The sequence below is a fragment of the Letharia lupina genome (assembly GCF_014066315.1).
Source record: "Letharia lupina isolate WasteWater1 chromosome Unknown contig_26, whole genome shotgun sequence".
Lineage (NCBI taxonomy): Eukaryota > Fungi > Ascomycota > Lecanoromycetes > Lecanorales > Parmeliaceae > Letharia > Letharia lupina.
This window is the reverse complement of record NW_023502995.1, coordinates 1-452,079: the sequence shown is the minus strand read 5'-3', so window position 1 is coordinate 452,079 and position 452,079 is coordinate 1. Positions and strand designations below refer to the sequence as shown.

General features: G+C 48.1%; 131 protein-coding genes across 131 annotated transcripts; 73 read left to right on the top strand and 58 right to left on the bottom strand.

Moving 5' to 3' along the window:
• Positions 1–24,017: 24,017 nt before the first annotated feature.
• On the top strand, positions 24,018–24,340 carry HO133_006785 (uncharacterized protein; the record flags this gene model as incomplete). Its single annotated transcript, XM_037297682.1, has 2 exons — positions 24,018–24,067; positions 24,094–24,340. 2 exons carry the CDS (start codon positions 24,018–24,020, stop codon positions 24,338–24,340), a joined length of 297 nt encoding a protein of 98 aa, XP_037147118.1.
• A 1,197-nt stretch (positions 24,341–25,537) lies between these two features.
• On the bottom strand, positions 25,538–26,758 carry HO133_006784 (uncharacterized protein; the record flags this gene model as incomplete). Its single annotated transcript, XM_037297681.1, has 1 exon — positions 25,538–26,758. One exon carries the CDS (start codon positions 26,756–26,758, stop codon positions 25,538–25,540), a length of 1,221 nt encoding a protein of 406 aa, XP_037147117.1.
• Positions 26,759–27,726: 968 nt separating this feature from the next.
• On the top strand, positions 27,727–28,325 carry HO133_006783 (uncharacterized protein; the record flags this gene model as incomplete). Its single annotated transcript, XM_037297680.1, has 2 exons — positions 27,727–27,916; positions 27,955–28,325. 2 exons carry the CDS (start codon positions 27,727–27,729, stop codon positions 28,323–28,325), a joined length of 561 nt encoding a protein of 186 aa, XP_037147116.1.
• A 301-nt stretch (positions 28,326–28,626) lies between these two features.
• On the bottom strand, positions 28,627–29,594 carry HO133_006782 (uncharacterized protein; the record flags this gene model as incomplete). Its single annotated transcript, XM_037297679.1, has 3 exons — positions 28,627–28,875; positions 28,913–29,273; positions 29,299–29,594. 3 exons carry the CDS (start codon positions 29,592–29,594, stop codon positions 28,627–28,629), a joined length of 906 nt encoding a protein of 301 aa, XP_037147115.1.
• A 909-nt stretch (positions 29,595–30,503) lies between these two features.
• On the bottom strand, positions 30,504–32,108 carry HO133_006781 (uncharacterized protein; the record flags this gene model as incomplete). The annotated part of the gene is made up of 6 exons (XM_037297678.1): positions 30,504–30,596; positions 30,654–30,707; positions 30,765–30,818; positions 30,876–31,300; positions 31,378–31,751; positions 31,882–32,108. The coding sequence occupies 6 exons, from the start codon at positions 32,106–32,108 to the stop codon at positions 30,504–30,506; spliced, it is 1,227 nt and encodes a 408-aa protein (XP_037147114.1).
• Positions 32,109–32,886: 778 nt separating this feature from the next.
• Positions 32,887–34,900, bottom strand: HO133_006780 (uncharacterized protein; the record flags this gene model as incomplete). The annotated part of the gene is made up of 3 exons (XM_037297677.1): positions 32,887–33,120; positions 33,170–33,362; positions 34,614–34,900. The coding sequence occupies 3 exons, from the start codon at positions 34,898–34,900 to the stop codon at positions 32,887–32,889; spliced, it is 714 nt and encodes a 237-aa protein (XP_037147113.1).
• Positions 34,901–36,846: 1,946 nt separating this feature from the next.
• Positions 36,847–38,646, top strand: HO133_006779 (uncharacterized protein; the record flags this gene model as incomplete). Its single annotated transcript, XM_037297676.1, has 10 exons — positions 36,847–37,008; positions 37,070–37,099; positions 37,161–37,197; positions 37,260–37,401; positions 37,475–37,591; positions 37,639–37,756; positions 37,811–37,890; positions 37,951–38,015; positions 38,087–38,148; positions 38,212–38,646. The coding sequence occupies 10 exons, from the start codon at positions 36,847–36,849 to the stop codon at positions 38,644–38,646; spliced, it is 1,248 nt and encodes a 415-aa protein (XP_037147112.1).
• Positions 38,647–40,163: 1,517 nt separating this feature from the next.
• Positions 40,164–42,089, bottom strand: HO133_006778 (uncharacterized protein; the record flags this gene model as incomplete). The annotated part of the gene is made up of 4 exons (XM_037297675.1): positions 40,164–41,023; positions 41,167–41,409; positions 41,559–41,971; positions 42,025–42,089. 4 exons carry the CDS (start codon positions 42,087–42,089, stop codon positions 40,164–40,166), a joined length of 1,581 nt encoding a protein of 526 aa, XP_037147111.1.
• Positions 42,090–43,771: 1,682 nt separating this feature from the next.
• Positions 43,772–44,182, top strand: HO133_006777 (uncharacterized protein; the record flags this gene model as incomplete). Its single annotated transcript, XM_037297674.1, has 2 exons — positions 43,772–43,955; positions 44,106–44,182. The coding sequence occupies 2 exons, from the start codon at positions 43,772–43,774 to the stop codon at positions 44,180–44,182; spliced, it is 261 nt and encodes an 86-aa protein (XP_037147110.1).
• A 1,644-nt stretch (positions 44,183–45,826) lies between these two features.
• On the top strand, positions 45,827–48,800 carry HO133_006776 (uncharacterized protein; the record flags this gene model as incomplete). The annotated part of the gene is made up of 3 exons (XM_037297673.1): positions 45,827–45,856; positions 45,966–46,272; positions 46,327–48,800. 3 exons carry the CDS (start codon positions 45,827–45,829, stop codon positions 48,798–48,800), a joined length of 2,811 nt encoding a protein of 936 aa, XP_037147109.1.
• Positions 48,801–51,870: 3,070 nt separating this feature from the next.
• Positions 51,871–53,094, bottom strand: HO133_006775 (uncharacterized protein; the record flags this gene model as incomplete). The annotated part of the gene is made up of 1 exon (XM_037297672.1): positions 51,871–53,094. The coding sequence occupies one exon, from the start codon at positions 53,092–53,094 to the stop codon at positions 51,871–51,873; it is 1,224 nt and encodes a 407-aa protein (XP_037147108.1).
• A 5,334-nt stretch (positions 53,095–58,428) lies between these two features.
• On the top strand, positions 58,429–59,822 carry HO133_006774 (uncharacterized protein; the record flags this gene model as incomplete). The annotated part of the gene is made up of 3 exons (XM_037297671.1): positions 58,429–58,761; positions 58,815–59,036; positions 59,091–59,822. The coding sequence occupies 3 exons, from the start codon at positions 58,429–58,431 to the stop codon at positions 59,820–59,822; spliced, it is 1,287 nt and encodes a 428-aa protein (XP_037147107.1).
• A 3,385-nt stretch (positions 59,823–63,207) lies between these two features.
• Positions 63,208–64,251, bottom strand: HO133_006773 (uncharacterized protein; the record flags this gene model as incomplete). Its single annotated transcript, XM_037297670.1, has 2 exons — positions 63,208–63,456; positions 63,517–64,251. The coding sequence occupies 2 exons, from the start codon at positions 64,249–64,251 to the stop codon at positions 63,208–63,210; spliced, it is 984 nt and encodes a 327-aa protein (XP_037147106.1).
• Positions 64,252–67,389: 3,138 nt separating this feature from the next.
• On the top strand, positions 67,390–68,016 carry HO133_006772 (uncharacterized protein; the record flags this gene model as incomplete). Its single annotated transcript, XM_037297669.1, has 1 exon — positions 67,390–68,016. The coding sequence occupies one exon, from the start codon at positions 67,390–67,392 to the stop codon at positions 68,014–68,016; it is 627 nt and encodes a 208-aa protein (XP_037147105.1).
• A 2,288-nt stretch (positions 68,017–70,304) lies between these two features.
• Positions 70,305–71,380, top strand: HO133_006771 (uncharacterized protein; the record flags this gene model as incomplete). Its single annotated transcript, XM_037297668.1, has 2 exons — positions 70,305–70,620; positions 70,923–71,380. The coding sequence occupies 2 exons, from the start codon at positions 70,305–70,307 to the stop codon at positions 71,378–71,380; spliced, it is 774 nt and encodes a 257-aa protein (XP_037147104.1).
• A 328-nt stretch (positions 71,381–71,708) lies between these two features.
• Positions 71,709–73,845, top strand: HO133_006770 (uncharacterized protein; the record flags this gene model as incomplete). Its single annotated transcript, XM_037297667.1, has 6 exons — positions 71,709–71,890; positions 72,145–72,262; positions 72,434–72,616; positions 72,690–73,015; positions 73,153–73,520; positions 73,631–73,845. 6 exons carry the CDS (start codon positions 71,709–71,711, stop codon positions 73,843–73,845), a joined length of 1,392 nt encoding a protein of 463 aa, XP_037147103.1.
• Positions 73,846–74,181: 336 nt separating this feature from the next.
• Positions 74,182–75,705, bottom strand: HO133_006769 (uncharacterized protein; the record flags this gene model as incomplete). The annotated part of the gene is made up of 3 exons (XM_037297666.1): positions 74,182–74,379; positions 74,432–75,094; positions 75,169–75,705. 3 exons carry the CDS (start codon positions 75,703–75,705, stop codon positions 74,182–74,184), a joined length of 1,398 nt encoding a protein of 465 aa, XP_037147102.1.
• A 5,440-nt stretch (positions 75,706–81,145) lies between these two features.
• On the top strand, positions 81,146–81,580 carry HO133_006768 (uncharacterized protein; the record flags this gene model as incomplete). Its single annotated transcript, XM_037297665.1, has 2 exons — positions 81,146–81,262; positions 81,350–81,580. 2 exons carry the CDS (start codon positions 81,146–81,148, stop codon positions 81,578–81,580), a joined length of 348 nt encoding a protein of 115 aa, XP_037147101.1.
• Positions 81,581–83,199: 1,619 nt separating this feature from the next.
• Positions 83,200–83,934, bottom strand: HO133_006767 (uncharacterized protein; the record flags this gene model as incomplete). The annotated part of the gene is made up of 1 exon (XM_037297664.1): positions 83,200–83,934. The coding sequence occupies one exon, from the start codon at positions 83,932–83,934 to the stop codon at positions 83,200–83,202; it is 735 nt and encodes a 244-aa protein (XP_037147100.1).
• A 2,028-nt stretch (positions 83,935–85,962) lies between these two features.
• Positions 85,963–86,928, top strand: HO133_006766 (uncharacterized protein; the record flags this gene model as incomplete). Its single annotated transcript, XM_037297663.1, has 2 exons — positions 85,963–86,689; positions 86,771–86,928. The coding sequence occupies 2 exons, from the start codon at positions 85,963–85,965 to the stop codon at positions 86,926–86,928; spliced, it is 885 nt and encodes a 294-aa protein (XP_037147099.1).
• A 3,500-nt stretch (positions 86,929–90,428) lies between these two features.
• HO133_006765 (uncharacterized protein) lies at positions 90,429–90,968 on the top strand (the record flags this gene model as incomplete). The annotated part of the gene is made up of 2 exons (XM_037297662.1): positions 90,429–90,830; positions 90,882–90,968. The coding sequence occupies 2 exons, from the start codon at positions 90,429–90,431 to the stop codon at positions 90,966–90,968; spliced, it is 489 nt and encodes a 162-aa protein (XP_037147098.1).
• Positions 90,969–91,679: 711 nt separating this feature from the next.
• Positions 91,680–93,787, top strand: HO133_006764 (uncharacterized protein; the record flags this gene model as incomplete). Its single annotated transcript, XM_037297661.1, has 3 exons — positions 91,680–91,700; positions 92,050–92,638; positions 92,697–93,787. 3 exons carry the CDS (start codon positions 91,680–91,682, stop codon positions 93,785–93,787), a joined length of 1,701 nt encoding a protein of 566 aa, XP_037147097.1.
• Positions 93,788–98,282: 4,495 nt separating this feature from the next.
• HO133_006763 (uncharacterized protein) lies at positions 98,283–98,854 on the top strand (the record flags this gene model as incomplete). Its single annotated transcript, XM_037297660.1, is given in 2 exon segments — positions 98,283–98,296; positions 98,311–98,854. 2 exon segments carry the CDS (start codon positions 98,283–98,285, stop codon positions 98,852–98,854), a joined length of 558 nt encoding a protein of 185 aa, XP_037147096.1.
• Positions 98,855–100,850: 1,996 nt separating this feature from the next.
• On the bottom strand, positions 100,851–101,936 carry HO133_006762 (uncharacterized protein; the record flags this gene model as incomplete). Its single annotated transcript, XM_037297659.1, has 3 exons — positions 100,851–100,896; positions 100,975–101,461; positions 101,612–101,936. 3 exons carry the CDS (start codon positions 101,934–101,936, stop codon positions 100,851–100,853), a joined length of 858 nt encoding a protein of 285 aa, XP_037147095.1.
• Positions 101,937–103,854: 1,918 nt separating this feature from the next.
• Positions 103,855–108,079, bottom strand: HO133_006761 (uncharacterized protein; the record flags this gene model as incomplete). Its single annotated transcript, XM_037297658.1, has 11 exons — positions 103,855–104,308; positions 104,408–104,571; positions 104,621–104,700; positions 104,755–104,997; positions 105,052–105,276; positions 105,760–105,843; positions 105,892–106,084; positions 106,135–106,485; positions 106,539–106,915; positions 106,978–107,086; positions 107,144–108,079. 11 exons carry the CDS (start codon positions 108,077–108,079, stop codon positions 103,855–103,857), a joined length of 3,216 nt encoding a protein of 1,071 aa, XP_037147094.1.
• A 4,961-nt stretch (positions 108,080–113,040) lies between these two features.
• On the bottom strand, positions 113,041–115,803 carry HO133_006760 (uncharacterized protein; the record flags this gene model as incomplete). The annotated part of the gene is given in 5 exon segments (XM_037297657.1): positions 113,041–113,154; positions 113,166–113,342; positions 113,408–113,817; positions 114,589–115,372; positions 115,423–115,803. The coding sequence occupies 5 exon segments, from the start codon at positions 115,801–115,803 to the stop codon at positions 113,041–113,043; spliced, it is 1,866 nt and encodes a 621-aa protein (XP_037147093.1).
• A 1,148-nt stretch (positions 115,804–116,951) lies between these two features.
• Positions 116,952–119,662, top strand: HO133_006759 (uncharacterized protein; the record flags this gene model as incomplete). The annotated part of the gene is made up of 4 exons (XM_037297656.1): positions 116,952–117,096; positions 117,154–117,222; positions 117,277–117,582; positions 117,633–119,662. The coding sequence occupies 4 exons, from the start codon at positions 116,952–116,954 to the stop codon at positions 119,660–119,662; spliced, it is 2,550 nt and encodes an 849-aa protein (XP_037147092.1).
• A 1,017-nt stretch (positions 119,663–120,679) lies between these two features.
• On the top strand, positions 120,680–122,104 carry HO133_006758 (uncharacterized protein; the record flags this gene model as incomplete). Its single annotated transcript, XM_037297655.1, has 1 exon — positions 120,680–122,104. One exon carries the CDS (start codon positions 120,680–120,682, stop codon positions 122,102–122,104), a length of 1,425 nt encoding a protein of 474 aa, XP_037147091.1.
• Positions 122,105–123,411: 1,307 nt separating this feature from the next.
• On the bottom strand, positions 123,412–125,153 carry HO133_006757 (uncharacterized protein; the record flags this gene model as incomplete). The annotated part of the gene is made up of 3 exons (XM_037297654.1): positions 123,412–124,109; positions 124,165–124,392; positions 124,448–125,153. The coding sequence occupies 3 exons, from the start codon at positions 125,151–125,153 to the stop codon at positions 123,412–123,414; spliced, it is 1,632 nt and encodes a 543-aa protein (XP_037147090.1).
• A 414-nt stretch (positions 125,154–125,567) lies between these two features.
• Positions 125,568–126,614, top strand: HO133_006756 (uncharacterized protein; the record flags this gene model as incomplete). Its single annotated transcript, XM_037297653.1, has 1 exon — positions 125,568–126,614. The coding sequence occupies one exon, from the start codon at positions 125,568–125,570 to the stop codon at positions 126,612–126,614; it is 1,047 nt and encodes a 348-aa protein (XP_037147089.1).
• Positions 126,615–130,003: 3,389 nt separating this feature from the next.
• On the top strand, positions 130,004–130,955 carry HO133_006755 (uncharacterized protein; the record flags this gene model as incomplete). The annotated part of the gene is made up of 3 exons (XM_037297652.1): positions 130,004–130,552; positions 130,605–130,753; positions 130,805–130,955. 3 exons carry the CDS (start codon positions 130,004–130,006, stop codon positions 130,953–130,955), a joined length of 849 nt encoding a protein of 282 aa, XP_037147088.1.
• Positions 130,956–131,016: 61 nt separating this feature from the next.
• HO133_006754 (uncharacterized protein) lies at positions 131,017–132,912 on the top strand (the record flags this gene model as incomplete). Its single annotated transcript, XM_037297651.1, has 4 exons — positions 131,017–131,842; positions 131,895–131,935; positions 131,984–132,670; positions 132,781–132,912. 4 exons carry the CDS (start codon positions 131,017–131,019, stop codon positions 132,910–132,912), a joined length of 1,686 nt encoding a protein of 561 aa, XP_037147087.1.
• Positions 132,913–133,278: 366 nt separating this feature from the next.
• On the bottom strand, positions 133,279–137,032 carry HO133_006753 (uncharacterized protein; the record flags this gene model as incomplete). Its single annotated transcript, XM_037297650.1, has 2 exons — positions 133,279–134,311; positions 134,391–137,032. The coding sequence occupies 2 exons, from the start codon at positions 137,030–137,032 to the stop codon at positions 133,279–133,281; spliced, it is 3,675 nt and encodes a 1,224-aa protein (XP_037147086.1).
• Positions 137,033–138,933: 1,901 nt separating this feature from the next.
• On the top strand, positions 138,934–139,454 carry HO133_006752 (uncharacterized protein; the record flags this gene model as incomplete). The annotated part of the gene is made up of 2 exons (XM_037297649.1): positions 138,934–138,941; positions 139,256–139,454. 2 exons carry the CDS (start codon positions 138,934–138,936, stop codon positions 139,452–139,454), a joined length of 207 nt encoding a protein of 68 aa, XP_037147085.1.
• Positions 139,455–141,822: 2,368 nt separating this feature from the next.
• On the bottom strand, positions 141,823–145,308 carry HO133_006751 (uncharacterized protein; the record flags this gene model as incomplete). Its single annotated transcript, XM_037297648.1, has 2 exons — positions 141,823–143,934; positions 143,983–145,308. 2 exons carry the CDS (start codon positions 145,306–145,308, stop codon positions 141,823–141,825), a joined length of 3,438 nt encoding a protein of 1,145 aa, XP_037147084.1.
• A 1,556-nt stretch (positions 145,309–146,864) lies between these two features.
• On the top strand, positions 146,865–148,459 carry HO133_006750 (uncharacterized protein; the record flags this gene model as incomplete). The annotated part of the gene is made up of 2 exons (XM_037297647.1): positions 146,865–147,263; positions 147,326–148,459. The coding sequence occupies 2 exons, from the start codon at positions 146,865–146,867 to the stop codon at positions 148,457–148,459; spliced, it is 1,533 nt and encodes a 510-aa protein (XP_037147083.1).
• A 686-nt stretch (positions 148,460–149,145) lies between these two features.
• HO133_006749 (uncharacterized protein) lies at positions 149,146–151,240 on the bottom strand (the record flags this gene model as incomplete). Its single annotated transcript, XM_037297646.1, has 6 exons — positions 149,146–149,254; positions 149,325–149,644; positions 149,743–150,037; positions 150,091–150,311; positions 150,361–150,855; positions 150,905–151,240. The coding sequence occupies 6 exons, from the start codon at positions 151,238–151,240 to the stop codon at positions 149,146–149,148; spliced, it is 1,776 nt and encodes a 591-aa protein (XP_037147082.1).
• A 1,434-nt stretch (positions 151,241–152,674) lies between these two features.
• HO133_006748 (uncharacterized protein) lies at positions 152,675–154,105 on the top strand (the record flags this gene model as incomplete). Its single annotated transcript, XM_037297645.1, has 6 exons — positions 152,675–152,702; positions 152,770–152,894; positions 152,959–153,410; positions 153,463–153,574; positions 153,633–153,719; positions 153,785–154,105. 6 exons carry the CDS (start codon positions 152,675–152,677, stop codon positions 154,103–154,105), a joined length of 1,125 nt encoding a protein of 374 aa, XP_037147081.1.
• A 724-nt stretch (positions 154,106–154,829) lies between these two features.
• Positions 154,830–156,154, top strand: HO133_006747 (uncharacterized protein; the record flags this gene model as incomplete). The annotated part of the gene is made up of 2 exons (XM_037297644.1): positions 154,830–155,559; positions 155,607–156,154. The coding sequence occupies 2 exons, from the start codon at positions 154,830–154,832 to the stop codon at positions 156,152–156,154; spliced, it is 1,278 nt and encodes a 425-aa protein (XP_037147080.1).
• Positions 156,155–157,197: 1,043 nt separating this feature from the next.
• HO133_006746 (uncharacterized protein) lies at positions 157,198–158,132 on the top strand (the record flags this gene model as incomplete). Its single annotated transcript, XM_037297643.1, has 2 exons — positions 157,198–157,291; positions 157,342–158,132. 2 exons carry the CDS (start codon positions 157,198–157,200, stop codon positions 158,130–158,132), a joined length of 885 nt encoding a protein of 294 aa, XP_037147079.1.
• A 1,005-nt stretch (positions 158,133–159,137) lies between these two features.
• On the top strand, positions 159,138–161,185 carry HO133_006745 (uncharacterized protein; the record flags this gene model as incomplete). Its single annotated transcript, XM_037297642.1, has 4 exons — positions 159,138–159,419; positions 159,581–159,932; positions 159,984–160,185; positions 160,375–161,185. 4 exons carry the CDS (start codon positions 159,138–159,140, stop codon positions 161,183–161,185), a joined length of 1,647 nt encoding a protein of 548 aa, XP_037147078.1.
• Positions 161,186–163,292: 2,107 nt separating this feature from the next.
• HO133_006744 (uncharacterized protein) lies at positions 163,293–165,278 on the top strand (the record flags this gene model as incomplete). Its single annotated transcript, XM_037297641.1, has 4 exons — positions 163,293–163,344; positions 163,398–163,582; positions 163,640–165,122; positions 165,220–165,278. The coding sequence occupies 4 exons, from the start codon at positions 163,293–163,295 to the stop codon at positions 165,276–165,278; spliced, it is 1,779 nt and encodes a 592-aa protein (XP_037147077.1).
• Positions 165,279–166,262: 984 nt separating this feature from the next.
• HO133_006743 (uncharacterized protein) lies at positions 166,263–167,405 on the bottom strand (the record flags this gene model as incomplete). Its single annotated transcript, XM_037297640.1, has 1 exon — positions 166,263–167,405. The coding sequence occupies one exon, from the start codon at positions 167,403–167,405 to the stop codon at positions 166,263–166,265; it is 1,143 nt and encodes a 380-aa protein (XP_037147076.1).
• A 2,115-nt stretch (positions 167,406–169,520) lies between these two features.
• HO133_006742 (uncharacterized protein) lies at positions 169,521–170,564 on the top strand (the record flags this gene model as incomplete). Its single annotated transcript, XM_037297639.1, has 2 exons — positions 169,521–170,081; positions 170,133–170,564. The coding sequence occupies 2 exons, from the start codon at positions 169,521–169,523 to the stop codon at positions 170,562–170,564; spliced, it is 993 nt and encodes a 330-aa protein (XP_037147075.1).
• Positions 170,565–171,620: 1,056 nt separating this feature from the next.
• HO133_006741 (uncharacterized protein) lies at positions 171,621–173,184 on the top strand (the record flags this gene model as incomplete). Its single annotated transcript, XM_037297638.1, has 3 exons — positions 171,621–172,034; positions 172,100–172,182; positions 172,242–173,184. 3 exons carry the CDS (start codon positions 171,621–171,623, stop codon positions 173,182–173,184), a joined length of 1,440 nt encoding a protein of 479 aa, XP_037147074.1.
• An 828-nt stretch (positions 173,185–174,012) lies between these two features.
• Positions 174,013–175,254, top strand: HO133_006740 (uncharacterized protein; the record flags this gene model as incomplete). The annotated part of the gene is made up of 2 exons (XM_037297637.1): positions 174,013–174,412; positions 174,467–175,254. The coding sequence occupies 2 exons, from the start codon at positions 174,013–174,015 to the stop codon at positions 175,252–175,254; spliced, it is 1,188 nt and encodes a 395-aa protein (XP_037147073.1).
• Positions 175,255–177,328: 2,074 nt separating this feature from the next.
• Positions 177,329–178,567, bottom strand: HO133_006739 (uncharacterized protein; the record flags this gene model as incomplete). Its single annotated transcript, XM_037297636.1, has 1 exon — positions 177,329–178,567. The coding sequence occupies one exon, from the start codon at positions 178,565–178,567 to the stop codon at positions 177,329–177,331; it is 1,239 nt and encodes a 412-aa protein (XP_037147072.1).
• Positions 178,568–179,007: 440 nt separating this feature from the next.
• HO133_006738 (uncharacterized protein) lies at positions 179,008–180,918 on the bottom strand (the record flags this gene model as incomplete). Its single annotated transcript, XM_037297635.1, has 2 exons — positions 179,008–180,712; positions 180,845–180,918. The coding sequence occupies 2 exons, from the start codon at positions 180,916–180,918 to the stop codon at positions 179,008–179,010; spliced, it is 1,779 nt and encodes a 592-aa protein (XP_037147071.1).
• Positions 180,919–181,973: 1,055 nt separating this feature from the next.
• HO133_006737 (uncharacterized protein) lies at positions 181,974–183,687 on the top strand (the record flags this gene model as incomplete). The annotated part of the gene is made up of 3 exons (XM_037297634.1): positions 181,974–182,156; positions 182,215–183,032; positions 183,084–183,687. 3 exons carry the CDS (start codon positions 181,974–181,976, stop codon positions 183,685–183,687), a joined length of 1,605 nt encoding a protein of 534 aa, XP_037147070.1.
• Positions 183,688–187,294: 3,607 nt separating this feature from the next.
• On the top strand, positions 187,295–188,449 carry HO133_006736 (uncharacterized protein; the record flags this gene model as incomplete). Its single annotated transcript, XM_037297633.1, has 1 exon — positions 187,295–188,449. The coding sequence occupies one exon, from the start codon at positions 187,295–187,297 to the stop codon at positions 188,447–188,449; it is 1,155 nt and encodes a 384-aa protein (XP_037147069.1).
• A 315-nt stretch (positions 188,450–188,764) lies between these two features.
• On the bottom strand, positions 188,765–190,210 carry HO133_006735 (uncharacterized protein; the record flags this gene model as incomplete). The annotated part of the gene is made up of 1 exon (XM_037297632.1): positions 188,765–190,210. One exon carries the CDS (start codon positions 190,208–190,210, stop codon positions 188,765–188,767), a length of 1,446 nt encoding a protein of 481 aa, XP_037147068.1.
• Positions 190,211–191,840: 1,630 nt separating this feature from the next.
• On the top strand, positions 191,841–193,876 carry HO133_006734 (uncharacterized protein; the record flags this gene model as incomplete). The annotated part of the gene is made up of 3 exons (XM_037297631.1): positions 191,841–191,886; positions 191,940–193,151; positions 193,299–193,876. 3 exons carry the CDS (start codon positions 191,841–191,843, stop codon positions 193,874–193,876), a joined length of 1,836 nt encoding a protein of 611 aa, XP_037147067.1.
• A 2,267-nt stretch (positions 193,877–196,143) lies between these two features.
• Positions 196,144–196,533, top strand: HO133_006733 (uncharacterized protein; the record flags this gene model as incomplete). Its single annotated transcript, XM_037297630.1, has 4 exons — positions 196,144–196,157; positions 196,213–196,316; positions 196,376–196,467; positions 196,528–196,533. 4 exons carry the CDS (start codon positions 196,144–196,146, stop codon positions 196,531–196,533), a joined length of 216 nt encoding a protein of 71 aa, XP_037147066.1.
• Positions 196,534–199,211: 2,678 nt separating this feature from the next.
• Positions 199,212–199,460, top strand: HO133_006732 (uncharacterized protein; the record flags this gene model as incomplete). The annotated part of the gene is made up of 1 exon (XM_037297629.1): positions 199,212–199,460. One exon carries the CDS (start codon positions 199,212–199,214, stop codon positions 199,458–199,460), a length of 249 nt encoding a protein of 82 aa, XP_037147065.1.
• A 569-nt stretch (positions 199,461–200,029) lies between these two features.
• On the bottom strand, positions 200,030–202,311 carry HO133_006731 (uncharacterized protein; the record flags this gene model as incomplete). The annotated part of the gene is made up of 3 exons (XM_037297628.1): positions 200,030–200,151; positions 200,345–200,741; positions 200,815–202,311. 3 exons carry the CDS (start codon positions 202,309–202,311, stop codon positions 200,030–200,032), a joined length of 2,016 nt encoding a protein of 671 aa, XP_037147064.1.
• A 1,003-nt stretch (positions 202,312–203,314) lies between these two features.
• On the bottom strand, positions 203,315–204,203 carry HO133_006730 (uncharacterized protein; the record flags this gene model as incomplete). The annotated part of the gene is made up of 3 exons (XM_037297627.1): positions 203,315–203,507; positions 203,603–203,744; positions 203,870–204,203. 3 exons carry the CDS (start codon positions 204,201–204,203, stop codon positions 203,315–203,317), a joined length of 669 nt encoding a protein of 222 aa, XP_037147063.1.
• A 1,788-nt stretch (positions 204,204–205,991) lies between these two features.
• HO133_006729 (uncharacterized protein) lies at positions 205,992–207,636 on the top strand (the record flags this gene model as incomplete). Its single annotated transcript, XM_037297626.1, has 2 exons — positions 205,992–206,274; positions 206,363–207,636. The coding sequence occupies 2 exons, from the start codon at positions 205,992–205,994 to the stop codon at positions 207,634–207,636; spliced, it is 1,557 nt and encodes a 518-aa protein (XP_037147062.1).
• An 829-nt stretch (positions 207,637–208,465) lies between these two features.
• HO133_006728 (uncharacterized protein) lies at positions 208,466–209,819 on the bottom strand (the record flags this gene model as incomplete). Its single annotated transcript, XM_037297625.1, has 5 exons — positions 208,466–208,516; positions 208,583–209,043; positions 209,115–209,575; positions 209,649–209,668; positions 209,721–209,819. 5 exons carry the CDS (start codon positions 209,817–209,819, stop codon positions 208,466–208,468), a joined length of 1,092 nt encoding a protein of 363 aa, XP_037147061.1.
• Positions 209,820–210,108: 289 nt separating this feature from the next.
• HO133_006727 (uncharacterized protein) lies at positions 210,109–210,969 on the top strand (the record flags this gene model as incomplete). Its single annotated transcript, XM_037297624.1, has 3 exons — positions 210,109–210,251; positions 210,381–210,564; positions 210,652–210,969. 3 exons carry the CDS (start codon positions 210,109–210,111, stop codon positions 210,967–210,969), a joined length of 645 nt encoding a protein of 214 aa, XP_037147060.1.
• A 2,082-nt stretch (positions 210,970–213,051) lies between these two features.
• On the top strand, positions 213,052–214,860 carry HO133_006726 (uncharacterized protein; the record flags this gene model as incomplete). Its single annotated transcript, XM_037297623.1, has 3 exons — positions 213,052–213,178; positions 213,237–213,437; positions 213,494–214,860. 3 exons carry the CDS (start codon positions 213,052–213,054, stop codon positions 214,858–214,860), a joined length of 1,695 nt encoding a protein of 564 aa, XP_037147059.1.
• A 2,084-nt stretch (positions 214,861–216,944) lies between these two features.
• HO133_006725 (uncharacterized protein) lies at positions 216,945–218,731 on the top strand (the record flags this gene model as incomplete). Its single annotated transcript, XM_037297622.1, has 4 exons — positions 216,945–217,017; positions 217,089–217,301; positions 217,350–218,481; positions 218,536–218,731. 4 exons carry the CDS (start codon positions 216,945–216,947, stop codon positions 218,729–218,731), a joined length of 1,614 nt encoding a protein of 537 aa, XP_037147058.1.
• A 784-nt stretch (positions 218,732–219,515) lies between these two features.
• On the bottom strand, positions 219,516–220,064 carry HO133_006724 (uncharacterized protein; the record flags this gene model as incomplete). The annotated part of the gene is made up of 2 exons (XM_037297621.1): positions 219,516–219,737; positions 219,813–220,064. 2 exons carry the CDS (start codon positions 220,062–220,064, stop codon positions 219,516–219,518), a joined length of 474 nt encoding a protein of 157 aa, XP_037147057.1.
• A 231-nt stretch (positions 220,065–220,295) lies between these two features.
• HO133_006723 (uncharacterized protein) lies at positions 220,296–221,766 on the top strand (the record flags this gene model as incomplete). The annotated part of the gene is made up of 3 exons (XM_037297620.1): positions 220,296–220,378; positions 220,532–220,565; positions 220,651–221,766. The coding sequence occupies 3 exons, from the start codon at positions 220,296–220,298 to the stop codon at positions 221,764–221,766; spliced, it is 1,233 nt and encodes a 410-aa protein (XP_037147056.1).
• A 6,182-nt stretch (positions 221,767–227,948) lies between these two features.
• HO133_006722 (uncharacterized protein) lies at positions 227,949–230,609 on the top strand (the record flags this gene model as incomplete). The annotated part of the gene is made up of 7 exons (XM_037297619.1): positions 227,949–228,266; positions 228,319–228,423; positions 228,474–229,406; positions 229,465–229,903; positions 229,958–230,053; positions 230,122–230,221; positions 230,276–230,609. The coding sequence occupies 7 exons, from the start codon at positions 227,949–227,951 to the stop codon at positions 230,607–230,609; spliced, it is 2,325 nt and encodes a 774-aa protein (XP_037147055.1).
• A 2,477-nt stretch (positions 230,610–233,086) lies between these two features.
• On the bottom strand, positions 233,087–234,208 carry HO133_006721 (uncharacterized protein; the record flags this gene model as incomplete). Its single annotated transcript, XM_037297618.1, has 4 exons — positions 233,087–233,252; positions 233,308–233,462; positions 233,521–234,085; positions 234,144–234,208. The coding sequence occupies 4 exons, from the start codon at positions 234,206–234,208 to the stop codon at positions 233,087–233,089; spliced, it is 951 nt and encodes a 316-aa protein (XP_037147054.1).
• A 968-nt stretch (positions 234,209–235,176) lies between these two features.
• Positions 235,177–235,556, top strand: HO133_006720 (uncharacterized protein; the record flags this gene model as incomplete). The annotated part of the gene is made up of 2 exons (XM_037297617.1): positions 235,177–235,230; positions 235,299–235,556. 2 exons carry the CDS (start codon positions 235,177–235,179, stop codon positions 235,554–235,556), a joined length of 312 nt encoding a protein of 103 aa, XP_037147053.1.
• Positions 235,557–237,420: 1,864 nt separating this feature from the next.
• HO133_006719 (uncharacterized protein) lies at positions 237,421–238,553 on the top strand (the record flags this gene model as incomplete). The annotated part of the gene is made up of 3 exons (XM_037297616.1): positions 237,421–237,741; positions 237,793–238,318; positions 238,378–238,553. The coding sequence occupies 3 exons, from the start codon at positions 237,421–237,423 to the stop codon at positions 238,551–238,553; spliced, it is 1,023 nt and encodes a 340-aa protein (XP_037147052.1).
• A 1,129-nt stretch (positions 238,554–239,682) lies between these two features.
• On the top strand, positions 239,683–240,994 carry HO133_006718 (uncharacterized protein; the record flags this gene model as incomplete). The annotated part of the gene is made up of 2 exons (XM_037297615.1): positions 239,683–239,810; positions 239,863–240,994. 2 exons carry the CDS (start codon positions 239,683–239,685, stop codon positions 240,992–240,994), a joined length of 1,260 nt encoding a protein of 419 aa, XP_037147051.1.
• Positions 240,995–241,605: 611 nt separating this feature from the next.
• HO133_006717 (uncharacterized protein) lies at positions 241,606–242,136 on the bottom strand (the record flags this gene model as incomplete). The annotated part of the gene is made up of 2 exons (XM_037297614.1): positions 241,606–242,025; positions 242,083–242,136. 2 exons carry the CDS (start codon positions 242,134–242,136, stop codon positions 241,606–241,608), a joined length of 474 nt encoding a protein of 157 aa, XP_037147050.1.
• Positions 242,137–245,744: 3,608 nt separating this feature from the next.
• On the top strand, positions 245,745–247,522 carry HO133_006716 (uncharacterized protein; the record flags this gene model as incomplete). The annotated part of the gene is made up of 4 exons (XM_037297613.1): positions 245,745–246,427; positions 246,482–246,997; positions 247,020–247,235; positions 247,285–247,522. 4 exons carry the CDS (start codon positions 245,745–245,747, stop codon positions 247,520–247,522), a joined length of 1,653 nt encoding a protein of 550 aa, XP_037147049.1.
• Positions 247,523–250,605: 3,083 nt separating this feature from the next.
• Positions 250,606–251,135, bottom strand: HO133_006715 (uncharacterized protein; the record flags this gene model as incomplete). The annotated part of the gene is made up of 2 exons (XM_037297612.1): positions 250,606–250,755; positions 250,800–251,135. The coding sequence occupies 2 exons, from the start codon at positions 251,133–251,135 to the stop codon at positions 250,606–250,608; spliced, it is 486 nt and encodes a 161-aa protein (XP_037147048.1).
• Positions 251,136–254,148: 3,013 nt separating this feature from the next.
• On the bottom strand, positions 254,149–256,582 carry HO133_006714 (uncharacterized protein; the record flags this gene model as incomplete). The annotated part of the gene is made up of 4 exons (XM_037297611.1): positions 254,149–256,045; positions 256,104–256,391; positions 256,443–256,478; positions 256,536–256,582. The coding sequence occupies 4 exons, from the start codon at positions 256,580–256,582 to the stop codon at positions 254,149–254,151; spliced, it is 2,268 nt and encodes a 755-aa protein (XP_037147047.1).
• A 3,493-nt stretch (positions 256,583–260,075) lies between these two features.
• HO133_006713 (uncharacterized protein) lies at positions 260,076–261,035 on the top strand (the record flags this gene model as incomplete). The annotated part of the gene is made up of 2 exons (XM_037297610.1): positions 260,076–260,279; positions 260,322–261,035. The coding sequence occupies 2 exons, from the start codon at positions 260,076–260,078 to the stop codon at positions 261,033–261,035; spliced, it is 918 nt and encodes a 305-aa protein (XP_037147046.1).
• Positions 261,036–261,496: 461 nt separating this feature from the next.
• On the bottom strand, positions 261,497–261,680 carry HO133_006712 (uncharacterized protein; the record flags this gene model as incomplete). The annotated part of the gene is made up of 2 exons (XM_037297609.1): positions 261,497–261,569; positions 261,592–261,680. The coding sequence occupies 2 exons, from the start codon at positions 261,678–261,680 to the stop codon at positions 261,497–261,499; spliced, it is 162 nt and encodes a 53-aa protein (XP_037147045.1).
• Positions 261,681–268,353: 6,673 nt separating this feature from the next.
• HO133_006711 (uncharacterized protein) lies at positions 268,354–269,132 on the bottom strand (the record flags this gene model as incomplete). The annotated part of the gene is made up of 2 exons (XM_037297608.1): positions 268,354–268,395; positions 268,437–269,132. The coding sequence occupies 2 exons, from the start codon at positions 269,130–269,132 to the stop codon at positions 268,354–268,356; spliced, it is 738 nt and encodes a 245-aa protein (XP_037147044.1).
• A 2,364-nt stretch (positions 269,133–271,496) lies between these two features.
• On the bottom strand, positions 271,497–272,840 carry HO133_006710 (uncharacterized protein; the record flags this gene model as incomplete). Its single annotated transcript, XM_037297607.1, has 2 exons — positions 271,497–272,639; positions 272,730–272,840. The coding sequence occupies 2 exons, from the start codon at positions 272,838–272,840 to the stop codon at positions 271,497–271,499; spliced, it is 1,254 nt and encodes a 417-aa protein (XP_037147043.1).
• A 560-nt stretch (positions 272,841–273,400) lies between these two features.
• Positions 273,401–273,973, top strand: HO133_006709 (uncharacterized protein; the record flags this gene model as incomplete). Its single annotated transcript, XM_037297606.1, has 4 exons — positions 273,401–273,531; positions 273,565–273,690; positions 273,725–273,824; positions 273,848–273,973. The coding sequence occupies 4 exons, from the start codon at positions 273,401–273,403 to the stop codon at positions 273,971–273,973; spliced, it is 483 nt and encodes a 160-aa protein (XP_037147042.1).
• Positions 273,974–275,258: 1,285 nt separating this feature from the next.
• HO133_006708 (uncharacterized protein) lies at positions 275,259–279,868 on the top strand (the record flags this gene model as incomplete). The annotated part of the gene is made up of 4 exons (XM_037297605.1): positions 275,259–275,484; positions 275,724–276,247; positions 276,308–276,773; positions 277,749–279,868. The coding sequence occupies 4 exons, from the start codon at positions 275,259–275,261 to the stop codon at positions 279,866–279,868; spliced, it is 3,336 nt and encodes a 1,111-aa protein (XP_037147041.1).
• Positions 279,869–280,723: 855 nt separating this feature from the next.
• On the bottom strand, positions 280,724–282,853 carry HO133_006707 (uncharacterized protein; the record flags this gene model as incomplete). Its single annotated transcript, XM_037297604.1, has 8 exons — positions 280,724–280,989; positions 281,101–281,575; positions 281,631–281,762; positions 281,822–282,213; positions 282,267–282,414; positions 282,466–282,513; positions 282,568–282,713; positions 282,766–282,853. 8 exons carry the CDS (start codon positions 282,851–282,853, stop codon positions 280,724–280,726), a joined length of 1,695 nt encoding a protein of 564 aa, XP_037147040.1.
• Positions 282,854–285,413: 2,560 nt separating this feature from the next.
• Positions 285,414–288,184, top strand: HO133_006706 (uncharacterized protein; the record flags this gene model as incomplete). The annotated part of the gene is made up of 7 exons (XM_037297603.1): positions 285,414–285,566; positions 285,623–285,690; positions 285,744–285,896; positions 286,160–286,410; positions 286,462–286,631; positions 286,685–287,098; positions 287,150–288,184. 7 exons carry the CDS (start codon positions 285,414–285,416, stop codon positions 288,182–288,184), a joined length of 2,244 nt encoding a protein of 747 aa, XP_037147039.1.
• Positions 288,185–288,817: 633 nt separating this feature from the next.
• Positions 288,818–289,420, top strand: HO133_006705 (uncharacterized protein; the record flags this gene model as incomplete). Its single annotated transcript, XM_037297602.1, has 1 exon — positions 288,818–289,420. The coding sequence occupies one exon, from the start codon at positions 288,818–288,820 to the stop codon at positions 289,418–289,420; it is 603 nt and encodes a 200-aa protein (XP_037147038.1).
• A 668-nt stretch (positions 289,421–290,088) lies between these two features.
• HO133_006704 (uncharacterized protein) lies at positions 290,089–292,166 on the bottom strand (the record flags this gene model as incomplete). The annotated part of the gene is made up of 2 exons (XM_037297601.1): positions 290,089–291,668; positions 291,923–292,166. The coding sequence occupies 2 exons, from the start codon at positions 292,164–292,166 to the stop codon at positions 290,089–290,091; spliced, it is 1,824 nt and encodes a 607-aa protein (XP_037147037.1).
• Positions 292,167–293,221: 1,055 nt separating this feature from the next.
• Positions 293,222–295,459, top strand: HO133_006703 (uncharacterized protein; the record flags this gene model as incomplete). Its single annotated transcript, XM_037297600.1, has 2 exons — positions 293,222–294,001; positions 294,059–295,459. 2 exons carry the CDS (start codon positions 293,222–293,224, stop codon positions 295,457–295,459), a joined length of 2,181 nt encoding a protein of 726 aa, XP_037147036.1.
• Positions 295,460–296,307: 848 nt separating this feature from the next.
• HO133_006702 (uncharacterized protein) lies at positions 296,308–297,938 on the bottom strand (the record flags this gene model as incomplete). Its single annotated transcript, XM_037297599.1, has 2 exons — positions 296,308–297,369; positions 297,591–297,938. 2 exons carry the CDS (start codon positions 297,936–297,938, stop codon positions 296,308–296,310), a joined length of 1,410 nt encoding a protein of 469 aa, XP_037147035.1.
• Positions 297,939–299,852: 1,914 nt separating this feature from the next.
• HO133_006701 (uncharacterized protein) lies at positions 299,853–301,200 on the bottom strand (the record flags this gene model as incomplete). Its single annotated transcript, XM_037297598.1, has 2 exons — positions 299,853–301,061; positions 301,120–301,200. 2 exons carry the CDS (start codon positions 301,198–301,200, stop codon positions 299,853–299,855), a joined length of 1,290 nt encoding a protein of 429 aa, XP_037147034.1.
• A 538-nt stretch (positions 301,201–301,738) lies between these two features.
• HO133_006700 (uncharacterized protein) lies at positions 301,739–302,962 on the bottom strand (the record flags this gene model as incomplete). The annotated part of the gene is made up of 1 exon (XM_037297597.1): positions 301,739–302,962. The coding sequence occupies one exon, from the start codon at positions 302,960–302,962 to the stop codon at positions 301,739–301,741; it is 1,224 nt and encodes a 407-aa protein (XP_037147033.1).
• A 5,752-nt stretch (positions 302,963–308,714) lies between these two features.
• HO133_006699 (uncharacterized protein) lies at positions 308,715–310,415 on the bottom strand (the record flags this gene model as incomplete). The annotated part of the gene is made up of 5 exons (XM_037297596.1): positions 308,715–308,744; positions 308,805–309,035; positions 309,525–309,680; positions 309,897–310,147; positions 310,307–310,415. The coding sequence occupies 5 exons, from the start codon at positions 310,413–310,415 to the stop codon at positions 308,715–308,717; spliced, it is 777 nt and encodes a 258-aa protein (XP_037147032.1).
• A 992-nt stretch (positions 310,416–311,407) lies between these two features.
• HO133_006698 (uncharacterized protein) lies at positions 311,408–313,423 on the bottom strand (the record flags this gene model as incomplete). Its single annotated transcript, XM_037297595.1, has 4 exons — positions 311,408–312,508; positions 312,579–312,783; positions 312,835–313,286; positions 313,343–313,423. The coding sequence occupies 4 exons, from the start codon at positions 313,421–313,423 to the stop codon at positions 311,408–311,410; spliced, it is 1,839 nt and encodes a 612-aa protein (XP_037147031.1).
• Positions 313,424–314,372: 949 nt separating this feature from the next.
• HO133_006697 (uncharacterized protein) lies at positions 314,373–315,245 on the bottom strand (the record flags this gene model as incomplete). The annotated part of the gene is made up of 2 exons (XM_037297594.1): positions 314,373–314,902; positions 315,059–315,245. The coding sequence occupies 2 exons, from the start codon at positions 315,243–315,245 to the stop codon at positions 314,373–314,375; spliced, it is 717 nt and encodes a 238-aa protein (XP_037147030.1).
• Positions 315,246–316,578: 1,333 nt separating this feature from the next.
• Positions 316,579–317,295, top strand: HO133_006696 (uncharacterized protein; the record flags this gene model as incomplete). The annotated part of the gene is made up of 1 exon (XM_037297593.1): positions 316,579–317,295. One exon carries the CDS (start codon positions 316,579–316,581, stop codon positions 317,293–317,295), a length of 717 nt encoding a protein of 238 aa, XP_037147029.1.
• A 283-nt stretch (positions 317,296–317,578) lies between these two features.
• On the top strand, positions 317,579–318,997 carry HO133_006695 (uncharacterized protein; the record flags this gene model as incomplete). Its single annotated transcript, XM_037297592.1, has 6 exons — positions 317,579–317,629; positions 317,698–317,718; positions 317,784–317,852; positions 317,910–318,005; positions 318,076–318,706; positions 318,762–318,997. The coding sequence occupies 6 exons, from the start codon at positions 317,579–317,581 to the stop codon at positions 318,995–318,997; spliced, it is 1,104 nt and encodes a 367-aa protein (XP_037147028.1).
• A 165-nt stretch (positions 318,998–319,162) lies between these two features.
• HO133_006694 (uncharacterized protein) lies at positions 319,163–320,012 on the bottom strand (the record flags this gene model as incomplete). Its single annotated transcript, XM_037297591.1, has 3 exons — positions 319,163–319,465; positions 319,531–319,805; positions 319,883–320,012. 3 exons carry the CDS (start codon positions 320,010–320,012, stop codon positions 319,163–319,165), a joined length of 708 nt encoding a protein of 235 aa, XP_037147027.1.
• A 2,734-nt stretch (positions 320,013–322,746) lies between these two features.
• Positions 322,747–324,742, bottom strand: HO133_006693 (uncharacterized protein; the record flags this gene model as incomplete). Its single annotated transcript, XM_037297590.1, has 5 exons — positions 322,747–322,992; positions 323,048–323,998; positions 324,055–324,121; positions 324,277–324,468; positions 324,519–324,742. 5 exons carry the CDS (start codon positions 324,740–324,742, stop codon positions 322,747–322,749), a joined length of 1,680 nt encoding a protein of 559 aa, XP_037147026.1.
• Positions 324,743–326,624: 1,882 nt separating this feature from the next.
• Positions 326,625–327,017, top strand: HO133_006692 (uncharacterized protein; the record flags this gene model as incomplete). Its single annotated transcript, XM_037297589.1, has 1 exon — positions 326,625–327,017. One exon carries the CDS (start codon positions 326,625–326,627, stop codon positions 327,015–327,017), a length of 393 nt encoding a protein of 130 aa, XP_037147025.1.
• Positions 327,018–327,039: 22 nt separating this feature from the next.
• HO133_006691 (uncharacterized protein) lies at positions 327,040–328,728 on the bottom strand (the record flags this gene model as incomplete). Its single annotated transcript, XM_037297588.1, has 1 exon — positions 327,040–328,728. The coding sequence occupies one exon, from the start codon at positions 328,726–328,728 to the stop codon at positions 327,040–327,042; it is 1,689 nt and encodes a 562-aa protein (XP_037147024.1).
• A 1,954-nt stretch (positions 328,729–330,682) lies between these two features.
• HO133_006690 (uncharacterized protein) lies at positions 330,683–331,942 on the top strand (the record flags this gene model as incomplete). Its single annotated transcript, XM_037297587.1, has 3 exons — positions 330,683–331,148; positions 331,243–331,297; positions 331,453–331,942. The coding sequence occupies 3 exons, from the start codon at positions 330,683–330,685 to the stop codon at positions 331,940–331,942; spliced, it is 1,011 nt and encodes a 336-aa protein (XP_037147023.1).
• A 271-nt stretch (positions 331,943–332,213) lies between these two features.
• HO133_006689 (uncharacterized protein) lies at positions 332,214–333,306 on the bottom strand (the record flags this gene model as incomplete). The annotated part of the gene is made up of 5 exons (XM_037297586.1): positions 332,214–332,321; positions 332,377–332,434; positions 332,484–332,600; positions 332,651–333,237; positions 333,295–333,306. 5 exons carry the CDS (start codon positions 333,304–333,306, stop codon positions 332,214–332,216), a joined length of 882 nt encoding a protein of 293 aa, XP_037147022.1.
• A 1,857-nt stretch (positions 333,307–335,163) lies between these two features.
• HO133_006688 (uncharacterized protein) lies at positions 335,164–337,862 on the bottom strand (the record flags this gene model as incomplete). The annotated part of the gene is made up of 3 exons (XM_037297585.1): positions 335,164–337,023; positions 337,073–337,540; positions 337,596–337,862. 3 exons carry the CDS (start codon positions 337,860–337,862, stop codon positions 335,164–335,166), a joined length of 2,595 nt encoding a protein of 864 aa, XP_037147021.1.
• Positions 337,863–343,758: 5,896 nt separating this feature from the next.
• HO133_006687 (uncharacterized protein) lies at positions 343,759–344,102 on the bottom strand (the record flags this gene model as incomplete). Its single annotated transcript, XM_037297584.1, has 2 exons — positions 343,759–343,964; positions 344,048–344,102. 2 exons carry the CDS (start codon positions 344,100–344,102, stop codon positions 343,759–343,761), a joined length of 261 nt encoding a protein of 86 aa, XP_037147020.1.
• A 495-nt stretch (positions 344,103–344,597) lies between these two features.
• HO133_006686 (uncharacterized protein) lies at positions 344,598–345,067 on the bottom strand (the record flags this gene model as incomplete). The annotated part of the gene is made up of 3 exons (XM_037297583.1): positions 344,598–344,923; positions 344,975–344,991; positions 345,051–345,067. The coding sequence occupies 3 exons, from the start codon at positions 345,065–345,067 to the stop codon at positions 344,598–344,600; spliced, it is 360 nt and encodes a 119-aa protein (XP_037147019.1).
• Positions 345,068–345,831: 764 nt separating this feature from the next.
• HO133_006685 (uncharacterized protein) lies at positions 345,832–348,376 on the top strand (the record flags this gene model as incomplete). The annotated part of the gene is made up of 10 exons (XM_037297582.1): positions 345,832–345,980; positions 346,035–346,183; positions 346,235–347,428; positions 347,474–347,588; positions 347,656–347,752; positions 347,878–347,901; positions 347,955–347,966; positions 348,029–348,107; positions 348,157–348,271; positions 348,322–348,376. The coding sequence occupies 10 exons, from the start codon at positions 345,832–345,834 to the stop codon at positions 348,374–348,376; spliced, it is 1,989 nt and encodes a 662-aa protein (XP_037147018.1).
• Positions 348,377–348,540: 164 nt separating this feature from the next.
• Positions 348,541–349,526, bottom strand: HO133_006684 (uncharacterized protein; the record flags this gene model as incomplete). Its single annotated transcript, XM_037297581.1, has 2 exons — positions 348,541–349,121; positions 349,178–349,526. 2 exons carry the CDS (start codon positions 349,524–349,526, stop codon positions 348,541–348,543), a joined length of 930 nt encoding a protein of 309 aa, XP_037147017.1.
• Positions 349,527–350,021: 495 nt separating this feature from the next.
• HO133_006683 (uncharacterized protein) lies at positions 350,022–351,691 on the top strand (the record flags this gene model as incomplete). Its single annotated transcript, XM_037297580.1, has 8 exons — positions 350,022–350,145; positions 350,293–350,313; positions 350,364–350,419; positions 350,478–350,673; positions 350,831–351,077; positions 351,128–351,237; positions 351,294–351,441; positions 351,508–351,691. The coding sequence occupies 8 exons, from the start codon at positions 350,022–350,024 to the stop codon at positions 351,689–351,691; spliced, it is 1,086 nt and encodes a 361-aa protein (XP_037147016.1).
• Positions 351,692–352,318: 627 nt separating this feature from the next.
• On the top strand, positions 352,319–355,986 carry HO133_006682 (uncharacterized protein; the record flags this gene model as incomplete). The annotated part of the gene is made up of 5 exons (XM_037297579.1): positions 352,319–352,417; positions 352,470–352,789; positions 352,844–353,258; positions 353,332–353,465; positions 353,520–355,986. The coding sequence occupies 5 exons, from the start codon at positions 352,319–352,321 to the stop codon at positions 355,984–355,986; spliced, it is 3,435 nt and encodes a 1,144-aa protein (XP_037147015.1).
• Positions 355,987–357,072: 1,086 nt separating this feature from the next.
• HO133_006681 (uncharacterized protein) lies at positions 357,073–358,668 on the bottom strand (the record flags this gene model as incomplete). The annotated part of the gene is made up of 1 exon (XM_037297578.1): positions 357,073–358,668. The coding sequence occupies one exon, from the start codon at positions 358,666–358,668 to the stop codon at positions 357,073–357,075; it is 1,596 nt and encodes a 531-aa protein (XP_037147014.1).
• Positions 358,669–359,182: 514 nt separating this feature from the next.
• On the bottom strand, positions 359,183–360,352 carry HO133_006680 (uncharacterized protein; the record flags this gene model as incomplete). The annotated part of the gene is made up of 5 exons (XM_037297577.1): positions 359,183–359,214; positions 359,264–359,321; positions 359,371–359,665; positions 359,717–360,136; positions 360,192–360,352. The coding sequence occupies 5 exons, from the start codon at positions 360,350–360,352 to the stop codon at positions 359,183–359,185; spliced, it is 966 nt and encodes a 321-aa protein (XP_037147013.1).
• A 5,216-nt stretch (positions 360,353–365,568) lies between these two features.
• On the top strand, positions 365,569–367,731 carry HO133_006679 (uncharacterized protein; the record flags this gene model as incomplete). The annotated part of the gene is made up of 5 exons (XM_037297576.1): positions 365,569–365,626; positions 365,728–365,740; positions 365,796–366,765; positions 366,816–366,926; positions 366,973–367,731. 5 exons carry the CDS (start codon positions 365,569–365,571, stop codon positions 367,729–367,731), a joined length of 1,911 nt encoding a protein of 636 aa, XP_037147012.1.
• Positions 367,732–371,319: 3,588 nt separating this feature from the next.
• HO133_006678 (uncharacterized protein) lies at positions 371,320–374,127 on the bottom strand (the record flags this gene model as incomplete). The annotated part of the gene is made up of 1 exon (XM_037297575.1): positions 371,320–374,127. One exon carries the CDS (start codon positions 374,125–374,127, stop codon positions 371,320–371,322), a length of 2,808 nt encoding a protein of 935 aa, XP_037147011.1.
• A 4,394-nt stretch (positions 374,128–378,521) lies between these two features.
• On the top strand, positions 378,522–380,261 carry HO133_006677 (uncharacterized protein; the record flags this gene model as incomplete). Its single annotated transcript, XM_037297574.1, has 3 exons — positions 378,522–378,990; positions 379,050–379,942; positions 380,001–380,261. 3 exons carry the CDS (start codon positions 378,522–378,524, stop codon positions 380,259–380,261), a joined length of 1,623 nt encoding a protein of 540 aa, XP_037147010.1.
• Positions 380,262–380,922: 661 nt separating this feature from the next.
• HO133_006676 (uncharacterized protein) lies at positions 380,923–383,713 on the top strand (the record flags this gene model as incomplete). Its single annotated transcript, XM_037297573.1, has 3 exons — positions 380,923–381,494; positions 381,655–382,418; positions 382,494–383,713. The coding sequence occupies 3 exons, from the start codon at positions 380,923–380,925 to the stop codon at positions 383,711–383,713; spliced, it is 2,556 nt and encodes an 851-aa protein (XP_037147009.1).
• Positions 383,714–384,285: 572 nt separating this feature from the next.
• On the bottom strand, positions 384,286–385,642 carry HO133_006675 (uncharacterized protein; the record flags this gene model as incomplete). The annotated part of the gene is made up of 3 exons (XM_037297572.1): positions 384,286–385,290; positions 385,446–385,526; positions 385,589–385,642. The coding sequence occupies 3 exons, from the start codon at positions 385,640–385,642 to the stop codon at positions 384,286–384,288; spliced, it is 1,140 nt and encodes a 379-aa protein (XP_037147008.1).
• A 318-nt stretch (positions 385,643–385,960) lies between these two features.
• HO133_006674 (uncharacterized protein) lies at positions 385,961–386,961 on the top strand (the record flags this gene model as incomplete). Its single annotated transcript, XM_037297571.1, has 2 exons — positions 385,961–385,975; positions 386,041–386,961. 2 exons carry the CDS (start codon positions 385,961–385,963, stop codon positions 386,959–386,961), a joined length of 936 nt encoding a protein of 311 aa, XP_037147007.1.
• A 257-nt stretch (positions 386,962–387,218) lies between these two features.
• Positions 387,219–387,871, bottom strand: HO133_006673 (uncharacterized protein; the record flags this gene model as incomplete). Its single annotated transcript, XM_037297570.1, has 3 exons — positions 387,219–387,516; positions 387,613–387,778; positions 387,868–387,871. 3 exons carry the CDS (start codon positions 387,869–387,871, stop codon positions 387,219–387,221), a joined length of 468 nt encoding a protein of 155 aa, XP_037147006.1.
• A 317-nt stretch (positions 387,872–388,188) lies between these two features.
• On the top strand, positions 388,189–389,349 carry HO133_006672 (uncharacterized protein; the record flags this gene model as incomplete). The annotated part of the gene is made up of 4 exons (XM_037297569.1): positions 388,189–388,459; positions 388,534–389,013; positions 389,071–389,095; positions 389,154–389,349. 4 exons carry the CDS (start codon positions 388,189–388,191, stop codon positions 389,347–389,349), a joined length of 972 nt encoding a protein of 323 aa, XP_037147005.1.
• Positions 389,350–391,545: 2,196 nt separating this feature from the next.
• Positions 391,546–392,224, bottom strand: HO133_006671 (uncharacterized protein; the record flags this gene model as incomplete). The annotated part of the gene is made up of 3 exons (XM_037297568.1): positions 391,546–391,773; positions 391,841–392,010; positions 392,140–392,224. The coding sequence occupies 3 exons, from the start codon at positions 392,222–392,224 to the stop codon at positions 391,546–391,548; spliced, it is 483 nt and encodes a 160-aa protein (XP_037147004.1).
• Positions 392,225–393,037: 813 nt separating this feature from the next.
• On the bottom strand, positions 393,038–394,090 carry HO133_006670 (uncharacterized protein; the record flags this gene model as incomplete). The annotated part of the gene is made up of 1 exon (XM_037297567.1): positions 393,038–394,090. One exon carries the CDS (start codon positions 394,088–394,090, stop codon positions 393,038–393,040), a length of 1,053 nt encoding a protein of 350 aa, XP_037147003.1.
• Positions 394,091–403,138: 9,048 nt separating this feature from the next.
• Positions 403,139–405,813, top strand: HO133_006669 (uncharacterized protein; the record flags this gene model as incomplete). Its single annotated transcript, XM_037297566.1, has 4 exons — positions 403,139–403,576; positions 403,624–403,721; positions 403,776–404,645; positions 404,694–405,813. The coding sequence occupies 4 exons, from the start codon at positions 403,139–403,141 to the stop codon at positions 405,811–405,813; spliced, it is 2,526 nt and encodes an 841-aa protein (XP_037147002.1).
• Positions 405,814–406,921: 1,108 nt separating this feature from the next.
• On the top strand, positions 406,922–407,595 carry HO133_006668 (uncharacterized protein; the record flags this gene model as incomplete). The annotated part of the gene is made up of 2 exons (XM_037297565.1): positions 406,922–407,306; positions 407,372–407,595. 2 exons carry the CDS (start codon positions 406,922–406,924, stop codon positions 407,593–407,595), a joined length of 609 nt encoding a protein of 202 aa, XP_037147001.1.
• A 1,099-nt stretch (positions 407,596–408,694) lies between these two features.
• On the top strand, positions 408,695–412,177 carry HO133_006667 (uncharacterized protein; the record flags this gene model as incomplete). The annotated part of the gene is made up of 5 exons (XM_037297564.1): positions 408,695–408,717; positions 408,784–408,896; positions 408,949–409,233; positions 409,334–410,194; positions 410,322–412,177. The coding sequence occupies 5 exons, from the start codon at positions 408,695–408,697 to the stop codon at positions 412,175–412,177; spliced, it is 3,138 nt and encodes a 1,045-aa protein (XP_037147000.1).
• A 700-nt stretch (positions 412,178–412,877) lies between these two features.
• Positions 412,878–414,596, top strand: HO133_006666 (uncharacterized protein; the record flags this gene model as incomplete). The annotated part of the gene is made up of 4 exons (XM_037297563.1): positions 412,878–413,147; positions 413,211–413,399; positions 413,451–413,888; positions 413,943–414,596. 4 exons carry the CDS (start codon positions 412,878–412,880, stop codon positions 414,594–414,596), a joined length of 1,551 nt encoding a protein of 516 aa, XP_037146999.1.
• Positions 414,597–416,318: 1,722 nt separating this feature from the next.
• On the top strand, positions 416,319–417,731 carry HO133_006665 (uncharacterized protein; the record flags this gene model as incomplete). Its single annotated transcript, XM_037297562.1, has 4 exons — positions 416,319–416,609; positions 416,664–416,807; positions 416,860–416,936; positions 416,993–417,731. The coding sequence occupies 4 exons, from the start codon at positions 416,319–416,321 to the stop codon at positions 417,729–417,731; spliced, it is 1,251 nt and encodes a 416-aa protein (XP_037146998.1).
• Positions 417,732–418,466: 735 nt separating this feature from the next.
• Positions 418,467–420,323, bottom strand: HO133_006664 (uncharacterized protein; the record flags this gene model as incomplete). The annotated part of the gene is made up of 6 exons (XM_037297561.1): positions 418,467–418,610; positions 418,735–419,403; positions 419,584–419,946; positions 420,003–420,054; positions 420,194–420,243; positions 420,321–420,323. The coding sequence occupies 6 exons, from the start codon at positions 420,321–420,323 to the stop codon at positions 418,467–418,469; spliced, it is 1,281 nt and encodes a 426-aa protein (XP_037146997.1).
• Positions 420,324–420,848: 525 nt separating this feature from the next.
• On the top strand, positions 420,849–421,838 carry HO133_006663 (uncharacterized protein; the record flags this gene model as incomplete). Its single annotated transcript, XM_037297560.1, has 5 exons — positions 420,849–421,080; positions 421,152–421,178; positions 421,229–421,365; positions 421,439–421,673; positions 421,735–421,838. 5 exons carry the CDS (start codon positions 420,849–420,851, stop codon positions 421,836–421,838), a joined length of 735 nt encoding a protein of 244 aa, XP_037146996.1.
• Positions 421,839–422,605: 767 nt separating this feature from the next.
• Positions 422,606–428,112, top strand: HO133_006662 (uncharacterized protein; the record flags this gene model as incomplete). Its single annotated transcript, XM_037297559.1, has 2 exons — positions 422,606–427,990; positions 428,053–428,112. 2 exons carry the CDS (start codon positions 422,606–422,608, stop codon positions 428,110–428,112), a joined length of 5,445 nt encoding a protein of 1,814 aa, XP_037146995.1.
• A 1,758-nt stretch (positions 428,113–429,870) lies between these two features.
• HO133_006661 (uncharacterized protein) lies at positions 429,871–431,197 on the top strand (the record flags this gene model as incomplete). The annotated part of the gene is made up of 6 exons (XM_037297558.1): positions 429,871–430,060; positions 430,192–430,336; positions 430,415–430,484; positions 430,595–430,769; positions 430,871–430,909; positions 430,968–431,197. The coding sequence occupies 6 exons, from the start codon at positions 429,871–429,873 to the stop codon at positions 431,195–431,197; spliced, it is 849 nt and encodes a 282-aa protein (XP_037146994.1).
• Positions 431,198–432,050: 853 nt separating this feature from the next.
• HO133_006660 (uncharacterized protein) lies at positions 432,051–434,882 on the top strand (the record flags this gene model as incomplete). Its single annotated transcript, XM_037297557.1, has 2 exons — positions 432,051–432,331; positions 432,386–434,882. 2 exons carry the CDS (start codon positions 432,051–432,053, stop codon positions 434,880–434,882), a joined length of 2,778 nt encoding a protein of 925 aa, XP_037146993.1.
• Positions 434,883–435,129: 247 nt separating this feature from the next.
• HO133_006659 (uncharacterized protein) lies at positions 435,130–438,619 on the bottom strand (the record flags this gene model as incomplete). The annotated part of the gene is made up of 2 exons (XM_037297556.1): positions 435,130–435,957; positions 436,004–438,619. 2 exons carry the CDS (start codon positions 438,617–438,619, stop codon positions 435,130–435,132), a joined length of 3,444 nt encoding a protein of 1,147 aa, XP_037146992.1.
• A 342-nt stretch (positions 438,620–438,961) lies between these two features.
• HO133_006658 (uncharacterized protein) lies at positions 438,962–444,829 on the top strand (the record flags this gene model as incomplete). The annotated part of the gene is made up of 10 exons (XM_037297555.1): positions 438,962–439,338; positions 439,401–441,966; positions 442,028–442,258; positions 442,311–442,595; positions 442,644–442,914; positions 442,968–443,071; positions 443,121–443,768; positions 443,823–444,185; positions 444,239–444,383; positions 444,432–444,829. The coding sequence occupies 10 exons, from the start codon at positions 438,962–438,964 to the stop codon at positions 444,827–444,829; spliced, it is 5,388 nt and encodes a 1,795-aa protein (XP_037146991.1).
• Positions 444,830–445,260: 431 nt separating this feature from the next.
• HO133_006657 (uncharacterized protein) lies at positions 445,261–446,002 on the bottom strand (the record flags this gene model as incomplete). The annotated part of the gene is made up of 2 exons (XM_037297554.1): positions 445,261–445,403; positions 445,468–446,002. The coding sequence occupies 2 exons, from the start codon at positions 446,000–446,002 to the stop codon at positions 445,261–445,263; spliced, it is 678 nt and encodes a 225-aa protein (XP_037146990.1).
• A 507-nt stretch (positions 446,003–446,509) lies between these two features.
• Positions 446,510–448,439, bottom strand: HO133_006656 (uncharacterized protein; the record flags this gene model as incomplete). The annotated part of the gene is made up of 3 exons (XM_037297553.1): positions 446,510–447,586; positions 447,639–447,791; positions 448,131–448,439. The coding sequence occupies 3 exons, from the start codon at positions 448,437–448,439 to the stop codon at positions 446,510–446,512; spliced, it is 1,539 nt and encodes a 512-aa protein (XP_037146989.1).
• A 975-nt stretch (positions 448,440–449,414) lies between these two features.
• On the top strand, positions 449,415–451,292 carry HO133_006655 (uncharacterized protein; the record flags this gene model as incomplete). The annotated part of the gene is made up of 2 exons (XM_037297552.1): positions 449,415–451,061; positions 451,113–451,292. The coding sequence occupies 2 exons, from the start codon at positions 449,415–449,417 to the stop codon at positions 451,290–451,292; spliced, it is 1,827 nt and encodes a 608-aa protein (XP_037146988.1).
• Between the last annotated feature and the right edge of the window lie 787 nt (positions 451,293–452,079).

The window sequence follows — 452,079 nt, the reverse complement described above, 5'->3', positions numbered from 1 at the left end:
TGATACTAATCTTTCTTTAATTCTACTATTTAACGATATTAGCCTTTTTTTAATAATTCGAGTTTCTTTCTTAATACGTAAAATATTCTTATACTTTCGATAAGCTAGCTTTAATAATCTATTTATTAGTAATAATATTCTTTTCGATAGAAAAAGGACAAAGCTATTAAATTCGATATATATTATTACTTTTTTAATAACTTATAAAGAGATTTACTCGAAGATTTAATCTATAAATAAGTAATTTAAAGATACTTAATATCGATTATAAAGCGAATATTATCTATAAATAATAATACTTATTAATATTATATCTACGCTATCGAATTTATTTTTATAGTTTACTAGTTCGAAATTATCTCTTTTTCGATTAAATAATTAATTTAAAGATATTTAATATCGATTAAAAAGCGAATATTATTTATAAATAATAATACTTATCGATATTATATCTACGCTATCGAATTTATTTTCGTAGCTCGCTAACTCTTAATTATCTCTTTTTCGATTAAATAAATAATCTAAAGATATTTAATATTAATTAGAAAATAAATATTATCTATAAATAATAATACTTATCTATTAAGAATCTTATTTATATTAATATATATTTAGAGAAAATTAGATATTTAAACTTTTCGAATTAGTTATAATTTTCGACTTTTTAATTAATAAGTTTAATTTTAATTTTTAAAATCTTCGATAGCTTAATACTCTTCGAGAATTCTATTATTTAGAAATTAATTTAATTAAAGTTAATACTATTTTCGAAAGAGATATTAAGCTTTTAAGAAACTCTTAGTCGTTAGCGGCAATTAATCTAACTTTATCTTTAAATTCTTTATTAATAACTTATTTTATTTATCTCTAATAATTTATTATAAAAAACTTCTTACTTATTAATTATAGATAAGCGTCTTAAATCTCTTATATTTAATTATTAGCGTTAGCGATAGATCTCTTATACTTAGCCGTTAGCGACGATTAACTTAACTCTATTATTAAGCCCTTTATTAATAACTTACTTTATCTATCTCTAAAAGAGTATTTTAAACTTCTTATATTTAGTTATTAGCGTTAGCGATAGATTTCTTATATTTAATTATTAGCGATAGATCTCTTATATTTAATTATTAGCGGCGATTAACTTAACTCTATTATTAGACTCTTTATTAATAACTTACTTTATCTATCTTTAGAAAAGCGTCTTAAATCTCTTATACTTAGTCGTTAGCGTTAGTAATAAACTTCTTATATTTAATCGTTAGCGTTAGCGATAAATCTCTTATACTTAATTATTAGCGACGATTAACTTAACTCTATTATTAAACTCTTTATTAATAATCTACTTTATCTATCTCTAGAAGAGCGTTTTAAACTTCTTATACTTAATTATTAGCGTTAACTAACTCGATCTTATTATTAAATTCTTAATAAACTTCTTTTAAAAGTTTATAGCGTAGATAAGAAAGATAATAATTATATATATATAACGCTTTATTATTAAATAAGAGATATAAAATATTAAAGTTAAATAAAATAATTATAATCTATATAATATAAGAATAAGTTATAAATAGAATTAGCGAATACGTTATAAATTAAATTAATAATTATCGCGATAATTATATATTAATAAGAAGATAAGCTATTATAAAAAGAAAAGAATAATAATTAATTAAGAATAATATAATATTAAAATAGTTAATAAATCTATCGAAAGATCTATCTAAAAATTAACTAAAGATTATTCTTATATTATAAAGACGCTTATTATATTAATCTTAATCTAGATTATAAAAATTATATCGATAAAGTTAAAGACGTAATATAATTTTTATTAAGAAGAATCGCTTATAAGATATTCGCTAACTATTATATATTTTAAAAATACTTTATTATAGATATTTTAATATTTAGACTATTTAAATAAAGATAATAAATAGTTAATAAATAGATATTATTTATAAATAATATAATTTTCTTATCTATATTAAATATATATACTTCGAAAAAAAAAAAAAAAAAAAAAAAAAAGCTTTATAATCTTAAGTCTTTAAGAATAACTATCTCTCTTATTATTCTTATCGCGACTCTTAATTATCTCGCCGCTCTAGTTAATCTTTCTTATACTTTAACGAGTTTTCTTAAAAGACTAAAATTCGAAATCGAGATTCGAAGTGAAGTCGACGCTTTTTCGCTTTTCGAACTTCTTATTTAATAGTTTATTCTTATTCTATTTAAAAATTACGAGCTTAAACTTAATTATCTTTAATACTATTAACTTTCTAATCTTAATATTTATTAATATTTATATAAAGATCTCGTTAAAAGATAGTAGATATAGAAAAGATATAGACGAGAATTCTTCTAATAGTAAAGGGTCGAAAAAATTTTAATCTAAAGAGAAGATTTCTAGAATTAAATATTTTTTAAAAATAAAGCTTATAAAAGACGTAAGCGTAAGTATTAACTAAGAATCTTTTAATATTAATAATACGATAATCGTTTATAGCGTTATCTCCGTCGAACTCGAAGACTTCTTTTTTTATACTCGCGTTTTTTTCTTAGCTAATTTAATTAGTATATCTATATATTAATTAGTAAAATAAATAGCGAATATTATCTATAAATAATATTAATAAAAACTTATTAGAACGAGATAAAAGTTATAGTTAAGCGTTCTTCGATAGTTATTATTTCTCTCTAAACGTCTACTTATCTAATAAATTATTCTTTATAATTAAATCATATATACTAGTCTATTAATCTCGTCGTAAACGCTATTTAAATATAATTCGATAGTCTTCTACGTAGACTTTATTTATAAGCTTATTTCGAATTTTATCGTTATTAAACTTCGAATATCGCGTTAAGCGCGTCTTAACTTCTATATTAATAAAATTCTTATTAATATAAGCGACGATAATATTAATTATCTTACGTATTACTATAACTTATAATACTTAATTATAGAAATAATCGTTAATAAGAATAAAGATATTATAGACGTTTTTCTATCTAATTCGAATAATACGTATACTAGTCTATAGAGTTAATTATATATTTAATAATATATTTATAAAGATTATATTCGAGTAATTCTTTTATAGATTAATTAAGATAGCGCTAATCTTAACGCTAATAATTAAAACTTATATAAGATAACCCTTATTATTAAATTAATAAATTATTATCTCTCGATTCTTAAGTCTATACTTTATATAAATATTAATAATATTAAACTCTAGAATTATTAAAAGAATCTCTACTAGCTATATTATAAAGGGTTAATTATAGAAAATAATAATCTTTTAACTATTCTTATTATAGATTTAATAAATAAGATTAATAATATAGAATAGTTTAATTAAATTATATATAAGATAGTAAGTTATATTAATATAATCGCGATAAATAAATATATCTAGATTAATCTTAATCGAGTTAAAAAAGTAGATAACGCTATAATCTTTATACTTATAATAAAATTTCTTAATAATAATAAGTCTATTATCGTTAAAAGAGATAGAAATAACATTATTATTTATAATTTTTAGATATAATTTATAATATAACGTTATATTTCTTAAATCTATTTCTTTCGCCTTATCGAATTCTAGATTAAGAAATTAAGTATATATTAAATAAAGCTTAATATATTTCTTTAATTCATATCTACTTTATTAAAGTTTAATTATAAATTAATATATTAAGAAGATCTTCGTATTAATTCGATAAGAGTCTTTATTAAAGATATTATTAATTTAATTCGCGATAATACGCTTTAGCTAGATAAGATAAAATATTAATAAAATAGTGAGATTAATAAAGAAAGTTAAGAGGAAATTAAGCTCTTTATCTAAAATAGCTTAGAATTTAAAAATTCTAGAGTTAATAAATTAGACGAACTTATTAATATTATCTATAAATAATATTTAACTATAGATATTAGATTTAATAAAGACGTAGTTATTAATATTAGCGAACTTCGAATTAAGAGTAATTTAATCTTTATTTTAAAAGAGTGATAAAAGATTAATTAAGTCTAGCGGGTAATTAATTATAAGAGTTATTATTAATAAAATACGATATATAATACGTAAGTTTATAATCGATTTATACGTAATCGTAAATAGACTCTTTAGCTTTTAGGCTTCATCTTCTACGATCATCGCGAATATACTCGAATAGAATAAATAAACGAGGTTAAGCTCGTCTTCGTTTATGTTAATCTTATTATTATTAGTTATATTATTATCTTTATAACTAATCTTTAATAATATTATAGATTATAACTCTTATTTTAAGAGTCTAAGATATATAGTTTTAATATCTCTATTTTAATATATTAATTAGCGAATTTAAGTAATATAGCTATTTAAGATAGTAATAAGTAAAGTACTAAGATTATTAGATAAAGAATTAAAATATATTAGAAGATCGATAATAGATATTACTTTTCTCGATAGAGCTATAGAATTACTTTATTATTAACTAAGAAAAGTAGAGATACTTCTTATTTTTTTAGATATCTAATTTCTATAAGAATTCGAGAATAAGTATAGTCTTATATTTTCGATTAGCGATATATATAAATAGTTTCTAAGCCTTACTTAGCTTAGATACTAAACGATCTATCTTTTATATATATAATTTTTTATTAAATTAAATCGAGATATCTAAATAAGAAGTATCTTATTTAATTAAATCGTTACGCATTTTTTTATTCTAGTTATTCTTACTATAATCTTTCTTATTATAATCTTTATTATCGTTATTAATATCTTTCTTATTATAAATAACTTTCGATAGCGAATTCGACTAAGATAATAATAAATCGATATTATCTATAGATAATATTAAAGACTAATATCTTATATAAATAACGATAAATACTAATACGATAATAGTCTTATCTAGACTTATTTTATCGCTTAGAATATCTTTCTAAAGAAGCGAGTTATAGATAATAAGAAGTTAGATAATAGTCTATATCTAATATAATAAAAGAAGTAATATAAATTAAAATTTATTAATAATAGCCGAAGTAGACTTAAGAAACGACTTAAGAAGATTTATACTTAGAAGTATATACGCGTTAATATAGCTAGACGAGATAATATTAAAAGAATTAATACGATTTTAAAACTTCTAGAATTCTTTATAATTAATATTTAAAATATTATTTATTAACTTAAATAACTCTCTCTCGCTAACTATCTAATTTAAAAATTACTATTAAAGATTCTAATCTATTAATACTTAGTTATTAAACTTAATTATTTATATTACTAGATTCTTAATTAATTTAATAAAAGAGATAATAATAATATTATCTTCTAGTATTAAATAGAGAATATAAATCTTACTATTAATCTAAGTATATATAGTCTTCTATTATTTTATATCGATAATTTCGCGATTTTATAAATATTATTTCTACATCTAGATTATATCTTCGATATTCTTAAATAATAATTTTTTAATATAATTATTAAAAATATTATTCTTTTTCGATTAGGCCTTTTATTCTATAATTTAATAATTTAATAGATAAATTAAGTCGTCTATATATCGTCTTCTATTCTTCTTAATAAAATAAATAATATCTTTATTTATATCGACGTCTTCGAGAGTCTAGATCTTCTTCTTAATATTATTTATAAATAATATTATTATATTATCTATTCGTTAATTTAAGTCTTTCGAGTTATAGAAATCGACGATCTATATAAAATTTATTTATACTTTAAATATATCTTTATATTAATTAGTCCCCCTTCGCGTCTCTATTATTTTTCGCTAAAACTATCGTAGAAGTATATATACTCTATATTAATCTTCGATATAAAATTAATAGATTAACTTAATATCGAGCTATTCGTATTTAAGAATAATATTCGAATTTTATTCGAGAATAAGTTTTATCGTTATTAACTAGAAGTAGATATTATAAAGATTATTATTATAAAAGATAAATAAAGAAAGAGAGATTAGACTTATTTAAGAGGAATTCTCGCTATATAAGATAATAAAGATATTCGCTTACGCGTATAAAGTATTCTTCCCCTTTTCTTTTATATTAAATCCTTTCTCTCTAGCCTTTTATTATATTATTAAAATTTTTTTATTAACTTTATCGTCTATAAAGGTAATAAGATTTAAATTTAATTTTAATTTAAGATATTCTAATAGTAATCGCTCGCTTATAAAAAGCTTATTAATATTTAAAATAAAGATATCTCGCGAATTCTTATTAATTGCGAATTATTATTTCTAATATATTTATTTTAATATTTTCTTTATTATCTTCTTTAAGCGATTTATAAATTTAAATTTAAAAGATTTAAAGAGCTTTATTAATATAATAAAGATCGAGGTTTTTTTTACTTTATCTTTAATATTTAGAATATCTTTTCTCGCTATATTTTTAGCGGATTAGGTAAATTAGATACGCTTTTAAATAATAGAGAGTTTTTAAAGATATAAGAGAAGACGTTAAGTAGTCGAAGGACTAAGAAAGATAGATTATATAATATATAATCTAAAGATAAATAAAAGAAGCGAGAGTTTTAAAGAGAATTAATATTAAGTCGATAATTAGATAGAGAAAGTAGAAGTAATATATAATAAAGTAAGATAGAAGATAAAAGATAATAATAAATATTATCTATAAATAAAATTATATTAACTTAAATTTTTACTCGAATTTAGTAACTAAGTATAAATTTATCTAAACTTTAACTTCTATTCTATAGATTTTAATTAAATATATAAAATATAGAAGTAGAATATAAAATCGAATATATAGTAAATATATAGAAGTAATAGAAGTAAGAGAAGATTATTCTAATAATTATAATTAAAAGAAAGAAGAATAATAATTATTATAATAAAGTAAAAGAAAGATAAGTAATAATATAAGAAATTATATTAATATAGATAGTCTAGATCTTAGCGCGATTCTTATCTATAAATAATATTTATATAAAATTAAGCTATAAAGAGAGTTAGATAAATATAAAAAATAGAAGAGTAATTAGATTAAATACGATAATAACTTATACTAGTTAGTTTTTATTAGCTATTTATATTATATATATTATTTAGAGTTAATATATATAAAAGCTTTATTATAGAAAATTCTAAATAAATATATAAGAAGTAATTATTAAGTAGAGAGATAAGAATAATAATAAATAAAAAGATCTCTAAGACTATTACTAATTAGCGTATTATTATATATACTATTTATAGATAATATCTATAAATTCTATATATAATAATATATTAAATAAATAAATATTAATAAGTATAAGATTTTAGATAATAGCGATATTAACGCGTAATAGAAATTATTATAACGAACTTAGATATGCGATAAAATCGACTAAAAAGCTTAATATTAATTATTATTATTACTTTATTACTTTAATCTATAAATATAAATAATATTATTAATTAAATAAATTAAAATAAAATTAAATATTTAAATTATTTATTAAGAAAATTATAGACTCTAAATTATCGATAATAGAACTCTTATCTCTTATTTAATAATTTAATATTATTATTATTTAGCTACTATCTACTTTAAATTCTATCTTTTAACTCTACTTTAAAGTCGATTAATAGATATAATTTTACGTTAAGAGTAATATCGACGAGATTCTTAAGATAAAAAATTAATAAGATATTAATTATTAAGATATAAAGCTACTTATAAGATACTATATCTTAAAGTATTTTTTAAATATTCTTAATAGAAACGTTACTTTTAATAAAGAAATACTTAATTATTTTTATTAAATATTCTTAGTTAAATGCGAAAATAACGAGATATTAATTAATCTTCTTTAGAGAATTAAGCTTATAAATATTCTATTAAGTCTTCTAACTATATCTCTTATTAACTTTATATTAAATTAATAACTTATTTAGATTATATTAAGAAATAATTAATAATTACTATAAGACGTAATAGCTTATTCGATATAGAAATCAGCTTATAACGTTTAAGTATATCTTCTATAATACTATTTTATATAGTTAACGTATTAGTATTCGAAAGATCGCGATATTTTATTATCGAGTTAATAAGTCGAGATTATTATACGCGAATAAACCTTTAATATAATTAATTTAAAGTTCGAAATTCTAATATTTATAAAAGATATTATCTTTTTAATTAAAGAATTAAGCGATTTAGACGTTAACGATATAAAATTAAATATTAATTATATATTAAATTATAATATAATTAAGATTATAAAGATTCTTAACTTTATTTATAATTAATAATTTTAATAATTATTTCTTCGTCTTAATAGCGCTATTAGAAAAATTACGATATTTATATAATCTCGTAATTAAGATTTTAAAAATATATTTAATATAGAATTATAAGATAAATTTAGCGTTTAGATTAAATAACGAGTATATAATATCGATAATTACTTATCTTTTCTTATTATTCTCTTAATTAAATATATTATAACTATAATAAAAATTAACATTTATATATCTTTCTCGAAATATAATTTAAATATTCTTTTATTCGATTAAAACGATTAAAATATTTTAAATATAATAAAAGAATTTATAAAATATATTATTAGTTAATTAAAGCTAATTTAGAAGATATAATTAAAAGATAAATAATATCTCTTATAAAAACTAATCTACTTAAAATTATATAGTTTTATATTACTTAATTACTTACTTAAAATTAAGATTAATAAGATTATACTAATTAGACTCTAAATTATCTAAAAGACTATTTTTAAAAATCTTATCGTTATTATAATAAAGCGCTTAACGTTAAAATTACTCTTATCGATATTTACGACTTTTTATTTTTTCTAATATTAATTTAGATTATTATAATAATATAATTTCTTTTATAACTAGTATAAGAATATAATAATAAGCGCTAATTATAATTTCGTAAAAATGCTATTAAGTTTTCGAAGTAATAGAGTAATTATTTAACTCGAGGCGAGCTCTAATTACTAATACTTTTAGATATACTATTTATCTATTTAAATAGATTAATATAAATTTATTAATCTCTTTAATTAAAAGTATTTAATAAGAGTAATAAAGGCCTTCGATAATTAAAACTCTTATCTAATTATCTATAGATAAATAATTATTAATATTATCTATAGATAATATTAGACTACTAAGTCTCTAAATACTCGATAGAGAAGTAATAGTATATATAATAATAATTAAGTAATTATTAATATTAAATTCGTAATATATAAAGAATAGCTATCTTATATAATATTTTAACTATATATTAAATAAGAATTTTATTTTTATTAAATCTTCTAATATAATAACGACTTTTTACTTACTCTTTTTATATTCTTTAACTATATTAAGCTATTTTAGATAAGATTCTTAAGTATTAACTATAGTTTAATTATATCGATTTACTTCGAAATATTTATTAATATAAGATTAAGAGAATCTTAAGCTCTTAAAGTTGTCGTTATTAAATATAAAATAATTTTTAAATAATATAGCGAATAGATCTTTATTACTATTATAGGCCTTATTATAAATAAGATTTCCTTCGCTCTATAATAGATTACTTAAGTTTAATTTAATAGAGATTAAATCTATATCACGCGTTAATATAAAAGGATATCGTAAAGCTATAAGATAACGTACGATCTATCGAGAATTATAGAACTCTTATATCTATTACTTAAGATAGTACGTCTTTTATAGTAGTATAATATCGTTAATAATAGAAATATCTTTAACTTTAATATTAAGCTACGCGTCGCTTTAACTTAAATAATTCTTACTATAAATATTATAGTAGAATTCTATAAGCTTAAGAAAGTTATACTTTATTAGAACGAGGCTATTACGTTAAGTTAAGTTCTTAAAATTATAAATTATAATAATTAATATTAAACTCGCGAATTTAGAGTATTTATTACTCTTACGAAGTATATATTTCTAGAATTATTTTAATAAGCTAATAGATAGCGAATAATTAATATTAATCGAATAATTAATATTATTAATACTTTACTCTTTCTTAATATATATCTTATAATTTATATTAATAAAGCTTCTCGACTAGTACTATCGTATATAATAATTATAAATATCTCTAAGCGTAAATTAAATAATATTATTAATTTATCTATTTTACTCGTTATTATTTAGATATATAATATCGAAGTTAACTATTAAAAGATAAGAGAAGAAAATATAAATAGTAATTTTTAAGTTATTATCGATAATATTATAATTTAAGCGAAGTTATTTTATCTTATATAGTTTTAAGTCGTAAATAGTTACTCGTTAGTTTTAGATAATCTATTATAGAAATAATAATTAAAATATAAAGTAAAATTTATATCGATAAATAGCTAGGCTTAAAATATTGAATATTATATTATCGATATCTTAAAAGCGCTAAAGTATAAGATCTTTCTCTTAAGTCTAGCGTAAAAAGCGCTTCTTCGATTTATTAAAATTAATAGTAACTAGATTTTTATTATTTATAAGAAAAGCTTTTTAATTAATAGCCTTAAAATTATTTATTACTTTATTTCGCTTTATAATCTTATTCTAATATAAAAAATATAAAGCGTTATTAAAGAAGAACTTTATAAAAAGATACTAATTTTAGTAATTAATTATTTCGCGAAGAAAAAGAGTATTTTCGAGAATAATATCGAGATTACCCGCTATTTAACGTTAGTTAAATTTTAAAAGAGAATTTAATAATAATATATTATAGATATAATAAGTCTCTTAGCTAGCTCTAAGAATCTCTATTATAATATTATATAAATTAATAAAGAGAATAGTACTTTTAAGTATAGTTTCTAATCTTCTAGATTTATTTATAAAAGTTAAAAGACGATCGCGTCGCTCTAGCTTAAGATTAAGATTATATATATTTTTTAATTTATAACTATACTTATTTAAATATTTCGAGAAGAGATCGACTATTAAAAGATTAGAAGTATCGAAATTAATTAGATTAGATTTAACTTCGCTTAATATCAAAAGTCTTTTAAATTATAAAGAAAGAGAGAATTATATCGAAAGAAGTATATATAAGAAACTCTTAGATTAAGAAGAAAGAGAGAGTTATATTAAAGGGAGTATAGATAAAGAACTCTTAGATTAAGAAGAAAGAGAGGGTTATATCGAAGAAAGTGTAAATAAAGAACTCTTAGATTAAGAAAAAAGAGAGAATTATAAAGAAGAGAGCGAAGATAAAAAACTCTTAGATTAAGAAGAAAGGGAGGATTATAAAAAAGGAAGCGAATTTAGAAATCTCTCTATAAATATATAAGTATTTAATTATAACGATAAATATAGAAAACTCTATCGCTTAATTTTAATTATAGATATATATTTATAGCTAAAATATTTATAGTTTTAATAAAATTCTAGATAAATAGAATAATATAGATCTATCTACTTAGTCTACGCGGTTTATTAAAATTTAAAAAAGCTTCTTTAAATAGTAATCTAGTTAAAGATTAAGTAATTATACTACTCTTATTTTAAAATCTAATTAAAAGATTAAATATAGTTAGAAGAGGAAATTATCGTTATTACGATCTTACTTTAATTAAGATAATATCGCTATTCTTTTTTAACTCTCTTAATAAACTAAAATTCTTTATAATATTAATAAGTTAATTATTTTTTATCTAAGTTATCTCTTATTACTTAATTATAATTATAACTCTAAAAAGTAAAAAACTCGCGAGATTTAAAAATTACGATAAAATAGTTATATCTACTTATAGAAATTAAATTTTATATTTAATTTAATATCTAACTCGAAGTCTAGCTATAGTCTCGCGAGCGAAGATATATTTTTCTTCTAAGATTTTTTTAGAATAAGTTATTATAATAAAGAAAAGAGAGTAGAGAAAGAAAGATTATACTTTTATAAGAGATAAGATTAGATTAAATATATAGTAAGCGCGTAGTAAATATAAGTTAAAGATAAAATTCTATATTAAAGTAGTTAGAGATAAAGTAATAGAGAATTTATTTTTTATTTAGATAAATATTATCTATAGATAATAATAACTTATTAACGATATTTAATTAAATAAATTATATATAATAATAGTAGCGTAAGATTAAATCTAATTAAATATATTACTTACGATAATAAATGATATTAATTTTTAAATAGAGTAAAGTTAAATTTAATTAAGTATATTACTTATAATAACGCGTGATATTAAAATATTTAGCTTCGCGCGTTATAATAAATAAAAGTTATTATTAAATAAAATATATTAAAATAAATACGACTTATAGATTTTAGTATCGCGATTATAGATTATTAAAAGATTTTAAATAAAGTAATATATAAAGAAGAAAGTAGATTAGATAATTAAAAATCGAGAATACTATTAGATTTAGCGTATTCGCTTTTATAATCTTAGATCTTAATATTATTATAAAAAAACGCAAAATAATAAAATGAAAATCTAAAAGAAATTTTTTTTTTTTTTTTTTCTAAGTTTCACGTATCCGCCGCTGTAACCCTAACTCCTTCGCCCATCTAATAATACTATTACTAAAAAAGTAATTAATATATTATTTAAAAAAAAATTATTTATATAGTCTATCGATCTTAATAATATTAAATTAAGACTCTTAATTTATAATTATTATATAAAGATCTTTTTATAAATAATTAGATATTATAGCTAAATTATTAATAACTTTTTATTTTAAAATCGATAAATAGATAAAGCGAGTAAATTAGAGTATAAAGCGTTATCTTTAAATATATTATAATTATATATAAAACGACTAGATAAGATAATTATTTACTATCGAGTTTATTAATAAGAATACTATCTTAGCGATTATTAATATCTTATATTTTCTTATAAATAAAAGATTTTATTTTTAAATAAGTTTTAATTTAAATATTATCGACTATAAGATTACTTATAAATATCTTAATATTATTTAAATAAAGAATATTATAAATTATATAAAATAGATTTTTAAATATATTAAGAGTAATATAGATCGCGTTTAGAAGACTATAATTATATAAATTAATAAATATTAATAAAAGATTATCTTTTAAATAGATAATAAGATCTTTCTAAGTAGTAAGAATATTATCTTTAATCGTCTTTTTTATAAATTAAATTATAAAAGACTTAATTTATTTAAGATTATAAGTCTTATAGAAACTTTATATCATCTAGAACTTTTATTAAATATAAGAATTTATAACGTCTTTTATCTTAATTTTTTAAATCTTATAATAAATAACCTCTTATTAGAATAAATTAATTCTTCGCTAAAATATATTATTATTAATAATTAGATTAAATAAGTTATTAAAGAAAAACTTATTTTAAAGTTAAGTAAAAAGATCTTAATAATAATCTTATTTAATATAATATAAATAGCGATAAATTTAAAAATTACTAAGATTTAGTAGACGACTTTCATAAGCGATATTTCGAAAAGTCGTATCTATAAAGAAATAAAAGAATTAATTTATAAGATATTAAAACTATCTCGAATACCTCGTTTATAATTAAATTAAGATTATTTAATATTTTTATAATAGTCTTATTTTTTTAGAGCTAAGAATTAATTTCTTAAACTTATATTAATTAGAAATTATATTATATAGAGTCTTTCGCGTAGAGTTTTCTTATTAATAGATATTTAAGTATCTTCTAAAGTTATAATATATTATCTATAAATCTTATTATTATTATCGATAGTCTCGATTAATATTAATTATATAATATTCTATAAAGAAACTTATTTAATATTAAATTAGAGTTTTTAATATTTATAACTTAATTTAATTTAAGAATCCTCGATTAATTACGTCGTATTATTCTATATATATTTTATTTACTTAGATATAAATTCGAAAATTACTACTATTTTTCTCTATATTAATAGATATTATTTTTATTATATTATAGCGATTTTCTTCTAATTAGACTCTTTATATATATTTATATCTTAATTAGCGATATCGCTATAGCGTAAATATAAAGAGCTACTATTATTTTTAATATCTCTTATAAAGAAAAATATAATACTAGAGTTTTCGAATACGATTATTTCTCTATTACTTTTACTATTTTTTAGACGTTAAGCATATATATATATTTATTTTTCTATCTTTTTACTTATTAACTATAGAATATAATTTTATAAAGAGAGAAAGTAGTATTATAAGCGTATTCTATATTCTTAATATATTATTTAGCTCTTCTATCTATTAAGTCTAGCGTATCTTAATAGAGATATTATCTACTACTTAATATCTTTCTTCTATCTATATAATTCGATACTTTAATTATCTTATTTAATATATCTATATTAATATTACATCTATATTAATTCTAATATAAAAAGACGAGAAGAGAGATAAGAAGTAAAGCGTTATTAAGACGAATAGTAGACTCTTCGTAATAATATATAATAGTCTAGTATAAAATAGTAGAGAGTATATCGACTTAAATAGAATTACTAGCGATACTTTTATTCTTTATACTCTTCTCTATAGATTTCTTCGTAATTATCTTCGTAGTTTTCTTCGTATTTAACTATTATTATAGCTTATATTAAGAAATAATAACTTAATACTTAATAGAGCGAAATTTAGCTTTAATAGCTATTAGTCTAGTCTCGAAGACTATTATAGTCTAATTAATTACGTTATCGATTATAATAATAATTATAACTTATAGAAAAACTATTTACTCTATTATAAAATTAGATATAAAGTTAAAAATATAGCTATTATACGTTATAATAAGAGAATAAATAGTCTAGTAAAAGAATCGTTATAAGATAAATAAATATTTATAGAATTCTAATTAGATACTAGACGAAAGCGAGATAGACGTTTAAAAGACTCTAGAGATACTATACTCGATAAGAGTAATATTCTATATAGATTTCTCTAATAGTAAGTATTATAGAGTTCGTATAAGTGCTAAACTAAGACGAGATAAGCGAAAGTAATAAGAAGACTATTCTAATTAGAATTAGAGTATTACTATTATTATTAAGAAATAATAAGTAAAATAATATATATAAATAATATATATATAGTATAATAATTATATAAATTATATAGATCTATAGTAGAAGAAGTTTCTATAGTATTATAATATTAAGATATTAAGCTTAATTAAGACGTCTAGTAGAGAAATTTATAATATCGATTTTTAATATCTTATATATATTTCTTAAACTTCTTTTAATCTCGTCGATATATATTATATTACTATTACGTAGATTATATTAAGTTAATAGATATTAAGATTAAAAAGTAATCGAGTAATTTAAATAATATTATATATAATTTAAGAATACTATAAGAAGTTAAAAAAGCTATAATTTTTAAGATATTTAATAACTTAAATTAAAGTTTAATAATAACGATAGTAAATCTTAGAGTTTTTATAATATTATATAAAAATCGATAAAATATTTAAAGTATTAGAGATATCGAAAAATATAATAAATTAAGTCTAATTTTTTAGTAAGTAAGTAATATTCTAAAATCGTTATTTAGAGACTAAACGTTCTATTAAAATATTAGATATATAATAAATTTAAATATATAAATTAAATTTATAAAAAGTAGTTATTTTTTAAATCTAATTTCGAGATTAAATTCGACTCTCGAAGAGTATAAATACTTTAATTTTAGATTTACTTAGAACTATAAGATTAAATTTTATAAATTATTAATTATTAGAAAGTATAAAAGAAGTTCTATAATTAGTTTAAATAATAGTAAGATTTTAATAGAAAAAAGAGAAGTTATATTAATATAAGTTTCTAAAAAATAAATTAAGTTTAAACTAATTTAAATTTAATTAATAAGAAATTAATTTTAATATTTAATATAAGTTTAAATTTATAAAAAATAATTAATTTTTCTTCTAATATCGAGATTAAATTCGACTCTCGAAGAGTAAAAATACTTTAATTTAAGATTTACTTAGAATTATAAAATTAAATTTTATAAACTTCAAATTATTAAAAGTATAAAATAAGTTCTATAATTTAAAAAAATAATAGAAAAAAGAGAAGTTATATTAATAATAGATTTTAAAAGAGTTAATTAAATTTAAATTAATTTAAATTTAATTAATTAGAAGTTTACTTTAATATCTATTATAGATATTTCATTATAATTATTATTAATATTATTTTTATAATTTAAAGAATTCTTATTAATTTTACGATTTTTATAGTTTTATATTTTTTTAGCGAGAGAGATTAATAGATTCGAATCTAGATCGAAGCGAAATAGTTTCGAAATTTATTATAGTTATTATTACTTAACTATCTAAGTTTATATTAAAAGATATTTTTAATAGAGTAAATAACTTTTTAATAAGCGATATTTAAATTCTTTATCTTAAAACATCTATAAGACTTAATATTAAAATTCTTTTTTTATTTAAAAGCTCGAATTATATTCTATAATTTAAAAAAAAAATTAAAATTTTAATAGAAAACGAAAAAGTTATTTTAAAATTAAATAATATATATCTATTTTTTAATTAGGGCTATCGACTATAAAGTAAATTTAATAAGCGATATTTGAATTCTTTATCTTTCAAAGATTATAAGATTAAATTTTATAATTTTTTTATTATTAAAAAGCGTAAATTGCGGGCTATAATTTAAAAAAAAATCTAAAAAATTTAATAGAAGTTAGTAAAGTTATTAAAGGGTTAAAAGTAGAATAAGAGATTTTAATAATTATAAACGCTAATTTATTTATCTATTATATCTAACTAAAAAGCTTAGATCTAATAAATTTATAATTAGCTATATATATAAGTTTAAGATTTTCTAGCTTAATTCTATCTTATTCTATTATATATACTAATATATATTATATAAAATAAATAAATTATTTCTTTAAATCTCTTTTAGACTAGATTTTAAATATAGTATAAAATTAGATAATTAGTTAATATAATAACTAAAAAGCGTAAGAGCTAAAATCGATATACCTCTATATTAAATTTTAATATATTCTATATTTATAAGCGAAGCTAAAAGCTATATAAAGTTTATAATAAATTCTCTTACTAAAATAATATAATATTAAGAGTATTAGAGTTTTTTTTATAGTATAAATAAAGCTATTAAACTTCTATTAAGGTGAAATACTTATTATTTAACTCGATGGAATATGATTATTTATCTCATCTATGACGTTCGTAGTTTTCTGCTTTGACTACTGAGGACTTCAAGAAAGGACGAGAACTGCAGAGTAGCTACTTGCTGCTTGGAAAGATAGAACGTCAATGCTAAGATGAAGCAGAAAGATAGTGTAATCCGTGCTTGACGGCATACGCCGACAAGCGCGAAATTGGAGGAGGTGAATAAGGGAGGAGGGACGCTGAATAGTCAGCGTAGGTTAGACTTTTCACGTGATAAGGTCGCAAGTCTGCAGCGCTGGGTCTGTAACTTCATCGACTGGAACAATCCTAGTAAATCGTTGACGACCCTATGCTAATCCCACAACCTCCATTGCCCACAGGACTTGGACACAACACCCCTTTTAGCGAACGATCCTATTCAAAGCCAGCCTGGCATCCATCCGTATGGTGTTTCTAGTTTTTCATGCAGTGGGGGTTGAACAAGCGGTGCAAACCGCGAGGACGGTCTGGTTGGTTGGCAAGCACACCTGGAAGGGGACCTGAGCTTCGGCGCAGATGAACGCACAGCAAGGGTCATAAGCTGTAGGGCAGGCAGCAGCGCTCTGTGGGGAGCATGTCGAGGTGCTCAGGGTGGTGGTGGGCGTGGTTGGATTCTGCAGAAGACATTTACATTTGCAAAAGTGCAGACTCAAGGCAGGCTTGTACTCACCTGAGCGACTGCCGATGTCGATAGGGCCGCGCCTGTAGCAATGATCCGTAAGAGATGCATTTCTTAGTGTTTCTCGATGTTAATTGGCGAATCGAAGTCTCGTGGTGCTTGTTGCGTGCTTTATCAATGTGGCTTTGGATTTAGAAGACCTTGCCCCAAACACGGGGTCACTCTTTCAGATATCGTCGGAAAGGCGGTGAGAGCTGAGGGTGACACAAAGTGTAAGCATGACCGGGATGGTAAGCTGCAGATCCGAAGCTTCCGCTGTGCCCAATAACCTCATAGCACTGGATGCGCGAATCGGAGAAGTCGCCGAATGCAGTATGTTCCCAGATGGCTGCAGAGTGCCGCGATCTCCAAGCCTTACAAGGTGGAGCGCAGGTCTTACTCGCCCTTAGCTCTTGCCGGGTATCGAGCGGTGTCAATCGACGATCATTTAAAGTTGCGTGTTTGAGCGCGCCTTCCGCTGTTCAATCATCGGAGGCTCTGCGTCAGCGCCGAAAAGGGCAAGGTCATCCTTTCACATTCATTCAAAATGCCAAGTAACTTCTCCTCTGTTTTAGAAGTACAACGTAAGCATTTTTCTATCTTGGGATCAGCGGTACATCGAAAATCCATGAATATACAAAAGGCTCGTTTTCCCGACAGTTCTCCACTGTGTACAGAATCGAGGTACTTAGTGGTGTCACCACAGGTCTGCTGGACTGAGAGTGACCGTGCTTCCGAACTGGGGAATGAATCATCCGCTCAAAGTGCTCCGAGTCTATGCAACACTACTCGTTGAGTCTACATACCTAAGACTCATTCACTCAATAACACATTTGAGCATCAAGCTGGAAACCGAGGGTAACAATACCGCATCTACAAGCCAAGCATGTTCACTTTTTGTAGGACATTGGCGGCAAGACAGGAGAGTAGATTGCAATGTGTAGAGGGCAGTAAAGATATTCGAACGACTTGCGCCAAGATTTATCACGTGATCTCGTTACGTCAGAGTGACGCGACGTATCAATGTTTTCTTGTCACATCGCGTCTTCGCTTTTCTCTTCCCGCGCTGACATCTCATCTCATTCGCTGCACTTTTGCCTATCATGCCTCCCTCCACTCGATTTTAGCGGTCTTTGCCGACGTATCACCCAATTCTCGGTCCGACCCTCTCCAAAAAGGAAAGCAACCAGCAGAGCGAGCGCTGGGAAAACCAGCAGTCCGACTTTAGCCACAGTAGCCCCGATCCATAATGTAGCTAACCGGGTTCCATGATTATCACCGCTTGTTTACCTAGGTATAGAAGCCTCGGAACCAACGGCAAGATCTCGGAAGGCAACCGCATCAACAGGCAAGACGGTCAGGGTCGCGGCGAACGCTGGTCGGAAAACTTAGACATGTATCTGCGAAGATGCAGTACGACACCGATGCAACGCGTCGTCGGAGCGTATGTGCATAAGAATCGCGAACGAGAACCAAGGACACAAGTGTATCATGACGAAGAAGGGCGCTGACCTCTGTCGAGCATGGCGCGTGGAACAGGTGAAGCGCGATGCAAAATACCTTCGATGTCCTTACCTACAATGACTACAGCGGGTATGGCACAGGGGAGGTTGTGGAGAACATGGTGCCTATACCTCCTTACTGCTACTACTCAAACTATTTAACTGACGGTTGCAGTTGTGCGCGTTTGATAAAGTAATCAAGAGCAAGAGCAAGAACATTTGGGTGACATAGGCGCACATTAAAGGCATGGCAAGGTTCCTAAACCAAGAAAACTTCAAGTGATATCGTAAGTATAAATTATTCTAGTCTACTCGCTTATACTGAGGGGCTTTACCCAGACATCGACGACTCAAAGACCAACGCAAAGCGCGTGATGCTTATCGGCACAGCAATCTTAACGATCGTCGACCACCTCATCGACACAGAAATGTTCAGTGACAATAGCGAGATAGGAAATATTGATTTCATCCTTAGACTGCTTCTCCAGTTTGTTGTCGATTTTAAGGAAACGTGTGAAACCGACGAGGATGGATGGCGAATTTTCGGTCGTGAAGAAAGTCGACAAATACGGTGTTACCATTCACGGTCTCTATAGTGCGACTATGGCCTTACTTATAAACAGTATACGCAGTCATATGGATGACGACAAAGCAGAGGAAGAGGCGGGAGATTCGGAGGACAGAAACATTGAAAAGGTCAATGAGCGCCCTAATTTTATCAGAGCATATGACCCAGCTCCGTACAATCCTGCACCCACCAATGAAGTCCCAGAACTAGGCCTGAGTCGGTCATGGGATACATCGGATTGGAAGTAAGAAGTATGTCTTGCCTTTATGCAGAGAGCTATATATATGACCAGTTTTGACTTTCCCGACAGCTCGCCAGGTTCTCCAAGCGGAACTGCGTAGATGGCAAGATGGGCGGCAATCACGATGATCTGACGGCTGAGCATAAACAAGAAAGCTCTTCACGCGAGGGTTCTTCGGATTCTGGAGATCAAGAAAAGGACACAGTTTGAAGCCCCTATGAACGCGAAGGGACTTCCCGGGAGGCGTGCGGACTGGGTTGCACATGGTTACTGGCTGTCAAGATATTGGCAAATAAGACACAGAACACTTCTCCAGTACTTTCAATCCTGATACGCTCGAGTAAAAAGCTCAAATGCCTCCCAAAGCACACAGTTCTACCACACCAGATGAAAGTCCCAGCGCGTTATAGTCTATGTGTTCTCTAAGCGTACAAGTGCTCACGTAAGCTTGACTAAATAACCCTTGCTAATAACCCTTACTAGTAAATTCATTCATACAGAAACTGCATTCTTGGTCTGATAAAAGATCTTTCAACCTGATAGCAGGAAGGCAGTTTGAGGATATCGTGGCCGGACATGTAGTTAGCGTAGCCTCGGACTCTGGAAAAGTGCGCTCGAGACTTGGGGTTGCTTGGGACTGGACTAAACCGTAGGCCTTGTTGACGATCACGCCCACGCCCACGCCAACTTTTCGTCATCTCGTTTCTTGGTATGCAATCATTGTTTTTAGCTTGGATAGAAGGCTACATTATACATCTCGATTGCAAATGTGAGCAAAGGGCACGACCACAATCGCGACAAGCTGCAACGCCCTATATGAAACATATTTTCTAGTCACACGAAGCCTATTCTGCGTGGTTATCGGCGCATATAGCGCTTAGGTCAAAAAGAGACCGATAAAAGCTCTAAGATTATTTGCTAAGCTACCGAATGAAACGTGAGAAATATTACGAATGAATATCACACAAGACAACTATTGCAACACCCGCATGAATGGTATCGCTCCAAATTCGTGACGTGATAGCTGGTTCCACCTCGCACAGGAGCTGAGCTTCTCCGACGGAGTTTCGAGAACAAGAATAACAATTTTTACTTCGGTAATCGGGACGCAGCATGGAGGACACGCTTCTGGCTCTTTCTGTGCTTTTCGAATTCTTCATTCGGGTCCACGCACTTTGCTTCTTGCCAAGAAGGTATAATTTGGAGACAATGCTGAAGGTGTACTCAGTTAGAAGCGTTGGCGTTAAGGCCAATGCTGCTAACGATCGCGCTGACATGCTGAGAGCCCAATTCTGGTTCAGATCCTGTGGGCTTCGGCATACGGTGAAAGCAGTGGGGCGTCGTGGGCCACGTCAAAATCGAAGGACTAAGGCGTGAGTCGGAGAGAGTAGACGGGTAGGTCTGCGAGAAGTTATCTTCCAGCAAGTCAAGATATCATGATACAACACGTTGCAATCAGTGATTGCTTGACAAAATGGAGAAATACTCCTAGCGAGGAGAATGGCCGAGAACTACTGAATTTCAGACGCCGCTAGCAAAGCAACTGTTATTTACAAGACGTGGTACTTAACGTCTTGTTTCTGAAGTTGGCAAGTTTGTTCCCTCTACCCATGACATCTAAGAGGGAATGTAACGGCGATCACAACACCAGAGAAGATAACTTCACTGATGGCCGTAATTTTGTATGAGAACATGTTGTCAAGGTTGAACTACCATGCTTCGTGCAAGCCGCAGACAGCAGACTCCATCTAAGAACAACTAGTACCTCGTTGCGATCGACACTGTATTGCTAGCAGGCACATTTCATTAGCATGTCAATTTTTTATATGTTGGGAGTCTCCCGAATAGACGGATCCCAAGGAGGCAAGTTGGCATCCATTGTACACGTAACATAATTCAGCAGGAGCCATCGCCACATCATTAGTTCATTAGGTATTATACAAGGTTGACAAAGAACTCTTTCCCACGACTCTAACAGGCCACAGTAGGTTTTCGGTCCATGAAAGATTTTCAGAGCTCAATCGCCATGCCGAGTCCAACAACCAAGACCGAAAGTAAGCCAGGCGCCTGCAAAGACAGCATCGCGTCCGACTTGGAGGTCGCTGTTGGAGATGTCGTCGCAGATTGACTGGATGATATCAGATGACGAAGATCTTAGAAAAGCCCTAGAAGACCTACCTGCTCGTTGAAAAAATCGTATCGCCACCTGCACTTGCACTTTCACCTGCACTACTTTTCGAGACACATGGCCCGACATTATCCGGCTGGCTATTCCAGCAAGCCTCAGCCTGCTGGTCACCGAACTGGCCTTCGGCCGTACAAGTCAATGTCCATGCGGCCAGCACCGTGACATCCATGGTCGTACTTGGGTTTGAATCCTCACAGCCTCGGCACGCGTTCATTTCGGTAACGCCGGAGTTGGAGGTGCACATGCAGTGAAGGGTAGTGGAATCCATCGTGGTGCCGACTGCGGTGACGTTGGCGCTGGTGGTCTGGCACGACTGGAGCGCGGCGGTGTAGGAATCACAGGCGGCACATTGGGCGGTGATGAGTGTGGGGAACAGGGGCAAGAGGAGAGCGACGGCGGAAAGAAGGCGGAACATTGTGAGTTGGTACAAAGACTAGTAACGACTGGAGACAGCAATTGCGTTTAGAATAATGCCAGGATTGCAGTGCGAGGGCCCCAGTTGATGAAAAGTTGCAGGTGTCTGGGAAAGACCTCGAATTTTGAACGCGAGATGGAGATGAAAAATGTCACATCAGAGCCTTCACCCGCAATTCGTGCATGGAATGTGGATAACCGCCTCCATTGTCTGGAAATTTGAATATAGATGCAGTTACACGAGAGTGCACCGTGCTGCAGCAATGTTGCACCCGCGTAAAATTTCCTATTAACGGCGCTGAATGGGGCGGAAATCACAGCTGAACGGGATGTGACCGTTTTGCCGGGCTCAGAGGCAGACACCGTCAGAAGTCCGCGATCTTACTAGCGCTTTTTGAAATATGGCATGTAAATGGCGTCCTATCGGAGCGTCAACCAGATGGTAGGCCTAATGGTCTAGACTACATTCCTCAGTGGGGGCTGGCGTCCGATCTTCCTCTGCTTATGTTCAGCACAGGGCGAAAGAGCGAAGAGCAGTGACCAGGTCCACAGAAGGCACAGCAAGCCTCCTTATGGTTTCAATGGAAGGGTACCGTGGAATACGAGAGTACGTATGATGATGCTTTGAAGTGGGAGATAGAGATCATCATCACGAGGAGATGCGATTGGGGAGAAAATTGCCTAAGCGAAATTCTCAGCCTTGTTACGCGTTCCCTGTCGTCTTGGCGCTCATGCAAAGCCTTGCCGCAGTACGACATAATAAAACTAGGACACCATCTTTTTATTCACCCAGCTATATTTTGCTAGGATTCAAGTAGAAGTTGCCGTCCCCCACACAGGCCTCACTTGCATTTCGAAAAGGTCCTCTTCCAGTGTGATCGTGGTAGAAATGACTGAGCATTATTGGGGGCGTAAGCCCGGCTATCTAAGTAGGCTCGCGATAATTATACAGCACCGAAAGGCAGCCCTGCAGTACCAGTAGACGGTCCTGGAACTATCTCCTAGAAGCGATCCAATTGGATTTCAGCGTTCAGTTTAGCGCGTGAACCGGGCATTTTGTTCGGCCCAAGTCTGGGCTGGGATCTTTGCGAAGCTCATGTCGGCGCATTATTATTTTCCACGCAATCCTTCAGGCGGGGCATTATCCGAGAACTTAGCGTAGGGGTCTTAGCGTGCGGGACTTTCGTTTCCGAGTCGCAACCTTCCAACATGTCTTTACACACCTCCCTCACCGTCAACTCTGTCGGTACTTGGACCTGGTAGACAGAAGCCCTCCCCCACCCAGTTATGAGTCGATTGAGGAGTTCACGCATAACGCCATTGACTCTCGAGCATGGGAGTTTGGTACGCCTTATTCCGACCGGCACTCCGAGGACTGTGCCCTATACAGAGCGGACAACACCACCGTCGAAGACGGCCAATCAATGTCAGACGAAGGCGTGCCCGCCGTATACGGCCCCTTCAAGATGCACGATGATGAGCCCAGCTTCCTCATTGGCTTCGAGACCAAGGACGGATCGGAGATGATGTGAGTGTATCCATGACAGCATACATACCTGTTTTTGCATATGGAACAGACGGCTTCGCACGGGTCCCACAAGAGTGGACAGTTAGGACTGTTTGCACATTCACCCAGAATCTTCTTTTACCACTTCTGTACGCTCTCTCCACTGCTATAATCTGGTACGAATCTGGTACCTGAGATATCGCCCAAGCAGCAACCATTTCGTTTCGCTTTCAGTTCTCACTCCAGGAAGCAGCTGCCGTAGCAAAGTAATGTTGACTCTTCCATTTCTCCCGCCCGGGTTCCCACCCTCGCCCCCACTCCCACTCCCGCCCCCACCTCCACCTCAACCTTGCCTCCGGTAGACTGGTTTCTTTTACACAGTCCTTTTCATAATATTGAGGGACTCAAGACTACTAGGACAGATACTGCTCACAGATCAAAGCTGGACATACATTTAGCATCTCGACGCAGTCTTCGCCTCGTGACATTGAAGACGCGACTACGAACCGTTATCTCTCAACCCGTGCGACCGTTTCCGAAGTGGCGTTCGGATTCGGGCACATCAGTATGTTATGAATCTCCTTCATCGCGATGATGATCACGTCCGAAGACCCGAGGGGTGAAGCAAACAAACTGCGGCATAGCCAGGATCTCCTCTTATGTTGCATGTGCCAGGATCTGTAGAAGAATGGGCAATGGACTCACTTGACCGCTTCATGAGACGCAGCGAGGCTTTTGCTCGGCATACTTCCTGCACTGCTTGGCGTTGGCGCAACCATCACAAGTACTACCGCTCGCACCCCTCTCTTCATATCCTCTCCACGTTCCTCCATGATTAGCATTGGTAAAGTAGTTCGAAATGATCCACGAAATCTGGCTAATTTGTTTCACCCGAAACATCAATCCTTTTGATACTAATTCATCATACTCATCAAAATATCAGAAGTCTGGACGAAACAGGATAGAGCCAAACGATTGACCTCCAGCTCTAGAAACCAGAAGGAATTCCCCTATGTAGCAGGAAAAATTCCAATTCTTACTACAGATCCATCCAAAGGTAGCGCCTTGGTCTCCGCTTCCATAATGTCACAGAGTTAGAATCTCTCCTCTCCTGCCTACCATGTCTCTAATCCTTCCATCCGCTTCATACAACTCCGGAAACCGCTAGGTAACACAAGTCCAACCCTCGTCGCCTCATCCGGACGCAGGTCACCAATTTCCCTCACTCCTTGCGATATCGGAGGCTCCAGGGGGGGATTTCCTTTTTCTTGGGAGTAACATCCTTGCGACTGAATGCTCTCCTCAGGGAGTAAGGGGACACGTATGATGCTTCCATTTGCGCCACTTCCTCGGGCGACGGACGAGATGTACTGTCTTGGCCGCTGCTCTCAGCAGCTGAGTCGGCCTTGACTATTTGATCAGATTCGCCATCTCGGCCATTGGTCTGAACACTCTGGTCTGTCCCACGTGGGTCAATGCCCCTAGGTTCCCGCCGGCTGTCTACAACAGCGTTCTTTGGTCCGCGCGGCTCCTGACCATTAGCATCTTCCTGGCCAGCACTTTGTTCTAGTCTGCCCGTGACTTTTCTCTCTCTGACCCCAGGCAGAGAATCGCCTTCTTTCGCACTCTCCGTCTCAGAAACAGCGGCATTGAGCTCCTTCGTTGTGGAGCCGAAAGCCTTCGTCTCAGCATTACCCTCCAAAGTGCTCGTCTTGGCTCCAGGAAATCGCCCGAATACTGGATCCTTTTTCAAGTCCTTTGGCGTATAGTTTCCGATGCCACTCACGTTCCAATCCCTTGACAACTGCACTTTGGTATTCTTTTCCGGTGCAGAAATCGACTTCATTGAGGGCCCAAGAGACAGACGTGCCAAACCGTTCCTCAAACTGAAGGGACCTTCTACAGTGAGAGCCCCGTCCATGTCTGTGGCTTTTGTACCTCGACCTGGCTGTGTTCCAGTTGAAGAATGAGCGCTCAGCGTTCGTGCTGCGTCCTTGTCTTTACCACGAGGAGCGATAGAACTGATCCAGCTTTTCACCTTCGCAATATGGACTTCTTCTTGGGCTGTGCGAAGATATTGGGTTTTGCTCGACTCGCCTTTTTTGCCCAAAATTTCAAAGGGGCGGTTGGTCGGGCTAACAGGCATCCAGACAGGCGGGACTTGTTTCTCTCCCTTGGCGAGAAGGGAGCCCAGGTAGGTCGTTGGAGGGGAGCTCTGGCTGGTAGCCAGCCACCGTGTCCCGGCAAGCCCGAGCCTCTCGAAGCCCAGCTTCGGTAGTTTCGATTGGCTCAGCTTGTTGTGATGTGCGACGAGTGAAGGTGCGATGACAGCACCCGTACCAATGTCATCCGCCGCATCTCCTGGAGATAAGGATGGTGATTCAGCCCGCAGCACAAGTCTGGGTGGCTTGAGGGACGGTTTGGTCGCGTCGGCTACCTGCATGGTCACACCGTAGGACCTCAAAAGGCGTGGACTCCTCTGCCTGTGGCTGCCGAGCCGCATCAAACATGAAAAGAGTAGTTTGCGGCTTCGCCATGCCTGTGAGCCCAGATTTGCCCCCTGACAAAGAGAGTTTTATACGACTGTGGCCGCGATTGTTCTTCGTTCTGAGTGTTTTGGCCGATAAGTTTTTCTGCATATCCTCCGTGGCCATCGGAAATGTATCTATATTGGGTTGAGGTGGTGGTGTCGCTTGTGGAGGACGTCCAGCAAGGTTTGGAGAGAAATATACCCTTTCGCAGCCTGCGTGAAAGGCATCCACGCCAAGGCTTGTGAAATCGACCCTGCTGGCTTGAATGGATTGGGCGACTAAAAGAAACAGCTACGATAGCTTGCGGAGATAGTTGGTAATTATTTGGCCCAGGGCAGGAAACGGATAGAAAGAAATTACTCAGCATTTTGTTCTCCAAAAGTTTGGTGGAATTGGCCTCATCCATGATTAATATCCTCATATCGACGGATTATGGCAAAAGTTGAACAGCAGACCGTTTACGAGCTCTGATCATACTGCATGTATCCGGCTTCACTAAGAAGACCATTTATCCAGATTTTTGTCACCTGATACTGTGACATTACGTTGACTGAATTACAGTGAACGGTATGGACCCTAATACTTACAAGGCTGATATAGTCACTACCTAGCCAGCATGTTACAACCTTCATGATGCTGTCTTAACCCTTTTTGACATCCTAGCTATCACTCATCGATATTGTGAGATGCTTTGAAAGGTTGGCGGCTACCACCAGAATGTTCGCCCTCCGCGATCCAGCTCAAACGAGAATGTTCTTGCCTTTGTTCACTCATGTCCAGCAAACGCGAAACAAGCGCTTCATCACTTTAAAAGCCATCCCCACGGCGCCTTCTTTTATCGTTTGCTTTGTAACAAATTTCGCAAAAGAGAAGATTCAATATGGCCTCTGAACGATATCTCAAGTTCCTACTCTCAGACGAATACGATCCAGCCGGCGATAGCCCATATAAGTTTCGCCAGGATTACGACCGACTAGCAGAGCATCGCGATCTTCTGCGAAATCAGTCCAACGCCAAAGAACAAACGCGTGCGACAAAAAGGCAGGCAGAAGGCCAGTGTCCTGGCGGAGGTCTATCATTAAGACACTCTGAGCTGACAGTTCTGTAGCATCCGCCGCAGCCTCTGACATGCAGGGAACACGATTCAGCGTACTTCCTGACAACGATAACGGTTCCACGATCTCGCCTTCAACCAAGCAAAACTTCTCAGCCAATTTTACCATCGCCCAGCTCAAAAGTCTCACTAAAGATCAGCGTAAGGCAGAAGTAAACAAGGTCAAGAGAGATATCCAGGCATTGAAGAAAGAGAAGAAAGCGAAGAAGGACGCGGCAGCCGCGGAAGCAAAGGAGAAAAAGGTTCGAGAAGAAGCCAAAAATGAGGAGAAGCAAGAGGAAGCCAAAAAGGAGGACCAAGACGAGGCAAGCGAGTTGGATCTTGGGCAGGATTGGGAGAAAGTCAACCGCGCTGGCAAGCGATGAATATGCGACAGGATCTTAGAGCACGTGTGGGATAGACGCATGCAACCCGACTAGATGCACTACTTTTTTTCGTCTCAAGACTAGATTTCGTTCTCACGCACCAAAACGGAGAGCAGAGGAAAGATCTTTAATCACATAAACATTGAAAGCGATTCAATTGTATCATACGCCAGCCTGCCCGACTTTCCAATTTCTTTGAAGATTGTCAGGGCAAATCCCTGCCAAAGTTTCTGCGGCACACCTCTTTCAATTGACCGCCAAAAATAAAAAACTAATGTCCCAACCTTCCCATATTGATCACCTACGTGAGTACCACAATCTTCCCCCCAGCAGTATTCTCCTCCATGACCCGATGTGCCTCCACAATCTCTTCCAACCGAAAATTCCTCCCAATCTGCACCGGCAGGCTCCCATCCCGCACCTGCCCCAGCAGCTTCTCCAGCGGCAACGCATGAAAATCCTCCTGCTCCCCGCCATAGAACGCATACGTCGCCCCATCCGGCAACGCATCATCCGCACTATCCGCATTGTTCCCTCCAACCACCCCCACCTTGACAAACCTTCCCACCTTTCCTCACGCAGCGAACCGAATCCGTGAGCGTTGACCCGACCAGCTCTAGGACTCTATCAACGCCAGCGGGAAAGATCCCCTTCACCTTTCCAACAACGGACCCCTCGTCAACAACAATATGATCAACGCCACTAGCGCGAAGCAACCCCTCCCTATCAATTCTCCGCGTCGTCGCCAGCACAACCAGCCCCTGACTCTTCGCGATCGCCGCCGCCACGAGGCCCACAGACGTCGTACCGCCCCGGATCAGCAGCGTTTCGCCTTCTCGGATGCCCAGATTCCGATTCAGCGCACCCCACGACGTCTGCAGCATCTCCGGCAGGGCACCGAGGACGTTCCCACGGCAACTCCGTCCGGACGGCCCGCGCGTACTCCGCCTTCACCAGCGTAAACTCCGCGTACCCGCCATCGACTTCTCTCCCCAGGCCGCCCATGCACGTCGCGACGACGTCGCCCTTTTCGAACTCGCCGCCGGGCGCTTCGTGGACGAGGCCCACGGCTTCGATGCCGAGGATGCGGGGGAGTTTGACGTTCGGAGAGTATCCGAGACGGGTGAAGAGTTCGGAGCGGTTGAGGCCGAAGGCTTTGATTTGGATGAGGACTTGGCCTTTGTTCGGTGTGGGGATTGGGCGGGTTTCGAGTTTGAGGGATCCAGGGGGTCCGGGGTGGTGGAGGACGACGGCCTTCATGTTGGCCATCTTGGGCATTCGGAGCGGAATGTGAGCAGATTGGGCTACTCCTTTTTCACGGAGGAGAAACGAATGAAGACAGCGACCAACGGGCTATGAATACAAAAGATGAATCGCAGGAATGGGAGTTTCAAACCAGGTCTACACCTAATCGCATTCAAGACATTATATGTACCAAACATGTCTCCTTACTGGGAGTGGGGTTGCTTGCCTAAGTCCTTGACTAAGCGTTGTTGGTGGCTTGCCAATGCTTTTAAAGCCGACAGACATGATTGGTCGAGTGCTGGGAGTGCGCTAGACATGATCAATGGATCTATACAGAGCAGCAAATAATAATACAAAATGCAGCGGATCGAGAACATACTGGGCGGGGAAGTCGATTCATGACTTGTGGCGTGGCTGGCTTGATCAGGTCCACGAAGTAGCGACCCGAAGAAAATGCATCAGGAACTACCGCAACATTCTGGTCTTGCTAGATCATTTACCTCCGTTTGCGTCTTCGACACAATTATTGCAATACAGTCTTGACTATGCGATACGCTTACGATGGGAGGAGCTCGCGTGCTCTCGTCGAGGGGTATATCTCACACGCAAATTCATATTCTAGACAGGTGGACCCACCTGCCGATTTGTGGATTTACCTCAAAGTGGGCTGAAGGGACGAACTCAGCGAAATGCTGGCATGGCGGCCTCGGAGAAAAGGGGGCGATTCGTTCAAGTCATTCATCACCTTGCGGTAGTAAAAGAAACCGCGTGAAGGGCCAATCAAACTGAGCTTCATATCTTCTGGCAGGAAGAGCATACTAGGGATTCTGGGATATCAATGGCAGCAACCACATTGTAAATCGCTTTTATCCCGCTTGAAAAAAATAGCATGGTAGGTGAATGGTCGTGATCAGCGCGAACTGTAGCTGTCGCTCAGTAGCGGTCGTCGTCGTAGCTCTCACGGTCATCACGGCCTTCATCAAAAGCGCCCTCGATGTCTTGAGGAATGTCTTCAACTTCTTGTACCTAAACAGAAATCATCAGCAAATATTTGGCAAGTCAAATGCCTAAGCGCAAGCGCACCTTGTCCCCAGTCCATCGAGCGGCGTCATCCGGAATATCTTCAACTTCTTGTACCTAAATGGAAATCATCAGCAGATACTTGATAAGCGACGTGCCTAAGTGCAAGCGCACCTTATCCCCAGTCCATCGAGCGGCGTCATCCGGAATATCTTCAACTTCTTGTACCTAAATGGAAATCATCAGCAAATACTTGATAGGCGACGTGCACAAGTGGCAGCATACCTTATCCCCGGTCCATCGAGCGGCATCGTCCACAAAGCCATCGTCTCTGTATTCGTCCCTGCGGTAGCCGTCATCGCCGTATCCATCATCTCGCACCACGGTTGTTCCATTGTAATCTTGGCCGCCTCCGTAGCGGTCATCATCGACGATAGTCTCGTTCTGAATGATGGTGTCATTGCCGCGACGATCATCGTAGTTGTCTTCGTTGACGATAGTCTCGTTCTCGATTACGGTGTCGTCTCCACGGCGGTATCCACCACCATAGCGATCGTTATCGTCAATGAAAGTCTGATTCTCAATGATTGTATCCCCACCACGGCCGCCATACCCACCTCCACCATATCCACGACGTTCCTCGTCTCCATAATTGCGGCGGCCTTCGAAGTCGTCTTCGAACTTATGCTTGTCTCCCTCCCAGTGCTCCTCTATCATGAGACAAAAGTGTTAGTCATGGTGTCTCGGAGGCGAACACAGGGATAGGCAAGAGCCGTATTGAACATACCAACTTTGTGGCCTTCGTGCATCAACAATGCTCCTGCAGCCAAACCAGCTACTGCTCCCCCAGCCCCGTATGCCAAGTTATGGTTTTTCTGCTGTGGAGCCTGCGTGATCACTTCCGACTGCTGATATGTAGAGCCCATGGGTCCCGGCCCAGCTGAATGCACCGCGGTGTACTGTACGGGGGCTGGAGGTCCACGAGGGGGGTCCCAGCTGCGTTCACCGGTCCTTTGGTTGATGAAAAACCAGCGGCGATCGGGGGCGTCCCATTCTGCTATCCAGCCAGGAGGAAGGTTATGATTGGGGCCGGAAGGAGGGGGGCCTTGAAGAGGGGCAGGGGGACGGTTGAAGGTACGTTCGCCTGTACGCTGATTGATGCTGATTCGAAGTCAGCATCTCATGATGAAGAGAATGTTGAGTCTTGGCTCATGTCTGAAGAGCAAGTGCCTCCAACCCAATGTTTCAAGAATCCATTTGAGGATCGAGAGAGGGGATTATGAGTACGTACTAGAAGTAACGGTTATCTGGCGCGTCCCACTCTTCGATCCAGCCCGGCGGGAGGCCATTGTTAGCATTCTGCGGTGGAGCAGGGGAGCGATGAGGTTGTGGAGAAGGTTGGTGGGGTGGGTAATAACCCTGGCCTTGGGGCTGGCCTTGGTGAGGGGGACCCGAGGCCTGAGAGCCAGGTCTTTGCTGATGGGCATATGCCTGGGCAGCTTGATTGAGGTAGTCCATATTTTGATGAAGGAGGAAGTAATGAAAGAGAGGTGGAAAGATGGGGAGGAAAAGAAAGAAAGAAGGAAAGAAGGAAAGTGACTGACACTTATGGAAAAGGAAGGATGTGAAGGCTGTAGTGGAATGAAGCAGTTGAAGCCAGCTGAGGTACTCTAGTGAAACGTGGACTGACTAAGCACTAGGAACCAGCACTAGAGTAGTTAGACTTCCACCACTTCCTATTCGGCAGCAGCCTTAACACTGCCCCGTCGCTAAATTTAGAACTCTACCTTATATCCTCTTTCGCTATGAACTTCGACTTAGGCATAAGCATTGCTGTTTGGTGGACAAGGTAGGTCACCCCCTCTCACTGGATCCAATGCCATCTCCTTGTAGTCTCGGGTATCATGCCCCCATAAGACAATCGAATACTGTTTTGACTGAGTCATGATCAAACGCTCCAGGAGAGATACGGGGAAAGAAGAGGTTCCTATCATGCGTATGACCATATGCCCCAACCATTGGTACTGCATACTTGGTAAAAAGGACGATTTCTGCCAGGTTCTCGCCAGAGGTACCGATTCCTGGTCTTTGATCTTTAACAATACTGTGAAATCATGCGGAATACCTGGTCTAGTCCTCTTACACTTTTCAGCTCAAATATATCTTGTTCCGCGCACGTTATGATTGTTTGAGCTCAGTGTCCGTGGTTTCAATGTATCTACTATAAAACCTAGCCACCCGTGGAGAGGTTGCTGCAAGAATCGCGTCGCCTGCTATTCGGCCATTTACTAGCGCGCTATTCTCTTCTGACTGTAAAGACAAGCATCTTATCGTCAGGCGTACTCCAAGGCAGGCTCAATGTCGCTTCCGTTGCCTTCTCAGCTCTCGCATCTACCCTCAATTTGCTCCCAGAGGCAGCTCCAAGGTCTTGCCAGAACTTGTCGAAACTTTCAAGGCCGTGTAGAAAGAAGGCCGTATCATTGGATAGGCCACGTCGCTCTCCTCCCTTCAGAGCGCCGGTAAGATGGGTCTGAGCAAGATTGATAGGTCTGGGTATGACTGTGCTTAGTGCCACTTACCAGGTCAGTAACATGCGGGATTACTTGCTCAGGTACAAGACCGGAGTACTGCTCTAATAGTGCTTGCGCCTGAGGTGGGATCTCGGCCGTTTCCCTGAACCACTTCGATGTGTCTACAACATTGTTGAGTTCTTCAGAGGCGACCTGGACGCGACCGTCATTATCGGCTCTGCTCTCGTCGTCAGTGTTACTCCTGAGACACTTTTTCTCAGCCGTGGTTCGTTATTTCTGTTTGATGTGACTGTTCGATTTATAGGTGGAGTCTCATGTCGACTATTCTGGTATGTTGTACATATATTCAGAGGAAGCGCGTTGATGTCTCGTATTTTTTTGAAGGGCGGTCTGCAATCTCCGCTTTTCCCTATCCTGTCACTGGCTGCAGCGCGTTGGTAAGCAGTTCACCGCTGCTGAGGGCGTGCCGAGCATCGCCAGCCTTGTGCTTACGAAGGTGCACGATTTGTCGCCGGGACCTACCAGCATCCCGAAAATGGGTCCCTGTGGCGTGCTGCAACTGATGACAAGGTAGTCAGACAACCTTGAAGATGCATATGAAGGCCGAGTTCATGCATTTCGGCGTTTAGGAATGTACGGATAACACGTGAGGCATTTGACAAGTAGAGATGCCGACGTCCGTAAGCACAGAGTTAGTACTAATCGATCCTTCCGTTCCAAAGCCACCAATCTGATTGCCGCGTCTCTTTCACTTGCGCCGTCCAGCTCACGGAGGGTCCGAGTCCAGTCGACAGGCTAGTTTCTAGAACAATCCTACACAGAACCACAACTGGTCCGCCCCACTCACCTACTCAACCCGATTGCTGCTGTCGCATTCCATCGAGGCCGCAGAGTTCATGGCCATGTCAGAGGCCGATTCAAGAACAAGTATCCTCAGCACAACTCTCGTCGTATGACCCAGCACGCCGACCACCGGTGAACACTCGCACGCATCTCGTCGCGACGACACGAACCTACGAGACACAAGGCTGCTTGCAGGTAGCCGACTAATTGAACGCAGTGAGGATCGACTACACAGTGCTCCTCGTCAAAGTAGCCTCAATCACAGTCATCTCCTACCTAGCTCTTTGCTGGTGATGGAGATCAAGCTATGCGCGCTGTATACCCGGTCTTGCTGGCGCGGGCGGGTCAGGACCCCAGGGGACTTATTGATTCCATTTGGTTAAGGAGGTAAACAATTTTCATCCGCAAATCCTAACACTCACTCAAGTAAACCTTCTGAGTGCTATACAAAAGCGAGAGGAGAAAACTCAAAGAAAACTTGGACCACAACTTGTCCGCCAACAACAGTATGAACGGCTGATACCATGGCATACTCTGCTGCGATGTATTGAAGCAAGAGCATTTCCATACCAATCATAACCAAAAATACCCGCCCTATCACCAATAAATCCAGGCTCATAATCCCGTAGCCTCAAAACCAAGATCCTACCTCAACTGGTACCGATGATAGCGGAAAAACTCTTCGATGAGCTTCCTGTCAGAAATCGGCGTAAAGCCACGGGCCATATGGTTCAGCGCCTTGGTGAGCTCGGGTGTAACGCAGCCGAGTTTCGGCCGGGACTCGAGGCCTACCGTGGTCTTAGATTTGCGAGCGGCCTTACCTTTGGGTTTGGGGGTGGGGGTGGAGGTGGGTTCGTACTTGACGGCGGGTTTTGGGGTGATTTTGTTGTCGTACCTGGTGACGGCCTTTTCACATTTTGGGGGCGCGGGTGCCATGGTGCTCACCTGGTGGAGAAGTGACTGGATTGAGGATCTAAGAATCTGATGGTACGGTATATGTGGACTTTGAGTTTGTTGGGAAATTACGTGGTGGTGTGAAAGGGACATTTGTCTGCGGAAGCGGTATTCGTGGGAGGTTGAAAGATTGGAGTACTCATGGACTTCATTCCCACTCCTCTATGTGTATAAGTTTTGCTCGTATCACAGCTTCTTTCTTGATCAGTTCCCCTTTCAGGCCTACCTTGATCGTTTCGCTAGCGGCAAAGTCTTCGGGAGAGTCTTTGTTTGCGACGAAGAAATCGCATGGGATAGAAGGCTACTGCACTTAACGCACAATAATGAATGATAAAGAGATTGACAACCGAGATGGAAGTGTACATGCGACGGGAAAATCCCAGGAACAAGATTGCTCATCGTCCTCGGGCTGCTGGGGAGCCAGCTTTTTGGCTCCGAACGGTCTTATCCTTTTGCTCAAAGCCACGAATTAAGCTCTCTCTGTTGAACAGCGCCTGCTTTCCCTACGTCAGCATTTTGTCCGGTTTGCTGATCTTGTACACAAGCCATCATCAAGGCCAACGGCTGGCAATGCAGATACCTTCCGACCTCAAACTTCGCTCGTGTCACATGTAGGTTTGGCAGCAACCTCCCCGATTGCATGCTTTCGCTGTTAAGCTTCCTTGGCTGAGTCGATGACTGGAACACCCAGACCCTGCGTGACTAGGAAGATCTGACCTCCGGACCATCTGGCAAGACCTTTTTTTTCATTTCTTCGTCAGGTTCTTAGAATGAAGAAGGAGAAGAGATGCAATTTGAGGAGACAAGGGTATAAGTGGGGGACGATGATTAGATTAGAGCATTAGTTGCAGCGAAAAGCTGATCTTCGGTGCTCTGCCTTGAATACATATTTCTTTGCTAACCCTAACCCTAAGATATTAAGATTCACACTTGGTTTTCGACATCCGGTAGCCTGATCGCTAAGATGCACCTTACATATGGCGCACGTGCCTCTGTCGCAGATCAGCGGGGCACAGTCACGCCACTGAAAGCAAAAAAGAGGCGGAATCTTCTCCTGAATTCCCCTCTCCTCCAATCAAATGGCGTTCCATCGTCAAGTCTTGCCCATGGCTGGGTCACGGCTATGTGTGATAAATAAGGTTAGACTAGCTAGGGCGCAGAAAAGGAGAAGAAGACAAAAGGGGAGAAAGCGGCGTGGCTTGAGTTTCGAGGAGTTTCGAGTCCGGACGTGATGTTTGAAGCGCCATTTGAAACCTAACTCCTGCAGAATGGCGGCATCCTTTGGAATTTAAATGAATGAAATGTCTAATGGCCGTATAATTTGAACAAATCATCATCATCATCATCATCACCACCACCACCATCATCATCATCAATTGTCCATGTTGAAACATGATTACGGTCTCCTGCGTCTGGATGTTGAAAGACCGTGCCATGGCTTGTCTTTTGAAACCCTGCAAGATCCTCTCTTTTAATCCTTCAGCTTTCCTCCCTGCACCTCAATTAATTACATCATTACAGTATTATATATATACCTTAGGAATTGTATAACAATGACGGGCAGATAGTTCGCGGGGCAATGCATTTTAACTTCCACCAGTACCTTGGCTTGAGAGTCTATTTGATTCCCTATCTCTAATTTCTGATACTAATTTCTGATACATCAATACATAAGTGACTTCCCATGTCAGATACAGTTTGATTCTACTCCGTATCTACCTTTTCCGCCCAAGATCGAGCTTGGTCTTGGAACCTCTGACTTACGCCATTATCATTTTGATTAAACCCACCATTTCCTGCCCTCACTCTCTTCTGCATCCTGACCATTCTTATTGTCTGACGCACTTCATCTCCGACAACATCGACAATAACAACATGTCCGACCTTGCAATTACCATCTAACCCCAGCATCTTCATCAACCCAAACCATGTCGGGGCCACCCAGCATGCCTGGCCCGCCGCCGGGACTCAATCTGCATGACGACCAAGGCGGCAAGGTATTGGGTACCATGATCGCGCTCATCGCTCTTGCCTCCACCTTCGTTATCTTACGTCTGACCTCGAGGCATCTGGCTCGTGCTGGCTTCTGGGTGAGCTCCATCATGTTCCGAAGCGAAAGGAAGTTCCACTGACAGATCCGTTGCATGATAGTGGGATGATGTGCTGATAATAGTAGCATTGGTACGCTGCCGACTCTACTCTCCATACTTACCCACATTGCCATCTAAACTTCGGCGGACAGCTTCTTGCCATCGCCCCGTGCATCTGTAGTATTGTCGGTAAGTTGGATTCTCCAATTCCGAGCGAGCATACAGGGGAATGTGATTGACGATGAATCTAGCTGTCAAACACGTTGGTTTTGGCAAGCACATCTACGTCTTTGGCAAAGCGGGTGCCATGGAGGCTGCCACAGGCTATTTTCACACTCTCTATTTCTTCCAGCTCTTCTTTACCTTGGCCACCGGTGCAACCAAGCTTACCATGTAGGCCACTCTTTAATCATCAAGTCTCACTACTAAATTTCTCGTTTGCTGACCGACCTCCTACTTCTCTTAGACTGGCATTTTATCGACGCATATTTCCAATTGCAGAGCTGAGACTCATCCTGATCGTCATGACCACCGTCGTTGTTATGTATACCACGGCGGTCTCCACACTCATCATCTTCCAATGGTACGTAGCCCTAATTCAGTTTCCCCCGGGACTGACTGACATATCAGCCGTCCGATTCGGAAATTCTGGGAATTTGAGTTACCTGGCTATTGCATAAACCCCAAGAACAACTTGGCCGTATCAGGGTCCGTCAATACCCTACTGGACTTCATGATCGTTTGCTTGGTAAAATCGGTCCAGTCTTTATGATAGTCAGTCAATTTCTGACCTCTCGTCAAGCCCGTACCTCTGCTGTGGCGTCTGCGGACTTCAACACGGCAAAAAAGTATCTTAACCGGTATCTTCCTCACTGCAGGGTTGTAAGTCCAGATAACCACTTTGCGCCCTCCATCAAAATCTTCCGCTCATCGAAATGACAGTGTCTGCATCGTCAGTATTGTTCGAATCATCAGCTTCTCAAGAGCTGACCCATCTGACGTCACATGTAAGTCTCTCGTGCCCAGGATCTTTCTTCTTACAAAATCCCTTGCTTTTCGGCTGACGCCCCATATCTAGGGAACTTTGTCTGGGTCTCAATCTGGTCTGCTGTGGAGCCCATAGCGGGGATTCTCGGGGCCGTAAGTATTACTGTTATCCCCCATCTCCAATTTCAAGCGCCGCTGACTCGGAACCCTTCATAGTGCCTCCCATCGCTCCGCCCCCTACTCACCCTCCTCCTCGACAACAACGCCTACCGCTCCTTCGCCGCCACCGCCTCTCAAACCTTCCAAAGCACCACCACCACCACCTCCTCCTCCGTCCTCAAGAGCAACCAATCCAGCCGCAAGAACCGCGACCCGACCACCTTCGCCCGACTCAAAGAAGAACACGACGGCAACGCCCCCAAGACGCAAAGGCTGCCGTGGCGGGACCCAAAGGGGCCCCGGGTATACGACCACGGAATGGACGGGCACAACGTCACCGTGTACGGGGGACGAGGACAACAGGCCGACGGCGACGGCGTTGAAATGGAGCGGATGAGCGACGTGGAACCGCCGCGGGGAGTCATACGGGTCAAGACCGAGATTTTCCTCTCGAGCAGTAAGAGGTTGGACTATAATGACCGGTTGTACTGACAACAAGCTGCTGCGTGGGTGATCATGGAACGGCGTTTAGGCCCAAACGGGGTTGTATGAGGTAAAGGCGTTTGGGTTCCGAGACGCAACATGCCCAAGGGCTGGCTGTGCAGGCACACGGTGAGGGTTAGGGTGGGTAGACATGCGACATGATGACGAAAAGTACCAATATAGTCTAGGGAAGTGAGGGGGCCAGATTTCATGTCCATAGCTGGGCACGCTGAAATTTTAAAGAGTTGGACAGCTAGCTGATGCAACCAAAATCCCATAATCTCAGATCTCCACGACTAATCCGCCAGCAACAGCGATTCGCCGTGACCCAGAGCTCGGATGTCGATTCGAAGCACTGTGACCGCCGTGCCTCAAAAGCCACCAAACGGCCTGGGAAGTCGAATCCCAGACGCAAAGACACATCCTTTCCTTCCAAATCCCCGCGGAAACATCTAAAGACAGTGACACACCGGCACGACACAACGACTGGCTGTCCTTCCCACTATTTCTCCCGCACAGGCACAATGCATGAAGCAATGCCGATCGAGACGGAAGGCCCAACAGGAAACCCCGAACAGCCGGTTGGAAAACGAAGCCCTCAGACGCACATTGCTCGATCGGCCCGCCTCGCCTGCCACGAACCGAGATGCTTCAACCCTTCAAGCCACAAGAAATTCAACACATGGAAATGCCGTTGAGGAGGTAATACGCCATCCTGCGGCATATCATGCAGGGATAACAACAAATAAGTGAACTCAACCCAAAGTCACAACGCGACGCCCGAATCCCAATCCCCGCGATTCTCTCTCCGCGATGTCCGAATATTTCCCACGCACGACCCTCCACCGCTCTCCCACCCATCCATCCTGCCAGAATCCCGCATGATCCAAACGCTAATCGCGATACAGAGAAGCTTCCCATCCATCGCGAATAGTCAAGATGGCGAGGATTTCCAACCAAACAGAACAATCTCGAGCGGTCTTATCAACGATAATAAGCGCGCTCACGTGGACGTTCGGGGTCGCGAGCCTGTTATTGACACGACAGCTCGTGGAACAGAAGCAGAAGACCGCGCTGACGATTATCGACCGGGCGATCCCAACTGCAATGGTTAAATCTCCAAATGGTGACCTCTCTAATTGAATTCCGGGGTACGGGATCGGTGGCTATAGTGATGACGGATGGGTCGGGCGTGAACCCTCCGCATGCTCAGTAATTCACACACTTACCCACCGATGGCACCGCCCAGGTGTGCAATAGGAGCGTTCGGTCATCCCGCCGAGACCGCGACGCCGGCTGAGCTGAAAGCTCTCAGCGAGGGAAACCATCTTGACGAATGTTGGAATTGGACGGACGTTAGGCACCGCTCGATTGTGATAGATGTGATGGTATAAGTATGGTTATGCGCTCACTACGTAACAGACCACATTGCTGGCTGTTGATCATCCAGCGTCGTTCAGTTTAATCACATTGCATTGTCTTTCTCGCCGTTACTCACGGGGATTCCGCCGCAGCACGATCCTCCTTCAAGCAATCTTAGCCTGCACCTCCTGCGTATACTCCTGTTGCGTCACCCCAGTCTTCTCACCCGCCACATCCCCGATACCCTTGTGCTGCGCCTTGACCTCCTCAATCTTCGCGTCCAACAGACTGTTCCCTGGCTTTGTCTTCCACGGCTTGATCGCCCCTTTGCTGAACAACATCTCGATCTCCTCAATCGTCTTGCCCGCCGTCTCCGGATAGGTGAAGAACGCCTGCACCGCGGCGCCAAAGCACAGTACGCCGAATATGATGAAGAGTTTCCAAGAGATGTTCTCAAAGGCGGGCGGGATGAAGAAGCCGATGGCGAAGTTGAAGAGCCAATTGGCAATGGAGGCGAGGGCCATGCCTGTGGCACGGGTCTCGAGGGACCATACTTCGGCGGCGTAGACCCAGGCGATAGGCGCCAAGGTAATGGAATATGTAAGCACCAGTAGATAGCAGAAAGCGATGACGGTGTTTGCAGGCGGGCCAGTCACCTGGACCTTGACGCTGAGATTCCCACTGAGACCGTTCGGAAGCGGAGTGCCATAAGAGCCCAGTACACCCCCAACGACAAACATACAGATACCCATACCGACGGCCCCGTAAATAAGGAGGGGCCTACGGCCGGTCACATCGATGAAGAAGAATGTGGCCGCTGTCCCGAGGATGAAGACGGCGTATTGGATCCCGGAGGAGATGAGTCCGATGTTTCCCGTTAGGCCGGCCATGTCGAAGATATAAACTACATAGTAGGTCATGACGTTTGCGCCGGAAAGTTGTTGCCAGGCTTGCACAGACATTCCTGCAAAGGTACGCTTCCACATGCCGTTTTTGAAGAATCGGCGCCAGCCTTGTTGACCAGCTGTGAGAAAGCTTGAGTTAGTATATAAACTATTAAGACAATATTGGTATAAACCCAGCGTTAAGGAATCGGGTTTCCACAGGGTTGTCATAACAGAGGGCGGGACATGGAAGTCGTAGACAATGAATCTGATGGATCCTTACCTCGCTCAGCCGCTAGGATGGTGGTGATTTCTTCCCACTCAGCCACTACAAGCGGATCATTCACATCCCCGCCAGCTTGAATGCGGGCAAGGATCTTGATGGCCTCATCGAGGCGTCCAACCTTTGCAAGCCAGCGTGGAGATCTCGGTAGAAACGGAAGACCAGCTAGAAGAAAGACACATGGGATGAATTGAATAGCCCAAGCAGTCCTGAACGAGTTCGTCCCAGCGATGAATGAGCAGCCTAGCGAAGATTCTTGGGTCAGCACAGTATCCTTCAAGGAACTCCAGGCTTCTAGCAGATGCCGGAAGTCAAACCCAGCTGTCCCGAGAGCATAACCAGAACATAGATCGCAGCATCAAGGCAGGTACAATGAGTAGGAAGCAGCATACCGTATCCAGCAAAATACATTATAAAGATACCCCACTCAATGGCCCACTGTTGAATGACAACAATAGAGCCTCTCCTCTCTTTCTTCGTGATCTCGACCAGATACACTGGGACCTGCGAAGACGTGATACCAACGCAGATACCGTTTATGAAGCGACCGGCAACCAGCATGCCAATACCGTTACAGCCCGCTTGTATAGCGGTCCCAAGCAGCCACCAAAAACAGGCAAAAGCGATGGCGTCACGCCGTCCGATGCGATTGGATACGGGACCTGCCATTATGGCACCAATCACTGAGCCGCCAGCAAGGGCGGCACCAATGCCACCTTGAGTAGTACCGGAAGGATTGTTAAAGTAAGCCACATATTGCTTCGTTCCAATGATGGCGGAGATGGAGGAGATGTCGAAACCGAAGCTAGGAAGTATGAGCCAGACCTTATTGGAATGGGAAGAGCATGAGGAACTTACAGCATGCCGCCAACCGTGGCGATGATGGCCAGGAAGTAGACATTGTATATTTTTGGCATATGCATGTTGGAGAAGAGTGAGAGATAAGTAGTAGTGCTGAGCAGAAAGCCACAAGCTGTGCGAGGCTTTTCGAATGATAGAGACAATCCAAAAGAAAGGGAAGTGGTGAAAAAAAGAAAAGTAAAGATAGGAAGAGAAGAGACGAAACGAGCTTGGCAAATAAGTATGTCCGATAAACAATAACCCCACATAACAATGTCCAGGGCATATGTTTTTCATGTTCATCTTCGTGCCCCACGTCGATCCGCATCATTCGGCACGCTCAACGATAATCCTAAGCCTTTTGCAGCGAAAGCGGTAGACCCCGTAGAATGATTATGCATGATAACGACTACTCCACACCAATGATGATTGGCAACTGGTCTGGAGAAAGTGCGGGGTAGCCAGTGATGAACGTCCTGCGCTATCTAGGAAAGTTGGGCTTTGCGGAGAAAATCAGGCTAAAAAGAGATTTTACATTTTAGCCTGAACGTAAAGAATATCCCGAACTACTTCCCCATGCCGAAACATGCAGTTCTCCACTTTGCCGAGTATTGGACATTCACCGGCGAAGAGATGCAGCACAAAAAATAAAGGGAGAGATTTGGCGAGAACGCGCGGAAAATGACAGTCAACAATCAAGCAGGGCAGAAGTTAGTTGAGCTTGCGTCCCGGTCGATGGCTCCCCAGCAGGCACCTACGTAATTTCAATTCAGTGCTAAATGTGACAATGACAGAGACACATGAGTGGGAGTGGGAATCATTGGCGGCACAAACGACCCGGGTACCAAGGCAGTGGGTGCTTGGACGACGATGACTAGTTGTGCATCTCGCGCCGTCGAGTCGAAACTCAGCGCCTTGATCTCTCTCGGTCTTCTGTCCTGAGGTCCTCGCGTTCGGCTTCTGCAGGATAGTGTCACCAGAGATCGCAAACCCACAGGCAAACACGCTTATGCGATGCGTAAAAATGGACAGAGCATCCAAAGGATTACATCAGACTTGGACTGGGATGAATCGCGGTTCGGGAAATGGCCTAGCAGTGCAGATGTAGACTGACTCCAACTGCCACGTAAGAACGACGGGTATAAGGGTGATGCGCGTGTATAAGGTACAAGTAATTTGCTTGGGCGTCCTGAGGATCGTATGGAATAAAGGAAGCCGATCAGTCGCGGATAGTCTTCCAACAGCAGGTTTGAACGGTGTGTCGTAGGAGAATGAAACGTCCACTGGATCCGCAATCGCCATGAATGGGCAAACGATGCACTGCTTTGGCTGAGGACATGGGACTAATGGCAAGCGGGCGACGAGATCGGTACATGTCTAAGGTCTCCACCAATGTTTCGTAGTAGGTTTTCTGTCCTCACCTCGACACTGAAGTGCCGGGCGTTGCCCAACGCACTCAGACGCCATTGTGACAGGCGACACTCCTGATAGTAATACCTCGGGATCACAACATTCTTGCCTTTATCCGTCGTTGTGTAGCCCATCTTTCTCGTCTTCCCTACTTTGCCATTTATCGATATGTGGAAAAGCGGTGTGTGTCTGGGAGAAGTATGACCAATCTGTGCCCAAAACCAGGGGGGCGATGACGGTTGGCGACGATCAAGCCGATTTTAATCATAGAATGGCTTGCGTACAGTGACTCTCTATGTGTCGCGCATCGAGGATAGGCAGGGTGACGGTAGGGGTAAGAACTTGTAGTCTCGCAATGGCCGAGGGCATGGCCGGAGGGGAAGGCGTTCGAGCCGCATACAAGACTGTCGTCCACATCAGACAAGCCAAAGCGCCGGGAAGGGAGGATCGTGAGGATCGACTATACAATGTCAGCAATGGGATGAGGGGTGGCTCGCCGAGCCGAGAATCTTGGGCGTACTCAAATGTCTTCCCTCTGGGTCAATCTAGCCTCTAGATGTATCTGCAGGCGGTCCGAGCAACCCTCATACGGCTTATCATATCCACACGTCCACATGGTCTCGTCGGAGTGTATAGTAATGGTAACGCGACGGTTTGATCATAACAGGGTAAGAGTTAAGAGTTGCTAGGCATGACACAGCATCGTCTGCGGGGCACGACTGACCGTGGAGACGATACGGATAAGGCTGCAAAGGCGATGGTATAGGAGAGAAAACGACGGGCAAGCGTATTATAAGGGCCCCTGGCAGTAGACTGGAGTTTGAAGTGGTGGACTGTGCTGTGTAAAATCCCGAGCGGTACGGAGGTCCACACGCGAAAGTCCTGACAGCGTGTAAATCATATGAAACACTTAGTAATCCTTATGTAAGCCTTCTGATTGGTCAAATCCATGGTCTTGGTAATTCTCTACAAAGAAATTTTGCTTATCTATTTGCACCGGAGCCTATAGATATGCTGGCTGGCGACGATGAGTCCGATATTAAGGCGAGCGAGGCATTGAAAGACGTCCTATTACATCACACACATACCTTAGATGTATATAGCCTCATTTCTTGAATACGCTATGGCAGAAATCTCACAAGAGTACCCTCAAGGCGAGTACATTATTCGAAAATAGTACCTCCCAATAGAAGGCTTTCAGGCCAAATAATATATGCTGGGGCGCAGGCTTCCCAATAGTAAAAAGCTTGCCGAGTACTAGTTTTTAACTATTTAATTTTTAGAAAAACTCTCTAAAACCCCTCGAACCCTTCGAGGGCTCTTTAAGAGCTCTTCGAGGGCTTTTATCGAAGGGATTATTAAAGTAAGCTTAAAATTTAATGATTTTAATAATATTTAATTAATTTCGAGCTTACTTTAATAGGTCCTTCGATAAAAACCCTTAAAAAGCCTTTAAAGAACTTCGAAAGATTTAAAAAAATTTAAGGGGTTTAACTTTAAGAATCGAGAGAGATAGTTAATATACTTAGAGGGAGACTCTCTAAAACCCCTTTAACCCTTTAAAAGCTCTTTAAGAGCTCTTCGAGAGCTTCTATTCAAGAAACTCTTCTCGTAAACTTAATAATTTAAATAAAAATCTTAATTTTTAGTATATCTTTATAAATACGATATTAAATTTTATCTACGCTATATTATTTAAAAGTATATAATTTAATCTATAACTTTATAAATTTATTTTATTATTATAACTTTAATAAAAGAAAAAAAATTAAAAAAGATATATTTAAGAATTTTAAAGTTTTTTTCTAACTTTCTCTTTTAAATATACTTATATATATCTATATTTAGATTAAAAATAAAGAAATAAGATATATTTTAAATTAGAAATAATAGAATTTAATTATCTAATTAATTACTAGCCCTTTAATATAATATCTATTCTTATTTTTAAGTCTTAAGTATTAAGAAAGTAAGCTTTTTAATTAAGTATCTACTAGCACCCTACTAGCGTAATCGTTAGGCTTATGTATCTTACAGTAATTATACGTGTAATTACTATAAAGTGTAATTACTGCAAAGCCAAAATCACATCACTATTCCTACTTAAAGCCTTCATATTAAAGTATGCGCTAATAGGAGTATTCCCGGTCCCCTAGAGATTCCTTAGGGCCGCCTTCCGAGAGTAGGACTAGATCCCGTGCTACTACCTTCCGCCTCGGTCCGCCCTGTTCTAGACCCGAGCAACTAGTCGGCTTCAGCCTTCCGCTATTAACAAGATCAATGTCTTCTACACTTGTCAACCTTTTCACCTTCCTGGCCATGAATTCATCTTTCCTTATACAAAGTTTAACGAGTGTGAAGTTTATAACTACATTTGTGTGAACTAGACTTGGTGTAAGGCTGTATAGAAATGTCTTGGCTTGCAGTTGGCTCAGCCGATGTGAGTCAAAAGCCTATCTCTGGCAATGGGTTTCCCTCAACTCGCTGAGACTCTGTAGGCTATTAATCTCCACGATGCGCCTTCCCGAAGACCAATCTAGCCTCGGCAGACAATTGATTGGCACAAGGCGCAACTTGAGGTCGACTCTACCATCGACAGCCTTGGCTTTTGGCTGCTTTCCGATGCCCGTTCTCGGAGCAGATTGCAAGAAGCTGCTCATCAATACGATCACGCAACATTCTCCTCCATCCTAGGCCGATTACTAGAGCAATGTGGACAGGAATGGAAGAAGGCAGCGTCGCACGAGGGCCGAAGAAAACATGATATTAGTCACCATCTTGAAAACAACCACGAAGTTCTCAGTGAGTGGCTGTACTCAAAGCTAAATGGTGTTGAGAGAGCATACAATGGTCAAGGTAGGCACGGATTCGAACTAGACTTGTAAGCTTGACACAAATGACCTGTATAAGTCTTGCGTTTGCACGATGTGAGGGATCAAGTCCTTTCCAAGACCGTCTTCGAGCGCATTCGACAGCATCTTTCCAATTGTCTCAGTGCCGACAACCCAATGCAGCACATCGAGTCTGTTATGGATTCCTTAGAGTTTGTGGATCTGGGCGAGACATTCTTCGATGTTGCGTGGGACCACACGTACTTCCAGGACGAAATGGACAAATCGCAGAGGCTAGGCTCTATGATTACTTTCACTGGCTCGGTTGATGCTGCATGGGCCGCAACCAGTAAAGAGTACGTGGAGAAGATATGGCCAGAAACGGGGATGGTCACTCTAAGTGCCATAGAGAAGGCAATGAAACAAGACAAAATAGGTTGTTACTACGAAACGTTCAGTTCCTTTGACGGAGATTTCGGAGTTGAAGTGAGACGCTCAAGAGGTCCCCAGATCAAAGTCCAAGGATCTAAAAGACAAACTGTTCAAGTAGCACAGCAATTGGCCTGGATGATGGGCGTCTTCCAAACGAGAAAAGATCGAGACTCAGATAAGACAATGTACTCGCATTTTCAAATCGACAATCAAGACACAGACCGGTTTTCGTTGTCACCATTGCCACTCAAGGAAGCCTCCGAAAGTAATGCGTCATGCTGGCCATCGTTGTTACATGGTGGCGTCATCTCTCATGGGTTCCCGATTCCTCAAAGGGGCAGTGAAGTGGGAGTTGAAATGTCTTTAGATGCGATCATTCCTCTTGCGGGCATCCAATATCCTGTCCATATCCAAGACGTCACCATTATGAAGGGATGGTCAACCCTGCTGTATCCAGTGAAAGCTTCCGTGGACTTCGGCTCGATCCAATGGCATTTAGTAGCATGTGACGTTCCAGACGATCCGCGGATACTTCAAGCACTGTCTTCTGTCGCCTATGTAGCGAATTGGAAGGATGTCGGCCTCGACTCAATTAGAATGTCACGGTCCTTTATAGGCTTCTGCGACTCTGCAAATATTCACTTGGGGACGAAGATGTTTGAGCCGCAACGTTCAGAAGATGTGTCGGGCGCATTGATTGAGACAAGCCGGGCGTTCTGGCAAAAAAAGGTCACTGTCAATATGGGAACCGCCGGTATGGGCGCTTTTGGATTCGGAGCTGCTGGCGAGATAGGCTTCACCAAGACCACAGTCGCCAGGATGGCAGAACGGGAGAACTTCGACAAGGTACTGGACTTGTCTCGGGGGACAGCGGTGATTATGTATGACGTTGCCACCAGTCTTGCATGGCTAGTGCCAGAGATCAGTGTGGTGCTGCACATGACACGGTCTTGGTTCCTCGAAAGGAAAGACCTTGCAAGAAATGAAATCGAAAAGTTACCGTCTGCAGCCATAGCTGAAGATGGGGGTAGCGCTGCAATGAACGCAATCAGAAAACACCAGTCGCTTGATTTGGAGCGCACCGGTGGCACATCGACTTGGAAATTCATGGATATCGTGAAGGATTCTGTCCGTTTACTCAGAGCCTGCAGAGATACAAAAGATCGATCACAGTCATCCAGTTCAGTCTCATACCTGCTGTCTAGGGTTCAGTCGCCGAGGCTTTACGGATGGGACATGGCCGATATGATTGACGGAAGAGACAACACATCGAGGAAGGAAATATCAGTCCACAAGAACTCCAATGACAGATGGGTCACTTCCATAGCCAACCATCCTGATGTGTTGCTTCTGTTCTGCAGGAACATAGCTGCTCCAATTCGCCCAGCTCAGCCGGAACAGACTTGTCGCAAGTGGAACCCAATGCCTTCGGGAGAGAATTACCTAGTGGCTTCTGTGCAATCTTTGAAAGACTTGGCACGTCATTGCAATGGAGGAGACAAAGGCCGCAAGTTGACGGACAAATGCTATTGGTCGCGACCATCTGGAAGCAATCCATGGGGTCCATGCGATTATGAGTCTAGAAAGGGATGCAATCGGTTGCAGCAAATAGTGGATCAGAATCCTAATCGTCCGGTGAAGCTCCATGATGGTGGTGCAATTGTCTTTGGCCGTAACGCATCTCCACGCAAGAGATGCCGACTGCCTAAGTCATCGAGTCCTGAGAAGGGTCTGGTCGCTACCGATGGCATTTCAGATGAGACTGCGGGCAGCATCTCGACCATGTCTCTGCCATTTGACTCGCTCAGCGTGAGTCAGCGTGATCAGCGAATTCCAGTAACAGTTGATGATAACGATCGAGCGCCAGTCCCAGTTTCATCCTCTGGCGGAGAGATGCACCAAGGCCTGTCTTTCGAGGAAGACTGTCGAGCTATCGCTGCAGCACTCGCTCAACGGCATGACAAGCAACCATCACCAGTTGAAATCGATGAGCTAATTCAGGAGGGCCGAGCAATCTACGATCAATTCCGTCACCAAGCACAGAAATTGCAGAAGCAAAAAGTCCTGGTGGACGAAATGTTACCGATACTCAGGTCCACGAAGGAGACCGTCACAGATTGATCGGGCAAGTTACATTTTCAGAATCCCAAAGGGGTATGAGTTTGTATGTTGCCATCTACAGAGGTATGATTTTGTAAGTTACTATAGGGGCCTGAAATTGCTACCTAAGGATCTACTTTCGAGATCTAACTAAATGCGGCCCCTTATCAACGTGAACGCAATCGCGACTCTGGAATTTCCTTATGGGACGCGTTGTCGTCGGAAAGGGGCGGGGTTTCCGGGCGAGGTTTTGGGGTGGAGGTTCGGAGCGGATTGAGGTAGTTAGCCTGTAGCCTGCCCTAAGCCCATAGCCTGGTAATCTCTATGTATTTTTGGCCTCTCAGCCTACCTGTGCTCTACCCAACTAGATAATAGGGCCCTCGCATACACTCCTAATTACTTTCCTATTGGTCTACAGACTTAGGCACAGCAACACCTACAAGTTAACGGCAACTTACGAGTATATTTCCCTACCCTAGAGGAATAGCATTTCACAAATTCGGACCCTCAATTTTGGTGAGGGGTATAAGAACGTAAGAAATCCATGGTTTTAGGTATGAAGATATAATTTGCCCAAGAATGATCGTGAAGGTGAAGCGAAGCTCAGACTCTATGACACCGACAGGGAAATGGAGACCATTCTGTTCAACTCGAAGCCGAGGCTTACTTCACTGAGACGTAGTGCTAACTCTACCCAAATTTTAATGAAATTTGAGAAACAGTTCAATAGAAATATCGAGAGATTTTAGCGATCTTCTATCTTCTTGATACTCTATGAAAAGTTGGCATTTGTTAAATCAGATCGAAAAGTGCACTCAGGGACCCGATCCCCGGGCATATTTGTGTAAGTAGGTTGGAGCACGGCCGCCTTCAAGCTCTTCTGTTCTTCTTGGTAGTCAAGACAGTCATTACCTATTCAATGGTCATAGCCAATCGGCCATACGTTCTTCCGCTACCGACTGCCTGTACTTCAACATAAAGTGAGGTTTTACCGGATTGAGGACTAGCGGGGCCGCAATGCCGTGTTTAAGGTACCTTAACGAACCCTCACCTTAGCAATGCACACCAGCGGCGCTCACCTTCAAAGCAAGACTGTCTCCACACTCGAGTCTCTCTGACCATCACACCGGCCACTCATAAGGCACACCTATTGTTTCCTGTGCTTATGATAATTCTTCCGATCCAAAGGATGAGAAGTGCCCCCTTCAGCAGCTTCAGAAACGCGCATGCGCCAGAGCGAGACCAGGACGACAGAGTTGATGCTTAATGACAATGAGGACCGGATGGTTCTGGAGGCGCTGGAGCACTTTGTTGAATCTTGACGACTAGCGGAAGAATCCCGTAAGGGAAGTATAATACAGCCCGTGAGCGCATTCCTTGACGTGAAGGCGGCCCTGAAGAGAACAATGATCGTGCTGACACATTTGTCTGCAGAACTTCATCCCTTCTACACCAGAGCAGTACAGCCAAGGAACAACACCCTCCCCACGTTGAAGCCTGCCACTACCGCCTGTTTACTTGAAGGTGACATATTACAATATTCGAAAGAGAGGTGAACGGTGGGTGCGCAACAGCTTTGAGCTACTGGTGTCACGCGGAAGCTCTGTCTGCAAAATGGGATCGAGGAAGGAAGGAACAGGGCCTGAGAGAGGAAACACACGATCCTTCTTGAGAGAAAGGCTATTCTTGAAGATTTAAAGACTACATGCACTCGTTTGTGCAAGCCAGGGCCAGAGTAAGTGAGCCTGCTCAATAACAGAGGTCTTTGTACGCCGAGACATAGCAGGTCTTCCACGAGCTGTTATCTCGAACTGGTCCGGGGCTCATGGATTGCTGAAGGATGATGATCATACCTCGAGCCATCATAGCATTCAGAGCAACAGGAACATTCAGGAACATTCAGGGTCTCAAAGACTTTGACGAAGTCGTGGACGACGAGGGGATTGTACATGTCCCTAGACGCGAACAGCAACACGTTTCCTCAGACAATGCAAAGGTATCTACAGCTCAGAGAATTGGATGCAGCAACCCGGCCTATCACAGTCCCGCAATAAGCTTCTTGCCTCAAAGCTTCCAACAGAAAAGCATATCCCAAACAGCGCCAGTTCCTGAATTTCCAACCGAGAAATTGCAGGAACCTGCAAAAGACTAGGTCAGAGTTGACTTCCCAGGAGCCTCCAAGCGTGTGCCGTAAGGCAATTGGTGGTGTTGGAGTAATGGCTACAGGCGCGGTATGCCAGGTCTGGAAATGTTTTCGGTACCTACACTACGCTAAGAAATCCGGAAGCTGTCCAGCAGCTTTGGGACCAGCTTTTTAAGAATCTATGACATTGACCGAAGGCTCAGACACTTCCGGAACCTGATCGCTAAGACATTCGCCTACGCGTCGGAATACATCCACCAGTATGCCGAAGTCCTTCAACTCCTATAGAACTGTCCTCTACCGTCAAAAACAATGGATCATGCTGCAGCGCTAGAATAGCAGAATCAGGTTGGGACAGACTGTGGCCAGCAAAAAGTTGAGTTCTGCATCCGGCGGGCGGAAACCTGCAGAAGAAGGATGTCTACAACATTCATGTGCGGGATCCTTGAAACGTGGAAGCGGGTGAGTTCCTCGGGAGGACTGGGACCCGCACAAGGATATGCGTGCAGGGCCGGAAAAGTTGCGCACTAGAGAGGATGGGGGCACCGATGGTCCTTGTAGGTGCACATTGTAGGACCTTGAGAGTAACTCAGGGATTCTGGCGAGGATTGGCATTTCGCTAGCTGGCTTCCATGAATCGCGCGGGATTTCTCAGCACTACTGGGATACTTGTCAAAGGAAGAGCAGCCGTACGAATGGCAAAAACAATAGTAGCAGACTGCGGCATCCGTGCGCATTAATATATCGCAGTCCTATGAGCGCAGAAAAAAGACAGCCATATCATCGAAGACCATCCCAAACATGGAACTGAACAGACTACGAATTATTTTCACCATTCACCAAACACGTTGGCCAGATCATGCTGTGCTCTCCTGCTCCCAGTGCAACCACGGCAAAGCATAAGACCCCTACCCCTATTTGACCTCGACTAGCATCATCTCAATCGCTTCACTCCGTCTCTTCTCCTTCGCCCTCATTCATGTCAAGGTCACTTTGCATCTGCAGCGACTGGGCGTACCCCTTTTCAGCCGCGCCCCCTTGTCTCTGCTTCATCATTTCAGCCACTTTCGATTGACGTCGCTTGTACGGCTCGAACCTCGCAGATGCTGACGGCCTTCTATGGCTGGAATGCGAGACATGGTGAACTCTGTCTGGTCTTTGAGACGTCGTGCGATCCTTGGACGGTCGAGGGTCAGGTTTGAATCGAGTTGGAAATGCATTATCCTGGCCTTTTGCTACCTTGGGTACGCGAGCCGAGTCGCCATCTCCTTCGCTTGCGTCCCCATCACTGCTGCTGCGCTGGTTTGCGTCTGGCGGACTCTTGACATCTGATACCTTCCGAACTGCATCGAACTCTTGTGGTGTAGGCCGCGGGGTCAGTTTCGCGCGCTTCTCGACAGCCTGCTGGGATGGCAAAGCAGACAGTGAGTACATAGTTTCGGATGGCCCAAAGGATCCTGTAACATCAGTCGTGGTGATGTTGGCAAGCGATGCGATATCCCTGCTTGACTGCTTCCTGAACGTATACAGTGGCTTCTGATCCATCATTGATCTCGTGGCTAGGGTGTGGACTGGAGGTTGAGTAGCGTGGCAAACAACATTGTGGCCTAAGGATACTGTGCTTGGTGACTGAGAGGTCCACTTCTGATGATCGAGTCCGATCCCGGTACGTGGACTGAAGACAAAGCTCCGAGGCACTGAATGGCCTCCGCTCTCTAGAGGATATTCAGGCAAAGGTGCCATAGCTCCTTCCAATGGTGGTCCAGGGTAGCCGAGAATGCCCACTGGTGTCCATCTGGGCTCGACTGGATGCGCTGGTATTCCGGGGCAACTCCAATTGCAATTCAAGCCCCCCTGAGAATCTCCGAAGCATTGCTCTGAGTCAAAGACCTGCGTAGCAGAACGTTGCAGAGGCACAAGCGGGAATGGTATGGCATTGCCTTGACGGGCTAAGTATGGACCATCCGATACCACCGCTTGCCTCCAAAGCTCGTCAATAGAAGGTATTGTGCAATCAGGTTTTGGTGTACTACTCAAATATGGCGGCGGCGGCGGAGGAGGCGGCGGTTGCGAGGCTTCATTCTCAAGTTTGACCTTTGTAGTGCGCCGTTTGCTCAGAGAGTATGGAGGCGGGGGAGGGGTATGTCGTCCTAGTTCTTCGTAAAAGAGCATTTAGGCCTGGGTTTGGATGAGCGCAGATCTGCAGATTACTAGGCTCGAGGCCTGAGGACCTCTTGTGGTGGTACCTTGCTAAGGAAAAAGGATCAGGATACGGGAGGTTTTCAGGTCAAAATGGGCTTATTTGGTGTGCCTTTCGACGGCTATGATCTCTCCTAGATTACGGCTCCGCGGAGGAAGGTCTTGCATAGAGTTGCTTCTGATACGTAAAGGCTCTAGTATCATCAGGTAGTATAGTACGAGTTATGCTTGAAAATCAGAGGCTTCGCCACAATTTGTTTGCGAAATACGGCTCTTTCATTGAAGTGCATGCAACGACTTGCTTCAAAGCAACAACGATACGAAAGAGAACACCTTTGAGTGACAGATCAATCCAATATAATGACAAGGAAGCAGCAAAGTGACATGAGATTGGAGAAGATCGAGGCTGCGAAAACGGCTAATTGCATACATCTGGCGTATAAGCAAACAATCCATTGGACCATCGAACGAATCAAGTTTGTCATTCCGTTCTTTTCGTCATGCAAGCCAATGCACCTCGCCAACAACCAAACGGCAACGAGAAGGAAACAGTGTCCCCGCTTTTCAACTGGTCATTCTTCTACCCTCGAGCCATGTGCGCCGGGCAGCATCTGACTGTCGGCAGTAGACATCGAAAGCCGATCCTGCTCCGTATTCTGGCTTGCAACTCCTGCTCTATTTTCTCGAGTAGTTATCCTTACCTGTCTACGATCCTTTCAAGCCGTAATTCTCATCCATCAATACCTCAGTAATATCCCTGTGCGACGCTACACCAGCTCGTTCGGCGGAATTGAGGAGATGCTGAGATGAAATGTGGGCACCCGTGATGCAGCCTGGCCTGTGACGAATGTTCAAGACCGGGTCTCGTGCCGATGAGCTTGCGGCTGCCTGCATTGTCAGCACTCTATTATCGAGAATGCTTTCATAATAGTACCGAAGTAATTGGCATATAAGATACTACCATATAGCCGAAGCGTCCATCTAATCGTCGTTTGGAACCGTATTTTATATGTAAAGGGGCCTTATAACACTGTGGTATCGTATGGCCTAAGGCGCTAGTCAATGGTCTTACTAAGCTCACTGTCGCCAATCAGAGAGCTCGGAGAGACGCTCTTATTAGACGGGAAAATACCTCTGTACGGGGGATGGTACCTGATTTGGGGGCGTAGGGTACCGCAAATGGCCTGTACCTACTCCGACTACTCATTATTCTACTTGCCTTGCTACTATGAGGGTTTACTTGATAGATTCCCAATGGACTTGAATGGATACTTCTGATTTTGCATTGGGGGCCTACTATTAAGCACCATTACTCAGCAGGCTACTAGGACCCCTATCTTACAGTCTAATTATGGCCTACGTCTGAAAAACGTTATTTTGAACGGTATTTTATATGCAAAGGGGCCTTATAATGATGTGGTTTTTTATATGCCAATTAATTCGGTATTCGGTGTTTAGATTCCAGCGACAGGACTTGTGACGCGGGTAGAGTGGACAGCTTGAAGGGAGATACTGAATGCGGGTCGATGTAGGTAAGAACAGTGGAGCTCGTCCAGCGAGATGATTTGATATGAATATTTACATATAGAGTGCTAGGGTGGATATTTTCGAGCTTTTCGTTTGTTGCTGCGTCCGGCATGGCCGCGTCGGGGGTCGTGGTAGCCTTCATGATGCAGCGGTGGAAAATCGAACGTATTACTATCGCGGTTCAATGTAGGAGATTCCCGATAGCTTTGTGATGATAGAAGACAATCGAGAGATGAAAGTGAGAAGAAAGCAGTGGAGGTGAGGTCATCGGCAAGTATCAAGCGCGTTTGCCGCAGCAAATTGTTCGAATTACTTCATCCCATACCACATCTATCAACTCAATTACCGTCTACATTGCTATTCTTTGAACCGGCTACTCCATATAATGGTGACCGGCTCAGCAGAGGAGCGAGCGAGCAAAAAAGCGAAGAGGGTCACCGCTAGCTCCGGTGATTTCAGCCAATACCGTTATCCATGCTCAATCCTCATACAGGCTCACCGTACCGAAACTCGACCTCTTTCCAATACATACATACGCCAAGGGTCCCGCCCAAGCCGACCCTTTCGACGAATCCTACACCAACGATGATAGAGGCGGAGAAGCGCCACCGGCGCGGATGCCTGCTATCCAGCCCGCACCTGCACACATCATACCAAGATTTACACACCGCAAATTGGGCCCTCTCCCTTTAAAATTAGAGTCCGCGGTCAAGATGGCCGTGGTCTAGGTCGGTGTCTGGAAATACACGCATCCGTCAGATACTATACATTTGATGGTTTTGCATAGTACAATACGAATCGCCCTCGAAAGTGGAGACATAACCTTAGTCATTAACGCACTCACCTCCTTCGTGTTACTGTCATCGCCTCGCACTCCCTGGGTTACGTGACGTCAGCTTTGGTGGCCGCCTGCACCAGATTAGTCCTATATCAAAGACTGAGCAATTTCACACTCGGTGAATGTAAGTATACGGTGCTTCTGGACGGAGCTGCGACGGACGCGCGCTATCATGCTTCGTCAAGACGAGGGGCTAGGACGTACCAGGACGTTTTACAGCGCTCAACGAACCTAGATACTACTGCTACTGAGAATATTAGACTTATAGGGGCCGGTGAAGATGACCCTCCTCGTGCAGAGGAATTTTATGAGCGCAAGACACTATCCAGCCCACAAGTCATTATCTCGAGACCGCCTTTTTTGGATGATGAGACTAGCTCAGATTATCTCGGAAGACCATCTACATGGTTTCAAAAGCACCAGCGTTCCTCCAGAGGAACTACTGTACTCACCAGTAGACAGTCCGAGCATCTTATATCTGTAAATGCTGCTAAGCCACTTGAGGCGAAGGCAGAAGGACATCAAGCCCAGAGGAGAAAAGTCACGGCTCATGTGCAAGAGCCTGCGATCGATTGGGGAGCCGGAAGATCCAATAGCGCAGTGAAGTACGGGGTTGAGCCTTGGAGTTGACATGTCAGATGAAATCTGATAAGCTTTGTCATTCTCGATGAAGATGGTCGGGTATGGCTTCATTGACCAACCGACTAGTGGTGGCGGCGTGACTCGTCAACCCTCGAGAATCCGGGTAAGTCCTGATGTCGACCTATCAAATTCGGTACGAAGGAGCATCTCGGCTCAGCCCGGTCGCAATTCCCATTGGAACAAAAACAAAGATCTCACATAAGCTGGGCTAAAGGAAATCCTGACGTCCTATTTCTCCACCTTTTACGATGATCCCACAGAGCGGCAAAGAACGCATGTACCCATCGACGAAAGGTCTCTTGAATGCCAACCGTCACACAGGTTCACAGTAAACCATCCTATAGCTTCCCCTTGTTCAATCACGTTCGCAAAGCGGGCCGACTCTTTCTCCATTGGGTCCAAATTGAGGGAGCATACCGAATGCAACCTTTCGTCCCGGTATTCCTCGTGGATCCTACGATTCAAGCTATCTTCGTTTTTTTATGTAGCCGTAAGGCGTGTTCCGGAGTCAAGGGGTAGTAGGGTAGTTGGGTATACCAGTCACTCTCAGAAATTATAGACGAAACAAAATCAATCAACGAGGATTGCAGCAGCGTTTGGAAGCCACTTAGAGCGCTCATTGGAGGCTAGCCGGGCACCTTTTGCCAGTATATCGTGCTCAGGTGTGAGCCGAGGAATGTTGGCCACCGCGTCTGTTCTTTTCATCTCCGCTTGACCTTTGCTTGAAGCTTGGCCTCCACCCTCAATTCAACGCCTCTGGTGATCGTTTCTGGAATAGTGAGTAAGCGTCCAGACATCTGTCGGACCATCCGATCGCTGATTCTTTAGGGAGTCTCACCACAATGGAACACGTCACGGCACGAAGCGTAGGGTGCGGATCAGGGCTAGATAGACCTTTGCACTAATCAGCTGCACAATGATTGGACGTTGTAAATGGTGAGCCCCGCAGTGCATCGTAGGAGATCATCGTCAACAGCTTGCATGAGCTCCCCTTACAACATGGCGCTTTCTGCACGGCACCTACTTTCAGGTGCAGATTCAGTACCCACTCTCGTCAGTCTTTCGGTGCGAGAGGGACCTCAGTGAAGAAATGGACTTCCAATAGTCATCCTCTGAAAGTGTATGTGCGTAAGCGTTACAAAAGGCACCTGAAGGAACATCCGAGAAATTTCAGCGTGGCAGGGTGAAACAAACACTGACCTCGGCTAGGGCACGAGGCTTCTGCCTGAGGTGGGACGCCGAAAAATGGTTAACGAGAAGCTTATGCAATTACAGGGCTAACGGCAGCCTGCAGCAGAAAGTTCTCTCATTATCTCCGTGTTTTCGCGAAGGATTTGTCATCGGTTCAAGCCTTGGGCGGTCTCATCTACATCCCTCGTTACTGATCTCTGCAAACGGGAAGCGCAGGGCCACATTGGCTTCGTTCTATAGCGTTCTCGAACACCTCCACAGCGCCCGAGTCATAAGCGCTAAACAAACGACCTTCAGGGCGTCGCGCTCTTGACCGAACGGTAAAGAATGCAGATTAATCCTTTTCATTTCCTCTTGAAATGTTTTTCTCAGATCAATATCCCGCAATTGGCTGGTCATCTTTACTTCGAGAGGGTTGTATTTCCGCCACAATAATCCCACTAGCGTTCGATTCGAGAATGTAACGCCCAGCACCTGTGATCTCTGAAAGAAACCTAGCTAGTCATCCTCGACGCCAAAGCCGGATTTTTATCATAACGGTCGATCTCGGGTTCTCGATATAGGAAGGCGTTTCCAGTGGCGGAAATGGCGGTCAAGTAGCTTTTTAATGCTGGCATTCAGGGATTGCAGGAGCCAAAATGGAGGGTTCAATAGTCATTGATATCATCTGCACGGTATTACATGCCACTGTGCCATGGCAATCCAGACCTCCGGCTTGCTGACTTGCATTCTACAGGCTGTAACCTCAGGGTAGCATTGCAGGATCTTTTCTCCTCCCTTTTCAACTTGTACCTTTTCGCTTAGAGGTCAGCAGCCCATTACCGGAAAATCTCGTTCGACACTCACTTTATGGAAACATGACACCCTTGTGTCTGAATATGGCCGTTGCAGACTTGATGGGGAATTTTGGTGCAACTTGGGAAGTTCAGTGGGGTTGGTCCTCTTGGGACGTCTTAGGGTTTAGTGGAACGCGCACATCACCCCCTTTGCTCATAAAAGTAGCTTTCACCCTCCTCCTTTCCCCTGTTTACTAGTAAAAATACTGCTCCTTGTCCTCTAATACCACTTGAATCAGATCTGACCTACCTCCTATCGCACAGTCGCCCAGCATGTCTGGCCTCCTCCTACTAGCCATTATGGTAGTGCCCAATGTCATAGCATTTCCATGGGTGGCCGGCATGTCCGGCGTCAGATCTATCTCTGAGATTGAAGCTCAACTTGCCAAGCGTCAAAGCACCTGCCCATTTAATGCGAACCACGTACCGGCTGCCCCAGCCACGTCGAAGTTCCCTTATGCAGGTGCCATCAACGGACTCCCCAGTACCCGTCCTGGGAACTTCCAAGTGCCCGCTAACGGAGATACTGCCCATGCATTTGTAGCTCCGGGTCCCAACGATATTCGAGGACCCTGTCCTGGTTTGAACACTGCAGCAAACCACAATGTCCGTCTCTAGGCCCCGTCAGCTTGATGGTATTTTCACTGACCTATGAATAGTTCATCAGTCACGACGGTGTCACAACTTTCACAGAGCTACTCAATGCGCAGCAAAACATATACAATGTCGGTTATGATCTTGCGGTCTTGCTAGCAGTCCTTGGCGTTGGCCTAGACGGAGACCCGATTACAGAGAAGATGTCCATCGGATGTGATGCCACAAGTCGAACGTCATTGACCGGTTCGCTTCTTGGCGCTGAAGGCGGGTTGGATAGTCACAACGCGCGTATACCTTACTCCTCAGTCCCTGTATCTTCACACTAATGTTAAAGACAGAAATTCGAAGGAGACGCATCTCTAACACGTGCCGATTTCTTCTTCGGTGACGACCACACATTCAACGAAACCTACTTCGCCGAGTTGACCGCGCTCGCCTACAAGGGAGGCGACAAAACCGATGTCATCAATAGCTACTCATTCAATCAAACTGTTGTAGCCCAACACCAATTCAACCGCTATCAGAACTCAAAGGCCACGAACCCCAACTTCTTCTTCGGACCCAAGGCCATCCTGCTCTATGGCGCTGCATCGTTCCTCTACGAGCTTTTCCCTTCCCATGGTCCTGATGGGGCACCCGCCTTCCTCGACCTCGGCTCCTTCTACGGCACCACGAATCCCAACGCAAACGGTAATGTCGTTTTCAACAACACGGAGCACGTCCCCATCAACCCCACCGGTGGACCAGGATGGTTCAGTCGCACCAACCCATACAATATCAGCGCTCTTGTTCTTCAAGTCGTCGATCTGTACACTGCACACCCCGTCCTCTTCGGCGGCAATGTTGGGGTGGGGAATTTTGACGCGCTCAACTTCGGTGCCATCTCCAACGGCCAGTTAAGTCTCAATCCACAAGATGTACTTTGCCTGCTCTACCAACTTGCGACGGACGATGTACCGGATAGCTTAAGTTCTCTTCTGACCTTGCCGAGTGAGATATTGAATTTTACCACTTCCAAGCTCAATCCAATCTTCGCGAACAGCGGGTGCACGCTGGCCTCGCCTTTGTAGGGGCTCGGAGTTTGCAACGGCTGAGGCAGAGGAGGGAATGCAAAGGTTGCGTGCGTTGCAGGTTTTTGTATTACAGATTGTTACATAACGAATGTTTGTGTCAGGGGAAGACGCATTAGTAGTCAGCTAAATAAATAGGGTGCCATTACATATACACCCCTTTTCGATACATGTGTACACCCCGTCTTACATCCGGGTGCTTTATTCGGTCTGGGTGGGCTGATTGAGCTCGGCGCAGTCTCGGAGTGCTTTAAAGGCCGTATGTCTTGCTATCTGCATAGTGCGTCACTAGTGAACAGACCAGCCCTTCGGGCGTAGTGTAGAGCGTGGACCTTAAATCTAGCCTCACGAGGCTCCTTCGGCCTGGAGTGGTGTCAATACCTTGGCCTTGCAAGGCCGGATCTAGCCAGGATCAACGCGGATATTTAGGCCAGCCTCGCAGTGCATCAAGTATCTGGGGCTTGACTCTTTTGGGACATTTTCACAGTCGGCTCAGAAGATGAAGAGCTTGCCATTTGTTCCCACCCGTAAGGCGGTCGAAGATATCAGGAGAGGGAGATTCACCATTGGCGAGGAGACCTGATGGGACAAATGTAAACGTATAGATCATAGTGCCCCAATAGATGACATTCATGGTTCCCAGGAGGCCACTGTTATTGTCTTGAAGGAGACGATATTCGTTTGAAATTGGGCACAGGAGAGGTGGAATTTTGCGAAAGTCCTTGTGGGTGAGAATTGAAAGGGTTTCATTTGGGAGAGATGGTGAGAGAAAATCAAGGGAGGAAAAGTTTTGGAGGTGGAACGGAGAGAAATTGTAGAGAAAAAGCGGATGAGTGAGCTAGACACGGGACTCTCACTTGATCTGAAAGGAGATTGTAGGAAAAGCCGTGCAGAGAGACAGTCAACCTCGACTCCTCAAGCCCATAATGCTTCGTATTCCTTTCAGCGGCGTCTTGAGCAATTGAGCTGGTATAGGCGAAGCTCCGCCGCCTATCCTGCTTGTGCAATTTTTTCCCCATGGCGCTTGGAAGATCACCGATTCGTCTTTTGGAGGAACTGTGCTGCTGACGATGGAGCAGCCTTGGGTATGCTCTCCTTTGCACCGACTATCTGTGTACCAAAAGATACTCAGTCAGTCTCTGGGTAAGAATCTGCCTAGTCTGGAGGGAAGTCGTTGAATCTATGGCCGGGACAGGGCAGATGTGAGACCGTTCCTTCAGAGGGGCAAAAACCGCACGGAGAGAATACTGTGCGCGAAACTCGAAGTAACGTCCGATGTTCCGCCGTTGCAGCTACCAGATATCTTGCTCTGCAAGCTTATCAGGTCGCACCAGTCTTGAAGGGTCGGGCGGACAGAAAACGGAGTCGAATCCGGGCAGGAAAATCCCCATCAAACTTGCGGTATTGAGGAGAGACGTAAGGTTTCTACCTAGTGATACTCACTACAGGTCAATCCCGCCTTAGCATCGCTTTAGCAGCGATACTCTAGCCCTATATTGCAAAGGCCTTTTCCAAAAGTTCGCCGGCTTCCAATTTGACGTCCTGGCCCCGATGATGCGCACTTGTCCGTCCGTCCGTCCTCCGAGCTACTGCCGCTTGATATCGTAGTCCCTTTGCACTCGTTTTTGACACAAGGACAGTAGAGTTTGCACAAAGGGTTGTGAGACTTACGCCGCTTTTCGGATTTGTCGCAGCCATTTGACGCCGAAGAAATGGCTTGGTAGACACACTGCCCAAGTTTTACCCTGTCTCTCAATATGGTCTGCGCATCGGAACATGCCATTTGTTCACGTATTCCTTTGCAGAGATCGACAGATGTGATGCTCGTTCAGATTCAGCTAACATGTAACAGTTAATGGAGTATCGCAAACATGCTCGATCCAGGAAGTCTGAGAGGTCACTTTGTCGATATGAATTAGCAGCAACAGCGGAGACCTGATGACACGAATACGCGCTTTTAACGACGCGACGATCCATACTAAGAATACTCGCAGGACGACAGACGACGACTAAAGGCACCAACAATCGCACTAGCAGGTTGACATTCATTGACAGCGATGGCGTCGACATATGTATTACTTTAAGTGGCTAGACCTGACGATTGAAAGTCTGAGCTGAACGTATCATGAGTGAGAGCGACTGTACCCGAAAGCGCGCGAATCCGATACGAAACACTAAACTTGCAGCCTTTCCTCATTAGGAGTCGCTAAAAGATCAGTCCGGCTTACGTTTTCGGAGAAGTCCGGTCGTCCTATACACGGTGCTACTTACATGCCGTTAAGGAAGATGTCCTAACCTACCTTGGATTGCCCTGATCTTTGGTGGATGCCGTTGTGAAAAGTATGAATTATGGAGGTCCTCGGAGCCAATTGTGTGTGTTTTTCATGATAGAGTCGGGCTCGTAGCTGAGGGTGAATATTAAAGAGGATCAAGTGAGCGAATGGTATTCATGAGGGACGCTATGAGTGGCCAGCTAGCGGACATCATATCTCGTACGTTCACCGTCATGGTTGTAGACGCAGCGCCAGCAACTCTGAACGGCCATCGGCTTGAAGCTTGGCGGAGACAGGGAGGTTGGCATACAAGATAGGATCCGGCTGAATAAATTGTTCCTGCTGCACTCCATCGACTTGGTTGAAAGATGGAGGATTGAAGATCAACATAGAGTCTGAAAGATGATGCCGTGGACGCGCTTTCGCATCCGAGAGGAAAAACGATTTTGTTAATCCGTTAAGGAGGAGCATGATGTCTTGAGTCTTGGCAGCAAATAGCAGAGTGGATGGCGATGCGTTGAGTGGTTCTCAGAGGAAGGTCCTGGCGACAAGAATCCAGCGTTCAAGCGAGACTAGCGCTATCTCAAAACCAACGCCTAGGTTGTGTCGTTCCCTGCCACCATTCCCTCTTTCTGCCTTCTTTTCCTCCTCAATATGGACTTTGAATACAGCAAGTGAACATGTCTAGCTACTCTCCTACCTGATCGTATTCCTGCAACAAGACTATCCTTTTGCCATCCCTCACCCAAAACATCTGTGCATGTCGCTAGGTGATTCGAAACTGTGGTCTGTATTCTCTCTCTTCTTTTGGATGCAAGTTCCAGTTACATCTAGCTTGCACAGCAGTCAATAGAACTCAAAATCAATGCCGCCCCAATATTTCCGAGTGAAGGCTTCATTACAAAGACAGGACGCGGCACTACCGAATTCTGGCAAGCAAGTTCATCGAATGTTCTAGAGCGGACACCATGAAAACCGTAAGCTGGGCCTCAGCGATGAGCTTTATCTCAACGACTCTGTCACCAACATACTCCCGAAGAAAGCTTTCGCCTTTCTGTACGCAAGCACTCATGGAATAGTCCCTCTCAATTGCGGGTCTCCCACTCTGCCATTCACTCCGTAAAGACCTGGTACGCCTGTCGTACCTTCCACAGACTTCCGAGATCCCGACCATCCTCCGTCACCACACTGACCGCCTTCCAAGCCTCCGAGGCCTTGGAGTGGCGTTTCATCTGGAACTCCTTATCCATGCCGCCGATGATGTCTTTGGGGCCCTTGCAGTCATACAGGATGCCGTCGAAGTCCGCGCGGGCCGGTGCGATGCGCAGATCCAGACGGCTCTTTTTCATGCTTTGCAACACCTAAGGGCGACGAGAAGTCAGCATTATGAGTGGAGAAGGTGACTCAAGCGAAAGCCTTACCTCTCCAACTTTAACGACCGGGCCACCGTCCGGGTGGTATGTTACGCAGAGCCTGTCACCTACTTTGACCGCGCCATATCTGACCAGCAAATCAAGTTTGTGCTTGCTTGGAGCTCCATTCAGACAATCTTCGCTGATGCTGTTTTTGATCATCCACTCTCGGTCGTAAGCTTTGCCGTTGGTGGCAGATAAGATCTGGACGGGTAAGGTTTCTGGAATGTTCGCAGGTGTCCCAGACGTGCTAAGCTGAGAAGAGGAGGTATTCGCGTATGATTGATGTAGTTCCTCAGAAGCCGGCTGAGGTGCATCCATTTCAACGTCTTGGTCGTTGCTAGTTTTGCTGGCCTGGGTAACGGTGGAGTGAGCTAAGGTGGATTGTGTCTGAGAAGCCTCTCCGGGGTTTTGTGGCAGACTTTCAAAGAGCATTACGCCGTTGTCAGGATTGATCCGACAAGAAAGGATTTTTCGGTTATTATCAATAAACAAAAGGTTGTCCGTTAGAGCAATGGCTTGAGCGGCTTCCCTGATCTTGTCCAGAGTCATAGGCTCGTGCTGTGGAAGGAAAGTGGCGTGAACCTCCGTCAAAGGTAGTGAAGTTACTGGTAGTGTCATTGCCCCAAGGAGTGCTTTGCCGTGCCATTGACCAATTCTGCGTGACAGAATGTGTCCGTCGTCCTCAATCACCAATAGGTTCTCTATGAGAGTGACCTCCTGATAACTTGTTTCTCCGTCCATGTTCAGCGTGAGCGACCAGTTCTGCAACACGCAACTGACTTGTAGTTGGTTGGTAACCTGAGTGAAGACCAGTGAATGTATCCAAACCAAATTTAAGCGCGGTCCGCTGGGAGCAGCCGTAGAGATGTGATAGGAACTCTTGCGCTAGTGGGGATTTGAATAGGGACACGATGGATACTGCAGCTTGCGTGGCGTCAGAGATTGTATCCTTAAGCGTGTCGAATACTACTCACCTCAGTATTGTCGTTCCTTGCGGTCGAGCTGCTAGAAGGAGCCCCGTCTTCGATGGTAGCATCATTAGACTGAAGTTACTTGTTCACATCCATCCTTCGATCTGCAACTTGAAACTTTTAGCAGTGTTAACATGTACAAATGTCGTATTGGGCCCAAAGTTCTACCTTCCTGAGAGACAGAGTTCCCTGCAAACCACTCGAGCCCGCAGAGAACATTGCGCAGGATACCATCGATCTTGCAAAGCGCATCACTATCATTGCAAACACCCTGTCGGATTATAATAATCCAGTGCGAGGTGCACGACCTTGACAGGTCAGTTTGGATAACAAGTCCGCTGAGATCGGGGCCTTGGAGAGGGCAGGACGGGGAGAGGAGAGTAACGACCAAGATAGCATCAGGGCACCCCGCAACTAGTAGTCTATCTAATTCGATGAATTCGCCTCGCAGATCTCATCGACGACGTCAAGCTCCGCCTCTATCCATCCTCTCTGCCATCGTTTCTATATGTATATTACGGAATGGGAAGTCCAGGGAAATCCAGATCTCGGACTGTTGGAAATATATGAAGGATTGATTGATTAGCTAAGAGAGTGCTGAGAGAAGGCTACTTATACCCCCATTTGCCACCTGATTGCCACCATGTGGGGTAGCTTCAACACAGGTGCTGCAGCAAATCTCAACACGGACCACGTGCTGTTGCCGAACAACGAAGGTTTCTGCGCTTCCGTTCGATCAAGCTTGTGACTCCAGTATCATTCGCCGCGCTTTCCCAGGTAACGTCCTCGTTGTGCAGCCTCTTTACGCCACACTCGCAACGTCCGTAAGACATGGTAGGAGCCAGTAGTCAGCAAACCAGATGAGACCAGGTCTTTGCTGACACGCCAAAGTGGCACGGAACTCGTCCACAAATCAAGTATCTTCTAAATTGCTGCCGTGCTTCGGGCTCATTTGCGCCAGTAGATGCAATCTCCCAAGCTCTAGTTTTCAAACACATCAGGTCTTTGATCGAACAACCTAATCGTATTCAGCCCAGCAGCAGGAACAGTATCAGTCATACGTACGTGAAGACAATCCTTGAGCTTTGTATGCGAACACGGATCGAGACGGCTGCAGGAACGCTCACGTCTCAGGACACGAGCACCGTCTTTCTTCCGCCCATCCGATCAGCTGCCGGCCATGGAAGTAGTGGATGAGACCCGCTTCATTACGACAAAGCCGAAGTTCAAATTTGCACGAAATCTCCGCGATGTGAAAGGATGCGGTTCGATAGGGTGGATGGTGGGGGACAGCTCTTCATGAGGATCTCATTTTACGAAAAGCTTCATTCCGGCACGATCCCAGCCCGTTGAACAAGCACCGAGCTCCTCCACTTGGTTTCAGCAGGGTGAGTGACTGACTCGCCTGAGAGAAGATGATCCGCTGACATCGCTGACATCGTAGGGCTGCGCACCAATAGTCCTTGATCTCTACGCAATATTATAGGTATTTGTGGGCTCAGCTGGAGAGCATCGGGAAGGTCGGCACTGGGTCAGTGCTCCTACCCGCGGGCCACTCCGTCGATACGACTCTATGAGTCATTGACCATATCCTGTCTCGTCACTTATGTAATCGAACATGGTGAATCTTTTGTGGTTGTATTAGTGAAGAGGCAATCATCAAAGAAGTGGGTCTCTGAAAGAGGTTGGTCTCTAACATCCACGACGTGCTAAGACCTGAAAGACTGATGCAACGAGAGCTAAGTAGGTACTCGTACTGAAGGTTGGAAATAATCGTGCCATGAAATTAAATTGCTATCTTGGTAAAACGAGGTAAGTGCGTGGCACGATTATATTATTCCACCCTGCTTGAGCGTTGAGCTTACCGCTCCTGAGCAGGCTTGTCGTGGTTCACGGACGAACCCACAGTATCGTCTCGACCCCCAAGCAGAATCAAATCATTCAAGAAGGGCAACTCCATGCCCAGCTGTGTGTGTCTGTTTTCCACTCAGAGTGGGGCTTAAACGCCATTTGAGCTTAACCCTCTAGCTGGGAGGCCTCCCCACTCAGCTACCCAAGTACCTAGTCAGCAAAGAGGAATGGTATGAGTTCGGCATTCGGCATCCACACAGTGTTGTAACATGTGGTGGCTCAGTGGTGTTGACTGATCCCAAGCCTGATTCCGGGAAACCCGGACAAGAAGTCCCTGGAAATCCCACAGGGTTCAAAGGGGGGCCAAAGCTCAGGCTTTAAGCGTTGTCATTTTGGGGGCGCTTAGCCACCAAGCCTAAATTTGGGGATCGCCCGGTCCAGGTTCCCGGGCCCCGGACTCCATTTGGGGGTGCCGATGTCTACAGTCTAAGCAACCCTCTCGGGCGGGCCCGGCGGAGGCTTATCCGTACCATGGGTGCACATCAAGATGTGTCCTTAGCGTGAAGATTGGAGAAGAGGAGCTTATGTTTGTAGCGCTCCCCGGCACCAAGACTCCGCCAATACCGAAATTATGATAACTATCGATAGAAATGAGCGAAAGACCTTTGACCTACGTTAGGATAGCGCATTCAAAATCACTACTGTAAGTGCTCGAGAACGGACCACATGTGCCCACTTTCATTACGCTCACGTGTTACGCCATGGCAATAAGTCAACCGAGTCCGAGGAAAAGGAATTGGTAAGTGAGCATGGGTGTACATGTTTCGTATGCAAGCCCATGCAAGCCATATGCGCTTTGGGCCCCTTGCTTTGTTTTCCCTATTACCTGCAGAATGCGATCATCCAACCCCCCCTTTCCATGTCCAATCATCCCCCATTTCACTCACACTTTCGACATAAGTTCAAAACCCCTTCCTTTTCACCGTAGTTGACGAAACCTGACAATCCTTTGCATTTTCCTTCCTTTGCGTGCAACATTCTTTCCTTATGACTTGGGATGGCCTCCGAACCCGATGATTACCAGACTATCAGCGACAATTGTCCAGGGTACATGGTCTTGATCTCGGAGGGTATAATCTGCACTCGCTGCGCAGGGGAGAAACGTCACAGGCCGAATGATTGCCCGAAACCTACAACTGCTGCGGATCTAGCCACAGAGACCTTTTTGGAGGGAGATGCAACTGGGGACGACAATGCAGACCCGGGGATGGAGTCTCTCTCGGATACGAGTAGTATGTTTTCGGAGTCGACCGCTCGCTCGGAGAGCTCAGAGATGCAAGTGACAGATGCGCATCAGTCGGACCAAGGTGGTAGCCACCAGCAAGACACCCATCCACCAAGCCGCGGTTTCGCACGCGCCGATGGCAGCCACACAGATACTGAGCCGGACCGCACCAGCCCTTCGCCGCCAAATCGTCGAGCCGAATTCAGAGTCCCCAAAGTTCCCTTGAACGAACCCAGCCGAGCCCCCAAGATCTTCGTCAAAGCCAACCGTCAAACATCCAATACAGCTACCACCCACAAGTCCGCACTTGCCAACACCACTGGGAAATTTGATTACGACAATACAACGTGTCCCAGCTCCTTTGGATTCGGACGACTCCCTTCAGAAGCCATGGGCTGAGCAGAAAGACGGAGCATACAGTGGCGCTGAGCATTTCGGTACGTATCCGATGGGAGTTTTGCCGTGCTCCGTGAACCGCTACTTGTTCAAAGCCGGCTCTAACCTGAAGCTCTGCAGGATCGTACGATAAGATGCAGGCTGCTGTTGCGGAGGCTAGAGAGGCTGTCAGGAGATGCATTTGTCCCAGCACTTACGCGAGTGTCGAAATATGATTCATTCATTGCCTTGGGTGGATAGCAAGCGTCGTATTATCATTCCTTGCCCTGGGTGGATTGCAAGCGTTGAGTTATATTCCTTGCCCTTGGTGGATAGCAAGCGTCCAATTATATTCGTTGACCAGGGTGGATAGCGCTCGTTACTCGATTCAGTTACATAGTCGTGTTACTCTGATTTTGCGGCTCTGTGTTAGTAGCTCAATGTTTTGACGCGTTCGCGACATCTTTAGCATTTCAGGATCTTTGCGGTCGTGGTGGTGCTCCAAACAATAGGCTTTCGTTGCTAACGAACCTTACACCTGGGACTCCTCCACCTCTTTGAGCGGGTTTTCGCATCTCCAATCCTTTTCCCGGACCCATCGAGTCATTTGTTTGCAGGTCCAGCATAACAATCAACGCAACGGATGCATTCGACTAGTTCATGTCCCGAAGCTCCCCAGGCCTTCAAGTGAGCTCTTGCCCGTCAAACGATACCTGCAAAGAGAGCCGGAATTGGAAAACGTGGTCTGAGATTTGGAATGAAAACAGCGCCCATCACTTCCAAGGCCAGCAGATTGCACGCCTAACAAACAGCTGACATGACCTCTTCCAAACCCCCTGACGTCTTCGCGATTAAGCTTTTCTCCCTTTCTCCGAGGCGACTACCAAGCAGCGCCTCAACTTCCCTTACCTTTCAGGCTCGCATTTGAATTCGATACGGAGGAGATTGGTTGGCCTCTTCACTAAGGCACAGGATTGTCGACTCTCCGCCATTCCCAACGGGCATCGCCTGCGCTGTCCTCTCGGGTGGACTTGATGCTTGAAATATCCACGTGGCTAGTACACAATAAGTGCTCGGAAGGCATCAAGCGCAATGATCTGCTCATGGCATTCGTCCTTCCCATTGGTGGTTCGGTACGGAAGAGCAAGCGCTGCCGTTTTGGCTGAAGGGCCATGGTGATACGAGGTGAAGAATGCTAAGTGGTGGCCGTATGTGGAACTCGATTGGACGGCAAATATGGGTGAGGGGTAGGGGTAGGATTGAGTTTTAAGCCGGCGTGGCATTCCAAATTGTGCAAGGCCAGGCTCGACATGCGTGCGCAGGGATGTGAGATACTTGCATGCAGCCTTATTATAGGGCTGCATACTTCCCTTCCCGGCCGTGCCGGCTCAGCGGATCAAACATATGGCCTCCCAGGGTTATCATACGCCTCCCAGCAGACCCTGTAAAATTAGCTCGCAACCATGTCCAGCTACAATTGGCAAACCCCAGTCGATATCCTTTTCAAGCCTTAATCTAACTGAAGGGACCTTGCAGTGACATGAAGTCAGCAGCAAGGCTTCCGAGCACGTTTCACACTCAGATTTTTACCATCAATCCCTGCGGCACGGTCATATCCATTTGCATCTCAGTCATAGTCTCCGAGTCAGTCTCTGCTCGACGTCTCATCCAGCGGCGGACTCACAGGAACGGTGCTTGCGTGTCATAAGGCATATTGGCACGAAAAGATGATTCACAGGGGTATGCAAAAGGCAACCTACGGCTGAATATCCCTGTCCAGAACGAACTGTCCATGCGAATCGAACCTAACAAAAGACATGGCGTTTGAGATCATCCAGGCTCTGTGCTCGACTGGACATGCACCTCAAACAGGGCATGAAGAGCACTTCTGTCAAATTTGGCTGGTCGCTGCCTTTGAACTAATGCGTTTCCTGTCGAGTATGCCCCACTATCTCCCAAATTTTGGCCCATCGATTTGTCTTGTGCGAGCTGTCACGTTCTCGCGTACCTGCAGTACCAGATTGCGATGGTTGCTCGTTTGCATGTGCTGTCTCCCATTTGCCCTTTGCTGTTTGTCCCCGTTGCTGGCTTTGCCTAGATGTCAGCTTTTTGTCAGTCTAGCAAACAAAGCTGGTTCATTTAAAACAGCTCTGTCTCGTGTGAGACTCGCTCTTTTCAGTAGAAGAAAAGACCTTCAGATCTGTCCCGGGGCATCTATTCTCAACTTACGTCTACTGCGGTGATCTATTGATCAGATCAAAATAGCAAGCGCTATTCAGCGCTCCCGAGAGCGATGATGCAAAAATCAAGCCATGGGGGATTCCTTGGCTCGTATCCAGACCATTGACGTAGACGAAGGCCTCTTCCCCATTCGACCCGACCTTGGGAACACAAGCATCCAGGAGAGCGTTCAGTTGTGGGCAAACTACTTTGTGATGGAATTGCACAAGCGGGATCTGGTTCTCTACCTCTATGACATGGCTTTCGAGGCTTTTCCTCCGAACGGGTCTGATCAAACAGACAAAGAGATAAGCGTTCCCGAGGGAAATAAGCTGGTGCAGGTCATTCGATGCGCGTTGAACCTTTCAACCTTCAACGAAATCAAATTCGACATTGCCACAGATTCTAGTTAGTTGCTGATATCATGCAAGAAGCTTGAGAGCAGTCAAATGCAAACGGGCTGATTCAAATTCTGGGCGGGAAACGAGAACAAACCACGGAAGAAGGCCACTCGATTCCAGAGGACCCACAAAGACAACTGTCTACTTTGCGTATCCGACCTTTTGAACTCCTTGGCATCCAGGACCCAAAGGAAAAAGGCATATGAGAACACATTCCCTATCATTCAGACTCTCGATATCATCCACGGCCACTACGAAAAGTTATCCTTAGAAATAGCGACGCCGAAACGTGGCAAATGTTTCCCCCAGGAACCAACAACCTCAACAGATTCCCGCTACAGAGTCCCAGGGATACCCCGAGTTATCTGCAAGGCGTCCGAGGCTTCTTCGCCAGTGTTCGAGCTACCACGGGCAGCACATTGGTCAACTGTAACGCTTGTTGTGGCGCTTTCTACAAATCCGGACCTCTCGAGCACCTTTTCGCCGTGTTCATCCCCTCTAATCGGAGTCCCTCTCCAGAGCACTTTAAGTGGCTTGAGAAAGCCATTCAAGGTCTGCGAGTTGAATTCAACCACCTGAAAGACGACAAGGGCAACCAAGTGGGGTCGCTCCTGACCATCTTTGGGCTTGCACGCCCTTATGGTGGGCTCAAGGATGTCGAACTCTATCACAAGGAAGACGAACAGGCTTACACCGTCGCGACCTACTGGGCGAAAAAAGGCACTTCTCTCCCGACATCGGCTTTTGAAGTTTCTGACATTTTATAGGATACGAGTCGCCTACTTGAAACTTCGCCTACCCTGTGGTTAATGTGGGAGATAAAATCCATCCGACCTTCTTGCCTCCGCATGTGTGCACCATAGTTCCGGGTTAGATGGCTAAAAGGAAACTCGACTCTACCCAAATCGCGGACATGATTGAATATGCCAGCCGTGCGCCTGAGGATACCGGAAGGTCCATCAACGCGGACGCCTTCAGAGTTCTTGGCCTAGATGACAATAGTGTTGCACTTGTAAATGGTCCCTGTGTTTGGTTATGATTTTGTTCAGAGGCTGACTTCAACAGAAATCTTTCGGGATTTCCTTAGTCTCTGGCATGGTCACTGTTCAGGATCGTCTTTTGGACCAGCCAGCAGTCAGCTACCAGAAAGATTCCACGGCCCATGTAATTGACGGGAAAGGTCGCTGGAATCTTAGAGGCGTGTCAAAAGTGTTCAGACCAGGGCAGTTGGAGAAGTCGGGTATTCTGAGAATTACCCGAGATGAAAAGGATTTGAGGTACGTACTTTTTGAAGTAAATTCTTCCTTCTTAGTCGCATATTAGGGCCACAATCCAGGTTTGGTAGCAGAAAGCTCTCTCACCCCTTCGGAATTGTCTTGTTACTTAGGTGACTTGCCATGTTTCGGCAGCGAAAGGATGTTTCTGCTCTTCAGACGTGTCTCGTTTCTCGGTCTGTTACCCAAAGAGAGCTACACTAACCCCGAGATCTGTGTAGGGGCGAGCAAAGCACTTTCGACGAAAGCTTTCGCAGTTTTCTTGCCACCCTTAGAAACTACCTTTACGGAAACAAACTCGATAAACCAGTTCATTTGGGGCGGCAGACGATCTATGAAGGGGACGAAGATGCTATCAACCGGGAGTCGACCGCTGTGTGGAGCAGGATATCTGCTTTCTCATAATCGTCTTGCACGACAGTGACGCAAGTACATACAACCACATTAAGAAGAATAGGCGACATCAACTGCGGGATGAACACTGTATGTGTCTTGGGTGAGCAGAGGAAGTTCTACAAGAGGCCCGTCCCCAAGGCGAATCAGTAGTTTGCCAACGTTGCTTTGAAAAACAACCTCAAGCTTGGAGGGATCAATCACATCCTTGAAAATCAAAGACCGCTTTACGAAAATACTATGGTAATCGGGGTAGATGTGACACACCCGTCCCCAGGTCCAGCTAAACGGACAGCACCGAGTGTGGCAGTCATGGTAGCCAATGTTGACAACGAGGTAACCCTTTCCCGTTCTCACTTATCTCCCAGGTGCAAGAAGGGCTAATATAGAGAAAAACCAGCTCACACAGTGGCCGATAGATCTTCGGATCAATACGGCTGGTAAAGAAATGGTCGACCTGCTGGGACCAATGCTTACGACTCGCCTGGAACTATGGCAAAGTGACCGCGCCAATTCGCTTCCCGACAATCTTCTGATCTATCGTGACGGCGTTTCGGAGAATCAGTATAAGACATTACTCGAAGAAGAATTGGGAAAAATAAGAAACACCTGCCAGGTCAAGTACAGAGGCAGAGATCCTCCCAAGATCACGCTCATTATCGTTGGCAAACGTCATCACACCCGATTCTTCAGAAAGACCGAGGCAGGAAACTGTACAAATCCAGAATTTGGCACGTAAGTATACCTGGAAATCGAGGACTTAAGTCCTTCGCTGTGTCCTAGAAGGAAGAGATCGTCCATGCATATTTCCCCTCCCCCTCAACGTTCCTACATTTACTGACAGAACATGGCTAATTGCAACGGATCTTCAGAGTTGTCGACACCGGTGTTACCGAGGCCCGCAACTGGGACTTCTTTCTTCAATCACACCACGCACTCCTAGGCACAGCGTGCCCTGCTCATTACTTCGTCTTGCATAACGAAATCTTGACAAAAGAGTTCGTCGGCGCAACCTTCAAGATTTCGGACTATTTGCACAAGTTGGCCTACGAAATGTGTTATCTATTTGGACGATCCACGGGTCCGGTCAACATACCACCACCGGTCTACTACGCGGATCTCGCGTGCGAGAAAAGTCGCTGCTACGGGGATTGCGACGATGACATCTCGGACACTAGCTCAACGATAGGAGATGACGGCGGCAAGCCTCAAGGGAGTCGAGCCGAGGCCCAATCGGCAAGTTGAGGTCATGGGTCCGGAAACCAGATACCGAATCGACCGGCACCAAGTAAGCAAGGACCAAGCGCGCAGGGTACTCCAGGATTCAGTAAATACACCCGAATAAACCAGGGCCTGGCTCCACGGCACCCGGCGGAAAGGGAGACGCGTTGAAGACAGATCTGCGACCTACAGAGGCAAAAATGCCAGATTTAACGGCTGGGTTCACAAAGAAGGAGAAGGCCAAGTTATTTGAGGAAAGAATGGCCGCTAGCCAGAAAGCAGCAACGGGAGGGTCGTCGAAGGCGGAAGGAAAGGAACCAGAAGTCAAAACGGAAGCCATATAGGAAGGGAAAGCGAAAGAAAAGCTGCCAGCAGGAAAAGCTGGAGGCAAGGTTAAAAAAAAGGGACCCAACGATTCTCATGCATCAACTAATTGTTCTCTGACCAATTGAAGAGAGCGGCCATTCGCAGGACGAATGTTTCCGATCAACAATGGGCGCGCGACCCTAACAGAGCCGCTATGGTGTGTCAGATCTCACTCTCAGGGCTTCGCCAATCGGCAAGTATCACATCATGAGTCTCTCCGATTCATACTGATCTACAGTCGGTCTAGTATTCGATCTGGAAGCTAATCTGATCTTGGATCTATTGAACTAGGTACATTCCCAGCGATTGCTTGTTTACCCTTTGGTCACTTTGTCCCTCAACTCTGATCCAGATGCCGGAACCTTGACGAGTATAGCGGCTGATGAGTAATGCCACTCAAGACTCGGCTCATTACCGTATGCCATGTGAACCATAGCCAGCTCGCGCGGTCCTGGCTCGTTGAACCAGACGATACCCTTGTACCACTCCGAAAGCCATTTCGACTTAACAATCTGAACTCCCAGTCAGCATTTTCAAGACAGGTTGATTGTCCAATCGACATACCATCGTTGCTGAACCTTCGTCCTCACAGCCACCGGCGTCACTTAGAATCACGCCGTGGAGTTTAGCACCAACCAACTCGGCGCCTTGGAGCTGTTTTCGCAATTTGCGGTCCTCTTCGTCCGGCATACCTTTCATCACTGGCCGTACCTCGACATCTAGTCCCAAGTGGTAAAAGGTCGAGTAGAAGACGGCGTCGATACCTTTGAGAGCATACGGGAGACGGTTACGGTGGTTATCGTTTGTGTGAGCGTATGCGTGTTGGCAGTAGAACCCCAGCACGCCACCCTTGGTCATGAAGTCTGGCGCTTTTAACGCATCAATAATCTTATTGGAGAGCGCGTATTGTTTCAGGTTGACTGATGTGTTTTGACGCATGACACCGCCAAGACGCTCACGCACATACAAGTTGTATGTCGGGGTAAGGCGGTGGCCGCTCTTGACCTCCAATACTTCATGCTCGCAGTCACTGTAGAAAGCTGCCCACTGAATCTTGTTTGCTTCCTTCCGGCCCCAGTCGAAAACCGTCTCTAGGCCTTGATGTGCGACACATAGTTGACCGCCTTCGTGAGGATAGGGTAGGCAGATTACCAATGAGCCGAACTGCTTGGCACCGCGAGGAGTGTCGACGTGGGCACGGAATTTTCCAGAAGGGCCGGAGTAGATCTATGTTCTTGGGTGTGAGCAAGTATCCATGTTGATTTCAATACCAATAGATCGGGTGATGCTTCTGAACATACATTGAGCTTATAGAGCTCAGCTGCAACACTCAAATTGTCTTCGAACGTTGACTTCCCATCCACAAACGGCTTCGCGACGCCAGGCAGGAGTATCTGCGAGATTGCGTCGACAATGCCAACGTCGTGTGGGTTGAAGTTGGTGGAGAATTGATGCGCGTCAAGCTTCGCAGCCTTGCGGTAAGACTCATCGAGGACTTCTTCTCCAGCCTTGCCGAATGTCGCAGGTGTACAATGCTTTAAGAGCCCTTCGATGACAGCTGCGCCATCAGCAGCCTCGGAAGGTGGCAGTGCCAATTTGCGGACCGTTTTGCCACTGGGAAGATCCCAGCGAAGCACGATAGAGGCGGAGGTAGCTTTGCCGTCGTCATAGGTCAAGTTCTCGAAGCGGCTCAACAGATTTTCTTCATTGTTAGAGACTTGAACTTCCCCTCCACAACAAAAAGCAGCTTTCTGGGCCGAAACAGCGCCGACAAGCTGATCCAGTAGGCTCGACTCTTCGACTTTTCCCTTTGCTAGTCCTTTTTTGGCGGCTGGCATGACTGGGTGTCGTGAGTTATCCTGCTGCTATTGCCTTAATTTTGTTCACGGAATATCTCTGGGTAGTTGTGGAGTCGATGTTATGTTGTATTGGGATGTGGTGTGAAAGTTGTTTATTATCAAGAAGAAGTAGAATGGCTGCGAAGCCCACTATATAAAGTGTTAGGTGGCTAGCCTTACCACAAGGCTGGGAGCATGTTCCAACATGTTGAGTGATGGAGTTTTTGTTATCATCTAAATGCTATGGTCCCTTCAAGATAGGCCATTCCAAGACACTAACGGAGGTGTTGAGGTCAGATTTCATCGCGTTAACAGAGACAGAGACTGCAACCCCTTTAGGCTTCTCAGATAGATGCGCTAGCGAGTAGAAAAAGATTCTGCGTTCGATCATGGCGCTAAGTGGCCGAGATTCATTTCTAACCGCCATGAATTGATGCATTGACCACAGGAACCAGGCACTCGAGCAACCAAGCCAAAACACTCGCTTCGCCGGGCTCATCATGGATACACTCGCTCTGTTCGGAGGATCACACTCCGTATCCTGCTTGGATTTAGTGGAGAAGCAGATGTTATGGGCAAAGCTGGCCTAGTGCATCGGCTGCAACAGACCGCGGCCTTCGAAATTTCGGAGCAGTTCTTCCTCTTTCAAACCACTTTTCGAGCTGTTAGACATGTTTGGGGAATACAAGGATCGGTTTACTTCCCTAGAGCTCATCCATTACTCGGATATGCCATAAAGAAGAGACACTGATCCCGAAGTCTCTACAGGTACGCACATTTCAGGTTTGTTCTTCCCTCTTTATATCAAACCTTAAGCCACAAGACATAGTATTAGAGCGAAACCCTGCTCCCACCTCTGAGATCTATGTTATTAATCCGGGCTTGGTGCCTTCTTCAAGCAATGGTAATCTCGAATGTACGTAGTAAGGCTCTTCTCGTGGTTATCTTTTCCTGTTTGCGACTGGCTTTTGAGTCGTGAGACACGTTGGAGAAACAACTTCCCCATTTTACCGCCTTCTGGCTCCGAAGACATGTCCTGTTACTCAAATTTCCATTTATGGATGAGAATGCTGACACAAATATATGATAGTGGTAAGCACGGGGAAATATCTCATGCGTCACTGTTGTGTTTCTGTACTGTACGCTGGAAATAACACAATTAGACTTGTTGATGTCGAGTTAGAGCAGACGGTGGTATATACGACTTGCGATTTTTGCAGGCCCTCATCATAATCAGTTTTCTCTGCCCTAAGGTTGAAGGATCATCTGTTTGGACTCACTAGGCCGAACCTTTATCGCGGGCTATACAAGCATGGCGCTACGCTGCCTCGGTACAAAGCGGGCGACAGCTAGTTTTTGACACTGTTCAGTTCAGAGAGGAGGCCACACAGGAACAGAGCGTAGAATTTCTGAGATCATGGCTTGGGGTAGCCTTTTCGTATTACAGGGTGGAAATAGAGACATGATCAAAGCTGATAGAAAGTGTGCCAGAGACAATGACGGCTTCGGATCAAGAGTTGTCGCTTGAAATGAGTCTGAAACGATACTCTTCTCTGTGAAGGTTGGCAGATAACAAATTTTGGGGGAAAAGACGATCCCGGGCAAAGCGCCCAACGCACTTCCGGAGAACTAGTCCAGACTTGTTTGGGTCAATAGTCCTTGGACAAGTTCGAAGCCATATTTCAATGGTCTAGACTGGTCTGAGGTATGAGAGCTAATGGTTGAAGTGTTTAGCCCGACATCATTATTTTTGTTGAACTTCATGAAAACCTAGACTTGGTCTCAGGGTTTCAGATCGTGCCTTCCCGGGCTGTCATTTGCGTTCTAGCTTGATTTGATGAGTAAAATGGGCGCCAATTTTCTTTGAAAACATTTTCGGTTGTTTTGATATCAGCCCTCGATTTCGTATGGACGATTATTCTGCAGATTTATGCATCTAGATAGACGGTGGATTATCTGTAGCTTCGACCTGGATCAACTCAGGCACCCAGATCGATGTCCGGACCAGTGGGTGTCTTGAGTACGGGCGAAAATTATGAGCATCTTAGTCGTGGATGAATGTAGAGGCTGTTGCTGAGCTCAACGTTGCCTATCGAGATTCGATGAGATTAGATAAGAAAGAAGCGGTACACAACGGTACTCCGCAGTCGAAGTAAGAAAAAAAAAAACTCGGCAGGGTTGATCCTTTAACGCCTTGGTCCGGTGAGGTGGAGGGCAAAAGGATGAATCGAAAATGGAGTCTCGACTGCCAGCTTGCGTTGCCACGTTTCATCTACTACCAAATGGCAGACGAATTTGGAAATGTACACGGAGCTCATGGGGCTGGCGTTAGCCTTGAGAAGAAGATATCCATGCATGTTTCTGTAGTGTCGAGGCTGGCTTGAATAGACTAGCCGAAGCCTTACAGAAAGGCTGAAGGGATTGTGTAGTTCCTATAGCCTTTGTGCTTCAGAAGGTACAAGTGAGAAATCGGAAATGAGAAGGCTAGAGCTAATCGTACGCTCTACTTACTGCTTGTACACCTTCCCCCCCTTTTCCCCTCTCCTGCCTCCCAACCCGTTAGCGCAGGATTCGCAATAATTCTTCAGGAGCACTTTGCGATGCGGCCCGACATCGCGACACTTGTCTTCTCCCAACGTACATTTCCCGTAACCCTATGTCTTGTTGAAAACTGGAGGATGCGCCTGTATAAGATTCAACGAATCAGATGAGTGTGCAAGAGGGTGTGTTACAGAAAGGGTCTTGGAAAGGAGGCGAGGATTCTGTTCACGAGGGTCGCACTCTATAGATAGCAAGATGAAACTGGAAAGACGCCTACGGAGGTTGTGTAGAAAAACTACCGGAACTCAGGTACTGACGATGATTCGAGCGGTACAAGGTTCTATTTTGGAGGGTGTACATGTAGAGAAAAGGGGTTGCGCCCGCAGATTGAGGGAATTGAGGACTGCCAAGACCTTTGGTCAAGGACCGTTCTGTACATATTAACCCGGTCTCTTTAATCACGACTTCAACTTTTTCAGCACCAGACATCATAAACAAGTGGCCAACAGCCAGCGATGATTTACAGAGAGAAGATGATTAGTCACTTTCAAGGACTAAACCCTGAATATACGAGAGCGTTCGCCTGCCGGCGCCACACGTCTTCGACTCACGCAGGAAAGACGCACATCTTGTTTCACATATAATGCAATGCATGGCTCAGCCGCAAACGCATAGCCTTGTGATTCAATGCCTCACAGCTCCCTCCTCGGTCTTTTTTTTCACTTTATCTTAGCTACTTCTTTGTAGCTAGAGACCAATCTGTCTTACAAGGGTGGTAAGTATTTCACGATCTCCCAACTATGTTAACGCTTATGCCCCCCGAAATGTCAGCTCTCGCCTTAACGATATGGGCGCTGGCGCTTATTACTGTCTGCCTTCGATTCGTTGCTCGAAGAATTACAAAGGCGGGGTTCTGGTATGATGACTGGCTTATGATACCTGCTACTGTGAGCATTCCCTAAATCATCAAGACGCGTGAACTTCCTCAATGGCCCGGAAGCGTATTTCAAGCTCACGTGTCTACCAGCTTTGCGCCACGGCGGTAAGCTTTATCTCGGCCATCGACAAAACCACCGATCCAGGCTCATGGCTCTTTGCCAGTTCGATCTGCTGGGCCATCGTCATGTGGATTGTCAAATACTCCATTCTAGCTTTTTACTGGCGTCTTTTCAGCGGCAATCGCCGAGTAGTCCGATTCGTCATCTGGGCTCTTGGAGTACTTGTAACGTGTTGGGGAGTTGCAGTGGTACGTTTCTGTCCCTTGATCCGGCTCTGTTGTCATCACAACGGTACTCGCGGATCTTAACGATGATTTAGGTGTTTTCAACAATATTTCAGTGCGATCCCGTCAGCGTTGATCCCGTCAACGTATACTGGTCTCCGGATGAAAGCTTTCAATGTCATGTGAATTTCGAGTCGCTCTTTCTGGGCTCTTCAATAACACATATCATCATCGATGTAGTGCTTCTGGGCTTGCCGGTGCCACTCATCTGGAACCTTCAGATGTCCAGATCACAGAAAGTCATGTTGACTGGTGTGTTTGCTGTGGGCGGCTTGTATGTTGCTCTCTTCTTGGTATCTCTTCCACAAATGCATCGCCCTCCCCGGATCCAAAAACTAGGTCGTCTCCAACTAACAAATGTTCCGAATCCAGTGAAACAATTGTCTCTGCCTTCCGCTTAACATGCGTAGTCTTAAGTTATTCAGGAAGTAACAGCAGGTTCTCGAATTGTTGCTATGAGTTTGATTGGACGAGTTGCGAGGTCAACAGTGCCATCATTTGTGGTCAGTACATGACAGCTTCCTCTACCCGTTCTTATAGCAGAAAAACAACGGCTAACATCAAATCTTCACGTTCATCACTAGCATGCCTCCCTTCCCTCCGCCCAATACTATCATTCATCTCCGCGAAATTCAAACAATTACGCAAGCACGAGAGTACTCATAAAAGAGGCTCAAGGCTTCTGATGGATATGCTTCCGGCAGGCAAATTCCCTTCGTCCCCAGTGTTGCCGTTATCAAGGAAACAGAGCTGGAATGATGGGCAGCATCCCATGCTAGACTCGTCAGCCGTTGTAGAGGTGGAAGCAATGAATCCACGAACTCCAGAGCTAGACGCCGAAGCGCCGGGACCACATATACTAGAGATCGGGGCACAGGAGCCCGTACTGGAGCTGGAGTGTCAAAGATCTATAGCCGAGTTGGAGGGAGGGAGCACTTCCGCGACGAGGATACGATGAATGTGGAAGTATAAGCAAGCATGTTTCGCAGCTACCGACAGTACAATCCCAGCGAAGTGCGGAAAGTTCAGACGATGATTGTAAGACAACACGATCTCGCAGGATTTCCTTTAATCCTTCCCTTGTTTCTTAGGCGCGGGCTTCTTTTGGGTCTTGCGGTCTGCTTGATACCTTACGAACTAACCTCCACACCACTGAAAGCGAGTATAACTATAGAACTTAGCTTGGTTTGCGTATCTGAAAATCGCCTTCTTGAGTCTTAGGGGCTCGTTGTTCACATTCGCCATAGATAAGCGCATAAGTCTTGGCAGCGTATACATGATTCCCAAGAAAGAGGAGAAGGGTGACCCAGGCTTCAACCGATCAGCACTTTACAAGGCCAGTCCGACATTTCCCCAGGTGACTCGCTCACCTTCATCGTCGCCATCCAAGGATTGAGTGTGAGTATGACCTTGATACATGAGAGTCAGGGACTGCCAGAACATGAAAACGCATCCCGTGTCAGACCATGATATCCAAGATTAAACCTCTGCAAATGTGCCATCTATCTTCTGAAAGCAATAATATACGCATAATCGAGAGAGTGCGTGACTCATGCATCTTTATTCCTTCGATAGAGGCTCTCCGGATGACGCTCTAACTGACTCTTACCTGCAAAGATGAATGTTGACAACAACAAACATACGCTTGGAACGGGCAGCACCAACAACCACATGCCTGGAAACGGCGGTGGCAGCAACCACATGCGTGGGAACGGCTGCGGCAAAAAGGTTGAGGTATGCCTGTCGACATCGTTGATCCTGCTTAACCTACACGATCCCAAAACCCTCGTTGATTCATCTACCAACCTTCTTTGTTTGTAGCGCTCCCGCAAATGCACCCAGTGTGGTAGCACCAATCATACTGGTGCTTCGTGCCCTGTCCGCCGTCCGGCGGCACTTGCTGCGGGCGTGCTGGAGCTTGGTGCTCGTATGCTGGGTGTGCCCGTTAGGGCCAAAGATGTGGCCGAGGCTCGCAGGGCCAAGAAAGAGCAGCGGCGGCGGAACAACAAGTTCGCCTCTGGGAGGGGCCAGCGGCAGCTATTATGGTCGTGAGAGGGGTAGCGGCAGCAACAATCACAGTCGTGAGAGGGGCGGGGCCATATGTAGTATCTCTGCGGAAGAGCGCGACGGCGACAACAACACCTTCCCGGGAGGGAGAAACGGCGGCGGCCCCGCCTATTCCGATGATCCCGTAAAAGGCTCTCGTGTAATAAGTGCGCCAAACAATTTGTTATATGAACATTTGAACCGCTTTACAGATTAGAAACCCCAATTTTTGTTTCCAACTTAGATATTGTAAAAAGATCGTGCGCTAGATACTAGGCGTCTTCTCTCCTTTCCATTACACCAGGATTCTCTTCCAACTCGCTTCTACACGCCAGAAGTAACCTATCTTCCACCTACCCAATCAAACCTTCAACCCCACATGTCAGAACTGCCCGTTAAACCGGTACCGATCGATATCAAAACCCCATCATCCACCGACTACCACACCTCAACTGCACCACCCACCACCAGCCACCAACAATCAAACAACCAGTCACGCAACAATCGGAGCACCATCGACAACAAAACCCCTCCACCATCCTCCCCAGCCCAGCCCATCGAACCCACAAAGCCCATTAGCACAACTTTACCGCAGCAACGTTGCACCATCGCCTCCTCACCCCGTCCACCCTTCCTTCGCCTTCTCCGGTGCGCACAAGACGCGGAGGTGAAGAGTAGCATCCCCCCGGTCGGGTTGAGGGTCGGAAAGTCCAGACGATGGGATGCATGGAGAGTATGTAGGTTGAGCGGGTTGGTACGAGGACGTTAGAACGGTCCCGAGAGGGCGTTACCGGTGTAAGGGCACGGGAGCCGGGGAAGGGTCGCATCTGGCGTCGATGGCGGAAGTCGAGCGAGGGTACGGTCGGAAGGGGGTCAACTGTACCGGTTAGGCTACGGGCGATTGGTGGACCGCGGATCACTTTGGGCGCTGGGCGAGTTTGATCACGAGGTGAGGAAAGGGGTGAGGGATTGAGGCGGATTGTGTCCTGGATTCAGGGGATAAGGCATTCTGTCAGTCAGCGCGAGGCTGCTATCGAGGTGACTATATCCATGACGCTATTTGATCAATTTCTAGCCTAGCGTGGGTATTTCAGAGCCATCGATTACTCCATCCGGAAAAAAATTAAAAGGGTGGAAAAATGCCAGGGGTTTCCCAGTCGTGGAGATAACAACGCTCGTTCCCGGAAGCATCCATCCGCTGAACCCTGATTCTTTTAATGGCGCGGGTGAAGCGGTTCTGACCTGGAGTCGTGCACTTTTCCCATGCGGTGGCGGGAGGCGCCAGGCCTTGGTCTCTGTCACGCCGTGCTGTGAGAGCTATCTATGGATCCGCCAGCCTGTGGGTCGCTCAAATTTCCAGACTGTGCTACAAACGGGCCAAGAGCCGAAGACCAGCATCATGCTCCACAACAATGGCTGCGAGTTGTACAAGGGAAGATGAGTTCTCATGGTCAGACCGAAGATCCAACGAGCTTTCATGGTCTTCGGGTTGGCATTCATGCCGTCACAGAGCCAGCACACCGATACGGAAAACCTGTGACTGGCATCTTCGCCAAGTCGACTGCCTAGGGAACCTGTCAGGAACGAGACACAGGTTTTCCCCTGCGAGCGAGGAGGGCATACTTTCAAAAGAGAACATCTTTGCCCGTCAGCAAATCGAACGTAGCCACCGCCTCCGGATTGCCGCCCTTCCATCCGACCTCCCATCTCCCCTCGGCTTGTTTCCTGCGCATATAATTCAGCGACTCCTCAAACACGCCCTCCCACTCCCTCCCATCATCCTTCACCGCATCCGCCTGCCTCAGCGCCTCAACCGCCAAACGGACCCACTCCACGTCATTGAACTTGGCGCCCGGGCCCGACGACCCATCGTCTTGGTGGACGGGGACCCGGGCCAGGATCTCGCCGACGCGGTCCTGGGACGCGGAGAGTTTGCCGACGATGATACTGGCGAGCAGGAGCGGCTCGTCGGCGAGGTCGTGGATGTGGTAGGTTTCGTAGATGCAGGGGTGGGAGACGACGCCGTCGGCGTTGGTGCGGATGGTGGTCTTGACGTGGTGTTTGGTGGCGGAGAGGACGCCCGAGAGGGCGAGGGTGGCGGCGACGTCCTTTGGGCGGAGGAGGAGGGCGTAGTGGTAGGCGTCCGGGTATTTGGGGAGGGCGTAGAGGGCGAGGTGCAGACGGGCTTTGTTCCGCATGGCTGGGGATCGGAAGGGTTTGAATGGGGAGGAGGAGGAGGAGGAAGGGTTGGGGGAAAAGGCGGTTGGTGTGCGGGGTTTGGGTTCAGAGATGAGGGAGTACTTGTCTGTGTCCGGGTTACTGGAGCGTGGAATGTGCATGCGCGACTTATTGTTGGGCATAGTCAGTCGTTGTGATGAATGATAATGATATTGATATTGATAGGGTGGAAAAGAGGAGAGGAGAAAGCATTGTTGCAAAGTGAGTGAAATGTTGGAAAGTGAAGATCTGAAAGAGAGATAAAAGAAATACCCCTCCGTATCTTATGCCTAAGGTACTTAATTATGTGTCCGAGGTCAAAAAAATTAAAAAAAAAGAGGGTCACGCTAGCGGGACCCGGGACATGAAAGGATGATGGTCCGCGGAGATCATCTGCTCTCTGATTGGTCTCGCTCCAAGAAAGTTTGGGTAGCGTGCCCCGGATATATGCCCCCAAGGCCCCCAAATCTTGCAATATTGGCTTGGCCATGTTTCTGCTTCAACTAGCTACCTTAGGCACTTTCTCCTCCTTGACCTAAGGTACTGTTCCATGTCGGCATCTAGCAAGCAAGATTCGCGCATTGATTCGATAACGCTTTGAACTTGTTCTCATTCTTCTGATAGTCGAAACGATACTATGTGATAGTCTTGGACTTGAGGATCGTAGCAAGGCATGGTGTGTCCCTCTTCCCTAGTCACTCTAATTGCGGTGAGCCGGTGGCTTGTTGTGAGTTTATTAGCGTTCAATGTCCACGTGTTTTTCCACGTGTTTTCCACGTGGCCATGGTCTGGCCCGTTTTATCTCCAAGCCACCGATGCAAGCGTGAAGTATATTTGTACTGACTTTACCATCATCCCTTAATAAAGTTAACCTCGAGGTTTAATCCTGGCCAACTATCGGCATCGGGGCCTCAAATTGTGAACGTCGGAACCTCCGGACTAATCATAATATTGCCTTGGCTCTTGGCGAGTAAATACCGCAAAATTATGCGAACATCCATCCGCCCTGGCTTTCACTCAGCTCGGTGGTAGCTACTCTTGCAGCTTCCCTCTCAACCCGAGCCTCCATCAGCCTAGGAACCCGATACGCTTCGTGATCTGGCATACCGGGCAATGATCAATATCAAAAGTTGGTCTTCCATCTGAAACCATTGCACATCAGCTTCACCAGCATACAGCATGCTCAACACAAGATGAAATGACTATCAGCAGGGCCCAGCAATCTGTTCCGCAGACTCTGGTGATCTGTGAAATTTCATGACAAGCAAACATCATCTGCCTGAACATTACAGCAGGACTCTTACCTGTGTCATCAAGAAGAAATTACCGTTCTGACTGGTTCAAGTCCCAACATGCTTCTGCTCTCCAGAAAGTCCCGTCGTAACGAAGCCGCAAAAATCATTTCGCATCTTTCAACTTCAGCTCGCTTCGCGGTTGAAAGAATCGTGACCATAAAATCAGAAGGACGTAGAGAAGTTGCTTTTAATGCTCGAACAGACAAAGAAGCCAAGACGACGATGCTCCTCTATCGCACATACGACAGCACGATGGTTACCGTGTATCTGTGTGCCAGACTAAAGCGCAGTGGACGCTCATCATGAGATTGTTTGATAGCTTCAAGGAAATCCTGGCCGGAAACGATGATGGCTAGGTTGGTGGGTGTGCGTCCGAGGATAATGCTCACTCACATGCTTTTTGGACCACCATGAGCGCGATCTGTACGACTTACCTCCCTTCCAAACGTCTGTACAGCCAGAGATCTTGGCAGAATGGGCGAGCTTTTGCCCTTGAGCAACCTCCAATCTGACTCCTCGGTGCCCAACTTCACTTCTATATTCTCAGTAGAGGATGTTGCCAACTGAGTGCTGAAGCCCAGCAGCGATCCATTGCCTAGTTGACCGGCAATTGACGCTCTGTGTTTTCGCGCCTGTCACGAGAGAACCGCAACCTTCAGATTTGCCGGCGCATGGACAGAGCTTTTGGCGCCGCGGCCAAAGCATAGAATCGCCTGTACTGGGCGACCATCCTTCTATCCGCCATGCGCAAACTGGGCTACTTCGACTTGGAGACCGACGGACCTCCTGCTCTTGTTGTAACGCAATCTAAACCTGCCTGTTACAAAGACGCTCCCTCCCACTTTCCGTATCAGCAAACGCACATCTTTACTAATCATGCCTTCCACACTTCTCAAAACATCCATCTTCCTCGCCTTTCTCCATTTCACCAGCGCCCGACCGCAAACCCAAACGCAAGCCGGCTCCTTCGCCATCGGCGCCGTGGACGACTGGGCCTCCAGCGGCAACTATCTCATCTACTCCTGCGGGTCCGAAGTCCCTAACGTCAAAAACATCCTAGACTCCACCTACCTGTCGCTGCAAACTGCGATGCTATCCACCGACAGCGCCGCTTACAAGGCCTTCTTCCGCACCGCACTTCCCAGTTCCGTGTCCGCCGTGCTCAGTGCCATTGCCGCCGGCACGAACATCACGACCCCAAGCCACGGGTCGCGCCGCCCGACCGTGGTGTGCGTGAACGCAATGGACCCGCAGATCCGCACGTTCTGGACAATCTGCCGGCACTCGGAACATACGGTGGTGATCCAACCCCCGGGGACGGCCCTCGTGTTCCTCTGTCCCATCTTCTTCGACAGAAACCCACTCCCCCAGCCCGCAGACTGCGGCGTTGTGAACCACGCCCGCACGGGACTGATCGCCCACAACTACATTGCCGGGACGCAGTACGGCTTCTTGGTGCAAGCGCTCGCGGAAGTTTATATCCGGGAGACGAGGTATGGAGGGAAGGCGGTAGGCGGGGACGTTCGGGACGAAAATGCATGCCTGGCGCTACCGCCTAGTCAAGCCTTGATGAACCCGAGCAGTTATGCCTTCTATGTCTCGAGTAAGTACCAGCCCTCCAATCCGCTCGAATCCCTTCGGCGGGAGATGATGATGATGACGCTGATGCGAGTGCGTGATCAAGACCTTCGAGCCGGATGTACGCAGTTTCCGTCCCGGGTGCCGATCAACATGGACAGGGAGTTATTGGCGATTGACGGAGCTGGTGGCGGAAATGTGACGGACGTCTTGACGAATGGTTGCTTCGATGTTGGAGCGAACTCGACGACTTGCCCTCTGTGACCGAAGACGCTGCTCGCGAGCCTCTATCCGGTCGGGTCCGAGGTACCGGGAATCCGAGAGCCCCCGTGCTGGAAGCTTCCTCATGCCCACACGGTTTATTATACCAGAGCCACGGTGGAAAGCAGTACATAGCTTGTGCAGCGCACAGCGACCAGCGGCGTTCGGAAACTCTTGCCCAAAAGTCATCCTCTTGGTCTGTTCTTTACAGAGTTTTATCCTACGCATTTGTGCCCCAGTCAATCTTCATCTAGCAAAAATCTCCATCCAGCAAAACATCTAACCTCAAGAAGAATCATAACCACAGGTAAAAGACGGTAGTAGGAATCCATCCTACATTAAATACCCGCACATTCCACCCCGCTCTCACAACAAAACGAACCGATCACTCTTAGAACCCGGCATCAATGCTCCACGAACGTCTACGTGGCTCTGCGCTGTGAGTCTATTCAAAGCACGAAGATTTCCTCGACACTCGCCTTTCAATCTCCCACCCATACCTTCTCGGCTCGTGAAGTAACCAACGTGCCCACTGCTTTTGGATCCAACCGCGTCCGTAGATCAAGGACAGAACGTTACATAATCCCACAAAAGGATTGCAATTCGAAAAATCCTTTGGGAACAAAACCCTCTAGCCTGCGAATGTTTGAAAAAATCCCGAAACTTCGGGGAGTAAACTACTATTCGGACCACGATTCAGGCACCGCCCCAGGAGTTCTCGGCAGACTGAAAGCTCACGCGCCGACCGTTTGGCAAATCATTCGAGGATCGTCCCATTGGCTCGTAGGGTTTTGATGATCTCAAAGCGTTAGAGGCTGTGCGTTAAGAGGGTGGGTGACCCACAAGCCTTTGACCAGACCTACAGCGTGGGAGCCCATCGTCGATTTGCGATTCCAAAGCTCCAGAGGGTATCGACGTGGCGCCTGATTTGGGGAGTGGGCCGTGATGAGTTATGAATGCTGTGCGTGCGCATGTCTAGCTCTGCGCTGTGAAAGTAGGGATGGCATGCCAAGTTTCCGGTCGAATTTTGCCACTTGAGTTAGGCTTACTCGTAGGATAGCTCATTTTGTATTTTCCATCTTGATGTCATCACCATTACCCGAGTTACTGCCTTTTGCAGCCATTCATCCGGGGCTCGTCCATAACCTACGCGAAGCCACTCTTCCTTTTTACGGGCGTCTCCGGTCCCAGATCTCCCACCACTTCAATCGTACATGACCCTCTACGTGAGGCGCACAGCGTGCGCCAAACCTACCAACCTCGATATCGCGAGGCAAAGATACCTCTTACCAGCCAGAGGAAGGCATCGCATTCTCCACGTCCCGCCCCAGAAGGATCGCAAGTACCATATGAAATTACCTCTTCGAGATCTCCGTTCGCCTGCTCGAATTGCTACTCGCACCGTCTCGAAACAAAACCCACGATCTTTGAACTGGCCTGGCTTTGTGTCCGCTCTCCTCACTAAGGGGTGCCTCTTCAGAACAGAACACAGCCGGGAGAATGGACGAGGATGAGATGAGCTTCGTGTTCCGAAAACGGTGTTTGACTTGGGAGTGTTGGTTCGACATCGTTTTCAAAAGCCGTTTGCCCTACCCCAACAATCACATGTTTTCTGGCATTGATGCTGCTCGCCGAAAAGATCTCCAATCGTATTTCACACACGGCTTCAACTTGAATAGGTCTCGTGATCCCCCACCAACGAGCCCTTCCGATCAAGTGTCAGCGTCCCATCATCATACACGAAGTGATCAACATGAGACGGCTCAAGTGGAGGCAGCGATAATCAATCGATACTGACATCCCTCCAACTTGCTTCCTTCGAGCCATTGCCATAATGACATACAAGCAGACCGTGCCGAAAGGAGGCAGCGATAATCAATCGATACTGACATCCCTCCAACTTGCTTCCTTCGAGCCACTGCCATAATGACATACAAGCAGGCCGTGCCGAAATAATGAAATGAAACAGCAGAGTGGTTCCAGAAAGGCCTCGAAAAAGACAACAGCGCCTGGTGTCCGCTCAAAGACGAAAAAAGGACCACGCGCAGGATGGCCGACAAGTCGGAAAAGGAGCCGCAGGGAGTCCCAGCATGGCCGGGTCAAACCAATAACAAGTCTGGATCTCAGGGGTTACTCGATAATTCCGGAGGCTTCTACTCATTCCAACCAGGGATACGTGAGAAGCCATAAGCTTTATGAAGGGCGGCCGAGAAAGGGGTGGTGCGGAGGTAGGGCCCCAAGATGCTTCCATCCTGGGGGCGCAGGCGGGAGGAGACGGCAAGCTTGCATTGAGGAGACACATGTTCACTGGCCTGCCAGTCCCTCCCGCTACCGACACCCTCCACTCGACCCGGGATCTACAATTGTGGAAACGTTGTGAAGGTAATGTTTTGTGGCTGCGGCGGGACTATAATGGAAAATATCCTGATGAGAGCATGTAACATGCGGGGACTGCGCATGAGAGACAAGAGCCGAGAAAGAGGAATGAGGAGACGAAGAAGCATGGAGGAGAAAGTGAGAGGAAACGCGGTGGATTACCAAGATTGTTCGGTAAGGGAAATATGGGGTAAATGTAGAGTCGGCTGATATGCTCGCGAGAATGGAACGACCAAAGTGTTTGTGAGTTGGTTGGTCACCGCTAGCATATCCCCATTTGCGGTCATACCCTATCAATTAATTAGTACTCATCTGACCCAGGACCAAGTAGGGAAAGAACTCGGTCTAAGTCCACGAATAGGCATCTCCAAGAAGCTTCCAGCCTTTCTTGAGCCTTCCTGATAGCTCAATAGCAAAAGCGGAAAATGGAAGTAAACTTTACTAAGGGGCACTAGTACTTTCCATCTGCCCAAAAGACACACTTGCAGGTACGGTTGAGTATCTGTGTGGGCATTCAGTTCCCCGCCCGATAGCTGAGTTGGTGATTGCTAGGCCTCTGCTACTTTCCATAGTTCTAAAGAAACACCACCGTAAAGCGCGCAGAACTCCGGCGAGTGGGGACTTGTGATCGACTAGGTTAATGACTTCTCGGTCTTCTCGTTGTTGAAGGCCGGTGCACGTTAGTTCCACCTGTAGGCCTTGTTCTAGGTATAGATTGATGAGAATGACGTCCTGCGATTAGCCCTGACAAATGGTACACTGCGGACTCTAAACCAACTTACTTGGGTGCGAGTTTTCAGCCGTTGCCATTCAAAACTGCTCTGGACTAGGTTGAATAGGTAAACGCTCATTGTGGAAAACTCCCAGAGCACGTGACTGAGCCCTATGAGTACAGGTCTTGGCATAGAATAGCGCTAGGTGATTTTATAAGCGCAGCTGACCACCACCACGAGTGATGGAAACAGGGCTTGGATAAGACTTAGGCGCAGGAACCGAGGCTTACTTGTCCCTCTCAAGAGGGTCCTGCCATGCCGTCATTGATCTAGCTAGCTCTACCTAATCCAAGACAGCACGCAGTCAAGTCAGCACTTCCACAAGACCCAACCTCCACTAAAAGCTTTACCATCATGGGGCACTACACCGTAATCCATGCCACACCTAGCGTTGAGAACTACATCTCTCTTCGTGCCTTCACTGGCCTCACCCCAAAGACCCTACAAGCTGCGACTGTCGGACTCGCGAACACCCTCTTTGCAGTCCAGATCGCCCAATCCTCCTCCCCCAATACCATCCTCGGAATGGGCCGTATGATAGGCGATGGCGGCTGTTTCTTCCAAATTGTCGATGTTGCTGTTCTTCCGAGACACCAAGGCAAGGGTCTCGGGAAAATGATTATGAAGGAGCTGAAAGACTGGATGAATAAGAATGTACCCGAAAGTGGCACTGTGCTGTTGTTCGCAGATGGACGGGCAAATGAGCTGTATAAGCAGTTCGGGTTTGTGGAGACGGCAGGCTTGACGCCCTCGAGTGTGGGAATGGCTTGCCGTTTTTGAAGAAATGAGAAAATTACTATGTTACAGGTAGGGAAACAGTGGCGAAAGCTCTGGTCATGTTTGCGGCACAGCAACTCTTTTGCTCATGGTGGGCTTTTCAAGCTCTACGGGTAGAACACTTGTACTGGTGCTTGTACGTGACTACCATGGAGTCTCACTCAAGATAGCGAAAAAGTTCTCAACCAGCGGAGCAAGTCGGCTTGTGACCATTGTGTATCTCAAGAAGCACTCGAATCCCTTATCGCCCATACTACTACTTTTCGTCCTCGGTCTCTGTTAGGGCCTCGGGTTGGTGGTAGGAGTTTGTATAATTCGATCGCTTGTACTCACAGTACAGCTCTAAGCTAACACGCAGCCGGCATCGCCGCATCCTACGGTCATCTCTTCATTCTGCTCGTCGAGATCTTTGCATCTCTCCGAGGAAAAAGCAGTGGACATGGATTTCTCCACTTTCTACTGACGCTCGAAAGGAACGGAATAGCGTGGGGGCTATCGCGCTTGTCGGAGCATAAAGATGGGGGGGTTCACCTCTAAAGATAGGTCGTCGCCGCTGTCTTGCCGGATCTTTTCGGCATTGAGTTGCGCAATATTGTTTCAAGTCCACTTAAAGGTATTGCGCCACAATGAACGATCTGGAAGGCAGATAAGAGGGTTGCACGTGGGTCTCAACGAAAATCGATTGATCATCAAGACCCCCACGCATATATCGCGCTTCAACGTACCCTGCATGATTGATCGGCCGCATCTTGCATACATTTATCATTGACGCGCCTATTCGTGAAACGGGAAAATCCACAAAACCCTACATGCTCTTCTTCAAACACGATGGATGCCGGACTTACTAAGGTGAGCCCTCATTATTACCACACAGGTAGCTTATCTGCATGCTTGTCTCAAGACCAATGGGCTTTGAAACCGCTACACCTCTCTCGGCCGTCCCAACTGATCACCGATACCCGGAAAATTCGATAGCGAATGACTACGGACATATGCAGACGAATGAGAGCATCGTAGGAAGCTTCCATGTGAAATTACCTGCTACACCGCAAGTCCAAACTCTAGCAAACAACTAATTCTGGAATATCGTGATCCACTTTGAGTGTATCATGTTTGCATCCCCCGTTTCTACCCCTATGATGCGTCATTTGTAAGTTCGCCATTGTTATACTGCTTTGAGTGTTCGTGTTTTTCCTAGAAGAACCCTGTGCTGCTTGACCCAACTCTCCAAGTCACTCTTGCCATGCGCCAACACCAACTGTCAATTATTATTATTTGCTGCTTCGCTCTACACGTCTTCGCTGTAGCTGGGTTTGTTGCGCTACCTGGGCGGCCTACTGATCTTTCTCTCAAAGACTACACACCTCGAAGCAAAAGGCAGCCTTTGTCCACCCCAGAGCAGGGCAGCATCGATAGCGTATCAACCCCAGGACAGCAAACGCAGAATGCCACCAGCACTGCAGGCGAAGGGAATGGTACAGACCCGGATCCTGGGGTCATAACAAATCCTGCGGCGACACCAATATCTGGTGAAGTGAATTGTACGGACGTAACCACAGGGCGAGACAACAAGTGCTGGGGGCAACTAAAACTTACCAAATGGGTGGAAGACTGGGTGGACACTAACGCATGCTATACGAGCGAAGGATTTGCGTCTTGTTTCTTGAGAAAGGAAGGCTTTCCTGGACTGGACTGCACGGGAATCAAGATCGATACATGTACATCCCCACAAGGCGACAATGTTCTGAAGGAGCCAGAGGTGTTTTATGTTGCGTACAATATCTATGGTGAGTACCTATGTCCTTTGAAATTGAAAGTAGAAAGGCATATTGACATCTATGTTAGCGATTAATCAATTCTTCCTCTCATGGTGGACTGCAGTCGGTGATGCGGCGAGCATGGCAACCGATAATGTCGGAGAGATAGTCCAGTTGCTAGATCCTCTCAGCAGTTCAAATGCTGTTCTAGACGATGTGCTCATCACTCTGACAGGTATCTTTGCGCTCGTGCCTGGTCTCGGATACCTCGTGGATGAGATTGAGGGTTTCACTGAAGGATGGACCGCCTTTGCGCAAATATTAGAAAACGCTCTCTTCGTCATACCCCAAATCGGGCGGTGGATCTTCCCTATCGACTCAGCAACGTCGCAAGTGATACAGATGGCCGATCTATCCACGCAAATGGGCACCATCATCCAGACGGTGCAAGACAACCTGAACAAGACCCTCGTCGACGTCATGAGTAATACAACTATGTTCCTCGCCTTCGCCAGTCAAGGCAATTTCTCCGCCTCCGCACCATCTCTACCAGACCAAACAAACTACCTCCTCTACGCCTTCAACACCTACATAATATCGCAAGCCCTCACCGGCAACAACGTCTACGGCGTCATCGGTCTGAACAGCAACCCGCAATCCCTCTCCTTCAACGGCACCAAAACCAACTCCGCGTACGACTTCTCCTCCTGCCAAGGCTACAACGAGCAAAACGTCTGCGACGCGTGGTGGTTCAGCGGACGCTACGGCTCCGCCTTCGGCCTCGATGACTTCAGCCACATGAACCGCAACTACGGAGACGTGCTCACGACGCTCTTCACCAACTACACGACCGGCCAACTCCTCTTCGACGGCGCCTACGCTTGCAATGCCAACGGCAACTACGGACAACCCGTCAACGTGACCGTCAACTCCGCCGGTGTCAACACGGGATGTCTTTCGCAACTGAGGATCCTGACGTGGGACATGAGCTGCGACGACCCTCTGCATCGCACGAGTCCTGGGTGCGAGTTCCTGGAGGCGCCGAGGCAGAACACGTTTTTTGGAGATTGCAATTCGCATTCTGCGTACAGCGTGATGGATCAGCCGGTCTATTGCGTGCCGTACAGCTATCTGGGACCGTTGGTTACGCAGAATGACATCCAACTGAAGCGGAGTTAGCGCCGTGTTTTGTTCAGTGTCCCATTTTTGTATAGAAATTTTGCTCACGCGAGCACATGGTGGAGAATCTACTCGTATCTTAGGCATCCGTTGTGGTTTTAACCTTATTCATGATGCTTGTAACTTACAATGAACATCGCTGGCAGTCAATTCAGCATGCGCCTGATAGAAGCTTCAAATCAAGCTCTTTTGCCTGCTGGCTCCCGGCCATTTCAGAAATGCCGCAATCATACTCCCATTGGCGCGATAGGGCCCGATTACCCCCTTGCAGCACAGGTCGCTAGAACGGAAAACACCTTACAAGCGCTACAACCAGCCCCAACCATCCCGCGAGACCACATCTACAGCTACACCATTTCCTTTGCTGCTCGCTCTTTCCTCCCTTTCGAGACCATATATTCATGTGTTGCTTATATCATTCGCCCCCGTCGACTCGCACGCGTGATTTGGGGCTGGAGTACAGGGTGGTTCTTTCTGAACATCTATAGACGACAACACTTCCACAATGGTCTCATAGCGGGGTCCCAAATGATTCCGCGGGGCCACTGCGATTACTATATGCTAAAGAGGAGAAGTACTATTTAGTCCGAGTCTTTTCAATCACATATATTCCTTTGAAGTGTCTTCAACGCCAATCGAGAAGTGCCATCTTCTTCCCCGCTATGACTGGAGTTGTCTTTATTGTCATTTGAGAAGTTCCCATCCCCATCCTTGTTATGACCGAGGAGTCTGCTTCGCCGTTTTCTTTTCGTATCGTAGTGAGACCTGAGTCCTCGTTCCTATCGTAGTAACGGGACAAATTCTCGTCGCCACGTACTCGCCTTCCACTCGCGCTTCAGAAATGCTTGTTCATGGTCTTGCGATAAATACGGAGTCTGATCTAAGGGTTCAGCAAGCAAAAGAATCTTCGACATTGTGACAATGACTTACGGGAAGACAATGTTTAAACAATACTGTTCCAAGTGGTCAGGGCGCAATGAGTCTCCGAGGTTGGTTGAATCAGGATCAAGGCAGTAGCTTACTGCCTCGGTGATAGTATTCTGTCCAAACCTTTCTTCAGCATGCCCAACGTTTACCGGTAGCAATTTCTTCGCCAACGAGATAAGTAATGTCTTCCTGCCCTTAGATCACGCTGATAGGAAGCGCAAGGCCAATCTCAACCAACGCGAGTCCTGAAAATTCGAGCCGATTATCTGCAAGCTTTGAAGCATGACATTCTCGGTACCGATGGGATCTCTTAGGATAGGGCAAGAGTGAGTGACGCGTGCAGGTGTTTGCCAGGTGAGTAGAGCGGATTCCGCAAGTAGATAGATCCCAAGACTAGGGCGTATATCATAACAAAACCATCCAGTGACGAAGTCTATAAATCAGGTCGGTACGTTCCAACCCAAAGCTTTTGCGATAGTCTCCGGTAAGCTTTCCTTCTGTGAACTTTTTTCTTAATGGTCGTGAAGCCCAAGAACCGGTCGTATACAGAATCGTATCCACACTGCCCATGGCCAAGAACACGTCCATCGACCATCCTGCTATGAAAGGCAGATCCTCGTCTGTGTAAGCCAGGTGTGCCACCGCAAGCCACGAACTCGAGATGCCTAAGTCTGCACGTCAAGAGCTGTGTCTCTCACGATGAAGTCAATATATATCGCGTCCACCTCTGACCACAAACCCAGAGAGTTTGCAGCCTCTGGGGGACCCAACTCTATTGCATTCTAAGATGAGAGATGTCCACCGACTAACATAGGAAAGGTTCCCATCATTGGCGATCAATGAAATGTAGCGCAGAACAAATAGACATCTGAGATGCTCGATGATCTTGGTCAGAAGTGTTTGTACCTGGCATGAAAACTAGGAAACCCTGGATTGATAAAACAACGGCTGAAGTATGGGAACTGTGTAGAAATATGGAGAGGACAAAAACCGTACTACAATTCGCCGTTGTTGGACATCAAAAAATGATCATCCGGCCACTAACACAGCACCCGAGGGTTAATGAAAACTGGCAACATGTTTGGTAAGATGTATCTCATCAAAATATCATGTACCTCGCCGTCGAACACAGGCTTAATCACATCGAGCCGACGTTGGTAGACGCGGGTTTAATACAGATTTGCAACCAATACAGACTTGCAACCCGGGTTCAACTTGACAGCATTGCATCTTACAGTAGAACATGGGTATAAAGCCATTGTTCGACTTCTGCTACATTGCAGAGCCCGTATGCAAATAAACCGCGAGGATACTTTTTTGACCTTTCCGTGCAGACAGAGCCACAAAAAGTGTTTTGGTGCATTATAGCCTTTTTTTACATAATTGGGATCATGTCCATTCCTCGGATCCAGACATCGATTGAAGGATGGAAGAGAATGGCCTGCCGGCAACTTGACTTGGTTCGAGTGGTTTGAAATCTGTGGTGGTACTTGGTGGGCAGGAAAGGAGCGCTATTTATTAAGCATGAAGAATCAGAAAGCGAGGAAAAGGACTTCGAATGTCAAAAGATTAATTAGTCAACTTAAAAAATGCGAGCAAAAAGTATTTCGAGCCGTAGCAATATGGTTAACGGATACCGCTTCAAGCTTCCGTCGTCAAAAGCAACATTTCACGCACCAGAAAATCCGTCAATAAGTCCCGCCATACCAATATTCGTCCCCTGGCTCCAGATTTGGAGTTGCAACATTCGAGGCTCATCTCTCACCTGGTGGTAAGCCATTGGTCTGCGTCGTTGTCCCTTAAGAGCGGGCGGCGCGTTGTGCAGAGGGTGTACTCCGAAGAGCAATGCCAGATGGTGCTCCCGTCGCCCGGTCTTGATGTCTAAAGCCATCTTGGCTCCAATGAGGCTGTCGAGAATGGCCAGCTGAGCCTCTAGAACTCGCCTGGTCAGTATTCGTGCAACGCTCAGCCACTTCCTCTCTTCTTTCTCTGGTACGGTCGTCGTGTTGAAGTTGTGCCGTGTTCTCTTCTTCGGTGCTGCGTCGACGACTTGGCTCGTCTCGCTTCATTCCACTGTTACGGTCTTGTTTCTGGGCTGTATGTTTTCGTGGAGCGATTTTTTCTTCGCTCGCTTGCTGTCTGTCAGCTTCCTCTTCCGGATGCATGTCCTCTCTGTGCGATCTTCGGTTGCTGCCAACTTCTTGGTGGGCTACAAGTGATCGAGTGTTGTCCTTAGAATGCTTGTGAGTTCTCCGATGATCAGTGCTCGGGTGCACTGAAGGTTCCTGCCGCTTTTCGCCTAGAGACATAGAAAGTTAGTACTGCAGAGTCGTAGAGAGGTCGGTGTAGGTGATGTAAAGACTGTATAAAAACACTGATAGCGGGGATTTGGAGTATGAAGTGCAAAGAGTGTCTTACCATCACCCATAAGTGATACGAGCTTGCGCTCTCTCGCATCACGCTCATTCCGCTCTGCGATTCTGGGTAGCGCAAGCTTCAAACCCTTCAGCACGAGTTTAGTACCAGGCCCCTGATCGGGCAGCGCGTGCTTCAGGCCCTTCAACACGTTTTTCGCACCAGGCCCGTGTTCTGGCATCGTGGTGGTAAAATTGAGAATAGGCCGTTTTCGATCTTGGTGAGTTTACTGGAATAAATTTCTTGGGCAGCGATAACAATGGGCACTAGAAATTATCGTAACGACAATGTTGTGCGAGATAGAGATAGGGGGGGATTGCAAGCAATTTAGTAAGTACTTATAGCACGCCTTTGTAGTAAATCTTTGTAGCAAGTCTTTGTACCGAGTCTTTGTGGCAAGTCTTTTGAAGTGCACAAGAGAACCTAGGGCTTGTACCTGTACTGGTTCTTTACGTTGAACAACATTATTCCGGTCATGGTATGAAAGTCACATCTTCATTGTGTTAAGATCAGTGTTATGTTCCCATTAGCGTGTTAGGCCGTCACAGTATATCACACATTGAATTAACCTACTAGTGCTGTGCCTTGGAAGGTGTCATTTAAATGCAGCCTTTGTGGGAATCAGAAAATCAATGGGGCATAGATATGCGAAATACCTGAAGTGGAGACTCTCGTGGTCTGCCAAAGAAAAGAAAAAGGACTTTAAAAGACAGATCAAGTGTTCAGACTACCTTAGGCCGCCAACCTGGCCTTCTGGACCACTGAACGCCTTCTGTAGTTGAGTAATTGGACCCATGTTTTTAGTATTTTCGGGTAAAAAGCCTAGCGCTGGAGCTGACCGGTCCGACCAATTGGGAGGGAGAGGTGACCCATGCTTGCATGTAGAACCTGGTCCAGCTGTAGAAACGGGTCCACCTGTAAGGGAAATCTATAAAGAGGAGATACTCCCCCGCCGCTGTCAGATTTCAATAGACAGCCTTCTCTTTCTACCCTTGCTGCCACACAGCACACACATCAATCGCCGACACTGCTCATCCTTACCATTCGTCACTCCCGCCGAGCACATGGTCGTCTGACGGGACAACACCACCTCGGCTTGATCTTCACCCTTCGCGCTCGCTCAAGGAGCCCCTTTCCCGTTTGCGCAGCAATAATGGACGTTGTGATGTCGGAATTCGCAGACATTTTGCCGCAGGCGATGCATTTGTTAACGGGAGTGAGGGGGACGCGCCGGATGTCGATGGAAAGTACCGCGTCAATGGGAAGCACATCTATGTGATCTGGTCAAGATCGACAATTGACTCGAAAGAAGAGTTCCATCAGAAGCCATTGACAGTACTCCCGGCTGGAGTCCGCATGTTCGGCTGGCGCGAAGTGCACCAGGATGGTACGCAGGATTCATATGGGGTGTTTTCTTTCAAGGAGAAGGCTTATTGGCCCGATGCCGCGAAGAAGTTCTCAATCGAAGGAGATACAAATGCCATTCGCTTTGAGAAGCGGAAGCCTCGAAAGCGTGCGGGCGGCTTTTTGGAGAACACTATGGCATATTGTTCGAAGGACGGCGACGCGTTTGGAGAGATGTTGTCGCCGGAAGGCGCGGTAGCGGAACAGAACATCGACGAAGTGGACGAGGAGAAGGAGTGGCCGATGATCCGTAGCCCGGCCTTGGAAAGGGCACTGTCGAGGACGAAGCGGGCGAAGCTGCTGTCTACGGCGGGAGAGTGACCGGCGGGAAAGTTTCGAGTGCCGAGCATCATGTAGATGTGGATGGACAAGTTTGTTATCAAACAACAATGGAAAGGGCGACCGAAGGGCCTTGTCATCATTGGAGACCCGATGGTGGGGAATTCGGCGTATGCGGAGTCGGAGGGGAACCCGATCGTGATGAATTGAGGTTGGTGTTCAAAGAGTATTTTCCCTGGCGCAACACACATCGTTGTGAGTGACGTGAAACCGGCGGCGTGTGGGCATGCAGGGAAACCACATTGGCGGATGTTCTTGGAGGACAAGAGCGGTTCAATTGTCGCGATTTCCAGCAAGAAACACGTATGGTCGAGTGGGGCTCGCCGTGCATTTGGACGTGTAATTTTGATAAAGATCCTCGGAAAGACAAGGGGGCGGCGGAGTACATCCAGCGTGTTAGCTGCGTGGTGGAGATTAGGGATACGCCGGCCGAGCACGGCTGGGGCAAATTGTATGAGCCCGAGGATGTGGAGGCCTTGGAGGAGGCCAGTCTCATTCTTTAGGATTCCCTTGGAACGCTGAAAAGTGGAAGGCGAGGACACTTTTTGCAAAAGAGAAGGCCAGGATGAATAAGCCAGCCTTTCTTACTCCCCTATAGGCCGATTGGAACTGACAGGATACGTCACGTTCCACATTTCGCTAGAACGCAGAGTTCAGCTGGACCAGGTTGACACAACCGCAGGAAGAGGCCTAGTGCTTGAGCTAACCGGAGGCGAACCACTCGGGGAGTGGAGTGGTTGATAATGCTTGCATGTGGTTCTAGCTGTGAAAATGGCTCCCGCTGTACAGGACGTATACTTGAAGGTCCCCCCCCCGCGGTTTCTGCAAGATATAAATGATTCTACTCACTTCACTGCTTTCTTTATTAGCAACGATTGGGTATCACCGCCGCCGCTGCGAATACTGTATACATAAAAGGCAAGGACCATTCTATAGGAGTTGAAGGAATTCGATCATCTTGTTTGAAGGTACTTATGGTTTTAAGTGCTTCTATTGGCGTCGTTGACCTGCAGTATAGATCCTCGGTATCTTGATCTTCTCGATCTATCTGAAAGATGAGAAAGTCTCTTTTAGCCGCTATGGCACCGTTTCCCCGGGCTCGGTGGATGTAAACGGGACTTGTCAAGCCGAGATGAATGAAAGACATACAGATGACAGAGAGCGCTGAGCGAGAAATGGAAGCCGCGCAAGGTGAGGTTGTGCCTGGAAAAGAGGTGGGAAAGATGCAGAGAGGGAACGCAAAGATGCTAGTCGTGGGTAAAGTCTTTGAGCATCCTGCCTTTCACGACTGACCGCGAGTGGTATCCGGGACTGCCAAGCAGCGAGATGACCTACGAGGTGTTGTACGAGACATTTTGGATGATGGAGTAAAACTACTGGAACTGAGATATCGGCCTGAAGATGAATAAGCACAATGCTAGCGGATCAATAGGTACTCACGGAAGTGGAGGTTCATGCAGCAACCGCCCTAACTCGGAAAAGGTTCTCGCATTCTGCTTACGAACAACATCGGTCACTCGCCGTTACTTCTACCATCACATCACCCTGATCGATGGCAAATATGGCTCCTGTCCGAGGTATGCCATGTACACATACAACACACCTGCAATTTAACAAGGCCGCAAGTCCGTGACGAAACGAGTCATCATACCTGCAGTGCACCTACCTGCCTGCAGCACACTCACCTGGGGCACGTCAATTACGGAGCACATTTGCTGTCACGCTCATGGCTGAGGGTATGCAAGGATCGTTGTTCGGCTGATGGGTTCATTGGCCCCATGATGCTGCGGCATATAATTAGTTGCAATTATCGTACGTGCGAGTGGATTTGATCTATTGCCTCAAACGACTGGCTGATTTTTTGAGCGTGGATCATATCGATGGTAACAGACGAATGGCATAGGATCGTGAAAAGTCGGTCATTCGTTCTGGCTAATGGGTCTAGAATGCTTTTACACCGGCAGGTCATTCAAGACTTTCAGTTTGTGGACATCTGCAGAAACACCATCAGCACCGCGGAATACCTGTGTGAGCGTCAGTCACAGAATCTTGGGCTTTTCACTGCGGTAAATCTGGCAGCGCAGAAATTAAAAAACACTAACGCAGCAGCGGCAGCCAAACTTTCAAACGGTTTTGTCACCGTGGTAACGGACACCAAAGCAACAAATAACACGATGAAAGCCGATATAACGCCGAGTCTTTGGACCAAGCCTCCCAGAAAAGCTAGGATCCACAGCGGCGCGATAAGCATGATCAGGCCCAGGGTCATGATGATGGTAGCGGTAAAGCGGTCTATCTTTTCGTCGGAAATGTAGTGTATATGCTTATCGTTGAGTGTAGTACTGTCGAATGTTTTCTGTTGCCACAATTTGAGCAGACGGAAGTGAGAAGAATGTTCTAGCAACGACCGAAGTGGGCTCTTTGGTGTTGGCACGAGAGAGAAGAGATCCGACGGATATTTGGTATAGGCGGTTTCCTCAGCCAATATCGCATTTCCGTTATTGAAGAACCAGTTGTCGAGACTGCAGATGTCTTTCTTTGGGACTTGTGGACGCGCTCGAATTCGGGAGTGCTGGAGGATGAGTTCATCTAGAATGTTACAGTCAATGTCTGCTTGTAGGGGCAAAACAAACAGGGAGCATAAGCAGCGCCTATGTATTTCTGGGGTGTATTCGAAGCAATTTGAATCTCATAACGGGCCTTCTTATCAGACCGCGGAAGAGAAATGCCAGGACTGACTATACTCCCGAAGTAAAGGCTGGGCTTGGCCCACAAGAGCCTGTCGGTCTTTTCGAGTCTCCTGTCTGAAAGATCCATTGTGTACATCTGGTGCATCCTTCTCCCGTGCCGTCTTTTCCAATGCTTCCAAATCTTGTTCCAAGCGCGAGAGCTGATCCTGCAGTCCCAGTAGGACTCTAGCACTCAAGGCACCAAACTTCCTTAAAACAAAGAAGTCGTTGTCGGAAGCGACGAATGCTGAGAAGGATTGGTAGCCAGTATACTTCCAAGGTTTCCTATCGATGTCTGCTTGACTTGGCTCCCACGCTGAATCATGGCTCTGCATGTTGTTGGACAATCTTGCAGAAGGTACACTGGGTCTGATCACAGTCTGCCCTGCAAACGTAGACGGACCTCGACTTAATTCTGTAGGAGGGATGTTAGGATCACAGAAACAGGGGGTCACAGAAATAGGGGCAATTGGGCAGTGTAATGTATTGCTTGAACTGTGTAGCTATCTAAGAGCTATCTCCCTGTTGAAATTATTCCCATGTCAAATGACTAAGTCATATGTGGACTAGTGTGGTTTCCGGGCTGACAATGCACAGCCTCTTCTTACCCCGCCTCGAAATTATGACAAGGCGCAGGCTGCGGCTGAACTGGCGTCGTATCTATCTTATATCACATCTGTCAAAGAGTTGCGGTCTTTTTGCATAACCAAACATTGACATCATCATTGAGAATCAAGACTATCACCCTATAGTCACCAAGGAGCATCTTGCATTGCAGAGTAATTATGCCTGAAGTTGCGAAAAATCCTGCGATCCACGAAGTAGGAAAGCTGTCATCCCCCGCTGCCGGAGAGGTGACAAGGAGAAAGATGACAATGCCAAAAGCGCAACCTCCTCCACCATTCATAGTAACAAATAGGGTGGATCCCAGCAGTCATGTTGGAGCTTACAACTCAACAATGTCAAATTCTTCAGAGCAGTCCACTATCTGCGGCCTCTGTGGGAGTGATAGCAATGCCAGTAATGGGTCTCAGTACCGTACCCTCAATGGATGGGTGAATATGTGTGCCAAGTGCGAAAACCTCAGATTGAGTTCCAGCGTGAGTATTCTCTTTTCGTATGCTTTGCCGGCGGCTTCGTATGCTAATTTGTGGATTTCCAGTAGCCTACTCGACACGGATTGGGCCAAAGCCTTTACGTCAATGGGCCAGTGGCGCGGGAGTGGATCCAGGATCTTTCGAGATCCAGGAAGTCCTCAGCGATGGAAACTGCCACTTTTCACGTCATGGCAGGCTCGAGGAATACATGTATAGATATGAACATCTGCGTTAAAGTACTTGAAAATCTTGCTAGTGTCTCAGCAGCTCACGAGCTGTCTCACAAGACTGAACAAACCAGACCTCTGTTCCATCATGGCAATCTTATTGCTACATCAATACTACGGGATCGCTTAGCTAGGCTATGCCAGGATAAGCCCAGAAAGTGCCAAAAGCCGACCAGCTGGTGCCTCTGACTTCTTCCTTGTGTGTTGAAATTGGCCGGGGAAGACGTTTCTAATGGGAACAGTCGTCTCCCTCCGTAGATCACCGTGATGCATGAATGGGTCGGCAACCGGTGAGGCTGAAGACGCGCGATGTCGTACGAGGCTGGAAGGTTTGTGCTGCGGACGCGCTCCTTCCAAACAAGCGCGAAGAGAGAACACAGCCGGCAAAGGCTTGAGGATACATTGCCCCCAGCAGACAGCTTATCTCTGTACACATGAATGTTTTAAGCTGCTTTGGTCACGAAATAATCGTAAAGATCGCAACCTTACTTACCCCTTGTGTCTGCACCCCTGTCAAACAAGCAACAATGGCTGGGGAAGTGACCAAAAGACAACAGAGGCAAGCTCCCGCAGAGAATCCACCACCTTTTCTTAATGCAGGGGCCTATGGTCTTGGACGAGAGGAGGCAAAGGTTGGGCCAGACATCAGCAAGATCTGCACCAGCACTCCGACAGATAAGACAATGGGGTTTCCATCCAAAGGGGCTTCATTTTGGACAAAAGCAAGAAGAAAAGCGACGATGGGCTACAGGTAATTGGTATGCGAGCGACAAGGAACTTTAAAAGTATGCGCTTTTTTCAAGATATTCCAGTCTCTGCAGTATCCTAATACAAAGAGCAGAAAGTAAACTCCAGCCAACGCTTCTCAAGCCAGTCGTTCAATAGTTACACGACATAAATCATTACGCTCGTCGTCAACGCCCGCAAAATCAGTGTGAGCAAGCGAAGGTGAACAACTCCTCCTCCACCGGAAACACCTCCTCTCCAACTTTATGCTCGTACAGCGCTCTCCACGTCTCTCTCAATTGCTGCGGCAATTCGTATGCCGCCTCCTCATCCCTTAATAGCAAGCGCAGGAGATGCCGCTTCAGCCCCGCGGCCTCATTGTCCACGAACGCGTCTCTTGCATGCATCATGGTCAGGTTGTTGAAGAAGACCATATCTCCGGGCTGCAACTGGATCTCGACTGCAAGTTTCGCAGCGAGAGCGTGCAAGGCGTCGAGCGCGAGACGCTGAGTCGAGGTGAGAGGAGGGAGGGACGGCGGTCGCGGAGCAGACGGGGTTCCTGTGATGCGGGCGCGGGAGAAGTTGATCAGGACGCCGCCGGGGAAATGATTGGGGAAGGCGATAGGGCGGGTATCGAAGGCCTTGGCGGGCGAAGGGCTTGCGAGACAGATGTCAGCGTTCGGTTAGCAATAACCACCGAGTGGCAGCGCGCTGCAGCGACTTCACACCGTGTTGATGCCGGGGGAGAGTCCGTACCTGACCATGGTCCAATTGCTGCAAAGAGCGTGCGCGAGCTCTGGTCTGAGCGATGCGAGCTCCTGGTACACAGCGTTCGAGTCCGCTAGATAGAGGCTACCGCCAGTCTCGCTCCGCGAAACGGTGAAGAGGGACACGATGTCTCCGTTGTCTGTATGAAAAGGCTGTGCGATGGTTCAGTTCCGCATCAAGGGCTAGAACATTGTAGCTCACAATATCTCGGTTTTGATTGGGCGGTCCATGGTATTGGCCCGCCTTGCCATTTTCTTCAGCTGGCATGGATGTGATATGCTCTTGATTACAGGTTAGAATGTTTTCTCATCCTTTTACCAAAGCGTTCCACTAACGCAGAACTGTGTTATCTCCGCCTTCTCGACCAGCCATGCCTCGCTTGCTACCGACATGGCTCGAAAGACCAGTGTGGATGATCACGTTCTCAATGTCGTTGTGGCGAGAAGACCTCAGTCCGGAGATGACCAGGAACTGCTGTGCGCCATAGACGCTATTGAGAACGTCTTTCAATTTGGATCTCAGACCCTGCGTCAAAGGGAAACTTCTGGAGTTGATTGCGTTGAGTGGCAACCCCGAATCTGCTTCACGTTCAAGTGATATGTTGGGCTGGAGTTTGGAAGGGCAGTGCATACCAGAAAAGGATCTCACACTCTCCTCGACATTTTCTATCTCTTCCGGTGATAGATGCCACACGTATGGAGCCTGTCTGGTGAGTGTCTGAAGCCTCTTGAGCGAGACTTCTTGCTCCAGATTAGCGGCATCGGTGATAGAGGGTTTCAAGCATTGATGTGCGGCAGCGGATTTCAACCATGCACTAGATTTGATTGAAGGATAGTATTCTGAAGAATCGTGAGAGTCTATGAGTGCGTGAGGAGCCATATCGGCCAAAGAAATTTTGTGGAAGCACTTGGACCGCAGCTCTCCAGTTGAATAGTCTCATGAGACGACTGATCAATGGCCATATTAAGGGGAACGAATAACGTGGCGCTCCGCAGAGCCGCATCTTGATAGTCTCGCTACCAAAGTCCCCCTCGGCTTGTCAATAAACGCGAAGTTGCGATAGGCCATCCGTTATGGGCCCCCCGCCTTACGCACCGTGAATATGCAAATGCAACGACAGGGATGTTGACAGTATACTGCAGATCAATGCCTAATCAAGACACTCTCCTGCAGCCGTGAGCGAGCCCGTGGGGGTCTAAAGCGTGATTGTGGTTAGTGGTGTGCGTTTTCTTTCCGCCCCCGAACGCGTTCCGAGAAGAAAGATGGAATGTTGGACATGCGATTGTACGTACCACGACTGCACGAAATGACACTAAGAAGGCGATAGCGCAGACACTAACCCCCCTTGGGGGGCAGAAATAGCGCCGATATCCAGACCAACGGTTCGCCTGGGGCACCTTTGGCTAGTGTGTTGAGCTCCTCGTCTACCATGCGAGTTAGCTAGTGTGTGATGGTTGCAGCATGCAACTTACCCCGTGACACCACCAGATCCTTCAGTTGGGTCAGGAAGGCTAGACTTTTGTCGTCCACCATTGCCGCATTCCGAACCTCTTCATTCCAGTCCACCTTGAGAGGTAAATTCCCATGGCATATAGTGTGGAAGTGCGCCATCAAATTTTTAGCGGAATACTCCCAAGACTCTAGCATGCTTTGTTGACGGTGGGTCTAAGAGAAACTTTTAGCGACCTCCCAGAAAATTGGATCATACTACTCACTCTCTCTTGATAATGCTTGGTCTGCTCGAGTTGGTTGTGATAGATGAACTCAAGGTTGAAAAGAAGAACCAGTATGGTCAAGAAGATGTTGAGCCAGTCCTCCCGACCTCGCCGTGCAATCATCGCTCTCAGCTTCGTCAAGACCTTTCTCCTGATGTCAGCCATTCTAGCCATCCACAAAGAGTCAATTTGAGCGTCTAAAAGTGGTGGGATTGGGATGCGGTCGTAGTAGGGGCAGTCAGGGTCCTGCTCCCGCTGTATTCCCAGCGTTTTGGGGCCATATATGTTGAAGCTTTTCGAAGCAAGGCGAGACATGACGGAAATCTTGAGAGCATTCTTAAGCGTTGGGCACTGGATTTCAAAGGTCAGTAAAAGGGTCAATCAATTGTCGAACTGAATCTTACTTTGTCTGCTTGTCGTATTGCTTCTGACAAAGTGCCAACGACGATCTCGTCTTGATCGATCTTGAGCTCGGCTACAAGAGTTTCATAGTGTCTGTCTATCAGCTCATCCATCTTCTTAGCTGCCCCTCTGAGCTGGAAGTCTGTCATAGCATAGGTTGGTAGATGGATGTCAATCTTGTTGGTCCCTTTGGTCCAGCTCTTGCTGGTGCGAACTCCTAGTATTGGAGTGTGTTCGCGACAGACGATTTGCAATCGGGGCCGCGATTCTGGCCTGGAAGATTTATCCGCACTACCAATGTTGTACAGTGACACGGGCACATTGATTCGAGAAGTCCAGGCATCGATGCCAGGAAGCCCTTTGGGGAAGCTCAAAGCCCCTGTGAAAGACTGTCAGTAATGTTCACGTATCAGGCCTGTCACGAACTTCAAGCAACCTTACCTGTTCTATGGAGTAGCGCCTCACTCAGACGCATTCTGACACATGGCATCATCCAGATCCTGGGCATTGTCAGAGCACTACATCTAGGACAGACATCACCTAGTCCACACTGCGGATGTCAGTACTGCCCAAACGTAGCTTTCGAGTATCTCTGTCCGGAACTCACGGGTTCGTGATTCCACAGGCAGCGTAGGCAAACTCCTATCTCCCTGAGCCGGCGGGCCCTCTCCCGTTCATCTTCAGTAAGAGCTCGCCGCTCCTTCTTCACAACTTGGGTTCTCGGATCATTCCTATGTCTTGTGACAAGAGCTGAGGGATCAGACTTTGAGTTGCGTGACTCCTTCTTCTTCGTCTTCGTCTTTTCGGCCAGCTTCCTCGAATATGGAGAATCGTGTCTGCGATTTTGACCACGGTCGTGCAAAGCACTCACACCGTCATCCGAGTTATGTGGCTGACCATGCCCTTCCTGGGCTATTAGAGGTTGAAGGAAGTCGATGTCATCTTGATTGAGGATAATTGTATTTCGAGGATCGTTGATTCCCACCAAAGGATCGATGAGATCAGAGCTCGTAATTTCAGCAGCGGGAGACAAGGGTGGTGGCGTTCGACCATCTGACGTCCAAGATCGAGAGTGCGCCTGAAGCAGGATTGAAGAAGATTGGACTCCGTGACTACCGACAGATGCAGGTCGAGACGCCGAAGGTGTGTATGGGACATCAAGTCTACTGGCTGAAGAAAGGCTGGATCCGTTGAGCCTTGATTGTGGGTCATCCATCCTCGGAACATCCAGGTTCGACTGCGGCGTCATAACCTGCGGCAAGCTCGTACTATGATCTGAAGTCGATGCCTCGAACGATTCTTCTGGAATTGCGTACTCCACCTCGGATCCCTCGCTGGCTGAAGTCTGAGAAGGCTGTCTGGTCCATGGGTCGTAGAAGAAGTTAAGACCTCTGTCGTGCTCGTCAGGATCTGCTGGGGGAATACCGATGAGAGACCTCTCCGAATCTATATCAAAGGCACGAGAGGATTCCTGAGACATGGGATCTTCGGGACTCGACGTGTATCTTGCATGAAACAGACCGTTGGAGTTGGAGGTAGACATGTTGAAGGAAAGTGAAAGTCTTTCTGGCTACCCCTGCAAAGACGTTGCTTTTCGACGGTGTTGCCTTCAATACAGAGTGTCAAAAATAAGTGATCGAATGCCTGGAGAAATTTTTTGCTCGTATACGGAGACCGGTGTGAATTGTGTGGCGGTTAGCGCCGCTAAGCCACGGCTGGACCCACAATTTGTGAACATGGCCACAACAGTGTTTTTGCATCTCCCCCTACCGCAAGGCTCATTCTGCATCAGCCCTGCGTGATGCAAACCTTCTCATCAAGAACGACATGATGATACCGTCTTTGTAACCGCCGCAGCCGCCTCTCCTATTGCTCCGCCGTGCAATTGGGGCGAGGCAGTCTGACTCATCTCGTTGAGTTGCAGTCTGTTCGCGGAGTCAACCATCATGCTGACTGCATGATTGAATTCTAATTCAGGTTGAATTATGTACAATGCTACCTCTGACACTGGTGCGCATCTCTGGAGTGGCAAAAATGCGCTGGAACCAAGGCCGGGATGCCATCCCCGTAAGACAAACCACCGACTCCATCACACACTCAATTCCAGAGGAAAAAAACGACATTAACGTCGTCCAAATTCTCACACACGAGACAGTCCATGTGAGCTAATCTAATCTTGCGGAAGTAAGCAGCGTCAGCTAATCATCATCAAGCTTAGTGTTCCATCGCGCATCCACTCATATGTTAGAACATTATTTGTCGCTTCACCGAAACGGTGTTTCAAGATATCGTTCCGTATGCCCAATTATCTTTTTGGCCAACCTCTCGTAGAGAGTCTATTTGGCGAATGATGCCATCAGTCCTCCAGCGCCTGCTCTGCCGACGGCAAGCTTTCCGGCCAAGCGTGACTAGGGTGTATTTAGGTACCGATTGGAAAATGGCTCCATTGCATCGTGGGCAGAGAGAACAAGCACAACCGGTGACAACGACAGTGTGTCTTAGTTCGTTCTCATTTAGCATAAGAACAGGTAGATGCCACATGGAGGAGGAACAATTGCAATTCACACTTCTTGTAATCAAAGACGATAGCCACTTATATACCCTAAAGATATACCCTTCTTTGCAAACAAGGAGACGAAAATCCAACAGCCAGGATCATGCCTTCCACAAGCACATCGCAGTTGTACCCTTCCTATGCAAGCTCCACAAAGCATAAGAAGACCAAATCTACCATGGCCTCCAACGACACATCGAAATCAGACTCTTCAACAAGCTCCAAAAAGTTTGCAGGTTCCCTGAACAGCCGTAAGATACAATCTCTAAACACGGAGAGGACGACCTGGATTTAATTGATTTCGTCATCAGTCCCAAAGCACAGTCCGCTGCAGGGTTATCGCGATACCAGACCAACAGATGACACTTGGAGCCAATTTACCGCGCGAACGTCCAGCACATCTGCCCTTGGGGACCCCAGGCGATGAGATTTTACGACCCGGGATTAGGTGAGATTTCCGGACAGCTTGCATGATATGCAAGAGACTAACTCTGAGTCGCCAGCCTCTATCACCCGGTCTGCAGGCAAAGCGGGGAATCTTTGGTGAGAGCGTATAGTCGATGCACGATGATCGGGAAATAGGGTGAGAAAAGTTGTGGCGCAGCAAGTGATTGGTTAGTGCCTGAATGGTTTTTAAAGTGCACATTAGCTTTGGCGTTAGGGGACCAGGGACATATTGCCGTTTCGAAATCCGGTCAATACCATATGAAAGAGAAATACCTCATTGAATTCTATTTTCATACGCTTACGCTGATGCGGACCCACTCCGTATTGTGTGAGTTCGTCGCTGGCAAATTCCTCAGCCCCTATCGGCACACCGCAGCTCGTACGCTAGGCCACAGCTTTCGATCAGCCCTTAAAAAGATCGGAGATGCTCGGGGCCACCGCTCGACAAATACCCAAGATAGAGACGTGGTAGCGAAGATGATTGACGTTGTCCAGGATTTGCGCATAGCCTCAAGCACCGCCGTCCAAAATTCGGGTTACACACAGGGGCTCAGGTCTGCGTTCGCGCAGCATCCACGGCGTTCCTAAGGGTTCAAATGAAGGTTTCCTGGGCTTCTTTTCCCTACCAAATTGCATGGTTGCCTGGTGAAGGGTGCGGGGTTTGCCAGATGGTGTAGTTCAAACGCAAAATCTTAACCCATGGTGTCCATCCAGATGACAGTATGACTGTTGCCGGTTATTGGCGCTGCAACATAGCCTCAATTTTTTTTCCAACCCAAACCGCAGCTTGATTGCAGGCTTCACTGGGATCGCAGACGAATAGCGATGACGTTGGTGACCTCTAGAAGACTGTGCCTGGGTGTAGAAATCAGGTCCTCCTCACTCTCAACCACAGTAGTCATCCAGCGACAAGGACTCGGCCGTGACGGGTATGACCATTCGACGGATTGAAAGTCGACCTACTAGATCCATAGAGATCGTTCGGACAACATTGCAGCCACGGCCCTACGTCGACTGTTGACTTGAATGAAAATCGTCGTCTTCTTGGAGCGATCGTGGTCCAGGAGCGGAAGGGACTGCAAATTCGGCACTTCCTTCTAGGAAGCGCATGGATTTCTGAGATTCGCTACCAACGGATAGCTGGTGACGCTGTTGCCACAATAGTCATCTGCCAATGAAAACTGCAGCTCAGCTCGAAAGAACAGTCAGAGCAGAGCGTCAATGACAGGTCGTTTGGCCACATACCTCCTATGTTTCCAATCCTGATCAAGATGGCTAGTATTGCATTCGTGGAGCAGTCGTCATGAAGCGATCGCATTCCAAGAGTAAACCCGACACATCAGGTTCAATGCTCTTGCCATGGACCGATATAGTCTCCACCAATGATACGCCCGCTCAACCCAGGCTTCCTGCTTCTCATTCACTTGCGGCATGTCACCGGGAGACGAATTTCGGCTGGGTTGGCGTCTGGCGACGGCGGCGATTGGACGAATGGCCCGGGCAAGCTTTTGGTACGCTGGCCTTTGACCAATCAGTACTTGCGGGTTGAAATAAAAGGCAGAAAGACATTACCGAAAGAGAGGCGCTCCGGTGGCTCTGACGACGCTTTTCCAACACCTCTTCCAAACCCTGTGGAGGACCTTCTGGCCTAGGCGACGCGCAATTCTCACCCCAGCATTCTGAGAGTCGTGCAACATGGCAGTGGGCGTGGGAGAAGACTTCAAGGATAGACAATCGGAAGCTAATGGTAGGATGTTGCAATATCGTTCTTGTCTAGAATTGACCGTCTCCCTCGCGCACAATTCTTGAGTCAAGGCCCTAAAAAAGCATTGTGCAACAGGGAGGGAGGAGCCTTGGAAAAGTATGGCGGGAGGAGCTCGGGCAACCATTGTCTCAGACCAAAATCTAGATAAGGGATTCCTTTGCTTCCGTTCATCCAGTCACACCGCGCGAACACGTTGATGGTCCGCATTGCGACAATCACACAGCGTCGTGATGTGCATGGCAGGACGAAAGAAGACTAGTACGCTGCGAAGCTATCGAATGCAGGCGCCGCTCATGATCGCCCCCACATAATGCAAGCCATTCAAGGCCCAGATCAAGACCGATGCTGAATATTTCCGCCCTTTTCGCCGAAACATCCGAAGCAGTCTCTATGAACAACACGGTCTCATTTGGTTCACCAGCTCAAAGGCGAACATTCACCATCCATCAGCCGTCTCACAAGTCTCACAACTGACAAAGCACTGCGGTAATCAAGGCAAGATATGGAAGGGTGGAAACAACGTAGTTAAGAGCAGAAGAGACGTCTTGAATTTCCACCCGCTGGCATGGCCGGTAGGCATGAACCGCCAACTATTTTACGTCCGAGGCGAGCCACCATCGTTCCAATGGCTTGACCCCACCGCTAGGTTCACCAGGCGCATGGCAGTTGGCTTTCCGGCCTTTTGCAGTGTGGGATCAACGGAGGGAAGCTTGGCAGTGAGTCCTGCGAGCCGATTGCGAGCCGAGGATAGCAGCAGAGGTCTGACTGATAGGTTCAACGCCAACTCCCAAGCATGCAATTGAGGTCTCCCACACAAGTATACTGACACTTCTTCAGCTGCCGTTGTTAATTGAAGGGAGACTGTAGTGCTGAAGCTCAATATGATCCCAACTCGAGGCTTGCGTGGGAGCCTGAAGTGCTCGTGACAAAAAGGTAGTACTTTGGAAGTACGGAGGTCTGCACCAAAAGTCCTGGACGCCAAGACTCCCGCGCCAAGATCTCGGAAAATGCCAAGCCTGAAGGGCTACCTGGACAATGCGCTTAGATCTGCTTCGGAGACACGCCTGGAGATGAGCCCAGCTTAGGACCCATAGATCCAACAGCAGTCTCTGAAGCTCAATTCATGCGCTCCCAGGAAATACTTCTAAGACCCCCCGCTACAGGGCCTACCGAGAGTAGGGTTAGGGCTTCACTATACTAGCGCGGTCCTGGACTTTCGGTGCAGACCTCCGTACTGGATATATTGAAAGATAATAAGCTACTTTAGTACCTTATATCCAAGGCTTTTAGAGAGAGGCGTTTTGGCAAATGCATTCCTCTAGGTAGCAAAAGATTTGCTGTCATGAGAAATTCATGCTCGCTTGGCTCATCTAGCCTTATGTAGCTAGCACAGATCGTGGCCAGCTAGGGCTGCTTTCAGGGCTTCAAAAATCTGCACACCATAAAAATACTAGACTCGACATCACACAACAGCCTGTTAGAGATAGAACCTGACTTGATACTGTATTTCCGTCTCACTTAGTCTCATAATTTTCTATATACGAGTCTATATCCTCATTTCCTTTTCTGAGACTTCCTATGACGGTGACGTTGGCAGGCAATCAATCCTGACCAGCCCCCACTCCATCAATGCCGCCCTTGTCCTCAGCTCTTCCTCCACCTCAGGAAACTCTACCTTTCCACCCACGATCCTCGGTACCCTGACATTGATGCGTCTTTGCGTCCCTGCTTGAAAGCGTCACGATCCTTCACGATCCTTCAGGCTCCGCTTCTGCTTCGGACCCCTCTTCAGCTTCAAGCCCATCTCTTCGAGGACCCTCTCCTCGATATCTTTGACATTCTCACGGACTACCTTGAGCTGACGCATTGACCTCCATTTGCTGTTTCTTCGAGCTTGCTCCCGTTGTCTTCGTTCTCAACAGGAATGGCGAGATCCTCCAGGGTCATCCCCTTGGCAGAGAGAGCGCCAGGTTCCTCGTAAAACGGGGATGACTCAGGCTCGGGTTTGGTTCTGGGTTCAGGCTTGGTGAACTTCTCTGACTCTGTGTCCAATCTGCCGTGGTATCCATCCTTTCTCCGGGAAAAACTTCGATGACATCAGGCACTGCCTCGTTATCCGAGGCATCATCAGTGCCGCCGCCGACGTCCACATCGAAGTCCGTCACGTTGTCTTCCTCTTTCTGTGCTTCATCGTCATCCTCCAGCTTGATATCTGGCTTTGGACTCGGTGACAGTGGTGGATTGCTTCTCCTATCAAGCTCAACCAGCGTTTGAACATCCTCGGCCCTGATTTTGGCACTCAAGGCCTTTTGCTCTGCCTCCATCGCTATGTTCTCCGTAGCCACCTCTCCACCTCTGCCGGCGGCACAATCCATCTGCGACGCCTGCCATTCCGGGTGGCCACAGTAGGATAAATTTTCAGCCCAAGCCTGAATCTGATTGTGGACAGGCTCAAATGCCGCTGCAGTGCAGACTGTATGTCCCACAATTCCGTGAAAGGTCCACTCGATCTTATCTGGGAGACTAGTCTAGTAAGCGCTGCAGTCGAAGAACTTTCCGATAGCGCACACAAGGCCGGTCACCCAAATCTGGTACTTCACGAGAGCACCACCCTTTGCAGGCCACATGTTGACAGAACTCATGCCATCTCTTTCTGTACGCGCGATCTTGTCTTCTCCTCCATAAGCTCCGCCTGACTGATGCTATACTGCTTCATGATTTTGTGCGCCATTTTGAACGCCGCTCTTTGCTCGTTCTCGTTGTTGTTGACATGATGTGCACGGGCAAAGCATTTTCGGATGCGCTCAACCACGGCCCTATCCGCGTTTGAGAGCGTTTGAGTTGAGGTTTCATCGTTGGGCAACCAACCAATCGACGCCCTTTGGCATTTGAGTTTGTGTTTTGAGGGCGTTCGAAAGTGACGGGTCAGAGGTCGCGAAAGCAAGATGCGATGAGATAAGGTCAAAGCGAGGCGTTAGCCCTATGCAGGTACCCGCGATCTAGCCCAACTGATGTGTATGCACATGGAGTACAGGATCACGACAGGAGCGATGTATGCTTGTATTGCATCGACTTCAAAGTGACGGAGACCTCCTCGTCAGTTGCAAATGAGCAGGTCTGGAGCTAAGATAGCCAGATGTTGTGATTCATTAGCTATCACTGACGACTTAAGCCATATTGCAGCCAGTAGCCACTTCTCCTGCTACCATGATGAGCTTCGCTATTTACATCAATGCACTGCTGAAAGAAAGAAGCCCCGAACTGTGTCACTCCAGCATCTCTTCACGCAGAAAGCACCAGAAGGGTACCAAATGCTCATTGACACTATCCTCAGTAGCTGACAGCGAACCATCCTTGTCGCTAGCTATGACCGGAACTGGACCGATGCTGTGGTGCTGGATTACCTGTAGCGTCAAGTATCTAAGATTCTTGATCTTCACCAGATCTTTGACCCACTTGAGGTCTCTGAATCCCGCGTCGACTTTGACATTGACGGAGATGGACAATGTCTTGAGGTTCACGTTTTCCCCAATGTAGATGCAAGCTCTGCTCCAGTCTGCCTGGTTGTCTGGCCCCTTGTGCAGGCGAGGCTCCCATTTGTCGTGGAGATCCATGGTAATCCCACTCAAATTTTCCCGGGCGTGCTGTGAAAGACTCCGAAGGAATGGCACGACACCGTTGATGCTGAGTCCGAAGTCAAAGTTACGGAACTGGTACAGAACGGCAATAGCTTCATCGTGTGTCAGCCTGCTTGCGGCAAGAATGCCGAGATTGATCTCCCTCGATTCACCCTTGGGAGGATGCCCAAACCAGAACTGGAGACCCTTTTTCTTGGTACGAAACGGAATGACCATAATCGTGTCGTCAGGGTTGACTCGGCGACGTACAGCACTGCTGACAGTTTTTTGATAGAACTGGCCACATGCAGCACCGCCGACGGCTTCGCGGTACACCTGCAGACGAAGTTCGGGAGGTAGGCGCTCGAAAGGAAATGGAGTAGGATCGGCTTGGAAACGGAGCGTCGACTGCAGGAAAATCTCAGCCAAGCGTGCAATACACATTGGTGTTCCCTAAGTCAAGCATCAGGTTGCGTCTAGTCCAAGTATATTTGATGACTTACCACCCAGCCCCACTCCACCCCATCGACTTCCACAGAAGTCACCTTGGTCTCCTCTCCCTCCTGCTTGATAGCCTTGCCCAGTGACACTAGTGGTTTTGTGGCTCTCTTGAGGTAGGTATTAACATCTCGTGGCTTTCCATTCGCCGGCTCCGGTATTTTCAGCTCAGCCTCGTCCAATATTTGCTCTCTGAATTTCTTGATGGTTTTGAGGATCGCTCGATAGCCCTTGCGTTGCGTGTGTGGGTTAACACAAATCAGTAATTGATCTTTGAAGGCTTGGTCATGCACAGCTTTTTCTGCCATCCTCCGGCTGACCTCCTTGTCGTCTAGCACGTTCATCTGTGACTGAGACATGAAGACGGTGGCTGTGCTGCTTGACATTGGTGGGGTTTGACAGCTGAGGAAGTGAAAGAAATGAAAGAAATCATTGTGAGAGTTGGTGACCGCGTTTGTTATGGAAACGCCGCTAACCGTTTCTAAGACAGTGAATCCGGCAATTCACTCCGTATTTTTGTGTTCATGCAGTTCCGGGCACACAGTCACCTGCAATCGGTATCACAATGCTTGCTGGTTTGGTCTGAGTTGACTTCGATGGATCATATAGAGAGTCTATCCTTTACGTAATAATCAGTTTTGGAGAAGAATGACATTTGAATGTCTATAAGAGACACAAATTGAGCTCCCTTTCATCCTTATCTCTAGTTTGGCCCCGATCAACTACCTTGCCACTTCCACTACAGAATTGTAGAGTCTACATATACTTCTTATTTCTGCCCTTTCCCCTTTGTGTAAAGAACTATATATAAAAAGCGGCACAAATGAGTCGTCATCACATTAACTGTCTTTGATTTTTCAAGGAAGAGACTCTGGATATACAAGTTTTATGGCGTTGGCTCTACCCTTGGGCCAATAGCGCTGTATCAATTACCCTCTACTTATAGCCCTCCGGCTTTCGAGGCTCTCTTATCTCAGCAGATATAGTCATGAAGCAAAGGCTGTAGACCTAGAACGGAAGCTATGTTGTGCTCATGGTATGGGTCTACTTTGGAGCTCTCAGGCGCAGAAAAGTCGAATGGTTTGACTCCTAGTGTCAGTGTAAACACCGAGATTCGAAAGTCTCGTCTGTGTCGTACAACGATCGCGCGGCTTACGAGCGTCCTGATTGCTGTGTCAAGCTCATCGAAACCATCAACACTTCAATCCCGCAGGGTCTTTGTTGACGTTTTTGCTCAACTCCTTTCCTCGAGTCATCACCTCCGCGTTCCCTTCTGCACTAGCGTCTTCCAACCTCCGCTGACCATTTTTTCAAAGAGAACACAACCCTTTCTCACGCCTTCACCGTACCTCCCAATCTTCCCAACTGCAGAAGGAATCCTACCCAACATTTTGCTCGTTCCACTTGATCTGCATCGTACGTGTGTACCTCGCCTAGTACACTCAACTCTCTTAGTGTCTAACAGATTTTTAGCCGTATCATACACCACCTACCCTGCCACCGAAGCTTCCCGTGTGCCTTGTCAGTCTCTATGATGTCGTCTTCTACTTCCGACCAAATCTTGCACCCCACGAATCCAGTCCTGTTGAGGGATGTGAACATACCGAAGGAAAAAGGGCAGACACGCGTTCTTCCAGACGGAAGCCTCCTATATCACGAGCCTTTAACCAACAAAGAAGGTGAGAAATGAACTCATCGCCCTTGAAGCAGGGAACACTTTGCTGACAAGTCTGCAGTGCCGGCTGTTCGTCTTGAAGATATCAGGCTCAAAGTTGTTCAACAAGCATCTAAAAAGCTTTCATATAGTCAGTCTCCCCCTCAAAACTTAAAGCTGAAAGGGGTGTCATTGACATGCACAGGGTTTCCCAAGAAGCGCGGATACGAGGACACAAACTTGACAGCCTTCGTAAAGAAGGATTACAATTATGGACCTGAGCGGGAGAACCGACCGGACCGTCTGTTTCAGATCAGAAATGACGATGCAAAGGGCGAAAAGCCTAATGGCTATGTCATTGATGAAGGTCGGATCGTCCTCGACGCATTTGATCATGGCCTCCGAGACTTCGGAAGTCAGCTCCCCATGTACGTGTCCTCTGAACTTGAAGGACACGACATCGAGGACTATCTTCGTCGGAATCGGGAGGTATCTGTTTACGATCTTGTTGGTATGTGATCTTGCAATCCTAGTTTCTTTCCAAATTAACGAATGCAACAGCCCGGGCTCCCAACGGCTACTACAAAGGAAACCCTCAAACGAAGAACAAAAAGACTGAAAAGGAGGAGAAATCGAGGGAATGGCATCAGGGCCCTCCCAGAGTCGGAACATTCAGTATGCGGGCAACACGGTTCCGACTGCGCGCTGGATGTTTGTCCTGGGAGAAGAAGGACGGCACGGTCGCCAAGAACCAGAGGATCCTTGACGTTATACCTGCCCGGTACAAGGATCCAACAGTCAACTCGACCAAAGGCTGGCGCGACCTCAATACAGCTGAAATCAAGAAAATCAAAGATGGCGCCATGAAAAAGCCCCAGCAAGGGCCCAAAAAAAAGCGAGCTACTGAGGCGAAAAAGGAAGCCGAAGATCTTCAAAAGAACGAGGAGTACGAAGAGGAAGGAGGCAGCCAAGACGGGTGCTTCGAGTATACGCCTGGTGGTGTAGAGGAGGAGGAGAACTACGTCTCCCCGGCCCTTAACCACGGAAGCGCTGCCGGCTTTAGCACACGACGTCCATGGACAAACATCAAGCCTGACAATGAACTTGACTATCATGGAGGTTTGAGTCTTCCGAAACCCCCCAAGCGATCGAGGGAGCAGAAGTCGACAAAAATGGGGAATCTGGAAGAGGACTTCGAGGCTCGACCATTTAAGAAAGGAAGAACGCCAATGCATGCTCACAACTCGCAAGGTGTAAGGGATGGCACCAACCTCCTTCCGCATACACGTTCAAAAAGCCAAAAGCCAAGGCATAGAAGAACCGGTGGGCCGAAGCCCGAGGATGCAGTAGAAGAATCCATGAGATTTTCATCTGCCACGAATCCATATGACCTACAAGACCAAGGTATACACACGTGGCCCTCGAGTGCTGGGTTTAATCATACACTGGCCCCCTTACCTGAGAGCCTTGGTCAACCTTGGGACACCCTTGGAAGAAATGCGGAGGCTCGTCGGTCCCCCAAGGAGCTGAGAAGCGATGAGTGGCGTCAGTCGGACACGAGGAATCCGCAAACGTACTTCCACCAAGACAATCTCGGCAGTGACTACTTCCATGAGCCACCTCCGGGCCCACATGAGGGCTTTACCCTAGGCTCACAATTGATTGGCTTTCATGCGGGCTTTGCGAACGTGAGTTCGCAGGTGCGAGGGTTCGACATGAACGATAGTACCAATTTCCCAGCAGGCACACAGTATGCGAGCTCCCAGTACGACCTTCCACAGGGCGGCTTTCCACAGGACGGCTTCTCACAGGACAGATTTCCGCAGAGCGGCCTTCCACAGGACGACTATTCACAGTACGACCTTCCTCATGAAGGCTTTCCTCGGAACAGTATTTCACGCGACAGCCTTCCACAGACTATTCTCCCACAGGACAGCGGTCCATCTGAGGGTCTGACTCGAAACAGCCTTCGACAAGAACATCCATGGAATGGCTCTCTCTATGTTAATCCTTCTTGCAAGGACGCTTTACCACCGATGCCGCCACAAGCAATTGTTACCGGCAAGCGCAAAAGAACAGACGATCCTTCTCACGGACAACCGAAGCAGGAGCGGACGATAAAGCGCGCTAGAAGCAGCAAGACAGCGTTATTACCTTCGCCAGAGGTTTCACTTGCCGCATGTGGAGACCCTGGATATGGACACTCTCAGAGAGAATTGGTGGAATCACAGGATGCCCGCTTGCCTCAGACAGAGGGTGAATTTCCGAAATCCTTCCCGAGCCCCCTCCCATCCAGCTTTGGATATCGTCGAAATGGAGGGCGTCCCCCAATTGAGATGCACGGAAGTCCGTCAGAGACCAACAGTGACTATGGGATTTCTGATGGTCCAGCAATAGGCCCACTCCACGGCGAGCCTTATCCTCAAGCTCACGACCCCATCCACAACGGCACAGAGTTGCAATCCGGTTTTGATCACTATGCTTACCTGCCTGCGGACTTCCATCGCAGTCAATGGGAGGCGATCCAAGCCTCACTCTCGACGGATTGGCATCGGGACTGGAGAGCCCAGAAATCGCGATACAATGCCTAGCATCTCGCGCGAGGCAGAGAGGACTTGCGCAGAGATGAGCGACTGTGGGATTCTATCCGATCTTTGAAGGCAGGGTGATGCTATGGTGGCGGAAAATTGCTCGTTTTCCTAGTCTCGGAAACTCCACGTCGTTGAAAGGAATCTTTATTATTGGTTTTCGCAGATCCTCAGCGCTTCTTTTCTTCATGGGCTCTAGGGTGCTGCAAGGGTTTTCAACTGGGTATAAGGCATTTTCAGTAAGGTTGGTGCGATAGTTTTTTAAATATTCGAGGTCGCGAACTGCAAAGCCGCGGGTTCATAGGGCAAGGATTTCCTATTTAGCAGGTCTATCGAGAATTGCAGAGGCCATCCTTAGCCACGGATATTCTTCGATTGACACTTACGCACAAAATAAACCCATAGAGAGCAAGAATACAAAAGAAACGGATGACCGAGGTTGTGGTTGAAACAAGTCCTTGGCCACGCATTCCGAGTCCCCCAATTCGGCCACGCCAGTAGCTTATAGTTATTTCTGCCATTGATAGTGCCGACCTATGGCAACTGAGACATTAACCACCTTCACTTTGCAACGTGAATGTAATGCCCGAGTGCAGAAACCCGAATGCAGAGGAAGAATTCACTGCTTCAGCTTTAAAGAGCAAGATCCAGAGCACGGAAACGAAAGCAAAGCGGCCTGAACCACAACATCACATCTAAGTCTTAGCGTGTTGAGCCGCTCAAGGAGCCGACGGACGGTCGCCTGCCGGAAATCCAGGGCTCAAGCAGGCGAAATATTTTCGTCCTCATCTCTAGGCGGTTTGTGTCACATCACTCCCATTGGAACAATCAACACCCGGTCGCCACGCATGTCACATGCGGACAGACGTGGCAACACCTGAATCTGCTAACACACACAGGCGTAGATCTGCCGCGAAAAGAATCCAATGATATAAATATGGGCAGGACGCGTGCACGGCTCGAAAGTAAAGGGCGAATCGAAAACTGCTACGAGGCTCAGAAACCCCGAGCAAGGACAAGATGTCATCATCATCTAGATCGAGAAAGATATTTGATGAAATCCTTCGGGGTGACTCGTCGCTTCCCTCCTACGCAGACTCTTCAAGAGATGCTAGCAGACCGACTGCTCCCACGCCCAGATCCATACAGGATGATCATAGAGCTCCGACATTTCCTCAAAATCCCGCACCTCCACCTCCACTCGCGCCGCCACCAGCAAACACGAGGCCCCGGAGAACACCAGCGGTAGGGTTTTCAGCGTTTCCACGACACCCTGTGATGGCTAAACACTTCGCCAGCGTATCAAACACCAATACAGGCGGAACGTTTTCGGAAGAGAGAAAATCTTCACCGATGCCTTACAAAAAGACTGCCATACCCCCGGAGACCCTGGAGGAGCACTCTATTTACCCAGTGGGTGATAGAATACGGAAGGTTCCGCAATCTGAAGAGTCGCTAGATTCTCAGATGGGTCCGGAACGGGGGTACAGTCGGAATCCTGAGCTCAACCTTCAATACCAGGTTAGAAACGAGATCAGACGCTTGTGGGAGGAAAAGCATAGCAAGACGGCAGAAGACACAGATCGACTAGATCGAGACACCGGACATCAAAGCGGTGTAGTAAAATCCGACGGAGATCCAACAATCCGCGAGGAGATCCCGAACCCCCGGAGGGTCCTCCACGAGTCGCTGGAGTGGCACGATGACTCGGATGCGGAAGACTTGGACAAGGATCTTACAGTGTTTGCGGACACGCCTAGAGATGAAGGCATTGTAGAAGAAAGAGGAGAATGGCTATTGCCTCCTTGGGATGTACCAGACCCAATCCATGCCCCCTCTCTGACAGCCCTGTCATCAATGACGGAATGGGACCCGGAGGCCGACATAGATTTCCAGACGGAAGCTCGGGCAGGATGGAGCGACTGCCGTTTCAAGGTCCCGCAAACGCCTGCTGATATAGAATCTTTGCAGCAAGCTCTTGAGATAACTCGGATGGACTTCTGGATCAGGAATCCGAACGAGAGATATCCGGAAGATCTCTCCCAATACAAGGGGGAATCTTACGGATCTCAACATCGGCGACTCCAGCACGCATTCTGCACAATTTGGCAGGGTTTGGAGACGGAAGCTCCCCCTGCACTTTATCGCTTGCCGGAATGGATGTTTGGATTCGAATACTGCTATTGGAAGCCCTCCAGTTGGGGTTATAATAAGCGATCAAACGCGTATAACGAGGGTCTTGCGGCAATGGCTGCCGAGAAGAACGAGAAAAGCTTGGAGAACTTGCGCTATCAGGACTGGAAGGCTAAGCTGAAGGAGGTGAGCGGCGCTCCGACGCTTGCAGATTTTGCGCCTTCAAGGCGATCGGTTGCCCCCGAGGAAATAGAAAGAGGGGGGAACGAAGGTCTCTACTCCGTTAGTCCGACACCAGATTTCATCATTTAAAGACTTCCTTTCTTGTCAATCCTAACATTGCACTCCATAGATTGTGTTGTATAATTCTTAGCATAGATAGATTAGGACTTTGAATGAAGAAGAGTAACTCCAAACGGGACAGAATCTTGAAAGGCGACTTGGTCTTGGGAATCAAGGCCATCAGATGTCACGGTATTAAGAATCCCGTTCATATCGTAGCTCCAGTCACTGGAATAAGCCCAGTCGGACCAAGATTTGGTTTCGCAACCTTCAAAGCCTGTAGGGTCTCAAGACCTTCTGAATTGAAATAGGAACTCTTAACAGAAGCAGTCCCTGCGCAGTGCGGTCAAAGAGAGAACAAGACAGGGTGTCAGTTGTGAATTTGCCAAGACTTGCACCTTGCCGTCTTTGGACATGCTCGCAACCGATCAATTTCTGACACCGGCTGAAGAAACGTTGTGTGAGCTGCCGATGTCTCTGCCGTTTGGAGGTACTGAGGGAACGATTTTGGCTGGAGCAGGGCGTAGTCATATGGCGTGAAGTCCTAGTCGAAAACAAAGCCTCGTTGTCACAAATCGCATGGCCTGACTCATAACACTAAATTTTGTCTGCTGTTCTTCAATTGTTCTCACCAACAACCGCATTGTTACTACCTTCCATTGTCATTGGCTTGACCAAGGATCTCTCAAGGGAAACTTTAGTTCCTTTGTGGCTTTCAAGGACATTCAAGGACAAAGATCTTGTCCATTATTTCTTATATTACCTCAACGTTTGCTCTTCTCTTCTGCTCGCAAAGCCCACTCATCTATCCCACGTCAGCCAGCCCAGCTCAACCAATAATCTACGACGTACCTACCTACGACGATTCCCAGATATCAATACTCAAGCTAGAGTAGGAATGACTTCTTTCTCTGGGCTCCCAAACGTCGGGTTACTCATTCCCAGTATCGACAACGCGTTCATCATCTTCGAGGAGATCCCCGTGGGGCGGAAAACCTGTGACGTCTGTGGGGACCTCTTTTCCATCACAGGGGATCTGAATGACTGTCCCGTCGGACTCCCATGTCGCCATGTGCATTGCTTTAGATGTACCTGGACATGGCTTCATCGATACCATTCATGTCCGGAATGTAATTTCTCGTACACCGACATAAGACCTATCCGCGTTGTTCTCGAACGTGAAGCATACCTTTGTCGCCACCAGGGTTTCCCTCCGTCCAATCAATTTCAGGTAACGGTTTTGCCTTCCTCAAGTCACGCCGCTGGCTCTAAGGCTGAGGCCGTTGAGCCTAGGTGAGCCATTCAGAGCTTTCGACCACCAGTTTTCCAGTATCAATTTAGATATTTTCCTCCCGATTCTGAAAAGGCCACCCTTTCTCAACACACTCTCGATCCTCGTCATCTTCCCCCTCACTCAGCCATGTCTCTTTCAATTCTCGATTTTTTTCTACAGCATCCTGAAAGACTTCATTCCTGACCCATCCGTCTTGGCTCACATGGTACAAAACGCTGCGCCAGTGCTCTACCAGTATGTTCAAATTAATCCAGGCGTCTTCGATGCGGAAAAACTCTTCCTTTTCTGTGTCAATGAAATGGATCGGGCAGTCACCCGTATTCAGGGCGATCTGATCCCAGTGCTCGATAGCCCGGATAAGCAAGCCTTTGAGCGTTATGTAATTACCATTCCACGATCGTCCAGCTCGATCGACCAACTCTTGGCGAAGATAGAGCATAGGCACGCGAAGCACAGCTAGATGATCGCGATTACGGTTCCCAGTGAACACAATGTACAGCCAGAAGAGCATCCTTCTGCGATGGAGTTCATCGGCGACAGACTTCTCATTGGGGGAGAGAGACGAATAATCCGTGGGAAGGGTGGGTTGTCTGAGGTCTGTTGGAGGTTGCGGATCTGGGTTCTTGAACATTGGGGGTGCGCCGGCTGTTAGACAAAATGGTAGAACTGTAGTGTGCTGCCAGTCGATGAAACAGGAAATCTCGCAGGAGTCGGAGATTAATATGTTTGTGGGATTAAGATCTGCGTTGGTGTAAGTAAAGCGCGTCAAAAAGAACGGAGGCTCTGAGTGAAATACCTGGATGACGCAACGTAGGTCGATTAGAAATATTCTCATGGCCTGCCGGCAAAAGGTGCGGAGATACAGACATATACTTTTCCAACAGGTCTACGTAAATACTTGGCGATATTTGACCTTTCAGTAATGTGTTGTGGGGAAATTTAAGAGTCTGTGCTTGGCCAGAACTGCGAGTCCAAGTGAGCTCCCGTTCACCAATTGATCTTATATAGTCGCTTGACTTTGCCCCTAATAAGCCATGAGCGTTAGCGAGCTGAAACGCAGGGCGGTCGGAATTACTGACATGGTCCTCGATCAATAGCAAGCCGACTATACCGTCCAAGCCAAAACATATAGTCTGTTGTTGGCCCAATGCAAAATCGATCGGTATCATCTTTTCGCTCCGAGCTCACAGGAGGATGAAGGTCTAACTGGAGGTTTGATGGCAATGCGTCTTTGTAATAGATGCTGCCGTAAGCGTTTAGGCGAAGTTCAAAAAGCTTTCCTTCGAGCCTTATATAACTTTCCATGAAACAAACTCTTTCCTTCTGCGTAAGATGGAACCAACGATCTTCTAGCGGTTTCCCCGGCGCCTTCTGCATGATGATATACTCTACGCCGACAGGGTTGTTGCTGTCTGCAGACCAGGCATGAATTCGCGGAACTGGCAGTCCCTTGCTGCTCAAGAAGTCCATTGTTGCAACCTCACTCGCTGTTGCTAGGCGCTCTGGGACGGAGATGTTGTAAGGTATCTTAGCGATAACTTCAAAACCGTCTTCGAATGTCAAAAGGAACACTCTGTTGAAGCCTCCCTCGGCAAGCTTTCGAAGACTGGCGACTGCACCTCTTTTCAATGATCTTGAAGCGATATCTTTCAATGCCTGTACATTGAACTTGATAGACCGCTCCGATAGCCTGCGTGTCTCGTTGTAGAGGTAGCGCCCGGAAGTGTAGGTGAACAAGTCTGGATCATCATTCGGAAGCAGAGATAGTGACTGTTGTTTCGCCATCTGGCCGTGGCTTCTTATCAGAGAATAGGACGTGGGGATGCATGGTACTTTGGCGCGTACCAGCTTCAGAGACGGACTATCGATAACGCGGCAAGCACAAAAGAGACCGCGTTGGCGCGATGCACATGACGCTATGGAGTACAAAGCCCGAAACATTGAGGTTATTCATACCTAGAGGCTCTCAGACAGACAAGGGTTGGGAAGAAAACATGACGCCAAGAAATGCCTTGGACTTGCTAATTCCTAGCTCTAGTCCCTGCAAGGCTTTTAAAGTGCCGAGGCTCTAGGCTCGCTAGCAGTATTCTAGGGGCGGGCTGAGCAATTACTCTACCTAGGCAGACAACTACAACTGTACTGCCACAGCTGCATGCACGAAATGTACAGAAAATAAGTAACTTGCAACATAGATCAAGAATGGAGGAAACTACTCTTACACCTCTGCAAATTCCTGAAATCGCTCTCAGTATCATCAGCCATCTCGATCCACCTGCCATCCTTTCCATCCGCCTCGTCTCTTTCCCAATCAATACCCTTATCCTGGCCTACCAGAGATCTGTCGGCAGATCCATTGCTCAGCGACAGTTCTCCACTGACATTGATTGGCCCGCTCCCAACATAGACTGCCTACAACAGAACTTCCATCTCAAAACACTAACACGCCTCCCGAAGGCCTACAAGTTCGCTCGCAAGACCAATCTAAATTGGGAATGTTACGTGGAGGCAGGTGTCACCAAAATAAAAGGTAAAGTAAATGGAGTGGCAACGGTCCTCAAGCCTAATTCTTCATACCCTACCTTTCTTGGACGCTGTGCTCGCGCCATTCTGATAATCTGGACTCTGAACGACATCAGACGGCATATCGACCCACTTGAGCCTTTGCCTAGCTATGTCTGCCCACCTCCGCCACCTAGCCGCCGGCAAAGACTTGGCCGTCTCTTCTCACGCATGGCAAACGTCTCGTCCAAACCCAACTCTGCATCTCTATCTCCAACAGAGGCCAACTCTCAAAGCTTTCGGCTCCATATGAACTCTCTGGCACCTAGATCCGAATGCAAAGTCAAACGGTACCTCTCCACGTTCAATGCAGCACGGCAAACCTTTCTGAATTCCCTCCCCCGAAACCATCGCATTGACCTGATATGGGTTCAAGACTATCTCTTCATAGCACTGGCGAGGAACAGCCGCCGCCACGGTAGGAGCGATGTGATAGTCGCTTTCGTGCTGCAGCAGAGTCCTGCTTTTGAACTCTCCTTAAGTAGTGATGATCGGTGTGAGAGAGTTTGGGCGTGGAATTTGGCTTCCGGGATCGTCCACGCCAGACAAAGCGAGTTTTCATTTAATGAGTGGGCGAGGACGGTGCCTTTTCTTCCTGGTGAGGAGGAGGAATGGTGTGAAGAGGCGTACAGGGCGAAAGCTGAGCTGACCAGAGGGACTGGCGTGATAGAGGAGAAGCTGTCATAGGGACTTAATTCAGCAAAATTTATTACTACAGATACCATATATACTTTGAAGACCTATGAATTCCTAATAAGAGTACAATGAAGGCTAAAAATGCAACGACCTTGTGATATCATAGCTGCTTGATAAGTTTGTAACATGTAACGGTCTATCAGAGTCCGCTGTTGCTTTGTGACAATTGAGAGGAAATATATTGACGGAGATGTAGAGCTGCTCGTTTTTGAATTGCATGATTTCTGCGAAGATGTCGTATCATCGAGACAGAACACTTCTAGATTTCTATGGCACTGCGGACGTTTCAGGATGAAGACATTTCCCTCATCTCTCGGTCGTGATACTTATACCCATGATCCCTGGGAGCTGGGCCTGGTAGCTTGAAATTTGGAGACTGACCCGTATTTGCTCTGAGGCTTGGCAGCAGGCTAGAGTTCCGAGTCTTGCCACATCAAGCCAAGCGTCGTGCAATTAGCCATTGACACTTCGTTCATCGCACATTCCCTTACTCATACGAGTAACAGCAGTAGCAACCTCACGACCCGAGCACACTGTGTACGACCCACCCTTGAATACTGTCCCGATTGAACTCTTAGAGCTCATCAGCTCGCCAGCATCGCCGCAGAATGAAGCTTTCAAACGGCGATGCCTGACGAGCTTGGGTCCTCGCATATCTAGAGAAACATGACCTCAAGATTGCCAGACTAGTGTGTAAGACAAGGTCCCACTACGCCTCAGAACCCTGTTCGACAAGCTCTACATAAACCCTCGAGGTCTGCGGACACCAGGATCTCCAGCACGTCTTGCGCGGTGGTCGGCATCCACGTCTGCTCCCAGACGAGCCAGACGAGCCAGACTCGGCCCGAGAAAGCTCTTTGTCAGCGCCTTGGCTTTGACGGAGTCTTCAATACTGCGCCATGTCTCACGATGACTCACTACAGATTGGGCAGTCCGAGATGGTCTTCGAACTTAGCTTTAATCTCATACGTACGTCGAGTTGATGTTGGAGGCGAATTGGTCATTCAACATATGTTGCAGGACCGACTATTGCATTCTAAGTGGTGATGGAGGTGCAGAACATGAGAGTGTATGTAAACAAGGAAAATTCGCGGACACATGCTAAGGCTTTGCTATGGAACGAAAAGAGAGCTTGTGAGAGGGTCACCCTTGAGGTTACATCTTAGAATAAGTGCAATAATCATGGACTATATGGCTAGCTTATAATATGCAGACGCAAACAATCAGCCTGCTTTCTACACGCTTGGCACGCCCTAAATAGATCTCGCTCTCCCAATGTCTGATTTTCCGAGTACTCGTAACGCCCATCGCAGCTGTCCCTCCGGCAATCCAAGCCCCAGTTTGAGGTGTTCTACCGCAAAATTACTGGAATTCGGCCTTCGAAGGACTCTTCAGGTGCTGCCGAGCTCACAGAAAATGCAGCATGCCACCTGTTTGTGCTCGCTATAGCGGGTTTTGAGTCTTCAAGAATTACCCAATCCCCCACTCCCTCCTCTAATGCGTTCTGACAGCTTTCCATACCTGCTGAGATTCTTCTTCAAACGCACTGCACACATCTCGTTTCCACTCTACGATGGTTTCCTTCGTCAGTGGTACTGCCGAATTTTTTTGATTACCATCGTACGGAACTTATTGTCTACTCAAGATTTGCCTACCGGAATAGCTGTCGCAATACAAAATGGCAGTCATGGATAGTGTCTTGTCTCACTTGCACACAGTCGTGGATACAGATCCAAAGAGGCTGGCAAAACATGGGATGCATCGATCCCAGCAGAGCGATTCCTGCATGCATAACCTTGACTGTCATGCTGATATTGTCAAGCCCCAAGAGATTCACAGCCATTCGGTTGCCATGCAGATTGTTCAGGCGGCGAGCCCTGCTGTAGGTGACCAAACCAGCTTCCATGGACGTGAACCGCTACAGCCGCCATATTTTCTAGCAGCGACCCTGCTGCCAGAGGGCATACCATCTTCGAAACATTCACTACTCTAGGCTGAGGCCCGAATGTTAGAGGAAATAGAAGAAACAGGTCATCGGACTGAGTTTGCCAGATGGTGATGTCACTTGACCCAGAAGCACTGGTTTTATTGATGAAGGTGCTGTTGGTGAATGACTAGTGCCCTAGATCAAGTGTCATCCCTAGGTATTTAGCCTAGGAGAAAAAACCTAACATAGCATGATCAAAGAGACACGACCTCTTTCTTTTACTGTTATTCTACACTATATAAAAAAATAAAGATATCTATATGTGCAAGGAAAGGCATGGGCCCACGGCATAGCAGGTATGTGATTTGGTCGTGCTCTCCTTCACGGCTGCGTTCGGCTTCATTTTGTGCTTTGCGTCACTGCCCATTTGACGTCATCTTAAGATGTGAGTCACTGCCCATTCGAGGTCACGGTAGTGCTTTACTTCACCGCACGTCTGAAGTTACTGCAGTGCATTACTTCACCCACGGCCTGAAGTCACCGCACTGCTTTCTTCATTCGCCATCTGACTTCATTGCAGTGTCCGGCTTCAATCCCATTTTGAAGTCGCTGCACCCCTTGGCTTCATTCTCCGACAGAATTCGTTGCAGCCTCTGGCTTCACTCACCAACTAACTTCGTTGCAGTATCCGGCATCACTACCCATCTGACGTCACCGCAAGGTCCGGCATCACTTCGGCGCTCAACTGCACTGCAGTTCCAATCAGTCCGGGGTGAAGCACGCCAATGCACCAGATTCATTTTCCCTCCTCCTTCACTCACCACCGGCGTCCTCTGCTATAAATTCCCTCTTCCTCCCAGTACCTCCTTCTTCTCTACATCTTCCCAAGTCGAGCTTCAATTCCGACCATCGACCATCGACTTGAAGAAGCACATCAACATTCGCTCTCCCTCCCGAGGTCTCCAGCTCCATTACATCTTCCCAAGTCAACCTTCGACCCGCCATCGACTTTGAGAAGCGCTTTTACCTCTGACAACTTTGTGCATCTGCATCATCTGTCACCAATTACACAGATCTGAAGATTTTTGAAGTCCAGTCATCAAAGCGTAAGTCTCCTTTGCCTCCATACTAGCACTGTCCTACTGGCTTGCCCATCTTCATCTTCTACTGTTGCTGCTGCTACTACTCACGGCTCCGATTCGATAGAACCTACAGGGTCAGGCATATCTTTTACAGATTGCAATTCCCGTGGTTGCCTAGACAAATCTTTCAGTGAAGAGTCGGTTTGAGCATTTTTCAGCGTTTACCCCGCATAATTATCACTACCCGTTCCTCACGTCGATCTCAACTCACTACATTTGACGTTCCACTTCCAATCTTACACTACCACGTGGCTTTACGCATGATCATCCATAAAAGCTATAGCTAACATTGTTCCTATTTAGAAGACAACATGTTGACAAATGCAGCCGAAGCAGCTGGAGCTCCGGCGGACTCAGCGATCGAGGCAATTGAGGACAGTCAGATTCTTCAAGTAGAATCCGCTTCAACACAACGACAAGGGACTCGCCTTCGAAAACAGACTGTGCGGTACGGACAAGAGACAAACGCCAGCAGCGAGGGTGATCAAGACCTTGGAGATGATCATAATGAGACCTCTATGAATGACAGGCCTGTGACTACTCAGCAGAAGCGTCGAACACTCATCTGCAACTTCGTTGACGGTTCAAACAAGGACAAGCTGCGCGCTCTCTTGACTCGACCCTCGAAGAAGCTTGACAGTCCTCCTGGATCAAGTAACGGCAACTCGAAGAAGCGGAGGTCTTCCTTGAGCAATGATTCAGACGTCGACGGATCTGAACCAGCCAGGCAAAGCGCCGACAACCTACCGAAGAGACAGCGGAGACAAACCGCCAAAGAGAGAGCTGAGTACAGAGCAGCAGCAGCGAACGTCCAAGAGTCGTTTCCTGAACCGCGGGGACAACCTGAGGTGTGGGCGGATGTAAGTCGTTCTCCTCGAAACGTCGTGAGTCTAGAGCTAACCTTGCTTCAAGGACCGCCAGAGCCTGTGTGAGTCGCTTTCTTACTTCCAGGCGTATAAGTCTGGTGCCTACCACTTCAATGGGTTTGGCTACGGCTACCTACTCGACAACGACAACGATGTGCGAGGGTACATGAGTGCCGAGGTTGTCATCTCCAGATTGTAAGAATAAAATTCCATCGCTGATGATCTCGATGCTGACTTCAACGGCAGTGGCGGTGGATACACACCCAATGAAAAAACAGGCAAGATGGAGCGAGAGAAGGATCAGACTCTGTCTGACCCAACGGTTGTGGCTTTCATGAACAACATGAGAGAACACGTGCCAGTCAATCTCGTCGTTGGTCAGTTCACCCCGGTGTAGGGCAAGCGGAAGAAAAGCTGACAACGATGCAGGTTCCAAAAATCCGCACTGCCCTTCCAAGATGCCACATCGCTACAACGTCAAAGGCTCTCACATGGTACACTACATTTGGTCTGAGAAGGTCGAAGGCATGAAAGTCAGCAGGATACGTTTCCAGGACATCAATCTGCAGAAGCCGAGCTGGTTGGCTGCGAAACACTCACCATTGCCCCCAGCAGACCGTGACTATACCACCAAAGCACCCTGCGAAACCTGCACCTCTTGCAACTGTACCTGGTCACACGTCTACGCTGCCGGATGGATGTGCTTGAACGAAGGCTGCAAGGAACACTTCCAACTCGACGGAGACACCTGCACCGACTTGACATGGAATCCGGTCTGGATGAACGAGCGCACCGAATGGCCCCAGCATATCATCCCGCCATTCCCTCTGAAGCCAACACCGCCCCTTACCGACTCCAACGTACCAAGCCTGGAGGAAGAAACATCCCTCTCGTGCTGGAAAGGCATGGTGTGTCCGAAGTGCGGGAGATGCAACTCACGCACAAAGTGGGACGAGTGGAAGTGTTTGAATGCAGCTTGCGACTTCGAGCTCCCAGTCACGCACACGGTCTTCCCTGCCAGAGCTTTGGTCGAAAAGCACGGGTTCGAATTTCAAGGCCAGGCCATATCCTTTGACAAATGTTATGCTCCCGTCACCAAGCGTGAGACGGAGTGGCCAGGCTTGTGGCGTCATTCAACCTACGACATCCCAGGCGGGAACGTTGTGTCTCATTTCCACGCAAATGCTGTCATCAATCAGCAGCCTGGGGGCGCGAATGAGATTCTTGAAGCACTGCAGGGGTCAAAGCTGGGCATGGAAAGATTTTCCATGGGGAATGCGTCCGGTATGCATGATAAATGTCTACGCCTATTGACGAACCACTGACATCAACGCAGCAGAAGGTCTTTCGCTCGTAAGACACTTCGCAATCAACTATGTAAGCACTATGCATAACTCAAGCCACGACTGCACTGACCAAACACAGGGTATGCCATACAAATACGTCGTATCCGTGGACTCCAAACCCTTCAGCGAAGCACCCCCAACGATCATGAACATCGTCAACCGCTTGACCTGGGCCGGAAAAAAGGTCGTGAACGACGGCACATACCAACAGTTCAACGAACTGCTCTGTCTCGGCTACTTTGAGAACCAGTCCATCGGCGTGAGTCCCATCACACTTACCCCCCTGTTCCACCTACTCATTCAGCCAACCATTACTAACAACAAACGCCACAACCAGTACCACGACGACGGCGAAAAAGATCTCGGACCAACCATCGCCTCCATCTCCATCGGCGGCGAAGCCATCATGACGATCCGCATGAAAGCCAAGTTCTATTTCTACCCAAAGGGACAAACGCCGGAAACATACGATCCCCTCGCAGACATCGAGCCCGGGACGCAGCTCTACAAGGAGCGTCTCGAGCTCGCGAGGCTGTACAAGGCAGTTCAGAAGCAGGACGAGGAAATGGATGAAGAGGAGGAGGAGGAGGACAACGATACCCAAGAGCGCACCTCACCCCGTCGAGCATACCTCCGCGCCAAAACCGCCCTCTTCGCCGCCCTCGCCAACGACAAGCGCAAAACCGCCCCCGTGATCCTATCCCTGGATCTGAAACACGGCGACATGGTCGTCATGCACGGACATCCCCTGCAGGCCAGATACGAGGTACGCTCCCCCCCCCTCTCTATCCACCCCCATCTAAAATCATCCCTCCCTCTATCAAGAAACAGAAACGAAGAGGAAACAAAAAAGCTAACCCCCCCTCCCTCCCCCAGCACGCCGTGACCCCCAAGGGCAAACTCCGCTACGGGCTCACGTGCCGGTACGTCAAGCCGGGCAACATACCCTTGGCGGAGCGCTGGAAGGGGGACTTTGGGATCCGGGCCGAGGACGCGTACGACGGCTAGCGAGGTGTGGCTTCTGTGGCGATGGGGTGAGGAAAGGAAGGACGGACGGCTGGATTGGTCTGGGTATGCTGGTTTAGCGGCAGAATTGTGTCGTACACGTGCGTGATCGATATTATCAATTTTGGCTGCCTGCGTCTGTGAAATGGAATGAAATGAAATGAACTAAAATGGAGATGGGTGAATGGGTGGGATGAAGCCGCCAGCAGCTGGTAAGAGCTGAGGATGATTGATTGATTGATTGCTGGGACACTTACTGCCGAATTGAAGAATCAAGGACGGTGAAATATCTTTTGCCTGCAAAAACGTGCAGGGTGATTATCTCACCACTGTACTGATGGATACAATACAATGCATATGGAGAAGGACTTATTGTACAGCTCTCATCTTCTCCACCGCCGGCTCCGTCATCTCCACTCCCTCCATCGCGTCCTCCCCACCCTTGCTCTTTTCTTCCTTCTCCCTCTTCTCCTTCTCCCATCTCGCCTTGTTTTCCTGCTTCTTCGTCGCAGCCTTAATCTGACCCTTTCTCGCCTTCTCCGCCTTCTCCTCCTTTGTCCTCTTCTCCGTGTTACCCCCTTTACCTGATTGCTCTTTCTTAAGCACATCATTCTCGTCGTCTGAAAAAGCTTCTTTCGCAGCTCTACTATCCTTCTCTTCCTCTACGATCCCTTTATACAGTTCCCGCAGTGCAGGTGTAAATTTTTCGAGATGTATTATATCCCCAACTTTGACACGCATGTAGTCGAATGCGACACAGGTTTTCATGTCGTTGAGTTGTTGGCGCGGAGTGGGATTGATGTTCGAGGCAGTTATTTGGGCCAGGGCGTTGGGGGCGGATGCTGACCGCAGACCTAGTGCACTGGGGTGTGGGGGTTCCTGTGTTTGCGGTTGAGGCTCGGTATGAGCTTGTGATGGTTTCTCATCTAAACTGTCTAAGATGTTGTCGATCGTAGCTTGGGGTCTGACTGGGTGGCTTGACTCCTCAACGGGCTGATCCATACCCGCCGACGGATCCTCGACATCTTCTGCATCTTCCAACTTGACAATACGAGTGTCCAGACTACTGATACTGGGAATATTCTGATACCGCTGACTGAAATGGGTCAAAATCACTCTCCGCGCTCCCATCGCAACGCCAACGCCGATGGCCTCGCTGGCGGTACTATGCTTCTTGGCTATCGCATCGCTTTTGAGCTCGTCATCGAAGGTTGCTTCGTGCAAAAGGACAGTAGAGTGCTTTCCAATCTCCGTAAAAGCTCTTGAGGGACGGCAATCGCCGCTGTAGGAGAACTTGAAGCCAGTTGGGAAGGTGAGGGAGACGGCCTGGGAGCCGTAACAGTGGGAGACGCCACAACTGACCAGATTGGAGAGGCCAGTAGCTCTGCGAATAGCGGATTTACTGTACATCACATGTCAACCAAATTTTCCTTGCAGGAGCGAGGAAGCCTGAAGAAGAACAGGTGGCAGGTTAGACATACACCTTGGGGTCTTTCGAGACCTGGAATCCAACATCGGTGCCATTCCACTCAAGGCTGCAAATATCGATAGCTCGGGTGTTGATGGGATACGAGACCAGCGGCACAAGTTGGTCATATCCAAAATCTTCGACAGACGAGTATTCTTCCAACCATCTCTTCATATTTTCGTGTCCAACAACAAAAAGCCGCTTGCCGTCCTCCAGAAGCTTGGCTGGATTTAGCATTTCCATTATCGTTGGCCTTCGGCGCTTCACCTCGTCCTTGCCATGGACTTCTTCGTACCAAGCCTTGATTACAGAAGTCAACCCAAGATGATGGTCAGCATGTAGATGGCTGATCCATATAAGCTTAAGATCCCGTAAGAGCTCCGCGAGTTGAGGCGCTGTGTACATCCGTTTCAGCTGTCCAAGCGTGTTCTCGCCACAATCCATCAAATACGATCCGCAGCCAGGCACTCGTAAGAGAGTGGCAGAGACATTGCGATGCTGAGACGGCAATGCTGAGCCAGTACCCAAGCATGTGATCTCAGCATCGGGGCTAGGGAGGTTCTGACTGAGTGTTTCCGCCTGAACCGCAGGCGAACTGATCTCTTGCCTGGCAACCTTTGATAGCTTAAGGGCATAATGAGAGGTCTCCCGCACAACAAGTGCTGTGTTGAGGACAGGCACCACTGCTTCCTTTGAGATACTAAATTTGGGTTCAAGCTGTAATTTAAGACCCCTCCTAGCGGGTCGACAAAACTTGGATAACGCTTGGACCGACGTCCCTTTAGCATCGGACGGTTTGCTCGACGTTGGTGGGACAGCATTGCTATGCACTGGTATGGCATATCGTGCAGGGTCGATTTGGTTGTGCCGGATGGCCATGGACGCTGCTGAAGTCATGGAAAGGTAGTCTGGGCATTGTTCAGGAGATGAGATAATATGCTGGATTCCTGAATGCCCCTCGATGAATTTGAGCAGTGTCTGGTCTTCTACGACACCTGGGCCGAGAATCCAGATCACTGCCACAACACCGCGCATAACCTTCTCAGCCCTCCACTCTGCTCTGTGGACAAGATCATGGACGTATTCTCTGGATGGCAGGTCGACCACCGCAATGCCAGATCCCTCTTTGCTGGGTTCTAAGACCATGTCGGGTGTGACGGTGACACCATCGCTTGACTGCACCGAAGAGCCTGACGTGAGGGCTGCCCATAAAGGTCCTGGCGGTACATTCCTTTCTTCAGCAGCAGCAGGCCTGAATCTCCCCCTCATTTTATGGTTTCGAATAATGTATGACATTGCGGTCGAAGACCGTTTTGTGGGAGGGAGTTGATCAATCAGAGCCCCAGGCCAGGCTTGGCGGACCAACACGTTGATGTCTGGCACAGGGGCGGTACCATCAGGCTTTGGACCTTCATACCTCGTCAACTCTTTCGTCACTCGGTCTCGAACGAGCAGCGCTGCCGGCATCTTAATTTCTCGTAGTGGCATCTCAATCAGGTTGTCATTACTCCATGCCGAGGAGAACATCTGTGAGACAGCAAATTCCCGAGTCCGTTGATTCTGTTCTTCCTGGCCCTCTGGCGGTATTGGGTGGACAGACCACTGGTCCAAGGCCTCTTTTTCCCTAGGACGTTCCCCTGTCATGAATTCACCCAGGCTCCGTTTCCGAGGCGAATCTGGCTTTGGGCCCTCATTGATCTCGGAGACACTTGACGGGATAATTGGCATGGCCCATACTTGGATTCTGCGGTCGGACCAGGTGGGTTTCCAATCTCGCTCCGCAGCGTTCACTACGTCTTGCTCTCCAATGTGTTCAAAAACTTTGATCGGCGTGCCCTTTCTGAAGATGAATGATCTGGCGGTAGCGAGCGTGTGAGTAAGATTGGGTCCGCCGTGAAGTCTCAATGTTGGGTCTTCCTCCACCAGTTGAGTGCTTGGCGGCGTAGGGGTCGCCCAAGTTGGACTGGTATCTGGCTTCGGATCAAGTTTCTTCTTCCTTCTTCGACGTTCTTCCTCCTCTTCTGTCTTTCTCTTATAAATCTCGAGCTTCAACCTGGCCGATTCCGCCTTCGATAGAGCGCTTGCCTTTGCGGCATCCGCAAGGGTCAAAATCATTCCCAGCAAACCTCCGTTCGACTGCCATTCCGTCCTCCCAGTGAGGATTATGTCTTTAGTACTAGACACCCGCGTTCCCATCTGCAGACTGGCTCGTTGTAGACCTTCATGCACATTTCCGATGATGTATCGTTTATCGTCGAAGTGTAGGAACAGAGCCGTGCCAGGGGTGTCGGACGTAGGCGTTGTGATGAATTGGATGTAGGAGTGCATTTTGTTATCAGAAACAAGATTTCTTCTTCGATAATGTTCAGGGCTGAAAGCCGGGTTTAGGATTGTCCAACCTCTTTCCAGAACCTTTGATGCCTTCCGCTTTTCCTCCTTTTCCTCTTTCTTGACTTTAAAGGATGCGGAGCTCTTGGCAACTGATTTGACGGTAATAGCAGGGTGCTTGTCGGTATGATGGTGTTCAGCGTCGAGGTTTGGCGCTAATTTGGATGGAGCTAGTGGTTCAGAGGACTCTTCAACGGAACCTGGAGCTTCTTGGGGCAAAGCAGGTAAGAGCTCGTGTGTCTCCTGGCCAAGAGCAGCTCTGTCCATGAGTTTGGTCGAGGGCAGCGGCTCGCATTGGTTGCTCTTACTGATGTCAACAGTGCTTGGTTTTGGCAAGACTTGGTGGTAGAGTAGGAGCGTTTTCTTCTTCCTCCTGACGGACAGGCTCGGCGATGTGGACCGACTTCTTGATAGGAAGAGCAGAGGTTGGTAGAGAGAGAAGATGGGCTTAAGTGGAAGGATAGCACTCGTGGAAACGGCGCGTCCAGGGACATGTCGCATCAGGTGGGGACGGAGATGGCTTTATATCCTCCTTCCGTCTTGGATGGTATCGTTATGAGTCATTGATGTAAGACTTCCGCTCTCGATGTTGCTGTTTTAGAGAATTAGCTAGACTTGACCAGGCAGTGGGTAGACAGCAAGCAACAGCGATGCAAGCAAGCAAAAATCATACCATGAGAGGCTCCTCTATTGACGCGAGATGGATACCTACTTTTAGTGGAACTTCTTTATTTTGCCTGACGGGAGATGGAGAAGATCGACTTAGTCATCCGGGCCGAAGCCGAAGGGTCTCAATACGGCGGACGACGGCTGACACTACGACAAAACCAAACCCAATTTTTTTCTTTAAGTTTTTTTACTTCCCGCGATTTTAAAGAGATACTTAAAGAGATTTCTCTAAGAAATATCTTAGAGAGATACTTTAGAGGATTTTTAGGGGTTACTTGAGGGGGATTTAGAAGAGTATTCGAGGGTATACTTTTGGAGGTACTCGAGGAGGGTATTTTAGAGAGTACTTAGAGGGTTACTCGAGGGGTTTCTTAAAGATTTACTCGAGAAATCACTCGAAAAAAAAAAAAAAAAAAAATTCGCGGGAAGTTCCGCGGAAAGTCCCGTAATTTTTTTTTTTTTTTTTTTTTGCGAAGAACTTCATTTATTATCCGTCGTAAGTACCCGGAAGAGTACCCGGAAGAGTACCCGGGAGAGTACCCCAGAAAGTACCTCGAAGAGTACCCGGAAGAATACCCCGGAGAGTACCCGGGAGAGTACCCCGGAGAGTAGCCCCTAAAGAGTGCCTCAAAAAGTACCTCTCGAAGAGTTGAGAATATTCTAAAAAGAATATTTTGAAGAGAGTTACTAGAAATTGCGAAGAGGAAAAATGAAAACAGAATTTTTTTTTTTTTTTTTTTTTTTTTTTTTTGGTTTTGTCGTAGTGTCAGCCGTCGTCCGCCGTACTCAAACCCTTTTGAGTTAGCAGAACTTCTCGTAATTTGTTTCCTTGTCGACGCTTCCTACTTTATTTTCGAGCTGCTTTCTCTTCTTTCTTTTGAGAGCAGGGTTTCTTTTTCGGAAGGGCGCATATGAATAACACAACACCCATGTTCAAATTCGAAATTAGCTAAGAATTGAAAATTGAAAGGGAAAGGGAAAAGGGAAAAGGCCCTGTGCTCAAGCATTCTAAGATTAGTCTTCCTGTCTCTGAGCCAGAAATGTAGTCTAGCAGGCACGCCATGGGCGCAATAACATCACACTCGTGCTCTTACGCATCTTCTCCTAAGCCAATTGGCTTCTTCTTCAATCCTCCCCCTGTTACCCTGAGGGTGAGTACTTCCTGTATCTCGTTGCTTCCCCGCTTTCAGACCTTCCTGTACTCTACCCTCTTTGCTCTTGCCGCATCACATACAAAACACCTTCGAAGATTGGTACTCTACCCTCTTTGCACTTGCCTCATCACATACAAAACACCTACGACGATTGCTGTGCAAGATGCGTTCCATAATCTTGATAACCCTCTGCCTTCTATCCCTGTCATTCGGTCAGAATTGTGGTCCTCAGTATGGAAATCAAACGTGTGCACCAGGAGATTGCTGTATGCTGACAACGCTCTTCCCTCGAGTGCCAACATCTTCGGGAAATTGCTGACGAATATCTGTGCACAGGTAGCGGTCATGGCTGGGTAAGCAATCTAATGCCTTCCAAACCGTCCATAGACAGCCACGGCAGTGCCTAACTTCTCCTCTGCTGTAGTGTGACACCGGTCCTGCCTGGTGCGATCCGACAACCTGTCAAAAGCAGTTCTCCGGCCCTGGATCTAGCTGTGCATCCCTAGCCACTCCAGCATACTTCGCTTCCTCGACATCATCCTCTCTCCCCTCAGCATTGGTGGCTCCTCCCTCCTACGTCTCGACAGTCCCAAACATCGACGTCTGCGGTCACGCCGTAGGCGGCGTCTCTTGTCCGGGCGCTGGCGTGCCTCCTGATCCCAACGAGCCTGGATACTACTACCGCTGCTGCAGTTCCGGTGGTCATTGCGGCCCAAAGAACAACATCGAGAGCCAAGATCTCTACTGCGGCGCCGACACCTGCCAGGTTGGATTCGGCGACTGCGCGACCAACCGTACGGCACCGCCTCTGCCTTCCGGTCCTCCAACAACGGCGGCAATGGGCCAGACGTGCGGACCGATTGTGAATGCTAAGTGCGGGGACGGGCTGTGTTGCAGCGGGAGCAACTACTGTGGTAAGTCAATCATTCTGTCGCTGCGTGACGGGCCACGAGCGCGCCCGCATGCACCCAAGACACATGAGGTTAATCATGGGTTGTCGAACTAGGTAGCACGGTGGATTTCTGTGGAGCGGCGAATTGGTGCCAGCCGCTCTGGGGCAATTGCAGTGACTGACAATGGCCCACGTAAGGTCAGCGGACGGTCTAGTCTCGAACTTGATGCGACAAAAAAAATCATGGTGCTAAAAGTGTTTCTTCCCTCACATACGCTTTATGTACAGAACTTTTGTATCTAACACGTACACTATTCTAATACGGCCAAACAACTCCCATCTGCTCCTTTGATTCTGCGCCAACCTTGACGCATTGCTATGTGATATCGCGAACACGCTTGGTAGGTCACGAGGCTCGAGGGAAGGTTGGGAGGAAGGGAGTTGGGAAGACTTTTTAGCGACGAACTAGCTCAAGTGATGGATACGCAAAAAACCCTCCCCCAGTGGGAGTAAAGAAGAGAAACAAGCCAATGATTCAGCGTCGTAGAGAGCGCTCAAATGACAAAGCAGACAAAGAAGAATCTACATCATAAGAACGACAAACCAAACCAAAAACCCCCAACGAGGCCCATTCACACAAACTACCTCCAACAAGCCTCGCCACCCCATCGCGTCACCGAAAGTCGACGAAAAAGAGCCCGGTGGCTAGCAAAATACAATAAATCACACACCCATCCGACAACCATCCCCTTCCCACCTGCCCATCCTGCCAACAAACCGCACGCGGAAACCCTCGCCGCTGCGAATACTCACACGGGCGCCCTTCCCACTCCCGCTCCACACACCCTCCTCCTCCCGCCCCCTCTCCGTGCACGCCCTCGCACCAACCCACCAATACCGCCTTCACCGCCGCGCCGGTGAAACGAGCGAGCCCCTTGACGGCAGGCATCGCGCAAGAGCTCGACGGAGCGTGGAGGATGCGAGGGCGTAGGGATAGCGTTGGCGTGAGCGAGGTGTGGGTTGTGAAGGCGTATTTGGGGGAAGCGGGCGAGGGATTGATCAGTCCGCTCCCTCATTAGAATCAGCCCAGGTACGTCATCGAACAGACAACCGTTTGCAGTCGCGGAGGCGCTGTGGACTTTGCTTCCCCGTAGTGATATCGTTTACAACGGACACGTTTCCATCACACCCGTCCCGTCATGCTGGACAATTCGAGCCGGGACCGGGGAGCTCGGGTTGAGAGAGAGAGAGAGAGAGAGCGCCTCCATCCCGAGAACTTCCATCCGGGGCCAGACGAGGCGCTTGCCTCACTCTTGCTCTCTTAGTCTGGCGACTCTAGACTCGGATAAGGTAAACTAATCGACCAGTCGCTCACGTACAGCCATCCATCCATCCATCCATCCATCCATCCATTCATTCCAACTGGAGCCTCCTCTCCAACCAATCACCCCGCCCCGTCCCATTCTCCACGGCCGACCTTTTCCACAAACCGTTAAACCTATTCAAACGTTGGCGGCGAAGCTGGTCTCCTGTTCGGAAGTCGAAGGATTGGGGCTGTGAAGAGAGCGGTTGGGATGAGAGGGTGTGGGATTCGATGCCTTGTTGAAAGTCTTGATGGATGGATGGATGGATGGATGGATAGATAGGGGCAGAAAAGACGTTACGGGCTCCGAGTCGCGGTGTGGAGTGGATAGTTCAGACGTTGCGTGCAGGGTTTGGATTCGGTGGGATGAGGACATAGGTTAGGTATTCGATCGTGAGCTGATTGATTGATTGATGGAAGATTCAATGGCGGATGTGGTCACGCGGGAGGTGAGTGATTACTTCGAACAGAGTGCTCAGGGTATGTATGGCAGGCATTTGGTGAGAGGGTTGGTCGGGTATACATGTGGGATGATAGTTTGTCGAGGTGGTAGGAACAATCTGGGGATGGACATCCGTGACGGAGTGGTGAGTTTTGCAATTGTAACGTTGTGCATCCACCTGCAGGCTTCCAGATTTCGCAGCGACCGCATGGATCATCTTCTCATACTCACGACTTTTGAGAGCTTGACAGGAATGGTTTCGGCTATTGTGCTCTACTTTGCTGTGCCATGCTATGAAATGAATCTGACGAGGGGAAGGGTGTCCCAGAACATGACCATCAATCGTGCTTTCCACATCGTACGTGGGTCAGCTCGTAGAGATCATGCCATGAGGCCGCGCTATATGAGCTTAGACCACGCTACGCCAACCGCCAGATGTGCTAATCGTATATGCACCGTTCATACCCAAGCCAATGTTGACATTCCACGAGTCTGGTATACTATCAGAATCGTCAAGCTCACAACGAGATATGCTGCTCATCGGCCGCCACTGTAATCAGCTTTATAAGTCTTGACACCACCCGCTTTCATCAGCTCCCTCAGGGCCATGGTAGCGTACTGGCTGGAGCCAAGTTGCAGCTTCAGAATGACAGCGATCTTGTAGTCGCGGTAAGCACCGCCGAGGAGACTAACGCCGCCCTGCTCCATGTCCTCGCTTTCTTGAGATGCGGTCTTGATCCTGGTCAGGTTTCTGGTGTCATTGCTGTTGGGAGCGTCACTGTTGCCCTGCTTCATCTTGGAGACGTCGTCCTCCTGCGCGGGTCCGCTCTTTTGCTTAGTATCAGTCAAAGATCCAGCAGCGGTGTCCTGATGTGCGTGATTGTCTTGTTCACGTCTGGGAACTCCATTCCTCTGCGGTCTTGGTCCCAGCCCTAGGCGATCTAAATCTGTCAAGACAAACTGCTCGTCCTCGTTCTTGTAGGTCTTGATCTCAAACGAGAAGTCCTTGCCCGGGCGAGCGAGGAGTTTGCGATAGCTCCCGCTCAGGCTGATGTCCTTCCACTGTCTTCGCATGTCATACGGATCCAAGCCACCGCCTCTCTCGCTGGCCATGAATTCCTCGTAGAACTTCCCGATCCCGTTTGAAGGGTAGATTATGTCGAAGCCCGGAGTTGGTAAGACGATATCGAAGATGTTATACTTCCCACTTTCGGCTTCCTCCTGAGTCAAGGCTCGAGCGCGCTCAAAGACGTCGTCCGGGTTAGTTGCACGATCGTCAGTAGCAGGAAGCACGATGGCTTCCCCATCAACGTCAACATCTTCGCCTTTGGTGACACCTTCACTTTTGTCGGCATGGTCGTCGACGAGCACGAGATCGCCCTCGACTACAGACGAGCCGAAACGCTTCCAGCGTTCCGAGGCGACTGTATTCCAGACCAGAGACTGATAAGCGTGGACGTACATGAGGCGCAGATTGCGCGATATTGTCTGGAGAGCTCCTAGGTAGTCTTCGCGATGGTCCGACTTGCCTGTAAGGTGACGAATGATACTTGATTCGGCTGAATACCTGCGTGGCAGTTCGAGAAGGGCTTGACCGTTTCTGTTCGTGGTCCTGTAAGAATGCAGTGCATGCGCACGAGCTCTATCGTCCATTGAGACCTTGTCCGTGTTCCCGGATACGGGGTTTTGGGCGGCGGCCAGGGAAGCTGGACTGTAGTCGAGAATGGCGTCGACGGCACCTTTGAAATCACCTTGGAGCATCTTGAGGCCCACGATTTCGGTGCCGATAGGGAAGGTGCCGAAGCGCTGCAGACCGTAGTAGTTGACAAAGCCCCTTTCGCTCAGATTTTTGATTGCTTCGCTAACAATCGCCTGAGCTCCTTCGAGAATGAGTTTGGATTCCAGCGGGACAGGGTAATGGAAATCGCAATCCCGTAAGGTAATAACAAACTCGTTGCCAGTCAACTCGCCAAGCTGTAACGGATGCGGTCGGTATTCGAAGTTCCCAATATGTGCGTTTCTTAACGTCCGGCCAGCTGCGATCATGGCGTTGACAAGTACACGATCTACACTGACTCGTTGAACGGTGACTGCACGTCGATCCTTGGTTCCTGCGAACTGGAAAGACCTAGGATTCATCCGTACTTGCTTTGACAACCATGAGATCCCCTCCATGGTGTCCTTGTTCTCCTTGTAGAGAGAAAAATGTAGATACTTGCCGCCGAGGTCTTCCCAACTGGGTTTGCCTTTGGCACCACTAGAAGCTTGCGTACTTGAACGATCATCATTGCGTCGACCGTTGGCTCGAGCACTGCCTCGGGTATTTCCTCGGTGGTTGCCACGGTCGTTATTTCGCGGATTGGTATTCATAGGTGTTCTAGCGTAAAAAGTGGGGTTCGCAGCCATCGCTGTGATCATCATGGCGCCATCATTGTCGGTCATTGTTTCAAGTCGAGAATTGAACATTCTTCTGATGTCTTGATGTATATTAGTGCGTATCTGGCGATCGATGACTCCTGACGTGACCATGCCATAGTCCCTTGTTTTGCGATTTGGCGAATCGACAATGCGGTCGTACAGAGCGATTATCTTGTCAACGACATCGGAACTGAAGTAGGATAGCAGAGTATTCTTGTCCTCGGGCTGAAGCTGTATCAAGGTCAGTAAGACATCACGTTGAGTTGCTTGACTACTAACTTGAAAGCTGCTACTGGGCGCACTGCCAGCAAAAGCTTGCCATGATGCTTGGGTGCTCGCTTTTGGCACTTGCTCTGAAGTCGGCTGATTAGGTTCGGGCACATCTGCAGTCTCTTCTGGCTTGATGTCTTCCATCTTGGTAAAGTCCTCCCGCTGCACTCCGGCCGCTGCATCCTCTTCGGCCTTGCGCTTCTTGGTCTCGTCCTCTTTTTCCTTGTCGAACTCTACCCACCCTTGACTTGTTTGCCTAATGTGTACTTTCTCTTTCCGACGAAACGACTTCTCTTGTTTCGGCTCTGGCTTATTGCCATCTAGGTCTTGCATACTTAGAGGAATAGAAGGTGCTGGAGGCGGAATGCGCTTGTGTGGTGAGATTTTCTCGTGATCGTCAACAGGAGGAGCAGGTGCTAGCTCATATTTATTGAAGTCTTGCATACTCTGGGGTATGGCCTGCGGTGCTTCGGTCATTGATAGATCCTCTTTTAGCTTGGTGGTAGGCTGCTCTGGTTTGAAAGTGTCTGGATGTGGAAAGGTTTGCTTCTTGTCGTTGGATTTAGGTGTAGGCGCTGGCCCAGGTCGCTCTTGCTCGGTGTTAGCTTGTGTCGCGATAATTGCTGGAATCTCTGTTTTGCGCTTCATAGTATCCGCTGATGATACCTGGCCGGAATGTTTCGACGGCCCGGTGTTTGTGGATGGCTTCCGAGGAGCTTTGAGATTGTCGAGGTGGACAACTTCACCAGAAGGCAGGATCTCGTTGACGAGGAAGTCGGTGTATCTGTCTAGGTTAGATAGGTAATCAATGGTAGCGATCGAGAAGTCGTACCTCTTCTTCAGAATGCCACTGAAGCCAAGCAGATCAGGACTGACAAACTCGGTAATGCCGCAGGCAGCCTCCTTGCTGTAGTGATCATCTAGCGCATTTACTGCATCCGTCATTGCTGATAGTGATTCCGACACGTTCGTAACCCGTTTGCTGAGCAAACCGCCTGGGGCTTCTGAGTGGTCGTGCGACTCCTCTACCTGGTATTCTGGCATAGCAAATGGGCGTTCGGAGTTGTGGGCAGCTTTTAGAGTATTTAGTGTAGTAGGTGTTTCGGATGAGGTAGGCAATTCCGCAGAGCTTATGATGGTCGGTTTGCTGAGCTGATCGTTTGTCGTAGCTAGGTGATCGTAAGGAATGCCTGCCATGACCAGTGGAAGAGATGGTGCTTCCGTGACGGTATCTGCGACTTCCACGTGGAAGGCAGGCTCTTCAAGCTTTAGCTTCTTGCGAGGCGAGGTAGGAAGCTCTGGCTCATCCATCGTAGGTGAGTGAGTGCGCTTCATATGGTTGATGTGAGCGGCACCTTGACTTCATCCCACCAAATGCAGTCGCAAATTCACTGGAGCTGTGAGCCCAAATTCACTCACCTAGTGGTTCAAGCGAACAGCGGGTGGCAGAGGTGAGGAGTTCTAGCGTGGCATTAAGGATCTTCTTGCATGTAGTATAACCCTCTGTCCGAGACCCTTCGTTTTCCCACTCATACTACTTTTACCTTGTGAGGAGCTGGGCCATCAAGAAGGCCTTCGCTCATGATTTGAGCCCTGCATTGCACATGGCGGAGGCAAAAGTCATTGAGTTGCCTTCGGGTACCTCATTCGCGCAATTTTTGATGCTCTTCCTAATTTTCATTTTAGAGACGCTTTCTTTTCATCAATCTCGTCGCTTTATGCGTTGATTTGGAGAAGAGACCTTAGTTCATAACTTCAAATTGGCCTGTTATCCCTGGAGCCTGGATAAGATAGTCGTACTACACGCGTATTTCGTAGCTTGGTGCTAATATAAAGCATTAACCAGGATGCTGGCTTGAAAACGGCTACGTACCCTTGTCATTTGCATCACCATGCTGCATCACGCCGCCATCATAGCTTGACACTTTCCGGCCTTACACAACACACTTCAAGGCATCTAGTTCCCTGGCCTCCTATCCAAATCTTACCGAGGCCCCAGATCATCAGACCCTGTATCAGGCAATCTCTCTTCCACTGCATCTTCCGGACGGACCTTTGATTGCTACTGAGGCGATGCAAACCTCACGATATCTTGTGGACGCCTGCGCCGGACGATGCCAATGCGTCTCCGATCTCACGAGAATTCCTACGAACATGGCGTCTATAAGAGATGATGGCACAGCCTTGAATCTCGCAGAAATCCTCTTCTCAATAAACAGCTACCTCTTGCCTCCATCAAGAGCTTCACAAAGAACAAGATCGCGAAGCTTGAATTGAAAGAACCATGCCTACATCAACACCCCAGAACCCAAAAGATCTACCAAAACCACCCCCACGATACATGAGTCCATCCGGTCCACCGCCAAACATACCTTTACCACCGCTCCCCCCGCCCAACCCGCCTAACCCGCCTAACCCGCCTAATCAACCCAATCGATAATGGAAGGGTTGAACTCAGACTCGGCTCTGGCTGGGCAATAGAGTGCCATGAGAGTGCGGCTTATGATAAAGCTTCAAGAGTTCTGAGGGATAGGGATCTTTGGCGGAAAACGAAGGCGTAAGATTTGTGGTCTGGGGTCACGGGCTAGGGGCAAGAGACGCAAGAACAACTGATACAATTGAGGCTTGATTTTCTGCTCCATGGTTCCGCGAGGGTCCGAAAGAGCAGGCTTGAGGCAGTTCCACAATGCCCTCGCCTCCAATAAGTTGGCATTGGCAAGCAGCGATATTCCAGATAGCCTACAATGACACCTGAGCAATGTTACACAGATCTTCGAGCATCGCACCTTCCTCGTCCTGGGACACTTCCATGCGTCCATATGCACTGACAATGCTCTCTCACATTCACAGCATAGTGTTCCAACACGAAAGCCCGCGGCATACCTCTCACAATGAGACTTTCATCACGAAAGGGGGCTTCGCTTCGAGAAGAATTACGTCTACACTCCTACTACATCCGTGACACCCTCGTCCCACGCCTCGCCAAGGAACCCAAGCTAAACCAATCTGACTTTCTCTGCCTACAATCCATCTTCAAAACCCTCGATGCAGTCCCAATGACACTGGACCTCCTCCGCTATTCCCGTATCGAAAAAGCGCTAATGCTCATGGCAGCCACAAGGAATGTTTGCTGGCCAATGGATGTACTGGTTCATGCAGGAGACTTGATCACAAAATGGGAAAACGAGCTGGGACCGTTGAAATACCTCAGAGCTGATCTCTACGGTCCAGGAGGGAGAATGGAGGGAGTGAGGAAGATGAGCTGGAAAGATGGACGTGTACCGGACGATGTACGGCAAATCCCAATACACCTGCGTTGTTTGAATAACAATACCACAGGAGTCGAAATCAGCTTGGTCTGTTGAGGGAGCACCGAAGCCATCTCGAGCACACGCCTTCGGTCACCTCGGCTTTGAGGTCGGCGAGTACGTCCTCCCTCACTATGATCCCTATGAAGCCCTTACCTGACATCCTGAACAGCTGGTGGCTCAAGCCTGCAGCTGCGTACCGCGACGGCATCGTCGACGAGACCTCTCACGGCATCACCGCCAACGAAAACGGCGCCTACGCCATCGTCCTGACAGGCAGCTGCGAGATAGATCTCGGGCGAGACGGTGAGATCAGATACAAAGCCGCGGTGAGCGATCCTGGGGTGTTCAGGCTCACGAAGACGATGCTGCGCGCAGATCCAGAAGAGAAAGTCGTGCGAGTGCTCAGAAGCTGGAAATTGAGGAGCAAGATTGCGCCAAAGGCTGGATTGAGATATGATGGCCTGCACGTTTCCCGTCCCTCCAAGGGGAGCCCCACTAACACCAGAGATTGCCACAGCTACCGCGTCCTCTCCTTCTCCGTCCACCTCTCTCAACCCAACACCTGGCAAACAGCATTCACCCTCTCCCGCCTCCCAACCCAACTCTCCCTCCTTCACGCCCTCCACATCCCCACCTCGGACCAACTCGACGACTGGAAAGACTACCAGCGACTCAAGCTCGTCGACCGCGGCGAAGATTTTGAAATGCTACGGGATATGCTCGCGCAACGGGGAGGAGCGGGTGAAGAGGTGGGAGATGGTGGAGGTCTGAACGATGAAAGACACGGCAGTGTGGACAGTGGATATTTTTCGAGGAGGAGTTCAAAGGCTATCAGTATTGGCGGTGGTGGTAGGAGGGACTCGATCCTCATAGAAGAGATGGGGGAGACGGTTAAGGGGGGAGATAACAAGGAAGACGATGAGGGGGCCGAAGAGGCAGATGACGAGGGAGTGGGTCTGGAAGACCTCGAAGAAGTAGAGGAGGAGGAAGAGGAAGAGGAGAACGACAGGAAAGGAAAAGTTCTCAACAGCAACGGCGACGAAGACGGGGCCAAAAATGAGCGCACAGCACACCCCAATGCCACCCGGACACCGACGCCCGAGCACCTCAGCCACGCCTTCCCACAACCCCGCATCGGCACTCGCTTCGTCTCGCCCCGGAAGCCTGCGGCTTGAGGCGATGGCGGCCAGACCGAGACATTCGGGGGCGGGGATATCAGACGCATGGGGGGAGTGATGGGATAAAGGTTGGATGGCATGATAGCCCGGATCATTGTTAGAGGCGGCGTTGTTGGTGTTGGCTTTGATGGAGAGAGGGTCTGTCTTGATATCGCATAGCGCGATTGTGTTCGATGGAGGTGGAAGGGAGAGCACTGTCTATTGGTTAGCGTCGAGAGCACATTCTATTAATTACTTCATCAGGGCACTGGCTGTTAATCAGAATTAAGAGCACATCCTATTAATTACTTCATCAGAGCACTGTCTATTAATCAGAGTTAAGAGCACATTCCACTAACCACTCCATCAGCACTGTTAAGAGCACATTCCACTAACTACTTCATCAGGGCACTGTCTATTAATCAGAGTTAAGAGCACATTCTATTAATTACTTCATCAGAGCACTGTCTATTAAGAGCACATTCCATTAATTACTTCATCAGAGCACCGTCTATTGAGTTAAGAACACAATCCATCCATCAAAGCTTTTCTTTCCCATGTGCACAAGCTATCTACCTACCACACTCTGAAGTATCGACCAGAATTCAACGCCACATCATGACACCCTTCCCCTCTCTCAGAGAAGCAAACCAAACACAAGCCAAACCAAGCCAAGCCAATCGAAGCCCCGACTCCAACAACCTTCACTCCCCAACGACATCGCCACCAATCTCATCTTCGACCTCCGCAGCCGCGGCAGCCTCCTCGGTCCCTTTGCTCGGCACCTGCTTGCCGATCTCACCCGCGCCGTACCTAACACACCGCACCGCCATCAGCACCTCGCCGTCCGGAACGATGTAAGGAGGAGGGATGGAGCACCGACCAAGAAATGACGGCGATGCCCGCAAAAGCGCTCAGACAGCTGCAAACCAAAGCCACGATGCCCTTGGCCGTGAACCCGGCCGGCAGGGGGCGGGGGGGCTCCGGGGCGCCGGTCAGGTCGAGCGGGTCGACGGCGTTGCCGGCCGCGTTGCCGACGGTGGGGATGTTCTGGGCGGTGCAGACGTCGAGGTGGGAGGGGGGGATGGAGAGGGTGGTTTGGAGGAGGGCGGGGGCTTCGATCATGGTGGCGATGAGGCCGGAGGCGAGGTGCCATTCGATGTGGCAGTGGAAGAACCAGATGCGTGCAAGGTGTTGGGTTAGCTGGGGGGTTGGTAGGAGGTGGGAAGGGGGAGGGGGAAGGGAGACTTATCAGGATTGTCCGCTCTGAACCTTAGGACGATGTTTCCCATCGGCCGCACCATAAAAGTATCCCGCCTCATTGGCACCGCTGCGAATGTCTCGTTGCCAACGTATTTCCCAGCATCTTTGTCTGAGCGTGCGGCGGCTTGGAAAGCGTGGCCGTGGAGATGGAAGGGGTGTTTGCCTGTGTCGTTGTTGTTGAGGATGATCTCTATAACGTCGTTATGCTCTAGGATGTAGGGATTGGAGTTGATGCCATAGATGGTGGCGTTGTTCGCGAGGTCGCCAGCGGAGAGAGCAGTGTAGAGGGTTGGGACTTTGGGGCGGACATAGGTTATATCGTTGAAGAATGCACTAGGATAGCAAGTCAGTTGCGGTATACCTCGTTGGAAACGGAGAATGCATACTAATTGGCTCCGTCCCCTAGGTTGTCCATCTTCAGGTCAAGGTTGAAAGAGTAGTCGACTGGGCCGAGGAGCTCTTCACCGTCTGTTGGAATTAGCGTGAAGTCGTCGAACTCGTTGAATGTGTCAAGAAGAGCAGGCGTGGGCAAAGGTGCTGTATCGTCGTAGACGAGCCAGCCAGTGCCGTTTGGATTGAGGGATGCAGGAACCGTGTCGAACAAACTCTTTATGGCAGTCAGTCCTGAGCCCGGTCATAAGCTACTTAATGCTTACCTGATCCATGCTTCCAACGTAGGCGTAGTTGGTAGAGGTATCGTTCTTCATTGTGACGAGAACGCTGTAACGCTGTGCTGCAGTGATATAGATCAAGTCGGCTTCGGCAGCCTCGGTATAGATGCCGTCAACTTCCACGATCGTCATAGTGTGGCCTTCGAACCAGAAGTATTGACCGGCAAAGGCGCCTACGTTGATAATGCGGAACATGTAAGTCTTTCCAGGCTCGATTGGCGTTGTGAGGTTGTAGGTGTCATTCATGAGGGCAGATTTTGGTATTGGCTCAGCTCCCGTTGGGTTGGTCACACTGATAAAACTCTTCATGAGCTTCGGTATTTCGTCGTGATACCAGTCTGACACGGTCAACACCATCTCCTCATCGTACTGCCCCTTGTAAGGAGAATTGGGATCATTGACGATCAACGGTCCACGAAGACCATCAGGATACTGGGCAGTCTCGTGCGAGTGATACCAGTATGTACCTGGCTGATCAATCTTCAGAATCGTTAGCGTTAGCATTCATGGTCGTGTTGGAATGACTTACCGTGAAGTTGTACGTGAACGATCCTCCTGGTTGAATGGGACACTGGCTCACGCCGGTAACACCATCCATTTCCGTAGACCCATTCTGGTAAATACCGTGGAAGTGCAGACTCGTGGACTCGTTGCCGAGTTGGTTGAGTACATTGACCACAACGCGGTCTCCCACAGTTGCAGTGATGTATGGTACAGGCCATTGGCCATTGATTCCGATGAGCGGTCGGTTGAGAAGGCCATCAGGGTTGGCGGTGACCCAAGTGATGTTGAAGTCGTATGTGACTGTGGCCGCGTGGGCTAGCCATCCAAAGCAGAGGAGAAGAATGCTAGACGAAGAGAACATGACGAGATTTGGGATTTGAGGAGCGAGTGGATTTGATGCTCACAGTAGCTGTAGATGCAGAGAGGAAGGCTTGTTAATTACAAGCCGACTCCCAGTGCTCGTGATGCTTTCAAGCCCAAGGTACTATTCGCTCCCTTAACTTCTCCTGCTGATTATCTGCGTTCAAAGATGTTATCAAAAGATCTGATAAGATGGGAATTGTCGATCTGATAATCTTTCGTTAGCGTGGATCCTGAATCCGTATTCGTTACAACGTTCTGACGTGAGAGATGACGATCCTGCTCGAGTTTTGAGGGATCGGCGCTCGTGGAAGAGCTGGATTGCGCCTTCGGAGCCCGGCAAAGATGACAAATGGCCGTGACCAAGGGATACTGAAGCGGTGAAGCTTTCCTGCCAAAGTGCAGAAGCTCGGAGGTGGTGTGATGATGGGACGGCAGAGTCTTGGTCCTGCAGTCTAGCAAGGTGTCAGGCGGATCAGGTAAAGAAATGTCTGCGGGGTGCAGCCAATGGTTGGAGGACAAGACACGGACTGGCATTGATGGCTCCAAGGGTTCGAAATTTTGGCACCCACTTTCTGTTTCGAGACGCCAAGTCGAGCCAGCTGCAATTAAATTACCAGCTGTATGACGAGTTAGAACTGTATGTCTGGGCCCAATGGTCAACCGGGTCGATTTCTTGGCCGAGGGTCAATCGGAAGGGAAAAGGATAGTAGAGTATAGAGGATAGTTTAGCGAAGGCGAAGGCGAAGGCGAAGGCCTCTGTAGAGTGGAGATTGTAGCCCGGGTTTTTCAGGCGAGTAGACAGTGATAGTCAGAAGAATGTCTCGTGCTGATGATTAAGGAAATCATAGACAGCAGAAGTCAGAGAGAGAGAGAGAGCCAATCACAGCGAAGGTTCACGTCGGGTGATCTTGCCCCTACGCTAAGTTGAGTGGGATAAAGAAATAAGTCAAGAGTTCAATTGAAGGGAATTTAGGAGAGTGGGACATTCCGTCACACTTAACTTACCGGCCCGGATTCTATTTCGATTGCGTGAACACACACCGACATCGGAAATCAGCAGTCATCACCCTCCAACCCCACACACAATTACTTCAGCTTAACAACAACAACACAACACAGGGACTTGAGGCCGAAAGGAATTAAAGAAAAAAGAAAGAAAAAGAAAGAGCCAATCAAACCCATCTTCCAAGCTGGGGCTAATTCATCTCCGAGTCATTGTGGGGGTTATCGCGCTAAGAAGCGGATCTGATAAAAATTTGGCTGCTGCTTGCCCTTATCAATCTGATCTGATAAAAACCTGCCCTACCGACTCTCTTCTCCCGTCACACATTCCTCCTGCAAAGGCCAAAGAGTGTGTCAGATTGAAAGAAAATCCTCTCCATACCTTATTCCGAGTACTTCCAAGTCCATTGACCGGTCGCAATCTTTCACCATGACGGTCAACGTATTTGCTGTCCCGAGTAAGCCCCCCACTGCTCTCAGGTCCTGGAAAATCGAGGCAATGCTGATGCTGTTTGACATTACCAGTCTTCTTCATCTGTTTCCGTGAGACTCTGGAGACCAGCATTATTGTCTCGGTTCTGTTGGCCTTCCTGAAGCAAACTCTGGGCCATGACAGTGATCCCGTCACTTACAAGAGACTCAGGCGTCAGGTAAGTCTTTGCCATAGTCGCTGTCCTGCTTCACTTGCCTTGATCCTAGCTGATCCGAACTCAGGTATGGCTTGGCACGATCCTGGGTCTAGTCATTTGCATCGTCGTTGGCGCTGGCCTGATTGGAGCCTTCTACGGCCTGGGCAAAGACAAGTGGTCAGGCACCGAGGACATCTGGGAGGGATCTTTCAGCATCTTCGCATCCCTCGTCATCTCCATCATGGGTGCTGCCCTTCTCCGCGTGTCCAAACTCCAGGACAAGTGGCGTGTCAAGCTCGCCAAAGCGCTCGAAGTCAAGGACAGCACCAAGCGACGTGGCACTCTCCGAGTCCGCTTCAAGCTCTGGTGTGAGAAGTACGCTTTGTTCATCTTGCCCTTCATCACCGTTCTTCGTGAAGGTCTCGAGGCTGTGGTCTTCATTGGAGGCGTGAGCCTGGGTCTTCCTGCTGTCTCCTTTCCCCTGCCAGTGGTCACTGGCATCGGGTCTGGTTGCTTGGTCGGATACTTCATCTATAGGTAAGTCGGCACACAGCGTGACATTCAATAGGAAGTAACTGATCGGATCCAGGGGAGGCAACTTCGCTCCGATTCAGACCTTCCTGATCATCTCAACTTGCTTCTTATACCTGGTCGCTGCCGGCCTGTTCTCCAAAGCTGTCTGGGACTTCCAGATGCACAAGGTAAGCCTCGGTATCCGCTCATTGATACAAAGTAATCCTGGGGCTAACCAATCCCTAGTGGAATTCGCTCACTGGAGGTGACGCAGCGGGGACTGGGTCTGGTCCAGGAAGCTACGATATTCGTCAAAGCGTCTGGCATGTCAACGTCAGTAATCCTAGTCGCGAATCATGACCTTCGATCAAATTCACGTCGCTGACAAAAGAAAATAGTGCTGCAATGCCGAGGTTAACGGTGGCGGAGGATGGGGAATCTTCAACGCCCTCTTCGGTTGGGAAAACAGTGCAACTTACGGCTCTGTCCTCTCGTACAACTTCTATTGGATTGCAGTCATCATCGCCTTCCTCGCAATGCGATATAATGAGAAAGAAGGTCACTGGCCATTGATGAAGCCCAAAACTGCCTCCTCCGAAGAGAAGGTGAGCGATAGCAGTAGCGAAGAAGGAGTTGGCATGGCATATCCCGCGAAGAGCGCCAATGCTGAAGATATCCTGACAAAAATGCGAAGTATGGGTTCATCGTCGCCTGCATGAACAGCGTGAACAGCGCTCCTCCATGACCACTGAGGGCTTTGCACTGTGTGGCCGGTGATTGTGGCGAAAATGGCGCTTTTGACAGCCATTCTCTGATCGAAGATGGCTGCTTCGTTCTGCAGCTCTCTTGGCCAGGTGGTGTTGTTCGGAAAAGCCATTAATGAGTGTATTTAAAAGCTGGCATAGCCGGCAAGAAGCTGGTGCATCATTCGTCATTCTTAGCCTGTCGACCTAGCTAGCTGGAGTAGTTGAATAGCTAGCATGCACGCATTCGCATAGTATTGAAGGAAGGTAGTAACAGTGAAGATCCTATAGTGCTCTAGCTCGGGGTGTAGGTGATGGGGTTTACTTCGAGGATTGATGAGGGACGAGGAATTCAAAACGGTACTCCGAGGTCAGCAAGAAATGCAGTCAATCTGATTGGTCAGCCCTGTAGGCTCACCAGTCGATCTTTCCGCCTCTTCAACTAAAGCTCTACAATCTTACATTATGGCTTGTTATTTCATCAATCTCTTCCCGGTCCGTGCTACTGGTGACAGGATGGCGTGGAGTGCGTTCGGCATCGCTCAGCTATTGCCCTATACTGCCGGAGTGCTCACCACCTATTCTCCTTAGTCCTTACAGCAAGGCCGACCACCGACTATCCTCACTCCCTGGCATCTTCTCCATGTCAGGGAGGCAACCGAGAAGTCCACTGTCGATCCGATAGCTCACAGTCACCATCATGCCTCAAGGCAGAAGGGTCGCAACACAAGCTCCAGCGCCCTTTTCCGGAGCGAACCCCTCTACCGTGGTCATCTCCAATGACGGCGACATCCTCATACAAATCAAAGACACTACCACGTGTACTGACCACTGCTATCGATGTTCGAGAGATGTGCTACACAGTGCCTCCGAATATTTCAACGTGCTGCTAGATCCTGTCAAATTCAGCGAAGGCATCGCTATCGAGGCGAGACTTCAGGACCTCACGAGGCAATACAATGATTCCGCAGCCATACCCGCATCAGAACTCCCGAAAGTCGTCGTTTCGGATGTAGGCGCTCTCCCCGAGGGTTGCATCTCAACCGGCACGGTCGTCAGGCTTTTCTTCAAGATTTTGCACGATCCTTCTACAAGCTGGCCAGTCCTACGCGCACATTCCGTCAATCTCATAGCACTACTTTCCATCGTGGCCGACAGGTTCGCTTGCTCAAATACTATCGCGGAATACTTGATACGGCAGGGATTGGAAATCACACTCCTCAAAGACCGGAAGTCCGCTACGACTCAAGAGATTGAGCTTGAGAATCGCCAAAGGTTGTTGGCCGGTTTGTTTTTCGGGTTTCCGGATTGGGTACGTCAATGTAGCGCGGCTCTGATCGTCGAGGCTTCAAAAAGGCAGAACAGTACCGAAGATGAAGAGCGGGAAGGAGAGGATGCTCTATGGTGGATTCTACCCGGTGGCGTCGAAGGTGCGTTACTGAGTGGAGCTTGACAGATGGCGCTGACCAGCGGACAGAAGAGCTTGCCTGTCGACGCAACTACGTCTTGGACACTCTGAGTTCCATTCAAAAACACTTTATCAACCTCTATATCTCCAAGCAGACTCAGTGCAGGCTCGGCTACAGTTCATCGCCTCAATGTGACGCATATCAACTGGGCGAGATTATTCGCTTCCTCTGTCGCAAAGGAAGAACACTACGGATTGAAAGCGCCTTTGACCCTGCGCCTGAAGAGCTCGAGCCTTACAATGGTAACCTCAACGATATCATAGCTAAGCTCAAGGAGTGCCCTTCGTATCAAATCGACGACAACCACACTCACTGCGGCGCACGCACTAGGTTGATGCCTGTTTTGGAGCGACTTCGCCCTTCTTTCCAGGTCGGCATATGTTCTGGATGTTGGAAGGAGGATAAGAGCAAGGAGAGCTGGCTAGAGAACCCCACAGGAGGTACATGGGCCAATGCAGGCGAAAGGTTCCATGGTAGGGGTTGTCGAGCTCATCGGGATACCAAGGCGATGTATACGGCAGTGAAGAGGGACTGGACGCCTGTATATGCACTTTGAATGCACGGAGCTGTACGGCCACCGCCTGAAGGCACATGAGCACTCATCTGCCTACTATTCAGGCGTTTGGTCGGAGCAAGCCGATGCCGCGCCACCCTCTACTCAGATACTGTGAGCATGTAATACTGTAAGACCAATAGAGGTCATCAACCGGTTACTCTGCACTGCCTTTAACTGCTCATCTCGCCTTGATGGTATGAGCCGCTGCTATCCATGAGGGGAGTTCCCGATGTTGATATTCGGTCGAGGGGCTTTCATCTCTCCGTTCCTGCGGCTCACGGGTTGCTCTACACAAGCGCCAAGGAATGCCCATCCGTCCCGAGGTACCTCGTAAGTCGTAAGGCAGCAGATTAGAGGATTAGACTAATCCCGAAGAGGAAAGGATGCGGCAGTGCTTCTGGGTTATAGCGATTTCATTGGTTGAGTTCACAGCCTCGTCATGGCTTGGTTTTACCCTCCGCCCGAGCCTCAGCCTTGCCCGCCATTTACCCGCAGACAGAACTCCACCAGTCCCACAACAATAATGGCAAAAGAGGCTATGTGAAGGAGAATCTGATACACAAGATCCACCTACAGCTCCGAAGTGGACTTACTTGGCCCCTAGGCTATCTATGGGGCAGATATGAGTAGGCATTGCCGTCATGATGCTGTGTTCTATGGCTGGCATGACCAGACATCATGGACTCTACACGTTCCATATAAGTAGGCATCAACGCGTGCAGATTTGTGTTTGCCATCAAGACAGAGAAACAGCCTCAACCACCAATAAAGTCAACTGTTCCTTCCATTCTCAAACGCTGCCTGCCTTCTTGCTTCTGAGCAAATCAAGTCTACTTCCGAAACCATAACACTTTGACCACGCCTGCCCTTTGTCCCGATCTCGGTACCAGCAGCCAATCATGCCTTTCCTGTATGAAACATCATCATGCCATCCTGCCTCCATACCTTCTACAAATCGCTTCTCCCAACACAGCAATATGCCATTCAACTTATTTAGGAAAGGGTCTCGCAAGACTTCCACTCTTGAAAGAACATTCTCAACCATGTCCAAATCATCAAAGCGTTCGATCCCCACCTCGGTGACACAAAGTCCAATTGCTGCAACCAGCACCCCAGCTCCTGCCACCCGTCGTCCAGGTACGCTCCTCGCATCTTTCCAACTAGGATGATCACTGACAATCAGCCAGCACAACCTGCAACAGTAGCAAATCCCTTCGCATCAAGTAATTCGGAGCCACCACCAAGCTATTCCCCACCAGCAACCACTGTCGCAGCCTCAACGGACAATCCTTACGCATTTCTGTCCACTTTCGACACCGTCTTCCTAATCGATGACTCTGGCTCCATGGCTGGCCGTTCATGGCGCGAGACTTCCCTCGCCATCGCATCCATCGCGCCGATATGTACCGCCCATGACAAAGACGGCATCGACATCTACTTCCTCAACGCCCCCGACTCACAAAGCTACCAGAATATCACTCGCCCAAATGAGGTCCAGCGTATATTCGACACGGTCAAGCCTGGAGGTGGAACACCTATTGGTACCAAGCTGAACGCGATCCTAAAGCCTTACCTCAGGGAGTGCGAAGCCAAGAAATCCAACATGGACGCCGTGAAACCCCTCAACATCATCGTCATCACCGACGGCGTCCCAACCGACGATCCCGAATCCGTCATCATCTCTTACGTCAAGAAGCTTGACAAACTTGACGCGCCACCGTGGCAAGTCGGTATCCAATTCTTCCAGGTCGGCGAAGAGAGCGGCGCAGCGGAGGCGCTGCAAGAACTCGATGATGGGATCGCGCCGCTGTGTGGGGGAAGAGATATCGTTGATACGGTACCTTGGAAGAGTCAAGATGGTGGAAGTACAGGATTGAATGCGGACGGGATTCTGAAGGTTGTGCTGGGGGCTGTGAATAGGAGACTGGACCGCAAGAGGGTGTCTCTGGATGGTAGGCCTGCGCAACAAGGGCGATAAAAGGATCTCTTTCGGTTTTGGGGTTTCGGTTTTTGCTTCTCAGCTTGCGATAGGGATCTGTGGCATGCATGCTTCTAAAGGCTTCCGTCAAGCGGAAGGGCTAGGGTTTGCCTTGGGCTTTCTACTGAAATTGATTGAGAGAGAGGATTAGACATCGTGATGTACCTTTCCTTTGTCGGACCGAGAATCGGGTAATAGATTCAAATAGATATGCAAAAGAATTGCCAACTCAAATCTCTTCATGCAAATATCAAAATCGCGCAATGCCTTTCCGACCTAAACTTTCGATCCTCCGGAAGAAGCATCAAATGTAAGTACAGAACCAATTCCTTCTCTCTCGCCTGCTCTTCTCGGCGCAAAGTGAGCAGTGTATTTCTGTCAACGCTGCAAATCAGACTTTCGCTCAGCCTGTGTTGTAATGTCATGGAAAATTCCCCTTCCCAGTGCCCCTACGCAGGCAGGACGTGTCTGGCCTTGAATACTGACCAGGCTTACCATGTCAAATGACCAGGCTTGGCTTGGTGCTTCGGTCCTATATTTCAGAAAATTTCATAGTCTACGTAGATCAAGGACAGACCATTGCCACTTCTCCGCCGTCAACTCGAGCCGACCTTCTTCATCCATCTACATAGCATAGCTGTCGCAGAAACCCGATCAGCTCTTCTCCTATCATGCAACCTTACACAACGCCTAAGACTCATCTAGGTAGGTCCTCTCGCGCGGTGGAGACGGCCGCTGCAGGAGCGTCCGGCGACTGCGATCTCACCTTCCCTATTGAGTAGGACGGACCGCATCATGCACGGTGACGGTGATCCCCACATCCACCGTTTACTACATAACGTAGGTAGCACAAAGGATGTCTCTCTTTTTGCGCATTCCGTTTACCAATCCTCTCAATCTTTCTGTCTCTTGGATGAAGTCTCTATTCTTTCGCATGACATTACGAAATCTGCAGCTCTAAGGTTTCCATCTTCATTATATTCTACTCCGCTCTATCATCACATCATGCATTTGAACGTCCCCACCCTCCTGCTCTCCCTCCTTCCCCTTGCCACCGCAAAATCTGCCTCCCAGCCCATTTCCTCTCTCAGATCCGGCGTCGCTCCCAATCTCTCCCGCCGCCAGATCCTCTCCAAAAGAGATGTTGACCCTTCAACTCTCTACCCCGCCTATAACCTCTCGGTTCCCATCGATCACTTTCATAATGAATCTATGTATGAGCCTCACTCTTCTGGGAAATTCAATCTGCGCTACTTCTTCGACGCCACATACTACAAACCGGGTGGGGTACGTACATTTCGGAGTTGATCCTTCCTATGTGGTATTGAACTTGAGTCACAAGACATATTTTGGGGAGCAAGAGGACTTCTCTACTCCCGAGACTTGTCTCGTAACTCCATTACCTGCCTCGAACAAGCAGTGCTGACTCCAAATTCCGCGTATTTCAGCCCGTCATAGTGCTCGAATCCGGCGAAGACGACGCCACAGACCGTCTCCCCTATTTACAGAAAGGGATCGCACATCAGCTTGCTGAAGCGACGGGTGGCATTGCCGTGGTGCTTGAGCATCGCTATTACGGGACTAGTTTCCCAACGCCAGATTTGAGCACGGAGAACTTGAGGTTTTTGACGACGCAGCAGGCGCTGGCTGATACAGCGTTTTTTGCAAGGAATGTCGTATTTGAAGGATTGGAAGACCAGAAGCTTACAGCTCCCCATACACCTTACATCGCGTATGGGGGCAGTTATGCGGGGGCTTTTGTCGCTTTTCTGAGGAAGACGTATCCGGATACTTATTACGGTGAGTACTTCGGGGGGGAGTTGTGAAGAACATGGTATTGATCGGTTTCAGGGGCAATCTCATCGTCTGGCGTGACCAAGGCAATCTATGACTTCTGGGAGTACTACGAGCCAGTACGGGAGTATGGACCGCCTGACTGCATTCTGGCTACACAGAAGCTTACTAATATTGTCGACAATATATTGCTTGGGAAGAATAACACCAGAGGACTGATCAAGGAGCTCAAGACGGCCTTCGGCCTGCAAGATATTCAGTACGTTCTCTATTCGTTTGGTTTGGTTCGTATAGTGTCCGCAGCACAGAATGTGGAATCCTTGAGTCTTTTGCGATAGGACTTGTAGAGAAGAGCTTGCGCCTAGAAACCACGCTCGTTGGGCTCATTGGCAACTTCTTATTCTACAAACATTGTCGCAGGCTTGGACTCTTTACTAATGGCAATTAGATACAATGATGATTTTGCCAACGCACTCAGCTCAGGAATCGGAGGCTGGCAAGGCCGCAATTGGGACCCCGCCGTCAATGACCCTTCTTTCTCGCAGTATTGCGGCAACATCACAGCCAACAGCACCCTCCAACCGGTCCCAGCAAACCTAACAAGCACAGTCAAGCAACTAGTGGCAGCAGGCGGCTATGCTCCTCAATCTGCAACCCTCACAACGCAAATGCTTAATTTTATCAGTTACGTTAACACGACCCTCGTCCAGCCTTGCATTGCTGGGGGGCAGACAACGAATGAATGCTATACAACACACAATGCCTCCTTCTACGCCTTGGACGATATCACTCAGACATGGAGAAGCTGGCCGTATCAATATTGCAGCCAGTGGGGATTCCTCCAAACAGGCTCTGGCGTCCCCAAGGATCAACTCCCTCTCATCTCACGTACCATCACCCTACAGTATGAGTCCATCATCTGCCGTGACGCTTTCAACATCACCACTCCATCCGACACGGCTATCATCAATGCGTATGGTGGGTATAACATTAGCTATGACAGATTAGCCTTCATCGACGGGGAGGATGATCCCTGGAGAGGCGCGACGCCCCACGCGCCTGAAGCAAAGCCTAGGACGAGCACGACTGATGAGCCATTTATACTGATCGAGGGAGCCGTGCACCATTGGGATGAGAATGGGTTGTTTCCCAACGAGACAACAGCGACCTTGCCGCCGGCTCCGGTAGCGGACACACAAATGGATGAGGCTACTTTTGTCAAGGCTTGGATGGCGGAGTGGAAGGCGGGGAAGCGATGACTACTCGAGAGGGGTTTGGTTGAGGGTTTCAAAGAGCTCTGAATAGTTGCTAGCCTCTGCAGCACTATACATCCGCACAGTCGCCGTAGTGTTTGGTCAAAAATAGCAAGTCAGAAAGCTGGCTATTGGCAGGCAATGCAATGATTGGGCCAGCAATGTCACAGAGCATGCTGCAGAGCATTTTTTGATGTTCCGAGTTGTCGCCTGTCCACGGTTATCCTTCTACCAAATCATAGTGACAAGACGTTTGTTTACTCGCTTAATAAGCGAGTTTGTCCACAGCTGTTCCGGATGATTCTTTTTTGATCAAAGGTGTGGACATACCGGTTGCTAACCTGCCAAGGTCTTCATCTCACTCTAGAAAATAAGAAGCACCGCAACACCATTGTACCAGCGCCATTAGGAATCGAACCTATTATGAATCAAATACCCTCTAAGCTCGACCGCAACTACAGGTGCGTGCCCCCGCACGACAAGGACAACACTTCTGCTGCTACACTCAAGCCAGACCAGATACAACTGGGATTCGAACCCACGACCTTCGGGGAAGATGCAACGGCAGCACTGCAGTATTGGCGCTGCTAAAAAAGAAAAAATTATTATATTATTGTATCAGCGCCAATAGGAATCGAACCTATTATGAATTGGATACCCTCTAACCTATCAGAGGTGTGGACATACCGATTGCTAACCTACCAAGGTCTTCATCTCACTCTGTGAACTTCTCCATCCCAACCACAACCTCTACTGGCTTCCAGCCTTTGCATCAAAACCCCTCACAAGACCACCAGCTCTGGTCTGTTCTCGTCCTCCAGCTCGTCTCCAGCCAACGCAGTACGTCTCCGCCCCACCCCGGAAGCTCATCAACATGGTCGCCAACACCGCAACAACAACCTCCACAGACTCCACCCCAACGCATCGCTCACTCGCATCCGCTCCATCCCATCAGCACCTCGCGACAGCTTACCCTTCTCTAGCAAAAACCCAACAGTAAGCATGTCATCCCCCCCCCCTTCGCTTTCCAGAGACCACCGCTCATCCTCCTCTACCCCACAGACCCCGAAACTCATCCCTTGGAGACGGAGCAACACCTCCGATTCGGCAACCTGTCCGCGCACCCGGCCTACCGCCCCTGCACCATCGACCGCCGCCGCTACCTCCCCCTCATGTCCCACCTCGGCGCCACCCTCGCCGACCAAACCCTGACCTACGCTCTCATCCTACGCGTGAGCCGATCCCCCCCACACCCATCCCTCCCGAAAAAACCCCCAAAAACTGACCTCATCCCTCCCTCCCCAGCGCGCAGGGCGTGAAGGATGGGCTGGTGGCGGTTGCAGCGGAGGCGGGATTGTGGCGGCCGGGACGTTTGGATCGGGCCCCGGGGGGGGGGGGGGGGTGCCGTATCTGGGCGCGTACGGGGCTGTGGAGAGGTTGATTCAGGCGGTGGTGGATGTGGATGTGGGGGTCGGGGGTGTGGAGAGGATTGGTTGAGGGAGGGGGGTGGCTAAGGGGTGGATGGATGGACGTGTCTTTTTTTGTTTGTTTTTTAAAGTCTTACTTACTTACTTACTTACTGCTTGCGTGCTGGGGATGTGGGTTGTGGCGGTGGTGGTTCTTTTTCTTTTTTCTTCGTTTTTTCTTCTTCGTGAGGGGGTTTGCAGGTCGAAGCATGGGAAACGGACCGTCCACCGGGACAGAGACTCTGTTGCGTGCAGACTGAGCGTTTTTAGCCAGCAGAGATCGCACATGGATTGAAGTGATCGATTCCTAGTCTTTACATGTCGTGTCTCTTCATCAAAACGGTTTCTTTCCATGTCACATGGTCCAAAGTCCAAGGACTGCGCTGGAAAGGCTGGGAACTGAGTTCTGACCCCAATCTTTACTTCACTTGGCCCAGCCTCAACCTCAAGGCGTTGATTGTCAACGAAATCTCCTCGGGTCCTGAAACACCGACCCTTGAAATGAATTTCCTTCAAACAACACACTCACCAACCATCAACATCCACCTTCAGAGCTCCAACCACGCAGTCTCGACCATCCTCTCAGCAAAACTCGCCTCGTGACTCGAGTCAGAACTGAGCATCGGCCTCACGGATCGAATCACAAGATGGCGGCCAACGGCTCGAACGTCTCTAAGAAAGACATGGAAAAGCTTTACGGTGCTCTCATCTCCCGCACATTGGTTCAAAGCTCAATCCTAACAGCACTCCAGGGCCATGCTTGAACGAAATGCTCAACGCCGCGAAGAAGTCGGCGGAGACAAAAACTCTAGACGTTGTCGTCGCCGACGAGCCCAATTGTCAACCTCACCTCAAGAACCTACTGAGCTCCCCAGCCGTGCTCACCGAGCCATGGAAAGCCACTAGCAGATTCGATGGATGGCAGATTCCTGAATCCGTGAGTGAGGCTTCCGTACACCCTCTGACGGCAAACGCTGACTGCTGAGTGGGATAGATGGTGCCGAATGCGTACCTCAAGAAAGCCCTGATCGGCGACCACCACGAGATCCGCCTGCATCCTTATCTCCCCAGTGCCTGGATCGGACGCGCCGCAACGCTGTTGGCTTTAGGGTACGCCGAGCTTGCCGTCGCAGATGCGCACAGAGCCCGTCTTCTGGTCAAGGAGTTGAATCTGGCAGTGTGGAACAACACGGGACATAGAGATAGTGTGGCAGCGAGCGTGATGATGGCGTTTCTGGACTCGCACGGCAGGAGTAAAGGAAGTGATGATGACATCATTGATCGGATGGCCTCCGGTTACCGACAGGCCACTCTTCTCGTGGTCCAAGGTCTTAACTGTCTCGAAGCGTACGAGGATGCGGTTTACACTCTCGAGCATTATCTGGAAGGAATTCCCAACGAACCGTCTTTCACTATCTTGCTCAAAGAGACTCGAGAGAGACTGCAGGAGCGCAAGCGAATCTTGTGGGAGCAGCTCCAAGATACCACCGCTACCGAGACCGCAGCAATGAGAGGGCAAGTGCACCGAACCGCATACCCTTGGATCATCGCCGGCGAGATTGATCGAAGCAGCGCAGCGACGAAGAGGCTCAAGGCAAAGTTCAAGGACGCATCGCACAACGCCGCCGTCGCTCCCAGCTCACTAGGAAGCGGTGAATCGAATGAGAGCCTCGGAGTCTTCGCAACACAAAAGATCCGCAAAGGCGAGCAGATCCTGCGGAACAAGTCCGTTTTCGCGGTCCGAAACGTTGCTCCGGGTGGAAACTGCGGTCACAATAGCTGCAAGAACAACTACTGCGCGGCCGACCACTGCGGAGCTTGCTGTCTCACCCTGTTTGGTAAAGGCATCCCCGCTGGCTGCTGCAGTATCAGCTTTTGCAGCGAAGAGTGCAAAGCCGACGCCCTGAGCTCGTACCACAAGATCCTCTGCGGGAAAGACTTTTCCGAAACCTACCAGTCGGGCGGCGCGACGAATCCGGAGGACGACGGCGTCCCCCTCATTATGCTGAAGGTGCTCGCGACAGCCGTACAGCAAAAGGTCAAACCCCTAAAGGTACCCTGCGTCGCAGCCTTAAAGGCAGACTACGACACCCAGATCCCTTCACCGTTCAGTGTGCAGGAGAACATCATCGGTCCCGCGCATATCCTGCGGACCATGGGCGTCGACATATTCACGGACCCACGCTTCGACCCCTGGGCCCTGCAGACGCTCTTCCTGCGGATCCAAAACAACAAGCAGATCGCCCTCGTCGGCAAAAGTCTAGACGTCGGCGTCAGTCCGCTGCTCAGCATGTTCCACCACGACTGCGATCCGGCCGCCGCATGGGAGGCGCAAGACGGCGGTATCGGAGGCCCGGTCAATGTGGTCGCGTTGAGGGACATTGAAGAAGGCGAGGAGATATGCGTGTCGTACACGTTGGCGTCGTTGTCTGAGGCGGAGAGGAGGGGCAGGGTGGAAGGATACATTGGTAAGAGGTGTGAGTGTGCGCGGTGCGTGCGCGAGAGGAAGCAGGAGGCGGACAAGGAATTTACCCCTGCAACGTCGTTGGCCCTGCTCGGACTTTGACTGTCAAGGTGGTCCTCTCGGTTTGGAATCGAAAGATCCAGTCTCCAGACGAAGCAGAGCGGCATGATCTGCTGGGGTGCACCGAGACGAAGCCTGAATGACTCAGAGGCTCAGCAGACACAAACTCGATAGCAAGAATAAACCGATAGAATCAAAGAGCAAGCAATCCATTGCATCCATGACTGCTCAACGAAAGCGGCATCCGAAGCAGCGTCCCATTCTGCAGCGTCATCCTTCGCTTCTGCCTGTACAGGTACTCAGCGAACCGCGCGCGTCATGCTCATGGCCAATGCTTTACCACGCTTTGCGAGCGTCAGCGACACCCTTCATCAACGACAAGCGAGTCACACAGCTCCGTAATTGTTGATTGGAAAGGTACACGCATCCGCTCTCGTTCATGTCATACTCCTCGCATGATCTAGAGCTGGCGATAGGTCAAATGGTTGGTTTCCAGGCTTAAATTGCATCAACTACTGGATTTGGATATCGAAACTGCACCAACTACTATCAAAAATCGAAACCAACTATCCACGATCAGTGTAAGTAATAGTGGAGCAGTTTTGATAATGTAAGGATTTAAAATTCGCCGGGTAAGACCTTCGAGACTATTTCCAAATACTGTTATTAGATATCTTCTAATATATATAACTGAAAGGTAGATTGTCTACAGCTTATCGTAACCTAATGGTCGCCGGAGCTCTTGTTGAAATCTCCATTGCCGGACGACGATGTTGCTCACCCAAATTCGACTCGGTCGCCTAGCTCAGATGCATTTTAAAATCAACAGCTGCTCATTGCCGGCGCTCAAGCGCACAATACTGCCTCGCCGCACTTGGAGTGGCTGCAGCCTTTCGCATACCATCCCTACACCCGGCCTCCTTCAAGCCTTCGACTTTTTGCCGCGGCTCATTCCGACTCTCCGCCCTCGGACCCGGCGTCCTTCACGCCGTGCAGTCTTGTCTTTGCCTCTAAGGCTCCACGTTCACCTCGTACACGCCGTCCTGATAGCCCTACAAATTCATCATCAGCCCATCCAGATATCTGAACCCTCTCATCCATCCTCCGCCTTAACGCCCCGTGTAGTCGGGGAGGGATCGTCCAGCGCGTGATAATACCCTTCCATCTCCCCCCTGGCCTTATCCCAGAGCGCCGCCAGATCTTTCAGGCCAAACTCCTCGATCCTGTGTTCGCCCTTCCACAGCTTCTCATGCACCGCGTGCACGCCGTGCTCGTAGTCTCGGAAATTGGGGCTGTTGATGACCCAATCGTACCGGATGCTCTTCCACGGCAGGGGCCCGTCGAGCCGGTGCGCCTCGATCAGCAGATTCTGCTCCGGCTGCGCAGGGTCGAAGCGACCTTCCTCGTGCAGCACCGACGTGTAGTAATCGTACATCTCCTGCGAAGGGGCCGCGAGGAGAAAGCCGGCATTCACCTGCTCGAGCTCGCCGTATTTCGCCATGGACTCATAGTACTTTTCCTCCGTTTCGGAGTCGTGTTCCCGACCACCGCCGTTCGTCATGCCTGCAAACATATAGGTAGCTGGAAGCGGTATCTTGTCGCCCTCTCTCTTCTTATCCTGCAGCGGCGCGACCACTTCCGTGGCCGGATCCTGGAACACGCCGTCGAGTCGGCGCACGGGCAAGACGTCCGCGTCGAGGAGGAGGATCTTCTCGTACTGCGCCTGCTGGAACACGCGCAGTTTCGTCATGACGTCGACCCAGAAGGGGTTGCCGATCGAGAACCAATCCGGCAACTGGACATCCTCAACGACGATCACCACCGCGCCGTCTTTTCGAAGTCGGGCACGTTTCCGCTCCGAGACGCCTTTCGTGGTCAGGACGACGAAGGGAATCGAGGTGTTGGAGCGAGTTTCCGCGTTGTGCATCAGCTGGTAGCCCATGACGCGCGTGGAGTAGAAATAGATGTCCTCGTTATCATCGTCGAACTCCTTGTGCTGCCAGTTGTCTGCCAGAAAAGCCACGAATGCAAAGGGAGACTGAGCGGCTTCATCTTCTTGTTTGGCCGGCGGATTCACTTTAGTAGCGTTTGCAAGTGGTGCTGGTTGCCGAGAGTCGGCCAGCAAATCGGATGGTTGATATGACTTGGTGGCATGAAAATGAGCGAGTTTGGCAATGGTGGTGAGGGCTATGGCTGCCAAAAGGATGTACGAAACGAAACGGACGTTTACGGGCATGGTGAAGGGACAGGGAAAATAAATCGAGGTGATCGATTTGCCAGAAAGAAATCAATCCCCTCCCACGACCACAACCAACAGGTGTCTACCCCGGACGGTAAGCCAACGAAGGAACATTTCGCTTCGCAAATTAATGCGTGGCACGGAATTCGAAACAACGGCTGTTTTCGGTTAAGAACTTGAAAACCTGAGACTAATGGCGCTGCCAGATAGTAAAAATAGCCCCATTAGCAATCGAACCTAAAACAAACTAAATCCCTTCCAACAATACGACCACAGCCAACAGGCGTCCACCTCGGACGGTGTGGGCACTGGACATGATTTCAGTTCGGGATGACTTTTTGTCGGTAACTCCCGTGGTTAAGTGGCAATTAGCACCACCCTGGTTCCAGGGCCAGCATTTGGGGGTTGAATTGGGATATCTCGCTTACTTGGCCCGGTTTCGAATCCGAAGCGTGAGTATTTGGGTTTTCAGTCGTATGTGTAAGACTGTGGAGTGAGGAGATAGGGGGGTATAGCGTAGGTACAGAATAATAATTTTAGTTAGGGATGACTTTTGGCCGGTAGCTTCTGTGGTTGAGTGGCAGTTAGCACCACCCTACTTTCAGGGCTAGCAGCGTCCACCCCGGACGTTAAAACCTGGGACTAATGGCGCTGCCAGATAAAACTAAAAACAGAACGAGAAGCAGCAGTGACAGTATCGTTCCCGGAAATGTGATTTCGGTGAGGGTAAGGACTCGACAAGCTTGCGACAGGCTTTGCGCAGCGAATCAACGAAGAGGAAGAAGACTGTGTAAAAGGAAGAATTAGATGTGTGAAAGCTGACAGAGGACTTGTGAGTGAGGTCTTTTGAGAGAATAGCGAGGCGGCAGAGAATGACGTCTTCGCAGGCTGATGAACAAGTATTAATAGACTAGAACACAACAGTGATCTCGTCACAGGGCCAGCTTCACGGTATCGCACCGTGGGCGTCAGAAGCCTTGGAACGTTTCTTAGATTCTAAAGTATGGAAGAAGACGAACGATCCAGCCAAGCAAGCTATACTACATATGGCTAGCAAAGAAGAACCCACAGGATGCCCCTTCCGACTACCTATACCACTGCAACGTAGTGCTACGACTAGTATAATTTACTGTTTAGTGACGGTCACCTTTTGGTCTAGTCGTAACGATGAGCAAAACCCGTCCCGCTTCTACTCCGACAGTCAATTAATATAGTAGTTGATCGCGTGGAAAAAACATAGAAAAGGAATCTGTCATCCAAAGCATGCCGCATCAAGTCCAAGCAATTATAGCGCGGATTGGCCCGGATGAAGATATACAGGGCGCCTCCTAGATCTCGTGTTTCACTTTGGTAGATTCAATTTGCGGATATTCGCCTCAGAAATAAATCAGTATAAGTGATATTAGCGATACCGTATTCTCCTCGTGGAATTCTTTGATTGTCGCCAGAACCGAAGTACGAGCCAACTCGATCTCGGATGGTGATGACGCCTCTCTGGGCGTCTTATCGTTGACAAATGAAGAGCAGAGCGATTTCGACTGTCAAGATACTCGTTGCCTTCAAAAATTCGTTGCGGAAAAGAAATGTCGATTCTACTGGCTAGTTGCAATCTTTCTCTCGCGTCCGGTCCAAGTTACTTTGACTTCATAACCGGAATTCGGGTGCATCAACGAGAATCATTGCTTCCAACAATGAATCAAGGACGACACGATCCCGTAGTATCGAAGACAGACGAGGAGAAATGCGTGTGCGCTCTTTGACCGGACTTGTTGCTGCTCTGCTTCGGAAGACAATCAATCGGCCATGCATCGTGACCCGACAAGACTCGACAAGACTAGACATGAAGGACAATCGGCACAATCGACAGCTCTGTATTCGGTGCTCGGGAAGTTGATTCCGCTCCAAGAGTTTGCCCAACATGGCTGTTGGTACTGGGACCTTGGTCTTGCGCAAGCTGCCATGCTTGGAACTGTATTAACTGCCCGAGATCGGGTCCTAGAATTAGGCAGTCCGGCTCTGGTCGATCTAGGTAAGGAACTTACAAAAGGTAGTCTGCACTCTCAGCTCACAGAGCACCATTTCTTTTCATCTTTTCTTTCTGTATCCCACACGATGTTTTCCAGGTCCGCTTTCTTCACGGGGCGTACTCCTCCAGTGCCTGAAGCCTTCCCAAAAAGTGCTACGGCTCGCGGAAAACAGAAGGACAAGAATGAAATGAAACAGAACCAATCTGCACCCCATTCGCCCTCCCCAGAGACATCAAGAGCTTCGAGGTCCTCAAGTCCTATCCAGCCCCAGTTGAGAGACTCGGTTAACGAGAGCTCTTCCAATTTCATCGGCAAGAACGCCAGCCCTGATCATCTAGATGTTCTAGCTGAGGCGGCCACGTCGAGCCGTGCGAAGGGCGCAGAGACTGAGGCTCGCGCGCGCGAACTGATTGAAAAGGAAGGCCTGAATCAGGCTGAGAGGATAAGCAGCATTGCTGCTGAGAAAAGACACTTCGCTGAGATGGTCCACAAGCAAGCGGTCGAAGAGGCGAGGGACCCCAACCATAAGAGTTTGTGTAAAAAAGTTGGAGAGATGGTAGGGCAGGACCTCGCAGAAGTTACAATTTACCCAATGCTTGATATCGAGCATAGTGATAAGGCGATGATTGCAAGAGTCAAGAATCTGGTATTATCCGTCTCTTTGTCTGACTGATAATTGCTGTGCTGACTGGGGTAGCTTGGTCCTAGTATTTCCGGAGATGACGTTGTGCTCGGGAAGCCATTTGTTGCTGAGCAGGAAGACAGTATGGCAATATTGGATGATGAATCGCTCTGCGGGATTCTCGTGACAACACAAAGTCTCCGCGGGGCAGTCAGAGTTGCTGACCTTGCCAATCTCAAGAAGCAAAGAGAGAAAGGTTTCGTCGGATATGGGGAGGTTAAGACCCACCCTAAAGAGCTGTGGGATTCTCTTGTTATGATCGTCAAACGCGGTCAAAATGCTGTTGTTGAGGGGAGCCCCACATTGCGGTTGTTCATGAGAGTGGCGCAGGGGACTGCCGAGGACGTTGCAATGCTTGCCGCTGAGGATGCCTGGCTTTTCAGAACGCCCGCGCATGTTGGGATGCCCCCTGCTGTATGGCATAATTATGATTTCACCAAAAAATGACATTTGGCTTCTCTTGGCTTTGGAAGACGGAGAACAGCGCCCCCGTACGGTCAGTGAGATGGCGCGGTCAACGACATAGGATATCAGACAACAGAGTCTGCTTGACGCAGAGCTAGAACAGAATTATACAAGTCATGGCGTACGAAACATGTTGCACTCACATCGTGAATCTCCTTAAACCACATAACAAAGAGCTCAGAAGCGGGTAAGGTCTCGCTCGTGGTAAAGCTGAGCTTTATTTCATCCGACGCTAGCTCTCACCAATCTTGCCGCGCTTTGGTGAACAACTCATGGGAGTCCCCCTCCTTGACCTTCTCTGTCAGTCACGGGACTCGTGTTCAAGTGGCGAGTTGAGCATCATTGCAAGAATCCCCTTCTAAGAATCCGCATGCCAAAGTGCCCTGCAGTCCCTGAGTACTAATGCAAAAACGAAAACCCCCATTTGCCGGAGGCAATATCTATGGTAGGGTAGGCCTTTCCAAATTTTATGATTGATTCATAACATCGACCACGATAGCTGCGTCGGGCTCCAGATTTTGGGCCAAGAGGGATCGGAATCGATGAATACTAATGGATGCTCATCGAAGCCACCAAAGCCAGGTCCAGCTTGACATTCTTTAAATAAAGTCTACTTGGAACGATTAAAATCGATGGACTGTTCGATGATGAATTGCTGGAGTATGGTAGGCAATTGAGGCCATTAGTGAAACGTGCTCTCCGTGCTGTATTATTGTTAAGCTGCGACCGGCTTCCGGCCTGCGTCGGCGCTTATTTCCCCTGACAATCGACCCATTCTTAGCGGTAAAGTTTAGCAGGTACTGCCGACTAGTGCCTGGGGGCTGGGAATTAAGATGAATTTTAGTCGGTATTTGCCGGAGAGTTTCATAAATGGAATTGACCTAATAGCGGCGCCAGACCACCCCCTGTCGCCTAGGGCTGACAGAATATGCTGGTCTTCCAGGTTCGCCAACGACGGCGCGCAGACACTCTTTTATCTTCTACTCCTTCTTTGCGAATATTCTCTCGTTCAGGATCGCGCTGCCGTCTCTGCCACAGATGTTGGGTGCCGGTATGCTCGGCACGTCGCCGAAGCACTTGGCCGCCCTCATGTTCTGTGCAATACCAATCTTCTTCTTTTTCTTCTTCTTCCACACACCGACTTCCTGGGACTCATCTTCCACAATTCCACCCTCCAAGCCATCGAATCCCTGGTCCTCAATCGCCCTAGCGATAGAAGATACCAAGGACTTGGCCGACCAACGTGACATCTTCGACAGCACCCTCGAAGGTGGCGCAAGAATACGTCAAGCGTGCATGTTATTCAGCAGTGAGGATACCGCCCATCAGATGGGAGCGAACGCGGTGTACGAGCGATCTGTGAGGACGCACCTCAAGCATGCGGAAAAGTGGGGATATCCGAGTCATATTTTGAGAGAAGACATAATTGGGCACGGCAAATGGGAGGTGCTGGTACGGTCCCATACGAGATCCTCCATATAACATGGACGCTGGAAAACTGATGAGTGGTCTTGTAGGTGTTTGGAAAGCTACTCTACCTGCAATCAATTATCATAGCGGAATTGACAAAACCCATTGGCAAGCGGGCCGAATGGATTGTGTATGTAGAGGAGGCACATTTTTCAGTTGGCTTGAAGAAACGTTAACACGATGATGCAGATGGTTCGACGCTGACACCATCATTCTCAACGAGAACATTCCCTGGTCCATATTCCTGCCCCCACGAGAAGATTTCAATGACATCCACTTCCTTGGCAACAAAGATTGGCACAGCTTCAACTGCGGCCTTTTCATGATGCGCATCAACGAATGGAGCGTCAACTTCCTCATTCAAGCCACAGCACTTCCGCTCCTAAGGCCTGACGTACCTCTCGGAGTCCCCATACCTAACATGGAACAAGACGCAATGAGATGGGTGCTGGATCAGGAAGGCTACAAAGAACATGCAGTCTATCAGCCTCGACTGTGGTACAATACTTTCGCTCAGGGGCCGGATAAAGAACCGGAGACAAAAATGGGAGACATGCTGATCCATTTTCCTGGCGTCGAGCACAAATACCCGCTGATGGGACATTGGCTGGATATCGTGGAGAACGAGCCAGAGAAGGTCAACATCCCGCTTGCCAACTTGACACTACACAGCAACATCAAAGGCTTCTGGGCAAACCTAAGGACCGCAAAGCAGGCTTTGCACAACGCAACGGAGTATACGACGGCAGACGTCATCGTGCAGCAGGTCTTCAACAAGCATCCGGAGCTGGGCGACGAATTGAAAGAGACTTCTAAGAGACTCGAGCGCTTGGTCTACGAGGAACCATTTCAGCAAAAGGAGTTGAAGGAAGCTACGCTCTTGGTTGATGCTGCGCTGAGCAGAGCGTCCAATGCCAGGGCGGAGGCCGAGAGACATGAGGCGCAACAGAAAGAGCAAGCGAAAGTCAAAGAGGAGAAGAAGAAGGAGGAAAAAGAGGAGGAAAAGAAGCAGCAGGAGGAGAAAGAGAAAAAGGAGCAGCAGGCAAAGCAGACAAAGCAGGCCAAAGAGCAGCAGCAAAAGGCTGGACAAGGAGACAAGCAGGCCGAGGACCAGCAGCAGGGATATCATTGAAAGAAGCAATCGAGCACGCCAAAGAATGAGCAGAGGGCAACGACCATCATCAGCAAGAGGGTAAACAGCTAGAATGTCCGCACTACCCATACAACAATATGACCCCGAGAGCCTCGGCCCCTCCCATTTCAGCACTCGACGGCAGTGCCTGCGGTTCGGAAGGCTAACATGGTCCCTTGCATGCGCAGATGACTACCATGGTCAGAAAACGTGGCAGTCCGCCAGATGATAGAGGAAGGATGCAAAATGGAGTCGATGAGTGTTACAGGTTCTTGTCATACTCAGCCTATCACAGACATTCGATGCTACTACGGCTTTTATTTTTGTTTGGATACGGGCATTCGTGTACACATACATCGGCGTTAAGCATTCGCCCATTGTATGGTGGACTTTCATCTACCCACCAGATTTGATACGAGTCGAAATACGACACGAGTAGCTCTTGATACTTTGATTTCTGCAACACTCTCGTGTGAAGTCTCGATCCTGGGCGGCAGCGAAACCAACGCTCTCGGCGAAACGCTCGAGGCCCTTATTCTGCAGAAGTCGGAAAATAGCTGGGCGTTTCATTACGGTTTTGTGGCTTTGCCGCTCATGGGGAATCCCAGCACCGTTGAAACTTGAAACTGTTGGACACCCCTCACCGCCACCACCGCCCTACCGACTAATCTCAGGGGCCAACACGATACTTCCGACGCTCCTGGACATGGAAGCCGACATAGGCTACGGGCGCTCACAGCCCGTGGTCCCTTCATTCCTGGCTGACGTTGTATGTGTAGAGCATACCATCCACCAGCATGTACTCCGAGCTTGCTGTCTCCACGCACCATGTTGTCGCCCGCATCTCAACTGACTTCGCATCGCATTCTCACTACCAGCGCCATTCTTGCAGTGACCTTCATCATACTTCTCACGCTCTATAATCCTCGAGATGCCACAGCAGCCTCAAATGGCTCGCTCGTACAACTTTCTGGTGACAAGCCCACATCCGATGCTACCATATCTACACCTGGGAACGAGCAAGAAACAGGAAAGATTACTGCGGACAATGCCTCTCCATCTGCAATAGCCGAGACCTCAGCAGTCGATGTCGCCATGTCCTCTGCTACGGCAGTACCGAACGAGCCCAGAAGAGCGTTCGTTGCTTTCCTCGAGGCCCACACTGGCACGAACCGCGGCGACGAAGCACAAGGAATGACCACGGAGGATGAGGACGATTATTTCGTGGGTGTGTCACACCGACCGAACAACTTAATCTTCTTAAACCACTAACTTTAACCAGCCACGCGCGTTCTCGGCTATCAACTTATGCATCAGCCTGAGACTCGATCAAACACATCCATCCCATTCATCGTCGTCGCCTCCAGTGAAGTTTCCCAATCAAAGCGCGCAAGACTTGAAAAGGATGGTGCAAAAGTCGTGGTGGTGGACAGCATTAGCGATCCGGAATGGCTTGACACAAAACGACAATACCAGGGCGTAATGACAAAACTGCGAGTCTTTCAGCAGACCGAATACGAGAAGATGCTATACATGGACGCAGACATGTTCATCGCGCGGCGCCTGGACGCGATTTTTGAGGACGAAAGCACAAGAATTCAGCGACCGAAGAAGGACGTGGACAACAAGAATGAGGCAGCGCCGCTGCCCTCTTCCTTCATGTTAGCAGGGCAAGCCCAGCAAACCGACCGTGTGCACAAATACCCGCCCGACCCTTCGCTCGAATGGATGTGCTCCGGTTTCATGGTCTTCAAGCCTTCGCAGGCAATCTTTGAATACTACACCTCTATCATGGAACGAGAGAACTCTTTCGACCCTAACTTCCCGGATCAGAATTTGCTGAATTATGCACACCGGTGGGACGGGCCTATGCCGTGGACGAATGTGTATTACAAGTGGACCTCGACGTATCCGTCGATCAAGGAGTATGCGATGGGCGCTGCGGCGTTGCATGAAAAGTATTGGATGGACGTCAATAGGGTTGAGGCGGAGGGGCAGAATATCATTGGGGATATGTGGTTGAAGGTGCGTAGCGACATGGAGGCCTTCTACAGAGAAGACAATGGGTGAAGATTGGGAAGCGGAGTAGTTCACGGTGCGTGAGAGGATGAAGGGGCTTTATGCCCTTCAGGGCCTTACCTACACCCAGTCGGCGGCGGCACTCCCCCGAAATTGGCTGCTAGCCGTGCAGTTCATTACCGTATCCCTTTGGGATCATACTCAAGGCCTAGCACGACTTTTTTGAACATCCTCCGACGCTTCTACCTCAACTCCAACTCGAGCTTGGTGTTACATGCCCCAGCTGCGACCCCTCGGACTCACTTCAAAGCATACGATCCCTTTCACAAGCCAAGGCTAAGGCCAGAGTGGAAAACATTGGTCTGACATCTTTAGATGGGCCAAGCTCTCACATTCACCCATCGCCAGATCCTACGTGGATGCTGCGGGGTCTTGACATCGGAGCGAGGTGACAGTCCCTGGCTTTTGTTTTTATACTCAGCGTCATGTACCTCGAATGGTGTCGTACTCAGCTTGATAAAATCTTCCGAAAAAACATTACAGTAAACATTTGAAGGTTCCTCGCCGCTGTCTTTAAAAATTATCCCTCTAACTGACTTGCCAGCTGCTTCAACTCTAATATCAATCCTGCTCTACCTTGCTCGTTCACTCCGCGTCGAAATCTCCCGCACCTCCGTTTGCAGCGTCTGGATACTGGCGCACCGTGTGCACGCCGGGAGGAACCCACACTCCCATCCATCAGCGATCTTGTAGCACTAGCGAAAACGAAGACCCCAATCGAAATCGCTTGGCCTACTTACCCACCAACGTCAGCGTCAGACAAGATTCACGAACCAACCATGGAATATGGCTGGCTGCAACAGCGGATCAGATCAGGTACACATAGCCATCTGGCTCGCAGGCCGGAGCAGCCCAGCCCAGCCAAGTCTCGATCTAGGACGTGACGTCCGTCTGGGGCAAAACCCCCAGTGGCGGGATCGGGCAAGTATTCGTTCGTGCGGAACTTCGATCGTGGCTAACGTGCAGGATGCCGTCGGTACCGTTCACGATGCCTCTGAACCTCGCGGCTTCCATCTTCGGATTGAATCCGCAACGATTGAATAACACCGGGCAACCACTCTGGGTGCTTCCTTACCACGGCCGTCACAGCCCGTGCTTGTGACCGCGGGCTCGTGGTTCTGCATTCAAGAGGCCAGCTTGGCGCCCGGGGCCCGGGAAGGAAGATCGTCCACGGGTTCGGAAGTACATACTTTACGTTCAGGTCACGCATCGACAAAGCACACTCTTGCAACACGGGTGGCAATGCTTGTCCGGCTTGTGCAGAACGGATACAGATCAATGGATGGATGCAGAAGTCAGGAGCCTGGTGGCGGGTTCTGATGAATGAACCGGACCGTCCGCGCGAAGAAACCTTCCGCCCAGCGAGAACTTCCCCACGGATCTAAGATTCGAAGATGATGGGTGTGACGGCAGCTGAACATGTAACAGAATTCAGCGCGGCCCAGCATCCCCCATCCGATCCTTAAGGCCCCGAGAGCGTCCCCTGGGTCCAAGACTCTCACCGGCCATTCTTGTACCACCGTGCATGACCAGATCGCGGCGCGATAACTTCACGCATCGATGCGAGTAGGGCAGGGATCGACGCACTCAACGACGCTGCCGGTGCTCACGATGACTTTTCCTTAAAGATTGTACGCGTTGGATTATCCTTAAAAATTGTACGCGTTGGATCATAGAAGTAGTTTTAGTTCAATGGCGAATTCATAAACAAGACCCAACCGCTCACACCCATCGCGATTTGACTCGCTAGTGTATCCAAGTGATCGAGACGTACAATCTGGCTTCGACCTTCATCGATGACAAGTCTTCTCGCGCACACGACGGAGTACGACGGTATCACATTTTGATCAATTGCAGTTGATGTTTAATCTTCTATACTTAATGCAGGCCAGCAGCAAGCATACATTTAAACCACTCATCTTCACCATATTTCAATGCGGTTGTGAATCCGAACGAGACACTCATGATGGCTCTGAAACAGTTCCGTTCGTTGCGTTGAATCCGCGAAGCAATCACGCTAATGACACTGCTCAAGATAGGAAGCGAGAGGCGCCATGTATCCCTTTCAAGGTTTAAAGTCTTCGAGATCCAACTCATGCCTTTGCAACCGCTTCTCCAACGCCTCCATCTCGCGCATGATGGTCTTGTCCTGCGGCGCAAACATGTACGCCTTCATCAGGCTCCTGGCCCAGACCTGCTTCCTATCCAACGCCTGACTCGCCACCGCCATCCTCCAATAGACCTTTGCTTTTTCGGCACCGGTGACAAGATTCGGCGTCCCATCCAGTATGCTCTGCTGCACGTCCGCATACTCGATGTCCGAAATGGCTCTCTCACCCCAGAAGTACGCCTGCTCCCAATCTTCCATCTTGAGGTACGCGGCCAGGATGTTCCAGCTTAGCTGCGAGCCTAGGTGGTGGCGGACCAAGTCGCCGCGCTGTCCCTCGAAGCGGCCTCCGGTCAGCGGGTTAGAGGCGAAGTAGCCGTCCAGCATGATGGCAAAGCGTTTGCCTTCCACGATAAAATGCATCGCTTCGTAAGCCTGGATGTAGATTCTAATGCTCAGCGCGTAGTCCCCCACCTTGAACGCAGCATTCCCGGCATCTTTGAGCCCCGCCGCCGCCTCGAGGTACTCAGCCGCCGTGGGATTAGGGACGCCCATCGCCTTCCTCAGCTCTTTCTCCACCGCCTTGTTCCTGGCCCCTTTGATCGTCAAACCGTGCAGGCCCTTCAAAACCGCAAACGGCATCATCAGCGCCTCCTGCAGCGCCTTCGGGACGACCGTCTTCTCCGCCCGCCCCTGCGGGTCCCGGATCGCGAGCGTGACGTGCAGCAAGCTGCTGAAGTTCGGGCTCAGACTGCTGGCGTAGAAGAGCAGTCGGCAGAGATGGGGCAAATCGGCCAGGCAGGTGACGTAGGCGTACAGGCGCGAGGTGTCCACGTCGCCCATGAAGTCCAGTAGCACGAGCATATGGGACTCCGGGGACGGGGATCTGTCGTCGCCTTCGGCGATGATGGGGAATTTGCCTTGCACGAGGATGTCCTGTTTGAAGGACGTCCATGACGTGATGATGTTGATGAACCTGTTCTCGCGCAAGACTGCGGTGGCTTCGTCGTGGATCTGGCGATTGGTGGCCAAGACGGCCGTTTGGAGGCTGTAACGGGCGCGGCCGAGACCGAGATCGATTCGATTGCGGCCGGTGGAGAGGAGGTTGCGGTAGATTTCGTTACGGAGCTCGAGTGGTATGCCGAGGAGGCTGGGCCTGGGAGGCGGGAGTGCAGAGGAAAGAGTTTGAAGGTCCATTGGCGAAGCTGAATGTTCGTCGAAGGATGGGCGAGGATGTTTGACACGTCGAATTTTCAGCGGCGCGTGGGAATCGCGCCTTTGAAGCCCCTGTCCTTCTTAGCGCTGAACCTAGACTCGAAAAAGCCGTCGACTTCATCCGCCATGTTGGATAATACTGCTTTGTTCGTTCCCTGTCACATGGGTCTGTCGATTTATAATGATGAAGAGAGTAGGAGATGCTTTGTTCAAAAGACAACGTGTAGCAGTATCTCAAGGAAACCCAGTCGCCAAGTGCACAGAGGTTGTTTTGTAAATATGAAGGCGATTGAGTAATGCTCCGTTAGAGCTACGGAAAGGCTTGGTTATTCTCAGCTTTGTATGCTTCGACCTTTTTGTACAACAGTAGACACCCGGCCGCGCTCAGATTATCTGGATACCCATAGTCAGGCCCGCCATGGTCATGGCCATAATCGAGCTCCCGTTCCTACGTAGTCGTCGCTTTCGCTCAAAGAATCCTCACTCTCACTTGTCCACACGTTCATATGTGATGCGTCGATGTCGCTGACTAAAGATTCCCCTTCCTGCTCGGCAATCCTTGAGCGCTCCTCCTTCAAGTAATCCTCGAGGCTGCTATCGCCCCCTTCACCCACGAGGTATCGTCCGATCAGCGTCCCACTTGCGCGACGGACATCTCTATGGTCATCCATGTTCCAGAGCTGCGATATTAGATCGAAGACCCCATACACGCTGGCTTCTTTTAGCTTCGTGGTCTCACGAATCGTGGTAAACACTGTGTAGGAAGAGGCTTTTCCTGGATGTGACGATGATTCATCCACTTCAAGATCCCCTAGTGAGAGGTTGGAAAGCGTGGAAGAGTGTCTCGAACAGAATCCCTCTAGGCTATGAATACCGACTCTGAAACCTTGAAAGCGAACCGTCTTCAAAAAAGGCCAGTGGCACAAGCCGACGACAACCATTAGACGGCAAAAATTGTTTGGACCGATGGAGAGGCTTAGCCCTTCGAGACCAGGCGCCGAATTCATAAATTCGGGGAAACGTCCTTTGATCAAACATTGTCTTTGAGCTTCCATGTCGCTTGGGGATGCGAAATGTGGCCTGGTCTCTTTGATCCAACAATCGTCGAGAAGATGTATGCCGAGTTTGGTGAGGTGAGATATGCTTCTCTTCATGGCTACAAAGACCTTATCGCCCTCCAAGAGGAGTCTCCAATTGAAGGACCCAGAGATAAAGTTACCGACTCGAAGAACACGCTGGTTGCTGCCTTCTGAATCATTTCCTCGTAGATAGCCGCCATTCGGTGTCCTGCCACCTAGACTAGCACTGACCTGGTTGCTGGCTGTCGGAGCGTTGTAATTGGCATTGCGTGAATCCCGGCTACTTGCCTTCCGAGCAGGTTCACTACCAGCGCTGCCGGCTTGAGTGTTCACGTTTTGACCTCCGTGAATGGCTTCATCCACCGCAAGCAGTAGTGAGCGAGTAACAGCAACACTATCCGATTCAATGGATGGCTGATCGTAAAAGGCGCCATTGAGAAGTTGGGCAATTTCTTTTTGATAGCGGGAATAATTGCCGTGCTTTGGCATGTAGATTGTTCTCAAGTTTGGAAGATGCTGAAGTGCATCTGTCAATTTGCTGGAAAAAAAGTCCGATCGCCAAGCGCGGTCCTGTTCTGCGCAATAGTTTTGATAGGTCGAGAAAGCCTGATCTAGTCGTTTTTTGCCGTACGTGTTACAAGCTTTGAGAGCACCACGCCCGCGATGATAAGCTCGCCAGGCCCGTTGGCTAGCATTGAAGGTGGGAACTGGAATGCCGGAACACCGTTTTCGAACGGCCATAAATTCTGGCGTTTTGATGTTACGCTCCCATTCTGTTCGTTCTAAATCCGTAAAGAAGTCGTGCTCGTAATGCAGGCTGTGCACAAACTTGTTGATGACAGGATGGTAAGCTATCTCCAGTAGTCGGTCGAAGCTGTCCTCTTTGAGTGTGAGTGTGACCGTTGTAGCGATGTACTCGAGGCCGATTGCAGCGAGCATCTTGCTCATAAATCGTATACTAGCTACTTGAGTCGGTGTGAGGTAGCTAAAGATCATGTGAACTAGTTCCACCGGCATACGGTTGAGAGGGAACCTTGGAAGTTCAGACCTAATGATGGGTAAGTTCATTGATTCTAGATGACAGCGTTTTAACAACATTTGCACGACTACGATGTATGGAACTCTCGGAGCGTTGAAGAAGCCCTCCGGAAGGGTTAAGAAATTCAAATAGAAGACTTACTCAGTTGGAGCTGTGGGCAGGGGATCTGAGTCGTTGATAGTCTTCTGAGCTTTCTTGGTCTTTGGTCGTGCCATGTTTACTCACAGGGGCTTAATCGAATTTCCCTCGCCAGGAGGGAGACTGGAGATATTGGTCTGTTGGGACGTCGGACAAGCTGCCAAAGGGTGTGACTGGCGCGGTCTCGACTATGCTTCGGCTAGAATAGCATACTTCGAGTTTCAACTCTTTCACAATAGACTAGGGATACAGCAAGACGTGAGCTAGCTGCAGATTGAAATCAGTATCCCTGAGTGTTGGGGCCGTAGTAATCATTACGACCTTCTCCTGCTTTGACGACTAGTCAGTGAGTCTAAGATCGAAAACTCAGATTGTGTCATGCCAGGCATTAAGACCATAGAAGCTTTGAGGGAGCTGAGGAACGTGTGGTGATAGAGAAAGACTGGTGGGACGATTGTGCGTCAAGATTCATAGACGCGTTTGGCGCACTAGCGGCGAAATGCCAGCACGTGACATTGCTTGGCAACAGTACCCTAAAGTATACTCCGAGTTAACAGTGATCTCCTGAAGTAGACCGTATTCTATGAATATAATGTCCAGTCGCATAGGAAACACATTCTTCTACGATTTCCCCCCTCATTAAGACAATCATGATCATCATTCGCCGGAAAATTTATCCATTTACAGTTAGCTCGGGCTTTTGCTAGCCAAGAAAATTGCAAGGTTTTGCAAGTCTTCAGAATGATGAACATGACACGCTCCAAACACTTACGCCATTTCACCTTCCTGGTAGTACGTGTGTCAGTGGTTCAATACCAATAACATGGCGTTCGGTCTTGAAATGCTTGCTAGAAGATGAAAAGACTCTTTTCGAGGTTTTTATGTCCGCTGACCACCGAAATCATCATACCTACACCGATTGGTGGGTTTTAGAGCGCTATTGTCATAAATAAGGCGCCAATTTGCCGGCGGGTGGTCCTAAACTCGCTTAATCTCTTGCCTCTTTCATTCTTTTATCAGTCTGTCACCGAGAGCAGTCTATCTTTGAGTCCGATAGACACACTCAAGTTTTATTGAACCCATTACCCCACAATTGCGTTTTTGACGCTCTTATTAGACAAATACGGGTGCAATGACCGCACTCAGCGAGGTAGCATTCAGTGGTAGCCCACCGAAGGATCCAGCAGGGGTTGAAGAAGGGGAAGGCATGCAAGCCCGCATCGAGCGGCTTGGCAGGCAAAGACCTGCCAAGTTCAAAACCGTATGGACAGAGTTTGGCTTTTGCTTCTCACTGTTGGCATCCATGATTATGGCAGTAAGTAGTACTCCTGGCCCAAGTCTATGTCAACACCGGCCACTCACCATGTCGGTAGGAATATTTCGTCAGTGGTTTCAACGTGATCCTACCGACCCTGGCAACCGCTCTCGACATCCCTGCTCAATCACAGACGTGGCCCGCCAACGTATTCTCTCTGATCACGGGGGCTTTCTTACTTCCCTTCGGCCGCCTCGCCGACATCTACGGTGGCTGCACCGTCTTCATGTTCGGGATGATCTGGTTCTTCCTTTGGTCTTTGATAGGAGGCTTCAGCCGCAATTACCTCATGCTAAACTTCTGCCGCGCACTTCAGGGTCTTGGACCTGCTGCGTTTTTACCTGCTGGGGTCATGCTGCTAGGAAGCATCTATCGCCCAGGGCCGAGAAAAAACCTGGTGTTCAGTCTTTATGGGGCTTGTTCGCCTATAGGCTTTTTCACAGGTATTTTCTTTGGTGGACTGAGTGGACAGTATCTACCTTGGGGTTGGTATTTTTGGATTGGATCGATATTACTGTTTCTGATTAGCTCCATTGCTTTTTTGACGATACCGTCCGATCGTTACGAGAGGCAGGCTTATGAAGTCACAATGGACTGGCTGGGAGTCTTTACGATCGTCCCAGGGCTGTTGTTGGTTGTCTTCGCTATTACTGATAGCTCTCATGCTCCTGATGGTTGGAACACACCTTACATTTACGTGACCTTTGTCTTGGGCTGTCTATTTCTAGGTGGAGCCGTTTACGTTGAGGGGTGGATTGCAAAAATGCCTCTATTACCATTCGATCTATTCAAGGTCAAGCATATGAAGGCGCTTGTGGTTGCGCTGTTCTTCTCATACGGCGTATTTGGAATATACCTCTTCTATGCTAGCTTCTAGTGTGTACTCATCAGCCCCCAGCTATGTTTTTACGCTAACCTCAAGCCTAGTATAGAGAAAGTATTGCATGCGACTTCCTTGCAGACAACGGCATGGTATACGCCAATGGCTGCAGGCGGCATCTTCCTCGCAACGGCGGGCGGCTTCCTGCTTCATCTACTACCAGGAACAGCCCTGATGATAATCTCAGCCACTGGCTACGTTGTTTGTGTCCTGATGTTCGCCATAATGCCCGAGAACCCCAACTACTGGGCCTACATCTTTCCCGCTATGATCGGCGCAACCGTGGGCGTCGACATAACCTACAGCGTCAGCAACATCTTCATAACGACAAGCATGCCTAGGAAGAGACAGGGTCTTGCAGGTGCTTTGATTAATTGCCTCGTCTTCCTAGGCATCAGCGTCTTTCTCGGGTTCGCTGATGTTGTTGCCACTGCTACATCCCATCTTGGGCTCAAGGAAAGCTACAAGGTGGCGTGTTGGTTTGGTGTTGGCTGTGCGGGGGTGTCTTTGCTTCTGCTAGTGGGCTTTGTCAAGATCGACAAGGCCAAGAGTGACCTCACGACAGACGAGAAGGCTGAGTTGGAGGCAGAAGTCAATATGATGCCGGTTGCTTCGCGGCCGGATGAGGTGGAAACGCGGAGGGAGAGTTAAAATAAATTCCATGTCAAGCTGAGATTTCAATCGCTCGGAAGCATCTGTTTGACCCAGATTCACGCTGCCATCATGGTCACCATCTGGCGTACAACGCTCCATTTAGAAACAAAGATGCCCACAAGTGAGCCACATGACGTACAGCTTCCGCATTATCGGAATAGCTGTAAGTGCTATCAAATTCACCCCGTCAGCCTCGGAGTCCTGCATCTGTGATGTGTCTGATGCGTACATACACCTGACAAAACTTACGTCATCGGTGTTCTCCACAAGAACAGCACGACTTTTGACATCACCACCGGTCTAGATATGTCACGAGCGGCATGACGAGTAAGCAATGCCTGTGTGTTCGATGATAGAGGTGGGTATCTCAGTGGTGTTGGTAAAGATGTATCTTTAAATCTCCGCGCTTGACGCCAGGAATTTCCTGCTTTGGAGCCGTTCACCGAACACGAAGATATGGCGTAGGGCAGACAGTGACATACGCGTCGTCGGTCTATCCGGAACATAGATGATTCAAGATGTGTTCACACCGGAATCTGCACTTAAGCTCACTATTTTTTCGAACACAACATCCACTGCCACGATCAATGCTTTCGTCATTCTATCTGCAGTGTCCACGCGATTAATTTGAAATGGAGGACGCCTCCAGTCGAAGTCATTGTCGATGTCGATCGGTATCCTTTCAAGGCTCAATTTTTCAATCTTAGGGCAGGCAGTTATGCAATGAACGCTATGTGTGTCGGTAGGCATGGGGAGATCTGGATCCTTGATCTCTCCTAATGGGCTTATGGTTCCTCTTGATAGAGTGAACGGAGTGTTTGCCACTAGCGTAATAGGCACGTCTTGAAAAGGTAGGTCACGTCTATCTAGATCTGAGCCTCAAGTACGAGCGCCAGAAAGAGGCAGTCTCCTTGAGACCCTGTGGCTTCAGGAGAGCAGATCTTCGCAGGTCTTGTTTCTGATCAACCGCCCGGAATTGAACACGTACGATATCCGAGAAGACGTGATCGCTGGAGACATCGAGAACAGCTGGCATTGCGTCCCGTGACCTATCGAGCGGGGCAGCCAGCTGCGTTTGACAAACATGAGGCGAAACGGCCTTTTCCCCACTCTCACCCCACAAAACATCCGCCAACCTCCCCTCAAATCCCGAGGCCTCCTCTTTCAACACTCCATCGCTAAACAAATTGCGATGCCATCAGAGCACACCTTCTATTCCTACGCCCGTAACCCACCCAAGGAGCGCGGTCTCCACATCCGGTATATCAAAGAAGGTCAAATACCCTCCTCACCCCCTTCTTTCTCTCCTCTACCTCTCCTCTCCTGGCTGGCAAGATACGCTCACGTAGACGACGGAGGCGGTCGAATGAGAGAAATACCAGGAAGATGACCTTGTCAGGACGACCCCAGAATAGGCAGCCGGCAACCTCTGCGAAACAAAGAAAATGAAGAACAGTTCTGGAGAAATCTGCACATGTTGACGGGTCTGCAGAAAGAATATTTGGCGTTTGAAAGGGATGAAAAGGCCCGGAAAGATGAGACGAGTGGGGATGCAACGTTTTGATCCTTCTCTGAAAAGAAGTGTAATGTGCAACAAGCTAATGAGAAAGATGGGGAAGTGAGATTCGTGGTCGTTTGGTTGCAGTGAGTGGATGACCTTTCAGCATGAGCTGGGTGTGAAGCAGTAGAACACAGATTGTTGGCATACGCGATCAGGCGTTCCGCTGTAGAGTACTGTTGCTTGCGACCATCCAGCCAAAGGCTGTTTTACATAAGCATAGTTTGTTGCTTCATAACCTGACCGAACCGCTGAGATGGAGGCTAGCCTCGACACATGCAAGTTTAGGAACTCGATCGTCACGAAAGTCATCTAAACTAGTTGGTGAGATGGATCGTGGTGGTGGCGAAAACACCACCGCAATGTTACAGCAAGCTCCTGAACGACTCACACGATTGAGGTGTGAGACTAGGGATTCTGCAGAATATCCGCTTCACCAGCTTCAGTCCAGGCAGTCTATGCCTCCGGAGGGAAAGTCGACACATAGGCACCAACAATCGTTCCACGAGCCTCTGAACACTCTGAGTTGTCCGGTATCTCGATACGACCACCGGGAAATAACCGTCCGAGGCAGGATGCGGCGGCTTCAGCCATTAGAGCAACAAAACCCCTGAGCCCCAAGAAGCGCCCCACTCCATCCTGGTGCCAAGAGACCATTCTGAGGAGAAGACTTCCAGCTTGCCGGCAAGCCAATGGAAAGCAAAGCCGCTCGTGATGGCTGCCTTCCCGCGCAGCCAACTTCCTCCGCTTCGTACGCCACCACAAAACGGAACGGTGATGACAGTACGACACACGACAGCCAACGTAGACCGAGAGATGCTTCTACCGCGAGAAGCTACCGCTCACTGAGTGAGGTGGCTGGCGGCATGAACGTTGCTATGCATTCAAACGACTATAGTCGAGAGCTTACCCGTCAATGGACTTGGCCGAAGGCATCTTTGCGGTATTCTACCTGCGAGAATGAGGCCTCAAATGGCGCTGGTGCATTCTCAAGACGGGCAAGCATTTGGGCAAAATTGAATTCGAAGCTCGGCATCTTCGCATGTCCCCCGTTCCATACACATTCCTACGAGTCCACCGGCAGTCACTGATCCTTTAGAAACCCAACCATCTTTGAAGCTATACAAACCTCCAGACCAGCCGATTATCGTATGTGCGCGGTGTAGCAATGCCTCACAACCAACAACGTCGTCGAGGCCGATCACGCGGCCCTGTCACTTTTCCTCTTCGTCGATCGAGCGCCTCTCGTTCGGGCGCACCATGAAAGCGTGTATCCTTCGTATAATCAGACAGTCGGCCTCGGCAACCAAGGCACCAGCACAGGTCTCTAGCAGTGAAGAAGAGGTCAGAGGACAAGCGGTAGGCGCTCCCCAAGCAGGTGCGATGGGTACGGGGCCCATCAGATGCACAGCAGCGAGTACTGACGATACAGGAGCCAAAGCCAAGACACGCTACCCGTAAAGGCTAGAGTAAACCACATTCGTACTCACGAGCTCCACGCGCATTCTCGGTCTCTTCTCGACAACTTTTTGTGCGTTTGGTATGTCCGGTATAAGCGTGAAATCCGATCGCGTGAATGGTGCTCCAGAGGGTTGCTTGATAAGCGTGAGCATCAATGCCGAAATATGCGCTTACTCGTATCAACTTTACCCGGATATACACACTCTAAAATCCGACAAATCCGAAACTTCATAACCCGCGGATTGCGGTGGGTTCCGGGCGAGTTTTCGGCGTGACATGCCCTAAAACCCACCCTAATCTACTCCCTTTCTTTTAAACCTCGAAACTCTCTTTTCTATACTAACTATATTCACACAATAAATTTTACGAACATTGACGAGTCATTTGATATCATTATATCGAGTTCTCATAAGATATAGGCATTTGGATGTTGCGCCGGATTTATCGGATTTAAGAGCAGGTAGATACGAGTATCGAGCAATCAATGCCAAGGCATTCGGTCAACGAACGAAAGTAGAAAAGAAGCGCTTCCCCTCCCGCAGGGAAATCCCCTTCAATCCATACCAGTCAAACATCCAAGACAAAATGGCAGCTACCCTAGCTCACCAACCGGCCCCCAAACCCAAGAGCCTCCTCGGCTACCAACGCATCCTCGCTCCCACGGCAGGTGTGCGGGTATCCCCGCTATGTCTCGGGGCCATGAACTTCGGCGAGGCCTGGTCAGGCTTCCTGGGCGAGTGCAACAAGGAAACCTCGTTCGGCATGCTCGACTACTTTTTCGAGAACGGGGGCAATTTCATCGACACGGCCAACAACTACCAAGGCGAGGAGACCGAGAAGTGGCTCGGGGAGTGGATGGAGTCGCGTCGGAACCGCGACCAGATCGTCCTCGCGACGAAATTCACGTCCCCTTATCCATCCGAGCCCGTGACGATAAAGTCGAACTACCTAGGAAACTCCTCCAAGAGCCTGCGCGTCTCCCTTGAGGCTAGCTTGAAGAAGCTTCGGACGAGTTACATCGACTTACTGTACATCCACTGGTGGGATTTTACCACTTCGATCCCCGAGATCATGAAAGCGCTGCATCACGTCGTTGCGTCCGGAAAAGTGCTCTACCTGGGGATCAGCGACACACCGGCCTGGATCGTCAGCAAAGCGAACGAGTATGCCCGCCAGCAAGGTCTTACCCAGTTCAGCGTCTACCAGGGTCTATGGAACGCTGCAGTGCGCGACTTTGAGCGTGACATCATCCCCATGTGCGAATCCGAAGGGATGGCTTTGGCTCCATGGGGCTCACTCGGCCGAGGCGCGTTCATGAGCCCGGAAGATTACGAGAAGAAGGACGAAGGTCGCAAGGTTGGCCAATCCGAAAATGGGAAGAAAGTCTCCGCAGCTCTCGACAAACTCGCAAAGGAGAAGGGAACCCTGATCACCAGCATCGCATTGGCGTACGTGAGGCACAAGTCGCCGTATGTCTTCCCGATCGTCGGTGGGCGCAAGATAGAGCATCTGAAGAGCAACATCGAGGCGTTGGGTATCGAACTGAGCGATGAAGAGATCGATGAGATTGACGGGGCTGCGCCCTTTGACCACGGATTCCCACTCAATTTCGTTTTCGAGTATGGAGGTGGCCCCAAGTACAATTCCAGGATGGGTCCGGGTGATATTTTCTTCGTGAAGTCTTCGGGCGGTTTGGACACTGTGCCGAGGAGCAAGGCTCCGAAGCCTCACAAGGACTGATTCCTCTCGATGCCATACGCTCGAGTGATGAAACTTGGGCGAAGACCCGCTCATCAAATTGAGGGCATATATCTGATGTAGGGATTTGAACCGATCATGGATTTGCAACGTTGGCAATTCGCCTTGAATATAATCCGAGGATAGTAATCGGATCTTTTCCTGTTTTCGAAAGATCACGTTTTGACCAACAAAAATTTCAAGAGTATGAGAGCGTACTTTAGAGGACGTGGAGGCAACAAACCGCTCGTATCCAAAGTCCACGGGTAGAACCCCCCTTCATCCAACATCTTCTCAACAACTTTCCCAATTCCTATGTCAACTTACTTCATCAACACCCCACTCTACAGCATCATAAGCCTCCCTTACAACCTGCACAATCGTCTTCAACTCTGCTTCTGTGACAGTATACGGCGGAGCAATCAACACATGATCACCCCTGACCCCGTCGACAGTTGCTGCCCCAGGATAGAGAGCAACTCCTAGATCAAAAGCCTTCCTCTGCACCCTATAACCGAACTCGGTCTTCGGCTCAAAGCTCCTCTTCGTTTCTTTGTTCTGCACAAACTCGATGCCCCAAAAGAGGCCCCGGCCCCGGATATCGCCTACGTATTTCCTACCCTCTAAAGCCTCACGTAGTTCCCTCTCGAGAAACAGACCCCTGTCTCTGCACCGCTCGACTAGACCGTCTCTCTTGATGATCTTCTGCACAGCCAGTGCACTCGCGCAACTCAATGGATGGGCTTGATACGTATGCCCGTGATTGAACATCCCCGTCCCATCTCTCAACCCCTTGACCACCTTCCGACCAACCAACACACCCGCAATCGGCGCATAACCGCCGCCTAACCCTTTACCCATGGTCATGATATCCGGCACCACGGCCTCTGGCTCAAAAGCAAAATAAGAGCCGCAGCGGCCCATGCCGCACATCACCTCGTCCAGAATCAGCAAAACGCCATACCTATCGCATACCTCCCTCACGGCGCGGAAATAGCCAGAGGGAGCAGGCACGCATCCGGACGTTGCGCCGACGATTGGTTCGGCGACGAACGCGATGACGGTCTCAGGCCCCAGACGCTGAAACTCACCATCCAATTCTTCAGCGAGGCGCATGACATACTGCTCCTCCGACTCCTCCGCACGTTGATACTGATACGCATACGCGGGGCCGACATGGCTCACATTACTCAGCAAGAGCGGCTCATACGGCACCTTCCTCGCGAGATTACTGGACAGGGACATGGCGCCGAGAGTAGCGCCATGATAGCTCTGCCTCCTGGCCACGAAATGCCTACGCTCGGGCCGCCCGCCCTCGTAGAAGAACTGCCGCGCGAGCTTCATCGCCGCGTCCATGGCTTCGCTGCCGCTGCCGACGAAGAAGGCCTTCTCGAGCCCGTACGGAGCGCCGACGTCGAGGATGACGGAGGCGAGGTCTTCGGCCGAGGACGTCGTGTAGGCGCCCGTGTGCACGTAGCTTACTCTTCGCATCTGCTGCAGGGCGGCGGCGAAGACCTCGTCGTTGTTCTGGCCGATGCAGGAGACGGCGGCGCCGCCGCAGGCGTCGATGATGGTGCGGCCGGAGGAGAGGGTGAGGTGGATGCCTGAGGCGTGGGTTACGGTGTCGGGTTGGTGGGCGAGGGAGCGGTGGAGGAGGGCGGGGTTGTGGGGGGACTTGGTTTGTGTGGCGGCGGGTTGGAAGCCATAGGAAGGGATGGTGGAGTGGGGATCGAGGGTTGGATCGGAGGTGCTGTGGGGTGCCATGGTTATGGGTGGATGAGATGTTCTTTGTTCTTCTAGAACGATAGGGATGGGGCGAAGGTAGGTGAGATAACGTCAATCAAGTACTCAAGCATTTATAAGATGACAGCAAAGGTTTGCCTCAACGCGAGAATGAGAAAGCTGTCAGAAAGACGCCGCTATCATGCTGAAACAATAATGGGGAAGAGACAAGAAGGGGAAACCCCACACACGCCGTGGGAGACGGAAAGCAAACCCTGGCGGCTGGACTTCTCTTTCTAGGCGTGTTTAGTGCCGCAATACGCTCACTGCCGCCCTAAACTGTATTAAACCCCAACATTTTACCAACATCGAAACCTAAGCGAATACAGGCGCTTGAAAGCCCCTATCAATTTCTTTTCATATCAACCTCATTATTACACTGTCCCATGCGCAGGAGAACCAAAAGAGTACATATCTTCTGCTATTCATGCAACAGCTCTGTAAAGTTGGGATGTACACGAGCGTGATAGGCATTTCTCCAGCGAAGATTGGGCCCAGGTTTCAAAACACTGGTTAATTATTTGCCAACAGCTTTTGTACGAAGATTGATGCGCGCTTGAACTGGGAGGAATGATAGAGACAGCACGTGAGTGGGTGCGACACGCGCAGCAATCACAGGCATATTTCCAAAAAAGACTCAGCCCTAGAGTACTTGTAATTCTCGTATACCTACCCGATAAGATACTCGTAGGGCTAGATTCTTAATTACGAGAATATGCAGCACACGTCGTTTCATTCAAAAATTGATAAAAATGATTCGCTTACAAAGTTAATATAAGCCATTCTTTCATATTATTTGATCTGCAAAATTGTTTTTTCAAATGATACCAATACAGAAACATCATCAAACATCACACTCATAACTAAATCTCATATTCAACTGAACAGGTACGGGTAGATGTACCTAGCCGCCCCGTCTCATACACCAGCATCCGCATCTAAAACCCAACGATGCTATTCACGCCCGGCCATCTTTCGACCCAATCGTACCGACACTGCGATTTCGGTTGCTCTCAAGTATACCCATGGTCCATCGGGTACCTACCCGGGCAGGAACTTCGTCCCCAATGATCACTCGAATGCGTTTTTCATCCCGCGTTACGTAATTAGGATAAGTCCACGCACGCTTTTCCAGACGTGTGGCTGGGGAGATGGGAGCGAGTTACGACTCATGAGCCAGCGCGGAATGAATCATATCATGAGGCATCTGCGGGGGTCTGAGAAAGGTGAGGGCTTGATCAAGACGCGGAGGGGTGGCCGTCGATTCTTCGTACTATGTATGCGTGTGGGGAGTATCTGAGGCCGTCTAGGTTTATAAAACCCCAGGCGATGATGTTCAACTCAAGGGTGTTGCGCGTGGACTTGTACAGAATGTATGGATTCTTTGAATTTCGAATGCTAGCCGTAGGGTTCATGAGTCGTCTGTTATCCTCCCACCCCGCACCCATCCCTTCCGTGTACTTTCGTACATCGAGGCCGGATTCGTCGTCCTGCATGGCTGACTAACGTTCCGATTTCTCTAGCCTTCCCGAACCCACCTGGGATTCCCTGATTCCTAGATTCCTCCCGCTTCCACGGAGTCATAATTGGGGTTCTCTCCAACCAGCTCGCGATGTCAACTGAGATGGCAGCTAGCGTCTACGAAGGAGCCGACCTAGGTACGTTCTCTGCCACCCGGTGAAGAGCTCGGCTGATCCGTGTGACCGCGTAGACGACATCGCTGCCAAGGAACCCGGAGAGCAAGCTTACCTTCGAGCGCTCCTGGACGCGCCTTTTGTGTTCAAGCAAGAGTGGAAACAGACTAGCATTGATGGTCCTCCGCCGATTGAAGATGTAGTGCAAGTTTGTATGCCACGCGAATACACGACTAATTCGTCGCAGGAGGTCCTTCGGACGCGTCTGGGAAAGGTCCTGATAGCGCACTGTCGGGGAATCCGTCTGGACCCTTACAATCCAAAGATGTGGATCGATCGGGGCCGTCACTTTATGGAGCTCGGTTACGGAGAGCTCGCGGTTTCAGATGCATACAAAGGCCGTCTTCTGCTAGACTCCTTTCTAGGTGTCATCGACACCAAAGATGCATATTCGGACCTTGACAAGGACAGCTTACCGTGCAAGGTCAGCGCTGCTCTGGCAGGCATTATTGGGAAATTAGACACAGGAGTTACTAGACAATGTGATGCCGGTAACGTCTCCATTGCCAAATCGCTGCAGCAGCAGGCTTTCCTGGTCATGGCTTCGGCTCTGCTCCGTGTCAGAGCATACCACGACGCGATTCAGGTCCTCGATGAGGCGGTAGTGCTCGGCGGTACGTCCGAAGAATTACAGAAACTATGCTCGCAGGCGAAAGAAAGATCAAGATCTATGGAGCAGCCGATTCCGGCTCGGCACCAAAAGCCGGGGTACATGCAACGATCAACCAAACAAGGTGGCGTTCAACGAGTCGCTTACCCTTGGATCAATCCTGAGGAACTGGGACGCGGAAACAAAGCAATGAAGAAAGCCAAAACGAAATTGGAGGCAGCTTCGAGAAACGCCACGCTGGGCCCAAGCTCTCTGGGCGGCACAACAAGCGATAACTTTGGTGTTTTTGCTCGACAGGATATTACACGAGATGATCTAATCGTGACAGATAGGTCGGCCTTCACTGTTTTCAATGTTCAGGGTAAGGATGACTGCTGGGCTTGCTCTAAGCCACTTAGCCGTGAGATTGTCTCTATGAATTGTTGCAAAAACAAGTTTTGCAGCGAATCATGTAAGACCGAAGCCGTCAACACTTACCATCGGGTTCTATGTGATAAAGACTTTGAGTGGCTTTATCGTGCTAGCAAAGATGCAGACCAGTCCTCTAATGACATGGTCCCGCTTATGTTGATGAAGATACTGGCCACGGCTGTACAACAAAATGCAAAACCCCTCAAAGGTACGTCTTTTCAGAGTCTGAACTTTACTTTCCCACTTGGAGCTCTAGCCATGAGAGGCATCAGATCAGCGCGTACTCCAAGGGCGGAGCTCAAAGCTTGAAACCTTCTTCCGAAAAGGCAATGCTGACTCCGATATCTTCCTCCAGTGGCCTGCGTCGGGAGCTTAAAGATCAACTATGAAAAGAGGACAAGTTCAATCTTCAAATTCCACGCCAATGTCGTGGCTCCAATTAGAATCCTGCAGACATTTGGCATCGATGTCTTCAAAGATATGCGCTTTGATTCGTGGGCGTTGCAGACGCTTATACTACGGATTGAAAACAACATGTTTGTCAACAAAGAAGGCGACGTGGTATACTGTGCCATCTCCCCGCTGTTCTGCATGTTCAATCATGACTGCGATCCTTCCGCCGAATGGCCAGCCTACGACCAAGGCGGTCCAGTGACAGTGATTGCGAAACGAGATATCAAAGAGGGCGAGGAGATCAGCGTGTCATATATCCCTAACACTCCGTTAGAAAAGGACAGACGTCTGAGACTAAAGTCTCAACTCGGTGGTGTGTGTGGTTGCGCCCGTTGTTGCAAAGAGAGGAAAATGCCTCCGGAGGAAGAAAGACCGCCTCACTTTGAGCTGTTGCAGTTGCTGAATGAGGTCAGCAATGGAAAGGGTGACCCTCAAAACGAGATTCTGAGACGTCTGAGAGATCGATATATCTCCTGGTAGCCGACTTTCTGCAAGCAGAGGCTGGAAAAGCATCACAGCTGGCTGACTTTGCATTAGTTGAAATAGAGAGTAAGGCAACAGACTGATGCCGACCCTCTGTTTGAAAGACACTTCTTCATGTGGCAATTGAGTCATCGTTGGAGCGAGCATGAAACAAATCCATAGCCAAATAATACCAGTCGACGTACTTTGTTCGCTGGGTTCTTTACTCTGGCGTAATTAGGAGCCTGAGACTGTAGGGGGGCGAGAAGTCATCGACAGTTAACAAAATTGCTTAGTCAGCAGTTTCGCCACCACATTTCGGTCACATATCACACTCCCTCGCCCATCACATAATACCGCTGGTGTGTCGTCCAAACCTTTTAATCGCTCTTTTAGCCGAGCTCCAACCGTTCTATACGAACGCGGGCGACTTGGGAACCGCGATGTGATGACATCTTCAGCCTGCTCTTGACCAACGAGTGACAGTGGGGAGGAGGCCGGTGAAAACGCCACAAGAGGCATGAAAGTGCGGCGCCATCAAATCAAACCCCCTATCTCGCCAACTGCCGTACAAGTCGATCTTCGGAATGATTAGTACGGCAGCCGCAACGCTTTTTCATAGAGCGGACACGAAGTACAATCAGTGGCCCCATGTATCTAGACTTGGCCATTCCGTGTCTCGGATCAACTTGTGCGGTTTGATCTACGGAGTGAATAATGTCAAAGCCGTCCTGGAGGAACGGCCTGATGCGCGAGTAGAATCTCATATGACTTTGCTGACCTTCCTGCGGGCACTCCTAGCAGTTGCGCTGAAGGAATGGGTCGTCAAGGGACAGCACATCCCACTGCCACCGGAATTGTCAGACAGATCCATCTTGACGCAGCGATATGAACAAACTGTCGCTGCAGGTAGGATATTGACGAGTCTAGTCTCACCTCGGCTGCATGAGCAGACCTCACAAAAGGCCAGTGACGTCTTTTTTAGGCAGGATCTCCATCCGAGCGGTACAATCATCAACTCACTTTGCGGCTATGTGGTGCACTACATGAGTTTATGCTGGAAACATTTCCCAATTGCAGCGTCGCAGGCATGCGAACCTTGCGCAACAATCCGGACCAGGTCTTTCTTAAAGCTCTGAAGCTAAGGGGGCTGGTACCGCTGAGGAAGGATGACTTGTTCTTCCGATGATTTTTCCAGATGACCCCTTGAGCAGCGGTCCGTGCAATGTGATGGAGATGGGCACGCAGTAGGCGGCAAGGTGCAATTGGGCCTCTGGCCGGCGTTGATACAGAAGAAGATACCGGATAGGATGCGGGATCATTGGAGTACCCTCTTTTGGTTCTGTGCTTGGTGCTTGGTGCTTGACTCCTGCGCCCTTCCGACTCGCCTCGACAAAATTCTTTTACAAGCCGCCAAGCTTTCCACACTTTCTTGGCCGATGTGATTTTGGCTACGGTTCCCCGTGACGTGGTGTTCAGTATGGAGACGTGTAGGGCTGTACGCTATTACAAGCTTTCATCTTTGACTCCTCCTATCAAAGACTGTGGAGACAGACAGTGGAGCCTGAAGATCATCACCCAGGACCCTGTGTCACACGTCACACGTCACAGTCATTAATTGCAAGCCATGAGCCATGGGTGTCGTCATTGTACGAGAGACGACCTTCTGAAGGGACATGATTCGTAATACTACTCTATTGGATTGTCTAAGCGGCGGAAGGAAGCCCCTGCTTCCAAGTAAGATAATTCGACAGGCTCACGTACAGAGGAATTGTTGGGCAGGCTTAGCGGAAAAGAAAATGAAAATGAAAGAAAAAGAAAGAAAAGAAAGAAAGAGAGAAAGAAAGAAAGAAAGAAGAAAAATAAAAAATAAGGCCGAGGTCCACGTCACATATATTGGAAAAACATGCATTCCTCATCATGCCTTTTCATAAAGTAAAACAGAGAAGTATGTCACACTTCTCCTCCAATCTCGGGCGACTCCGCCCCGCTTGCACTTTCCTCATTTTCATTGGTGGTGGCTACTTGCGCCATTATTATTGTGGCGCAAGACCCTGAAAATCGGTCACGGGGGCCCAATTAGCCCGCCAAGACCCCACTTTTGTGTCGTCCTACTCGTGTCGTGACGTGCGCGGGGTAAGGTACGACCGAGTAAATAAAAGGTCCCCCTCAATGCCAAATTTTCTTTCTCTTTTCACAACATCCAACTCTCACACATCCTCAAGCAAATCCCAAACCACAAAACTTATTCCAATCCAAACCCCAATCACTTTCAACCACTCAAAATGGACGCCGCATCGTACGTCCCACCAGCAAGACCTCCATTTCTAATCTTTCGCTGACTCGTTCATCAGGAACATGGCCAAATCTGCCTCTGACACCGCCCAGAGTACCTTCAACTCCGCCAGCGAATCCGTCAAGGGCACCAGCGAGCAGGCTAGCAAGGAGGGAAACAAGAGTACGTCGTTGATGCTTCTGCAACCTCAACTCATGCACACCGCCTAACCAAGAATACAGATATTGCAGAGGACTCCGACCAATCAGCAGGCACCCGTGCCTCAGCCGCGAAGGACGCTGCTAGCAACAAGGTCGGCGAGGTCAAGCACTCTGTACGTCTTCCCCCTTTGGACCATAATCACGATGCTATTGAACTGACTTATCTACTCTAGTCCTAGATACATATCTTAGGACCTGACGGTGCGAGGGAGACACCGGTTTCGAGATGGACTCAAGCTGCTGGTGACACTTCTCTGCTCTGTGGGAAATGAGAACTGCTTAGATGGATGTTACGATAGCATGGATGTTCGAAGGTGAACTAGACACCATAAGATAGCATTAGCAAAGAAATCAAAAGCTGCTCTGCATGCTCAAGTCCCTAGTGTGCTGCCATTGTGACGTTTCTGCATTCCTTTATTTTTGTAGATGTTTCCCACCTAACATGTACTCCATTCACAGGTCAATCTCTATTCGTGTTCTCGGCTTGACACATTGAACATTCCACAGCCACAACGTACCCGAACCCCTAGTGAAAGATTGGGAGAGAACTCATGGTTACCTACAACAGGGCACGCAGAATTGGGCAACTCGGTGGCATTTATCCATGAGACACTTGCTCTGAGCTCTGTGCTCAATTCTAGAGTACAGGCACCTGATCATGTCGCCTAGACGGACATCAGGCACAGCAGTCACTAGCAACTCCCAGTCTCAAAATCGCAGACACGGCCGCCACACGCATCATACCAAAAATGGCAGCCAGCACCTCACGGAAACTGCCAAAGCCTCAGGGTGGCATGACCTTCACCTGCGGCAACCCGCCCGGAGATGAGTGCGACTTGGTAGGAGCCACAGTGCTTGCCAGATCCTCTTGGGTCTCTCTCCCTCCGTACCGTCAAGGGGACTTCAAGCAAGTTCTGCGAGGTGGTTATATCCTCCTTCTACTCCTCAGCATATTCCCCTTTTTAGATGGAGCAACAGCTGACTGCCTCACTCAGACTGCAACGAACCTTGTTGCACCGAAGTCTTCCTCCTCAACTCCTCCCTCGCCCTCTGCTTTTGACAGCTCGTCCTACCCTTGACTTTACCCTACCCCTCCTGAGGCACGACATGGGCCTCTTCTCCACCGCGAATCCACCCTCCGCATGCGTCCGTTTCCAGCAGTATTGGCAATGCTTCTCTTGACGGATGGGGTACTCTGCTGGATGCTACACTCGCTGATGCAATACGAGATGAAGGCGAGCGAGATCGAATTGTTACTGGGAGATGGGGAAGGTCGGACCTAGGCTTGGAGGGATCTCGAGGTCTGTCTGAAGAGCAGGGGATGGGCCCACACAGTCATCGCCGACTTTGAGGTGGTGGCAGAGGATGCTCTTTCCGGCTTGGGAGAGGGTCGATGGACCGCGGCTGGACTAGAATACAAGGAAGATCAGAGGCGGTTAAGGGCTGAATACGTGCTCCCTTCCAACTGAGGGATTTGTTCGCCGGTTGGATGCGCGGAAGATGATGGAACAGACTTTGGTGCTGTGGCTGGGGAGCATGCTCAAGAGAAGGACGTTGCCGGGTACGGATACATTTGGAGATTCCAAGATACGGAAATAAGGATTGCAGGATGAGCTTCTGAGGATGTTGGGGGCCATGAAGGGGAGCAATCATCGTGTCCATCGAGACATTCTGTGTGTCTAACGCCAGTTTACAATGCGATTGCAGAGACTAGCACGCCCAACAGACGAGAAGGGGCACAGATGGACGTGCATGGAATACCAGACTTTACATGCTGAGTGGTCGCCTGTCGAAATTCCAAGCGCGAAGAAAGATACAGATAGACAAGACTTGGCGTCAAAAGTCCGATTGTAAATATAGGACATTCCGATACCCTTCACTCCAGACTTTCCGACCTCCATACCTCAGACTATCTCTCTCCCATACCAACCGTCATCAATTTGGCAACCTTTGCGTTCCCAAGAGGCACAAACCTGTATCTCTGGACAAGTCGAAGCAAATATTCGGAAACAACATCACCTCAGACTCCATCACTTCCTACTCATCAGCCGTGCGTCTAATCTGGGGTCTTTGCACCCCATCTTAGCAAGCAGAAATCCATTCACCCGCCCCACTACCACCAAGAATCTCTTCACTGTGCTTTCGGCTCCAAACTCCCGGATATTCGACCCAATCTGTTTACAGTCAAAACCCATCAACGAACTTAAACGACCTGCTGCTCGACAAGCCCCTCATCACCGCTCTTTCCGGTGCCAGAACTCATCGTGAGCTTTTCTCCCATCGGCTATCACATCACTCACGCAGACGACCGTGGACTTTGAAGAGAGTTCTCATCTTATCAGCAACTTCGAGTCTATCCAACTCTTCTCACTTCCATACTAACACCGGCACGGCAATCTACACGGCCGCAGACCTCCCCACTTGGCACCACCGAGTTTAACTCACTATCATCGAGAGTCGCACTGATTCCTTCGCCCCAGCGTCAGCAATCGTCGCCGGTGTCAAGATCATGAAGTCTATCAGGGAGCTCGCACAGACCTTTGCGATCCATCACCGACATCAAAATGAAAGGCGTGCCATTTTCGAAGCAAAACAAAAACTCCCTGCTCTCTCCAGCAGCCGCAGCGTCCGGTCTTCCGCAGAAAGCTGAGAACCCTAGCGGAAGGATGCAAAGCCTTGTCGGTCCGGCAGAAAGGAAGCAAGCCCAACCCCCCCTATGATGTTCCTAGAGCAAACGAACCACGCCCCCTCCGTCTCCGAAACCTTACCGAAAGTCAAGGCGCGACCCCGACACGAGCCGGACGGCCGGTCTCTCAGATACGAGTAACGCTTCCATCGACTCCCGACCCGTGACAGAATGGCCAAACCATACCTCGGAGAGAAGAAGAAGAAGAAGAAGAAGAAGAAGAAGAAGAAGAAGCGCAGAAAGAGCGCGCCGTGCGAAGCGCCAAAACGGGGCGACTCGGTGACGTTCGACCACTACACCCGCCCCCGCGAGCGGCCCTCTTCCGTGCTCCTCGGCGCACACGAGAAGATCCGGGCGGAGCCCGACGTCGAGGCCGTACAGCCGGCCCATGATCTGGCCGAACTTTTCGAGCATCAGTGATTGGTATGGCGCGGAGGTGGTGAAGCGGTTTGGAGGGTTGAGCGTGGTGGAAGGAAGATTCTTGGCTACGGGGCTGGTGCGGCTGTTTGGACGGAGGGGCGTGAGGTGGTAAAAGGGGGGGAGGGGCGGCAGAGGGGAGGTCGTCCCGTTTGGGGGCTGCGAATAGATGTTTTGGCGGCAATGAGTTTGACGATGGATGGGAGCGGTAGCGTAGAAGGAGAAGAGGGTTTAAATTGGCGATACGAACGAAATGCTTGATCGATGGATCAAAGTACGACCACGTAAAAAGTTCCGTCCGGAAAGAAACCCTTATGATTATTCTAAACTGTCCAGAAGAAAGTTAAACATCCCTTTTCTTTTCTCTTCTTTTCTCTTCTTTCCTCTTCTTTTCCTTTCTTTCCGGGAAATGGATGAAAGTCATGAAATCATTTGCTGCCCCTTTTGCTCCCAATCACACTGCACTCAGCTACCCCCCCCCCCCCTTCCCATAAAACCCCCCACAACCACACTCACTTACCCACTTCCCCCTCCACCGCCTCCCCCCCTCACCACCTCCACTCCCGACCCACTCACGAAGCAGCCACCGAGAAATTCCGATGCTGCACCGTCCCGATGATGGAATTGAGCACGACCTCCAGACCCGGCGTGACGATGGCCTCGTTGCAGGAATACGTCAGTGCCGTGTCGGCGACTGTTGCACACGGCGCAAAAACCCCACACGTCAGCGATGTGGGAACGGATACTCAAGGGGGAGGGGGAAAGGTTGGACGTGCTAGAGGGCGGGGGGGAAACGTTGGACGTGCTAGAGTGGGGGGGTGGAACGTGAGATGAAAGGGGAGAAAGAAAGAAAGAAAGAAAGAAAGAAAGAAAGAAGGCGCACGCACCATAATCCTGCATCCCGACCGTAGCGCTAGCCCCGTCCGCGCTGATCTGATAATACCGATAGGTGAAGATGCCGGGGCTCAGGCTGTCGTAAAAGACGGTGTAGTGGTAATACTTCTCGTTGCCGCCGTCGCCGTTGCCGCAGCAGTGGCTGAGGTAGTACTCGAAGGTGACGTTGGTGGCGGGCGGGGCGCCGGCCTGCGCGCTGGTGATGTTGTTCGTGGGCCCGTGGCCGTACTGGTAGTAGATGCCCTGGGGCTGGCCGGCGTAGATGTAGGTGTCGTCCCAGTAGGGGAAGGCGGAGTAGGGGGGCACGGGGTCGGAGGGGTAGTCTTCGTTGCCGATGGAGGGAAGGCATTCGTTGTCGTATTCGCGGGTGCCGTTGTCGAGGGAGAGGATCTGGTGGGGGGGGGGGGGGGGTTAGTGGGGGAGGGAGGGCGGGTGGATGTGGTGGGAGTGTGGGGGGACTGACTCCGTTGGTTGAGACCCATACGATTTCAGAGGAGTGGTCGAACATGCGCATTTGGAAGGGCAGGGTGAGCTCGTAGGCTGCGTCGTCTATGTCTGGCGGCGGGGCGCCGCCTGCACTGAAGGGGCCCAAGGGGACGGCGGAGGTAAGGATCAGGGCGGGAACGTTGCTGGGAAATACTACGATGGTCGAGGTGATTGTTGAGGTTGCTGTAGCCGCATCTGTGATGTCGTTCGTTACTGGAGTCCCGGTCACTGTTGTGGAGTAGTTGCCATTGTTGATGGTGGTGTCGGTGGCTATGATGTAGGTCGTGTTCAGTGTTGCGTACGGTTGCTCGATGTAGTGTGTATGGATAAAGGTGGTGGTTATGGAAGTCGTGACACTGGGGAGAGGCGTCGGCATGGCGATGTTCTGGGAGCATGCTGCGTTGATAACGCTAGGATTAAAGGTCTGCAGGACCACTGGTGTCGTGATGGTTCTCAATCCTGTCGAATTGCTGATGGCTGATGTTGCATTGATTCTGGCCGTTGCGTTCAAGCTAGCTGTTGCGTTGCTCCTAACTGATGTTGCATAGCTGCTGACTAGCGACGTATAATTGCTAGCTGATGGTGCATGATTGCTCACCGCTGTTGCGTAACTGTTGGTTAATATGACATAGCTGCTGGCAGGTAAAGTACCGCTACTAGCTAATGTCTTATTGCTACCGGCTGATGCCACGTTATAGCTGGCCCCTATAAGTCGCGGTTGCTGTTCATCGACAGGATATGGTTTCCCGGGCATATATGGCAAACCACGCTTTTTAGCACCGAGTGACGGGCCTACAACTGTGGTACTTGCAGATACCACAACCTCATCCGTGGTAGTGACGGTACCGGTAACAGTGGGTGTTGTTGATATTGTGATATCAAAAGAGGGTATGCTTTGAGTGGCAGTCGAAGTCAGGGTCGCAAAATTTGTCGTCGTATCGTCGGTTGGTCTTGTAGTCACAAGGGACGTAGCTGAGACATTTGAGACGATGGTGACCGTGATTTGGGGAGGAACAGTATACCCAAGAACCTCAGTGCACCATACCGTGAGTCTGTCCTGAGAAATAATAGAACTGGCTTGCGCGATTGGGTCTCTGAAGCTCGATGCTGGCGCGGTGCTGGAACTCGACACCAACGTAGTGCTGGCACTTTTCAGGGTAAATGTTGTAAAAGCGATGAAAGAGCCCCTAGAGGTGACAGAACTCGAAAATACACTGGGTGAGGTACTGGAAATCGAAGAGATGGCGGAAGAGTTGCTGGAAGCTAAAGGGGGGATGGGAACAGTGCTAGAAGAATTGCCCAGACTCGAAGATGGACTGTAAAGTAGAGATGACGCAGTCGATGAAATATTGAGATCCGAGGAAGAGCCGGCTGGAGGTGGCTGTAGTTGCGGCTGTGGTTGCCTCCGTGGTCCACTCAGGCTGGCCGTTGGTCCCACTGGGGATGTTTGATTGATGCCGAAATACGTAGGCATGACTAGAGGGCTTGGCAAGTTTGGACAAGGGGCAGCTGTTAAGGAAGACAGATCAGTGGTCAGCGAGAACAATGCAGATCTCCGGTGGCCACGGGCTCGTCTTGACCAACTTACGATCTTGAACTCTTAGCTCAGTGGCCGTGCAATTTCCTGGCAGAGGGCCCAAGAATACTCCATAGAGAGCGCCAGCCGGATCAGCACAGAATCTGGCTGTGCCGCCTGAAAAAGCCTCATTGTTCCAAACGATTATTCCTCTTGCTTCGTCTACCGCGAAGATGCTATCTATCGCTTCCACGTACTCAGACGCCCTGAAAAGCATGAACGGCACCCCTGGCGCAACAGATACTTGATCACCTCCTGAATATAGGAACCCGCTACTCAGGGTAAAGGTTGACGCTTTTTGGCAACGTGCTTCAAGTAGGCCGGCCGAGTCGAGGTAGCCCGAGCCAGGATCTCCATTATCGAATGGACTTGATAATGGGCTGACTTGGACGGTAAAACTTCGTCCGGGCGGAGGTACACTGACTCACACGACGTTAGCACGATCTCAAAATATCTGCTAGGCAAGCCTGGGCGCTGGGGTATGCACGACCAACTGCTCGGAAGCTCAAGGAAGAATTGCTTGAGCTCTGTAGCCCTGGAGATGTACCTTGTTGCCACCCCCCCATACGTTGCTAGGCAAATTGTCGCTTGAGCTTGCACCGCTCTCAGGTAAGCCAGCAGTAATGCTGCAACGCTATATGTGATCATCGTTGGCTCGAGCGAATTAACAGAATAGGGCGAGGATAATTACAGCAAGCGCTCAATGCGAACGTAGAGAGATGTTGGAGAATATCGCGACTTCAAATGGTTCGACGCGTGAGAAGGAACCGCGTAAAGTGGAATTGGTAGTGGCTTGAAGAATGCACCCTCCGATAAGCGAGGAATGGCACAACGATATGCAATTTCCAGAATTTAGAGCGTTTGAAATGAAGATCTTCTCGGGGTCTGGAGTTCAATCTAATCAATCGCGTATTGGGCCAATGTTCTTCGGCTGCTGGGTCATCTTCAAAAGCTCAAACATTCGAACAGCGATGACATCGCCCATAACCTTGTAGCCTTCGGATGTGAGATGCAGTCCGTCATCCCACAGCTTTTTGCGTAAATCCTTGTCAATACCTGTGTATCGGATCGCGCTGTAGAGATCGAAGGAATAACTATTGAATGGTATGGTCAGCCTTTACGAGCACGAAAGCAGGGAGCTCAAGATATGGTCCGTCAGAGAAGGCTGGTAAAGCAAGAACGGACTGACCATCTCTCTTGATGATGATTGGCAATCATTTTGTTCAGGGAATTCCGCTTCGAGTTCTCTCTGTCGCCTGAGCCCTCGGCTTCTAGTACGTTCAGCGCAAGCACATTTGCTCCGGTGTCCAATGCCACCTTCCACACTTTCTCTGCAATGATCTAATTAGCACTCGTACTGCCTTGAAGCGGGCGAGGAGTACATGACGAGGAGATGTTCATCCAAATAAGGATAGGAAGGTAGCGGGATGAAGAGGAAGTGGCTGGGAGTGCTCACTCAGTCCCTCATAAATCGTATCTGGCTGTTGGCCCCAAGCTAGGTCATTCGTTCCTCCCATGACTACGATCCAATCGTAAGGTGGCTCAGTATTTGCACACTTCGCTTCGATACGCGGCAAGTAGCTTCCTTGAACCTGATCCCCAGAAAGTCCTGCGACATCGACCTCGATGTCCGACGTCGACAGCATATGCTGGAGTGCCACACGGAGGTGGTCAGCGTATGGATACCATTCCCAACCATAACTTGTGTAGCCGGCTGTCAAGGAGTCACCGAAGCAAAGGATGCGGAGGCTTTCCGGGAGGGTATCATTCATCACGTTGGACTCTGTCATTGTAGATTCGACATCTGGGACGTAGTCTCGATCAAGAAACTCGGAGGGAGAGCGTGATGAAGAACAAGATATATAATTTGGAAAGGAAGAGCAAGCTCCGACGAATGGGAGATGTATGAGTCGAAAGCAGCAGAATAGTACTAGTGTCGACGCTCGCCATGTAAGCAACATGATCCGGCTACATTGAGGCGGACCAATCAGCTCCTACAGCTCCAATTTTTCTGCATTTTTATTTTGGGTGAGGCAGAGTTGTTCAGTCGTACTCGTTGCTCCAACGCGCGCGGGCGGGACGCGCTCTTGAATCCTGGTCAGCCTTACGCATACGGTAAATGTCTGAATACGGTTAGCTTCGAAGTCGACGTTCAACAGTCCGATCGGACTATGACAAGGTGGGATGCGAGCATATCGAACGTGCTCTCTAGCATCCTAATCTTTGAAACGCTCTGACTAAGATTTCATCGGACCTATTGTGCCTCCTTTACTCATTACGATTAATCAAATCACATGTTACAGACTCCTGACCAAGACTGGTTGTGAACTTGTGATGCATTAGATCCTTGGTGGGTAACGAAAGGAAAGCTTGATGGAGAAGCTCGGAACTGCTTCCAGCGGACTGTGGCCTGAAAGCTTGGTGCATTGACCATCTCTTTGGATCAAAAAGCACGATGTTGAAAAGAGAGGGAAGCAATCCCCTGGATGGGAACGGATCAACACGAGTAAGGTATTCATTGGCTGGTTGGACACTTTTCTAGCTGCCCAAATCTTCACATGAGAACCAATCTCGAATCCCAAGAAACGATAGCCTCAGCTGGGAGTACCGTGTGCGAAAGCCATCGCTGTAACAGTAGAAACTTGAACCCTTCCCACATAAGGTACTCGCACCCGAGGCCAGCGGACCCGACGGTGAGATCGACTGTCCCTCGTTTTCTCGGCTCTCACTAACCTCGTCAGATTTCTAAGCGGGGATGGAGAAAGGAAAGACTTGCACCACCTCCTTGGTTCAACCTTCCGAAATCCGTCGAAAGACGACATTGTTGGAGGTATATAAGTCCGCAAAAGCTTCCCGTCGATCACACATCAGCTCAGGAAAGGACTTCAGATCCCTGGAAACAATAGAACCTCGCCTGATCCAGCCGAGACTGGTCAGGCTTCGTATGAGCTCGACTACGTGAGCACCCTGATCGGCCTCTATAGACCTCAACCCCCAGCGATACTGGTCGTTGGGCAGATTTATTGCCACCACGGCTCCCCTCCATTGACACCACCATCGTCACCTGTAAGAGCGGCCTTCAAAGGGTGGACGGCTGGTAGATGAATGCGCCAGTGCATGACAGAGCACCGAGACCTTGGCCATGTCAGTTGGCGGATTGTACCTGCTTGATTAGAAGCTCCTAGTTCTAGGAACCTGTTAGATGTAGTCAGGATGTATGCTGAGCTAGAATAGAATCAGCCTGTCGCGGTATGCTGCATGTGCAATCTGCGCTTCGCAGAAAGCAATTATGTAGCAAACTTGTTTTCACTCTCTCCGTAGATCTTTTCAATCCATTGAATTCATTTCACTTTTCAGATTCTTCCTATGTAGATATACCACGGATGCCAGTAAGGAATGTCCAAATATTATCAGCGATACGACGATTTCTTAGGGCCTCCCTTCTTGTACGAGTACAGATCTGGGGTATCCTAATGCTACTTTCTTGCGAACTATGATGCCTTACGTGAACAATTGCGGCGCCCAAAGCACCTACTTAACTTGCCATCCCACAATCGACAAAACTAGAACATCTGACGATGCTTTCACCGAAGCTACCCCTCCCACCTGCATCCCGTAGTGACGACGAAGACTTTGTGCAGCAGTCTATGAGAGGCAGCTTTCAGCAACTGGATATCATTGACGGGTTCAGGACTTGTCCTACAAGTATTCAAAGTCTTGGGACCCTACTTGGACTCTCAGATGTGAAGTGGACCAGACTGAGCTCTGAGATACTCATCTCCGACGACAATAGTGGCAAATGGAGCGATCGGTGGACCGTGCTCCATGCGGGTATCCTATGGAGACTTTTTCTCATAATTGGTACCCCGCACAGGTATAGATGGAAGATCCCTCAATCTCATCTTCAGAAACCTTCACACTCTTTCCCGTAACATGGTGACGATTTTAGGTCTTCCCAACGAGCTACTTTCTCATGTTGTTGACCTCACAGACCCAGATGACTTGGAGAGCCTTTCAGCATGCTGCAAGAGAATGCATGAATCAGCCGAAAAAAAGATCAAGCAGCACAGAAACTTCAAAGACAAATACACCACCATCACTTTCGACGATGCCGCCCCCGAAGATCGAACTGTGATCCATCCTTTTGTGCTCCTTCAAGACGTGCTGCTCGAACCTCGCATCGCTCATTACCCCGGTGTGATCAACCTTCGCTCCTGGAGCATCAAGCCTATGCAAAGCCCGTACTACCTCGATCCTGATACCGTATCATTACAGGTTGCCCAGCGCTGTACCCAAAGGATTTACGACGTGATAACCCACTGTCCATATCTGCGGCGAGAGCGGCCAGCCGACCCGGAAGAGCCAGCCGACCCGGAAAGCGAGATACAGCACGGCAACCCCGATGCAGCTATCGCGCTGCTACTGACGTTGTTTCCGAACCTGCAGACCCTCAATGTCACCCAGCGCTTGTTCCTGTATAGCAATGTCCGAAAAATGATCTACAAAATCCAGCAGGTGCAATCCAAGGTGCCGTCGGATGCCAAATCGTCTCAAGCCTTCAGCAAGCTCGCCCGAGTTGACATTTCACCCACTGGCGATACATTGGACAGTGCTCGCATCCGAGATCTTGTCCTACTGTCTGCTTTGCCCTCGATCGAAACCATTCGAGTGTCGAATATGTTCTACCCGGATTATGTCGGCATCTGGCCACCGACTCCAAAATTTATTGATGTCGCAGCCACAGAGATCATTATTGTAGGGAGTGTATTCGCTTCGAGAATCCTTGCGGGCTTCTTGAGCAACGCTCGATCGCTCCGAAGATTCACCTATCAACATTTACGGTATAGAGGTCATGATGCGGAGTGGAAACCACTATTACTCGTTAATATTCTTCAAGAGTATGCAAGCAATACTCTCCGGCACCTGGACCTTACCTTCACCGGCCAGGCCGAATTTCCTAGCCTTGAAACTCTGTCGCATGTTTGCAACTTCCGAGGATTTCCGGTGCTGAAGAAGCTACGAGTGGATTACGCTCTCATTGCGAGCGACAAGCACAACGACCTCTCGGGCACACAAACCCTGGCGGACTTGCTGCCGGCCTCATTGGAGGAGCTTGTCATCGTCGCAGATGCTGATGAAGAGAAGGCCGCGGCGGTACTTGAAGCGTTGCCAGAGATGGAGAAGAGGCTGCTTCCCAAGCTCACAGGAGTGGCGTTTGAGTGAGTGAGCTTCCGGACAAAGGTGTGCACGAGCGGGTATTAACATGACGCATCCAGGCCTCGAAGATTGAGCTGATGCTTGCCGTGGATGGTCCGGCCAACACAAGCGGGGAATGGGTGTCTGCCGTTCTTCGACAGCTGTAGCTAGAGGGGTGAATGATGGTAGGGCACTTTCTGGAAAAGTCTACTATAATCACAGAGAGACGGGGACGACAGTCCGACAATCTCCGTAAAGTCCCCTCCCATGCATCAGGTTCCCCAAGTCCAGCGTTTTACCCTCGCATGTACCTGGCGCATCTGCCCAAATAGGAGTCCCGTGCAGGCGGTCATATTTCATAAATTTCATGCCGTAACACCAAGATTGTACCCAGGCGATCCTTTCCTCCGCATCACTACCCGCTCCCCGCACTAGAGGATCAGTCATTTAAGAACAGCACTCGCCCATCCCCAACCCACCAGACCAACCTTCCCAGCGAGTCGATCTAGCGACCCATCGAGCCCGCAGACCCAGGCGAGCTTGAGAACACGTCAGCAACTGGCCGACGAGTCAAGATTCCTAGCCAGCCAGATTGTGCAACTGCATCGAGCAAGACAAGCGCAGCTGGCTTTCAAGATTGCAGTTTTTTCCTGTCTGGATCGCTCTCTAGGCGGATGGCCTGATGCAATCACGAGCAGGGGGACCAGCGCTGGCGGGCTTGACGAACTTGTACGACTGAGGATCTGTCATGCGCGATCTAGACATATATACTATCGAGATCTGTACGGACGTTGATTTCCTCAAAATGTTGAAAACTTGGAGCCGCCAAAAGGACATTTGCGGAGATGGAAGATGATTACAGTTTGCTTTTCGGCAAAGGATCTTCTTGTTGCAAACGCACCAAACCCTGCACGTCCACGTCAGCCAATTTGGCACAGCAATGGACGATATGTACGGATTGTGCAAGACTTACCTCTTGTACGCAAGTAGCCAACAATCTCCCCTCATTATTCCAAATCCGCTGCATCACCAGCCCTCTCCCCTCGCCCGACCACGGCGTCTCCATCTCGGTACACATCCACTCATCGGCCTTGACCTCCCTCGGCCGATGGAAGTATATCGTATGATCCAAGCTTACCATCATACCAATCGAGCGTTTGGGTGTCTCGAATGTGTTCTTGGATGATTTTCTGGCCTCTGATTCAGTCTGCCGTTTTGAAGAAGGGCTATCCTGATGTTGTGGGAAGGTCCTGTTGTAGAGAGTATGATTTTCGCGCATGAGATGATGAGCCCGAGAGACCGTGCCGATGAACCAGCTGTCGGACATGTAAGCGAGGGCTGAGAGATGGGCGTGCTGGCCGCCGGATGGAGAAATGGCGCCGCGGCATTGTATCCAAGCTTGTGGTTTACGGTGGTGTGGGTAGGGTGAACTGTCTGGTGGAAATCATTGTCAGCTTTGAGTTCCCGTTTCCTCCATGCTGAGGACAAGCTAGACGACTACCTACTGTTGGTTATGCCTAGTCTCTTCGAGACGAAAGGACCTTCCGCCTCCACTCCGTTAGACGCACTTTCCTTATCCTTAGCATCATCCTCTTCTTGCAATATCTGCTCCAGTCCCTCTCTCACGCCCTCAGGCATATCCCAGCCATGATCGACCGTTATTTCCCCGCCACTACCCTCACGCATAAAGCTCAAGGTTGTAGTGAAGATGCACTTTCCCCTCTGCCTAGCTTGCACTGTTCTTGTGACGAAGCTTCTCCCTTCTCTTACTCTCTCTACGTGGTACAGAATTGGTATTGTCGAGTCCCCAGCAAGCACGAAGTAGCAATGCATGCTGTGAATAAGAAACACTGCGTTGTCGTTTGCTGGAGAAGGAGGTGGGACAGTATGTTGCGCTGCAGCGAGGCATTGAGCTATTACAGCGCCACCGTAGACACCGCGAGCGCCTGGAGGGTGCCATAGCTCGCTGGTCGTGTCATGTCAGCGCACCGAAGGGACGCGCGCGGACCAGGGGAACAGGGGAGCATGAACAGTCTTACCGAGCGTTGGTGAATATGTCCTAGATAGCATTGGTTAGTCCCAGTCTAGCGTCGAGCAATTGCAGTCCTTACCGGGCCAATGTCTCTAAGGGTAATGAGCTCGAGGACGTTCTCCATCGCGGACTTCGAGGTGTCCGCTGGAGGCGGTCTTATGAGCGTCGGGCTGGGCATTACGGGCAGCGTTGTTGCTCTATAGAGCTCGGGTATATAGATTAATGGCTATGTAGAATAAGAAGAAGAGGTTCCGCCACTGTGGCTTCTAAAACCCTTCGGTCATCCCGTGGTAGGAAGAAACCATAGTCCTTGTCGAAGATGCCGAGGCAAAAGATAAGATTACAAGATCCATGCTAGTGCCAAAAGCATACTAGTGCCCACACCTCCGCTAAGCGAAGTTCGAAATGCTTTCGACCACACTCCCAGACTTGAAGCAACACAACGACATCAACAACAGTCGCCCAGCATGTCTGATACCGCCGAGGTCGAGGTCGAAAACCCCAGCGGGTATATGGTCTTGCCCAAAGACGTCACCGAAGAGATTGGCTCTATCAAGCTCTTCAACAAGTGGTCGTACGAGGATGTCGAAGTCCGAGATATCTCATTGACGTGAGTACCCTATCTGGCGCCTAAAGATTGCGAGGGCAGAGAGCAGCAGATACCTTGGGCTTGGGTGTTCCTTCCTTAACCGGACGGCTGGCTGGCGAGGGTTTTGGCTCACTAGATCTTCTCCCACAGCGACTACATCCAGATCCGCTCCCCTGTCTACATCTCCCACTCCGCTGGCCGCTACGCCGTCAAGCGCTTCCGAAAGGCCAACTGCCCCATCATCGAGCGCCTCACCAACTCTCTCATGATGAACGGCCGCAACAACGGCAAGAAGCTGATGGCTGTCCGCATCGTTGCTCATGCTTTCGAAATCGTGAGCCTGACTTCTCCCCACCCTCATAAATCTACACTGGCTCCTCCTACATCTTAGCGACGTTATCTGATACCTGCTTTCCCTCAGATTCACATAATGACCGACCAGAATCCCATCCAAATCGCCGTCGACGCCATCGTCAACTGCGGCCCCCGCGAAGACTCCACCCGTATCGGCTCAGCCGGTACTGTCCGTCGTCAAGCCGTCGATGTCTCCCCCTTGCGCCGTGTCAACCAAGCCATTGCCCTCCTTACAATCGGTGCCCGCGAGGCAGCTTTCCGGAATGTCAAGAGCGTAGCTGAGTGTCTGGCTGAGGAGTTGATCAATGCGGCTAAGGGAAGCAGCAACAGCTATGCGATTAAAAAGAAGGATGAACTGGAGCGGGTAGCGAAGAGTAATCGGTAGATACAGTTGAATGCGAGGAGGGTTCTGGAAGGAAGAAAGGCCGGTGTCCGCCTTTACTAGTACAGAAAACACCGATTATCGGAGACAATACCACGTTGCAAGAGCATACGATGCTGCTTTTAGATGATCAATGCTAACCAGCGTCATGTTCATGTCATCAGCTACCTGGTCCGACTTTTCCGTCGACATCCGCCTACGAAACTTGATTTGTTGTTCCAAGCCAGGGGATCTGGACTGAACCTCCAGCGCAAACAATTCCAAGAAGTATTGCAATGAGCGCCTTCTGCTTTACTCTATCCGCCACCCTAAGCTCTTGTCTTTGGCAAGTCAACATCACGATAGAGTCTACCAAAACAGCTGCAAAGCTGTTCATGCATTACACCCCGGGAGTAGGCGATACGGGAATTCACTTACCACAGGCCATGGAAAACACCTTTTGCATATAGCGACATGCGTTCTAAAATCCCCAATCATACTATTGCCGCAAACGTGCCTTCCGCAGTTGCAGTAAGTGACTTCTCTTGCAATCATGGCCGCTGGATGATTTCCATTGTGACATTCGTGATCTCGCATGGCTTGTTTCCACTATAAGCGCCAGTGCTTCTATAAGCCGGCTTTCCCTCGGTGAACTGCAAAGGGAATGGCGATGGTTCGTTCTTCATTTCTTGCAACGTTATGCCGTCTTTTTGTCTGGCGTACCTAAGCAATGCGCTTGTCGCGGTCTTCGTTCTGAACTTCGTGTTGTCGTTATCATCAAGCCTCATGATTTCTGCGGACAATGCCCCATCAAGATCGTCATTGCGAGGTTGACCGAATTCGTCGAATGGAATCAACCTACCAGGGACTTCGTTATATTCAAGGAGCTCAGCAAACGCACCTATCCAGTCAGACAGTGGTGTGCTTCAGTGGCGGTGTGACAATTTGGGTCTACGCGAGATTTACGAGCTGTGAAAAATGCAAAGAGATTTCCGCTTAGATGTTGATTCGGGTTCAGGAGACTGCAAGCTTTACCTTCTACGCCTGTTCCATTATGAGAATAAATCGGTCACCCTTCACGATGCACGTTGCAGTGCTAGATGCTTGTCCACAGCTCATCAATGGTAGAATGGGATCATCAGGCTACATATTTGCAAAGAGAGCTCTTGCGCTCACATGGTTACCAACCTCTACTTTTACCCTAGCCATCCATGCATAGTGGACGGAGCGATCGAGCAGAAGTGACAGCAGGATATTTCTGGCCTTTCACGTGAGACACAATATGATGTGCGAAGTGAATGGAGCAATATCATGAATGCTTTCATGCAGTAAAGTGTAAGCATTGGGGAGCCAGTGAATGAATCAATGGAAGTCCATTGACAGTTGGACGGCATCTCCCCTTAAGGTAATTAGGTTCCAAAGATGGCTTCGACGACACTGGGAACGCAAAGGTGGCCTGGCTAAGTCGTTCCTAAACTCATGATTAGTGCAGAACGATAGCTCTATACCTGATCAAACAACAGGGTGTACTCGGCTATATAAATATATTAGTAGGTCACATGGTTTCCTCACCTAGAGCGAAATGTCTAGAGAACACAACGAGGAAACAATCGTCTCCAGACATGGCCATGTGTGCCGGAGTATAGCGATTTGAGTTGGAGTTGTTTGACTGCACATACGGAGTGAAGGAGTACCGGAAGCTAATACAATCCGTGAAGGAAAACGCTTTCGGTGGATCGAGACAAAAGAGTGACCCATACGCAGTCTGTGAAGCACAGTGATAGCAGTCACGCAAAACAGCAATCAGAAAGCTATAGTTGTGGCTCCCTGGTCCTTGTTTAGACTCCTCCACACTTGGTAAGTACACCAACATTTCCATCTTCTTTGAAGCCAATCAGTCCGAGGAGCACACGTGCATGATCATCAGAATTTGACTTCTCAAATCTACTTTCTTATATGCTGAAATCTCGACCGTAAGCATTTCCCAAGACCGCATCACTTCACCTTGCTATTTCGGGTTTGATCCATCTAGTTCAATCTATCTGACTCCTGCTCACTCTATCTCACTACATCTTATTCAGACAAATATGTGACAACTTGGCTAAGATGTCTGCATCTGCAAGGAAAGCTATTGGATCAAATGTCTCACCGCAGGTAATGAAGAGGATCATGCAGTCTTCCAGCCGTAACAACGACACCGCCTCGATAGACTGTGTCAACGCTACGAGTGACGGTAGCTCCCCTCTCATTCAACCCTAATGAAACAGCGTTAACATTGATTTCTTGAACAGGGAAAGGAGGAGACCGACGTGATGAAGAGATTGTTGACTTGGTGGAAGAAGAAGGAGAAGAAGACGGAGACAGCGAAGACGAAGACGAAGACCAGGTCACCGAGACAGGGTCAGCGCAAAGCGAACGGGGAAAACAACCAGTCTTCCACCATGAGATCTACAATCGCTTGGTGCACTTGATGAGCAGCCAAGGGGCCTACAGTAAGCACATATCTCCAAACTCTCCTACTTCAGAGGATGCGCTGACCCTATCACAGCCTACGAGCCGCCAGACCATGGTATCGGTTCCATGGACATCACATCTTTCCACCCAGGCCAGCGTGACTGGAGTTCCACTCGAGCTCACAGAGCCCCAATCCTCACCCTGTGGTCTGAGTCCCCCAAATCAGCCCCAACCTACCCCATCGGCTATCTGCTCTTCAACGGGCGGCTGATGGTTGACTACGCCGGAAACCCCATCAGAGCCTTCCGGAATCTGCCCCTCGCAATCTCCTCCGCCGTCAAAGGCTTCCGACTCGAGACCTGGATCCGACAGGACATCCACCGTCTGCGCATTGACGACATCCTCGCCAGACTCCGGACACGGAACACGCCGAGCGGTCGGCAGCCATTGCAGAGACGGGGAGATCTGACGGATCGAACGAACGTCTTCAGGTCGAAGTCGGGACTCGTCACGTTTCGCCCACGCAATGAGGCCGCCAAACTCGCGGCCAGAGCGTACATGGATTCGCTCCGTACGGCGGCGCAGAGAGCGAGTAATCGGGCCACCGATCGGGATCTGACGCCCGATCAACTCGCTACTCTCAAGGCGCTCAGCAAGAGGGTTTCTATAAACGCAGCTGCTGGATCGAGTGCAAGTGTGAATGCTAGCTCTCCCAACACAGTTTCCGATCCTGCCAGCACTGTCTCACCTACCTCTCGACCATCTCGTCATCGTCACCCATCTCCAGCTCCTCAACCTACACCAGCTCCTCCCACGACCCCAGCACCAACGCAACCTCTGCCAGACCCACGTGACGACGTGCCCCAAACGTGCAAAGAGGCATATATCCTCAGAGACGCCCTCGAAGAAACAGTCGAGCATTTCAAAAAGCTCACTGGACAAAACCCGAAGCCCACCGCTACCACCAAAAGCTACTCTTCACAATGGAACGCGCTGCAGGCGCAATTTGCTCCCATCTGGAAGTCACAGAGGCCAGCAGAAGAGACACCGTTTCTCTTCAAGCTTCGCGCATGGACTGGTGGTATCGGTCGCTGGGCCTACGATTGGCGGACGCAGGTGGGCGGTGAGGAGAGAGACAGGGAGGGTGAGATTTTTGGTAGATACATGGATGCCACGCACGGGAGCACCGCCTACCTTGGGCCAGATGGAAGCTGGCGATCGGTGAGGGATACTTGGTGTAATTCTCGTTTCAAGCCTACCGAGGGCCGACTGGGTCGGAGAGATTCAACAAGTGAAGAGGAGGGTTCTGAGGGAGATTCTGAGAAGGATTGTGACGACGACTTTGAGGACACTGAGTATCATGATAGCAATCCCTCTGTTTCATTTGAGAGACATGATAACTTAGCGGGGAGCTTGGCGCCCAAGAGCTACATGGAGTATAGTCCGAGTCGTTTTATATAGGTACCGCAAGCCCTCGGCTTGCTATCAGCTTCGAATTCAATAATCATTGGCATTACCGTAGATGCCTATTCTATCGCAGACTGATATGAACCAATAAAGCATGCCGTAAGGCAATTGGCTCACTCTTTAACAGAAGACGATTTCCCCGCGAGTTCAGAGCAGAGTGTGCCTTCCCGGCTTTCAGATGCCCGTTCAAGTTTAACCTACAGAAAAATTGGCCATGTTGCGGTCTTGCTCAATCCCCTTATCAGTAGAATGGCCGATGTCGAAACGTTCTCCCCGATTGTTCAACTAATAAGCGAAAACTGAACTCTAGCCACCGGTCTGAATTGTTCTCTTGCGCGTTGCCAACCTCATCGATGATTCAAGAAGAGCAGTGACATTGAGCGGAAACATCCTCCTCAAGCTTCCGGGACTACCAACCCAAATGAGACATGACATGCAGTGACAAAGGGTAAAAAATGTCACTCTTGTGTAGGCCCTGAGCCCAGATAAGACACAAAACGCAATGACAATGGATTGAAAATGTCACCATTGCGTATATCCACAATTTAAACAAGTTTTAAAATATAATGACGATGGGTTCAAAATGCCATCATTATACATTTAAGTGAGGTACAAAATGCAGTGAACATGAAATACTCCCATTGCACATTCTACAACCCCCCCAGAATCCAACATTTCATTCAAAAACCATCACAGCACGGGCCATCCGCCCACAATGCGACACAACGCATCGACACTCCCCCCCCCAAACCACTCTTTGCAAGCTGCCAGCTTACACTCCGCTACCATCACATAGTGACACAAACCCACAAGCAAGCCTATTGTCAATCCAACAAAGGGACGCGAGATGCAACGGCATCGAACATCAATCTCCTCATTGCATAGATTGCCAGCCCCAAGCACGCTGCAGTGCATGAAACCTTATCCAGCCATACTCTAACGACCGCCAGAATGTGGGCTGCCGGCCTGAGATGATGCCACGCGATGTTATCATTGTCAGTTCTCTGCTAGCTGTGGGCTAGAAAAAGGGGTACATGGTGTAAAGACAATGAGGATCAATTTCCTCAAACGCATGAGGTGCTACTATGCGTTGATATAGACTTGAGACTATGACACTAGTACCGAGGGCTGCGAAGCCTAGCAGTTGAGAAGATGCAGTGACAGTAGCTTGTAGTGATTTTCACTTCTCTGGTTGTTTTCTTGAAAAGGAATATATGAGCTGGTTATTGTGAAGTCTTAATGTCACTGCTGTGGTGGCTGTAAACTCATTGAAAAAATTACTTCCCTGGTTGTTTTCTTGAAAAGGAATACATGAGTTGGTTATTGTGAAGTATCAATGTCACTGCTGTGGTGGCTGTAAACTCATTAATAAATTACTTATCTGGTTGTTTTCTTGAAAAGGAATACATGAGCTGGCTATTGTGAAGTCTTAATGTCACTGCTGTGGTGGCTCTGAATCCATAGTTTAGTATAAATAACCCATGGTTATCACTGTTTTACACATTGTCAAAGCAAACCACGATACAAATGCAATGACACTTTGTCATTGTGTGTTTCTGGTGTCACGGCTTGTTCTCGTTGTCACATAATGCAGTCTTCGTCGTTGTTAAATCCCATTGTCACTTTCCACCGTTTTTGTCATTATTAGTCTCCATGTCGTTGCTTATTTTTCATGTCACGGCACCGTTTCATCACTTATAGTTTTAGCGTCACAGCTCCGGCTTGTGTTAACGTCTCCATCACGTTATACATATATATTCACGCCGTATATATTCACACCATGTTCGGCGAGTGAATCTCTGCGTCCGGCATGGCTATAAATTTCCGACTCGACACCATACTCTCTTCTACATACCACCTTCAAGACCTTCCATAATCGGCCTTGTCCACACTACATTCTCTGCTACTTGCCATCTGCAGATACCTCCTTACTCAGTCGGGACTCCTACCAAGTCAAGATCCTTCCACACTGACACAAGGTTGTCTCTTACTTGCCGTCGCTACTTACCCGGTCGAGACTCGCACCAGGCCAACATCCCTTCCAAGCCACGGTTCTCGTCACATCGAGACCTCAAAGCATGGATGGACCAGGGCCTTCAACACAGGCGAACGCTGCTGCTCGCGCACTCAGAGCCGCGCGACGAGCTTCAGGTAGGTTTTGATCCGGACCGAATTTGGCAACATCAACGATGACCCGTAGCTAACCGCATTGTCTTGAACAGGTGAAGCAGTGACGAGCGCTCAAGGGAGCCAGAGTGCGGCCCCGTTCCCTAACAGAGGACCGGGAGCGGGCGACAACGCAGCTGAAGAGGACGAGAGCAGCGAGGATGAAGACGACGACGAAGATGGTGGCGAACAGAAGACGCCTGTGTACCACCACGAGATTTGGAAGAAGTTGTTGAGGAAGGGGAGTATGAGGGGAGGCCTCAGATACGGTTTGTTGTTGTGAAGCTCTTGGAAGAATCAGGCTGACCAGATTGCAGTCAACGGGCAGCCGGAAACTGGCAGCCATCCCATGGATATCACCGCCGTGGAGAGCACCCAGATAGCATGGGACATGGGCGACCGGCGGTTTTGGCCTAACAACATCACTCTCTGGGAGCGCCCAAACCCTTGGGTTAACCCAACATATGAAATCGGAGTGATGAAGTACAAAGGGCGTGTCGTCCTCGATTACGCAGGAAACCCGATCCGAAACTTCCGGATCCCTCTGACTATATCTTCCAAGGTCGAGGGATTGAGAATAGAGTCGTGGATGAGGTCCGACGACCGCCTCACCTTGTCTGATATCGAGGCACGCGAGTGGACAAAAGACGCGCCTGGTGGGAGGAAGGTCCCAACGTTTGACAGGCGAGCTCTGTCGAAGCGGGCGAGCAATGCCCGAACTAGAGCCGGACTTATCAGCTGGGTCGCGAAGAAGGGCAGAGACAGGCAAACTACTTTCATGGACGCACTCCGCACACCTGAGCAGAGAGCTAGAAATCTAGCCACGGATCAAGACCTAACCTCTGAACAAAAGGCGAACTACGCCTTGCTCGGGCTGAACGAGGACAAGATAAGCGAAGCTCCTTCTCGCAAAGAACGTATCGATAAGATCAAGAGGACGGCTGGAACGGGCGGGACCGTTGCAAGACCGAGCTCGGGGATTGCAAATGCAGGGCCTTCGGATCCGGTTGCAACAGCTAGCGGAGACGATGACAGCTCGACCAACGAAAAAGACGGTGACGAAGCCGTTCAAGAGACTTACATCCGTGACCCAGCCTCTGAAGATGATACCGACGACGAAGGCAGCGTATCCAGCAGCCTCATAGACCCCTTTGACTCTCGCCACGATCAGCCAGCAGATCCTCGAGAGGAAGCCTTACTGCAACGTGCTCTTGCGAACACAGTGCAGGAATTCTTATTCTTAACTGGACAAGAGCCCGTGCAGACGAATCTGGGAGATAATTATTTCTCTCAGTGGAGCATGCTGCAAGAGCAGCTCAGAATCCTGTGGGCGGCTAGAGGCAACACGGTTGAGGCACCGAGGCTGAGGTCAAGGGGTAGATGGACTGGCGGTATCTCTCGGTACTATGTTGCTGAGGTGATAGAGGTGGCAGATGATGACGAGTCTGGGTAAGCACAGGATGAAGGTGCTTGAGGCTTCATCGGCGCTTTGCCATACGTGAGAGGTCTGACCGCTCCGAAGCTACTACGGTCTGCGTCTTCCGACACTGATAAAACACAAAAGCCAAAGCCAGCAAACGATGAGACCGGGCCGACAACCACGAAACCATCGGACAAGCAGCTTGGGAAGCGAAAGCTCGACGAGCCCCCTCAGAATCCCAAGGCTGATCCGAAGGCTAAAAAACCTCGCACAAGATAAGCGACAAGTAGAATGCCGACTGAGATCATCGATGATAGTAGTGAATCGAGCGCGACCGATCCGACGAAGCAACGAGGTCTTGCGTCAAACCTGAAGCCTCCTACTGAAACCCAGAAAGAAGCAGCCAAAACGCACCACCAGAGAGACAACGAAGGATAGCGGCAAGGATGACAAGGGGAGCGTTTAATCTTGAAGACTACCTTATGTTGCTCATAGACAATACGGAGTGCGTGCGTTTTCATAGGGTCAAAAGGACTATGTTGTCTGCAGGGGCAAGAAAGGTGGCGCGAATCAACGTATAACAACATTGTACATATTTCCAACGAGAAGAAGTGACAAAGAGCAGAAGCACAAGTTTATTGCCGCAAAATAAGCATCTCACCGTGATAGTGACCCCTATTAAGCTCGCACTCGGGTGGTACCTTGCAAAGGGCATAGCTCAATTTACTGGCAGCTAAATCGCAGCTTTCCAAATTTGGTAACACAGAAACGGAGCACAATCGCGACCACAATCTCGCAGCACAATTTTCTCCTCTCCATAGGACTTTTGGCATCTTCTGATCGTCTTGCTTGAGTGTGCTCCAACTTCTCATACGCGTCAAATCTCGTTTGGGCGCTCTCGGATCTCGTCCATTGACAGATCCTCTCGAAGGTGGTACTCAAGCCGCACCAACGCTTCCGCAGCCTCTTGCTCAATTCTCGAGCCGTTGGATCCTTTGATTCAAACAGGTTGTGCCTGCCATCACCCCCTCTGCTTTCCGGGACGACAAACCGCGGTCAATGCTCACCGCTTGCCCTCACCCAATACCCCCATAACGCCCTCGACCGCAAGCCGCACAGCCGCCATCTCCTCCTCAATGACCGAGCCACCAAAGACAGCACTACAGCCCACATATGCAGGCAACCCCGTTCTTCTCGCGAGTATCTTAGCTACTCTTGTTGCGAAGTCAATGCTTCCAGGGACTGCATAGAGAGGTGTGCTGAGGGGTTCAGAGGGTTGTAACCGCTAGAACGCCAGCCCATGTCAGCCACGTTGTCGAATTGGGAGGGAGATTTAGAAGTAGGCAGAGGGTGAGGGTACGTTGGGCATAGAGTAGACGAATGATCCGAGGGCACTAAGGGAGGAAGTGGAGGATGGGTCTGTGGTGGTCAGGAAGACCATTGTGGATGTCTGGAGGGGTGTGATCTGTACGTGGAGGGTCGTGTGCGGCGAGAGAGGAAGAGGGACGGATAGCTGCTGGGGGTGGAGCGTAGGCGATGCCGAGGTCGCGGCGGTTGCTGTTGGTTCTGACGGCGGTTGCGGAAGGGATGGGGCATCTGAAGATGCGGACATGATGAGGGGCATGCCAGACGTCAAGTATCGTATGCTAGACACTGTCAATCATTCTAAAGAGGCGCCTTTTTCTGGGTTCTGTAAAGGCATGTCGTCAACAGCGCTTGGCCCTCAGCCCTACGCCCTAAATTAGTGCTCTGAAGAGGGCAAATCGCTACTTGGATCTTCTCCGCTCTCTTTCTCGTTCTCCATTCGTCTATCGTAAGCAGCTGTTATGGGATTTGATTGAAGATGGCTCATGAGTCTGAAGTACCAAGTCCATTTTCGGACCCAGAAGAGCGACGAGTTCTTTTCGCTGCTCTCGACTCCTTCCGGTAAGTCCATTGCCGCCGCAGAGGGTTTGGGTATCTGCTGCTTCAATATTTTATCCGTTTGTGGCTTTCTCGTATATCTTCATTACATTAATCGTGTCATGTCTGAACAAGTTCTTGGTTTCGGTTGTGTGTCGTGTTACTTTTGCTATCTAGAAAAATCACCCTGCCTTCAACCAAGCTCATCCATGTTACACAGCCAATACCGAAAGATAGCCCATAACAATGTGACGCACCGCCGCCGACAAAATTTCTACGCTCTACCCACCTCCCAGTGGCAAATGCTCGCCGCCCCACCCTTCAACCTCCTCTCAGTCTTCGACCACGTCGATGACGCTATCGATGCCAACGCCGAAATCGGTTCCGAAATGATGAATACAGCCCTCTTGTCCTTCGGCATCGATAACCTCAAGTCTACCACTGGTCTCGAGACGCCCGCATCCTCTAGCTTCGGGAGCGCTGACGAGAATGAGGCTCAGAGGCTGATCGACTGGCGAAACACGGCCAAGCCTCCAGACATCGACAAAGCGCGCTCCACGATCCGCCAACTGTACCGCGACTGGTCGCACGAAGGCGCCGCCGAACGCAAAGCCTGCTACGAGCCTGTGATCCAGGACGTCGTCAGAGCTTTCTGGCATTCTCCTTCCAAGCACGATGTAAAGATCTTAGTCCCCGGCGCAGGTTTGGGGCGTCTAGTGTTCGAACTCTGTCGAAGAGGATACACCGTTGAGGGCAATGAGATTTCCTACCATCAACTCATTGCGTCAAATTGGGTGCTAAATCATACAGTCAAGGGACAGCAGTTCGATTTGTATCCATTTGCGCTCGACTTTTCCAACGTGGTGAGTAGGGAACATCAGTTGAAGAAGGTAAAGGTGCCGGATGTGCATCCTGGCAGTGCGCTTGAGGATGTCTTCGGGCATACGACGGCGAACGCTGCTGACCGGATGAGTATGACGGCTGCTGATTTCGTAGTTCTGTATGGAGACGAGGAACATAAGGATATGTTCAATGCTGTGGTTACGGTATTTTTCATCGATACGGCTCCGAATCTTATCAGATATATTGAGACTATACGTAATTGCTTGCAAGATGGTGGATTATGGATCAATTTGGGGCCCTTGCTATGGCATTTTGCGGACAGAGCACCATCGGAGGAAGATCATTCAAAGAGGGCTGAGGGGCCGCGAGAAAAGACCGGGATCGAAGAGCCGGGAGCTTTCGAGTTGACGGACGAAGAAGTGCTGATACTCGTTGAGAAAATGGGCTTTGATATTGAGAAGCGTGAAATTAGAAATGGTGGAGTGGGGTATATCCAAAATCCAGAGAGCATGCTACAGAATGTTTACAGAACCTCGCATTGGATTGCAAAGAAAAGACCCAGAATCTAGACCGGAGCTGATGTTAGCGCGCACTACATTTGATGAACCATGTCTTTTGGCCGGAAAGTGTGCTTTTCAAAAGCCCGACCGCATCACCCAATCCGAGGTGACAAGCCGTCTGAAACCAGACTACTGCTCCCATGTTCCCCAGCCGTCATTTAGGTAAAGCTACCCCATTGAGAGCCCGAGACCTGGATGTAGTTCGCCACTCGTAGCTCTTCCGGTGACAAGGCCCGCGCTTCTTGAACAGAGGTGACTCTCGCAGTTTTGAGAAAGGATTGGAATGCATGCTCGCCAACGCTTGGTGCACTTGCGAATCCGTATGAGCTTTGTGTTAGGGATTGCTGGAAAGGAAATAGGCTATGTTGGTCTCCATAGGAAGTCAGATGGCCGAAGATCGACGCAGCTCCAGCAGATTCACCGACGCTGATGTCGTAGTAAGTAATCATGATACCAATATATTATGGCGTCACTTACAGTGTCACCTTCTCTGGGTCTCCTCCAAATGATTCAATATTCTTTTGAACCCACTCGAGAGCAAAATGTTGATCGAGGAGACCAGCGTTCGCGGTGCCGTCGGATTGTCAAAATGGTCCTCCTGACCATCCAAAAGCGCCCAATTACTCTTCGGCAGCAGTCTTCAGAGACGTTTCTACGATGGCAAAATCACCCGATAGTTGAGAGCCACGAAGATAGACTCTCTTTCGGTTTGAAGCACACTTTGTGCCAACAGCCCAGCTGGGTCGTAATTCTGATCTTTCCGCCCAAGGGTCAGTCCGCGGCCATGGATCCAAACGATCACCACTGCACCATCACCGGCATGTCTGTCACTAAAGGCTTTCTTAGGGACATGGACGTCTAAGAACAAGCGGTCTTCGGATTCTTGAGGCATTGGAGGAGGTACGTGTGTAGGTCAAAGGGGTTCTGCATGCTCGGACGCATGGACGAAGGTCGAGTTTACTTCCCCACCCAAGAGCTGAGGTGTCACGGCCGGGACTGAATTGAACTAGTTTGGGGTTGCTTGATAACAGATGTGACCGTCTGCTCCGGTTTGGATAGTCCGATTTTTCTCGGGGCTTCGAGCAGCTTGGAAGCGAAGCTCCCCAATGGGTGGCTGAGCGTAACGGATATTTGAGAGATTGTAGACGCCACTTGTATGCTACATAACGCAAAATCTGTCAGGAGAAAGATCACTGGCAGCTCCGAGCAAAGGAAGCCTACGTTGAAAGTAGTCGCGCGCTGGACGACATATCCAAGGTCGACCACAGGGGGGGTCGAAGTCTGAATGAGCTGGGATTGCAGTGACTGCTAGAAGCATAGCACTAAGATAAAAAAGGTTGCACATGATGTACGAGGTGTACTCGACAAAATGCTCAAGGAAACGAGACAGTGGCTGAAATGTTGATGTGAAGTCAATATTAAGGAATCTGTGTTGATATATACAAATTCAACGAGACCGCCTAGCGAATCTCATCGAATCCTACCATTGAGAGCTAGGATTGGAGCACACGAGCGAGCCGTAGTGCTTATTATTATATCCGTGCGCCGGTTGAGGAAAGAATGTGCTCAGCTTTGCCCTACCGTCTTGTTATGCAAGCTGTCTCACCATCCAGTGGTTAGCAAACCTACTACATTCGTGATCGATGTTCATCATTTCGTTCGAGCTGCCGAGGCTTTTGTTATGGATCTGTCCTTAGGTGTGGTCCTCTACATTCTAGCCGATTTTGTGGGAGAGCCGGATGAGGAGGTGATGATGAGAAAAACAACGGCGCGTGGAGACATCCGGTTGGCGATGCTTTCTGATACTGAAGGGATATGTATACGGGCTCGCTAGGCTATGAGTATCCGTCTTTCTAGTATATGCAAACCATCAGCGGCGGGATAGTACGAAGTGTTCTCCGCAACAGACCGGTGAAGCGAGCGCCCAAAAGTGTTTCAAGCGTTAGTCTTGGTTAGCAAGTGCGTAAGTCGCCTCTCTATTAGATAAATCGCACAGACTGACCAGATACATTGACCTTTACTATATTCTAATCAGAGCACTGGGAAGGAATTCGTGTTCAGAAATTGCGGCTGAAATAGCTTTGACATTAAAAGGGACGGAGTTTTTGTATCCGGTCATGATGGTGAGAACATGAAATGAAGAACAAGAAGCTGTTCGGTGAAAGTTATGGCTGTACTCAGTAGAATCGCATGAGAATTACTCTTACTCGTACCCGACTGGCTGCTTCGCATAGCCTAACTTTATCTCGCATCCCCCAATTTATTTACGATTCCCGCACTTTGAGACCCCATCGCGTGATGCCTCTTCTAGGGAGGTAAAAGGGGCTCTCTAATATTGCCCGAAGTCGTGGCCCGCGTCCCACATTAAATCGAAACTTTCTCGTCGGGATAGTCCACGTTATGATGTTCAGCTGGGCCTGGACAGAGCCAGGAAGAGGATCCATATCCAGGGGCGCGACGTTATGAAATCTTGAGGATGATCCTACATGGAGGTCAGCTAGATCTCTTTCTGATGCGTGTTGGTCTCGATATATTAGGCAACGACCTACTTGAAGATGACTGCATGGCGGAAAAGTGCGCTCTGCTCGTTAAAGTCTTGGCAGCCCAGTAATGCAGGACCGCTTGTGATTTCTTCCCAGGTACCCCGATCATCTAATCCATCGACAGACTCAAAAGACGCACTCCACATTATGTCTGCGTGTTTATTGTGTGCAAAGGCCTGAGAAAATGCGTTCCACTAGGCGTAGCTGGCACGCAACATGTCTCTCAATGCAAACTCTTCTGTGGAAAGCTGTTTGTTAGGCCAAGCACCTCGCCCGTCATTGCGCAGCCTTTTCTGTTCAAAAATTGAATAAGGCGATCTATGAGAATGACAGTTGCCGAAAGGATGCACACATAATGTGTGGCAACGATAACGCCGTATGTCCTTGCTAATGTCTCAGCGTTCGAATTATGGCATTCCAGCTGCAGGCTCTCTAACGAGGAACGTTCGAGGGAAGACAGATCCAGATCTGTAGGTAGTTCGTGAGCGCGCTGTCGAAGCCCCCGATTCATCTCTTTATTAGTCCCATCGGATCGACTGTACTCGATCACGTCAGATATCAAGCGAGGCAGTCGTACAAGTCGAGACCAGAGAGCATTTTGATCTTTCATGAAGCCTTGATTACACCCCGAATACTGCTCAATCAACGGGTCGTTCCATGGCGCCCTATCAAGAATGCAAGGTTTGACCGCATTGAGTGCTTCAACCATCTGAGTGGGATTAGATTTGGACCATTTGAGAGTGTTATGCAAACATGATTTACTATGGCCCCCCAAGACGACCGGGGTATTTCTCGAGAGAGAGACATCAAGTCTCCAACTGCAGCACGTTGCTGCAATCTTTTCCTCACCCACCGCGTGTGGAACAGCCATCCTTCCTGTGGGGTGCCATGGGAGCCTGGCGGAGCAAAAGAGAACGACTAGAGCATATCACCCTCATCAGCAGCGCCAAATGGCAAGGGTGGCTAGCGCTAGGAATCACCTCAAAAAGCCTCAAGAGAATACTGGTGCGCAGAATATCTGGAGTCTCCTCTACGACTGGTCGTCGAAGAGCTTCCCGCAACTGAAAGATAGCCTCTAAATAAAGTCTCCGCATACAATGTCTATCCTCTAGGATATGCTTCGGAAACATGGAGTGTGATATGCATATGCACCTCACAGCACTATCAAGCCCTGCGTTATGGCCGATTTGAGAGGGAATGTGGACGACAAAGTGGCCGCTTAGAGATTCCAAGTTATAGCTACCATAGCTTTCTGGACTGAGATGCGCTATCAGGAATGATGCCAGGCGAGTCGATCAAGAATCCGAAACGTGTATGTTGAGAAAAGCTTGCTGCTGGTTGAAGTGGGCCAGGTGTCGAGCCACATCTTAGACTGCACCGGGTCCGCCTGCACGGGTAGTAGCGGGTCCATGTCGCTGACTGATTGCCCACGTTTCGTCCCAGAATCCGAGCTTAGGAGAAGCGTAGCCTGGGTAGGTCCATTTGGATTTCATGCACTGTGAGCAAGCTGGACTGGCAAGATCGCACTTCAGCCATGTTAGTCACCAGTGACAATGGCAAGCGCCAACCGACCAAGTGCACTCATTTACCTTGATCTTACGCTGCTTACACATGGAGCATGCTAGGCTCCTGGGTAGTCCTGCTTGGGCTATTTACTCCGGAAAGACTGCTTTGATGTGAGTGCTATGTCAATGACATGGCTCTTCGGAATTTCGATTGACAGCGACAAGGGGGCCGAGTCTCTCGCAGCAGCAAGGGCATGGTTAAAGATATAAAGGAAATCGTCCAATTGGTCACCCGGTTTTAGTTAGAGAAATGAAGATCACCTCGGTGGATAGAGAATCAGCCAAGTAAGCACATGAATCGTTGAAGCCGCACTACCGTAGGGCTTAGTCACTGTACGAGTAAGGTACCCAAGGGCGCGACTTACTTTTAAGTCATGCCGCGTGCTGGGACAGGGGAATGAAAGCAAGAACTTCCAGGCCTGGATTGATTTAGTCATCAAGTACATACAACGTCTTCAATATGGAGACCCACTGTAGATACTATTGCTCATTCAGCTCGTTTAGTGTGACATTGTTTCGATACGAATCTACTGGAGGGTTTGAGCCGTGGTGTCAGCAAAGCGGTAAATCGTTAACAGGAGTAGAGTAGTAGGCCGCCACTCACTTCTCGAGGTCTCCAACGCAGACTACGTCTCTTCCGGACTTGATTCGTTGTTGAGATATCAGCATTGTAAAGAAATGTAAAGAAACTGAAGGACATTGGTCTTGCAGGAACTTACCTTGAGACTGTAAACATTTCTTGGAAAGAGTTAGGCATTATTGTTTCCCATGACCATGACATTTCTTCTTCGGTACCCCCAGGTGCCGCTAGTAGATGGCATCATCTCGTTAATCTCCCTGTGTAAGAGAGAGCTTCGTATACCGACTAGTCTCCTTCTGTCAACCCAAAAGTGCTGATGACTCCTCGTAAATTGTGCTGATCTATCCTAGGCAGTAGAATTCAAAGTCTGATAGGCTAGCTTTATCTTTGAGAGGTGAGTATTGGTATGTAGATAACACTGGTGGCTGCAGTCCTGCCATGGCCGATTCATTTGTAGACCGAGCCTAGGTATCCAAGAATCGAAGAAATATCAATCTGCCAGGATCAAAATGTCTGTCAATGCAGCGGCGTTGTCTCGAGCATGGCATTATGGTACGCGCACTTGTCTCAACTCGTTTATAAAATTCATTTACTTGGCGCAAGCATCAACACCAGATCTGGCAGATCAAAGGGGAAGTCTTTCCAATTCCTCGGTGAAATGTCGTTGATCAAATCAATTCAGCGGCTGATCTGACAATAGAGGATATCAGTTAAAGGGTGATGAAGATGAAATCTAATCATGACTTGATGCCTGCCTTATCTCCCACACTGTAATGTCAACAAGACACCTGCGGAGTACAGTGTAGGATTGAAGGCTAGAACTCTTTACAGGATTCCGTCGTCAAGATCTCTAACACAACGATGATAATACTGAGAGCTTTCAATCCTGTCTCGCAGTCATAGCAAGGCAGATGCTAACGCGTTCCCGATGCCAAGTTCCAACAGCTCCGCCTACTGGGGGTTGCTATTAGAGTAACGGCGTCCCACGTTCCATGTTCCAGGAAGCACCGCCTACAAGCTACAACCTAGCGGCCTGGGTATGGCGCTAGTGAGCCGTCAACTAAGATACCTTAGATTTTGTGCATTTTAATCATCTTGCTCCCGCTCTTCTCCTTCGCTCTAAAGAACAGCCCCAAATCTCATCCCACTTCAGCCTTCTTTGCACTAAAAAGGTACCAACTACTTTACCTACCTTACCCCCCCCCCCAAAGATCTGACTGTGCCTTCTATTTGTTTGCAACCTGCTTTCCAATTGCCTCGCATCACTCTCACATCGTTCTTCTTCTTCTTCTTTTCCTTCTTCTTCTTCTTCTTCATTGTATGGACTTGATGAATTCACGATTCAAAAATTTTGGCGGCTTTGGTTCCAAGCGCACAACTTCTAGAACCGGAAACGTTTCTCTCCCTCAACAGCCGAGCACAACCACCCTTGCTCCCACAGCCACTAACGGCCTGGTTGCTCATACACCCCCAGGCAGCACTTCTTCAACCGCCAGTCTCCCCATGAATCCCGCCCAGACCGGGCTTGGCCGCCCTCCGAGTTATACATACAATCCCAACGCTCCCAGAGCGCAAAGTCCTATGCCTCCTCAACAGCAGGTCGCCCATCATCCACCTCCCATCAATACAGGGGCATACCCGCAGGGCCATCCAGCCTTAGGAGGCGCTCCACAACCACCAGGATATGGAGGTGGGTACGGTCAAGGCCAGGGCATGGGTGCGCCTCAACCTACTCTGGGCCAGTATGGCGGTCGAGGACAAGCGGTCGAGGTCGAAGGTGCGGGAAGAAGCAAGGCGCAACTCATCGTTGGCATCGACTTTGTACGCATTCCAGCTTTGAGTTGGCCCTCCGCTCTCATCTGACTCTTTTCAGGGCACCACCTTTTCCGGCGTCGCATTTGCGTTTGCGACTAATACCGAGGCGAAAGAAGACATCATCACAGAATGGCCTGGTGCGGGCAATCAGACCAAACAAAAGGTATGATTCAATGCCGAACAGTCAGCTCCATTCCGCGCTGACAGATGCAGATACCGACGGTGCTGTACTATGATCAATACCAAAAAGTCGTTGGCTGGGGCCCAGATATAGCTGATGCGCTTGCTCCTACTGGATACCCAAAACCAGGTGTGCAAAAGGTGGAATGGTTCAAGCTACAGCTTATGCTTTCCGGGAATACCTACATCGATCCCATCAACCTCCCACCTCTTCCCCCCGGAAAGTCAGAGATCGATGTTGCGGCAGATTATCTCTTTAAATTACGGCAGGCCATGCGAAACCAACTACAAAAGACCCTGGGCGAAGTCTTCAACAGAGAAGAACGCAACATCCGATACTTCCTCACTGTGCCTGCTATCTGGAACGATGCCGGCAAGGCTGCGACTCGTGCTGCTGCCATACAAGCTGGCTTCCTGCGGGACGAGAACGACAATAGGCTCACTCTGATTACAGAACCGGAGGCAGCTGCGATGTTCTGTTCAAAGACTGGCCTTCTTAATCTGAAGATAAGAGATGCTGTCCTCATCGTTGATTGCGGAGGAGGCACCGTGGACTTGATCGCTTACGAGGTAGAAGAAGAGACGCCTTTTACAGTCGCAGAATGTACAGCTGGGTCTGGAGACTCGTGCGGATCAACAGCACTAAATCGAAACTTCAGCAACATCCTCCGAGCAAAAATTCGTAAGATGAAGTTGCCAGACGGATCGAAGACTGCCGGCAAGGTCTACGCGAAGTGTATTATGGACTTTGAAAACAGAATAAAAGCAGACTTCCGCAACAATGGTCAAAAATGGGCTGTTGATGTTGGAATCGAAGCCGAATTCCCAGAAGCCGGTATCGAAGAAGGCTACATGACATTTACAAACGAAGAGATCCTGCAATGTTTTGAGCCCGTTGTCAACCGCATATTGGAGTTGGTCCGCAACCAAATCATCGCGATTCAAGCCCAGAACAGAATACTCCAAGTAAGCTCTCTCTGTACACCCCTCATCACAAAATCTGTACTGAATCTGTCTCCTTTAGAACGTCCTTGTCGTCGGCGGCTTCGGTGCTTCCGAATACCTCTTCCAACAAATCAAACTCCACGTACCCCCACAATTCCAAGCCAAGGTCGTCCGCCCTATGGACTCAGTCGCTGCTATCGTCAAAGGCGCCGTCACAGCCGGTATCACCGAGCGCGTCATCACTTCCCGTGTAGCTCGCCGCCACTATCTCATGGCCACCCTGCAACCTTTCAAAGAGGGCCATCACCCTGAACAATACCGTGTACCAAGTTTGGACGGCAAAGATCGATGCAAGTATACACGGCAGATCTTCGTGCAGAAGGGACAGAGGGTCAAGATCGGAGAGCCAGTAAAGGTCAGCTTCTTCAGACAAGTGGCGCCCGGGGCGACCTTGATGTACGAGGATATTTTGTATGCGTGCGATGAGGACGTTTGCCCGGAATACACCAAGGATCCTCGTGAGCCTCTCCCTGGTTTGCTCTCGCTGGACGCATAGACTAACTTTTTGGCAGGCATCAAGGAAGTTGTGACCCTGACATCAGACCTCTCGCGCAAGAATCTCGAGAAAGATTTCGAGCGCATGGACACGCCACAGGGAACCTTCTACCGTAAGTCGTCCCCAACACAAGTTGCTCTCCTTCTGGCTGTAGGCACGGACGCTAACGACACACTGCAGGTGTCTACTTTGACATCCTCCTCGCCCTCGACGGCTCGGAATTCAACGCCGAGCTCGTCTGCCAAGGTGAAGTCATGGGCCGCTGCACCGCTCGCTTCAGGTGAGAGATTTGGTCACGCGCACAACGAGAACATGGCCACGGCTACGAATGGAGAAAGGTCAGAACATTAGCTGCGCCACATAAAGTCATTAGGAGCATTCTGGAGCTACAGGATTTGGAAAAGGAGGTTGAAGCAATGTTTGTATATTCCCCAAACCTCGATGATGCTACAAACGCGCACAATACTGGCGTCCGGGTGCGCGGGTCGGTAGACTCGGCAGGCGAGATTCTTCTAGCAAGCATGAATTGCGAACATTATCAGCAAGGCTTTTGCCTTCCATCTGATATGATTTTCATTTCCCTTCCTTCGTACCGGCAGTACCAGCAGTCGTTTGATGCATTCACCCCCAAGCGTCGTCAAGAGAAATTGCACCACCCTCCGTCGTGACCATCTGACCCCCTAACCCGGTGCCCCCGCAGTCCTCCAAACCTCCCTCCATCTTCTTGCCCTCTCACCTCCGCAAAGTAGGTAGTCCACCGGAACCCCTCCGGAGTCACATAAACCCATGGACCACCCATCCCCTTCTCGATCAAACGGCCGCGTCTCGAACCGACCGACCGACCGAACCGGCTCAGCGGCTCCACCTGTGACCTTTGTCCCATCTCGACCATCCGCTCCGGACGACCGAGCACGTCTATTCCACCACACCATCGACGCCTACCCCCCAACTCACCGCCAGGGACCAGAAACCAGGCTCCAGAGAAAGTCGTTGGCACGTTTGACGCAAGAGTCGTCACCGGCCTAGTTTTGTTTGTCTGTTTGTTTAATTCTCCCCAAACCCCGTCCGTCGGGTGGGTGATCGAATCCCCACCTCCGCGACCCGGGCACACGCCCACGGATTTTCATAACCGTCGGTGCAAATCGGGTCCGTATGGCCGTTGAGTGCCGTCGACCGCGCGGTTGTTATCCCCCGCTGTACCAAAGGTTCTGTCTGTACAACCCCGGTCGCCCATCGCGGACGAATCTCTCACACAGCCGCGAAATGTGCCCTTCCGACCCCGTTACCGATTGCGTCTCCGTAAAGTACGGACGGGAACCAAAGCCCGTGGAGCCCGTTGCGCACGTCGATATTGACGGATGCCGTGCCCCGATGCCTGCGTCTACGGCGCGAGGATCGATGGGGCCGTCCTTGCACGTGTGCGGGGCGGTGGCTGGGGCGACGGTCTGGTTTATGGGACCGACACGTTGATTGATTGGAAAGGGGTCTGTCTTCGCGGCAGGTCGATTTGGAAGCTGTGGCGCCGCGTTTCGACGCGGAAATGTGGTCGCGTTGGATGGGGTTTTGCTCGGGGGAGGCATGGTGCTGGCCGAGGTTACCGCCTGGGTGGTCTCGTACTTGGCTCGGTTCCCACGCGGCGGAGGGGGACTCTTCGTCGTCGTCGGTTTTTGCATTCGATCCGGATGGAGTTGGGGTTGGTGTCGTTTGGAGGAAGGGAAGAGAATGGCTCGGTTCGTGAGACGGGTCCGGTCGGCGTGTGAGGGTTGGGTATTGGGAGCATAGGAGGCTGTGGGGTGGGTCGGTCGATTTTGCTGGTGTTCGGGTGAGCGGTGTTCGGGTGAGCGGTATCGGGGGTAGGCTCGGGCGGTGGGGGAGTCGCGGAGGGTGCACGGGGAGTCCATGGCTTGAGGACTTGAGTGGAGGGGGAAAGTTGGAGAGGGGGTTGTTGGGTGGGGAAGACTGAGGATGGTTGATGGAGTGCGTGTACGATGCTTGCTCAGGGAGGAAGAGCCGGGTTCTTGACTATTTGTCTTGATGCAGGAACCCGAAGCAATGAAGAGGTCCGATGGGTATATGTTCTATGATAGGTACATGTTCTATGAGGGGAATGGAAAGAGAGTAGAACGGCAAGCTCGAACACAACACCAAGCATAGGGGAAACAATCTCAATCCCGTGAGCCGATTCAAAAGATACATGGTTTGAGATAACCTGACGTTCGGTCCGATCGGAGCACATGTGCATTTCGAGGCCGTGAGACAGGAGACCCGTCCCTGCTCAAAGAATGCTCGACTGTACCACATAAACTGCGGCGGTTATGGGCAGGCCTGCTCTTGGGAGTCTGCGCCTGCCTGCCGTGCCGAGTACCTTCCCCTTCCACATCCGGCTAAGACACACATCAGCGGCGAGATCCTACGTTCTGATCGCAGGGACGCCCAAGTACCTAAGTGAGATCGGCTCCCCTGAGTGCCCCGGCGCTGTGCTCGACCACTCTCGGAGCCGCTGAATGCGAAAACGTCTTCACGGAGGGGTGGTCAATACTCTAAACCCCATCAGGAGAGTTCCCATGGCCGTGGGTCAACGCTGACGGAAGGGCGTACCGAATTTCCCGCGTCTCCTTTCGCTCGAGTTTGAAATCTCCTTTCGCTCGAGTGTGAAATGACAATTAATTCCCGGGGGCAATAGCGCGAATCTGCAGCCATCTTCCATGGCGCCAAAGTGTGTTTTTTTTTTATGTACCTTAGCCTTGATCAGAGTCGGGCGTCGGGACATTGGACGCAGGGGTCAAAGTCGGAGCACATGATGGAAAAGGGGGAGCAGGGCGAAGCAACCGAGGCGCGCTACTGCCAGATCTGAGCTAGGGGTTTGGTCAGGCAGGAGAGAGTGATGGACGTTGGTCTTCGCGATAGCATGTGGTCTGGAGTTTGTATGCGTTGCGGAGCCATGAGAGCGGTTTCAGTGATTATAATTAATTAATCAGTTATGCATAGTACGTTCCCTCTCATCTCAACCTGTGTGTGATACCGCAATATGTACAATGGAACGCCATTCTTTTTGGATTAGATCAGGCAAATTATCCATCTCTCCACACCACTCCACACTACTCTCCGGATCCCCTGCTCAGGCACACTGATGACTAGTCGACTTTTACAAAGGGCCCACCTCAAAGGCAGCAGGACCGGCAGCGACGGTGTCATCAGTGACGGTGGTATTGCAGCCGGTCAGGACAACGTAAGTCTGGCCAGATATGGGTGCGGTGCCGTTCGGTGCCGTTGGGACGGTGAGGGTGAAACCTCCATCGACGGCGGTTGCGCTGTGGGATGAATTAAATCTCTGAAAAGAATGTCCGGGATAGCGGAAAGACTTACGGAGCAAAGACTGGGCCAGTAACTGTGATAAAAGCACCATAGATTTGCGAGGATCCATCGGCAGCGGTGACAACGGAGCCAGGGGTCAAGAGGGTGATCTCAGAGCCAGCGGTGATGTTGCCGTTCTTGGGCGAGGAAGTAAGCATTGGGAAAGCCTAAGAAAACCGCATTAGTTATAATCCTCGCAGCTCAGTGCTTCGGAATATGACTTGCCTTGACTGGCAGAGTTGGGTTGCTTGATGGGCAAGACACGATGAATGGAGCAGCAAGCGTGTACACCTCGTCGAGAGTCAAGGGCACATCGAATGGAGATGGGAACGGGCTCTCTCCGAGCGAAGCACGGATATAAGAAGAATGACGGGACTCCACAGTCAAGATGGAGCCAGCTGCGGTCAAGTAGGCTGCACTCATGATATCTGCTGCAGCACCGAGGTAGGCGCTGACACCCACGCCCTCAAGGATGGAGGCAGTCGCGATGAAGCTTTTGGCATCAGTGACGCCAAAGTTGTACGTGCAGGCAGCCACTGGGGTTGCGCCAGCCTTTTCGAGAGCAGCGGTCAAGAAGGCAACGTGGGTCATTTCGTCTGATGAGACTTCCTTTAGGTTGGCGTAGAAAGTCGAGTCGAAGCCGGCCGTTGCGAAGTCGGATTCGGTGAAGTTCTTGAGACCCTCTTGGTAGAAAGTGTCTTCGAGATGCTCGAGGGTAAGAGCATAGTTGAGGATGTCGGCGTCAGTGATCGCTGGGGCGGTTTGCCGGATCTTCTTCAAGAAGGAGCCACTGCAGGAGCATTAGAGAGCGGTCCTTCGAGAAGAATAGCACGCGTTTGGTGACTCACGTTTGAGAGACGGGGCTGGCAGCAGCGAGAGCCGCGAATGCTGCAACGGCGAATGTAGTCTTCATAGCTTCTTATAAGCAATTGAGGGCGCTGGTGTTAGGGAAAGAGAAAGACTGTAAAGAGAATGATGGTATGAAGCTGTTTGCTGTGGAGAGACAAGAGAGTTGAAGGTGGAGTAAGAAGAAAGAGGGGAGGGGATGTTGGAGAGATGAGAGAAGATTTGGGTGAGGGAGCTAGCTTCTACGAAAGCAGGCTCGCGCTGGAAGCGAGCTAGTAAAGACAAGGGTAAACATAAGGGTAAAGCGCACATGATGAGACGGAATGTCGGTGCTGCAGACTGCAGGGTCAACAACGAACAAGAATGCGCGGTGGAAATGAAAAACAATAGCGCATTGGAATGAGGAGAAAAATGATAGGGCTAAGAAGATGAACTAACTTTGCCTTCTTGCGCCCCTAAACTGTATGGGGTGAGATGCATTCGGGCGCCGTCCTTGTTCTAACTTGAAGGAGTAGAAAGCGTCATTTCCCCGGACATTCGGATATCACCATTCCTTTTTCCGGCGGCACGGTTCAAGCCACATTTGCCTCTTTCAGTCGGGATATTCATGGTCCCGACGATGCTTGCAGTAACTTTTGGCGCCGATCAATTTCCACAACAATTGTACAACAGGACTTGGTAGTTGGTACATCGATGCGTGCGGCAAAGACCGCGTGCAGCAGTATGCAGGGGAAGTCGTGTTTGAGATTTGTGCGTCCATGAAAGAAAAAGTCAAAATGATGGTCTCATTTGCTTTGTTTTCTGCTTTTCATTCCGATCCCCAAATGTGCCCTGCAAGACCGTTAGCTTTTTCCCTGGACCTGCATGGGGCTTACCTTTCTCCCCCTTCTCTTCTCATTCTTCCTGCTCCTGCTCCTGCTCTTCCATAGAGTCTGAATACTACCAAGTCAATCTTTCATTCTCGCTGTCAGTGCAACGCTCTTTCAATCACTGCTCTCACTCAGACGTCCGCTATATACCATACCCACAAGCACCATGAAGCTCTTCCTCGCTGCTCTCGCGCTCGCGGCTGTCAGCGCCAACACGCAGGTACATAAAGCTTCTCTGCCCCTTCCATTATCCTGGGATTCCCAGAGCACAGGTTAACATGTGTCCAGTCTCTCTCCACCGTCGTGGCTCCTTGCGGCACCTCCTGCCCTTCAGCTGCGCCAGACAAAATGATCACTCGCAGCGCACCGCCCATGGAGACCTCACCTTGCCCATCCCTCCTCGTCAGCAGTGTCGCGATGAATGCAACAAGCGGCGTGACCACCGGTTCACCCACACCAACCCATTTCGCTGGAGGAGCCAACCACATTGCTGGATCATTTGGAGGAGTCGCTCTTGCCGCTGCGGCCCTTGCTTTCGCACTGTGACGATGATTGATCGCTTGTTGGGAGTGACTTGAAGTAGCTGGTATGCCGAAGGAGTCTGATATTATGCGCATGCTGGAGTCGTTGATTGGAGGTCATCTGCCAGCCCGGCTCTTGAATTGATACCACGGGCTAGCCGCGAGGCACCTGAGCATTCAAAGTTGTACATATCTATAGCATCTCTGTTGGGGTCCGTTGGCACCTTAAAATTAATGTACCGCCTAATCAATAGCATTCTTTACCCATTCAATTGCGAGATGCTCGTACGCGATCGAGTACCCTGAATGTCTTTTGAAAATCATACGCACAAAGTCAAGAGCACGTGGTGTCATCATACCATCAGCAGAGCCTATCACTATGAGAAAATGTTGTGAGAATGGTTCAAAGCACGAGACGATGCTTCTGTTCGACTCCAATGGCGCATACGTAAGGAAACCCATCGCTCGATGACCCCCGAAAACCCTGCGGTAAGACAAGTCAAACTTGTCACCTTTCATCGCAATCTATGAAGCCGTTTGCTGTGTCTGCTCATTGATTCTTTGAGCGATTGACGTTCCAATGGAGCAAGAAGCGGTGATCGCTGAAATGAAGATCCTGGGAATGACATTGTCAGAAGAAGTTGTTCTGTGCATTTCTTGTTTGGACTTGCATTCGAAAGGCTCTCAAGACGACATGCCAATTTAGCGTATTCAAAAACATCTAGAATGCTTGGCACCGGAGATCTTTCACACCACACACCCAAATTCGTACTGTAGCATAGGAATCTCTCCGCAAAATCATTCAAATCAAGTAGCCACATCGCAAATAGTCGCATTTAACCAATTTTGAAGCTATATAACCTCAGCTATACCTCCCAAACGCACCAATAACGCAGCAGCCACCGAACCGCCGCCGTCGCCGCCCCTCAGTCGCCGTCGCAGTAAGAACTACCCCCTTATAACTACTGAAATAGCCTCTGCTTAAGAAGCTCAGAAACAGATAAATGGGGGGCTGAGTGTTAGTAGCAGCCCCTACGGGGGCCCTACGGGGGCCCTGCGGCCAAGTATTTGGGTCCAAATAGGGGTGTCTGTCTCTGACTGTCAAGCGCAGACACCCCGGGACCAGGCTTTTTTAGCTGAGTTGCTAACACTGAGGAACATGCCAAGACTTCAGTATAGCTTTATCTTTTCATTTGGGACCTATATTAACGATAGCAGTGTTATTGAATAATTTTGCGGAGAGATTTCTATGCTACAGTACGAATTTGGGTGTGTGGTGTGAAAGATCTCCGGTGCCAAGCATTCCAGATGTTTTTGAATACGCTAAATGCCAAGATGCTTGGTCTTGGCGCGAGGCATCAGATTTCCCTTACTCGTCTCGCAGCAGCTCCTTCCTCCTTTACTCGTGCTTTTGCCCTGCTCGCTCTTCAGTCGCCATGTCTTTTGCCAGGAACGATGCAGGGTTTGCAGGGCAAGTCTCAGGTCGTCCCCAGTCAGGATCATCTCTTCTCGAGCCGGCGCTGGATATCCTTACCGAAACACCTTCTTTGCGATTACCTTTTTACGGTGCTGGCCATCTCTCAGCTCCGAGCTGGTCTTATCTCTCCTTTAACGACTTGTGACTTGACAGCCTGATATACTTACAATACCATCACGAGCGCTGGCGCTTCCTCCCCTCCGTATCATTAGGTGGCCATTGCACCATCTCCAGCACTATACCGGTACCTTGCCCAGCACCTGGACATAAATCTAATCGGCCAGAGCCCTGGATGGCCGTCCTCCGCAACCCCTCTGTACGGATGTCGCGCTCAATAGCTGGGAGAAGACTCCCCGTTTTACGGATATTGCGCTTCTTGATTCTACTCGACACCACCAACGCACTTCACCACATGAAGCGTCCGCCCCTAGCCTACGTCAGTCGCCGAGCTGAGACCGTGCCTTTGGTAGTTCGGAGTCTATGTTCGGAGACCATATACCCCGGGATAGTCACTCAAGCTGGGACTCCACCGTCATCTGGAGGCTTCGAGCTTCAAACCGGGCAACAGATGAACCTCACTGTTGGTGCAGACTGGCAAGGTCGGGTTTGGGGCCGAACGAATTGCAGCTTCAATTCTCAAGGGACAGGACCAGCCAATGCCGGTGGAAACAACGGTGGTGGTAGCGCATGCGGGACTGGGGATTGCGGTGGTATTGTCGGTTGCAAAGCAACCGTATGCGCCGATTCTTATCATTAGTGGGTGGGAAATACTCATCTGTAGTAGGGCGAAACACCGGTGACCCTGGCCGAATTTACCCTTGCAACCTCAAGTGGTCAGACATTCTACGATATTTCACTCGTCGACGGCTACAACCTTCCTTTAGCGATCGTATCGCTATACCCTGAGTCTGATAATTCTTCTCTGACCAAAATACCTCCTAACTTGACAAACCCTATCTGCATTGGCACAGCTGCCCTGCTCACCGCTCAGGGTGATACGTCGGATTCGAACTCTGGCACAAACTCATCGTTTCCTATCCCTCTCGATGAATCTGTGAGTGTATCTGATGTCGCATCCTGGTGTCCCTGGGATTTGCAAGTGAACATCCCCACCGTGCCCTTTGATGGTGTCTATTCGTACCCCGACACTAACATCCAGAGGCCTGGTTTCGACCCTTGCTTTTCTGCCTGCGCGAAGTATAGCCAAGCGGCAGACTGTTGCACAGGCAGCTACGATAGTCCAAATGTTTGCAAGCCAAGCAGCTACAGTACAGCGGCGAAGTCAGTCTGTCCGGACGCTTACAGCTACGGTACGTGTTCTAAACAAGCTTCACCTCTTTAAAATTGCTCGAGCTAACCTGAAGCATAGCTTTCGATGACCAAACGTCTACTTTCATCATCCCTTCTGGTGGTGGATTCGAGGTTACCTTTTGTCCGACCGGTCGTTCCTCCAACATCTTGAAGGTTTATAAGCAGCAGCTCGCCGAACTTTCTGAGACAGGCAGTGTATCGGAGTCGTCACTTGAGGCCATGCAAGTTGCGTAGAAGAGTGCGAGAGAGCGCATGATCTTGGCCTGGAGAGGCCTGCACGAATTGTGATGTCGTGGTGGCGCTTTGGCGGCGCCTTGAGCGGATTACGCTGTCATTCTGCATTTTAGGACCCCAGGCGCTAGAACGCTGGCATTAATATTATTAATACTCTTGCAGCGGATACCCCATTACTGAGCTCCTCTCACTAATGCTAGTACCTGATCCGTCATCAATCATAGCAATGCATGCAAATATGCAAGGTCAAATTGCGCTCATTTTCCGTGGAAGCCTAAATACTGGAAGTAATTAAAGGATTGCTTCAAGTCCAAGGCTGTGTAGAATGCAGGAATCCTACGTGAATCCGATGGACCGTTTCATGTCCCAGCAAACGCATGACACACGGTACCGCACGTGCCTTTGGACCGTTTATTAGGATCTGGAAATTTGTAAAAGGCGAAGAGCCATAGGTACATATTTTTGTGGTTTGTACTAATATGTGGGTAATCATGATGGTCCCCTCCGAGGTCATTGGTACGAGTAGGCAACCCTTAATTACCTCTAGAGTATACCAATCTAACGACTGTCCGACGTAAACTTTTCACTCAATGACAGCAGCACGATGATACTGTATATGAGTAGGTTGTCGTAAAATTATGGGACAGCTCCTTCGATTCATCAATGTCCTGGTGGTTGCAGTAGGAGCGGCCGTTTCAATTGGTCTCCGTCTCCGCGCCATCGCCTTTCCCGCATCGCCCTGTTCTCAGCTGGCTGCGCAATAAGCATAGTTACACACCAGGAAAAAGCGGTGCTTACACCTTGCTAGCACTGCCAGCCGACACCGCTGAGAAATATCAGGCAATGGCCTTCTCGTACTCTCCATCTCGTCCGTCATTTTGCTTTCTCAATTTCTTTCCTTTGATCTTTCCGAGTAGACGGCTTCAGTCGTGCATTGCGGAAGCTTCCCCACAGTGCTTACTGGTGCGCATATAGAGCCGTTTCAACCACTTCAAGCTCGCTGATGGTGTGCGATTGGCCGTAACGACCTGTGTCTTTGCGCGACTTCTTTTTCTTGGATCCATTCCCCTTCTTGTTGACTTCCCTCCTCGTGGCCCGCGCTGCCTTCATATCCGGCGGAGCTCCCAGCATGGGACAACCATCACTGCCTCAGTGGAGGCCGCGGCGGACATTGATAGACCTTTACAATGAGAAAGACCAAACGCTATGGTACTGGAGAGCAGCTGCTACTTTATCGGCGCTCTTGATAATGATTGGGTATCTTTTTATGCTCAACTCCAGATCTGGAACCCAAGTTGACCGTCTCCAGCTTCCTCATATTCCCCTCCGCCTTCAAGCAAAATGCCTCCCTCACTATCAGCTCAAAATCCGCCACTATCACTGCCATCATCCTCCTCGTCCTCGGCTACGTCCTCTCTTTCGTCACCGCTCTTATTTGCCGCTCCTGGATATTCCAGCTCGATATTATTTTCGTGCCTTGCCTATCCTCATCCGTCCTTGGCCTCATCAATATTCTCTACAGCCTCTCCACACACGAAAAATCTCTACAGTGGACTTCTCCTTCTATAGTCGCTCTCGTTCTCTCTACAATATCGACCCTCACATATACTACCATTGCCCTCCTCACTTTCCGGAAGATCCATATTGTAAGAGCGAGGGATGCGATGCATCGATACCACTCAGAATCGACGGATGCTATGATGCCGGAATCCGAGCTACAGCGGCAGCAATTGTTACGGCTGCTGCTCCAGCAGGAGGACGCGAAGCAGCAAAACCCGGACAATGGCCAATCAACTTTCAAAATCGACTGGCCTGGCAATGCAGATAGAAGAAGCACAGTAGTCACACTGAGGAATCTACCACGAGCGGTGCGAAGTTCATATGGAAATAGGAATAGCGACCTATACGGTGACCAGGATGCGAATCCTCCACCTCTACCGCCGATGGATTCAGTGACGGAAGAAGCGTCCGTGGACCCAAGATTCGGGTCATCAGATGGACTTTTACCCTTGGGCGAACGTACCTACATACCTTCGAACAATAGTCATATCGATGGCGATATCCCAGGCATCGTGAACACTCGCTATGACTCACCCATTCGATCCTCGCTGTCGAATCTGCCGCAACTCCAAGCGAATGGTTACCCTATTGAGAAGCCTGAAGTCCAAGATTTGATCGTCCAGCATCCAACCCAAAGGCCTGAATATCACATCGTCGACGAACATGCACGAGGAAGGGATCAATACCGCATGGTCAACCAGCAAGGGCAACAGAGTAATGATGCGCCTAGGAGTCGAAGCCGGGAGAGCAGGAGGATAGAAATCGAGCTTGCGGATAGGGGAAAAGCGAGAGACGGAGGCAGGAGAAGACAGGAATTGGAAGGGGTAGAGGTTATTGGAAGTATCAGGAGGGTCGAGACGGATGGGTGGGGAAGAAGGTGATGTAGCGAGGAGTCTGGGCTGTTGATGGGCAAAACTCTAGGCGTACCGGGGATAAAGTAAGGCGTTGAGGAACTAGGAGGGAGGGAACCAAGAACGATTAAATCTATGGACATTAGTGACATATAGTAAAGACGATTTGTGAAACCCTTCTTTCGGACATGAGGCCTAAAATCTGTTTCCTTCTGGAACCGTAAATGCTTTCTTTCATCGGATCTCTTTCCACGGACCCTCATACCGCAACGCCAACACCTGATGTCTCTCCACATGTAGAATACAATATTGGAATACCGTCCAGCTAGCCTGCCCCACTCACGGCGCTTACGGGACCTCTCCTACTCAATATCGCTCATCTCTGAGCCTAGCGCTGCTGTGCATGATCCGCCAGCGTATCTGCCAACCTCACCATCAAGCCGATCGCCCCCACGCCGTCGCTGAACCATTCACGTGAGTGATGAGCATCATTCTCTTCTTCCTCTACACTACCGGCTCAATCGCGATCGTGATGACGTCGCCGTTGGATATCGCGCCTCGAGTCAACAAGGGGGGCCGCCGTAACACTCTACGGTTCAAGATCCGTGAGGCAACTTGCGAGGCCAAGAGCCTGATGTGCATCATCGGGATTGCCAATCCTCGAAGTTGCTCCACCTTGGCTTTTGCAGCTTGCGTAACCAATGCTCGTGGAACACACGCCCTCCAGCAGACGCCTCTTTCACAGTTGGGCTTCGTGGGACCATGAGATCACGCTTCAGACGATCGTCTTTTCGACGATGTGTGTTCTGGCTCTCCCGTCGGATGGAGGCCCGGGTGTACTCGATCGGATGTAAGGGGTCATCTCGAATGAGCACGCCGTCGTCATCCGGGTGGAACGTCCGGTCCGTGGCTCGTTTCTGAAGGAGGTTCTCGGCAGGTGACGGTTCCAGCCAATCTTTCTGCCCACGATATCTTTCCAATCTCTGACGTGCGCTGCAGAACGCTCTACCATCTTTGCATACACCGGTTCCAGCTTCACTTCGCAATGATAAATGAGGATCCTGAGGTACGTCAGCTCGAGCTCTGCCGTAGCCAAGGCTTGCGATGGTTCGGCCTACCAAGCTTTCAGCTTTTGCAGCCGCCAAATGCTGTCTAAAGAACCTGGTAAACATCTCCTTCTACTCAAAGGAGAACTCCTCCTCTCTCAACGTTGATCCTTGGAGCTAGGATTACGGTGTCATTCAGTCCTGCTCTCACCTGAACGACAAAGATTTGCTCATGTCTCCTCAGGATATTGACGCCAGCCAGAGATCCCAGGCTTCTCCTCACTCAAATGGGCCGATTACAAGCTAAGCGTAGAACGAACGCTTTCCTGATAGCCTAGCTTCCTATATAGTCCTCGAAAAGGCGATTCACCTGGATTGCGGAAGATGAAGTCATTCTTGAAAATGGCTCTTCCCTTGTCGTTCTCATCAAATTAAATATTGTGTTTGACAAGACGATCCGTTGATTATACCCATCACAGTCTGCATACAGCCAGGTCTTCTCCATGTCTTCTTCCATGAAGATTTCGTCAATTTCGCCTCGGAGTAACTTCCAGACATGACGCACATTTATCCAAACATACGTCAAGTCCTCCTGCGATTTGCGTTCTCGAAGATATTGGAGTGTCATGCTCCAGAGCTCTGCGGGAAGATTAGCGTGTGGTGACATATTAGAATGACTCGAGGAGGTAGTCGGTGCACTCTCGCGGGACAGTGCATCCTCATTTTTGTCAGAAGGATGCGCCAGGGGAGTGGTGGAGATTGAAGAGACTTTTATACACGGTTGGTGGAGGTGCGATGGCATAGTAGCAGCACCCGAGGACATCGATGGCCCAAGATCATGCAGTAAAGCATCCTTGGTCTCTCCAGAGAGGATAGATGGTGCAGGGAGTGATTGATTCCTCTGCATTAGCGCATGGCTTTGATTTCATCTTGGCGCTTGAGAAACTCTGTCGCAGCAATAGATCCGAGAGCATGTTTGCTCTTTCTCCTTGAGGGGAGGACGGTGCTATAGGTATGCCGTGCCCATCTTTCAACTGGCCAAAAGAATCAAGAGGACTGGAGAACGAGAGTGATACCGAGGAAGGGCGGCGTAAAGAGGGGCTGTGTCTTGTGTTCTTCGGGGGCCCAGTACTTGGTTGGTTGGTGAATCAGTCAAACACCTCGGAGCCGGCCGTGTGGCCCGGGCGTCTATGCCCGCTTCAGGACCCCACTCGCTGTAGCTTGCCAAAGCTTTGAAGGTATCTACCTAGAATGGTCGATCACTTGGGCACCTCCCTCAGGAACATATTGGCTTGCATTTGCCAGCATGCAATCCAAATACGTCAAAGTTGTGAGTTGAGTGCACTTTTACCTAGAACTACGAAAAGACCGGAAATCAAGTCTCGATGTATCTTTCCCTCTTCAGTCTTCAGCTTACGCTCGATCATGGACGATGTATCAGGTGAGCGACAATGCAGAAAAATACACTGGGCTGAACAGAAAGACGCTATCAACACTGAAGCCTGGGATCAGCCGATCTGAAGAATCAGTACGAGCGGTCACTTGATCAAACACCTAAACGAGTAAAGGGCCATAATGTTGCCGAATACGAAAACAGTGCCATTTTCATGCAGAATGACTTGCAAGACCGGAGAAGGGCAAGTTAGCTGCGTACCCTATATTCTTAACTATTGGGAAAAAAAAAGTTCCCGCAAGCACCCCCCCCTCGAAAATTGAAAAATGAAACTTCAGGAATAACTTTATAACGATAAATTATAATTTTCTAAATTCTTTATGACTATTGAAAGATATAATAAAGACTACGACTTTTAATTTTTAGAATATTCTAATTATCTACTATATAGTAAAATAAAAATCTATTAAATTCTTAAGATTTTTTCGATAGATCTTGGCGATTATAGAATAACCGAGGTAACTTTTCAACGTAAAGCGTATATTCTTAATTTATACTATATCTTACGATATCTAAATTAAAATCTTCTAAAATTCTTAAAATTAATTATTTAGTATTATGAGAAAAGATTATAAAAATTATAGATTATAAAGACTGGTGATTGTAAAGATATTTAAGAAATTTCAATGTTTGGTTTTCGAGGGGGGGGTGCTTGCGGGAACTTTTTTGTTTCCCAATGATTAAGAATATAGGGGTAATTGTCCAGCGGAAAACCGAGCCAGGTCACTTGACTACGTCTTTAGCAAACTTGCCATCTTTAAGTGAAGAGAGTCTATCCTGCATGACCACGTTACAGTCGGCTTCGCTACACACAGAGTAAGGTAGTCTTCCAACATAACAACATGGAGTTTTCTCCGAAGTCTGTACTCGCTGTCTATCCATCTGGGCTCACTGCGGGGTTTTACTATTTGAGCCTACCAGGAGTCAGCAGGTCACATTGTCATTCGACCAATCTCATGTCAGTTATGAGAGTCTCCTTGGGACGTCCGGGTGCAGGCTATCGTGCGTAGTGGAGCGACAGTAAAAAACTGCTCCGAACACGAGACTCACGATGCAGTCCCTGGTTCCTCCGCAATGTTTCCTGCTCGTCGGATCCACAGCTTTGCTGTTGGTTGATCTTTACAGGATCTCCTTTCCAGATCGATTGCAACAGCTGCGAAATCTTCAGCCGTGCAATGAACCCACGACTTCTTTCCAGTGGCATATCACTGCACTGGTACACTGTGACGCTAAGCTGCGAATTTATTCTACACGTTGATCCTACACTTTCACCTTTGGACTTTCGATTGGCTGACTGCTATCTTGTTATCTTGCCTTACTGAAGACCTTAGGCAGTGGGAACTATATGACTTCAAATCCTAGAGAATGATTCAAGAGCCGAAAGACAGACTGGCACGGGGTCCTCAGTCTAAATCTTGGCTACATACAGTGACAACTGACCAGCAGCCAGCTCTCCAAATCATGTCTTATTGGTTCATGTACAAGAGGACAAATTGCCGATCGGCAAAGATTGTCCCTCAATCTCTTCACCGCTCTAAACCCTGACTCCCGGCGGTCCAGTCCCTGGTGTATTTGCCGCCCACGGACGAACCGTTCTCATCGTCTCTGGCAGAAAGGACTTCAGACGAATCAATGTCATGGGAAGTAGCCAATCAAATGAAGCGGCAAGTAACCTGCTCCTATGGTTACACGTATATATACTAGTGCATTTGACTTAGTTACCAGTTTATCCCGCGCTTAGACGTATCGAATAGAGCGTCAACACCTTTCGGCTGAAGTAGTCGATCTCGGATTGTTGGGAATGGAAAACCAAGCTTGTGGAGTCCGAGATAGCGGACGGAGGATTTGCGTTGCCAAATCAAGACACGCATGTGATTTGTTTTTGGAAGGTATGTCTTTATCAATTTACTTCTCCTCATTCATTGTACAACTCCTCACCATTCGAATACAACCCACTCACGCAACACAGAGCTGGTTTTAACAATACCTGTAGTAAACCTACTCCAGAGCGGCATTAGGACTCCCTAACGTGGATATCATACCCCACAAGGTGCGAATCTCCTTGTCCAACATACCTTGCCGCTTGCCGCTTATCCAAGTCCCGCTGAACCTTTGTGTTCATTGGACGACCATCGCTTTCCAGTCCCTGTCTGTCTCTCACGTTTCGTGGGTCCACAGACTCCTATAATGTTTACGTCTGATTGTGCACAGGTCACTTACAGATTGCGACCGTCAAGGCAAAGATTTGTTAAACCTGGGTTACATCAGAGACTTCCCAAGCATGAATTACAAGCAAGGAGAAATGGATTACGCGCCGGAGGAGATGTCACCTTTCCTCGCAACTCACAAGGAGACCCTTTCGCGGGAGGCTTTAAGCACCTTGCGAGTCATGGCTTTTCTGGACCCTAAGCACCTTCACCAAGTCCTCTTCGAGCCCCTGAGACAACTGTTTGCGGCCAAAGACGAAGATCTTGTGTTCAAGTTCCCGATGACGGCGGCCGCTCACACCGAAGCTTGCGCTGAATTAGTGGAGGCGTCGCTTATTCAACGAAATGAAGAAGACAAGGCACTTACGATGAGGCCCGAGATACAAACGAGCGTGCTAGCCGATACGCACACGAACGGCCTCATCTCCCCACTTTTCAACGCAATCGTGAAGACCTTGACCGTACTGTGGCCACAAATGATATTTGTTCCAGACCGCACAGTGAACCAGGAGGAATTCACAACGGCTACTGCGTCGGGCACTGATTACGAAAACTACTTGACAAAACGACATTCTGAAGGTCGAATGCCGCCTCTCCAGGGATATGTACAATACGCCAGGGTCAATGTTTGGGGCCAACGTGATGAGCTTGTCCCTCATATAGCCAGACTGGAACACATCTTCTACCATTTGAACGAACACATGATAAAAGTGTGCGCCACCATCACATTTGCACAGCTCCTGGTTGAGGCATCTTGGTATGTCATATCCCAGGGGTCACGGTGATCTGGGAATTTACTGAGATTCAGCAGGTACTACATGGAACGATCGAGATACTATGACGCCGAGGTAAAGATACAGGCAGCGCTTGGAGTTCATGAACTCATGTGGGGGAAGTCGCGGGCCCATCATGCCAGCATTTACAGAGTGCATGCCGCAATCGCTATTGAGCGTGGAAAACCTGATGAAGCAGCGCAGTACGTTGATCGGCAGATGGAACAGCTCGGACTCCGTTGGACGGTACAAGGAGAGGAGTTGAAGCAAAGCGGGCTTCTTGATAGAGCTCCTGATGCAGTTCCTATTTCTCCATGGGGTCTTGACGTACCTTCGGGAAATCTCGTCGTGTTACCATTCCGCTCGATTTGCAGTTTCGGTTGGCATCTCTACTTGAACGCACAAGACGAGAAGGACCCGAAGTACGCGCAGTATTTGTACGAAGCGGAACTGTGCTTCTCGACGGCTCTGAAGGACAGCATAAGTGCTCATGATCAAATGGGACAAATGAACTCACGGCGAGTCCTTTCCACATCCGACATCGAGCTTGATGTGTTTGTAGCTAACTGTCAGCAGCATAGGAGAGCGCTCATACGCCCTTGGAAACGTCGCCAACAAGCAAGCCAGTTTCCTCGGCAAGGCCCACCTCAATGAGAGCTTGGAACACTACGAGAACGCCCTGCGATACTTCCAAGGTGCCATTCCCGACAGTTATTCATCGGCTGGAATAGCCAAGACGCACTACAAGCTGGCTATACATTTCATGCGGAGCCAAAACTACGAGCGCGCAACGTACGATTTACCGTGACACGTTCAAAAACTTTGCTAACTCGCCTCACAGACACCACATTGATGAAGCCATGCAGCTCTACGCCAGCAATCCGGCTTACAACCCTCACCTCGCTCGACTGATGTTCCAACGGAGCAGGATACAGACCCTGACCGGCGACTCGAGTGCGAAATCGACCCTGCACCGCGCTTTCGCGATCCGTGGCAGAATCGGGGCAAACGACGATCGATTTGCGGAAGAGCTATCGGAGGCGGATTTCGATGCATTGGTTGGGATTTGGGAGCGATGAAATAAGATCGCTGGTACTGGTAGATCGATTACGGACGGATTGCCTTTCACGCTGGCGGTGTAAGTAGCGAGAGTGGGAGGACCACTTTGGTTGCTTTATTGCGGGCCGGGTTCTCACTCATGGATGGGAAAGCATCGTACGATTTCGGAGCGGAGGTGGAAGACTTTCTCTTGAATCTTGGAAGATGGCTTGGATGATGGACGTCTCTCGATTCAAAACACCATCGTCGACCGGCTTACCGCCTGAGCCTTGTTCCAATAGCTGTTTGTCAGATACACAAGGCCACAAGCTCTACACCCAAACAATGCGGACGGGAATTGACCTCCCAACTCTTGAGCCTTGTCGCCATGTCCGATCGTTGATACAAGAAAGTAAAAGCCACTCACGATCGGAGAAGCAGCCCAGACGCAACCATTGGTCAGACACAGCAGGAATATGAGGAATTTATGCGTTATAAGAACGGATACCTGCTTCGCTGAGCGCTGCTTTCTCAACAGAGGACAATAGTATAGGGTGCGCGCCGCTTGCAGGAAGGATTTTTCATGCTCTATATGTGGTAAATTAATTGTCTTATGGATCAGAGGAAGAGGAATGGTCAAAATCTATTACCTCTACCCGATTTGCTTTTCGTCTGATTTGCAGGTTCAAATTCTGTGATACGTCCAACCTTGCGGTACACTTTGTGGGCATTCGGTATTGCTAATCGACGACTAATCGCAACTGACATATCATTGCTTTTTCAACTACATTCGTTATTAATACCGAACATGCCACAAGGCTTGATGCGAGCAGTACATACTGCGATCCACCCTAATTCTTCTAACTCAGGCCAACAGCTACGAACTCAGGTACGCGGTCTTCGATCAGCAGCTCGCTTCTGATAAAGTCGCTCCGTGTACGGTATATTGCGGCGCCAGTGCATTTCGCTATTTTAATCTCTCCGCAGATAGCGACTTCTTGTTGTTGTTGCTGTTGGAAAGATCGTCTCTTGCAATCCGACATGTCACCCAGCACATCGCCCTCTTGCTCTGGATATATCTCACGGACTCTTGCCATTACAGAGCCATATACTGTATTCGCTCTGATCGCTGAGATCTCATGCCTTGCGCTCCAGTAGAGCTACTTCCAGTGCTCTGTCGTCTCTGATGAGCTCTGTTTCGGCTTGCGTGAGTAAGGTGAGGATGCTATCACACGTCAGCTGGACCAACAGGGTACTACGGCCAACATTGATGCTGCCATTGAGACTCAACCTACCCAGCTTGCTCTTCATTGTGCAGCAAATATAGTCCCAAAGTAGCTCATGAACATGCCTTTCCACTCAAACGAGACCTCTAGCGTCGCAACTTTGATGCTCACATTGGACAAATCGACGATGTCCAACCCTCCTCTCACTCGAGTAACAAAAGACCGGCTCACACCTCCCATCAAGATCTACACGAACCTCCGGAACCTACCCTGGCGACCTCCCTCCTTTTCTTGCGGTGACAAGTCGAGCCATGTGAGGTGAATTCTGCCCATAGACTACCCAAGTTTGTCAAACACGCCCACCCCCCGGCCTTTTTTCAAAAAAAGCCACCTGGTGCCCAACCTCATTGCTCTCATCCATAATATAGACAGCTCTGTAATCGTCACTGTCTTCTAAAACGGCCGAAGCGTAGCCGCGGTCCTAAAATCGAACTTGTAACTTCCTCGTACTAATATGCTCGTGATCGCTCCAGTTTTGCATGAGTGTTGCATCTCTAGAAAGCTGGTCGAGACCTAACACAGTCGTTGGCATGCATGCGGGCAAGTCGTCTGGACGTGTTCATCCAGAAAAATGCCCTGAACCTCATTCCTTCTTTGAACAGCGACGAGTCAAAATCGAACACGGGTCCAACGCGAGGTCAACCCCTTTTGAATATGATCTCCGATCTCGGAGACTCTCCAGCGCCATGCTGCAGAGTCACTTTGGGAGATGTGGGCGCGGTGACATAGTGGCGAGGCTGAAGGAGGTAAGTTAATTGGTGGTGCCTTCATGCTCGTCGAACCATTTCCCTTAGGAATTTGAGCTAGCGGAAGGATGTAAGTGGTAAGATCTAGGAGTGCTTGGATATGAAGTAATACTGTTGTCGGATTTGAGCATCAGAGCTGATGACACTGCAGAAAAACAAGACGGGAAAATTGATGAGAAGAACGGTCGTCGTAGGCCGCCAAGAATGAACCATTTAGTGAGTATATCCCACATGATACCGTCAACTCCTCACTCAATCGCTCAGGAATGATCCGACCCCTTCCAACCCCCAATGTAACCCAGGCATCAATTCCTAAACTCGCCGGACCGCAGCCTCTTGTCATCAAGCAGTAGAAGTCTTCCTTTGCCTCCCGGCTAATCTGCCGCTCAGTACAAAAACCCGAAACGGAAAAGCGTGCGAGGATGCAAACCCGAGGCCGTCTTCCGAATATGATTCCCCGCTACAACATAGGGATGGAAACGAGCAACGAGGCCCGACGCGGGTTCGACGACGAAAACGAAACAAAGGTCCACCAATCGGTTCCTCTGAGAGGGTATGAGAATGTGCATACGTGCAGCAGTGGGCGGCCATTCGTTTTGCGTTATTCTCATCGTTCAGAAGGTAGGAGCCGCTAGAGGCACTGGATGAGGCATACGGTTGAAGATTATTGAGCTTCTGGCTGTTGGTGGGTACATGGATGCGAGGGAATTGGCTCCTGGATCAGACGGCTTTGCTTCACGCACAGATACGTTGACGAGAATAGCATTAATGCGGGGGTCTCGAAGGATAGTATGAACGTGTAAACGGTGAGCTCGGCTTTATACTCTGTCTCTGAGTGTTTTATTCTTTTAGGTTTTGCTAAGCACGAAAGATCATCCTCCATTGCTTCGTCGTTTTATTTGCCACCGTAGAATCGGAAAGTAGAATTTTCAACGCTAGTATGACGCTCGACGAACCGAGCCCGGTACTCCCGCAGAAATCCCAAGGCCAGAACTTCGTCCCAGTGCATGTCTCGACACCGCCATAACGCCATCAGTAAGGGAACAGTCGACCGAGGCTCCATGAGAACTCACTGCTTCCCAGAGCGGCTCCTCAAAAGAGGTGACCCCCCCCATAACGAGCTGGATTACCGTAGAACCTTTGATGTCTGCTGAGGAGCCTTGCCCACTGGTATTGCATATCTTCCACGTCCACGGCTTCGTTCAAGGGTATGCCTCGGCCCAAGTACTGCCCACCATGGTGCTATCAGCAAAGGAATAGTCAAGCGAAGCTGTACCAGGGTGTACCGTTCGAAGCAGCCCTAGGTGTTCCTCACCGAACCAGAGGAGGTGGTCGAGCAGGTCCGTGTCATCGGTCAGAAGGATGAGGAAGTTATCAACAGCAGCCCTGTCCCAGTCGAGCATGTCACGACCGCACAACCGTGGGCGGCCTCTCTCTGCTTCTTCTTGGTTGATCCTGTCCATTTGGCGAAAATATCCTCGCGGGTGGCGAGTTGGTCTGCCGAGCTTGTGTTCGATGATACGTGCAATGTCGGGGATCGCGAGGCCTAGGGCGGAGAACCAGACGCAAATTATGTTCTCTTCTCGCGTCCACTGCGGCCATGGCATCTCGTGACTAGGCATAGTCGAGGCTTCGAAGATGTCTAGGATGACGGCATGGAAGTATGAAGAAGGTCAGAACGGTCTGTCAGACTTGGAGAAAGACCGTCTGTTGAGATAGACTCAAGCTGAGCTGGCATGTGAATGTCAGAAGGATGTGTTGAAGATGGGGTGGAATATCACTATATGAAGGGCTTGCGGCTGGTACTTCAGTCTACCTTCACGGAGTTGCTCTTTCCACTATGCTTGATGCAGCGAAATTCTGTGGGTACCCTCAGTCCTCCACTTGATCCGTTGTTAGGCACAAAGGTTTCCTTTGGCTGACTAAAGACTTCCACCATTCAAAATGGTCGGAATGTCAGTTCCGTCGACGGGAACCTGACAGTGGGTTTGGCTACCATTTGATATGATACCGTTACAACCATGCGGCAAGGTCACAATTTACGTGTGCGTCGATAGCGAGAGCCTCTGGTGGTCGTGGGCTTGGGCCGTAGATAGTACGCCTAGGACCAGCGCCAATGACATCGCGGTATACGGTCCAAGTACACCTAATCTTGAAGCGTTATCCGGCGACCATGTGGTAGTTAAAGGCAATTGGATGGCTGCCAAGTCTCTTGACCAGAGCTTTGTTGCATAGCCCCATCAAACACTTAGCGGATGACCTTCTTCTGTGAGTCCCGCCAAGCAGGCGAAGCACTGGGATCGGATGAGGACTTTTAGAGAAGGGATGCATTCTAACTCGACCCCATTCACGCTGCAAAAGGATCGACAGTACGTGAGGCAATCCTTCAGGGTTACACTTCCGCAAAGTGTTGGACCAATCAGCACTTTTGCAGGCTCAAAGGCGACCGGACGATCATTTGTAGCTGACTTTGCTGTGAAAGATAAATCAATGGAAAGTGTTCTCTGCGTCGGAAGATTTTTCCTACCCCCAAAATTAGTGTAGGTATCAATCTAGCAAGAACGACGGATTCGTAACAAAGGCTACACATCTTTATTGACTATCTGAGCACCTGAAAAGTTCAGACTCGTCGTATACTTAATTTCCACAGTTTTCATCGTGTACTCTGCATGCTTGCTATAGCCAAAGTTCCTCTTCACACGCTTCACTAGCACCGCTGTCAGACCCATTGTCTCGATATGCCACCATTGTGGTGGTCATGCTGTGTGTCGCAGCCGTGTCTCGGTCCTTCTCCATCTCCTACATATCCAGAGGGAGCTCAGAGGCTCGTCTCAGTACTGCGTATAGCCGGACCAGCAAAGTATTTGTCAACGAGAGTACCCATCATAACTGACGTCTTCCACGAGCTCTTCTCCCTACTATCACAGCAGGTCACATCGAATAAATGGTCCATGTCGTTCGTTTGAATCAAAAGGAAGTCTGCGACAGCATGATAGTCCCATTTTTCCAGGCGAAAGCTGTACTGCGCAGCCAGTCCAGCTCCTCTCCGTCTCTATTGATGTGTCCAAGCTTGTTAAGAGATCTTGTGTGCTGAGATGTCTTGTTCCCAAAATCTATGTAATGAAGCATGCGACGTCCGTCTATCCGAATCCTTGAGAGAGAAAGTAGAGAAGGACTGTGACTTCTTCTGCGTTCCCAGTGGCGAGACATGCTGGAGCATCGAGCATAGTTGTCAGTATATGGAAATATGAAGGAGGCAAGAGAATCTTCAGAGGATGAGCTCTGATTTCGCGGTGTAAAGGATTTGCACTCCGTGTCTCTTGATATGTCTAGAGAAGCTGAGCATTATTGGGTAAGAGTGCTTGTCACAGCTTTCTATTCGTTCCGAGCTTCCGTAAATGCCACTTCTACTGTAGTATTATTTGTCATCGTCCAAGGAGTTTAAGACTATATAATAACCAGTTGCCGACTGGAGAAAAGGACATGGACCAAATGCACGATATTGTAGCAGGCCCACGGAAAATTCGTAGGCTCGTCGCAGGCTTGGGATCCCGTTCAACTGAGGATAGGCATCTGAGAAAGGGCATGCAATCCATACCAGTGGTATAAGTTCCTGCGATACTTGATCAAATTAAGTATGGTGGTGGTGATCTGGGGAAGCTCGATGACAATCAATTTATGTCCCTCCCAGCTGCCACAACAGCCATGGCGGCCAGCCGAGATGCCTCACAACAACGCATCCTGCGGTAAAGGTCCGATATCGTAGCAAAATGGGCAAGCCACACCGAAGGCATTAGAAGGCTGCCCTGCCCGTCCCGTAGTCGAGTGCCTCGGAAGGCATGCCACTCGCAGACAGGGGCATGAGTCAAGCACCCTGGAGGCGCGACCATGATGAGAGACAGCCGTGAAAGCCAAGGCTTGGTTGGCAGCCTCCTTTTGATGAGGCGAAGCCGAGACGATGATCAAAACCCAACGTCGCAACTTATGATAAACAGGCATCTGTCGGGACAGCTCTCTTAGCGCCAGAACCAATGGAAATAAACAATACCCGAGTTTATGAAGGGCGTCCGAAAAGCCGCATGGTTGTGAGGCCCTTTGTGACATCGGTCTCCGCATTTGCTCGTCCTGTGATCGCTGCCAGGCCATCGGAGGGCGCTTTCATCCATTTTCTTACCTTGGTTAAATGCCAAACGTTCGGTCTGTTCGTCTCGGTAATAGTTGTTCTGAGCTTAAGGAACCTTAACCTCAATCCTCTTCATTGATGGAATTTTATAATCGGCGAAATGATTGCTTCGCTCACAAGGGGCAAGTTTGCTTGAGACGTGGCCGAGTGCGGTGGCTCAACTTACGGCTGGATGAGGATAAGGTGGTCGGGTCATACACACGTACCCGATTCAAGCAAGTTATCTTGCATGCCGCAGGCTTCCGAGCGCGATCATCACGGGCGTCCAGCTAGCAGGACGGCGGCTGGGAAGACTCTTTACCCCGCTACGACAAGGTGCTATGCCGGCCATGCTGATGATAGCTGGACAAAGTAGCTTCGAGGCCCAAGAGTACAGATATGCATCAATTTTTTATAGAGCTGAGGGCCTCGCGCAATTGCGGACGAAACCGCTCAGGGTCACCGATCATCTTCTACTTCCCCTTATTCCCTCTCTTACCGCCCCTCTTTGATCGCTCGACATGCGCCTTTAAGACTCTCCCCTGCTCAACCAGACTTCTCTTCCCCTTCGCCTTCCCTTTCCCCAGCGTCATCATAAAGTTCTTCTTCCTTGCTTTCTCCCTGTTAGTCGTGCTTTTGCCCAGCGCCTCCTTTTTCTCCTTCCGCTTCGCCTGCGTACTCTGGTGTACGCTCTCGTCACCTTTACCGGCTTTAGCTAACGCAATCTTGTCGGCTTTGGTGGATTTCTTGGAGAGTGATGCTAGACCTTCGATCTCAGCGGCTGTCAGAGGATCGTCGGCGTGACGGGCTTGCAAGGCGGCCGCTTGCTGAGCTGCGCGCTTGCGTTGGGAGGCAGGGAGCTGTTGGTTTATGCTGGCTGAGAGGCGGAGTTCCTGAAGTTTGGCTAGGTCGGCAGGGGTTAAAATACGGGTGGTCGCTAAGGTGGAGAGCTTCAGGGCGGTGGCCGCGGCTTGGTCTTCTGCGTTTTCCTTGTCGTCGTCTACCTTGGAAGTAGCGGAGTCAACCTTGGCCTTCTTAGCAGCTGGCTTATCGTCATCTGAATCGCTGATATCAATCTCCTTGTCGCTCTCGACATTGATCCAGCCACCAGAGTCATCAGTATCAGCTTCGTCGACTTCCCAATCGCCTGGATCCTCATCATCTTCGCCTTCTGACTCATCTGAGCTTTTCTCAGCGGGAAGGCCCTTCTCGACTCGTTGTCGCTGTCGCTCTTCTTCTTTCCACCTCTCCAATAGCTCCAGTCCCTCAATCTCACCTACGGCTTCTTCGCCGAATCTTTGCTCTTTGCGCTGCCCGCTTCGTAGACCCATGGCTGCCTCTTTCCCTCGATCTCTTTTCTTGAGCATATCTGCCCCAACTTCTCGATACAGACTTAGTAAACCTTTTGCGGCCATCATGACACCCTTGTCCTTACTCTTCCTATACATTACAAGATCTTGAAGGAGAGTGTCGTTTATGGCCAGAGGCTGTCGCACGCAAATCTCCCTGATGGCATTCAATCCAGCAGATGCGACTTCAGCTGCCGCCGCTTCAGAAACGAATTCATTTGCTATCTTCTGTACTAAAGGCTCAAGGACATCCGGAGGAACGAGATTATGGGTGGCCTGAGCTAGCGAGGCCAGAAAAGATGTGACTGATGGTTGGCGAGGCGTTAGATACTTAAGGAAGTAAGAATAAAGGCTTATGACTGTGAGCTTGTGTAATCCGACAAGTCGAGATACTAGCTGTAGCACCAGAAGCTTCTGTTCAAGATTGAGTTTCGACCTTGTATTCTGGAGATGCTTGGAGAACAGAGCTTCCGCAAAGCCTTGCGGGTCGTGCAGCAGGTGAAAGGCGGAGAAGTTCAGGGGATGTGGTTGTTTCTTCTTTCTCTCCTTCTTCTTGACTGTCGCGACAGCATTGTCCATCATCCTTGCCTTCTTCTTGTTTTTCTTATTGATGGCCATCTGGTGCTTTAGCCTACCCATGTCAACAGCTTCGCCATCACTGCTCTCATCTTCTAGCTCTTCTCTTTCCTTATCACCACCAAGGAAGAACCGTACCCCTCCCACTATGACCTTCTCGTTATCCGCCAGACTAGCTTCTTTCATGATTTCTACCGCCTTTGAGTCTGTCCATATCTGGCGCTTCCATAGCTCCCGTGTAAGTTTCACAGCCCACAGGCCTTTAGAGGATGTGCGGTCCGAGGTGAGTAGGTTGTAAAGGACTGTCTGTATGGTACGGTTGAGGCGGTGATTCGTAGAATTCGCGTTTGATGTTCTTAGGTCGGAGAGGATCTTCTGGAAGAGGAGCGTCCGTAGTGATTTACTTGGGGTGGAGACGAGGATTGGAAAAAGAGTATGTAGGAGTCTACACAGCCAATTTGTCAGTCTGTACCCTAATGTATTGCGGGGACGACTACACAAACGTTGAAGAGTCAATGATGTCCTTCCTCCGCAGCAGCACTAGACTTCCCACAACCTTTTCTCGCAACTCAGGTTCTAGCTCTTCATGGTGAGTGTTGAGTATATGCATCAGATCTTGCGGAAATTGAGCCGTATCTTGTGGATAGCAATCTGCAACGTGTGCCAAGAAGTCGATCAAGTCTCGAATTGAGACAATGCCGTCGTCAGTCGCGGTGGACGGTGCTTGCAGGAATATGTCCCTTTGATGCTCATACTGGCTGTATTGGTTCAAGAAATCCTCTTTGTACGAACTACCCAGCGTCAGCGTCAGACATGGCATATACATGATGATTGGGGCGTACGTAGGGTCTCGTCTTATTTTGTACTGCAGATTCGACCTGTTGATAAGAGTAAGCGGGTCTGCCCATAGGTAGTCGTGGCGGATGAATTCGTACAAATCCGCATCAACCTTCTCCAAGGCACCAATCTTTCTTTTGACCATGGTCACTAATTTACAGAAGGAACTGGAATTGTGGGAGAAACGAGATGAGTTCTTGTTGGGAAGGTTAACCGACGCTTCTTGGCATGTCAGGGCGTGCCGTCGGCCCCTAACCCGATTAAGATTAGTGGTCAATGCGTCAAAGAAGGAGGTTTCGCATCCTGGTCCACCACTCGAGGCATAGTCCACACCACCAGCGACGGCGTGTACCAAAAGTGGCCACCCATGAAGCGTGGTTCAACCCCCCAAAAAGAAAAGAAGGCAATGGCAATCGGTCTCCTCATCAACTTCGTCATCCCTTACTGTCGACGATATGCGATAATGCCGACATCTCTTCCGGCTAAATACTGGATCCATCAAGGTAGATGCCTAGTACTCTACAGAACTGCCGGTAAGTTACAAGATGCACACCAGGAGTATTCCCCCAAGCCGTGGAACGTTTTACAGTCAAGCTCTCGAAGCCATTCCAGTACCCTACGAGGTCCTCCTCAGCACTCGGAGGCCACTCGGCTCGAGTCGTGGAATATGTACGTCCCATAACGGCGTGGAGAAAACCAGGGATATCGATCGTAAGGCTTGGAAGGAGTCCTCCTCTCGGTAAATCATCGATGTACTTGCAGTGGTAGGCTGTGTCTTTGAAGCTAGCCGTGCTGAAGATTCACAAGGTCTGTTAAACCGACGAGGTAGATGATAGGCAAGATCGGGGAGGGATTTTTTAGTTGCAGCATTGGTATTGTTTACTTGACAAGGTCTGATACAGCTGCTTATATGTCTGCATCGCTGCGCTGATGTTTCCCATCGATTGGCGCGTGACTACAGCTGTTGAAAGTAGGGTATCATGTTTGATTCCTCGTGCCTGAGCAAATCGTTCGAGCGGTTGGCTAGATCTGAAGTGCTAAGCATAAGACCAGCAGCACTCTTCCAATTGAGAGACCTTTGCGTCCCACGACGCCTAAACTAAGAGGACGCGCGGATCCTTGCGTCCTAAAAGAACCCTTTAGGCAGGCTGCAGTTTGCTGATAAAAGGAAGGAAAAACTGGATGACGGGCTTCCGTTGTCAATGCCTAGGCATTGTGCGAGGGCGGACGTGGTGGCCTGCTAGGGAATTCCGATTGAGGAAGAATTTGAATTGAAGGCAAGGACGTGGATGAGTCCGGTAGGGAAACTTGGAATCCTGTGCTAGCGATTGAGAGGGCGCTTGCGGAGTCGGGGCTGATGATCCAACGGTCTAAGACGCTCCCGGCTTTCTCTAAGTACACAATAAGTACGTATGACTGACTCTACTTTACTAACTTCAGGACCGTCTCCAGTCTGCTACTCATGCGTGATTCATTTTCTCTGATTTCTACAAGGTTCACTCGAGGCTTCCCGAACTATATCTCTTCAAAAAACTTCGCGCTATAGATCGACAGAGCGTTTTATTATCTACAACGTGCAAAATGGCAGGGTCTGACATACGAGTATTTGACCCTCCGACTCTGTCGGTCCGTGGCGAGTGCTGTGACATTCTTGAAAAGCTACAAATGGCTCGCCACACAGTCGGTAACCGATGATAGTGTTTGCAAACACTCGGATGCAGGGTTTTAAAGTATGCGCCTTCGATCGAATACGGATTAGATAACTTACCACTCAGCCTCAAAGGTGAAAATCCACTAACGCGCGTGATTCCACCGCAGCTGAACGCCCACGGTGTTAGTTCCAGAAAGCTTGATGCGCTTGTAATCATGAGACCAAAAGTGATTTGTTCACTACGGTTCGCAACGTCCTGAAGCCTGAAGTTGAGCCCTAGGATTGACTAATAAGATGAGATATCGTAGTATGCATCTTACCAAGATCCACCTCACATTCACCTGCCTTTATACTTCGGACTTCTAAATACCTCTGGCGGTCAGTGCACTTTTGAAAATCTTCTGGAACGAAGCGACACACTCTGCATTCATCATCTTTGAATGCGAGCCGTTACAATCATGGAATCGGGGCGGTTCAGCTGAGAAGTCTTCTCACTGGTTCAGATGCTTGCCCATCCACTCCTTGCGATTCCCAGCCACGGACTGCAGGGGAGTCACCCAGAAGACGTCCATCGCGTGCACCATGCCATCCAGATCATACCTTTTACCCGCTTACCCAAACACATCCGTGACGTCCGTGAGCTTGTGCAAACGAGATTGATCTATGGCGAGAGCTTCACTTCATAGAGTTTTGATTGGACCGAAGAGGAACAACTGGGTTGTACTCACGCCCTGAGTTCTGACCTCGTTTTTCCAACTCTTTAGTGATGCCACGTGTAGATGGTGTTGTCAACAAGATGCCGACGAGCAGAGCGTTCTCGAGGCGGAGATATTTCTCGATTCGTCTTTTCAATATGAAGAGATCTATCGACGTCACCCCGAACTCGAACAGGCTGTCGTTGACGCCAAATTCTTCTTCCGGCACGTCGACGACATCCCGCAGAATTGCTGATATGGCATGCTCGGTTGGAGTTCCCGCGTGTTCACGTTGCGTGGCTTTGAAATCTTTGAGAGAAGGGATTTTCGGAACTTCATAGTCATCATAGGTCCCATCCTCGAAGCATTTTCTGTGTTATTTTCGCGAGAGTTTACCCGAGGCCGACTTGTGGAGAAGATTTCTGGGCAAGGGTAAGATGTGCCTTACGGGAAGTGGCGTGGACACAGCGGGCAAAAGTCCTGCAAGAACGACAGCCCAGAACCATTCTAGGTTCTCCTGGAAGGACTCAGAATGTATGAATACAATGGTCCTCACACTGGGCTCTGGGCAGGCTTCTTATCTTTTTAGCTCCCTCGAGAGAAATCTCGAGAAGTTCATGGTACGGAATGTGCCTGCAGGCCTTCCCTTCCCAATCATCATACAGTGTGATCCCGCTCGATGATCTGGCTGCCCTTTAGAGCGTCTGCGCCAAAGTGCTAGGGTCTGTCGCCCACATTGCCGCGCAAGGCTTAAGGTTTTTTTGACTGTTAGATGAGCTATCTTGGCGAGTGATCTGGTGGTGAATGAATCAGTCGTTGACTCCAGAAGTTATAATCATGTTCGTGTCTATAAAGCGGTTGTGGGATCCCAAAAAAACAAATACTTTCTAAGCAAAAGATGTCAAGAAGTCAGGCATGTCCTCCCATTCGATATACAAAGCAGACACAATGCCAAGTCAATGGGCTACATGACCCGGCTGTTCGCTCAAAGTGTCTTAGGGGGTGACCTGCATCGCCTGGAACATTTAATACGTGTAATGCATGTGAGCATTCTAATCACCTCACTAAACTGACTGCCGAATGCTGAAAGATCCAATGATGTTACGTTCGGTAGCAACAAGCACCTGCCTGCTCTCTATAGGATTCGCTAGGCGGAATGTTACCGCCAGATGCACGCAGCCTACTCCTAGATCCGTATGACAGAACCCTGCCACTTCCCACCTACGGCCTTAGTCCCGGCTTCTTCCGCCTCATCCATATACCAGCCTAATACTCGCACACATGCCCATACAATGTCTTTGGAAAGAAAGGGGCACCACGGTCCCAGTACGTTTGACGGAAAGTCACAGATCGATTCCACCTCGCGTCCCGCATGGTACGCGGAGCGCGTGGAGTCCATCCCCGACGCGGGACGGCAGCTGCTCGAGGTCTACAGCGGCATTCCCGCGGAGCGAGTGCTGCCCCACGTTCTTGCCATTGTGAGAACCCCTCTATACGTACGTCATCTTGCACTCCAGCTCTTCTGACGCACAGTCTAGCGGGACAAGGCCTTCGATATCTGGTCATATGCATGCATCGGCCAAGTCCGATTTCTGGACTTCACCTTGCCGAAGCTGCCGTACTGGCCTCGTATTCTACCGCGCCTCCGTGCAGGAGCATCGTTTGTTGACGCGGGATGTTGTTTTGGTCAAGAGATTCGCTTCTTGGTATTCAAAGAAGGCATAGCGGCGACACAGCTGTACGGGTTCGATCTCGAGCCCGCATTCCTCGACTTGGGCTACGAACTGTTCCTTGACCGAGACGAGCTCCATGCCCAAATGCTCTCGGGTGATGTCCTGGCAGATTCCATGGCACCAGACGGCAAAGGTCTCAAGGCCGTAGAAGGCAAGATGGATATCGTCCACGCGGCTTCGCTCTTGCATTCCTGGGGCTGGGACGATATGGTCACAGCGACGAAGCGTCTGGTTTCGCTGACTCGCAAGCTCCCAGGTTCCATGATCATCGGCAATCAGATGGGTAGCCTTGATGCAGGCCAGTATCCGATGCCGACAGGAACCGGTCTTAATTATCGCCACAATGTGGAAAGCATGGAGCGATTCTGGGCGCAAGTCGGAAAAGAGACGGGCTCGAGCTGGAAGGTCGAGTCAGATATGTTTCTGCCTCCGGTTGTCAAGGAGAATATGGCGCATTCGTGGGCGAGATCTGATCCAAATCTGCGCATGATATGGTTCTGCGCAGAACGTATCAGCTAAGATTGACTAAGCTCGAGATATAGGGCCCGAGGTCAAGAGTGATGATTCTCTGGCTTATTTTTGTAGTTTCTCTGGTTGCTGGGATTGCTATGAAAAAAGGGGTTCCTTCAGCTTCCTGCAACCCCAAACAAACACACACGTAGAAACCGAGTGATCATTGATCAATCTGTTGATTTGAACGGCCCCACTCAATGTCGATTTCGTTTCCAAGTCCCATGTGGCTTCTGTCCATGAAACTAACGCTCTCCTCTCCTCGAAATTGCTTTCCTGTGAACCGCCGTGTTTCTGTCCCTGGCTATAACGCGAACCTTGAGTGTTCTCAGAAGGATTGGTGCCCCATCTCGGCTTGAGTGTGATATAGGAGTGCCCGACCTTTTATCTCGATAAGTTCGCAATCTGTTGATAAGGTATCGCCACTGAGATGTAATAAGTGGCAGACAGGCGGCCGCAACAGCAATGTTTCACTCTGCGAAGGTGAAGATAACAAACGTGACATTCGCATCTAGAGCAGCGTCTTTCAAAGTGTAGTCATATCTGTAGAACGCGTGTGACTTACAAGTGGGGTCCTCCAAAGCAGGAACGGTCACCTCGAGCCAGATTCATACGATTTCGCAAATACATGCACGAAAGTTCTTGGTCAGTCATTATTCGATAATTCTGTTCATGGTGATCAGTGCACGAAAGTTCTTGGTCAGTCATTATTCGATAATTCTGTTCATGCTAACCAGTCAGGGTACCAGCAAGCCGAGCGACAATACTGCGATCAAGCCAATTTTCCTGCATGTTCGCACGTGAAGCCGCGAAACAGTTGTGACCGGCAGGAGCAGAATCCCAAAGTCAGAGATCAAGCTAAAGATCAAAGGCAGGGCGACCAATACAGGCGTCGCGGAGTTGCACTGCCCACTTACTGGCGATGGCGGCGGGATCGGGAACAAGACATACCTACGTTGCCGGTAATGACCGGGAGGTATACACTGGTAGATGTAAAACAGCGTCGAGCCGATCACCCAAAGGATGATGTGAATAAGATTGATCCACCGAGCAATCAATGCCATCGCTGATGGACGAGGAGAGTGCGGCGACAGAACCACAGTAGAGTAGTGAGACCTTGACGGCTAAGAAGCATGGACCAGTGAGAACGGCGTTGGTACAGAGCCTGCGTCAAAACCTCCGTCGTTTGGAGTGACCACTCTTTTACCTTGAAAAGAGCAATCGTATATTGGGGCGGTTTGGGGTCCCTCAATTAGAACTCTGTAGATGTGTAGACCAAGACCATTAGCTGTAGCTCGGTATGTCACTTAAAGAGCTTTCGAGGACATCTCGGGACAACCCGACCCACCCTTCAGGTACAAAGCGCCTGTGACATCTGAACGAAGCTTGATACCTATCAGTCCTGGACAATGCTGACCCACTATCAGGGACTCAATGGTGTGTGTGGTAACTCTATATTGTAGTATGAAGAGAATACTATCTATATAAGATTATTATAAGTATGAGTTTTATAGCAAGGTAGAAAGATCGAAAGGCCTTGGCACGCTAAGCCTAATTAGGCTATAATACAAGTAAGGTTATAAGGTTATTAAAACCGTGATATTACCCCCCCCTTTAATTCGAAGCTTTAACGATAATTATTATATAGTAAATATCGATCTTATAAAAGATATATCTAGATATATATAAAGTAATATCCTTAGATATATTAATTTAGTATTTTATTATAATATTAAAGTTTTCTTATAAATTGATATAGTTATTATAAATTAGTAGCGCTAATAGAGGAGATGATTTTAAAGGTTTTTTAAATAATAAATAAAGGCTAATAACCTCGAGATAGTAATAATAGAAATCTGCTATTAGATTTAAATATTCTACTATATTCATAAATAATTATTAGAATAAGTTTTTCTCAATTTTAGAGCCTTTATATTTAATTTTATATATTAAATATTCTCTCTTATTAATTAAGAAATTATTTTTTTATTTATTTAATTTAAATTAAACTATTTCTTTAATATTATAAATTTTATTTTTTTTATTAATATTAATAGAAGATAATAAAAGCTCGATTTATTTTAATAGTAGATCGCTATTATTAAAATATAATAGCTATAAATAGAAGATAAGATAGATATTATTTATAGAAATTAAGAGTTTTAACTTATAAGCGAAATTATTTAAAGTCTTAATAATTCTAAATAATTCGAAATTTTTATAATTTAATAATTTACTAGAGCGTATAATTTTAATATTTCTTTTATTAAATATAATTATATCTTTAACTTTAAATTCTAATATAGAAAGTCGATAATAATTAGCTTATTTCTTTTATAAAGCTTATAATTATTTAAATTAACTTCTTAGATAATTTTTTATAATATCTATCTTTTCGATAAATCTATTAGTTAACTTAATATCTCTCTTCGCTCTTTAATTAGCGAATTAATTCTAAAGAATAAAAGATTCTATTTTCGAGCGAGGAATATATTCTTTAATAAAAAGAAATAATAATATACTCGATAAGGCGTTTTTATTAAAGTTAGTTTTAAACTTTACTATTAATAATAGATTTATCTAATTATTCTAATTATAATTAATATAAACTCTAAGATATTACTTTAGAGTAGCGTTAGCGTTCTTTATCTATCTATTAATTTCGAGATAAAATATAATAAAGAGTTTAAATTTAATCTTAATTCTTTCGTATAGTCTTCTTTAGAAATATACTATAAATTAAATATCTTAATCGGAGATAATAGTAAATAGATATTCTTTCTCTCGCTATATGAATTCGATAAAGATTTAAACTATTATCTTTACTTTTAAGAAGTTTAAAAAAACGAATTTCTTTTTTTTATTAAGTTTATTTATAATTATTATAATATATTAATAGAAGCGTTTATATCTAAGATAGATAGATAATAATATAATAAAGTTAATAAAAATATTTTATTAGTATTATTCGAAAATAAAAAGAAATTTAAAAAAATTTTATTTACTCTTTTTATAAGTTTTAAATCTTTTATAAATATAGTAGCTCTTAATATAGCGGGTAATAAAATCTATTATTCTTAGCTAATAGTAGTATCTACTTAATCTATTATAAATTAATAATTTATTAGCGTAGTCTTTAAATAAAGAGTTATAAATATCTCTAATAATCTTAGTTTATAATTTGAGAATATTTAATATATATAATTTATTATTAATATATAATAAATCGTTATAAAGATAATAATTATCTAATTTTAATTTAAGATTATTTTTAATTATTTTAAATAATAACTTTCTCTATCTAGATATCTTTAATTATATAATTTTTTAAATAATATTATTATAATTATAAGCGTTTTTTATCTAATATAATAATTTAGAAATATTAATAGTAGAGACTTCTCTTGATTCTTCTATAGACTTCTCTTAAGAAGTCTCTATTAGAGTTTTTAATAATAATTCTTTATTAGACTTCTCACTATTAATATTATCTTATTTATTAAATTTATATAATATTATAATTAGAGAGATAATATTTTTTTTTATATTATTTAGAAGTATAATAGTAAGATATATAATATTCTTAATATCTTCGTTAAGATTATTATTTTTAAGAATTATATAATATTAATAATAAGTATAATTATTATTCTCATTTTTAGATAAGTCTCTTACTCGTCGAGTAAGACTATTAAATTTAATACTTTATTTTCTCGAGTAATAGATAATATAAAAGTTGAATTTAAAAAGAAACTTCGCTTATTTTATTTAATGGGAATTAAGTTATATAGAGAATATAAAGTATTATAAGTTTTTATAATCTAAAATAACTTTAATAGAGTTTTTAATAGAGGTATTAGCTAGCTTAGAATATTATTTCTCGAAGGCTTATATTATAATTATAAGTTTTTTATTATAGATATTATAGTTATACTCTATAAAAGATATCTTTTTAAAGAGAAATATTATAGATTTAAATACTTCGTCTTTATTTTCTTATAATAGAATAATAGTAATTATAAAATTAAACGTATTCGTTTCTAGTTAAGTCTTTTTATTTAAATTAAAATAAGTAAATATAAAAATAGTAGTAAAAGCTTTCTTAAGCGTTTTAAAAGCGAGTTATTTAGAATATTCTTAAGTCTATAAATAGATAAAGTCTTTCTTCTATTAAGTATAAATAAGATTTATTAGAAGTGCGATAATTTTAGAGTATCTTGTAATAAACTTTTAGTAGAAATTAGCGAATTTTAGAAATACTTATATATCTTTAATATATCTGAGTTTCTTTTATTAAGTAATAATTTTAATTTTCTTTATATCTATTTCTATTTCTTTTATTATAATAATTAGTTTTAGATATTTAACTCTAATAATATAAAAATCGTATTTATTAATATTAAGATAGAGGCTAGCTTATCGAAGTTTCTTTAATATCTTTTCTATATATTAAATATATTTATCTTTAATATTATTATAGATAAGAATATTATCTAGATAGATAATATAGAATATATCTAGATATTTATATAAGGTATTATTAATAAATATCTAAAAAGTGATAGAGATATTATATAATTTGAAAGATATTATTATATATTCGAATAGACTATATTAAGTAAAAAATGCGATTTTTTCTTCGTAATCTTTTTTTACTCTAATTTCGTTAAAAGTGGCTATAATATCGAATTTATTATATATTCTTATCGCGTATAATTTAGCGAGAGTCTCTTTAATTAATAAGAGAATATTTTAATTAGAAATAATAAGTATATTAAGAGCTCTATAATCTATATATAGTTTAAGTTCTCTATTAAATTTCTTTATAATTAGAATAGATATTATATAGAGAGAAGTACTTAATCTAATATAGTCTTTTTCTAGTATCTTATCGATATATTTCTTTATAATTAATATCTAGTCTCTAAAGAGTCTATAAGCCCTTTTCGATAGTAAAATAATTTCTTTTTTAAGATATATTTTATAGTTAATAAAGCGATAAAAGAGAAGTTTATTAATTTTAATTAGATTTTAAATATCTAATTATTTATAATATACTATAAAAACTTATTTTTATAGCTATTCTATAGTTAAAGATTTCTTTTTTAGCTTATAAAAGAATTTCTTATAATCTTCTATCGTAATAATAACGATATTAATAATAAACTTCGCTTTCTTATTAATAAAGTTAGAAAATTATTTAAAGTCTTAAAGTTATATAATAATAATTTAATTCTCTAATTTCTTAATTATCTTAATAAAGATATAAGCGAAGATCTTTATTATATTCTTTTTTTTAAATATAATCTTTACTATATAATTTAAATTCTTTTTTAAAAATTTATTATTATTTTAAATAGTAATAGATTTATTATATAATAAATAGTTAAATATATAATAATCTAAATTAAGTATAATAATTCTAAATTTAAAGAATATATAAGAGTTATACTATTTTAGCTATAATATTTTTAGAATAATATTAAATTATCTTAATAAGATAATTAAGTATTAAAGTTCTTCTATATAATCTTCTAAGATAAGTTTTATTAAGACTATATATATAATATTAGAAATAAAAATAAATTTATTATCGACTAGTTATAATTTATAGAATTATATTAATATTATTTTAAATAGCTTATTTACTTTAATAAAAGATATATCTATAAAACTTAATATTAAAGCTTTAATATTCGAGAGATAATTAATCTTAATGTATTTTATTAATATAATAATTTTCTTATAAAAGTTTAATTAATATTTATTTTATAAAGAGGCTTCGATAATAATAATATACGCGGATAGAGAGATAAAAGCGAGTATCCTTCCTATTTCTAACTCTTTAATTCTTATATATAAAATTTCTAGATCTCTAATAACGACTTAGCTAAAGATGTTTAGTTTTTTAATTCTTATAGTAATTCGATAGAAACGTTCTCCTCTACGCCGACGGCTTTTAAAACTATATCGACTTATTCTTTTATTAATAGATCTATATTTTTATATAGAGTATTATCGTCGCTAGAACGATATCTAATTTTTAAATATTTAAAATATCTATCTTCTTTTTAAATTTTATTTATTAATAGCTTAGAATACTTATATTCTTATATATAGAAATTTTTAATAATAATATTATTATTTCTTTTAATAAAGAAAAAATTACGCTAATTATTCGAGAGGGTAAAGTTTTTATAATTATTATTAGTTTTATTAATCTCTTTCTTACTCTTTAAATTTAATATATTATTAATAATTTAAAAATTTATATTTAATGCTTATAGGAAAATAATTAACTTTTAAAAAGTACTAAAAGATTATTCTAAAATTCGATATCTTAAATATATAAAGATTAATTATTTTAGATTAAATATCTTATAAATATTAGTGAATTTTAAGAAAGCGATAGCTATAGAGAATCGTATATAGAAATCCTCGAATAATTCCTTCTTATCTATTACTCTTATATTAAATTTAGAATTAAATATCTTAGTATTTAATTTAATAATCTTATTATATATTTTAAATATATTATCTAATTTATTAATTATTTCTTAAGCGATTTAATATAAATTTAAAATATCTTTATCTACTTTTATTTTAATAACGTCGTATATAATAAACTTATAATAATCTTATATATAATCGATTTTCTTAAGTTTAATAGAGAAGATTATAATATTTTATCTAAATTTCGCTTTAAGGTATTAACGCTAGTTATTTTACTTATCTCGATTATTAATATTATAAAAATCTAGAATATCGAGATATCATTTATTTAATCTTATATTCTCTACGCGATTTGTAATAGAAGTATAGCGTAAGTTTTAATAAATATTATTAATAAGAATACTCGACTAATAAGATATAATCTCTATATCTTTTTTATCGAAGTTTTTTAAATTAGTTAATATAAGAGATTATTACTTCTTTAACTATTACTCTTTATATCTTAAATCTTATTTAAATTTTTTATTTTCTTTAATAAGTTTTATAGTATTAATATAATATCTATTACGCAAACCTCGAAGTTTATTATTAATTTCTTACTTATGAAATAATTAATTATTATTATTACTTAGCTGTTAAGGAATAATATGGTGTGACTCATATATGTGGTGTGGTGTAAAAGATGTTGATTAATCTATGTGGTCTGCAGGCAGATATGTGCGGTGCCAAGCCTACGCTAGTGGCCCTATGAGTATCCCTGAGGCATCTCATGACAATTGCCCACAAAAAAACAGAGAAATGCCATGTCCTCATGGCAAGAAGTATGCATGCATGATTCTTCGAATGCCGGAAATGAATGGAGATGCCAGGCTAATTAGTGGTGTGCATCCCGCGAAATCTCCTGCCGCAGTGAAAGCTTTTGAATAATGAAATGGATGTTGAAACAAGACATCGGACGGTTTCAATTCGTCCAAATATGCATCGTCCGATGTGACCCTTGCCTGCAGAGGTCCAATTGCCATAGCCATAGTGATTTGGCTGTGACCGTCGTAGTAGATCCTTCTCTTGCGTCGTCATTGCAGTGATGTACCACAATGTGATATTGCCCAGGCATGCAGAGATAGCAGGCCAAATTGTAGTGTCGTTCTCCGCCTGCTGAGTGGTGATTTGACGTGGAACCGTGGAGAGCATATGACGTGGGATCTTGGAGAGCTGAGCCGTGTTCTTGCTAATGGTGGCCTTGTTGTCGCTTGCTTTCTCCGCAGTATTCTCCGCAGTATTCTCCGCATTTGCCTGTTGTAGTGGTTCCTCCTCTTGTTCAACTGAGTGCTCTGGCTGAGTGGCTAACTGAGTGACTGGTTGAGTGGCTGGCTGAGTGGCTGGCTGAGTGGCTGGCTGAGTGGCTGACTGAGTGACTGACTGAGTGACTGACTGAGTAGCTGACTGAGTGATTGGCTGAGTGACTGGCTGAGTGGCTAGCTGAGTGGTTTGCTGAGCTGGCGAGGTAGGTATTGACTCAGCTATTCTGGTGTTCATTCTTTCTTCCATGGCAGTCATATTAGTAGCCATGGTAGTAGTCATGGTAGTAGTCATGCTGAGAATAATACGCTGTATCATTGCTTCTATCTCTTGACCTCTCGTATTGGAAGCCATGATGAGATCGATAGGCCTATCAAAAGGATCGATTTGGACGGGGTTTTGTCAAAAGGTACTCGATGACGCGAGTGTATTGGAGGTCCGGCTTGGAGCGTTGCACTATTAGGTGTTGATGCAGGCTTTGCGTAAACGTCTGATGACGCCTGGATATCCTATGAAGTAGGGCCAGGTGTTGCTACCATTTGTTAAGGAATAATATGGTGTGACTCATATATGTGGTGTGGTGTAAAGATGTTGATTAATCTATGTGGTCTGCAGGCAGATATGTGCGGTGCCAAGCCTACGCTAGTGGCCCTATGAGTATCCCTGAGGCATCTCATGACATTAGCTAAGTAATAATTATTAATATCTTTATCTTAGCTTAAATAATATTATAATTAAGTTCTTTATTTTATTATTAAAGTATTTTAATATTATAACTAGTAGTTTAAAAGCTTTCTATTAATATCTTTAATCTATTATATTAAGTATTAAAAGTTTTAATAACGCTTTTTATAAAATCCTGCGAGTTAATAATAGAAGCAAAGATTATAATTAACTCTTCTTCGATAATATTTATAAATTATACTTCGATATAACTTAAATTAAATTTAATAATATATCTTCTAATAATAGAACGCTTTTTCTTATATTATATAAACGATTTAGCTTTATTAATATTTAAGATCTTCTTATTAAAATTCTTAAATTCTTTTAAATAATATTATATTTATAATTTACTTATAACGATTTAACTTTAAATATTATTTAAATTTAGAGTTAATAGATTTATAGTTGATATTAAGTTAGTAGAAGTATAAAGAAGATTTAGTCTAGAGTCTATTTCTTTTAATATATTAAAGATATTTATTTTCTTTAGATTCTTATTTAATCTAGCTAGATTAGTCTTTATATAAATAAAAGGCTTTCTTTTAAATGATCTTTCGAGTAGTAAGCTCCTTTAGTTATAGCTATTAACTTCTTAATAATATACTTTCTTTTTAATTATACGTTTAGTATAACTAGTAAATAAATTACTATCGCTTTAGAAGAAAGATAGATAGTATTATATTAGAAACTTAATAATATATATAATAACTCTATATTATAGTATAAAGAGAATATTATCTATATAAGATTATTATAAGTGTGTAGGCTTTATAGTAAGATAGAAAGGCCGAAAGGCCTTGGTACGCTAAGCCCAATTGGGCCATAACACAAGTAAGGTCGTAAGGTCATTGGAACCGTGACACCCATTCAGTATTACCATACCGCGGCAAAGACGATGGTGAAATCGTCGAGGAAAAGACGCTTCGATACTTGGAATTGCGACAAAATCCGGATGAAGACCGACACGTTACAACAACGAGAAAGACCACAGAAGTTGCGACTATGGCAGACTGCTTTGATTGGTAGTCATCGGCCGCTTCTTGTGGGGTCAAATGTGGTGCCATTTGGCTCACCTGGCATGGGTTGTGGGAAGCATGAAAGGGAATATATCACCAGAAATTTTTCCATGTTGCATTCATTAAAACGGAGTAACGTTCCCCCCTCCATGGATGGGGGTGGGTCTGGTCTGGATATGGTCAATGCATTTGCAGCGCAGATCTGCAAGTAGACTGTACTGGCCAATCTCCCATCGTTCCGAATTCGAAAGATCCTCATCTGGCGAGCGGGATCAAAACGCATATCAATGGCATCTGCATGTCTCATTTTGCAAAAGTCGCTAAATAGTACATATACGAAAACCAAAACGTAGATAGATCTTTAAGCCTAGAATGCTAGCCATTTATCGTATGTTGTCACTTCCCCTAGGTAATTTCGCCTCATTCCTCGCTCGTCCATTAGGTTGCTATTTGCTATGTGGATTCTCCTAAATCAGATGACTAGCCCTATAAGGGCTACCTCAGTATGGGTTCCATGCCGACATCGTGAGCAGAAGCCACGATGATTCTGGAGGGGTTGGCCGTAGACAAGCAGACGTTAGCTGTCCCATACAGACTCTCAACGATTGAGCAAGATCGTTGCAAGAGCGTCTGTGGTGCTGAACGAATGCATTGATCCAAGAAGGCATTTCGAAGCTGAGCCCGCCAAGCCTTGGAGTACCGTGAGATGTTTTCCGCTCCCACTCTAACCCCGTGTGGCCGGCTGATACACGCTAGCAGGGGCCTCGTATCAGGAGGTTGGCTCCCTGAGTCAGTCACATCGGCCTACGCGCGCACCAGAGTAAGAAGAAAAGCAGGAAATCAGAAAATATAGCCTTGAGCCGCAACGACGTGACCATGCTATCCCCCTGCGTCGATCTTTTTGCTAGCGTGAACCAGCCGGCCATAAGGAAGGGAACAACCGACGGACACTAGAGGCGAGCTTGGCGTGACTACCTTACCTGCTAAGACCCTTTCCAAAAGTTGGACTCTGCTGAACCTGCTCCCAATCGTGTAACATTCTCGAGTTCAGCTCCCCAAGCCGCAGTTCTTCGCTCGCTCTTGCTATCATTTCTTTTTCATAGCCCTCAATCGCAGCCGCCCGTCCAGACTGAAAGCCTTCACTGCTGTGCCAACAATCCACAATCGCTTTGCATAGCTTCACTGAATCAGTGAGTGCGTGATTCAAACCCTGTCCACGCTGGAACGTCATAGGATGTGCAGCGTCGCCTGCCAGTGTAATGAGTCCTCCTTGATTATTCCACTTGTGCTCCGGTAGCGCTGGATCCCAGTGATTCAATTTGCCGTACCACGCTGTCGTGGTGTCATCTGGTATCCATTCAAATGAGCTCCTCCAAGGGTCGGCGAATTGAGATGCCATTGCTTTTTGGTGAGCGACATGCTCGGCCACCGTCTTCTTGTTCTCGAACTCTCGAGGCTCAGGGAACGAAATGTAGTGTTGAAAAACCCAGCTTTCCGGATGATCGGTATCCGAAGCATCATGAAGTCCTAGCCAGCTGAAATAGCCGTCTGGGTGTGGAGCAGTCTGAAACAACGGCTGATGTGGTGCCGAACGCAAGAAGAGAGCCCTGTCACGCGAGTACTTGCTGAAGCACATCGTGGTAGCAAAGTCAATGGGGGTTGGCTTTGCACTATCGCATCCGACGAGAAGGGATCGAACAGATGAGCGTGTACCATCTGCACCGACCAGCATGGAGCCAGTGACTTCAGTACCATCCTCGAATATAGCTTTCACCCCTTTCTCGTCCTCTAAATGTATTATATCTACCATCTCCTTCTCCCACTCTATATCGAGACCTTCCGATAACAAGGCCTGGAGCTTACTCCGGCGTAGGCGATAGAATCTTTCGACTTCAACCCCGCGAATGAGTTCACCGGTTCGCCCATTGTGGAAACGAAGTGTCTCAACGTCCTTGGTAGGTGTGTGGGGATCCACCTGGGTGCTTTGTATCATTGCCCAAAGTTCGGTGGGGATGAGAGATTGAAGAGCGGGCGCAGACCAATGCAAGCCAAAACTCCAATCTCTTTTCAGTGGGGCAACGTTGCTTCTACTCTCGTACACGGCATAAGGAATCCCAGCCTATGTTCACCGTTAGCGAGAGACTTCAATTCCTAGCAACGAGATTAGGAATATAAATCACAAGCGCTTTTGCAGTATCTGGGTGCCTACCGTTTTCAGACCATGGGCAAGCGCAAGACCAGTGCAGCCTGCTCCGATCACCAAGATCTTGCTCCCCTCTCCCGCTGTGCACGAAGCGCTAACGCCGGTATCCACGTCCATGCTTCCAGAGATTGGTGTACTCAATAAGCTAGCGTCGATTGGCTAATGCTCGATCTCTGTCGAGCACTCCAGCTTTGAGAGGGTAGAGATGCCCTTCCTTGTCAATGCCTCCTCAACGGAGGATCCAGCCGCTCAACTCAGCTTGCCTACAACGGTAGTCCAGCCCGTCTCCTCCGCAGATGCATGGGCCCGCAGAAAGTACGGATCCCTCTCACGCCGGCTGAATATGTAGTCACCAAGGGACGCAGGCATAGACTTGGTGCTGAGCAGGGGTTGGCTTCGGACACGCTATTGTGTGGGTTGTTTTCGGCCGGCAGTGGTACTCCAAACTGCGGTGCGCATCGATTGGCGCAGCGGGTGGCGGTAAAGTGGTAAGGTAATTACGGTAGTACCTGCTTTTAGCGGTACCGCATAACAGACACCTGGCTATAGCTGCGAAATCCACCAAACCTCATACAAATAACCGAGTCTCTCCTTTCAACCCAGTCCGTTAGCTCTTCTTCCAACTTTTGCCGAGTCTGTTGTATCCAAAGATGTCTGATATTCTTCCTCCTACAAAAATGCCTTGTCGGAGCATCAAAGACAGTCAAAGCAAGGCCTTACGAGCATGGTACAATGACGACTCGACGCCTGGTACTGGCCTCAACAGCAAGAAAACTCTGGAGGACTGTGGCCGTTGGTGGAATGAGCAGTATTAATACAAACTAAATACCTCCACCTGCAGCAAAATCCTTGGGGTCAAATATACATATCTGGACGAGAGACCTGTGCCAGATTGGAAGGATGCAAAGCGTCAACGTGCGGACAAATGGGAGGTCCTAGAAGAGGCTCTCTTTGAGTGGGCGCAACGGTATAAGGCAGCCAGACACACTCTCACTGGCGAGAATCTTCGATGCCGAGCCACGGATCTTTGGAGCCGTCTACCCTGCTATCAAGGCCAACCCTGCCCTGAATGGACCTAAGGATGGCTTCAAGGCTTCCAAAGTCGGCACAACTTGAAGCTACAGGCTCGACACAACGAGGCTAGCTCTGCTGATATCAATGACCGCACACGAGATATCATGGGAGACACCCGTAAGGCTAGTCAGAGTTTCGATGCTGAGGACATCTTCAACATGGACGAGACGGGGTAATTCTGGAAGATGATACCAGATGGTAGCTGGCATACGGAGCGAATACAAGAGGCCAAGCGGGAACAGGCTCGAATTATGGCCAACCTATGCTGTATTGCTGACGGATCACGAAAGATGGAAGCTTGGTTCGTTGGTACTATAATCTGGATTGATGTGTGATGCGACAAATCCAGAGGATTTTGAGACCGTTCGGGCAGGGACGGACACTGGAAACAACGCCGGAGATCAGCGGGTGCTAATTCGGACACTATACCCACTTGGTCTTGGCGGTTTTTCCAATATCTGGACACTAAGCGACCACGGAAAATGTTCAACTCACGACATGACCACGATGATACAATCTACGGAAAACTCTGCTATGACCAAGTTGGAGTACACTGGAAGTGCTATAGGTCTTAAACATAAAATGTTCTCGCAAAATTGATTGTTGAGATCGTATAGCAGCACAGAGTGTTGGAAGATCTTCGGCTGTCCGGGTATGAAGACCCGTCTTTAGTACCTTGGAGTATTACTTGCTACTTTATTAGCATGTGAGTCACTCAGCATCTTGGCAATCTGGGAGATGTTTGAACTCCAAACCGACCCTATGCGAATCTATGTTGTATGCTCAAGAATCTTCAATTCTTCATCTCCATTGCGTGCCACCGAGTTAGGATCGCCCTGAGCGTTCACTTCCTACTCGCCACTTATGTTGCATTTGATCATGGTCAATTACCTAGACACAATAGCTAATTGGTCGACAGTTTGACACCACCGGCCAAGCATGTTCTTTTGTTTCGACACGCTCCCTAGATGCGGTAGTTAACCCGTACATCTCCGACCTCATGCACAGCAAATTGTGAGAAGTCTGTAGGGACGTGGCATCAGATCCAAACGACAACGCCTACACTTGCGCTTTGATTGGAGTTGCTGTCGGTCGTATCAATGGTTCTCCGCTTAGCCTATATCCTCCGGCTTTCATCTTCCTTCGCAGTCCTCTTCCGTGAATCATCATCATCACCATCACCGCCAGCCCTCATCATGTCTCCTTCGCCAGGAGATTGCCAATGATTCGAGGGCGAATTTGCTGTCACCTAGTGCGTCAAGATATATCTGGTTGACGGAGCACCCACGCCACCACCCCGTTTGCTCGCTTTTCGCCCTGTACCACCCTTCCAATTCTTCTCACCTCACGGTTCCTTCCCTTTACTTTCTTCACTTTGCTACCTCGTGGACCCTTACGATGTCTTAGGCTTCTCCTGGTACTTCTGTCTCCGCGACACAAGCCTCTCCTGCGTTTTCCATCATGCCAGAACACATAGGAGGATTGCCTCCCCGTCTCTTTCTTCCGTTTGAAATATGGGACCTAATCTTACGAATGATCAGGGACAACTTCCGCAACTGCAAAAGTCAGGATGACCTTACCCATCTATGGACATGCGTGAGGTCTGTCTGCAAGCAACTCAAGGCTGAGGTCGAAGACATCTTCAAATCACAGCATCTACCAAGCACTACGTTACATTTCATCAGCGGTCAGTATTTCTTGTCTAGCGCATATCCTCGTCACCCCTACCACGGGGAAGTTGTCTACGCCAAGTGCCTGTTGTCTTGTTTTTTCGAGGCCGCTCGCTCAATGTAAAGTTTGAGCGTAGCTGGCCAGTCTCTCAAGTCATTCGATGCCTTCCAGCATCCCTCATAGCGAACTGCCTTGGGTCTCGGAGACAAAAGCTTGATCCTGAACGATGCTGACCTCTCGAGCTCGCGATTGTAGATACGTACTATGCTGAATACGACACCTTCTCTCACTCTAGAGCTGGTATCTGGGCCACCTGGGATCGCGCTCCTCTCGACCGTGTCGAACAGTATGTTTTCAAAGTTCAGCTTCGCTTCGCAGGGCTATTAGAGCTGGACTCCGGAAGGGCTGTATTCAAGATGCAACATAGGCCGAACGATCCGAACGACCCGAAGAACTTGTATGAGGGCGTTATATTCAGACACATGAGAGAGAGGGGGGGTCTTGGGCCAATGGGAGAGGCAGACAAGTACAAGCCTTCCGAAAGGCGACGACTCTTCGGCCACTCAGAGGGTTGGGGCCCGCCGAGTTACCCTATCCAAATCTTCGAACCTGAAACGACCGAAGGGATGTTTGTGATTCAAGTGCGAGCGGGACTCAACGACTGCGCGGTACCCGGCCTGAGAATCGACCAAGAGCAACGCGAGATCTCTCTTGACTGGATTGGGCTGTTCTCGCGCTTTTTCGCTGAGCGAAGAGCGGTGAATCTGCACAAAGGTATTGTAAGTCATCAACTTTGCTTACATCCCAATTCTTGGCTATTGCCTGCCAACACGATCTAGGACGGAGGACTTGTGTATCCATGGCCACCGGCAAAACAGTGTCCTCAATATGAAGGGAGCTCACCCCTTCGTGCCGACCCTGTGCTAGCAGGATTGGACTCCACTCTTATTGATCTTGCAATCCAGCTCTCCCACGAAAGCAAAAAGTCATTTCAACTGGTTGACCGACTCCGGGACCCTGTCCGCACATGGAGAAAAAACATGGGCCGGTTCGTTGGAAGTGAAAGGGTGTCTGCTGGAAGCCTTCGGCTCAAACGTAATTGCGATCGGGAAGTCAATCTCGACGATGAAGACGAGGTAGACAATACAATAGCTGATGAAGAAGCCCTACGAATGAGGGAGAAAATCAACGAATGGGTGAGAGCCAGACCAGTGGGTCCGCACGAGTATACGATCCTTACTGCGGAGCTAACTGAGCTTCAGACTTGTGATACCTGCCGTTTAGAACATACGAAATGTGAGAAAAGTTGGTCTTCCAATCAAGGCTCCATTTCGAGCTGCAACTTCTGCCTCAAGAACAAAAAGCGCTGCAGTGTCCACTTGGCGCAATTGAATAACTATTGGCTTTCACTCCCTCTCGCTTCACTCCCACTGGCGTCTACTTCGCCCACTGACCAAGTAATTCCATCGCACGCTGGTGGTGGATTGACTGCCTTACCGCTTCAGCCAGCGCTTGAGCCAATGCCAATTATATAACGACAGCAAGCCATTCGACAGAAGCAGCATCTAGATTACTCGCCAATAGCCGAGAAATCGTTATTCAGCGTCGCTGGTAGGACCGCGTTCAGTCCTAGATCCGTAGCGTCAAGTAGGACAGAAGAGCCCCTCTACACTCCTGGTAATACCTCTTACACGGATGCCAGCCTGTCACAGCAAATCCCACCTGAAACCAGTCTGTGTCTCTTATACATTTCCCTAGCTGAGGCACTGCTAATACTAATCAGTTGTCCCTGTGATGGTACTCAGCCTCCACGCAGAAGCCAAGATCAGAAAAGAGGCTGAAAGAAGCATGCCTGTGTGTGTGACGGAACAGAAATCATTCATCTCAACCGCTGGTGTGTCGTTTCCATTCAGTTATCCTTACCCAATACCCCATACCACACTTCAATGTCCCCTTGAGCTTGTCTCTGACTTCTTCTTCACACATTAGCAGCCGAGGACTGTGACGAAACGAGCACGAAGACATTAAAGAAAGACAGAATGAGACATGCTATGGAAATTCGCGGACATGGAAAGCTTATCGCGGCATTTAATCGTTGGAAAGAGAGTGGTCGATCGGCAAATAATAGTCAAGTCGTTTCTTTTCAAGGAGATGTCGAGGATTACAAGACTGGGAGCATTGATCAGAGACTTAACAGACAGGAAAAAAGTTGAGACCCACGGGTGGACGATGTGTCTGATGATTTTAACCCGTCATATGTTCCTAATCTATCTTTTGAAGAAGGAGAGCAGCATGACGATAACCAACATACCGACAATGAAACCCATCTCCCTTATCCACTACTACGACGCGCAACGCCTGATGAGAGTGGAACAAGACCTGTACCAAATCATCACGATTGGAGGGACGTCAGCCAGCAACACCACAAGCAAAGCACTGAAGGACTACCAACAGCTGGCTCCCATGGAACATACACATTAAGATTTCGGAAACCGCGCACAGCAAGCCATCGAAAACCATCGGCAGCAGGGTCTCCAAAGGAAAGCAAAGCATGTTTACGGAGGCCATCCACAGCAACCTCTCAAGGGCTACCAACAGCGACATCGTGCTTCAGCGTCGACAAAGACGATCAGTTTGGTGCCAGATCCACAGAATGTGTCATCGATTCTCAAGCTCCTGTGAATATCCTTGAGAAAAAGCGTTATGCTCAAGTTCGCAAGCTAATCTCACACTCGGACAACTCTGGATTAGGACGAATGAGTACGATCCACGAGCTTTCTACGCGCGCAATTCAACAGCCGCTGAACCAAGACCGACCATCCCCCTCGACAACAGACACTCAGATAGATCTTCACAGATATTTGACCGAAGATCTACGCGAGCATGAGCAAGGAGGGACACATCAACTTCAAGATTGTTCCAGGAGACATGGTACACTCGAGTCTTACACGGCCCCGCAGGGGCTGCGAGGAATGAACCCAGAAAAACCGTCTTCCTCAAGCCATATCGACTCCAAAGCAGCGAAATGCCAACTCACATCAAAGCTTACTTCAAGTTTGAGTGGCTGCCCCATGACGATCAAAGACCAATCCAGCGATCGTATCGTCCCACAGGTCAATGCATATGTGCTGACGCTTCGACAAAGCGCCGCTTGTCCAAGTTTACCAAGCTGGACTGATAGTCAACGCATCAACTCCACTATGAATGCCTGGTTTCTAAATATCAAGAACCTGCAGGGGAAGGCGGACGCTCCCGTGAGGAACAAGGAGTCTCGCATGCTACTTCGCTCCTTGTTGGGTCTCGCGCAGCAATCAATAGGCCAGGTCGGGACGAATACTAGCGTCACGCGACCAGGCAGGTCATCCGTGGAATTCCTTGTCAGCCCAAAATTGCAACTCAACATCATATCAAAGCATGAAGATCATCCCTCAACAAACCATGGCGAGCAATCAGGAGCGCAGCTACTGCGGACCGTACTTCCGATGCTGCAAAAGATGGGAATCGATTTTGTACGGCGTATGCACGGCATCAAAGAAACTAGCGCCACCAACGACTGGATGTCTGATCCTGAATTAGTGGCCCTGCAGACCAAACTCACACAACTGCTTGACGGACTCCCGCGAGAACTGCAATTTAACTGGCCCAAAGACGATGCTCCACCCTGCTTGTTTAGCCATTCTATGGAGAGACACATACCCGTTGTACCCTTACCATCCTCATTCGCCACAGACCCCAACGATCGACCTCAAGCGGTTTATCTTCCAGCAACTACAAAAGCCACACGTTGGGTTTGGAACCGCGATATCGTCAATGACGATGACGATGACAATCAAGACGGCAGAGAGTGGACCCATCGCCCGAACACCATAGGTGTGGAAGCTCCTCTGTTTCTTGGCGCAACGAATACCGGATGCGTGCGCGAAGCAGCAAGTGCAACCGTGGAGACGCATGCACCACCTGAGTTTCAGAAAAGGAAGAAGATCGCCAAACACGCACCGCTGGTACAAATCACGGACGGACCGAGGAGATACCATGTGAACCAGGGATTGGCCAGGGTCGAGACCGTAGACTCCGCTATGCTCGGCAAAGATCACACCGGTAACGACAGAAGTCACCGGACGACCTACCCCCGGAATCATCACACCGATCAACATCCGCACGACCCGGACCCGATTCAGGATTCCTCCTCGAGCGAGACATCGAACCCTTACCGAGCAGACGGTCGCGCATACTTGGCCCACGACCCTTATACCCACGCGCGAGACGTCATGGCCACAACCACCGATCCATCCATCACAACCAACGAGATCAGCGTCTCCGACCCGAGACCGTCGCACACAGGACCCGATCCGTCAGGAGCAAAGCGCCGAAGAAAGAAGGAGCTCCCCGGAGGAAGATAGCATTCAGGATCCGCCCATGGAGCCGGAGACATTGCGAACCGGTGTGCGAACCGCAGCCGCCGGAGACAAAACTTGACATGCGAGGTGCGATCCACCAGCACTCGAGGACGCAAAACACAATCCTATCACAGAGGCGATCTCTTCTGCACGGACGACGGGATTGAATCCCGGCATCCGACCGAAGTCGTACGAGGAACCGCTGGCCAAGTAGCAGGCCCATGGAGAAGAGAAGGGTGGGGAAGAGGAGGGCTGTCATAAGTGTGTTGCTATTTGAGACTCGACGGAATATGTAGAGAATCGCGCGTGGCGTAGGGGCGGTCTTTTTCTTTCTTTCCTTTTTTTTACAATCTCCGCTCTGCAGCTGCTCACGGGGACTGGTTTTGTGCGTATCATGCCGGATGGAAAGATCCAGGAAAAAGGAAAAGATTCCAAAAAAACGAAATGAACAGAGAAAGAGAGAGAGAGAGAGAGAGAGAAAACACACAAACGAGAAAAGAAACAGAAAAAAAAGCTGGGGAAAAAATTTGAGTATGGGATGGATATACAGTATGGGAGGGATATGTAGCATGTAGCATTAGCTTACAAAATGGAGTTGACGGTTTTTTGGATATAGAAAAAGAGGTCCCTGTTCTAACAACCAAGTTTTGATAGTAATAATGACAAAGTACCGTTCAGACCTGACTCGAGTCCCTCATTACTTCAGAACGAGCCGATGCTTGAAGTTCAACTGACAGATATCCCAGAGGCAGACTCGGCCACTCAACGAAAAGATTTAGGTAAAAAGTCATCGCAGCCGTCACGGTCACCAACCACAAAATCATTGTCAAGCCTTCCCTACCAGTGTGTGACATGTCCTCACACCGCTTTGACATCGCTCCCACTCCCACTCCCGCTGCCGCTGCCGCTGCCGTCCACACTCACCTTCGCGTGGACCGCATCGTCAAGCCCCTTGATCTCGAGCCCGTCTTCTGCGATGGCCTGCTGCTGCGCCTCTGTCAAGTCGTCTGTATCAATGGTGATCTTCGGTCCCGTGAACCATTTCCGAGCGTCGATGTAGTAGTAGGCCAAGGCGCCGAACCAAACGGCGGAGTTGATGACGACAGTGTAATTCATGTTTTGGGCTGGGAGCGGGTGTTAGTATGCGGAACTCGGAGGATTTGGGATTAGCGGGAGAGAGAGGATGCCCCGCAGGTACTGGTACAGATGATCTCAGAGCGGAGGGGAAGACTTACGAGTAGGATCCGGGCCTTCAACTGGAAACATGGACAACAGCGTCCCGAAGACCAAGAACGTAATAGCCACCCAAGCAATCGGAACTGAGAACCTGTCCCCTGTGTAGAAAGGTCCCGGCTTGAATTTCTTCTGGCCCCAAACCACCCTGGCAAAAATAGGTATCCCCCAAGCCAAATTGTTTCCCGCCACCGCCAGCGAGAACAGCGCCTGGGCAGCCGCTGGCGCGATGAGTGATAACAGACCTAAGATGGCTGCTAAGAAGACCGATCCCCAGATCGTGCGAAGAGGGATGTAACCGAACTTTTGCGAGATGGGACGAAAGAAGCGGGAGAATGGGAGAGCACCATCGCGGGAAAAGGCCCAGGCTTGACGGGAGGCCGCTACGAGGATGGAGAGGCCCATAAGGAATTGGACAATGAAGAGGAGCGACATCAGGCCTAGAGTGCCGTGTTTGCCTATGGCGTCAAAGTAAATCTGATCTCTTTGGTCAATGTACAAGCCGAGAAGGGAGAGCGAGAGGTTGGCTTGCCTGCGCCATTGGCTGGCCAAACTTCGATCCAGTGACTGAGCTCAGATCGGGGTTGATGCATGCAGCAAGCACGATAACGATGATGAAGCCAAAGAACCAGCACGACGCAATGGACATGAGTATGCCAAATGGCTGTCAAAGATGATGTCAGTGTCCATTGATTTAGATTTGAGACACATTGTTGAACATACAACAGCCTTGGTCGCGTTAGCTGCCTCCTCTGACATGTGTACACAGGAGTCGAAGCCTCCTATAGTCCATATAGGACTAAGCCAAGCTAGCATGAAGGCCCATCCGGTCGGCCATGTCGTTGAGTTTTCTGTCTGTGCGAATATATAATGACCATCATTACGGTTGTGCCGTGCTCCTATGGGCAGGGCTATTATGGTTGCGAAGATCAAGATGAAATTCGCGAACACGAAGACTGTCTGCAGCTTGCCCATGATCCTAGACATTGTTGAAGCAAGGATTCCGTGGCAGCAAACACAAGCCAGGAACGTGGCGTAGATGACTCCATTGGATGGGGTCCAATTGCCGTCGCGGGCGACTACGATGACCGAGAGGAACATGAGGGCAAATGCATCTGTTGATAATTAGCAAAGGGTTTCGAGTCAGATGCGAGTTCATTTTTCTCACAGTCAATCGAGCATAAGCCACCTACGAGACCCAACGTGTTGCTGTAGCCGACTAAGAAGCAGAGTGGATTACGTGTCTTGGCTGAAGAAAAGAAATGCGTCCACCAGTATAAGCCTCCGGATGTAGGCATGGCAGAGCCAAGATCAGCCTAGAGATGTTCATTTAGAAAAGCGGCATCCGTTGAAGGCGGAAAGCCTACCATAGCGAGTCCAACAATGAAGATGAAGCCTGACGACAGGAACCATCCCTTACAGGTGTCAATTCGAAGTTCGCGTCATAAATTTACTATCATTCCACTAACCCAAACCATTCCCACAGGACCAGCGGGAATAGAGTATGACAGTGTCGAAGCAATGGATGGTAAGAGTCCCATTATACTGAAGGCAATGCCGAAGACTTCGATCATAGTGAAGTTCCGCCGCAACTCTTGCTTGTACCCAAGTTTTGCTGGGTCCCGTGTCAGACACATGTTCTCGTAATCCCTGATATCTTGACCTACCCAAAACTGCGGCATCATCCTCGCTTGTTAGACCGTAATTCGGTGCTGAGGCTGTAGAAGCCTTGCGCTCTTCGTCTTGAGTCGCCATAGTGTAGACGTACAACAAAATGCAAGGGATGCAAGCAGAAAGGAAAACACAAGATCAGGGAAAGATGTAACGAGGAGTGTACTACCCCCACCTCCAATGGGTCTAAAATCCTCCGTCATCCCTCGTGGCGGTTACTTACCTTAACGCAACGCCGTTGCAACGACAGTGGCCTTCCATTGGAGACCAACCTCGCCCCATAGCCGAAGAGGCGAGCGAGGGAAAGATAACGGTTTTGATAAGCATGCAACGCTAATGCAATGTCAGCGTCGCTCCTGCGAGACATCTAGACTGTGCAATACAGCAACGTTTATGGAGATATTATTTCGAATCTCCCTGTCATGAGAGCAAGCCCGGATGTGATCGAAGCGATTGTTTACCACAAGAGTCTCAGGGTGATTTAATTGATGGGCGGAAGACTTCCGCTCCGTCACCGGCCGCACTCGCACACATAGTGTAGTCTCAGCTTAGCCCTACCGGCCTTGAGGTAGGTCTGAGTAAAAAACCCTATCAAGACTTATTTTCTTGGTATATTACTCGATATATAATATTTAATTCTACGTATATATAATTTTTAATAAAAGTATATAACTACGTAATATAGTCTTTTTTAAAACTCTTAATAAAAGTTAAATAAATAGTAAAATAGGCTCTTATTAAATTAGAAGCTATAGTGTAATAATTAAAAAGTAGACTTCTAATTTTATTCTATTAAAAAACTTAGTTAATTTAATTATAGTAGTAATACTAGTATTTAAAAATACTATATATCTTAATAAACGCGTAGTACTATATAGAAATTCTCTTATAGTATATAATTCTCGAGATAATTACTATAATACTCGCTAGATTAATAATATAATATATTAAAAAAAAATTTATAATTTTACTAATTAATTTATTACTTTAATTAAATATTATAATCTTTCTTTATTTTTTAAATAGCTAAACTTATAAAAGTCGTTATAATAATAAATATAAATAAATAAATAAGTAAGTAAATAAATAAGTAAATAAATAAATAAGTAAGTAAGTATACGTAGCGAAGAGTAGAGCGGAGAGCGAAGCGGAGATAATTTATTCTTTTAATATAAAGTTAGATATTAATAGCGGCGATATTAATAAATAAGAATATCTTATATAACGTTAAAGTCTCTTATAAATATATAAAATATAAAAAAAGACGTCTTTAAATATAGAAAGATTTATATTATTATTATAAATAATCTAATTAAATATCGCTTAATTATCTTAACGCTATAATTTTAAAAAAATATTAAGAAATATTAAGCTCTAGATCTATTAGTAATTAGTATATTTCTTATTAAAGAAAATTAAAAGTTAAGTAATATTCCTCTTCACTTTAAACGTTAAAATATTCTTCTCTCTACTTTTATATTTAAGAATTAAATATATAACTTTTTCTCTTTACTTTAAAACTAATTCGCTAAATATTTTAAAACTTCGTATTTATTAGAAGAAAAAATATTTCTATAAACTATAAAGAGATTAATATATATAGTTTAAAAAATATCTCGTTATCGTTATTAAAGAGAAAATCGTATATTTAAATATTTTTTATAATCTTTTTATTCGCTTTAATTTATTTTAAACGCATTAAACGCGTTAAAATTATTTAAAATATATATTTTATACTTTCTTTAACTTCTAAATAATATATTTTCGAGTTAATAGATATATATATAAAGGAGATAGCTTTAATACTCGATTTTTATTAAATAGTAATATAATTAAATTTATAATCTAATTATTACACTTAACTCGTTATATAATCTTTTAATAATATTAAATATAATACGCTATTATCTAGAATTTAATTATTAAAGAATAATCGATTAAAGATAAATACTATAATCGTTAGCGAAGAATATATATTTAAATAAGCTTATATAATAATAATAAGATATTCGATTATAATAAAAAATTTATATACTTATTTAGCGATCTCGAAAGATTTATTGTCTTCTTAATTAATATTAAAAGACTATATAATAATAGTTAAAAAATTAAAGAAAATCGCGACTTTCTATTAACGAGGTAATTATTACAATAGGCTTATATAAATTAATAATTAATATAGCGATTTAAGGGTTTTCTACTTAAACTCTAAGGGAGGGGTATATCGTAATAAGCCTACAATATAATTGGCCCCCGAAGCGAGGTATAAGTGTAGGGCTGGCTATAGGTATCCCGGCTAGTCGTGAGTCTGAATTACTGAGACTACACATAGTGTACAGTGTACCCGCCTCCCAGATAGCTTGGCAGTCTCGCTTCACCTTCCTTTCCGGGGAATTTCAGCTTCCGATCTCTTTTTGCGGCAAGCCGACACGAAAATAACATATCACCATATCAGCAAAGGTCAGAATATTCATTCTTTGGTCTTTACCGCTCAATTTCCGAATGCCGTAGACACTTAGGACAGAACGCAATCAGAAGATCGCTGGACTCCTGAGTGTGCCTAGTGACAGTCGGGAGATTAAGTCGGGGAAGCCATGCAGCGACGAATGGTACGAATAAAGCTTTCCGGATCAGGGGGGCGGCAATGCTGATAGGTTATGAGCTTTCAAAAGAGGACGAGGCGGCAGTGGGAAAGGACGAGCTTGAGGTTAGGCGAGAAGACCAAGACAAGATCAACAAATTCAGCAGATTACACCAACGTGAAACGGCTTTGGAGGATGAGCTCAAGGTCAAAGCTGTAAGGAATACATCATTGCTTTTCATCGGCGTCGGCATTACTGATGAAAGCTGTAGAAGGACAAGGAGGATCTTGAGGAATTGTCAAACGAGTTGGAGCTAGCGGATGAAGACGACAAAATCCCGTGAGTTGTGCGCCGAATTGCTGAAGGATTCGCCAGACTGAAATGATTTACAGGTACAAGATTGGCGATACCTTTGTGTCATTGCCGCTTCCAGAGGTGCAGGAGATGCTCGCCTCGTCCACGGAACAGATTGAGGAGTCTGTGTCAGCAGTCGAGGGGAAATTGAGCACTGTCCGAGAAGAGATGGAGCAATTGAAGGTTCAACTGTATGCTAGATTTGGGAAGAGCATCAATCTAGAGACCTGAGCCTTCCGTTCTAAACAATTGGTGTAGGCATCAGATTCTCACGCAAATAAGCAATTGTTTCAATTGTTCGCTTGGCAAGGGAGATCGGCAACTCGGCACTTCGCGTTCCCTCTCTTTTTTTTCTTATTCCCGTTTCGTCCGAAGTTTCCCCATTATAAGCCATCTTCTGCCGAACAACCGATCAACAAGACCGGCTCACGCTGAAAGTTGCTCACTAACAAAGTAACCATGACTCCCTCTTCCATGGCTTCAAGCATCTGCTTCTCCACAAATTCTCTGGCTTTGAATCGCCGTTATATATTTCGAGATCCCTGGGCAAGAACTTCAATGTGCGTCACTGGGGGAACATGAGCCGTTCTAAATACGGTCAAGGGCTCCAATGCCTTAATCATGACATTGCAGTCTCCTCGGACATACATGTGGAGGACAAGAGCTGGGAGAGCGCTCTGGATCAATCGGACAGCATAGGTCCAGGTACGAAAGACACCCAAATCTAGGAACACATTTGAGACTGACCGCCCACAGATGGTAATTGCACACATGAATCGTCCGCGTCTTCCGCGGAAGACACCAGGAAAGTTGATGACCGCATCAAGATCGAGGAGGAGGACATACATGGCAAGCCAGATCACGAAGAGAGGATCATTGTGTCCTTCCCTGATGGAGACCCTGAGAATCCGTACAATTGGCCTATGGTATGGACCTTTGCCACCCACCATGGTGCATCTATATTGATCCGACCTTTCAGAGGAAGAAAATATACATCCTACTCGCGGGAATCGTAGCAGTCATCAACAGCACGCTGGGATCCTCTCTGCCCAGCAACGCCATCAACTACATTGCCCCGTATTTCCACGTCACCGACGAACAGCAACTCGTTCTTCCGATATCCCTATTCTTGGTTGGATATGTACTTGGACCATTGATCTTCGGACCTCTCAGTGAGACATATGGAAGAAGAATCATCATGCTGTCCAGCTTCGTGGTTTTCACACTCTTCACGATGGCCTGTGCCTTGGCACCAAACTGGCCTGCATTCCTGGTATTCCGTCTCATATGTGGCATCAATGCTTCGAGTGCTATAGCTGTGGTGGGAGGTCTATACGCAGATGTTTTTGGCAATCCAGTCATCAGAGGGCGAGCAATGGCAATTTTCATGGCTGTAAGTTGGCAAACACGAACTGATAGTCCGCGAAATTGACAAGAACTTCAGGCCACGACGTGCGGTCCTATGTTGGCTCCTCTAATATCAGGCTTTGTCTCCGTCGTCTCGTGGCGGTGGACGTTCTGGGTCGGCTTGATAGTCGCTGGAGCCTCGCTCGCCTTCCTCAGTCTCCTCCCAGAGACCTACGGTCCAATCATCCTGAAGAAGAGAGCAAATCGCATGCGGAAGGAGTCTGCAAACCCTAATATATTCGCAGCTATCGAGCTCGAGAAGAAGGGCGCTCGACAAATGATGACTGTTACTCTCATGCGACCAGTCCATATGATCGTTTATGAAGCCATCGTCCTGTTCACCTGCCTCTACCTTTCCATCGCATACGCTATATTCTACCTCTTCTTCGAGGCGTACCCGATTATTTTCGAGGGTCTTTACCACATGAATACTGGGGTAGCTGGTCTGGCTTTTCTACCCATCATGGTTGGGGCTGTCATCGCCCTCGGCATCTTCTTATGGTACGATACAATTCTCCAACGAGCTAAGAAAGCCAATGCGAACTGGGCTTCTATCGAGGAGTATCGTCGACTACCGCTTGCCTGCTTGGGTGGCCCGCTCTATGTCATATCGCTTTTCTGGTTGGGATGGAGCGCTTCTCCTCACGTCCATTGGATCGTACCCATGCTCGCAGGCGTGCCATTCGGCATGGGCTTCATGCTCATCTTCATGGCACTACTCAACTACATCACTGATGCTTACGAGGTGTACGCTGCGAGTGGCATGGCTGCAACGAGTTGCTGCCGTTCGATATTTGGAGCGGTACTGCCATTGGCCGCGGCACCCATGTACAAATCACTGGGAGTTTCATGGGCAAGCACTTTGCTTGGCTTCCTCAGTCTGGCTATGTCTATCATACCTTTTGCCTTTATCAAGTACGGCGATCGAATACGAGAAAATAGCAAGTTTTGTCAGGAGTTGAAGAAGAGAAAGGAGCAGATAGCAATGGAGAATGAGAAGGAAAAGGACAAGTCTGTTGGTCATAGACACGCAGCTAGGCCGGAAGAGCTCGAGTCTGGCGAAAAGGAATAGGAATGAACTGTGTGCTCCGTACGTAGCGTCTGCACAGCCGGTTGTTGAAAAGCCCACATAGATTTATATGAACATAATGAGACATTTGAACAGTCGAAACGTGCCATCTATTCTCGTGCAACTACCAACCACTCCTTCCTTAGCAGACCGCTTTGGAGGTCCTTGGAAGCTCCTGTGATTCATGCTTCAAGCAGGGCGTCTGTCCTCTGCCGTGGGCCGTGGCCAGCCTCACCTCCGACTTCTTCCGCGCCTGTATCCTTACGCAGAACGCCTCAAACGTTCCAATCTTAGAAGCTGGGAGTCTGAACAACCTCATCCTGGCTTGCGACATAACACCATGCTCATACAAGGCGCTCAAACAAACATGAGGGAATCGCACGAGCGGCCTGCGTGCGCCAGCGGCAGAAGGGGGCGCGGGCCAACACCCCCAGACACGCTGTCGCCTCCATCCTGTCCCTACCACATACTCGTAACCCCCCGATGGATGAATCCCTACGCCTCTGACGTTCAATCCCGAAGCTTTGCAAGGACTGCAATCGCGTTGGAAACCGTGCCCGCGAAACATTCAAAAAAACCACACCACACCACAGCTCCTACAGGCACCAACCACCAACACACTACCCCTAGCCCAACATGTCCGACCCCGAAGCCTTCACCCCCGTCACTTCCTCGAGCCATCACAAAGTCGGCCGACGATCGGGAAGCCAATCAATGGCTTCCAAAATCCCGATCCGTCGCTCCCAGGCCGCTCTCCGCCGTCAATATCCCGGCCTAGCGTTACCCGTCACAACAAAGCGGCAACGGTACGTCTTCAACAACACCCCCACAACAGCAACAAGCTACCGAATTGACCCAGTGGCGCCCTCCCCCAATTCGCCGCCGCGCGCGGACCTCGACATCGTCGACGAAAATCCGTCAAGCGCTACCGCAACCGCTACTTTCTGCGCCGGCGACCCTCGTCGAGCGTATCCCGGACCCGACTCCTCAAAGCCCGAACCTTTGCAAAAACTACAAATAGCGCGAGAAGCCCAAAAAAAGGACCAAACCATCGCTCAAACTTCCCCCCAGAAAACCAAGTCCTGCCATCGCAAGCACCACTCCGGACGTCAGCTTGCCTACCCCCCGAAAAAGCATCCCTCGCCACGCCACGCCACGCTGCAGGCGATGGCGGGGAACAGGGCCGGGGCGGTGGGGGACGAAGAAGGGGGGGGGATCATGAGGGGTGGCGCGACCTGAAGACGCGGGTCCGGTTTGTAGAGGAAACGACATGGATACGAAGGGGGCGGCGTGGAAGAGCCTGTCTATGGACCTAGCGTGTCGGTAAGGTACGTACCCAGCGTGAACGACATTCTGCTCCCGCTGGGGCCCCTCTGCTACTCCCGACGCCTTCTACGACCGACTCGAGCGGCGCGGAATGTCAACGATCCCCGCTTCATGACTACCGATTGCGATTCCAGCGCACGCGTTTCTCGTGACTTATGGGGGGCATGTTTGTGGATAGCAGGTTCGATGGCAAGGGTAGCGCTGGGGTTTTCTGATGTGATCTTTATTGACGGTGATGGATCTATCACGATTCTGGTATGAATTGGCAATGTACTTTGATCTTGAGGAATCACTAGCTACGCTGAATAATAGAGACGGCAAACGAAAGGTTCATATCAGCGAATGTACGATAAGAACAACAACACACGACGCCTAAACAGTCTACATGATGCCAGAGCGATCCTATCCACTGGCTACGTTCGAAAAATGTTTCGTGGGGTAGGGCTGAAATCCCCGTGAATCTTACCCGAAGCTAACGGATGGGATAACCGAATCTTCTCCTCTGCAAATGTCCTTGTTGGCTGACGAAGACAGCTTGGGGGTTGACGATGATGATGATGATGTGACCCCAGATGATAACGTCACACCAGGAGATTGACAGATCCATCCTCGTCATCCAGCCAAATGAGCTGACCTTGGGCGGGAACCCTTTGATCAGGCAAGTCATTAGAGGAAGAAGCCGCGATGTCGGCGCTGTGCTGGGGAAAAGCTGCGCAGAACTGGCAGAGTTTGTCCTGGTCCAATGCATCAAATGGCAGCGTAGCGAACATGCAAGACCGACACACGGATCCTTGGTCGGAGTTGGTGTCACATGTACTCATTGAGGCTTGAGATCGGATGCTAGGCGGAGAGCCGGACGTGGTGGAGAAAGATTGTTCTGAACTTTGCAGTGTAGAAGGTGAGGTTGTGAGAGCGGGGGTTCCGATCATGCTCGATGCTTCGTGTGCGTTATCATTACTATCTGTGCAAAGGAAAGGCGCGCACATGCCATCAGTTTCGGCTAGGCACTCAAAGGCGGCATAGTTTCTGTCTCTAGTGCTTATGGAGGGCATGTGATCTTGGGAGCATCTACGGGTTGAGTGTGGAGCATGCCGGATGCTCTCCGGGTCAACTCGCTGGGTGCTGGCGCGTTCAATTTGAGCTTGCACATCCCGTGGCGATAATGTCATTTGCTGATAACCAGCAAGAATACGGTCCATGGGCGACGGTTCAATGTTCAGACTTTGCTCATGCACACACGTACCGAAAGGTCCTGCTAGCCTGCAGCTTGAGTTGGCAGGGTGAGAGCGACTGAGATGGTAAGAGCGTGCCGGATGTCTTGTTGGTAAAGTTCGATCTGCCCTCCTTGAGTCGTCTTGGGTGTCGCAGGGTGAGACCAAGACAGTTTGGACATCTGCGTTCTTCGGAGCTGGCATCTCTTGACATTGGAACGTGGCTCTTCTGTTCCATTGGCAGGCCGAGCCTTCAATGATACGCTTTCTGGAAACTTGTGTCTCCAGAAGATTGATGCGTTCTGCGATGTAGACCATATGGTGTGCAAGGATGCGAAGAAGGTGTTTCCGTGCTTCTGAAAAGACTTGCGCCGATGGACCGGAAGCGCAGGGCTCACTTGATGTCGGCGATTGATAGACTGGCAGCCTGAATGTGGAAGCACCCATATCTCCTGATGGACAACGTGGGTTCGAATACCCTGCCGCGATGATGGTTGCGAATAGCACCAAGAATAAAGTTGTCAGCTTTTCAAGCGAAGCAGCATTTAGAGATGCGTTGCCGAGAGCTGGCTCTAGCTCCTGCAACACTCGAGTCCCCGCGAACGAGCGGAGGCTCCACAAGCTAGTCGAGTCGTAGTCGGCGTATGACGCTTTACTTCCATGAGAATAACGAAACGAGGTCAGTTCGATCAGCAGCCTCAGATGTTTGCTTAAGCACCTACCCACAAACTTCGATATCATGCTCTCAAAAGCAGAGGAAGACAAGATATTAACAAGACTTGTCGATCCTGGTTGAGCATGGTCGTCGGACATCCAGAGCACAAACTCCGAGGAGATTGAGCCCACGTCCCAGTTGATCATGTCATCGAAAGACGGGCAAACATTCTCGACAACGGTAAACGGAGAAGTGCCTAGTATTGCGTTGTACGTATCCTCATCGCATGGGTGATCTGGATGTATTCAGTGATGCTGATTTGACATGGCTATTGAAGGAATTACCCATGGCGTAGATGTTAACCTCCTTCGTAGAAAAGGAGACGCATTGCTCCCATCGATCAAAAGCCATGCGAGAATTGCATCGGCTACGTTGGCAGGACTCGCATGGCAACGAACCAGAACACTAGTGGCCTTATCAGCCTGAGGCCTCTGGGCCAAAAGCAGACGCCTGCACCCACAGGCAGCTTTTTGATTCGGCATCTCATACAGGCCCCCTTCTTCCGGACGTTGGCGACTTGCTGTCGACGCCACGGTTCAAATTTTGCACGTTTGGGCTTGGGAACGATAGTCACTGCTGACGGCGTGATGCGACGGCTGGTTGTCAGAACATCGTGACCAGCTTTGCGCTTGTCTCGTGATTTTGCAGCAGCATCTGTGACGGGCAATGTAATGTCGAGCTCCTCGGAGGTAAACAACATCGCAGGTGAGCACCTTTCGTCAATATTCGCCATAGTCACCTACAGGGGACGAACGCGATGTGCAAGGGAATTTTTCCTGGGTCAGCCATTTGAGTAGATGTTTAAGAGGGCACAGAATTGTTGACAGGCTAAGGTCCAAGGTTGTCTCATAAAGGGTCGATGCATAAATTGATGCATCACAATCCACAACGTGGATTAGCTTTCTGCGGACCGGGTCCCATGCAGCAAACCAAAAGCGAGGCTCGGAAGTAATATTCCGGAAAACAAACGTATCACAAAGGTATAAGACTGCATCTTCAAGTAACGCACCAGGAAATTCCAAGGGAGGAAAATGAAAGATCGTATGACCAGAACGATTGGGGGGAGAGTCAGGACTTAAGAGGCTCAGACATGAGGGCCCAAAGGAGGTTTTCCCTTATTCTCATCATTTGTCAACTCAATCCTCAAGAGCAGCTTACACCTGAACTTGTACGGGTGTGATGATCTTGAAGAAAGGATTCATTCGGAGATGATATTTCAACTGCGGCTTCCCGGCACCACCGGCTTCGACCAAAACGATGTAGAGCAACATTGTCGCAGCGTCTGAATACACGGCGCGACCACAATCACGGCGTAGAATGCTAGAGGTGTCGGTGTATGCATAGGTATAAATGAATATGGATTGTTCATCAGCAGTAGGGATCTATTTCGGGTATTTCTTTCCAGCGATAATAAGCTTGCCAAGCTAAAGTATGTTGTTGCCAAGCCTCAAGCCTTGGCGCTGTCGGCGCATGTTGAAGCGCGTTCGTGTTTTTCTGGTTTTTCTCATACTCTGCGGCACACTCGTTGTCATCCTCACACGATCACCTAGGAACAAGACAACAACACGACACCTGGATCAAGTTTCAGTTACTATCCATTCAGGTAAGCACTAACAACTCAATGTGGTAGCGAACAGTGCATACCCAATCGTCAACCCTTGATGCTTTCCCCACTTCCTGCTACACTTTCACCCATACCTCAAATAGCTCTTCTTCGAACCTCTCAGTTGCAAAAATCGACTGTGAGCTTATTTCGCTTTGACTGACTTCTTGGAAAGAGCGCTCAAGATGCTTCTCCCCTCGGCCAGTTCGACGGCGCCTTCGGTACATTTCACTCATCCTCCATCCTCCCTACTGTGGTACAGAGCAGGACAGAACCCCCAAGCCCTCAGTCCCTCACTGTCAGACCATACCCTCGCTCGGCCATTTACCATCCCTACCGACCTTTACAACACTGCACTTCATGTCGCCATCCCAATCACAATCGCCCTAGTCTACACGACCACCGTGAGCTATGTCAACACAATCAACATGGATAGAAAACACAAGCCATGGGCTTTCAGCAAATCACTCATTTTCTGGGCATTGGTCGTTGCCCACAATGTCTTCCTCGCATTGTACTCTGGCTGGACCTTCATTGGTATGCTCAATGCGATCCGCCAATCGTGGCCTGGTCTAGATGGACAATATGGGCTTGCCGGCGCAGCCGACGCGCTTTGCAAGATGCAGGGTCCACGCGGACTTGGCAGTGCTACCACGTACAACACCAGCACGAGCGTCTGGAGTTTCACCGATAAAGCTATGAACCTTGCCGGAGACATTCCGGACTCAACAGACGTGGGCAGGATCTGGAATGAGGGCCTCGCTTTCTACGGATGGCTTTTCTACCTTTCGAAATTCTACGAGATGCTCGATACCGCAATCATTCTCACCAAAGGCAAGAAAAGCTCGGTACTCCAAACGTTCCATCATGCTGGCGCTATGCTGTGCATGTGGGCCGGGATTCGTTACATGTCTCCACCAATTTGGATGTTCGTCTTTGTCAATTCTTTCTTGCACACGATCATGGTGAGCACTCAGGTACCCGATTGATAGTGGAAGGGTGAGATCACTAACTATACTCAGTACACCTACTACACTCTCTCCGCGCTTACCATCCGAGTCCCCCAAGCCGTGAAGCAAACCTTGACGTTCCTTCAGATTGCTCAGATAGTCTTCGGTGCTTCCTACGCTTTTCTCCACCTCTTCGTGGCTTACGACATCCCGATCGAAGAGGCATACCTTTACATACATAATCTCTCCACTGCTCTTCCGAGCACTGCCTCTACTGTCTCTTCAACCCTCAGCAGCGCCCTAACCAGCGCGACAACAGCAGCAGGCCTTGGAAGCTGGCTCAAGAAAGTTGCGTTACGCGCAGCCGGAGAAGAAGGACTTGCAGAGAACGTGAGGAACTACCAAGGCGAAACGTTCGGCATCGATGCCATCCATGCAGCAGAGGTCGAAAAGGCACAGGAAGAGATCAGATATCGGATGGGCAGTCAAAGAGTTCATTGTCTCGATACCTCTGGGCAAGTGTTGGCCATCCTGATGAATCTGGTGTACCTCGCGCCTTTGGCATACCTATTCATGACGTATTTCTACAACAGCTACATAGCTCGTGCCCACTCTGAGCCTCCAAAACCAACCAAGGAAGAAAATGTCAAAGAATCATCCCGAGACGCTGTCAAGGACATCGAGCGAGAGATTCGCGAAGCCATTGATGGAAGGCAGGGCGGAGACACTGAGCCGCCCCCAGAGTTGAAGGCGAAGCTTGAGAACGCCAAGCGTGACGTAAAGGAGAGTGCCGAGGACTTCAACGAGAAGGCACAGTCCAATGCCAAAGACCTCGGGGCTAAAGCCAAAAAAGGCGCACATGACCTCAGCGACAAAGCTAGAGACGCCGCGGGTGACCTACCAGCCAAGGCGCAGAAAGCAGCTCAAGATATGAGCAACAAGGCAAAAGATGCGGCGGGCGACCTACCAGCCAAGGCGCAGAAAGGAGCTCAAGATATGAGCAACAAGGCAAAAGATGCGGCGGGCGACCTACCAGCCAAGGCGCAGAAAGGAGCTCAAGATATTAGCAACAAGGCAAAAGATGCGGCGGGCGACCTACCCGCCACAGCACAGAAGGGCGTAAAAGATGTCAAAGATACTGTGCAGGAAGACCTGAAAGCTTTGCAGGACAAGATGAAAAAGATGGGTGGCGAAGGCCCCAAGTCGAAGGGCTCACAGGATAGCAAGGGAAAGGCTGAAGCTCCCAAGCGTTCCGAATCACCAAAGAAGAGCGACCCCTCGAAGCGTTCTGAGTCCCCGAAGAAAATGCAGAACGGCGGTGGTGGCTCCAAGCGTTCTGAGTCACCAAAGAAGGGCCAGAGCGAAAAGAAGGAGGTCGATGGGGACGCGCGGGCCTATGAGGTTGTGCCGGACGAGCCCAAGACCGAGGAAGAGAAGAAAGCAGAGGAGGAGATGCAGCCCAAGTTGGGTTAGGGGCGAAGGATACAGCTATGCGCTCCAGTAACGGGGATGTGTGCTGACCAAATGAAGGATATTGAACAGGGCGTTCTATGAGACAGATAAATTCCATTGTGTTTGTCAAAGGATTCCCCAAATAGCAAGTACATAGGCATGCGAAGTGCTTGGGTTTCGAAAATCTTTCGCAACTGCGTGACTGACCTTGATCATTCCAAACCCCTGGAATCTAAACCCAGAACTATGACGGAAAGATCCTCACTTCGCCCCAAATGAACACTCTTAATCATCGATTCGCATGCAGGCAATCTGCCAGCAAAAGTAGCCATATTGTCTGTCTACTGACAGCTTCCAAATCGAATGCCCTTCACCACTGACAAGCCAAGAGATCATGACGATCAACACACAGAAACAGTCCGATCAGAGTGCTTTACGGTTCATAAACCTCGAACTCCATGCTCATGATTTCAACATTCAAGGGATCATCCAACACTGCCCCTGCCCCTGTTCTCAAACACCGCGCCCATTCAATGCCGTCAACCCCCCCGGCCCCCCCCGGCCCAACTCCAAAAAGGAAAAAACATCAGCTCTTAAGAAACAACCCCCCCCGGCGTCCGTCACTGAAAGCTCAGTTTCAAAATCTCCGGCTTCCGCGTCTCCAGATCCAGAACCATCTGTCCGAACAGGCCGTTTACCCACGAAAACCTAGACATATCGTACAGTCACTCGATCAGTATACACAGCACACGGGGAGCACTGTGTGTATGGCAGCGGGTGCGGGGCGGGGCGGATGGAAAGGACATCGAAAGAAGACGAAAAGGGAAAAGGGGAAAATGGGGGGGGGGGGAGGGGGACAACGTTGTAGCTCACCACGGTCTCGTGTAATGCGACTGATCGAACGTGTTGACACTTTCGTGGATCAGGCCTGTTGGGTGGAAAGTGGGTTGGTCAGTTTTGTACAGTCTCTCGCAGAAGAAGAAGAAGAAGATAAAAGGAAAGACATCGCAAGCCGACCACCCACCAAGACCATCCGTAGACCCGACCAGCTCCTTCAACGAACCGGCCAGCTCCCCGTCATCCCCGCTCGTAAAGATGCGCACGATGCTCGCCATCGGCCAGGCGAACCCGGGACCGTCGTGGGGCCCACCGACAGCGTCGATGACGGGGCCGCGCATGAAATAGGGGTCGGTGTCGGCACTGAGCAAGAGTGCGCGGGTTGCCTGGTAGACGGAGTCGTTTTGGGCGAGGTAGCCGATGAGGGGCGCGGAGAGGAGGGAGGGGATGTTGGCGTCGTCCATGATGTTGCGTCCGCCGTAGCCGTCGACTTCGTACGCGTAGACGGCGCCGTGGACGGGGTCGGGGAAGATTCCGTGCCGGGTGATTGCGGCGCTGAGGGAGGCGGACAGGGCGGTCAGTTCGGTGGCTAGGTCCGTGCTGTTGGCGGTGCCCATGGCGGTCAGGAGGGCGGAGGTGGTGTTGAGCTGGTGGGCGAACATCATGTTGGCGGGGATGAAGAATTGGTAGATGCATGCGTCGTCTGAAGGTCGGAAGGCGGAGCGGATGAGGTCGGTACCGTTTTGGACGGGGTTTCCGGTGCCCTTGTTGGCGAGGGTATCCTCGGCGGAGGTGGTGAGGCGTTGGAAGGTGTAAGGGAGGGTGTTGACGCTGCCGTTTGCTGCGTAGGTTGAGATTGTCATTGATTGAGCGGTGTTTAAAACGGCTTGCACCGCAGCGACCCAACTGTATTTCGAGAAGAAGGCGAGGTCGTTGGTGGCCGTGTAGTAGTCTGTGCTGATCTCGAGGAATGCGGCGAGGGAATCGAGCTCGTATTTACACTCATAGACCGTGGTATTGGCGTATGACGGGGTCACCACGTCGTTGGTAGCGGCGCTGTTGATGGAGGGTGGGAGGCCGGATTCGGAGGGTGGCTGGAAGGAGTTGCAGTAGGGATTTGATAGGAGATAACGGGATTGCAGATTAATTACGCCTCGGTAGAGTGAGGCTATGGTGTCATTGGATGAGTTAGAGGTGTCAGTGGTGGTATTGAGGAGAGAGAGGTAGGACTGCATTTGGTTGGCCGAGTCCCGGAGCCACATAGCGTTTCTTCGGGATCTTATCAGCCATATTGCATACTCTTTGAGTGAAATACTGTATACATGTCTCCCGTAATGACAAACGTTAACTCCTCGTCTGCGTTGTCTGCAGCGTACCCTTTCCATTTGATCGCAGTGTCTAAAGTATTGGGAAAGCTGTTTTCGAACAGGCGGGAAAGGTCGGGGTCTGTAATTGTTGAATTCAGACGGGCAATGGTGCTTTCGACAGCTGGTGATGTGAAAGTCCGGCAACTAGGCGCAGGCCTCTGGTAGGAGAGATTATATACTCCACCCGAGAAAGGTGCATGTGGAGCAGCAGCGTAGTCGGCGTAGTCTGGGCAAGTTTGGGCTGCTGCGAGGGTACTTGTGCAAAGCCATTGGAAGAGTAAAATAACAGGCCGCATCTTAGACGTATTGAAGCAGCAGAAGACACGGACGAAGCATGATTTAGAGAGGAAAGATATACTTTATACAGGCACAGCGGATGTATGAAGCAGAGAATGCGGGGACGAGCCCCATGATATTTGCAGCTTGTTCGAATGATGCAAGGCCACCGTCGTGACCAAGGTATTTCCCACATGCCTTTTCGGAACGCTGGTGGTACACTTTTTGAGAAGACATTGTCCTGGCCTACCAAGTTGATGGGGGCCCAAGCGTCGACCAACAGGTGGTCTGCTCATACCCGAAGTCCAGAGCAGGAGACGAGGGCAGATATCTAAAACGATACTTCGATTCGAGACATAAAAGGAAGGAGATGGAAAAAGAAATGGTAGCATGACATTGTTGACCCCGAGACCACTCGGAAACCAACAACAAGTAACGCGGGGTCCCCACAAACACACGTGCGGACAGATCATCGTGAGACGGATACCAAGAGTGTACACCTACTCATGAAAATAAGTCATGAGGGAATAGGGATTATGGCGAGTGTAAAAAAGAGACGGTCTCACTGGGGGTCGAGTTGCACAAAAGTTCCCCCAGTCTTAAACTCACCAGCTGCAACAGTAAAGCGTTATGATTTCTGACATCCCGGTGCCCAAGCCACGCTCGATCTCGAACTGAAGCATTACTGAACGGCACCGGGACTTTCAAAATAAACACAAGGAGCGAATACGATGGTGGTGTTGGTAATTATCGCGAAGCTGAAGTCATGTTGACGTATCACTGCGGAGCTAACCCGAAATATAGGGGGCTCTGGCAGCCCTACGACCCGTCATCGACTGGCCTCCGAAGACCCCGACTGGAGTCATTGTTGACATCAAAGAAATGGGGCGGGCCCAAACAATACATAAGAGCACCTCGTGTCGCTTTTCAACTGGACATATCCACCACCGAACATATTCCTAGGAACCCAAAGCCTCACCACCTGTACCCTCACCATTGCCACACCCTTCCCAAGATTCAACTAACCCGCCACCCTCCAACGATCATCCAAGGCCCCATCCATCCATCCATCCATCCATCCACCCATCCATCCATCCACCCTCACCATGGCATCCATCCTCATCGCCGCCTCCGTCCTCTCCTACTCCGCCATCAAAAAATCCCGCGCCAAGCGCGCCTCCAGGAAACCCTCCTCCACGGCCCGCTTCTCCGACCTCGAGCGCGACAACGCGGCCCGCATCGCCCGACTGCAAGCCGGGACGTGCTTCTGCCAGACGAGCGACTGGCGGGGCGGAGGGTGCGAGACCCACGGCTACGTGCCCGCGGCCGGGGAGCCGGGCGGGCCGCCGGCGCCGGGGTACGGCGAGGTCGGCGGGGGAGGGGGAGGGGGGACGGGGCGGGGTGGGGCGCGGGCCTCTGGGGGTGCGGCGGCGGCGGCGGGGTTCGACGCGCCTCCGACGACGCGGGTGCGCAGGGAGCCGTATCCGGATTATCGGTATAGGAGGGGTGAGGAAGACGGGGCTCTGGCTGAGAGGCAGGGCCCGCCGGGGCCGATGCCGGCAGATGAGGTGAGGAGGATCAACGAGGAGAGGAGGAAGGGGATGAAGGCGGGTGGATTTACGGGTTGGGTCTTGAGCAGGAAGGGGAAAAGTAGTAATGGGGACGCTGTCGTCAGGTGAAGGCCGGAACCCGAGATGGGGGATTTGGTCAATGCGCTAAAGAGTCATCGGTTGACGGCGTTTTCGGTATGTGCATACGGGCGATACCAGGGGTATTCCGATTGTAAGATAAACATGATGCTTGAACAACTTGAACAGCTATGACAAGACGCTCTGGAAAAGATGGAGCGAGTGGATTGGTGATCGCATTAGAATTGTCAATTAGGGTATATAAGTCATGTCTATCATTCATGGGAAGTTCCATGTTGCATAATTTCATGTCCTAGGTTTGCTCCCCATCGGAACGGGCGGCGGCGTTCCACTGCTTCCTGTCCCGGTCCTTCTCACAGGCGGAGGTGGAGGCGGCTTCCTGAAAGCACTTTGGCTCAGCTCGTTCGCCCACGGAGAAGCTGGCATACTTCCTCCTCCAGCCGGACTCGCAGTGTTGTCCCGCATCGTTATTGGCCCATCTTCTCTTACTGGTGATGCACTACCATTCTGGCCTGCGATCCCATTAACTCGATTCGCAACATCGTACTTCTTATTCAAAGCATTCGCCCCTTTCCAGCCCGTAGCTACTTGCTCCCCATGTCGTTCGCGGAAATTGTTGGCTGTAGCGGCGGAGCTGCGAGCGTCCGAGAGAGTGATCGAGGAAGGATCGTTCCGAAATTGGGAGGCGGTGTGGAGGGCGGCTTGTTTTTGGGCGAAGGAGGTACCTTGGGAGGCTGCCGGCGGTTGGTCAGATGGGGAGGATGTAGGAGAGGTGGTCAATCCACCGAAGCGGGATTTGAGTCCACCTATTGACGGGCTTTGAGTCATAGTTGGGCTGGATGTAGAGGGTGTATTCGAGTTGGATTCGTTACGCCATGGGTTCGAAGCCTGCGAGCTTCCCTGCCCTCCGTGTCCTCCCCGCCCCCCACCTATGCCAAGTCCAGGGACAGAGACACCAGCTTTCCCGAGGCGTCCCAAAGCTCCTTGATTGAGATACTGGTCTTGAGGAGGAGGTTGTTGCGTAGCGGAATTGTAGTCTGGCGGAGGTGAAGGTGCGTTTGTTGTAGGATGCGAGTTCTGTCTTGGTGGTAGTCGTGGAGGCAGCGAGGGTTTTGGTTTTGCAGTCGGACTAGCTGTAGCGGATGGTTCCCCATTCTCGAGTCGCCGTACCGGAGGCTTGGGAAGACTTGCAGTGGACAAGCCTGTTGTGTTTGCTCGATATGGGACGGGCGGTGGAGCAGGCTTTTGAACGGCTTGCGCAGATCTTTGCTCTTCTGCCTCCATCGCTCGTATCTCTTCTGCGGGCAATGGTGCTCCTATTCCTCTTCGGTCAGGCGTGGCAGCATCAGGGACTGCTGCCCCACCATGGAAATTGACATTCTTAGGAGGTGGACCGAACGCGTCGGGATCCTTCAGGGATGTGAGAGGGCGAGAGGTGTGATCTGTTGCTTTGAGGCTACTGTTTTGTTCTTTGCCGTGACCTACCCATCCCGCCTATCCATTTATTGTCAGCGTTCTCCAGGAGCCGAACCGGGAAAGTGAAACAGCATACCACTTGATTGATATGCTTGTGTTCCGACCGTACTGAACTTGGATGCCAACCTCCCTTGGCCACATTCTTCACTCGGTCCATAGCCAATGCGTGAGATGGAATTCAAACCAAATCGTTCCTGCCAGGACTTCGTCCTAGACTTTGGGTCGATCTGTTTTCGTTAGTTGGTGACAGTGTGCTCAAGAACTTAAAAGGAGGTTCGTCATGTCGAAAGGTTGGATTTTATGATACGTCTCAAGTCAACAGTCGATTACAGACGTGGTAGGTTGCTCGTCATGAGCGAATGATCGATTATGTAATACGGACACCTTATCGCTATTGGCTAGCCGCTACAGTCTCATGAGAAAAGGGCTCAAGGCATTGCATGAAATTTGATTATTTTAATTCTTCAAACATTAAAGTGACAGTATATTACACGCTCAGATGCTGCAATGGATATCATGAAAGCTCAAAAATTCCGCCATGCTGCGTACTTATTTTCGGAGTCCGTAACCCCCCTTTGAGATTCAATCTCAAGCCCTGAGAAAATGTCTTAGGAGTCTTCGCTGACTAGACATATTACAAGGCTCGAGATAAACCCTCGAATACGCAAAACTGACTCCGAATTTGATATACAGGTTCATAGGACTTGGTGGGGATGTATCGTGGAGCTCTCATCGCTGTCAATAGGTGAGATAACCGACGATCCATTAGACTCTCTCATCCTCCTCCATGGCTCCGGCTCGTCTGATAGCCCGGAAACATCTGAGATCCTCTCAGGCGCTGCGTATGAGAATGGACGACTTAAATTAGAGCCATTATGCATGGACAGAGTAGGCGAGGGTGACCGCGTATGAACACGACCATAGGCATCCGGTAGCTGCAGGATTTCGCTCGATGCGCGGGGTGTATGGCGGGGTGTATACCTTGGTTGTTGAACATCAAGAGCGCCGTTGGTGATAGCGACGGCAGGCAGCGTTGGGGCCATTGTCGGCTGCATAGTGGGTCCATGGGGACGGTCCGCATGTTGAAGCGTTCCTATCCGCTCCAAAGGAGCAAAACGTGATGCCGATTTGGGCGACGCAGTATCAATGACATAAGGCGGTGGTGGGTCGAAAATACTCGTCCTTGTCTGGCGTCGCTCTGAGCGCTCTGAGTCTCCCGTTCGAGGGCGATCAGACTCTCCCCGTGAAGTACGAGGCTGAGATGTAACGACGGATGGTTGAGAACGGCGCAGTTGAAGCGCTCGTGCAATGCTAAACCTAGGATTGGGCGTCATCCATCCCATGCCCGGCGTCGATGGAGGCGATAGCTCGAAGTTGAACAGGCCAAGTGAGTTTCGCGTTTCTGGTGTTGGGGGATCTACTACGCTCCTTCTGGGTGTCCGTTCAGGGCGGGCTGGTTTGGGACCTCTTGGCTGCGGTGGTTTCTGGATACTCGAATGCTTCTGGAGCATGGCCTCATTTGAACTTCGGTGACTGGCTCTTTTCTCTGCCGCGGTTCGATTTTTACGGTCGAGATACCATAGAACAAGGATCGGAATTAGTATGGCCAGAAGTGCGATCGGAATAACTATGGCCGCGATGTCGCCATGACTCAGTCCACTTCCACCCTTAAACGCAGCTGCGCTCTGGGTTGGTGCCGCAGCTGTGGAGCTTTGACTGCTTGTAGCAGCAGTTGATGAGGGAGTACTGAGCGTGGTGGATGATTTTGTGGCGAAAGCCGGTGCATCTGTCACGAAGGCTGTGGGCACCGAACTCTGTCCAGGTGCAGCGATCTCTCCCGGTACCGATAAGTTGGGATCATCTGCCGGGACCTGATCGATGCTAATGGACATTTCGGCGGCTCGATATTTGATCGCCATTGCTGTAGAGGTTAAGAGAGGTCAAATGCCGGCGCAAGCTGTAACAGGGTCATGGATGACAATGTAGGCGTAGAGGTAGGTATCCAGTGATGAGCTTATCTGACTTATGAGTTTAATGAGGAAAAGGTCTCTTTCTTGATAGGCTCAATTGACAAGAATAGCCATGAAGCGCAGACAAGTGGTTGAGAAGGCTGTATGTATTACTTCATATGGGAAAGCATTCATGATACAGTCATGAAACACGGGCAGCGAAGCCTTGGAGAGCAATGCGTGGGAGAGGTTCTCATGTGAGTATTGATCAAGAGCCGCTGTGCATATGAGAGAAGTGGTCAAATTTCACATGGCGCATGGCGCAGCAGGGTATTTGTTCGTTGCCCGTTGGTGATCCAATCAATAATTTTGCCTCTGAGCCTCGAAATATTTACGGCATGCCGCCAGACATGGGGGATCAATCCTAGGTAAGCCATCCAGCCATATGTGGTTGGAACAAGTCTGAAACACTCACCAATCGTTGGGTCATCAAAGGTTTACGGTGTTGGAGCTTCGAGATGCAAAGCACGGCCAACATTGTGGGCCCGCTTATGAAGGAGACGGGGGGGATCATTACCTTAGGGGTCGTATTTTAGCGTACGTTGTGCCCGAGCATTAGCATTTAGCAACAACCATCACGCGGACCAATGATCTTAGGAGCTTCTGAGAAGGTCAAACTCCAACGTCTTGTCTTTTCGTGTTGGTAAGATGCCTTGCTGCTTCCTTTTTTTTGAATTCCTACTTTAACAAAAGCTTTGAGAAAACCCCGCGAAAGAGGTACTTGGTCGCTTGAAGGCTTTTCGTGGGTAAAACCACTTTCATCACTGTTCAGAGCTTCAGGAGGCATATTCATCCCGTTCATCGGCTACGCCATCTCAGCCGTCATGATGGATTGGGGGCCACCGTGGCCATGTAACCCGCGGTTCCAGGGGGCCGCCGGCTATGCATATCTCTACCGTACTTCGAGCTTTCATACCGTAGTTGTATTTTCCACCCTCACCGAATCAAGTCACGTCATGATGAGCATCATAGCACATAGAGTAGTCTCAGCTTGGCCCCACCGGCCTTGAGGTGGGTCTGAGTAGGAAACCCTGCCAAGACTTATTTTTTTAGTGTATTGCCCGATATATAATATTCACACCCTACGTACATATGATCCTTAACAAAAATACGCAACTACGTGATATGGTTTTTTTTGAAATTCTTAAAAAAAGTTGAATAAATAATCAAATAGGCCCTCGTTAAATTAGAAGCTATAGTGCAGTGGTTAAGAAGTAGGCTTTTAATTTTATTCTACTAAAAAACTCAGCTAACTCAGCCATAGCAGCGGTACCAATACTCAAAAACACCATACGTCTCAATAGACGCGTAGACACTATACAGGAATTCCCCTAAAGTACACAATTCTCGGGGTAACCGCCATGATACTCGCCGGACCGACAGCACGGCGTGTTGAGGAAAATGCGTAGCCTCGCCAATCAGTTCATTACTTCGGTTAAACACCGCAGTCTCCTCTCATTTTTTAGACGACCAGGCAAATAAGCAAGCAAGCATATATACATGCAAGCAATTATATAGCGATCGAACTTGCGGAGAGCAGAGCGGAGAGCGAAGCGGAGAGCAGAGCGGAGAGCGAAGCGGAGATAATTCATCCTTTTAATATAAAGTCAGATATTAGTGGCGGCGATATCGATAAATAAGAATATCTCGCACGGCGTCGGAGTCTCTTATAGATATATAGAACGTAGAAAAAGACGTCTTTGAATATAGGGAGGTCTGCGTCGTCGTCATGAAGGTTATCTCCCTACTTTTATGCCCGAGAATTAAATATATAACTTTTTTTCTTTGCTCCAGAACTGGTCCGCTAAATGTTTCAAAACTTCGTGTTTGTTAGGAGGAAGGATATTCCTGCAAGCTATAAAGAGATCAGTACGGAGGTCGATATTAAAAGTCCTAGATAGCGCTAAAATACTTGGTACTCTTAATATTCTTAGCACTTCTATATAGTTATATTTATTTAATAATAATACTTTATATAATTACGTATATACTTATTAGCTCGCTCGACGAAGTTATATAATTATATATTACCTCTCTTATAACTTTCTCTATACTTATTATTATTTTTAAAATATATTATCTTTATAATATATCTCGATATTTATTTTATTTACTTCTAAATTCTCTTTTAAATAAACTCGTAATTTTAATAATATAGCTATCGTCTTTCGACTTTCTTATAAATTTTTAATATATCTTTTTAAATAATATAATATTTTATTTATAATTAATAAGATTTAATTATATTAAGATTTAAAGAGTTATTATATTAAACTATTCTAATAATATTAAATAATATAAATATTACTTTTTAATACTTTAATATATATATTAAAGCTTTATCTTCTATAATTATTATATTAAGTCTTTTTTATTTATATTTCTAAGCGAACTTTAGAAGCTTTAGAATAAGAATTTATATTTAATAAAAAGAAGAAGTATAAGAAATATAAGTGTATATATCTTTTTCTAATAGCGATATTAATTAATTCCCCTCTTCTTCTTCTTAATAATAATTTTTTTAATCTTAATAATAAAGTTTTATATAAGCTTCTTATTAGAAGAATTTTAAAGATTTATATATCTTATATTAATCTTAAATTTCTAAATTTATTTAATATTAGATTTTAGAGTAATATTAATTTTAGCGAGATTTTTAATATACTTCTTCTTTTTAATAGCGATCTTAACTTTCTAAATATAGTAAGAACTCTTTTTATTATAAAAAAAATACTCTTAGAATATAAATTTTATAATATTTACGAAATAATATCGTATATTAGATTTAACGAAGATCTCGTTAGATTAATATTATATATATACTCTTTCTCGCTAAGAATTTAAGATTATATTAATTTTATTATTTTAAATTACTCTCTTTTAATCTTTTATAATTTAATTCTTATATCGTAAAGCGAATTAATAATATACTTTTATTATAGCTTTTATAAGAGATAATTTTTTAATAATTTTATAGACTTAGAAATTATTACGTCTAAGTATTTATAATATTATTATAAATAAGATTTCTTATTTAATAGTAAGTATAAAAGAAGTCTTTTTACGATTATAGCGGTTTTTTTATATAATATCTAGAATTATACTTTTAAATATAGATATAATAATTAGAGAATATTCGAATCTAGACTTATTTATAATATATAATATTAAGAGTTTTTTAGATATAATAAAATCGTATTCTCTATTATAGACTTATTTTTAAAATCAACTAATAATTTTAATAGTAATCTTAATCTCAGCTAAAGTAAATACTTAAATTTAAATTTTATTATTATAATTAATACTTTATATATTAGATATATTAATAAAAGATAATTAAGATAGAGAATAATAAGAAGATTTCTATCTATTATACTATATAAATAAGATTTATATATTAAAAATCTTTATACTCTCCCTCTATTTCTCTACGCTATAACTAATACTTTAATATTATTACTATTATATACTCTATTAATATCGCTATTATATATATACTTCGCATATATATATTTTATATATATATACTTTATATATATATATAGCGTCGCTATTATATAGAGTATTAATACTTATTAAAATAAAGAATAATAATACTATTTATAAAATTTGAAAGTATATTAAATACTTAATCTTATCTAAATCCTTATCTTAGTATATCTAGAACTTTTAATATTAATCTTCGTATATATAGTTCGAAAATACCTCGCTATCGTTATCGAAGAGAAAATCGCGTATTTAAGTACTCTTTATAGTCTTCTTATTTATTTAAATCTATTTTAAACGCGTTAAGCGCGTTAAAATCATTTAAGATATATATTTTATACTTTCTTTAACTTCTAAATAATATACTTTTAAGTTAATAAATCTATATATAGAGGGAATAACTTTAATACTCGATTTTTATTAGATATAAATACGATTAAACTTATAATCTAATTATTATATTTAACTCGTTATATAATCTTTTAATAATATTAAATATAATATATTATCGTCTAAAATTTAATTATTAAAAGATAATCGATTAAAGATAGATATTATAATCGTTAATAGAGAACGTATATTCGAATAAGCTTATATGATAATAACGAGCTATTCGATTATAATAAAAAGTTTATATACTTATTTAGCGACCTCGAAAGATTTATTACTCTCTTAATTAATATTAAAAGATTATATAATAATAACTGAAAAATTAGAGGAAGTCGCGACTTCCCATTAACGAGGTAATTATTATGATGAATTTATATAAATTAACGATTAATATAGCGATTTGGGGGTTTTTTATTTAGACTCTAAGGGAGGGGTATATTGTAATAAGCCTACGATATGATTAGTCCCCGAAGCGAGGCACGAGTGTAGGGCTGGCCATAGGTACCCCGGCTAGCCGTGAGTCTGAATTACTGAGACTACACATAGAGAGGATAATCGAACTACAATTGAATTTTTGTCCGCTTCCAGCAAGTACCGGGAGCTGTGATGACCTAGGATCAGAGTAGTGGCGTGACCTTCGCCATCACCGATTAACGTCCAACTCCAACAATCTGTCAACATGCTTTCTGCCAACAGCATTTCCGGGCCCCCGCGCGTTGAGAGAAGCTCGCTGGAGCGGACGAGGTAGTAGGTAATTACCAGAGAAACCCATTTTTTCTGTGATGACTCCGCGTAGACCAGATTCTCGGAAGTATTGTAGGAAAGACTAGGCAAATCAGTCGATGGCACTGTTGAAATATGGCGATAGATGGATGCCATTTGGACGCATTGCGAGTTGCGCGTGCCTTCGTTGCCCCACTCGAGCTGCCACTGGCATTGGGCACACCTCTCTTACCTTGTCCACAGTCATCTTCTACTAACTCCAGTCCGCAAATCTGGCAATATCCTCCCTCTCCGGAACAACAGTCTCATGCACACACCTCACCACAGTCAAGGCATTTGCCGTTCAAGTGGTAACCCATTGGGCATTTGTGCACGCTCGGGCATTTTTCGTCTGTGAGTTCACTATTGCACACAGTGCAGCGCCAAGTATGGGGAATTTTATCGGAGTAATGATAGGCATGGCGGTCTGACTGTTTCTCTCCCATATGATCACCAAATTCGGCATCACAGCGTGATCGGGGTCAAGTCGAACCATATATATCTACTTCTCATCAGATAACCATACCTTGGCATAGCTTAGCTACTGCTTAGCTATAATCGTTAATGACCAGGTTCACTGATGCACAGCTACGTATATGGCTTGATTGAAAAAGTGGCCTTTCGAGCATTGCTTAGGGGTAACGCCAACCTCATATTCTTGATGAGATAATTACGCTACGTCGTACCCTGTTGAACTATGTCCCAGCGACGGACGCGAAGGTTTTTGTATTCGTACACCCATGCAGTGGTCTTCTCCGATAGACTGTAGTTGTAGCACGAGCACCGACTCCGAGAGTTTGTTCTGCACTATTGAGATATGCTTGCAATATCTTGAGACTACATTGAAGAATATGGACAAGGTATTGAGTAGAACCTCTGCCACTACTTTCAAGTGCTCATCATTCTTTCCCGCAGCAGATAGAGCCTGGTATGGATTAGATTTTTTTACTTTGATTCTGATTTCTAGCTATCGATTTTGTAGGCAACAATTAGCAAACAGGGGTTCAGACTTTAGGGCAGCAGATCATGGCTCATTCTCATAGCCCCTCACTTCCTACAAACAAATTAATCAGTCATGTCACCTCTGCTCTCAAGCCCCCAAGCTAAAACTCACATAATCACTCCTCACACCAATAGCTCCGTGTGGTACGTAAATTCCATCACCGTAGCCACCATCGGGTGCCCCATCAATCGGCTTTGACATGACTTGCGGTGCTGCCTTAGCACCGTTACCAGTATCAGCACTGCCAAGTCGTATGGCAGTATGACGTAAGTCTCGTGACAAGTTCTTGCCGTTGACTGGAAAGTTGTAGCGCTGGAAGGATCCACGGCCCTTGAAGAGCGACTTGAATGGGGGAAGGCATCCTACTATCACAGCTGATGCGGAGAAGAAGAAATCAAAGATCAGCATCAGACACATTCTCACGCAGCATTGAGTCAAGCGAATTACGATTGGGTTTGGTAAGACTTCTGTACTCACAAACTGTGGACTCAATGATCCCCCAAAGGGCCAAAAGGACGCCGTCCGCGAAAGCCTTTCTTGAGATCTGTACCGCGCGGGCGATAGCCACCAAGATGATGATGATACCGATAGAAAAGACGGCTGCGAGACCTAATTTCTGCTTCGGTGCAAGCCTAACGGTGTACAAAAGGTTCAGCGGAAGAGAAATGACTAGCGAATGGTTAGTGATAAGCATTGTGCCATTTCCCTGAGGGATTCGGCCGTGAGCGTCAACGATGCACTTACTCATGATATCAGTGAGAACGTCTACCGTGGTGCTGTAGGCTATGGAGATGGTGGAGCCTTCGACATCAATTGGCTTGTAGCATTGACCTGGTTGATGATCTCAGTAACCTCTTTAGTCGCCGTGGGGAGACCTCCGTACCGAATGTGAAGTAGAGAGAGGCCGGGTGACATGTCATTGCGCTCGCAATCCAGCACCCAACGTACGAGGCGAAGGCAAAACCCGCGACCATCATCCACCACTTCCTGTACCTCGGTAGCCCATCAAACATTTTCCAATAGAAAGCTAAGAAGCTCGCCTTCACCTGTACATTTCGGTATCAGCATGGCATCTTTGAGGCAAAGCACCGAGGTCATAAGACAGGTTGGGGGGTTGAAACCCGCTCACTGCCCGCGAGGCATGTCTCGCGACTCAAGACAAAGGGTCCAACAAGGAGAGTTTGCTCCGAAATGTGCACTCACACTCCAGAGTATCGACCAGAAGAGGCCAATGATCGTGAACTCATAGCGCAGGTATGCCTTACCATCCTTCAAAAATCCTTCGCCAGCGGGCTCCAATCCTGCTCTCACCCGTACAAGGTGGTAGATATAAGGGGTCTGAACCGTTTGAAGAAGAGCATTGATGCAAAGGATGAGATAAGCTAGATAGATCCAATAGTCATCATGCCCAAGGCGCTCGGCCTTGACTATACGGATCAAAGTACGAGCGACGACTACAACAATTTTGGAATCAGTATCACTTCTTAAAGTCAGAATCTCGAGCATCGAGACGACTCGAATGGGTATCAAGAGCCTTTTGCTCCAAGATTATATCTTGTGATTCACAAAGAGTGCTCCGGAATAGGAAGGAGTCGCTCTGCACATGTACGTACCGAAAGCGCCTGCGAGGACGACGCTGGACCAGGCGATTGCGATCAGTCCGCCGGGTGGGAGATGTGCTGCAGTACCTAGGGGAGACGGAGGGCCTGTGGTGGACGACATAAGTGGATCCGGCTCTTCTGTATTGGCTGTTAGGGGCAGGGTAGTCGACGTCAGAAGATGCACACGTAGATGAGGAGTGACGAGAAGAGGGTCTGCGGATGCAGAAGAAGCACAGCATCAAATTGACTGGTGTTGTAGGATCGGCAAGGCGTGTAAGTTTTTAAGGAAAGTGAAGACTGTTTGCAAATGACAACACAGGGATCTAACAGGTATTGATGCGGGTGTTAAGGTCGACGTTCCCCTTCCGTCACTGCTCCGCAGAAGCTCGCACCCTAAAAGCCATTGCTCTTTCCGTGTTGACGACTTAACGAGGTCAACTGTGAATATTTACTGGGAAAGTACGGTGTAGACAGAAACACCAAGAAAAGACAGCTCGGCCAATGATTGGAGTAGAACTAGATATTGAAAGATGCAAGTGGTGCCGCGATGTCTTGGGGCTCTGAAGAGAGCTTGAACCCTAAGGCATCGATCCATCGCTGGCTGTTACCCCGATTCCCAGAAACTCGCGCGACGCTTTCTGCAACCCGCAGTGCAACTGGAATAGTAATTGCTGCGACGCGAGAGCCTCATTCTGCAGTCGGGACAGCATGTCACTGCACCGACCACCTTGTCTCTGCTCTCGGCGCTCCACCGAGCATCTCCGTTGCAAAACTTCTCCTTTATCCCAGAAAAGTCTTTCAGTCACTAAAGGCGAGAGCCATTACTTGTCCATTGTACTGGGACCACCAAATGCTCGATGATGATGATGACGACGATGAGAGGGAACGAAGAAAGGCCTTACTTTACTGTCATCGGAGAATTTTAAGCGCTGGCTTTCGGCTCGTCAAGCTTAGACCGTTGGGCGATCCTGCTACAGCAGCCGAAGTCGGTAGGCGACAAGGGAGGGTATGTTCTGCCCATGTCTCTCTCAATTAAGATTGGCCACTCGGCCATGCCTTCGTTGCCCCATTATCCAAGCTAATCATAATTAAGTCCAAAAGCCCCATTCTTCATCACAAACAGATCTGCCCACTAGGCTTCACTTTGAAAAGCTCACTACCAATACATGTCGGACAATAAAACACGCTCCGCGGATCATACTTCCTCTTGATTTCAGAAAGTTTCGCTCTATGCTCTCCATAAAAGTCCTGCAAGTAGTCCGGGTCAAAGCGATCAGCCTCGTTCATGTAGCACCCTGTGTTGGGCGCAAGGTCTTTCATGGCCTGGGTCTTGTTGTAAGTAATATCGTCATAGACCGCTTGGATTGTCGCATTCGATGAGCCTGGAGCCCAGCCTCTTGCGACTATGTTATGCACGTAAGTTTGGCGCCAGGCGGGATTGACGCCTGAGTAAGGATCGCTAGCATCTGTGAAAACTTGGCCGCCTCCCACAAACACAATGTTGTTAGATGTCGCTTGCTCGGGCGTTCCGGCAATGGTTTGAAGCATGGCTTTCAGTGCGGTCGCGTTGCCGGTCAGAGCTTTTTGGTCGAGAAAGCGAGAGCCTAAAGCTGCAGTTTGCCCAACTGGAGTCACGATACCAGAAAGTGCGTTGTAGTAGGCGACATAAGTTGGAAAGGAGAGGTATCTGGTCGTCATATACAGACTGGTGTTGTTGTATTTGTGTAATTGCGCTGCTGTTGAAGCGAAGAGCTCTTCTGCCTCCGCGACTGTTTTCCCAAACACAGCGATGGTGTGGATGAAGCCGGTAGAATAGTTGCCGACTAATGGACTTGGAGAGTATATTGACCAGGAGCCGTAGCCAGAGAAGCCGCTGTCAGACAATTTTGGGTAGTTTTGGTGGACGATGGCTAAAGCATCCATGAATGCCGAGGAGTCATTCGCAGTCAAAGGGGCAAAGCCAAATATCTGAGCAGCGACTTTCCTTGTAGGGTAAGCTTTGATAACCGTCGAGACTACAATTCCATAGCTGCTGGGGCCCCCACCACGAATGGCAAAGAAGATTTCCGAATTTTCGCAAGGGTTTGCCGTCACTACTTTGCCAGATGCTAGCACAACTTGTGCTTCGAGCACTTGATCCGCTCCGAGACCAAAGTCATGGGTTGCGGGACTGTGCCCTCCGCCTTGCATCCAGCCACCGAGACAGCCGACACTCTGGAACTCCATCAGGTCCCGAATGTCACATGAGATAGAAGCCGGCAGAAAGAAGCCAGGGCTAACATACCGGTGTGCCACCGCCGACAACGATCACGTTCCTGCTCGCCGCTTCACTATATACATCTTCCCAAGTATAACCCCCTCCGATTCCGAAAGCACTTCCCTTCCAACTCGATTTGGAACAGGCAACGGATTGCTGATAAGTTTCTTGAAATTTGATGCCTGTCCTTAGATATCGTATCCAGACCTGTAAGCTACCATAGCCTGTCGACCTGTAAAGCATCAGAAAGCATTCAGAGAAGGATGCACGCAAGGTAGTTCACCTTCGCAATAGGTCATGCCCTGTATTTCGTACCACAAGTCTTATATTCTTTTGCCGTGCGAAATTGATTCCTGCGGTTACATCTGCAATCTCCGTGGCATTGACCGTGTACCTTGGCTGGTCCCCAATAGAGCATGATCCAACGGGTGTCGCCGATGTGAGATTGCCATCCGGACATGTGTCCGTTGGCCGATCCGCAATTGTGCACGACGAACCAGCGGTTGCGTTGATGGGCGGGCACGAGCCCGTAGGATAGGACAGTGCGATGGGATTTTCGGCTACGAAAGTCTGTTCTGTTAGCTCGGCGTCAACTGCAGCACATGCTTCGGCGTTGAATGCTGGGCCAGGGTAGCATGGCAAAGCGGGTGGGACATCAGCGATGAGTTTTCCAGAGAGAGACTGGTTGAATGTATTCCATTGAGATGTTGACGGCCAGCAGTTGTCCTCAGGAGCCTACTTGGTATCAGTCAGGTCAGATCTTTCATTTTCATGCGAAGCTGCTATCTTACACATTTGCAACCCCAGGTATGGACTTGGATGAAGAGAGACGTGGAAGCAAAGAGCCACCTGAGGAGCGATACATGGAACATGATGGTAGCACCGACTCGTTGATCTTGGAGATCGATTTACATTGGAAAGGACAAAAGAGATATGCAGCCCAAGGTATTCCGGGGACGTGCATTCCAACGCCCTCGCATGGTGAGCACGAGGCAACCGGGAATCTCTTTTGGCGGAATGGAAAAGTTCGCAGACATTCTTGAAGCCATTGCTTATTGATGATCTGCTTAGGGTAGCCACCTCTAAACTTCCCTGCAAAAAGATTAAAGATTTTCGCATTTTGAGATACGATATCGAGTTTAGCGCGGACATACGTGGCAGCAGGAAACATCAAGCGACCTTTCTGTGGCGTTTGCTTTTCGCAATGTCTCGGCCCTAGCAATCGCCAGCAAAGTGAGCTATCACAATGAAAAATGCAGAAACCCGTGAAAATGCGTCCAACCCTTGTCGCATGCAGTAAGAGAACGGAGAATAAGATAGTAAGCCGCGGTTGTATATGTCACTTGCCCCTCATGACGTTCGGCTGCTGAGTTCTTCGGCCGTACATACCCATAATCGTGCATAACCATATTCGACCCCAGGTCACGCTCGAAAGAATTTTTCGCTGCCGAGTTAAGACCTGCCTCATCCGGAAAGTTGTAGTAGTCTCAAGTGTCTACAGAGCACAGCCAGCTCCGAACAGCATCTGGATTTAGGTGTTATTGGTTACTGCTGGTCTGCATTGATAGACGAGGTACGGCAAGCGGCCGTACTCGTTGGTCATGCTCTTTCGATCGACGAATACCCTTGCTGCCGGATCACGAGTGGTGTCGGAAGACTTTTGTCAGCTGACGTGATGCGATCCGGCTCCTACCGGATATCCTTGTTTCGAGACCAACGCTTTGATCTTGAATTCCTGTCACTTCCGAAGCTTTGGGGTCGATCTCATAGCGCTGATAAGGAGACGAGGGTGAGATATGGATGCCAGCTCGTCTTACCCGTTCATATGGGTAACCCATGACTCGAGCTGGCAGTTTGGCTTCGTTGGTTCAAAGAGTGGAGGTACGCAAGATTTTGATTGTGAAGCCCGAAAGCTTCCAGCATCATACGATACTGAGCCCTCTCTTCAATTGGATACAAGCCTGAATTGATGAACTCTTTGAGGTCTTCCTCCCTCGACCATACGTGCTGTCTATGCTTGCCAAGATTCAAAGCGACTGGTACGGAATTGATGTCGAGTCCTTGACTTCCATATAACATGTCCTTTTCGAATGGAGAATTATCAAGCTGCAATAGTCCCAGCTCAGCGACTTCGACCATGAATAGCATTCTCATTCTTTGGGCGTGTCCAGTCTCCCGACTAGCAGGCTCTATCTCAGTACCAGACATGGTGACCACACTTGCAAGGCGTAGACCTGTCTGCTCAAAGATTGTCCGGGCCAAGGCATGTAGCATTGTCGGATCAGAAGGTCTAGGTGAGCCGCTAGGTATTTGCCAGAAGTCCGAGAAAGCGTTCGGGTCCGTGCCTCCCGCTGTTGGAGAATTCGACATCAGTATTCCCTCTTTGAGCAGAAAATTCGAGGCTGCAGACATGTCTCAGGAAGAAAGATACGCTTCTGGCTCTCCGAAATTGTCTTGCGATTGAGTTCCGGTACTGATCAGGGGAAAGGCACGCCGAAAGCACGTACCTCTCTGCAAAAGCAATAATCGCGGTGTTTGCGGCGGTAGGGTGAATAGGAGTGCCCCCAGAGTGACATTGTTGTAAGGAGGAGCTGCATTTAAATAGTAGGAGATGGGATTGGAGAGGAAGGTGAGAGTCGAAGGGAGATCAGTGCTAATTGGTGAAGGCACCAGAGGAGCGGTGTATGGAGACATTATAGATGTAAGATGCGATACAGCTAGAGACTGTGACTTGAAGAGACCTGCAGAGTAAGGTGCAGGCACAGACATGCATGACGGTTCCATGACCACAGCAGGAGAAAATTGCCGATGCTCGTAACCCTAACCCTGAGTGTTTGCCTCCAACCAAAGATCGCATCAGGATTTCTATCTTATATTAAAGCGTTCGGCAGCTCTTGATATGGTTGAATTCCAATGAGATCACTATGTATGTCGTAGGCTTCTGTTTCAGATCTGCGCAAAGAAGACGCTAGGCACGGCCGGTCATGACCGTGCCTCCCGCAGAACTTGCCCCTAGGCTCTCTGCGAGAAAAAGTGGCAGCTGTAAACGTAGTCTACGAGTCCCTTGAATCTCGACAGTAACAGCAAAGAGAGCAAGTTTCTCGTCGTGGAAACCATTTGCTGTAGCTGCTTCTGCCCACATCGATCGCCAATCACTTTTTATAACATAAATTGACAAAATTCAGACGATGCCAATATTGATGACTGCCATTTCTTCTGACGGCTAGCCTACCCCTAGTCAGGACTCCGTACTAAGAAGCTCAATCTTTCTGTTTCGTACTGACGCTTCGTGTATCAAGTGTGTCGCGAGTCTCTTGACTGCATAGGTCAACGTACTTCATGCTGGAACGCTCAGATATATAGGTACCATGCCGCGATCTCTGCTGGGTCCTCAGTTTGGGAGAGAAGCTTCCTCTTCATATTATGCTTGCCCCGGTGAGGAAGAAAGGGAGATGGCTTGTCCTCGTCTCTTTCCTCTCAACTCTTTATTTATTGAGCCGCAAGTCTACGCCGCCGGAACGGCATCTGTTGTCGCGCTCTCTCTTGACGTCTGCACAATGGCACGAGTCTGACGTTGAAAACGCCGTTGGTTCCAAGACCGGCGAAGTCGAAGTACACATACCCGACAACAAGATGCAGAATTGGGAGAAGGGTTCTCGAATCCGGCAGGCAAGCATAATGATTGGAGACCAACACATGTCGATATTTGAGCCCTGCATGGAGACTCACCTTGATCACGGTCGTAGATGGGGGTACCCAACCCACATCTTAAAGCATGACCTCAGCGGGAAGGCAGGCTGGATCAGACTCGTGCTTGAAAAATCGCTTCATGTCCTGTCCTTATTGGTGTCGGAAATGGCAAAAGTATCTCATGAACGAGCGGATTGGATTGTGTGAGTGTTGACCCATCTGTAACTCGTCACCCTAGAGGTACAAAGTTTCCAAGAAATCCGCCTGTTCTAAATCCTCTTTTCATAGCTGGTTCGACGCGGACACTATCATCATCAACAACAACATCCCATGGACGATGTTCCTGCCACGGGAAGATTCTTTTCCTGACATCCACTTCATCGCTGGCAGAGACTGGAACGACCTCAATTATGGAGTCTTCTTCGTGCAGGTAAGCGAATGGAGCATCAAATTTCTTACACAAGTCGCCACGTTTCCGCAGTCGAGGCCAGACGTTGACACAACTGAAGACATCGACATAGACGCAATGTGGTGGGTCCTTGATCAACCGGAGAATCAAGACCATGTAGCCTACCAACCGCGGAGTTGGTACAACGGGTATGACCTAGGAGATCAAGGGATATCTGAGATTTACGAGGGCGATATGCAGGTACATCTCGTTGGCGTGGACGGCGAACCACGGAAAGAAGCCGCAGTACATTGGTGGCTTTCCAAGATCGAAAAGTCGCCACAAAAGATGCATATGCCACTCGCAGCTTCAGGATATCCAGAGAAAGTTCAGATGTTCTGGGAGGTTCTGAAAACAGCGAAGGAGCTGTTGCAGCAATCCCACAAAAGGGCGTACAAATTGAGACTGAGTTCTAATGAGGTGAAAGTTGCGGAGGAGGAGCTGCAGAATTTCATTCGCTTTGCCGCGTTTGACATAGAGGGAATGATAAACGCTATGGTCACGCTGCAAAAGGCCTACGACGATACAGAAATCCAGATTGCGGAGGACCATCAAACTTCGATGGTCGCGGCTATTGCCCTCAGTGATGCAGAACTGACTTCTTGATTTCCTTGTCACTATATCGAAAAGAACCCATCAGATTCAGACATCCCCCTGGCAATTTCATGCAAGTAAAAAGCTACTTTGCGTATCCATCATTTTCGCTTGGTGAGATTTCGGGCCAAAGAGCCAGACACGAAAGATTTCCCGAAGTGTCGCCGGCGGCTCCGATGACGGCGTTCCGAGGTACGAATCCGTGACACAACAAATTCCCTTCTCGTAGATGCACAAATCACCCGTACTTTCTGCCCGCTCCATCCGTATTCCTGCCAATTCATCTACCCTCAGAATGCCTCCATACAATATTGTCGTCTTCGCTGGGGACTACTGCGGCCCAGAGGTAGAACCCCCCCCCCCTCCCCCCAAAGATACCTCAAAACACGCCATGACTGACGATGGACATTGTAGGTCACGGCAGAAGCATTGAAGGTACCATCGCCCAGCTCAATTACCCACGAGGCAAGAGAATTGTCGGCTCATACCAGTCAATCCAGATCCTTCGGGTAGTAGAGAAAGAACGACCACACATCAAATTCGACTTCCAAGAACACCTGCTAGGCGGGGTGTGTTACGCTCTTGAAATGCTTCCAGCTAGCAGTTTCCGCTGACAATGATTTCAGGCCTCCATCGACGCCACCGGCTCCCCTCTCACAGACGAAGCCCTCGCCGCAGCCAAAAAAGCAGACGCGGTCCTCTTAGGCGCAATAGGTGGCCCCGTACGCCTTCCTTTCCCTTCCATCTACAACATGCTTCCAAGCAGACTCTGACCCCTTCTCCACATAAAAGAAGTATGGCACCGGCCCCGTCCGCCCTGAACAAGGCCTCCTCAAGCTCCGCAAAGAACTCAACACCTTCGGCAACCTACGCCCCTGCAACTTCGCCTCCGACTCCCTGACCTCCATCTCCCCTCTCAAAGAGCACATCTGCCGCGGCGTCAACTTTACCATCATTCGCGAGTTGACCGGGGGCATATACTTCGGAGAGCGGAAAGAGGAGGAAAACAACGACGGGTACGCTTGGGATACCGAACCCTACTCACGGGCGGAAATTGAGCGCGTGACGAGATTAGCTGCGCATTTGGCTATGGCTACGGAGCCACCGCAGAAAGTGTGGAGTTTGGATAAGGCCAACGTGCTTGCTACGAGTCGGCTGTGGAGGAAGGTTGTCAGCGAGGTTATGAAGAACGAGTTTCCGCAACTACAGCTTGGGCATCATTTGATTGATAGTGCAGCTATGTTGATGGTCAAGGATCCAAGGGCCCTGAATGGAGTTATTGTCACGAGTAACTTGTTTGGGGATATCATAAGCGATGAGGCGAGTGTGATACCTGGAAGTTTGGGCTTGTTGCCCAGTGCGAGTTTGAATGGGGTGCCGGATGGGAAAAGTGTGGTCAGTGGGATTTATGAGCCCATACACGGTAAGTGCTGTGGAAAGATCGAGGAATTCGGATGGTTGCTAATAAGATCGGACAGGCTCGGCTCCTGATATCGCAGGGCAGGAGAAAGTCAATCCCGTGGCAATGATCCTATCAACGGCTATGATGCTTCAATACTCTTTCAATCAACCAGAAGAAGCAAAGGCAATAGAGGAGGCGGTCCGGCGAACGATCGATGCCAATGTGCGCACGGGGGACATTGGAGGAAAGTCGACCACCAAGCAGGTTGGCGATCACGTTGCTCAAGAATTGTCCAAGATCTTGTCTGGATAGAAGCAAAAGCTCCTACTATGGCAGCCCATAGAGAGCATATCCACCCAAAACTCCAGGTGCCAGTGACCCTTGGATCGATGTGCGGTATGTGGGTCATCATTGTCTTGCTGACATTCCGGGTGGACTCAATCTCCATTCCAGCAGAAGAAATTGGTCCCCGATGTCTCATCGAATTTCGGGATCTTGCATCCAATCCGGTTCTTCCATGCCCATAGCCTCAACTCCCTCAACACCATTCTTTTTCCCATCTTCGTCAGCCACTGCGGCTCTCGACTTTTTAATCTTGTCGTCCTGCGCAAAGATCTGCACGCCACGAACATGCGTATCCTTTCCATTCTGATGGTTCTCCAACACGCGTACCTGCACCACAAATGCCCTCAGCTCAGCCTTGCCACCCACACCGACGCCCTCAAGATCGACATCAATCCAGCCACGCGGCTCTTCACCACGCCATTCGTAGAACGGAACCTATTCCACCCCCCCATCATCAGTCCGCATCCTCCCCTTCCAGATCGAGCGAGATCGGGACTCACAAGATCATACATCCCAGTCCCACCCCAAAATTGCATCTTCGTAGGCGTATAACTCTCATCCAACAGAAAATCCAAGTAGACCCTCATCTTGACAATCTTGACCAACTTGAAAAAGTGTACGGTGAGCAAATGCGGCTGCGGACCGTCCGACTGCCAGAATTGGCTCGGGTTGAGGTTGCGGAGGGCGTCGACGCCGCAGGAGGGCTTGTGGGTCGAGACGGACCAGGAGGCAAGCGAAGAGATTTCGCGAAGGCCGACGAGGGAGGGGTCCTGCGCTGAAGGCACGCGTGTTAGAGGGTGTCTGTGGAGGAGAGAGGAGAGAGAAGGGAATGTATGGAGGGGAAGTACGTACTTGGGTCGAGAGTCAAGGGTTCTTCTTCCGTTGCACTGTCCAGATCCACGTCGTTGACTACATCCTGAAGGTGGGATTCGGGATCATCGGCTTCATCGCCGTTGTTGGTGGTGGTGGTGGTGTCGTCCATTGAGTTCATGCCGCCGATTTGTACTGGGCTTTCTGGTCAAATTACTCTGGTTGGACGGAGCAACTTTGCCGAAGCTCAAGGCCTAGCGTAAGGTACAGTATCTTCGGCGCCTCCCGCTCTGTAATCTTATCCGCCAGGTACCCTGGGCCGATCTATAAGATGCTTCCGAGGCTTCGGACGATTCTTGACCGTCTCAAGTATGAAATTAGGAGCGAGAGGTGTCTTTCCTGATAATGGCGCGTCGGAGGTGGTAGGAGAATAACACACTCAGAAACAAGGCTGGGAGACCTGTTGATAACAATTCATGTACATCAAAGCCATCCTACTACTCACGACGAGAGCGCAACTAGTCTATCGCTTTCATATCTTAGCAGTCTCTCGATTTTTCACTTCAGCAAATCCGCTTGGACAGGCAGTCGGTCCGTGGATGGTCATACTCGAAAAGGGTTCAAGGCACTAATTTCTTTCGATATAAAGCTTCATTGTTGTCCCCGTGGTCAGTCCCTGAATCCACTTCGTTAATTCCACCACCGATCAAACAAGTTACAAAAGAATGCAGAAGCCTGTGAGCTGATTCTTGCCTCTAGACCTGCCATCAAGCGCAGCACCTAACAGCCAAAGTCTTCACTTGGATCCCCGTGAAGGAGCTGCTTGACTGCCGGCCATTGTCCACCAGTTCATCCAACGGCTGACCATCAGATCCACAAGCCCACTATCTACGACATGAGGAGCACTTATTAATGCAGGAGTGTCTCTCTTCGCTTTATCAATCAAAGATCACACTTTTGCTGTCGTCGTAAAGTCCAGTCTTCGTACTAAAGTAATTTCACCGCAGGGTTGTGGTTGGTATTTTCAACATAATTACTTCTTCCTGCGTTTCTACGTTGGCTTGCTTCTGAAGGGCGGGACTCAAGTTGTTCGAGCCATTCGGAGAAAGACACACGTTCGAATCTGAGTCCTGCTGCGGCGAGAGTGGGAAGAAAGTTGTTTGTCCAAGAAAGAGTATGAGGAGAGCGGGTATTGTATACCAGCTCCGTGGTCTGGAGGCAGTCCTCGACTAGTTCTTTGGTTTTCGTCCTCTCTATCAGGCATCTGCGTAGGTTGCCCTTCGGGAGACGTTCCAGTTTCCATGGACGGAGGGACTGAAAGGCCAGCGATTTCCAATATGGTTTCGGCAAGCGTTTCAACCGGTAGCCATTCATTCACAGTCCCTGTCTAAGACAGGCAGTGTCCCGATTCGTAACCCGCTCCGAACAATCATTGGAATCATCTCCTTTTCATTCCAAATCCCATGCTTTTGGTCACCGACTATCTGGCCTATCCTTAGTATCGTTGCCTTTGCACACACTGTATCCACGACGGCCTGAATAACGTGCTCAGCACCCAACTTTGAACGGCCATAGCCCAGCTTAGAGCTAAGAGACAAGTGTTCGATAGGGGCCTCAGGGATTCGCGCTCGCATGGGGCTAGCCATCGCAGAAGTGATGGAAGAGCAAAATATAAATCGCGCGGATTCGGCACTTGGGACTGCCAGAGACATCTACACAAGGTTCCGTACGCCGGCGATATGGGGTTCAAAAGAAAGAAGGCCCAGCTGACATTTGACGGGCTAAGCACAGTGAATGATATGAGTGATTTGCGATAATAGGACAATCTGATCTCTTTTATCAAGATCCAGATCAGGTTAGCTGAGGTTACTAGTGTGGACTGAAAGCTTTGTCGGATCCATAACAGAGAGTCTCCTGTCTTTCATTGAACTGTGAAGCCGTGACAGTGTACTCCCACGTCTGATCAAACGGAACACTTTTTCACTCTGCTTTTGTCGAGAAATCGGGCGAGAACATGTGCGCCAACTGCACCAGTAGCCCCAGTCAGGAGGATCTCGGGACCGTGAGTGAATCCGAGCATCCTTGCAGGAATCGACGGACCACCAAATGCTGCTCGGACGCTGCGACTGGGCCAGGAACACGTTTCTGCAAATCGGCGTACTTCTGGACCAATTGGCTCATCGCCGTGACCAGGGTTTCTTTTCCGAGCTCTTGATTGCGAGAGAGTCTGTGCAGGACTTGTGCGAGACTGTAGATGTTAGCAGCCTCGAAAACAACATTCTGGCTTAGTAGTCTGCCATTGCCACGGAGGGTCCAGATCTTTACAGATCTGAGTTCGCAGCCGAAGTGCTTGTAAGCTGTGCATGCAGCTTCGAGGCTTGGAAGTGCTTTATGGTAACAGTACGGAGTTTGTTGATCGGAGAAATGAGGTGGAGGTTCATGTGGAACCGTATGCCAGACATGATATTCTGTACCTCGGAGGTACTAGTACCACGGGCTTCGACGCAGAGTCTATCAAGGCAGCGAAAATTGCCGGGAAATATCCTGGCTAATGGAAGGGGGAATGACGGGATCTTAGAAGCTTTCAAGGTCGAATTCACGGCAGTCGATGAGCAATACTCTGTTGGCCTTTCATTGCGCTCCAGGTCTGTCTCTTGTGATCCTTATCAACGGCCTCTTCCGAAAGAAGATTGAAAAAAACCAAGATTCGCTGTTCACGACGCCCATGAGAGATGTCACCTTGCTCAGGGCGTCCGAACTTGAGAGTTTGTTTCAAAAAGAAAGTCATCAGAGTGTAAAAAAGGGTTCACCAGATCACCGCGATACTTGAGCGCCGAGCTTAGAGTAAGAGAGGGTGTGTCGATTATTTACCTTGGGATATGCAATCTATATCTCTTAAGAACGCTCTAGGTCTTCCGCAAATGTGTCACAGCCCACCCCATGAGCCTATAAACAAGGATAATCGCCAGCATGATACCGACCCAATTGCCAGTGTCTCCAGTACGGTACCCATACTCTTCCAGTACAGCCTGGCCGTCAATCTTGCACTGGGAAGCCAATGCGCTCTGGTACATACAGTGACATCCTTTGCCGCAGTCATAAACTCGGTAGCCGAATTCGTTGACCATCATGCCTCGGAAAACGTAGGCTTGCTAAGAGGGGTTTCAGCTTATCTCTTCCGGGGAAAAGGCCAGAGAGGTGACTTACATAGTCAATATAATGGAAGACGTATTTCCAGAATGGGTTCAAGATCTCTGGAGAGACCAAAAAGCCGCCAACACTCATCCACAGACCATTTGCGAATGCAATGAGAGCCAGAGCGACGACAGATATCGGGAAGATGGAGGACATGAGGACAACCAGAGACTCTCCAGCGAGCAGATCCAGAAATAGCCACATCACCCATGTGAAGAAGGCTCCAGCTGTTGGCCGGAAGTTGTTGAGGAAGTAGGTTATTAATGAGAATACCAGGGATATGAGGAATAGGTAAGGCAACCCGATCAGAAAGTTTGCAATCATGAATGGAGCAGCGCCATAAAGGCCATTGGCGCGTTCTTTGATGAACGTAGCACGGTCTTCAAGGAAAGCCGGAACGTATGCGACGGCCATGAAGGACATGAAGGCCGAACCGAAGAAGATCGCGTTGGTAAAAGGTCCTATCGATGACTGGGTTGACGGAAGTCGCTGCCATACCGTTCCCATCATGACCGCAAGACCGATGTACATTGCGAATCGAATGCCATAGGCAACGACATCTCGGTAGCTCTTGATGAATGAGCGGTGAAGGAGTGCGAGCGTGACGTTCAGAAAGGGAGCACGAGACTTGTTCCCGATGAGTACATCCTTCTCTGAAGACGGCCCGGCGACAAATGCTGAGATAGCGTGTGCTTCGGACGACTCTCGCCAAGCTGAATGTAGCTTTTCCAGTCGGCGTTGTGCATCTGCCTCATCTTGAGAAAAGTCACTGCTTGTAAGATCGAGCAGAAATTCGGCAGGGTTAGTGTATAGAGGCATTGGAAGGCCTCTGCGTTCGAAATAAGGTTTTATCGCGGGCAGTGGGCCATTATAGCAGGTCAGGCCAGCTGACAGTAGCAATAGATTATCAAAAAGATCGAAAGTCAATGATGAAGGTTGGTGAATGCTTGCGATGACGATCAACTGCATCCTTCTGTCAGTGGTCGATGGACAGGGAACGGACCCCCAAAACGACCTACCCTTTGCTTTCGGACAATGCTTTTCAGGTATTTGATGACTTCGTAACTTGCTTTCGAGTCCAGCCCGCTATGGAGAGTTCGAAGTCAGCGTCCCTTTCAAGTCCAAGAACCGAGAGATGAGACAGCTCGAAAGGATGATAGGAGCCTTTTGTTCCCGGAACATGTCTCCCAACTCCTACATCGCCCCAGGAAGAAAAGACTTTGCACCAAAGATAAACACACCTAGTAGGCTCATCAAGAAACAAGATCTTTGGGGCGGTGATGAGCTGACTGGCAATCGAAAGCCGTCGCTTCTGCCCGCCGGATATGCCCTTGCGGATGGGTGTGCTAAAAATGGTGGGAGCTTGATTTTGCAATCCGAACGCAAACAGGAGCTGGTCAACGCGCCGCCTTCGCTCATGACCTGGGATCGTGCTTGAGCTTATCAGACCACGGGCCACCTACAGATCCCAAGGAACATTTACCTGGGCAAAGATAGACGTGCAGCAAAGTCCAGCGTTTCTCGCACCGTCAGCGATCCGATCAAGGCGTCATCTTGCTCAACGTAGGAGCTTATGCTCTGCAAATCCGTATCCGAGATGGTGGAGCCGTTGACATATACGCTGCCCGCGACATTCAATTTTGCACCGGGATTCCGATGAGCGAGTACGTTCAGTAGCGTGGTCTTGCCGCTGCCAGAAGGTCCCATTAGGGCGGTGAGTGTCCCTAGTCCAATTCAGCGCGAATCTCTTTTCCAATGGCTGGGTCAGTGTACCAGCCTCAGCATATCCATCTATAGTTGAGAGAAAGGGAATGGGTCGAACATCGGTCATCCAGCTTCTTTTTTCGACATGTATGCCGCGCCATGCAAGACTCCGAACCGTGGTATTTGTCAAGTGAGCTTCACCTACGGGATTCCTTTCGATATCCCTGACCGAGCGACTGGCTTGCTCCATCTCTTTGGTCATATAATGAGCTTCCAGGCAACGACGGCACCCAAATTTGTCGTATAAGTTGTATCATTGATAGGCTGGTGCCAATCGCGCAGTATTTTGGATTGGAAATATCGAGATTAGACTTCCGGTCCGACTCACAGCCACACAGCAAGAAATGTTATTATTGTTGCATGTTATTTAATAGATGTGATTTGAGAGAGCAGGATCATGAATGTTGGTTTGTTTGATTATGGTTTCAGTTTGACGGTAATCGTGCTGAAAGATTCCGGGACTGACTCCTTGAACTTTAAGTATCCCATCAAGTAATTTTAGAGCACTGCCCTAAACGCCGTCTCGCTTGCGAAGGTCGATATAAGTTATCGCGGCATCTGAGCCTGTGCATCCTTTACGACGGTTGTATTAGTAATAATGGATTCAACGGTTGTTCTGTGAATGATGTTGAGGTTAGATTTTAGCAAAGTAGACCGGGATCAACAAGGGGCCTTCGAAATTCACATTTTCTGGCTGGTGAGTTCATCTAAACATTTTGACTTAATGGTCCTGCGCTCGCTGATCAAGAGGCTTCCGGGCAACACAGCTCCCGTTATTTCGACTTGAGCCCGTATCTCTTCCGAATGACCACCTTTTAGAAGTCCCTTCGTCGTCGAGATCGAGCCTCCGATCAGCAGCTAGCTTGTTCCAAAGTCTACCCACAAAAGACACATCTTGGCCGGAAGAACATTGAGCAGCCCTCCTCGAATCCCCAATCTGCTATTTTCGGGGTAAAGCTGTCATCTCTTCGACGTGAGAGATCTCCTTGATGGTGGTACGATCAAGGCGTGTTCTCAAGGTTTTGCCTCCTCCATTTTCATGGTCGCCTGTTATAGGCCTATCATCCTCTCAAGTCCCCAATCATATACTCAACCACACTACCAGCGTAACCAGGCATGGCGATACTGCGAGTATCCGTGTGTTGGTGAATGAATTTTTCTCGTACAAGTTCTTTCAATCTTTCCAGAGTTGCCCATGACTATAGATCGAGCCTGAGCGGGCGCTACTATACTCGACCTGGGCTAATCATTCGGACAAGATTTCATGACACCAGTCTTTTCGGTCCAGCCCAGGGCTGGAAGGTCCGAGTAGGTCCCCCAAGCGATTCCGTTTCTATGGCATGCTCCTGCATTTCGTTCTTGCTGATCGCCGTTGGAAGCAATGATATCAGCTGATGTCTGGCCTTTGTTCGGCACTATCCTTGCTTTTCGTTGTAGATGTACAATATAGTCGGCCCATGGGACTTACTTAGCTAGTCATCCTTCTCATCTCATTCTGAGGTTCCAATAATCGCTAACGGACACGACTTGAAACACGACTGGGCAACCCGGAAAACCCAAGTAGCCTCACCCAACTCATGGCTCTTACCTTGATGACGAAGATTTGCATTGGCCTTTCTGTAGTAATGAGACAAGACAAGAGGGAATCTCGTCATTGTCCAGGAGCGGTTTCGTCGATGTAGTGAGGGCGACTGTCAATCTGCAAGCCCATCTAAAGAACTTAGAGCCATTCGCAGCGACCCACGAATTTATATAGAAAATGTCGGACTAATAGTTGTGGCCTACGAGACCAGGTCGTGGGCTGAGTGCATAACATTGTGCATTCATGAGACTTAAGTACAAAGAGACCACCCTAAATCTGACCATACATCATGGCGGAGATATACACGTCAATGAACACAAGATGAAATCACAAAACCCACAAGAACCCTACGACAGCGCTGGGGAACCTGTAAGCACTTCTACCAACGCCATGCAAGGAAAACGGGACAAGACGAAAACGATAATTCGTAAACGTGAAGAGCGACAACCAGCCGAGCGTGAACCTTTCCACTCGCTCAAACCCGCCATATCTTCGAAGACTTCTTCTCTATTGATTGCGCCGTTTCGGGATATCCAGGGGCTGAACTTTGGGTTTGTAAGTCGGCAGCGAGCCAGTACAGCCGATGCGAAAGAAAGAACAAGAGCTAGCAAGATCAATTTCAATGACTCTGAATGAGGCCAGGAAGGATGTATAATTTTCAGCCAGAGCGGTCGTTAGCTAGAGATTCTGGCGAGTGATCCTCATCAGCTGTTATTTCTTGATTCCCAAGATCCTGTAAAGCACTTGACAGCTCATGCGAGCCCACTGGCGCCACTCCATTCGAGTCCCCGTTTAAGCCGATGCCGCTGTGTGGTGTTGGAGTAACTTCGTCGCCGTCCGGCAATGGTGTGGCGCTCGCAGGGCTCACACCGTCAACCATTTGCTCCTCTTCTTGAGGATCAGGGAGATTCGCGAGGCTTATAGAGCTTTGGTGCGATTGGCTTTCGCCGTTCCGGGAGGATTCCGTGTGGCTTGTACGTCCAGGTATGCTTCCCTCGTCGAGCGATCCAGGAGCTCTGGCGGTCTCAGGCCAGCCAGAGCCTGGGGTTGAGCCGTTCGTATTCGAGCTAGTCCGAGCGCCAGCAAGATATTGGGCACGAGTGCCAACAGGCATGCTAGAAGCTCGACCAACAAGTGGTCGCCTGGCCCGTAAGGAGACAGAGCTTGCATTGCTCCATAGTGTTGAACCTTGACTGAGCCTGATTCGTCTCGGACCACTTTCCGCAGCGGAGCTTGATTCATCAGCACTTGACGACCTCCGCGGTGAGTCGAAGTGACCGCCGATGTAGAGAAAATCCAGTCCTTGTGCACCGTTTTGAGAAGGTTGGCTGTTGCTGCTTCCTGTGGATGAATAATGGTGGGGAAAGAGGTAACCAGGGACGTAAATATTCTCAGGCGTTTCGGCTCTGTCGACTTGGACAACATGGGAACCGCTCATGCAGGGACACTCATGACCGCACTCGCACTTGGGAATCGATGCGACTTCTCTTTCTCTCTCAAGCGTTGACTCGCGCCGTCGTGCACGAAGGGGCGCATGCCTGTCCTCTGTATCATCTCCTGTTCCGTTGACTAGCTCTTCGGCGTTATCTGATCGTTCCTGACCTGAAGACGCCTCTGTTACGGAGGCCGAAGCAAACGCATCGCTCCCGATGTCAGCCCTATGAGCGTAAGTGATTCGTAGCCCTATCCGAGGTAATCTCCACTCCCTTGGTTTGGCATGGAAGCGCCGCTTGAACCGACGGCCAATTGTCCGAAGACGTCTTAGAGTCGCAGTCTGCGGCTGTAAGCCTCGCTCTTCCGGGCCCCCTTGAGCAGTACCATTTGGCAAATCACGACTTTCCACGGGTTCTTCCCGTCTAGTGTCGGCACCTGCTTCTTCACCAGCCGGGGAGGTAGCCCCCGGCGTCGGCGTTGGAGTGCGGATATTGGAAGTAGACCGACTGGGTGCTGGAGACCTGCGCTCCGTAATCGTGGTCAACAGCCCAAGCCCTGGAGTGCCCGGCACTGCCTCTACCTGCGATGCGGGTTGTTGTCCCGGTCGATCGACGCAAGCTCGAGGAGTGAATGTGGAACCAGATTCGACCGAAGCGAGGGTATTTTGGGTTGAGACCCTCCCCAATCCAAATATAGGGTGGTTGCACCTTTCGCAGAATAGCCTTGTGTGTACCGTAGAGTCGAGGGAGAATTCGAATTGGTGGTTGATGTGGAAGTGGTGGCATCTTGAACAGCTACCATGAAACGGTATCCCAACATTCGCCTCAGAGGAGTTGTGGTGACCATTGGATCCTCGATGTGCTCTATGGAATGTCTCGAAGGGACGGCGGAGAGGATTCGTGGTGGCAGACATTGATGGGGTTGGGGCGATCGAAGGTAGTGGAAGTATTGCCGTGAGCTAGCAGGAGTACTGCACAGGTATTGGTTCTTGAATTATTGTAGGAAGTAATGTTTTGGAAGATCACCCCAAAAAGTAAACAGACTGAGAGCCTGTGTCAGTGCTAATATTCGATAACAGGCTGTCAACAGCTGTCAGGGGAGAGTCAGCTTTTTAATTGATTTAATAGGCCTCCGAAACGGCCATTCGCCGTGCACATGATGTGTGATTCATATCGCTCGCTTTGGGCAAGAGCAAGCGCTCCGGGCAATTGAGGGATTATGGAGGAGGGCATTGCCTTGCTGTACACAAGCGAGCATTCATCTAATTAGCACTTGGTCAATTCGCAGCCAGTTGACAGCTGGCTCTGATGTCATTGGTCTGTAGCCTTGCCATCTCTGCTACTGCGCAGGATGGTAATAGATAGGTAGACCAATTGGCACCTGGCAGGCTTGCGCCTCGTAGATGGCTGTCCAGCCTAGGCCAAGCTCGACTTGCCATGCCAGGGAATTGATCCTTCTGTCGAGGCAATTGCTCAATTGAGGCTTTCTGTCTCATCTCTAGAGCTGTCGTGTCCAGCCAAAGTCAGAGAGAGCTTTGGTGATTGAAGAGGCCAGTCATCGAGCGGTTGCTGGCGATGCGCTACCTCCATTTCCAGACTAGCGCTGGTTCGCCAAAGGAGTAGCACAAGGGGCGCAGTCCAAGCCCTCAGGCTTCCATCGCCTCCTTGTGCTCTACACAAGCGTAAGGCTGTCCAGCACTCGAATGAGCGCTTGAGCTTAGACCTGGTCGTTCAAAATAGCAATCTCGGGGGATTCTGGGATCTGCTATGATGCGCCCCTCGCTCTTGCTTTTTCGAAACCGTGTCTATTGGTTGGACCGTGGTCACGAGTAACGGACTGCGGAACGTAGGTGCCTCAGTGACGTCTTTGTGATGGTTTTCGGACATCATGGCCAGGCTCAATGCGTTGGAACATACAGAGGCCTTTCACAAGATGGGTTCTCTCTTTGCTGACGACGTGAATGTAGCTGGGCATTAAGTGTATAAAGAAGCATGTAGTCAGACCCCCGGCTAGAACGGCACGTTCAGGATCTTGAGAACGTCCAGTCTCCAACTGTCAAAATGAACCTTCCTGCAGAAAACCTCAAAGATTTACGAAGCATACCAAGAAGTGAAAAGCATGGAGGCTGTAAGAAAGGAAGCAATGAATAAGACTGAAGATTGAGGACGAGAATACTGTGGCGTATAGGGAGGATGTTGCACAGACTGCGAGACAAGGATGGCAGGGTGGCTGCAGCTTTACATCAAGGAGTCTTTGACAGGGAAGAGGGCACCTTTGCATTGCACAAGCCTTTGTTGAAAAGTAGCCGCAGGCTGCACACCGCCAAAACAGTCCTGCCAGATGCTTCCATAAAGTGAAAGAAATGCAACGTTGTTTGCTGGAGTTGCGGACTATGGCATGACTTATACGGAAGCAGTTGTGCCTCTGCTATGATGCTACTGTGACGGTAGCTATCTTGCAAAACTTATGCTGAAGTCAATACAGCCTAGTCATGTCCTTGTCTTGATGTTGGTTATCATTAACACCTTTGCTGGACCCGCTATGGTCCAGGGGTGACTGCGTCGTGATATTTGTTTGTCAACACCTTGACCTTTCCACATCTCTAGCTTCCAAAGATTGATAAGACAAGACATCCGGGCAACCACTCCTATCATTCGAACAGTCTTACGGGTTGCTGCAACCGCCTCATTCGGTCCTGAACCACAATCAACCACCAACTTCCAGAACCAGCCACAGCTTCCGGCCCCTGATCAACACAATAATACTTTCAACAAGCGCCTCAAATACTGATGAGGCCTCATGCGCTCTTATCATACAAGACTACAACATTCCGCACCTGACCACGTGTAACAGGGTGCCTATCAAAGATGGTTTCCTCTACAGAAGAAGCAGATGAGACAATCAACATTTGTGCCCGCTGCAGGGAAGCTGCCACGAAAATCTGCGATGGTTGCCGTCAAGCGCCAGATGCCGAAGGAGGACACGTCGAGTCTGTATGGTACTGCAGCGTGAAGTGTCAGGAAGCTGATTGGACGTACCACAAGAGCGATTGCAAGAAGGCTCAGGCCCGCAAATCTCTTTATCGTGTGGCGGAGACAGCACAGCTCGCGTTCTTCCGTCTTGTCGAGCGCATCTTCGATCTGGACGTCGTAGGGTTAGAATCCAAGGAAGAAACCCTTTACGTGCGGGAGGGGCCCAAGGATCGGAGCATATTCAACGCATTTCCTTCAGAGCAGTTGAACAGCGATCAAGACAAGCAGGCTGCTATGGCCTGGATGAATTGTGGTAGCTCGGAAGACTACGTGCAAGTTCTTGTTGAGACTATGCTCCAAGGTCAGAACCCCATTACAATCGTCGACGGGCGATCCAAGACTCGAGGGCGGCGATGAAATCTCAATTGTGATCCGATTAGACTAACATGTCACAGATGTCCCGTTCAAAGTGTCAGAGGTTCGGATTCCGAAAGTCAAGTATCTACGTCGGTAAGCACACATTGAAGTAATTGCTTCCTAGTTAGTGTCCAAAACCGTGTTCGAAGGACCATGTTTCGAGAGCTGGATGCTCTTGTGTTTGTCCAAACCTAGCTTAGAAACTGCGTTCCTGCCTCCAAAAGCCATGCTGACTGAAATCTGCATAGGGTCGTCGTCATCGAACCGGACGGGCACGAAAGCGACAGCTCTAAATCTGAGCACGTCATCTTCAAGATCACCATCAATGAGGATGAAGATTACGCGTTGGATGTCACCGGTGCTCAATTCGGCTTCTACGATCCCGTCACCCCATGGGGATCATACCGGCAAACCCGCATCGAAACACTGGGAAAGATCCGACCCCTCAAGCATCTTCAAGACAGCCACAGACTGCCCAGCGCCGGTTTCAGCAAGCAGAATGGGTGGGATGCCACGAGGAAGGCTCTGAACCGTCAATTCGCGAAGACCTTCGGCACCGCTTCAAAGGCCTGGCAGGCGAAGAACGGATCACTCTCCGCCATGCTCAAGCTGCGCGAGCAAACCTTCCGCAAGAGGCAGGGGGAGCTTCTGGACTTCATCGACGAGCGTGTCGGGGCGAGGAAGAAGCAGCTGCAAGAGGCCAAGGATCCGGAGAAGGAGGCTCTGCGAGCTTCGTAGGTCTGGGCCGCAGAGGTTCACCGACTAGGGAAGTTACACAGAGAAGCTGTCAATGGTGTTTCGATCGTAAGCTGAGAATGTAATTAGGTGGTCGTAACCTGCCAGCTTTGAATATGTACACGCTCATTACTGTGAAATGTTTCCATGCCTGACACGAGCGCTTCTAGCAGCTCATGGGTCCCGCGCCGTCACACTCAACCGTGCTCAAATGATGCGTAGACTTTATGTACGATGCCACTGCGACTTCCACCCATGTGAACACCCATCCACCTCAGGCCTCATCCGAAGGTTCGCTGTCCCACAGGCCGTCCTCCTTGAACATTACAATCAATGCCTGTGTCTCAGGCGAGATCTCCTGAGCATTACGCGTCTCCTCCTTCTGCACAGACAATTAGCCATGCACCAGCCGTCATTGAGTCATCGTCCGCGCTTACCAAGTTCTTCACTATGTTTTCCCATGCCTTGTCCTCGTCCTCCTTTGTCTCGTTGCCACTATACCGGCGAGTCAGATTGATCAACGATCCTTGGAAGTACTTCTTACAGCTGCTCCTCTCCACTAGAAGGCTCTAGACCATCAAATTCCACATGATCATGCGAGGCGATACGTATGACCAGTTCTGAAATACCAAGGTTCACAAGATGGGTGGCCCTGGTACGCCTTCTTACAGTCAGCATACCGATGTCAAGTGAGGATTTGGTTGCACTGACGGCTTGCGTGCCTTCTGTATGACTCTGCCCTCGACCCTGGAAGTACTGCGGTCCGCCACACCAGCGGCGTAACTATCATCGTCGGTCCAGGAATCACAGTCAGGATTGCCGTTTAAGGCGATGCAGTGTGGGAAATGTTGTCTGACGCTGTCGATCCTCGAGTATCCGACGTGGCAACGGGGACACTTGTACGGTCCTGAGCCTCCTCTCGTACTGGGCTGCTTCGGAGGATCGTTCAGGGCAGGTGAGTATCTACCACAGACGAGGGTCGGCGTCGCTCCGTCCTTGCAGACCTGCTGGGGTGGACCATGCCAAAGGACCGGGGCTTGAGGTGCATCGGTTGCGGCTTGTGGAGGTTCCGACCGTAGTGGTTGAGCCACCGGTAGGTGAAGGTAGGCCGATGCATTGCGGTGCTGAGGACTAGGAGACGAAGGAGGCTCTGCAGTTGACGACGCTTGAGACATGCTACGCGTATGATTGGAGGTAGCAGTGGGGTCTTTGTCATCGGCTTGTCTCATCACGGCCCACTGCTGGATGCCAGTGTACGGAGGGCGTTCTATGGCCTCGTCATCGAGGACGATCGGGTTCTAAACTCACGTCAGTAGCACATACATGTTAGACAAGGGCAAGAGATCCTGTATTACCTGGCGTGTCATCTTCGAAGGCTGGCGGCTGATTGTACCGGTGTCCGAGTATGAGTTGGTTGAAGTTGTGAGGGGTTTCATGAGCCCAAACTTCACTTTTGTGTACTCTCGCTTAGGTCTTAGCGCTCCCAGTTTCCTGCTTTGCTCGACACATTGCCAGACGCGGCTCTGCTTGGATCATCCCGGGGATAAGCCTCTGCTTGAGTATCTTAGCATCCTTTTGGGGGGGAAACTCCTCAATGCTCAATACTTTGCCAGGCATTTATTGATCAACCCTCGCATCTTTCAGTGAGAGAAACCCTCTTGTTTTGTCCTATGGAAGAGGAGACGACTGAACTGCCTGCTCCTGCTCCGGTTGCCAGACGTTGTACAAGGTCATTTGGAATGATTGAGTTCTCTGGCTGATATGTTGAGAGATTTTCTAAATCGCTCTTCACGTTCAAGGTCAGCTTTTAACACACTGGGCTTTAGATGCCGTCAAGTTAGGTCACTAGCGGAATGTTCAAGCTCTCACCTTCACGTTCGAGAGCTCCCTTAGGGTTCTCTATCCATAGCTGGAATGCTGATAGATTTTCTAAATCGCCCATCCCATTCAGCGGTCAGCTTTCAGCACACTGGGCTTTAGATCCCGTCAAGTCAGGTCACTGGTGGAATTTTTCAAGCTCTCACCTTCACGTTTGTGAGCTTCCCTAGGGTCTTCTTCGCCTAAGGATGAGGTTTGAAGAGAGGTGTAGGATTTGAGGTTTGGACAGAGACTTGAATTTGATGTATTTATATAATGAAATAGAAGAGTCTCTTCCACATACGGCCACAGACTGTTGAGAACTCGGCTTCCCGTCCGCTCAGCCAAAGATAAGCCTCAGATCGGTTAATTAGTAGTTGGGTCGGTGACGACCAGCGAATACTAACTGCTGTATGTTTTTGCGTTTTTGTCACTTATGTGTCTGCAGCGTTCACTTTCCTAGACATTTCTTTCATCTCCCTTTGCCTTCACATGGTGGACTGAGTGCATTAACCTCTCTAACTCATCATTCTATATGTTCATAGCTTCAATCACCGTATAGAATCGTCTTTGCTACTCTTCTGATGATTTCTGTCCTCTCCCAATCCTTCATTCCCTTCAAAGTTGCCCAAGTCTATCATTTGCACAACAGACCTGGAACAAACCCTTCCTCCTCGCCCTGTAACGAAGTAGAACCAAGTTCCCATACCAAAGCTGCCAGGTCTCGCCCTTCTTCCCAGCCACATACCCCTCACGCCTCTTAAAACTTGCTTTCAAAAAACATGGTCTCCGTTCCCCTGTATGTCAGGTCATCGGTTCCTCCCTCGCAAGGTCTAACCCAGCGAACAGAAGAGCGTTAACAATCTATGTGTCTGTGAGGCTGTAGTCGTCGGTCGTCCGCGTCGCAACTTCCTTTGCGCCGGGGATGGAGTCAATTTTCGCATCATTGTAAATCTGGTGGCGCTTTCATACATCAACACGGATTCATGTTTGAAGCGAAATCTACCGCAAAAAGCGTACTTCTGGACTGGAGAGGAGTTGCGAACTGCGAATCTACTGATGCAGCCTACCATGGCTGCTACCTCTACGACGGTCCTTGTACTTTAAGTCTTGGACCATGGTGGCAGTGAGTGGCCGAACCTATACCTGACTGTCGTCTTATGACTGCCACTCGATAGGACGCCGAAACGCTTGAGTTCGTTAAATGGGGCAGAACGAAGGGTTTCAAGACTTAGAGCCTCAACTTGGTCTTGCCTCGAAATGCTCGGCGCTAATATTCTTACAAGGCATGATAGCAAATAGGGTATAAAGCTTCCGACGCACCCACTATACTCCTCTTTCTTCCATGGTAATCGCAAGACGAGTCGTCATCTGCCGGTGACTCTTATCCTACCCCGGGGACACATCCCACTTTGATCCCTTTCATCGCTTGTTAGCCTTGCATACTCCAGCATAATCCTTAAAAACGCCAGATCCATATCCTCCTCCCTCAATGCAGTCTGCTGCCATCTCCTGCCCGCATCAGCAATGTTCTTAGCAATCACCTGACCCTTTTCATCTTTCGCCATGAAGTTCAATATCTCAGGCAATTCTCCCATGCCCAAGCTGACCGGTACAAAGTGAACCCAGGGCACGATGCGGTCATCGTGCCACTCTTGATACATAGTCTGCTTGAAGACAGTACTTCTGGAGCCCAATAGACGATAGTAGCGCTCGGTTCGGCCCATGCCGTCAACATCAAAGAGGAATTTCGAACCGTAGCCTGCAGATCTATTCTCTCCCTTCCCGACAGGTAGAGCCTGCTTCTCTTCGAAGCAAGCCGATCCCGCGCAAATATCCATGGAGGTGAAATGAACGTGTACAAGGTCGGAGAGGCTGGCCATCGTTTGTTTGCGCTCCTCCCAGCGAGTGGATTTGCCGAACCGACCAGACTGGACACGCTTGAGTACGGAGATCTCGTTGTTACTGTTCGTGACCATGTCGACGAAGCGTTGGCGGTGAAAGTGACGCCAATTGTCTCCTGACGCGTAGCCTCCGGTGTCACTGCCGGTCCAATACAGTTGATTGGTTTTATTCTCCCACAATGGATCCTCGGTCTCGTTGTAATTACTCTTGTGGTAACCCTCAATGTAATCCGGACTGGGGTAGAGAATATCCTGAGATGAAGATGGTTTACCATGGGAGAAGACCGGTACCAGGGTATCTGTGACTTTCAAATTGTAAGGCGCGAGGAACATTGCGTGGGACATGGCAGCCTCCGGCGCTTCGCATACGTCTTTGCTTTTGGTGACGTTCCTGATGAATTGCAACCCTTCTTCCTCCGCAGGTAGCAAAATAGATCGACTGGGAGAGTTCTCGGGACATGATCTTGTGCCTATTTGCCATGACTTATCCTTCCCCAGATCCATTATTTCGAGCGGCTTTCTTTGTTGGTCGTCGGTTGCTGTGGGGTCTACCCTCGGACATGTTCGGATGAGATGATCTAGTCTGTCATTTGGTACTATCACTCTGGGTTCGGCAAGGCCATTGATGGTTATCTCCACGTCAGGAAGAATGTCCTTGAAACGCTCCAACCACGCGCCAAGCACTTCGTTGAAACCCCCCAACACCAGCGAGTCCTTCAGCTTGACGGGCTTTTTGCCTCTTAAAGCCCACTTGGCTAGGGGGACCTGTGTAAACATGTCGGCTCTTGCTCGCATCTCTTTTGCGGTAATGCCCCAGAATGGTTCCAGAGACTGCATAACGGTATCGAAGTTGTCCACTATCGTACACTTTGATTCAATGGCAAGCTTGAACCAGAGATCAAATCCCGCCGGCGGTTCCATACGGTATCTTCTCTCGTATTCTGCAATGGCATCCGGCAGCGTCTTGGACTGACCTTCAACCATGGACTTGAACTCTTCATTCGCTTCATTGACCAGCAATTCGATTGGATGCGGTTCGTTACCTGCAACGAGAGAGCCCGTCCACGTCCCTTGCAATGCGCGGTTATCAGACATGGGCTGATTTAGGACCAATCCCAGCACGAATACGCCGCCGATAGCTGACAGTATCCTCCGGTTGTAGGACGTTTTTTGAACGAATCTGTGTGTCTGAAAAAGACTGATGAGGGCGACGCTAGCAACAAGTCCAGCTCTTCCCGTTGTAGCTTGCAAATGGAAGGTTCGTAGGGTGCTGACAGCAAACGTCGAAGTTGTCGTAAGGGGCGTCAAGAATCCTTTGCGCACCTATCCAGGCCGTCAGAGAAAGCAACCGAGTGAAACAGGGGAGACTGACCAATTCCATAACCATCACCCACTGTACAGACTTCAGCATCGCAACGACAACCAAGGTGACTGGCTCGGAAAACTTTGTTGGCGAGAAGGTTTTGGGCGCAATCAGCAACATTATGGTCAGTACAGCTAAGGCCCGCGATGATGCTGCAGGAGACGGTAAAGGTATCCGGTCCGCGTCCTGCTCTGACAACGGTTCGTCCGTTTGTTCGTGAATCAACATGTAGGCCACTATTAGGACGAGGGCGAAAGTGACTCCGGCGCAAATCTGCCATGCTGAATACGGTGCTGGTAGAAGCCAAGTTGCAGACAGTACGGCTGGGACAAGAGCAAGGGCCGGGGCTGATGTCAAAGAAAAGAGTCCACGGTAGGCGACCGTTCCGACCGGCTGAGCCTTCTCGAGCGACTCGACTTGAAGGGTTTTGTTAGAAGCTTGTTGTGTGATGAGCAGTGACAAGGGCGTGAGTAGTGGCTATAAGCGCGAGAGAGTAAGTGGGTGCGCAGGCAAGCGAGATACCAGGACATACGAGCGCCCAGTCGACTCCACCTATGGTACGAAAGGCGCACACAGCAGCAATAGCCAGAGCCAATTTATCTGATTGTTGTGTGGTGGCATCTTGACCATCATGCTTGGGAGGAAGGACGAATTTGGCAGCAAGGAGGAGGAAGGACCAGCAAAGCCAGTCAGAATGAAGGGAGGGCACACGAAAGGTAGTGGACAGGATATGGATGAGGAAATGGGAGGAGATGTAGATGGCCGTAGCACCGTAGAAGGTGAGGGGCGGAGAGAACATGAGAAGGCATGGAGGATGAGAGAGAGAGAGGCAGGCAGGGAGGAAGACATGATGGGTAAAAAGCGGAGGACAAAAGCCGAGTAAGCAGAAGGAAACATCGGGGCGGGGTTAGGGACTCAGCCGGGGGATGCTAACGTTAGAAAAGGGCAGGTAAGGGGGAGAAAGGGGGGCATGAATGGTTTCAGGTCTTAATTCTAGGTGGTGGGGGGGGCCTATTGAAATGAATCAATCAATTTACTGACAGTGTTGTTGTTATAATAATACCGTATAGTAATTTCCGTGTGTACATGTAAATGTTTGATGGATCTCAGACTGATATCTTGGCTAGCTAAGCTACCTAAGGTTCTTTACTCTTACGCCACCCGAAAAGGCTTGTTGGGAGCAAGCTTTTACCGGCTTTGACACCTGTCTTCTCACTAGCTATAATAGGTTTAGACTTTGAGCCAAGAGATGAACCGGCGGGAGAACATAAAAAGCACCGCAACATCATTATGCCAGCGCCATTAGGAATCGAACCTAATACGAACTAAATACCTCTAACAATACGACCACAACCAACAGGCGTCCGCCCTGAACGGTAAGTTAACCAACGAACATTTCGCTTTGCAAATCAATGCATCGCACGGAATTCGAACCAACGACTATTCCCGGTTAAGAATCTTAAAAATCTGAGGCTAATAGCGCTACCAGAAAATAAGAAGCACCGCAACATCATTGTACCAGCGCCATTAGGAATCGAACCTAACACGAACTTAATACCCCCAACAACAGCGAGAACGGGCCCTTCACCCCAAATTTAAGACTCTTGATACGGGAACCCATTTGGACCGGGGGGTCAACCAACGGATTTTCATTTTTCATTTTTCATTTTTTATAGGCCTTCTACATCATAATGAGTATAAACTATAGCGCATATCTTTATAGCGTATATTTCATATTATAATTAATAGTAGATAAGATAGTTATAGTTATTAATAAAGGTAATAATCATATATCTAAGGTAAATATTTACTTTAGCTCTAATCTCGCTCTCGCGGAATAGTCTTATACAAGATATTTTAGCTCTAGTCTTGCTCTCGCGAAATAGTCTTAGAGTAAGATATGTTGGAATTCACGGCAGAGTTCTGACCTTTTCCCAACTTTTCCAACCATACTCGTATCATCCAGAAGTGAGTTCTTTGATAGAGTGAGGACACCAATAGATTAACCGATATTCGGCTAAGTGGAAGGATTGATTGGTGTCCTCGCTCTATCAAAGAACTCACTTCTGGATTGTACGAGTACAGATCCATTTTTGGTGCAATTGCCAACAGTATCAACTAGGTAAAACTTTCAAACACTGCTTGAAGACCTTTCGAAAGCAACATTATTTTCCGTCGCGCACGATGAGCTGCCCATCCTGGTCTTTCTTCTAACCAGCAAGTTTCGAAGCTAAGGAAGAGGGCGCATGTCATGCTTCAGCAGAGCCGTCATGCTAATAATGATGCTATTATTTCTCGCGCAATCGTTGCGGACACCTTTCCCTGCCGTTGAAGTTGATATTTGAAACATTGTCCTTGCGCTTCGTGGCCTACTGAAAATAGCTGTGACATGCCTTTGGCCTTCTACAGCCCGGCGCATATTTCTCCTAGCGCCATCGCATCAATCTCCAAGATGCAACCCCAATGCCCTTGCGTAGCTATCGTTTCTCGACGACAACCTTCCCCAATCTACCGAATTAATTGACTTGTAAGGTAGCAGTTTTATATGGTGTCGATGGTATTTTCCACCACTATAACCGTATTTTATATGCAAAACAGCGTTATATGCCAGTAGGACTTTATACATGTCGCCGCTAGTTAGTAAGCTGAGAAACAGGGATGAATAGCGTGTTACCTACCAAATTGATCCGCGTCAAGACGTGTTTCTCAGGTATCTTCTCCATCAATACCTTAACTTCAGCTACTTCAGCTACTTCCACTACCTCAATCGCATCACCTCCATTCAATAAGACTATTTCTACAGGTATCGAGCCTATCTACTGCATGGACTACGACGAAGAGGCTCTACTTGATCCTGAGCAAGATGCTGAGGGCGAGGATGATGAACAGTGGTGGTAGAAGCATGGTAACTGAAGTGGGTACTTGATTGGCTATGTAGATGACTAAGTAATATATATACCGTCTCAGAAATACCTACTTTATATGACCAAACCCCCAGTGGTTTCAAAATAGTCATTTGGAACCATACTTTATATGCGATACTACTTTATAATGAAATACTACCTTACAAGTCAATTAATTCGGTATCTCGTTCGGTCCAGCTTGCAGACATCGCCTCCCACCATGTTGACAGAATCCAAGTCTCTCAATGAACATTTCGATTGGCAGTTGAACTCTCTCATCCCCCGCCACATTCAGCTAATTTTAGCACGTGTATCAACAAGTTGCTTCGTTATTTCGCTGGTACTCTCCAACTGTAAAGACTGGCCAGACGATCTTACAAATGGTTATTGATCAGAAGGCCTAGCCCTAGCCTCTGTTCTCCTCCTCATCAGTCCATCATAGCCGTCTCCCGATCCTCGCTGATGCAACTCTCAACGCCAGGTATTGTTATCGCTCTGCTGGACATTGTTATGCCTTATTCGACGCAGATTCAGCACATCTCCATTGCACCCGGGCTGGCTCCTTAGCCTCGACCTGCTCTGTTTCCTGGCCATTGCTACGTCCTGTCCCCTTGGAATGCTGAGCTCAAGCTTCTGGTCCGGAGGCCAAGGATGTCTCGTCCCTACCAATGATGCTTTAATGGTCCGGTATCGGCGAGTTGGGAGAGGTTGATCCATCTCGTGTGGGATCTAGAAACGACTGCATTTGCAGGGGCTTACTCAATGGCGTATGTGCTGCACCTTTGTCCAAAGAGCACTAAATTTCTGGCGTGATGCCAAAGTCACGGTAATATTCTCCATCTTGTAGTCTTCGTGATCGCGTGCCGTGCGACAGACCTGTACAGCCGCGAGAAGAAGAGACGCAATAAAGCTGGCAAGCAGATGGAGCTGCCAGCCTACCCATTCATTGAGTCCCAGGAGCCAATTGTTGGCATCAGGTCGCTACATGAATTGGACATTCGTAAAAGTCAAAGCTCCAAAGAAGGTTGCGCCTGGGTATCAGAAGTGGGCTCGGAAAAGATCACGACTGCGCAGCCGAGTTTATATATGGAAGAAAGCACAGTCTTACCGATGAATGTGATTCTGCAAGGGAGTCCCCGTTGTAGGCGGAGCTGCAATATTGGGCAATAGACACCAGTCGGGGCCGATGACAATGTCTTTGGAGGATTTTGATACTAAATCTATTGGCTGGTGGTAGTCTTTTTACTCAATCTTAATCCTATGATATCGACTGAAGGTAATCTTCTAGAATACACAAGATAAAATCATTCCGTCTATAACTCGTGTCTGCAGTTCAGAAAACGTACTGCCATAACGTAAAGGCGTCTAAAGTCTACAATCGCTCTAGTCAACGCATATCCAAACATTCACAACAAACCGCGGTTGAAAAAACCCAGTCACTGTGCACCATGAAAAGCGACCTCCCCAGCTCACCCTACCCCTCACCAGACTCAAACCCGGACTTTCACGCGCGGAGAGGTCGACATTCGCCAACGCCCTAGAGTCCACGCCGGTACGGTCTCCCCCTTGGACTCCGCATACCGCCAGCTGTGACACTATCGTCTCCACGATCTTCGAATCCGTAGCTCAGTGATACGTCTGGCAGGCGGGCTGGCATGAGGGCTCATACGCAAGGTCCGTTTGCTGGAACGGGTGTCGGCCGGTTCAGATGTTCATCACACTGGGCCCACGCATCAGGGGGTCGAAACGCAAGGGCTTGGACCCATGCGTAGACCACCCATGGATTCGATTGGAGGATTCCACGCTTGGAACCTGGGCCGGTCCACGGGAGGGGTTGTTGGCTGGGGCCGGATCCGGGCCTCTATGTGAAGTTCTGCTGAGATTGCCGGGAATGGAACGCGGCCGCAGGACGGGCATGTGTGGGCTTCCGCGAACCACATTTCCAGGCAGCTGGGCCGTGCCACATGGCAGGATTCTAGCTGTAGAACACCATATCTATGACCTCTCCTTCCGTAGTTCGGTACGATGTCGGTCGTCTGGTGGAAGATGAAGAGATCTTTGATTACGACTTGGCAATGAATGCAAAGATTCACCGAGGCTGGACTCGAGGACAATGATACAATCGGGCCCAGGTATCTTGGCTGGTAGCTTTGCTTTGTCGTCGCTACAGCATCACAATGACGTATCGAGATCTTCCCATAGACAAAACAGGAATTGAGGACTGACAGAGTTCGCTTCCTCACGCTTCGCCGAGACGCACTACAACTCGGTACATGATATTGGTCTGCATTATGTAATACATGTACATTATATTTCTGCAAATGACTTGACATCTTCACCTTATCCAGAAAGGTATCGAAGAGAATTTGTTCATAGTAGATCGCAAACTCGGAGCAAGGATGAGTTACATACCTTAGTCAGTAAGCGACTGAACAAGAAAGTCCTCACTCTGTCAGCCCCATTAACATCGTTTCTGAAATTGAGCTCTCAATCCGAACCCTCCTAGGTCTGAGACCATGCACAGCCGCCTGACGTCGCGGCGTAGACAGGATCGTAAGAGTATCCGTGGTCTCGGAGAAAAATCCAGATATCGCGGTCAGAAACCAACAACCCCACCGGAACCGGAAGCACACGGAAGGCTCCTCTCCGTCGAAGTTCGTGGAAGAGCGCTTCCTCCTGAGAAGGTCCGAGGCGTGGACCGAGGCTGGTGCTACTCGGGCGCCAGGGAGGGAGATTCGCGCCCTGACCCTGGAGCTGCGAGTATAAGAGCCAGTCCCGAAAATGCCGGGATCGATGAACGATGCCGTTCGCTGAGAGTTCCGAATCTAGCTCTGTTGCCATGTTATCCCAGTCTTCCTCGATGGCGTCATGTGATGGTACAAACTCCTCTTCAACTTCTGGCGCAGCGGGAAAGAGCTCATATCTGCAGAGGGGGCAGGTGTTTTTACCTTCCTCGGGTGAGAGCCAAGAAGAAATACACGCATGGCCGAATTCGTGCCCACACGGCAAGCGAATCGCGTCCTCGCAGATAATGCCACTGCCGGTAATATTCGTCCCGTAAATCTCGCGGCAGATCGAGCATCTGTTGCCGTACATCAAGTCGCTTTTCGAGACGACGGGGAATTGGGCCACAAAATTATGGGCCATCATTGAAGACTACCACAGCTCGATGGTATCTGGACTTGGGTTAGAATGTTGGGTAGAGCGAATTGGTGTAGGCTGCGGCCAGCAATTTGCCTGGTGACTTTGGTTCCGGTCGAGTAGGTTTGGGGTTTGTTGGGAGGATGCTGGTGGAGGGAAGATGGTATTGATGAGCGTGGAGAGTTGTGAGAGCTTTAGAAGACGGAAGCAAGGAGGACAAAAGCATTGTCCTCTTTACAACGATGGAACTTCCTTTGAAGAACAATGAAAGGCACAGATGGTGGACAAAGCCTTCACGTCTTTAGAAGTGAAATGGAAAAGGGATTCGCATCAAGCAATGTCTTGACAAAGTCGATGTTCTGGATCCAATCATGTATCCTTTTCTGTCTTAGGACCACGTTAGGGAAAGTGGCAGTTTTGAGTTTTGGTATTCCTCTATCCTGCATTGTTTAGAGGTGCAAATCATAGAAGTGAACTTGTGAATGCGAAGCCAATAGAGTCATCGTCTCTGACGAGTGAATGTTTTCTTGTCGAGGCTAAGTTTTGCGATACCTTTGGGTACCGTACTCACACAACTCCTACTAATTTTGTCAGTCCGTGCGCCTCTAGAAGGCATTTTCCAACTTGCCTGCGCTAAGATGGTTTGTGGAGCTACCATTCGAACGTCTGTCCGACCAGTCTCTCGCTCAAAGCCCACAGCAATTCAGCTTTCTCTTGGTCTCTCGCGTAGACTTCAGGTGCGGCTACGATGCAGTCTCCCAAGAAACTTCCGGATGGAAGTGTTGGATCCAATGCTGCGACGAGGGTTGTTGAACATCCTTGTTCAATGGTCTTGAGCTCACTAGCGGAGAATGGACCTTGCAAAGTGAAAGGTTAGACATCATCCTCCGACCCCAAGTCGATGGTGAGCTGAAGAGACCGAAAGAATGGATGTACTTACGGCCTGTGTTAGTTTCAATCGTTTGTATGCCTTCCTCCCTCATTTCTGGCGTCATGTATACTTGAAGATTGGTCTTGATGGCTACAATTCCGTCAGGATGATGTTGGGAACGCCTTATAGGACATGACTCACAGCCTGGATCTAATGAAACCGAGTCCACGTGCCTTGTGTGCAGCTTTGACGCTAGGGCTTCCGTGAAGAGAATGCTTGTTGTTTTGGCCCTACCCGGGATAAACATTCCAAGTCAGCATTGTCAATGGAGGTGGGAGTTTGGGCCTTAGAGTATGTCTATAGGCCCAAGTTCTGTTTCTCAGTGCCGAAAATACTCACGTATGCTGACCAGGCGTGATATTTAGTCCCATCCTTGGAAGCGTCAGTGAAAAGCCTCATCTGCTGTGACACGGAAGTAGGGTCTACACACTTCGTAGTTCCAGTCATTTAGCTGGAGGTCCGACATTTTGTGTGCCGAACTGGACACGTTGACTATCCTTGCCCCTTGCCCAGCAAACAGTCTTCCCATAATCAGGTTCGTCAACAGGGAATGCCCGATTTAACTAGTGCCGAACTGGCTCTCGATCCCATCAGCCGTTTTTGCCAAAAGACATGCCATTATTGCTGCATTGTTGATCAGGATATCGATGCTCTGGACTGTTTTATTGATATCTGCAGCAGCTTCCCGTATAGCATGTTGGCTGCTGAGGTCTAAAGGAATGAATTGGGTCTCGACGTCCGGATAAGCACCACTGATACGATCAATGACTGGTTGAATCTTGGGTAACGAGGGACCTGCGAGAAGGATGCACGTAGGAGACCCAGCGGCAAGGGACAAGGCAGTCTCTGCGCCTATACCACCGTCACTTGATCCAGTGATAAGGACTCAAATGCATATTAGCAGTGTTGGTTCTCGATGGGCAATGGTGGTCTTACTGGTTCTGCCCTTGACCCTATCCTTGAATGTTCTACAACCTCTGCGCCAGTAGTCGAGTGCCCAAAGTTGGCCAACTTTTGGAGTTCGGGCATGCTAATGAAAACACTGCAGAATAATTACGGAGGACAAAGGAGACTGCTGTGGCCTTGGAAGATATATAGCCGACAAGTTGAGGGTTAAAACTGAGACAAGCGAGCCCTAATTCCGACGGCTTGAAAGATGTATGGTGGACCACTGGAGGGAGAAAATGACATATGGTCTTAATCTCGATGGCTTGCATAAAGAGTAAGCTTGACAATCATCGCCATGCATTTCAAACAGAAAGTCGCTTATTAACCATTGTCTTCAACATAAAATTTGATGCTTCTGGTAGCCTTGGTGGCGTGATGATACCACTTTCCCTCTCGGTACAGGAGTATCATGTCGGTAACGGATACATTTGTCAAAAGGGAAACCATTAGCATATTGATTGGGCTCATCCTTGAGAACGTTGCAGGCATTTCACACGTCTTGCTAGGCCCCATGATGCTCCATTGCCATGGAAATGGAAACTGCACTCCGCTTTTAGGGACTAGTCCAAGAGAAGCCTAGCGCAAATCTTCGAGTGCTCTCAAAGCCCAAGCTTCACTTCTAGGTATCACCCACTCGCAATGCCAGACGATGATCTAGACACATATTAATCAACAGTGACACCATACGTTCATATATCCATAAGAGTGGTTCGAAGATAGAGTGCAATTTGCCGCCCTCGCCGCCTCCATGCTCGTAGCTCTACTACCTCACGCATCCAAAAACTTTAGGGCCCCCCTCACTTCCTCCCCCTGCTGCAGCTGACTGAAGCATCATCGCAGCCATTATGGCTACGAATCAATCCAGGAAGTACGGTGTTACACCTCCAGTATCCCAGAACTTCCCCACTGAAGCTGAGCTTGCTGCCAACGATGCCCTCATTGCGGAGCTGAAGAGACAAAACAACTTCGAGGGCCTGGAGGAGACAGAGCGAAGGTAAGATGGACACCGTACCCATAATTAGCCCTTTAGCTGAATCTTTGAGTACAGAAAATCTACACTTCAGCTTATACAGAAGATCACTGTGGAATTCGTCAAACATGTCAGCAAGACGAAGAATCTCCCTCAGTCCGTTGTGGACAAAGCCGGCGGCAAGATTTTTACATTCGGGAGCTATCGCCTTGGAGTTTACGGACCTGGTCAGTGCTCCACGTTGTGACTTGACTTGATCGTGAGCTGATTCCAAGGAGGCTCTGATATAGACACCCTCGTCGTTGTACCACAGCACGTGACTCGAGAGGACTTTTTCGAGCACGTCCCTACCCTTCTGGAGCGTATGGCCCCTCCTGGAGCCATCAAGGAGCTGACGCCCGTACCCGACGCCTATGTACCAATTATCAAACTCGAGCTTTCTGGCATAAGCGTCGATCTCATTTTCGCACGCCTCGCCCTCCAGTCTGTGCCGATAACCCTCACTCTCAAAGATACTAGCGTACTACGGGGTTTGGAAGAAAGAGATTTGCGATCTTTGAATGGAACACGGGTGACGGACGAAATACTGGAATTGGTTCCGCAACAGAAGACGTTCAGAACCGCGTTACGAGGCATCAAGCTATGGGCCCAACGTCGAGCGATCTACTCCAACGTGATTGGGTTTCCCGGTGGTGTGGCATGGGCAATGTTGGTAGCCAGAATCTGTCAGCTATACCCTCAAGCCACAGGTTCTGTCGTCATTGAAAAATTCTTCCTCATGATCGGCAAATGGCCATGGCCTCAGCCGGTACTCCTTAAAAGTATCGAAGATGGTCCGTTGCAAGTGCGAGTTTGGAATCCCAAGATTTACAATGGAGACCGCTTCCATCTCATGCCAATCATCACACCAGCATACCCCTCAATGTGTGCGACGCATAATATCTCGATGTCAACCAAGACCATCCTTATTCGAGAGCTAGAGCGAGGCAGGGCGATAACCGATAAGATCTTCAGTGGCCAATTGCAATGGAAAGACTTGTTTTCAAAGCATACTTTCTTCACCGACGACTACAAGTACTATCTCAGTATCATTGCCTCAAGCAGAACAAAGGATGCGCAGAAAGTCTGGTCTGGCCTCGTTGAATCCAAAGTACGCCTACTCGTATCGAACCTTGAGACCCAAGAAGCGATTGCGGTGGCGCGGCCGTTTAACAAAGGGTTTGAACGCGTGCACCATTGCAAGAATGAAGATGAGATCTACGCTGTCTTGAACGGCGACCTCAGGTTCCAAGCCACAAATGTCAAGACTGAAACGACCGATGTTGCCAAGGATCCGGTGCATGCTGCTGCTGCCCAGGGTAATTCTGACGAAATGGCAATGCCGAATGGTCATACCGAGGCTACCACGAACGAAGATGGAGAGCAGACCATCTATAATACGACCTACTACATCGGCCTTGAGCTAGCTCAAGGTACGTGCACGCTTTTTTGCGAGTAACCTTACTGACTACGCATAGACGCGACGAAGAAACTCGATATATCATATCAAACAAAGGAGTTCAAAGAAATCTGTACAGGATGGCAGAGCTACAACCGAGATCTGAATTCCCTGTCGATTGTCCATACTCGAAAGTAAGACTAAAAGCTATTTGTCCCTTCCCGGTTTGTGTCCTTGGACCACTGATTTGGGCCATGGCAGTTACGATTTGCCAGACGACGTTTTTCCGTTAGGAGAAGTTAAACCCACTAGGCCAAAGAAGAAGGTCAGCAAGAAGAGAGACCTCGACGCTATGGAGGTACGTCCGCCCTCGTGGACATGGTTCCAGAAAAAGCGCGGAGATCGCCAAGTGTCTCAATTGCTAACCGGAGGCTTTCATGGTGATGCTTGGGTTTGCTGACGAGGGCCATTACTGATGCGTAGGAAACCCCTCAGCCTTCGAATGGCGTGAAGAGACGACGATCAGACGAGAGAAAGCCAACAGCTTAAGATGCAGACAGCTCGTGGGTTGCGTACGATATAATATTCCAACTCTTCGGGCACCTCACTAGAGCGATCGCTGAGGGGCCCCTAGGTCGTCAATGTCCAGCGCATAAGCCCACCCAAGGACTACGTGACGGACACACTTGCAACGAGGATCATGTCGCCCTCGTGTACCAATCTCGCTCCGAACATGAAAGACTCGATACTAACAGCACAAAGATCTTTTGGGATTGGGGATTGACAATCTGTTTGGCACAAAATCTCAACGATCCGCTCCAAAAGACAGCCAATTGAGCAGGGAGGATGAGAATCAAGAAAGACCCTCCCACAACAAGTTACAATGGGAGCAATCCCGAATGTTGCATCGATTGCTGACATGTCTAGGCAGCATAAATTTAGACTGATCGAAAAAGAAGCTGGAAAGAAAAGGATCAGGTAGTTTTGCGCAATGCTCATGTGCCAGATAGCTTGCAATATGTACATAGATCAATCAACTACCTTTTTCCGGGGCCTACGGGCTCCAATAACCATTTGGATACTCCATGGCTCTCAACGGGACCTGGCGACCTCAATGAAAATGACTGCATTCGTGCTCTGTTTCTCTCATTGATCCTCCCTCTTTGGTTTCAGCAACCCCGTCGTCTCTCCCTCCTTATCCTTGTCTGCAAAATCCGGTCTCGGGATCTCGCACCCTTCTACCGTCCTCCCATACATGATTCCGCCCAGCCTGCTTATCGGCCTCAGCACCCCGGGATCAATTATGTTCCTGTCCTCATTGATCGCATCCTCCCTCACCCAGAACCTCACTCCCTCGACAACAGCTAACACTCCCGTTTTCTTGCCCGGCGTCGCCCTGCTCTCAAACTCTGTTGTCGATAATAGTTTTCCTTCGATACTGAAAATCGCCTCCTTCACGCGGGAGGGTTTGACCTCCGTGCAAGGAGCGGGGGTAAGACCGCTCAACGACCATTCAGATGTGCCGTAGGGCGCATTGATACTCGTAGCATTAGCGGCTTCGATGTAATGTTCGCTGATGATATTGATGGTGCATTCTTTGGTAGCTTCGAGGTTGCGCAGCGTGTCTTTGGCGTTGGAGAAGCCGCCTGCAAAGCCAATAGTAAAGAGAGGTGGGTCGTGGTTTATGACGTTGGTGTAGGAGAAGGGAGCGAGGTTTGTAGAGGAGCCTAAGGGACGTGTCAGCGCGAAGGAGGGAGAGAGATGGCCGAGGACCGTGGCTGACCGTCTTCAGATCGTGTGCTAACGAAGCCAATTGGTCTTGGAATTATCCCACTGATCAGCAGCTTGTAGTTAAAGACTGCCGGTCTACCTTCCTCGTATGGGTTTATCTCCACGTGCTTCTTTTGAAGACTCCCTCCGCCGTCGTTGGCGCCCTGACCTAGTTTCCACCCCGGCCGTTTTGTCTTGGTGAAGTGCCATTCGGATCTTTCCGCCCAATCTGGCCGAGACGCTTCGACCTTGTTGAAGTCTGGATGTGGGTTTCTCTTGACAGCCTTCTCCTGGTCGAAGCGCTGTTCGTGACCTGATGGGTCCTCCTCGCGCTGCTCTTTGTCGCCGAAGTTGGAGGGCATGGTTGAGTAGTGGTGGGTGATATTGGGTAAGAACCGAAGACGTGGCAGGAGGTAGTCAGAGAGCTGTTGAGCTGGTCCGAGGGGTAGATATTAACTGATCAAAGAAATTAGAGGGGTGCTGGGGATAATATGCTCGAGGTATCCGTAGCATAAGCCGAGAGCACCCGTCTACGTCATGTTCATGCTCATGCTTGACTTTGACTGCCATGGCTTCAATGCTTTTGATAACTTCCTGCACAAGGGCTTAAAGTACCAGGATGGACGCGTGATCAAGGGCGCGTAGATGGGATATCCGGCAGATGTTGTAATGCTTCTTTGTGCGCTCTGGTGAAGACAACCACGGAGGCGTCTCCGAAGAGGTTGCGCTTATCGATAAGGATTCCCCGCTTGCGGGGTCAACAGAGAGCATCAACATTCTTCGTGCTGACACTCGACAGCAGTAGCAGCAGTTGTAACGTGATACCCTTGACCAAGTATCCTGAAAACCCCTTCAGAATGTCTAAAGAAGACTATGACAAGTACGCATTAGGAGACTGGCATCTCCAATGCGGCACCGCTCTGTCAAATGCTCACATCGCCTACAAGACAATTGGTGACCCAAAGGCTCCCGCAATTGTCTGTACGTTATACTTTCTAAGGCAATTCTTCCTCCTTCATGCTGTCTTATGGGTCGTCAAACATGTCTCGAGGTTTCTCTGCTCCTAAGACATGTCTCGCGACTCAGTACTCCTCCCGAAAGAGTGATGCTGACTCGGAAATCATCAAGATCCTACTTGGTATTCTGGATGTCCGCATGCATCGCAGCGTCCTCAATGGCTGTCCCTGACGTTTGAACAGCGATATCAGACAACATTTGGCTGATAGGCCAAGACAAAGCCCTAAATCCGAACAAGGTGATCCATCAATCAGAAACGTGACCTCTCTCGCGATTTAATCTCATACGCCTCTCAGTACTTCATCATCATCCCGGCGCTCTTCGGAAACGGTCAATCAACGTCCCCTTCCAACACAAAGCTCGCTACAGCTTTCCCAAAAATCTCATTCTATGACAATGTCCGTGCCCAGCATAAGCTCGTCACCGAGCATCTTGGTATTCACCATCTATACTGTGTGTTAGGGTGGTCAATGGGTGCCGGTCAGACCTTTCGTACGTACATTTTCGGACAAAATCCTTCCTATTTGGCACTGAAATTGAGTCGCGAGACTTTTTTGGGGAGTAAACTGACCTGTTTCGCTGCCGAGACCTGTCTTGCAACTCCTTTATCTACCTTGAAGAAGCAATACTGACCCCCAAATGTGCGTAGAATGGATCACGCAGTACCCCGATTTCACGGATCTTGCAGTGCCATTCTGTGGCTCCGCGAGGACGAGCTTGCACAACCAGGTCTTCTTGGAGGGTATCAAGAGCGCATTGCTGGCTGCGAAGGGCATACCGAGTGCAGGATCAAAAGAGGGCGGAGTGACAGAGGACGGAGTTGATAAGAAGAGGGTGTGGACCGAGGAGGAGAGAATGGTGGGACTGAGAGCGTTTGGCAGGGGCTACGCTGGATGGTAAGGTTCCTGTTGTGCCTGTTCGTCTGTGGCTGACTTATCGTTAAAAGGGGCTTCAGCCAGGCTTTCTACCGTGAGAAGCTCCACGAAAGACACTATGGTTTTCCAGACCTGGAGTCGTTCATGGTGGGCTTTTGGGAGAGCTGGGCCACCTCGAAGGGTACATCAGCATCCCAGATCTAGCCCATGTTTTCTGCCTCAGGCTGACTTGCGCAGATCCTGAGAACATGCTTGTAATGCTGCAGACATGGCAAAGTGGAGACTGCTCAATGCAAGAGCCTTACAATGGGGATTTCGAAAAATCAATGTCGAGCATCAGGGCAAAGACTCTTGTCCTACCTGCGAAGACAGACTTATACTTCCCGTGAGTGCTAAATCCATATCGCTAGGGCCGTGGTTTCCGGCTGATCAAGGTCAAACAAATATACAGTCCTGAAGATTCCGAGTATGAAGTCGCGAACATGAAACCGGGTGTTGGACAACTGGAGATATTTCCAACCATCTGGGGCCATTGGGCGGGCGGACCGGGGGACAGCAAGCAGGATTTAAAGTGGCTTGATGAGCACTTGAGCCGGTTCTTTGAGAAGAACAGCACTGACAGGTCTAGGATGTAGGCTTGCAAATCAATGGGATATATTGGAGTATTTGCTGTCAAAACTTAGGGAATTGTACACCTTGGATGGAGTTCTCAGCAGTCAGCACAAACATCTTGAACGTGTACCTCAGCGTAACATGTCGAACGTATTGACCCTGTCCGATTGTAAGTGTTTTACATTGACAAATTAATTTCTTTGTTTACTCCGTACGACGCTAGTATGGACACCAGGTTTGGTCCGAGTTCTTCTTGGACAAATTGCCTCCTCACGACCATTCTGTGCTCACAAGCTAAGCAAAAAAGTCCCTTCACGAACCGTTTGAACTACCACACTAAGCGGGGCTGAAGATACCCGCCGGGGCCTCGCAGCGCTTCCTTTAGGCCCCCGAGCCACATTAATTACTCGATTATTGGGCGAGTTTTTCCCGTGTCACCTTTCTATCACACGCGCTAGGCTAGGCTGGGAAGGTGTTCAGTATGAATCTAAAAATGCCACCGCCAAGAAGGCTGCAGCCTTGTCTCCATTTTCCGTGTAGGTTGGCATAGACAGACGGGATGATGCGTCATGCCTCGTTTCGTCTACAGACGGGAATTCCGATCGAGATCATCCAAGAAGTGGTGCCCGATTTAAGAGCCTGTCCTCATCATGACCAGCATCAGCAAATTAACGGCAGCACTCTTTGCTGGCTCTCAAGAGACGACATTGGCGCTCGCAAACCTCAATTTCGACTTCTCCCTTGTAAAAGTGGGTAGACTACTTTGAACCTTTTGTCCGCAACTCTGACGAGACCTGTCAGTTCGAAGCCCCCATAGAATACCATGGCGTGGGAAAGTCTCTCACGAGACAGCGGCTTGAGGCAGCTGAGAGCGGATCGTCCCATATCACAGCGCGAAAACTGGGTGCTTTGTTTGAGCATATGATTCCTAACACTCCTCGACTCTTTGAAGCTTATGGCACGCGGGCATCAGCGATAGCCAGTCAGCCATCTTCGGGCACAACCCAGTCTAAACAGGGAGGCATCTTTTCGAGCTTTGTAGGAGCTGATGGAACCTCCATTTGGGCCGCGGCTACCTCGGGAAGAGGAGCAATCTCCGTCCACCTCCTCGCTTGCATGCTGTAATAGCCAGCCCCTTCGAGTCTTTCATTGCATGCACTGACCACCGCGCCAAGTGCCCGTATATGGACGGGACCAGAAGCTACCTCTATCTGGTCCGAAATCGTCCAAGCAAGAAAGAACGAGCTTCAGCACTCGGACCAGGGAGAGACCTTCTCGTACGCCACGTCTCTTGCCGGAAATGTTGCATTGACACGAGATCAGCTTGCAGAGTGGGATAACAGTGCTAGAGCTTGGCTACGACATGCCGATCGAATTCGATCGAGGCAGCAGACCCAGGTAATGCTCATCTTAAGCAATTTAATGGGCCTCTCTGTTAGCTCCATGCCTTCAACATACCGGAGCGTCATCGATGCGTGGGTGACAGCTCTCCAGGGTATGGAGAACCTAGTCAAGGGTACCTCCCAAGGAGCTTCAAGTGGAGGGCTCTTACTCGCACTTTCGTCCTGGCACCTCTATCCTGACATGATTGTATGTGGGCAATCCTTGAGGCTTCTTTTGTTTGTTTGAATTAGCTCTCTCCGTTAATAAAAACTTGCTTTAGGCCCTTGGTAATACGCCTGTCGTTCAGGAAGACCCACTGTTTAGCCGAGGAACCGCTTTGACTCTTAACTTACATGGAAATCCCTCAAAACAGCCATCTGGAGTCTATTGGTCGCTGTCCCTTTCACACATGCGGTAAAGTGCCGTCAGTGGTAAGTTGGTGTAAACGTCGTACTAACAACAAACCAGTTACTACGGAGCGCCCATCCACGCTGAAGGTACGTATGCAACGGAGTCATCTCGGATCTCGTTCGACAATCTCCTGCAAGTTGTCCTGGGCTCGATTTGCAATTCTTGGGGCTTTGATGGTTCGGATCCAGTCGCTGTTGCACAATTGATCCGCTCTGTACGCTTGAAACGCCATGTCAGCAAGACAATCTGTCCTGCGTGGATCCACATGCTTGCCGACGCCTCTGATGCGTTCTTATCCTCCAAAGGAGATTCGCGGACGCTCAACCGCAAGTTGATTGCACTCGGTCGTACGCGAGGCTCAACAATCTTGGCCGAGACAACGGTCCCGCCAGTCTTTGGATTGACGAATATAGAAAGCATGATAAGTTTCCTGAAAACGCCTGGGTACCAACTCAGGCTGCTTCGAGCATACGCCGCCAGATCTTTCCCCACGGCCGATCCGTTCGACGTCATTCTTCGCTATCGCGTTCCTGTAGCTTTTCGCGAGGTCCCGCTGCCAGAACATCCAGAAAAGGCAGGATTCAGTATTGAGAGAGTTGAGGTGACGATTCAGAAAGAAACTAAGTCCCCAAAGTCACGTAAAAATCGAAGACCTGTTCGAGATCAGATGAAACTAGACTCAAGGCTCGGACCTACTCCTGCGGGGGTTGGGTCTCGCCGGTCACCATCCAGAAACAGGAGATCTCCAATGAGCTTGGGCGGATCTAACCTGGCTCAGCAGAGTGAAGAAACTGATATGCAACATTCCGGATTGAAGGGTGAAAGTGGTGAGGATGCCGTGTCGGATCTCAACAACTCCAGTAGTTGTGACGAGTCTGCACAGTATTCCGAGGACCAGAGACCTGCTTTACAGCAGAATCTCGATCCTGGCGACCAGGACATCAGGGATGAAGGCTCTGCTGGGGCATTTGAGGCTCTAGATGTTGACGTAGTAATGGGCGAGGGCACTGAGGCTCCTCGGATTGAGACTCACCTTGTTGACGACGACGAAAATGTCCCAAGCCAAGACATACCCACAAAAGGAGAGGGAATAATCGAGTATGCCACGGCGCTCCCGCACAAGCTTTCGCCGCCCTCTTCTGCTTCCGCGCTATACCGTTGGATGAATCCAAGACAGAGAGTCGAAGGCCTAGGGGAAGAGGAATTTGCCGAACGCCTGATCTGCAAAAAGAGGCCTGAGTACTGCAAAAAGCTCGACCATGCGGATGAATGGTGGTCAGTCCCTAACGACATCTTCCGCCGGTCTGCTATTGAAGAAGGCCACATGATTCGTCCAACAAGATGGTATACATTCTTTTCGGGTAATCCAAACACAGCAGCAATTTTTGTGGATCAAACCGAACTCGAAAAATGTAAGAGAGAGTCAGGAGGCCCTAATTGGGGCAGGACCCGCCGACCGATCAAAGAGACTTGCGATCTGAAAGACTTACAAGCTGCACTGGACGCGGATGCTATCGATATGGAGGAGATGATGGCGGCCATAGCGAAGGTTGCCAAAGACTCCAAATATTTCGATTCTCTCAAAGCCCTAGCCGCCGCGTACAAGGTCTATAATGGGTTCGATGGCGCCACGATCAGCCCCAATGCCGTTACGAAGCCAATCTTTGGTGCAAAATGGGCTCAATATGTTAAGGGCGAGACCCAAAGTTGTCTTTCTTCCATCAGCCTGTTGGATCGATTGCACACATTTGCTTGCATCGCCTACTTCGAGTCTGACGGCTTGGATATGAACCCGTCCCAGTTCACCAATGTTATGGCGCTCTCTTCTGGTGACTCCATATACGTCGCTGCGTGGCTCATATGTGATCCTGCGGAGCGTCAACCTGCAAATGCCGTGTGTCGACTTCATGGCAATGTTGGCAAGGCAGGGCTCATTCTCCTGGTACCACCAGCAGACCCTCAGACGCTGGCCCCAGGGATTGATAACTGGAAATTTATCGACCGAGAAGACTTTGATGGAACGGTAACGAACGCCTTCACCGGCACAAGTCTCCATCTCTCTTTCACAGACTGGTGCATTCCAGTTGATGTTGGCGAAGCAGGTCGCGGACGTCGAGACGCTGAAGCCTACATCATCGAGTCACTCGTCTCGGTATACGATCGTGGCAAATGGATCGGTGATCTGGACGTCCTGCAGGCTCTGAGCAAAGGATGCAATCAACCGGATCATGAGTTCTTCTACAAAACCTTTTGCAACCACGCTTCGGTGGAAGCCTTTGACCCGAACCAGAGCTTTCCGGCCATTGTGACAATCAAAAATTGGGATGAATTCTTGGAGCATCCGAGAAGCCCGGCTGTGGCGATGGCACATGGTAATTGGGACGCGAAGCTGGCGCTGGCAGTGCTCGGCGTAAGACGAGGCGACCGCGTTTTCGTTATGGATCGGATTTGCGAGACTTGTTTTACAGACGTTAATCTTGTAGGAGGACCCGAATGTATCGCGAAAGCACTCTTCTTGCTGTAAGTATATGAAATTGTTGTAGTCGAAGCGAATCCGTCTTGACTCCCTAGACTCAAGAAGTGAGCCAATGAATTAATACAGAGGGACCGAACCAGTGACCTCTTGTCCTCTGCATCTTTACAAATGTTGGGGAAGGAGGGAAAGGGGGGCTGGTGGTGGAGGTCGCTCATCCTATCATTGCGAGCCCTGAGTGAAGAGATGAATGACCTCGGACATGTCGTTCTAGTGTTGTTCCCAGTTCACATCCAGAGTTGTTTTTTTTTTTTTTTTTTTTTTTTTGTTATGGTGTTGGTCTTTTTATTTTCTGGTTGGCCAAACCCAATTTGTGCAATTGGTACCGTGGAAAGCCAATTGTACAGGGCATGGGAGTCAGTGATTGTTCCAATATTCAGAGTTCCAGTCGGACTGTCTGACACGATGCGGGTCGATGGTAAAGCTTTACGTGATATTTATAGGTTCCTTTTGAGTCAAGAGCATCCAGAGGGGGAGGTTCTGATCTGAATGATCTCCATTTTCCAAGCCCGAGGTATACCATGAAAGATGGATTTCGCTGGCGCGTCAAAGCAAACCGGTTGAAACAGGTCCGGTTTTCGGGCTGTATGTAGTGAGATTGGCTGACTTGTTTAACTGGGCGACATGATGGACCTGAACTATCCTTCGTTTTGCAAGGTGCAGGTGCGCCGTCCGAAACAGTGACAATTGTTCAAGCCATCGCATCTTGAGACCCAATCGGTCCTCTTGAGGACTTTCGCTCAACTACTTCTACGCGTCAGCAGTCAATGCTGACGGGGAAAACCTGTCCATGCTATGGGATTTCTCACAGGGTAGCAGACGCACTTTCAGGCAATGATCCGCTGAACAAGAGAATGATTTGATAAGGGAGACGGTATGTCAAAATCTGTTCGAGGGATCAATTCCAAAGATCCGCAACATGAAGGTCCAGACACGCTCAGTTGGCTTGCTAATTACAGTGTGGTATCTCGGCCATTGAACGAACAAAAAAGCGACAAAGAATCCGGATATTAAATTCGATCTACACTCCACTCCTGTGTACTACGCCTCGTTCAACACCACATGTTCTCGGCCCACTCAGTCTTCAAGCATCTCTCTCGCCACGTCTTCGGCTGTCTCAGTCCAAGAGGCCGACTGGTCTTGCTCGTCACGCTCCTGTGGTTCTAGGAGTGAAGACGGTGCGGATGAGACCGCGCCCGTGACGGATACAGAAGCTTTAGGTATAGGGTCAGTGCTGTAGGCCGAAGCTTGCGCTATAGGTGTCCGAATTGCGTGGTTCATATCTAGAACTTCCGTATCTCTTCGACTTGATGTTAACGAGCCCATCGAGAGAAACAAAACGACAATGCTGAGAAGAAAAATGGCGATGTTGCGACGGTCCTGGGCCGCATGGAACATGTAATCTCGCAGAAGGTCCCAAAGCGGCACATCTTCCTTGCTCTCCATAGGCATCTGGAAAGGTGTCCGCTGAGGTGTCGATGCAGCCGCAGGTATCTCATCCCCCAAACCATCGACAAAAGCCTGCGCATCATGTCCATATATCTCCCTCAACCTTGCGTCGTCCAAGCCTCCGATTCCCTCCTCCCTCTCTGCATGCGAGTGTTCCGCTCTTGTTCTTTCATCTTCTTCTCTTCTCAGCTCCAACTCACGCTTCATATCCTCCTCCATCCAAGGCAAGATCTCCACATCCACTCTCTCCATCTCCCGCCATGCTGCGCTCCACGCCCCTGCCCTCATGAGCCCGTTTGCAGCGAAGAGCCTGATGTCCCATCTTTTGCTTCCGGTACCAGCGCTGCCAAATTTCCCATCACGTATGCGCCGCCCGCAATCGAGACAGATGTCCGCATCGTTGGCGTCGGTATCGGCTTCCTCGTCCGACTCAGCCGCTATGTCGGCCTCTTCTTCCGGAGATAGGTGAAAGTGGCCGCATTTCAGTATACGCGGTATCTTCAATTCTAGAGATTCAAGCAATCGCTCTTCCAGAAGGTCGTAATCTTCCCTAGGATGCGGGATGAGGATACCGCGCTCGAGGACAGTGTCGGTAGCTTTTTCTTGAAGAAGCTTCCAATTCGCGAGGATAGATGGTGGGAGAGCAGTCTCGAGGATTTCAGGCGTGTAGGAAAGTGGCATTGGAAGGAGAGTGACGTGAAGGAGGACAAGGGGGTATTCCTTTTTCACTTTCTTGATGGGGCTGAGTTTGGAGGGCGAACTTATGACACTGCGGTGTGAGCGGGCGGAACGTGGCGTACCCTGTTTGGAGGGCGTATATAGCCTTTGACGCTGTTGCGAGGATGGAGTGGCTAGATGTGGAGGCGTAGTGTCCATCTGCATTGCTCGTACGGAAGAAGGATTTCGAAAGCGCGATCGAGTCTTGAGAGGTGTGAATGGTGTTGGATGATTCTGAGGCTCGTAGGACGATTCTAGCACTGAGACATCGTCGTCAGAGCCATGCGACGTGCGAGGAGAGCTTGTGCGAGAGGGACGATCGAAGACGGCTTCGTCAGGCGAGTGGTGTGCTGAGCCGGATAGCGATGCCTGGTCATCTTCAAAGCAGCGTCCTATGTATTCTCCCATGTCAAGAGGCTCTGGCGATAAGCGCAGTCCTTCATCTACATCCCCGACGGGCTGCTGGTTGTGGTAGTCCTGAAAGTCTTCGATCGAGGTTTGCTCCATGAAAAGTGCGATTTGTAAGGATTGGGAAGCTGGAAGGTCCAGTTGAGATATTAGGGATTGGATTCCGCGCAGCTGTAATGATCGTAGGTTAAGGATCTAAAAGTATGGCGTTGTGCCTTCGTCTTACGAATTTCAATACCATGACCACTGTTTATCGAGTCGTTGCGCAGTTGCTGGAGCAATAGCCCTAAGCCTTGGCGCTCACACCTTTCTTGGCAGATCCCACGTTCTGCGACAAGCCAAGGTCACTCACTGGTCAGCGTAGAGATTGGAACAGAATCAGAAGATCAGATGAGTGGAAATAAAGCGCTCTCTATCACTATTCCTCTATGATCGATGGACCGTGGTAGTATTACACGCCACCTTGAATCCCTTTCCAGAAACAGGAGCATTAGTGTCCCCTAGCCCAGCGACGATTCTTTCAAAGACCGCTGAGCAGAACCGACCACTGTCCTGGCATGCAATGAATCGAAACGCCTATAAATTAAAACCTCTGCAGAACAACATTGCTTTTTCATTTCGCAATCTCTACGCCACCAGTGGCACCTAAATCTGTCAGCAGACATTCGGAAGCAGAAACCGAGTGGAGACTCACCAAGAAACTTCTTGATATCACCGTAAATAGCAAACTGTCCGGCCGTCAATGTTCCCACCTGGATCTCGGGTCAGTTATTGGACTGTATCATAGGTGCTATATCATACCATGAAGAGACGAGCACCGATACCAGTGTAGCTTCCACGAAGTCCAAGCTCCTTTGCGATCTTGATGAGACGGCTCGTCGTGCCTTCTCCGGGTAGTCCCTTGGTTTTGTTAATCTTGCTGAGCATGGTATCGGCCGGCTGCGAGACAAGGGCTGCTGCGAATCCGGCCATGAGACCAGATCCGAGATTTATGACGGTTTGCATGCCATCAGATGTCTTAGACTTGTCGACGCGTTGGTAGACGGCTTCTGCAACCTTTTCGTAGACCACGAACTTGGCCATTGTGTAGGGCACCCTCCTAGGCGTTAGCAAATGTTACAGGCGGTGCAATATTTTTTCAACTTACTGCTTGAAGAGAATCGGTCCGAATCCTGAGTAGAAAGCACCAACACCCTCCTGCTTGTAGATCTTCCCAAATCCGCTCAACAGGCCAGAAGCAAAAGTAGGCTGAGAGACAAGTCGAATCCTGGTGGCCTCCAGTGGGCAGAGTGCAATGTCGGCAAAGAATTCTGCCAAAGCCGATGAAGCTAGGTAGACCGCCGTCCGATTATTCGATGCGGTCTCGTAGCCAAAGTAGGTGATGCATTGTTGCTTGAAGAGTTCGTATCCCCCGAACTTGAAAGCACCCTGCAGGAAGTATCCAGCAGCGGTAGGGCCAAAGCCAGTCGCAAGTGCGCCATAGCCTTCGTTCTTAATGACTTGACGGAAGCCTCCAATCATTCCCTTGTTGTAGGTAACGGGATCGAGTTGTATCCGTGTCTTGACACTAGGCATGACAGTCATTACTTATGAAGATCATTTTTGTCGGAGAAACCACCTACACGTCAACAGGTGTGAGACCTCCATGAGTGACCGAGCAGCAGATTGCACCAGCCAATGCGAATCTCGAGTAGAGTGCAAGACCGCTCAGCTTCTCTGGGGTGTTTGCAGAAGCCTTTTGTACCAGGCCATCTAGCTTCGTCGACCCAGTTGACGCAGCCATCTTGAACAAGCAGTTAAAAGACTGGTGTGATAGAGGAGGAAGATAGGAGAGACGAATGAGTTGAATAGGACTTTGTTTGGGTGCTGTTCGAAGGCTGAGCTTCACATCTTTTTCTTGCTTAGCGTCTTGGCAATTATCGGAGTTACCGTTCCTACTCCTTTTCGTCCCCTGGTCGAAGATATTCCCACAACCACGAGTTTCAATAATAGATTTTCAGACTTCATGCAGGCCTCATGAATACTTAATGAAAAGCTTCTCGGCGCTTCAAATACTGCGGACAGTTTGGTATAGTGCAAGGATGGTGTGTTCATGTCTATGGACTAATAACCTCGAGCTGATCTTGGGCATTGCCTATTTCGAAGACTGCAAATCCAGATAGCAATGCAAACCCTTGGGGGGGTGGGGGGGGTGTCTTTGTCGAGCATCCATACACTCTGACATTCTTTGATGGTTCCAGAGTGGAGATTTCATTAAGAAGCACGGTCTCGTTGATCGGATTTCAAAAAAAAGGACCAAGTCCACTTGAATGGATGCACCTGCTCACTTTCATACACATCTTTCACTGTTATTCTTTTTGTACCCACAAGTATACAGTTTTCTGCTACGTTGTAATTGGTTAAGATACTTATTAGACTAGATTCAGTCCTTAAATCGATCATCATCTCAAGTCCAATTACCAATATCTACAAGCACCGGACTCTGTTTTTCTACGAGGATATAGCCGAACACTACCGTGTACGCATGGCGCTGGCTCGTAGCAACGAGTGTTGTAGTGTGTGTCCTTTCATCCACTGAAAAACAGCCAGCAGCACAATTGAGACTCGTTTCCTCTTGAAAGCCAATGGTTGCATCCCACGAATCCAATAGGTAAACATGTCCATCGAATGCATCCCTGCGTGGATTGGAAGCCTGTTGGGCTGATTTCTGCCGCTGCTCAAGGAGGGTGCGTTTTGCAGGCAGACTCATGTTCTGAGTAGAGTCTGCATCGCATATTGACTAGCCAGCTTGTAAGCCACGAACTAGGACATGAAATTGAGCCCCGGCGCTGCTTCGGCTAGACGAGCAGCGAACAATGACCCCCTGCTCCCTTCGCAAGTCTTTGTGCCTCAAGTCTCCTTATTGCCGAGGCAATGCTGGGTCGATGATGTAGCGGGCCTCAGTCAATGAGAGCCACCGAAAGAAACTCTCAATTGTAATCTGGATCTCTGGACTTTCTCCAAGCGAGTACCCTTCACGCTGATCAATTGTGTCTTGTCCTCTCCTTCATACAGTGTAAAGTCTCTCGGTGCTGCGCGAGGACTTCTAGGAAAAGTGATTGCAGGATATTGGCGTAGTAGACAAGAAGGCATGCTGACACTCAAGGCATCCAGATAAAAACCTAACACCTTTGGGATGGGTAATGTTATCGTCCCCTGCGCCAGCCTTGCAGCCCAGATTTTGATTCTACCAGAACCATTTTTATAATCGCTTTTGCGTGTCCTCTCTGACAGCAGGAGACTATCGAGACTGCAATATTCGCTCACCAAGATTGACAGTGCTTCCAAAAGATGTCAAAGACTGTAGGTCTTACGAGTCAAAGATTGTCTTACTCTGAGACCTTGAGGCGATTTACGATAGCCGCCACGCGAAACCAATCAGGTGTTCTTGGCCGACACGTCCTTTCCAAGGCTGATCTCATATGTTGCGATCTGACAAGCTCGCAAATGAAAATTGTGTCATTCTCGCGTGACACATGCAGGCAAAGCCTCGACCTGCGACGAAACCCAAAGCAGTGTTCCGAAGCGAAATCTATCCTTAGAGCTTTCTGCAGAGACCTCCGAAGTGTGGGGAAAGCAGGGGCTGTTACCTGGTGTTTCCGCTTCGTGGAGAAGCGATATCTAATCCTCCATAATGTCCGATCCGGCGCACATGCGCGCAATAATACGACCATGACGATCATGTCTTCCCAAAATCTAGGACCGCTCTGATGGCGAACCCTGCATGTACCCTCGAACCGCCATCACTTGATTTGATACCACACTGTACGGGCCCAATACTTATGGTCTCTGCTAGTGAAGCACCATTAGCAACTCAGCGAATGGCCGAGCAATTGGCACGCAAGAACAACAGTATGGGCAGCAGTTGCCAACCAACCATCAAACTTACAGATGCAGCCTCATTCTCAAATACTAAGTTCGCGCCAATACCAAGATTCTCAGAGGCATTTCAAGAGCTCTACACAGCTGCCCACCAGCTGGCAAATCTCGAGAACACGAGAAAACGTAGACAATGTAAGAGCTCGTTCTAAAGCAAGCTTCAAACACAAGTATCATATCTCTGAAGCAGGCTGGTCAACGTATATTGTAAGCATTTCTCCGATGTCGTTCAAACAAAGATGTTACAAAAATAGCAAATCATGCTGCAGCGCAAGGGAGTAAGTACCGTCGCATCCAAAATAGTAACAGCTAACGCTACTTCGAAACCTCGACGGGCTTGGGTCACCCTGAAGCGGGCTGCATGCTCTGAAACAGCATCCGGGTTCAATCCGTAAGGCTTCCCGAAGCTATGACGCCGGAATATATGAGTCTAGACACGTCAACATGGTTGGCCGGGAAAAGGAAATGTTTCAATCAAAGATCTTACTGTTCTCTTGGTCATTCTCCCTTGACAGGCGACTATCTTATCTCGCAGGACCGTGAGTCCATTATTGCGCCACCATGTCCACATTGTCGGGAGAAGTTGACTAGTCTGCCAGATGGCAGGATCGGACAACGAAAGCTGGACGATTGGAAACCCTTCCACCGCTTCTATGCAGCGGTGGCGAAAAGTGGAAGTCACAAGATCGTCGAGCACTGGTCTCAGTCCGTCATTGGCAGCTCTGAGGCACTTGTGAGCCAGTCACCACGTTCCACATTTCTCAAGCTCTACACAGGACCCACTAAGATAGAAGACACATGGGATTCAAGGACTCGTCAGCATATGTATGTGTCATCGTTGGGGATCATTCCACTCAGTTGCGACAGGTGTAGTCAAACTGCTACTGAGTCGGTGGCTGCTAGATCCCGAGCCATTGATGGTGATCTAGCTTCCGCAAACATTCGGGTCCTCTTGCCACGAATCATTTAGCCAGAGGCTAGTGCTTGAATGGCCCATACGAGATGACTGAAGCAATGAGCCTCGTCTGCTTCAGCCTCAAAATCAGTAAGATTCGGTGATCCATGGACGCCGCCTGGCATTCGAGATTTGACATTTGGAAGATGGATAGGGTATCGATCTGCTTGTCCGCTGTGATGAATTGGCTCACAGGTGGAGTCAGTGAGATCCTCGTGAAATGAGAGTCAACATCAGAGTCAGCCTTTCTTCGGTCCAGAGGCTGATATCCAATCAAAGCTCACATTTACATGGAATGTTCTTGGTGTCTTCGATGATTGTTCGCGCGGCAATAGTTCGTCTGTTTTCAACGGAATGAGTTTAGGCTAGCTGTTGATCTCAAACTAGTATCTACTACGTTGCGATGCGACCAGGGTGTTACAAGCGACGAAACAGACATCCAATGAACCAGTGACGAGCTAGAAGAGGCCAAGCTTTCGTGCCGGAGTAGGAGCCAGGCCAGGAGTACTACAGTACTGTACCGCAGTCCATTCCGTTTCCCATTTCCCAATCGAACTTAGACAGCGGCTCTCACTGTTTCACAATTGAAAACCTGACTTTGGGATTCCACGACCGGTTTGAGGGTGTGAGGCCTAGTGGCCGAGTTTTGTCTGGACCAATGCTCCAAAGATAGTACATTCGAATTTTACCCATATCGCATGAAGAGGGCCGAAGAATGCACGACATTTTTCATTGTGAGACGTGGGTGTGAGCGATTAAGCGTTGGAGGAAATGTGTGGAAGTGTTTCAGGTATTTCCGTCACGCATAGATGGCATGAAACATGTGGCGACGCATGAGAATTGCCACTTTTTCCGATCGGTGGGCTCTTAGGAATTAGGACTGAGCGACTTGGACTAGGTATGCCTTTTTGAACGGTGTGAGGAGTGAATGTGTGAGGTTAGCAAAACGTTGGCAAGGGGGGTGGGCAAGCGGTTGACTGATACTTCTTTCGCTAGAGAAGAAGGTTATGAATGTTCTTGGTGCCTTCCACGCCGTTTCCATATGTCTTCCATGGTTGCTTGCTTCAATCTATCTGGAGACTAGAAATCTTCTAGAAGGTCGCTAGAAGGATGTCGGCGGAGAGGTGAGCCGTGATCTCAGCTGATTTGTAGGGATCATCATCCAATCATTCCATGGTAGGACATGGAAGGGGTCCGGGGGTCTGTCCACTAAACATCTAAAGTGCTGACGATCTCAACGCTTTTCCCCAAAGAATGATAGAACCGAGCTGCCGATCCCTAAAACCTTGCGAACCTTGTCACTTTTTAGTGCCATGGCCAAGTTCGAGCCAGGGTATGCATTAGTCTCTTTTTTCTTAGGGCAGCCTTAAGGGCTAAAGTAAGTACCTTAGGTAGGTATTGAAGATCCCATAGGTAGTGAATCCCAGTCTCTTTCCCAGCTGTCCCAGGCAGCTCTGAAGCAGAAACCTCCCTTTCCCCCTCCCCCCTTCAATCCCCCAAGCCCCAGTGCGACGAGTGGATATCGCGACTCGAGTAATATGACGTCTCCCCCCCCCCTCCTCCCCCTGTTGCCCTCAACCCCCGCGTTTGTCTCCTTGACTCCTGCATCAAACGGAATAACATCCCTGCAACGTTTTGTTCAAGGGCTTGCAGCGAAACTAGTATTACCGAACCCCGGCATATTGATCATCCACCCCCTTGCCCCACATTTTATTCAATCTGCCTCTTTCTAAGATACATGACCTCAAGGTACGTACCGTACTACTCTGCAACCACTGGAAATTGGAATCATCATAATAATAATTAATACCTCCACCCCCCGCAACTAAAAGAACCCCATACCCATACCCATACCCATACCCATCCCCCCCATCCCTCACCCCCAGTGAACGGTATAAAACGTTGCGCCTATATCATTCTGATTCTATACCCTTTACGTCTTAAAGCCTCAATCCTTTGGTATCAAAGTCACTAAGCTATAAACCTCGACCTGATCAGCAACTGATCTCCAAAAATCTGTCTTAAAGCCCGCCCTCCCTGTGTCTCAAAACATTCTTTGATATCATCGATATTTGTGGTCTCAGGGACTACATCGCCTTTTCATGTTTGACTGTTCACCTTCCATGATGTTGCTTTACCACAGACCAGTCCCAGCTAAGATTCCCAAGAGGCGCTCACGAGCAGGTAAGCTTCGATAACATCTTGCCGTCCTATGTCCTTGATTAGAAGTACCTCAAAAAAAAAGACATGCTGGGGCTGACCGTGGATGTTTCCGCTCGCTGTAGGATGTGTACACTGGTGAGCCAATCCGAAAACCAATTACACGTCTCCCAGTATACTTACTATGGCTTAGCAAAGAGAAGAAGAAAAAGTGTAATGAAGAGCGTCCGCAATGTGATCGCTGCCTCGAACGGGGCTTGAGGTGTGAATATGAGCCCGTCAAGCCCCGGAAGAGGAGAAGGACCGTCTCCAACCCCGAACACATGGGCATGAGACCTCCGACCACGGCCCCAGGTCAACACTATGGCTTCCACGACAGGCTCCAGGCTCTCCGTCAAGACTCAAGCTCCGGCTCCTCCATCTTATCTGGATCACCAACACCGCCTCTTCCAGCTATCGCGGAGAATTGGGAAATCCATTCGGCCGATTCAGTCTTCAGTGATTCCGCTTCAAGCTGCGGCAGCGACACCTTTGGAGACATCAACTCCCCTCTTCCTCCTTTCACATCTCTCGATAGCTTTGCGCGACATTCCCCTAGCCTCGACCAGGTGAAACAGCTTCACATGGACCCGCTAGACGGCTTCTCCAAGGACCCTCCACCCTACGATCCGGATATAGTCCAGGTCACGAGAGAAATGTTCACGGCACCGCCGTCCGCCCTGTCTCGGAGCAGCTCATATCCGGATCCTACAAGCGCCTTTCTCTCCCCACAATCTGCCGGCTCGCCCTACGACTTTACCCCAAGCGTCCACGCTCAGTCCCCCGGTCTCCCTCCGTACTCGGAGTACACCAGTCGCGAATCTCGAAGAGGTCTCTTAGATCACTTTTGCAACGTCTTAAGCCACCTCATCGTTTTCAAAGAAGATTCGGGCAACCCTTTCAGACAGCTCGTATTACCCATGGCTCGAAAGAGCCCTCCTCTACTCAATGCCATTTACGCCATCTCAAGCGCGCATCTTGAGCACCGGGGGTTGCATGTAGAAGAAAGGGCTCTTGATCTGCATTCGAAAGCTTTGCAAGGGCTCGCGGGTCTCATAGCACATAAGGACGAAGGCAACCGAGATGAAGTTCTTGCCGTCATTATCTTATTATTGTATTACGAAGTTCGTTTTTCCATCCCCAAAACCTCCCACGGCATGCTGACACTCTTCAGATCGTGAGAAGTGGCTCTTCTACTGTATTGAACAGTCATCTGAGAGGCGCACTATCAATAATGCGGGAACGGAGAGCGAAACGTGGTCCAACCAGTATATTCCTGGAAAGGGTAAGCTGACTTAATCTACAACATACTTCCTTCTTACAGTATATAGGCGTTCCGGTATTTCGATGTGGCTTCCGCTCTCTCATTCGGCTCTTCCCCTATGTCCGGGACCATCCTCGTACCCTCGGCTCAAGATTTCGTTTCTGTTCACGACCGCTCCGCCATGGCGTCGGTGGACACTCTCTTCGGCCTCATGGCAGACCTATGGCCCGTCATCCACCGACTCGCCAGCCTGGTAGATGTCAAGCGAAATCTGGACAAGGAAGAGTTGCAGAGCCCTGGCCATGACAAGGCCAATAATCTGCGAGCCGATTTCGAAACCAACACGACTAGCATTGAGCTCGCGCTGCAACAGTGGGTTCCCAAACTGCCGCCTTCGGTGGTTACGATTGAGAATCCCGGTGATGACTCCCGCCTGCAATCTATTCTCAATAACGCCGAAGCACACAAACAGGCCTCTTTCGTCTTTCTCTATCGCGTGATCCTATCCTATCCTCGCTCGGATCCCAAAGTGCAAACGCCTACAAAGCAGACACTGCAATCATGCCTCCGCGTCGTCATATTCTCTGGTCCCATGGCGACTCTAGTCTGGCCTCTCTTCACCGCTGCTTGCGAAGCGGTGGAGGATGTGGACAGGAACGTTGCGCGAACCGTCTTCCGCCACCTGGAAACCAGGCAGGGCATGAACAACATTGTCACTGCTTGGGAGGTCTGTGAGGAGATCTGGCGGAGAAGTGACTCGGGTCACGGGGAGGTTGAGTGGAGAGATGTGGCGCAGTCCATGTCGAAAGAGGTGTTGTTTGGTTAAACCATTACAGCCTGCTTGTACTTGTATCTTGTTTCCGGCGTGCGGGGTATACCACAAAACGTTTTTGATTTTTGCTTGCCGACCTCGATCGATGTTCTTGGTAGCATAAGGGATAGACCCGGGCGACTCATGCGTTTCCTACGACCATAGACTTGGGATGTTCATAATGAGGCGCATTGATTTCTTCTTGCTATATAGACTACCTTGTACAGATAGTCCGTTATCCAATGACCTTCCCGGTCGCGCTTTCTGTGCAGCCTAGTCCAGTGCCAGCCAAGGACTCGATGTCCATCCGATGATCCGGCCAACTAACACGAAGGGAGGAACAGCTGCCGTCTCCACGAGCTAGACCGTCCGATGCACCGGCGTGACAACGTCCATGCGCTCCCTGAGGACGTGAATAGTAAAGTAATGACGAGGAAAGAAAGTCGGCTCGCGCAAGTTCCAGACTCCCGGGAAATCCGACAGGCGTGGCGCACTAGCCCCGAGTAAGGAGGCTTCTAGAAGGCCGAGAAGTCCAGGACGATTGCTTCTAGCGGATTTCCGTTTTGCAGAAAAAACGACGATCGCCAAGTACCGGCCTTTTTATTTTTATTTTTTGAGCAAACTTTTTGGTGATCGGCCTTTCTCCCGTTCGTTCTAGGAGATAGGCTAGAAGGGCAACCCCCTCCCTCTCTCCCGATCAAGGAAAAGGAATGACTCTAAAGTACATTACTCTCAAAGTTTAATGAGTCATCTTGGAAAGCTTGGCGGATGTCGGTGGGAACTTGGAAGATAGAGTACGGTAGGATCTTCCTTTGATTTCTTTCATTTGATTCCTTTTCAATTCTTCTCATTCACACCCACATCCACCCCATGTTATCATACATATTTCCATGTTCCATGTTCCAATAAACATACAAACAAAAACTTACTTCCATGCACAACTCTTCGAGCGGGTAAGAGATCGGCGCTCATGTAGATTGACTCGACTTGAGACTCGAAGACTTTCCTGAACGGTCCGGTGTCGCCAGACACGTAGGATGAAACCCTCCCTCCTGTCGTCGTCCTTCCTCAATTGAGCGTAGATCTGCTGCGACAAACATAAAATGGATCTGGAGCCGGAGAGAACCGACTGGTTCGTTGATGCTGACCGGTGCATAAACTTGCCGCTACAGCTCATCTCGCTCCCTCTTGACGCATTCGGACATCGGTTCCCCGTAGGATCATCTTATTCCCCCTTGGCAGCCCAAAAACCAGGAGAAGACGAGCAACAGCAATAACGGAAGTGGAGCCGGACGTTGGGAATCTGACAATCTGGGAGCTGGACCTAGACAACATCCAACATGTATGGGCCTTTATGTTTAAGTCACATGGCCTTGTCATTGATCTTGGAAGCGCCGACTCGGGGCGGACTCGGAGCCTCGACTTGTGGTAGGTACCCAGGTAGCTACCACGAAAGGCAAGGCGAAAAGACATCATCTCATCAAGACCTTCCAAGCAAGGCAAGATTTTCCTATCCTGTCTCCATCACCGCTTCTACGAGAACTGCACGAGAGATTCGAGGGGAAAAGTAACAGGATACGATTACCTTTCTTTCCTGACTTCCTAACGCCGACTCCAGAATAGCTTGGCAACCTTTTTTGCAAAGTAAGCCGTCTTGCATTCATGGGCTTGCAGTTGGAGAGCACGGGCGTCATATTACTCCTTTCTGCAGACTCTCTTTTGCACCATTGGTTCCATTCAATCATTGGCTATCTTCCCTACATGCAAGCTGTCGTCAGCGCCATCCCCAAAGCGGTAAGATCGTTGCTTAGTCTGCATCTCGTTGGTCGTGCATAGGCTTTTATGCATGACATGGACAGGTGATCAAACCAACGTCCTGCGCTGTTTCCAACCATTTCTCCTCTGCAGTGCCTTGCCTTTACTCTATCAGTACACTCTTTCCACTTTCTGCCTACAGATTCCAGCTCATTGGCATGACCATGCTGCTTAATTCCCCGTTCAGCCCGCATAATCTTTCTGCTTTCTCCTTTAATAGTGATAGTACAGATTGCTCCCTACCTCGTCGGCTGGATAGCGCGCCCGAAGCTGCACCCTGTTCGGCACCAAATTGATCCCAGCAACCCGAGGAGACTTATCATCCCACCGTGGAATCTGTATAGGCCCATGGATTCAACGCTTTCCATTGGTTGAGACCATGTTGCCGCCGTGATGGTTCGACGCTTTTGGGATTTCCAGGACCCCTGTGGCCTTGAATTACTGCCCGCGTCAGGTTTCAGCAAAGATAATCTTTTTCGACCAAAGCGGTTATCCGTGGAACGCCTAGCTCGCTGCGACACGGCGCCGATATATCCGAACATCAACCACCATGAGCTTTTGCTCGCCCCGCTCTTCTCACTTCCTATTTACCAAGAATTTCTCGGAAGACCACCGGTCGCTCAAAGTTGTGGGCGTGCAGGTGGAAGCTGCCACCACTGCTGTGTGGTCTTGCAACTGCAGGTCGAAAAATCAAGAAAATTGAGATGGTAGTGCTAATGATGCGCTGCTCTTCAGCTTTCCAAGGATGCCAGCTCAGCGGCATCGGGGAAGGGAGGAAAGGCACAAGGACTTGCCGCATCTGGGTTTCGGGACGGTTCCTCCGGACACTTCCGGAGGCGGAGAAGGCCAGGGAAGGTGAGATGTTGCTCAAACGGTGGCTATGCCACACACAGTGAATAGAATACCTAGAGGTTTCAAGACAGCGTGTCCACACCCCGTATACCGTTTCGAACTCAGGTGGGCGAAGTGCAGTGAAGTGGCCTTCTGCTTGATGTTGGCGCGGGTCTCTCTTCTCGACGGCGTTCAGCAAAAGTCTGTCTGTCATTTACCGAGATCATGTATCGGCTTAAAGGGATCAGAAAATGGCCGGTTGCTTACGACCGGGTTCATGCGTCGCCTACGAGAGGGACGTAAAGGATCCATCAAGTGGCATCGAGAAAGGAGAGGGAGGCATGAGAAGCTCACGGGAGGGGAAAGGAAAGTACGCCCATGCTGCCGCTCCTCCCAAGTAACGCTGCCGGGCATCGGCCAATCGTCGTAGTTGAAGGGATGGTGACGACGTAGCTCTCCGCCATGGTGTCCCTCCACCTTGCAATGGCTTGACCACCTCGAGCTTTGGTGAACAAGAGGTCTACCATGAAGGCGTCCTCCAGGTTCACACGGTGGTATGAAAGATTCGGGATGAAGTGGGACGCAACGATCAATGCTACCGAATCTACATCTTCCCCTTCGTCTCTGTGATTGCTCTAGCTTTTGCTCCGGCCAGCGCCGGCCGGGCACTGAGAAAGATTGAGACGAAAGGATAAAGCTCCCGAAAAGACTCATGCATTGGCCAATTGCCAAGGAATAGTCGAATTGATGGGTGCATCAATGCTAGATACATGCTAATCGTAAGGCAAAATATAAAACGTGGGCTGGCACCTATCTCTGGCCCATGACCTTCATCGTAATCATGTAGAGTCATGACGGTCATCGCTATGTGCAACTTCCCCAAGATAGATACATCCTTTTGGTTCGCACCTAGAGCAGGAGGGAAGGGGCCCTCTTCCCCGCCAAACTATTTCCACCTCACTCATAAAGATCCATGTCCCCAGTCCCGTCCTGAAGCATCTCCACCGCGTCATCCTCCGCTTCGTCTTCGTCAACCATTGCGTCCTCGTCCTCGTCTTCACTGTCGCCGTGATTGGGAAGGACAGTGACTCGTCCATCCTCCATGTCCACCCGAGCAGTTTCGCCATCTTGAATACCACCTCTGAGAATCAGTACTGCCATGCGGTTCAGCACCTCTTTCTCGATAAGTCGAGCAAGAGGGCGTGCGCCGTACGCTGGAGAGTACCCGGCGGAACCAAGATAGTCTTTCACTTCGTCTGAGCACCAAATTGTGACTTTGCGGTCATTTTGGGCAAGGCGTTTCTGTATCTCTACCAACCGCACATCGACGATCTTCCGGATCTCCTTCCTTGTCAAGCGGTTGAAAATGACGATGCTGGATATGCGGTTTAGGAACTCCGGTAAGAAGTAATTTCGCAATGAAGTCATGACCATCTCGCGCGTCGTAGCATCAATTTTGCCGTCAGGGGCATTCTGACGAGCAAGGTATTCCGCACCAAGATTGGACGTCATGACAACGATACAGTTGCGAGCGTCAACGATGCGACCCTGCCCGTCCGTTATACGGCCGTCGTCCATGAGCTGCAACATAACAGTGAGGACCTCCTTCGCGGCTTTTTCCACCTCGTCAAAGAGGAGGATCGAGAAGGGCCTTCGGCGAAGGGCTTCCGTAAGCTGTCCTCCCGCATCATGGCCTACATAGCCTGGAGGTGCACCGATCATTCGAGAGAGCGAATGTCTCTCTTGATACTCGGACATGTCGAAGCGGATCATGGATTTCGGGTCGTCAAAGAGAAACTCCGCAAGAGCTTTCGTGAGCAGCGTCTTTCCTGTACCAGACGGGCCACAGAAGAGGAATGAGGGTGGCTGATTGGGATTACTAAGACCGGAGCGCTGGAGACGGATGGCGTTCGATACAGACGTGACAGCTTCCTTCTGACCCACGACTACCTTGCCCAGGTGCTTCTCCATTTGTAGAAGCTTATCCTTCTCCGAAGTTCGAAGGCGTGTCACTGGTATTCCTGTCCAGCGAGCCACAATCTCATTGATTTGATCAGGCCCCACTGAATCTGTGAGCATAGCTTCCTCAACACCCTCAGACCCGCGGCGTTTATAAAGCTCAGCATCCGCACGGGCACGGTCGGCTTCGAGTTGCTCAATACGAGCTTTGGTGTCGGGCATAGCATAGTAGAGGAGATCCGAAGCGGTCTGTAGGTCTTTGTTCCGCTCGGCTTCTTCTTGCTTGACTTTCAACTGATCGTATTTGATCTTTGCTTCTTGAATGTCTTTGCTACGCTGCTTTTCCGTTTCGTATTTCTCACGCATGGGCTTGAGATCCTCTTCAACGTTTGCCGCTTCCGACTGTGCTTGTAAAAGACGAGAACGAGCAGCTTCGTCCTTTTCACGCTCGAGAGCATGTATTTCAATCTGTAACTGCCGTAGTTTACGCTCCATAGTGTCGAGGGCCTCTGGTTGCGATTCCCGAGTGACTCTAACAGCCGCTGCCGCTTCGTCAATCAGGTCAACAGCCGAGTCGGGTAGTCTTCTGGCAGTCAGGTATCGAGCGGCAAGGGTAGCTGCTGCCACAATAGCCCCGTCAAGGATGTTGACACCGTGGTGAACTTCATACTTTTCCTTTAGGCCGCGGAGAATTGAGATCGTCTCTGGTATCGTCGGCTCTTTGACCAAAACCTGCTGAAATCTACGCTCGAACGCCTGGTCCTTTTCAATGTATTTCCGATATTCGGCAAGCGTTGTTGCGCCAATGCAGTGTAATTGACCCCTTGCAAGCATGGGTTTCAACAGATTGGCCGCGTCCATACCGCCTTCTCCACTCGAACCGGCCCCCATCAATAGATGGATTTCATCAACGAAGAGAACTATCATCTCCTTTGAGTCCTCTATCTCCTTCAGGACACCTTTCATTCTTTCTTCAAATTCTCCCCGGTATTTGCTTCCCGCGACCAATGATCCGACGTCAAGAGAGAGCAGCTTGCAGGCCGCCAGATTTGCTGGTACATCTGCATTGACTATCCTCGAGGCCAGACCTTCGACGACAGTCGTTTTTCCAACACCAGGCTCACCAATCAAGACAGGGTTGTTCTTCGTCCTTCGTGACAGTATCCTTATGACTCGCCTGATTTCCTCCTCTCGACCAATGACTGGGTCAATCTTACCCTCCCTGGCCAACGAAGTCATGTCTATGGTGAACTTCTTGAGATTCTCATTTTCCTGTTCTGCATCCGCCGTTTTTGAGTCCACTCTTTTCGTCCCGCGGATCTGCTGTATGGCAGAGTCTATGAGCTTAGTGTTGGGGACATTGGCGTCTGCTAGACATCGTTCAATAGAAGAGTCCTGCGAAAGGGATTGAATAAGGTGGTCAATTGCAATGTAGCTATCCTTTTGGGTCTTCGACAATTCATTCGCGTTCCGCAAAACCTTTGAGAATTGAGGAGATATTGACACGTGCTCTGGTGGCGGATCCTGACTCGGTAACCTGACAAGAGCTTTCTTCATTGCTCGATCAAGCGCTTGGGGATCTCCGTGGGCACGGTCAACGACTTGGCGGAAGAGTGGTGATGAGCCTGATGTATGTGATGCGTTCATGGCTTGCTGCTGGTCTTTAGATTCGTCGATTGGCGGGTCAAGGAGGGAAACAGCGAGGTGAAGAGGCAGGATCTGGGAGTGAGAGTATTGTTGGGCGAGTTCATGGGCATCGGCGAGGGCCTTCTGAGCTCGGTCTGTGAAATTCATGCCCGATGCCATCGTGACGATTGTAGGTGGGTTGGAGTGGAATGACTAGGAGATTGATATGGGCCCAGCCCAATCCGCGTTGTGTAGCTCGTGGAGTTTGAAGCGTGTTTGTGGATGCTCTTTCGGCCCCCGAACGTTGTGATGTGTATGAAAATGGACTTGGAAGAAGTTGACATGAAGTGTTTTCAAGGTCGAAGAATTAGTATTAAGTCGTCAGTTATAAAGTGGGCTGTCTGTCGATGCACCTGTCGGGTGGGAGCGAGGAGCTTTCCAGTAGGTTCTAGAAACACGCTTTGCTAATGGTCCCATCCAAAAAGTGTATTCAAAATCCTGGCAGAATCTTGGCATAGGGTTCTGACACGTGATCCGCCTCGCTCAAATTCCAGGGTCTGGAGAGAATGTACAGAGTACTTGTAAATCTATATTAGTTGTTCTTGTACTGATTTTTGATATTTGAGCGGCATTGAGATCGCAACGATAAAGAGACTAATTCAAACGCAGAAATCTGCATAGTCCGACTTATGGTTAAAATCGTTGCACTGCGCGACAGAGGTTAGAGGGTACTTAACTCGTAATAGGTTCGATTCTTATTGGCGCTGGTACAATGATGTACGAGTAGCGGTTTTAATTTTCTAATTCTGACAGGACCCAACGCCAATAATTGGACATTGTTTTGAAGACGCTAAAATAAGGCTGATTGATCGTAGCAGTACATATTCGAAGAAACCATGCACGCTGAAGAGATCGTCTTCCGAAATTGCTAGAATGTATGAGCCTGATCATCTGAAATACTGTATCCCACGCTCTATCGGAAGCCAGCGTGCACGTCTGCTTTGATACAGCGTCAATCAAGGCGGCAGCAATTATTACTCCTTGGAGGTCACATGCTTTTACTGGCTTCATTATTACTGGTAGACCTACTGAATGGGTACGTCTGCTGGAAAGCGCCGAAACGTATTGGAGACCAAGCAAAGCTCAGCTACAGCGACCGCTATGAGCCCAGAGACTTTTCTCCTTCAGACTGGACGTCCAAAGTGATCGCTAGGTTCCAATAGAGTCATTTGACTGACTGGTATTAGCTTGGATAAAGTACCCTCCGATAGATTGACGAGCGCTGCAAGTTTTAAGTCTCTAGACGCTTGAACCGGTAAGTACAGCTTGGTGAATCAATTATTATCATGATTAGGATAGAGCCGTCTTCTCTTCCTTCGTTCTTTTCATCTCCTCCTCATCAACAATGAGTACGGCTTTCCCTTGCATCTTCCCGCTATGAGCGAGCTCAACCAATTTTGGGATTTCCCTGAGACCGAAGTACGGATTCGTTTTGACGGGGAATTGTGCTCGGCAACGATCTTGAGCATACGCTCTGCTTCAAGTCGGCTACAGATGAGAGAACCCTTAATTCTCACGTCACGGGAAACGAGCTCGTGAAAGGGAACGGAAGCTTCTATTGGCTGTAGAGATGTCAAGGGCCACAGATACCAGAATCAATTTTCGGATGGGGACTTACTAGAGCAATTTGAACCATCGTTCCACTAGATTTCAGATTCGCAGTCAGTATTACTTATTTGAAGGAGGATATCAAGCCTCGGAACGTGTTTCAAGAGTACAGAGTAGCAAAACACGCTTCAGACTCAATGTTTGGCCCAAGAAAGGAATGAGCTCCGAAAGTACGTACTGCATCTTCGTCACAGCGCAGGCCAGCGCCGCTGCTTGACCATTGTCAGAAACATTCACGGTAGCATCTGCGCCCATTCCGTGAGTAACCTTCAGTACTTCATCAATCACCTTCTTTTTCTCTTGTCTGGCATTTATTATAACATCCGCTCCACTATCTCTTGCCAATGCCAATCCTTCATCTCTCGCGTCAATTTTCCTACAACCATTAGTCCTAACGCTTTTGCAAATTGGCAGCCTAAATGCCCAAGGCCACCTCCGGCCCCTACAATCGCAACGGTCTCTCCCTTCCTCAACTCGGTCTGCAACATTCCTCTCCATATAGTGCATCCCGCACACGCGAGCGGTGCGGCGTGTGAAGCTCTTTACATTTCGGCGCTAAGTTTTCCGCGTTTACTGCCGAGAACAAAAGCTGAATCTTGGATTTTTGATCAATTTTCGGCTCTCGACTTTATTGACAACCTTCTTCTCACATGTAGGCTGTTTAGAGGATGGTGTGGAGCTCTCCTCATTTACAGCGCTAAATCTCCAGTAATTGCCGCCGAAATTGAACGTTGACAGCTGCAACCTGATGACGATGTCCGATCAATCTCTCAGACGCTATCTGGCCACGAAGGAGATGGGATTTGCCCCCCCCCCCGGGCGAAACTAGAAGCAGCAATGAAATATTGGACTTCCTGCCATTACATGACGCTGGTCCAGGTTCGTCATCTCCTTGGCTTGGAGACTCGTCCTCTTCGTCCTCATTCTCGCTTGTTGTAGACATGGCCTCGGAGTCCTCATTCTCAGATAGGTCCGTTACGGGAACCAGCAAATCCTTCTCCTTCCTCTTCCCTCGTCCTTTCGCTGCCTTTTTCGCCTCCCTCTCTCGATCTTGTGGCTCATTTCAATACCGATCTTGAAATCTTGGCTCTTCACCATCTCCACCACCGATCAGATCCTCTCCAAACCTGTCAGACCGTCGGGCCTGTAGTTCATATTTCCCGTCCGGCTGTGTGCAGCACAGAAGTTCAGAGCCCTCTTTAGAGCGCGCTCCTCAACTGACAGATCCCTATCGTGCACAAGGTCGTCCAATTCCTTCCTTGCAAATATTTGAATCCCGGGGGTTATTTACGTCCATCTCTGCTAGGTGTAGAGTAGGTGTCTGTAGGCGACACGCATTGCAGAAGGGGATCGGTTTGCACCTTTGTTCTTCAGAGTGTTTTCTGGCGATAGGAAAAGTTTGGGGGCGGGGGGGCTCGAGTTTTGGCAAAGCTCCACCGCATCCGAGTACAACACCGCAGAACCCTCTTTGAGTGCCCAAAGCGGACTCTACAAAGCGGACAAGGCCTAGTCATGAGATTGGACTGAGCTTTTGTCTGGAGTATGAGGTCTTGGAAATTTGCTCCTACACTCTTGTTGTTTGGCCAATGTTAATTTAGTGATCTCATGATGGTCAAGGGTCGTTCGCAGAAGTCCCTTGCCTCAGTTACTCAGACGTGTCTAATACCAACCAGACGGGTCCGTACCTCTCAGCCACCTGCCTCTTAAGCAGCAAAACAGAAAATGTGATATCGTTATAACGGTCAGGGGTCAAACTTGACCTGGGAACTTTGAAACCCATCTACACCATCTCCTTCCATCTAGTTTCCAATTGACGACCAACCAAACTTACTATACAACCCATTTCGACCCCCCAAGCCGAAGATACAGACCCCAGCCACGAGGTCGAGCCCAGGCAATGTCATCGGCGGCCACAAGGCTAACTTCAACAATCCCAGTATAAAGCACGGCTCACTGGATCATTCATCCATACTGACGTGCTGTTAAGACGTCGCTGTAAAGTTCAGAAAGCAGCCCAAGGAGGTTGTCCCCCAGAAATACAAGGAAGGCAAAATTGAAAGCAACATCAATAACAGGTGAAACCCTCAGAACAATGCTCGGTGGTTCAAAGCGTGAGCTGCATACCCCTAAAAGGTTGACACAGCTGATATTACTTCAGTACCACCAAGAACCCCGATGTATCTCAGGATTATGCCACAGACCCTCTCAAGCAGATGGATCAGTGAGCATGAATGTTGCTCGGTGTATTGTCAAAGGGCGACCTTGAGGGCTGATATGTTGGGCAATGAGACCAGTGACTTGATCAGATCATGAGGATGACAATCATTTGGTATTCGTCTGCTGTGAGCTATGTACCTGGAATATCTCGAGGGCACAAGTCGAGAACATCAATGCTGCCGTTGATCACGTCACGGGGTTGTCAACAATGGTACATCGCTCAACTGACGGGAGCTATTCATTCAATAACTAGACCGTTTGTTTGAAGATCTAGTTGTAGCGAAACCTGTTGGCATTCGAAACACGTAGCGTGATATTTGGGGCAAGCTTGTGACTGGCTCCAAGGATGTCCTGACTCCTGACCAGGAATGGAATATCGGTATTGGACCATTGTCTCGGATTAGTTGTAAAGGATTTGGATATCACCATTTCGAGGCTTACATATGGTAGCGAGTAAGTACCTAGCTTGGCAAAATTCGAGCTGGTGAGAAAACGTCTCGTGCTCAAGTCACATATCGAGCATACTTTATGTCGTCATGCAAGTGAGACCCTGCCAAGCCTTGATCGTTGCCAGGCAGCTCCAAAAGCGTAATCTCTCTTTACCAGACACTTATCACCATCATTTATCGATCTGAATTCACTTCATACAAATCCTACTGCTGTCTAACAGCTAACGTCTCTTCCTCAATATGAAATTCTTTGTCTCGTCTTTCCTCGTGGGAGCATGTGCTGCGTCAATACGGCAGCAAGTCCCTTTTCAAGACCAAGCGCCACAACAGCTACAAGATGCCTGGACAAAACCCCTCAAGGACCTCAAAAACTCCTTGAAATACCTCAACAAAGAAACCCGAGCCGTTTGGGATGAGGTTGCCATGATGTTTCCGGGAGCTATGGACGAAGCCAGCTTCTTTTCCACACCCAAGAAGCACGATCGCCGACCAGACAGCCACTGGGATCACATTATTCGCGGCGCCGATGTTCAGAGCGTATGGATTGAGAACGAGAACGGCGAGCAAGAGAGGGAAATCGATGGAAAGCTCAGTGCTTATGACTTGAGAGCCAAAGGTGTTGACCCGGGCTTACTTGGAGTGGATCCGAAAGTGAAGCAGTACAGCGGTTATCTTGATGACAACGACAACGACAAGCATCTGTTCTATTGTACGTTCCCAGAAGCTTGTTTCCCCCATGTCGTTGGTCTTTCTGATGGCTCGACCTAGGGTTCTTTGAATCTCGAAACGATCCTGAGAACGATCCCGTGGTTCTATGGCTCAACGGAGGACCCGGATGCAGTTCATTGACGGGTCTCTTCCTCGAGCTCGGTCCGGCCTCCATTGACGATAAGCTGAACATTGTCCACAACCCATATTCGTGGAACTCGAACGCTTCCGTAATCTTCCTCGACCAGCCTGTAAATACAGGCTATTCGTACAGCGGAGGCTCAGTCAGCGATACCATCGCTGCTGGCAAGGATGTATACGCTTTGCTCACCCTCTTCTTCAAGCAATTTCCCCAATACGCCCATCAAGACTTTCATATTGCCGGAGAGTCGTATGCTGGACATTACATTCCTGTGTTTACATCCGAGATCATGAGTCACAAGAAGAGAAACATTAACCTCAAATCTATCCTGATCGGTAATGGTCTTACCGACGGTCTCACGCAATACGAATACTACAGGCCTATGGCTTGCGGCGATGGTGGCTGGCCAGCCGTTGTGGAAGAGAGCCAGTGCCAGGGGATGGACAACTCGCTCCCTCGATGCCAGTCACTCATCGAAGGCTGCTACAACAGCGAGAGCGTCTGGTCATGTGTTCCCGCGGCTGTCTACTGCAACAACGCCATCATCGGACCCTACCAGCGAACAGGACAGAACCCATACGATGTCCGCGTGCCATGCGAAGATGGATCGCTCTGTTACAGTCAACTTGGATGGATCAGCAAATGGCTCAACAAGCCAGAGGTTATGGAAGCACTCGGCGCAGAGGTTGACAGCTACGACGGCTGCAATTTCGATGTCAACCGTAACTTTTTGTTTGCTGGTGATTGGATGATGCCTTTTCACCGCTTGGTGCCAGGGATCCTTGAAAAGATGCCCATACTGATTTACGCCGTAAGTTCCTGACATAGCAAATAACATTGCGTTCAGCGGATACTAACCCTTGGCCCAGGGTGATGCGGACTTTATTTGCAACTGGCTTGGAAACCAAGCTTGGACTGAGGCTCTCGAATGGCCTGGGCAGGAGGCTTACAACAAAGTGGCACTCGAGGATTTGAAGCTCGGCGGTGACGGCCGAAAGATTGGTGAAGTCAAGAACAACGGTAATCTCACATTCATGAGACTTCACGCTGGAGGCCACATGGTTCCTCTGGATCAGCCAGAGGCCAGCTTAGACTTCTTCAACCGTTGGCTGAGCGGTGAGTGGATGTAAAATCCTATTCTTGGGGCTGTAAGCATTGGATACGTTAACGTTAGGGTTTACTGGAAAGGATACGAGGGGGTACGGGCGCATAGCACAGTAGTCGGTAGGCCATACTCGTATAAATACGATTCTGTTTAGGTACTTTGCACCAAGTAATAGATATTCATAGCATGCCAAAGCCGTTTCTGTATGTGGAGAGATGTTCACGGCGACTCCAGTGAGGCGTATGGTGAAGCATTTTCCGGAGTCTGCTCTCTTTCAAACACCACGAATGCAGTCCTTACTAGGGAAGTTCAAGCGTACGATTTAGTAGACAGATGCTCATGGTTAGTCAAGGGCCTTTATATATGCTCATTCAGTTGTAAGCTGGGCAATGAAAGGCTCACTACCTATGTGCAGTATGTAAATACACAGCCCCATTATGGCTTGCATACCGCAAGTAATTGCTTGTTTCACCTTTGCAACTGTTGACCCGTGGCTTTGCCATATCGTATTTCTACCTACTTATTACTATTCTCAGGTTCACTGGAAAATAGAGTAATAGTGCGTATTCAATCTGCTGTCATGCCCTCACAACATGTTAATCTTGTCAGCCTCCAAAATAGACAAGGTCCGGCGGAATTAATCGATGCTCGACCTTTAACCTCTCCCCCTTGCCCTTGCGCGAACAATGCCATCTAAGTCTACCTTTTTCCATTCGCATAGGAACACCAGCCGTTCAGAGATCTCAGTGGGCTCGCAAGACGAGAGAGACGCCGATACCCCCCACTTCACGACGTCGGATCACGTCCACGACGAGGGGCTACCACCTCGTTCAGAAGAAGCAGGATTCTATCAATTGGCATCTGGTCCAACGAGACCCCAGAGTCAATTGGTATCTGGTCCCACAAGGTCCCAGAGTCATCGGCTCCCAACCCTGCTCAATACTACTACCCAGCCACCGATCAGCCTTCACAGCACGCCAAATTCCGCGGTCGAGGACGACAACCCAGATCATTATTACCAACATTCTCCAAGAGCTCCAGTGCACAAAGCGGAGCAGAAAAAGAGGAGGTTCTTTGGACTCGGAGGTTCATCCAAAGAGATTAACAAAGACAAGCTTGAAAAGGTTGGGAGGAGTACATCTGTGAGGAAGAGCCAGCACCAACAGCCAGAGTCCCACATCACCGACGCTCGCAACCGTACCGAGCAAGAGCGCTGGTCTGCCTCGAATCCTTTGGACGACGAGGAAGAGCCAGAAAGGTACGTCTTCACAGAGTGATTCCTTCCTGATGGATTGGATACAAAGATTTGAGTCACAAGAGAGGCCGGGGGATTGGTATCTTCGCCTAACACTCAAGACTTGTCCCACAAGTTAGAAACCATCTCGAAGAAGATATGCTGATTTCGAAAGCTTTGACAGTGGGGCCACTTTCCGGACCTCGTATGCCCAGTACACGGCGTCAGAGAAAGACCCACTGCGATCTCCAGGTTTCCCACCGCCACTCACTCACGAGGAATATCTCTACGGCAGGTTAACGCAGCAAGCTTTAGTCTCGGATTCAGCAACTCGGCAGCCTTTGGAGCGTCAGTCTTCTTCTCAGTCACCCAAAACTGCTCGCCAACAGCCTTCGTCATATCACCCTTCTCCTTCTTCCGCGACCTCGACATCCAGTCATCCCTTTGCTCATAGGGCGCACGAGGCGCTTCAGCAATTATACCAAGATCAGACTAGCAGACCATCATCGGCACAGTCGCTAGAGCCTCCCCCTGTTGTCCAGTATCCGCGAGCCTCGGATTCTCATCAAAAGAAACAAGAGCAGAGTCAGGTTTCCCCGGGTACATATATGCAGGGCTCAATGGGACCGCCGCCAACTCAGCAAGCCCCTCCAACCAGACGCTCAAGCGAGGCGACTCAGCAAAGTTCGTCGTCAGGAGGTCAGGGTCGTGAAGGGGGCAACTATCAACACTACAATCAAGGTGTCCAGCAGGGCCCAAATCTGCCCTCCAACGCACCCCCACAGTACAGCGCTCAGCTAGCCCCGCAAGGTCAAAGCTATAGGGGAAACGCTCAACCCTCGCCAATGACGCAACAAGAAGGTCGAACTACACCGCCTCCAAATAGGTCTCGAGATGATCTATCAGGCCTAGACGTTGCGCAATTGCTTAATCGTCATGATGAATTACGTAAGTTTATCATTACATTCCAATTCTTATCATACGGTTGTGGTTCATGATTCCATACTAAACAAAACTTGACAGAGGACAAATATCGCAAAGTAAAGAAATACTACTTTGACAAAGACGCCCAAGTCCAACAGCTTCAGAACACGCTTGCTCATCAGCGCCTATCACAATCCCGCACTTCATTAGACGATAACGAGTACTCGAACAGGTTTCAACGCCTTGACGGGGCTATCAACAACCTCGCTTTCAACATCCGCCGCGACTGGCGGTCTATCCCGCCCTGGCTTGCACCGTATGTCAATCGGGACGCTGCAACTCAGCCAACAAAAGAGATGACAGCTGTCGGCCGTGCTTGCATATCTCGATGGCTCGTAGACGAGCTACTAGAACGCTACTTTCATCCCTCGCTGGAACCCGGTTTCTCAGCCCAGCTCAAAATAATAGAAAAAAACCTTCGCCGTTTTGCTGCTCCAACCCCTTCAGAGGAAGAAAAGGACTCTCTTCTAGCCAGGATCTCGAATTGGCGTCTAGCTACTCTAGATGGCCTACAAGAAGTCCTGTCATCTTCTCAAGCAAGCGAAAATCGCGCTTCGTTAACAGAATCACTCGTTGAGAAATTGACAGCTAGCCTCTCGATGATGTTGAAAGAACCTTCGCCACCAGGTCTTGAAGGTGGCGTATCAATGATTGTAGAGCTTGCTGTCGGCATAGCTGCCAACTTGCCGCTAGAAAGCCGAGACGTGTTTGTCGAGTATGTCACTCCTGGCGTCTTTGTGCAAGAAGCCTGGATGAAAGTTGAGGTCGGATTACCTGCCTTGACGAATCCAGGCGAAGGACCTACGGACGGCGACGGCGGGAGCATCATTTCGAAGCAGACTGAGGAGACCGGATCTATCGAAAGTCGTGATACCGCCACTAGCAACGGGAATGGCAACGATGAGACTGCTAAAGAGATAGCGATGCAGCAGCAGCAGCAGCAGCAGCAGCAACAGCAACAGCAACAGCAACAGCAACAGCAACAGCAGCAACAGCAACAGCAGCAGCAACAACAACAACAACAAGCGGTACAAGGAAAGAAGAAAGGAATGTTCACTGGTTTCATGGGCGGCGCAGCTGGGAAAAAAGGTAGTGTCTCGGGAGCATCTACAGGCCCACAACCGCAACAGGGGCAGGGACAAGTGCAACAACAACCGAGTCCACCAAAAGAGGATAGAGTCAGATTCTCCACATTCATGGCCGTTGAGGTCAGGGGCCGAAGTGTGCTCGTGAAAGCACCTGTCTACGTTCGAGAGTAACTCAAACTCTAGTGGACCAAATCGAATCTTGAAAGCTTCTACTCTGCAACTTCCAGGAACATTTTCCGGTATGAGAAGGAAATGTTGTTGCATGGCTTTGTGTGAGACTTTTATGGCAAATGACGAGTCCACGAGCGGCGAAATGGCATATTGGGATCGATGACTAGGACCAAAAGAGGATCTACTGGGTCATCTCTTGGAGTTGCTGCATATAATCAACTTACAGGTCAAAGATCACACGCAACTTATTGCGACATTCAAATCTAGAATCTGGTCTATCTATGTCCGGGTGCAACGGAAACGCTTCCAGTCTTCTTCGGACACCGCAACATTTTCCTTTAAGACAGAAATGACAATGTGAGCTTCAGGCACTTTGTTGAAGAAATCGCCGGTCTTGAGCGTTGGGCTTTTCCATCTCGGCACGATTATGGGTATTTAGCCAAGAAGCTGGGAAGCTTTGCCGGAGCTGTAGAATACCCTTACAACTGCTCGTTCATCTGCCAGTGCGTCCGGCTTTTGAGGTCCAAAGCTTGCAAGTTGCCACAACTGTCATTCTCCAACGGTCTCCTACCTTACAGTTTCGCCCTCCGAGTCTTTTCGTCCATCAAATCCACACCTTGTCCCAAAATTCCCTCCAACTCCTTCACAGCTCTCCAGGTTTTGCCTAATTGCACCTTGATCGTTTTCATTCCCACCTCCCTTGCCATCTTCAAATTCTCCCCAATGTCGTCCAGAAAGACGACATCTTCCGGGTTGACCCCTTTCCCACTTTTCTGCTTGTCAAACTCATCTAAGCGCTGAATGGCAAGGTCATATATATCGCGTGAAGGTTTTCGCATGCCAACTTCCGCACTGGCGATATAGACGTCGAAGTAGCTCTTGGGATTGAATAAGAAGGCGTCTGCAACTTTCGGATTGGAGGAATCAGAAAGCTCCTTTCTGCTCCAAGGATGACCCGGCGGATAGATGACCGTGTTGGAGAGAGCCCCAATGATAGGACGATTTTCCTGGCTCGATAGTCGTTCAAGCGCCGGAAAGACGTAGGGATCGGGATGACGTGAAGCACTCATCATAGACCAGAAGAGGAACTCGCCATCGATTGAGGGAATGGGAGGGGGCGAAGCTTCGGAATTGCTGAGTGACGAAGGAGAAACAACTTTTTCTCTGGGTGTCGAGCCTTCGTTGATCTTGCCTTTGGCGGACGATTCAACCACGTCCTCGGATTCCATGCTGACAGGGTCTCCAATTGTGGTATCTTTCGCCAGCTTCGAAAGTGAAGGCTTTCCATTGTTTGGATCATTCCCTGATGATTTTTGCTTGGAGGCCGAGGACTGTGCTCCTCGATCGTTATCTGTAGGCTTGGAATCTGCGATTTCGGCCTTCAAGCTAACGTGATCCCCCAGCTGCGTCGGATTAGCCATGTCCTTCAGCTTCTTCTTCTCGTTCCTAAAACTTGTGTGAAACTCCTTCCAGGCGTTCTTATTATGGAGATCTGCCGTGAAGCCTTTAAAGAATTCTGCATCCATCTTGAGTTCTCCGCGTTCGAGACGCTGCCAGTAGCCATTGGGGGAACTGTACTACGCAGATTTCCGAGTCAGCATTGCTCGTTCCGGGTGGAAGATGGATTTGCAAGACCGGTCCCGGAAGTAGAGAGGTCCTCTCGCTCCCGAAACATATCTTATGACTCAATTCCAATACCAAACAGGAAAGATGATCTCAGGAATGTACGTACTCGAATTGCGTAGTTGACCCAATCCGCTGGCAAACCGTTCTTACGTTCGAAGTCGATTATGCCTTGGAAAGGAGAGAGTACCTGGAAAGTGGATTAGAATCAGAGAAGCTGTCCTCTAGCGGAAGTGATAATTATGAGCGTACACAAACACCGCCAATATCGAAAAGGACGACCTTTGGGGGATTTTGGTGAGGCATGGTCCAGAATGCTGACCCGTAGCTGGAGGCCGTGAGATATATACGAGGATTTTGGCTAAATTTGATCAGTTCGAAGGGAACATGAAAGGGTTGGGTACAGAGTAGGGGATGTATCACAGAAGTGGGATGATGCTATGACTATTCATGCCGAGGCAAAGCCTCCAAAGCTTATCGATAAGGTGAAATTTTTAAGGTTAAGCATCAATTTGTGTGTGAATGAACAGTAAAGTATCTATCTCATGTGGAAGTGCAGGACTTGAGTAGTGAGCAGAAGCAGTAAACAACCCCAAAAACCCTCAAGGCACTCTTGCCGTCACTATGCAGATAAATCAGGTGTGTGCCTTCGATTCGGTGGCCAGTTTCACACGTATATATACGGACTGACCTCCAAACACCAGCCCTCAAATCAAATCCGTCTAACAAATGTCTCTCTCGTCCGTCTGAAAAAAGGTAAAAAGCGCTTCGAAATCGCCTGCTACAAGAACAAAGTCCTCGAATACCGTAGTGGTATCGAGACCGACCTGGATAATGTTCTCCAGATACCCAACGTCTTTCTTTCCGTCAGCAAAGGGCAGACGGCGCCCACACAGGACCTGGCAAAGGCTTTCGGACCAAAGACCAGTGTTGACGACATTATTCAAGAGATCCTGAAGAAAGGTGAGATGCAGGTTGGTGAAAAGGAACGGCATGCGCAGGCGGAAAGGATCCACAACGAGATTGTGGACATCGTTGCTGGAAAATTAGTCGATCCGAAGAGTCAAAGAGTATACACAGCGGGGATGATTGAGAAAGCCTTGGAGCAGTTGAGCAGTCAGGGTGCACAACATAAGCAAGAAGAACATGGCAAAGGGAGTGTTACTGCTACGCCAACAGCGGACGGAGAGGAGGCCAAGGGGAAGAGGAAGGACTTGCCGACGTGGACGGGCGTGGTGACTACGAAGAGTGCGAAAAGCCAGGCTCTGGAGGCTATGAAGGCGTTGATCGCATGGCAGCCCATACCCGTGTCGAGGGCGAGGATGAGGTTGAGGGTTACGTGTCCTTCGAGTATTCTCAAGCAGGCAACGAAAGCAGGGCCAAAGAAAGCAGCAGAGGACGGAGAAGACGTTGACGCGGAGAGAGCCACCGGGACTGTGAAAGACAGGATATTGAGCTATGTGGAGCAGATAGAGACCCAGGATACGTTGGGGCAGGAATGGGAAGTAGTTGGCTTCGTGGAGCCGGGAGCCTTCAAAGGCTTGGGGGAGTTCGTCGGTGGTGAGACGAAAGGCAAAGGCAGAGTCGAGGTGCTTGACATGGCTGTGCTCCACGAAGGAGACTAGAATCGTACCGTCTCGCGCATCTCTAGATTCCACAGAGCTTCACGGCAAACCAGCATTTCCGTCAGCCGATCACCAGCTATCTGCGAGCAGATTCCGTCGCGAGCCCGCAAGAAAGGGTGGCTGCATTTGTTAATTTGACCTAATTCACGAGACAAGAAGACTTGTGTACGCGATTTCGGTGCCAAGTTTAAGCTTTGCACATCAAGACCACCACAGGAAGGCACCGCCTACTCTCCGCAAGGAGTCCTGCCGTCCGCTCAACCCTTCTTCTTCGACACACCAACAGTCCTTCCCCTCCGACCAGTAGTCTTCGAGTGCTGTCCTCTAACCCTCAAACCCCAGTAGTGCCTCAAACCTCTATGCGCACGGATCTTCTTCAAGCGCTCCAAGTCCTCACGCAGCTTGCTGTCCATGCCGTTTGCCAATACTTGCGAGTCCTTGCCATCCACAATGTCACGCTGGCGATTAAGGAACCAGGTAGGAATTTTGTATTGAGTGGGGTTCTGGATGATGGTGACAATGCGTTCGAGTTCTTCAGAAGTGATTTCACCCGCTCTGGAATAGCAACCCACTGTTAGCATCGCTTGTGAGAGACGTGCGTGGCCTAGATTGGCCCAGGGGGGGGAGGAGAGGGTGTTGCTGGAAGCATACCGCTTATTCAAGTCCACGTCGGCTTTTTTGCAAACCAGGTTGGAGTAACGGCGTCCGACACCCTTGATCTTGGTGAGGGCATACATGATCTTTTGCTTGCCATCGACGTTGGTGTTGAGGAGACGAAGAATGAACTGGAAGTTCGACTTCTCTCCCGAGACGAGTGCTGCGTTGAATGTCAGCGAGTTGCTGCAGTATGCCAGAATTCTAAGAGATCCATTGCGTCAAGATCAAGCCTTTAGCCGTAAGACTTACACATGATGGGTGATGCACTCTGTGAATGATGTCGATGAGTTGAGTCCTCGCTGAGGAGAAAATTAGTGTGTGAAGATTAGCGGGCTCGCTTGCTAGCGTGGCTATTCAGCCCTGCCAAGACATACACTTGGCGCGGTGACTCGTGAGAAGACCAAAGTTTCTTTAAAGCTTACAGGCATTGTTTCTTCCCAGAGACCTACAGCTTCGCATCACACGATTAGCGAGCCTTTTTCTTCACTTATTCAAGCGTTTAGTGTTAGGTTTCGCGTTGGACACCTCATCAGAGTAATCAATTGGGCCTTCGAGCCACCAGTCCATATCATGCGACTATCTCCTCATCCTTACATCAGACTCTCATCGGTCATCCTCCTTGTTCCATCTCTCGCAACAGCTATATCGCTCGACTGCTCGGACGTTCGGGACGATGGTGTATCATTCAACTTCAGGACCCTGGAAGGGCCCCATTCTCTCTACAGGATCGAGAAACAACCTAACGGAATCAAAACAACAACATTTACAATTGACATCTGTCGGCCTTTAGAGAAACAAAAAGGCGTACCAAAAGAGGAAGATTGTCCTAACTATTCTAGAGGTAGGCTGATATCTTGGCGAAAATGGCCCTTATGCTGCACTTTACATAAACTGACTTTCACGTTTCTTCTACAGCCTGTGCCATCAAGCGCCTGGACAATACGGTTGAAAATGTGACCACAATCATCGAAACTATTCCTATAGCTGGCGAATTCTCGCATTCCTTCGGTGGAGCACTGGATCCCAAATGGACACGTTTGAAATCATCGGCGTCCAACGCTGATAAGGTAAAAGAGGGTGTTCGGCTCGAAATGAATGGGGGAAAGGATACCGACGGTCAGAAACAGAAAGCTATTGTGGAATTCTTATGCAATAACAGTACAAGGGACGGTATGAGAAGAGATCCGCGGGTGGCGGAGGATGAAGAGGATGATGGGGCTGGAGAAGGTGGAGATAAGAAAGGGGAAGAGGTGGATGATGGGCATGGAGGAAAATTGAAGCTTGTCAGCTGGGATGTTGAAGAAGGCACGAAGGTTCTTAGGTTGGATTGGACCACGAAGTATGGGTGCGAGGATGTGAGAGATGACAGGAAAAGCTCGAGTAGTGGGCATTGGGGTGAGTTCTTGGCCTCCACGCCCTCTCTTGGATAGGGGGTACTGACTCCGGAATTAGGTTTTTTCACATGGTTCATTATCATGTAAGTGCTAAGTTTGTGTCTTTCATGATCGATTTGTTAACAAGGCGTCCTTCCACAGTGCATTCATGGGCGTCGCCGCGTACCTCATTTTCGGCAGTTGGCTCAATTATAACAAGTACTCGGCCAGAGGTTGGGACCTTTTGCCGCACTCGGAAACGATCAGAGATGTGCCCTATCTTTTTAGGGATTGGATGCGAAGGGTCGTCAACACTATACAAGGCGGTGGTTCAAGAGGAGGATATAGTGCAGTGTAAATTATAAGTGCTCCTGTTTTCCTGCCATTAACCTACACGGATCAAGCGAAGGCCAAGCCCCAAGAGTCATTCTATGCAATACTCCCTGATAAATAACTAAATTCATACATGGAAATCAAAGCTTGATATCTGGGCTCCAGCTGCTACTGCTACTGCTGCTCCCTCGCCACGCCCTTCACATTTTCGCCATCCGCACAATCGACCTGCTTCCCAACACACCTCTCCACGGCATCTTCGACCTCTTCCTTTCCTTCCAACAGGTCCAACCAGCAGCTTCCTACCCCTTCATTCTCTAACAACGCCATTGCAACTCTTGCGACATCGTATCGCCTCACAGTCCCTTTCGCACCCGTCTTTCCAAGCGCGACTGTTTCCTTACCTTCTCCTCTGTCAAACTGCCGGGCCTTAATGATATGCCCACACGGCCTGATTGACGCTGAGATGCCAAAGAAGTCAAGCACTCATCTGCAGCGATCTTAGCCGGAAAATAGTTCTTCAGCACGCCGTTATTGGCTTCTTGGGTGGCGGTCCAGTCGACGTCACTCTACCAGGCAGCTTTGGAACGACGCGAGCCGACGTAAGAAACGAGTAGAGGTTTGGACACGCTGAGTTGCAACTGCTGCGCTGATGAAGGCGATGCAGGCGTCACGATCTACAGCGAGCGTTCGCTCTGGCCCGCCTTTTCCACCTGCGCCTGCTGAAAACATATGTGGGGAATGTGGAATCGATGATGGACTGGGCTTGGACTTGTGTTCTGATATCCTCAATACTCGACACTAGGACATCGAGCTCTCCGGGCTGATTCTTTCCCAGAGACGTGACAGTGGATTCTTGGGCATGATCTCGAATGACACTGGTGAGTTGCCAGGAACGGGATAAAATAAGGGGTGTAAGTAGCTGGAATACTTTGCCATGACCACCGAGAAGTAAAAATCTGGGTGCCATAATTTTGCTCCGATTGAGACCTCGAAGGAATTATAGGGCTACGAAGCAATACACAGTAAAGGATGAGGAAACATAAGATGAGTTTTCGGATATGTACCCCTCTTAAAAGCCGGTAATGAGCGGAAGAGGAAGGGCACGGGCCGATGCCTCAAATCGTAGCCGGTGGTGCCGGATATTGTTTGGCATCTGGTCTCGCCATTTGAAGGTTTTCTTTCAGGCTTTTCTTCCATGGCTGATAGGTCAGCTACATAGATTAGTAATAAAATCTTTCCATGGACAGTGACATCTAAAGCAAGGAGATGGAGAATGTGAGTATCAGTTTGGAGCTTTGTTGGGGTTGCATCACTAAATTCCTAGATACACAGCCACAGACGACCAAATGCCAACCAGACCGAGAGGACCTTATAAAAAGGCCACTGTCGAGCATCTGAGGATCGAATCTCGTTAATAGAGCATTGGGATTGGAAACCCAATCTCAGCCCGTCACCGAACCCATCGGAAGACCTTCTTCGTGTCCGTAGATACACTTCGAGTCGTCACAATCCTTGCCCCTGCGAACCTTGAAGCACAACCCATGGCGTACAAGAAACCATAAACAGTCAAAACTCCCTGGCTTTGAGAGGGAGAGGAAAATTACTCCTATCGCAGCCATCACACTTGCCACGCAAGTAATACCACCCGCACATGTTTGCTTGGCGTAAAAAGTTCATGTACGGGGTGTTGGCATCAACGCCTAGCAGCTTATCCACCCGCTTGCCAGTGTCGTCGCGAAAGACAAGACCAAATCTATCAGTCAAGGCCGCGGGATTGAGGGGGTGCTTGACTGAAGACGCTGCAACCGATGCCGAGGGCGAAATTGGTGTCGCGGAAACTCTAGCATTGGCGAAAACCGTGGGGACAGCGGATGTCTTGTGCGTCGCGAAGACCGACTGAGTTGCAGAGTCTCCGTGAAACCTAATTCAGCGATCCTGGGATGAATCGTACCGCCGTGGAGGAGTGTGATGCGATCTCTGATTGAAAGATCGCCCGCAAACTTTCCCAAAAAGGATGCGTAGCCTGAGTCGTGGCAAGCACCGAGGATAATGTGCTTGCATCCCCAAAACTCGACGAACAAGTTGAGACACTCTGCCTATTGTCGTTTAGATGACGGCTGAATTGAAAAGATTCTTGTAGAATGAACGTACCTCGAACTTTGTTATCAGCCCCCTCCTTCCCTGGACCAACATCGACGAAGTCGAACAATGCATGCCGCTAGTTGAGCCCATGAGCAAATAAACTCATGCTGGAGCTCTCTTTCATCCTTCCGTTCCTCACACAAGCTGATCTGAGGCTCTTCAAATCCGCGTATGCTCGGACTGTGATGTCGGTGTTTTCGGCATCAAGCTTGATATTCTTCACATAGTCTTTGGTTCTAGCTTGCAGTTCATCCGCAGCATCTCTGCCGCCTGCCTCATTTCTGCTCAAGAATTTCTCGTGAAACTAGGCAGGTCAAAAGATTCAGATTCATCTTTTCGCAACAACGTACGGATTAGAAAGAGAAACGTACAGCGTAGTCATCTGCGTCGGCATCTATCAACACCAAGATGAATCCTGGACTTTTCAAAAATGGTTCGCGATTAGCTGGACCCCCTTTGAATCGTCCAGATCGACTCACAGTCAAGGCTTCTAGATCTTCGACACGGCTCTGAAGTATGCGCCGTTGGCCTCGTTCGCTTTCTAAATCCAGCGATATTTGTCGAAACCCTATCTGTGCTTGCTACAGCTTCTCGGTAAGTCCTTGTCGTAAGAATTGGTAAGCTGTTGCAGACAGCGCAGTTAGAACGGTTTCTTTCACGTGGATCATACTATTTCTCTCTGCATCGGCGTCTTTGAAATAGATCAGGCGCTGACGATAGTCTACCAGAGACAAGTCTTTGTCTTTGGAAGCCATGACGACTTGAAGCTCAGCCAGGATTGAGACTGAATCTGTAAGTGAAGGAACAGAGAAGAAGATGTGGTGTGTTCAAGCTGTAGCGGTGTCATTACAGTCTGCTCAAGTGATTTTCACTGCATCAATCAAGTGACGCCATTTTCCGCACTTGGAGGCTCAAGCATCATGAAATATCAAAGGTTTGAAGGTAAATACATTCTTGAGATGTGACACTAATGTGGGAGATATTACCTGCATTTCTCACTACAGCATTTGAAACTCGTATATGATGCATGGATCCATGCATACGTCCAATTTGGTTCTGTCTGCACGTGTGGGGAAGTAGAATTCTCGGTATCAAGACAGTACGGTACCTCTGCAGAATTAAATTCGCTAGAGATCACATAAGTGCAACGAGGTCGTGATATTTGGAGAAACGCGTTTCGATTGCTCACCTAAGACTTCCAGTTCGGGACTGCCCCTACAACCAGATCTGCGCGTCGATGAGTATTCGCTCTAGCAGGTGGACAGGGATGGCAAGCCATCGAAAGTGTGAATTCTACCTCAAATTCGTCGCTTCTGCTTTCTTTCTTTATCAGATCATGCTCACAAACTGCGGACAACCAGGCCTATCCCTTGAGATGGCAACGATGAGCATGAGGCGATACGTTTTCCGTAAGAGACCTGCCATGGCATCAACAACGGCTTGGTAAGACGAGTGGCGAAGAGCCCAGCCAAGCTCAGAATCAATCTTGCTCAAACCGACTGCTTGTCAAGCATTGCTTTCAAGGTGGTATTTATGTTGATAAATCCTTGTCTCGTTCTATCCAAAAGTCACCCATGGCCAAATTGCACCATTGTCTCATTCAGCTGCTCCAGAAGGTATTGTTTCCTGCTATAATTACACCAACTGCCTTCCACAGCTGCTTTCGTAATAGCCGCCCACTCTCTGGCTGTGAGGTTGAATGCCTCCTGTACCGCGCAATAATTGTCCAGTATGTAGCCACCAAAGTACGCCGGATCATCGCTATTGATCGAAAACATGACCCCATTATCCAAGAATGTCCTGATCGGCAGCTCCTTTACATCTTTCACGCATTGTAACCTGACATTCGATAATGGACACAGTGTGACGAGAATCTTCTTCTCCGCAACTTCTCGCATCAATTCGGTGTCCTCGGCCAATCGTATCCCATGGTCAATCCTTTCAACATCAAGCTCACTCAACGCCTCTCTGATATACTCGACTGGTCCCTCCTCCCCAGCGTGAGCTGTTCTTCTTATTCCATTCGTCTTCGCTGTCCCGTAAATTTCCTTCCAAGCTCCTGGAGGGAATCCTTTCTCGCTCGAATCTAAACCTAAGCCGGCCAGACGCCCAGTCTCCCAGTCCATTCTGGCCTGGGCATATGTCTTTGTCGAGTCTTCGACGGGTAGATGTCGCAAAAGACAGAGTATTAGCTTCGTGCTCAGCTCGAGCTCCTTTTCTGCACGCTGGCACGCCGTCGTGAATCCATTGACAACAGTTTCGTATGTGATACCCCTGCCAGTGTGCGCCTGCGGATCAAAGAATACCTCGGCGTGTACCACGCCATCACTTTTAGCTTTCAAGAAATATTCCCAAGCTAACTGCTCAAAGTCTTGTTCTTTTACGAGACATTTCATTCCAATGAAATAGTAATGGAGGAAGTCATCCAGGGATGAAAAGCGAGTATATCGATCAAGAAGGGCGGCAGGAGACCCAAAGGCTGCGTCGCTCGTAGGGATCGTAATGGAATTGCGAGCTGCGAGCGCGAAGAGGAGGCTTGGAGAAAGGGCACCTTCGAGGTGCATGTGATGCTCCGCCTTGGGAAGGGCGGCGAGATAGGGGTGAAGATGAGTTCTGCACATGGTAGGCGAATGAGAGAGGAAAGAAGCAAGGTTAATAGAGATCGTAATATGAACGTTGGCAGGGGCAGACTGGGCGCCAGACAAAGTTGACAATCGAGACGGTACAAATTGTCAAGATCAAGTGAATCAACATCAAAGATAAATTCCTTGCGCTGTTCAAATCCTTTTCCAAATTCCGATGTGATATTGAGAGGGTTTCAATTACAACCCCTCAAATGCAGGGCTGTGTAGATATTTGCGCTAAACATAGCTTACTTGTTACATACGGTACGTACCTTACAGTACCCTAGGCAATGCGAGCCCTATCTCCTCAGCGCTTGCGAAGACAGGAAAAAAAGAAGCTGCGTTGTTGGAATCAGCCAATAGGAGGCCAGCATTCCTACACACTACTAAGTTCCAAATAGGTGTTGTGACTACGCCTTATGGTAATAAATAGCCTTAGCGTGGCTTCACATCATAGATAGGTAGTCACCTCCATCCTTACTATATACTTCTTCATAGAATATGACAATAAATAACCATTCTATATTGATATAAGATTATTAAGTATATATCATTTCCAATAGATTATAAGCCCGGATTTCCATTATCGTGATCTCTACACTGTTAATTAGAAATATTTATCTATTTTAATAATTTGGTATTGTGAGAGTTAAACGAATATTCCTATATTCTTATCATACATTTTTCTATTTACTCTTTTATTCTTTCTTTAATAGATAGTTATATAAGATAACTACGTAGGCGTTTAATATATATATAGCTATATTAACTTAGATCTAAAATGTCTTAAAGCTAAAAGGTTAGGAAAATTATTAATTATAATTACAGAAGATAAAGAGTACTCTAAAGTATTACGATCTATGAGACGTAGTAAAATAAGAATTAACACTATTTTTAGATAATCTATTAGAGAAAGTTATTATTATAAATATACTAGCTAATAAAATTTACCGTATAAGAACTATTATATTAAGATTTATTAATTAATAAGTTTTAACTTATAATATTAAGATAAAGATCTAAAAAAATCTTAATAATCAAGTATCGAAATTTATTTATTCGATATATAAAGATAAACTAGTCGAAGTAATAGAAGATAAGGAGGTAACTATAATTAAATAAAGTAAACTTTAAATTGACTATACTAACTTCGAATTTATACTTCGCTTTATTAAGTTATAGAAATTATAAAATATTACTATAATTAATAGTAATAACTCGATTAAGATCTATATTATTAATATATATATAAAATCTAAGAATCTTAAGCGTATGAGAGCTTTAATTAATAAATAGATACTTATTACTCTATTATTAAACAATTTAAATAGAAAGTATAAGAACTTCATATATCGTCTTATTATATAACTTGATAATATATCAGACTTTAATAAAATTATTATACTTCTTTACGAAGAAAATCGTCTCTTTAAGCGAGATAATAAGAAATAAGTTATAGTCGTTATTATAAAGAAATATTATAAAAAATAGAAGGATAAGAAGGTCTTTAGAAGTAATAACAATTTAGAATATAGAGGTAATACTTTAGGATAAGGCCGGGGTGGAAACAACGGTGGAAATAATAATTATAACTTTAATTTCTCGTTAAATAACTCGAATAGTATCTACTATAAGGGATTAGGTGATATATCTAAGTGTTTAAAGTATCTACTATTATTAAATAAGAGTAAAAAGAGATATTGACTGTATAGCTGCTAGACTCTTCATAACGAAAAGATATCTAATCAATTTCGAAATAATAATAATAATAATAATAATAATAGTAATAACAATTCGAACTTCAAGTTTAAAGCGAATATAATTAATACTATAAATAGACTAAACGATTTCGTAAATTAAAATTATACTTATATTTTAATAATAATCTATACTATAATCGATGATAGAGATATTATAGAAGACGAAGAGTATTAAGACTACTTAGTTAATAGCTTAATATCTAAATTAGATAAAGGGGTAATGAATAAAGAGCTCGAAATTAAGTCTCTCGATTATCTCTTAGTCGAAATAACTAAATCGCAAGAACTATAAAAGAATATAGAGAATTAATTAACATCTTAACTTAACGCTAATCTAAAATTGGGTAATAAGATAAGTTAAAAAACTAAAAATATTCTTGACTCTCTATTTAATTCTTCAGAGAACAAAATAATTAACGAATTATTATACGAATTCTTAACTCACTTTCTCTTCTATATAGTATATATAAATAGTTAATCTACTATTATATACGAATAAATAATAAATTTAAACTATATTAATTATATATTCTTTAATAAAAACGAGTTTATTAACTATTAGTTATATCGTATAGGTGTTATAATAGCTAATAAAACTATTATTTAAATATAAAACCGCGGTATAGTCGAAATAGAATGGCTATTATAGAATAGATTCAGTAATATCGTAAAAGTTAGTAAAGTCTTATATGTTTCGAATCTTATATGCAGACTATTTTCGATTAGTTAGACCACACGAAAAGGATTTAAAATTACCTTTCTTAATAATAACTATTATATTCTTTAAGATAGTAAGCTTATTAATAGTACTTCGAAGATAAATAATATCTATATTCTTAGCATCTCATAATTTATAGCTAAGGTTTTAATACTTATTTAGAAGAATATAAGAGTCTTAATAATAAGTCTAATATTTAACGAGAAAGTTATTAAACTATAATATCGTCAAATAGAGTATTTAAATAAGGCGAATCTTAAGAGACTAATTAATATAAGTAAGAGTATTATACTAACTTAGAAATTATAGATTAGATTAATATATAAGATCTATTTTAAGATTAAATCTATATAAAAGATTTCAAGAAGAGTATAATATAAGGTATTCGAAAAACTCGATAAGATTCATATAGACTTGAAAGGATCTTTTAATATACTATCTATTAATAAGATTAAATACTATATACTTCTAATCGATTAAGCGACTCTTTAAATCTAATACTTTATATATAAATATAAAGACGAGATCTTTAAATTATTCTATAATTAGAAAATTTAGATAGAAAATAAATTCGATTATAAGATTAAGATAATTCGTCTAGATAATAGTATCGAATTTATTAATAGTAAGTTTAAAGAATACTTTAAGAACTCCGGAATTATATAAAAGTCTATTATATCTTATATACCTAAATAAAATAAATTTAGCGAGATATAAAATCGGATTATTATGAATAAAGTAAGAGCTATACTTTTTAACTCAAAATTATCTTATTATTTATAATTAGAATTACTTTATATTAAAGTATATTAAAAAAATAGAAGTCTTATTACCCGCCTTTAGAGTATAATATTATACGAGATATAGATAAGTAAATAATTATACCTCGGTTATATGAAGATCATCGGCTGCGTAATCTAAGTATATATATCTAAAGAAAAGTATAAGAAGCTCGATGAACGTAGTAAGAAGTGTTATCTGATTGACTACGAAGATATAAATATCTTTTAAATATGAAATCTAGTTACTCGGCAAGTGAAATGATTCTCTTATATCAATTTTAACGAATTATAAATAATAATTATTATAATCTCAGATATTAGTTATTAGCTAGTCGAGGTTACTAATAATAATATAATAGATATATTTAATATAGAGGATAACTCTATAGTATACTAATATATATCTAAGACCGTTATCGATACTAACACAGACTCTACTAATATAAATAAAATTAGAAATATTCTTTTTAATAAAAATACTAAAGAAATCGAAGAAGTCGAAGATATAAGAGATAGTAATATAGATCTAGAAGGATTTAACGATAATAATATTAAAGAGATATCTCGAGATAACTCTATCGCTTATCTAGATCTATATTCTAATATAATATATAATTCTTAATTAAAACGAACTTCTATACCTTTTTAGAAAGTTCTTCTAAATAATAAATAAAGTAATATTAAGATATAGACTTAGAGGGCTATTACTTATATTAAGTATAATAAGATTCTTAAATTAGAACGTCTATACTATAGATAAGTTATATTAAATTATAAGAATCTAGATTATTATAACTTTAATCTTATCTTCGATCTTATTACTACTATTTAGTAAATAACTAATATAAGATATTAATAAACTACTACGAAGATTAATAATTTCGAGTTATTAATCTATAATTAGATAATAGCTAACCCCTATACTAAATAATAAAAGAAGGCTATAAATAAATAAATAAATTCCTTTATTATAATAAATACTTAAAAGCTTATTTCGAGAATAAAGAATATATTAGTTTTTATTAATAGATGAGTCTATAAGATAAAGAAGAAATTTAATAACTTTATTCTCTATAAAGTACGCTAAATAGTTTAAGGTTTTAAATAGATCTATAGCGTTAATTACGATTAAACCTTTATCTTAATTATTAAGTCTATATTATTTAAGATATTATTTATAATTATAATATATTATAATCTAAACTATAAGTAAATAAATATTATTATTATATTTCTTAATATACTATTAAAGGAAATTATCTATATAAAATAATTTAAAAGATATAAAAAGAAAGGTAATAAAGTATATTTACTGTTTAGAGCACTATATAACTTAAAGTAATCACTATAAGAATAGTACTTTACTCTATAAAACTTTCTTATATTTAAAGAATTTAAATCTATCAAATTCGATTATTTACTCTTTATTAATAAGAAAATATAACTTATCGTTAGCGTATATATAAATGATATTTAGATTTATAATCTAAAAGAATTAAAACTAATATCGAAATTTAAATAAAACCTTTATAAACGGTTCGCTATAATCGATCTCGGGCTATACTTATATTATTTAAATATAGAAATCTAGAGAAATTAGAGGGAGAGAATCGTTTGAATTACGTAAATGATATATTTAAGAAAGATACTATTACGATTCAATATAATTAATTATATATTTATCTTTATATTAATAGTAGTAAATACTTAACTATAAGAGGAATTAGTCGATAAGATTAAATTAGAAGTTATTTAGAAGTATTAATTAATAGTAAAATCGATAATATATTTTATAATTTAGACTCGCTCGAATATCTATTTTATCGTTATAATTTTTTCACGATATAATTATAACTTAAATTCGAAATATATTATAGTTATTAAATAAGTTATTTATTATCTAAAGGGAATACTAACTTATAATATCATATATAGAATAACTAATATATTAGAAGATTATACGAATATTAATTAAGTCTTAGACTAAGAGACTCGTCGATTTCTTAAAGCTTATATATTCTTACTCTATAGTAAGATAATTAGTTAAATATTTAAATAATAATAGTTTATTATATTATTATCTTATAAAATTAAGTATATAGCTTAGACTTAGATAGTAAAGAAAGCTATTTAATTAATTAGACTTCTAAGCGAATTAGATATTAGCTTTAAATTACTTAATAGACTAATACTAATTAAAGTAGATAATCAGAGAGTTATTATATTAACTAAGGACTCTCGCTTTCACTCACGTATTAAGTATATTAATATTCAATAGTATTTCATATAAAATTAAGTAAAAATAGAAGCAGTTATATTTAAATAGATATCTATTAATGATATAGCTACGAACGAGCTTATCAAAGCCCTTATCAATAATAAATTCGCTATATTTATATATTAAATTAAATTTAAAAAGAGCGAATAAAAGAAATAGTCTAAATTCGAACTATATGATAATATTAGAACTAATAGTATTTTCAGCCATTATTTAAACTATATAAAAGTGTTGAAATCAGCTAATAGAAGGCTAGTATTTCTATACACTACTAAGTTCTAAATAAATATTATAACTACGCCTTATGATGGTAAATAACCTTAGCATGGCTTCACACTATAGATAGGTAGTTATCTCTATCCTTACTATATACTTCTTTATAGAATATGACAATGAACAACCATTCTACATTGATATGAGACTATTGAGTGCATACCATTTCCAATATACGTAAATAATGGGTACTAGTATCTAAGTAAAGTGCGAGTATATGGACCACTGCCCGACCTTCCGACCACTCTTGGCACGTGCTACGCGTAATCCTGGGTCTTTGGCCTCTAAAACTTCACAGCGCAATGTTGTTTTGATCATTCTCCACTCTGTGGGTGGGACGGTAATAAGTTCTCTGCTACGGAGGTTGACACCAAAAGTCCTGGACAGCACTAGTCACAGCCCTAACCCTACCTCCGGAAGGCAGCCCCGGAGCGAGAGACCCCAGAAAAAACTCTCGGAGCGCATAGATTGAACTTAGGGACCTCTTTTTGAGGTCCGGTAGGGGCTGGGGTCCCGGCTAGGCCCAGGTCAGGTACATTTCCGAAGCATCTCTAAGCGTAGTGTCCGGGCAACCCCTCAGGCCGGGCGTTATCTGAGATCTTGGCACAGAAATCTTGGCGTCCAGGACTTTTGGTGTCAACCTCCGTATCGACTGTAAGGTACTTCAATAACATCTACAATTATCCGATTGCGCCGTTCAACTCGGCTGAGTCAACTTTTTCGAGAGAAATTTCAGAAAAGTGCGACCTCCGCAGCAACTTCCCTATTCTATATACCTATATGATAGCTTTGAAACCCGTCCGTAAGAGTATAGAGAGAGGCGTACACCAACGAGTGTAAGAACAACGGAAGGGAGCTTACCACGATTAGCGAGCTGGTTCTTCCTTCTGTCTACGGACATGAACAGCTTCTGGAATGCCTCGACAGGTTTCCGCTGTGTACTGCAAGACTTACCGAGCCATAACTACTTTACAGAGGTTGGTTTCATGCTTGCACAATGCAACCTCGGGATCGGCCACCAAAGCGCGGCTCTGCCTTTTGACAGTGCTTTCCGGCAGCCGAGGCCACTTACAGAAGTGCCGGGAAGCGTTTTTAGGGTCGACTTCGTTGAATTGTTGGTTCCGGGAAGGACAGCAGCGCTTGCGCAGAGGCGTCATCCGGCCATCCCCACCACAGGGCAGCCCCGTTTCTTGTTGCCGAGTCGTTAGCTGATCAACAGCGAAGCAACTACATAGTGCCGTACGAAGACATTAGAGCTGCCAGGCATTCAGGCTTTAAAACTCGCGAGGCTCGAATTGGACATAAGGTATTAGACCCCAGCAAAGGAGCTTGACCAGGGGAGCCAGGCATAATACGACAAACTACGCTGACCTATTAGGCTCTTCGAAGTCAGCCTTACATCTTGACATTGCATGATTATGACACAAAGACGCCAATGTTTCCAAGAACAAACGACTTGTTGCATTCGCATACGAAGGAGGTGCGATACCCCGGATATTTAAGTGATACTCCGGTTTAAGAAACAGAGGACCCTTTTCATGACAGCTGCGGTCTGCAGATCTGAAAAGCAAGAGTGGTCCAGACCATAGATACATGTGTGCTGCCGATGGCGGGCAAGAGGCAAGAGGCTCAAAAGTCAAGCTTGCTGCCTGACTCGGGTTGTGGCTTGTCCTCGGTCGTGAAGGTATCTGCCCACGTCAACGAAGATCCCCAACTACCTGTTGGTCTACTTATACATCCGAGGTCTCGGAAGATGGACTGTGGCCGGCAATTACGAGTCTGCTGCCAAAGGATTGGGGTGACACGATTATATTGCTATGACAATCGCCCGTATGAGCAAATAGAAATGACTAGCGCTGGCCCGGACTAAGGCAAGTCAGATCGGTGATAATCGTATCAATAATAATAATGCTTGTTGACGTCTTTTACGGTCTTTGGGCCTGTTCGGCTTCAAGCGTTAGCGGTTGACGATCCATTAAGGCACAGGTCGATCGAGTGCAGATCGCGCGAGCGAGATCTCGCTTCGGCAATGAGCAAAGTGCCCCATGATCCCATCACCATAGGTAACCCAAGTTAGGTACTTTGCTTGATGGTTATCATTTTGATGCACCTAAGTAGATGATTGACACTGACCTCCGTTCTTGCTTCAATATCCCTGGCCTGGAATGATCTCGCTAACATTCCTTTCCAGCTAAATCCAAGTTAAAGCTTGTTCTTGATTGCCTCTGGAAGGCACTACTGATTCAGCGGCCGCGGGGACTGGACCTGCGAACATCACTTCATATCGATCGTCGCTTTCTTCTTCTTCCAGCCAAAAGCGAGAACGCCATTCTCGGCTTCGTCTCGGCATGCCTTTCACACCTCTGGCACCATCTTTAACTTCCTCACACTGCTATTCATGTAGATCTTGGGCAGACACATCCATCACTCCCCATCCCACTTGTCGATATCCCCATTCAAAAGCAATGCCTTCCGAATCTGACTTAAAGATACCATTTTTCTCCTCCTGCTGCTACTTTTCTGATCTTGCATGACATAGGAAATGCTGTGTTCTTTGTCTGCGACGTTGCCTACAACTTATTGTGATTGCGTCCAATAGTAGCAAGCACTCAACAGCTCCCTATCCCAAACATCCACCAAGGACCCATACGCCAACGCTCGGACTTTTCCTCCTGCGGCTGTCGTCACTTTTCTTAAGCAAAATTACTTCCCGATAACCGACATCTTTCCATGGGTGCCGACAAATAGGAACTTGGACCCTCCATTGCATGCATGAAAGCTCCGCCAATCCTAGGCTGGCCCTGCATACCCGTCTTTTATCTCTGCGGGAGCCAATGACTGAAGGTGGCAAATAGATTTGGGAGCCAAACGTCAAATCTACACAGCATTTCTTTCATTCTGCCAAAGTTAAAGCAAAGAGCTCATAAGTTATCACCGGAACCACCGTGGAAAGCTATCCAACGATTCCTGTGGGATTCCCCTTCGCGGTGCGGTAGGGTAATTTGAATCTATCACAGTCAATAGCGCTGCCACGGACCTAAAGGTAGCCTGTTGAAAACATTGACCAGGACAATAAGGCCCGTATCCTTACTCTGTATGATCCTTCGCAGAGTTAATCCCACACCTGTCAATGGCTACTTTCGCCCGTCGAAATCGTCCATGGCTGCTTTGAGCGACTCCCTGTGTCCCTAAGAGCCTGTACCTAAGTTTGTTCATCACCCTGGAGGTTCAATAATGGCTGGCCAGGTCTTAAGTTCGGCTCAAAGGCCACCGCCATTGTATCCACAGGCTACTCCATACACCATATCATCGGCTCCGTCTGGCGCAACTCCTCTCCAGAGTCCTCTTACACCAGGTATCGGCATGTCCACTTCTGGTGCTACCAGCAGGCCCTCGAGTGGACTGGGGCCACTACAGTCTCAGCATAGGTCCCCACCAGGAGGATCCGCGGCAAGGTCTGCTGACTTCGTTCAGTCTTACCATTCCACAATGACACCGCCTGGGGTGTCGTTACCTGGCTATGCAGAGATCAGTCATCCGCGTGGATCTCTTGTACCAAACGTGTATCCGGACTCCAACGCGATGGCTACTAGCCTGCAGGGACAGAAACGTGCTTATCGACAACGGAGAAAGGATCCAAGCTGTGATGCGTGTCGAGAGCGTAAAGTGAAGGTCAGCTCATGCTTCTCTGCTTTGTAGTTCAGCACTGATATCTACAGTGCGACGCCACCGAAAGCACGAGCTGTACAGAATGTACCAGTAGGAATGTGAAATGCCAGTTCACAAAAGAGACAAACAGGCGCATGTCCAATATCAGGTCAGTGCCGTGCATATCCATTGCCATCGTGCTTTTTTGACTCGCCCGGATCAGACACAATCAGGACCTTCAGAAAGAATTAGCCCAGGCAAAATCACAAGTGAATCACCTTCGCTCGATCTTGGAATCCGGGGAAGGTGCGAGTCCGGTCCATGGTATCTCTGCTTCGGACCCTCTTCCCCAAACCCACCCTCTTGCACATCTCCCAGGTCCAGAGCCCTCAAACCTTCACAATATGTCTCATCTTCCAGGACCGGAGACCACATACTTTCCACGGTATGTAAGTGAGCGATTTTCAGGGTACGAAGAAAGACAGCCAAAGAGGCGGAGGACAATGGCTCCACAGGATTTGTCCAGGATAGGTTCCACTATGCAGCAACGCGGTAGGGGCATCTTCAAGCCGCCGTATCCGCATCAAAAAATTAACTCATCGGACCTGTTCTCGTCTTCGCTTCCTGGACTTCCTCCGAAGCATGTGGCAGACACTCTTGTGCACCAATACCGAACCACGCTTCATCCAACGTTACCTTTGGTTCACTGGCCATCGTTTCAAGAGCAATATCACAGTGCTTATAAGAATGGGTCGCTGCATGGTGTTCCGCGAATATGGAGTGCTCTTTTGTTTGCCGTCTTCGCTTGTGGAACGCTGCATCGCTCTTGGTATGATGGCCAGAAGTATTTGGAAATATCCAAGTCTCTTATAGATATGTGGACCGAAGACCTTACCCTTGATCATGCACGTGCTGCGCTTCTCAGCAGCATATTCCTCATTGAAATGAACCTCAAATCTGCTGGCTGGACCTGGATTGGTTTTGCCGTGCGGATTTCTTTTGATATTGGCCTGCATTGCGAAGCTGGAACCTGGCCTGCCATTGAAAAGGAGATGCGCCGACGTGTTTGGTGGTGTGTATATGCCTGCGACTGGTGAGTGGTATCATCAAATCATATAGATCTCACGTCTGACTCAAATAGCTTGCTGTCGCTGGAATTGGGGCGACCTTCCTTGACCAAAGAGGAGGACTGCAATGTTGGCATGCCAAGTCCTATCGATGACCAGTATATGATACCGGGAACTCCTTGGGCCTCCTCCCCAGATCCAGAGCAATCAACGTCGCCCCTTCTCCCTATGATACAGGTCATCGGTGGCATCGCTAGACTTTTACGGATTCTTAAAAGTGATCGTTTAGCTAAATCTGCATTGCAAGCTTATGATTTGCACTTCAATGAATGCGTTAATGCATTCCCTGCACAAAAACATCGCCGAGCCAATGGCTACATCCATCCAGCTGAGCTCCCACCCATTATATACCTACAAAATGCTCGGCTCATGCTTCATCGACACAACTTAACGCCTACTTGCGACTCCGTTGAAAGGTCTACCGCAATTGATCAATGTGTACTTGTTGCAAAAGATACTGCCGGATTCCTTCGCCGTTGCATGCAGCCACCTGGGGAGCCTCGATACCATGAAGCAGAGCAAAACGACACTTGGGAAAGCCGCATGATTTCAGCAAGCAGTGCTTTCTTTTGTACACACGTCTGGCGCTGCACACTCTTTCTGTGCTTTCGCCTCGATTTTGAGAGCGCGCTTTCATGTGCTCGAGCGAGCGCCACTTTGGGAAACGCGCGTCCAGTCAATGTAGACTGTGGCCGATATCTCGAGTTCTTTCTCCACGAGATGAGATCTAAGCTGGATTATAGAGTCCAGATCGACACGGACGAGGAGATGATCGCATACGTGTCTGGGGATCTCCAGGGTAGCTTCGAGAATTCGTGGATATGGCAAAAAGGTGAAGGTGGTGTACATTTGGGCGAACCGTTGCAAATATCAAGTGAAAAAGATAAACAAGATATGAAACGCCAGAGCCGAATCCTTTCACCAGCCAGGCCTCAAACAAAGCAATCCGACTGGAATGGGTGGGACGACGTCTTGAGGACCATTGAAAGGTTGTCGCGCAAGAAGGAACAAGAGCAACAGCATCTTGCTATTCAGGAATCGTCACTACGGCCATCCATGATGTTACCTCCTCTGGCGCCATCGCCAAATTCCATGAGTCCGTCCAACCGAATGAGCATCAAAGACCTGATTTAGAGGACCGTTCCTGGTATCTGCAAGGCGATTGGTATTTTAGGGTTCTTGCCGATGAAGAAGAGAATAAGAACAGAAAAGACTCCTGATGCATTCGGGGCCATTGTATATAACCAACCTTCGTCTGGAACAAGCTTGAGCTCGGGGAATCTATGGACTTATTTCACTGTCATAGAAGTGAAACGGGAATGAGATTCACTGATTCATCCAAGACATACGAGAGCGTCTCATCTTGCTTACGTATAAGTGGCAGTAAAGCCTCTCATCGGCGTCATTATGGTCATTATTAGAATGGCCTCTATCGCCTGTATATAATTCGATTCCTGTATATAATGGGTGGAGATATCATGGGCATTGTCTGCTTCTCCTAGGTACCTTGAGAGCGACATCTCAAAACTGATACCCCAACTTCCATAGATTTATTCCATTTGAACATTGGAGTTGCGCTGTAACAATTGCATTTGTCTAGATAGAAAGACAGGCCAGCTCTCGCAAGTCCATACTTATCGATACGTGGCGTACCGAAATCTCATGACGGAAGTCAATTCTTCTGATGCCACGATCCAGGTGGATTACCGTGGAGATACTCAACACAGTCACTACTCCACAATGATGGGGAGAGATTCACACCACTTCAAAGTCTTCCAGATCACTATCAGAGGCCAGAAAGCTACGTGCCGAGCTTTCCCATGACTATCTCCAGCCCCAGCCATGTATTCGACATTTCTTCGACGATCGCAACCTTTCCGACACTACGAAAGATGTGCCCGGTATTCTTACGCGATCCGATAATGCCGTTGCTTACTCTACCGTAAATTTACTACGATTATTCTCGGCGGGATCCCCGTCCCGTACTCAACCAAACTTCGAGTCTTCTGCTGTCACGCCATTCCCTTGCCGCCGCCGCCCCACTGGAACACCTACTCTTATGAGTGTCCGAGTTGCCAGGAGACAAATCTTTCCAGCAGACGTCCTACTCCGGAGCACAGTCTGTGCTGCGTTCGCATTCCGCTCCGGCTGAGGAAATCCATATCGGGTCCCCATATCCGTTTGACACCCTCAATTTCTTTCGTCTCCCCAGACCAGACGTGCCATGCCTTTCCGTGAAAAGATGAAGCGTGCACTGAAGATGAAGGACGATGATGGCTCCGACCTTACCACAACCGACACAACTAAATCTACCAAATCGAAAAAGGCCAGAAAAGAGAAGCTGCCCGATAATGTTTACAAGCCGGGCGAGGCCATGCCCCGTCCGAAATACCGTGGTCCTTATAATCAAGCACATCAGGACAAATTATCAGCGTTTAGTTTTGGAGACGCGTGGAAGAGGAGGAAAAGTAGTGGGACGGTGGGAAGTGATTTAAGTCCTATGGGCAGTCGAATCATGAGCAGGAGGAATAGCGCGTGGAGTAAGAAGAGTAAACTGGGGAGTAGGCAGAATTCTGCTTTTGCTGGGGTAGAGGAGAGTGGAGAAGGGGATGACGATGTTGCCAACGGTATGGGCCTCTTCATCTTGGGAGGATAGATCAACTGAACGGGCTGACATTCTACTTGGTGCTAGTGGGACTATCGAGGCAGCATACAGCCGAGAATCGGAGACCGAGGACAAACGATATTACTACAGATATGGCTGGCTTGGAGTTCTCGAAGACCATTACGAACGGCGATGTTCACGGCCTTGACACGCAGAAGACGATTACGAATGGACGACTGTTCACTGAAGATGAACTGGCAAAAGCGATGACGCAGAGCACTTTGAAGCCTTTAAGACAACAAGGAGAGTGAAGAAAAAGGAGTATATTTAGTGTGGATTCTTGTTTCGACTCGGGTGATCGGAAAATGTACGAATACGTGCAAGCGTTTACGAAGACTATTTCATGTACAGAAGAGGTGGCCAAATTGGTTACCGGGCTAGATGGTTTTCAGACTGGCCGTGTACCTTACAGATGCGAGGCGCTGGCCGTCAAGTTCAAGACAAGTTGGCAGCGAAACATTGAAGGAAGACCAACGACTTCCCTTTGATTTAGCACCTCGGTGATTCGGATTTGCCAGTCTTGCACAAAGCATTGTATGGTGTCAAAGATTGATCTCGTTCCTGCAATTTGGGTTGACAATATACGGATGGGCATGTCTTGTTTCTGTTAATTGTTTACTACTAACTTACCTAAGGTCTAGAACTCCGAAGTCAACTCTTTTGGACTCGATTGTGGCACAGCTGCACAGCCACAATTCACAGCCACACTCCCCCCACCACTTGTCCGATCTCCGATCCACAAACGCACCTAGGTACATGTATAGTCATATCAACGATGGGAAACAATTTTCTTGGAGCTCGTCAATCAAGACTTCCTTGATGTAACGTAATGTCCTATTCAGCCTAATACTGAGCGCTTACCGCGGCGAAATTAGATGGTACTGGGGGCCAGGTCCTGTCCTACTGGTCCTGCTGACTCGTCGAAGGTTTGGCCTTCTGCCGCTTCTAGCAGTGGTGTACCTTGAACTACTTTATTAAAGAGCGTTGGAAGGGGAATAGTGGGAACGGGACTTGATGCGCGATGACATTCTTGGTTCAGATTCCTAGATTTCCAAGTTGTAATAAATAAAGCTTCCAAGCTCTTTCAATAAATTTACATGTGACTGAAGTAATACAATACCCTTCATCCCGCAACCTTTCCTTCACACTCCTCTTCCTGTTAACTTTTTGAACTACTTCCAACCCTCATTATTGTATACACATACTCCCTTTTGTGCACAGACTCCTTCGGACAAAACCACATTCCGCCCAAGACAATCTCCATCTCTATTCACAAGCAAAAGGAACTCACCTCGCAGATCCTGTCACTCATTTTCACGAGACACTGTCATCACACTGAGCTTCACAGTCATGGAGAAGCTGAAGAACCTTGTGTAAGACCGCTCGCCACCTTTGCGCAGTGACGAATTCCAGCCTGCTAATGCACTTCTCCGTTGTAGCAACCCTGGAAGCAAGAAAGACGATGAAGTCATGTATGGTTCCGGACGATCGGATGACCCCGTTCACACTGGCGATACCAGTATGGGAAATACCAATACTGGCTCCGGTCAAGGTAAGCTTCGAATTCGCCGGAAGACTCGGCCAATTTACTAAAATCAACACAGGCAGCCATTTCAGCAGCAGCCGCACCGCCGGACATGATCCCTTGTCCACCTCGAGCAATCCCACTGGGACAAGCCAATTCGATAGTGGTACCACTGGGGGTGCCTCCCATGGTCTCAGCGAGCCCTACGCTTCCCGTACGCCTGGAGGGTTTGACAACGATGACGCTGCAACAACGGCCAGCGTGAGCTCCGGTGTTCCAGGTCAATCTCAGTCACGATCAGCCATGACTGGCGCCAACGACCCAACTTTTACCGACAAGCCCCTTCCCCCTGAGCCTGCTTCAGGTATGTATATTTTGGGGTTAACAACCCCTCTCATTGTCGCCTCATTCGTGTCTTGTGACCTCGCTTTTGTATACTGCTGACTCCAAAACCACATTAATAGAGACAGGACTCGGACAGAGCAGTCTCACCGGCAATAGCTACCCAGACCGTAGCATCGGAAACAACCCCAGATATGGAGACCAATCACGATCATCTCACCTTGGCCGCGATGCTGCTCTTGGGGCCGGAGCCGTTGGAACTAGTACTCACCGTCACGAAGATCCCCAGCGAGACAATTACGCCCCGGAGACTGGCCGCTCGTTTCCCCTCGGAGGCAACTCCGCTTCCAATGGTCATGGCTCCACAACTGCCGGCCCACACTCGTCGAACCTTGCCAACAATGTCGATCCTCGTGTCGATAGTGATGGTTCTCGTGCCGTGGGTGATACTGGCTATGGGTCAACTTCCGGTGGTTATGGCTCTGGTACTGGTGCAACACCAAGCTCAGGCAACCAAGGCTCCCTAGGCCGTAATACCCTCGGAGCAGAAGCAGGGGCAGGAGCAGGAGCTGTGGGATCTGGAACGACCACAGGTACCGGCTACGGACCTGAATCTTGGCAACACGAACACCAGCGCCATGGCCACCAGTATGAAGGCGATCCATGCGAAATTGGAGAGGTCGGCGGCCAGGAAGGGCCTCACTTCGTTTCCGGACCTCACATTACAGACACGGCAAATCGACTTGACCCGCATGTAGGTAGTGGTATTGAGGGTGCAGCTACCACTGGTGACTCCAGTGGACATCATCATCACGGCCACCATGGTCACCGTGGTGAAGAAGCTGCGTTAGTAGGTGGAGCTGGTGCTGCAGGAATGGGGGCATTAGAGGCAGACCGTAGTAAACAGCGCACCACGGGTAACACTACATCTGCAGGACTTGACTCATCGAACACTGATCGTCACGGCCTTGATACCACTGGAGGTATGTACATTATTGGGGCAAACATTTCCTATTTTGGACCACTCTTCGATCTTGGTTCCCTTTTGATTTGTCCCATTGCTCGGGCTACAGCCCTAAAGAAAGAATGCTGACTACAAAATCTGTATAGGTGGCGCGTACGATAATGAACGTCATACTGCTACAGGTGTGTCGTCTACGGGAAAGACCGCTGGCCCTCATAAGTCCGACATGCTGAACAAATTGGACCCCCGCGTCGACTCCGATTTGTCAAAGCAGCAACGTTCCCACGGCGATAGCCACCACTACGAGCGTGATGCGGCGTTGACGGGAGCTGGCGGTGCAGGGGTGTATGAGGCAGAAAAGCATCACCGTGGCAATGATCCTAGCCTGGCAACGTCAAGCACTACCGCAAGCATGGGCGGATCCCAAGGTCGCCACCACCATGCCGGGCGCGATGCCGCTTTGACAGGAGCTGGCGGTGCCGGACTGTATGAGGCAGAGAAGCACTATCGTCGCGATGAACCCAACCTGGCAACGTCGAGCAATACGTCCGGCATGGGCGGTCAGAGTCTTTATGATTCAGGGGTTGACCCTCGCGTGGATCCTACACGTTCTGGGATGGGGAGAGATGAATCTGCAGTCTCCTCAGCTGGAAGCGGCCATCAGTCTGCTACTAGCTCCGACCATCACTACAAGAGAGATGCTGGCCTAGCAGGTGCCGGTGGTATTGGTGCATACGAAGCAGAAAAGCATTCTGGCTCTAGTAACCGTTCTGGTCTTGCAGCGACTCCGCAAGACCAATTGGCCGGATCAGGCCACCAACCAGCTATAGCCACTAGGTCCTCTCCTTATCCATCTTCTGGCTACGGTGACGGGAGCCAGCCCCAGACAGGAAACCACACTGAACGTAACCCTTTGGCTGCAGGCGGTGTTGGGGCTGGAGCTACTGGTGGAGTAGACGAGGCACAAAAGATGAGAGACTATGCGCGCACTGATCCTGAAACTCGGGTGCAAGAGCATCAGCATCCCGGAGCTTCGATTGCAACCTACTCGTCTCCTGATTATGGCAACGATACGGAAAAGAGACATCACATAGGACGTCATACAGGCAGAGATGCTGCTCTTGTAGGAGGTGCTGGGGCCGGGGCCGGGGCTTTGGCCGATCACGAATATTCCCATAGAGATGTTGCTGGTTACGGTAACGAGCCCTACCAAGAAGCCTCGCGCGGGCATCATATCGGTAGAGATACTGCAGCTGTTGGGGGCGCAGGAACCGGCGCTGGTGCTTTAGCCGGTCACGAACACTCTCCGAGAGACGCCGCTGGCTACGGTACCGAGCCTTATCAAGATACTTCGCGAGAGCATCATACCGGCAGAGATGCGGCAATTCTTGGCGGGGCTGCTGGTGCGGGTGGTCTGGCTGAGCACGAATACTCCAAAAAAGATGCCGAGAAGTTGCAGAAAGAGCACGCTAAAGAAGAGAAGGCTCTCGAGAAGGAGCACTCGAAAGAGGTCAAGCACCACAACAAAGAGCTCGCGAAGGAGGAGAAGGCCCATGAAAAGGCAATTGAGAAGTCGGAGAAGAAACACGAGAAAACCATGGGGAAGGATGAGAAGAAGCATGAGAAAGCCATTGAAAAAGACGAGAAGAAGCAGGACCATGGGGAGAAGAAGCACGGTGGCCTTCTCGGGTTCCTTCATCGTGACAAGCCCGACAAGGAGCTGAAAGAGGAAGAAGCCCGTCATCAAGGAGCCATACACCCTAGCCGTGGTGAAGAGGAGATGGCCGCTGGGGCGGGTGCGATTGGACTTGAATCTCGTAGCGGCTACGACCCGCTTCAGGGAGAGCATGGCAGTCAATCGGGGGTCCACGATACCCCTATTGGAATCGGATCTGGTCCCACGACTCACGCCGCCTACGGCCCTCATGACTCGGGGCACAACAAGTTGCACAAAGACCCGCCTGCAAAGATAGCCGAGTCTCGAGGCTTTGAGTTCCAGTGAAGTCAGTAACTCATACCGTTCAGACTCATTTTCTTGTCATACTATTATCTACTGCCGCTAATAAGCATCAAGGGGCCTGTGAAAGTCTTGTCATCGGGCGAGATGATGCAAAGCTTGGCTTCTTAGCCTGAACAGCGTGTACAAAGGGGAAAGATGTTATGCTCCGTTTCATGGTCCTATGGAGACATAGTCGTGGTTTTACTTGAGCATGTGAATAATGAGTTTGCTTGATGGCGAGATGGCGAGATGGCGAGATGGCTCTAATCTAAGTGTCCTTGACCAAAGAATAAAATTGGCTCGCAACAGCGTGCAGTGAGGACGCTCTCTGATTTGTGAATTAGAGATGGATGCACATTCGATATCTAAGATTACATACTCGTAGGACGTGGGACGGTAGAATACATGTAGAAGAAATTTATTCCCCCACCCCGCCCTCAACACATCCGCACCTGGACTAGTAACTGACTTTCTGATCGTCACAAGGATCATTACTTGGCAATTTGAAGCTCTCAAGGCTCAAGCGAATCAAGCTCAACACGTCAGCGGCACTCCTCCGCATTCCTTGCCTCATCACTCCCTTCCTCCCTCCCTGCCTTCTTCCTCCTACATCCAAACTTCCATTGTTCCAGTCCCATTGATTGAATACTTTTCCTCCACAATACCCTTCACCTCAATTCCCATAAGCCCAGACACAGCAAACATGGTTCATCTCGCTTCCGTTCCCAATGACAAGGCGGCCAATGCTCCCTTGGTCAAGGGCATGGAGAACCTCAAACTTGAGCCCAACAACGAGGAAGATGAAGTCACTGCATCCGTTTATGGTTCCCGCTTCGCCGCCGAGTGTCTTCCTATGCACGAAATGCCGGAAAAGGAGATGCCTAAAGAGATTGCATACCGTATGATCAGAGACGACTTGAGCCTGGACGGCAATCCCATGCTGAATTTGGCCAGTTTCGTTACCACATACATGGTATGCTGCTTGTACAACCGGTTGCGATTGCATTCAGTGCTAATCATGAAATGCTGTGCTTAGGAGGAGGAAGTCGAGAAGCTCATGGCTGAGGCCCTGCCCAAGAACTTTATCGACTACGAGGAATACCCGCAAACCGCCGACATTCAGAACCGCTGTGTTTCAATGATTGCGAGGATGTTCAACGCACCCACGCACAACGAAGACGAAAACGCTATGGGAACAAGCACGGTTGGATCTTCTGAGGCCATCGTACGTATTCCCACATCAACTCGGCCAATTGCAATGCTAAATCTGACTCAGATGCTGGGAACGCTTGCCATGAAGAAGCGCTGGCAAAACAAGCGCAAAGCCGCCGGCAAGGACTACTCCAAGCCCAACATTGTCATGAACTCCGCTGTGCAGGTGTGCTGGGAGAAGGCAGCTCGCTACTTTGAAGTCGAGGAGCGCTACGTCTTCTGCACTGAGGATCGCTACGTAATTGATCCTGCGGAGGCCGTCAATCTGGTGGATGAAAATACTATTGGTATTTGTGCTATTATCGGAACTACATATACCGGAGAATACGAGGACGTCAAAGCCATCAACGACCTCCTCGTCGAGAAGAACATCGACTGCCCAATCCATGTTGATGCTGCTAGCGGAGGGTTCGTAGCGCCTTTCGTCGTGCCGAACCTACCTTGGGACTTCCGTCTGGAGAAGGTGATTTCAATCAATGTCTCTGGTCACAAGTATGGTTTGGTATGCATACTCAGTCCTCCGATTAAGTGAGATTGTTGGCTAATGGTCTTCCAGGTTTATCCCGGTGTCGGCTGGGTCGTCTGGCGCTCGCCCGAATACCTTCCTAAAGAATTGGTCTTCAACATCAACTACCTTGGCGCCGACCAAGCCTCTTTCACCCTCAACTTCTCCAAAGGCGCCTCCCAAGTTATTGGCCAGTACTACCAGATGATTCGTCTTGGCAAGCACGGTTATCGCTCCATCATGCTCAATCTTACCCGTACATCCGATTACCTTGCTTCCGCCCTCGAGAACCTCGGTTTCTTGATCATGAGCAAGAAGGGGGGTGAAGGTTTGCCGCTTGTGGCGTTTAGGCTCAACCCCAAGGACCAATACCACTTCGATGAATTCGCGGTTGCTCACCACCTGCGAGAGAGGGGCTGGGTGGTGCCTGCATACACCATGGCTCCGCACAGCGAGAAACTTAAGCTCATGAGGGTCGTTGTGCGTGAAGACTTCTCTAGGGCAAGATGTGACACGCTTATTGCAGATATCAAGTTAGCAATGGAGTCGTTGAAGCAGATGGATAAGAGCACTGTGGCACACCATACCAAGCATGTTAATAAGCACCATACCTCGAGCGGAAAATCGAACGTGAACAACGAGCACTACAAGGGTGAGAAGCATTCGCTCCAGGGCAAAACTGGAAAGACCCACGCGGTCTGCTAGAAAGACCTAAGAGAATCAGGCAGTGGTAGGACTGCAGCTGGACTACGAAGCAGGGTCATGTTGCTTTGACAAGCGATGAATTTCTCTACACTATGAAGTTCACATCCAAACGTGGAAAAAGAAAATCACGACCATGAAATTGCATACACATTTACTGTTGCGTTTGCGATCCCCTCCCCAACTCGGCGCAATATGTCCAGCTCACTGCTTGACGACTATGTACATGCAGTTGCGAAGGTGCTTTCCCACCCCCCCCCCCTACTCTCTTCCTGGTCTACTGGTCCCATCATTCATCTATTACCCTCAAAGCCGCGATTAATTCATCCACACGCTTCTGCGCTTTTCGAGCCCGCTCCATCTCTGCCAATGTTCACCTGTTGTTCCCGGTCCTATGTATCGTCCTTGATCTTGGCGAGGGCTTCTTTCGATGTCCATTGGTACTTTGCAAGCCGCTTTTGTAAAATAGCAAGCATGGCGTTAGGGCTAGGCTTTGCGGGCTGCTTCTAGATCCTCGACGAAGTGTCTGCTAATGTCCATTCCAATTGCAGAGGCTCCTTGGGCTGAACATCGGTTGCCGGCCTCCTTGATGGATCCAAATCGAAAGGGCTCGTAACATCTCCTAGGTTTTGCGGCTCCCTTCTGCTTTGCATACAACATTCCGCATTTGAATGATCCCCGGGCAGCTCCCACCTTTCCACACCTTTGGACGCGTAGTCTCGCTCTAATTTTCATATACGCACAAGATCGGGTCCACAACACTCAAGTGTTGTGAGACATGGCAATGCACACAGCAGGCTGGGTTTTCTTAATCTTCATTACTTGACCCAGACAACGAGGCTGACGATTCCCTGATGAAAGTGGCAACAGAGACGGGTTGAGAAGCTTTCCAGACGGAAGCTTCTCAAAAGCATTTGGCAAATCATCATGCAGGGCATAACGTATTCAAATTCTCGGTGGATTGTGGCATACATACGATGTGGACAGAAGGGTTGATCAAATCGATTTGTAGGAGGAAGGGGAGAAGCGAAGAATGGGGGCGTGCATATGACCAAGCCTCGGAAGTATGTATGATTCTAGATGCAGGTGTAGTGTAGGTAAGCGTACGTTTGGTGGTGGCACTCTTTTTCTTTGAGTGGGCTCATCAGCCCTATTCCGGTAGCTAGCAAGAGTCTTGGCACTGGGTCGAACAAGGCGCAAGAGGCGCAGGATGACCCCTGAGTTTCACATGTTTCGCATCCTTGCTGACCTTGCATAATATTAAAATAACTACCAGTACTCTATACTCACTCACTCACTCACTCACTCACTCACTCCTTGACAAACTTCTTTCATTCTCTGCCCACGTGCCTATTGGGCATGAGGGTCATGGTTTGACTACTCCACAACTCCTCATCACTCCACACACTACTTCGCTGGCCGACTCCACAAACCACTTCGCTGGCCGAATCTCACTCCTTATGCAAATATAATCCTCTGGGCAGGCAGGCAGGCAGGCAGGCAGGCAGGCAGGCTTAGATGTTGGAAACGTAAGCTCTAAACTTTGCCCCCTCGCTGCCACTTACCTACCTTACACTTTCCGTCAATGGCGACAACGCTAAAACATCCACTCAACAATAGGCCACTTTACTCGTAGAAAGTTGTTATCTTCCACCTCCTCCCCGGGTACCGGACCCTTCTGGATTCGTTTTCGAGGTGGCCCCTCTCCCTCCTCATCTCCACACAATGTCAGAATACATCAAATCCACTTTAGCAAACCTGCCTCAGAAAGTACACTCGTTACAGTCCCTCTCCTCTTACCGGCTCAGCCTGCTCAACATCCAGTTTCCGACAATTAACTTCCAAGGCAAGGGCAGTCTACCCACAAGGAACCCCAGGGCGTTCATCATCTTCGCCTTTCTACTTTTCCTTCTATTCTGGAAAGATATTATACGGGATGTTTGCTCGCATGTTGCGACCCGCCGCTTGCCAGTCCCAGTCGTCGAGGTCAGCTCAATAAGGAACAACACACTTGGGGTGAGTCTACTGAAAGAATATATTACTACCAGGGATGGCTAATAGCAAGACCAGTTCCAGAACATATTCGTCCTTTCTCTACCAGAACGAGGTGACCGAAGAACACCCCTCCTCGCCGCGGCAAATGCGACAAACCTCACACTCACCGTGCTCGATGCCATACGAGACAGGCAAATACCCCAATCGGATTGGCCTCAGGTATGTCACCACCATGCTGTTGCGGTTTCCTCATTGTTGATGGAGTTGTCAGTGGTGGGGAACGAACACTTGGGTGCCGAAGGACGGGGAACTAGGCTGCCTCATGTCCCATGTGAGGACGTGGAGAAAGTAAGCCGTCGCACCGAATCTGCACCTCCGTTGGGAAGTTCTGACGGTCAATGCAGGATGATACATGAAAATATCTCGACCGCCCTGATAATGGAAAGCGACGTTGATTGGGATATGCGGATCAAAGACACCATGGTTGGAGTAGGCGATGGAGTGAAAGCGATCGCTGATTGGCCATTCCCTGACCCTCAACACCCTCGAGACTTTTCCAAAGAACTAAGCCCGTACGGAGATAAATGGGATCTCATGTGGATTGGGCATTGCGGTATCAATGCCGACGGCGACGGTCGTATCTATGCGTTCAACGACTCCTCCGCAGCCGATGAAGATCATGCCTGGAATTTTGGCGAAAGGCCTGCAGAGGGGCATCGGCCTCCAGGTACACGGATCGTCTTTCAACCCCGCAAAACAGTCTGTACCACCTCCTACGCCATGAGTCTTGCGGGAGCACGCAAGTTTGAGAAGTTATTCAAGGAAGCCAACTCGCCTATCGATTTGAAACTGTGGGATCACTGTGAACACGACCCAACGACTCGGTGCGTGGGCACATGGCCGCAGGTCATCAGCATGACAGAGTCCAAAACCAACATCAAGCACTCGGGAGGTGGCCTCTCCTTTGGACACGAGGTCACAGAGGAGAAGATTGTCGCCGGCAATGCGATCCAAATATCCGCCAGGGTCAATGCACATCTAGGGTTAGCTGATAAGGGACCCACGAAATGGAAATCAGAATGGGTGACTGGGGAGAAGAAGAAGGAAGAGACGGCTGACGATTTCACCGATAAAAGCGATTAGGCTGAATTGTCTTTGATACATTCGGCGTTGGGGGGGAGCATGATACCCATCAAATGCGGGCTATAGAGGGGCGCGTTGCTGCCATTTTGGGCTTGCACTGGGCTTGCAATGTCGTCGTGCGGATATCACGATAAAAACTTTGTGGCATTGTATAGCAAGGTGTTGTAGGCATTTTGAGGTGGTCATTGGGATAGCATGGGCGTGTCCGCCAACATCTTAGACTTGTATCGATATAACGACATCATGGTTCAACATTGCACGGTAGAGCTATTGGTATGTTAGGCTTGACTAGACTTCGGATGGCTTTCCCTACAAAAGAACATTCTATGTATGGCCTGTCGGGTAGAGGAGCGGAGTAATCTTTGAAATATATCACGGCTCATCCCTAAAGCATTACTAACAACAAGGCGATACCGCACGGTCCAAAAGCGATTCTGAGAAGAGAGGATGAGAATTGCCTAGGTTTTGCATTGCCTAAAACCAGACGAACGAATCGAGACGTGCCGTACATTATTGCATATCGGTTCTTAGCTTTTCGAGGCCCCAAGAGCATCTACAGATAATGTCCTCATGATGTCAGTCATTCCTTGGATAGTGAGAAGACAATGAGGGAATTTCCTATTGTGCTGGACTATGCTCGAGCTACCCAATCTCCAGCATATTGCGCTTCAGCTTTGCGTGTCGATTGTCTGTTGTGGAAGAGCGGAGACCTCTGACTCAAACCAACACGACGGTTCAGGCTGTCAAGGCGAACTGCTTGAGGTATTCGTAGTCCTTGAAGTTTGCATTGACCGTCTGCCGGATGACCTTCGCTCCTTCCGTTCCAAACTTCTGGACCCACTCGCGGTCTTCTTCTTCATCGCTCTTTGCTTTCTTCTTCTTTCGGCCACAAGATTCAGCTATGGTCAAAAACTTAAGAGGAAAAGAACTAGAAGGATGGAGGAACAGAGATTTCCAGACCATGGGAACCTCTCTTTACTAGATGAAAAGCTGAATTACTTACGTATTTCCGCGGTTTAAGATCGCAGCTGTTCATGGCATCCTCGTGAAAGCCCTTCCATTTCTCAAAGGCATCCTTGGCTTGCTTTTGGTCCTCCTCGGAGTCCCAACTGAGCATCTGCTCGTGGTACGCGATTCCCACACTCTTACAATAAGCTGCAATGATCCCGGCTGGATTATCGAGTAGATCATCTGCATCGACAACGCAGATGTCCACTCTGTTGGCATTACCGTTCGTGCTTCCATTCACATGGATGTTCTGAGATGCAATCTCAGGGCCCACCTGACCAACACTACGCAGAAAGTCAAAGACGCGCCGAAGCTCGTCATAACCGGCCTCGGAAGGCATGAAATTGTGGAATCCAGTGACTTCATCAAGTGGTGGAACAGTGCAACGATAGTAAGAAGGAATGCTGTAGCGTGGATGGCGGATGAGGAAGGTAAAATGGAATTGGCCTAACATTTCGCTTGGAACTACCGTTGGGTTTCGAAGCTCGGGTTCAGTAGCGTACGAATTAGGAGCAAGCGGCGCAACGCTGGCCACATCATTGGAGTGAGGCTCGAACGTACCAATGCCTCGTTCCTTTCTGGCCAAAGAAGGAGCGATCGACGGTGGTGCACCATTCGGAGGGACGAGATAATGTATGATGTCCTTGATGAAGATACGCTTGCCCTATTTTAGGGTAAGTATATCATAGTCGAAATGCGTTGAACTTGGACCTAGAAGCAAGTGTGTAATTTTGCCGTCGCAACTAGGTTGGGTATCTCGAGACGAGAAAAAGGCATAGTTCAAAAAGAGGGAATGTAATCGTGTCAAATAATAAAAGGAAGCCGATCCAGAATTGTCCCTGACGAGGGACGGATCCCAAGATAGGGCAGCGAAGACAGCTGCTGAGGCATGGATGTTAAGAATAAAGGGATTGCCAAAGACTTCAAGGATTGCTGTATGAAAACACCACATCTCCTTGCAGTACTGTGCAACGAAGAAGGGTGCTGCAGAGAACGAAGCTACACTAGAAGGGGTGTTTCGGACCTCGGCACCCTCTTTCTCAATTCTGTCCAGGACTGTGCGAAAGGTCGACTGGGCAAAGCCACTGTCGAGCCTGGCCTTCTCATCATTTTCGTATCTCGAACTTAGTCTCTCCGGACCATAATAGAAGGCATCACCAAATGGTTCGTGGATGCAATGGAGGGCGTCGCGTTGAGTCATGAACACCTGCAGTAAGATGAGTTGTTGCTCCAAGACCAGTGTTTGAGGGGAAGTTCAGTTACTCTTTCGAAAGCAGTCGAGCATGAACGGGGATGAGTAGCCACGAAGATGGGTCTATTCGACATGTTCGAAGTAGACGAAGATAGGGATCACCGGTGCTGGAATTAGCAGTCGAAGGCAATGTTTACGCCGTACTGTTGCTCAATGATATGGCAGTCTGCACAATTAGTTGAGAGGCAATGTTCTTATAGACGTTAGGGATTGTAAAGAGTGTCGGTTGGTTGATCCTTTCCTATTAATACCCTAGCCGGCGTCATTACAAGAAGCTTTCCCTTGGGATGTGGAAGTGTCCAATAACGGGGATGCCATGGGTATCTTACCATGGATTAAAAGGATGCCCTGAGCCGTCCAAAGCAAAAGGAAAAACCCGAATCACGTCATTCAACGATTGGGTTCGATTTGAAAGTACCTACGACAATGTACATGTAACCAATGGGATATGGCAGCCACGGCAAGCCACTGAAGTACCTTAGGCGCTAGTCGCTAGTTTATAATACCCCTTGGTGCGCCGCAGCCGGCATTCATTACCTAAGTAATACCTCTTACCTTGAATCATTGCCTACGAGTACCTTACCTTACTCGTACCTTAATCTCATACTCGTACTGCCTAGGCGTTCAAAACCAAAACCGGTTCTAGAGCTTGAAGCTGCTTCAACTTTAGAACGTTGTGTTAGCATTATTGCTCAACTCACACGCTTCATGTCTGCCTTTCAATAACGCAGCTGTAGCCTACAAACCGTAGGCATCGTCCTCACTTCCATCTTGCCTGTCCCCACACCCTGTACTCTACTCGTATACCGTACACCATCTTCTCTCTACAGATACATACCACTTTCAATCCGACCATAATGGCAGATTACATCCTCAATTCCACAAGTCTACCCCAGGCTATCCATCCCTTTTACCCACTCGAAGCAAACATCGTGGGCTATCTAGCTAACAGATGGTCCGTACCGACTCTATTGGGCATATTCGCAGGGGGGTGGGTTGTGATACTGGGCATCACCCTCGCTTTGGTCCGGAGCCACAACCCTAATCTGCCTTCGCGGGACAAAGCGACCATACTGTGGTTTGTTCTAAGTACGTACACAAGCTTTCTACAAACTCCGCGCGCTTTTGGGGAGCAGCTTGCTGATACTCCGGTGCGCTAGCTGGGACGATCCATCTTTTCTTCGAGGGTAAGAGCAACAATACATCGTACGCGCGCCAACGCTGAGCAAAACAATAGGATACTTTGCCTTCAACCACGCGAACATGCCTGGCAAGCAGGATCTATTCGGACAATTGTGGAAGGAGTACTCCTTCTCGGATTCGAGGTACTTGACTTCTGAGTCTTTTGTCTTATGCATGGAGACGGTTACGGCGGTACGCTCCTCCATCATCCATCATGTTTCCAACTTAAAAACTAAACAAGAAACGCTGACAATGTCGGATTTAGGTCTGTTGGGGTCCCATGTCCTTCGCTGTCGCATTGCTCATCACCTATGAACATCCTCTGCGTCACCCTCTACAAGCATTAGTCTCGTTGGGCCAGATCTATGGAGATATTCTTTATTACGCTACGAGCATGTTTGATCACTACGGTAAGGGCCTGACATATTGTCGGCCAGAAGCGTATTACTTCTGGGGTTATTATTTCTTCATGAACTTCATCTGGATTGTGATACCAGGCAGTAAGTGCAAACGTCCAAACATGTGAGTTGAGAGAAACGATACTAAACACTGCTTCTGTAGTCTTGCTCTACAGCAGTATCTCTGAAAGCGCAGAGGCGTTCAAAGTGTTGGACCAGCAGACCAGAAAGGCACAGGGCAACGGCCACCTTAAGAAATCGAACTGAGGTCTGGGATATCAATGTGTCCGCCTGCAGAGCTGTGTCTTGACCAGGTCCGTGTCTCGAAGAACTTGGTCCTTCATTACCGTTGTGTTCACTACGTTCACTACATAGCTTGGCGCATCGGTGTTCTCTCCGCCGTAGAACATAGGGGTCTTAATGATATATATGCTGTTTGCTGGCGTCAAAGAGCCTCGATTGTCCTAGTAGTATACCCTGCCCAACAGAATTGAATGAGGGAGACTGGTCCTTCCAAACATCGTGGTCGTGCTGCAAGGGGCAAGTCTACGGGTGGGACTCTTAAGATTATTGCTGCAATCGCAATTATCCTAATAAAGAGCGTCTTTAGGCCACTCGCCCCTGCAAAAATCAGTTGCGGATTTGTGGGTGGCGGTAGGGCTGAAAATCGGCAATTAATTTTTGCAAAGGGGGATGGTGTGGCGTAGTGGCGCATTGTTTCCCCGGCTGTTGCTATGGAACTGGACCTGGACCAGACACTAGAATCTGAGAAATTCGAGACATCGATTTTTCATGGGAAGATAAAGTACCTAGGTCCCATGCGTAGCCCAAGACTTCGGTTGAGATCAAGCGCGCAGTCCAGCTGTCAGCCACCAACTCTAATAAACCATCACAGATGAAGCTTGCAAAAGGTCCGTAAACACAACGCGTACAACACTATCAATGCTGTTTTCTCGCTTCAGGACTACCTGAGATTTATGTGCGCGCAGACCGTGATTCCCTGAGAATGTCAATTGATTTCCATATAGCTCCAAATGTCCCTGCCTTCTTCCCCAAGCCGCTTTTCTACACGCCGCGACCATAGCATTACGCCCTCCAAAACAAAGACGACTGACGTCGGCAAACCGCTGGGAGTCTACGATAACAACTCGGTGCGAGACCGAGTTCGGCAATGGCAGGCTCAAGGAGGAGGCGTCGTTGTGGCAGATGATATCGGAGTGGAAGAGAACCAGCAACTGGAGAAACACGCTACGAAGAGCAGGACGCCCACAAAGGAGTCCAAGCCCAGAACGTCGTCACGGAGAGGGAAAGACGACCATGACTACAATACGCCAACCAGAAGCAGCAGAAGGTCTGTAAAAGCAGATGGGGAAAAGAGAGACCGTGATCGAAGTGGAAGCGCCCCAGCAAAGCGCGTGGTAAGTGATGGGCATTGGCGGAAGAAGAAAAGTCCATCAAAGACTATAGCATTATCTAAGGCCATGAAAGACACATCTCCGATATTGGCACAGCCAGACGACGATATTAGAGTGAAGCCAGCATCAGAGCTAATGACACCGGAAAAGCGGAGAGGAGAAGATAACAGTATAACACCCAAGGGTGAAGGTTCTGGCGGCGACGATGGCATCAGGGTTTACGTCACACCACCTAGATCGCAGAGGCAGTCGGGACAGCATCATCGACGGCAAAGTGAGCGCTCGGGGAGCGAAAAGGGGATCGGGCATGACATTGAAGCCCCGAAAGCTAGTCCTACTCCTGGATCAACGGGACGAAGAAAACGTCCCACGCCGGAAGCGTCACTACGAATCAGCTCTTCCGGGGCGAAAGAGGACTCTGGGAGACACAGGTCGGAAAGTCAGAAAGCAGAAGATCTAGACGAGTCTCCTCGGTCTACAGGAGGTGCAATGTCTGACAGCAGACGCAGCGTCCGAACGCAGAAAAGCAATCTCTTGAGCCAAGTTTTTGGTGACTCTCGTAAACTCTTCGTAAAGCAGGTACCGGAGCCAACAGCTACCCCGAGGGTTCCAAGCATTGAAGCCTGGTTGAACGAAACTCCAGATCCTTTCCTTGACGCAGACGAGCCTCCTCTTGAGGCTATCCCACCTCTAAATTCATCAACCAAGAAGAGAAAAGTGGCATTACAAGAGAAAGTGAGAGAAGATTGCACCAGGATATCGGAAGCCCTGGACACAAAGGAAGGCACGAGACGAGCCGTCCACGGAAGCAGGAGAAGGAACAGGATTCCAAGTTCAGCTATCTACGAAGATAATCCTTTTCCAGCCGGCTTTGACTCTGATTCTGCGCTATCGGGCTCGGGCAAAGGAACGACATCTGCGTCAAAATTTGTGGACCTTGTCCAAGAGGCAGCAGAGACGTCCCCGTCGTCACTCAAAAGGCGCTCCGCGAGAAAAAGTGTATCTTCACCAGTTCGTGACCGACGAAAATCGTTCAATCCAAAAGAGCCTAGCAAAGAAGACGATGCCGAGTCGGTGCTGTCATCGAGTCATACTGTATCCTCTGTGGAAGGACCGGACCCCAACAATCCTCTCAAACCTCCTGGACTCAACTCCAAGCGCCCTTTTCCTTCTACGGGAAAGCATCGTCTTTCTACCATTGCCTCTGTTGAGACTTTCAATACAAGTCAGGGTGCTGCACCGCCTTCCGTGTCTGAGATTTCTAGATATACAGCTCGTCCGCCTCCTATCGAGGAAGACGCAGCTGTCGACGAGGCAAGGGACCATTTTGATCTGAACTCAATGAAGCGAAAGAACAGTCGCCTCACCAAACATGCTGATCTCATATCTGTCTTGTCATTACCAAAGGCAGGAAACAGAAGCATCCAATCAGCTCGAAGCATCCGCACGAATCGGAGTCGACTTGCCACCGCAACTATGGGGGACTTAATGCAAGAGTTGGCTACCGATGAGAGCAAGTATATGCGTGAGCTGCGCACTTTGGTCGATGGCGTGATTCCCGTCTTGTTAACCTGTGTTTTGTCAAAATCAGATTCTGCTGTTGCAGCTGGCCTCTTTAGTGCCTCGGCCCATACTCACGAGGACCCAAACTTCACGAGGCCTATTATAGACATGGGTATCGCGCTCGAGCGCTTGAAAACGTTACACAAACGCATACCACAGGAAGACCCTGTAGCTTTACTCACATGGGCACATGGAGCTCAGAGAGTCTACGCAGAGTACTTGAAGGCTTGGCGCATGGGCTTCCAGGATGTGGTGGTCAACCTCGCCCCTGCTTTGGAGGGCACCTCCGTAGTGTCCGGCTCACCAAATGTGAAGTCCATGGGACTCGATGAAGGCTTGCCAAGAAATGAAGAAGGAGATGTGGTCAACGGAGATGGCGAAAGAGTTGATGTTGCTTTCCTTCTGAAGCGACCACTGGTCAGGCTCAAGTACCTGGCAAAGACATTGAAGGGTATAAACTTTATCAAGTCTTCGGCAGAAGCTGAATTGCTCGCTACGAAATATCAGAAGCTTGTAGACGACGCTAGGCAGCGCTCAAACGAAGAACGTGCGCGGCTGGAAGATGAGGCGGCTTCTAACATTGATCCCACCCGGGCTCGAGACCCAAGGACTCTTGCCCCATTGACTGGTGTTGCCATTGATAGAACATGTCGTGTTCGAGCTAGAGACCATTTCAACCTCGCTCTTCAGCATTCAAGTGGGCAACGTGTGGACTGTCGCGTCGAGCTCATCATTCGTGACGAGGCTTCTGATGGTGACGGTAGTAGGGATTTACTCATCTGTGAGGTCGACGCAACAGGCCGCTGGCTACTGTTCCCGCCCGTCCATCTCGGTACTGTATCGGCTCGGAATGGAGACCTAAAGGGCGAAATAGTTATCATGATTAGAGGAGCCGGTGCTAATAGGTTAGAGTGGCAGGAGCTGTTCTCGCTGAGATCTGAAGACGAACAAGCAGGCTTTGAGTGGGTCCAAATGCTCGGTTTAACACCCATACCTCCAAGGATCATGAGATCTCAGAGTTTTCTTGGCCGACATCAGCGGATGAAGTCCGAATCAGGCCCTGAGCCTCCTATCACCTCCAGCGCGCCGAGTAAGAGCAGGACGCCGAGTCCAAGAGAAGTCGAGATCCCCATCGGTGAACAAGGAAATAACGGTTCCAAGACTTGGACAGAGCCACTGCCTTCTGGAATGCCCGGCTCACATGGCACCCCGTCTTCAAGAGAAATAGCCATGTTACATAACCAGTCCCACAGCATTCCTCCAAACACTCCATCAAGATCATCCAACAACTATGTGGACCAGGTCAACGATCTTCGTTCACTTCCTAGTCAAAGCCGAAACCGTGACACCACAGCCTCTGAGCCGACTCGTACACCGCGAAGCTTCAAGGAAGCGCTGGGCTTAAGCGGTACTAGCACCTCTGTTGGACTCAAACGCGCCAGAGCTAAGAGGCTATCGAGGCATGGTAAGAGCTCACCATCCAGTCCGAAGTCGATGGATGCGCCCCGCAGTCGTAGCGAGTCTCAAACACCATCTTCAGATGTCTTTACTGCTCAAAACCCAATAGTGGATTCACAGAACAAATACTCCAACATACGTTCTTTGTCGCCAGAGCTGGGTGAAGAACATGCAGGCCTCAGCCCCGAGTCAGGTAATAATCAACAGAAGGAAAATACTCGGCCGTCTTATCATCGATCACGATCATCAGTACCCTCGATGGAACTTCCGTTCATTCCGAAAGCACGGAACAACAGCCCGCCCACAACACCCATAGCCGAACCGGAAGAGGAGCCGCAATGGCCTACACCTTCTGCCTCAGTGGAGCCAGTGTCTCCTTCCAGATTGGGCAAGAAGCGTCCTGTATCTTCAAAGGTCGACGTCCCGCAAGATTTCTCTTCATCACCAGTGTCCGGTCACCATTCGCCAAAGCTGAACGAAGCAAAGACTCCGGTCCTTGGAAAGAGTCATTTCAAGCCGAGACGGTCCTCGTCACCCTTGAAGCATGAATACGAGCCATCAACGGCATCCGAAAGTTCTTCTGAGTCGCAGACTTCTACCGTCGAGCACAATGAAGCAACGTCGGTGTCCGACTCGTCTGAAGACGAAGAGTTGGAGGAAGGCGATGCTCCGACCCCCTTGATGCCTCTTGGGGCTTTGAAGAGTCTCTCACGTCCAAAGGTCGCTCCCAGGACATCCGTGCATTCAACCCCAGATGGTACTATCAAACCCTCGGAATCAGCCTCTCAAGCTCCCTACAAGACGGTACCGGCTCAACCGTCAAAGGCTTCAAAGACCATCGCCTCAATCTTTTCGTGGTCGGACACAGGCTCCTGGCAAAGTCTACACCCCGATGAATGCAGCATTGTGATCACGCCTGGCCTGATCGAGGCCTACGAGATGTCTGCTGCTCACTCAAAAGATGTGCCACTTTCTTCTTCCACCCCTGTTGTCGACATGGATGCTTTTTCGGACCTCGCATCTAATTTGACGAGTCAGAATGACGAAGTCCAGGGAGACCGTCCTCTGGTCGGCCTGGAGCTGACTCCTCTGGTTCCACTTCGCCGTGGTACTGCCCTTGATATTTCTATCCGCTCGCCTCCAACGCCCAATGCCCAGATCACTTCAGGCAACAACATCATGTTTCGCTCTCGCAATCCAGAAGAGTGTGAAGCACTTTACGCATTGATCAATCACTCACGCATCAACAATCCCACATTCATTGCCCTTCAAAATGCAAGGGGTCCCTACGGTTCCGGCAACCCGCTTTCGAATCGACGAGCTAGCATCATTGTCGGCGGTTCGAGGTCCAGCTGGTTTGGTGGATGGGGTCGCTCTTCGAGCTACCGTGCTAGCAGCGCCCCAACACCTAGCATTGCACCCAGCGACAGCAGCGTAGGTAGCATGTCGAGCGCTTTTTCCGCCCTCAAGCGCTTCGGCAGGGGCAGTGGCATGTTCAACATCTCACGCAGTACCATTACTTCTCGCGAAGGCAGTATCTATACGAGCTCTGACAATTCCAGTGGTAGTGGTACCAGCTCGCCTATCCCTCCAGGGATGATCACTGCTGGTAAGGATGCGCCCATTGGCCTCAGCAACGCTAAAATTCGCCTTTATATTCGCGAGACTGCATCCAAGTGGCGTGACATGGGCTCTGCACGCTTGACGATCATGAGGCCCGACAGAAGCAACGTGGGACCTGAGGGCAGACCACTGAGTAGTGCGCACCAAGGTCTTAACGAGAAGAGGATCTTAGTGCACGGGAAGACGAAAGGAGAGGTGTTGCTGGATGTACAGTTAGGAGAGAGCTGTTTTGAGAGGGTGGCAAGGACCGGTATTGCGTTGAGCGTATGGGAGGATGTGATCGGGCCGAATGGAGAGGTCGGCGTGGTAGGCGCTGTTGGTGGGGTGGGAGGTGGCAGGGCCACGGTCTATATGATACAGGTATGTGAAACTTCTCCAGTCAAAAAGATCTGTCGAAGACTTCGTGCTGACTTTCTCACAAGATGAAAAGTGAAGCCGAGACGGCGTACACGTTCTCTATTGTTGGGAAATTACGGTATTAAGATGTCGTTTGTTATGGCTGTACTTATACATGAATCAACCATCGGATGTATATCAGAGTAGGGGCTGGCGCAACGTATTCGGCGGAAATCCTCAATCTTCTTCATGTGTCTTCTGAAGTATACACTTGGGCCGGGTGTATACGACCGCCTGGTGGCTAGACTCTGTTTATACTAGATGGAAGCGCGGAGCGATATAAGGCAAACAGAGATGGCTTCTTGAAGCATGGCTGCCATGACGCTTCCGAACAACAGTAAAAGTTCGCTTTTCTACATAGATCAGGTAATGGGCACGAGCAATACGAGCAAGACCTCCTTATAGTTGAACCACAAAGCGTCTTGAGAAGCCGGGGCTGCGAAGAGCATGGTGATGGGTTGTTGGGCATTTACTGGTAAGATTCGGTTGGTCAGGGAAACAGCGCGTGTGACTTGCCACGAAAGGAGATATATACACACCATTGAGTAGCTATCTATTGCTAAGGTAGAGTTGCAGGGTACAGGCAAGCAGTCCACCAAAGTGACAGCCTGAGCAATCGAAACCCTCTTCTATTTCCACGTCAGATCTGGGTAGTTATCAACGCGGAATAGAGTGTCGTCCGTGATCAGATAGATGGTTTCAGAAAGGAGGTGACACACCACGAGCGCAAGGAACTCTTCGTGCATGTTGGAAGGGAATTTTGAAGATATGTACCCTTTCGACTGCCTTTTTTGTGCTATTTCTTTGGCAGCTACGAGTAGTTTCGTTAACTAAGGTACGTACCAATAGCATACTTAGGTATTATCGAACCGGTTTATGTCCGCATCACCAATGAGAGCCAGGGCCTAGGGTTATTCCTAAGCGAGGTAGTGGAGAAGCTTGCTCGCTTGGTAGCGGTGTTAAGCCCTGCTTTACCTTATCCCCGTTCTGGTCAGGCCTAGACCTCGAGCTCAGACAGCCCCTGTCACCAAAAATGTCCCGAGCCTTGGAAGTGCGTGCATGCAAGCAAGCAAGTACTTTAAAGTACGAGTAGAGTACCGGTATGATGACGTACCGTAGTCCAGTATGCTACATTTTCGGTGACAGTCAGCGCATTCCGCCACGTGTCAACCAACGGTGTGGAACGGTGTGGCTGCGGTCAATTACCTTTACGGTATTTACCTTGCCCTTTCACACACGTTTCTTATATGTCTTTCATTACATGTACGTTTAGACTCTTCGGTAGTCTTCAGCACAAAATAATGAGTACCTTATGTATTATTAGTTATTTCTTTACTTTAAATATGAAGGGGCTGGACCGCTGGATGAACTAAAATCCGGTAGTTTGATGAGCGAGGACTGCTTGCCGTGCCGTGTCGAACCAATCAGGAAATGCTCCAGCCCTGTCATCTCAGATTTGGGCTAGATTTGGGCTAGATTTGACCATGTTTCGGGGGATAAATGTCCTGGAACCTGGAAGAGAGGATGGTGGAGGCTTGGAGCGGATTCAGATCCGAGGGATCCATGCCTGAAGGCTGAAGCAAGCTTTTATGGCGTTTTTGGTGAAATGGCTTTGTAAATTAAATCTGTTGCCATGACCCGCCCACACCTACTTTACGCCTCAAGCCTTCGCTGAGGTGACGCACCACGCAAGAATGACCCTTTCATCTAGCCCTCAACATCTTTTTCTTTGCTCCAAAATACCTCACCCCTTCTTCACACCCACCTCCTCTCCCTCCATTCGAGCATTTGCCTCCCTTTCTTCTGACTGACTTCCATCCTTTCTTCATTGACCATACCTCTTGATGCAGAACCCTCTTCGTCGCCCAAAGGGCGATCCTCCGCCCCCAAGAGACCGGGACGTGGAGCGTAATAAGCAGGATAACGGTGCATACCTAGGCAAGGATGTGAGAGGACATTTGGTCGCCATGTCGGGGGAATTCGTCGGCACCTTCATGTTCCTCTACTTTGCCTTCGCTGCCACTCAAATTGCCAGTCCGTCAAATATCAAGCCCATACTTCCTCCCTGTCCAAAAATTCTTGGGCCCTGAGATCCGTCTGTTAATCTGCGGGAATCTTGAACGAGGCCATTGAACGGGAAAGACTGACAAGAGATCCTCAACTAGACACGATAGACCCCAACGGATCTCGCACGGTCGACCAGCTTCTTTTCATCAGCCTGGGCTTTGGCTTCTCCCTCGCTGTCACTGCCTGGGTTTTCTACAGAATCAGCGGCGGACTATTCAATCCCGCAGTGACGCTCGGTATGGTGTAAGATACTTCTCCAGCCCTTTATTTCCCTACAGTCTCCCATCTCGAGAAGAGAATGCTAAGCTGTAGAACAACTAGCATTACAGGGACTCTCCCAGCGCTTCGCGGTGCGCTCCTTTTCCCCGCTCAGATGCTTGGAGGGATAGTGGTGAGTAGCGAGGCCCGTTTTCCGATCGAAACAACCAACGACGCGGCTGGACTTATATTGCAAACCGTATTCATATCCCTAAGACGTCATGCTGATTTAGAAACGTGCAGGCAGCGGCCCTTGTCCGGTGCATGTTTCCCGGTACACCTGCATTCACTACAACTTTGACCAACGGAACGTCCATCGCCCAGGGAGTCTTCATCGAGATGTTTTTGACAGCAGAACTTGTCTTCACGGTGTTGATGTTGGCTGCCGAGAAGAGCAAAGCAACTTTCATTGCTCCAGGTAGGTGCTCTTCAAGGAGCTCATTCCATTCTACACCCTTCTGGTGCCCTGTACCTCCAATCTGCCCAGAAAGGCACCGCTGATCCTGAGTATTCTATTAGTGGGCATCGGGCTTGCCTTGTTTGTGGCGGAACTTGCAGGTATGCTCATCAATAGAACAGGACCGAATTCGTGAACAACGATTGACGCACATGGCAGGTGTATACTTTACCGGAGGCTCTCTTAATCCTACCCGGTCATTCGGTCCGTGTGTTGCCACTGCGGAATTCCCAGGTTACCATTGGATATACTGGGTTGGGCCGTTTTTGGGTGCTCTGATCTCTGGCGGATACTACAGATTTGTCAAGTTCAACAATTATGAGGAGGCAAATCCTGGGCAGGACGATTCACATCATCCGCAAGACAACCCGGAAGGCAAAGATGAGTAGGCTGGAGCCACCGTGGAATTTTGGTCGACGTTTGAGTTGCCAATCTGGCATGATTTCTCTGGAATGGAGTTACATACGATATTTCACACATGTTCACTTTTAGTCATATAATTTGATTCTGGCGTGTCGTTTGCCCTCATATCTGGCTTCATATCTGAGCCTACATCTGCATCTGACAGGCGTCTGTTGCTCAGCGGGTGCGCTTTGAAGGAAAAGCTGTTCGGACGGCCCGCTTGGAAAAGGGGCATATATATTCAGAAATAGATCAGACGTTGGGAGACTGGGAGACTCATTGAATCTACAGTCGTCGTGTCTTGCTGCGAATTGTGGCATGCGCGCTACCAAGAGGGGTGGCTTTATGATGGTACCAAACCGCTTAAGCTTGACAAGCTTCTGTGCTCATGGAATATCTTACTGAGCGACTCCTACCCAAATTTGGGTATGCAAGATGTAGAGCACTTACTACTGCCAATTCTTCCAACAGCTTGACTGGCGGAAGAGCTTTGCAGAAACATTACACGGTACCTAGCCGGTGGAGCGTGAGGGGCTAATAACAGTATATTGGATGTGTAACTGGACGCTATGGATCTGGGGTTTCACGCCGATTGAAAAACTACAGGTGATAAATCCAGATTTAATTAGATTCTAGAAACATATAAAGAATTTTGACCGTAATTTCGTGGAAATATATAAAAGCATCCGCACAGGAACCGTAAATCTAGTACTTTATACACCATGCGTCTCTACTTTAGGGAGGGCTGATCATGTGACTTCGCATTAGGGCATAACGCGTCCGCGTTTCACTCCGAACTTGTGTCTTTTCCACATCACTACATGGACGTGACGCAGAGTCATGACCAAAGCCTCTACAATGGTCGGAAAACCATTCCGAATCCCATTGCTCAGAAAGACCGAGGAGTCTGGTGACAATGACGGAGGCTCCGAGCCCCAAGCAAAAAAGAGGCGGATCAGCAGCGACAAAGGGGACGGGGTAAAGACGATGGGGCCTCAATTGGTTTTCAAAACCCCTGGAATATCTTCAGTTCCACGCAAGCCACTTTTAGCAGTCAAAAACCCCGCAGTAGCCACAGAGTCACTCGACGGAGGGTCCGAGGTATACTACAATGTTCTTTGGTACGTACTTCTTCATGATGAACTCACTGATCGCTAACGGCGTTCTCCGTACAGGCGGAAGTATACGACCAAGAAGCACAAGACCTGGGATGGTGATGGGGTGCTAAAAGTCACTGGCGGGCATGCCCATCTCCAGGACACTTCAGGACGTGATATGGGAAAAGCATCTTGCGATTGGCCTCTGCTTCCTGGCTCCCAGCTATCGATAGGGGGAAAGGAGGTAGAAGTCGATTCCATCCTCTCAAAAGAGGATTCCTTGGCCGGTCGACCATTCCTGAAGTCAAGCATCTTGAAGTTTACACCAGAGTTTGTACAAGTACCCCTACCAAACCCAAAGCCGAGGCCAGACTCGAAGGCGGCTCTCCTACAGCAGAGCGAGGAAACGAAGAAGCCACTCAATCTGGCTGCGCCGAGAAGTGTAGCTACCCAAGCAATGTTCAAGAATCCATTACTAGCAAGCACTGTAATGCCTAAGCAGGAACCCAACGAGCCAACACCGCGCCATGATCCAACCGCCGCACAAGCAATAGTCATGAAGCGTCCCAAAACCGTGCCGAAAGGAAAACAGGTCGTGGATGTTGTGGTCGATCCACTTCTTGCGAAACACCTACGGGAACATCAACGTGAAGGAGTCAAATTCATGTACGAGTGTGTGATGGGCATGCGTGACTTTGATGGCCAAGGTGCAATCCTAGCAGACGAGATGGGCTTAGGCAAAAGTCTGTCGACTATCGCGTTGTTATGGACGTTGCTGAAGCAGAACCCTATCTGCGACGGTTCGCACAATCCGCCGCCTGTCATCAAAAAGGCTCTGATAGTATGTCCCGTTACTCTGATAAACAATTGGCGCAAGGAATTTCGCAAATGGCTTGGGGTTGACAGACTTGGTGTTTACGTCTTTGACGGTAGCAAGAAGCATATCACAGGCTTTACTACAAGCAAAGCTTATCCCGTTGGGATCATTGGGTATGAAAAGCTAAGGACTGTGGTCGGGGATCTGAAGAAGGGCCATGGAATCGATATTGTGATCGCTGACGAGGGCCATCGTCTGAAAACAGCCAAGAATAAGAGCGCACAAGCCATCAAATCTCTGAACACCTCAAAGAGAGTTATCCTATCTGGGACTCCTATCCAAAATGATCTGAGCGAATTCTTCATGATGGTCGACTTTGTTAACCCGGACCTACTGGGATCATTCAAAACGTTTACCAAAGAATTTGAATTTCCGATCGTGAAAAGCAGACAGCCTGGCGCTTTGAGGAAAGATGTTGAGAAAGGCGAAGCAAGAAGCGAAGAATTAGCCTTACTGACCAGCATGTTCATACTTCGCCGGACTGCTGATATACTCTCGAGATACCTACCGTCAAAGACGGAGTATATCCTTTTATGCCGCCCAACCGCGGCTCAGGTGTCCACCTACCACCATGTCCTCGCTTGCCCGGCATTCCAGAGGTTGTTGGGAAGCCCAGAGGCCTCACTTCAGCTCATCACTGTCCTCAAGAAGGTTTGCAACAGCCCGTCGTTGCTCAATGGCAAAACTCTTTCAGATCCTTCGGTGGCGGTGAGCCCCTTGACAGCCGGACTTCTGGCCAGTGTTCCCCCTCATCTACTTCGCACCAACGCTGGTAGTACCAAACTACGGGTCCTTGATCAACTTATGCACAACCTTCGGACTACTACCCGAGAAAAAATCGTTCTCGTCTCCAACTACACCGCAACCCTCGACCTTCTGCAAACACTTCTCACCTCACTCTCCTATCATTACCTCCGCCTTGATGGCTCCACCCCATCCTCCAAACGCCAAGAACTTGTAGACGCTTTCAACCGCTCGTCAGCCTCCGAGTGTTTTGCCTTCCTCCTGTCCGCCAAATCTGGTGGGGTTGGCCTCAATTTGATCGGCGCCTCCCGCCTCGTTCTTTTCGACGTAGACTGGAACCCTGCCACAGATCTCCAGGCAATGGCAAGGATCCATCGCGACGGACAGAAGAGGCCTTGTGTCATCTATCGCTTTGTCATGGCTGGAGGATTGGACGAGAAGATCTGGCAGAGGCAGACGACGAAATTGGGCCTCGCTAACAACATCATGGACCAGAAGGGAGGGACTAGTAATTTCACAAAGGAAGAACTCGAGGACCTTTTCAGACTCGACGAAGGGTTGTCCTGTCAGACTCATGATCTGCTCGGCTGTTGCTGCGAGGGGCGAGGTCTACCGGCCCCTTTCCCCGTCGACGAAGAGCTGACAGAGATCTTGGACAGCGATGATGAGGTGAGAGAGGAGGAAATGCCGGATCTACCTCGGCTCATTCAGGCAAACAACCTTGACATGGAAGAGCAAGAGCGAAAGATCAAAGAAGATGCGCGTTCTTCCCGAAATCAGAAGGATGGTGCGAAGATGGATTTGCTGATGGCTTACTCACACGTTGATACTTCAAATTTCTCAAAGGAAGATGATGACGATATGGAGGCTTTGGTTCATGACAAGGTGTTGCTCGATGTGTTGAAAGATGAGGGCAACAGGGTATCGTTTGTCTTTGCTAAGACCTCTGGCTGAAGCGTACGAGGGGTTATGGGTTAGAGTTGGCTTTGGCATAGCGCTGCTTTAGATGGCGCTTAGGAGCGAACACTAGATGGCATATTCTTCTGCTTGGGATTTTGGCATTATAGAAGGTCGAACAGTTTATGGCAACGGGCTTCCTAGAACATATAGGACGTACTCACTTATAAGTGGCTACGGTGGATGGCTTTGCATCCAAAATTTACCGCATTGATATGAAGTCCTCTCTGCTGAGAGCATCTCCTCACCCTCTCTGGTCTGGCTGTCTCTCGTCTAAGCCTTCAAAGATGCCTTCGAGTCCTACATGCACCCTCAGCTCTTTTTCGCCCAAAAGCTCATATATGCCTCTCAAATCTGCCTCACCCATCACCTTCTCGCCTTTCAGATGCTCAAAGGCAAGCATATACAAATCTTTGACCCAAGGGCAAGCCCTCAGGCCTCGCCAGAATACCTTTTTCGCTCTCTCAGCCTCAGATCTCGAGTGTTCAAATAGAAAATACAATTTCCATAAGCCCGCGCAGTGTGTACCGCTATCGCTCTCGACAGCACGTTCGAAGGTACTGCGGATGGTGGAAATATTGCTGCCGAACGTAACACCGCGGTGCAATTCCGAGTATATGGCGAAGAAGTGTGGCACCACACTGTCTTGGACTTTATTCTTTGTGTTACCGCTACCACCGAGGACAAGCTCCTTAACAACAGAGCGTACTCGATCGTCGATGCGAAAACGAGCTTCGTTCCAAGCGTAGAGGGAGAGAAAGATGGTATTCTGCGGGAATTGAGCTATGTTTTCCGTAAGGAGTGAGCGAATATCCGATGGCTTGAAGAGATGAGTATGAGTGGCATGATAATAAAGGAGTCGGGCAAAGGATTGGTGGAGGTGCTCGTGGTTCGAAGATTTCGAAGAAACATGGGTGGAGAGAAGAGCGATGTTTGACTTGAAGGCCGAAGTCGCTGCGGTTAAGGATTGGGCGTTTCTCAGATATGCGAACAGGATCAGGCATTCGATGGCAAAGGCTGCATGAGTGTATGAGCTCAACGATAACATATGATCGCGAATGGCAATGAGAGCCTATGAGGTGTTAGCATGATCCAATATTCGACGGCGATAGTTCTACCCTTTCTGTTCGAAGCAGCAGAGCCGGCTTTGCTAAACCCAAGTCATCTAGCGGATGCAGTTCCGGAAAAGGCATATGGATCTCTTCGTCTCCAATAGCCAAAAGCCGCACCAAAGCTTCTTGCGCCGATTTTGCACTTAGCGTCTCCCATATCCAGGTGCGCCACAGCAGTATGGAATCTCTTTGGGAGACCTCGTCGAGTTTCTTGCCCATATTAAGTGACGTAGTGATGATACCTTCACCTTTCTGGGTACCGGCCAGGCGATACTCAATGAGCGCATACGCATTGTAGATGCAGATGCTAAACGGTCGTTTCCTCAATATGTTCTTCGCAGTTTTTCTTACTGTTCCTGGTGAGGTCCTTAGCTCTAAGGCGAGAACATATAACGCAACGGCTTCTTTCCCTGCATCTACACTCATGAGCGACTTGAGTGATCGAAATGTCCATGCCACCTCTACTGGGCCGCCATCTCCAAAACATTGCTCCTGCCATGTATCAAAGGCGGAAAACCACTGCCTTTCGGCAAATAGGGAGTCCGACGAGACCTGATAGTCTCGGACAGGGAACTGAAAGGGATCTCGCGTGCCCGAATGCAACCGAGCATCCTCCTCATCAATGCTATTTTGTTCCTCTGAGCCTCCATGTTGTTTTGGGAAACGCAACTTCCATGAGTCCTGGAGCTTGCTATTCAACCGTAGAGCATCATTACGGAGAAAACAGTCTCTTCCCCAGACCCTCGAATGACTATCAGGGCCTTCCGCAGCAAAAGGTGGAAGACAACAGAACGCAGTGAAAGCGTCTAAGATCAGTTGCTGACATGCAAGCGACGGCGGATCAATGAGGAAAGGCCGAATATCCGAAAACAGAATAATCCTATAGGGATCGTTCTCCTCTATATCATCAATAGTACGGACAGGGTTTCGGGACAGCAAACTACGACTTTTCTCCAAAGCAAGCCACGACTTCCAATGATCCTTGCTGTCTTCGAGGTCATCTGCCCTTTCGTTTCTTGGCTGCGGCGGCTCCCCTTGCTTTTGGGAGAAGCTTGCCCAACCTTCAGCGCCCTCCTCACCAATCCGTGGGACTTCGCTATCCCAGAATTCTTCAAACATGGATACAGTGGCTTCATGAGAAGACCGATCCTTATTATGGTCGCTAGTCTGGAAAAAGTTAGGTTTAAAGAAAACGAATTCCAGCAAAGCTTGCCATGCTGCCGTAGCATGCTCTGCGAAACCACTTTCTCTCATGAACAGAGTCATGCGAAGTACGACATAGATTTGGATGTCAAAAACTTTGTTGTGCTCGTCAAGAGTTATCTCGCCACTGGTTCTTGCCCTCTGGGTTAGGTTCAAGCAATCCAAGTAGACGCTCTTTACTTCCTCAAACCTGAAACTGGTGAAGTTCCTCTGTATGAAATCGAGATATTTGGTCCACAATCGCAAACTTTGGGGATTCTGCTGAAGTATACTTTTCCAGCGGGATGAAATGTTTTCAGTTCTCCAAATCTCAGCAGCCTCCTGCATCATGCCAAGCAACAAGACCTCACGGCCCTCCGAATCTTTGACCTTCTCTAGAGCCTTTTCAAAAATAGAACATTTGATCTCAGCATTGCTACGTCTTTCAGCGTTGGTCAGACTCGTTCTTTTAGAATTCTGACCTAGCCCAAGCAGGTTGTCTTGGTAATTGATCAGATCAATCCAAGCCTCAAAGTTGGTTGGCTCTGCATCCGTCCTCCTAGACAACTGGACTCGTTTCCTTTGAGCTGGTTCGTCCAATACAAGAAGACGGCTGCCCGCGGTGTCTTGTGAAGACGATGTGTCGCTGTTGTACTTCAAGTCTTGATCAGCAGGCTCTTTCTTGTATCTGGCCTTGCCCTCTAAAGAGCTATATTGCGTATCATTTTCATCTGAAGACGACGCGCAATCCACAGGCAATCCGTCATCTCCTCGCCTTCTCTTCGCTCTATGTGCAGCCTCGAAGGAAACATAGTCGGCGGCAGAGTCAATGGCTGGGTCGTGTTCCTCTCGTGGCTTGATCTTTAACTCTCTTGCTCCCTTCTGATCAAGCCTCCAACGTGCATGTTTGTCTCTTTTCTTCGGCAATCCATATGTGTCGTCGGACAGCACCAATGCTTTGTCAGTACTCAGTGCTCGATCGATCCTCTGATTCATGGGTGATCCCACAATATTTCCGGCACCGAAACGGAAATATGACGCCGTTGCATATCTATGGAGGGCGCCGAAGTTGAGATTGTCGCGATCGCCTACTCGGTCAACTACGAACGACTGTGGTATGTTTTCACCAGGCCCGGGATCGTGTCCTGCAGGCTGTGATCCGATATGACGGTTCGCTTCCCTGTCAACGCTACGTTGATGGTGACCCCGAGGATGATGTCGGCCTAGGGTTTGCCTACCAGATTTCAACCTCGAAACAGACTCGTCCGGAGAGTGGTCATGGTTTTCGGGAAGCCGATTCACGTTTCCCGAAGTCCTAGTCTCTTGGTCCTGGATTCTCGACGGTGGATTTGGCTTGAAGCTTGCAAATCTGGGAGTCGCTGTCTTTTCCGCGTGTTTACCGTCAGGGTTTTGACGAGAGCTGATTGATTCAGTTGGCATACTGACGTACTTGTGGCGCCTTCACCTCTTTGAAAGCTTAGATTGCTAGGAGAAAGGAAGCAATAGCATATGTACCCAATGTCTTCCCTTTCTCGCTCGGGATTTCGCTTTGGAGAGTAATCGTAAAATAAAACGAACGTATCAGCCGTTGGCCAATTATTGAGCGTGGAACGTGAGCCTGGGACCAGGCCCGGCCCGGGCCCTCGGTAAACCCGCGCTGCATGTATATTCATAAGTCTCCCTCGGCTCTTTTTTTTTCGTTCGGTTGATCGACGAAATGTATGGGAGCCCCAGCGTCGTTTGAATGTCATCGGTAGATAATACGGACTAGCCATCGATATCATGGCTACAGCACTGGCCTCACAGCTGGCCCAGATTCGCGCCAAGTCTACCAATCCACTCGACCTCAAAGCTCAAAAGAAAGCACATTCGCGGTCCCTTCTCTACGAACCTGGTGTCGCCGCAACCCAGGACTTCGATTCGTTGTACCAGATATGCTACGAGGGCTTCCAGGAACTCTGCCTTTTGGACTCGAGGTTCGCCGGCTTTGCCAATAATCTTTTCAGCGAACAGAGCAAGCAGGAAGAGCGAACGCAGATGACTGCTGCCCAAAACCAACAGCTTGATGTTGTCCTTGAGGAGTTCTTACATCTAGTCGGGAGTAAGCTGCTATTGAAACCGGCTCTTAAAGCGGTGGAATGGCTCGTCAGGCGATTCAGGTCAGTCAAGGGCCGCCTTTTGTCTGCCTCAACTTCTTCGACCTGACGACCTTTCTGACTAGGGTTCACCAAAATAACACTATGTGCCTGGTACTCGCCTTTCTGCCATTCCACAACGCTCCGGTATTCCCTACGATGCTCTCACTCATACCCGAAGATTTATCACCCACTCTCAGGTTTCTCCACCCCTACGTTCAAGCCCTTGCAAAGCCACCGCGTCACGTAATCGTACATGCTGCATCCACCAACCGCCAATTCTTCACCGCTATGAGTGCTTTCGTACTTGATTCCGGTCACTTAGGTTTCCAAAATCCCACCTTGGTATCATTCTGGGCGTCAGTTGCTACTGAAGCTGTGGCTGCGATGCTTGACCAGGGTCGCTCCGCTAGACGCGAGGCACAGAAGCAAAACCAAGAAGACATCGTTCGTTTCTTGTTACCTGTCCTTAATGATGGTCTCTCTGTTGATAATGTGCCGGACCTTCGGATGGGATGCTACATGATTCTAACGATCTTAGCCTCCAAAGCTAGCCTAGATGATGGTGTACTATCTGTAATGATGGAAGCGATCACGTCCGACTGGTCCCAGACTTCACATGCAGGACTGATATGCTTGGGCGTTTTGGCTGAGCAAAAGCGAACAGCCGGTCTACCCGGCAAAACCTTCGAAGCGGTCATCGCGCTCGAACGCCTTGATGACGACCTTTTGACACTCAATAAGCAGTACAAGATTGACAAGCTTGTTCTAGGTGTCGCGCTTGGTATTATTTCAAGACTTAGAAAAGCTCGAGACACAAGCGGGCTGCGGCTTTTGAGAACCTTGATGGAAGCCAATGTTATGAGTGATGCTTCCATCAAGGCTGTGGTCAAATCAGTAATCTATGAAGCTCAGACGACGGCGCCAAATCCGAATCCAAGGTTCGATGTGCAAGGGTCGTTGGCAGACCTTGTTCTTCTTATGTGCGATTCGAAAGATGTTGGGGCTGTCATACACAGCACCATGGAAGAGTCAAACTTTGACTTGAAATATCTGGAAAACAGACTCCGACGGGTAAATTATAGCAAAGAGAGCACACCTGAGCAGCTTACTGAAGATGTGGACATGGAGAATGCAGAAGGACAAATGACGACAGGCGACTTCGAGACTGTAATGAGCCGAATCCCAACACGGACAGCCTATGAGATATCTTTTCTGTCACACTCAGACTCCTACGTCTATGGCAGCCTGGCTCACGCTTTTCTCTCGATCTACACTTCTACAATGAACCTAGAAAGGTTTTCTAATCTACCGGTCCTTCGGAAGTCCCTAGGAATGACTGAGCCTCTTTTCCTTTCATTCTTTGTCCGAATATGGTGCGGCCATTGCTCAGCAACAGCGAGAACAGCAGCGATCCGGACTGTGGTGGAATACCTCAGGAAGGAAACTCTTACAGCTGATGTGCAGATGTTATTGCCGTACATACTGTACGCGCTGGCTGATACGTCTCCCAGCGTTCGCCGCGCAGCCGCAGAACTTGTCTTGGTCCTAGCGCCTGCTTATAAGAAAACGGCTGACAAGGAAAATAAAAGTACCAATCGACCAATATTGGGCCAGCAGCAAATTTATGGTCAGGGCGGTGAGACTCAAGCAGTGACATGGCTTTCTAATAAAGAGACCGACAGCATCTTGGACCTAATGGTTCCAGATCTCGAAGAATGCATGCTTGATGAAAGCCACGTATCTCAGCTCCTTTCAGATAACCTCAACGGCCCAAAGCACAGCAAAGGTTCCAACATTACGCAAAGGGAATTGAAGAAGTCTCTACGGCTAGCTTTGCTCAGCAGTATCTGTAGTCATGTTGTCAATACACCGCTATACGCCGTCAAATCTCGCCTACTTCAGATGCTAAATCAGGTGCCCAAGGTGGGCAGCACTTCGCGTACGAAGTTATTGCTTCCTTTGCTATTAAACACTTTGAAACGAGGTCAACACGATTTTGAACGTATCTGCGACGAGGAGCAGCTTGTATCATCGCAGCTACTGGACAGACTGGTCAGCATCGTTATACCAGGCGATCGTGATGGTATTCAAACCTTGAAGTCTATCATCGAGCCTCTGAATAACCTAAACTTCCCAAGTCTAAGAGCCGCAGCATTGCGCCGCCTACAGATCACTTGGGAATTCATCAAAATCGATCTCCAATCCTCGTTGGCAAAAGCTTTGTTTGAGTCAGCTGTTGGCAATGTAGAAGCTGGGGCAAATGGCAACCAAGAGGCTGAGTCTATGGAAACGTTACGGACATTGCCACTTTCTACTGCTACACTCCGATCCTTCGTAGAGAATGTGCCTTCGATTTTGCCTGCTTTACAGGACGGGGCTCCAGTGTTGAAGCGCAAGCGGACAAGTCACGGCCATTCGAATGATGCTGGCGCCCTCGATGAACGCAATCTCGCATCTGCCATCCGGCAAATTACATTTGTCCTTGAGTTAGTAGGAGATGCCAAGACTGAACGCCATCCTGAACTCTTAGGAGGTCTCTCCCAGATCATGTGTGACTTACAACAGTCTCGAAGCCATCCAGCAACAGCCACAGGCTATCTTCAAGTGCTGGCTATTGAAGGCATGCTTGCCATCGTAAAAAGAGCCGAGGTACGTATTCGGTAATGCCACGCTTCAAAGGAAGTCTACTAGGGACGCTGACTTGCGGCAGGCCCCAACAGGCTTACAGATTGACCATGCATCGGTTCGATCCGACGTTCTCATTGACTGCATCAGGACTACCACAAATTCTCAAGTGCGCAATTCTGCTTTACTGCTAGTGTCAGCTCTCGCAAAGTTTAACCCAGAATTGATTTTGCACAGCATTATGCCTATTTTTACATTCATGGGTGCCAACGTCCTGCGTCAGGATGATGATTTCTCGGCATATGTGGTAAAGCAGGTGAGCGTGTTGGGGCCATGATGTATTGAACTCGGAGCTGACGAAGGTGCAGACCATGGAATCAGTTATCCCATCTCTGGTACAGTCACTACACAAACGAAAAGATGGCCCACTTGTGGGTGTCTCCGAGCTTTTACTGAGTTTTGCCGCTGCCTACGAGCATATACCAGCCCAGCGACGGCTCGATCTTTTTGTATCACTAGTGAACAAAGTTGGTGCTGGCGACTATCTTTTCGCTTTGACCGCAATCTTGTTGGACAAGTACCCGAGCGATAGAAGTGTAGTACAGTTCGCCACTGATCTTACCAGCCGCTACAGCGTGAAGACGCGCCTCCAGGTAAAGATCCTCCAAAAGCTGCATGTAGATGGCTCTGATGTCTTGCAGATGGTGAAACAATTTTTGGGCTTAATTGTAGATGCTCGGAAACCAAAGCCAACCTTTTCCAAGTCTTTACTGCAGCTCGATGACGTTGACAGAGCTGCTTCAAACTTACTTCCATTGACTCCTGCAATCCTCGGCGATGCGAACCTGATCTCCAAGGCGTCCAGAAGACTACGCGACGGCGGCGAGGATGCTGCAAAGATCCGCGCTCTGTTTGCAAATATCCTCGAAGACACGTTCACTCTTTTGGAGCATTACAGAGGGAACAAGACATGTTGGTGGCCCAGGCGATACACTCAAACATTATCAATACTGACGATAGCATAGTGAATGTACTATGTATGCAACTTTTAGATGCATCCCTAAGATTACTACCTATATCGGAATTGATTGAAAGCATTCAAAGTTTGCTTGCACGAACAGAGAACAACGTCAGTAGATGTGTCTAGTAATTGAGACCTTATAGCTTACCCGCTTCAGATCCGCCAACAGGTACTTCGATCATTCGGAGATCGTCTCAAGGACAAAAAGCTCGACTTGAAAGCATCGCAGGCCGCGTGTCTCGCGTTCCTCCCTCATCTCGCGTCCATCATTAGGGAGTCTGCAGACGTGTCTCTAAAACACACAGCTGTTGTTTGTATAGATGGTATCGCGGAAATGTTCGGCAAGAAGGATGTCGCTGCGATCGTTGCCAGTGCCAGAATCGTTGCCGGAGACGAATGCCTGAGGGCAAGCGAAAGCAGTCTCCGAACTATCTCTATGTTGTGTCTCGCGACAATTGTCGAAGTGTCAAGCGATAGCTTTATTTCGATCTTACCGCTCGCTCTTCCTAAGGCAATGGACAGCTTGGCGACCAGCATTGGCGAAGATACAGAAGATGGTGCCCTGCACAACGCAGTCTACTCATTTTTTGGCGCTCTCATCATTTACGTGCCATGGATGGTTACAAGCGCCGATATGGACTCTGTGCTGAAGCTATCATTTGAGTCAGCTAACGCTGGAATGAGTGAAGAGTGTAATCAAAGTCGCATTGAGGCTTTACGACTCATGTCTAAAAAGGTGGAAGCGAAGGACTGCTTGGCTGCTTTGGATAGAACTTTTACGATTGCAATGACTGAGGGACCGCTGGTAAGTCCAGAAGAGGGCTCTTGAATTTGGCTTCGTATACTAAATTTGAGGCAGGCTGTTAAGGAGCATCTTGAAATCTTGCGTCTCACAATCGACCGTCAGCCCAAATCGATGATTGTTCAGCACTCAGAGACGTTGGGTGGCTTGTTTCTAAGAATTTTTGACTTACGGAGAATCCAGCTGTCACCACTTACTGGCTATAGTTATGACATGGGGGAGATTCAAGTAGTCGAAGACGCCGTCAACGAAACCGCAATCTCTATGGTCTACAAACTCAATGACGCAACGTTTAGACCTATGTTTTCGCGAATGCTAGAATGGACCACCTGTCCAACATCAAAGAAAGACATGAAAGCTATGATTCATAGGCAGACAAGCTGGTACACTTTCCTTCTCAAGTTCTTTGGCACTCTCAAGGTATGTTCGCGGAATACGACTCGAGACAGCGGTTGCTGATCATGATACTCAAGTCCATCGTCACCAGCTACGCAGCTTTCATTATAGACGACGCCGTAGAGATACTCAAGGATATCTCCCTGAATGACGAAGACTCATTACTTCTATGGCGACAGGTCATACTTACTCTCCAAAGCACCTTCGAGCACGACCAAGACGGTAAAATTCTTTCTCTGCGTTCGCATATACTGAAAGCTGACCGTCCAGGTTTCTACCAAACCCCCTCCCATTTCGCATCGATTTCGGCCGCGCTCCTGGGCCAGCTTGACAACGCCCAAAAAGCTCCCCTTGTCCTTGAGCTGATTCCTGCGATCACTGAGCTGGCGATCGCCACGGATTCCGCCACCCACCATAAGGAGATGAACGCTACTATATTGAAATGCATGAGGTCGGATAGAGCAGCGGTCCGTTTAGCCGCTATTCAGAGTGAGCGAGCCTTGACGGAGAGGCTAGGAGAGGAGTGGCTAGCATTACTGCCAGAGATGCTACCTTTCATCAGTGAGGCATTGGAGGATGATGATGAGGCGGTGGAGAAAGAGGTACAGAGGTGGGTAGTGGGGATCGAAGGGATACTAGGGGAGAGTCTCGATCCAATGCTGCAGTAAAAAGCACCTACTAGGAAGTGAGCACCGGGACTTCCTTTGAATAAGTGTTCAGAGTAATCGGTAAGGACCATCTCAGCGACACGTTAAATCGTCTTGAGATGGTCCTTTAATTAAACATTGTACAAATATGAGTGTCACCTGTCCTAAGCAGCTTGCCAGGCATCTTTTACACAGATCAAATCTCCTCCACTCTCCTCATGTATCTGTTATCTGTCTGGCTCATTAACAGCGGCTGTCGCGACCCGTTATTGGCTTTACACACAATACGACATTGCCATGAAGAAGGCCGCTAGCCAATTGCTAAGGCCTCAAGCGGGTGAGAAATCAACATGAACACGCACAACAGCGTTTCACAGGGACTCTATCCGGGTATCATTGCGCCTCATTTCTTACAGCATTCAAAGACTCTCGCTCTCCCACGATCTTCTCTCTCACGTCTCCTTCGCATGACCCCAATCATTTTCCCACTCGTCTGGCCGGAAGAATTCGGCCTCTCCAAAACCTCCCACGTCAATCATCTCGCTCTCCTTCAGCTCAAATGATTCGAGTACGGGCTTCTTCCTCGTCTTGGGCACTGCGATGGGCCTCAATTGATCCAAGTTTGGCATTCGTGTATGGCTGAATGGGGGGGTAGGAACGAGGAGAGACGGGCTGCGATTCCACATCCAACTCGTCATCTTCGTCCTCGCGACGGCGTTTGTGGTTGCTCACCACGGGCACAGTGACTATGGGTCGAAGGGAATCGGAGGATGCTTTCGATTCTTGACTTGACAGAAACCCCCAGTCATCGCTATCAAACTGCAAGGGCGGGAGATCTTCTTCGGAGGGGGCTGGCTGCGTATTGTGACCACCGATCTTGAGGATCCCGCAATATGGCACCAGGCCGGTGAAGCCGCGCGATGGGGTGACGCTGTTGCGCTCCGGCGTAAGATTATTATAGGCACTGGGAACGCCGCAAGATAACTTCCGCTGCGTCTGATATCCCTCCGGAACGGATTTTCGAACACGCATTCCAACGTTCAGCAAAGAGGATTGTATGGTGTTGGGGAGGGCAAAGCTTGGTGTGTGCACTTGGGTGCCGGGTGTTTGGGCACTGTCGCGGGTAGGGTGGCCAAAATACGAGCTGATGCTAGGCTGGAAGGGACGCTTGAAGGAGCATTTTGTGGTCGACATGGTGTCGGTCTTGTACTCCGTACGGAGTATAGTGATTGCACCTTGCGGCCGATAATTTAAGGGATTGGAGCCTGCGTTGGTGGTTGCGGTGACTGGTAGTGGTGGTAGGAACGCGTTCTCCCACCACTAGCGTGTCAAAGGAGTTAAAGTGCTCTTTTGAGACGAGAAGGATAAAGTAGGTAGAGAGTCGAAAGAGCCTCGAGACCCTGCTAATTTTCAAATACATGCTCGTTCCACTGCCTCATCCGTTTGGAAATGATGTACTTTTTGTCTATTCTCGATCGCAGAATATCCGGCCATTCCATTCGTACCCCCACCTTTGCTGGGCTTCTCAATGGTATCTCGCTCAGCTTTCAGCAAAGCCACATCGCCTGCCGTTCTCCATGACCCAGCGTTGGTTTCTGCGCATCCGTATGCAACAAGTCAATGGCCGCCGACAACCAATCCAGCGCCAAAGCTAATACTCACAGAAGCAAATATGAACGCACACTATCACAATTATGCGCGTTATCGTTGTGCCCATTCGACAACCTCCAACGCACACATCACTAGCACCAGAGTCGATGGCAGAATCCAAACCACGTAGCTCTGGAATAAAAGCCTTGACATTGTCCCCATGTAGACATTGTTGATCTGGCAGATCTGCGCCAATTGCAGTGCGCTGGGCGCTCCGGTGATCAAAAAGCAAACAATCACGAATATTGGGTCATCCAGTATGCTGACGGGTACGTACTTTGCGGTCACCGCCAGTAGAGGAGCCATGATGATGAATGGTAGCAGCATGCGGCTGATAATGGAGGCGATGAGAAGCTTCGTCTCTTCTTTCTCATCTTCTCTAGTATGGCTTGGATCTGCTGGGAGTGTATTGCGCGCTAGATTTCCGCCAAGCACGACCAAGATCAATGGGACGGCTACTCCTCCACTTTGCCGTATGGCACTTGTCACAGAATTCTTAAAAAAGGTGCCGTTCGCAAAGAAGAATCTTTGTAGATCCGGAATGGAGGCCACAACGATTGCTACCAGCATAGCCCATAGAGGTGGGTTCATGAACGACCAGACCCCGAGCAAGAGTCTTCCAACCACAGTTGCAATCTTGGTCGTGCACCTTTGCAATGGACCTGGCAAGGCCCCGAAAGCTGACCCGGAGGTCTTTGAAATGAAACGGGAAAATGTACAAGTGGCTTTCTTCATTGCCGTTCGACATCGCATTGGAATCCCTTTCAGACCTTGTGGGACATCCCCGTCGATCGGATCAGCTTTTGACCATACTGAAGGGAAAGACATCATCCGTCCTGCAGGTTTTATGTTACCGTTGGCTGGGGTTGGCAAAAGGTCAGGGTCTGGTCCAGACTTGCTTAGACCGCCACTCGAGCATGCTGTGGAGAATGAAGAGGTATGTTGCCGATGCGTCTCCGGCGTCTGCTGTCCTGACCTGAATTCGGATCCGTATTGGGAGCCGCTTGCATTTCCCTTGCCAGCCTTTCGGCTTTCGACCCTGGTATCATCAGAGCCGCTGACGTCCTGCTCATCTCCTTCTCCATCAGTCGATGATCCCCTCATGAGAGGCTCGCTTTCCCCCCAATTCTGCCTCCCCCGTCTCAAGGCGCGAGTTGGCGTTCTCAGCAGTACCCTTGACCTTCTCCGCTGGCGCAAGCAGGACGTTGTAGCCCCAGCTCCATCTGACTAATTGTCCAAGCTGTTGAAAGATCAACAAGTACAGTATGCCGCGGGCCGCAACTTCGTCATCGTTGTCCCCAGGCACATTGTTCCAATGTAGTCCCTTAATAGTCTGTGAGAGCGATAAGACCAAGGAAATTGGCAGCGAATTGGAATTGCCAAAGACCTAACACGCGCTTAGCAACATTGACGTAGACGAAGAGCCGGATGAAGTACCCCCATGGCGATCACAAAGTTGCGAGGCCTCTTCGAAAAACCAAACGCCTTTGATACGGCGATGGAACAGAGGTATGAAATGAGTGTTTGAACTATAAAAATGAGGGGAATAATGGCAAGGTCCGCAAGTTTGTCTGTTGTAAGTTGGGAGGCTAGCTTGGTGAAGACTATAACAACAGTTAGACCTGGATGGCACAGCGGGGAGCTGACGCATACTGAGGCATGGGGTAAAGACGGTGACGTTGAGGTTGGCAGCAAACTTCTGCATCTCTGCCGTGAACATGCCCTGGCGGGCTATAATATAGCCGGGCAAGCTGACACAAACCACCTCTAAGACCGCTTCGAAGACAAGCATAGTGAGATGAGGTAGCGCGGGATGTGAGGAGTGCGGAGGAAGTGGAGTTGCCATTCCAGAAGACAACTGGGCTTGGTTCATTGCAGGCTGAGACGGCATGCCGGGGACCGCGGGGATGTTGAGATTCGAGAACGAGGTTGCCATGAAATTGGCATTGTGGAAGGCATTGGGAGAGGTGAAGAAAGGCATGGTATGACGATTTGGCTATCACACAGACTTGAGAGAGTTTACTGCCGCACTTGCTCTTTCCAACTCGGAAGAAGAAACAACGGCTCACACCTCACGTACAGGATCTGGAGGTTATCATAACAGGCAGAATATTTGAAGGAACCTGGGTTGAAGGGTGATCTAGAGAGAAACCTGAAGAGCGAATATTTATCTGTATGCAATGGATGTATCAAAAGGAAAGGGAGACAGAAATCGTCACCATCGTTGTGGCCTGGGAATGGCGCAAAGAAATGATCCGAAAATCTCATCACGCTAAAATACTCGTAGTCCCGGCTAGATGTAGCGCCCTTGAGGCTGGGAAAGCAAAAATGCATCTCAAGAACCAGGCACAGCTGGCTGGTTACTACGATAACACTTCCAGTCCTTCCCCAATGTTTGCAGACAAGTAGAGTACAGGGAATACAGGCGCAGAGAGTCAGGCATAGTGGTTTGGAGTCAGGTCCTTGTGATTATTCCTAAGATTAACCCAAAGTCTCCTGCGGGAGCCTACGCAAGCATCGACGCATGCCGAGACGAGCGCCCAAGGGATACACCCAGAGCCGACCATCAAGTACCATTTCTCTACATTGTGGTGTGAAGTTGGTGATGCAAAGGATAAGAAAAGAAGATACATAAGATTAGAGATTAGAGTACAGAATTGTTGATCAAGACTGAATTTCATCATCGGCCTCTCGGGAGTCAAGCGGAGCTTCAGCCACGATTCACTTCGTTTACTTACCTTAGTAACCCATCTTAAATAACAATATACTCCTCCTAGAGTATTTTTCATAACATCGACTTTCATGACCTCCATGCTTGAACAAACATCCTCAACGCCTATCACCTTCCTTTTTCGACTCAGTATAATCCATTTTCATATTATGACCTGATTGCCCGTTGCCCTAATTGATTCTCATCTCTCTCATCCTCCCCCTACTCAACCCTTCCGTTGCCGCCATGAGCTCCTCAATTCCTCCAGAATCAACTCTTCCTTCCCGCTCACTGCCTTCTGAAAATTCCGCAACGCAAGTGGAAGACTTTGCACAGTCCCCTCCAAACCCTCAAGCTCCACGTCTGCCTTCGTTGCGCAATGCGAGTGATACCCGGTCAGCCGCCAATATGACCGCCTCCTCCACCCCTCTGGGAACTCTCAACGCCGCTCGAAGGCCCACCCTTCCCCAGAGTGCCCTAGGTTCCTCTCGTGGTAGTCAGCTTCCTCAAGACATGCAGGCGAAGATGAAGGCCTTCCATTTGTCAAGACAGGGCGCGCCTCCGCCCGTGAATCCACGCATGCCACCAAACGTCGGAGCTCAGTCCGTCTCTACGACCCAAATACCAACATCTGCCGGACCCATTCCAAGTGGGTCAATGGGCGGAAATATAGCACCTTCTGGTATCGCAAGTCCCAGTGGGCCACTCATCGGTGCACCTGGGGGGCTTAGACTTCCCCCTGGTCGACCACAAGCGCCCAACTTCAACTCGGCGCCCGCTGTTCCTGGCCTGAAACCGAATCCTAAAATGGGTGGCTTGGCAGCAAAACGAGGTCTCAACAAAGGGATGAAATTATCTGATGCCTCGGGACCGCAACTGCCTTCAGGGGGACCTGCCGGCACGGCGCCTGCCTCGGATGCCGCCACGGGAAAATGCCAAGGCCCGGGTCAAGGCTCTGGTGGTGACTCGCTATTTAGCAAGTACTCGGAATATGTGGACACCAAAACTGGGACTCTGAAATTCAAGGGCAAAGCTACAATACATGGCAAAGGTATTGACTTTTCAAGCGGCACGAGCTTCAACATCTCGCTGGACGAGGTCGACAACTTGGAAGAGCTAGGGAAAGGAAATTATGGGACCGTCTACAGAGTACGCCACAGCCGACCTCAGCTGCGCCGTCCAGGCCAAGGTCTAAGTGGCAATCGACCTCTGCCGTCGATGGCAGCGAGTTCGATGATCGCAAACAAGAATGACGATACGTCCAATGGGAACTTGTCCAAATCGGCGACTCCTGGCAATACGACAGGTATCGTGATGGCTATGAAGGAGATTCGGTTGGAGCTAGACGAGGCCAAGTTTGCCGCCATTATCATGGAATTAGATATACTGCATCGATGCATATCGCCATTTATTGTGGATTTCTACGGGGCCTTCTTCCAAGAAGGCGCTGTCTATATATGTATGGAATACATGGACGGCGGATCGATTGATAAGCTGTACGGAGACGGTGTGCCAGAAGGCGTTCTTCGGAAGATTACAATGTCTACGGTCATGGGTCTCAAGTCGTTGAAGGAAGACCACAATATCATCCACCGCGATGTGAAACCAACTAATATTCTAGTCAATACCAGGGGCCAAGTCAAGATCTGTGACTTCGGCGTTAGTGGAAACCTGGTTGCGAGCATTGCAAAGACAAACATTGGCTGTCAAAGCTACATGGCGCCCGAACGAATTTCAGGCGGGAGGTGTCGCTCAAGCTGGCGCGAATCCAGGCGGGGGACTTACAGTGTACAAAGCGATATTTGGAGTCTTGGTTTGACCATCATTGAATGCGCGTTGGGACAGTATCCATACCCACCTGAGACATATGACAATATTTTCAGTCAATTGAGTGTAAGTTAGATGACCTCGCCGCCGAGAAGTAGAACAATCTGACAAGCCTAGGCTATTGTGGATGGCGAGCCGCCCGACCTGCCAACTGATAAATTCTCGGAAGCCGCCAGGGACTTCTGTCAGGAGAACACTAAACAAGATACCCAAACTCCGTCCGAATTATGCAACTCTTTTGCAGCATCCTTGGTTAGCACCCCTTCTGAAACCACCAACTATCTCGGAGGAAGATGAAGACCTTGTGGATGAGGAGGCCGCTCAGGAGGCCGTGGCCCCGGGCGCTTTCGACAGGGAGGTCGCGCAATGGGTTTCAAGTGCTAAGTGGAGCGGAAACGAAACGGAACAATGGGCAAGAAAGCTAAACCGGCTCTCCATGCTGCGCCGTTGAATGCTGTCCCGAGCCCGTTACCCGATGCCACATATGACTGAGCAAACAATCAGCTGCAACGCAGACTCGAAGCCTTGAACTTTACGTCGTATCATCTCGTCCAGCTTTTCTACACAGCCTAGCAAAGCTATACTGAATAATCACTTGAGCCTACCAAGGGACGAATGACATTGATTTTACGTGACCTTCTGGGACATTGAGAGCGTATTTGGATTCGAATGGCTTCGATCATGGGAGAGCCCTGGTTTCAAATGCACTCTGTTGGGTGGCATTTAGATGAGCCTTCGGTGCTTGTGATTATTACAAAGATGTTTGTGCATGCCGATCGGAGACCTCATTTGATGGGCAGCTTTCTCGTCCTAGTGCCGACGCTCAAAGCGTTTGAACATCGGGGACGCAGAAAGTTAAAATTCGGCCTGCAGCTATAGAGCTATCATATATAATGCCTCGTGTTGTCCCAGATCTTGCAACCAGTCAGTCGCCCTCGCCACTTCAAGCAAGCAGAATGCTCTTATAGGTTCCGCAGCATGCAAGAAACGAACACTTGTACGATACGGTGGTGTACACAATGGGGCAAGTCATGGATGGAATTGTGCAATCATAAGATGTTATGATGGCCACGTCCAAACAGCG